General features: G+C 43.1%; 3 protein-coding genes, 1 long non-coding RNA gene and 1 pseudogene across 6 annotated transcripts; 3 read left to right on the top strand and 2 right to left on the bottom strand.

Moving 5' to 3' along the window:
* Positions 1–9,539: 9,539 nt before the first annotated feature.
* On the top strand, positions 9,540–35,123 carry LRP2BP (LRP2 binding protein). Of its 2 annotated transcripts, none has more exons than XM_073607389.1 (9): positions 9,540–9,671; positions 13,769–13,938; positions 14,232–14,341; positions 16,710–16,823; positions 26,491–26,633; positions 26,706–26,811; positions 31,297–31,520; positions 33,105–33,270; positions 34,191–35,123. In XM_073607389.1, the coding sequence occupies exons 2-9, from the start codon at positions 13,821–13,823 to the stop codon at positions 34,254–34,256; spliced, it is 1,047 nt and encodes a 348-aa protein (XP_073463490.1). In that variant the 5' UTR covers positions 9,540–9,671; positions 13,769–13,820; the 3' UTR covers positions 34,257–35,123. The 2 variants fall into 2 exon arrangements, with proteins under 2 accessions (XP_073463490.1, XP_073463488.1); XM_073607387.1 differs by having other exon boundaries at positions 9,542–9,671; positions 13,811–13,938.
* A 246-nt stretch (positions 35,124–35,369) lies between these two features.
* On the bottom strand, positions 35,370–290,141 carry SNX25 (sorting nexin 25). Its single transcript, XM_073607376.1, has 19 exons — positions 289,473–290,141; positions 224,166–224,250; positions 147,726–147,942; positions 134,316–134,488; positions 130,495–130,681; positions 119,588–119,658; positions 80,901–81,091; positions 75,055–75,186; positions 74,565–74,837; positions 71,792–71,953; positions 64,912–65,043; positions 63,859–63,999; positions 58,451–58,564; positions 49,983–50,147; positions 48,394–48,511; positions 45,349–45,415; positions 42,937–43,118; positions 38,016–38,116; positions 35,370–36,049 (listed from the first exon to the last, which is right to left on the bottom strand). The coding sequence occupies exons 1-19, from the start codon at positions 289,959–289,961 to the stop codon at positions 35,954–35,956; spliced, it is 3,096 nt and encodes a 1,031-aa protein (XP_073463477.1). The 5' UTR covers positions 289,962–290,141; the 3' UTR covers positions 35,370–35,953.
* Positions 290,142–306,279: 16,138 nt separating this feature from the next.
* On the top strand, positions 306,280–432,720 carry CFAP97 (cilia and flagella associated protein 97). 2 transcript variants are annotated; one of them, XM_073607349.1, is made up of 6 exons: positions 306,280–306,485; positions 313,671–314,484; positions 316,457–316,528; positions 410,236–410,504; positions 425,746–425,908; positions 431,425–432,716. In XM_073607349.1, exons 2-6 carry the CDS (start codon positions 313,692–313,694, stop codon positions 431,526–431,528), a joined length of 1,401 nt encoding a protein of 466 aa, XP_073463450.1. In that variant the 5' UTR covers positions 306,280–306,485; positions 313,671–313,691; the 3' UTR covers positions 431,529–432,716. The 2 variants fall into 2 exon arrangements, with proteins under 2 accessions (XP_073463450.1, XP_073463457.1); XM_073607356.1 differs by lacking the exon at positions 306,280–306,485 and adding an exon at positions 306,525–306,785 and having other exon boundaries at positions 431,425–432,720.
* On the bottom strand, positions 367,442–370,379 carry LOC141113973 (uncharacterized). Its single transcript, XR_012236840.1, has 3 exons — positions 370,315–370,379; positions 369,799–369,934; positions 367,442–367,618 (listed from the first exon to the last, which is right to left on the bottom strand). It is a non-coding gene; the product is annotated as an uncharacterized lncRNA (long non-coding RNA).
* Positions 393,104–393,236, top strand: LOC141124366 (U2 spliceosomal RNA; annotated as a pseudogene).
* Positions 432,721–445,158: the final 12,438 nt, after the last annotated feature.

The following is a 445,158-nucleotide window of genomic DNA, read 5'->3' as shown; positions in this document are numbered from 1 at the left end:
CTCCTGAACCCAAAGAAGAGATGGAACTTTCCGGTGACTCAGTTAGGAGCAGCTTGAAAGCAGAACGAACCATTTCCATTAGAGACTGTACCAGCAATTTTTCAGATTGCGAGGCTGAAAAGGGTTCATCCCCATTGATTCCTCCAAAGAGGAGTCATGGGATTGTCTTCCTCCTGATCGCCTGAGGGTAAAACCTCATCCTCCACCCACTGCCTAAGCCCCACCCCCTCCACATGTCACCCGCCCCCGCTCCTGTTTTGAAATCCAGATAGTTCCCGCGTGCGGGCGGCATTCGGGTCTGTCACAAGGCAGACCCAGCAAGAGGGGTGGGGTGGGGAGGAGAGGCAGGGCCTAATGCGTAGAGTGGGGGAAAAAACAGAGCAACGGGAGCCACCTCACCCCCCGCAGGAGGGGGGGTTGCAGGGGGAGCACAAACTATTGTTTTACTTCCCAAACCCTTAGTCCCTCCAGGGGGGGAGAAGTGCGATATGGTAAATCTCTTTCCTGCATGAGGAATCCCTGCTGAGACAAGCTGCTACTGAGCCCACACACATGCTGTAACACTGAGCTGAAGTGGGAGACAACGAACTAAGGTATGTGCATTTACTCCCTCTAGTGGAGATTTAAGGCATGACAACATTTTACCCAAGGAAGAAAAACTATAGGTGGACTTTTTACAGTTCCTAGGCTTCTTCCCTTACCTTATCCTCGCCGCAGGATACTGCTGATAACAGACAGATCCAAACTTCACCCATCACGGCGGGCTGCGTTTAGCAAACCTTCAAGGACCGGGTCTCTTTTTATCGGGGTTCCACTCCCTTGGACCTGTATAGCACCACGCCAGGAAAACTTTATGGTAATGTGAGCATGACCAAAGCACTGGGTCCCAGGGTCCAGCCCTCCAAGGAGAGGCGTTACAAGCAAAACCTCGTTCTTCCTATACGAGGCCCGGGTACCATCCACTTTGGCTGGTTCCAGCTGTGGAGGCTGCTTAAATCAAGTAAGGATCCCTCCAGTGGAGCTCTTCAGAGCACATCTTCACTCGTGACCAACACCTTGGCAAAAAACTGAGGTACTCCTGGTAGGAGGAGGGGTTATATAGGGAGTGAACTTCCTGTCTTGGGTGTGCCAGTGTCCATCACCTGAAGGTGCCTATATACCCATATAGTTAATACTATGGCTCTGTGTCCCGTGATGCGTCACCTGCAGCCAGGTGATGCAGTTCCTGCCAAAGACCACCCTTTAAGTGAAGTATTTTATGTGAAATACAACACCATTATTTATCACTCCTATGTTTGAAACTATTCATTCTTTTAATATTTATTTTAAACAAGCAATCTGTATATGAGGCTTAAACTCTCTGTTTAAACTAAGTATATATACAGTGGGAAAAATAATTATTTGATCCCCTGCAGATTTTTGTAAGTTTGCCCACTTACAAATAAATGAGGGGTCTATAATTTTTATATGAGGTGTATTTTAAATGATAGAGATTACATCATCTCTCACTGCCTGTCCTCTTTCTGGTGACCCTGATGTAAGTAACAGCTCTCTGGGGACCCTTATGTAAGTGGGGGGCTCTCTGGGGACCCTGATGTAAGGCGGAGGCACTCTGGGGACCCTGATGTAAGGGGGAGGCTCTCTGGGGACCCTGATGCAGGGTAGGGGCTCTCTGAGGACTCTGATGTAAGGGGCGGGGGCTCTCTGCGGACCCTGATGTAAATGGGGGCTCTCTGGGGACACTGATGTAAGGGGGAGGCTCTCTGGGGACCCTGATGCAAGACGGAGGCTCTCTGGGGACTCTGATGTAAGGGGTGCTCTTTAAGGACTCTGATGTAAGGGGGGCTCTCTGGGGACTCAGATGTAAGGGGGGCTTTCTGGGGACACTGATGTAAGGGGGGCTCTCTGGGGACGCTGATGTAAGGGGGAAGCTTTTTTTGCGCAATTGAGTATAGTTTATATTCTGTTTTTGTGCATGTTTGCAAAATTAATGTGGGCCAGTTTGGATGAAGTCCAGGACCAAATTTTTGTCCCAGGCTAGCCCTGTCAGTGAGTAAAATTATTATTTGATACCCAAGCAAAACATTAATTAGTACTTGGCGGAGAAACCCTTGTTGGCAAGCACAGAGGTAAAACGTTTCTTGTAGTTGGTTGCCAGGTTTGCACACATCTTGGGAGGGATTTTGGTCTATTAGCTGTCGCTTGGCAACTCAAAGTTTCAGCTATATTTTCTATACCATTTTTTTTTTTTCCATTTTTCTATACGAGTAAGGTCTGGAGACTGGCTAGACCACTCCATGACCTTAATGTGCTTCTTTTTGAGCTACTCCTTTGTTGCCTTGGCGGTATGCTTTGGATCATTGTCATGGTGGAAGACCCATCCTCCACCCATATTCAGTGTTCTGGCTGAGGGAAGAAGGTTCTCATCCAAGATATTACAATACATGGCCCCATCCAAGGGCCCCTCGCTGCGGCAAAGTCGGCCTGTACCTTTAGCAGAGAAATAGCCCCAAAGCATAATGTTTCCACCTCCATGCTTGACTGTAGGGATGGTGTTCTTAGGGTCATAGTCAGCATTTTTCTTCCTCCAGACACGGCAAATTGAGTTAATGCCAAAGAGCTCAAATTTGGTCTCATCTGACCAGAGCGCTTTCTCACAATCCTTCTCTGAATCATTTTAGATGTTCATTGGCAAACTTCAGACAGGCCTGTACACATGCATTCTTGAGGAGGTGGACCTTGCGGGCACTGCAGGATTTCAGTCCATGGCAGCGTATTGTGTTACCAATGGTTTGTTTGGTGACTGTGGTCCCAACTGCCTTGAGATCATTCACAAGCTCCTCCTGTGTAGTTCTGGGCTGATCCCTCACACTTCTCATGATCATCCTTCCCCCGTGAGGCGAAATCTTGCATGGAGCCCCAGACTGAGCGCGATTGATGGTTATTTTGTATTTCTTCCATTTGCGAATCGCTCCAACAGTTGTCTCCTTCTCACCAAGCTTCCTGCTGATGGTCTTGTAGCCCATTCCAGCCTTGTGCAGGTCTAAAATCTTGTCCCTGATGTCCTTTGACAGGTCTTGCCCAGAATGGTGAGATTTAAATGGAAGAAAGAGATTCTGTGGACAGGTGTCTTTTATACACATAACGAGTTGTCGTTAGGAGCACCTTCTTAATTGACAGGACTAATCTGTGTACCACATGAGCACATACTGTAGCCAGTCTGTGGGAGTCAGAATTATTGTTGGTTAGTAGGGTATTAAATACTTATTTTACTCACTGAACTGCAACTCAATTTATAACATTTGTATTATACAGGAGGTCCCCGAGTTACAAACCTCCGACTTGCGAATAACTCCTACTTACAAACAGGAGGCGGCGTTGGCGGGCACATCGGAAAACATCAGAAATTGACGTTGGAAAACGACGTCTCTGCCGTTCTGCTTATGCGCTTCCGACTTACGAACAAATCCAACTTAAGAACAAACAGGCAGTCCCTAACCCGTTCGTAACTCGGAGCCTGCCTGTATTTTTTTTTCTGGATTTTTGGTTGATATTCTGTCTCTATCATTTAAAAATAGACATATGATAACAATTATAGACACTTTAATTCTTTGTAAGTGGGCAAATTTACTAAATCTGCAGCGGATCAAATAATTATTTTCACCACTTTTAATAGGTTGTGTCTATTTCAAAACTAAATACGCTAAAGATAGGTCAACTATGCTAAATTAAATAAGTAAACTCTCAATGAAGTGCAACACCTCCCAACAATAATCCTAAGAAAAACTATGTAATGAAAGCAACAACCAGCAATGATTGTGGGATTGTTTTTCTAAGGTGAGGTGGGTTAAAATGCCACTGAAAACCAATAATGGTGGGATGTTATGCCTGGTTACCCTGACCACTCCCAGCTGGGATCATCGTCATTTGACAGTGACCACCTAAAAAAAGCAATGTAGCCTAAATGCAGTTTTGCCATGGTTTAAAATAAGCACTGAGATCTACCAAACAGAATTTCACAGCAGCCCCTCCTGCCTCTATATGTATAATATGACACCTGGCATCCCTTATAGAATACATTCTGGTCGAAATTGATAAAGAAAGACTAATTATTTGATGATGAAATCTAATAGTGTGTATGGGGTCATAGTTCTGCTTTATGATTTATTGCTGGGGCTCCGAGCTTCAACAAAATGGCAGCCTCCAGCAAGAGGAAACAGGAACAATGCTGGAGGCAATTTACAGCACTTATTTTGGTAGCATTATTAATGTGGAATGTATGTTCCTTGCTAAAGAACATTATTTTTTATCAAGTAGTTATGGATAAAGTTCCACTTTAATGAGGCAAGGGGGGCCCTCGGGTAGAACACTATTTGCCATGGTAAGTTTGCAGTTGTGCCATACTCTTTCCATTTTCAGATGATGGATTGAACAGTGCTCTGTGAGATGTTCATCGCTTGAGATATTTTTTTCATAACCTAACCCTGCTTTAAACTTCTCCACAACTTTATCCCTGACTTATCTGGTGTGTTCATTGGCCTTCATGATGCCGTTTGTTTACTAAAATTCTCCAACAAATCTCTGAGGGCTTCACAGAACAGCTGTATTTATACTGAGATTAAATTACACACAGGTGGACTCTATTTACTAATTAGGTGACTTCTGAAGGCAATTGGTTCCACTAGATCAGGGATATGCAATTAGCGGACCTCCAGCTGTTGCAGAACTACAAGTCCCATGAGGTATAGCAAGACTCTGAAAGCCATAAGCATGACACCCAGAGGCAAATGCATGATGGAACTTGTAGTTTTGCAACAGCTGGAGGTCCGCTAATTGTATATCTCTGCACTAGATTTTAGTTAGGGGTATCAGAGTAAAGGGGGCTGAATACAAATGCACGCCACACTTTTCAGATATTTATTTGTAAAAAATTTTGAAAAACACATCATTTTCCTTCCACTTCACAATTATGTGCCACTTTGTGTTGGTCTATCACATAAAATCCCAATAAAATATATTTACGTTTTTGGTTGTAACATGACAAAATGTGGAAAATGTAAAGGGGTGTGAAAACTTTTTCAAGACACTGTACAGCAAGTAGCGCTGTACTCTGACAGCTGTCCAGGCGATTTCTTGTCTGCTGCCAGAATTAAAAGTAGAAGCCTTGTATTTTCATCAATGAACACATGGCTTTCTTTGATTGGCTGAGTAGGAAATTATGACAACATCCCCCCAACCTCTCCATTTGCTAAAAATAGGCCTCTCCTGAATGGCGGAGAGGCACTCAGCCCAAATCTTTCTCGATCTGGCAGCAGACGGAAAGTCACTGGTATGTTGCCAGAACACGGCTCTGCTTACTATCTGAAGCTATTCCTACTACAGTATATTACAGCACACACAGCAACCACCTTGTTTAGTAGTGGAAATAGTTTGTTTGGGCCAGCTTAACCAAAACGAACGATTTAAGGTGATAGTAAAGCTGTAATTCTATCTTAAGCTAGCCGTACATGATTCGATTTCCTCTTTTTGAGATGCAGGCTGAACAAGAGAGAATATGTTGATTCCCCCTATCTACTCTGAACAGCATGGATGGAGGAATCTCCACTGCCAACTATTGTCTTCAGACAACTGCAGCACCCGTGACTGCCTGAATGCCTGCCACCAGATTTCCACCTGAAGTCACTTTCTTGTTAAATACGTTTTATTAAAGGTTCTCAAACAAACAAGTCACATACAAAAGGACAAATGTACAATAAATGTAAAGATAGAATACCAACTCTGTACATATAATTCCAATAAATTTGTAATGATGATACATTTGACAGTGATCTTTTCCAGTCCCATTAGAGGTAAAGAAGAGAAAGAAGAGATGTTCCAATGCAACAAGAAAAAGTCAGGAAGAACACAAAGTAAGAAATAGAGAAAGGAAAAGGGGGGTGAAGTGAAGGTAGATGATGAGGCTGCCGGGTAAGGGTAAGGGAAGGATGATGCCGGGGAAGGCTCACCATGCTCAGGGACAGATGAATTGGTTAATAAAATCTATCAGTGCTCCAGAAGGCAACGATCGAAATCTGCAGACAAGAAATGTGAGACCCACGGTGTCCCGACCTTCTGGAATTTAGGCATCATATCCAAAGTCTTCCTTGTCAACCTGACTTTCTGTAGGGGTTTAAGATTATTATTCTATTGGTCAACATACTTTTTTTTGTTCAACATACTTTTGTGCTTTTTCTGCACACTGGATGGCAGATATCTTAGAGCAGCCCATACATTATTCATCTTTTTTTTCAAGGCACTGTAGTTGTTTTTGATACACTACATGTGTCCTGTGAAAGCAGCTTCCCTTAGGGCCGGTTCACACCACATGCAGTCCAGTGCGTTTTTTTATGCATCAAAAATGCATGGAAAGTGTGATACATTGTTTCCACTGGCATAGTTCATACCAGTGCAGTCAGTTCCAGGGCTTTCCAGTTCCAGAAAAAAAAGAACATTTTTCCTGAACTGCACTGTACCGGAACACAGTAAAATGCATTAAAACACACCCGAATGCACTGGATCGCATCAAAAATGCACTGGACCCAGTACAGTGAAAATAAAACAGGAAAAAGCATCTAGGATGCATCCGAAAATGCATAAAAATGCACTGTAATGCGTTAAAACATGCATGCAAAAACATATCCGGAACGGATCTAGAGTGCGTTTTGTAGTGTGAACCAGTCCTATGACTGGTATTCTAGTCACCTTTTTTCTTCTGTATTAATACATCTGCTGCAGAGAGCGCACCGACTTGTGAGTTGGCATATTTCTACGGTTTAAACCATTTTACCTCATTAGGCCCCCCCCTGAGCTGGCAGAGTGAACAGACTATGCCAGCTCAGCGGAGGATCGTTCCATCCCCGCTGGAAGGTCCTCTTTCTGCTAAAAGTGGTCTCCACAGCGGATTCGCCGCAAGATCACTTTTATCGGGGGTGTGAGAGGGCCCCCGCCCCCTGCTGGAAGTGACATCAAACGTCACTTCCGCCTAAGGCTGGGTTATCGGAATCTGGGAGCCCCCTTTAATAAGGGGGGCCCCTAGATCCCGGCCCCCCCACCCTATGTGAATGAGTATGGGGTGCATTGTACCCCTACCCATTCACCTAGGAAAAAAAAGTGTCAATAAAAAAAACACACACTAGACAGGTTTTTAAAGTAATTTATTAGGCAGCTCCGGGGGTCTTATGCTGACTCCGGGGTTCTTCTTCTGACTCCTGGGGTCTTCTTCGCCGCGCTCTCCAGCCTCTTCTCCGTGCTCTCCGGTATCTTCTGCTGCGCTCCTCTGCTATCTTCCGCTCTTTTTCCCATCATGCCCCGGGACTGTGACGTAATTAGGGGCAGGTTCACTGGGTGACATCACCCAGTGACCACGCCCCATCCCTATATACTGTAAGTCATTGCGGACCGCGCATACGGCATTACAATGGGAGAGAGCGTCGTGTCAACATCGGAAGAAGAGAAGAGGGAAGAAGACGACGAAGACCGGGCCACCGCTAGCAAAAGAGCAGAAGATAGCGGAGGAGCCCGGCAGAAGATACCGGAGAATGCGGAGAAGAGGCCGGAGAAGAAGGAAGAAGACCCCCGAAGTCGGAAGAAGACCCCAGGAGTCGGAAGAAGACCCCCAGAGTCGAAAGAAGACCCCCAGAGTCGGAAGAAGACCCCCGGAGCTGCCTAATAAATTACTTTAAAAACTTGTCTAGTGTGTTTTTTTTATTGACACTTTTTTCCCTAGGTGAATGGGTAGGGGTACTCATACTCATTCACATAGGGTGGGGGGGCCGGGATATGGGGGCCCCCTCATTAAAGGGGGCTCCCGGATTCCGATAAGCCTCCCTGCCCACAGACCCCGACAACCAACGGCCAGGGTTGTCGGGAAGAGGCCCTTGTCCTCATCAACATGGGGACAAGGTGCTTTGGGGTGGGGGGGCCCAGGGCTCCCCCCTGCCCCAAAGCACCCACCCCCCCATGTTGAGATCATGTGGCCTGGTACGGTTCAGGAGGGGGGCGCTCGCTCGTCCCCACCCCCATTCCTGAGTGGCCGGGCTGCATGCTCGGATAAGGGTCTGGTATGGATTTTGGGGGGACCCCCACGCCGTTTTTTTCGGTGTAGGGGGTTCCCCTTAAAATACATACCAGACCGAAGGGCCTGGTATGCTCTTGGAGGGGGAACCCATGCCGTTTTTTTATTTAAAATTTGGCACGGAGTTCCCCCTCAAGATCATCTGAGCACAAGTCGCATGCCAAAGTTGGATCATGCGATCCGACTTTGATCCGACTTCAGTGATAGTCAGTGGGCTGAAGTAGGATCAAAGTCGGAGTAGTACAGGGAGCATTTCTAAAGTTGGAACGACTTGTGCCGGGCCAGTTAGGATGCTCCCATAGGGAAACATTGAATTTCACACGTCACGCGACATGAGCTCCCAATGTCAAAGCGTTTGTCGGACCAGTGTGAACCCAGCCTTATGGTCTTAAAGGAGAATTTTTTTTTTTTTTTTTGAAAAGACATTTTTATTTTTTTTATTAAATTTAAGTGTAAATGTGAGCTCTGAGTTCTTTTTGACCCCAGATCTCATATTTAAGAGGTTCTGTCATGCTTTTTTCTATTACAAGGGATGTTTGCATTCCTTGTAATAGGAATAAAAGTGACCCAAAATTTTTTTCAAAGGGACAGTGTAAAAAAAAAAAAAAAAGAAAAAAAGAGAAAAAAATTTGTTTTTAAAGCATCCCATCCCACTGAGCTTGTGCGTAGAAGTGAACGCATACGTAAGTCGCGCCCGCATATGAAAACGGTGTTCCAACTACACATGTGAGGTATTGCTGCAATTGTTAGAGAGAGTGCAATACTTCTAGCAAAAGACCTCCTCTGTAACTCAAAACTGGTAACCTGTAGAAATTTTTAAACATTGCCTATGGAGACTTTTAAGGGTGAAAGTTTGCCACCTTTCCACGAGCAGGCGCAATTTTGAAGCGTGACATGTTGGGCATGAATTTACTCGGCGTAACATTATCTTTCACAATTAAAAAAATTAAAATTGGGCTAACTTTACTGTTGTCTTATTTTTTAATTCAAAAAAATGATTTTTTTTCCCCCCAAAATTGCCCTTGTAAGACCACTGCGCAAATACGGTGTGACAAAGTATTGTAACGACCGTCATTTTATTCTGTAGGGTGTCTGAAAATATATATATAATGTTTGGGGGTTTTAAGTAATTTTCTAGTAAAAAAAAAAATGATTTTAACTTGTAAACAACAAGTTTGAAAAATTGGTCCTTAAGTAGTTAAAAGTATCTATTACCCCTCTGATCACTAAACTGAAACAGTAACATCTCAAAGGAAATCTGCAATGTCACATTGGGAAGGTGATCTGTGTGTATTCCTGCAACCAGGAGCTGTTCTTCCCCTGATCCCCAGCCTCCACCATGCTCCTATCAGCAAGAAATCTCCTCTGTGTCAGTTCACATGTCATACACTGAGCTCTGGGCGGGACCTGTCATTTGAAGTAACCAGGTAACAGTTGCCCAGGCGATGGAGCAAACACACACACACACACACACACACACACACAGTGAGCACGTGACCGTGCATGCTCTGCATTGTCCTGTGTGCCCCGGGGAGCTGTGCATGCTGCATGAAGGAAGGTTTGTAAAGATTGAGATGATGGGAGAGCTGAGCACTGCTATGTACTACAAGTCCCAGCAATTCCCTAACAAAACAGGGCTGAGCACTGGTATCTTGTTGTGATTGGAGGCAGGCTGGCTCTTCATTTGGAGGGGGGTGGTGGGTGAGGATGGCGTATGTGGATGTGAAGTGCCTCCAGACTTGTACTCATGTACCTACCAATGTTTGATAGGTTCAAGCCTAGCGTTCCATGCTACACGCATAGTGCAGCCCATTCATTTCAGGGGACTACCCCATACGTCACACCACACCAAAGAAGCTCATGTATCGCTTTGGGATTTAAACTTCGCACATTTTTTACCTACGCACTTTGAGGTGTGCAAAAATGCACATCTGTATGTCACATTTGGGGTGCCTTAACAAGCAATGGTGGCACAAACACAATGTGCTTTTTTTGTGCCCGTTTGTGGAACGCCCTTAGGGCTCATTCACACCGTGTGTAGATCAACACAAAGGTGCATGGAAAACCTTTTTCTTCTCTGTGCCTTGTTCACATGACATGGAGGTGCAACGCGCTGCATAAAAATGAAGCATGTCTGCATGTTTACATGTCATTTCCAGTCACCCCACTGCATCACAACGTACTGCGGTGCATAGACTTGAATTAAGTGTCATTTTGTGACACTTTAATAAAGTTGAGCAAAATAAACAGTAAACAGTGTGATGTATTGTAACAACCCATCACACCACCTCTAGGACTCAGTTCACACTCAGCAATTTGGAATCACAATTCTGCCCGTGATTCTGAATCATGTAGCAATCACTGCAAGGCACAGGTTTGGGTGCCATTATCCTTCAATGGCACCCAAAAAGTAATGCTGTTCTGCCACGATTGTTGCACAACAGGATCGTGTGGCAAACCATGCCTTTAAAAATCACATGAAGCATGTCGCCCAAAAAAAGAGCAGGAGCTTCTTTTCAGGTGACAAACGCCCATAGGGCAGCCCTTTAAACGGAATGGGCTGGCCCTATGCAACACGCAGAATCACGCGACAATCGTGCTTTGAAAGTCGTTGCCGCTACATGATAAGCCACCAGCACATACAATTCTCCACACAGCCTGCTGTGAATGAATGCACACAGCCTGCTGTGAATGAATGCACACAGGCTGCTATGAATGAATGCACACAGGCTGCTGGGAATGGACGCACACAGGCTGCTGGGAATGGACGCACACAGGCTGCTGGGAATGAATGCACACAGGCTGCTGGGAATGGACGCACACAGGCTGCTGGGAATGGACGCACACAGGCTGCTGGGAATGGACGCACACAGGCTGCTGGGAATGAATGCACACAGGCTGCTGGGAATGAGCTTTTAGAAGTAAGCAAAAAGTATCAGACCCCGACACATTTTTTGCTGTGTGGCAATCACACTCTACCTGCCATGTGAGAAAACTGGAAGCTGCCATTGCTGACCTCCTTTTGAAAATGCCAGTCGCCTGGCTCTTCAGCTGATCCTCAAATTTTATTAAAATATGTGTCACCACCTGTAGAAAGTATGGGGATCAGGAAAGTCATGGGATGTCGGTCAACCGCATAGTTATTGCTGGTTAGTGACTGAAAGCTTTGAACACAACAATTCTGCTTGACTAGCATTTTATAGCAGGAGATTGTAGCAAAGGGCACATTCACAACAACTGCTGTGTTACAATGCAGCGGCTGGTGTGTGGAAGGATGACAGCAGTGCCAATGCGCCAAATCGCACTGTTCACTTTTTTTTAAACAAACTTTATTGAAATGTCACACAATGACATTTCATTAAATTGGCCACCGTGCACAGTGTGAGGTGGTGGATTGCCTCGCGCTGGAAGAAAGTATGGCTGGCCGCACTTTTTTTTGCAGCACACACCACTGCAATGAGGTGGCGTGAACCAGCCAGATAGGAGACAAAGCATTTTACCTTGTGTTGCGGTGGGACTGCGCTAGAATATCCGCCCAACACAGTCCTACTGCACATGGTGTGAATGTACCCTGACAGATTTGCTTTAAGGTCCATTTACACCGCAATGTGTGCATTCAGTGCAGGTAAACGCATAGGCATTGATGTGCAGCATTGTGTTTAACCACTTGCTTCCCCGCCCATAGTCAAATGATGTCCGCAGGACATCCTGGGTGGGCGTCATATGACGTCCTCAGCTTCCCGTCCATCTAGGGGCTGCGCGCCGTGTCACTTGGGAGCCGATGTGCATGTCCGGCGATTGCCGGTAACAGAGCAGGGACATGGATCTGTGTGTGTAAACGCACAGATCCACGTCCTGTCAGGGGAGATGAGACCGATTGGTCTCCTCCCCTTGTGAGTCCCCTACTCCCCCTACAGTTAGAATCACTCCCTAGGTAACGCATTTAACCCCTTGACCCCTAGTGTTAACCCTTCCCTGCCAATGACATTTATACAATAATCAGTGCATTTTCATAGCACTGATCGCTGTATAAATGTGAATGGTCCCAAAATAGTGTCAAAAGTGGCCGATATGTCCGCCACAATGTCACAGTTACGATAAAAATCGCAGATCACCGCCATTACTAGGAAAAAAATAAATAAATAAATAAAAATACCATAAATCTATCCCCTATTTTGTAGACGCTATAACTTTTGCACAAACCAATCAATATGCGCTTATTGCAATTTTTTTTAACAAAAATATGTAGAAGAATACATATCGGCCTAAACTGAGGAAAACATTTTTCTTTTTTTTTAAATTGGGATATTTATTATAGCAAAAAGTAAAAAATAGTGTTTTTTTTTTTTCAAACTTGTCACTCTTCTTTTGTTTATAGCCCTAGAGATAAAAACTGCAGAGGTGATCAAATACCACCAAAAGAAAGCTCTATTTGTGGGGACAAAAATGCTAAAAATATTAATTTGGGTAAAGTGTTGTATGACCGCTCAATTGTCATTCAAAGTGCGACAGCACTGAAAACTGAAAATTGGCCTGGGCAGAAAGGGGGTGAAAATGCCCTGTATTGAAGTGGTTAACATGCACTGCGTTGCACTGTAATACTTTTCTATTAGCTTCAGTAATGTTTAAGGGAAACTTTATGTATATACAGTATGCATTGCAATGCAGTTAAATGCGTTTACACGTTATGCTGCAAAAAGTAGGGCTTGTTCTACTTTTCTTTCAGCATAGCGCAGCGCACATGAGCAAAATGCACTGGTGTGAATGGCTTCTATTGTGATTCATTGCTTTCACTATGCACGTTGTATATGCATCTGGTGTGAATGGAACCTTAAAATCATGGATGTGGAGGGCTGGGGGGGAGGGATTTATCTAAACTGGAGCAGCTGTGCACAGCAACCAATCAGGTTGTTCAGTTAAAGCTGAATTAAACCCATTTATTTAATGGTTTCCCATTTGAGGCCTGGCATGAATGATAACTATCCCAGTTGCTTGTTTTCTCAACTGAACTGTCAAACCATTAGATGGATGATATCGTAGCTAATCATGTGTGCAGCGCCATGGCAACTGCAGATTAAACAGAGGCTAGGATGGCAGCTTCCTTGTCCGTTTAGGAAAGGAGGGTTTATTTCCGCTTTACACTTTGAAAATAAAGATAGAAGCTGATTGGCTGCCCTGCACAATTGCTCTACATGTTCCCCTCAGTGTATTATTCCATATGAGTAGTAAGCAATACCCCGAGCTAAGATATTACTAGTTCTAGTGAAATGACAGTCTGATAATGGGCTAGGTCTATCATTTACACTGACAGGTAGGTGACAGGTAGACTGTGGGGTGTACACTCATGGAAAAATGAATGCTCAGGGCTAGAATTCAATCAAATCCATTTCAAACTTTCATATTGAAGCTGTTATACACAGTATGGCTACAAGTTTGGGTAATGGCTATATGGCAGTTCAGATGGTTCTTCTCTCATATATGGACAAATGGAGTCAAGTGTGGGTTTTCATGGCGGTCTATTAGAAAATTAGCAGATTCGTTTCCCATAGCAGCCAAATTAGTTTCCACTCCACTCTCAAATACAACAAGGCATCTTATCTATAAAGGGCAACAGTTCCACATTTGTTCTGGGCCTCTTTGTGTCTGCTTTCCTAGAACAATGAACTAGCTGGCTGTACATGTATTGCTTGTCCTCAGAGAGCGGAGAATGGAGAACCTGAGTTCTGAGCCTCTGCCCCGGAGACAAGAAGGAGACATCCTATATGCAGTCACCCAGTTACCGGGTTTCCCCAAGAAGGTAGAAGGTGAAAAATGTGAACTTGCAGGTAAGCCTTAACATATTGCAATTTCTTTTCTTAATAATTATATTATTGTCCATCTGATCATATATCTTAGATATAGCCACACATACAACTATGTTAAAAAAATGCTAGATAACCAATGAACCTTTTTTCTATTTATGTTTTAAGCACAGTAAGGGTCCCGGGCATGGTAACCAAAATATGGAATTGGGAAGGGAGGGCTTAGAGAGGTTGTATGTAAAAATAATATGTATGGGTTAATATAATTGATATCATGACTGATATGATAATGGCAAATATATTTTTACGGCTGTTAGGCTATAATCACTCTGAGTTAGTGGAGATTGCAGAACATTACTTAAAAGAGAAAATTCAAGAAGGGGATAAAGAGACCACTTTTCTTCTTGGTCAACTCTATTTTGAAGAGGTAAGACATTTTCTTGATATTGATATTGATTATTTCTTATCTCAGAATATATAAGGGCACACCATCATTTTAGTAAACTGTATAGAAAAAATGTACAACCTTACAGTGGGTACAATATTTACATGTTACCAACAATGTGTAGTGAGTATCACCATGAGATAAATTAGATATGGGTCATGGGATGGGTTGGAATTGGAATTTAGTACTGTAGCAGATAGATTTAGAACAATACATTGATTTCCTCTATATATATATATATATATATATATATATATATATATATATATATATATATATATATATATATACACACTAGCATGCAGAGGCTGCAAGGTAGAATGCCATACAAAAAGTGATCTCATGGCAACAGTAATGAGCAGTCTTCTGTAACTTGGTAGTTATATCCAGTAATCTCTTCTAATCTTGGGATTATTTGTGGTTTAGAAGTGTTTTGTTACATGGTCGAAGCCCGTAATAGTCTCTTGTATTATGGTAGTAATTTATTACATGACATTCTGTTATAACAGTCATCTGTCTTTAAAGGATAAGTTTACCTTTGTAAAAAAAAAAAAAAAAAATTTATATATATATATATATATATATATATATATATATATATATATATATATATGCACAAGTAACAGGTTTTGCAGGTAAAAAAAAATGAAGTGTGGATTTATTATTTTTTAAACTAGGAGCCTGCAAGGCATGCCACGACCAACAGCAGATTGTGGGTTCCATGCAGTACTCCTGCAGACTGTCAGTGTAAGCTGTCTGCTCGAACATCGTACGGGCAGGCAGTTACACAATGACAGGAAGCATCAATGAACTACCTAGAGCGCTCAAAAGCATCCTTGTAATTCATTAAGAACTACAAGCCAACAGCTGCAAATGAATAAATTGTGAGAGTGAGTTCAGGGAGATGATCCCCCGCTTGCTGTCACTAGAGGCAGCGAGTCGGTAAGAGGCTGTAGCAGTGGGAAAATGTTCCACGTTCCACCCTAAAAACGGGTGTAATGCATTCCCAAAGGTGAACCTATCCTTTAGGCTGGGTTCACACTAGTGCAGACTGGATGTGGTTTTCCCTGCATCCAATTCGCATGTCAGGAGATTGTGATCGGCTCTCTATGGAGCCGGTTCACACATCTCCGGCGCGGCTCTGGTGCGAATGGCACAGGAAGAATGTGCGCTTTTTGGTCTGTTTCAGCTCCGAATTCAGACAAAAATTCAGACCGAAATCAGACCTGAAACGGTGAATGGGGACACACCAGACCCCTGCTGTGAGCTGCTCCATGCTGCGGTGTGAACCCAGTCTCAAAATAGCAGTCTGTTATATCTTGCAGCAGTCTCTTATAAGTTCATAGCTCTTTCTTGTAGCCTTGCAGATTTTCATAGCATGATGGCAATAAAACCAGCTTTGAGGTAGGATTGTGGGTACAATCTATAAGATGAGTAAAGCTGACCAAACACTTAAAGATTTTGTTTGTGCAGCCTGCAGGCTGAGTGAAAAAGATCTAAAGCCGCGTACACACGAGGGGAATGTCCGACAGAAAAAGTCCAACGGAAGCTTTTCATCGTCTCTTCCGATCGTGTGCATGCCTCATAGGACTTTTTTTTTTTTAAATTCTGACGGACCTAGAAATGGAACATGTTCTAAATATTTCCGACGGAACCAATTCCTATCGGGAAAAACGCTCGTCTGTATGCGGTTCCGACGGACCAAAAACGACGCATTCTCTGAAGCAAGTACGAGACAGAAGCTATCGGCTACTGGCTATTGAACTTCCCTTTTCTAGCCCCGTCGTACGTGCTGTACGTCACCGCGTTCTGAACGGTCGGACTTTGGTGTGACCGTGTGTATGCAAGACCGCTTGAGCGGAATTCCATCGGAGTTCTGTCAGAGAAACCTTCGGAGTTTATTCCGACGCCAAAACCGGTCTTGTGTACGTGGCATAACAGATTCCTCCATTCACACTAAATAGTGTGTGGATGAATCTCTCGCTATGGCTATTGTATTCTGACAGGCGAAGCCTCCAGCTGTCAGAATACGTGAATGGTGCCTGGATCTAATTGGATGCAGGCGCTGTTTCCTCCAACAATATTTTGCCTAGCTCCTTTGATTTTTCAATTGAAGGTTGTTGGGCAGAGTGGTGTCAACAGGGCCACCTGGTTCGTCGGGAGGCGGTCGCAATCACTGTGTATGGCCAGCTTTAGGCTACAGCTGTAATTGGGTTTAAATGTGGGTTGTATTTCATGGGTATGGGTTAGATGTGAGTCTATAGAAAACAGTTTGATGAAGGTCTCGAGCAATGGTGTGCTACTAGGCACACTAACTTCATTTAAACTGATTTACATTTATTTTTCACAGGGGTGGTATGAAGATGCACTGCTGCAGTTTCATAAAGTCAAAGATGATGACTACCAAGCTTTGTATCAGGTTGCAGTGATGTATTATGATGGTCTAGGGATTCAAGAAGATCAGGTGTGTATTGACAACCCTTTAAAGAGACCCCCTCACCAGACCATTCATTCCAACAAACTTACCATAAGATATGTGCATTTAAACCTATCTGCACGTGTGGCGGATCTGTCTGTGGAAACCAGGTTATAAAATGTTAAATATGCTACTAGGCGCCCTTGTCCCTATGCACCTAGGCAAGGTGTTACTTAACCACTTCAGCCCCGGAAGATTTGGCTGCTCAATGACCAGGCCATTTTTTGCGATACAGCACTGCGTCGCTTCAACTGACAATTGCGCTGTCATGCGACAAATAGAGCTTTCTTTTGGTGGTATTTGATCACCTCTGCGGTTTTTATTTTTTGCGCTATAAACAAAAGAAGAGCGAAATTTTTGAAAAAAAAAACAATATTTTTTACTTTTTGCTATAATAAATATCCCAAATTTAAAAAAAAAAAAAAACAACACATTTTTTCCTCAGTTTAGGCCGATATGTATTCTTCTACATATCTCTGGTAAAAAAAAAAAAAAACGCAAAAAGCGTATATTGAGTGGTTTGTGCAAAAGTTATAGCGTCTACAAAATAGGGGATAGATTTATGGCAATTTTATTATTATTTTTTTTTTTACTAGTAATGGCAGTTTATTGGGACTGCGATATTGTGGAGGACAAATTGGACACTTCTGACACATTTTTGAGACCATTGACAATTATACAGCGATCAGTGCTATAAAAATGCACTGATTACTGTATAAATGTCACTGGCAGGGAAGCGGTTAACACTAGGGGGTGATCAAGGGGTTAACTGTGTTCCCTAGATGTGTTCTAACTGTAGGGGGGATGGGACTGACTAGGGGAGGGAGAGAGATCGGTGTTCATACTTAGTATGAACACATGATCTGTCTCTCTTCTCCCCTGAGAGAACCGGGATTTTTGTGTTTACACACACAGGTCCTGGTTCTCGCTCTGTCACGAGCGATCACGGGTGTGCCTCCTACAGCATCTTAAAGGGCCGAAGTAGAGTTACAACGGTTCACCCAGGGGAGCCAACCTGCCCAGTACAACTGCAGCAGCTGGTCTGGATGTGGTTAATCTAAAACCTGATGGCATCTCAAAATACAAGTTCAAACTAATGACATGTTTTAACAGACACAAAGCAAACAATTGCAAAAGCCTGGTTGTCCAACTCACGTTTAATGAACATAGTGATTGTAAAAAGAAGGGGGAGTTGTGCGCTTATTCAATATAGTGTGCCGTTAACATAAAAACACAAAAAAAACTATACTAAAATAAAGTGCAAAAAAAGTCCAAGTAAAGCCCAATGGTAGAAATCGGTTTATATAGAGATGGATATCTCATAAATAGTAGCTTCATAGAAGGAAAACAAAACATCAATCCAACATTAATTGTAAAATGTATAGATTGGCCGCTCACCTCCAACAATGACCAAAAGGTCAAACAAGGCTCATCAGACAGTGAATGGGAAATCCTGCTGGTGGATCTGTGGAGACATTCAGGTCCCAAGCGAAGACGAAATGCTGCATGGAATCTTAGCACCAACACATCCTGCGCTCACCATTGGGTAGCTCCGTGTAAAGAGAAAAGTTTGCTCCAGATCACAAATACTTCTTGTGTAGATGGCACGGAAGGAAAACAAAGAACAACCATAGTGCAATATTGCCAGATACAGTAAAACTTGTTTAATAAAAAAAAGAGCTGCTTTCATCAAGTAAGAACTGTTTCCGCAGTATAAAATGGGAGTAGTGACACACTTGCCTTCTCACCATGCTTCTGCAATAGGCACCGGAAGTGACATCACAAGACTCCACCTGACGTGTTGCATCACTGGTCACGTGACTTCCCTCGTGATGTGACCTGAATTTGGTCCTGAAACGGAGCAAAAGACCCACATTGTTCCTGTGCTAGTCGATTCACAGCCGCAACGGAGATATGTGAACCGGCTCCACAGAGAGCCGATCACAATCTCCTGTCATGTAAATTGGATGCGGGGAATTTGCATAGATGTGAACCCAGCCTTAGGGCAAATGATTCATGTAGCATTTACTTCCTGGAATCCATCTGTCCTTAGCTCAAGCATGCATGAGAGTGTGCTTAGCTGAGAAAACCCCTCCTCCTCCTCCGCTCCTGAAGACTCCTGGGATGTATGATATAATTTGCCTAGACAAGAAACCTCGAAGTAACTGAAGAAATGTAAACATGTAAACATACTTTCATATCTATTTACTAATTCTAGCAGCTCGAGTATTAAAAATAATCAGTGTTGATTGGGAGAGTTAATTTCCACTTTAACCACGTCGCCAAATTACATACCTGGTACGTCATTTGACTTTAAGTGTTTGTACCAGCGTAATGCCTGCATGTTATCCCGATGATGTAACATGTTCCCAATGCTGCAGCCACTGCCCGATACCTCCCCCTCCCCTCCCTGTGACAGCAGTATGGGGAGAAGTTCCCGGTACTAGCTGTCAGTTTTTGAAATCAGCACAGCTGGGAGGGGCTCTGCCCACACGGCCGTGTCATTCATACACAGAGCTCTTTGCAGATGTCGGGTTGTAGTTCTCAATTAACTGGTAGTTCATTGATTCTTCCTGTCAGTGTATCTGCTGATCACTGGTGCAATGCATTACAGGCTCCAAAATAAATAAATGCAATTTTTTTACATGCAAAAAAATATGCTTGTATTTATTATTATTTCACATCCGTGAACTGTCACATGTGCCCACAGACCGCTACTGCCCACAAGGTGTCCACAGACTAATAGCACTCCCAAGTATACCAAACTGTAGTCAGCTTAAAAATAGAAATCAACAGATGTTAAAGTGTTACACTGGTCTCCCACAGTACACAGAACAATTACTTTAATAAATATAAACAGCTAAATACCTTTTCTCATCAGCAGTATATAGCAATCTTGTGACTTCTATCAGTGTCTGGTTAAAGCTTGTAGGAGGAGTTTTCATTCTCCTCTGACTGTCCTGTGAGGCTGCAGAACCCCTGACCCTCTATCTGGACAGTGCTGATTGGCCCTGTGCTGATCACATGCACCTTCCGAAAAAAAAAAAATAGGATTTTTATAACAGCTTACCTGTAAAATCCTTTTCTTAGAGTACATCACGGGACACAGAGCCATAGTAGTTACTATGTGGGTTTTAGGCCACCTTCAGGTGATGGACACTGGCACACTCTAAGACAGGGAGTCCACTCCCTATATAACCCTTCCCACTACTGGGAGTACCTCAGTTTTTTTAGCAAAGCAATATACGTGTATTAGAAGAGGGGAGGGACCTCTGTGATGTACTCCAAGAAAAGGATTTTACAGGTAAGCTGTTATTATTATTATACAGGATTTATATAGCACCAACAGTTTACGTAGCGCTTTACAACTTGAGGGTAGACAGTACAAATACAATACACATTAATACAGTAGGAATCAGAGGGCCCTGCTCCTTAGAGCTTACAATCTAAGAGGGAAGGTCAAGAGATACAAGAGGTAATAATTGTGGGTGATGTGCTGATTGAGAAGATAAATGTACAGTTTTTAGGTGGGGGCCAGATAGGCTTCTCTGAAGAGATGAATTTTCAGGGATCGTCTGAAAGTGGATAAAGTAGGAGAAAATAGGATATGTCTGCTAGTAAGTTGGTAATGCGTGAGGAGACAAATGGAGAGAGCTGGGGGGTGGAGAGATAGATTTGGGTGTCATCAGCGTAGAGATGATATTTAAAGCCGTGGGAGGCAATCAACTGACCCAGGGAGGTGGTGTAGATTGAGAAAAGGAGAGGTCCAAGAACAGAACCTTGGGGGACCCCAACAGAGAAAGGAAAAGGAGAGGAGGAAGTAGAGTTGTAAGTGACACTGAAGGAGTGGCAGGATAGGTAGGATGAGAACCAGAAAAGAGTACAGTCACTGAGACCAAAGGAGTGGGTTTATTGAGGAGGAGGGGGTGTGTCCACTGTTATAAAAATCCTATTTTCTTTATCGTACATCATGGGACACAGAGCCGTAGTAGTTACTATGTGGGATGTCCCAGAGCAATGCCAACTGAAGGGTGGGAGACACAACAAAAGTAGGGCATCATGAGACTAGAGGACTTATACTGCCGCCTGCAGCACACTATGCCCAAAGGCGATATCCTCATGCCTTTTTACATCCACCTGATAGAATCGGGTAAATGTATGGACTGAAGACCAAGTTGCGGCCTTGCAGATTTGAGCCATGGAAGCTTGGTGATGCACTGCCCACAAAGGACTAACAGCCCCAGTGGAGTGCGCTTTGATTTGAAAGGGTGGAATCCTCCTCTTCAAACCATAGGCTTGAACAATTACTTGCCGACTCCATTTAGAAATAGTAGATTTCGATGCCACCTGTCCTTTTCTATGACCTTCAGGCAACACAAACAAAACATCAGTTTTTTGGATCTGAGCAGTCACCTTCAAGTAGACTTTGACTGCTCTCACCACATCAAGAGAACGTAGTGACTTCTCTTCCATAGAACAGGGTTCTGGGAAAAATGAAGGTAGAACAATATCCTGGTTTAGATGAAAACTAGACACTACCTTCGGTAAGAAGTTAGGATGAGGACACAATACCACCTTATCCTTGTGAATAATTAAATACGGCTCCTTACAAGAGAGAGCAGCCAACTCTGATACCCTTCTTGCAGAAGATATAGCTACCAGAAAAACAAATTTCCTTGTCAAAAGGACCAAGGGAATATGCCGTATCGGCTCAAAAGGCTGCTTCTGTAATGCCGACAGAAGTAAATTCAAGTCCCAAAGGTTCAGGGGTGACCTAACCGGAGGATTAAGCCGCGTTACCCCCTGAATAAAGCTATGAACCAAAGAATGTGAAGCAAGTGGTCGTTGAAATATTACCGATAAGGCAGAGACCTGGTCCATCTGCAGAAAGTCAAGGATTCTACCTATGACATACTTCCCGGGGTGCCAACCCCTGGATTCACACCAGGAGACATATGCCTTCCAGACTCTATAATATATGATTCTGAAGGCTGGCTTCCTTGCATTAATCAAGGTAGATACCACTGAACCTGACAGCCCATGCTGCTTCAGAATGTGGGACTCAGTAGCCAAACTGATAAATTTAGCATTTGTAAGGTAGTATGGAATACCGTACCTTGCGAGAGAAGGTCTGGATGTGGTGGTAGGGTCCATGGGTCCCCTACCGCCATCCTTATGATCTCTTCCATACCAAGATTTTCTGGGCCACAAGAATCACCGACTTCCCTTCCTGCTTGATCCTGCGAAGAAGACGTGGAAGTAGCAGAATAGGGGGGAATGCATAAATCAGTGAGAACTGACTCCACAGGAACACCAAGGCATCTGTTCCGCATGCTAGCGGATCCCTTGTTCTTGACACAAAGTTGTCGATTTTCTTGTTGAACCTGGACGCAAACAGATCTACGTCTAGGATTCCCCATCTTCGGCATATTGCCAGGAAGATATAGGGGTAAAGGGACCATTCTCCCGGGAATAACTGCTGGCGACTCAAGTAGTCCGCCTGCCAATTTTCTATTCCTAGAATGAAGACTGCTGATAGGCAAGGTACATTGTTTTCTGCTCAAGTTAGGATATGAGTCACTTCTCTCTGGGCCGCACAACTTCTTGTGCCCCCTTGGTGATTGATATAGGCCACTGCTGTGGCATTTTCGGATTGGATCCGTGACAGGACAATTCCGATACTGAACGTCCAGGCCCTCAGGGCTAAGCATGCTGCCGAATCTCTAGAATGTTGATGGGCAAGGTTATTTCTAATCTGGACCATTTCCCTTGGACATTCGCCTCTTCCAGGACTGCTCCCCAACCTGAAATGCTGGCATCTGTTGTTACCATCTTCAAGGTAACTGGTAGGAAGGATTTTCCCTTCTGCAGATTCTTGGTTATCAACCACCAACTGAGGCTCCGGCGCACCCTCGGAGACAGGCAAATTGGGAAATCTAGAGCTTGGACCTTCTTGTTTTAAGCCGATAGGACACTGTTTTGCAGCAGTCTCGAATGAAACTGAGCATAAGGAATGGCTTCGAATGAAGCCACCATCTTTCCCAACAACCTCATGCAAAGTCGAATAGAAGGATTCTTCCTTGCCTTGACCACCTGAATCAGTTCCCTTATGGCACTGATCTTCGCCGGAGGCAGGAATACCTTTTTCTGGGCTGTATCTATGATCAGACTCAAGTATTCTAATCTCCTTGATGGTTTTAAGGAAGACTTCTATAGGTTGAGAATCCAACCTAGGTATTCTTAGGTAGTTGACTGTGGTGACCATACTTTGGTCTAAGCGGGCTACTGACTGGTCTATCAAGAGAAGATCGTCTAGGTAAGCTATAATCGTTATACCTTGGGCCCTTAATCTCGCTAGAGGAGGGGCCATGACGTTTGTAAACACTCGAGGTGCAGTAGCTAGACCGAAAGGCAGAGCTACAAACTGAAAATGAAGATTTTCTACCTCAAAACGTAGATAGTTCCGGTGAGCGGGAAAAATAGGCACATGGGGGTATGCATCCTTGATGTCGATTGATACCAGAAGTTCTCCACCTTGTAGGATGGAGACTACTGATCGGATTGACTCCATGCGAAAAGAGCAGATATTTAGAAACCGGTTTAGATCTTTGAGATCTAGAATGGGTCTGACATTTGGTTTTGGTACAGTGAAAAGGATTGAATAAAACCCCAATCCCGGCTCTTCTATGGGGACCACCGATATCACCTTTTGAGACAAAAGATGGTCCAATGCTTGAAAGAGAGACTTCTTTTTCTCTGGATCCTTGGGAACGTTTGATCTGAGAAACGAGGAGACAGGGACTCTCAGAACTCTAGTTTGTACCCTAGAGATATTGAGGAAGCCACCCATTTGTCTCGACAATCTTCCTGCCGGACCCTTGAGAACTGCAGAAGTCTTCCCCCCACTCGAGCGAGCGGGGATGCCCCTTCATAAGAAGGCTTTAGTATTTTGTTTTGTAGATTTCCTTCCCCAGGACATTTTGTCCCTGGGGTAGACCCTGAGGTTTACCTCTTGAGCCTGACGGCAGAGGCCGTTGTGACTGCCTGGAGGCTGATGCCCCCTGGCACTGCAGAGGAAGCTCATCTAAACGAAATATGCTTACTCCTTTTCCTAACTGGCAAAAGGGTACTTTTTCCATTAGAAATTCTTTGGATGTATTTATCCAGATCATCCCCAAACAGCCGTTCACCGTGAAAAGGAAAACTAGCTGGGAGCTTTTTGCATGGCGCTTTGGCTGACCAATTTTATGCACCAGCCATATGCACCAGCCCAAGCGTAAGAAGGGAGGCCTGCAGAATAGTATCTCTCATGGTGTCTATTGCAAAACATAACGCCACTGGTAGTTTGGCCAAATCCTGGGCCTGCTGATAAGGGATAACCTTGAGCACCTGTTTAAACTGGTCTCTCAAGGATTGACATACACCAATTGCTGCCAGTGCAGACTGAGTCACTGAACCTGCCATGGAAAATGTGTTTTTTTAATAAGAATTCCAACTTCTTATCCGTTGGATCCTTAAGCTTTTGAGCATTGTCTACTGGACAAGTCAAACTTTTATTCACAGAGGATATAGCAGCGTTAATTGCTGGTATCTCCCATTTTTTAATAAACTTTTCCTCCATAGGATAAAGCGTTGAAAACTTTTTAGGAGAAAAAAAAAATGCTTATCTGGGTGATCCCACTCAGAATACATAAGTTTTTCCAGCAACGAATGGACAGGAAAGGAATGCACAGCTTGGGGAGGCTTTAGCGAACCCAAACAAGAAGTGGGCTTATCAACCGACTCAGTTAAGGGTAGCATAAATGTAGAGCAGACCAATTCAGTAAGAGATTGTACCAACAATCTTTCAGATTGTAAAGCTGATCTCTCCGCATCTGACCCCCCCAGAAGAGGAGTCATCAGCCTCTTCATGGTCCCCCCGAGAAAAATTCATCTTCTCCCGCCCCCAGTTCCTCATTTTGAGGGTCCTGGGTAGTGGAAGGGGACCTCTTCAGTAACATAGACAGGGGCTGCAGTGTTGGAAACAGTTGCAACATTTGACAGCCCTGATGGCCCACTCTGACCAGCCACCTCAGATCTCTCAGGAGAAGATGCCATTGTAGAGATGAGTTTAAGCTTTTTTGAGCTTGAAGGAGTCCCTCTTGAGCCCATAGCCGATGCACAAATGCAGAGGCACTACCAGAAGAAATTGCATCCACTGCTTGAGCAAATAGTCCAGCAACTGCAGCTGCTATTAATGCTCAGCCTTATGCTTCAGTAAATGTGCCAAGGGAATGCCTGTGTCACTTGTGCTTGTGTCCCTCCGACAGCTGCAGCTAGCAAAATGGAGCTTTTTAAAACATACTCCCGCGCTGGACATTGCCGCACGGCAATGACGTGCTAAGCCACGCCCCCTCCGTAACATCGCGCCCCCCTCTCTTTTCAAGGAGTGTTTTCCCGTGCGGGCGCAGGCCTCCGATCCAACGGGATTGGCATGTGTGGGGGGGGGGGGGGTGGCGAGGAGGAGCTGGTGACAAACCGCCGTACAGCGGATCGTTCTGCTTCCCCCTATCCAGGGAGAGGGGGAGAGCTTCTGCCCAGGTGGGGGGGTGTTTTTGGAAAAAAATCCCCCCCCAATCTTACTGGAGGCCTGGGACTGCTAGCCGCAGAGAAGTCTGCAGCTTCTGCTGACACACAGCGTGATCTGAGGAAAGCATGAGAAGGTATGTGCTCTACACAGCCCCCAGTGGTGACTTTTAGGCATGACAACATTTACTTTTTAAAGGAGACAATTCATAAGAGACTTTAAAATTCCTTAGAAATCTCCACTTACCTTTGCCGCCGCCGCAGGGATTTCTGTGGTAAAACCAACAGACCCAATCTTCACCCCTCATGGTGGGCTCAGTTAAAAGAAAACTTCAGGAACCTTTTTATCAGGGGATCCACACTCCTGGATCCGTAAAGCACCCTGCCAGGAAGCTTTATGGCTGAAAAAATCAAAAGCACTGGATCCCGGGGTCCAGCTCTCTAAAAAAAAAAAAAGTGTTACGGGTTAAACCCCATTTCTTCCGCCACGAGGCATGGGTACCATTCAATTCGGCATGAAAAGACACTTTCAATGGATGCGGCTGCATAGCTAGCCCCAGCAAGAATTGCGCCAGTGGAGCTCAGCATAGCACATCTTTACTTGTGACCAACACCTAAGACACTGGCCAAAAAACTAAGGTACTCCCAGTAGTGGGAGGGGTTATATAGGGAGTGGACTTCCTGTCTTAGGGTGTGCCAGTGTCCATCACCTGAAGGTGGCCTATAACCCACATAGTAACTACTATGGCTCTGTGTCCCGTGATGTACGATAAAGAAAACTCTCTAGCGATACACACCAAACTGAGCATGTGCAGAATGCCTCCTAGGGCTCTGTGCTATCAGCAGATGGATTGGAGACAATAAAAGGGGAGGATCAGAGAAGACAGGATCAGCCTATCTATGAAGATCCTAACCCTTTCCTACCCATGTTGGGCGAATCACTAAACTTCATGTCACTCACCTATTACAGATAGCAGTAACTTGCCAGAGTTTCTCACCCTTTCCTATGCCACAAAACTAAAAAAAATAAAAGTATTCGCAGGAAAATAAAAGTATGTCTAAATATAACTGATTATTTCCTCTTGTCCAGAGAAAAGGAGTGGAGTACATGAAAATAATTGTCAACTCAAACAGCTTGCAAGCAGAACACCTGAAATATGCAGCGGCATACAATCTGGGACTTGCGTGTTTTGAAGGCTGTGGGATTCGTCACTCTGATGAAGAAGCAGAGAGGTAGTAATTCTTCCTGAAATGATTGGATACCAGCCAGGCCACACGTGTCATGTCTGCTTCCTTTTATTCTAGGTGGTGGCTTCTGGCAGCTGACAATGGCAATCCTAAAGCCAGTGTGAAGGCTCAGAGTACACTAGGAATGTTTTATTCACGACCTCAAAGCATGAATCTAAAAAAGGTGATTTGGTTTGTATCATATTGAACCTACCGATCGACTTCTGTGCAATTGCCCCGTTGACTTTTTGCCACTCGATCAGTTCCCCTAGCTGTAGCCAGCAGTGCTAATCAGTGTATTCTGACAGCAGGGAAGTCTCCCCACCATTAGAATACAATAGCACAGCTGGAAGATACTCTATGAATCATTTATGGGCTGCCTTACTACATAGTGGATAAAGGCATTTTATCAGGTTTGAGATCAAGGAAATATTAAGAGAAGTTATTGCTGTAATACAGTTTGCCATGCACCAGACTATTCTGTACACTGCATCTTCCCAGGACTACTGAAACTGATGGAACATATTACCTATTTATGGTTTTTACCAAGCCATTGGTTCTAATCAGCATCTAATCCATTAGTCAAAAGATTTTGTTATATTCCAAAAATTGCTATGGGAATGCTGTTTTTATACTGTATTAAATTTATAGACATCAATATGCAAGAACTGTAAATTAGATATATCTATTAGTGCCATTTTCTTCCATAACAATTTTAATTTCAAGATAATGTAAAATCTGACAGGTGGTTTAGTATTTTCATTCTCGCAGTCACAACTTGATCTCATAATGAGTTTCTAAAGGCCCATACACGCGGTCAGAAAAGCTGAAGATAAATTATGTCCGATGAACGATCTGCCGATTTTTTTGATCGATAGTATGCTGCTTTTGAAAGCCGATTACGAATTTTCGGCAGACAAAAACCGAATGTGCAGGCTTGAAAAATGTCTGATGTGACCATAACGTCTGATTTTCTTTTCATTAGTATGGTTTTCTGACAAAAAAAAAAAATCTGAAGAGCAACAAGACTAGGCATGCTCAGAAATGAAAGAACACATACAAAACAATTCAACAAATTACGTCACTTCTGAGGTTGAATTCTGTCGTCAGAAAATTTTCTGACAGTGAGTACCCTCTTCACTTTCGATTTGAGACTAGCATCAAACAAAAAACTGACGAAAATTCGTCCAATAATCTGACCATGTGTACAAGGCTTTAGAACTGTGAGCTCTTTATTATGTATGAAGTATCCCAAGTCTTGGGTCTAGCTGTCCTATAGTAGTTCTGATTTTTTTTTTCCATTCTTAAATCCCCTGGGCTTAGGCACATGTTGTCATCCATTACGCATGTGGAAACCCTCACAGAAAAAATAAATTACATGGTAATATTTATAAACAGAATGCTGCAATCCTATGATGAACAGCCACTTACTATGAAATGACCATAAAATTCAATAGTAATGGGGTCATTTTCTATGCTGCTGCTTCGTAATGTAATACAAGAGGCATGTGACTACTGCACATTGTTACACTGTTTATAGGTTTTGGTAAGCCTAGCTGGAAGTTTTCTTTTTTTTTTAGTATAATTTATTTTCCAAATTTGCTAATTACAGTGGGAATAGAAAATAATCACCCCCACCCCTTTAAAATAATCACATTTTGTTGCTTTGCAGCCTGAAATTAAGTTTTTGTTTTATCAAACTGTATTTACTAGTGCAAATGATAAAATCCATATATATAAAACCAACTTGTCAGGAAAATAAAAAAAATTCAAACACAGAATCACCGAGTTGGAAAAAGGATCACCTCCTTGTGTCAGTATTTTGTTGATCCACCTTTTTCTTTAATTCCAGCCTTTAGTTTGTTGGGATGTCTCTACTAACTTTGCAATATTTGCCCACTCTTCTTTGCAGAACTGCTCAAGTTCAGTTAAATTTAAAGGTGACCGTTTGCAAACTGCAGTCTTTAAGTAATTTCACCCAAAAGGGGAAGTTCTGCTTTAAGGACTCATTCCCCGCTCCGCTTGAACAATTGACACTTTTGAAGAGCGGGGGGAAGCAGGTTCCCAATTTTGACAGGTACCACTTCCATTCAGAGCGCCACGGCGGTCGGAAACTGAAGTTCTCCTCCCTCCCCCCTTGCAGTCTTTTGGGACACTGACAGGTCCCAGAAGATTGCATCCACCATTCACGATGTGCAGTGCGACTCACGCATGCGCACTGGGCAGCCGGCTGTGATGCTGCAAGCTGTCACAGCCGGGTGCCCAAAGTGAAGATGCCAGCACTGGGGACCAGACACACCAGGAGAGACTGACTGAGGTGAGCACACCGCTGGATTGTGGGACAGGTGAGTGGCTGTTTCTCTCCGGTAAGATCGCCATAACGTAATAAAGAAGGTGTGGGACAGAAAGAAAAAACAAAAAAAAAAAAAAGGAGGCGGAGAGGAAAGGAGAGGGCCCAGAGGAAGTATCATTAGCTGTATCCGATACAAAAACAGCTATTTCGGAGGGAAAAACTAAAGTGTAGCCATACAGTCAACATAATGGAGTGGGATTCATATTTATTATCCCATGCTACCATACGTTCGATCCTGTCTATTTCACTAGCCCAATCAGCTAAAGAGGGGACCGCCGACTGGCGGCTGATTTTTTATTAAAAGTCAGCAGCTTCAGTTTTTGTAGCTGCTGACTTATTTTTCCACAGATGACTGGAATTCCGCTTTAAATCTGGGCTCTGACTAGGCCATGCAAGGACATTCATCTTTTTCTTCTTCAGCCACTGTGTGGTCATTTTTGCTGTGTGCTTTGGGTCTTTGTTATGTTGGAAGGTAAACTTCCTTCCCATTGACAACTTTCTGGCAGAGGGCAGCAGATTTTCTTCAAGAATTTAATGGCATTTTGCCCCATCCAATTTTCTTCTATCCTGAGAAATGCTCCAGTCCCTGCTGCAGAGAAACACCCCTATAACATGATATTACCACTCCATGCTTTACTGTAGGAATGGTGTTATTTGGATGGTGAGCTGTATTGGATTTCCCCCAGACATAGCGTTTGGTGTTGAGGCCAAACAATTAAATTTTAGTCTCATCTGACCATAACACCTTTTTCCGTGTGGCCTCAGAATCTTCAAGGTGCGTTTAGGGTGGTCAGATTAAAATTGACTTTTTGATTTTTTTTTTTCTGACGTGTTGATGTTAGATCTTTCACTTGGATATTAAGTTACACTGAGTACATGCAGTTGGATAAAACAAAAACTGTGTGTCTTTTTTCAGGCTGCAAAGAAACAAAATGTGATTGTTTTAAAAGGGGGTGATTCTTTTCTATACCCGCTGTAGATATACCTTTATATCTGTTCTTTACCACAAGTCACACCTACATAGTAATGAAATTGTAAATACATTGTTAAACTTTACTGTATTAGTCAATTACACTTGCAAACTATCTGCAAGTGTATTTTACAGAGGAGTGACTGCACTTTGACAGCTTCTATGTAATACATAGAAATGGCTGGTTGTCCTTATGCCAGCAAAAATGGCAATAAGGAGAGGGGCTGAACAAAGGACACACTCCCTACAAACATTAACACGTTTTTAGAGGGTATCCCGTACATATAAGTTCCCAAAATGCTTTAAGTGGATGAAAACCCGAAAAAATGTTTTTAAATTAAGGCTTGTACCTTGTACAGTATAGGATTTCATATCATCTGTGCCCAGTCTTGCCACAAAGAGTTAATCCAGCTCTGAGCAATCCTCTTATCTATTTTCACTGAGATAAAAATGGACAGAGAAATAGATGTCTTTTTCCCTCCCCTTGCTGTGAGTGACAGGTGATTTACATATCTCATGCACGAGTGTGACAGAGGCATTCTGTGTACTTCCCATCCCCCCTCCTTTCTTCTCCAGCTCTCCCAGGATTGGCTGCTCCACACCTCAACATGATTGGGCATGCTGAAGTCATGTGGTGACTTTCCTGGGTTTTAAATGGATGTTAGTGATCATGGCACATAATCCATGAGACCAGCAGAAGTTCAGTGTAAGAAATATCGATGCCTGGCCAAGGGGAGTGTAGAGGTAGGCGGGGAGTCTACTGACATTACAACTCCACCCACCAAACTCCAGACAACAGACCTGCCCACAGAATCTGCAGTTTTTCGGGTCTTATAACAGACAGAGGGAAGACATTTGACAGGTAAGGACACATGCAGGAGGCATGTATATCCTTATAGATAACCCCTACGGCAGTAGTTTAGAAAGGATGAAAGTGGTTTACATCCACTTTAATACAATGTCACTCAGGGCCAAAGTTTGCAAGTAAACTTTCTGCATTTAAGAATATTTTAAATTTCTTAAATATGAGCTCCTGAAGGTCCTTGTATAAAAAGTGAAAACAAGTTTTGAACAGTGAAATAGGTTTGTATCCAACGGCACCTAGACGTATTCACTGATGGATCCAATGTTGTCTCTTAATTATTTGTTTAGTCTCAAGTTTTTCCAGAGTTACACTGCTAAATGACAAGAAAGTATACCAGTTCAGACTGTTAATGAAATTAAGGCATATTCTACAGGTCATGGCTTATGAACAATGACATTTACATAGCTAAAATAGGCAAGTTCTTTCTAATGTTGTAAGACAGCCAGGCCTTGTTAGCAGAATGTCATCTGGTCTCTTGCAGGCTTTCTTCTGGCATTCAGAAGCTTGTGGAAATGGCAGTGTGGAGTCACAGGGAGCTCTTGGTGTGATGTATCTGTATGGACAGGGAATACAAAGAAATTTGCAGTTTGCACTGGAATGTCTGAAGGAAGCAGCTGAGCGTGGAAATGTATACGCACAGGGAAATCTGGTCACATTTTACTATCACAGGAAGCTGTACAGAAAGGCAGCCGAGTTAGCTCAAAGGTAACACATCCCATACCGCTGCCACCAAAGGCTTACTGTATGACTAAAAGGCTTACTGTATGACTAAGTGATATTAAAGGCAGATTTTTTTATATATATATATACACACACACACACACACAAACAAACCTGTCATACTCACCTGCTCTGTGCAGTGGTTTTTCACAGAGCAGCCCCAATCCTCCTCTTCTCAGGTCCCCTGCCAGCGCTCCTGGCCCCTCCCTCCTGCTGAGTGCCCCAGCGCAAGCAGTTTGCTATAGGGGCACCCAATCCGGCTTACTCCCCAGCCCCTGCTTTGTGTGTCCATTCACACACGGAGTGTGGCTCTGCCCTGCCCCTGCTCTCTCCTCATTAGCTCACTGGTTGTGACTGACAGTAGCTGGAGCCAATGGCTCCAGTTGCTGTCTCAGCCAATAAGAATAGACCCGGGAGAGCTGCCGCTGTCGTGCATATCACTGGATCGAGATGGGGCTCAGGTAAGTATTAGGGGGTGCTGCTGCACACAAAAGCCTTTACAACCACCTTAAAAAGGTAAGGTAGGATGCCAAACATACTGAAAACTAGCTGCCATTAATGACCTCCTCCGGAAAATGGTAGGGGTCTACCCCTCATATCTTCCATACTTTTTGAACCTTCTTCTTTGTCTTCAAAACTTTCAGAAAAACATCCAAAATTAAAGACTCTCCTTTGTTGCATACTTTTTCTGGGTCAGAACAACATCATGACTATCAGTCAACCGGCATTTTCAAAAGGTGGTCAGCCTAAAAAAACTTATTTCAGGATAGGTTTCCTTCTAAGGAATGAATTGCCACATCTTTAAAGAACTAAAAAAAGTCACCAACATTTATAATGTATTGGAAATATATATAAACTAGAACAATGAACTTCTCTTATATGCATCCTTTTGCTCTATTAAAGTGTTTAACCTAAAAAAAAATAAAAAATTAATCCTGTCCCTTTAAAGCAAGTTATACAGCACAGTGCTTGTGTTGTGCAATTTGGCCCCCTGTATCACCTGAAATACCTGGCTGATCCTGCCAGTTTCCACACTCCGCTCTGTAAACTAACCATGGTATATCATGCCTGCTGAGCCCTGACACCGTGGTCAGTTTATGTGCTTCCGTCATCCGCAGCCAGGAGAGAGACAGCCGGTCATGTGAGTGCTGCTCTGAAATGAGGTTTAATCGGCCTTTTGTTTTTTTATAAAACACACACAGAGGGGGACACAGAGGATAGTATGGTAATGTCAGAGTGGCTTAACAACCACTTTTAATACACATTTGAAAGTGTTCAATAAGCACAAAAAAAATACCTGATCCTGCCAGACATTCAGAGCTGATCTGTGCACACGTCCTATGTTATCTCACGGAGTCTAATTAGCACTCCCAATTCTCATCTTCGGATTACAGAACAATTAGAATTTTATGGAGATTTGGCTACGGGAAAAATTAGGGTAGTTTAGCAAAACCCAACTAGGCAGGGTGGAGTCCCCTGTGTGCTGTCAGTCCACAACAGGATTTAGGAGCCAAGTGTAATTCTATCAGATCAACAGGCAATTTTCGCTTTTGCTCTGTTCTTTTGTAGTATCGCACACTATGAAAACATTGACTTGTTGGCAAAGGCTACAGATTGCCTTCCTACATATACCGCCAGAGGAATTGCCATAGCCAACTTCTATCTGGCCAGATGCCTCCATCTTGGTTTAGGCTTAAAACCGGACATCACAGCTGCTAGAAAATTTTACTCCAAGGTAAATTTTTCATATTTATTATGTTGTAGAAATAGTACCACTTGTATGATTAGGTAATATTTAGCAAAGAATATACTGTACAGTAAATAGAACATCCATTCATACACCCAATATTTATACATAAGGATGCTATTTGTAGAGAATTAAGTATATTGTGCAGGTATGACTGTCACATCTGAACATATTCAGAATAATAGAGCCCATGGCTCAGGGTTTTTTCTTTTTCTTAAGAAAAGAAAAAGTGCCCGCACAGTGCAGACTTGATCCAAATAAAAGTCCTTTACTTCTCCAAGATGGAACGAAGAGCACAGGGACTTGTCAACAACTTGTCAAGTCCCTGTGCCGTTTGTCTTATCTTGGAGAAATAAAGGACTTTTTGGATCAAGTCAGCAGTGTGCGGCCACTTGCGCTTTTCTTTGGCATATATGGTAGCGAGTCAGGGCCAGCACTTGCCTGGGGCTTGAGTACACACACCTGAGCAGTATATCGTTTATTGATAGGGGGTTTTTTTGCCATCTGTGTCCAATTAGGGAGAATTCCCTTCACCTATGGTCCCATATCCACAACAGGAAACAAGAAAAAAATCCCTCCAAAGTGAAGAAATCTCTGGTTATCAACAAAGCTATTGTTGCAATTTGGAAGTTTCCTCTTTATTCCTGCTCTGGTGACAACTCAAAATTTGTGATTTTCTTTCACTCTGATAACGGCCACCAGGACAAATAAAAAAAAAAAAAAAGGAGAATCTCCCTAATAGTGGCACAGAAAGCAATAAAAACTGACAGGTGCTCTAATCCCCCTTAAACCTATCCAAAACTGAAAAAAGCAAAGTTTTGCCATCGATTATACTTTCAGCATACTGATAGGATATATGAAGATAGAACAGCATTATCCACAATCTCACTTTGCTATTCGGTTTCCAGGCATACCTACTGGACGCAGATGTGACTGCTGATCTGCAGTATGAAGTCATTTCTGGAAAGATCTGAAGCTGTTTCCCCGGTCTCACTTCACATTGATGTGTCTGGTTTTTCACCATTTCCAATAAATTCTCAGTAACAATTCTTCCCACATGGTATATAATCTGCATTAGTCTTACAGTAAAGACTAAACGCAAAATAGGATTATTCTGAAGATTTTATTCTGTAGCAATCCCCTTTTTTTACTGCACATAGGAAGAGTCCACCCACACAGATATTTCAGTTTTCAGTGGATACCTTGGGTTGAATAATACTTTTAAGTTTAGTTTTTCTTGGGGACTTCTAGGAGAGAGCGCTTTATTTTCTAGCTCTATTCAGGAATTCTGTGAATAGATAAAAAAGGGTTCTTATTCTTCTCACCATGTCTTCTGTAATAAGAATATATTTGTAAAGGAACCCAGTGTAGAGATAGACCTTCCCATAGTGTCTGCTGCTAGTGGGCAGAAGTAATGTGTACAAGTAATAGCAGCTGTTAGCTTAAAGAGGAGCTCCAGTCATTTAATGCTTATTAAAAGTCAGCAGCTGCAAAAAGTGTAGGTGCCGACTTGTAATAAACACACTCACCTGTCCCACTCACCTGAGCTATCGCTGCTCTCCCTCTCTCCCTGGCGTCGGCATTTCAACTGTGGGCACCCGGCTGTGACAGTTGTGGGTTCACGGCCGGGTGCGCGCTGTGCATGCGCGAATCACGATGTGTGTCCTGAATGGTCCGGCATTCATCAGGGACCTGTGACGTGTCCCAGACAACTGCAGGGAGGGAGCGGTAGAGGAGACTTGTAGGAAACAGTAATAATTAGTCATATTTGCTTGTATAGCTTCCTTTTTTTTTGTAGTGATCTTTGAAAATGGAAGGACAAATAAAAGAGGTTTTTTTTTTTAGAAGTACTGTCTGCATTTCCCCCATACAGCAATCTTATTCAAACTTCTAATCTATGTTCTATTGGGCAGAACAAACGGATATTTCCCAAGGACACTCACATTGATTGGTTGCTGGAAAAGCATTCTTAATTTGGATACACACAGTAACTTTTAGCAACCAGTCAGAATTCATGTTGAAATGAGATCAGTATCCGAGGGATTGTGCTTGGTTGCTGCTATACATTACTATATTTTTAAATAAAGAAACTAAAAGGACAAAAATTTATTTTTGTATTTATTGCTTACAAATATTTTAAATAATGGGCAGTCTTTGGTAAAAATAAAAGCAATAAAGAATAAAATATTCACAATAACATTACGTAAAGTATTGCACAAAACATTCTTCAATACACCGGAAATAATAAAGGAATGTTCAGGATCCTCAATGAGGAAATGATCTGTACAACATTCAATTATTTAACACTATCTTACGAAATGTCTGCTCTTTGAATGTCGAGTGCGTCCAGCTCCTTAACGGTCCCCACATGTCACTGAACTGTATAAAAGATGCCCCCTGTCCTTAGCGCCTCATCTCACGATCCAGAAGCCAGTAACCAAATTATATTTTTATTTATTTTTTTTTTTCATTTTTGAGTAAAAGTGGTGACAGTGCAGCATTACCTTCTCATTCTACACTACAGCAACGGCTTCCCCAACCTGTATATTTTACATAAAATAAAGAAGGGGGAAAAAGACACAGGAGCGTAAGTAGTCCTCAGTCAGCCCTCTATGGAAAAGAGGAAAATAATTAGCATGTCTATTGTTACATAGACATTAGAAGTAGTGGTTCACTTTGTGCTGTCGCAGGCTGGTCCAGCTTTCAACTGCTCTAAGTGGCTTCTCAGTTCTGGACATAGCTCTAGCAGACAGACTTCCATCAGTACCTGAAAAACACAAGAACATTCCTATTAGCCTAAAACAACCCAAAGATTATGCAATCTTCTATCCTTCCACCACAGGTGGAAGTAAAGAAAAATCGATGGATTCTGCCCACAGTTAGTGTTGATGGGAGAATACCTCCTGCAGCTTTATTGTGTTCTGCCAGCAGGGAGCCTTCCCTACCAGCAGAACACAATGATCACTGCTGGTGGCTATCACTGCCAGCAATGATCACATGAAAAAAGGTCCGACAGCCTGGTTGTACTGAAGTCTATCGATGGATCGACTTCAATACAGCCAGTCTGTCCATAGATGGATCGAATCTTGGCTGATCCCTTCTGAACTGAGATTCAATACATCTATGGTTGGCCTAAGACCCCAATGCCTTATCAGTGCAAAATTTTTAGCTGTCATCTTCTGGTTTGAGTTACACAAACAAAAACATTTCAGTCACCATACAGGTGGGAGGGTACTAAAATGCAAGTTTTAATATCAATCCACTGTTCTACCACTGTAGTACAGTGCAAATGCTTCTTATCCATATCCCCGTCTCCACTGCCCCACAGAGTCAGCTGGGGCCCAGAAGAAATAGGCATGGTACAGGCACCTGAGAAAAATTAAAGTGGTGAACTCTCTGGTGTGACCTGACACCCCACATTATTATATTATTATTATACACGATTTATATAGCGCCAACAGTTTACCCAGCACTTTACAATGTAGAGTGGGGACAACACAATTACAGTACAGTTCAATACAGAAGGGACAGGAGGGCCCGGCTCGTAGAGCTTACATTCTAAAAGGGAGGGGGTGGTGGTACAAAAGGTAATAGATGCGGGGAATGATTTGATGGGGGGGGGGGGGGGCTCAGGGATAGTTGTTAACACACACTGATTCAGAACTAGAGCTCCTCAATCAGAAAAACTCCTGCTCCCTGAATATTGCAGAGCTCTATTGTCTAGGGGGTGTCGGGCGGATGCTGTCACACAGACAGCAGACTGTCCTTTGCGGTCTGCGCTTTGGAATTTTGCCTGGTATTGTGCAGCAATTAGAATTGTAACATTAAGACATTTGCCATTTACCTTTTTGCTGCACATTCACTATATCCAACTAAAGTAATAGGGAACTTCAGTTGGGACTTACACCAATAATTTATGTCAGTAATGCTTTTTGTCAATATTTCTGATGCAGGTTTAGAAACAAACCCTGCACCCTGCATTTTTGGGGCCGACAGGTGAGATGCAGGAGCTGAGGATCAGATTTCATGTGTCATCCTGCGTAGATCACAGACATGGGTATGGGCAAGGTGGACTACAATGTTCTCATATTTTTAAAGCTCCTTTGTAAAAAGTGAAGGAACACTATGAGTTAAGTCCAAAGAGCTGTATGACATCTCCTGGGCTCATCTCCATTTACATCTGACCGTTTTATTGCACTCCCGGAAGACAGCTATCGCTGTACTGCTGGGAGCCCGACGTTGATGCTTCAGGTCTAAGCATCTTCAACAATAAAGCTGGTGCAGCTGCTATGCTCGTTCCTCCCCTCCTCCTGCCCAATCACAGAAGCATTTGTATTATGTGAACTCATGCTCAAAATACAAAGGCTTCTCTGAATGGGCAGCAAACGAGAGAGGCGGGCATAGCAGCTCTGTGTGCCTCTCTCTTTTCTCACAGCCCCAAGTGTAAATGTCTGCTCTGGCAGAGCCAAAAACCTGTCAGATATAGAGATAAGCCCAGGACATGTCATGCACCTCCCTGGACAACTCCTAATGTGCCTGCACTTTTTACAAAGTATCTGAATTCCTGGATTTGCGCTTTAAACAGAGTCAGTATGGCTATTCCATTACACAATAATAGTTTCCTAGTTATGAAGAGACTTTAAATAGCCTGAAAGGAGTTGTTACTAATCATTAACTTCTGAATTATGAGAAAACACAGAAACTCACAAACAAAAAGAAGCTTCTCTACTTACATAAAGTAGATGCTTATTAGCTCTGTTTTCTTGAAGTGCATTAAATATCTTGATTATGCCATGACGTGCATTCTGCTGTCCAACCAAGTTCTGAAGTGCATCTGGAAACAGACATGAAGAGTGAAATAAATATAAATATAAATATATATATATATATATATATAAATATAAATATAAATATAAATATATATATATATATATATATATATATATATATATATATATATATATATATATCGGTCTTGTCTATGCCTGAAAAACAGTAATACTTTTACTTATAAAGGTAGTTGTAAGCAATTGTAATTTTATTTTTCTGCAGAGACAAAAGCAAAAACCGTTTAGTCTACAATCTGTTTTTTAATTGACATTAAAACTGCTTTTCACACTTTAAAACGTGGCAGCTTGTAATACGCCCGTGTTTAGTTAATGTCAGGATTGAAAAGCTCACTAGCTATTAAAATAAACTATAGAAAATAATTGTTATTGCAAATGTACAGAATGATATTGTGAGGGACATTTATATACTAGCCTCAGGGAGCAATTCAAATAAATTACAGCAACACTGTCTACAGACTGTGCATTCCACATCCAGCACCACAATATACAAAGCTGGGTGCCTTTGTAAATCAAGCTATCAGGCGCAATACAACAGGGGTACAACAGAGCTTTACAGGTTTTATCAATATAATATGTTCCTATATTGTTTTTTAGGCCCGGGTCACACTGATGCGGTGTGGAAAATGCAGCGATTCCTGTGCAGATCCCACACTGCATCAGAATCGCAGGCAGTTCACACTGTGCTCTGCAAACCGCTGTGGGTGTCAATATAAAGTTAATGACTCCCCCAAATCTGTTGGCAGAATGCAGTGCGAACTGGGGAATTGGATAGAATGTTCAGACCCATGTGATCAGATTCCAGTGTGGACAAAAAAAAAGGGTCCTGCATGTTCTTGGTGTAGATCCAGTGAAAATTGAGCCATACAAGCCCAATGCGCACCTCACTGAATTTGCATGTCTGGTGGGATTCCAGTACAAATGACATGCGATGCAGCAGACCGCATCAGTGTGAACCCAGCCTTAGTTATTAAAACGCACTTATTTTTGTAAAGCTGGAGCTCCACTTTGAAAAAAACTAAAAACTTTTTGGATCTTTGGTGCATTTTCCATTAAAACATCTTCCACAGGGATAAATAGCAAAATGTGTAGAATGCATGGAAAAAGCATCAAAATCTATTGCACCTCTCAGATGAGACATATGGGTGGGCCAACTGAACCACAGCACACAGTAGAGGGCCAGGGATCATGAGATCTTTCAGCAAGCTTCAACAGAGTGAAGATGCACTATGGGACACAAGGTTAGCTATTAGGCAGTACAACACATGAAAAGAGAAGGACCTAAACCAGGGGCCTCAAAGTACCAGCCCGCGGACCGGTTACAAATGGCCCGCAGGCAGAGCTGATCCTGGGCGGGTGCGTGGGGTGCACCGCACAGCGGCTGGGAGTTTTCTCTCTTGTGTCTTCTCCCCTGCATGCTGCTGCAGCCCAGCACGCACAGCAAAGGAAACAGACACAGCACAGGAGAGCAGAGAGAACAGAGCAGAGGGAGGATCCGTCCATCGCCCCGCCCACCTAGGCCCTGATGATCGTTCAGATCTGTTCTCCCTTGGAGGCTGTGCCTGGATCCAGGGTCCTGCTGCCACCTCAGGGCGGGAGAACATGGCGTTCCCAGCATGCCCTGCCACTAGGACCTGACAGGAGGAGAGGACTCAGGAGGCAGAAGATCAGGCCACCAGCTGACTGCCAGGATGGAGAGATAAGTGAGCCATCACACTAAGTCTGAGCAAAGTCCTTAGTGGGGTGACTGGGGTTGAAATTTGTGAACAGGGGGTATTTATGAAGTGTTTGGGGGGGGGGGGGGGGTATTTGTGGAGTGTAGGGGGTAGTGCTGGGATTAATAGTGCGTCCGCTGACACCAATGCTGGGGGTTAATAGTGCGTCCGCTAACACCAATGCTGGGGGTTAATCGTGCGTCCGCTGACACCAATGCTGGGGGTTAATAGTGCGTCCGCTGACACCAATGCTGGGGGTTAATAGTGCGTCCGCTGACACCAATGCTGGGGGTTAATAGTGCGTCCGCTGACACCAATGCTGGGGGTTAATAGTGCGTCCGCTGACACCAATGCTGGGGGTTAATAGTGCGTCCGCTGACACCAATGCTGGGGGTTAATAGTGCGTCCGCTGACACCAATGCTGGGGGTTAATCGTGCGTCCGCTGACACCAATGCTGGGGGTTAATAGTGCGTCCGCTGACACCAATGCTGGGGGTTAATAGTGCGTCCGCTAACACCAATGCTGGGGGTTAATAGTGCGTCCGCTGACACCAATGCTGGGGGTTAATAGTGCGTCCGCTGACACCAATGCTGGGGGTTAATCGTGCGTCCGCTGACACCAATGCTGGGGGTTAATAGTGCGTCCGCTGACACCAATGCTGGGGGTTAATAGTGCGTCCGCTAACACCAATGCTGGGGGTTAATAGTGCGTCCGCTGACACCAATGCTGGGGGTTAATAGTGCGTCCGCTGACACCAATGCTGGGGGTTAATAGTGCGTCCGCTGACACCAATGCTGGGGGTTAATAGTGCGTCCGCTGACACCAATGCTGGGGGTTAATAATGCGTCCGCTGACACCAATGCTGGGGGTTAATAGTGCGTCCACTAACACCAGTGCTGGGGGTTATTAGTGCGTCCGCTGACACCAATGCTGGGGGTTAATAATGCGTCCGCTGACACCAGTGCTGGGGGTTAATAGTGCATCCGCTGACACCAATGCTGGGGGTTAATAGTGTGTCCACTGACACCAATGCTGGGGGTTGATAATGCGTCCGCTGACACCAATGCTGGGGGTTAATAGTGCGTCCACTGACACCAGTGCTGGGGGTTATTAGTGCGTCCGCTGACACCAATGCTGGGGGTTAATAGTGCGTCCGCTGACACCAGTGCTGGGGGTTAATAGTGCGTCCACGGACACCAATGCTGGGGGTTAATAGTGCGTCCACGGACACCAATGCTGGGGGTTAATAGTGCGTCCACGGACACCAATGCTGGGGGTTAATAGTGCGTCCACGGACACCAATGCTGGGGGTTAATAGTGCGTCTGCGGACACCAATGCTGGGGGTTAATAGTGCGTCCACTGACACCAATGTTTGGGGTCAACAGTGCGTCCACTAACACCAGTGCTGAGGGTTAATAGTGCGCCCGCTGACACCAATACTGGGGGGTTAATAGTGCGTCCGCTGACACCAATGCTGGGGGTCAACAGTGCGTCCACTAACACCAGTACTGAGGGTTAATAGTGCGTCCGCTGACACCAATGCTGGGGGTTAATAGTGCGTCCGCTGACACCAATGCTGGGGGTTAATAGTGCGTCCGCTGACACCAATGCTGGGGGTTAATAGTGCGTCCGCTGACACCAATGCTGGGGGTTAATAGTGCGTCCGCTGACACCAATGCTGGGGGTTAATAGTGCGTCCGCTGACACCAATGCTGGGGGTTAATAGTGCGTCCGCTGAAACCAATGCTGGGGGTTAATAGTGCGTCCGCTGACACCAATGCTGGGGGTTAATAATGCGTCCGCTGACACCAATGCTGGGGGTTAATAGTGCGTCCGCTGACACCAATGCTGGGGGTTAATAGTGCGTCCGCTGACACCAATGCTGGGGGTTAATAGTGCGTCCGCTGACAACAATGCTGGGGGTTAATAGTGCGTCCGCTGACACCAATGCTGGGGGTTAATAGTGCGTCCGCTGACACCAATGCTGGGGGTTAATAGTGCGTCCGCTGACACCAATGCTGGGGGTTAATAGTGCGTCCGCTGACACCAATGCTGGGGGTTAATAGTGCGTCCGCTGACACCAATGCTGGGGGTTAATAGTGCGTCCGCTGACACCAATGCTGGGGGTTAATAGTGCGTCCGCTGACACCAATGCTGGGGGTTAATAGTGCGTCCGCTGACACCAATGCTGGGGGTTAATAGTGCGTCCGCTGGCACCAATGCTGGGGGTTAATAGTGCGTCCGCTGGCACCAATGCTGGGGGTTAATAGTGCGTCCGCTGGCACCAATGCTGGGGGTTAATAGTGCGTCCGCTGGCACCAATGCTGGGGGTTAATAGTGCGTCCGCTGGCACCAATGCTGGGGGTTAATAGTGCGTCCGCTGACACCAATGCTGGGGGTTAATAGTGCGTCCGCTGACACCAATGCTGGGGGTTAATAGTGCGTCCGCTGACACCAGTGTGGGGGGGTTAATAGTGTGTCCGCTGACACCAGTGCTGGGGGTTAATAGTGTGTCCGCTGACACCAGTGCTGGGCTAAAAATGCGTTCCCTGACACCAGTGCTGTTTTTGAAGTTTGAAAGTTTGCATGCGGCCCCCATGGGATATGAAAACTTGTCTTGTGGCCCTCAGGTAATTTGAGTTTGAGACCCCTGACCTAAACAAATAACCAGAATGTTACAAAGTGGTTTTAGAATAGAAAATATTAATGGTTGTGTTTTCATGAAACTACATGGCTCAGGTTAGACAGCATTCATTCAGTTAGCACTGTAAATGGGTAGAAAGAGATAAATGCCCTATTTTCTATAGTGCTGAAGTTAGTCTATGTAGCAAAACAGAACAAAAATACAATGTCAGCCAATAAGGCTCTTTACAACACACTGTGAGGTCACTCCGCTTCCATAATTACACACCGTAACAAGCCCCAGCATGCATCTTCAAAACAGACAAGTCACAATGGAAGAGAAAAAGGTGTGTATCTTTATTCAAGATGATAACATTGATGTCTGCAGATTTTACAGCCTAATGACAGTGAAGAGGACACTGCTGTGTATAAATGCGCCATCCAACCCCATCATAGCAGTTAGCTCACCGGGGATGTTTTCAAGTAGTTTTTGCTGTGCTTTCTGCTTTGTTTCCTGGCACTGCAGCTCTGTTCTTGAGGTTTTTGGAGGTGCTAATCTTCCATTTGGCCAGAATGCATCTCGGAATACATTGATATAGTAAACTAGCATCTGCTCACTGAAAATCCAATTCACGGTGTCCCGGATCTGTCTGAAAGTCATAAAAAAAAAAAGTATAAGGGCAATAAAAACATCAGTCTACTTGGCTGTTGGTTATTCTAAGTTTCATCCAAAAGGAAAAAGTGATCCTTAACCCCTTCCCATCCGGCCCATTGCAAAATCATGGCCGGGCAGGACTTTCATTGTTCCGGGTGGACATAATATGATGTCCTCTTGGAACACGCCACGCTGTGGGCATAGGTCACCAGCTGTGTGACAGCCGATGACAGATCACTTTAGCAGCCCATTGCTGGTACCATGTAATCGCTGCGACCGATCACAGCAGATCACATGACAATTGTAAACAATAGATGGATTCCTTTCATGCCATCCATTGTGTACAATTGAGTTGCTAGCTGCGATTGGTCACAGTAATCACATGGTACAGTTCAAACAAGAAGCACACATACCGCATCAGGCAATAATCAGGTGCACTGGGTTCCAGGTGCTAACCTCGGCTCACCACTGTCCACAATGAAAGAAGAAAGAAAGAAATTGGTTGCACACCAGACTATCAAAATGCTCGATAAGGAGTCCTTTATTGTCGTATGCCAGTCATACATGCAGGGTTACACATAGTGGATGCATTTCACACGAGTGTACCGTGCTTGTTCACAACCAATCACATGCTACAGCCAGGACCAATCACAGCCCATGTGTACCATGTGATTAGCTGTGGCCAATCACAGCAAATTACAACAATGCTCACTGAATTAATCAGTTTCATTCAGTAAAAATGGTTGCAAATTATATGGTTAAAAATTATACCAATGAAATAAATTAGTATAAGCAATCAATGTGTAAAAAAAAAATCCTGATCACGTCCCCGGAGTAGTACAGTGTTACTACAGTAACACTGTATTGCTCTGGTCACAGTGTGTTAAAAAAAATCATAAAACAAAATAAAAAAACGTAATAAAAAAAACAAAATTAGAAAAAAATTACATAACTTTTTTTTTTTTTTTTTTTACATATGGTCACCAGTCTGTTTTCCTGATCACCACGACCACCGCCACGGCTGTAGTGCACTGGTGACAGTATTTAAAAAAAAAAAAAAGTTTAAAACATATCTTCATATTCCAAAAAATTGTGACACAAAAATTCAGTTATTTAGTCTGTAGGAAAGTTATAATCACCAAAGAAATGTAGCAGAACATTTTGGCCTAAATTTATGAAGAAAGATTATTTGCTAAATTATAACAAACGAAGAAAAATGCGTTTTTTTTTTTTCAAAATATTATTTTTTCATTTATCAAAAAGTTAAAGAAAATAGTGCTAATTAAATACCACTGAAAGAAAGCTCTATTTGTGTGACAAAAAAAGCTAACAATTTAATTTGGGGTGGTGTTGCATGACCTCGCAATTGTTGGCCTGGGCAGGAAATGGGTAAAAGTGCCCAGTATTGAAGTGGTTAATAAGAAAGGACATACAGGAATAAAAGAATGTAGCAATAAAATGATCTCAACAGCCAGTCATTTTAGTCTACAGGCTAGCATGTATTTTTAAAGGGACATCACATTTTTCACCTAGAATCTGATTATCCTTTAAATATGTTATATTATAGAAAACAGATTGCATCCAACTCTAAGCTGTGGGTGGGCAGCTTACAGAAGTGGATACACACGCTGCAGCTGAACGGATACAATCGCATATCAATATATATCACGTGGGCAAGAGCGGGTGCATAAATCTGAACACAAAGCCTCCTGCCTGCATGCCAAGCTTTGAGATGTGATTGTGTTCATGCAGCCGTTGCATGTGCATCCTCTATGGGCTGCCTGCACGCAGCTCCGACGTGGATTAACACACATCTGCCGTCGGCTCTACATGGAGGACAGACTTAATCCCCGGTATGAATGATTCCTTTTTGTGAATTATTATGAAGTGAATTTAGTTCTGTTATAACAAACTGGTGAAATCTGGGAAGAAAACCAAGCAGTGTGGTGTTATTTAAACAGTCATGTCACTTTGTAGATACGTATAAATTATATTGTACATATTTTAGTAGTGCCATAGGACACGTGTAACCATTAGGAAAAAATAAAAATGTGGCTTTTAAAGTGAGCCACCCACATGCACTGCAGTGCTTCAATCAGCCCCAAAAATACAGGACTGAGACAGTAGGCCTGTGAGTCACTGTATAAATCCATTATCCCCAAACGTCACCGATAAAAAAAAAAAAACAAAAAAAAACCACTGAAAAAAGGACATTTAAAGCTTACTTGTTTATGGTTCTTCCAAATGTAATTTGTACCAGTGCAATTAGTGTCTTTCTCACCCACTTGAACACTGCAATAAAAACAGAAACATTTGTCAGGAAAGATAACACTCTAGATACTTATGTGGTCATTTATTCTACAACTGACAAATAGCACACTGGATTATCTGCACAATCTATTTCACCTGAGATATTGGGCAATATTATTTCGGACCATAAAAAAAGAGGAAATGGCACCAACCAACGAGTCCCTATGTGTTTGTATGTAGAGTATCTCACAAAAGTGAGTACAACCCTCACATTTTTGTAAATATTTTATTCTATCTTTTCATGTGACAACACTGAAGAAATGACACTTTGCTACAATATAAAGTAGTGAGTGTACAGCTTGTATAACAGTGTAAATTTGCTGTCCCCTAAAAATAACTCAACACATAGCCATTAATGTCTAAACCGCTGGCAACAAAAGTGAGTACACCCCCAAGTGAAAATGTTCAAATTGGGCCCAATTAGCCATTTTCCCTCCCCAGGTGCCATGTGACTCGTTAGTGTTACAAGGTCTCAGGTGTGAAGGGGGAGCAGGTGTGTTAAATTTTGTGTTATCACTCTCACTTTCTCATACTGGTCACTGGAAGTTCAACGTGGCACCTCATGGCAAAGAACTCTCTAAGGATCTGGAAAAAGAATTGTTGCTCTACATAAATATGGCCTAGGCTATAAGAAGATTGCCAAGACCCTGAAACTGAGCTGCAGCACGGTGGCCAAGACCATACAGCGGTTTAACAGGACAGGTTCCACTCAGAACAGGCATCTACATGGTCGACCAAAGAAGTTGACTGCACGTGCTCAGCATCATATCCAGAGGTTGTTTTTGGGAAATAGACGTATGAGTGCTGCCAGCATTGCTGCAGAGGTTAAAGGGGTGGGGAGGGGTGGGGTCAGCTTGTCAGTGCTCAGACCATATGCCACACATTGCATCAAATTGGTCTGCATGGCTGTCGTCCCAGAAGGAAGCCTCTTCTAAAGATGTTGCACAAGAAAGCCCGCAAACATTTTGTTGAAGACAAGCAGACTAAGGACATGGATTATTAGAACCATGTCCTGTGCTCTGATGAGACCAAGATAAACTTATTTGGTTCAGATGGTGTCAAGCGTATGTGGTGGCAACCAGGTGAGGAGTTTAAAGACAAGTCTGTCTTGTCTACAGTCAAGCATGGTGATGGGAGTGTCATGGTTTGGTGCTGCATGAATGCTGCTGGCACTGGGGAGCTACAGTTCATTGAGGGAACCATGAATGCCAACATGTACTGTGACATACTGAAGCAGACCATGATCCTCTTCCTTCGGAGACTGGGCCGCAGGGCAGTATTCCAACATGATAACGACCCCAGACACACCTCCAAGACGACCACTGCCTTGCTAAAGAAGCTGACAGTAAAGGTGATGGACTGGCCAAGCATGTCTCCAGAACTAAATCGAACAATTTACCCTTTATCGAACCCTATCGAACATCTGTGGGGCATACTCAAACAGAAGGTGGAGGAGTGCAAGGTCTCTAACATCCACCATCTCCGTAATGTCTTCATGGAGGAGTGTTAGAGGACTCCAGTGGCAACCTGTGAAGCTCTGGTGAACTCCCTGCCCAAGAGGGTTAAGGCAGTGCTGGAAAATAATGGTGGCCACACAACATATTGACACTTTGGGCCCAGTTTGGACATTTTCACTTAGGGGTATATTCACTTTTGTTGCCAGCTGTTTAGACATTAATGGCTGTGTGTTGAGTTATTTTGAGGGGACAGCAAATTTACACTGTTACACAAGCTGTACAATCACTGCTTTACATTGTAGCAAAGTGTAATTTCTTCAGTGTTGTCACATGAAAAGGTATAATAAAATATTTACAAAAATGTGAGGGGTGTACTCACTTTTGTGAGATACTAGATATGACAGCTTCCCAATTAAGTGTGAATAAAACACTTCTAGGATATCAAGCTAAACTTAGAAGGGTACTTGCCCTTCTACTCAATTTTACTCAATAAAATAATGAATATACCAGTTTGAGAAACTATCATATGTGTGTAACCATATACACAAATAATCATCTAAAATTAAATCCAATGAAAGAACATAATACACTGTAAGCATTATGACAAGTTAACAATAAGTGCCAATAAGGTGTTAATCCACAAGTCCATGATTTGGTGGCACTGTGATTTGGCGATATCTATTTATAGACGTATGTATTAATACCTTCCTGGCACTTATTAACTTGTCATAATGCTTACATTACATACATGCTTATTATATGTGTCATTTCAGCACCAGGAGTACATTGCATTTCATTTGATTTCAATTTAGATGATTGTTTTCGGGTGCATGGTTACACAGGCGATATATTTTCTCAACCTGGTATATATTTTTTTTTTGGGACAATATATGGTAAATGTTCCGCGCTACCCCCCAACTGTGATAAACCAATGTGAAATGTAAATTAGTGAAAATCTATTTTAAAAGTGCATAAGAAACACACAAAATCGCAAATCGCTGAACTTTTTTCTTTATATTTTTTTTTTTTTTTTATTGAGTGATGTGTATAAAGCGAGTGCCATTCTAATTTTAGCAATCACATAAAACAGATACCAAGATCTAGGTTTGTGGAGATCTGGTTATGATGTATAACAAACGTTTGCGATTCATTCTACACCTAGTCTGTGGAATTTTATATTGGCCATACATGGCCCTTATCTGAACAAAACCAAATTGGAAACAAAGTTCAAATACACATGGACAGATTCAGTTTTCTACAAATACTGTAATGAAGACATGAAAAGTGTTCCCGAAATTTTCTGCGGTCAGTACACTGTGGTATAAGTTTTTGCCTGTAGATGTCAGTGTTGCAGCAGCCTTCTCAATAGAATATGGATAACCTCATACTGCAAAGGGTGGCTGTGTGACAGGTGTGACACCTATGAAGAATGATGCACTGCACAATCATCATGATACTCTGTACAACAAACATCTGAGATGTGTGTCAATAACGAACACTCACTTCCTCGCAACTCAAAAATCTCAACAATCAGCATGAAGCATGGCTCGGCCAAGGCATCCTTCTTCCCATCGAGATCATCCCCATAATCAGATAAGTCACTGTCTTCCTCCGTTTCATCCTATAGATGCACCAGAAAGTCATGTAATGACAGTGAACAAATAGTGAAATGTGTGGCTTTAAATGATTTTAAATGAAGACAAGTCAGGCAGATGCACAGTATATAAAATAAAAAGCAACTTATACAGTACAACATAGTAGCAAAAGTCATATCTTAAGAATCCAGACAAGGAATGAAGTCTCAGCTAAAAATGCAAAAAAACCCCAAAAAACTGCTGAGACAAAAGCAACACATAGCTTGCTACTCAGGTTGTAAAGTTAAACATGATGTCAGATATACATTTAGTCAGCAGAAAAGGCGCTCAGCATTGTCTAACAAAGAATAGCAGTGTATAGTGATTAACTTACTGAGGCTTTAAATCTCATCATTACCAGTTCACTACTGGAGTATTCTTTTTTTCATTTTTCACACATGTTCAAATCTGCATTTTTAGCTAGAAAATTACTTTAAACCCCCAACATATTATATATATATATTTTTTTTTTAAAGCAGAAACTCTGTAGAATAGAAAGATAAAAAAAAAAAGTAGCATTTTTAATGCCACATGATATTTGTGCAACTGTTTACCAAATCTATATTTTCAATAAAATATACACTAAAAGGAAATGTATTGCACATAAACACAATATAATCCCCATTTTTTTGTAAAATATAAAATATGAGGTAGTGTAGAGTAAATAGATATCAACTATTCAAATCTGCGTGCACCCGTGAAACGGCAAAAAATTACCGTACCCCAAATTTTCAATAGGCAACAACTGAAATGCCATTATAGCTCACCAGTTTAGTGATAACCATAAATGAGGAACCTATAATGATTTCTCTCACTACAATGAGCTTGGCGATACCCAATATGTCTTGTGAAATGGTTATTTATGGGATGTTGTTAATTTTTTGTTTATTTATTTCATTTCCATTAACCTTTTTTTCCCCGATGTTACTATTATCGTGTGATAGAACTGGACAGGTGACCGGTACTGTTTATGTCAACATAAGGGGTCTATTAGATACCTAATGTCTCCCCTGCCCTCTGCTCCAGCCCACCAAGCATGGACAGCTTGATCTGCTGCCTACCAGATTTTGCAGCCTAAACTGACAGCTTAGATCCCAGAAGTGCTCAGATCTGAGCGCTTTCAGGTTCACACTATGCAGCAAATTTCCAAAAAACATTTACATTTTATTGACTCCCACTATAGTTGACACATTTACAGTAGGGTTTCCTTATGGCTGGGCACTGCAATGAACAATTCTGGGGAAAAAAAAAATATAAAAAATGGAACATAAAATAACAAAGCAAAAAGGACTAGACTTGTACGGACTTTCATCTCCGTCTGATCAACTACTATTTGTGACCGACATATTACTAGAAAGGATACTACAGATCTGGCCCTGAACCCTACAGTAATCCATAAAAACATAATAAACAATTCTTTAACAAACTCATGAATTGTAATAGCTGGGATGCGCTCACCTCTTGGTGCGAGAAGAATTCCCCAGGAAGTCTTTCCAAAAATGAAGCAAGTGAGAAGGAAGATTTTTTGCACTGCACATCCATGACTTTGAGGTGCTCAGGAGACGGGCTCAGGAAGGCATAGAGCACCTCACTTTGATATAATCTCTCATCAGAAAGCAGCTTCTGCAGAGAAAGGATAAGTGTATCTTAATAAATCATGACATTTCAGAATAGAACCGAAAAGTACTGCGGTGTGTGCTGCTCACAAAAATAAAAGTATGTTTTCTTAACGTCAGCAGTATTTGAGACATGTAAAAGTAAAAACACGGATTAATAAAAGACTCTTTATTTCAAACGACATAAACCAAATCAGATTCTGTTTGTGAGTGATTTCTGATCAATTTCAATGTTTTAATGCATTTAAAGTAGATATAAATCCTAACTGAATACCATTTTATTTGCTATGCATCAGAAATAATTGCCAAGTTTTTTTTAAATTAAAGATGGTTTTCTCCTCTTGTTTCTATTGTTTTATCACAGTGCTGTTGCCTCTTTGCAGCTACTTCCTGTCTACATACATGCAATCCAGTAATAGCTGCATTTCTTAGGGTGAGTTTCCTGATAACAGCAGACATGCTATGCATTGTGTACTGAAAGGGCCACTTGCAGTCTCCATTTGAAGCATAGTATGTTAGACTTTTGTGATTCGATTTAAATGTAGTTTAAGAAGACCTTTACTGAGAGAAATAAATACTGAAGCTACCTTGACAGACCCCTTTATGAAAATGATAGTTGTCTGGTTAGGCCTTCTATGAAAACTGACCTGGTGCAGCTCCAGGTTACTGAATGTACTAAAGTCACTGGACCAGAATGACATCCAGGAAGGCAATATTTTCAGATAGTGAGGTGATCATTGGCAGCCTGCACACTTCCTTAGTACCATCTTTAATTAGGAATCCGAAATCTTTATTTATAAAGCCATTTGTCTCTAAGCCTTAACGGCCAACTCTAAATTTGCCTTGCAACCTGCAGACTTACATTAGGTCCCATGGAGAAACCACCATGCATGCACAGAGTGCTGCGGCCCACTGCTTCAATAAAGCTGATGGCTGCTGTGTCAGCATAGGTACTGATGCCTGGAGGAAATTGTAGGCTGCTTTGTAGAAGTAGAAGGGATGTCTATGGGATGGGCAGATGGGGCAAATGTAGATTTATGTAAAGGGGACGATGTCACAAAGTAAAGTAAAGCCGTCATTAGAGAAATGTGGATGCTGCCAATTTTGACATATGCTTCTGAAAATGGGTCAGAACAACAGTCTGGTAAACAGGTATTTTCTAGAGAATGTCCCCATTGGTAACCCCCTAAATTTATTTTATAACAATTTTAGTTTCTAGTTTTGGGTAGAGTTGAGGTTAGAACCCCTGCTAGGATTTTATTGCTGTGTCCCCGTTTAGTAAATTTACTTCCACCTTCTGTCCTCGTAACCATTGTAACCAGGACAGAAAATTGAAAAAAACGTAGAGGAGAAAATAGGATTTTTCCTACAGCTTACCTGTAAAATCCTTTTTTTGGAGTACATCACGGGACACAGAGCAGCTATAGTAATTACTATCTGGGTTATATGCCACCTATAGGTGAATGGACACTGGCACACCAAAAAGACAGGAAGTCCCCCCTATATAACCCCTCCCATACAGGAAGTACCTCAGTTTTGTAGCAAGCAATAAATTCCCAGACAAGAGGGGAGGGGCCTCTGTCCCGTGAGGCACTCCAAGAAAAGGATTTTACAGTTAAGCTGTAAGAAAAATACTATTTTCTTTATCGTACATCACGGTACACAGAGCAGCTATAGTAATTGCCATCTGGGATGTCCCAAAGCAATGCCCCTGAGGAGAGGGAGACACACACAATGCAGACCACCATCAGATGTGAGGACCGATATCGCTGCCTGCAGCACACTGCACCCAAACGCAGCATCCTCCTGACATCTTACATCCATTTGATAAAATTTTGAGAATGCATGCGCTGATGACCAAGTAGCGGCCTTGCAAATCTGAGCCATAGAGGCTTGGTGACGCACAGCCCATGAGGCACTTACTCCCCTGGTAGAGTGCGCTCTACCCGAAAGGGTGGGGCTTTTTTCTTCAACCCATAAGCCCGAATTATAACTTGGCGAATCCACTGGGAAATAGTTGATTTCAATGTAGCCTGCCCTTTCCTGGGCCCTTCTGGCAGCACAAAGAGTCGGTCTTCCACATCTGAACGGTCATTTCAAACTCTGACAGCTCTTATGACATCAAGAGAATGCAAAAGTCTCTCCTCCGTAGAATGAGGCTCTGGGAAAAAAGAAGGCAGTGTGATATCTTGGTTTAAGTGAAAACTGGACACCACTTTAGGCAGAAATGCTGGATGAGGAAGCAACACTACCTTGTCCTGCTGTATAAGCAAATATGGCTCTTTACAAAAAAAAAGCTACCAACACTGACACCCTCCTTGTCGAGGTCACTGTGACCAAAAAAACTAATTTCCTTGTCAAAAGGAATGCTGAATAGGCTCAAAAGGCTGCTTTTGCAAAGCAGCCAAGACCAGATTCAAATCCCAGGGACAAAAAAGTGGCCTGACTGGCGGAGTTATACGAACTACCCCTTATAAAGGCTCGAACCAAGGAATGCGAAGCAATCGGTCTTTGAAAAAATACAGAAAAGGCCGATATCTGACTCTTGATCGTACCCAAAGCCAGCTTAATTTCTACCCCCAACTGTAGAAATGCAAGAATTTTTCCTATGACATATTTCCTGGCCTCACACCAGGAAATATAAGACTTCCAAACTCTGTAGTAAATAGTCCTCGAAGCTGGTTTTCTCGCATTTACCAGGATAGTCACGACTTAGCCAGAAAGCCCTCAATTTTTCAAAATCCGGGCCTTAATAGCCAAACCGTTAAATTTAGCAACTGTAAATCAAGTTGTCCTAGAAGAAGTCTTAGTTGCAATCTCGGAACACCCAATAAGAGGATAATATGCGACTGGTCTAAACTACGTGGCATGTTCACCAACGCCAGCAGTCTGGCGGACAAGATGGGTGAACTAGAGATACTGATGTACGAGGAGGATTTGGATTTTGTGAGAATTTTAGAGACCTGGTTCAACAGCTCTCATGATTGGCTGGCAAACATTTAAGGGTATACCCTTTATCGCAAGGATAGAGAGGGTAAAAAAAGGGGGAGGGGTATGCCTATATATCAAAAATAATGTACAAGTGAATGTGAGAGATGACATCACTAAGGGAGCTAGGGAGGAGGTGGAATCCTTATGGGTAGAGCTCCAAAGGGATGAAGCTAGGGGGAAAATAATACTGGGAGTATGCTATAGGCCCCCTAACCTGAGGGAGGAAGGGGAGACAGACCTCCTATCGCAATTTGGATTAACAGCAAGGATGGGAAGTGTTATCATAATGGGGGATTTTAACTATCCAGACATAGACTGGGCGGAGGGAACCGCGCATTCATCTAAGGCTCGCCAGTTCCCAAATGTCTTGCAGGATAATTTTATGGGTCAGATGGTAGACGCACCACCTAGAAATAAAGCGTTACTGGATCTACTGATTACCAACAATACAGACCTGATCACGTATGTGGAAATACAGGGCAATTTAGTTAACAGCGATCACAGGTCAACTGGCTTCAGTATAAATCACACAAATGGGTAACATAAGGGGAATACAAAGACACTGAATTTCAAAAGAACACACTTCCCTAAATTACGAACCTTGCTAGAAGGCATAAATTGGGATAAAATCTTAGGAACAAAGACCACGGAGGAGACATGGGTTTGCTTTAAGAGCATATTAAATAAGGGCATTAGCCAATGCATCCCATTGGGTAATAAATTTAACAAAGCAAACAAAAGTCTGGGATGGCTTAACACCAATGTAAAAATGCATATAAAACAAAGGAGAAGGCCTTCAAAAAATACAAGGTTCAGGGATCATCATCAGCATTCAGACTTTATAAAGAATGTAACAAGAAATGTAAGGGTGCAATAAGGACGGCTAAGAGCACGAAAGACACATGGAGGAGAGCAAAAAAAATTCCAAGAAATTCTTTAAGTATGTAAACAGTAAAAAAGGGGAGGACAGACCATATTGGCCCCATATAGACTGAGGAAGGACATCTGGTTACAAAGGATGGGGAGATGGTGAAGGTATTGAACTTATTCTTCTCCTCCATCTTCACAAGGGAATCAGGGGCTTCAGTAACCAAAACTGCAGTGTTTATCCTCATGACACATCACAGGATGCACCTCCATGGTTAACAGGGGACAGAATTAAAATTAGACTTGGGAAACTTAACATTAATAAATCACTGGGACCAAATGGCTTGCACCTGAGGGTACTTAGGAAACTCAGTCAAATAATTGTCAGACCATTGTTCCTAATTTTTACTGACAGTCTACTGACTGGAATGGTACCAGCTGATTGGAGAAAAGCCAATGTAGCACCAATACTTAAAAAGGGCCTAAAATACATCCCTGGGAATTACAGACCATTTAGCCTAACATCAATAGTATGTAAACTCTTGGAGGGGATGATAAGGGACTATATACAAGATTTTAGTAATGAGAACGTTATTATTAGCAGTAAGCAGCATGGATTCACGAAGAATCGTTCTTGCCAAACCAACCTTCGATGAGGAGGTGAGTTGCCATCTAGATAAAGGAAGACCCGTAGACATGGTGTACATGGATTTTGCAAAAGCATTTGACACAGTTCCCCATAAATGTTTACTGTACAAAATAAGGTCCGTTGGCATGGACCATAGGGTGAGTACATGGATTGAAAACTGGCTACAAGGGCAAGTTCAGAGGGTGGTGTAAAATGGGGTGTACTCGGAATGGTCAATGGTGGGTAGTGGGGTCCCCCAGGGTTCTGTGCTGGGATCAATCCTATTTAATTTGTTAATAAACGACCTGGAGGATGGGGTAAACAGTTCAATCTCTGTATTTGCGGACGATACTAAGCTAAGCAGGGCAATAACTTCTCCGCAGGATGTGGAAACCTTGCAAAAAGATCTGAACAAATTAATGGGGTGGGCAACTACATGGCAAATGAGGTTCAATGTAGAAAAATTTAAAATAATGCATTTGGGTGGCATTTGGGTAGAATACAATCTATACACTGGGGGAGAACCTCTGGGGGAATCTAGGATGGAAAAGGACCTGGGGGTCCTAGTATATGATAGCCTCAGCAATGGCATTCAATGCCAAGCTGCTGCTAACAAAGCAAACAGAATATTGGCATGCATTAAAAAGGGGATCAACTCCAGAGATAAAACAATAATTCTCCCGCTCTACAAGACTCTGGTCCGGCCGCACCTAGAGTATACTGTCCAGTTCTGGGCACCAGTCCTCAGGAAGGATGTACTGGAAATGGAGCGAGTACACAGAAGGGCAACAAAGATAATAAAGGACCTGGAGGATATTAGTTTTGAGGAAAGGTTGCGAGCAATGAACTTATTCTCTCTGGAGAAGAGACGCTTGAGAGGGGATATGATTTCAATACACAAATACCATACTGGTGACCCCACAATAGGGATAAAACTTTTTTGCAGAAGGGAGTTTAACAAGACTGGTGGCCACTCAAAATTAGAAGAAAAGAGGTTTAACCTTAAACTAAGTAGAGGGTTCTTTACTGTAAGAGCGGCAAGGATGTAGCATTCCCTTCCACAGGCGGGGTCTCAGCAGGGGACATTAATAGTTTCAAGAAACTATTAGATAAACACCTGAACGACCGCAACATACAGGGATATACAATGTAATACTGACATATAATCACACACATGGGTTGGACTTGATGGACATTTTTCAACCTCACCTACTATGTAACTATGTAAAGCAGGATGGAATACTGGACCTTGAGAGAGCAAGCCTGGACGGAGTGGAAGGGACCATGGTTTCCCCACTGCCAACCTTACAATTTCTGTGTACCAAGACCTTCTGGACCAAGCTGGGGCTACCAGTATTAATGGCTTCCACTCCTCTCTGATTCTGCGCAAAAGCCGCGGTACAAGCTGAACTGGAGGAAAAGCATAAATCAGAGAAAACTGATCCGAAGGAATCACTTAAGCATCTGCTCCGAATGCAAGCGGATCCCTTGTCCTTGAGACAATTCTGTCCAGTTTCTTGTTGAACCTGGATGCCAACAGATCTATGTCCGGGGTACCCCATCGGCAAATTGCTGAAAAAACCTTGGGATGTAGGGACCACTCACCTGGGGACAACTGATGGCGACTCAAGAAGTCCGCCTGCCAATCCTCCACTCCTGGAATGAAGACTGCCGACAGGAATGGTACATGCTTCTCTGCTGACGTCAGGAGGTGGTCCGCCTCCTTCTGGGCCGCCTGACTCCTGGTAGCCCCTTGGTGGTTGATGTAAGCCACTGCCGTGGCATTGTCAGATTTAATCCTGATGGGACAACTCTGTAATTTGGTAGTCCAAGATACTAGTGCCAGACAAGCTGCTCGAATCTGAACTCTGCAGAGGTTGCAAAGAACCCAAAGACGAGAAGGAGGTTTCAGAAACGGACCAATTCCATAGTATATTGAACTAAATCTCTGGGACTGAGAAGCTGAGAAAGGCTCTTAAGAGACTGACTCTTCGATAGAGGAGTCGTCCACCTGACCCTCTTCCCGGTCATTCAGAGGCACTTCTACATCCTCTGCCCATTTCTGTTCCATTACTGGAGGATCAGGAGAGGGAGAAGGAGATCTTTCGTGCATTTTCCCACCTTGGGAGACGCAATCATACTGGCTATCTTGCCTTCCAGACCAGCCAACGCTGATGCCAAATCGTCTTTTGTGAAATATGCTGAGGCTGAAGCATTGGAAGTAACTTTCGGGAAGACATTGCTTCAAGCAAAATATTGAGGTACTCAACAATTTGTGTACTCAATCCACTGTTGAGCTGTAGTCCAGCTTATAGCTGCTATAACAGCTCAGCCAAACACCCAGTAGCCATGTCTTTATATGCCTGTATCCATGCCCCACAGTGACTCACATGCCCCAGCAGCAGCCTGCTGAGCAGTCCCATAGGAATCCCAGCAGGAACTCACTTTATAGCCGCTGAGCTGGTGTAGCGTGCTACGTGCACGCCAGCCACGTCCTAGGTCACACCCCCAGCATCCTCTGCAAACCTTCATATTAGTGCTCACGCATGCCCTGGCCAATGTGGCCGCTTCCATGAGGAGGAAACGCCAACGGTGCCAGGCAGGTAGAAGACTATGGACACCATGCGCGATGCTGCCTGCCTCCCCCAAAAAAACGGGGCGCCGCGGGTAGCCCAGGAGAAAAAACTCCCTGAATGGCCAGATAACACCACGGTATGTAAAATATGCAGCATCCCACTTTCCTCTAGTGGGGAAGTCCAGGCAAGACATCTGGGCTACTAAATAAACATTTAAATTGAACATATATTCCCTTTTTTCTTTCTTTTAAACTTACCATTCCCGCCGCAGGACACTGCTGAAATATCTCAGCCAGAACTAATCTTCACCCATAACAGCGGGTCATGTCTCCTTTGGACCTTCAAGGACTGGGTCCCCCTTGAAGCTTTGGACCTGTACAGCACCCTGCCGGAACAGCCTTTGGACCTTTTATCTGCCCAAGGGTCCGGAATCCAGGGTCCAGTGCCCAAAGGGTCGCATTACAGACAAAACTTCGCTATTTTCTTCCACGAGGCTCGGGTACCATCCATCTTGGCCTCATTTGCCACATCGAATGGATCCGTATGGATAGCCCCTTGATCCTGGCAGAATCTTCAACCGGGAACATCTTTAGCATAGAGAACCTAATCCACTGTGGCCATCACCTTGAAGACACTGGCAAAAAAACAGGTAATTCCTGTATGGGAGGGGTTATATAGAGGGGGACTTCCTGTTTTTTTGGCGTGCCAGTGTCCATTCACCTATAGGTGGCGTATAACCCAGATAGTAATTACTATAAATGCTCTGTGTCCCGTGATGTACGATAAAGTAATCGTCCAATGGGGACATCCGTTCTAGTGGCAACTATCAAGGTAAGATTTCCCCTCAATTTGTGAAGCTTTTACTCTATACACAAGTAACATTTTGGTTGAAGTTCCACTTTAAGTCACAACTGTCTCTATTATGACAGAACAGTACAAATATTCAGCTGTCTAAATTGGTGGGGCTTAGAATAGAAGACATGGTTTTAGCAAAAAAATAATATATCGCTGGCCAAATGAAGTTAGTTTTAGCTTTCAAAATACTGAGGTGTGCTAAAAGTTAATAAGCATGACATACTGTATATACACAACACATTACCATATAGCAATATGGCATTAGCATATATTTAATACACAGTTATAGATAACATTAAGTGATGTAGCACTGACTTTTTAAAGTATATGACTACAGTAAAAGAGCAAAGTAGGCTGGGGAAAAAAGGTAAGTTGCTAAAATAAGGGTCTTACCTGCAAGAAATTATTTAACTGTGCTTTTGATTTTTCTAGAAATTTCTGGTCTACAGATTTGAACGGAATCTTACTGAGAGAAGGCAACTGTACTTTCTTCAAGGAAGGGAAACACTGGTTGATCAGAGAAAAGGAACTAGATTATTTTTTCAGATAAAATTGTATTGAGAAAACACTGAGTTGATGCTGTACCGTATTGGCATTGTCAGCATGGCATATCGAACTTTAATTAAAGCCATTTGTAAATATAATTCACTTATACAATGTGCTGTTCTGCCTAACTGATAATTTGAATGAAGGGAATGAGTATCCCAAATAAGATGGAAAGAGAGGTACGGACAACACTCAGATGATAACTTGCATCTGTGTATTAGTTACATAGCCCTACATAACCCTAGTAATGAAAAGGTTATTAAAGAAAAGCGCAAGGATTAAAAAAAAAAAAAAAAAAAAAAAAAAAAAAAAAGACTCTCAAACAAAATACAGGTGCATCTCAAAAATTAGAATATCATCAAAAAGTTCATTTAAGCAATTCAATTCAAAAAGTGAAACACATATTATATAGATTCATTACACACAGAGTGATATATTTCAAACATCTTTCTAGTGAAAACCTAAAAATTCAATATCTCAAAAAATCAGATTACACAAGACCAATAAAACAAAGGATTTTTAATACAGAAATGTTGGCTTACTGAAAAGTATGTCCATGTACTGTAAGGTATGCACACAATACTTGGTCTGGGCTCTTATTGCATGAATTACTGCATCAATGTGGCATAGCATGGAGATGATCAGACTGTGGCACTGCTGAGGTGTTATGGAAGCCAAGGTTGCTTTGAAAGCAGCCTTCAGCTCGTCTGCATTGTTGGGTTTTGTGTCTCTCATCTGCCTCTTGACAATACCCCACAGATTCTCTATGGGGTTTCGGTCAAGCGAGTTTGCTGGCCTATCAAGGACAATGATATCATGATCATTAAACCAAATATTGGTACTTTTGGCAAGTCCTGCTGAAAAATGAAATCAGCATTTCCATAAAGCTGGTCAGCATAGGGAAGCATGAAGTGCTCTAGAATTTCCTGGTAGAGGGCAGCACTGACTTTGGACTTGATGAAACACAGTGGACCAACACCAGCAGATGACACGGCTCCCCGAATCATCACTGAGGAAACCTCACACTGGACCTCATGTAACTTGGATTATGTCCCTCTCCACTCTTCCTCCAGACTTTGGGACCTTGATTTCCAAATGAAATGCAAAATTTACTTTCATCTGAAAAGAGGACTTTGGACCACTGAGCAACAGTCCAGTCCTTTTTCTCATTAGCCCAGGTAAGACTCTTCTCACGTTGTCTCTGGTTCAGGAGTGGCTTGACACATGGAATGCGACAGTTGTAGTCCTAACACCAGCCGTAGTGCACTCCTTGTGAATCTCTCCCAAATTCTTGAATTTCCTTTGCTTCACAATCCTCTCAAGGCTGCAGTTATCCCTGTTGCTTGTGCACCTTTTCCTTCCACTCAGCTTTCCATTAATATGCTTGGATACAGCACTCTGTGAACAACCAGCTTCTTTCGCTATGACCTTTTGTGACTTACCCTCCTTGTGGAGGGTGTCAATGACTATCTTCTGGACAACTATCAAGTCAGCAGTCTTTCCCATGATTGTTTAACCTACTGAACCAGAGAATATTTAAATACTCAGGAAACCTTTACAGGCGTTTTGAGTTAATTAGCTGATTAGAATGTAACACCATAGAGTCTACAATATTGAACTTTTTCACAAAATTCTACTTTTCTGAGATACTAAATTTGGGGTTTTTACTAGCTGTAAACCATAGTAATCAAAAACTAAAAGAAAGAAAATGCTTGAAATATATCACTCTGTGTGTAATGAATCTATATAATATACAGTGCCTTGCAAAAGTATTCACCCCTCTTGGCATTTTTCTTGTTTTGTTGCCTCACAACATGGATTGTTTGAGGATTTTCATCATTTAATTTACAGAACATGCCCATAACGTGGAAGATTTTTTTTTTTTTTTATTGTGAAGCAAACAACACATAGGACAAAATAACAGAAAAAGTCAATGTGCATAACTATTCATCCCCCTAAAGTCAATACTTTGTAGAGCCACCTTTTGCAGCTATCACAGCTCCAAGTCGCTTTGGATAAGTCTCTATGAGCTTGCCACATCTTACCACTGGGATTTTTGCCCATTTCTCCTTGCAAAACTGCTCCAGCTCCTTCACGTTGGATAGTTTGCGCTTCTGAACAGCAATCTTTAAGTCTGACCACAGATTTTCTATTGGATTGAGGTCTGGGCTTTGACTAGGACATTCCAACACATTTACATGTTTCCCCTTAAACCACTCAAGTGTTGCTTTAGCAGTGTGTTTGGGGTCATTGTCCTGCTGGAAGGTGATACTCCGTCCTAGCCTCAAATCACACACAGAGTGGTACAAGTTTTGCTCAAGAACATCCCTGTATTTAGCACCATCCATCTTTCCCTCAACTCTGACCAGTTTCCCAGTCCCGAGACTGTTAAAAAACATCCCCACAGCATGATGCTGCCACCACCATGTTTCACTGTGGAGATGGTGTTCTTTGGGTAATGTGATGTGCTGGGTTTGTGCCAAACATAGCATTTTCTTTGATGGCCAAAAAGTTCAATTTTAGTCTCATCAGACCAGAGCACCTTCCTCCATACATTTTGGGAGTCTCCCACATGCCTTTTCGCAAACTCAAAATGTGCCATTTTGTTTTTTGCTGAAAGTAATGGCTTTCTTCTGGACACACTGCCATAAAGCCCAACTATATGGAGCTCATGGCTTATTGTTGTCCTATGTACAGATACTCCAGTCTCTGTTGTGGAACTCTGCAGCACTTCCAGGGTTAACTTAAGTCTCTGTGCTGCCTCTCTGATTAATGTCCTCCTTGCCCGGTCCGTGAGTTTTGGTGTGCAGCCTTCTCTTGGCAGGTGTGCTGTTGTGCCATGTTCTTTGCATTTGGTTATGATAGATTTGATGGTGCTCCTAGGGAGCATCAAAGATTTGAATATTTTTTTAAAACCTAACCCTGACTTGTACTTCTCAACAACATTGTCCCTTACTTGTTTGGAGAGTTCCTTGGCTTTCATGGCAGTGTTTGGTTAGTGGTGCCTCTTGCTTAGGTGTTGCAGCCTCTGGGGCCTTTTAAAAAGATGTGTATATGTAATGACAGATCATGTGACACTTAGATTGCACACAGGTGGACACCATTTCACTAATTTTGTGACTTCTGAAGGTAATTGGTAGCACCAGAGCTTTTTATGGGCTTCATAACAAAAGGGGTGAATACATACGCACATTCCAATTATCAGTTTTTTATTTCTGAAAAATAGTTTTATGTATATATTTTTCTAATTTTACTTCACCAACTTAGACTATTGTGTTCTGATCCATAACATATAATTCAGATTTATAAAAAAACATTGAACTAAGGGCTGTAATGTAAAGAAATCGGTAAAAAGCCAAGGGGGTGAATACTTTTGCAAGGCACTGTATATAAAATATAAGTTTCACTTTTCAAATTGAATTACTGAAATAAATTAACTTTTTGATATTATAATTTTTGAGATGTACCTGTATTATATAGTGAGAGTGAATGTTGACAGTAAGGGGGGTGGGAGGGGACCGAGTGGTAGTAGTGGAGCTGTGCAGTGGAGAGGTGAGGGAGAGGGGCAGGGTTGGGCGGTCACGTTGTGGATAGGTGTGCGCCAGAGCTGTAAGGGAGGGGGGCCTGGGGTGGATGAAGGCGAGAGTGGGGTGGATGGTGGTAAGGAGGTGAGGCAGAGTGGCAAAAATGGGTGGGCTGCAGTGTGGCAAGGAGGGCAGAAAAGAAAAGGTAACAAAATGGGTAGGGAAGGGGGAGGGCAATAAAGAAAGTTTTTATTTCAATAGCTTTCCAGCATGCATACTAATAGAAGTAAATTCTGGTCACTGCCACACAAGCTAAGGATCTTGTTGCCACAATTGTATGTCAAGAAAATGGCAGTGAGGTAATTCTGTGCATTTGCATTATTTATCAACCTGTGCTGCCTCTATTGTAGAGGTGTGGGATCTCAGTGACATATTTCTGACATCACAATATGGCAGTTGAAATCAACCTAGAGAGTCATACACTACTAGTGCTGAACACCACCGCCTTACTTTTATATCAGAAATATGGCGGTGAGATCCTATGCATGAGTAGTAGTGACCATCTGTACTGCCACTAAAATGCATGTGCAGGATTTCACCACATTGATGGAAGGCTTGTGGAGGCCAAAATAGCTGTTTACCTGACAATGTACTAGATATTGCCCGATTATCGGTGCGGCCGATATTCACTTTTTTAGAAGTATCGATCAAAATACTTGCTTCAAGGGGTTTTACCGGGGTGATGCATGCAGCTGCATGCATCACACGGGTACCACTCTTTAGAGCAGACGGTCAGCTTTATTGTAATAACAACCGATGTGGCTCAGCAGCCGCTCGGCTGTTATTACAAGCAGCGGGAGGGGACGTCCCCGCCGCCTTCCGCCCGAACCCAAACTCTCCTGTCCCACCGGGAGGTTCGAGCAACCAGCCGCCACGTCCGCCGGCTGGCCGAAGACCCGAACAAAGTCGATGCTCAGATCCAGTAACCCTAAAGTGATAGAATGACATCACTTCCCAGATTACTGGCCGATCTTGACGTTTTGAATACTTTCAAGTGCAGAGGAGGGGTTTGGGGTCTTATAGAGTACCTGTCACTGCCTATTACAGTCACAAAGGATGTTTACATACCTTGTGACAGCAATAACAGTGATAACAAAAAAAATAAAAAAATGTAAAAGGACAGTGTAAACATTTTTGTTTTCTAAATGTACAGAATCTCGGCACATTATCGGCTATCGGCCTGAGATGTGGCCAATAATATCGGTATCGTATCAGCACCCAAAAAACTATATCAGTCGATCCCTACAATGTACATGCATAGGACATATAATCACACAGTTATGTGCATGTGTGAGGATATAATGCATAGGAGTAACTTAAGCACCATCCTTCTTGATATTAAATATTAATATCATATTAAATGATTTAAACACACTACACCGAACCCAGACACATCTCGGTAAAGACCAGGGGGGTAAACATTCTTTCAAAATTGCCCCTGCTAGGTTAAAATATATCATTCAACTAAACAGTCATTATCGATCTCTAATCAACTGAGCCAAGGCTTACACACGATATCATAAACATAACATCTACATTTCAACCTAAAACTTCTTATACAATACTATAGCACATACACACGGCTTCTGTAAATTTTAAGCGTTCAAAAGTGTTAGTAATAGGAGCTGATGAAAGTATCAGTAATAAAAAATGAACTCTGCATATACTTGCCTCACTGAGTTTCCTGTGCAGATTCTGAAATTCGCTTAACCTCCTCAGTACAGTCCAGTTCCTGCTATCTGAATCATTAGACTCTGGCAAACTCACCAACATGAAATACAGTGGCATCTGCTCACCATTTTCCTCAGACACCTAAAAGAACACAATTATTAATGTATTTGTAGTTCTTCTGCAACCATAGCAACCCCCTGATTTGGAGGTTTTTAACTGAGGTCTCTGAGTATCATTTGACAAAAAATTAAGATTTGCTTTATTACTCATGACCAAGAATAAAAGGACAACGCTGACCGTATCTTCCAAATAATTATAGTAAGTTGAGGCCTATTTAAATAGAATCCAACTACTATTTTTCGAATGCACGGATGGAAACCATCGACAGAGTGATTACAGACATTTTGTGCACCTATTGATTACATTATAATACATGTAAACACATGCGCAGCTTATATCACCGATGTAAATTGATTAAACCTTATTTTACACTGATCCAAGTTGGAACCTTCTCTAACATTCCTGCCACTAAGCTGGTAGAAACAAGTACACCACATACCTTCTATAATATTCCAAGGGCTTAGGTGAAAGAATCAAGTAGTACACCATATAACTTCTCCAACATTCCTGGGGCTTAGGTGAAAGAACTGAGTACAAATACCTTCTATAACATTCCTGGCACAAAAAATGGAAGAACAAAGGCCAAGGCCTCATAGTCCTAGTGCTTAGGTTAAAGAAACAATTATACCCAGTAACTTCTCTAACATTTCTGGCATGACGATGCAAGAACAAATGGCAGTATACCCGTTCTCCAGCAGTCCTAGAGCTTAGCTGGGGGAACTAAGTGCACCATATAGCGTCTATAAAAGTCCTAGAGCATAGGTCAGGGGTCAGTGGGAGGAATAGGGCTCCATCATCGGTGCCTGTAGGAGGAATAGTGACCCATCGTTGGTGCAGTGGGAGGAATAGTGCCCCATCATTGGTGTAGTGGGAGGAAAATTGCCACTCAAGGTTTTTATGCTGCACTATTATTTGTTGTGCCGCACAGCTCACCTCACTGACGTTAATCAGTGCTCGCCACATGCCAAGGTTCTCACACCACAGATCTGTCCTTGAAATATGAAGGTCCAGGTCATTCTGCTCTTTCTCCATTTGAGCGATTTCATCCTTTAACTTGGAAACAATCTACCACAAAGAAATAAAGATTTGGAAACTAGAATATAAATCAAACTATAATAAGCAAGGTAAAAAAAAAATAATCATAATGCAAGTGTAATTCGGTTCAGTTCAGGCTCAGTCAATGTTTTAAATACAAGGAAATTATAACTACGTTTTATATTGTGAAAATGGCTGTTTAAAGATTTTTAAATTGTGCATTTGTATTAATAAGCACATTTATGCACGTTATAAAAGTTTTATTTTTTTGTCTTTTTTTCAACCTATGTAACTATATATGTATAAGGCAGGAGTACAGAAATCAGGCACTCTACCCATGATGGGGCTCCCTTTGAATGAAGGCTGAAATAAACACCCTTAAAAAGAAAGCTATTACATGCTTATATGTCACTGGTTACCCTTTTTAGGCTCAGGCTGACTTAACAAGGGTGGCTATTATGTGGTTGCTTTCAAAGGGTGATTACTAAAAAAAAACAAAACAGAAGCCCTACTTCAAATCATTCCATGCATTACACAGAAGAGTCCTCATCTGCAATATTATTGCATTAGTGACCACAGAATCCTTGAAGTAGATTATGTACCGGGTAATAGCTAGAAGACGGATTTCTTTTTCATTCAATTAAGCTATTTTACCCTGTATTTCTCTCTCCTGCATTCTTTTTTTCCTTTTTTTTATTACCAACGCTTTTCACAATGTTCTTGAAAAATGTGTGCGACTCTTAATAAAAGTGTGACATTTAATGAAACAATGCTCAGAGGTTAGCAATTCTCATGGTACACAGAACAGATAGCTACCGGCAGTCTTTGTATAAGATTTTTACCTCTGTGTTTTCACAAGTTTGCCTTCCTATTTTACAGTCATGATAAATTTATTGTTCACATTTACAGGTTGGATTGACCTGCTACACAAGGTAAGAAAAATACCAAATGACATTTTTCTTTGGAGCTGTCCTGCTATAATTTTATAAATCACTTCTGATAACTAGACTGATCTGCATTTTCTATTCACAGAAACATCAATTGCACAAAACAGCAAACAAACCCAGGCAGGAAATGGGGGTATGAATTTTGTGCAGACAAGCAGATAGTAGGGGTTTTATCCTCCAAACACATTTTGCTTTTTTAATATGTTTATATGTTTTATATTTAGTGTTAATATTTGTTTTATTTCTGGAACAAGATACTTTTATAGCGAAGGGAAAAATATATATCTGCAGCTTCAGTGCAGCCTGATCTGTGCCCATATGCAGCTTCAGTGCAGCCTGATCTGTGCCCATCTGCAGCCTGATTTGTGCCCATCTGCAGCTTGATCTGCGCCCATCTCCCCCATCAATGCAGCTCACCATCTATCATCTCTCGCAGGAAATCACATAAACAGTCCCGCCTCTACCATCGGCATTGGGCCATCTCCTGTGATAGACAGAACACTGATCCAATGCCGATGGCTGAGGCGGGACTGTGTGTGTGACGTGCAAGCCGAGCGAGAGCCGATTGGAGAGGAGATGATGGCTCAGTGAAATCGGGTGGCACTCGTCCCCCTCCTTCCCCTCCGAGGTACGCTGTCGGCGTATAACACGCACCCGCGATTGGAAAAGTGCGTGTTATACGCCAATAAATACGGTAATCTTTTATATTTAGGTCTCATTCCCACGGGGCATAATAAATTGTACATTCACAGGTGTTCCATGCATCCCCATGCAGTCAGTCCCATTGATATCGGATTGCGGCTCCACAGACATAGCCACTGCTCCCAATTTGACATCTGCATGGGTGTGGGTGCATATTCCCAAACTCCCACAGTGTGCATTTGAGGACACGCACCTGCACCCAAACGGATGTCAAATAGGGGGGAGTGTCTGCGCAGGCACGAGTTCTTGTCTTTGGATTACATAGCAATTAGTGCCTATGCAAAAGGCTGGGAAGAAGGGATGTGTGATATAGCAGTTTAACAAAATGCACTAAGCAGGGCTGACACCTTTCAGTCCACAAGAATGTCATCAAAAATAAAAAATATTAAACATTTAGGAGCTGAGTGCAACTCTGGCACATCAACTTCTGGTACTTGCAAGGTCTTTTAGGGCTTGTTTACACTTGCTTCAACTTTAAGGGCCAGTTCACATCACATGCAGCCCAGTGCGTTTTATTTCTGCATCAAAAATGCATAGAGTGTAGGTTATATGGTTTCCAATGGCATAGTTCACACCAGTGCGGTCACTTCCAGGGCTTTCCAGTTTAAGATAAAAAAGTAGAACATGCTGCATTTTTCATGAACTGGACTGTACTGAAACACAGTAAAATGCATCAAAAACGCACTGAAAACGCATTAAAAGAGGATCAAAAATGCACTGGACCCTAGTATTAGTAAAAAAACAGGTATAAGTACCTGGAATGCATCCAGAAATGCATCAAAAATGCTCTAGAATGCATCAAAAACGCATTACAAATGCGCATGCAGAAATGCATTCGGAACAGATCTGGAGTACATTTTTGTGTTGTGAACCAGCCCTGTCACACATTAAAGCACCTACCTCTTCAACATGCTTTTCTGATGTGTTTTTGATGTTTCAGTGATGCTTTTTTGAAGCTTGGCAAATGCCCTGTCAGCAAACTCCCCCTCAGCAGATCCCCATCTCACTAGTACCCCCGTTCAGCAGATCCCCATCTCACTAGTACCCCCGTTCAGCAGATCCCCAGCTCAGTAGCGTAGTACCCCCAGCTTTGCTGCTCCCCCACTCCGTAGTAACCCACAGCTCTGCTGATCACCCACTCAGTAGTAAGAATTGCTCTGGTCTATAGGTGGTAAACGGGTGTAAGAGGGGAAAGTGGTTAAAATATTTAAATTGTAGTCAAATTCCTAGCACTACAAAAAAAAAAAAAAGGCATTCATTTTGTGGATTGCATACAACTGGTATTACTAAAGATAAGTGTTTATATTACTTTGTACCGAAGTAGGGATATAATTGGAGCACTTGAATGTTTTAACGCATATTCACATCCTGCTTTGGGTAATCATAAAACACACTTCACTCTGCATACTTGCTGCATGTCAGTGACTCAAAGAATTGAAGCCAAAACACAGCCAACCAGTATACTTGACAGAGATCAGCAATGTTTCCCCTGTATCTCCACTTACTCAAGGTTACCATTAACTACTTCAATACCGGACACTTTCACCCCCTTTCTGCCCAGGCCAAATTTTCAGATTTCAACGTTGTCACACTTTGAATGACAATTGCTCGGCAATGCAACACTGTACCCAAATGAACGTTTTATCATTATTTTGAGTCAGAAAGAGCTTTCTTTTGGTGGTATTTAATCACCACTGAGTATTTTATTTTTTTGCTAAATAAATGAAAAAAAACCTTACATTTTGAAAAAAGTTTTCCTTCATTTCCATTATAAGTTTTTGTAAATAAGTACATTTTCTTCTTCACTGATGTGCACCGATGAGGCATCACTGATGGGGCTGCACTGATAATCGGGGCACTGTGTATCAGTGTAAATACTGTACTCATCATGCCACTCACAGATCGGTTCTCTTTTCCTCACACCCTGTTTATGTGAGGAAAAGAGAACCAATAACCAACAAAGAGATTCAGTCTGTTTACACTGTGACAGCTATGATTGGACACAGCTGATCACATGGTAAAGGGCCGCTGTGATCTACCGTGTACAAGGGACACAGTGGTAACAGAGCATGCCCCAGGGGGCACGCACGTGGGAGGACATCCAAGAATGTCCTTCCAGAACTGAAGCGTTGCATTTATCGGCTATAGCGCAATTTTAAAGTGTATGCAACCCCAACAATGTTAAATTTACCCTTGAATGAGTTTTATCTCTGTTAGAGAAGTGCAAAACTGCCTGTTTTTGCAAGAAACCTTTGAGCTGATTACTTCCCGTCCATGCACTCTTAACAGCTACATTGTTCTCTACTATCTCTGAGAACTACAGCACCTACACCCCTCTATTATGGACTACAGCAGATGGGCAGAGTCCTGTAGTCCGTGTGTGTTTCTGTTGTCCTAATACAGTGCAGTAAGCATTGTCATCCCAGATCAGGAAGTGTTTTTACTTGCAGAATCACCAGGTGAAAACAAAGGAATACATTTAAAAAAAAAGAAATAAATGCACCCATCACATCGAAGAACTAGTAAACCAATTGGCCCATTTTCGACAGGAGCCTATGTGTTATAATATTATATATATATATATATATATATATATATATATATATATTCTACATGCCTTTCTGAGATAAGCAGTCACTTCTTTTATAGATCCTGTACAGTAAAACTCAAGGTGATGGATAAAAGATTGTCAGGGGAAAACAGCAACATGATGGATTAAACTATTTTCCAGTATGACACATCATACATACAACAAAATAAGCAGGTATGAAAGAGAGTTAATCAATATCTATGGAAACATGGTTACCAAAAATATGCCTAATTAGGCTTTCATTAGCAGGCCTCAAGCCTTCTGTTTCCATGACACCAAGTAGTATTAATTCGCTTTGCATTTTCCCCACGTAATCATGGACATTTCTGTCCTGGCTGCAAACACCATGAAATCCCTAAAACTGCATGCGCAGACAGGCTTAGTTTAAATAGTCATCAATATTTACATTTCATCACAGAAGGCACAGGGAAGTCATACTAATCCAATACAATGTATTTTCTGAATAACACTACTAAATCCTTCAGCTTTTGTGGAAACCTACTGAATGCATGGAAAAATACGAAGGCTGCCATTGAGACCTTTCTGTCTGAATATGCCTGACTGTCCCTGTTAAGACTCTGAACTCAACCCCCATCCTCACCACCAAAAAAACAAAAAAGAGCATAACGACCAGGTAAGCCATGACAGCCATTTTCCGAAGTCATCAGTAATAGTAGTCCCCAATGGAAGTTCAGGACCCCTTTACTATTGTTAATGATTGGCAAAAAGCCCATACGTATGGAGAAAACAGTCTGCTTGTCAACAATAACAATGACAACAATAAGTAATATTTTATTCTATCTTTTCATGTGACAACAGTGAAGAAATGACACTTTTCTACAATGTAAAGTAGTGAGTGTACAGCTTGTATAACAGTGTAAATTTGCTGTCCCCTCAAAATAACTCAACACACAGCCATTAATGTCTAAACAGCTGGCAACAAAAGTGAGTAGACCCCTAAGTGAAAATGTCCAAATTTGGCCCAATTAGCCAGCCCCCCCACCCGATGTCATGGGACTCGTTAGTGTTACAAGGTCTCAGGTGTGAATGGGAAGCAGGTGTGTTCAATTTGGTGTTATCGCTCTCACTCTCTCATACTGGTCACTGGAAGTTCAACATGGCACCCCATGGCAAAGAAAAAAAGAATTGTTGCTCTACATAAAGATGGCCTGGGCTATAAGAAGATTGCCAAGACCCTGAAACTGAGCTGCAGCATGGTGACCAAGACCATACAGCGGTTTAACAGGACAGGTTCCACTCAGAACAGGCCTCGCCATGTTCGACCAAAGAAGTTAGGTGCACGTGCTCAACGTCATATCCAGAGGTTGTCTTTGGCAAATAGACATATGAGTGCAGCTAGAATTGGTGCAGAGGTTGAAGGGGACAGCCTGTCAGTGCTCAGACCATACGCCGCACACTGCATCAAATTGGTCTGCATGGCTGTCATCCCAGAAGGAAGCCTCTTCTAAAGATGATGCACAAGTAAGCCTGCAAACAATTTGCTGAAGACAAGCAGACTAAGGATATGGATTATGGGAACCATGTCCTGTGCTCTGATGAGACCAAGATAAACGTATTTGGTTCAGATAGTGTCAAGCGTGTGTGGCTGCAAACAGGTGAGGAGCACAAAGACAAGTGTGTCTTGCCTACAGTCAAGCATGGTGATGTGAGTGTCATGGTCTGGGGCTGCATGAGTGCTGCCGGCACAGGGGAGCTACAGTTCATTGATGGAACCATGAATGCCAACATGTACTGTGACTTACTGAAGCAAAGTATGATCCCCCTCCCTTCGGAGACTGGGCCGCAGGGCAGTATTCCAATATGATAACGACCCCAAACACACCTCCAAGATGACCACTGCCTTGCTAAAGAAGCTGAGGGTAAAGGTGATGGACTGGCCAAGCATGTCTCCAGACCTAAACCCTATTGAGCATCCTCAAATGGAAGGTGGAGACATGCAAGTTCTAACATTCACCAGCTCTGTGATGGTGTCATGGAGGAGTGGAAGAGGCAGTGGCAACCTGTGAAGCTCTGGTGAACTCCATGCCCAAAAGGGTTAAGGCAGTGCTGGAAAATAATGGTGGCCACACAAAATATTGACACTTTGGGCCCAATTTGGACATTTTCACTTAGGGGTGTACTCACTTTTGTTGCCAGTGGTTTAGACATTAATGGCTGTGTGTTAATTTGAGGGGACAGCAAATTTACACTGTTATACAAGCTGTACACTCACTACTTTACATTGTAACAAAGTGTCATTTCTTCAGTGTTGTCACATGAAAAGATATAATAAAATATTTACAAAAATGTGAGGGGTGTACTCACTTTTGTGATACATATCTATATCTATATATAGATATATATATATCTATATATCTATATATCTATATATCTATATATAGATATATATATATCCATATCCATATAATGACAAAGGACATACAAAAGAACAGCTAAATGGTTAATGTTTTCTAAAAAAGGAAGTGAACAGAAACAATATGGCAAGTTGGAAACTTTCCTAAGATTTCCTTGGCTGTACCTTTTTGTCAGGCTTAGGTGCATTAATGATAGAGCTGAGGGCTTGTCTCTTGTACTCCAGTTTCTCTGTGAGCTGCCGCAGTTTATTGACAGCATAGCTGGCCTGTTCAGTGATACCACTACTGCACTCGAGGATCTCTTCCACACCTTCACACACTTGATTCTGGATCAGAACAGAGAGGGACATGAAGAGTTTTTCATGCATATGGTGTCCAATAAGGATGAGCTCCGGGGTGTTCGCATGCTGCACGTGCCGAGCCCGCCAGGAAGTCGGCACGGCGCTGCGCTAATCACAGGCAGTGAGACATTTCCGATCTCTGCAGCCGCACATCGGGAAATGTCTCACTGCTTGTGATTAGCGCTGCGCCGTGCCGTGCCGACTTCCTGGCGGGCTCGGCACGTGCAGCATGCGAACACCCCAGAGCTCATCCTTAGTGTCCAATGCCAAATACATTATTCCACAGCATTTTTACACAGACATTCCTACATTAAAAAAACTCTATATAAGAGCATTTCCCATTTTCCTAACACACACACACAAAAAAAAACAGAACAACATTATTTAACTAAACCCCCTTTTTAACTCTGGATAAATTGGGGAAAGCAATAGAACCTGTCAGGTTTTTATGGTTGCGTGTTCCCAATAGGAGGATATCCACATTTCTCCTGTCTTGGTGAACACACACACGAACAAGGGGAATCTTACCAGTGGGGAGAAGCAGTAGTTATCTTAATCCGGCTTGCTATAGATGCTTCGAATCTTGGTTAGTTAAGCAGGGACTGGCCGAGATTCAAACCATACTATACAGGCAGGCTGAATGTACCCAAGACGATCCATTGATCGACTTGGGTACAACCAGCATGTCGGATTTTTGGCATGCTATTATTGCCAGCGGCAATAACCTCTAGCAATAATCACTGTGTTCTACCGGCAGGAACTGTTCCCAGAGCACCCCCACCGGGAGAACACAATAGCTCTGCGGGAGGGATTCCCAAATTAAAACTGACTGCAACCCATGGTTGCAGGAAATAAAATCGCACGATCTATGGCCTGCCTTAAAAAGGTATAAATCATTCCTAAGAGTACACATTATTGGTGTTTGTGCCATCTCTTGGGACAGATTTCCCCTCTCTTCTTGCCTTGGTGATCACAACAGTAGTAAAAGGAAAATCCCCACAGTGAGCACAAAGGCCGCAATTAAAATACACCAGACTTAAATGCATCCAAACTCTGCTGGAAATGTAAAAAAAGGCCTTGGCTGGTGTTCCATTGTTTTAAAAGAGAAGCATGTTTTTTTTTTTTTGTTTTGTTTTTTAACCCATCATACTTATCGGACCAATGCTGCATCTGTCCCCCAGTGTCACTGCACTGAGAACCGAGCCATCGAACACTGCCGGTGGCCCGATTCTCTAAGCTCCCCCAGCGAAGAGCTGCTGCCTGTCAGTCAGCAGCTCTCCTCTCTGCTCCTCCAAGCTCATTGGAGCACTGAGCTGTGGAGGGGTGGAGAGCGCCCATCTCAGGCTCACAGTGGCTCCCTGAGAGGCTGAGAAAGGCATCAGTCCAAGCACCTGGCAGATCCAGACTTTGTCGTGATGACGTGGTGCCTGGACTGATTCCAGTGATGTCAGCAGAGAGCGGACATCAGACCACTCTCTGATGAAAACGGGTCACAGGAGTGCAAAATTAGTTGCACTCCTGTGACCCATAGGAGAAGCCCAGCCAAACTAGCTCAGGTTGGACTTCTCCTTTAACAAACAACTGAGCCCTCAAACATTTAAAGCAGAAGAACTGCAGAAATAAAGTGGTTATAAAAGCAAAAGGTTTTTTTTACCTTAATATATTCTATGCATTAAAGTAAAAAAACTTCCACTGCCTGTTCCTCACTCCCCCACCCCCCAACACTTACTTGAATCCTACATAAATCCAGCGCTGTGTCTGTCTGCAGTTCTTCTCTTCCCTCTCCCTGCTCTCACAGGCTTCAATAAAAGCAGCAGGAGCTATAGGCTCCTGCTACTGTCAGTCAAATTCTGTGAGGAATTTCTTTAATCTATAACTGCTTTAAAGACAGCATTTTGCTTTAAAATGGTATTAAAGGTTCAGCTATAAAAAAAACAAAAACAAACAAACATCATACTTACCTGCTCTATGCAGCGGTTTTGCACAGAGCAGCCTCTATCCTCTTCTTCTCAGTTCCCCTTTCAGCGCTTGTGACTCCTCCCCCTTGACCAGTGCAGTAAGCCGCTTGCTATGGGGTCACTGGTGTGTGCTCGCTCCTGAGTCCTGCTCTATGCGTCTATAAGACACATAAAGCCGCGGCTCTGCCCCCACCGTCTCTCATTGGCTCACTGGCTGTGATTGACAGCAGTGGGAGGGAGCCAAAGGCTCCACCGCTGTGTCTCAGCCAATGAGTAGAAGGACTACCGGGACAGCTGAGGCTTTCGTGCACATTGCTGGATCGAGAAGGACCTCGGGGTGAGTATTTGGGATACTGTGGGGAGAGCAGAACACAGAAGGTTTTCTTACCTTGCATAGAATCCATGAAGGTAAAACACCTTCAGCCTGTACAACTACTTTATATTGTGCACGTTTTCAGAAGCTCCTATATTAAACACTTCCAATATATAGACGCATTCCTCACGAACCCACAGGGTAGCCATAATCAGTTTGACTATGCCATCAACATAGGAAAATAACTAGGTTGTTTATGGCCGAACAGAGTTTTCATATATTGTACATTCAAGGGCAAATCTACAGCTTCGTGCACAATACTCACTGCTTCATCCTTGTCATCGGAGACACACAAACAGGACGATGTATCTTCTTGCCGAATCAGCTGCTCATAGAGATCACTGACGATGAATGAGGGGTAGAACCTGTCCTTCAATGTCTCATAGACATCAGCTTGGACTTTATTGAACACCTCAATCCCTTTGTTGCCCACAAGACTCTGCTGGATTTCTTTGTAAAGTGGCTTTTCTACTTGTATTTCTTTACTTTCAACAAAGAAATTCTGGTAGATTTCACCAACTAATTGAGGTATTTCAGACTGCAGATAAAAGTACAGTGTTATTGGTGTTGACAAAACCAAGTATCCAACAATATGATGTGCATTTAAAGGGTTTTGTTACATAAAAGAAGACCCATCATGATATTTAACAATGGAATGATTACCCAAGTTTAAACTTGTTGAGACAGAATGTGAAAATTAAAGAAAAAAAAAATCTAGCTAGCGAGAGATAACTATAATAGAATTTCTATTTTACCTTATTTGCATTCTTCAAGTACTCCACAGATTCCCAAAAACTGATTAGCGCTCTCTTATCAATTTTTTCCATATATGTTCTAAAATGTTCTCTGAATGAGGAGTTTGCCAAAATGTCATCAAACTGAATAATCTGAAATATTAAAAAAATATAAAACTGTGTAGAAAATTATACTAGTAGTCCATCTGGAAGCACAATACTGAAGGTTATATATTTAGTGTGATCATTTAATGTAGAGAAACAATCAAGTTTTCAGTCAAATCAACCATTATTAAAAATACTCTATATATTTTCGTGTTCGTAAATTACACATATAAAATTACATCAACTAAATTATGACTACAGCAACAGGGTCACAAAAGCAAAATTACCTTTTTTTTATAGTACACATGACTTTAAATACAATTTACATATTAAAACCAACCTGCAGCAGGCAAAAATATGAATTTATTTTTCAAATGAGCACACTTGGTGTCCAGAAACCCAAGTGTGTTCTGGTACACAAACATTAAATTGAGCTTCCCTAGGTAGGACCCTGGCAGTCTGACCCAGCACTCTTCTGGCTAATCAAAGTGGGCTGATAGTGCTGCTGCTAAAGAAGGTGGGGGAAGAGAGACCAGGTTCCTGATCATGGAAGAATAAATATAATTTTTTTATTCCAAATATACACATTAATAGTTCTCTCTATCATTTTTTCAATTATCAATTTCCTACTATAAATATTTATATATGCGGCTTGTAGACCAACCAAAAGTGGCGGTTCTGTTGGCTGAAGAACCTGTCGTGGTTGGAGGTAGAGGGGAAGCTGTCGCCATTAAGGGACTATTCGCCTTATTACGAGGGACCACAGTGAGTAACTGAAGCAAGTACCAGAGCAGTGTTCTCACCAACCGGGGATGGTGAAGAATCAGGAAACTTCAGTGGGAATCAAGCCAGGGACCCAGCCAGCGGAGGTGACGGTTGCAGAGCAGCCTTGTGTGTCAAGCTAGGGACTGAGCAGGCCAGCGGGGGTGACGCTTGAGGAAGATACCACCATGAAGATTGGAGGAGCGCAAGGGATTCAGTGGCAGTGAATCAGTGGGTCTAGTGAGAGACCGGCAGCTCAGTGTATTGAAGAACTACAAGGAGTGATTGTAGTGAAAGTGAAGGAACTGTTAAGCCTTGTGTTTGGAACTGTTAAAGACAATTGCCATAGGAGACAGCATTCCTACACATGCAGATGTGGCATCTTGCTGGATGCCTTTCCTTGCATGGCTGTCCTCCTATTGAAGTCTCGGAATTTGCCAATTAATCTTGCAACTACCTAAGGATGTCCTGACCCTAAACTTCTCTCCCCCAAGGTGGTTTGTTAAGAGAAATAAACTTTCTTTTGCATCCAAGAAGTGTCTGGCACCCAATAATTTTAACAACTATACACCCACCATGCCTCACATCCCACTACATACAGGATGTCAGCTATCCCTGGCGGCTTTCATTAGATCAAAGGAAGCCTGGACCTTGCTACAGTTCTATATTATATTTCGGAGGGAGTCTATATACCTAAAAAAGGGTACACACTATATAAAAAAAAAAAAAAAAGAAGAAGATAGAAAAATTCAGTGCGAGGAATGATTGTTTAATTTTCCTATAGTGTGTACACAATTTTCGAAATCCAAGTCAGACTTTCCAAACAAACATTTCTGAAGGGACAAACTCCAAAATTGTTCTTGTATGTGAACAGGACTAACAATTTTTGTTTAATGTGTACTGCTTTTTTTTTTTCAAATGAGAAAGATCAGATACGAAAGACTGCACATGATCAGAAGCAATAAACAATAAAAAAAAAAAGCCTTTGTCATACAACAATTTTTGTATGCTGCTGCTCTCCTCGGTGCAAGGGCAATTGGTCATTAAACAGCCCCTTGTAGTCTTTACTTATGCAGGCCTGTAGTAGTTACGTAGATTTTTCCTTTTTCCAATATTATTTTTATGATTATTATACAGGATTTATTATAGCACCAACAGTTTGCGCAGCGCTTTATAACATGACATTTACAATTCAATTCAATACAGGAGGAATTAGAGGGCTATGCTCGTTAGAAGGGCGGGTCAAAAAAAAGTAATCCCCTGTTACCAGGGGCGGACTGACCATTCGGTCGATCGGACGCCGACCGAGGGCCCGCAGCCAGTAGGGGGCCCGGGAGACATGCTCGTCGGATCTAGGGGTATGCTGCTGGGCGTGCTGCGGTGGAGCCGTTCTGCCGACTGCCGCGGGGGGGGGGTGGGGGGGGGTTATGAGGCGGGCATCTCCTCTTTCAGTTTGGGATGCAGTGAGGGGAGTGGGAGGCGGCGATCAGCAGCTCTATGGTGCTTGCAGCATCTCCCGGGGACTTGTATTTCTCCTCCAGATTGTAGAGTGGAAAGGGGAGGGGCCTCTGACCCGGGCAGCTACAAGTTTCACTCTCTGCTTGTACTCTGGGGACCCTGATGTATGGGGGGGGCTCTCTGGGGACCCTGATGTATGGGGGGCTCTCTGGGGACCCTGATGTATGGGGGGGGCTCTCTGGGGACCCTGATGTATGGGGGGGGCTCTCTGGGGACCCTGATGTATGGGGGGGGGCTCTCTGGGGACCCTGATGTATGGGGGGGCTCTCTGGGGACCCTGATGTATGGGGGGGCTCTCTGGGGACCCTGATGTATGGGGGCTCTCTGGGGACCCTGATTTATGGGGGGCTCTCTGGGGACCCCGATGTATGGGGGGGCTCTCTGGGGACCCTGATGTATGGGGGGAGGCTCTCTGGGGACCCTGATGTAAGGAGGAGGCTCTCTGGGGACCCTAATGTAAGGACGAGGCTCTCTGGGGACCCTAATGTAAGGACAAGGCTCTCTGGGGACCCTGATGTATGGGGGGAGGCTCTCTGGGGACCCTGATGTATGGGGGGAGGCTCTCTGGGGACCCTGATGTATGGGGGGAGGCTCTCTGGGGACCCTGATGTATGGGGGGAGGCTCTCTGGGGACCCTGATGTATGGGGGGGCTCTCTGGGGACCCTGATGTATGGGGGGGCTCTCTGGGGACCCTGATGTATGGGGGGAGGCTCTCTGGGGACCCTAATCTAAGGACGAGGCTCTCTGGGGACCCTAATGTAAGGACGAGGCTCTCTGGGGACCCTAATGTAAGGACGAGGCTCTCTGGGGACCCTGATGTATGGGGGAAGGCTCTCTGGGGACCCTGATGTATGGGGGAAGGCTCTCTGGGGACCCTGATGTATGGGGGGAGGCTCTCTGGGGACCCTGATGTATGGGGGGGCTCTCTGGGGACCCTGATGTATGGGGGGGCTCTCTGGGGACCCTGATGTATGGGGGGGCTCTCTGGGGACCCTGATGTATGGGGGGGCTCTCTGGGGACCCTGATGTATGGGGGGGCTCTCTGGGGACCCTGATGTATGGGGGGGCTCTCTGGGGACCCTGATGTATGGGGGGGCTCTCTGGGGACCCTGATGTATGGGGGGGCTCTCTGGGGACCCTGATGTATGGGGGGGCTCTCTGGGGACCCAGATCTTTGGGGGGCTTTCTGGGGACCCAGATCTATGGGGGGGCTCTCTGGGACCCTGATGTATAGGGGGGCTCTCTGGGGAGTTGACCCTGATGTATGTGGGGCTCTCTGGAGACCTTGATGTATGGGGGGGCTCTCTGGAGACCTTGATGTATGGGGGGGCTCTCTGGGGACCTTGATGTATGGGGGGGCTCTCTGGGGACCTTGATGTATGGGGGGGCTCTCTGGGGACCTTGATGTATGGGGGGGCTCTCTGGGGACCTTGATGTATGGGGGGGCTCTCTGGGGACCTTGATGTATGGGGGGGCTCTCTGGGGACCCTGATGTAAGGGGGGTTTCTCTGGGGACCCTGATGTAAGGAGGGGGCTCTCTGGGGACCTTGATGTAAGGAGGGGGCTCTCTGGGGACCCTGATGTAAGGAGGGGGCTCTCTGGGGACCCTGATGTAAGGAGGGGACTCTCTGGGAACCCTGATGTAAGGAGGAGGCTCTCTGGGGACCCTGATGTAAGGAGGAGGCTCTCTGGGGACCCTGATGTTTGGGGGGCTCTCTGGGGACCCTGATGTATGGGGGGGGGCTCTCTGGGGACCCAGATCTATGGGGGGCTCTCTGGGGACCCAGATCTATGGGGGGCTCTCTGGGGACCCAGATCTATGGGGGGCTCTCTGGGGACCCAGATCTATGGGGGGCTCTCTGGGGACCCTGATGTATGTGGGGCTCTCTGGGGAGTGGACCCTGATGTATGTGGGGCTCTCTGGAGACCTTGATGTATAGGGGGGCTCTCTGGGGACCTTGATGTAAGGGGGGGCTCTCTGAAGACCTTGATGTAAGGGGGGCTCTCTGGGGACCCTGATGTATGGGGGGTTTCTCTGGGGACCCTGATGTAAGGAGGGGGCTCTCTGGGGACCTTGATGTAAGGAGGGGGCTCTCTGGGGACCCTGATGTAAGGAGGGGGCTCTCTGGGGACCCTGATGTAAGGAGGAGGCTCTCTGGGGACCCTGATGTAAGGGGAGGTTCTCTGGGGACCCTGATGTAAGGGGAGGCTCTCTGGGGACCCTGATGTAAGGGGAGGCTCTCTGGGGACCCTGATGTAAGGGGAGGCTCTCTGGGGACTTGTTTACATAGGCAGACCACAGTTCTGCCTCTGTTGGAAACGATCGTCGGGGCCTGGCGGACATGGGGTCCTCCGGACCCGCTGGTTAGCTCTCGGTGTGTCCAATCACAGCGGCAGCAGGTCAAACAGCATGCAGACCCGCAAGTGCAGAATCAAGTACCTGTACATGATTCTGCTCACAGGAGACGCAGCCCTGCAGTAAATGTATGTGGTTAAAGTGAGTTTATTTTTCTTTAATCTTTAAACATTTATTTTGAACATGAAGTAGAGAAATTCTGTGACCAATGCATGTAATGTAGCAGTGCAATATATACGTGGGGCTTTGTGAGGGTGTGGCTTGTGTGTGGGTGGGTGGGGACTAAGGGGGCCCCATGAGCCCCTATTGCCCGGGGGCCCCATGAGTTGTCAGTCCGCCCCTGCCTGTTACCATCAAAAAAAGTGGGATATGCAGTTCTGTGTGGTGCATAGGGCTCCATTGGAAGTAATGTGCTGCCCCACACAGGACCCACCTCCTTGCATTTGGCCATAGCATGTATTTTTGCCATTACTAGTGATGTCTCCAGTACTTCATCTCTTTTTTTTTTTTTTTTTTTTTTTTTGCATCTTATGGACAGATCTTGTGAAAAAAGGGGAGCATTTAAAGGTAGATTGCAGAGTTCAGCTTTAAAAACAGCAGTGGCTGGATTGAGAGTTTAATGATTATTTATGACAAAAAACACAGGAGGTTTTTACTGTAGACAGACTAGTGACTAGAACTGTGCACATATGACATAACTGCCTGAGATCAGAGGAAAAAAAAAATGAATGCGTGATACTTGTAAACCCAAACAATTAACTTGTCTTATGTGCTCCCTTCTCTGGTAAATATACCAGTGAAAGAGTATTGCTAAAAATAAATAAATAAAAAATATGTTGATCTTTCAAATAATCCAGTACTTCCTATGCACTCTGCCTCTGCTGAACTAAAAACCTCACGTAGCATGATCAGCCCTGCTCAGTTCACATTTGAATCAGGTTAAGAAAAAAAAGGAGATGGGGATGTGTCCTGTGTTAGGGTGATAACCCTGCTTAAAACTTCACAGGTACAGCACAGTGAGTGTGCTTCTTCACCCTAAGGATCACCAGGTGAAAATTGAGGGAAACAAGAAAACGAATGCAGCCACCTTAGTGATACACTTTAAGTAATGTGAATAGGCAGTACCTTCTGGCTCTGCGGGCAATCTGAATCATCTGAGGTCCCATCATCCTGCTGGTCATATGCTGGACCCCCAAGTAGTTTGATCCTTTTCTCACACTGCTTCTTGGCAACTGTCAGCTGATTGATGTACCTTTTCATATTACGAGCCCGCAGGAGGTCAGCTTTCATTGCTGCAGTCTCTTTGCCTTTAGAATCTGAACAAGACATAAAATACAATAAAACATGCCAATTATTATTATTATTATAATAATATAGGTTTTACATAGCGCCGACAGTTTGTGCAGCGCTGTACAACATGAGGGCGTACAGTTACAATACAATTCAATATAGAGAAAGTAGGGGGCCCTGCTGGTTAGCGCTTACAATTTACAATCAAGTGATACAGAAGGTAATAACTGTGGGGAATAAGCTGATGGAGAAAATAAACGTACAGTTGTTACTTGGGGTTTTCAGGGATCATCTAAAAGTGGATAGAGTAGGAGATAGACAGATTGGAGTAAGGAGTTCCACAGGATAAGAGGCTCAGGAAAAGTCCTGGAGGTGAGTATGGGAGGAGGTGAGGAGGGAGCTAGAGAGCAGAAGGTCTTGGAAGGAACGAAGGGAAGGAGTAGGTTGGTATTTTGAGACTAGGTTAGTGATATAGCTAGGGGTAGAGTTGTGGATGGCTTTGTAAGTTGTTGTTAGTATTTTGAACCTGATTTGTTGGGTGAGTGGAAGCCAGTGGAGGGATTGGCAGACATGGATGGCAGACACTGAATAGTTGGTAAGATGGAGGAATTGGGCAGCAGGATTCATGATGGACTGAAGGGGGGATAGCCTATGGGTAAGTCAATGAGGAGGGAGTTGCAGTAGTGGAGGCGAGACCTGGGAGTGAAGATTGGTGGGGTCCAAAGAAGGCTTTTTAAGTATGAGGGCAACTAGTGCATGTTTTAGAGAGTTGGGGAAGATGACAGAAAAGAGGAAGAGAATGAAGATGGGAGTTCAAGAGTGTAGGCTACAGCCAGAGGGTGACCGTAGCATTTGCAAGGAAACGGGGTCCAGGTGGTTAGGTGGGCATTAGAAAAAAAAGTTTAGCCACCTTGTCTAAAATAGCGGGGTTGAATGAGGGAAGTAATGATTGTACATGTGGACATGGAGTGTTAAAGTGTTACTAAACCCACAACAGTAAAATTAGTCTGTCTATCCAGTAAAGCATGCTCGTTATACCCACTGTGGAACCTAAGGGGTTAATCCTCTGCATTGTGTAAGAAGGCTGTTTGATCCTGTCTTCTTTCACAGTCCCCAAGTCATCTGATAGTACAGAGCCCTGGGCGCTGCTTGGTGTGCACTGCTAGAATTTTTTTTTCTTGGGGTGGGTGGGGGGGTGGTAATCGGCAAAGGGCCACTCAGCACTGTATAGGCAGAGGTTCAGGCATCCTGCAGCCTCATAGGACAGAGTAGAATGAAAACTCCTCCTACAAGCTTTAACCAGACACTGATACTACTAAAATAACTGTATTTCCGTGTTCTGTGGGAAACCAGATATAGAGAATGCAGGGTTCTGGGTTTAGCAACACTAAGTGGGGGAGGTACTGTATTTGTACAGCGGAGTCTGAAATGACTTACTACAGACTTGCATACTAATAAACATATTTCAATTATTAAGTCAGATTTAGTGCAGGTTGAAAACAAGTAGCGATGAAAGTCTACACTCCTTAAAGCAGAGTTCCACCCAAAAGTAGAACTTCTACTTTAAGGACTCCTGACATGCCACATATGGATGGCATTTCTTTGGGGGGGGGGTTGCGAGTTACCTAGTTTTGACAGGTACCCAGCTCCCACTTCCGCTCATGGCGCTACGTCGCTGAGCAGAAGTTCTCTTCTCCCCCCTCTCTCCCTGCAATCTTCTAGGACACATCACAGGTCCCAGAAGATTGCCCAGGCATTAAGAACGTGCAGCGCGACCGGCGCATGCGCAGTGTGCACCTGGCTGTATAGCCGCAAGCTGTCACAGCCGGGTGCCCACAACTGCAATGCCAGCACCACGAAGAGAAGGAGAGAAGTGAAGCTTTGGTTGGCCGCATTGCTGGACCGTGGGACCGGCGAGTGTCTGTCTATTAAAAGTCAGCAGCTACAATTTTTGTAGCTGCTAACTTTTAATAAACACACAAATGGGTGGCAATCCACTTTAAGCTGGGTGGAAGATGTAGGTAAACACATGCTCCTATGTAATTAGAACTATAATAGCCAGCTACCTCACATTAGTGTCTTAGAAATGCAGTGCAACTACTTGTGTGGATATCTGCAAAACATGAACTGTTTTTAGGCCTGAGGGCATGTATGAAAAAAGAAAAAAAAAAAAAAAAGAAAAAGGAGGTCGTAGTCACCCAGTAGAGAGAACTTTCAAAATCATAATCGCCATCTAATAACAATGCCTATCCTACCTAATAAACTGTTCACACTTTTCACGGGTGGAGGATTTTATTAACAAAAGCCTTTAATGCCACTGCTCTTAGGATTTAATAGGGGGGGAGGGGGGGGGGTTATCCAATAAGTTCTGAGCAATGAAAGAATTTTTTTTTTATGTACCCCCACACAAGCAAAAGGTCCTCTTGATCTTCCAAGGACTTATTTTTCGATGTACTGCTGCATGAACTAACTTTTCTCAAGTAATAAACATTACACTGCTAAATGGTATTCCCAAATCAAAAATCATCATGTATTTATTACAAGTTTAACCTCTGTAAGTATAGAATAATCCAAAGGAAGACCAGCACATACAGGTATTGTGCAACAAACAAAAATAAAAATGAAACTATCTCGCTTTACTTGAAATGATCAACTTGGTTTAATGATAAACAAAATGTGTCACATAAAAAATGCAGAGTCATCTACTTTTGTTTTCACCACTGTTCAAAGAGATAATTACATTTGGGGTGTTAACCTGGACATGTCATTACTGTAAATGACCTCCACCATGAAAATCTGACATAGTTTTGCACAGCCTCAACACTAGCTTGTATCTCTGTTCAGCTCTGAGGATTGAGAGGCTGTGTACACATTGACTGTAAAGGAAGTCTCAATCTCCTCCTGTCAAACTGTCGCCCATGTCTGCTTGGGGCAGACTTTACTTTTCATCCTATTCTATCACTCTTCTTTCACACACCAAACATTCACAACCAATCTGAGATCAAACATTATGCTTTTATGAAAAAAATAAATCTTTAGATGTTTAGTTAACAGACCGTTACAAGACGAAAACAGCCAGCAGTATGTTCCAACAGGCTTTTATTCGCTCTTTAATTATGTGAGGTCAACGTAGATAACTGTTACAGGTTACAACAGTGGCTCCCAACCTTATTTTCACTTCATTAGCCATTCCTGTAAATTTTACCCTTCATGCTAGAAAAATATTTGTAAATGATATAGTTACTGTTCATATTATTATATGAATATTTCATAATCATAAGTTGCAAATGTAAATATCTGGCCCAATAATTGAATTAAAAAACATTGGATGAATGAGCTAATTTACTGACTTTAATCACATATTCATTCATCCATCCATCGGCCACCCCACCCCTGGCTCCCATTGTCTGCTCCTCTTCACCTCCAGGCTCTCCTCTAGGACTTGTGTGCATTGGGTCGCAGGCGGGTGTTTTTTGGGGCACTTGGCATCTGTCGGGCACCGGGCAGAATGATGTGGCAGTGCAGTGTCAATGGAGGCAGTGATGTACCATGAGGATCCTCTCTCTGAGTCCTGCATTGAGACGGGTGTTTGGGTAAGCCACTGCTGCACAGACTTACGGGCAGAGGTGGTCACGTGTTGTGACTGCTTTCAGTAAGTGTAAATTAAATCTGAAGATGGAGATGTAGAATCTGCTACTCTTCCTGCTTGCCAAGGCCTGCACTACGCCTGCTTAGTGTCACTTAGCAACTGAATAACATTTTTTCTCCAAGTCACAGAAAAAAAAAACCAAACTGTAAAAATATGGACTGTGCGGGCACTCCTGAAAGGCGGTAGCCTATACTCTCATGCCTTATTCTGCCATTTCATTGTTTTTGCATACTCCTAATAATCTCAGGGTGCAACTCTTGGGGTTCACATGCCCCTGGTTGGAAACCAACAGATTACAGTACTTCTTATTGTCTGAGCTGTGAACCACACTAAAACAATATCACATGTGGTGTGACAAAAAAAAAAAAAAAATCAAACTTCTGCCTTATTACTAAAATTGATAGAATCCAAGTCAGTAAAATACCTTTTATGTGGTAGCCTCAATTGTGAAAATATATTTTCATTTTGGACAGCACAAGTTAAAGGGCTTAATACACATACAAGAATTACATTACTTGCTGAAACCTCAATAATTTGCATACATTTGTAACACATCTATCCCTCCCCTTACAGTAAACTAGGGTTGCACCGATACTAGTATCGGTGCTGATACCGAGTATTTTCACAAGTATCGGTACTCGTGCAAATGCACCGATACCTGAAACCGATACTTTCAGGCCTGGATCTTTGAGCTGTCAGTGGGTCTCCCCAGTGTTAAAGAAGTCCAGTAATTGGAGCAGTTAAAAAAAAAAAAAAGCAGCCAGCAATGTTTATTAACAACACTGCTCAGCCCTGAAACACTAAAATAAAAAGAAACATTGTTTCTTTTTCTATATTTCTGTTTCTTCATCTGCAGATCAAAGGGATGAACAAATGTTCCTCTTTTATAACCCCTATTTACTCTAATCAGCCTTAATTAACTCCATATTCTCCTCCAATTATTATTTTCCTGCTTTTTTTCTTTTGTTCATGTCTGTTTTATAACTGATAAACAATTAAAACTTTTTTTTGTTTGCTTTGTTAGTGAATATTTTTACACATATATATTACCATATATTTACACATTTCACATTGAAAAAGTGCCAAATTAAAAAAAAATAATAATTTGTAAATAACTTTTCAATGCTTTTTATCATTGCGGACAGCTGAAGTTAAAACAAAACAGTTGCAGTAGGTATTGGTAATTGGTATTGGCAAGTACTAAAAAAAAAAAGTATCTGTACTTGTACTCACTGTAAAAAAAAATTGTATCAGTGCATGACTACTGTAAAACCCACCTAAATTCCACCCCACCCCTAGGACTAATTTCAAACTTCAGCTGATGTATTGCTGCTCGGCAAAAGAACAGGTTTGAAGTTATTTCACTAGTGAACAAAACATTAAAAAATAAAGTAACTAATGGCAATTTTTTTATTTATGTTTTGATAGAGTTGAGAGGGATTAGAAAACTTGTCAGGGTTATAGCGGTCTGTGCCCCCCCGTTAAGGGAGATTTACCCTCCCTATTTGTCCTGTTTACCATTATCATTAAAAGTGAAAGTATAAGATCCTAAATTTTTGGTTGACACACCAGAATAGTAATAGAGGGGAAATCTTCCAATGGCAACCAGTTATATAGTTGGAGAGTTTGAAAAAAAGACACAAGTCCATCCAGTCCAACCTGTGTGTATGCTTATATGTTCATATTACATTGTATATCCTTGCATGTTATGGTCGTTAAAGGTGCCCATCTAATAGTTTTTTTAAATTATCGATGCTTCCCCCTGAAACCACTGCTTGTGGAAGAGAATTCCACATCCTAACCACTCTAACAGTAAAGAACCCTCTACGCAGTTTGAGGTTAAACCGATTCTCTTCTAGTTTTAGTGAATGGCCGCGTGTCTTTTTGAATTCCCTTGTGTGGAAAAGTTTTATCCCTATTGTGGGGTCACCATACAGTATTTGTATATTGAAATCATTTCCCCTCTCAAGCGTCTTTTCTCCAGAGAGAATAAGTTCAGTGCTTGCAGTCTTTCCTCATAAATAATATCCTCCAGACTCTTTATTAGCTTTGTTGCCCTTCTCTGGACCCTCTCCAGTTTCAGCACATCCTTCCTGAGGACTGGTGCCCAGAACTGGACGGCATACTCCAGGTGTGCCCGGACCAGAGTCTAGTAGAGTGGGAAAATTATAATTTTATGTCTGGAGTTGATCCCCTTTTTAATGCATGCCAATATTCTGTTGGCTTTGCTTGCAGCAGCTTGGCATTGCATGTCATCTACTAGGACCCCCAGGTCCCTTTTCCATCATAGTTCTGGTGAACCAGATGACACCCCAGAATTCCCTCACTTTGAAGGGATTACCTCTCACTTCCTATTTTGGCTATGGGACAGGAAGTGAAGGGAGATCTCTGCTATAGGACGCAGATGGCAAAAAAAAAAAAAAAAAAGAAAACTGACAGGGGTTATACTTTACATAGTTATTTAACTAAGTGTCTACAGTTACATTACCTAGAAGACACTAACCGCCTTCACACCCATGGTGGCCAGCGCATCCCTAAATGGCACAGTTGATAACAGATGGACTGGTAGAATGGACCCTTTATATAAACAATATAAACACCTTTATATAAACAATACAGTGCTTGGCAGACTTGAGAAACATCTTTTACATGTAAGATCTTTCCATAAATATGGCAATCTCCATAATGTATACATCATACCTATAATGTAATAATTCTGTTTAGCTACTATAAGACAGTGTAACATTACCCAATGCCTTTTCCCCTCCTTTCCCTTTTTTTTGACCTATTCATCTATACTTCTCCATTTCTTTACCCTTTTGCTTGCCTCTATTTCTCTCTTCAAGCCTTTTCCAAACGTATTTTTTGCTTCTGCATCCTAACAAGTTCTTCCTCTTCTTTTTCAGGTACCAATTTCTTAACTCATCCCCTTGGCTTCCCCCTATACAGCAAACATGAGAATCATTTATCCAGGTACCTGACACAACTACTAACCGGTAATACATTTCTAATTGTTTTTCATACCTTGTTAAACTTAAAGTGCAACTAAACAAAACAAAAAACAACACAACAAGAACTGTAAAATATTGCAATTTAGGAATCCTTAGATTTTAATCCTGTAAATAAACTATTTCCTCTCTCCTATTTTCTCCACTATATCTATGTAGAGAGCCGTGGTCATTCATCCCCATTACATTGGGGCTGATGTGATTAGTAGCTTACAAAAGGAAGATAACATTGTTTATGCATTCAGTTCAGCTCACGAGAGATGACAAGGGCACTCCATTTCTGGCAAGATCAACAGGTGTTTTCTGTACCAGCTGAAAATGCTCTTAGCCAGAGCAAAAAAGAAAACAAATGCAGCCACCATGTCTAGGGACTAGTAAAATGTATGTAAACAGTAAAACGTGTATAACCCCTAACAATGAATTTATCTTATTTGTTCCCCTTTGGTCTGTTAAATATACCATAGGACACAATCACACTAAAGAGATTGACTGCAATGCATGAACAAAATGTCTCGTAATGCTCATTTTTGCACATATCAAATGGCATTGTGTTAAGGCAGCCTATTTGTTATGAATGGGATGCCAACACACCAAAAAAAAAACAAACACGTGCATTACTTTTTTTTTTTTCAAAACTCTGAATATTGCACTATGCTGTACAGTGCATTTGGGTTCCATTCACAATAAAAAAAGACTCTGGAATACACTGCATATTGTGCAGGTGCGTTAGCACGCAAGAATGCGCCCTAAAAGCATTCTGGCATATCTTTTTGACAAATTAAAATAAATAAATATCTGTTGATCATGTAAAAAATTCAGAGCTGCCCTGTACACACTTCATGTGTTCTCTTGCCTACCGGGCACTTTTACCCCCTTCCCGCACAGGCCAATTTTCAAAGCTGTCACACTTTGAATGACAATTGAGCGGACATGCAACACTGTACCCGTATGAAATATGTATAATTTTTTCACACAAATAGAGCTTTCTTTTGGTGGCATTTAATCTTTTTTTTTGGTATTTAATAAACAAAAAAGACTGAAAATAAAAGAAACAAACAAAACATGAACAATTTTCATAGTTTATTATAAGTTTTGCAAACAGGTAATTTTTCTCCAATACTGATGTGCGCTGATGAGGCTGCACTGGTGGGCACTGATTAGCAGAACTGATGGGCACTGTTGGGACTGCCCTGATTACCAGTGTACATGTCTCTTTCACACAAGCCAGTTACCGGCTCCCCTCTCCTTATGCTGTCAGCGTGAGGAAAGGAATTCCGATAATTGGCTTATGTTTACATCGTGGTCAGCTGTGACTGGACCACGTGGTAAAGAGCAGCTGTGACTGGATCTTTATCCCGATCTGTGATCAGCTGTGTCCTAAGGACATGGCAATCACAGAGTACGCTGCAGTGGGCATGCGGGAAGCAAGATTGCAGAAGGACATCATATGGCGCCCTCCTGTCAATTTGCGACCGCGCTGTTGCCGTCGTTTGGCAATAGCGCAGTCGGGAACTGGTTAAAAATTGGTTCTAAAGTCAAAAGTTTTTATTTACCTGAACACCTTCTTTGCATTAGGGTAAAAAAACCTTCCACTAGCCATTCTCCCTTCCGCCACACCCACCCACCTTAAACACTTAGCCGAGTCCTTTATCGATCCAGAGCTGTGCCCAGCTGCAGCTTTTCTCTTCCATCTCCCTACTCTCACAGGCTACATTTAAAGCAGTGGGAGCCATTGGCTTCTGCTGCTGTCAAATCCCAGGGGGCATGGCTGAGCCACGCTGTGTGTGTCTATAGGCGCACACAGCTCAGGAATGCCTCCAAAAGCACATGGCTTGCTATAGGAGCACACACAGGAGAAGAGTAGTGGACAGCACTGCCCCCCAGAAGAGAGGGTAAGGAGCCATGGTGTACAATACCATTGCACAGAGCAGACATGTACACCCTCTTTTCTTTTTTTATTTAAAAAAAAAAAAAAAAAATGTACTTTACAAACACTTTAAGGAAGCCATTTTTTAATTATGGGCTATAAAATAAGTCACTATTTTGTGGTGATAAGAGGGAGCGAGATTCAGCAGTTTAACAAAACACAACAGAGCACGGCTTCTAGCAATTTCAGTCCAAAAATGCACATTACATCAGTCCACAACATGAAATTAGGAACCAGGTGCATTTTCAGGCATATAAATATGATTTTTTATTTTTTTTTTTGTACTTACAGGGTCTTTAAAGCACTGGCTGTCAACTTGCAAGGTAATGGGGACCTCAATTGCAACCCCTAATGTCTCCAAAGGTCCTCTTATAATATTTATAACACATAATGCTACAGAAAACTGTCAGACTGAAGACTTACTGGAAGAAATGGTCTGAGATTGTTCTATTGCAGTAGTTGGAGACAGAAGTCATGCTATAGGGCATAGACAGAGAATATGGACACGTTGCTTTACTAGACTTTACTACTATTAAGGAACTTTTGTTAAACACCAAAGGGGTGCAGATTGGGCACCAGGGCTTTACAGGGATAAAACATGAGGAAATGTGCAGAGAGGTACTGCATTTTTTACCCCTAATTTTGCCATTACAATGCATTTATAAAGGATAGAGGTTTCAATAAACAGTAGAGCTGCATGATTCTGGCCAAAATGAGAATCACAATTTTTTTGCTTAGAATAAAGATCAGGATTCTCATTTATCGACCGAAGTTCATTACTTTGATCTAAAAGAACAGAAGATACAATGTTTCTCTTTATCTCCACCTAGTGATGTTGTGATAAACTTGGCAGGCTGCCTGTTTTTTTTTTTTTTGACAACTGTCAGCAGTGAACTCTCTGCACTGAATCGGAAAAGGCTGTGTTAAAGAGGAGGTCCCCCACAATGCAAAAATTAAAAACCAGCAGCTACACACACACACACACTGCAGATGCTGACTTTTAATAACAGGACACAACTGTCCTGGAGTCCAGCGATGTCGGCACCGCAGCTGATGTTTCCATCAGCTGTCGGGTGCTGGTGCTGCCCCCATTGCCAGTAAGGGAACCCGGCAGTGCAGCATTACGGCTTCACACCGGGTCCCTACTGCGCATGCGCTCTCCTACTGGCCCAGAGGCGGGGGAAGGAGGAGGTAGCCAAACTGCTGACGTAATTCGCCACGGCCCGAGCTCCCGGAAGTGGGGACAGGTATGCGCTCTCCCCCCCTGAAAGGTACCAAAATGTGGCACCGGAGGGGGAGCAGACAAATGAGCACAAGTTCCACTTTTGGGTGGTACTCCGCTTTAAGATCGCAAGAGGGGTAGAATCGTGATCTCGATTCTTTAACAATTAATTGTGCAGCTCTAATAAAAACAGTAACCATTTGGCCTAGAAAAAAACTAAATAAAGCACAGATAATAAAAAGACACCAATGACTGTACTGGGGGGCTAGGCCTAGGATCATTACAAGTGAGTAAATATCACAAATGTATTTTTAAATGAATTTACATGGGTGCAAAGGTGATTTGGTCTATTTAACCCTACATGATATTTATAGGCATTGAATTTACAGCAAGCTGTTCGTGGTCAAAACACTGGCACAGAATGGCTGCTGCCAGTCTAGATCCTTACCTACATGGAGAGATAGTTAATAATCAGGTTATAAGTACACACTTGAAAGTGCAAGCAAAAGGTTAAACACCTGATTTATTTATAAGGTGTGCCTTGACCTTTAGGCATTAAGTATTATTGTTACTGTGCCAGAAAAAAAAACCCCAAAAAAACAATGGTGAATAAATGAATCACAACTGCACAGCAAGAATAATCTTCACAGATAATCAGCTTCAGCAAAATCCCGGATACATGTGCCTCATTCATTCTGTTTCATTAACACTAAAAACATTACTATTATAAAACACAAACCATGATGAACCTCAATATCATTAAATCCGCTGTAGTTTGACAGCATAATAATTGAATTCTGCTTAGTGTAGTAAGGCATAACTCTGCATTAGGCCCCATGCACATGAATGTGTATGAATGGCAGTGTGCAGATGTACACAGGAATATTATTATTATTATACAGGATTTATATAGCGCTAACAGTTTGCACAGCGTTTTACAACAGGAGTATGCTGGTACTCACATACACCTGCATATAAAAACGTATGGACATGTTTCCTAAATTCAGCGTTCAGGAATATGTCCGTGTGCTATACAAAGATTTATGGGCAGCTGTAACTGCTTACAGCTTCTGTGCGCAGAACAAACCCAGAGTTTTGCATTCACCCATGTGCATTGGGCTTTAAAGAAAAACCTTTTTACACTGTTCTGCTCCCATGGGACAGGGTACAGATAGCACTTTTTCACATGTTGCCCAGGTGCTTCCCAAGTTTATTTATGACGTTCAACCTGCAATCTTCCCTACCTGGCAAATTCAACAGCTTGGAAAAAGATGGATACTTTGAAACTGCTAAGGGGGTGTGTCAGCTTACTCTTGCCGCAACTTGTCTTGAGAAAGAGCTCTGAGCTGAGATACTCTGCAGTTACTAGGGCTAGGTCTCCTTACAAGTGGTTTGAATTGCTGTATGGGAAGGGGGATAGGTCAGACTTCATAACTAGACATAGGAAGTACCTAGCAACATGAGATAACGTACTACATGCACTTTGTCCCATGGGGGGGCAGAATGTAGAAAAGTACTTCTAAAGCAAAAACTTACCTACTTCATTATGGACATAGTGGTGAATGATCAGAACCTTTGACAGGTTTTAATTTCTGTTGAGGAGATTCATTCTCTATTTGTCCTAGTGACCACTGTTGCTAAGACTAGAAGGGGAAAAAAAAAAAAAATTGATTCTCATCAAAACGGTAAGAGGGGAAATCTTCTGATGGGGACACTTGCTCCAGTGACATCTAAGATGGAATGTCCCTCAATTTGGAGAGATTTAATTTCTTTCCTGTTGTGACTTGTTGAGATAAATCTTGTAGTATCGAATAGAATGCACTTGTATTCTCAGACCATGGGTTATATGCAGCCACCTCCACATGATTGAACATGGGCAAAAAAAAAATTGCCAGGGCTTCCAGAGCACATCGTATAGCTCCAACCACTGTGCGTGACTTCTTTTTTTAAGCAAGCAAAAAGGAGTGACCAAGCAGAGAAGAGGCCTGTGTCCTGTACTGTATTTCAAGATAAGGAATTTACAGGTAATTCAAAATTCCTATCAACTTAACTGTACGGTACAGGACACAGGAGTTATATTCTTAGACAATGGGATATACAAAAGCAATAAACTGGTGGTAGGCAGCAATATAGCTAAACGTAACTGCCAACAGGCCCAACAAGAGTTACGAACCCCAAAAAAGTCAGATGCCACCTTGAAGCACATTGTGGCTAAAGCACACTTCAACCAAGGCCTGAACATCCACCTGGTAGAACTTTGAAAACATGTGAACAGAGGACCATCACATACAAACCAGCTTCCTCTCCTTTTTTGGGCAGGGAAGGTGCAGAGACTTCTGCTGAACGGAGCTTCATGAATCTCCGGACTTTGTATGAATGCACAGTGAGAAATGTCCACAGGAGGGAAATGTAATTTGTGTGATGGGAGTGTGGGGACAGCACAGTGAGGAGTGAAACTGGAGAGTATGTGTCTTGGGGAAGAATAAAGAGGAAAGACCAATGTTTATGTGTGCACTGGGTGTACACACACTGGGGAAAGACCATTATGTGTGCTGGAGGTGGGATGTCATTTATAAAATGTGCTCTGTTCAGCTAAATTCAAGACTGAGGGCAGAATGTCCAACTAACACATGACAAAGTGAAAGCAGAACGTACTCATAATATGGACCCATTCCCGTCTGGTCTATGGGCGGATAACGCCAGGGGCTGGTCTCTCATCGATCCGGGTGGACATCATATGATGTCCTCCCGGATGGTGCCCCGTGTGCGGCTGCAGCGCGATCTGTCACTGGTTGCGCCCACCGGACACACCCGATGATTGATCACTGTACCGGTCCGTTGCCAGTAGCATGTGACAGCTGTAACCAATGACAGCAGGTCACATGACAGTTGTAAACAAGGGATGGCTTCCGTTCAAGCCATATAATGTATACAACTGTGTTGCTAGCTGTGATTAGTCACAGTGATGTGGCCAATTGCAGCTAATTGTAACAAAACAAACTGAATGAATGGATTTCATTGAGTAAAATGAAATTCATTGCTATATGCAAACAATGTGTAAAAAAAAAAAAAAAAAAAAAAAAAAAAAAAAAAAAAAAAAAAAAAAAAAAAAGAGAAGAAGAAGAAATACTGATCACTTCCCCAGGAGTAGTACAATGTTACTATGGTAACATTATATTGGTTTGGTCAAAGTGTGTTTAAAAAGTCGTCATTATATGACGACTCTGTACTGCACTGGTGACAACAAAAAAATATATATATATATATATATATATATATATATATATATATTTTTTTAAATTTCTTAATTTTCCAAAAAAAATGACAAAAAATGCCAACTTCAAAAAACTCGCCATTCCTCTTGCTAAATACCTTGTACTATCTACATTCAAAAAAGGGGTCATTTGGGGGATATATCTGTACTGTCCTGACATTCTTAGGTCCCAAGAAATGAGCTGGGCCATAAATACATCTGTATTGATCAATTTTCAGATGTATACCATAGTTTGTGAACCCTAACATTTTCCTGCAGACTAAATAATATACATTGATTTGGGTTATTGTCTTCAATGAAATGTAGCAGAATACATGTTGGCCCGAATTCATAAAGAAAGATAATTTATTTGCAAAATTTTATAACAGAAAAACTACTGCAGCTCCGAAAGGTTTACCCCCCTTTATGACCAGGCCAATTTTTGCAATACGGCACTGCCATTACTTTAACTGACAATTGCGTGATCGTGCGATGCTGTACCTAAACAAAATATATGTCCTTTTTCTCCCTACAAAATAGAGCTTTCTTTTGGTGGCATTTGATCACCTCTGCGGTTTTTATTTTTTGTGCTATAAACAAAAAAAGACTTACTATTTTAGGAAAAAAAATAAAAAATATTTTTTACTTTCTGCTATAAAACATCAAAAAAAAAAAAAAAAAAAAAAAAAAATCAAATTTCTTCATCAATTAATGCCAAAATATATTTTGCTACATATTTTTGGTAAAAAAAAAAATCCAATAATCTGGATCAACTGTGGGTATAGGATTGTGTAAATGGGAATGTATTTTTTTTTTTGGTTGAACTAGATGGACTTGTGTCTTTTTTCAACATATGTAACTATGTAATAAGCATATATTAATTAGTTTGCACAAAAGTTATTGCTTCTACAAACTAGGGGATATTTTTGTTTATTTATTTTTTTTACTAATAATGGCGGCCAGTAGCGAATTATATCAGGACTGCGATACTGTGATAACAGTCGGGACACTGACACTTTTTGGGGACCAGTGCTAAAAAAAGAAGCACTGTCACTATACTAATGACACTGGCAGGGAAGGGTTTAACATCAGGGGGATCGAAGTGTTAACTGTGTGCCCAAGATGTGCTTTACTACTATGGGGGAGGTGTTTGTACTAGGAGAAGGCATGGATTGGTGCCCCTGCTTATCAGAGGCACGGGATCCATGTCTTCTGTAGTGACAGGACGGCAATCTGCCTTATTTACATAGGCAGACCGCCATTCTGTCACTGTACTGAAGCATTGGCAGTGCCAGCGGACATCGCTGTACCCGCCAATCAGCTCCTACTGTGTCTAATCACAGGAGAGGGCCAGCAGTGGCGCTCCAAACCCGGCAGTGCCAGATCATGTACTAGGTATGTGATCTAGCGCAGGAGAGACAATTTTCTGCCGTATATTTACAGTATGCGGTCGGATGGAGTGGATCCGACCGCAAAAGTTAAAGTGGATGTAAACCCTCACATATATCCAATGAAGTGAACAGCCTCAGATGATACACAGATGAAACAAATCTACATATGTTTTACTTGTATATTTGCTGTCTTCCCCTTTCTACAGTCTTTGGAAAGTGTAGATTCCTCTTTCAGCAGCACATACGGGTGGGTGGGGAGTCTGGACTTACACTGTGTGAGTACTGATTGGAGGAAAAGGACAACCCCCCCCCCTCCACATAGGCAGAAGAACGCAGGAAGAGGCAAAGCTGTAGTCTGAATATACCAGCTCCCTGCTAATCACCCTCTAAGCTCCCTCCCGACAAAAATTTTTAGTCATTGTGATCTCATGTATCAGAGAATTCGTCAAAAGTGACTCATGCTGATAACAGAGGAACGGAGCACCAGAGAGGAAGGACACTTAGAGCTTTGGAGAGAGATAAGTAAACACTACAGATATGTGCTCAATTTAAAATTTCATGAATGGGGTTTATGTCCACTTTAAGTTTCCAAGTCAATCTCGCAAGAATGACTAAACAGGGCCAGGCACTATCGCTACAGGATTGGCTTCTGAAATCATTCCTGAATGTTGTCAAGTACTTGTGTGTCCCCTGTTTATTACACTTATTAACATACTATACTGTATTGATTATCTTCTTCGTAAGTCAACAGAAAGACTTGCTTTAGGCAGAAATGTTGAATTGACTTGCTCTTCACATCTAATGAAGCCACTCTCAATGTCGATTCCAGTAAAGTGTTTTCTATGGCATTTTATTAGGAAGTGACATCTGTTCGCCTGGGTTCTGATATGCCATTTGGAGTGCGAGAACGGACAGATGAACGCAGATTATTTTAGGGAACAGATTTACATAATCATCTGTGAAAAACACAGAAATACCTGGCAGTAAGTTCATATTAACACAAACACATATTTAGAAAGTTGTTCAAGGAAAAAAAAGAAATACAGATAAAGATAATCACACACACAGGTACATTACAAATCACTATTTATACCCTGGAAAAATTCCACTGAACAAAATGATTTAATAATGGTGTACTTCCTTTTTGAAACGCAGATTTCTGATTCTGCCATTCTTCTGGGCAGAAGTAAGGACACCATAAATACATTCTGGGTCCCTGTGCATAGATTGAAAACCCTTTGCTTTTGCAAACTCTGCAGATTTTCAGACTAAAGTGAGCTATAGGCAATGCAATTGTTACAGCAATCAGGGCTAAATTTACATTTACAGAGCCTATAGACACAGTGAGGTTATACAGTAGCCCAGTTGAAGCTTTTATTTATTATGAGCATCCTGGGAAGTCTCAGGACTTAGAAGATTTAGGCAGGACAGAGTATACAATTCTTTCCTTTCACCACAGGAATGAATGAAAATTGCTTCATTCCTCCATCAACATAGTGAGTGTTGATGGGGGGAATCCCTGATACAGTGCTATTGTGTTCTGTCGGCGGGGAACCTTTCATGCCGGCAGAACACAATGAGCACAGCTAGCAGCTATAACTGCTGGCAGTGATCGCATGCAAAAAATCTGACAGGCTTGTACTGATGTCAATTCAGTCAAGACAACTTCAGTACAACCAGCCTGCCCATATTGATGGATCAAATTTCTGCGGGTCCCTGCTCATCCAGCCAAGATGAATCGATTCAATCCAAACTTGTGGGATTTTCCCACTCTGCAATGGTCAGGACCTACCATAAGTGGGGCAAGGAAGGAAAACTGGCGAACCGGCGACAGGGTCGTGAGCAGTCAAGGCTCATTGATGCACTTGGGGAGAAGGCTGGTCTGATCCAATAAAAGAGCTACTGTAGCTTAAATTGCTAAAAAGCGCTTATATGGTTTCCGATAGAAAGCGGTCAGAACACCGAGTGCATTGCAGTTTTTGTGTATGGGGCTGTGTAGCCACAAACTGGTCAGGATGCCCACACTGACCCTTGTCCACAGCCAAAAGCGCCCACAATGGGCATATGAGCATCAGAATTGGACCACAGGAGTAATGCAAGAAGGTGGTCTGGTCTGATGAAACATGGGAGGCCTCCTCTAGCAGCTTAAAGGATCTGCTGCAGACAGCTCTGCGCCAGATATCACAGCATACCTTCACCTACCTAGTTGAGTTGACAGGTTATGGTGGGTGGTCATAATATTATGGCTGTTCATTGTAAATAGAAACTGAATGAAAATCAGGGAGGTTAGCATGGGAGGGGCAGCCTAGTCTTCCCTATTCATCATCCCAGGGTATCTCAGGACACCTGTCAGGTCATCAGGTGGGACAGTTCCATCTGTAAGTATAACTAGTTCAGTCAGAGCAAAGCATCAATAATTGGTATGTTTGGGAGTGGGTAAAGCAACTCCAGCAATACTACATTTACTACTAGTAATACATTTTTCTAGCCTATCCTGTTTAGTAAACAGCAATTCCTGCATCTCACATATCTGAGTTACCAGAGCTAGCCATTTCATTACAGATGGGGCTCGGGCTGACTTCCTAAAGGCCTGTACACACGATACGAAAATTGGAAGTAAAATGTCATCTGAGCGAACGATCTGCTGATTTTCGTATCATTCGTATGGTGCTTTCGACAGCCAATTCCTATTTATCGTCCGACAAAAGCTGGATGTACAGACCATAACATTTTTGTCATACGTGAACTCTACGTCCGATTTTCATTTAATTAGTATGGTTTTCATCCGAAAAAAAATTGTAAGAGCAAGACTATGCATGCTCAGAAACAAAAGAATACATACAAAACTATTCAATACTCTTTATCCTCGCATTCCCCGCATGACCTGTGTCCTCGGCGGTGTCCCCCTCTCCTGCTCCATGCAGCGCGGCTCAGTCCGCTGTCTGTCCTCCCCAACCAGAGTCCCGCCCTCTGAGTCCGGCTCGCACTGCATGCTTCTGCCGGGCAAACAAACTTTAAGCACACAGATGCCATGCAGCCCCATGAGAGGAGCTCCCTCCTCCTCCTTCCCGCCTCTCCCCCCCACCCCTGTACCAGCAGGGGTCACTGGACACCGGGGGGAGGGGGAGGGTTCAGCAGTACCAGCGTGGGGTGGTTGGAGGACAGACAGGGGTCTAGCAGTACCAGCGTGGGGTCACTGAAGATGGGGGGGGCGTAAAGCAGGTGTCCTCTCCAGCCCGTGTGCTCTTTCCCGGACATCCTCGTTGGCTCTGCCAGGTTCCCCCATCCCCTCTCCTGCTGGCTGCTGCTGGGGATCTGTCAGGACAGAGAGTGGGAAATGGACCGTTAAATGTGTAATTTACCGGCCCCTTCTTTTTCTGAATTGAAAGTCTGTGATCTGTACCGATCACTGACTCTGTCCATTCATAACTGTGGCATATAGTAAACTGCGTTTACTATGCTTCCATTTATGAATGGACAGGAAGCTCTGTACAGAGCTATTCCTGTCCATTCAATCTATGTAGCTGGGGATGCAGAGAAGGAGATTGGGGGCTGTGTCCTCAGTCTTCCTCTTTGTCTCAAAGGTGGAACATCATAGGTCTGTTTAGACCTCCGATATCTCACCAAAGTCACCCAACGGGGCTCCTAAAAAATAGTTAAAATTAATAAAAAAACGACTGATACCAATGGCGGAACTAAAGGGCTCACAAAGATCGTACCTGTGACTGGGTCCTGAAGTTCCACCATCGGACTCGGAGGGAAGGGCCCCGGCTGGGGTTCAGGGGGGCCCTTCATGGCTTCTTGCATCGGGGCCCTGAAGGTTATAGTTATGCCACTGGGTAGAACACATTTTACCGCTATTATAAAGGAGTACAGACAGAATACCAAGTGTTTATGAACCCTGTCCTTCACCTTTCTCGAAAGGGGCGAGATGTATGACAAAGTTTATGATCTATGAGGGGCAAACAGTGTTTATGGATAGGATCACCAGGGGATGGATCCCTCTCATCTGTAAGTAAGATCCACCCTCCTTAAGAAAGTGCAGTTTTTGATGTAAGTGAATACATGGTGGGGTTATAGGGCCAAGATCACCTTTACAGAAAAAAATAAATGCACAAATTTGTTATGAGAAAAAAAATTTGCATTCATTATTTTTTCCTGTGGGGCCTTGAAAGCATTGCACCTGCTATCACGGGTGCAAGGTGGGCTCCTGCAGGCATGTTCTCCAGCTTTTAGGCTGTTTTGAAAGCCAGAGGACATGTAAGTTCACTACAAGAGTGCTCACTCATCAGCGCCCCTGCAGCCCATTGAATCTACAAGTCGGTCTGCCTTGGTGCAAGACGGTAACTGTAGTTTATTCATTCACAGGAATCTGTGAATGAATGACGCGGCTGTGTGGGTGAAGCCCAGCACAGCTGCACTGTTTTTAAAAAGTGAAAGAAAGATGCAGGGAGAAGAATCCCTATCTGCTGTCACAGGGAGGGGGGGATTGGGGGCAGGAGCTAAATATGGGTACAACATGTTCTGATGGTGAACTTATCCTTTAAGAAATTTAACATAAACATGGGAGGAACATGTAACATGTTCTGAAGGTAAACTTATCCTTTAGGAAATTCTGCAGTGTCCAGGTGAAAGTCTAGGTTTCCTCTTCAAGGGGTCAGAGGGCAGTCTATGATGGTAATAATGTGGTTAGAACTCTGGCCTCTCATTTTGGGAGCTACTACAGGGGGCTGGAACTGATATAAAGGGTTCCATGTTCTCCGTAATGCACTAATACATTGGTACTTTAAAACTACTGTAAATAGATGCGGAACGGCGATTCTAATTCTAAACTGGATGGGTCTGCTTTTATCGGTTCAGTCATTTTAGAAAACAGCATGGCTTAACATCATCATTTTCAGATGAGAGTGTTTAGACCACCAGCAGTGGCTGACCATACTTCTCTTCTGGGTCACAGTAGTGCACTTACTTTTGCACTCTTGTGACCCAGAATCAGTTGACAGTGTGCTAAAGCCAGCGGTTTGCTGACATCAGAGATGCTCCAGGCTCTGGAAGAATCCCGACCACACTGTTGGGATCCACACAGATGCCTGACAGCTGGCTCAGCTTCTCAATGTGAGGAAGAAACTCGGAGCCAGCTGCTCCCGCTCTCTGCTCTGGAAGGACTGAGAACTGAGCCATCAGAGGTAATGTGATCGCAAAGTTTTCTGGCTTAGAGCTGGCGGTAGGTGGCGAGTATAGATTTTTTTTTTATTTTCATACTTAAGAAAAAGTAAATTCTATGCACTGTAAAAAGCAAGTATTTTCTCGTAGAGTCTTCCCTTGGAAAATATTGTCTTTTGTGTTGTAATAACAAAAAATTCTGACTCATTCTGTGCAAGCATCTCACCAAAGATCAAAATCCCAGTGCAATGCGAAGGATGCCATATTGCACTGAACAGGTTCCTCTATAAATTGAACTCAAGCTCTATACAGACAACAGAGAGATAGAGCCACTTACAGAGCAAGGTTAAATACATTTGTACAGTTCCTGCTCACAAAATGAATATCAGTCATGGTTGAATAACAAGAGAAATATAAATTGAGCTAATGTGGAAAATCATGACAGGCTGCAAAATATAGGAAGGCCATTTTACAAAAGATATTAAGAAAACACTTGTTTTCATATGTTATTGAAAATAAATATATGCAAGGACAGATATATGTATAAAAGAAGAGCAGCTCCTTAGGACATGTCATACAAATGACTGGACAATGGTACTCATACTAAAAAGGAAAATCAAGCTCCCTTATAATGTTATTGTCCATTGTGTCCTTCATTAGTACTGATATAAATCTCTGCCTCAAGCAGCCCATTATAAATACACTGCCATTTATACTTTCATTTAGCAGCAGCATCATTTATTCAGTCTGACCACGTAGTCATCAAAATATTCACATAAAAACAAAATTAAAGGACACGGTTGCTGTTTCTCCCAAGGCAAAACACCATTATACTAGGACTTCTGAGGCTTGTGTGAAGCTCTGCAAGCTGCCTGACACCATTATTCCTCTATACAGGACTTTCATCTCCAGATTCCGTGCAATGGGAAGTTAAATTTGGTTGACTTTCATATAAAAAAAAAAGTGCATTTTTCTATGCTTGTCAGAGCAGACTTCCTATATACAGGCAATAATGTAAAAGCATAGAACAACATTACCAAGATGTGATTAAAGCTGAGCCCCACTGCAATGCTTGTTTACGAAAGAACCCCAGAGGGCGCTAGTCTCAATAGGTGGAAACTCACCTATTGGATGATTACATAGCACTTGTCATAATTAATGCCCATCAGGAACATGTGAATGCAGCCCCAGGATCAGAAACACTGCCACTGGCCAGGTCATGTGGAGGTATCAACAACCAGGAAGCGGAGATGGTTTGTGGAATGCACAGCCAACTCGATGGGACATCAGGGCTGAGGGACTATGGGGGCGTGGCTACACATTTCAGAGCAGCCCACCTTATTATAGACTTATCATTGCTGCTAGAAGTCTCATCCTAGCATCAACTACCCTTTCGGTAAAGTAATTTTTTCCAAGATTAGTTTTGAACTTTCCTCCTGCTAGTTTAAAGTCATGTGCCTGTGTTCTTGATCTTGGCTACGCACTGAAAATACCACCCTCCTGAACCTTACTCACCCCCTTGATGTATTTAAAGGTTTTATTCATATCTCCCCTTTCCCTTCTTTCCTCCAGACTGTACATATTAAGTTCCTAAATTCTCTCCTGATATGTTTTATCTCTCAGACATTTCACGGTTTGTTACCGGTCTTTGGACTCATTCTAACTTATAAATATCTTCTTGTAAGTGAGGTCTCCAGAACTGGACACAGTATTCTAAATGAGGTCTAACTAAATATCTGTATTGGGGAATCTGGACCTCCTTCGTCCTACTAGTGACCCCTTTAGTGATGCATTCTAGAATTCTTTTTGCTATTCCATCTGCCTGATTACATTTTTTGCTCATTTTGCAATCATCTGAAATAAGTACCCCCAAATCTTTTTTGGCTGTAGTGCTGGCCAACGCTCTTAACCCCAATGTTGTACTCTCTCAAGGGATTTTTTCCCTGGGTGCATTATTTTACATTTAGAAACATTGCACTGCAGTTTCCACTTCTTTGACCAATCTTTCAGCAATGCCAAATCATGTGCCATGTTATATTCCCCTCCAGCTATATCAATCCTATTACACACTCTTGTGTCATCAGCAAAAAGACACATCTTGCCCACCAACCCTTTATATTACTTAAATATACAACCCAAATTCCAAAAAGGTTGGGACACTTTAAAATCCACATAAAAATAGAATGCAATAATTTGCAAATCTCTTAAACCCATATTTTATTCACAACAGAAAACAAGTTAAATGTTTAAACAGAGAAAGTGTACCATTTTAAAAAAAAAATAAAGGTGAGAAAGGGCCAAGTTTACCACAGCGTAGCAGCCACTCTTCTTTGAACAACACCTCTAATCGTCCGGGAACTGAAGAGACCAGTTGCTGGAGTTTTGGGACAAGAATGTGGTCGTCTGTCGTATTTTTTCATTTCAAGTTGCACCAAATATTTTCAAATTATAGTGCATATATCAAATAAAGTCCATATATAAAGTGCAATCTTCTGTAAACAGATGCTATCCACACAAAATCCAACGGTGAGTAATAGCAAATGAGTGATATACACCAAGTGGACCCTCCACCAGTCACACTATGCGCTCACCTCCCAGAATGGCCCCCAATTAGGCCTAGCAGCACCTTCCCCTTTGGGGTCTCAATCCGGTATCTTTTAAGCTCCCAACAGTGGGCTTCTGTAAGTGTGGTCTCTCATAGATGGCAACATGTGGGTAAAGAAGGAACTAGCATAGTGCAATGCTGCAAAACAAAATTTATTTAAAAAACACAAGCAACTATTCCACTTACATTTGAAAATGCACAAGCCCTGGTGCATACAGGTGATGAATTTGTACATATAGAGATCAGTCCCTGGGGTCACAAAATCGTCTGCAAGTCCTCTGCCCTGCTGCCCTCATGGGTGATTGTATACTTCCTAAAACAACGCGATGACGTCACATATGTGTGACGTCATCGCGGCATCAGGGTGGGATTTGTGACGTCATTGCATCGTTTTTAGGAAGTATAAGATCACCCATTTTATTCCCACTAGGGGTCACTGTTTGCGCACATTATTTATATTATTCTATTTGTTGTATGCAATAATATATGTGATATATGCATTATTCCCACTAGGGGTCACAATTTGCACTTTGTGCTTATATAATTTAGTGCCATTTGCAGCTGTGTGGTGAGGTAGCACTTTACTTTTTTTCTTTTTACTACAGTCTGCTATTAACAGTTGGTTTTAAGCAGCAACCTCTTACATTTAATAGAAATTTTTCCAAATATTTTCAATTGGTAAAAGGAACGAACTGCAGGCAGGCCAGTTAAGCACCCGGACTACAAAAGACATGCTGTTGTCATAGATGCAGTAGGCATTTTAGCATTGTCCTCCTGATAATATGCAAGGCTTTGCCTAAAAAAAGATGTCATCTGAATGGGAGAATTATGTTGGTCTAAAACCTGCATATATCTTTCAGCATTGCTGGTGCCTTTCTAGATGTGCAAGATGTCCATTCTATATGCACTAAAGCACCTCCATACCATCAGAGATGTAAGCTTTTCAACTGAGAGCGGATAACAAGCTGGAAGGTCCCTCTCCCTCTTTAGTCCAGAGGATGCGGTGCCCATGGATGCCAAAAAATATTGAATTCCGATTCATCTGACCACAGAACAGTTTTCCACTTTGCAATAGACCATTTTAAATGAGCTTTGGCCCAGAAGATGGCGGCATTTCTGGGTCATGCTCAGATATGGCTTCTTCTGTGCATGATAGAGCTTTACCTTGCATGGATGGCATAGCAAACTATGTTAACAGACAGTGATTTTTGGAAGTATGCCTGAGCCCATGCAGTGATGTCTATCACGGAATCATGCCTGTTTTTAATGAAATGCAGTCTCGGCCTTGTCCCTTGCATGCAGAGATTTCTGCAGAATCTTTGAGACTTTTGAGGAAATTATGTACTGTAGATATTTATATTTTTAAAGTTTTTGTAATTTTACTTTGAGTTACATTATTCTGAAATGGTTTGATAATTTTTAGAAGCAGATTGGTGAACCTTGGGCCATCTTTAAATCAGGGACACTTTGACTCTCTAAGATGCTCGTTTTTATATCCAATCATGTCACTGACCAGCTTTTTGTTGCCCTGTTTATGAGATTTGCAAATCATTGCCTTCTGTTTTTATGTAGATTTTACACAGCATCCCAACTTTTTTGGAATTGGTGTTGTAGTAAACCACTAGTGACTGGTCTCTATTCTGAATTAATCCCATCTACAGCCACACTCTGGTATGTTTTTTTTAGCCAACTGCATATCCACTAAACTGCCCAAGGCTTAAGTCCTAGATTGTACAACTTTTGATTATTATCTGGAATAGTATCAAGTGCCTTGCAGAAACCAAGGCTATGTCCACAGCACCACCCTGGTCCAAAACCTTAGTGATCTATTCAAAACATTCAGTCAGATTAGTCTGACATGATTTGCCTTCAGTAAAGACAATTTTCTTTGGGTCCAGCAAGTTGTGTGTTTAAGTAATCAATGATACTTCTTTTCAGGAGTGTTTTCATTAACTTGACTACAACAAATGTTAAACTCACTGGCCCGTAATTGGCAGCTTCTACCTTGCTACCCTTCCTAGATAGGTACAATATTATCTGTATTATCAATATTATAACAAACTTTGTTGCAGATTCCTACCTTTTGTCATTCTGCATAAATAGTGGTTTGTTTTTCTGTGCCCATGTGCAAAGTGAATCTGTATGGGGGTGGTTTTATAATTATCAATCAGCTGCTGAACCTGCAGGGCTCCAATGAGGAAATTTGCAGGCATTGCATCCCTTTAGACGTGATTTTCTATTGGGAGACTCTTTCCAAAAATGACATTTTTGTTAGAAGGGATGCTCAGAATCTGTTAAAATATAGTTTTTATGGCATTATTATCGATATTCTGTAAATTATATTGATGAGGAAAGTTCCAAGAAAATCCGTTCAGTTCTTATGTAAAAAGTTAAAATTGATTTAATAATAAAATAGCAAAACATTACACAAACAATATCATGATGTAAAAATAACATTAATATTGTAATTATATTTTTAAGATGAAGATTGAATCAGTTTCTAGCTTTTACTCCTATAATCTGACGCTTATAACAATATATATACCTTTACAAGTATAAGAGTCTATATAATTTCACTTTTTCCATAACTAAAAGATAAATTATATATAGATTATATAATTATTCTATTCTTATTCTATTATTATTTATTAATTCGTTAATATTTGTTAATTTATAAATATTAGAGTAAAAAAAAAACTTCTAACATTTCCCTCTGAATCTCATTTTCTTATCTAAACCCATTTACAACCGCATCTCATTCGTATCCATAAATGCTTTTAGATCTTAAGATAATTGATTTGAATATATTTTCAATTTTGATTCTATATAAGGAAAAGTGAACTTATTAAACCTTTTGCTTCAAATATCATAAAAATATTTTCACCTCTATATATTTTCTTTTACCAAATAAATCAATCCCCTTAATATTCATAAATATAACATTGTTGTACAATACTTTGAAGTATGGATGTCACTTCAGAAATATATGTTTTATACTTTCACTCTAAATTGTGTTTAGCATAAATCTATAGTCCATACAACCTTTCAAATAATCACATTATATGTGATTGTAAAAGTTATCTTATCTTGATATGATAAACATATCACGTCACATAAAAATGTATATATAAAACTGCACTATATCTGATGGATAAATTATTTCATCAGTAGTCAAAAGTCAATTGTTTTTTTATAAGTGTCTCTCTTATTAGAGGTCTTGAGGTTTTTTTTCTTCTTATTCTTCTTCCGGCACTCTGTAAATTTGGAAAAACCTTATTGAACATAAAAAAACAAAACAACAATAATTATAACAAATGAATCTCTTGTGTCAAATCTTCTCCAGAGCTGATATTCTTAAGCTTCAAGGGCTTGTTTTCATCTGGAAGGTCTAGAAATATCAAATTCTCTTCTTTTGATGAATTACAAGTCAGATCCTAAAACAGAATGCAGTATCATTATTTTGAATTTACCAATGCAAAATATACCTTCATTTACTTATTAATTTTACATACCACAATCCTAATATTTTATTATGACATGAAAGACAAATTTTAGTAATAACATTTCTAAATTACCTTATTTTGCTCTATTTCTCTTAAACTGACCTATTATACTCCTCATGCTATTATTCTGTGTATTTTAACTATAACAGGATACAATTTCTCCTTTTCGTCATGATTCGAAACCTCATTTTCACAAACAAAGAAAGGTTTCAAAACAACCCAGAAGCCTGAAGTGAACCGTGTCCATTGACTTCTCCTCTTTAAGATTTAGAGTCATGCGTGCTGTACTGCAATTTTTGTCATCTTCCAATTTAGCATTTTCTGTAGAATATTTGCTGAATAGCATAACCATTCTTTGGATAACACATAGAAAGACCTGCTGAACAACTCTTAATATTATTAACAAATACTGTCTCAAAGCCTCTCTCAGCACTTGTTCTAAAAATACAATTTAGAGGCTGGATTCATTTGTACAAGCATAATTTTCTGTTACCAAATCTACCTGTATAGATTTAAATTGTAAAGTTTTAAAAAGTGGGCAATATTTGCCATATAATTCTCCTGAATTTATTCTCTCTAGAAGACGTTTTAGTGATAGATCAGGTGTCTAATATGATCTTACTAGATCTCACAATCTTTTCTGTTACTTTGACTGCAAAATAAACACTTAACAATTGCTTTATATGTGTGGGAAAGGGCTTTTCCATATTTGTCAAACCTCTGTAGAAAAAGACTATTTTCTGATCACTTTTTTTAATTGAGACAAAGTCAATGAGATCGAATTCTCAGTTGCATCAGGATGCAATACAAAGGGAATAAACGGACACATTTCTATAGTATTCAATGAAGGAGCATTCTGCAGATCCCTTTTTCAGCATTTCAAAGGCATCTGTCTGGGTTTGACCCCATTGATCAAACACATCATCTTTTTGTCTCAAAAAAAATCAAATAGTGGTTTAACTTTATCATCACATTTCTGTAAAACTCTTTGCACCTATTTACTTTGCTCAAAAATTGATATAATGCCTTCAAAGGTGTTGGAATTGGAATAGCAGAAATGTTTCTAACTTTTTCCTGTGATAACTGTCTCCGTCCATGACTAATTCGCATATGAAGGAATGCTACCTGACTTTTCATCAACTGAACTTTGTGTTCAGTTTCAGCACTGCTGTTTGTAACAGAGTAAATAACTCAGGCAAGAGAGTGACATGTTCCTCTATACTCTGTGTAGACAACAAAAACTTGTCCACATGCTAAAAAATACATTCTAGTCTAGAGAATTTTAATAATACTATCTTTAAACACTCGCGCACTATACTGTCACTAATTGTCCAATCCTGGAATTATTCTATTGAATGCATAGGTTTCTTTATTAAAGCTGAAGGCAAGTTTATATTGACAGCTCTTAACTAATGATATAGAAAAATGACTATTGGTGATTTCCAGTACAGAAAATACTCTGACCTTGGCATCCATTAAATGACATTAAATTTAAATTAGGAACAATAGGTTTGTTATTTGTAATGCATTTATTCAATGACCTTTAATCAATTGATAAAGAATACGAATCATCAGCATTCTTGATAGGCTAAATACAATTATTTACCACTGATTGTGCGTTCTTTAATATTCCTTGTTGTAAAAATTCTTGTACAATGTCAGAAACTGGACCTATTGATTCTTGTGGCAACTTATATTGAATTTGGGGTTCAGGTTCTCTTCTCTCAATTTCTATTTCAATATCTTTAAACAAACATGTATCAATTTTGGCCTGGCTTCAAAGACTTTTGTGTGATCGAACCAATTGTTCCAATACGAGATTAGTTCCTGTATGTGGCCAATTATAATCTGAAGACATGTCAGCTGCTGTATAAAAAAAATTCCAACATTACTGTACAAGGAGGGATCTATTAACATAGATTTGAACCTAGATGAATCTTTTCATATAGTAGAATTACTTAAATCAATAATCCAATGTAGTTCACTAATCACATCCATGCCCAAAATACTCTGTATTTTTACAACACCATATGTCGATATTAATTTTCAAAAGTCCTGGAATTTCAAAAGTCACATCAGAAACTTTAGTTGCAACTGTATTTTCTTTTCCACTGAAACCATAGCCTTACACTTTCATCTATTAAAATTGGAGCAACATAATTTAATGTTGGAGAAGTCTCAGAAACTTTTTTTAATCCTGATTTTGGCAATGGAAGTAATCCATCTCTCTCATTGTCAGCATTGTTTGCCATATTGATTGAACTGTCATTAACAGTCAGTGTACTGATTTGACTTCTGAGACATAAGGCAAATCAATCAACCTATTGTTTGCACATGAATAAATTGCTCAGGAATTTCCTCATTCTAAAGTTTTTAGATTCTTTGTGAATCTAATTTATATTTAAAACATTCTTTCTGTACATGGCCACATTTCTTACAATGTAAGCAAATAACATTTCCCGTCTGCTCTGAAACTTTGGTTCTGCCCGTGATGTGTATCTCACCACATCTGGGTGTGGCCATACACGTGGCAACTCTCTGATCGGCATTTTGCTTTTATCTGTCTAAACTTTGTGTGCATACTGCATCTTTATTCATTAATATTGTTTTAAGCAAAACGTCATGATCCTGGTCATCAATCTCTATAGACCACATATCTGGTAAAAAAGACTTCTGTTTAGAGTCTGCACCATCATTAATCTCAAAAACTCTTGCTTGACTATGCTTTAGAATTTACACAAATCCTTTTTACATTATTCTGTAATTCAGACAACTGAATATCTTATTTGAATTGCACTTTGCAAATCATCTATTCGCTCAGTCAAAATTGGACAACACATACACATATACATGTTATCCTGCTGAGTCTTTGTTTTCCCTTTTGTACAAACATTCCTTTTAGGAAACTAACTTTATCACATTTCTAACCTGTTTGCTGAATCTCTTAAAAGTACATTTTGATTTTGGTATCTTAATATTAGCCTGTAAGCATTCATTGAACATGTAACACCATAATTCACCTTCAACAAATTGACTGATTACTTACCAATTTAGGACAGACTTCCTTCATGTAACATGCGTTCTCTCTCTTGGTGGGAAATTACGTCATCAAGAAACAGTTTTCTTGCATGTGTGCAAACGTCTCACCAATTTTGATGATTCAATGAATCCAGGTTCATTTGATGATGCTGAAAGTTAATGCGCTGTTTCTATTTCTCCTGGAAGCTTGACTGCATAATCAATGCTTGTCTTGCTTATCTTCCCTCTCTTCAAGCGGAAGGAGAAATAATTCAAAAATGTTCGATATTCGGACAAAATGAAACTGGCTAAGGCTCGCCACTGTTAAAATACAGTTTTAATGTTATTACTATCGATATTCAGCAAATTATATTGATGAGGAAAGTTCCAAGAAAATCCGTTCAGTTCTCGTGTAAAAACTTAAAAATTGATTTAATAAAAAACAAAATATTATAAGAACAATATCAAAATGTAAAAATAACATCAATATTGTATTTATATTCTTAAGATGAAGACTGAATCAGGTGTGTGTGTGTGTGGTTTCCTCATGGTGTGTCTGAAGCAAATCAGCTCAACTGTGTTTCTGTTTCTAGCTTTCCCTCCTAAAATCTGACCCCCATTTTATCTTTAAAAGGGCTGGTTTAAGATTCTCATATGTCTTGCAGTTCTACATAAAACCGCAGGCTTTAACCCCCTCACGTAATGGTGGGAGTTGCTCAGTCTCTATGCATTGGCATTCCTGAGGAGTGGGCAAGAACAATGTGTGAAACCATTTAACGTATAGGATATAACTTCTTTAACATCTAAATCAAATACTACATAAATCAGTATGTATATTATATTCATTGAAAACCCAATGTTCTTATTAATATCCTAATCAAGAAATATTGTAGTATAAAGAACTTCTAATCTTAACTATAACAAACTTTTACATCTTAAGAAATGTGAATCCTTCCTTTTCCATCTGTGATGGGGGAGGTAAGAACTAATTATTACCATATGTGAGCTCTCCAAAGAAATGCTTATGAAACTTATAACAATATGTATACCTTTACAAGTATAAGAGTCTATATAATTTCACTTTTTCCATAACTAAAAGATATATATATATCTACATCCCCACACAACTCAATTATTCTGTAAAGATCTAATCTATTCATTCGTTAATATTTGTTAATTGATAAAGATTAGATTAAAAGAAAACCTATAACAAAATTGGATTTGCATCGTAGTGCAGACTTCTGGGGAAATCAGTAAGCCAATCACACAAGCAGCAAATTACATTTCTGGGAGTGCTACATCAAGGTCTCCCTCAATATAACTGCTGGACCCAGTTTTTATTTTATTGATCCCATAGTATTTTTTCTTTCCATTGCCAAAGTACCTAAAAAGGTTTTGTCTTCTTTCCTAATAGATTTAGCCATTGCCCCTGCTTTCTGTGCTTTGGCAACACTAATGACAAGTTTGGCCTCCTTTTGTCTATTTTTATACATATCATCAGCTACACCTCCTGTTTCCTTAAATTTCCTAGCTGATTTTTTTTTCTCCTATTATAGAAGTCTGTTAGACTTTCACTTTTTGCATAGTAATTAAAGCATATTTTGTGGGTGCAAGGACTGTGGCATGTGTGCACAGTGTATACAGCAAGTAGGTTTGATTTAACCAAGCCCCTTTAAGACCCTCATACTGTTAACGTGATTTAGGTTTCATATACACTTTACATAAATAGAACAGGTAAAGTTAAGGAAAAATAAAAACCTAAATTTACTTCTGCCAGAAATGTAATTCTAATGTCAAAGAACAGGAATATTATACTTCTTCATCAGCGCTTAGATGTCCAAAAAGTCAATTGAATTAAAGAGTCTTTCAACTGCTGAAAAAATACACCCCAGACGAATAACATACAAATAGGACCAGCGCTTCTATAATCCACCAGTAAGCTTTTGTTGTTCACCAAGATGCAAGACTCGTGTAGTACTTTTAGACTCTCACTGGACTATTTGCCCCAACACGAGTAAGAGTAAAATAAAGCTCATAAGTTTCAAAGCAAATGTGTGTGGTGTCTATTTTCTCAGGTGTTCTCCTTTAGAGCTCCAAGATAGTGTTTCCAAAACAAAAAAGCTATATAGTGTAATACATCCACATACACCATATAATCAATATCTTATGGTAATGTGCTCACATACAGTATAAGTGTCAATATCAATTGTGCATCACCCAGTGTAAATAACTTCTAGATCCACATGTCAAAATACCAATTCTTAGTATTTATTCATCAATAAATCTCCCCCCCCCCCCCCCATCCTGATCCAGACATGCTCCCATGAGCTTTATTTGATCCTTACGTGCGCAGGTGAGAGTCTAGAATTATTACAAGAGTCCTGCATGTTGGTGAATAAGGATGAGCTCCGGTGTGTTCGCATGCTGAATGTGCCGAGCCCGCCAGGAAGTTGGCAGGGCGCAGCGCTAATCACAATCAGTGAGACATTTCCCGATGTGCGGCTGCAGAGATCGGGAAATGTCCCTTACCTGTGATTAGCGCAGCGCCGTACCGACTTCCTGGCGGGCTCAGCTCGTTCAGCATGCGAACACGCCGGAGTTCATCCTTATTGGTGAACTGCTTGCTAATGGATCAAAGAAACACTGGTCTATATGGAGAACAGGAATAGTCCAAGCAAATCAAATGGGCGTTTATTCAAACTATCCTATATTTTACATTCTCCTCCATTTACAGCTTTGACAGTCTTACTGAATATTATTAGACAGAATCAGGAGGGGAAAAAGGTAGGGGGATATGGGATAGGGAAAGGCGCAAGTACTACCTGTACTGGGTCAATAAGTGCTGTTGCCCGTACTATAATCTTAACCTGTTAGGGTACTGTTGCTGTAACCTTTTTACATTATACAAAAGGAAAGGGGTTGGGGGAAGGGATAAGCCCAATGAGAATGGGCTTGGAAAGGGGTTACCTTGAGCAACAATATAGTCACTAGGTTTCTATTAAAAAGATCAATTTTATTCAAAAAATGTTAACAATTAAAATCGCATTAGAATAAATGCTAATATCACAACAAAGGTACATATGAGGCCGCAGACAACAAGACAGATTGGACAAACAATACATAAAACATTCATGTGGCTAACCCAGTCAGGGCAAATTGCATTAAACCTCGGTGGCCATAAGGCTGTCAATTAGTCAAATAGTGGTAAGTTAGATCCACTGAAAGAAAACATTTTTTTTGGTTTAAATTAGAATGCAGTCATCCGTGGTATAGTGCAATTAAGGGTGGAAAGTGCTGGGGAGGAAAAGCACCTGTGCTGAACCCGGGATTTCAATATGATTAGTTATGGATTGAAATGTGTTATAGGTATGAAAAAATAACACTAATATTCCAATATACAAAACAGTGGTTGGTATATCATCAATTCAATCCTTATTGAAGATATAAAAGTTCCTGATTCAGGCTAATGGCGGGCTGGTAACAGAAAAAGTTCTCAATCAAAGCTCACTGGTAGTTTCATTAATAATAGTAGTGCTTTATAGTTTGATATTGTTGCATGCATTTGACAGAGCATAAGTACTTATGTGCTTTGGTATGGCTGTACGTTACCGTCTACACTATTGCTGCATCGCTTTAGGGTGCTGTGATCCTCTATTCTTGTGAGCCGGCAAATCCCGTGTCACGTATCCGGTACTCAACAAATGGCTGCTGGAAAAAGCCGTCAATGCTGGGGGGATAGCTCAGTATTAACTTTGCCGTGGCGACCTGGTAGATGATGAATCCCAATGGCTGTATATTGTCCTTATGGACTCCGTCGCCTTTAGCATATACCCCGATCGTGAGCTTCCTGCTGTCATGAGCCGCCCTGCACTCTCCTCCGTGCCCGTAACGCACACAGACTGGGCAGCAATGGTGTAGACGGTAACGTACAGCCATACCAAAGCACATAAGTACTTATGCTCTGTCAAATGCATGCAACAATATCAGACTATAAAGCACTACTATTATTAATGAAACTACCAGTGAGCTTTGATTGAGAACTTTTTCTGTTACCAGCCCGCCATTAGCCTGAATCAGCAACTTTTATATCTTCAATAAGGATTGAATTGATGATATACCAACCACTGTTTTGTATATTGGAATATTAGTGTTATTTTTTCATACCTATAACACATTTCAATCCATAACTAATCATATTGAAATCCCGGGTTCAGCACAGGTGCTTTTCCTCCCCAGCACTTTCCACCCTTAATTGCACTATACCACGGATGACTGCATTCTAATTTAAATCAAAAAAAATGTTTTCTTTCAGTGGATCTAACTTACCACTATTTGACTAATTGACAGCCTTATGGCCACCGAGGTTTAATGCAATTCGCCCTGACTGGGTTAGCCACATGAATGTTTTATGTATTGTTTGTCCAATCTGTCTTGTTGTCCACGGCCTCATATGTATCTTTGTTGTGATATTATAATTTATTCTAATGCGATTTTAATTGTTAACATTTTTTGAATAAAACTGATCTTTTTAATAGAAACCTAGTGACTATATTGTTGCTCAAGGTAACCCCTTTCCAAGCCCATTCTCATTGGGCTTATCCCTTCCCCCAACCCCTTTCCTTTTGCTTACTGAATATTATACCTATTGGTGTTGAGTATTGCAGGTATTTACACAGCATAGTACGGGTTAGAACCTGCATCGGGTCTTTAATGCTATTTGAGTCCCTATTAGTGAAATATCTTTTCATAGGTCCATGAAAAAATTTCTTACAATGAAATATGTAGGTAGAGCACAAATCTTAACTCGTTTTGTAAGCTCCCAATTCAAACCTAGGTTATCTAGGTCAGCCTTTTTCAACCAGGTTGCCTTGAGGTTTATTCAGGGGTGCCTTGGCAAATTCCCTAAAAATTGCCCCAAAATTGTATACACGCTGGTGGGTGGATGCAACCTGCCTTTTAGTTACACCAAGCCACAGGTTTTCATTGTACACCATTACAACCTTCTAATGACCAATGACATCATCAGTTGATAAGGAGGATGTCAGTTGCCTGCATATCATGCTTGTATGACCCTCCCTTCCCTTGCCTCTCTCCATCAGCTTTGGGGTCTCATTGGCTAAGTGATGGAAAAAAAAACTGAGGAAGAAGAGAAACATTGGAATACTAGTCTGTACCAGTATGCAAAAGTGTATTTGCTTTGGAAGAATTAATCACCTTTAACGTTGTTTGTTCTATGTGTATTGATGTTGCTGCATTATGTGAAACTATTACAATCATTTTTACATTTTAGAATGGGGTGCCTCAAGACTGCCAATAATTTTGGAGGGTGCCTTGAGACTGTCCATAATTTTTAAAGGGGTTGTAAACCTTTCGCCTTAATGCATTCTGTGCATTAAGGTGAAAACCCTTCTGTAGTGCAGCAGCCCCCCCCCAGAGCCCCACGTTACTTACCTGAGCCCGGTCTTTCCAGCGACGAGAATGAGCACACCAGCTCCAGCCGGTGTCTCGGGTCCTTATTGGATAGACTGATAGCAGCAGAAACCATTGGCTCTTGCTGCTGTAAATCAAATCCAATGACGCAGGAGCCAGGAGGCCTGAGTCCTGCTGTCTGTGTCAATGGATGCAGCAGCAGGACACAGGAGCGCGCCCACACAAGTGCCCCAAGGGAGAGCAGCTCTCCAACGGGGCACTCGAGAAGAGGAGGAGCCAGGAGCGCTGTTGGGGGATCCCAGAAGAGGAGGATCAGGGCCACACTGTGGAAAACCGACTGCACAGGAAGAGGTAAGTATGACATACTTAAAAAAAAAACAGAAAAAAACCGAACCTTTACATATCCTTTAAAGGGTTTGTTAAACCCATATAACTCAAACTCTGCCAGACTCTCTATTAGAGCCTGGCAGAGCACACTGTACCTTTCTTATAGAAAATGAGCATTGTAAATACTGCTTTTAAGTTGTCTTCAGGCCGGTCACATGACTCGCGGCCATTGTACAGCTCCGACGGAAGCATACTGCAGGAGGGGCCGTGATCTCCCTCTGGCCGTCAGAGGGAGATCACATGGCCGCTCAGTCTCTCCTGCATTAGCCATGGAAACTGGCCGAGAGTCACATGACCGGCCTGAAGACAGCGCTAAAACTGTATTTACAGAGCTTGTTTTTTTTTTTTCTAAAAGAAAGGTGCAGTGTGTTCTGCCGGGATAAAAACAAAAAGAGTTGCTGGCAGTGAGCGAACAAGATTTTTAATTTTATTAGCGGTGGGGGGGGGGGGGGGCCGAGACGGAGATACAGACATGAGCTGACATGCAGGAAGGAGGGGGGAGAGAGGAGAGAAGAGGGGACAGAAGCGTATGAAGGAGGGCCTGCAATTAGACCACAGTGATCAGGGCGGAGCTGCCCTGATTTCGTGTTCTGCTTAGAGAGGGGATACAGGAAGTGCCAGAATTACGGTTTTTCTTTTTACAGTTTAGAGGGGGGCAGATTACATAGCACAAGCACTGTGCTGTTTAATCTGCTTTAACCGCTTGCTGACCGCCGCATTTACGTCGACACAATGGCACGGACAGGCAAATGGGCGTACAGGTACGTCCCTTTAAATTTGCCGCCGTGCCACTGCGTGCGCGCCGCGAGCTCCGTGAGTGTGATTGCGTCCGCGTGGATACCCGCGATTGTCTCACGGAGAGGAAGAACAGGAAAATGCTGATGTAAACAAGCATTTCCCCATTCTGCCTAGTGACAGGACACTGATCACAGCTCCCTGTAATCGGGGTGATCAGTGTCATGTCACACATAGCCCCTCTCCCCACAGTTAGAATCACTCCCTAGGACACACTTAACCCCTTCACTGCCAGTCACATTTACACAGTAATCAATGTATTTTTAATCGCACTGATTGCTGTATAAATGTGAATGGTCCTAAAATAGCGCCAAAAGTGTCCGATGTGTCCGCCATAATGTCGCAGTCACGATAATTGCTGATTGCCGCCATTACTAGTAAAAAAAAATTATTAGTAAAAATGCCATAAAACTATCCCCTATTTTGTAGACACTATAACTTTTGCGCAAACCCATCAATAAGCGCTTATTGCGAATTTTTTTTTAACAAAAATATGTAGAAGAATACATATCGGCCTAAACAGAGGAAAAAAAAAGTTTTTTTTTATATATACATTTTTTTTTTTTTGCTGTTTTTTCAAAATTGTTGCTATTTTTTTTGGTTATAGCCCAAAAAATAAAAACCGCAGAGGTCATCAAATACCACCAAAAGAAAGCTCTATTTGTGGGGAAAAAAAGGATGTCAACTTTGTCTGGTAGCCACGTCGCAGGACCGCGCAATTGTCAGTTAAAACGGCGCAGTGTCGAATCGCAAAAAGTGCTCTGGTCTTTGGCCAGCCAAATGGTCCGAGGCTTAAGTGGTTAAGGTACCAGAAAATCCATTTTTTTGGGGGGGTTAACAAACGCTTTAAAGGGTGCCTTGACTGAAAAAAAGGTTGAGAAACACTGATCTAGGTCATCTTTTGTTTTTTTTTTTTTTGCATAGTGCTGCCAATTATTAGTACTGATTAGAGACTTAGAACAACAGCTTCCGCTTCCATTGTAGCGATAATAGTGACAGCGATCTGTTATTATCTGTAAGCATTATGTCACCACAGGGAATGAAGTTGCTCAGGACAGTAACCAGACTGAAATCTATAAAAGAAAAAAGTCACACAGCCTTCCCTATAGAAATCTACAATGTTTTTTATCAGGTTCTGTTATGAATAGCAACAGTCATCTTTTTACACAGCATAAACCTGGAAAATCAGCCACAGATAAAAAGAAAATAGATCGAAAGCTGTGAGCAATAATTCCCTATTTAGGATAGTAATGAGGAGCGATATCAGTGGTCTGACAGAGCTTGTGTCATCTATGCCTGCTCTATTATAACAGACTAATCTATACCGCCATCATTTCTAATTGCCAAAATTATAAATCAAGTGCGATGATAGTGTTAAAATGCTGATACTGAAAAGTGGACCTTCGCCCAAAATGAAAATGGAGGGGCAGTAACCTATTTTTTCCACTTCCTCGTGAGTGAGGAGGAGGAGGATGGTGTCATCTCAGTCCCCCCAAAATTTGTAACTGCTGAAGTTCCTCATTAATTCTGACCAAATAAACCACACAAGAGCCATCTAGGTGAGCTGACTGGTCAGACTAAAATCATTCTGAAAGTGACACAAGCAAAGCAAGTAACAGATTTGTGATACTTAAAGAGATCTTGTAACCAAAATAACTGCAGGGATTCAGGAATAAAGCATATATATATATATAAACTAAACCCAGAAGCATAAATGCAATATACAGCAGCTTACCAGTGCAGTTGTTTTCCCTTTATTTTCACCTGGTAATCTTGTGTACAACGCACTTCTTTTTCTAGGGTAGCTACGATCACTCACCCAACTATCTATGGATGGAGCTATGGTTGTTAGCCAAACTGCTCTTAACTGTACTACAACACCTTTTTCTATCACTATTACATGGTGGGGAAGAAGTATTGGTAGTTTACAAAGGAAAGATTGGAAAGAAGATTAAATTATGTTTGGGGGGGGGCTGAGACACCCTATAGAAAAAAAAAGCAGTAGTGCACCGAAATGAAAATTCTGGTGCCAAAACCAAAAATTCCAGATGCACTTGTCCAAAACCAAAATGGACGTTTTTTAAAATAAATATATATATATATATATATATATATATATATATATATATATATATATATATATATATATATATATACACACACTTTTTATAATTGTATTGTATATAAAACTTTTAATAAATATCATGAATTTAAATTAATATGAATTTGTCAGCCATTACGGGCACCTTTTGGAGCATTTTTAAAAATCCTGCTTGCTGCAATTTTGTTGCATATTTGGTCTGTTTAAAAAAAAAAAAAAAAAAAAAAATCAAAAATGCACCTCCCCATTAAAAACACATCAAAAATGCACCCGTGTTGCATTTTCCATACTTTTTTTTTGAGTCACGCGACCTATGAAATACACCATAAGCACAGTAAAAATTGCAGCAAAATCACAACAAAATTGCTGTAAAATCATGGCATTAGCCCCGGTTCACGCTGGAGAGTTCCGACATGCAATTGCCATCCTAATAAGCGTGACGCCACATCTGCGGTGCTTCACCGATTTCAAAAAGTAGATTCTGTACTACTTTTTGCGATTTCGCACTGCGATTTACATTGACATCTGTGCAGAAACCTGCACTGAGGTCTCTGAAATCGCAGCTGAAATCGGGACTGACCTGCGTGAGTGAAATTGTGCGAGTTCAGCTGAACTCGCATGGCGTCATTCCCACAGATCAGTGTGAACCCGGGCTGATTGGTACCTTTTTTTCTTTTCGGCACAACACTGAAAACCCTATTTTCGCCCGATAATTTTTCGGCAGCAGAAATTCCAGTGCATCACTAGATAAGAAGAAAGGTTTTGCACTTCAACAATTTCCAAAACTGGACTGTCTGGTTTGAAACCTAGCAAACCTACAAATTATCACCAAAAGCAAAGATTTTAAAACACTAATTGAAGGGATTAAAAAAAAATGCAATGTCCAATATCCAATGAGATATATAGTAAAATTCACCATTACCGTAAAGACACATAATATAAATTAACCCCAGACACAAAGTATAAACACCTCACTAGAATGGTTCAAAGCCAGGTAATGCGTTTTATTTTTTCACATGCAATCTCTGGTCACAGTTTCACAGAAAATAATTAGTACATGTAGCTCATACCTTTCTGCCTCTTCATCTGGGGAAAGCTTCCAATTGTAGTTGCTTGAATGATTTCCACAACAATTTGATACCTAAAAATAAGCAAAAGGAACATGTTACAGCTGAATTACCAATATACAAACAGCATGCCAAAATGCTAATTAAAATATGGCAAATCTGATCAAGAAAACAAATTCTGCTGCATGACTCAGAACACAAAATGTAACCATTAAATACTAGAAAAAAAGAAATTTAAAAAGTCTAATTTTAGCCATTTAATCGTTGAATAGAATGGAGAAGAATTAAAAATTCAGGTTTTGTTTTCGGTTTGTGATCCCAAGAGAGAAATTTTCCTTCACATCCTTTTCTGATGACATCTGTGCAAGAAATGACAGGGAGGGGTTGTCATCATGATAGGGAGGCATGGCAGGCAAAAAGAAACATTGTCATGGGTTCTAGCCCAATTCTCTCTCCAATCCTGACTCCACCAAAAATATGGGTTTTTGTCTGTGTCCCTTTGAAGAGATTTTCCATCCCTTCCTGTTTAGTAAGACACTCAATGACCAACAAGCAGTGTTCTGATGTCAGCTGGATGTCTTAGGCCCCTTTCACATGATCGGACCGTTCAGGTCCACCTGTCAGTTTTGACAGCGGACCTGAACGGGTGCTCCATGTTAGCCTATGGAGCAATGGATGTCAGCGGAGACATGTCCGCTGACATCCGACCCCGTCCGATCCGCTAAAAGCAGACGGATGGCCCTACGTCCAGGTCCGTCGCTGGCGGATCGAATCGCGTGAGATCTGATGAAAACGGACATGCTGTCCGTTTTCATCCGATCCCTCCATAGGCGGCAGCGGGCGCCTGACAAGCCCATCCCCGCTCAGTGAGCAGAGAGGGACCTGTCATCCGCCGGCTCAGCGGAGATCAACGGACTGATCTCCCGCTGAGCCGGCGGACCGAGGCGGGCTCTGTAGAAACGGAGTCCGCCTCGTGTGAAAGGGGCCTTAAGCTGGCCATAGATGGACTAAAATACGGCCAGCTCAGCAAGGACAGACTGGATTTTGATCCATCTATCGCCATTCCCATTCGACAATATGGGCTTCTGTCGGACAGGAATGTTGCAAACTTTTCATTCGATTAGCAGCTGCAGTGCTGATCAGTGTATTCTGAAAGTGGAGGAATCCCCTCTGTCAGAACACAATAAAACAGCAAGGAAGATTCCTACATCCTCCTCGCTTGTGTAGATGGGGAAATTGAAAAAACATCGATCTCTGGCCAGCCTTAGCCTGCTAATTAGTTGTTTTACAGAAGAAGAATATGCCATGATAGCTACACGTCAACTGTCGCATTAAAGGAAACAATGTGGAGGTGACCAATTGTCAATCCCATGATGCATAGGAGTTATTAGAATTGTGACAGACCATCAAGGAACACCTCAACTTTGAAAAGAGTACTGGAAAAACACATCCTTTCATAAGTTTTCATTGATTTTTGGTGATCAAAGTAACAATAAGCAAGCACTTCCCCCTACACGTAGAGCTTGTCTGACAAGTTTTGTCCCTTGGATGCACATATCAGGCACAAATGAGATAGTCTAAGGATTTGCTTATTCCTCAAAAAACACTTGTCTTTTCCCGAGCAGTCCTATGAAGGGGATGAGTTACAGACTTTTCATCAAAGAAGCAAACAGAGAGCTTGGGAAAATTGACAAGTGACTCCAAAGCTCCAGCTGCAAAATAGAATATAATTCTAGATTTTATATTTATCTGAATATATTTTTTTACTTTTACTTTTTTTACTTTTACTGACAATAATATGCAAAAAAAAAAAAAAAAATGTACAAAATCTCTCTAAATTTGTTAACCATCTTCATATCACTGTACTGTAAATAACGGACAGGGAGGCAGAAGTGTATTTCTGAAGCACCATTTTAACCCCTTCCCATCTGCCCTGTCATCCCTTTAAACAGCTCGGAACACTCGAAGGGTGGGAAGGATCGGCCATTATGTGACCACTGTCACATGATTGAAAGCTGTTCCCGTCAGCTACCGATCTTTAGAGTGGACCGAGAGCTGTCTTTGAGGGCTCAGCACATACACAAATGCATATGAGGTGTGTGGGCATTAAAGCCCACCCTTCTGCCATTGCATATATGTGTTGGGCGGTTGTACAAGGCGAAGCAGAAAACACACTCAGGCAGCCACTACGCCTATGAATGGGTGTCACAGGAGTTATCACTGGACATTTAAAATACAGGCAAGATGCACAGAGCCAATCAGATTGGTTCACAGCTATCACAAAGTACAGAGCCAATCACAGCCAAGACAAACGTAAAAAACACTGCCAGTGTTTACAAACATTGAGCCTATTCACAACAGAGAACGCTCCTCTTCCTCATTGTGAATGGGCTACATGTTTGTAAACACAGCAGGAAGGAGGATCGCATAGATCAAAAGGTAAAAGGCGTTGGGGGGTCCTAAAATGTCACATACCAAACAATCGGGATCATTTTTTTAAGGTGGTAGGGATGTTAAAATGCCACTAGTAGTGTTTTGTTTTTGTTTTTTTTGTTTTTAAGGTGGGGTGGTGTTCTAACATTGTCACTGACCACTAGAGATGTAACAGGTCAAATCGAATGACAAGTTGCAGCCTATTGCCGGCAATGGCATTGTTCAAATCGGTGTAATGCCGACTTTGCGGTGCCGCACTGATTTACAAAAGTAGTTCCTGTACTACTTTTGGCGATTTTGGGTGCAATTTGAATAGACATCTGTGCACGAAGCTGCACAGATGTCTTCCAAATCACATTGACATGCGGCTTTGAAATCGTGCCATTTCAGATGAAGTCGCACAATGTCAAAGCCTCTGTTAATGTGAACGACGGCTAAGAGAAGTAGATACCCTGCACCTAATAAATGATATCAGAACGCTGCAGGGGATGTCATCTTACATTACTTAACATTCATTCTGAACGTTACTTCAGATAAAAACCAACTGGTGTATACATTGTAAATAAACGCATGTTACTTTCCCATAGCTTCAATTTTTGATCAAATATTTTGAATTTTATCTGGCAAACATATGTCACAATGATACAAAGAGTAAGGTCTAATTACATTATTAAAAAGAACATAATGGCTCATTAACACTTCCCACAGTACGTAAAATGTTACATAAAATTACAAATGTATGTGTAAAACAAATTTTATTATCGCACTGAGGGCGGCGTACATTTATTTTTTTTAACCAATTGACAATTCATTCATGGTCTTCCCATAGCAGCGCATTGTGATAGCAGTGTACATCACACCAGAGTTGTGGTGTGAATGGGGTACATAGAAAACAATTGTTCCCATGTGCTCTTGTGTGATGCCTGGCATTGATCAGGTGCTAAAAAAAACAGCAATCGGTCATCGCACATAGCATGAATGGGCACTCACTGTGGTTAAATCAATAAAATATTTATGAAAACAGCCATGTAAACAGACTTAAAAATGCACACTTGTATTAGTAATATTAGGCTTGGTTCACACTAGTGCAATTTCAGATGCGACTCCAGTAGCACAAAATCACATGACAATGAAAATCACATTATTTTCAATGGTGCCTGTTCACATTGATGCAGAGCAGCACATCGGGTTTTTGGAAAAGGTACATGTGGTACTTTGGTGCAGATGCAGCACAATTTTGGCCCCTCAGACCAGACTTCAACGGAAATGCACCAAAAAAGTGTGCAAAATGCATGCAAATGCGTTTTTAGTGCGCCTTGGCAGAATTGGTGTATAAAATCCCATCTCCTTCTCCTAGCATGAAGCGTCAAAAAACGCACTACAATCAGATCGTGGTGAAGCTGTACTACTGTGAACCTAGCCTTAGAAGCACACGTTGATAATTTAAATTAATATTGTGTTATGACTTCCATATATAATCTCAAGGCAAAAATAGATTTTGTAAAAAAGCAAAAAAATAAAAATAAAAAAAAATCAAATAAAAAAATTAAATATACATACATACATTTGCACAATAGAACAAAATTAGCCTTGTCGTAGAAATGGAAACAAGCATTTCAAACCACCGCACATCTGCAAGTAATTCATCATCGTGGCCTATCTAAATTAGATGAAAAACTGAGCTAAGCAATTACCATTTGTACAAAGCAGATACACAAGACTGTTTACAGAGGAGTGGAAATAACACAATGCGATTGTCAAACCTATCTTTTTTCTGCCATGTGCTGTACATGTTTCATTTTATTCCAGAATAAAATAACACTGAATATAAAGGATGCCATGGTATTTGAGGACACACTTTTTGCTGACATGTTTGTAAAACTAATGGTCTCCATGCACCAGTCCACATACATACCTACAGAGACCAATAAAAGTCATTCTTCTTGATGGGTTGTCTTTCACTGCCTAGTAAAATGCTGAAAACTGACAGTCATATTTGGCCTACTGTCTTCACTGAATTGATGCACACATGGCTAGGACTACAAAGAGGGTCATTAACTAGGACTATCAGAAGACAGCAGGAACCTAGTTCAGTAGCAAAGCTTCAGTTATATCACACAGATACAGTGATGGGCAACCTGTAACTACGCAAGTCTCCACGGATTCTTCCAATGTGCTACGCATTTCTAATAATTTTTTGTGAAAATAAATAAATGTGTGTATGGTCATGTATAGTATTGTGTACAACAGGAGCCGTAATCTATAGTTAAGGTGCTACTGATGGAACCAATGCCCTGTAATTAGGTATGATTAATAGAAGTAATGTCTACCAAGAAGATAGCAGCAGATGAGACAAAAATCAAGCTCTTTGGCATCAACTCAACTCACCGTATTTGGAGGAGGAGGAATGCTGCCTATGACCCCAAGAACACCATCCCCACCGTCAAACACGGAAGTGGAAAAATTATGCTTTGGGGGTGTTTTTCTGCGAATCGGACAGGACAACTTCACCGCATCAAAAGGGATGATGGACAGGGCCATGTACAGTAAAAGCTTGGGTGAAAACCTCCTTGCCTCAGGCAGGGCATTGAAAATGGGTCATGGATAGGTATTCCAGCATTACAATGACCCAAAACACACAGCCAAGGCAACAAAGGAGTGGCTCAAGAAGAAGCACATTAAGGTCCTGTAGTGGCCTAGCCAGTCTCCAGACCTTAATCCCATAGAAAATATGTGGGAGGGAGCTGAAAGTTTGAGTTACCAAACGTCAGCCTCGAAACCTTAATCACTTGGAGAGGATCTGCTAAGAGGAGTGGGATAAAATCCCTCCTGAGATGTGTGCAAACCTGATGTGTGCAAACCTTTGCGAATGGGTCAAATACTTATTTCACTCATTAAAATGCAAATCAATTTATAACTTTTTTTAAATGCGCATTTCTGGATATTTTTGTTGTTATTCTGTCACTCACTGTTAAAATAAACCTATCATTAAAATTATAGACTGATTATTTGTCAGTGGGCAAACGTACAAAATCAGCAGGGGTTCAAATACTTTTTCCCCTCACTGCATTATACCCAATTTTTTTGTAAAATATAAAAGAAAGTTGTTTCAAGTAAATAGGTACCAAACATGTCAAGACCTTTTATATGGGGTATGTGTGGGGTGACGGGTTCTTTGATTTTTTTAAATATTTTTATTTCATACATTTTTTTTTTACTTTCTTGCTATTACAAGTTGGCTAACAAGCACCCTAAGTGATAGCATGGGCAGATGACAGGTACTCTTTATGGAGACATTGGGGGAGACCGCCATCACCTAGTAGATTGTAAGCTCTTCTGAGCAGGGCCCTCTTAATCCTCTTGTATTTTATTGTATTGTAACTGTATTGTCTCCTTTTATATTGTAAAGCGCTGTGTAAAATGTTGGCTCTATATAAATCCTATATAATAATAATAATCATCATCATCATCTCCCCTGCCCTCCAATGCAAATATTCCAGAGCAGATCATGCTGGTATAGCTGCATCCTCAGCTACACTAGTCGAGGAATGACAGCTGTGACATCGGAGATGATGTAAAACATGTCTCTTCTGGGGTCATTAGTCACAGGAGGGGTCGGGGAATGGATATTGCATATGAAAAATGTGGTATCAAAGTAGATGTAACGTAACCCAACTGTAATGTAAATTTCACCAAAGGTAAAAAAGACACTTAAATACAGCAGCAATTTAGATGGCATCCCAATGGGGGGGGGGGGGGGGGGGGGTGGCGGGGTGTATAATTGAACAGTCATATAATGAGGAGAAAAGGCATTTACTTAAGAGCAGCTGTCATTTTGGCACTGGCAGAACCAGGCACAGAAGAGACTCCATTTAAATGTAGAGTAATGAGAGATAATTTTGGTTGTCAGTAGCACTCAGCACCCCTTGACTTGGCACAGTTATTTCTACATCAAATGAACAATAAGTCGCCAAGCAACAAAATCATATTCTGCTCCAGAACATCAACACATCATCATCTACAAATAGATGTTGAAGTACTTATTGTTTTATTAAAAGAAGAGCTGAAAACTGGGAACAAAGGCATACTACTATTGTTCAGCACCATGCAAGGCTTGAGGAAAGAAAGACCTGTGTAGAGAATATACAATTAAGATGGGAAGAAAATAGTGGAATAACCATTAATCGGCGCCTATTTGGTTTGTAGTCACCAAAAAATTTCAACTGCCATATTTTGCTACATTTTTTATGTTGAGCTCTATACGGACTTACAGCTATAAAGGCATGTACAAAGGTAAGGTCCAGCTACTCTTACATCAATAAAACCCTTATAAAAGCAGACACACAGATTTGATGTACAATCCAGTGGTGTCACTACCTCTGGGTACCCAGAGCACCTGCCCCACATATCCTGTGGGGTGCCCTGGGTCCCCTTTGCAAGGATAGACAGCCATTGCAGCAGCCAGCACCTCTCCTCACTAGCTACCTGTCAGAGTGATACACTTCAAAGGGGAAGCTTCTCCTAGGCTCCTGCTCAGGTCTGACATTCCCTCGACACAAGATGAGGGGGAGCCAAGAAGGAAAACATCTCCCAGCAGTCTACCACACTGTATCAGATGTCTAGGTTCAAGGAAGGGAGGGAGAATGACCTGGGAAGGAAGAGTGGGGGAGAGGGGGTAATAACCTGGGAAGGAAGGAAGGGGGAGAGGGGGTAATAACCTGGGAAGGAAGGAAGGGAATTGCCTGAAAAGGGGGGATGGGAAGAAAAGGGGGGGATGGAAAGAAAAGGGGGGGGATGGAAAGAAAAGGGGGGGGGGGGTGGAAAGAAAAGGGGGGGGGGGTGGAAAGAAAAGGGGGGGGTGGAAAGAAAAGGGGGGGGTGGAAAGAAAAGGGGGAAATGACCTGGGAAGGAAGGGGGAAATGACCTGGGAAGGAAGGGGGAAATGACCTGGGAAGGAAGGGGGAAATGACCTGGGAAGGAAGGGGGAAATGACCTGGGAAGGAAGGGGGAAATGACCTGGGAAGGGGGGTGGGGTAAGGGGTCAATGACTGGGGTAAGGGGTCAATGACTGGGGTAAGGGGTCAATGACCAGGGAAGGGGGAGGGGGCAATGACCGTTGAAGGGCGCGCACCTGGGAATGGGACGGGAGACAAAGATTTGTGTTGGGAGGGTGGATTTGGGTGGTGTAAGAATTTTTGCATGATGGGGATTTGTGGGGCGAGAGGATTTGTCCTGGGAGGGGATTTTAAGGTGGGAAGAGGATTTGGGGGTGGGAGAGGAAGACATGATTTGTGCTGGGAGATAGGATTTGAGGGGACAAAGATTTGCACTGGGAGGGGAATTACAGCAGAGAGGAGGAAATTTGTACTGGGAGAGATAGGAAAGCAAAGATTTGTACTGGGAGGATTTCTACATATACACAACAGTTTCCCACCACAGTCATGCCCCACTCTGAGTACTGGCATACGACAGCTCACAGCTGCTTTTAATTACCTATAGTAATCTTTGAACTGGCGGTAATTCTTTTAAGAATCTAACGCTATGGCATTGACAAGTTCTTAAAGTTGGTGGTAGTAAAAATTACCTGAATTTTGTCACACATGTCAGTATTGTTACTGAAACGAATGCAAATGCGTGCACAAATAAGCCACAGATAGTTCTTAAGAAAAGTGTTCATAGGTTTATTTTAAATTTATGTGTGGAAAAAAAACCTTGTTTATAGATCTAGTTTAGTTGAGTATTTTTGGACTAGGGATCTCATGGAAGATATATGTAGAAACCTCTTAAAGGTTCCATGCACACTGGCTTAAAAATCGCTGCTTCTACAGGAGTTTTGTGTTCTGCCTGTAGAAGTAGCTCAATGTTATCCTATGTGTCCATGTACATTAGGACGATTACAGGCATATTTTGAGCTCAACGTTTAGAGGCAGGAAAAAAAAAAAAAAAAAAAAAAAAAAAAAAAAAAAAAACCTTCTGGCTTGCGTTTGATTGGAGCTTACGGGCAGAAAAAAAAAAACGTAAAACGCTCCTAAACTCGTCTAAACTCTGTACAAAGAATGCAAGAATGCTCTATATGATGATTTTACGGCAAAGAGAACAAACGTTTTTTTAAGCCCAGTGTGCATGGAGCCGAAAGAGTATAGAGTTATGACACTCCTCACTGCAACTGTAGGCGATTAAAACTCCATATATTCTTCATGAAGCATAATACAGTAACACAGCTATAGTTCTGCACTACAGACTGATTCTGGTTTATCTTTTAAAGCTTTGCATTACATTGCTGTTTCTTACATTTGGGGGAATTTATCAAAGCTGGAGAAAGCAGAAAATAAAAGGTGGCCATCCAGTTTTAATAAATGCCCCCCAGAGTGATCTCTACAGCAACAAAAGCAGTTTTTTTTTTAAAGTTTTCTGCCTGACCATATATCTATGTTTGTCTGAAGAATGTTTAATCCACTTACTGTTGAATGACTCACTACTCACTAGGGGTTCAGATTTTTACATGAAGCAAAGTACTGCTGCTTCGAGAAATAAAAAGTTGTGCAGTCACTGTTCAGCAGACATCAGAACTTAAATATTTACTGCTAAAGTCAGAATCACTGAACTCTAGAAGACGAGCTGCACACCAATGTTTCAAACATGCTGTTAGTCTTTTAAACCACTTGTCTACCGGCAATCTTTTACTTTTTTTTACACACGTTAAAATTAGCTTTTTGTCCTAGAATTGCTGTAACCCCCCCCCCTCAAAAAAGTATTCTTTTCTGAAAGCAGAGACCCTGGAGAATAAAATGGTGGTAATTGTAATTTTTCATATTGCATAAAACTTGTGCAAATGAATTAATTTTAGTGCAAAGTGCATGTGCTTGGAATCACAAAAATGATGGTACTCAAAAATCCCTATAGGCGACACTTTAAAAGGTCATCAGTTTATAGTTAACCTAAATAATTCTAGAATTATTGCTCTCACTCCAAAGTTCATGATGATACCTCACATGTTTGATGTTACATTTATGTTACATACACATGCTCACCCTACGCTGTGCTTTTTATATGGGGTGTGTGTGGGGGTGACAGGGACCCTTTACATTTTTTTCCAATATTTTTATTTTATGCAATTTTTTTTATTGCTATTACAAGTGGGCTAACAAGCATAGGCAGGTGACAGGTAATCTTTATGGAGACACTGGGGAAGGCCACCATCCCCTGCCCTCCAATGCAACTATTCCAGCACAGATAATGCTAGAATAGCTGCATCCTCAGCTACACTAGTCGAGGAATGACAGCTGTAACACCGGAAGTGACACATCAATTCAGGGGTCATTAGCCTTAGAAGGGATCGAGCCTGGAAAACCACCATGGGTGCTATTGATGGTGCCAGCAGGGGGGGTTACCCCTTTGAGAGCCCTGTTAAAAAAGTGACCGGGTGGCTGTAGAGCAGCCCGATCACTTTTATCAGAAAAATCTTCACTGGCTCTTAAAACCAGCAGCAGCTGTGAGCTTGATTTTACCCACTTGTCTAGAATAACGTTTATAAAGTACCTTGGTAGACAAGTGGTTAAGTGGCCGCACACACTGAAAAACCTTCCACCTCCAGTCACACCTTCAATGCGTTTCACTCTTCAGGGTGTGGCCCGAGGTGGAAGGTTTCGCAGTGAAAGCTGTCATTTATCTGCTTGTTAAATAATCTGGATGTTTGAAAGGTCATCGGTGTGCGTCTTTTAGAGTTCAAGTGTTAAGTAAAGCAGGAGCAGGCTCCCTGGACTTTGGCTTGACCTCAAGATTGAGGCAAACAGTGGTGGCTTTGATAGTGGTGGATGTGCCCATCATTTACCCAAAAGTCAAAATCTGTTGTTAGAAATCTGTGAATGTTATACCATCTTATAAACAGTCCCCTTGGAAAGGTATAGAGGACACTATAGATTTATTTTAGAACACAATCTCAGGGCTTTCAATTCAATATTTTTTTTGCAAAACAAGAGTTTTAGTTGGTGATTTCCAATGACAATGGATATCCCTAATGTGATATGGTTCCCTTATTGTAGAATATATCACCTAATTATACAGTCTTGGCTATATTCCCATCGCACACTTTCCTGGCTTGTCAGTAGTGAGTGCTGCAGAGACTACCAGCTGGATACTGGCCTCATCACACATCAATACGCATATTTGCCAGCACACCATGAAGCATCAAATATTGTCCAAAACTTTTATTGTATAGAGATCACAAATCTTAAAAGGTACAAGTTTCGGAGCCAGGCAAGACCCCTTGGTCAGGCATGCATCACGTCTGAAGAAGAGGTCCTGCGCAGCTCCAAAACTTTGCACTTGTACCTTTGTGATGTGATCTCTCTACAACAAAAGTTTTGGACAACATTTGATGCTACCTAATTACACAGGTCTGTTTTATTATGTGTGCAGCATAACCTAGTCACAAAATACTGTATGTTTAGGGTTCATCAAACTAGAAAGCCAAATACCTTAGCTGTTTGAGGAATTCAATGTCAGAACTGTTCGTGATCAGCTTGATGAACTCCTCATAAGATGGGGCGTAAGTATAGGTCTTCTTGTGACGCTCATTCACCTGTTCTCTGTACTCCAGCTGGCTGAGCAGCATCTGATTAATGTAATCCGGATCACTCAGCAGTTCCACCAAAGGCTTCAGCACTGAGAAAACAAAACCAGGACACGGCAAGATGAAGGTCACTAAAGAAACAGACTTGAATATGCATTATGCTACATTTACGTTTGTGTGTACTTGTAATATAGATTGGGGATGAAACCATGTAAAGAAAATAAGGAGTGTAGGAATGGTTGTGTCTACAAACTCACTAATTACTACATTTTTAACTGTAAAAACATTCTATAAAAATGTGCCCAAACTAAGTGAGTTGCAGCCATTTTACTAATGCAAGCCTAGAGTGCAACTAAAATGTTTAAAACAAACTGTTAGCAGACAGGATTTTATTACGGAAGAGATTATTTATATTCCTCCTTTGCAATGAATGCTTCTTCCCCGCCTGCTAGCAAGTACCTTCAGATTGTACGCCAAGCCATGCATGTACAATCTCAGCATGCCTTTGGTGCCAGAATACATTTATTCCTATGAACATGAGCTGGAGTTGCATTATCTGGGGGCAATCAAAATGGGTGAAGGGGCCAGACCCAGAAGGCAGACATCACATCTCTGGAGGGGTCACTTGGGCAGCGACATTTACACTTAAAGTCAAACTACAAAGTGCAACAATCAAAATTCATTCACTGATTACTGAAACCTGGTTACTGTACTAACTATACCCTCAATGCTCTATGTGCTTGAGTTGGGCTTTAATTTATTAGTCACTTGCATAAAGTGACATCCATCTACGGCAGGCCATACACGGTTCGAATCTTGGCTGGTTCCTGCTGATTAACTGTCTTCTCCCAGCAGGGAAGGCTTCCCACCGCCTGGAGAAGATAATGGTCCGGCAGGAGGGATTCCCGCATCACTGTGTGTTGATAGGGGAATCAAGCAAATTTGCTCAGTGTATGGCCTAATGCCACCCTCTCCAGACAGTGCTGCTCCTCCATAGATAGAGAAGACATCATAAAAGCAGGTGTGTTACTGGCTGGATCACCAGGTGAAAATAAAGGGGGAAAAAGCCTAAAAATTTAAAACTAATGCAGCCATCACATTTAAGTATTGGTAGGGTGCAATATACAAATTTTTTGATTGGGGGCGTAATACTGCTAGTAATGGGTGTCGGTGAGGAAGGAAGAGAAAATGCCCCTGAAGGGTAAACAAGAATTTAAAAAAATATACTGACAAATCTTCCAACCTTTCCAAGCTATATATACAAAACTAAAAAGGGGGGAAGCTTTGTCTGGAGCAGGTTTTAGGTTCGTATCAAATACAGAGTGCAGGAGGGCGACACTTTCACTTTATCCTTTCAATACACTGAAAAATGGCTCAAATAATCAGCTCATTAGGTCAAACGCCCCCTCTTGCTTTGGGACAGTGACAAAGTATTAAAGCTAGTGGATCTGCACAACAGTCAAATAACTAGCATTTTCAGGCCAACAATGGCAGCTTCAATGTTCCTCCTATAACGGGTTTACCCCAAGTACACAGGTCATGAAAACAATTAAGGGGATGTCACTGCCGACTGTCTTATAAAAATGCTAGTTGCTTAGCTGTTACTCTGAGCCACTGGCTTCAGTTTTTTCAGTCTCTGTATGAAAAGAGTCATAAATGTTTACCTGCATACTGGTTCTGGATCAGTGAAAAAGCAATTCATTAAGAGAGTCAGTACTTTCTGAATGAAAGCAAAGCGCTCTCTGACTGGACGAGGTGAAGAGCGTGACATAACTACCCCACTTCTTTTCTGACCCCTTGCATTTTCTGAATGGCGCCCGTGCCGAATAACCAACCTTCTTTGTTCAGAACACAGCAGGGTAGACACTTGGCACAGGTATCGGTAGCCAGTGGGGACCACTGCATTAGTGGTGTCTGCTTCAGTGATTTCCAGCTTGCAGGGGCATCAGCCAGGAATGGTATATACAGAATTAGATTAGTCCAAGGTATAACTAAGTATAAAGTATCCACCCCTGGAATTCTTCTTGAACTGCTTTCAGCTCAGCCTATAGACAAATGACAGCCGAGCAGCAGCACTGCTGTTCCAGGTGGATGTCATAGGACGCCCTGCCAGGAGCGCACAGCAGTGCAATCTGTCACCTGTGTCCACCAGACAGAGGAAGACTGATCATTGTACCTGGGCAGCCACAGTACTAGATGATTGCTGTGACCAATCACATGGCAGGCGGCCATTCATTGTGTACTATTGCAATGATCTCTGATTAGTCACAGTGATCACATGGTACAGACAGGGCTAATCACAGTGCATCTGTGCCATGTTATAGCTGTGGCCAATCACAGCTATCACAATAGTACACAAAGAATGGTTATGACTGAATGGATGCCATTCATAAAAACGACTGCATATAACAGTGATCAAATACAAATCCTATTCTGATCACTTTCCCAAAATAGTACAGGGTCACAATGGTAACAACGCACTGCTCTGTTCTGGTGACCGTATGTAAAAAAAAAGTGTACCAAAACGTTGGAAAAAAAAAAAAAAAAGTATAATATATATATATATATATATATATATATATATATATATATATATATATATATATATATAGCTATATATATATATAGCGAGAGAGCAAGATATATATATATATATATATATATACACACACACACACACACATATATACACCTTTCACATATTTAAAAAAAAAAAAAAAAAAAAAAGTATAATATATATATATATATATATATATAGCGAGAGAGCGAGAGAGCAGTCATATGATGACGCTGTATTGCTCTGGTGACAGTATGTAAAAAAAAATAAAAAATAATTAAAAAATTGTCTTGGAGCCATTTGGGGGGTATTTGTACTGTTCTAGCATTTTAGGGCCTCAAGAAATGATAGGCTGTCAGTACGTCAAGGCTGACCAAGTTTCCAAAAGATATATATCTATCTATATATATCACACATACACACACACTGTAGTTTGTAGACTCCAACTTTCCTACAGACTAAATAATATACACCGATTTGGGTAATTTTTACCAAAGAAATGTAGCAGAATACATTTTGGCCTAAATTTATGAAGAAAGATTATTTGCAAAATTTATAACAGAAACTAAAAAAAAAAAAAAAAAAAAAAAAGTGTTTTTCTTTCAAAATCGTCAGTCTTTTTTCATTTAGCAAATAATAAATAAAACCCAGTGCTGAATAAATACCACCAAAAGAAAGCTCTGTCTAAAAAAAAAAATGAAACAAATGTCATTTTTGGTACAGTGTTGCATGACTGAGTAATTGTCATTCAAAGTGTGAGAGCACTGCAAGCTGAAAATTAGCAGGAAGGGGGTTTACATGTCCGGTACTGAAGTAGTTAAAAAAAATAAATAAATAAGGGAACTGTGTACTAAAATGCACGATTTCTCCTGAAGTTGCTTCACAGTGTGAAAAAATAAATGATATACCAGTATATGTCAGGCTACTATAACGCAGACAGACTATGGTTCAAATGATCGAAGTAAGCTAAAATCAAAACTGCATATGCAACAGTTTTTAAAAAGGCTGACCCTGCAATTTTGTTTACCCACACAAACCACAGTCTTCCTAAAAAAAAAAAGTTAGTCACGATATTTAGTTCCTGACTTGTACTGAGCACTGGCAGTCTTACACAACAGGCACATATTTTTTCCTGCCCTAGCCATGACTACAAAGTGACTAATACACACCTTTAGTTGCAAGTATTTCAGAAAGTACTATGCGCAGGCTGCGAGACTGAGCATCCCGAGCGGGCACTAAACAGAGGACTAGCACCTGGGCACACGTCTGTAGGAATCTGAGCTCCTCTTCTGTGGTTTTTAGACAGGGGTGAAGGGCAAAGGGTCTTGGCTGTTCATCCTGTCTGAAAGAAAAAGGAAGAAAAGAAGACAAGGAGCAAAGAAACTGAAGTTAAATGAAAAACACAGCACACACACACCAAACATTTCCAATAAAGACCCGTGTAACTAGATTTTTTGTGGATGGGGACTGGGCAGTTTTGCCTAGCAACCAGTTACACCCTAAATATGGGTATTCGGTCTGAATCTGACTGAATTTGGACCTGAAATGGACCAGAAGACGCACAGGACTCCTGTGCAATTCACTCCGCAGCCATCCCAGGGCTGTGTGAACCTGCTCCACTGAGAGCCGGTCACAATCTCCTGACATGCGAATTGAATGCAAGGAAAACCACATCCAATTCACAATAGTGTGAACCCAGCCTCAAACTTGCTTTTTTTTTTTTTTTTCCCATTGAAATTTCTTTTTTTTTATTAAGAATGATGCAAAACATAACAGAGATAATGATCCATGGAAATAGGACTCCAACCAGGAGGTTTACACAAAGCATACATTCACGTATTGTCTACATTCTCATTGATGCCAAGTGTATGGATCACCTTAACACATTCCTGATTATAATTCTTATTTACATGAAGGTTGTTGCCTGTCCACTCCTCTATATCGCAACAAGTTGGAGTCTTTATATTCTAATCGTGGCCCACCATCTGTATGTCTGAACTTCAGTGATGGGTAAACTGGAGGACTACCTATCAAAATCGGCCCTCCACTCCAAACCATCCATGTGTTGGGGTTCCTCTAGGGGAGGGAAAGGGGAGGGGGGGGAGGGGAAGGTGAGGATAAAGGGGAGGGGTAAAGAAGAGAAAGGGAGAGAGATAAAGACAGAGGGGTGAGATAAAAGAAAGTGAAGGAGAGTAAGGAGAGGGGGTGGGGAGTCCACCAACTACCCTCTCCATCTACTCCTCTCAGCACACTTATAGTATGTTAATGTCTCTAGTATCATCTACGCATATTTATGATATAACTTGATCACAGCGTCTTAGCCAATATTGCTCACTAGATTTTGATATTCCTGAGATTTACAAAATGTAAACCACGATTCCCAGATCGCCGTGTATCTGTTGATCCTGTCTTGGGTGATATATATCAGCTCCTCTATCTCAGCAATGTGATTAATGCGTGCTGCCCATTCTTTCACAGATGGAATCAAGGAAGATTTCCAGTGGACTGGTAGGCATAGCCTAGCCGCGCTGTGCTGGTGTAAATTCCAGGGGGAGCGAAGAGACTACCAGTCGTTGCATCGTGCACCTTTCGCCAGTATGGCTGAATCTGAGGGCACCCCCACCATATATGCATGAAGGTACCCCTCTCTTGACCACATCTCCAACATCAGTCGGAAACCGATGGTATGAACTCATGGAGTAGGTCCAGTGTTTTATACCACTGTGTCCTGATCTTATAGCCATTTTCCTGGGTATGGGCATTAAGTGAACCCTTGTGAATATATAGATTAATGCGCTCCCAACTGGCTTCCGGGATTTCAATATTTAGGTGAGTTTTCCAAAAATCATGTTCTGTTTGTAGGGCAGTACCTAAATCCTGAAACATGGAGGCATAAATTACAGAGATCACGTGCTGTTGCGGCGAGGGGCCTGAACACAGCGACTCGAAAGCAGTAGAGGTTTTTGTTAATTTTTCCCTTGACGTTGAGTTATCTAGATGTTTGGCTTGCATTTCTGCATACGGTCATTCCACCGACAGGAAGATCTTGGTCAGCCCTGGGACAAAGTCCGGATTACCCTTAACGGGGGTAAGAGCACACTTTTTGGCAGATATCGCATGTGCCTTACAGGCTCTATCAAAGGCATACAAAGTTGCAATAATGAAAGGGTGGGAATGTATGTCAGATGGTATATATTTTGTAGCCAGCCAAGGAACTGAACCAAGCTCGGCTCCAGCAATTAACTGCTCTAGTAGTACCCATCCCTTACACCGAGAATGGACCTTCTAGTCCACTATCCGGGATTAATGGGTGGCCCAATAATATCTCTGCAGGTCAGGAAGGCCTATACCACCTCCCGATTTTGGTAGCACCAGTTTCGCCCACTTAATTCTCACCCCCCTGGAGCCCCAAAGGAAGGTCCTACACATCTTTTTGTAAACCGTAAAGAAAGAGGGTGGCATGCAGATTGGGATCGTTTGTATTTTATATAAAATGCGGGGGACTACCGTCATTTTTATAATGGATGCACGACCAAACCAGGAGATAGTGGGCACCTATTTAGGTCTAGTTGTAGATTTCTCAATTCCGACTTAAAAATATTATCGTATAGGTCTGCAAGCCTACTGGGTAGCTGAATGCCCAGGTAAGTGATGGCGTCTGTTTTCCATGAAAAAGGGAAGTTCATCTGACATTTGAGGAGCTAGGGTGATATTCAATGCGAATGATTTTGAAAAGTTGATTTTCAGATTGGAAATAAGGCGAAATTGTTCTAATACCTGCAACAAATTTAGTATGGACGTCAAGGGGGGAGGGAAAAAGCAGGACATAGTCCGCGAAAGCTGCAATTTTATATTCTCTCCCATGTACCTCGATGCCCTTTATGTTCGAGTTCATGCGAATACAGCGTAAGAGCGGTTCCAGAGTAAGAATATATAATAAGGGGGAAAGGGGACAGCCCTGTCTGGTCCCATTATGGACGGAGAAGGCCTCTGACAAGTGGCCATTGACCCGGACTCTAGCGCTTGGGTTAACATACAGTGCTTTAATAAACGCTCGGAAACCCGTTTTTTTTTTTTTTTTATATGGAGCAAAGATTAATCCCTTCTTTACTTGCTGACCTACTGCTTCTATGCTCCTACCCTCACTGAGGCCTGATATATGGGCATTTTAATTGTTGGGAGATGGCAGTGCTCAGTTGTCTCCACCCTCTGAGTGCACCCGTCATTCACAGGCCGGGAAGCTTTCCACAGCACATTGGAGCTCTGCCGTGGGCATGACTGGAAGGGTTTAGCCCATGTTCCCTGTATTCCTAGTGACTTCACTTGTCTTGGGCTAGAAAACACGAACCAGAGACAATAACCACCCATCACAGCTTATTTGTTATGCAACTCCTTGCTAGCTACGTAGTTAGAAAGCAATATAGGGGGAGGGTGGCGCATTGTTAACCACACCAGCACAGTCTACACACTACAGAAAAAGACTGGACAAAGTGCTGCATCTAAAAAAGTGCTGCATACTACAAAGTGGAGCAACTAAAAAAATTAAACACGACTTCTTCTTTGACCCCAATAGAGAAAGTGATCCTACCATTGTGGCTGTGCTGTTTGTAAAAAAAGTGTATGACTCACAAAATTGGTTGAATAGAAATACAGAAACACACATTCTTTGGGCAAGTAAGACATAACACATACGTGTATTCCAACTGTTTAATTAGCTGTTCACATACAAGTATATGTCTGAGCAAAAAAAAAAAAAAAAAGGTAAATATCTGCATATTTCATAATTTAAAGCGTTTGTTAACCAAAAAAAAAAAAAAAATTGGATGCTGCTCTTTTAAAGCATGTTATACAGTGCTTGTGCTGTGTAATTTGGCCCCCTGTAACAACTAAAAAACCTGGCTGATCCTGCCAGTCTCTGTCCTTCCCATTGAAAACTGACCACAGTACATCATGGCTGCTGAGCCCCGACACCGTGGTCAGTTTACATGCCTCCATCATCCGCAGCCTGCTCTCCTGTGTCTGTGTCCTCCTCTGCCACCTTCCCCCCACCCTGCCTGTCAGCTCCCAGATCCTCCCCTCCTGCTCTACGTACGTTATATAACAGTATGCTCTGCACTGGAAGTCATTTATAAAAAAGTTGCTGTATAATACCTTATTTTAAAGCGCCGTTCGGCGCCCACGTCACTGCCCACCGGTCTCCTCCTCATCTCAGCTGATGTCAGCGGGGGTTTCCCAGCACCTCCCCTGCAGCCATCACATCAGGGGGAGAGAAGACCGGCGGGCAGTCACCTGAGCGCTGAATGGTGCTTCGAAATATCGTATTATACAGCAAATTTTTATAAAGGACATCCACTGCGGAGCTTACGGTTATATAACAAACTGAACTAGAATAGGGAAAAAATTCACAAAAAAGTGCCGGTTCACACCAAAACAACCTGGGATCCGACTTGTCAGACCTCATGTTGCCCCAAGTCGCTGGACATAAGAAATTTCATTGAAGTGAATGAGAACCGTCTTAATGTACACTACTGAAGTTGCTCCGACTTCAGAAAAAGTTCCTGTACTACTTCAAGGCGACTTCTAGGCAACTTGTACCCATAGATTTCAATGGAAGTTGCCTCCAAGTTGGATCTCCATTTATATTGAAGCAACTCTACAGGAAAAAGAAAATAATTTACACAGGTATTTCCCAAGTTCACCCAGGCAACCTCCTCCCTCCCATAGAGCTGATTATTCTGTGATTGGCCACAGCCAAAGTCGCCTGTCCTGGAGGCAACTTTAAGTCGCGTTGTAAGTTGCGCAAAGTAGCGCTGAAGTCGCCTCCAAATCGCCTTGCAAAGTCACGCTGTAAGTCGGGTTGCCCCTGTGTGAACCAAGCCTTAAACTTTAAATTTACATTATATATCCTTTCAAAAAAAAATCTTCAAGTTCTGAAACCTACCTGGAGATCTGCCATAAATTCCACCTTACTGTTTAGGTTGAAAACACAGCGCTATTACTACACTTAATCCCAAGCCCTGCCAGCTGATTGCCAGAAATTACTCAATTCACACAATTTCTCGAAACAAAAAATGACAAAGACGACCCAGGACTGTTGAGCAGTTAGAATCCTATACCAGGCAAGAATGGGACAACATTCCTCTCCCAAAACTCCAGTAATTGGTCACCTCAGTTCCCAGACGTTTACAGAGTGTTAGGAGAAGAGGGGATGCTACATAGTGGTAAACATGGCCCTGTCCCAACTTTTTTGAGACGTGTTGCTGCCATCAATTTCAAAATCACATTATTTTTTTCTTAAAATGGTACTTTTTGTCAGTGTAAACATATGATGTTTTCTTTTTTCGATTGTAAATAAAATATGGGTTTATGAGATTTGGAAAGCATTGCAATCTGTTCTCATGTAGATTTTACACAGTACACCAACTTTTTTGGAATTGTGGTCACTAATGTTAGATAATTTCATAGAGTCACTTTATTGATGCCCCCAAAATCCATGGAGACAAAAAATATAGGTTGTGAGAGATATGATAAAGCCATGCGTTGATTGCACATAACATTAAACAGAACTAAGCCCCCTCACAGAGTCTGTGCTCTGCAGATGAAAAGCGGATTGTACATGATGCTCACCACACATCAGTGATCTGTTCTGCCTGAACGAATGCCAGATTTTGTATAAATGTTATCTGACATCAAAATCATTGACCCTATGGTGTCTGTGCCAGATAGAATGTATGCCAATTATTTGTGAATAACACACATATAATGTCACTAGTGATCAGATCTTTCATTCACCAAATTAAAGCTCACACAATAGAGACGAGGATTTTGTTTGGTTCAATATTCAGCAATAAACAAGGAACCCGTGACACGTCTCCTTTATAAGCCAATAGTAAACATTTTGTTTAAAGGGACATCATTTGACAAAATGGCTGCCTGGGTTGTGAGACAGTAAAAGTAAAAAAAACTTTATTTTTTTTTATTAATCAACAATACATTCCACTCTCACTGCCTTGACGGTATAATATACTATAGCTAAAGACAAAGACTAATGTGGTATAGTCTAGGAGCATGGATCAATAGAACAGTAGGGGAAAACAATCAGTCTAATCTGAAATAGTCTCCAGGAAATGCAATCAATAATGACCTTTAAAATCATGAAGTATGCACTATATTAAAAATGCAGTTATCTGTCTTTAGCAAATAAGGACCATTAGTGCCATATTACATAAGGCTGGTTTAAATTGTCCACGTGCAATTTGCAAATGTTTGTTACATTATGGCGCATCATCGCTTGATCTTTTACCTTTAAAGTGTTACTAAACCCAGGACCCTGCATTCACTATATCTGGTCCCCCACAGTACACAGAACATGGAAATGCAATAGTTTTAGTAAATATAAACTGCTAAATACCTTTTCTTATCAGCAGTATATAGCAGTCTTGTGACTTCTATCAATGTCTGTTTAAAGCTTGTAGGAGGAGCTTTCATTCTCCCCTGATTGTCCTATAAGGGTGCAGGAGCCCTGACCCTCTGTCTGGACAATGCCAATTGGCCCTGTGCTGATCACATGCACCCTCCCAAGAAAAGAAAAAACAAAAACACTTTCTAGAAATACACACCAAACTGAGCATGTGCAGCTTACCCCAATGCTCTATTTTATTAGGAGATGGTTTGGGGACAGTGGAAGAAGGGGAGGACCAGAGAAGACAGGATTAAACAGCCTTTTCACACAAGGCAGAGGATTAACCCCTTAGGTTCCACAGTGAGTATAACAAGCATGCTTTACTGCATATACACAATGATTTTAAGGTTGTGGGTTTAGAAACGCTTTAATGCAGTAAATATTTTGTTATGAATTAAAATATAATTCATTTTTAAAGGGTACCTATGTGCTGTGTACCTTGCTAGAATGCTGTAGGGACATTTTTTGCTCCCACTTGTGTAGTGATTTTTTTAAATTCTATTTCAAATTAGCACCAGTGTAGGGGGGCATTCATTACTTCTACTGACCACCAACCTAGAGTCAGTTTTTTACTCCTACCAATGCTAGTGCAATTATTACTCCCATTGACATAGGGGCTCCCGCTTACCACTGACGCAGTAGTAATACTTCCAATGACCAATGTAGAGGCATTTGTTACTCCCATTGAACACCAATGTAAAGTCACTTCTCTTGGCTTCAGTCCAGCAACAGTTTAATGAACATGAGTTTGCACTTTCTTTAAAAGGTTTGGGAACCTGTGCTCTAAAGAAAAGCACTCAGATGGGAGTGGGAAGGGCAGCACTAGCAGTCAATTATGCTTGAGCATTCAAATCTGCAGACAAAAACAGCAGATTGGAGGGAGGGGTTGCTCTTTCACTATCCAGTCAGTAGGCAGGGAATGTAGAGAGATAACTACCATCCCTTTTACAGTCAAATTATAGCAGAGAAAGTGATGTCATCCTCCTGGCTGCAGTGTCTAGCAGAGCAGTGTAAATCTCAGGACTGAATGGACAGAGGTATAAAACATTTGGCAGGTAAAAGAAATCTTATTTAGACCCCTTGCACATGGTCTGTTTAGCTAAGGTGCGTGCAATCCCAGTGTTTTAGTGTGCCTGGGAGGCACAGGTGAGGCGTCTAGCCCTCCTTACTGCAGTCTGTCAAAGTCTATGACAGGCTGATATATGCTGTGGCTAGATGAGCTAGGCATTGTCCTGAATGGTACATGGGTTTAGGGTCCTATTCGTTCGGGGATAAAAGCCTGAAACGCAGGTATTCTGCATCCTGGGCATTCATCCCTGAACACATAGGGCACTAAACACTAGGACTGCATACACAGCAGCCGGAGGACCCATGTGCAAGGAGCCTTAAATGCATTTAATCTGTGTATTTAGTCGTTTACCTGGGTTCAGCTTCAAATTAAGTTTGCAGCTTTTGCAATATGCAATAAGAACTAGATATGAGCAGTTATTTGAAAATAAATAAGTATCCCGGGGCCGGGAAACTGATCCACCTAGGGATACAGTCTGGTCAGTTTCACTCAAAAAGAGGAAATACTACGATTACCACGGAATCATAATCAGCTGGAACACCAAGGGGCTCCCATCCAGATTTTCCAGGATCTGTCCACCATCACTCTTCAACATAGAAGAGACTTGCGTCCTCTTCTAACTGTTCTAAGAGACAGGCGTATCGCATACAGATGGAAGTTCCCTCTCTGCTTGCAAGCAACTACAGGGAACCATACTGCATCCCTTAGGTTCCTGAAGACTGGAACACCTTTTGCGATACCCTTGGCATCCCAGTACCTGACTGGTATGGCTCTTTTCTGCAACCTGAATCCTGGATCCCGACCCAACCAGAGGATACTCGCAGGCACAGAGACGCAGACAGAGGCATCCGCTGTCCATGTCCAAATCTTCCCTGAGAGCTTGCGGAGATATGGAGACAGATGCCAGTGCACGAGCTTTACCTTCCTTAGCTAGATGCAAGACGGACTTCTGAACAAAGGCCCCTCGATCGGGTGAGCGATTCCTGGAGTTCTATATAGTTATATCTCTCCCCCTGGAACTCCATCTTTGCGTTTGTCACTTAGCCAGCCCTTATTGAAAAGAGCAGCACACCTCCCCTTCAGTGCTTCATTGCCCTACGACGAAGGAGACGCATTAGCTGAGCCCTCTCATATTTTTTTTCATTTTTTCATTTTTTTTTTTGGCTTGTAATTCACTGCACTAGGTAAACTTTGTTGCTTTTTCTGGGGACAACCCTACCCTCAGGGAACTTCTGATAGGCCATGGCACTGACTGCATGGTCTCCAGCGCTCACAATACTCCCTTCGCAGACGGGGCTTGAGACCTTGATACAAGCTCCAGATTTGCCTGACTTTTTAGTGGCTTTATTTCTCATTCATATGTGGGCAAACCCCTACCTTGGGCTTCAGGGGAATTTGCTATGGGGGTTTGCCCCCTACAGTTCAGGTCTGGGACTATATACTGGCCTCCAAATAGTGCCACAAACAACAAGGTGCCTCATTTTCCCCTTAACAGCGGTAGTTTCAACATTTCAGTCAGCAGTGTAAATTTAAGTGATTGAGGGAGCAGATTGCTAACAATGTGCTTTCCCCCTTCCTGCATGCATATGGGACTCAGTGTCCCCAGGGACGCATACTATCGCTTTCTTGAAGGTTGTTCTCAGGTAGCGACGGGGCCTTTGGGCTCAGGGGCACACAGTAACTTTGGCTTTGACATGGAGGCTGTTGGACCCGCCTACCTTGCCACTCCGGAGGTACTCTTCACCTAGAGTGCTCCGGATGGGCAAAGGCCAATATGCTACTCACTGATATACAATGGTTTACTTCTTGTTGTTATCAGTTTAAACCATCTGCTTATAGTTTGCTAGTTCTGGTTAATGGACAGGTTTATCTAAAAACTGCATTTTTCTCCAGCGTGTGGGGAGGGCATGGGAAGTGGAGCCTGGATGTGGGGAGGGGTACCTGACTTGGAGACCCACGTCTGGATATTGTGGGCCCTGGGGCGGGTGCCGCTTCTCACAGGAGAATGGACACCTTCTGTACCCCCCCCCCCAGTTTCTGAGGTAGAAGCTGCACTTGATTTCCTATTTAGCATTACAAGTTGGGACCTGGGGAATTCTGGAAGTAGGGCTCATCTAGCAGTAGATGGGACTACTCCGGGGCCCTCTGGTCATCCTAGTTGTGATTACATTCCCCCTTCTCCACACTGATTATACTGTGGAGGCTCTGGATACACCCTTCTGTGTTTGACCCCTTCCCCACCTCAGAAAGGCAGGTTCCCCTTTGAATCCGCATGGATCCCCCCCCCCACTTTGTACCCCAACCTCCCTTTTAGGTGGGTTAGCAGGCCTGACACCACCTCCGGTGACATTTAGATGTGTCCTCCACACCTCCTGTTGACGGAGCACATAGATTAGGTTAAAGCGGGGTTCCACTCAAATTTTTAACTTAATCTTACCCCCTTCAGTTAATTGCATAGATGTTCAAATTCCGCACGAAAATTTTTTTTATCGCTGTAATTACCTTTATATTGTACTTTATTGTGGCACTTCCTGTCTCTCCTCCCATGGGAGAAGGTGTGCTTATTGCCTTTCCCTTTGTCTCCTGGGACCTTAGTGTCAGGCTTCCCAAGATTCAGTGCGGGAACAATGATCATGCTTGTGAACAAGCTGTGAATGAACAGCATTCACCGCATCAAGGAAATCAATGCTTGTGGGCTTCACATGCCCACAAGAAGATGGAAACAGCCAGCATCACATTTTTAAAGTTATTCTTCAGTATGAAAACAGACAGAGGCGGAAATATTACACCCAAACTGTGAGTATTATTTTGGGATTAGCAATGTGTCTCAATGACCTAAGAAAAAAAAAAAAAAAAAAAAAAAAGATTGGTCGCCGGACTCCCACTTTAACTTACTAACTTTTTTTCCTTCTCTCCCCATTATTCTTCCCTTTCTCGCACCGCCACAGATCCTCTCCGCCAATCCTCAGGGATATTTCAAAATGCTGTCTACTAAGAATCGCTCGGCTCCTCTCTCACTCAAAGGGTACTCTTTAAACATTAAAGGCCTCAACGTGCCTGAAAAGCGTAGCAGCGTTCTAGCAAAGGCATACCGACAGAAATCGCAAATTGTTTTTTTGCAAGAGACGCATTTTAAAATCGGGTGCCATGCCACGACTATTTAACCGTCACTTTCCCACGGTCTTTCGTGCAGCTTGTCCCGAATCCAAAACTAAGGGAGTCTCGATTTTGCTCTCAATTAACCAAGCTGACCAACTGCTGGATCCAGAGGGCAGATTTATTTTCTTGAAAAGGGACATGGAAGAGGCCCGTGACCCTGGAGAATATTTATTGCCCCAATTCTAATCAAGGACCCTTCCTCCGGGAGACTCTGCTTAAGCTACAGATTTTCCAATCAGGTCTCTTGGTCCGGGGGGGGGGGGCACTCAATCCATTGCTTGATACCTCCTTAGGTACCTCCTCTCTCCCTTTCTCGGCCCTATGCCAAGTCAAGCGCCAACCTGACTAGGGTGGTGGACTGCAAGATCCATGAAAGGTGTAAAGGTTGAGGTGGTCTCGAACATCTAGCCTCTGGTGCTGATCTACGTGTAGTACCATGGCTCCAAGAAGAACACATATCACCCTCTCTTTATGTTCATCCCCTAATTGGAGCTTCTCTTTATGTGTTCGACAGGGCATGTACAACGCATGCGCTTTTCTCCAAGGAATGCTCGATCACCCCACTTAGGGGCAACCCTAAGTGAGGTGATTCCAGGCCTAGCCAGGAATTTCCTGGCAGCAGAATCGCCACATAGGCAAATGCAGGCAAGACACTTTCTGGAGAGGGCGGTTCAAAAAGCATAAGGAATTGGCTGAACAATTCAATACCGCAAAGTTCCCTTTCTGGTCCTACCAGCGACTGAAACATTATCTATTATCTATTATTCCAGCTCACAGAGGGATGTTTACTAGGGATCCTACAGTTTTTGAGTCTCTCTGCACTAGATCCTCTTCCCAAAGCCATTGGATATCGGCGCTTTACGTCTCGATGTTTGGGGAGCGTTACGCCACTTTACGTACTGACCACGCTTTTTTGGGAATCTACACTGGAAACAGAATTAAACAAGGTCTGCTGGGATCGAATACATCTTTATAGTCATAAGGGCTCCCTAAATGTGGCTATGCAGGAAAATGGCTACAAACTCAAAACTAGGTGGTACAAAATGCTAGATATTCTACATACATTTGTACAGTCGGTATCTGACCGCTGTTGGAGGTAAGGAGTGGAGAAGGGCACTCTTCTTCATATCTGGTGGACGTGCCCCCCGATTCAGCCGTATTGGCGTAAAGTAAATGGCACGACAACCATGGTCACTTCGCTCCCGCTAGAGTTCACACCGGCACAATATTTACTCCATCATTCATAAATCCCAAGAAAATGCTACTTCAAGTCGGTAGCTATGCGCATGATTAATGCTGCAAGGCTTTGTGTACCGGTCCGCTGGAGGTCCACATCTCCTCCCTCTATGAAGGAGTGGATCTCTCATATCAACCACGTTGCAGTGATGGAGGAGCTGATCTATACAACTCTCAAAAAATATATCTGAATACTCAGCCATATGGACAGCTTGGTATAATCTCAGACCTACTAAGAGCTGATACAACATGGCAAGTGAAATGTCCCGCGAGACGGGGGCTTGGCAGCAATTGATCCTCCTTACCGCTTTTCACTTGTAACATGATACAATTCTTCATGATGGAGAGGGTAGCTGTTGGTGGCCCCACCCCCTCTCCTCCCTTTATCCCCTGGATTCCCCCCCCCCTTTATCCTCTGGATTCTTCCTCCCCCACACCCCCCCTTTTTTTCTCCCCTCCCCCTTTTCCTCCTACCCTTGATAGCATAATAGATGTGAAAGGGCATAGTGGGACTAGTGACAAATGTGTTGACAGACATTTGCTCCCACACCCCTTTTGGATACCTCAAGCGACCTAACCAATGTGGTGCTCCTATACACCTTGTTCTTAAATATTAGATAGTTTGTGGTTATTCTCTACTATAAACTTACATGAAGGGGAATAGTTCTGGGAATAGCTAATCACATGCCGCAGGATAACTCTCTCGGCTAGGGGTGGAGTTGTTACTGTATACATTGTTCTGTATTTGTATGTATTGGCTTACTTGCAGTGATGTCTATGGAATCATTTACTGTATTGTGTGTGAAAACCTTTAATAAAATCTTTGTGAAACAAAAAAAAAATAATAATTCAGACCGAAATCAGACCTAAAACGGTGAATGGGAACGCACTGGATGCCTGCTGTGAACCGCTCCGTGCTAAGGTGTGAACCCAGCCTTAATGTGGATGTAAACCCTCACATATACAGGGATAAAACAAATCTCCCTACATACATTTTACATGTATATCTGCTGTCTTAAAGTTATATATTCTTTAGAAAGTTCCGATCGTGTTAGATTTTCTCTTCCTGTTCAACACTGGAAGTGAAGTCTGGGCATATAGCCAAGACAGCTGATTGGAGGAAAGGCACACACCCCCACTCCACATAGGCAGAAACTTGCAGAGCTGTCCTGTGACAAAGCAAGCTGTCTGCTAATTTATAGCAACCTCCCCACACACAAATTTCAGGCTGCTTTTATCTTGTGTCGGAGAACTTGCCAGAAGTGATCAGGCTGATAACAGAAGAACAGAGCAGGAGACAGCTATGGGACACAGTGCTTTGAAAAGAGATAAGAAAACACTGTAGATATACGTGCTCGGCTCAAATTACATGAATCGGGTTTACAGCCACTTTAAGGAATGAAAACTGATGCAGCCACGGCATCTAAAAATTGGTAAGCTACATTATATTACATGTTTGGTTTGGGGTTTATTACTGCTTAAGTAATATTGGTGAACATAAACCTAGAGCATGCCAAGGCTCAAATGTCTGACTTTTTAAACATCCAGACCCACAGTCAGCCCTTCTTCTGGATCCCCTGAGTGTCCTGGATGTGTAAGATCCTAGCAGGGTCCCTGCTTCATTACATACAGGTGCTCACTCCAGTTGATTACCTAGTGTTTGCAGCCTTGAGGTCACAGAAATGTGTAAGCAGATTCTTCACAACATCATTGCAGACCACCTTGACAATATCAATGTGAGCAAACCGACATCGAAGTTGTCTTGCCAATTCCCAAAAGTCATCTAGAAGCAGATGATATAACTGTCCATCATCCTTGCTGAGATCTCCATACCATGACAGAATGTAGTCCCGATAACTGTAGTCAAACACTGTAAAAGAAAAATGAAAACATAAATACTGCATACTGTAACATTTCTTTACAGTAAACTTGCTTTTGTAAACAGTGCTGCAAAGTAGGCTTTTTTTATGACAGAAGAGACTGTGTAGGTTTCTTCTATCATACGCATTTGTCCCTGGCTGTCAGGATTTTTCTCTATGAAGACCCTTTCACATGGGCGCCTCCGTCTTGCAGATTGCGCTTGCTCAGTGGGGGATCGCTCCGCTGATCCCGGCTAAGCAGACGGATGACAGGTCCTGTCCGCTCTGCTGTGCAGAGCATATACGAACACAGTCCCGCTCTCCTCTATGGGGAAATCAGATGGAAACGAACCGCCTATCCATTTTTATCCGATTCTATCTGATCCGATCCGCCAGACAGATGAAAAATAGGACCACCTGTCTGGATTTTGTGGGCAGGATTGGATCAGATGGCGGCGGGTATCAGCAGACATGTGTCCGCTGACATCTGGTGCTCCATAAAGGAGACTGCAAGGTCCGATCAGGTCTGCCTGAAAACCTGACAGGCAGACCTGATTGGAAAGCCTGTGTGAAAGGACCCTTGGGCCCCTTTCATACGGGGACCTCTGTACAGCGGATTCTGCCTGCTCAGCAGGGAATCACTTTGCTGATCCCCGCTAAGCAGTCGGATGACATGTCCTGTCCACTCCGCTGTGCGGAGGGGACACGGACACAGTTCTGCTCTCCTCTATGGGAAACTCAGATGGAAACAGACCGCCTGTCCATTTCCATTCAATCTGCCATGTGGATGGAATATAGGACTACCATCCATCTGGTTTTTGCGGGCAGGATCAGATCGGATAACAGCGGGTTTCAGCAGATATGTGTCTGCTGACGCCCACTGGAGGGTCCAATCAATTACACCTGAAAAACTGAAAGGCGGACCTGATCGGACAACCCATGTGTAAGGGCCCATGTGTACACAGAGGCGTGCATGTGCAGCTCAGTGTATTGTCCCAGCAAAATGAAGTCACTCTTTTGCACATGCGTGGGAGTTACAGTATCATGACGTGGCCAATAAAGAGGCCAAAAACTCAGAACCTGGAAGGCGGCCAGAAGATGGAAGCGCTAGAGATGGAGTGGAGCCTCCACATGTCTCTCACTTTAACTCTATAGGAATCAGCAATGCAGTGGTGCAACAGTGGTGTACAATTCATTAATTCCTGTCAGCACTGTCTGTGTTGATGGGGGAATCATGCAAAATTCTTTGCTGCAACCAGTGGTGGCAGAAAAGAAATTCGCACCATCTATGGCCTGCCTTACAAACCGTTAAGATAAAGGGGTACCCAGTTCAACAGATTACAAAGGAGAGATGGACAGACGAAAACCTAAAGCCATGCACAGGTAGACTGTGTACCATGAAGGCATCTGAAGGATTCATTTTCAATCCTGACTGAAGAGTGCCTTTTATGTAAGCCCTTCCTGCATTATTCACTTTATATTAACCTTGTAATTAAATGAGAAAGGTAATTAAAAGATCCCTGCAGCCAGGAAACTCTGTCTACAATCATTTCAGCAACAACTAAAGATCCAAAACAGATAAATCTATGCAAACGTACACAAGGACTGAAAAATCACTGCCAGCTAGATCCAGTTAATTGCAACATAACAATGGTCCTAAAATTAATTTGGCAATGCATTTGAACATTTTGAAAATTCTTACTTATTGGAAACAATAAAAACTGAATTTGAAGTTAGAGTGTCATTAAAGCCACATCATTAAAAAACTACAAATAAATGCTGTATTACATGTGGTTCATACTCAGTCACTATGAGATTTGTTTTTTATATTGTGCAAAAAAAAAAACCTGGTTGATCCTGCTGCTCTTTATCTCCCTCTTCTGTTCATGTCCCCAATTAAGCTAGGGATTTTGCAGATGTGGTGGCAACTCTGCACATGCTCAGTTTTCAGTTAGTTTCTATGTGCATTTCCTATCACATCTGAGCAGCCCATGTGACTATAGAGTCACACATGTGGGCATATACACAGTGGTAAATGACAGTCCACTCCCTCCCTCCTCCATGCCCACTAACCAGCTAAACATATTGGAGGTTGGATATTACATGTAGATTAATGGAGGCTTCACCTCCCTCTTATTCTAAGACACAGGATGGAGGGGCGAGACGCAGCCTGTGACTGGCAGAAATCGGTCCACACCATGTTAGACTAGAATCTCCTCCTGCTTATGTTTCCGTGCTGACAGATTGAGAAAGATCTGGGTCGTGTGACAGCTGTATATTGATAAGGAAAAAGGAACTTAGATGTTTATTTATTTTAATAATAATAATAAAAAAAAAAAACAGTGCCATCATCCACATACAGAAATAGAAGGGAAAATGTAAATTAAACAGTGTATTACTTTAAGGCCACATCAGTCAATGCTGAAGGATAAAATACACTGTGTTCTTGCTCATACTGTTCAGAACATGGTATTCGTTGACAGTTAATTGGTTAAAAGAGTTCTTCTGTATTTCATTAGGAAAATGCACCACTCTGAATGATTACTGAACTAGAAGTACTCCAGGTAATAAATACGTGTATCTAGAAATATAAGATTTCAGTCTGCTTCCTTTTTTATTCATGCAGTGTCTACAAAGTGAAATATTGATGGACCAGTGTCAGAAAATTTGGTCACAGGAATGCAACTGAGCAAAGGGGATCAATGTGTAATATTTACCTATATGATCAAAACTTCTTCCAGGTTAAAGCTGATGCTAAGGTAGACCGTTAAATTAAGATACAATACATATAAGGTTTTCTTTTTATGGTTATGACTAAGGCCTTAATGGCTGAAATGCGTCAACTGTTATCAATTGCGTTTGTTGACTGTGGCTTGTCAATAAAAACAAAAAATGTTTTTTAAAGAGCAACAACCGGAGTGCGGATCTTTTTTCCTACAATACTTTGGTCAGTCAGCGACTGTGGATCGAGCACCCGGGAGCTCTGCTAGCTATATGTTGTATGGGTAGTAGCACCGACTTTTCTGTTTATACTCTTTTTACCTGTCTAAACAATTAGATTTTTCTTTACCTGCCTCATCTAAAACCGCCAACAAAATTATGAAAGCAGAGGCCCTCTAGAATAAAATGGTGGTAGTGGCAATTTTTTTTTATGTTGCATGTTAATTGCACAACTGGTTATCAGCTCTATATTATCAGAAAAAAAAATAGACTAACGTGACTTAAAGGAGAAGTACAGCTAAAGCTGGTTTGTTCTGCACTCCTGTGACCCGTTTTCAGCAGACAGCGTGCTGAAGTCCGCTGTCTGCTGACGTCATAGAGCCCCTGAGAGCCTGAGCCAGCCGCTCCTGCCCCCTCCACAGCCCAGTGCTCTAGTGAGCAAGGAGGGGCCAGAGCAGAGAGAACCAAGCGATATGGGGTGTTAGATGGCTCGGTTCTCAGTGTTAGAGCCGGCAGGGGACAGACGCAGCTGCGGACTGATGCTGCATCTGGATACCTAGGCAAGTATGAATCTGCAAAAACCCCAAATCTTATACTTCTTTTTTTTAAAGGGAAGTTTATTAGTGCTTGCAGTAAGCAGCAAAACAGTGCAAACTGTATGTCTAGTCATTATCAGGCATCTGTCAAGTACACAGAGTTGACACAAAGTGCGGTTGAACAAGTTTCAGGAGTATTTTGCCAATACACAGTCATAAATTCTTAAAGTGGAGTTCCACCCACTTTTACAACTCTTCAGCATCCCTCACTAAACTGTGCACTGTAAACAAATTGGATATTTTTTAATTTTTTTTCTCAGCACCTACTGTATATCTGCTGTATTCATTTTTCACTTCCTCCTCCCTGGCCGCGGCCCATCGCATCATTTCCTGTTTGCAATGCCTTCTGGGAAGGGGCGGCAACTTCCTCTGAAACTGCCGTTGCTATGGAAACCTGACCTGAAACCTATTACATTGCTTGTGCTTCACTGAGCATGTGGGGCGGCAACTTCCTCTGAAACTGCCTTTGCTATGGAAACCTGACCTGAAACCTATTACACTGCTTGTGCTACACTGAGCATGTGCGAGATCTGCAAGGATGAGATCCAGGAAGAAATACAGTCTGGCTTCAGATGCCCACACTTAAGACGGCCACGGCCTGCTGTAAGTTTATAAAATAACAAACTACTGCTATAAACTAACAAAACAGACCTTAGTTTACAGACTAACTTTACTAGAATACATTAAGCTTGTGTATTATAGGGGTATTTTTATTTAAAAAGTATAATTTCAGCCGGAACACCACTTTAACATTAACTATGCCACGTCTATATGGCAGACAAGTTCACTCTGATATAATTCAAATAATAAAGCTATACTATGTGCTATTCATTTAGGTACATACAGTATATATGTTTTACATACCATTCCTTCACACCTATTTATCCCGATTAAAATTGTGCTAGGACTTTAGCCAAGGAGGTACATAGTTTACTAAAATTAATTTTAGTGTATAGAAACTTAAGGAACAGGCCTTTTTCTGACACTTGTTTACAGGTAAAAATTAGTATTTTTTGCTAGAAAATTACTTTGAACTGGCAGAATATATATATTTATATATTTACATAATTTTGTTTGCAGAGACCCCAGAGAATAAAATGGCAGTCATTGCAATTTCTTATGCCACGTGATTTTTTTCAATTACAATTTTTTTGGGAATAAAAAAAAAAACAAAAGAAAAAAAAACATAATTATATATCCCACTTTTTTTGTATAATATGAAAGAGGATGTTACGCCAAGTAAACAGATATCCAACATGTCAAGCTTTAAAATTGTGCATGTTCGTGGAATGACGCAAAGGTACGGTACTTAAAAATCTCCATAGGCAATTCTTTAAAAATTTCTACAGGTTACCAGTTTAGAGTTACAGAAGAGGCCTACTGCTAGAATTATTGCTCTCACTCAGATGTCCGCAGCGGCACATCACGCGTGGTGCGAACACTGTTTACATATGTGGGGATGACCTACATATGCGTTCACTACTGCGCGTGAGCATGTGGACGCTTTAAAAAAAAAAAATATATATATATATATATATATATATATATATATATATATATACACACATACACACACATATACATACACACACACACATTTCATTTACATTGTCCCTTAAAAAAACTTTTTTTGATCCCTTTTATTGCTGTCACCAAGAATGTAAACATCCCTTGTGATAGCAATGCAGCATGACAGGTCCTCCTTAAAAGGAGAGAGTCTCTCCTCTACCCTTAAAAACAAAAGATGAAAAAAACATTTTTTATCTTTGGCTTTAAGAAAATAAAATAAAATTACGCATTTTCCCAGTTAGGCAGTCGGCAACTCAATATTTTGGTAAAATATAAAAGATGGGGTTGCATCGAGTATATAGATACCAAACATTTCAAGCCTTAAAATTACATGCATCAATAAAATGGTGAAAAAATATGGCACCCAATATTGTCCATCAGTGATGTTTCAAAAGCCTTCACAGTTTAGAGTTAAACACATTATGAACCTTCCTACATTTCAACTGCAAATTTTTACATGCTTACAGCATCAATGACCCTATGGTCACTGCCTAGTGAAGTTAGGGCCAACATATTAACATCAAGAGCCCTATATAAATCGAATGCCCCCGTGAATGAGGCCTTAAAAAAAAATCATGGAGGTTTCCATTGCTGATTTGACAGTCTAAAAGAGATAGCCACCTGGTTGCCACACTTCCATGTTTTTGGAGTCATGAACCAGGGACATGCACATTGATCTTATTTTCCTGAGCTGCGTGCCAATTCCAGGTCAGTATCTCGGAGGATAATAAAGCAAAAATTCAATAATTCAAGGTCAATAATAACCTTAGAAAAGGTTTACAGTATGTTGAGGGAAATACTGTTCTGGAATCATTGGGCAACGAAAAAATTTGGGTATAATTTGAGAGAGGTGGATGGGACTTTAAATGAGGTAGTGACAGTCAATTACCTCCATCCCTAAATATGTATAATAAGGAGAGAACAGAAAGGGCGGGACATTAAATGAAGTATGTGTGGGATAAGGGTGTAGATAGAAAAGTATACAGAATTAAAACTTGAACAGCTTTGTTGTTTAAATATAAAATAAAATGGTATATGGTACAAAACAGGTCCATAGAGTAATGAAAATAAATAACACAGACAAAAAATATTGATGATGCAATATGGGAATACTGGTAGTGACACATAGTTTGGACCTGTTTTGTACTATACACCATTTTATTTTATATTTAAACAACAAAGCTGTTTAATTCTGTATACTTTTCTATCTTTCTTTGTTATGGAGTAGTTTAGTAACCTTTAATCTGGCAGGTATCTATTCTCATGTACACTTTGTAAGAACAATAGTATATGTCAGCCAAATAAATAGTAATTATGTGAAATCAAGATATACAAATGTATTATAGATATGTTTACTGCACCCTTATCCCACACATACTTCATGTAAAGTCCCGCCCTTTCTGTTCTCTCCTTATTAAAAAAATTTGGGTCTTATGATCTCTGCTGAAGAGGAAGATCTGAGATCGGGCAAAATTATGGACTGGTCAGCTTTGAATGAACGCTAGGCCCTTCATCCCTCCAGCAGTGGTCCTCAGCAGACATGGTGTCCTAGAGCAACACTTTTTCTAAGACAAATGGGCTTGATTTACTAAAACTGGAATGTGCAAAATCTGGTGCAGCTGTGCATATTAGTCAATCAGCTTCTAATGCAGGCTATACATGGGTCGAATTCCAAACGATTTGTCAATCGAAAATTTGGTGCGTTTTGTAATCCAATGGTGCCACCATTGATATAGATATTCGACCAACCAAGCTTTCAATTTTACCTTATGTTATTGAAAAGAAAATTTGTGGCCAGGAATCTTCTTTTCGTTCCAAGTCACAGTTCACGCGCATTTCTTTTTCGATTATATTTCTCGCACGATTGTCCCATTAATTAGAAAATTTATTTAAAAAAAAAGTCTGACATGCCTGATCACTCAAATTCGAGGGGCTCAAGAAAATCAGCCATTGCCGTGGCCCCACGATTACTCAAAAGGTGCGACTTTCTAAACGAAAAATCGTTTGCAATTTGACACGTGTATGGCCGGCATAACTTTAGCTTGTTCAGTAAGACCCTTTCACACATGCAGACCGCTTGTCCGTTTTTCATTCATCGACAGATGGAAAACGGACATCAATGCATCTCTGAGGAAAAAAACGGATGATCACCCATTTACATTCGTTCACATCTGCTTCTGTCAACATTATTTTTTTTAAACGGTTTAAAGCTCTATTGTACTTCCGTTAAAAAAAATGGATCGCATGAAAAACACATGCAAAACGGACAAACGGTACGTTTTTGCATGAAAGAATGGCTCCAGGACTCAAGTGGTTAAGGACTCTAACTAGCAGATGTAAAAAAAAAAAAAAAAATGTGTCAAACTTCATATTGTTTTTCTTAGAAAAAACGTGACTGAATTGATATAACGAACGGTTCACATTTGTGAAAAGGGCCTTAAGCTTTGACAAAAAAAAAAAACAAAAAAAAAACCTAGAAGCTGATTGGTTCCTATGCACAGCTGTACCAGATTTTGCACTCTCCAGTCTTAGGTCAACCATAGACAACGATTTTATTTCCAGCAACCACGGGCAGGGGAAGCTGGGAGAACACAAGGATTATTGAGCCATAAACTTGGGTACGTTCAGCCTGCCCATAAAATGGTTTGTAAATCAACCAAAATGTGTATTAGAAGATGAAGAAGTCATATACAGCCCTCCTCCTTTGCTAGCTGATGGGCGTCCAGCACCATCTAACTCTCCTCACCAGCTTGACTGTCCCTGGCCCATTCCTTTCATTAACTGAATTTCGGTACAAGTCATGGAGGCTCAGAATCAAAGGTGATCATTACCTAGGGCAGTCTGCATGCAAATACAGTCAGCCTAGAAATGCCCACTCCTCCAAATTGATGCCCACTCATTAGTGGAACTGAAATCAAGGTAAAGCTTTGCTATGTTATATAGAAAATTTAGAAATGCTGTGCTTAAAAAAGTACCCTAAAAAAGTATGTTTTAGCTGGAAGTCATCCTGATAAACAGCCCTGCATATCTAGTGCAAGTGTGCCTACAGCATCTCAGCTGTATATCTGCAGTGTGAGATCTAAGGCACTGTTGCCTCTGATTGCTAGTCTCAGTGGATTTTAAATGAAATTTGGTTACTTTGATGCTCATTGTTCTTGCAGGGGGCTCTGACATGGGGAAGCAAATGCCCTTTACATACCAAAATAGTAGTAAGATCATGAAAATACATTAAAGAAACCACATGAATGTATGTTAATCACATTGGATTACTTTCAGGTAAACTGCAACACCATACCACAAAATCAGTAACTAAAAATCCAAGCTGTACTGGAGTTGTAAATAAAAACACTTATAAGAACATTTATTTTTGAGATGGCAGAATTATCAGCAAGGCACAAAATTGCTTCAAATTACAGAGAACACTGTTAATAAGCAGTCTCTCTTTGTGCCTAATAATGCTCAAGGCTTTAAATGGAGGATGTGCTCAGCATATGATCACTTCAAGACAGCAGAGAAAATATTACAATAATTAGGGATAAAGCAACTCCATGAAAAGAAAAAAGGAAAAGCATAATGGAGGTCTAGTGCAAGAAATAACATCAATCAATAAGGAATAGAAATGTCAGAAAACTTAACATCCATTCTGTAATATATAGTATGAAAAATTTTAAAAGAACCATGAGAAAAATATTACCAGGCCAGATAAGCTACTAACTAGTATCTGATCTTCATGTATTCAGTTTTCCATCCATGTAATCTTGTTCAGTCCCACTTAGGCCCCTTTCACACTGGGGCGGTGGGGGCGTCGGCGGTACAACAGCGCTATTTTTAGCGCTGCTGTACCGTCGTTCTTGTAGCTGTATTCGGCCGCTAGCGGTGCGGTTTTAACCCCCGCTGGCGGCCGAAAAAGGGTTAAAATCCCTCGTACAGCGTGGCTATAGCCGCGGTATTGCTGTGGTATAGCCGCGCTGTCCCACTGATTTCAATGGGCAGGAGCGGTTTAGGAGCGGTGAATACACCGCTCCTTCACCGCTCCAAAAAAGCGGTTTGCAGGACTTTTTTCACCGCCCTGCCTGCGCACCACTTCAGTGTGAAAGCCCTCGGGCTTTCACACTGAACAAACAGCGGAGGCTGTTTAGGGGCGGTTTGCAGGCGGTATTTTTAGCGCAATACCGCCTGCAAACCGCCCCAGTGTGAAAGGGGTCTTATAGTATATGTATGCTGTTGTATTGTTCTGTATCAGATTACTATTCTATTGCATCATCTAGTGGTGGTTTAGGGTCACTTAGAGATGGAAAGGACTGAAAAATTGAGTACTTTTTTTTTTTCAAAGCTGTTTACAGGCATACCCCTCTTTAAGTACACTCACTTACGAAGCCGCAGCTTCCATCCAGCATCCATGCCAACATCCAGCGGCCTCACAGGTCAGTGAGGAACATAGTTCATTTGGGCCAAGCTTAGCACCAACTATGTAAAGCGTGTGGAAAGATGGAGATTTTCTTTAAATTATTGCAAGTTCAGCTAAAGACAAGCAAATCCTGGAATACAGTTCAAGTAACACTGAACTTATCAATGCAGTTTTCAAATAGAGGCACTACAGAGGAAAGACACATGTTTACTTTGTTTGTGGACTCCACATACCTTATACCTCCTACAGTTAGGTGATTGGGGAAACAGTAGATGCTCGTTTCTGTCCTCTCAGGCCTTAATTGACAGGTAAGAGGGTAAATTTGTCTGACAAAATTAGTTGATATTTTTTAATCTTATACCCTTTAACCAGTTGCCGACCACCGCACGCCATACGTCCCCTTTAAGAGCTGGGGATAGCAGGCGCGTACATCGTGATGGTGCCCGCGGGACGAGTCCGCCAGTCTCCCGGCGATCATGTCACGGAGCCTCAGAACAGGGAAGTGCCTATGTAAACAAGGCACTTTCCCGTTCTGGCTTGTGTCATGTCATCGAGAGCAGTGATCGCTGTCATGTGACTAGTAGCCCACCCCCCACAGTTAGAATCACTCCCTAGGACACATTTAACACCTTCATCACCCCCCCTAGTGGTTAATCCCCTTCACTGCCAGTGTCAATTACACCTGCCATTACTAATAAAAAAAAAAAAAAATTAATAAAAATGCCATAAAACTATCCCCTATTATGTAGACGCTATAACTTTTGCACAAACCAATCAATATACACTTATTGCGATTTTTTCCCTCAGTTTAGGCCCTTATGTATTCTTCTATATATTTACAAAAAATAAGAAGAATACATATCAGCCTAAAGTGAGGAAAAAAATTGTTTTATATATTTTTGGGGGATATTTATTATAGCAAAAAGTAAAAAATAATGCGTTTTTTTCAAAATTTACGCTCTTTTTTTGTATATAGCGCAAAAAATAAAAACCGCAAAAGGTGATCAAATACCACCAAAAGAAAGCTCTATTTGTGAGGGAAAAAAGACATCAATTTTGTTTGGGTGCAATGTCGGACATCCGCGCAATTGTCATTAAAGCGACGCAGTGCCGAATCGCAAAAAAGTGCTCTGGTCAGGAAGGGAGTAAAATCTTCCGGGGCTGAAGCGATTAAATGATTTCTATTAAATGTTCTCCACCATAACAGTAGAATGTTCACCCGTAGTCTGGTCAGTAAATAGATGTTTATTTTCCTCCTTTCAGAAAAATGATGAAACCAACATCTAGAGAGGTTGGAGACATTTTCACAGAATAATTTCTACTGAGAGCAAAGCTGCAATTTGCAAATATTGTGAAAATAAATATTAAATTTTTCCAAATGCCAGAGGTGCCCTTAAGACATAAAAAAATACTTTATGAAATTAAATGATGAGGCATATAATGAAAGCCCAAGTAACTTTCTCCTTCAGAGTTCTCATTCCAGAAACACTTTTTCTGCGGCTTCTGGACCATCACAGTGTTTCTTCACCAGCAGCATCTTCCAGTAAGAAAGTGTTACAAACCATGGCCTCCCTCCTCCCCCACCCCCCATTCCACCCCCGCTCCCTTAAGCATACCACTTCGATACCCACTTAATCGCATATCCTCCCCACTTCACACGGGCACAAAACACCAGCCCCAGAGATCAGACACAGAACCAATACAAAGCTACTTTCCTTATTTGACCACACCCAAATCCAATCCGATCTATATCTTAATTACTCCCCTTCTCAGTCATGTCCTCAAATTATATTAAAAGGCCCGCAAACCCACGCTACTTCCGAACACATACTTACCACTATTCTGAGTCAATGTTTTCCGCCAATTCTGGTCCCACTTGGCATTATAGAGTGGGTCCCTATCTACCATCACGAATAATCCAGTGTTGAAATGAGTTTTTATGAATGAATGAATGATTTTTGAATGAATGATTTGTAAAGCGCTGCAAATGCGAACTGAATCGCATCAAGGCGCTAATGCGTTTTGTGCTGTCATCTTCTTAGAAGTGTAAGGTCTTGAGTTTTTTCCTGAAGGCCAGAGGGTTTCCTTCCATGCGGATGTGAGTTGGAAGAGTGTTCAATTGCCGAGGTCCCTGGACTGCGCATCTTCGTTCTCCCCTTGCTTTGTAGCAGTATTTGGGAATGAGGAGGAGGTTTTGGTTAGATGATCGCAGATTGCGATTGGGTGTGTAGTGTTTTATTTTCTCTCGGAGGTATTGAGGGGCGTTACCTTGTATGCATACGTGGGTGAGGCAGAGGGTCTTAAAAGTTATCCGATTCTTTACGGTTAGCCAATGTAGGCTCCTCAGGAATGGGGAGATGGACTCCCAGGGTTTTTTTTCCTGTTAGCAGTAGTTTTATATTTTACATGCAACGGTATAACATAGCTTTATTACGGCTTATTATTGTACTATTGTTTTGCCATTGTTTTTGTTTTCTGTATACACTTTAAACTTTTCAATAAAAGAAAACATTTGGAAAAAAAACAAACAAACCACGGCCTCCCAAAAATACACAATTCCTTCATTTATAGAGAAAAATTACACCTGAAAATCATGAGACCATTGATTCAGACCATTAATTGATCAAGCTTTTACAAGAGCAATATACAGTATGCTTCTGGATCAGCATTGTCCATAACTGAAAATGCATATTGGCAGGAAGTTTTTACATTATTACGAGGGAATGGGATGTGGTCACCTGTTCTCATGTATAGTTGAAATGTTCTTAACATATACAGTCATTGTTATTCCATTTGTAATTAAAAAGAATATATATAAAAAGCTAAAATGTAAGCCTGTGTTTAAAAAGCAAAGTTTAGTTTATTCAACAAAAATAAAACAAAAAAAAAAAAAAAAAAAAACACAAAATAGTCATATTTCAGCTTATTTCTTAGATTTTGTGTATGCATTAGTTTGCTTGTTTTCACCTGGTGATGCTATTAGTATCTTTCCTTTGGTTACAATGTTTACTGACTGAAGAAGAGTAGAGTTGCCACCCTAGGACACAGGCAAAGGAATTCAGTAAATCATTTATGCCAATATTCTGGAGGTAGCCCACTGACAAGGAAATGATCAGTCTATAATTTTAATGATAGGTTTATTTTAACAGTGAAAGACAGAACAAATAAATCCAGAAAAACGCATTTCAAAAAAGTTATAAATTGATTTGCATTTTAATGAGTGAAATAAGTATTTGACCCCTAAGCAAAACATGACTTAGTACTTGGTGGCAAAACCCTTGTTGGCAATCTCAGAGGTCAGACATTTCTTGAAATCGTCCACCAGGTTTGTACACATCTCAGGAGGGATTTTGTCCCACTCCTCTTTGCAGATCCTCTCCATGTCATTAGGGTTTCGAGGTTGACGTTTGCCAACTCGAACCTTCAGCTCCCTCCACATTTTCTATGGCATTAAGGTCTGGAGACTGGCTAGGCCATTACATGTACTACTTCTTGAGCCACTCCTTTGTTGCTTTGGCCGTGTGTTTTGGGTCATTGTCATTCTGGAATACCCATCCACGACCCATTTTCAATGCCCTGGCTGAGGGAAGGAGGTTCTCACTCAAGATTTGACGGTGCATGGCCCCGTCCATTGTCCCTTTAATTCAGTGAAGTTGTACTGTCCCCTTAGCAGAAAAACACACCAAAGCATAATGTTTTCACCTTCATGTTTGACGGTGGGAATGGTGTTCTTGGGGTCATAGGCAGCATTCCTCCTCCTCCAAACACAGTGAGTTAAGTTGATGCCAAAAGACCTTGATAATGGTCTCACATCTGACCACAACACTTTCACCCAGTTCTCTTCTGAATCATTCAGATGTTCATTAGGAAACTTCAGACGGGCCTGTACATGTGCTTTCTTAAGCAGGGAGACCTTGCGGGCGCTGCAGGATTTCAGTGCTTCACAGCGTAGTGTGTTACCAACTGTTTTCTTGGTGACTATGGTCCCAGCTGCCTTAAGATCATTGACAAGATTCTCCTGCGTAGTTCTGGGTTGATTCCTCACCATTCTCATGATCATTGAAACTCCACGAGGTGAGATCTTGCATGGAGCCCCAGGCGAGGGAGATTGACAGTTATTTTGTGTTTCTTCCATTTGCGAATAATCGCACCAACTGTTGTCACCCTCTCACCAAGCAGCTTGGTGATGGTCTTGTAGCCCATTCCAGCCTTGTGTAGGTCTACAATCTTGTCCCTGACATCCTTGGACAGCTCTTTGGTCTTGGCCATGGTGGAGAGATTGCAACTGATTGCTTCTGTGGACAGGTGTCTTTTATACAGGTAACAAAATGAGATTAGAAGCACTCCCTTTAGGAGAGTGCTCCTAATCTCAGCTTGTTATCTATATAGAAGACACCTGGGAGACAGAAATTGCTGATTGATAGGGGATCAAATACTTATTTCACTCATTAAAATGCAAATCAATTTCTAACTTTTTTAAAATGTGTTTTTGTGGATATTTTTGTTATTCTGTCTCTCACTGTTAAAATAAACCTACCATTAAAATTATAGACTGATCATTTCTTTGTCAATGGGCAAACATACAAAATCAGCAGGGGATAAAATCATCACTGCATGCGATTACGTACAAAAAAATAAAAAGGGGGGGGGTTATAATGTTTTTTAATTGTATACACCAATGTTTTGGCTCTCATTTCTATTTTAAACTGAATGGGTCTTACAAGGTGATAATTTACAATTCATTTAAGAACCTGTCGCTCTGGCAGCATCAGTGTGCATGAGGCCTTCTAGCAATAGAAAATCTGGATTTGGCTGTAAACAAAGTAGAGCACGCTCCTGACATTAGCACTCTATTTTTCTTTTTCTTTTTTAAATCACAATACAAGATGTGGAGCTTGTCGGAAAGCGAATCATCATTTTGGCACTTCTAGGCAGCATGATGTCCAAACACAGCCCCAACAATTACAAATAAATGTCTAAAATCAAATGATAGAATACATCCATGTCCAGCCAACCACAGTCATACAGTACTGATTGTTTTCAATTGTGTTGTAGAAGTAGCAATCTAGAATATGTACCTACAAGTAAGCCTATAATAAGGTTTACCTGTAGGTACAGTGAATATCTCCCAAGCTTGCAGGGTTTAGGAGATATTCACATGGGATACAGCCAGTGACATCACTGGTGCATGCACCCTTAAAGGGCGGCATTCCATGCCAGACCTTCAGAGCTCCATGCCGGGGCTCCCGCGGACATACGCAGAAGTGACGTCATTGTGGCCGCAGCCATTCATACAGCTGGAGCCTGTAAACTTGGAAGGAAGACCAGGTGAAGATGGAAGCGCCAGGGAGCCAACACAGAGCTGTGCTGGAAGGCTTCGTGTGTAGATAAGTGTCAAAATTTGCTAGTACTGTATGCGGTGCATATTAGTAAATTATATGACTTGAACCTGCAGAAGGCCCGATTTTTAAAAAAATGTTGTGGCAGTTTCCTATAGCTTTATTCGCTTAGCTGCTGGTGAAACCAACATATTGAGGAATGTATATCATCCTGTTTCTCTGTAGACATACTATAGTAGGTAGTTGAGTTTGCCATTTTCTAACAGCCAGTGGAGGAGTGTTACCCAGCCTAATGTGTAGTGAGCAGGACTAAAGCGTGGATATCAAGCCTTTGGAGCCTTGCAACTTTAGCACTTATTAATAGGTTTATCCCGATCCCTGAATTGTGCCTCCAAGTCAGGGCACAGTATTAGGAATCTATAGGATTCAATCCATTTCTTCCTACTCAGAACTGCTGCAAAATTACAGCTGAAAAAGGGGTTATTAATAAAATGGACTATAAAACCTTCTGCCTTTAATGAAAAATGCTAAACACGTCCACCCTTTGTTGAAGATGCCAAAGCATGGAAGGATCTTTTCTACACATTTTTTGGGACTTGTCCAGTACTGGTCAACTCCTGGTTGCGGTCAAGGTCTCTATAAAAACCTTACGGGGGTGTCTCTTGCGGACAAGAGAGACATTTACTTGTTACATGACATGCCACTTTCATTGTACATCTCTTGCATTGTGTAAAAAGACAAACCCACTTACAATGGCACTCCAGAATCTCACACATCAAATTGATTGAGTAGGTCATGGCAGACTTGAAGGACAAATCTGAAAAAATATTTTCACGTACTGACATCAATGACCTCGGATGCCCAGACTGCCTAGTTGTGATTATTTAGACTTTCTGACAAGTGTAACCACCCCCACCCTCTTTTTTTCCCCATTTTTGTAGACTCCCTCTTTTCTAGTCTATAGGTATCCCTGTCTTCTTCTCTCTACCCTTACTCTTCCAACAGTACCACATCCATCCTGTTCCTAACTCATTAGCCCTCAACACGTATAGAGGATCTCTTCTAATATGAAATGTTGGGTTTACATACGCCAACTCATAAATATAAAATGCAGACAGCAACTGGAACAATATCAGTATGATGTTTCAGCATTTCATACAGTAACGTCTAGATATAACACATACCAAACCTAATTTTCTCTGTAAGCAACTATTCATGTCCATCGCTATAAGTTACTGTTCTTACGTTCTATAATTGCTTTGTATTCTAATATGCAAGGCCAGATGTTTAATTCTGTCTCACTAAGGTCTGAATAAAAAAAGAATTGTTTAAAAAAAAAAAAAAAAACACTTTTGCTTTGAAATGTGGGGTTACCATAGCAATTGGATACCAACTGATATCTTTCAGACACCTCTTGGAAATGGAGAGTTTGTAGGTTGCTATGAACAATGCCACTACATTTCCTCTGTACTCATTTTCCAGCATGATCTACAATTCATTCTGAGCTCAGATATAAAACAGACACAGAAACCCCTGTAAAATCATTATTCTTAAATCCATATTTGGAAGAAATCATCTCTCTGATTTAAATTGTGCCTCAGTGACAAGATACCCGACTGAGCTTTTGAAGCTAAAAATTTTGAATAGTAAAGAAAGTCACTGTAATTTTATTCATATATTAAATAGCTTCCATGCCGTTGTATTGTTAGTGTTCAGCATTGTATTCAGTCACTAATGAATATCGAAAAACTTTGAAGTCTCCTAGAAAGAAATCAATTTAAAAAGAGCTTCAGGCAAGCAACTAAATAATTATATATGAACTAGTTTACCAGCCGCCGGTTTACCAGCCGCTAGCTGCCAAATGGAAAATGACAATACCAAATTGTTGTTCAGTGAGCAGGCAGTAGCGTCATACACCCCTGTCTGCGGCTTACAAAACTGGTACATATACATATATACTTTCCAATTTCTGACATAAAAAAACAGGAAAACTTTACCACAAAGTGTGTAGGTAAATAAATATACCAATAACGGCTCACTGTCATCCTCCCCAGAACAGCTTGCCCCCCTCACCACACACACACACACACTAAGGCCCCGAACCCTTACAACCTTGGCAAACAAGAGGACACCAGAAGTCTCAAAAAACTATTCCTGCCTCCTCACTGCCAAGCAGACCTAGTTTATCACTCTCATTGACACCTTCTCATTTAGTCCCCTTCAACTCTTCTCTACCTCCAACTCTCTTCTTTGTCCTCGACTACCTCCACCCACCAACTCACTCACTGCCCAGGGGATCGCCAATCACTTAAATAATAAGATTGATCCAATTCATGAGGAGATCTACAGGGCACAGATACCCACCCCACTTAACACCCCATGTCCACAGGTACAATCACTACTTCCTTCATTCAACCCTACTACTATTGACGTGGTTGCTAAACTTTTTTCTAATGCTCACCTGCACCCTGCTCCCTTGCCAACGCTACGGTCACCCTCTGGCTCCAATCTTCCCCAACTCTCTAAAACATGCACTAGTCACCCCTCATCCTTAGAAAGCCCCCACTGACCTCACCAATCTTAACAACCTACGCCCCATCTCCTTAATCCCTTTTTCCTCCAAACTACTTGAACACCTGGTCTACAACCGACTGAGCAACATCTGACCGAGAATAAACTTCTCGATTCCCTTCAGTCCGGATTTCGGCCTCAACACTCCACAGAAACTGCTCTCCTTAAACTCTCAACTGATCTACAAATGGCTAAAACCAATGGGCACTATTCTGTACTCCTACACCTGGACCTCTCTGCTACACCCTGGGTCAGTCAATTGCCTCTCATGGCAATTCCATCTTTCTACCCACTCAGCTCCCTCCATCAGTCTCCTCACGCATCACTAATTCACTAACAGGCATATCAGCCTGGATGTTATACCACTTCCTCAAACTCAATCTATCCAAAACTGAGCTTATATTTTCTCCCCCACGTGCCTCTTCCCCTGAGTTTTCTGTCAAAATCAACAGCAAAACTATCAACCTGTCCTTGTGTGCCAGGGTTCTAGGTGTAATCCTGGACTCTGAACTATCCTTTTGGCAATGTAATGAAGGATGTGTCCCGAAAGCCGCACATCAATGCAAACCGTTGATCAACTTGGTACGTTCAGCCTTCCCATTAACGGTTCCACCTTGTATGGCTGGCTTTAGACTAAGTTCTAACGAGCAGGGCTCTGTGACTCCTACTGTACTGCAATTGTACTGTATGCCCTTATATTGTAAACTGTCGGCGCTATATAAATCCTGTACAAGAACAATAATTATTAAACCTTTAAGAGCTTTCTTAAATGAGAAGTAAGGCCAAAATATTTGTATGGATCACAGGAGTGCTTTGTTCTGCACTTCTGTGAATGGCTGTCAGCTGACGTCCACAATTTTGGCTTACTGTAATATCCTAACAAACAGTCTTGGAGTGGAAATGTAAAGGCACCACTGGAAGCTGCAGAGTCTTTAGTACAAGATCTCCTCAAAACAAGCTATAGGGCTTTTATTTTATTTTTTTTTAAACGAGTTTTACTCTATAATAGTCTTTTATCAGCTGACAGGGCTTTACATATTCATTTTGGTCAGCAACATCACTCTAGTCTTACCAGGGCATTTTCTCAGCAGGAACGCGGGGGGGGGGAACGCAGTTCCGGCACCTCCAGCACTGAATGTATGTAATAGCATGGGGTGTGCTGGAGGGTCTATTGATGTTGACTGCTGGGGGATCTATTGTCACTGGTGGGGATCTGATTTTGTGTGAGGGTCTATTGTTGCTGGGGGGGTCTTATGTTGCTGGCTGCTGGGAGATCTGTTGTTGCTGCTGGGGGGGTCTAATGTTGCTTGGGTGGATATTTTGTTACTGGGTGTGATATTTTGTTGTGGGTGGTTCACTGTTGCTGCAGGGAATCTATTGTTGGGGTGGAGTCCATTGTTGCTGGGGGAGTCTATTGTTGTGTGGGGATCTATTGCTGGGATTCTATTGTTGCTGGCTGCAGGGGATCTATTTTACTGCTTTTCTTTTTTTTACCATGTTCCATACAAATGATTTAGCACCACAAAATAATACTCGGTTCTGTATTCTCTAAAAGGGGCAAAACTGGTAGATGGGTAGGGGGTGGAATCAAGGGACGGTGGTCAGAGGTGGGTAGGGGGCAGAGACAAGAGGCGACTCAGACAGGGGGAGTTCCTGCGCCTATTTTCCGAGAAAAAAAAGCCCTGAGTCTCACCCTTGAAATGTTGCTCTCACTGCTCACATCCAGGCTAGTAAAGGAGTGATTCCATTAGGGGAAGTGGTTTCTTCATATGGGTGATTCTGGCGATGATGATGTGTCACCAGCAGCAAATTCAATCATCTGATATGGTTTATACTGCACTCTGCAAAGTAATTGAGCTCTGGTAGACCAACATCAACACAAATTTATGCACAAATTCTAAATGCATGTAAAAATAAATGTGATAAGTCATGTATAAAATGATTTTATTTAAAAATGTTATCTTAAACATTTACCAGGATTTCTAACTTTTTGCCATCATAAAAGTATGGCGTTCACCATGGAGACCTCTCATTACCTCCTCCTGTGCTCCCCTCCAGGACTTCTCTAGAGCCACTCCCATCCTTTGGAACTCCTTTAGACAATCCCTGAAAACCCTTCTCTTTAGAGAAGCCTGTCTGCCTATACTAACAACTAAACTTTATTTACTCAATCAGCTCAACCCTTACAGTTATTACCGTTTGTATCATTCCCCCTCCCCGTTTTAGATTGTAGGCTCAAACGAGCAGGGCCCTCGGATTCTTCTTCTACTGAATCATATTGTAACTCCACTGTCTGATTTAATTTTGTAAAGCGCCGCGCAATATGTTGACGCTATATAAATCGTGTGCAACAACAATATTGGAGACCCCCTTACTGGTGGTTACAACAAGCTGAAAACTGCCAGTGCCATCATACACACTTCACAAAGTGCTGCACAAACCATTGATGCCATATAAATCCTATGTAATATTATTGCACATACTGTAGAAGGATACTAAAGTGGTTGTAAACCTCAGGCATGAATTTAACCGGTTCAATACAGGGCATTTTCACCCCCTTCCTTCCCAGACCAATTTTTAGTTTTCAGCGCTGTCGCACTTTAAACGACAATTGCACGGTCCTGTGACGTTGTACCCAAACAAAATTGACATCCTTTTGTCCCCACAAATAGAGCTTTATTTTGGTGGTATTTGATCACCTCTGCGGTTTTTAATTTTTTGCGCTATAAACAAAAGAAGAGCGACAATTTTGAAAAAAACACAATATTTTTTACTTGTTGCTATAATAAATATCCCAATTTTTAAAAAAAAAAAAACACATTTTTTCCTCAGTTTCGGCCGATACGTATTCTTCTACATATTTTTGGTAAAAAAAAAAAAAATTTTTAAAAATCGCAATAAGCGTATATTGATTGGTTTGCGCAAAAGTTATAGCGTCTACAAAATACGGGATAGATTTATGGCATTTTTTTAAAAAAAATTTTTTTTTTTTTTTTTACTAGTAATAGCGGTGATTGCAATTTTTTTTCGTGACTGCGATATTATGGCGGACACATCGGACACTTTTGACACAGTTTTTGGGACCATTCACATTTATACAGCGATCAATGCTATAAAATTGCATTGATTAAATGTGACAGGCAGTGAAGGGGTTAACCACTAGGGGGACACAAGGGGTTAAATATGTTTCCTAAGGGAGTGAACTGTAGGGGGCGGGAACGTACAAGGGGAGGAGACCGATCAATGCTCCGCTATACTGGGAACACAGATCGGTCTCCTCTCAACTGACAGGACATGGATCTGTGTGTTTACACACACAGATCCCCTGTCCGGGCAGGTTAACAGCAATCGCGGGTGCCCGGCGGACATCGCGGCCGCCGTGCACACGCACCGGGTCCCGAGCAACGCGGCGGGCGCGCCGGCCGGGAAGCCCAGGCCGTCATACGACGTCCACCCAGGATGGGAGATCCCATCTGTGCACGTCATATTACTATGGCCGGGTAGGGAAGTGGTTAAACAAAGAATAGTCCTCTGTAGTATTTTACTTGTCTCAAGTAAGAGCACTAAGCGTCATTTATGTCTACTGCTTTATTCCTTTGCTATCAGCACAAGTCACTTCTGACAAGTTTTCCTGACACCAAGATAAAAATGGTGACAGGGGAGGGACCAACAGCAGATTGACAGCCTCAGCTCTTTTCCTGTGTGAGGGGGGTGTGTCTCTTCCCTCCAATCAGCTCTCAGCACTCCCCTCATTAAGCTCTGAAGTGTATAAATTCAGCCCTCCGCTCCCTGTTTTCGGACAGCTCATCAAGTTTTCTAAATTGAACAGATGTAGAGAAGAAAAGTCTACAGATAAACAGGTACAAAGTATATAGGAGGATTTGTTTTATCTTTGTGTATCATCTGAGACCAGTCACTTCACCGAGTATATGTAAGGGTTTACAACCACTTTTATAGTTTTCTATTTGCACTGCCTTGATTGGTATAGTGAACATATAAAGGCTGTTCTTTACCTGTTTCCATTTAGTGGATTAAAAGAGAACCAAGAAGAGTAAACAGACCAGCATATGGTGTAGAGCCAGCTGATTATTCATGGATCGTACAAGAAGCATGCTCTGGAATTTAATGTGGCCATAGCTGAGATCATTCATCTTAAGAAAGCGAGACATTCCTCAAAATAATGCATCAACCTCTGCATTTCCATTGTCCAAAGACTAGTTTTATGAGCCATGGAAACTGATGGATTAAGTGTCCTGTCTTGGTGAGCAATAAGCTACAGCAGAGTTCAGAACACAATGCATCAGCGTTCAATGCATGGACCTCTAGCTCAGTATTTTCTGTGTCTTAATTTTCCCTCTGACGGATAGCCAAGAGCCACCAATTTGAATGTTGACAAAGCACTGTTCAACAGGTACTTCCTTGCACTGCACAAGAAAACAAGCTTACAAGATCATAACTGAGGCTTATTGTGACAACTATTTCAGAAGGCTCGCCATCTATTTACAGGAAGAAAAATAATGTATATACGGCATAACCTTCGTAGAACACTGAAAGTCTCCCAGTAAATGCCATCAATATTGAAGCCGGCAGCATAGCGGTATTTGTAGATAAACCTTGCTCACAGACGCTTATCAGCAGTGTATGGATTGGTCAGTTCACATCAATACATGACAGCTACAGTCATGCAAATTGGATTTCTTGGCTTGAAAAGGAGTCCTGGATTTGATAAAAGCTGCAGAAAGAGATATGGGCTACAGGCGAGACGTATGACCTTTCAGGTTTACAACATGATCCTTTCATTAATTCCATCAACATGTTGCTAGAAAGATAACCAGCACTTCCCCTACTCTGCTCCAATGGCAATTAAGGCTGAATCCTCTTCAACGCCACTTCTCTTAATAAGTATATTGCCAACTGATATAATTATTAATTTAAAACAAATAGAGGTGGTTCACTCTGTTAGGGGCAAGAGAGTGCCATCTTCCCTAAATACTAAACGGTTAATTACGCAATCCTCTATTGGGATTTTAAAGGCAATCACATAAAAGGAATATACTTCTTTTAATAAAAAAACATGATCTTGAAAAACATGTTAACCAATAGGAAGTATCCACAATTACAATTTTGACAAAGCAGGAAATGTTTACAATGAGTGCGATATGTGCTGGGTGATATTCCCAAGACCATTGCCTATTATATAGCTATAAATGTCTCCATTACAGCTTGGTAAATGGAACGGGACACTAACGCGATGCAAACTTTAGTTAAACAATTTCTTCCTCAGGAATATATCATGTCACCAACAATAGCATAAGTCCAATTGCTTTCCAATGCATCAGCAACCCATCCTGCCTTCAAAATGGCAGACCACTTGTAGAATAGGAAGCAAAGCAGGAAAGAAAGTGGACAGACGCAGCCACAGGGGATATTTCTACATTGGACGTTGTCCATGTTGTAATGGGTGTTAGTACAAGTCTTCCATGCGATTTTGTCCTAAGAAAGCATAGCACAGTGATCTTTTCCGCTCTCCCCCTTCCTCCTTTTTAGTTCATACAATCCACAACCTCTTAGCTGTATGCCAGACACCCCTTATCCATCTGTTAATAGGACTAGCAGAATCTAACCCCCAATACACATATCAAGACCCATAAAAGTGTTGGACTTGGCCGCTTTAGTTATTGGGTTATGATTGGGTTATCAAATACCTTAGTTGGAATCTATACAATATACATCTCTGTCTCTCAGAAGAATCCATCATCCAGGTAGATTCCATAACATCTGAAATCATGACAGCATAGCCAGAATAAAGTCCTATTCACCTTCATCAACTATTGGGTAGCATTTTGAGCCCAAACAACCATTTGCTAGGAGGCACCAGAGTGAATTAGGCCTCCACACTACTATGAGAAATGGATCTCCGAGACATGTCATATCTATATCCATTTCAAAGCTAATTAAATGCTGGACAATAATATGCTGGGTAGCCGACTGTACCCTGCAAATATTCAGATATATTAATACTTATAGAAAACTATCTGGGACTTGGTCATAAAAGTGGTGACATCCCAACAATCACCCCTTAGACTGGGTGATTGGTCAGATGGTCTCGGCCAACACCCTGCTTGATGTGAAGAAAAGTGGAATGGAACCACATTGTGACAGCACTTGTTTTAACATCAAACCAAGGAACACCTAACAGGACTTGAGAGAGCCACTGGACCGTTTTTGCTTATTCACTGGACGCTGCTGAAACCAGGATCTGCAAGTATTCTTTAATTTCTAACTCCTTTTAATGTCTCTATTGCTTTATTGTCTTTGTTTCCTTACAACACCCCTTTTCCATAAATATTTTATCTGCACCATTTTTTACCTTTTTATTAACCACTTAAGGACCGAGCCTGTTTTTGAGTAGTGTTATTTACAAGTTAAAAACAGGTTTTTTTTTTTGCTAGAAAATTACTTAGAACCCCCAAACATTATACTTTTTTTTTTTCTAACACCCTAGAGAATAAAATGGCGGTCACCGCAATACTTTCTGTCACACCGTATTTGCGCAGCGATCTTACAAGCGCACTTTTTTTGGAAAAAATACACTTTTTTGAATTAAAAAAAAATAAGACAACAGTAAAGTTAGCACAATTTTTTTATGTTGTGAAAGATAGTTACGCCAAGTAAATTGATAACCAATATGTCACGCTTCAAAATTGCGCCCGCTCGTGGAATGGTGACAAACTTTTACCCTTAAAAATCTCCATAGGTGACGTTTAAAAAATTCTACAGGTCGCATGTTTTAAGTTACAGAGGAGGTCTAGGGCTAGAACTGTTGCTCTCGCTCTACGGATCACGGCGATACCTCACATGTGTGTTTTGAATACCGTTTTCACATGCGGGAGCGCTACTCACGTATGCATTCGCTTCTGCACGTGAGCTCGGCGGGACAGGGCGCGTTTAAAAAGAAATTCTTTTTTTTCTTATTTATTTTACCTTTTATGATTTATTTTTACACTGTTAAAAAAAAAAAAAATTGTGTCACTTTTATTCCTATTACAAGGAATGTAAACATCCCTTGTAACAGAAAAAAAAAAGCATGACAGGACCTCTTAAACATGAGATCCGGGGTCAAAAAGACCTCAGATCTCATATTTCCACTTAAATGCAATAATAAAAAAAAATGTTCAAAAACATTTTTTAAAAATTTGTCATTAAAATTTATTTATTTATTTTTTTAAATGGCCCTTTAGGAGCTATGGGCAGAAGTGACATTTTGAGGTCGCTTCCACCCTGCATTGTTATAGAGACGGGTGGGGGTCATCTTCCCCTCACTCGTCTCCATGCCCAGCCAAGGTGAAGATCCGATCGCCTCCACCGCTGCTGATGGCTCTGGTAAGCGGCGGAGGGCAACGGAGCGCGGTGGGCCCTCTCCTGCCGCCGATAAAAGTGATCTTGCGGCGAATCCACCACAGAGACTATTCTTATCGGAAACTGGACCACCGGCCGAAGAAGAGGATACCGAGGTTATGGCAGCTAGCTGAATATACCCATCTGTGGTGACAGTGTGCTTTAGATGTTTATTTTAAAATCATAATTGTCATTGCTAATATTGTGAAGAGTTGATAGGCCCAAAGCTATCTGGTGTCAGTGTAAAGGGTTAATTGTTTGGTTACCTTAACCCAATGGCAATCACGCTCAGCCTGCTGGCACTTAGATTGTGATCCCGCGAGCTGGAAAATCTTTTTGCAGGGTGAGGCTGAGAGTAGAATTGTTGCGTAGGTGACAGTGCGTTGTGAGGTTGACCAGGCTTTTGTCACGAATTGGTGACAAGGGCAGGGGTCTGGCACTAAGTTTTGGTCACACTTATGACTAGGGTTGTCCCGATACCACTTTTTTAGGACCGAGTACAAGTACCGATACTTTTTTTCAAGTACTCGCCGATACCGATTACCGATACTTTTTTTTTAATGTCACGTGACAGTGTTTTTTTTTTCATTTTTTTTTTTTTTTTTAACAGTGCTTGCTTTTTTTTGGGGGGGGGGGGAGGGGGTGAACGTTGTATGTGTGTGTTATTTTTTTTTTTTTTACAATTTTGATTTTTTACAATAATATTTCTTTTATTCTTTATTGTTTTTTTTTTTTTTTTTAATCAGCCCTTTTGGGGGGCTTTGGTGAGATATCAGGGGTCTTAACAGACCTCTGATATCTCCCCCTTGAGACAGAGAAAGAGACAGAGGATAGAGAATCCCCAGTCCCTTTCTCTGCAGCGTCAGCTGCACTGACAATGAATGGAGAGAAGACCGCAGCTTCTCTCCATTCATAAACTGACACATCGTAATCACAGAAGATTACAATGTTTCAGTTATGTGAATGGACAGAGTCAGCTGACTCTATCCATACACAAAGGAAGGAGGGGGAGGACGGAGGAACTGAAGGGGAGAACGGAGGGGACAGATAAGAGCAGAACGAGGGGACAGCGGAGAGGGACAGATAAGGACAGATAAGAGCAGAACGGAGGGGACAGCTGAGAAGGACAGAGGAAAGGAGGGGGCACGGAGGAGGATGCAGTGACAGTCAGCTGTGAGCGATCACCGCTGTCTGTCACTAAAGCTGGTGAAAGCCGCTGGGGGAGAATCTTGTAACTCCCCCACGCGCCGATCACAGCTGACAGTCAAGGTATCGGGGGAGGCATCGGGAGCATTTGCCCGAGTACAAGTACTTGGGCAAATGCTCGGTATCGGTGCCGATACCGATACTAGTATCGGTATCGGGACAACCCTACTTATGACAGTACCTTCCACCTGTATGGGCATACAGTGCCTTGAAAAAGTATACATACACCTTTACGTTTTCCACATTTTGTCATGTTACAACCAGGGTAGATTTGATTTAAATCACTAGTAAAAAGGCTTGATTTAAATCATAATTTTTAAAGAGAAACGGTCATCTCTGTCCCGCAGCTCATCCTCTGACCCGCTGTTGGCTCACTGACGGTCCTATTCACTTTAATAAGGCTGGCTGGTGATGCAGCAGTGACAAGGTGAGGGACATGGCGGCAGCAGGTGAGTGGATGCCGCCAATAGGCGCTGCCATGATGGATCTGAAATGATGGGTGCACTTTAAATGTAAGGACTTATTCTTGCTGGTAGTTAGAATCTTTAATATTTGCAAACAAAATGAAGGTTTCTTATTTAGAATAATAAGCTGTCAGGTTAGTAAACAGCGATATCAGAACTGATTCAATCATACAGTTTGTAGTGTAGATAGATTTATAAAACAATAGGATAAAAGGAATATTCCTGAACTAAGCTCCATTTCATGATGAATAAACTAAATTATTCATGTATCTTAAATAGAAAACTATCTTTAGATAGATTTTTACTCCAAAAGAATTTAAATGAAAAAAAAAAAAAAAAAAAAAATCAGATTTTTTTGATTTTTATCCACCCTGGTTACAACCAAACACAAATGTATTTCATTGGGATTTTATGTTATCAACCAACACAAAGCAGCTCATATTTGTGAAGTGGAAGGAAAATGACAAATGGTTTTCAAATTTTTTTACAAATAAATATTTAAGTGTGGCGTGCATTTGTATTCAGCCAACTTTACTCCAATACCCCTAACTAAAATCTAGTGGACAAAGTCTCATTTGCAGTTTGCAAGAAGCCATGTGGGGAACACAGCAAACATGTGGAAGAAGGTGGTCTGGTCAGATGAGACCAAAATGTATCTTTTTAGCCTAAAAGCAAAACACTATGTGTGGTGGAAAACTAACTGTGCACATCACCCTCAACACACCATCCCCACTGTGAAACATGGTGGTGGCATCATCATGTTGTGGGGATACTTTTCCTCAGCAGGGACAGGGAAGCTGGTCAGAGTTGATGGGAAGATGGATGGAGCCAAATACAGGGAGGTCTTGGAAGAAAAGGTGTGAGTATGTAGACTTCAGACTGGGGTGGAGGTTCACCTTCCAGCAGGACAACGACCCTAAACATACAGCCAGAGCTACAAAGGAATGGTTTTGATCAAAGAATATTCATGTGTAAGAATGGCCCAGTTAAAGTTTAGACCTAAATACAATTGAGAATCGGTGTCAAGACTTGAAAATTGCTGTTCACAGACGCTCTCCATCAAATCTGACAGAGCTTGAGCTATTTTGCAAAGAATGGGCAAAAATGTCACTCTAGATGTGCAAATCTTGTAGAGACATCCCCAAAAAGACTTGCAGCTGTAATTGCAGCAAAAGGTGGTTCTACAAAGTATTGACTTTGGGCTAAATACAAATGCACAACACACTTTTCATATATTTGTTAAAAAATTTGGAAAACCATTTATCATTTACCTTCCACTTCACAATTACCATATTTTTCAGACCATAAGACGCACTTTTTTCCCCAAAAATATGGGGGAAAATGTCGCTGCGTCTTATGGTGCGAATAGACGACAGGCACCACCCACCCCGGCACAACCCCCCACCACCCCCAATCGGCATTGCTCCCACATCCACCCCCCCACCCCCCGCCGCGGTCGCAATGCTAGTCCCGGAAGACAGACATCCCAGGCCCCCCATGAGCGCCAGGCGATCTCCCAGCCTGACACCTGCTGAGGAGACAGAGCAGCCTGAGCAATGGCATAGGTCAGGCTGCATTTATGGCAATGGTCAGGCTGCATTTATGGCAATGGTCAGGCTGCATTTATGGCAATGGTCAGGCTGCATTTATGGCAATGGTCAGGCTGCATTTATGGCAATGGTCAGGCTGCATTTATGGCAATGGTCAGGCTGCATTTATGGCAATGGTCAGGCTGCATTTATGGCAATGGTCAGGCTGCATTTCATGGGCATTGGTAAATATCTTAGTATACCATTTGGTTCAGAATATTTTTTTTCTTGTTTTCCTCCTCTAAAACCTAGGTTTGTCATATGGTCAGGTGCGTTTTATGGAGCGAAAAATACAGTATGTGCCACTGTGTATCGATTGAACAGTGCTCCGAGAGATGTTCATAGCTAGGGATATTTTTTTATAACCTAACCCTGCTTGTCAAAAAGCATCAATGAACCAGGGCTTAAACTTCTCCACAACTTTATCCCTGACCTGTCCGATTTGTTCCTTGGCCTTCATGATGCTGTTTGTTCACTAAGGTTCTCGAACAAACCTTTGAGGGCTTTACAGAACAGCTGTATTTATACTGAGATTAAATTACACACAGGTGCCATTTACTAATTAGATGACTTCTGAAGGCAGTTGGTTCCACTAGATTTTAGTTAGGGGTATCAGAGTAAAGGGGGCCGAATACAAATGCGCGCCACACTTTTCACATATTTGTAAACATTTTGGAAAATCATTTATCATTTTCCTTCCACTTCACAATTATGTTCCACTTTGTGTTGGTCACATAAAAAAATCTCAATAAAATACATTTACGTTATTGGTTGTAACATGATAAAATGTGAAAAATTTCAAGGGGTATGAATACTTTTTCAAGGCACTGTATGTGGTCCTTGCAGGTGAGTGGTCTGCCATTTGGGAGACGTGATGGGGAGCTAATACGATGGGCCTTATGCGATTGTTGGCGATATGATACATCCCTGAGCAAGAAATTGCCTCAAAAAATGTAAAACGCGTTGGTGTCCCATTCAGTTTACCAAGCTGTAATGGAGAACTTTATAGCTATGTAATAGGCAATGGTCTTGGAAATACCACTCAGCACATATGACTCACTCACTGTAAACTTTTCCTGCTTTGTCAAACTTGTAGAGCTGCACGGTTAATTATTAACGAATCGAGATTCTACCCCCCCCCCCCCCCCGATCTTAACACAGCATTTCCTCGATTAAGTGCAGAGTTCTCTGCTCAAGCTGGGAGATTTACTATTGGATCTTAATATATCTTTTAATATAAGGACACTTACCTGCCCCTGGATGCAGCGATGCCCTGACCCAAGCCAATTCTTCAATTGGCTTTAGGTGCAGGCCCCGGCATTTTCATTAAAGGAAACTAGCAGTAAAATCTTGGGGCATTACAGCTGGCTTCCAACTGCACATGTGCGAGTCGCACTGCGCCGATTGGTCTCGCAGTCTGACCTGTGATGTGTCCCAGAAGGCTGCGGGGGGAAGGCAAACTTCTGCTCAGATCACCGCAGCGATTTGAACAGAAGTGGGGGAGCGAGTTCCTGCCAAAATCAGGTACCAAATGACGGCCACAGCGCGGACCTGAATTCCCGGGAGGCCGTCATATGACGGCCTCCCCTGTGCACGCGCCAAGCGCGCTGTGACCATTGAGTCACTGAGACTCGGGTGATCACCGATCCGAGTAAGGGGCCGGTCTTGGCCCCTTACCATGTGATCAGCTGTCAGCCAATGACAGCTGATCACATGATGTAAACAAAAGATCAGTAATCGTTTTTTTTTTTCTACTCAAGCTGATAGCGTGAGTAGAAAAAAAAGGCGATCACCGTCTCAGATGTGAGGGACATCGGTTCCAGTGTAACTGATCAGTGCCCATTATTGCCACCCATCAGTGCCCATCACTGCCACCCATCAGTGCCCATCACTGCCACCCATCAGTGCCCATCACTGCCACCCATCAGTGCCCATCAGCGTACAATGAAGGAGAAAAATTACCTGTTTTAAATTTTTTATAACAAAACATACATTTTTTTTTTTTTTAATCCAGTCTTTTTACATTTTTTAACAAAAAAAAAAAAAAAAAAAACCACAGAGGTGATCAAATACCACCAAAAGAAAGCTCTATTCGTGGGGAAAAAATTATAAAAATTTCATTTGGGTACAGTGTTGTATGACCGCACAATTGTCATTCAAAGTGCGTCAGCGCTGAAAGCTGAAAATTGGTCTGGATAGGAGGGGGGTTTAACGTGTTTTTAAAGATTTTGGAATTAAAGATGTAAAAAAATTGTTATTAAAAATAGTATATCAATTTCATTTGGTTGCCTTTAAAATCCAAATAGAAGATTAAATAATTAACTGATTATTCATTTTAGAAATCGGATTCTTTTTAATTTATAAAAAACATGGACATAACATTATGCACACAGAAAATCACTGTCCTGAGGCCTGCCACTATTTTACATTGTTGGTCTAACTACCGGTAATTTGTTCTAGTAGAAGGATTTAACCAGCATTTGTGAAAATAAAGCAGCGCCTTAAAATAAATGCATTTTTAATGATATTTATCTATCATTTATACTATTGACCATGGTAAGATTTTAAAAGGCTACCCCTATCCAGAGACCGGTCCCATTTCACAATAAGCTAAAATCTACTTTTAAGGTACGATCATAAAAACAGATTATAAAAAGGTTGCAGAATTTATAAAAAAGGTACAAGCAGCACAGGAATGAGTCACATAATAGCTGGAAGGGGACAGCCGTGCATTCAGCATGGGGGAATTTTATCTCTGCAGCTTCACAGGGATGTCAATGCATATTAATCTGCAAGCTACAAATCTAATGTCAGGCCTACACTGACATCAACAAAAGTCTATCAGAGCCAGCAAGCAGCAGGCTGTTCCTCTAATTCAATTAAGCATGTCTGCAGAGGACTGTCATGCTGCTGTTCAGAGGAATAGGAGCACATATAATATACAAAGAAGTAAAATTTTTAAATAAACCTGAGAATTGTATTTAACGATGTAATGTTCGGATGTGTGTATTAAAGTGACACCAAATATCCTTATCCTCCAAAAATAATCCACAAACTTTCACTACTTAGCCCTGGTCCACACCCGTGCGACTTTGAAGCCGGCATCCCAGTGCAAATTCATTGCGGCTTGCATACGTTTTTTAACAGTATTCAATGCAAGTCGTGTTGAAGTCGCCCAAAGTAGTGCAAAAACCTTTTTCTAAGTCGGAGCGAACTGAGTCACACCAATTAAAATGAACAGTTCCATTGCCGTTAATGGGGCAAAACTTGTCAAGCGACTTTGGACTCTCAAGTCAAGCCGCGGCAGTGTGAACCAGGGCTTAAAGTCTAACTGAAGGCAAAAAATAAAAATGCCCAAGAGGCAGGGCTCTTTATTGCAGAAGAGATATGCAACGTCTCTTCTGCAAAAACAAAAAAAAAAAAAAAAAAAAAAAACCACTTGTCTACCTGTTCGCAGTCCTCTGCAGAATGTATACTGAGCTGCGCCTGCACAGCTCAGTTTACATTCCGGTGTTCTGCCGAGAAAGTTCCCCTTGGCGGATAAGGACCCCCCTCTACTGCGCAGGCGCAGTGCTTGCGCAGTAGGAGCCGGCGGAAATAGCCGAAAAGAATAGAAATCAGCTGTACACGGCGCCTGTAAGAGGGCCCCTCGCGGGCACGCTTCGCTCTGCACTTTTATTCTCCCTCTAGGTCCACTTGGATGGTGGGGCTTGAACCTGGACCCAGGGCGCAGGCGCCGTGTACAGCTGATTGAAGTTTTTCAGCGGCTCCTAGTCGTTCGTGCTGCGCAGTACAGGGGGGTCCTTATCTGCCGGGGGAACTTTCTCGGCAAGACACCGGCACACTGCAAGTGTGCTGGCATGACTGCACCCTTGTGGATGAGTGGAAACGATGTCATTCCACACTGGCCAATCCAAACAGCCAAAGACCAGCACCAAGAAAGAACAACCCAGAAGATGCCAGTGCTGTTGAGGGGACCTTGCAAGCAATGGACTGTTGCAGCTTAGTTGAGTATTAGTAACTTTTTGTAATCTCTGCATTAACGGTCCTGTAAACTATTTTCATTAAATTATTTCTTACTGTATTTTTCTGCCTCCTTCTAACATCCTCCATGAGCTTCCAAATCCTTTACCCCCTCACTTAAGTTTTTTGGAATGAACAGTGCATGTTAGTTGCTGTCATATGCACGTGGCTACGAACACTACAGATCCCCAAGTTCACAGTTCCTAGTCCATCTCATAAGTGAGCAAGAGATGGTGGCTACGCTCCTACATACAGGAGGAGGCTGAAAGCAATAGGAGGTCCTTTTTGAGTAAAAATACATATTTAAATTAAAATAGAGTTACTTTTGTTTCAGTTGCATTGCACATTTTCAGCGTATTTAGACTTCCTACTGCCGGTTCACACAGGGGCAACTTGTCAGGCAACCTAGCCGCCTGACAAGTCGCCTCCCGTTCTGTACTATGGAACCATTCTAATAGGAGCGACGCAAGTCGCTCCGACTTAGAAAAAGGTTCCTGTACTACTTTGGGGGCGACTTGAGGCGACTTGCATAGACTTCTATACAGAAGTCGTTTTGCAAGTCGCCGTGGAAGTCGGTGAGGCGACCTGCAAGTCGTGCCGCCCCTGTGTGAACCGGGGCTTAAGCCTTAAAAGTAAGTTCACCTTTTCATGAAAAATGGGGAGAACTAATTCCAAATATCCTGGCCACCCCTCCCAGACACTGTGACACGTAGCAGCTGTGATGCCCGGGGCTGTTGGTGTTAATGGTTTATACACTGTACACAGACCCGGAATGAGTATCGATTACAATGCTCAAAATGGCAAGCCCTCATTGGTCAGTTTGTCAGTTTGACCAGGTGACTGTGCTGACCAAAGAGAAGCGATTCTTTCTTCTGGAACACCTTTATTGAATTAAAAGTCTCATGCCGCGTACACACGAGCGGACTTTTCGACCGGACTGGTCCGAGTCCGGCGGACAATCCGATCGTTTGTGGGCATCATCTGACCTTCAGACCTTCCAGTCAAAAATCTGATGGACTTTAGATTTCAAACATGCTTAAAATCTTTCTGACGGACTCGAGTCCGGTTGAAAAATCCGCTCATCTGTATGCTAGTCCGACGGACGAAAACCGACGCTAGGGCAGCTATTGGCTACTGGCTATCAACTTCCTTATTTTAGTCCGGTCGTACGTCATCACGTACAAATCCGTTGGACTTTGGTGTGATCGTGTGTAGGCAAGTCCATTCGCTCAAAAGTCCGTCGGACCAGTCCAGTCGAAAAGTCCGCCCGTGTGTACGCGGCATCAGATGCACTTCTCATTTGTCAGCATGACCACGTGGCTGTGCTGACCAATGACTGCTTGCGATTGTAAACATTATGATGGATACTCACCCCCAGGCTATGTATTGCAATGTATGGATTGCTACACAGGTGGGTGCACAGGGCAACAAGGCCACTATACACAAAGTCCGGAGAGGCAGCCAGTATATTTGGAGTTTGTTTACGTAGCGGTACTTCTGCCCAGCTCGGCCTTCATTTCTCATTCACCTTAGAGACCATGAACAGTCCGTATGTTTGTTTTTGTATTTTGAACTTGGATAGAGTAAGGGAAATTATGGGATACCCAGAATCAATAGTAGAATCAATTGGATGATCAGTTGGAACCTCTATTTACTCTTCTAGAGCCCCAGCCTCTCCAGCATAACGCTTATTTGTAGACTGTTTCTCTCTCTCCTGTACAATACTTGTTTCCAGGCACAGCTAGCAGATGGCAGGCGCAATTCTGACTCTGTCAGGCCTTAGCAACTGCCATTTGCAGGCAGGGACTGCAGGCCCCTTTAGTGTAGCAACAAATGATGAAAGAAAAGTCTTTTAATGCTAGCTGTCCTGTGGTGGACTACTGCTCCCAGTCAGTCCTTTTCAGGCCCTGCCAGGCCTCCTGACTGCAGCTGCCCGACTCCACTGCCAATGACATCACAGTCTCGCTGGCTCTACATCCATCTCAGACTGCACAATCCAAGTCCGCTCCTGCATGCCTCCCCAGCTCTCCCACCTGTGCCTGTTACTCACCAGCCCTCCTGGCTGCACTCCGGTGGATCCCTCCTGGAGACTTGCCTGACAACACTAGCTCCCGTTGTCCTTCTCCGTTCCTCTGTGTGTCTCCTGTCCAGATCCTTCTTTATTCTCAGAAAGGCTCCTACTTGCACCCAAACCCAACAGGCCCAAGGTCACCCCCCCTCCATCTCCAGCTTCTTCCACCCGACAACTCTCAGCAGGGCTGACTCTAGGTATTTAAGGAGGCTTGCCCCCTGCCAATCTAAATTGGGGATTGGTCAGGGCTCCTCAAATCACCCCAGGCAACTCCACCTCTCTTCCCCTCCTCTCTTCTAGAATCCAGAGGGAGGTAACTGAGAGCTGACGCTGAACGTGAGTCACCTGCTGCTACTCTAGGCCACTCCCAGCCCACACAGATCAAAATAAAAACAGGCCTAGCTTACAGCTAAGCCTGATTAAATTTACCTGCACTCACAAAAATCCTACTTCTAGCACCTACCTAACCACTTCAGCTACAGAAGGTTTTATCCTGTTCATGACGCGGCCATTTTTTGCTTTTTGGCACTGTGTTGCTGTTACTGTGTTAAAAAAAATATATATTTTACTTTCTGCTATAAAACAAATCCAATTAAAAATGTAAACAATTAAATTTACTCAAACTTAGGCCAATATGTATTCTGCTACATATTTTTGGTAAAAAACAAAATCCCAATAAGCATATACTGATTGATTTCTGCAAAAGTTATAGTGCCGACAAACTATGGTATATATACTGGAATTTTTATTTATTTTCATATTAGTAATAGCAGCGATCAGCGAGTTCTAGTGAGACTGTGACAGTATGGCGGGCAATCTGACACTTTGTGGGAATCAGTGACACTAATACAGTGATAAGTGCTAAAAATATACACGGTTACTGTACTAATGACACTGGCTGGAAAGGAGTTAACATCTAGAGCGATCAAAGGGTTAAATGTGTGCCTAACCAGTGTTTGTGTGTGTACTGTGAGGTACTTTTACTAAGATGTGCTGGTTTTTATTCCGTGCTTTGCAGGGAAATCCCCGCTGACCGGACAGAGCTCTGTCCCGTCTCCCTCCTCGCCGATCAACGGGTGCCAGCAGTCAATCATTAGCTGGTACCCGCTGATCGGCTTGTGCTGCACCCGGAAGTGCTGGATCATGTATTGGATACATGAGAGCCGCTCTATCACCATACTCCTTCATGAGGCGGGCAGCAAGCAGTTAAAGAGAACTCAATTTTGAAAGCCATGCCCAAAAAATGTGGTAGAGGGCAAAGGACTAATCACCAGTATTGTCTGTAGGCTGTACACAGCTGAACCTTTCCCAAATAATGACTTGGCATGCCTTGCACTGTTTGTCTGGAGGCAGCCATCTTGGTAGAGAAGGGCCTTGTTTCCTCATGTCAGAGCCTCCAGCATGAAGAACAGTGAGCAGCACAGTAGTGATAGCACAAAATCTCATGCCAAATCTCTGACACTATCAGTCAGATGCAGCAGGCGCTTAGATCTGACACGGAAGATATACAGCTATGAGGCCGATAAGACAGGAGTGCCTAGGCACCCTCACATACAGGAAGTGCACTGATCATTTTCAGGAGTCATTTCTGACAAAAAGGAACACTTTTCAGGGTACTGCTTAGACACAATTAACATTTCTAAATGTTCCCTAGAACACAGCAAATGTTTACTTTTTGAGCTCAGGCCTGTTATGAGTGTAGAACCAACTGGAATTTGCTTTGCTGAAGGAGGGCAGTACAAGGTGAACAGTAAAGTACTTATTCTTAAACAAAGCCATTAGAATTCAGTTTGCTGAAGGCAAAACGCTAGACAACTGGGCCATCAATTAGGTGGACTTCACACCTTCCATGTGTTTTCATATCCTCTGTTCATGCGGTGAGGTGTTAGAATACATAGATGTGAATGGACTGTTAGGATGGAGCCACACCTGTGCATTTTTACCAAATGTGTTTTTTTTTCCTTTAATAGCTCATTTACACCTATGACTTTTTTTTTTTTTTTTTTATAAATCTTTATTTATAAAAGACAGGATATCACATTGCAAAATTATAAAACTGTGAGTATAGAATCACATCCATCTGGATGAACGGTTTTTAGGTGTTATACCGGTCATTTTTTCTTGTTATTTGACAAAAAGGATGAGTAACATAGAAAGAAAAACAAGAACATCAATGCTATCAGACATGTATACTGAATACTAGACAGTCACTTTTTAACTGGTGTAGCTAGCTTTGATTACAAGAAAAAAGGGAGAAAAATACGCCAACAGTGTGCCAGGTGACAAAAACAGAAAATAGAAGAGAGGAAAAAAAAAAATCTCTCCCTTTTTCTTTTTAATTTAAAAGCATGCTTGTCTTAGTCCCGGGGCTATAAAAGCTGGACAGGTCTTTCCCAGGGTTTAAGCTAAGTTCAGTTGTGCAAACAGTTCTTAAGGTGGTCTGAGCGGGGTCCCCCGGAGAGAGGGGGGCAACATACGCCTCCAACTAACCTCTCCCCGCGCTCCCCACCCCCCAGCCCCCCCCAAAATCACCTGACAAAGCCATACCAGCATAATGACACTAGAACACCCCCTGTCCGAGGTGTCTCAAGGCCATAAATCTCCAAGGACCATCCGGTTCCCTTGCTTAGTCATTTCCTATTCGTCACCTGGCAACAAACATATTATTTTGTTTTTAAACGAACAACCGTAACTAGTTAAAGCTCAATAGAGTATTTAAGAAAGAGGAGAGAAGAAAAAGAGAAGAAAAAATAGTCTGGAACATACCTGGGAACCTGCGTCCAGCTCCGCCCCCCGTCGAGGCCCTCCCGACAGCACCAAACCTACTAAAAATTAGAACAGTAGAAGGGAACACTTGTCCCTTAAGTGTTTGTCACTTTAGTTTATCTCAGGTCTTGGTTCTCTGCTCCCCTCTGTGGGTCAATAAGGCGTCCTTTCAAGGATGGGTCAGCTAGCTCAAGAAGGGCTATGTCTAGGCTAGAAGGAATGTGACTTAAGTCTGAGGTATATATTGTCCAGGGTTTCCACATCGCAGTGAAGCGGTCTCTAACTCCTTTACATGTGGCAATCCAGTCCTCTGCCTCACGGATATCTCCCACCTTGCGATACCATTCCTCTCTGGATGGGACTTGCGACCGCTTCCAGTATATAGGGAGAAGCCGCTTTGCCGCGTTAAGCAAGTGGGGCAGTATACTTTTTTTATACTGGCTTATTGGCATGGGAGGAATGTGTAGCAGGAAATGTTCCGGAGAGAGAGGAATTTCAATGCCCATGATATCATTAATTTGTGATTTAATATCCTCCCAGTAGCATTTAATTGCAGGACAATCCCACCAAATATGGAGGAGAGTGCCTTTGTGGCCACATCCTCTCCAACATAGTTCCGACGTTGCTGGATATATTTTCGCTAACTCTGCCGGTACCCGGTACCAGCGCATCATTATTTTGTAGTTCATTTCTTGCGTCTTAGAATCAATGGAACTAGACCGAGTGAGTTGATAGAGGGCAGATAGCTGGGCAGAAGTAAAGACTACCCCCAAGTCTCGTTCCCACATCCTGATGTATGGCGGTTTCACTGTTGGGGTAGCAAAGCTGAGCAACTGATACAGTCCCGAGATCATATGTGGAATTGGTTCTTCGTCTATGAATAGGCGCTCAAACGGTGTAAGGGAGGAAATATCTCTTATAGAGCTTCCGTGTTGTTTAAAAAAGTGATGAAGTTGTCTATATCGCCAAAAGTCCATAGGGAAACTCCCTGACCGGGCTCTGAGGGCTTCTAGTGAGGTTAATTTACCACTTTCCATCAGTCTACCACAACAGGCATTACTGTCATCCACCCAGGAGCCAAAAAATCCTATCTGCTCTCCAGGCAGGAACCACTGGTACCCTCCCAGCGGGGCCAGAGGTGACACGGGGGGCGCCAAGTTCAGACTTGTATTGAGTCGGTCCCAGGCTTTCAAAAGCTGGGTCGTCAATGGAGACGCATAGATTGATAATCCCCTGTGCTCCCGGGCCAGCCACGGGGCATATGCCAGATTTCTTCCCGCTATATACTTTTCCAATGAGACCCATACTTTGGAGTGTGCGTGGAAGCGCCAATTTAGTATCCTTTGTAAGACCATAGCTCGATAATATTTTTGTGCGTCTGGAAGACTCAGGCCCCCCATATCCCTGTGGCGCCTCAGCAATCTAATGGCGATTCTCGGTCTCTTATTGTTCCACACAAAGGTGGATATTATACTGGTTAATTGAGTAAAGAAACTCTTAGGTAAGGCCACTGGTATCATCTGCATGTAGAACAGTACTCGGGGTAAGACATTCATTTTAATAATATTAAGCCTTCCAGTCCAAGTGAAGGCTGTCTTAGCCCACTGAGTCAGGTCTTTCCTCACATTTGTTATTAGGGAAGGAAAATTAGTGTTGAATAAGGTTTCAAATCTATCTGTCAGTCTTATACCTAAATATTTTAGGGATGATTTAGTCCAAGTAAACGGGAAAGCAGTTTTTAGTCGGTCTGTCAGGGAGGACGTCATTTGAATGGGTAATATCTCTGATTTCGTGTAGTTAATTTTGAAATTAGACAACTCTCCAAAATTTTGAAGTTCCCGCATCAGATTAGGCAACGAGACTAGAGGCTCTGTGATGTGGAATAGCACATCGTCAGCATAGGCCGAAAGTTTATGTTCTGTGGGACCTACCGTAAGCCCCTTAATGTTTGGATTTGCCCTAACAGTGCGCAGGAATGGTTCCAGCACAAGGGCGAACAAGAGTGGGGATAGGGGACACCCCTGCCTCGTGCCATTTCTGATCGGGAACCTCGCAGAAAGGGAACCGTTCACTTTTACTTGAGCATGTGGGTCTGAGTATAGGGCCATTATCCATGTAAGCATATGGGAGCGGAGGCCCAAAGCTTCCAACGTAGCCCGTAAAAAAGTCCAATCCACCCGATCGAAGGCTTTCTCCGCATCGGTGGATAGGATCAAGTAAGGGGGGGGTGCGGGAGATGTTCGGGCCCAATGGATTAGGTGGATTGCTCTAATTGAGTTGTCCCTAGCTTCCCTGCCAGTAATGAACCCTGTTTGATCGGGGTGGACTATTAGTGGGATTAGTTGTTTTAGTCTGGTCGCTAGGATCTTGGCTAGTATTTTAACATCTACGTTGAGAAGAGATATGGGTCTGTAGCTCTGGGGCATAGTGGGGTCTTTCCCTTCTTTGGGTATTACTGAAATGTGAGCCAGTAAGGCTTCATTAGGGATAGCCGCGCCGTCTGCTATGGAATTAAAGTAGCTACACATTGATTCAGATAGCAGAGGTAAAAACTTCTTGTAGTAGGCCTTGGAGAACCCATCGGGGCCTGGGCTCTTCCCGTTGGGTAGGGAGTTCACCGTGGTTTCTATCTCAGTGACAGTGATGGGTGCTTCTAGTGCAGAACATTGTTCGTCTGTCAGTGCTGGCAGTCCAGAAGCGGTCAAATATGTTTGGATGGCTGTTTTTCGTATGGCCTGGGTCTCTGGGGTCTGTGTCGAATTTAGGTTATATAATGTGTTGTAATAGTCTCGGAATGCAGAGGCTATCTGGGAGGGTCTAACTGTGTACTCACTTGTGGGGAGGCGTAACTTATGCACATGCATAAGCGCTCGTTTTTTTCTAAGGGCTCTAGCCAGCATACGGCCGCATTTGTTGCCATGTTCATAGTATTTATGTGATAAATATCGCGTTCGTCTGCCTGCCTGTCTGTCCAGTAGTCTAGAGAACAATTCTCTCAGGTCTATCAAAGCCCTCAGAGCCTCCGGGTCGCTATTCTGTTTGTGTCTAAGTTCCGCTTGCTGAAGCGCTTGGAGTACCCTGTCGAAGTCTACTTGCCTAGCTTTCTTCAATCTAGATCCCTGGGAAATCAGTTCGCCTCTCACCACTGCTTTGTGGCCCTCCCACACCGTCCCCCTACTCAGCCCCTCTTTAGTGTTTTCTTTAAAGTAGTGGGACAGGACCTTTTTGACCTCAGAAACAGCTACAGCATCGTCCAACAGAGATTCGTTCAAACGCCACGACCAAGTCCTACGGCTACTCTGTGGCAGAACCAGGGAGGCCATTACTGGGGCATGATCAGAGATCGTTATATTTCCGATGGACGAGGACTGCAGCAGCTCCAGGGCCAAGTGATCTACACAGATCAGGTCTATACGGGTATAGACGTCATGTGTTTTTGAATAGTAGCTGTAGTCTCTGTCAACCGGATGAAGAATTCGCCAACTATCTAAGAGTCGGTGTGTTTGCAGGGTTTTACGAAAATGTTTTAAAAAAGCGTGTGAGTGAGAAGGGCGCTTGTGCGAGGTGTCTAGTTGTGGGTCCGGGCTGATATTAAAATCGCCTCCCAAGATCAGAGGGCCCTCTCTAAATTCCGCCAGTCTATCAAGTGTATTATCTATGAAGGTGAGTTGGTTTGAATTAGGGGCATAGATCGTAGCAACTGTGATCTTCTGTCCAGCTATGGCCCCCTTAAGAAAGACATATCTCCCCAAGGAGTCTACCTCAGTGTCGATTACTTGGAGGGGGCAAGACTTATGTATGGCAATAGCCGTACCTCTTGATTTTGCAGTAGGCGAATTGCTGAGGAACCATTGGGTATATATATGATTGGGCAGTTTGGGCAGTGAGTGTGGAGTGAAATGCGTCTCCTGTAAAATAACCACCTGAGCCCCTGATCGCTTAAGTTCCAGCCACAATTTACTACGTTTGGATGGGGAGCAAAGACCTCGCACGTTGTATGAAATTACCTTAAGTGATGCCATAGGAAGAGCTTGGGATAAGTTGTTTTCGCAGTGATCTAGTGGGCACAGAACGGGAGGCGGAGCCGAAGGCAGTCCCTACAAAAGAGTATACAGTAGAAGAGAGTAAACAGAAGAGGAGGAAGAAGACAAAGTTAAAGTAAGTAAGACAAATTGCAAGGTACATTAATATGAACATTACCACAACGTGGTATACCTGTGAGCCAGATATCGGGCCCCCCCCGTTAGGGGGAGGTATCCGAGACCCGTCTCTATTTCCAAATATAGGAAATATATACCTAAAAAGGTATGGCCTACGTGGGGGACGTGGACCATCACGAGAGGGAGGGGAGCAAGGGCCAGCCCCGATCCACCGTCCTCTCCTGATCAATAGGCAGTACACATTATACAGTGTATGGGAGAGGGGAGTTCCTATAATAACAAAGAAAAACAAAAGTTCGCAGCTCTATCTTGAGATGAGGAGAAAAATTCAAAAAGATAAAAATGAAAAATAGGGGTTGGGGGAGGACCTCAAAAAAAGAGAAAAAAGTGCTAAACAGAGGACTGGGTAAGCAAGGCGTCCCGAATCAGAGCCTAATTTGGCAAGTTCAGGGCTATGGCTTCCGTGTCTTCTCCTGGGATATTCTCACAAGTTCAAAGCCAAGTTCCTGATCAGGGGCATTCATCCCAGGTTAGGTGGTCGCGCACCGCTTCGTGTGCATATGTGGCTCTGACCCAATTGCAGGCGGCATGTCTGTGTTAGTGGTCAGGGGCCCTTCACAAAAGTGGACAATCAGATGAGGTTCTGTAACATACGAGGAGAACGTCTCTCTCGGAGTGCAAATCAAAGGTAGGACAGCTTCCTTTAGTGCCTTGGTGACACAGGTCCCACGGGAGATGTGGATGCAGGACGTCTGCGGTCTCGCCTGCGGCTCCTACGGTTGGCCGTGAGCCACGGCTGGGGTAGCTGTAAGTGAGGATGGTCACTCGGACCTCTCCAGTCCGGGAAGTCCACCGGCTCCAGACCCAGGGTCTCTAGAAAAAATGGAAGGTCGTCTTTAGTGCGTAACGTGACATTCTTCCCCTCTTTGGTTGCTTGTAGATAAAAAGGGAAGCCCCAGCGATAGGGCAGACCTGCCTTCTGAAGGGCCTCAAGCAGGGGCCGCAGGGCTCTGCGTTGCATGAGCGTGCGTCTTGAAATGTCCTGGTAAAAGTACAGGTGCGCTCCATCAAAATCAAAGTATTGCTTCCCACGCATTTTCTGCATAATTCTGTCTTTTAGTGTATATTTATGAAGCTTGCAGATGATATCTCTTGGGTTATCTGCATCTTGGGAGGGAGGTCTGAGGGCCCTATGGGCTCTGTCTATCTCCACAGGAGCCGTGGCCGGTAACCCCAGTATTTCTCGGAAGACGTCTTCTAGCGTGGGAATAATATCCTTTGGTGCCGTGGCCTCTGGTAAACCGCGTATGCGTATATTTGCTCTCCTGCTGCGGTTTTCAAAGTCATCTAACTGACACAACAGGGCTTCTATTTTCTGATCCTGAGAGTTGCATCTGTCTTGTAGTTTAACAATGGTCGGCAGCACCTCATCCAGCCTCTGTTCCACAGTTTCCACCCTGTTTCCCAAGTGAGTAGTGTCTGTCTTGAGCTGGGCTATATCTTCCCTGAAGGCCTTCTCAACCCTGGCAGTGAATCTCTCTAGGTCTTCCTTGGTGGGGAGGGACCAAATATGGCGCTTTATATCTCCTTCCCCCAAAAAATCCGCCATGTCAGGGCCCTGATCATGGGAGGCAGAGGATCCCGGGGAGAGTGGAGGGGCTGTATCACTCACCAACCGCGGAGAAGAAATCTGGGAGTGCTGGTGCTGCTGCTGCTGTTGCTGCTGCTGCTGAGCCAGGGCCTTCTGTGTGGCTTTTGTTGTCTTGCCAGCCTTCGGCGTCGGCGCCATCTTGGAGGCCTCGTGTCCGGGCCCGGCGTTCGGGCCGAAATATGTCTCCATCTGCTCCTGCCGTGAGCCCTCCGCTCTCGAGTGCTGTGAGAGAGCCCTCCGTCCTTGCGACATGTTCTCCGGCGTTCCGGGGGCGATATCTCCCCTCTGTGCGGCTTATAATGCGGCGGTGTATCGGGAGCTGAGGGAACACGCGTCCTCACTCCTCCATAGCCAGGCCACGCCCCCACACCTATGACTTTTTAATTAAGTGCTCGATTCTGCAACATTTTCTGCTAATTTAAGAATGCGTACTGTTAACACTTGATCTAGGCTAAAGTTCAATGAAAAGATGCTTTATACACTAAAAGAGCTCTACAAACAATTCGTCATGATGGCAAATCTCCAAATACTCCCAAATATAGCGACTGCAAGACGTTCATACTGAAACATTTTGATCCCCACTTAGGCCAGTACTTACGTCAGAGAGAAGGATTACAAAAGGAAAAAATAAAAAGATAAAAAAAAAAAAAAAAAAGTTAAAAAAAGAGTTATTACCCAGATGTTAAATTGGCATTGGCACATTGTTATAAACCAACCAGGAATCATCATTAAAATTAAAATGCCTTAGCAGAAAGGGAGAACAGCTAGACACCATGCTGGAGTCCTTATGTGAGAGGAAGAATAATGGCTGGTAAGGAAAAAAAAAAAAAAGTTAAGATATGTTTAAATGGGAATGTATAGCCTGTAAATAAATGCAGTAAAAACAACTTGAGGTAAAATGAGTCGTGTGTCCGGAGACCGTGTTTGGGGTGGAAAAATCGGGCAATGTGCACACAGTGTACAAGTTTGTGTACTTGTGTGTAATGTGCAGACGGTGTGTAGGTTTGTGTACTTGTGTGTAATGTGCAGACGGTGTGTAGGTTTGTGTACTTGTGTGTAATGTGCAGACGGTGTGTAGGTTTGTGTACTTGTGTGTAATGTGCAGACGGTGTGTAGGTTTGTGTACTTGTGTGTAATGTGCAGACGGTGTGTAGGTTTGTGTACTTGTGTGTAATGTGCAGACGGTGTGTAGGTTTGTGTGCACCATGCAGAACTATGTATGTTTTTTTGTGCACCATATAGAGCTATGTGAATGCTTGTGTGTGTGTACAATGTGACAACAGTGCCAATATGTGAAAACCAGGGTGGATAAAAATCAATGATTTTCTAAAAAAGAAAAAAAAATGGTTAATTTAAAACAGATTTTTTTGATTTTTATCAAAATTAATTTTAATAAAATTATTTTGGAGTAAAAATATATCTAAAGATAGTTTTCTATTTAAGATATATTAATAATTGAGTTTATTCAGCATGAAATGGAGCTTAGTAATGTAGCATGAGGCTGTATATTCTGCAATATTTACATTTTTGGTAAACTCGTTCAATGAACCCAAGCTCTGCAAGCTGAGATAATGCATTGCATTGATGCATTCACACAAATTCACAATAACCGTGAGATAAAACAAAGTCCAGGAATATTTCTTTTTCCCATTGTTTTGCAAATCTATGCACACTGCAAACTGTATGACTGAATCGGTTCTGATAACGCTGTTTTACTAACCTGACAGCTTCCTATTCTAAATATGAAACCTTCATTCTGTTTGCAAATATTAAAGATTCTAATTACCAGCAAGAATGAGTTCTTACATTTAAAGAGCATCTGTCATTTCAGATCCATCATGGCAGCGCCTGTTAGCGGGCATCCACTCACCTGCTGCCGCCATGTCCCTCACCTTGTTGTGTCACTGCCGCATCACCAGCCATCCCATTGAAGTGAATGGGACTGTCGGTGAGTCAACAGCGGATCATAGGGGGAGCTGCGGGACAAAGATGACAGTTGCTCTTTAAAAATTATAAATTAAATCAAGCCTTTTTACTAGTGATTTAAATCAAATCCACCCTGGTGAAAACCCTTTATAGCCCATTCACAGTATTGCATACACTTCAGTGCACCTTCTGCAATAGCAGCACAGCATGTTAAAAGGATATGAAAGGCTCAATTTTTTTTTCTACACGGTAAACATGTCATACTTGCGTGCTCTGAGAAATGATTTTGCACAAAGCAGCTGCAAACCCCTCTTCTCTGGTCCCCTACTGGCGCTCCTGGCCCCTCCCTCTTGCCGAGTGCTCCCTTAGCAAGATGCCTGCTATGAGAGCACTCATGCATGCTTGCTCCTGAGCCACCTGGGTGTGTCCGTAAGACACACAGTGTAGCTCGGCCCCGCCCCCCGCACTGGCTATAATTGACAGCTATTGGCTCCCGCAGCTGCGTCTCAGCCAATGAGGATGGAGAAACCCGGGAGAGCTGCAGCTCGCGTGCACGTCGGATTTAAAAAAAAAAAATTAAAAAGTGGCACGATAGGATTTAGGATTGTAAATTATGGCATATAGCACTTCTGTTTAGTATCACTATAAGCTGGGTATACACTAGTAGAATTTCAAATGAAAAATTCAGCCAAAAAATTCACACAAGTTCACAGAACTTTCAAAAAAGTCTTTTAAAAGTTGATATAAATATTTTGGGTGGTTATGGATACCCCCTATTTCGGAATGAATAGACTTACTGAACAAAAAGCACATATAACGTTCGAAATTTGCCCATTCCTAATGATTAGCAAAATGAATGAACATTCTTGCAATGACAAACGAAATACCACTAGGGTGCTTGCACGGTCATAAATGTGACGTGAACCTTTTTGGTCAATTAAAACAGCATTTCTCAAATCTTTTTTTGAGTCCAGGCACCACTGAAAAGTATGGCTGGAGGCACCCCAATATAAGGCTTGGTTCACATTATTGTCAGGAACACACAAAAACGTGCATGTTCCCGACACGCAGATACATATGCTGCTCTTTAGAAGATGCGCAGGGGTGCCATTAATTCTTAATAGTACCTCCACGCAATGGCAAACGCAGTGAATTTTTGGTACAGTACAATTATATATTAAAAAAAAAAAAAAAAAAAAAAAGTTTCTACATTTTTGCAGGTAGGGCAGCCCATTGAAATTAATGGACTGCCCTACACGCAGCTGCACAGATGTAGATTGTTCACACGTGAGGTGAAGGGATGATAAAGCCATGTATATGAGCTGCATTTTTACCAACCCTATCTGCTCCTCCATTAGCGGTAGAGGTCGTACACATGCTGTGGTCATGACAAGAAGTACATCCCCAGGTGAACCGGACCACACTGCAACTGCGGGCATTGCACTCTAGTATAGAAAGAGTGTTAATGGCAGGATCACCAGGCAGCTACCATCTAGAAGTACCAATAGGCTGTAAATGATTATGTTTGGGCTTTAAGGTGTCATACTAAACCACATATTTAAATGTGCACCAATACCACTGAGCAGAGTAAATCAGCAAATCACAGCAAGTTTTGTGATTCAATAATTGTATTTATTAGATACGTCAAAACACTGAAAATACCAGATTTAAAAATATGTTTGATTTCTTTACCCTTCATGATGCCTTAAAGCATTGGTTCTCAACACCAGTCCTCAGGACCCACTAACAGGCCAGGTTTGCAGTATAACTGAAATACATCACAGGTGATATCATTTGCTGCTCAGTAAATGCAGTATTCTAGTCTTTATCTCCCCAAATACCTAAAACCTGGCCTGTTAGTGTGTCCTGAGGACAGCGTTGAGAATCACTGCCCTAAAGGGGGTTGTAAATGCATGCATTAAGGTGCATTAATGCATTAAGGTGAAAAACCTTCTGTCATGCAGCTTTCCCCCAGACCCCCTGTTTTACTTACCTGAATCTGGTCTCTCTCAACCCCGGGACGAGCACACCAGCTCTAGCCGGTGTCTCGTGTCCTGATTGGATAGACTAATAGCAGCGCAGCCATTGGCGCCCGCTGCTGTTAATCAAAACCAATGACGCGGGAGCAGCCAAGTCCTGCTGCCTGTGTCAATTAGGGCCGAAACAACTAATCGATAACTAATCGATTATAAAATTAGTTGTCAACTATTTCCACAATTGATTAATGAGTCAGCCGATTAGTTGGCCTGCATACAGAATGCATTATTTGTTTACATATCTGGAAATACAATGCAGCACACATACAGCTCAGTACGCCGTCCATACATGTCAGTAAGTGCCTGAGAACTTGTGAATGTGTGAGGAGCAATGCCTCATGGGACATGTAGTCCTGGGCAGGACTTGAGTGGTTCTAAAGGCAGAAGGTTTTTTGTTACCTTGCTATAGGGGCACTCTATATTATACTGTACACTGTATGAAAATGCATTGACCAAGAAGTTTTCTATTCTGCTCCTTGGTTTTCACCCACAGTGATGGGAAAATTCAAATATCGATTTGACTCCACAAACGATTAGAAAAATCGAACAAACGTTCTTAAAATGAATTCTGTTTTGAAGGAAGACATAGTTTTTGTATGGCTGGCATAAGTGACAGCAAGCTTTTATCACCTTCCTATGACAAGAGAGTCTGTCATACATATTATCATATTATATTAAAGTTCTGTCTGAAAAACAGACTTTAATTTTTCTTTTCTTTAAATAAAAAAATGTGATCTCTGAGTCTGATATTTACAGATTTTGCTCCCTAACCATATATAGTTGGTTATTTATATTTACCACTGCATAAAGATATTTATGAATAAATTGCCTTTTTTAAAAAAAAACTTTATATATTAACTAAATTATACACCACACTTTTTTTAAGGTTATTATTAGATTAATCGATTAATCAAAACAATAACCGTCCAACTAATTATGAAAACAACCGTTGCAGCCCTAGTGTCAATAGACGCAGCAGCAGGACACAGGAGCGCGCCCGGTTGCCCTGAAGGAGAGCACTTCTCCGACGGGGCACTCGAGAAGAGGAGGAGCCACGAGTTCTGCTGAGGGACCCCAGAAGAGGAGGATCCGGCGGGCCACTCTGTGCAAAACCAACTGCACAGTGGAAGTATGACATATTAAAAGAAAAAAAAAAAAAAAAAAGTACAAAGGAGGGTTTAGTAACCCTTTAAAGGAAACCTGAGTTTCAAATGCTTTTATTTTCAAGATACAAAGCTTTATTTAATGCAGTTTTAAACAAATATCACAAGCAGTCAAGTGTGGCAAACATTCATCAAATCAAAGACATTTCAGTTCATGATGCTTTCTAGAATTTAAAGAGCGAAAAGAGATGAAGGTAATGAGATATTAAAAAGTTACATCCATTGTGTAAATTATATTATTTAGGTAAACTGGAAGCTTTTAAAAGGGATGCAGAGTTCCTATATCTCAGGAACAAGGGGTGTGTAACGTTAACTGTATAAGTACATTTTATTCACAAAAATGTGACATCTTTTAGTGATGGAGAAATAAAATGAAATATTTTACCATACACTGGTTTTGCAAAGGTTTTATACCAAGGGTGAGCCAGTAAACTGTAGAATACATTTTGAACTTCCTAGTTTCATCAGTAACCCCTGCCAACCAAGTCTGGCTAACTATTCTTAAGGGACCATTTGCCCCATTCACACTAAAACACTGCAGTGACATGCAAGGCGTAAATACACAGACATACTGCGCTATTCCACAACGCATCGGAAACCACAGGTCACCACAGAACAGCTGCAGTGCGGAGACTTAAAGGGAAACTAAACAAATTGAATTATGGGTTGTCCAACACAGTTATAGTCCAGGCATACTTACAGGCAATGATAAATATCAGTATCTAGTGCTCTCAACCAAATTATCAAGCCATGGATGGTGCGATACTTGACACCATGTACAGCACCATATAAATTGCACATTAAACAGAGGCTAAAATGACAGCTTCCATGGCAGTAAAGGATAGGAGGGTTTAGTTCCACTTTAAATTGAGTAACTTTGCACACTCTCAATAAAGTAAAAAATATATAAACTGTGCATTCCCCTGTCCACATGTGGCCATTATGAACAGGCCCTACGTTTGATAGCGGTTTTGTTCACCTTGGGGTAACCTCCTCTATCGCCACAAACAAGTTTGCAAGATATGAATGTTTGTTCAAGACCATTAAAAGACCATTTGGCAGCCAGATCATGCATGCACTGCAAGCCACCATTAGATATGTTTTTCATTTGGTAAAACCTATTTGAAATTAGAAATCCCATTCACTACTACGTGGATAGTTCACATTGCAGAAAACTAGCATTACCAGAGATTCACTTCTTAAAAACATCTATACTTACCTTTTTGGTGACCTGTGTACTCAAGTGCAACCTTTTTGCTGCCACCAAGCTTCTGCAGGTGTTTGACACTTCTGGTTGTGTAAATAACTGCTTCATTCACTGCATGCTATATTACCTGAAAGTATCCAATACCTGCAGCGGATAGGCAACAGAAAAGCAGCAGTGCTTTAAGTGGTTGAAAAGGCATTCTATGCATTGAGATAAAAAGCCTTCTGTGTGAAGCTCCACCCTCAGACTTACCTGAGGTCCCTCTCTGTCCAGTAATGCCCACGAGTATCTCAGTCGTCCGAGATTCTCCCTCCTGAATGGCTGAGACAAAGCAGCGGCGCCATTGGGTCACGCTGTCAAAGTCAGCTAGCCAATCAGGAGAGAGGGGGCGGAGCCAGGGCTGTGTGTCTGAAAGAAAACAGGGAGCTGTGACTTAGGTCGAGTGCCCCCATAGCGAGCAGCTTGCTCTGGGGGCACTCAACAGGAGGGAGGGGCCAGGATCACAGAAGAGGGACCTGAGAAGTTGGGGATCTGAGCCGCTCTGTGCAAATCTACTGCAACAGAGCAGTTAAGTATAACATGTTTGTTATTTTTATAAGAAAAAAACAAGACTTTACAATCACTTTAAAGACATCAACCATCAGAAAGATTAATACCATACCATAGATGGTACTTTTTTACAGGCTGGAAATACGCTTAGGAGTGACCCTGTGGTGACAGTATGGGTAAGATGTTAACACAGGCAGGTTAGCACCAGATCTATCTCTACTGGTAATGCTGGGGAATGCCACAGCCATTGGAGAAGTAAGCACTAGCAAAAAAAATAGGGGGGGGGGTCGAGTGGTTGTGAGGTTTTGTTTTTTATAAGGAAACTCTAAACTTGTCCTTTTAAGCTGAAAGCGGAAGGGTAAAAAAAACCTTCAGGGTGCAGCTCCCCCAGCCCCCCCCCTTATACTTACCCAAGCCCCATCTTGCACCAGCGATGTGCATAAGAGCAGTGGCTCTCCAGAGTCTCTCCCTCCTCATTGACTCACACAGCAGCGGGACCCATTGGCTCCTGCTGCTGTCAGTCAAAGCCAGTGAGCCAATGAGGAGAGAGTGGAGGGATAGGGCCGAGCTTGCTATTGTTGGCACTCAGCAGGGGGCAGGAACGAGGACCGTGGGCGGGGGACCCAAAAAGAGGAGGGTTGCACAGAGCAGGTAAGTACGGTATACGTTTTTTTATTTTAAGTAAAAAAATAAATAAATCATCATTTTAGTGTTTGTTTTTTGTTTTGTTTTTTTAAGTAAGGGAGGGAGGGAGGAATACAACAGCACCATACACACTAGTTACATGCAATGGTTTTTATCATATTACCGCTACATAAATCTTCCCTGCTTTGCCTCCTTCAGAACCATAAGATACTGTCCTAAGTGGCTGCCTTTCAGCACTATAAGGTTAACAGCAGCCGCTGCTACTGAGAAAAGTTGTGCCGCTTGGCCACTCTCTTCTTCCCCATTTACAGAACTCCTATTACTGTCCCACAATGCATCACGCTCCAACAAAGGAGAAGTAGTTGAAGGTTATCATCTCCACTGCCCATAAACAGAACGTGATGCATTGTGGGAAAAATAATAGCAGGAGTTCTGTGAATGGCGGAGAGGGCAGAAGGGGGCGGACAAGCGGCACAACCTTTCTCTGCAGCAGTGGCTGATGTTAATTCTCACATCCACTGGAAGGCAGCTGCTCAGGGCAATATCTGGCAGCTCTGACGGAGGCACAGCAAGAATGAATTGAGGTGGAAGCAGCCTCCTGCAGGTAATGGGATACAAACCATTACAGAGAACTAATGTGTATGGTGATGTATACCCAAAAAGAGGAAAAGTAATACAAAAATAAATAAAATAAACTTCAGTTAAAGGGTCCATTTATATTCACACCAGGTGCAGTAGGACTGCGTTGGGCAGCTATGTCAGTTCAGTTTTTGTGCACCTCCACCACAGCACAAGGCAAAATGCCTGGTCTCTGGTGTGGCTAATTCCCATCACTTCGTTGCGGTAGTGTAAGTCGGAAAAAAAATTCTGTGTGCAGTACTTTTTTAACAGCATAGTGCAGTCACCAGATGCCAGCTCACAGAAATTAATGAAATGTCACTGTGTTGTAACACAGCAGGTAGTGTGAACAGACCCTCAAGGTTTCTCCCTCACTTTGTTTAATCCATGAACAAAAAATCTTGCGCAGAAGCATCATTATGCTCAAATACAGTGCAACATTATATAAGCATAAGCAAAGGGTCTGCAACAGGATGGCGTTTTTGATGACTCATGAATATCAATGACACTATACATTAAACATTTTCTTAGATAGCTACTACATTTTGTCAAATTAACCAATATAAAGAGGTTCATCGACCACCTATCTCAGTGTGACAGGTTGTGTCACACAACAGGATACTCTTGAGCTAAACTAGCAGTTTACCTTGCACTTCATTCAAGAGCTGTTGAACTGAGCATCACCGATATTTCATGCAGCAGAAATTACACAATGGTTTACATTCTCCAGTCGTTTAGACAACAGTCAAAAATATCAATTGCTGAATTCCTTTGTCATGATAGAAAGTCTGTTTCACAACCATCTATGAAAATAGAGACGTCATCCAAGAACAGACATGAGTGGAAGTAAAATTTAACTGTTCCTACTGTTAGATGTTTAAAAGATGCAGAAAGACGAATACAAAATTGTACAACTCAACATGTCACCCTAACCCCTTTACGTCAAATTACATAAAATATTTCTAACCGATGGACCTCTTTGAGGTAAACAATAACTGCCTATTACATTATGGTCTCTCCTCTGAAAATGCTTGGATCTCAGGAATTAAGGAACCTGTTAAAGTTGCTGAGAGAAGTACGTATGCGTCCGATAGCAATGCACAACCACAATGTACCGCCCTGATACTGGTTTCTATTAAAGAGATTTAGAAGGACTACAGGGGTGTAGATGCAATTCAACAGATGCTTATAGGTAATATGAAACTTGAAGAGGTGCAAAACAATGGAAATACTCTTGGCAGTGAAAGACTGAAATGAATAGGTTGATAAATAGCACAGTTTTCAGACGCATGAGATCTAAAATACTGTAAAACTACTCAATAAGCATCTGAAAGGAAATATGTGAATACGTGAGCGGCTTATGCAGGGCCAAGAAACAGATTCATTTTAAAGTGGACCTGAACTCAAAAAGTGAAGATTTACGATGATGGGAGGGGAGGGGCGGAGCCACAAGATGGCGCCAAGTAGGAACTTGCTGTGAAGGTCCATGCATTACCCCGAGCGAGCATGCTAGAGGCCATTTGTAAGCTTAAATACCCCACTTAAAGCCGGTTTAAGCTCCCATTCTGACAAAGTTTTATGCCGTTTGGGGTGAGATGCCGTACGGATTCAGAATTGAGACACCACATCTGTTACCTGCTTTCCCCAGTTCCTGGCGGGACTCTCCGCCCCGTTCCTAGCGAGATTCCCACACAGCAAGGCATACACCAGGCCGGTGTTGGCAAGAGGAGAAAAGGAGGCAGGAAAGACGCCGGAGCCGTCGAGATGCCTGTGGATGCTGGTCAGGCTCCCTGCCTGTGAGGGAGGATAGGGGGCGGGCACTCCTGTGTATGTACGGTGTATGGATGCCAGATTGACTGTTAGAGCCGGAGCCAGCGTTGGACAAGAGCCGCTGTGACGTTCGAGGGTGCTGGTGGATGCAGCCCGCCTGTGAGAGAGGCTTAGGAGGTGGCTGAGCCCGTTAGTGGAGAGAGGTACGTGGCTGTGATAGCAGTGGAGCCGGTCGGGAGACTGGAAACGTAATGAGGCAGTCGGCCCTACGAAAGCTTCTCAGAGGACTGAAAGACCCACTGAAGGTGCTCGGAGGAGACCGAGGAATTGGGAGAAGCGTGCAGCGAGGATCCTCTAGCGGTTACAACAGGTGGAAGATTGAAGACCAGGTAGGAACGATTGATTAAAAAAAAAAAAAAAAGAACTGGCTAAAAAATAAAGCAAATTTTAGAGCTTGTCTTAAAGTGTTTAGGACAAGCTGGATGACTTTGATGTGGAAGCAGCAGAGGGATAACAAGTAAGAACATTTTCCTTAAAAGATATGGTCTCAGCAAGGGAGATGATGCATGAAGTAGATTAAAGAGGAGGGTTTGATCTCATCTTACAGTTATTGCAACTATTGGCCTATCTTGCTTGCAAAGATTGCTCTGTGGACTGTTTGCTAAAGTATATACAATATACAGAGTGGATATATCGGCACAGGCTTGAGTCTACATTTTTATTTTATATCTGCTTCTGCCAGTAATCGCCTATCTTGTTCAAATATCTATTAGTCAGATTATTATATGCAAATGTGAACTGTGCATCTGAAGAAACTTGAACAACAATTTGAATAATAGTCTGAACAGCAAATGTAAATAACTCTGCATCTTTACCTGCATACTTATTTCCATTACCATTTGCATAATTACTTATATACTAACTGGCAGACCTTTGTATATTTCTCTATACACCATTTTGCATATCTACTCATACCCTGATCAAATGATGTGAATGGTCTCAGCAAGGGAGATGCACGAAGTAAATCAATGAGGAGGGATTGGCCTCAACTTACAGCTATTGCTTTATCTTACCCTATCTTGCTTGCAAAGATTGTTTTGCGGACTGTCTATACCTGCTCCTCCAAAGGTTTTAGAATATATACTGAGTGGATATATTATAGGTCTGAGTCTACATATGCTCTTTATATCTGCTCTGCCAGTCACCACTTTTTTTTGTTTTACTACCTATTAACCAGACTACTGTATGCAATGTGAACTGTGTACTGTGTAGTTCAAGGTGCGTTTGAAGGTATTTGAACATCGATTTGAAGAATAGTTTGAACAGCAAACACAAAATTACTCTTAATCCTTATCTGCATCTCTACTTCCGTTACTACCTGCATTATTATTTATATATTTACCCGCAGATTCACGCATACCTTTTTACATATTATTTTACATATCTACTTGCAATTTTTCCCCACATTTTTTCCTGTAACTCCATCTTTGTACTTTTTTGGTGGAATTTAAGTGAAAGGTTCATCTGAAGATTTAACTGCTGTAAAGACTTAAGAGTAAATTAGTGTGTGCAAGTGCATGCACTGTATGAACAATTGATAGTACCATAATTGTTAGCACCACCATTATATTTAATAGTGATTGCAAAGGACTAACATCAATTGGTAAGGATCAATGCTAAAATTTACCTGCCCTCCTGATTACAAGAGGTGCCAAGGAAACGAGGTACAGTGTTCTATACCATTGACAGTTGTGTATATAAAGAGCATTTGAAAAGGAAAAAAGAGAAGTGGTCTACACGATTGGATAATAAGCCTATCTTTGAGACGGCGAATGTACAGAAGGAATAACAACTTGGGGAAAATAAATTATGGGGAGAAAGGGGGTAAAAACGAACCAAGCAGATAGTCTGAATTGTTTAAAGGAGAACTGAATGCCACCAGATTGGACATACAGAATGTATTGCAAAGGGTAGAAGAATCCGAAGAACATCTAGATGAACATAAAAAAAAAAAGAGGTTTTGGATCTACGGGTGAGGGCCGAATTGAACTAGCTGGAAATGAGGAATATCTGATATAGGATGGAAGATCAAGAAAATCTTAATAGACAGAATAATTTAAGGATTCGCAGACTACCAGAGTCTGTGAAAAATAGTGATCTAGAAAAAACGGTCCGTGAGGTGTTTAATAAAATACTGAACAAAGAAATAACATCCCCATAAGCTTTGAAAGAGTCCACAGAATACAAAAAAACAACTATGTCATCAACAGATATCGTAAGATGTAATAGCGAGATTTTCTCATTACGAAATAAAACAAGTGTCATATGGCATGAGAAGTGCTGCACCGATCAAATTCAATGGGGCCGAGATACTTATCTTTACGGACTTGTCACAAGAGACCTTGGCCCGTAGGAGAGCTTTGAAACCCCTGATAAATCAGTTACAAGCAAGAAACATTTCTTATAGATGGGGTTTTCCAGCATGTTTGGTAGCTAAAAACCAAGGTGTCTCGGCCACATCGCGATTTCCAGAGCACTTGAAAGAATTTTGTTGCAAATTAGATTTGCCATGCATTCATTTAGAGAATTGGGAAAAAAACCCTGAGTGGGGGGAAGTTAAGAGATCAGCAATGGAAAAAAGTTGAGAGTCCCAATAATAGAATACAATAGGGACTAAATAAACAAACAGTATAGGGCAGTGGTTCTCAACTCCTATCCTCAGGACCAACTAATAGGCCAGGTTTGCAAGATAACTGAAATACATCACAGGTGACATCATTTGCTGCTCAGTGATTACAGTATTCTAGTCTGCATCTCCCCAAGGTAATACTTAAAATCTGGCCTGTTAGTGGGTCCTGAGGACAGGAGTTGAGAACCACTGGTATAGGGAGTGATATGGGGATAATGGATCGGTAGGGGAAAAGACTCGCTTGGTGGTGCATGGGGGACCAGCAATGCCTGCCTGTCCCCTCAGAACTATTCCTGAATTTGGAGTGAGATCTGGGGGTCCACGCAGGCATACTGAACCGCCCGCCCCCCCAAGGGATGCCCTGCCTGGCTAGGCGCCTATAACTTGGGCAACAGCCAAGAAGGCCATATCATTGATATTCAATGGAGGGGGGGGGGGTTGGGAGCGGGGAGGGGGGGTTTACAAGAGGAACTTTGGGGATAGATTAGAGGGTGTTACATCTTGTCAAATTTTGTGTTGTTATTTGAGTGGATCATCTCTGGAAAATTGGAAGCTCTTTATCTTCTTCCCATGATTAAAAGGTTTATGGATGTTCATGTCCCACCTATTTGAGAGATAGCACCTTTGACGATAGTGACCTATGTTAGAGGTTTAAACAGCCCTAGTAAACGGTATCAAATACTGCAGGAATTAAAAAGTTGGTCAAACATTGTTTTTCTACAAGAGACTCATTTTAAATGGTCATCCAGGGTTTGATTGAACTCTAATAAACTTTCCAGTTTGGTTCCATGGATATTCTCCTGATAAGAGATCTAAAGGAATAGCAATAGGTTTCGATAAGACCACACCATTTAATTTAAAAGCAATGGAATCTGATCCGGAAGGAAGGTACCTGTTCATTAAGGGCTCCTTGTTCAATATTGAATATACATTAGTCAACATATATTGTCCTAATATCCATCTCCGTCTCTTCTTGAGAAAAGTAATGAATAAGCTAGAAAATTTTAAAGAGGGGAAAGTAATTATGGCAGGGGTTTTCAATTTTGTGCTCGACCCAACCCTGGATACCCAGCCTCTCTCCCTACGTTCAGTGGGTAAATATCTCAAGGCAATTAAACAAAAACTACATCAGCAGCAGCTTGTGGAGGCCTGGAGGATTATGCACCCTGGGGTGAGGGACTTTACATATCTTTCTCAGGTACATTCCTCCTACTCGAGAATTGATTATTTTTTTTAGATCACCAGCTTCTAGAGGTGCTATTAAGGGCATAAGTGAAATCCATTACCCTCTCGGATCATGTCCCGGTTATAGTTAGCTTGGATCTAAAGAATATCCTGGATAAGCAAAGATCCTGGAGGTTGGATTAATCACTCCTATATGATCACGGTATAGTGGAGGATCTGAAAAGGGATTTGAATTTGTGTTTTTAAAGAGAATAAAGTAGAGAATATTGCGCCAACTGTATTGTTGGAAACCCATAAAGTATTTATGAAAGGGAGATTAATAGCAGAAGGAGTCAAGAGGAAAAAATTTGGACAGCACAAAAACAATCTCTCCTGCAAGAAATTCAGGATCAGGAGCAGTTACACAAAAATGTAAACGATAATAAGGTAAAGGTGGAATTAATAGGAAAACGAGAGGCACTGAGGGATCTGATGGCGCAAGATGCTAAACAAGCATTTATTTGAACAGCTAAAAGGCAGTACAAGTTTGGTAACAGACCTGGGAGAGTATTGGCCGGGGTGATTAAACCTAGAAGGAACCTAAATTATATTGCGAAATTAAAGATAAAAAGGGAGAGATGAAATATTCTACTAGGGACATTAGTAAAGTCTTTTTGGAGTACTATCAATCATTATACAAAGTAAACTATACTGAAAATTGTGATGATAGACAAAACAGAACAAAAATAATAGAACAGTACTTACTGGAGGTAAAGTTATCGGTTATATTGGAGGAGGACTCAAGTAAATTAGAAAGAGAAGAAATTGCGCAGGCAATTAAGAAAAATAAGGTTGGTGAAAGTCTGGGCCCGGGCGGTTATACATATTAAAAAGCTTTTAGGTACCCTGACTCCCTTCCACCATTTATACATGAACTCTATTGAGGAAGGCCTGAAGATTCGTGAAGAAGCTTTAGGGGCCTATATATCACTCTTCGGTAAGGAAGGGAAGGATCCAACACTGTGCTCTAGCTTTAGGCCAATATCCCTGATCAATGAGGATGTTAACATTTTTGCAAGGATTTTGCCCAAAAGACTGAAACCCTATACGCCAGACTGTATCGAGAAAGATCAAGCAGGCTTTGCCCCTGGGAGGGAGGCAAGGGACAATATATTAAGAACAACTTTATTGATGCATGATGTAAAAAAGGGAAAGAAACCTGTTCTTTTTCTATCAATAGATGCCGAAAAGGCTTTCGATAGGTTAGATTGGGACTTTATGTTGCAGACACTATATAAATTTGATATGGGTCCACGAATGCTGAGGTGGATAGAGGCCTCTAACCCTTCGGCTAAAATTCAGGTAAACGCAACTCTGTCCGAGAGCTTTTGGTTTTATAATGGTACACGTCAAGGTTGCCCACTTTCCCCCTTACTCTTTGTGTTTTCTTTGGAACCCATTTTAGCTTCTATAAGAGCCAATTATAAAATTAAAGGTATAGAGGTTGCGGGAGAAGAACATAAGATATCCGCATTTGTGGATGATGTTGTAATATATAACGAACCCCACACAAACACTCCCAGAGATTTTGTTATAATTGAGCAACTACAGGGCTGTATCGAATCTGAAGATCAACATGGAGAAAACGAAGATATTAGATAATTTGGTTTCCTCAGATGAAGGTAGGGATCTCAGAATTATGTATGCCTTTAAGTGGAGGAAGAGGGGATTGAAATATCTGGGAGTGTTTCTGTCAATATCAACAATAGATCTATATCAGGACAATTATCTGCCTCTACTGAATAAAATTAAACAAGATTTGAAAGGATACCCTACACATAGACCGTCAAGGTTTGGCAGGATAAGTGTGATCAAAATGATGACTATCCCGAAAGCCCTGTATATCTTTCAGTGTCTCCTGATAAACATCCTTGCAGCTTATTTGAAAACTCTTAGATTGATACTGCAAAAGTTTATATGAAATAATAGGAGGCAATCGCATTGCCTATAAAATACTCAGTAGACCAAAAGGAGAGGGGGGGACTATTCCTTCCAGATTTTGAAAAATACCACGCGGCGGCAGTACTGCGGAGAGTTATGGATTGGGTTCATGGCTCCCCATATAAAAAATGGGTGTCACTAGAGGCAGAGTTGAGTAAATCAGCTCTGAGCCAGATTATTTGGATTCCAAGGCAACATAGAGGTTTTGCTAGAGCAGTGATGGTGAACCTTGGCACCCCAGATGTTTTGGAACTACATTTCCCATGATGCTCTGGCACTCTGCAGTGTAGTTGAGCATCATGGGAAATGTAGTTCTAAAACACCTGGGGTGCCAAGGTTCGCCATTACTACTCTAGAGAAATGGCTCCAATTACCATACCGAGAGTATGGGAAAAGCTTCTCAAAAGTATATTTTGGCAGTATAATAGTCCCCCCGATGCCTTTGACAGGTAATAATTATTTTCCTCCAGGCAAGGACAATACATTGTATTTAAAATGGACTTCTTGGGATCATCCTAGGTTAAAAGATGTTCTGAAAGGAAATGTTCATTATTGGAATTACGAGAAAAATATGGTGAAACATCATGGGATGTATGGAGATAAAGACAACTTCAACATTTTGTAGATTGTCTCCCAAAAGCCCTCCGCTCGGTTAGTGGGGTAAACTCATGGGAAAGACTAGTCAATCAAGGGGGAATAAATAGACAGGGGATTTCTAATATATATAGGATGTTGATGATGACTCCAGATGTGGAGTCCACGTGTCCTTTGGAGGGTTGGGAATTAGAATTGAATCAGTTACTGCCTAAAATAATGAGAAGTAAAGTTTGATTATGTCCACTCGTCTTCAATGGACATAAGGACGAAGGAAATTATAAATTATTAATTAAATGGTATTACATCCCAATAAAATTGCATAAAATTAATCCCGATGCCCTCTGTAGAAGTCCTTGATGACGAAACCGGTCAGGGCGTGGCCTACACGACGCTCCGGAAGTGACGCTTGCGCTCCACTGTCTGCTACCATCCACCAGGAAGATAGTGTGGTGTCTGCAGGGAAACACACATCCCATCGTGGACGGCTAGACATGGTGACAGTGCCCTCTGGGCTTGCTTATTTGCTTTTTTCAATATGTTACAATGTACGTAGTTAGGATTAAGGGGAACACTGCTGTATAGAGGATTTTTACATGAATAAAAACAGGATTATACTATGTCGGTGTTGCTCTTGTGTTTTATGATATATATGGAGCCCCTTCACCAGTGAATCCTGCTGATGATGAGGACTGACTATGGAAGTAGATGCTGAATACCCATTCAATGCTCTTTTAATAGTGGCTTCTGGTGAGTTTGATCCCCTGGGGGAGTGTGCATCACATGGTGGAACATGCTTTCTTTCCGGTGAAAGGTGCACGCTTGGACATCAGTGATTTTACACCTATAAAAACCTTGAACTGTCTTCATCATTACCTTCTACATGGAGACTCTTATTTTTGTTCTGGCCACTTACTGTGACAATTTTTGTGGCTTTTATTTTAGCGCTGTTTTTAGTATTTTATATATTCAGTGTTTGATTGCTGGACTTTTTTTACTACTCATTTATGCCATTTCTTCCTTTTTAAACAGCCGCTTGATACTTTTGAATATTTATTTATTTATTGCTGCACATAGAATTGTGGGATTTAATATTCTTAAGTGTTTATTATATACTGCATATAGAACCATAGGATTGATCTGGCGCTGAGCGAGTGTGTTATAGGACTCATTTTACACACCTTCTCCACATAAAATGAATCCCGACCTATCTCCTCTATGTTGGAGGGAATGTGGGGAGGTTGGAACTCATGCACATATATGGTGGGAGTGTCCCCTAATTCAACCATATTGGGGGGGGGGGTATTAGATAGGATAAAGAAGATCAGTGGGAATGAAATTGGAATTGATCCCTGGCAATGCCTGTTCCATGTAATGGGGATGCCAAGGAAGAAATACAGAGCAGCAATTATTCCATTCCTGCTGAACGCAGCAAAGGCATTAATTCCGAAACAATGGAAGTCAAAGAAAATCCTGATGATAAAGGATTGGTTTAGGGAGGTAGATAAAGTTAGGTTTATGGAAGTAGTAATAGACATGCAAAATAACTCCCAGATACTAACAAATTTTGTTTCGAAGAACTGGTTGGAATTTAGACAAACCCAGGCTTATGTGAACTATATGGCCAATAATTAGGTGTCCCTCTGTTCCCCTTTTTTTCTCACTCTTTGTTTGTTACACGTAAATATGCACATTATTTTGCACATAATTAAGGGGGAATTTCAATGGCAGTAGTCGAGACTATCCCCTCCTTATAAAGGAATAAAAAGGGTAGGGAAAAGTCACAGATTCACTTACATAAGAAGGAAGTCACTAATGCCCTGTACACACGAGCAAACTTTTCGACCGGACTGATCTGACGGACCAAATCCGGCGGACAATCCGACCGTGTGTGGGCTTCATCGGACCTTTAGCGGGCCGTTTGTCGAAAATCTGACGGACTTTAGATTTGGAACATGTTTCAAATCTTTACATCGGAAATCCGCCGGACCCAGTTCCTATCAAAAAATCCACTCGTCTGTATGCTAGTCCGACAGACAAAAACCGACGCTAGGGCAACTATTGGCTACTGGCTATGAACTTCCTTATTTTAGTCCGGTCGTACGTCATCATGTGCGAATCCGTTGGACTTTGGTGTGATCGTGTGTAGGAAAGTCCGTTCATACGAAAGTCCGTCGGAAGTCCGCCAAAAGTCCGTCGGAAAGACTGTCGGACCTTTGTTGCTGAAAAGTCCGCCCGTGTGTACAGGGCATAAGAGAATTTTAATATTACAGGGTATCATTCAGAAAGTACAACACTGGGTAAAGGATAACACGACAAGGAGTTAAGGGGGGGGGGGGGTCTAAATTCTTTAGTTGTTTTCTTGTTTTTGCTCTTGGTTGGGGGGGGGGGGGGGGGTGAGTGTAGCGGGCCCCCCTTTTTTTTTGCTACAAGGAATATGCACATTATTAAGGAGGAATTTCAATGGAGGTAGAGAGTTGAGACTCTCTCCTCCTCATAAATAAAAAGGGTAGGGAAAAGTCACAGATTCACTTACATATGAAGGAAGTCAATAAGAGAATTCAACATTATGGGCAGGGGGTCAGGTATGAGAGGGGGGAGACGGTGGAATATCTCTAACATCTGGGAGTGTATTATGAGATAGATCCATGTTTATGTTGATTGTGTTTTTGTTAGTTTATTATGAATGTTTTGTGTATGCTTATATATATGATTTCGAAATGAAATGTTGCGGAATGTTTTTATGTGTATCATATCTTAATAAAAAATAACTAAACCAGAAAAAAAAAAAAGAAGTGAAGATTTGCTATGTTATAGGGAACATCCAACCAGTACCCTGAAAAATACCTTTTGCTTGGAATTTATACATAAAAAAGGTAGAAGGGAAGTCACTTCAACACCACATTCCAAGTATAATAAACCTAGAACTGCACAAGAATGGCTTAAGAACAACAATGTCCTAGAAGGGCCACGAGTCTAGATCTCATTCCCATAGAGAATGTGCGGCTTTACAGAGGCTATTTATGCACAATTTCCATGCAGCCAGACAAAACTAGAGCAGTTTTCAATAGAGGAATTAGGGTAAAATTACAGAAGGGGCATTACCACATATGAACGTGAAGGTGTGTTATACACTGAAAAACACATAATAACTGACTGTATAATTAATTTAAATCACTTTGCAAAAACCTGTGTTTTTCTCTTTGACATGACCAGTGGCAGCTGCTCATTCAGGGCGCAGGGACACCAACCCCCTAATCCATGCCCCCGACCCCTATTCTACATGCAGGGTGCTTGACGCATAAATTCCAATGGGGTTTTATATTTTTCGAAGCACATGATTAGAGCCGGAGGCTCAAAAAGGGTGGGCTCAAACTCTCCCTAAAACACATTAAGACTAAAATATAAAAAACTAAAAAAACTTTCAGGTCAGTAAAAAAAAAAAAAAAAAATTGCAATATGATCTTTGTATGCCACTCAACTGTCTTTTCCCAACATCCTCCAAACCATAAATACCTACAACTTACTTTCAAATTTCAGAATTAACTAGAGCTGCACGATTCTGGCTAAAATGAGAATCACGATTTTTTTGTTTAGAGGATAGATCACGATTCTCTCACGATTCTCACGGAGTAACATCATCTTTCACATTAAAACAAAAAAAAATTGCGCTAAGCTTTACTGTTTCTTTTTTTTTTATTTTATTTTATTTAATTTAAGTGTATTTTTTCCCAAAAAATTGCATTTGAAAGACCGCTGGGCAAATACAGTGTGACATAAAATATTGCACCCTAGGGTCTCTGCTAAAAAAAAAAAAAAAATTATATAATTTTATATATATATATATATATATATATATATATATATATATATATATATACTCTAATGTTTGGGGGTTCCAAGTAATTTTTTTTTTAGCAAAAAATATTGATTTTAACTTAAGAAGTGTCAGAAAAAGATTTAGACTTTAAGTGGTTAAACTTCCTGCATTTACAGGTTGTTTAAAGCTTGGCAGATTGCCCAGGTTATTTGTTTACACAGAGAAGTTTATCCCTTTGATCTAACAAGGAAGATAGATACAATGTTTCAAGTTCTAAACTTGGCAGAATGCCTGGATGTTTTCTTTTGACAGCTGAGTGAGCAGATAATCTCTCCACTTGTTTATATGAAAGAATCGTCAAACTCAGCAGGAGAGATCGTCAGGGGAGGTGAATCGAGATCACGATTTTTTAACGATTAATTGTGCAGCTCTAGAATTAACATAGAAAAATCAGCAGCTCTCAACATTTGTTCCTCTTGGCATGAAAATTGGCTTTCATAAAGACTGGAAATCAAGTTAAATATTTGAGCACAAATATTTACACCAAAACTTAGTAAGCCCCGACTTGTCATGCGACGTGAAAGTTCAAAGTCGCATGACAAGTCCCGCCCCATTAACGGTAATGGAAACGTTCTATTCGGTGCAACTGAGTTGCTCCGACTTAGAAAAAGGTTCCTGTACTACTTTGGTGCGACTTCGGCACAACTTGCATTGACTTCTGTTAAAGTCGTATGCAAGCTGCGATGAAGTCACGCAGGGATGTCAGATTCAAACCAAGACTCTATACTAGAGTGCGATACAAATTACATTACAAGACAAACAGCCACATCTCATCGTGCTGCTGGTAGTGTGGCAACGCTCCAGGCACAATGGCCCACATATTCTGGTATCGTATAAAACTACTCCTGTTCTGCATCAAAGTTCACAACCCAAACAACTTGCGATGGTAGAACTGGAACAAAATCCAGCAGCACATCGCTTACATCCAAGGGATATACTCAACACAAAAAATAATTATCAACACTTCTCCTCAAAGCAACAAAAGCATGCATTCCCCTGCTAAAGAAACAATCCCATCACCATCCAAACATCCATACAAAAGAGAAACTCAGACTGAACTGTCTGCCCTAGCTTTACTTTAAAACTATGGAATCCTACCATAAAGAGATGGCACAGGTCTCAGCCTCTTGGCTTTTAAAAGGACCTAGTCTTCCTCAATCTTTTGAAGCCATTTGCTGCTGTTGCGGATTCAATGGGGAACATTACCCTCTGACCTACATTCAACCCACTTAACTGCCCCAACTACTGCCTTCTCACAACCCTCTACCCCACCCAACTTTTTCCATTAGTCCTTGTCAATCCTAGACCCCCCAGCTTTTAATGACCTAGTATTCCTAATTCATCTTTGATAGCCATTTGAGACCTTCATGAACACATTTCCAGCGGTCCTGAGGGGACGCCCTCCTGCCGTTGCTGATCTCATGGAGAACATTATCCCCTGACCTATAATCTACCCACTCCTCTGCCCCAACCACTACTTTCCCACCTCCTTCACCACCCCACTTTTTCCAGTAGCCCTGTCAATTTCTGGACCCCCAATGTGCAAACAAAGAGAGACATGGTGCTAAACAGAATAGATCATCATTAGTTGCTACCTCCCCTCCCCTGAATCCATCCCTTGTACGGAATAGTTAAGCCTTGATTAGTATTTTTGTATCCGTGCAATGTATTATTGAGCTCTGCTTGTTTACATACAGTACTTCACAGACATTGTTCCAACGTGCCCCTAAAAGGTCTGTAATAAACAGGAAAAAAAACAGTTCTTTCTAGAAGAGTTTAGGTTACTTTAAAGTCACAATAAAAATACATTTTATTTGTACAGAAACAGATCCAATTCGTTTTTTTAACAACTATATGAAAGCTACAGATTCCTCTTGCCTTGAAATAGAAATTCTGAGAGTGTTCATTCTTGTGTAGCTCTCAAGTCGTCAGAAGTGCTGTCCATCACTGGTGCTCATAACAGACCTAGCGAAATAAAGGACCTTCTGCTGCTCTAAAGCAGATGTCTCCCATGAGAAATCGATTTGATACAAAAGGAGTAAAAAATCTGTAATGTGTTGCTACTGTCAAGGGACCATGCAACTTTTTCACACAAACAGAATAAAGTTGCTTAAAAGGGAAACTATAAATGGTTTTTGGTGAACTCATTTATTTGTGTAACGGGTGTTCTACATCTCAATTAATGTATATCATTTTCTAACAAGCAAATATTTAAAAGAAGGGTGTCTAACACAAATTTTTAAGAGCATTCTAGGTTTCCTAAAGAAAAAACAAGGTTGTAGATTATCCCTTTGTGAAGCTCTTTCTACCTAGATCTCCATACAGCCACTTCTAAACAAAATCAAACAAGAAATTGAAAAGAGGAGTAACTCTTCTGACCTTTCCTTAGGGGTGTGCAATTATATGCATGCAAAGAATTTGAGCTTCAGCTACTGAGCCCTGTAAACCCCCTTCCTTTAGAAAAAGACGTTAAAGTAGAAATAAAGTGCCCTTTATACTTACCTTCTCTCCAGTGATGAGCAGTCCGCATGCATCTTTGCCTAGTGTTCTTTCAGGTTCAGCATCTTCGGACATCTTGACTCTCATACACACACATGTATTACTACATCTGAGCACTGAAAGATGCCGAGAATGTATACAGAGCTATGAATGCACAGTTCAGTGTACATTCTAAAGAATATTGCAGACAGGCAGATAAGGAGGTTTTATTACAGAAGAGACTGTAGATTTCTGCAAAAAAAGGCCTGCCTGCTCGTAAGTATTAGGAGATAAAGTTCCTCTATAAGGTTAACCTGGCTACAAAATTTGAGCGTTCAATTTACCGCTGGAAACAGTAAATATGAAATCTTTAGACATTTTTCATATTTACAGTCATTGCCAAAAATATTGGCACCCCTGCATTTGTCAGATAATGCGCCACTTTGCCCAGAAAATTGTGACAATTATTTCTTAAGTCCTTGAGGTGTCCACAGATTTACACACCTTAAAAGTGGACCTTGTTTACCCTATGCCAAAAACCTGTTAGGTTCCACCACCTTCTGTAATGTAGGAAATTATGTCATGCCCCCTCAGATGAAATCCTGAGAATACAGATTGGCCTAAATCTCAAAAGCCAACACTACAGCACAATGCAGGAATGTCTTCTTGCAAGATTTGGGCAACTAAGCATTCCCCAGGATCCTGCCTCAAGAAGCTTGACGTCACCCTCCCCCAAGAGGCGACACGCGGAACCCAGAAAAGGATACATTTAATAACTTTTTACCTACAAGATTTTCTTAAAGTATTACAGCTTTTTGGCAAAACAATGGGCTAAAGGAATATTCTTAAACTGTGTTTTATCCCATGATTACTGTCAAATAGTGTGAATGCAATAATGCAGTACATGTTATCTCAGCTTGCAGAGCTTGGATTCAATGAATGAGTTTACCAAAAATGTAAATATTGCAGAATAAACAGCCACATGCTACATAACTAAGCTCAATTTCACGCTGAATAAACTAAATTATTAATGTATCTTAAATAGAAAAACTATCTTTAGATAGATTTGTACTCAAAAGGCATTTTATTAAAATAAATTTGATAAAAATCTAAAAAATCTGTTTTAAATTAAAAAAAAATATATAGATTTTTATCCACCCTGATTAAGAGTAAAATGATAACCTGGCTTTTAAAGTGTCGCCTATGAACAATTTTAGGTATCTGAGTTTTTTGCTGTTTCATAGGCGCATGCTATTTTAAGGCTTGACGTGTTTGGTATGCATTTACTTGACCCAACCACATCTTGTATTTTTTATTTTACCCAAACTGGGCATTATATTATGTTTGTGTGTACCAAAATTCATTTTGGTGTATTTTTTTCCCTAAAAGGCATGCAATTAACCCCTTCACACCGACCGTACACAAATTTGCGTTCATGGCTTGAAGGGGTTATTATACCGGGATGATGCCTGCAGTTGCAGGTATTACCCCGGTACCGTTTTTTTTTTTTTTTTTTTTTTTTAAGAGTGGGCCATTGACTCTTTAGTGATAATAACCGACGCGGCTAAAAGCTGCTCGGTTGGTATTCTTAAGGAGCGGGGACGTCCCCTCCCCATTCCAGCCACCTTCTGCCGCTCTTCCCAGGTCTCCCGTCCCACCAGCCGGCGCTTCCGCCGGCTAGCCCGAGACCCAAACAAAGCTGGATTTGGCTCGGATTGGGTCTCCGATGTAAAATCCTGGAAGCAACGTCACGTCCGGTTTACTCGGCTGCCAATGGCGCCGATTTAAAAGACAGAAAAAGGAAAAAAAAAAAAAAATTGTATTCAGAATCGCCAATTTTGGCGATCTGAATACTTTTAAGTACAAAGGAGGGATTTGGGGTCTTTTATTAGTTTGATCCCCGATCCCTCCATAAAGAGTACCTGTCACCACCACCTATTACTGTTACAAGGGATGTTTACATTCCTTGTAACAGCAATAAAAGTGATCAGATTTTTTTTTTTTTTTTTTTTTAATATAGGGATAATGTAAAAAAAAAAAAAAAAACGAAAGAAAAAAAATGTTTTTTTTATTAAAGTGCCCCTGTTCCCGTCCAAAGAAAACGCACACGTAAGTGGCGTAACTGTAACCTGGTAACCGTTACTTTTTTTAAAGCATCACCTAAGGAGATTTTTTTTTTGGTACTGTAGTTTGTCGCCATTCCACGAATGTGTGCAATTTCAAAGCATGACATGTTAGGTATCTATTTACTTGGCGTAACATCTTTCACATTATACAAACAAATTGGGCAAACTTTACTGTTTAGTTTTTTTAATTAACGTAAATTATATTATATTAGAATATATATATATAATTATTATATTATATATCTATAAAGGGTTAATAAAACAGTGAGAAAATATTTGCCAACTATTAATATAATATGTTTGGGGGTTTAAAGCAATTTTGTAGCAAAAAAAAGCAGATTTGAACATGTGCGCAAAAAAAAAAAAAAAAAAAAATCAAACTGCACCAGTAGCAAAATTAACTCACTTTTATGGAGAAGGGCCATACATAGCTCACATTCCCCCGATACAGCGGGATATTATCTAGAATTTGAGCCATCTTTGGCCAGCTTTAGTATTTCTTTCCTCAAGCACTTACTTTATTTATTATTCAAATATTCTACCAATATTACCATTTCATCTTCTGCCACTTGGTTACAACACTGTATCTTCACTCATCTCTGTTTTTGCTTCTTATACAGTCCATTACTTCCTTTTTTTCTCATCATACAGTCCATTAAATCCTCCTTTAAATGCTATGCATCATTATGCATAGTTACATGACGCATTCTACATCTTGCATTCAGCAAGACAGTGCTTTCAGTCACTACACTCAAAAAGCATTCACCTCTCATGTGGCAATACTATGCAATATGTACCCCACATCACTCCATAGGACCCACTCACATATTCTGCTTATTCGTGCTTTCCTTTTTTAACCTATGTGTTCCTTCGCTTTCCTCACTTCCTTCCATAATTGTCACCACAGTGGCTTATCAGTCTGTATAATTTGATGTTAACCATGCATGACTTGTAAAATTATGACTTAAGTCATTTACATAGAGCAAATATTATTCTAGTGTAGTATTTGGTTATATGCGACCTTCTACGCCACCACTAATGTGATCCTTATTGAAAAACACAGACAAAATTAGAAACATTTTTATTGAACAGAAAAAATGTTTTTTCTTTAATATCAGTCTATTTTATATGTAATTTTTTTTTTTTCTTACTAACGTAGAGTTATTTGCTGGGTTTTTATCCTCTTTTGCCCCTTCCCTCCTTTTATGTATGTTTTTATCAGTGTACTTTATGACACACAGTGGGAAAAATAATTATTTGATCCCCTGCATATTTTAGTATGCCCACTTACAAAGAAATTAAGGGTCTATAATTTTTATCATAGGTGTATTTTAGAATGAGACAGAATATCAACCATCCTCAACTCACTCCATCAGTCTCCTCACGCATCACTAACTTACTAACTGACATATCTGTATGGATGTCACACCACTTCCTCAAACTCAACTTGTCCAAAACCGAGCTTATAATATTTCCTCCCCCACGTGCCTCTTCCCCTGACTTCTCTGTCAAGAGAAATGGCAAAACCATCCACCCGTCCCAACGTCAGTGTGCTAGGTGTTATTCTGGATTCTGAACTCTCCTTTCTCCCCACATCCAATCACTTTCCAAAGCTTCAACCTCTGCAACATCTCTAAACCATGTCCCTTTCTGACCAATGAAACCACAAAGCTCCTGATTCACTCCCTGGTTATCTCTCGCCTTGACTACTGCAACTCACTCCTCATTGGCTTACCTTTAAATAGACTATCCCCCCTTCAGTCCATCATGAATGCTGCTGCCAGACTCATCCACCTTACAAACCGCTCAGTGTCTGCTACCCCTCTCTGCCAATCCCTCCATTGGCTGCCACTCGACCAACGAATTAAATTCAAAATACTAACAATAAGTTACAAAGCCATCCACAACTCTGCCCCCAGCTACATCACTAACCTAGTCTCAAAATACCAACCTAATCGCCCTCTTCATTCCTCCCAAGACCTCCTGCTCTCTAGCTCCCTCAACACCTCCTCCCATATCCGCCTCCAGGACTTCTCCCGAGCCTCGCCCATCCTCTGGAATTCCCTACCCCAATCTGTCAGACTGTCTCCAAATTTATCCACTTTTAGGCGATCCCTGAAAACTTTCCTCTTCAGAGAAGCCTATCCTGCCTCCATCTAACAACTGCACTATTTTCTCCATTAGCTCATCCCCCACAGCTATTACCCTTTTGTATAACTTGACCCTCCCTCCTAGATTGTAAGCTCTAACGAGCAGGGTCCTCTGATTCCTCCTGTATTGAATTGTATTGTACTTGTACTGTCTGCCCTAATGTTGTAAAGCGCTGCGTAAACTGTCGGCGCTATATAAATCCTGTATAATAATAATAATAAACCAAAAATCCTGAAAAAAACCACATGCTATAAATTGAGTTGCAGTTCAGTGAGTAAAAGTATTTAAAAGTATTTAATCCCCAAGGAAAACATGACTTAGTACTTGGTGGAGAGAACCCCTTGTTGGCAAGCCGGTAAGACGTTTCTTGTAGCTGGTTACCAGGTTTGCACACATCTCAAGAGGGATTTTGGTCCACTCTTCTATACAGATCTTCTCTAAATCCTTAAGGTTTCTTGCCTGTCGCTTGGCAACCTCGAAGTTACAGCTTCCTCCATAAATTTTCCATAGGATTAAGGTCTAGAAACTGGCTAGGCCACTATATGACCTTAATGTGCTTCTTCTTGAGCCACTACTTTGTTGCCTTGGCGGTATGTTTTGGGTCACGGTCATGCTAAAAGACCCATCCATGACCCAGCTTCAATGTTCTGGCTGAGGGAAGAAGGTTCTTATCTAAGATTTTACAATACATGGCCCCATCTATTGGCCCCTTAATGCGGCAAAGTCAGTCTATATCTTTAGCAGAGAAACAGCCGCAATGCTTGACTATAGGGATGGTGTTCTTCCTCCAAAAACATGGCAATTTCCCTCCTCAAGAAGGCACATGTATAGTGATGCCAGTGAACATCTAAATGATGCAAAGAAGGATTGGGAGGAAGTAAAGTTGTCAGATGAGACCAAACTTGAGCTCTTTGGCATTAACTCGACTCACAGTGTTTGGAGGAAGAAAAATGCTGACTATGACCCTAAGAACACCATCCCTACAGGCAAGCACGGCGTTGGAAACATGATGCTTAAAAACTTGGCATTCAGGATGGCTGGCAATTAATGCTCTATTGCCCTCTGAAAGGTGTTCCACCAAGGAGTGCTGCTTTAAGGCCTAATGTACACCTTTAAAAACGCTGCTAAAAAAGAAACGTGGCTAAATGCCTGTACTGCGTTTAGACGCGTTTGGCGTCAGAAACGTCAGCATCTGAACTAATTTTTTTTGCCTTCAAAGAAAAGCCTCTAAACGCAACTGCCTAAAAATGACATTAAATTAACCTGCGTACATGTACACATAAGATAACATTGGACGAGTTCAGGGCCAGCTGAAAAAAGCATCCAACTGCCTTTGAACGTCCATTTACCAGCAGCAGTGTACATGAGGCCTAAAACAAGCCCTACCAAGCAATGGCAAAAAATAAATAAATAAATGGTGTTAGGCCTCATGTACACGAGACGCCGGTGCAAACTCTGCTGAACACGTTTTTAAAAGCTGAAACTGGCGTTTAGATACGCCCGTTTTGCCGCGTTTGCATGCCGCGTTTTACAGCGTTTGCCTCTAGAAGCGCCTGCAGAGCAGAGAATGACATTTTGTGACCCAACTTTGGGGCCACGTATCTAGGGGCCACTTGGTACTAAGGAACCCCAAATTTGGTATGCTAGCACAGTGGAACTAGCACTACCACATATCCAAATTGGGGTTCCTAGCACCAAGTTGCCCCAAGGAACCCCAAATTTTGATATGTTATAGTGTTAGTTCCACTGCGTTAGCACTCCAAATTTGGGGTTCCTAACACCAAGTGGCCCCGAGATATGGGGCCCCAAAGTCGGGTCGCAAAATGTCAAGCACTTCTGCAGCAGAGAATGACATTTTGTGACCCGACTTTGGGGCCCCATATCTCGGGGCCACTTGGTGCTAGGAACCCCAATGATATGTTGTAGTGCAAGTTCCACTGTGTTTACACACCAAATGTGGGGTTCCTAGCACCAAGTGGCCCCGAGATATGGGGCCCCAAAGTCAGGTCGTAAAATGTTCCTTTAAAAACACTTATAAACGCAAACGCGGCTAAATGCAGTACCGGCGTTTAGCCGCATTTGGCGTCTGAAAAGTGGAAAACTTTTGTGTCTGAACCCATTTTTTTGCTTCTGGAAAAACAAGGTTAAACGCAACTGCCTAAAAACACCAAAAAACGAGACTGTGTACATGGACACATAGGATAACATTGAATGGGTTCAGGGGCAGTTGAAAAAAGTGTCCAACTGCCTCTGAATGCGAGTTTAACAGCGTCTCATGTGCATGAGGCCTTAAAGAGTTTGTTACCCCAACATTTCATATTCCTGATATGTACCTGTGGTACCATGTACTTGTATGAAAGAGTGCCATGTTGTATTTGTATTGCTTCCTTTATGTGAAATCCCCAGTGTTCCTCCCAATCCCTATACTTCCCTATCAGAAACTGACCACACTAAGCAGGAGAGCACACCATGGTCAGTTCTCTAGCTGGGCTGGAAACTCAGCTCCACTCCAATGATCAGTCCTGACACACCCCCCTTGCTCAGCCTTTCACTAGAAAGCTCAGTGTACTGCTACTTCTCCTCCCCCCAGCTCTTATGCAGCTGAGAACAGAGGGAATGCGATCACTAAAAAAAAAAAAAAAAAAAAGGGAAAAAAAAAGAAGGGGTTTTTTTTTTTTGGAATATGTATACACAAATCTTTTGCCTTTCATTCCTATTTTAAACTGAATGGGTTGTTTTACAAGGTGATCGTTCACAAATCACTTTAACTAGATTTCAGTTTACTGCAAATGTGGATGAAATCTATGCATTCTTATTCGATTTCAGTTTGTTTGGGTTAAAGCACTTTGCACATTGCCATTAATAAAATTAGCCAGATGATGTTCATTGCTGGTAATTATCTGCAATGCAACCCCACCAGTATATAAGAATGCCGGTTCTGCTATGGAGATTATAAATTGTAATCCTGGAGAGCTGCATGTCATGGGTCTACCCAATACTCTGCTGAGTTTACCATCCATTTACGGACCTTTCCAAAGAACACAAGAATGAACATTATTGAGAGGAGACAGGTTAAATGGGCCCTAAATGATCAATGTGCCCCAAATTAAGGACTACGTATTGTCCAGTAAGAAGTATTGTCCCTCCTATATTCTTCAGGTAAAGAGCAGATAAAGAATTGTTACTGAGGGCAATCAAGATGAACCCCAGAAACTATAAGGCTCCATTCACAGTGTGCATTGAAAGGGTGAACCATTTTTAGAGCCATTTAGGAATAGACTGTCTAGCAATGCTGAGAATTGAATAGAGCCAATTTCCCTTTATTGTGACCTTGTGTTTTCTGCGTTGTCTCCGTGGTAGCTCGCTGTATTCGAACTCTGAAAATTGTTCAGAAGGCAGACAAGGCACGGCCAGTGTTAGCTGTCAGCACAAGACATGGTTCGCTTTCTCCTTTACTTACTTTATCACGCCAAAGTATTTTTGGGTTTGCCTTTTTGCTTTTCACATTTATCTTATTTTGATCACCATCTGTTTCTATTTTTTTTTTTTTATGCATAAAAGTCAAAGCTTCCTGCACGCTTTTCAAAATCTTATGTGGTTTTTTAGATAATGGATCCAAGTATTCCAAAATAAACCACAAAATCTTATTTTTGGCTTTGTGTTGATGCAAAACACTGAATGGCAGTACACGGATACAAAAATCCCAGTCACCATATAAGGCCTCATGTACACTGCTGATGGTAAACGGACATTTAGGAGCAGTTGGGCATTTTTTTCAACAGCTCCTGAACTCTCCTCTGTTATCTTATCAGTACATGTACACAGGGTCGTTTATAGTCCTTTCTAGGCAGTTGAGTTTGGAGGCTTTTTTTGGAACCCCAAAAAAAGTGCATTCAGAAGCTGTGTTTAGAGGCATTTCAAGCTCCAAACACGGCTAAACGCGGTAACTTGCGTTTAGCAGTATTTTGTTTACAGGCGTTTTTCATTTTGACCCAAACATTTTTTTCAAACGTTCTAGATGCAAACGCGGCATGTAAATGCGGCTAAACAGCTGTTTTTAGATGCCAGTTTCTAGCTGTCAAGTTAAATCATTCAGGAGAGGTTGAACAACGTCCCCTGTACACGAAGACTTACAGACAACCCAGGTAGGTGGATATTTTGCATATAATATTATGCAGTATTCTATTCAGCCAGCAGATGGAGCTAGAGGCTACTTTTTTTTAATTATCAGCTATTTTAGCTTTCAGTTGTGTTGAAAGCAGCCCTTTGGCTCACAGCCCTGGTACCCAACCTGCGCTCAAGGGCCGTATCGTTCTCTGTTACATTGTGCCAGTAGACAATGTTCTCTATGACCAAATGCTTATAGAACATCAAGGACAGTGAGGGAATTTGTAAAGCAGGTTTCTGTTAGCTAAAGGATTTGTTTGATTAGGATTGCCATTTATTACTTTTTCTATGTTGTACATTCTTTTTCCCTTTTTTTTTTTGGCTCTGACCTTTAATAAGGGATCTTTCTCTGAAAACGAGAAGAAAAAAATTTAAAGAGACGTGTAGGGAGAGGTGTCATGTAAAGAGACTTAAATGGCAGTGATCACTAGCAGTCTCTTGTAACATGTCCCACGTTTCTGACAGTCTACTGCAGCAAAATCCCTAGCGTCTAATTACACCTATAGCATGTCCATAGTCTGTGAGAGTCTCCTGCACTATGTCCCTAAATGCCAACCATGCTTGTAGCATGCTTCCTACTTTGTTCAACAATACAGCTGATGCTCGAGGCTGCCACTGCACCAAGACGGTTTGGAGAGGCACAGAGACAGACGATTTACCTATTGTGCCTGTAATACTCTTACTAATATGATTTTGTGGATTAACAATTGTCAATAATTTTTAATAAATTGATTTTAATACTGCACTTAGTCTGGCACCCCTCTGTTCCTATTTTTACCATATAGAAAGTTACCTGCTTCACTCTAAGGGTGCTGCTTGGTCTGCAAACTATGGTCTTTTATTATGGACTCTCTTATTACACTTTGATGGTTTATTATATGCGTTTGAACAGAAGGGTGATACCGTCAGGTGCTGCATGAACATCCTCTTATGTATGGACTCTCAGTTTGTACTGATTAATTACATCATGATGTTCTATTGATATGTGCTTTTATACACCCCTCTAGCACCACTGTATACCCTTTTTTCTTAGAACCATAGTCTTAAAGTCTCCTGCAGCATGTCCCTAATCTCTAAAAACACCTGTAGCATGACCATACCCGGACAACTCTCTGCAGCATGACCATACCCGGACAACTCTCTGCAGCATGACCATACCCGGACAACTCCCTGCAGCATGTCCCTAGTGCCTAACCACATCTGTAGCATACCCATAGTCTCTGACTTTTACCTGTAGCGGGCCTGCAGTCTTTTACGGTCTACTCCAGTACAACAGTCTGACAACTTTCCATAGTTTTAGAAAGACTGAACATTGCTTGTTTCTCTTTGGGCCTTTGGTGATGTCAGGGGCCATGCTTTAGGCCCCATATCCCACAATAGGGATAAAGCTTTTCCGCATAAGGGAATTTAATAAGACACGCGGTCATTCACTAAAAGTAGAAGAGCGGTTTAACCTTAAACTGCGTAGGAGGGTTCTTTACTGTAAGAGCGGTTAGGATGTGGAATTCTCTTCCACAGGCGGTGGTCTCAGCGGGGAGCATCGATAATTTCAAAAAACTATTAGATAAGCACCTGAACGACCACAACATACAGGGATATACAATGTAATACTGACATATAATCACACACATAGGTTGGACTTTTCTCAACCTCGCCTGCTATGTAACTATGTCAAGTAATTTGATCACCACATATTTAGAGAGTTCCTATGTCATCATAGTAGTGACTCCCCTTTCTCCCCCAGAACCAGGTTTTAATCAAAATAGAGAAACAGTTTTTGTTTTTTTCGCAGTACTATTTTTTGGCTAACCCACAGCGCCTTAAAAAAATAACATAAAATCACACAAATTAAAAAAATTAAAAAATAGACTCCAAATCATTATAGTTTCATTTCACTGTGCACATGCTTTTTTCTGACTAGCTTGTATGAGCAGATGCATGAACATGAACTAGGACCTGGAACAAATGGTCAAATCCTATATCAGCACTGGGCTGCAGTGATACTTGGAGGTGCCAAACTGTCTATAATTAACTTACACAAGTCTAGCGTTTTGCAAGTCTTGGCAGCGACAAATCTGTCTGTATTTATTTTCTCTTCTTTTGCTGAAGAATTACTAAGTGCTTCATGCCACCTCAAATTATTTTCTAGTCTGCTCACTGCTGCAGTGACAAATGTCTGTTGCGTAGACTGAGCTATTTCCAACTCACAAAAAGTGCCTGCAGGCAGCTGTAGAGAAGCAATCACAGCTGATTAAATTTTCCAGGATAGAATAAGGGAAAAGGGGCAGAAAAAGAAGAGGAAAATTAAGTTGGGCTTACCTTCCTTTAGAGCTTTATCCATGCTGTGACATATAACCACTCTTCTAAGCTGGACTGGTTCATGTACATTCACCGGCTGCATACTCTGGAATAAAAAAAAAAAAAAAAAATGGCATAATCATATTAGAGGTTGCAGCAAACATTCTGCTGAATACTGAAGAGGACCTACAGCTAATACACAACTGGTGGGTTTTCTGCAGACTGACAATTTACTGCTTTTGTGATTTTGGGCCCCCTGTATAAAGTGTAAAGACGATGACCCCTTTCAGATCGGGAGCCCCACGTTAGTCTATAGGCCCCACTGGTAATGTGGATGGATGGATGGATGGATGGATGGATGGATGGATGGATGGATGGATGGATGGATGGATGGATGGATGGATGGATGGATGGATGGATGGATGGATGGATAGATAGATAGATAGATAGATAGATAGATAGATAGATAGATAGATAGATAGATAGATAGATAGACAGACAGATAGATAGACAGACAGATAGACAGACAGATAGATAGATAGATAGATAGATAGACAGATAGACAGATAGATACAGTGGCTTGCGAAAGTATTCGGCCCCCTTGAACTTTTCAACCTTTTGCCACATTTCAGGCTTCAAACATAAAGATATAAAATTTTTATTTTTTGTGAAGAATCACCAACAAGTGGGACACAATTGTGAAGTGGAACGAAATCTTTTGGATTTTTGAAACTTTTTTAACTAATAAAAAAATGAAAAGTGGGGCGTGCAAAATTATTCGGCCCCCTTGCGTTAATACTTTGTAGAGCCACCTTTTGCTGCGATTACAGCTGCAAGTCGCTTGGGGTATGTCTCTATCAGTTTTGCACATCGAGAGACTGAAATTCTTGCCCATTCTTCCTTGCAAAACAGCTCGAGCTCAGTGAGGTTGGATGGAGAGCGTTTGTGAACAGCAATTTTAAGCTCTTTCCACAGATTCTCGATTGGATTCAGGTCTGGACTTTGACTTGGCCATTCTAACACCTGGATACGTTTATTTGTGAACCATTCCTTTGTAGATTTTGCTGTATGTTTGGGATCATTGTCTTGTTGGAAGATAAATCTCCGTCCCAGTTTCAGGTCTTTTGCAGACTCCAACAGGTTTTCATCCAGAATGGTCCTGTATTTGGCTGCATCCATCTTCCCCTCAATTTTAACCATCTTCCCTGTCCCTGCTGAAGAAAAGCAGGCCCAAACCATGATGCTGCCACCACCATGTTTGACAGTGGGGATGGTGTGTTGAGTGTGATGAGCTGTGTTGCTTTTACGCCAAACATATCGTTTTGCATTGTGGCCAAAAAGTTCGATTTTGGTTTCATCGGACCAGAGCACCTTCTTCCACATGTTTGGTGTGTCTCCCAGGTGGCTTGTGGCAAACTTTAGACGAGACTTTTTATGGATATCTTTGAGAAATGGCTTTCTTCTTGCCAGTCTTCCATAAAGGACAGATTTGTGCAGTGTTCAACTGATTGTTGTCCTATGGACAGACTCTCCCACCTCAGCTGTAGTTCTCTGCAGTTCATCCAGAGTGATCATGGGCCTCTTGGCTGCATCTCTGATCAGTCTTCTCCTTGTCTGAGCTGAAAGTTTAGAGGGACAGCCAGGTCTTGGTAGATTTGCAGTGGTCTGATACTCCTTCCATTTCAAAATGATCGCTTGCACAGTGCTCCTTGGGATGTTTAAAGCTTGGGAAATCTTTTTGTATCCAAATCCGGCTTTAAACTTCTCCACAACAGTATTACGGACTTGCCTGGTGTGTTCCTTGGTCTTCATGATGCTCTCTGCGCTTTCAACAGAACCCTGAGACTATCACAGAGCAGGTGCATTTATACAGAGACTTGATTACACACAGGTGGATTCTATTTATCACCATCAGTCATTTAGGACAACATTGGATCATTCAGAGATCCTCGCTGAACTTCTGGAGTGAGTTTGCTGCACTGAAAGTGAAGGGGCCGAATAATTTTTGCACGCACCACTTTTCAGTTTTTTAATTGCTAAAAAAGTTTAAAATATCCAATAGATTTTGTTCCACTTCACAATTGTGTCCCACTTGTTGGTGATTCTTCACAAAAAATTAAAATTTTATATCTTTATGTTTGAAGCCTGAAATGTGGCAAAAGGTTGAAAAGTTCAAGGGGGCCGAATACTTTCGCAAGCCACTGTAGATAGATTTATCTCTTTCTTTTGTGGCCCCCAACGAATCCCAGAGGGGGGGGGCCACAAAAAATATAAGGGGGGGGGTGAGTGCCGTTAGATTATATACTGGAGAATCTCCCGTTTACTCAGCGGCCTCTGTAATAGGAAAGCCAATCTCCTGGGCTAGCATTGGACACTGTTCTGTCTATCATAGGAGGCAGGACTTTGTATTAAAGAGGCCGCCGAGTAAACAGGAGATTCTCCTGTATGTAATCTGTCGACACTTGTCCCGCCCCCTCCCTGTCCCCTCCGAGGCAGCAGACGGGCATGGATCAAGCTGCACTGATGGCAATGGTGAGGCTGCATTCAGGCAATGGTGAGGCTACATTCATGGCAACGGAGAGGCTGCAGATGGGCACTGATTATGCTGCATTGATGGGCACTGCCCCTTCTTTTGCTTCACTGTTCTTTATTTAAAATGTAATTTTTTTCCTCAAACTTCCATCTTAAAGTGAAGGTGCGTGTTATACGCTGATAAATACGGGATATCCAAATAACACGCCCAAGCTTATCCTTAGACTCTTCACCACACACAGCCACAAAAGGCAAGAGAATTCTTATTGGGCAGTGCATTAGTTAATTTGCATTTATTTTGAAAAAGATTTGAACACCCCTGATTTAAAGGGATGTGCATCTGTGTACGTCTGATTTCCTCCAAGTCTGTCCAGGTTCGGAAAACAACCGACAACTCAACAAGCGGTGCATTGCAACTGGAGCATGTGTACAGCCCCTTCAAAGTTTGTTATTTTTTAAGTGAGTGGGAAAGACATGGCTCAACGACGACACCCCCTTGCCACCTGTGTGAAAGCTATAACAAAATCACTTAAGTGACATGATCTTAAGAACTATTCTTGTTCTATTACAAATTTAACTCCCACAGCTATGTAACAAAATCCAAATCAGCATCAGAAAATATTGAAAGTCCAAATCTGGCCAGTAGTGGTTTTAATATAGGATGGCTCCTGTCTTTGAGAAAGAGGCATATCAAATCAATCAAGTAGAAAAGTATTGGTTAGCAGAATTATAGGCATTAGTTCATGGGCAGCACTGTGGCCAAGTGGTTAGCACTTCCACCTAGCACCACTAGGGTTGTTGGTTCAAATTCCAACCATGACACTGCCTGTCTGAAGTTTATATGTTCTGGTGCCCACGTGGGGATACTCCAGTTTCCTCACACTTCAAAGACATGCTGGTAGGTTAATGGACTCCTGTCTAAATTGGCCCTAGTATATGTATTTTGAGTTAGGAACCTTAGATTGTAAGGTCTCTGAGAGCAGGCACTGATGTGAATGTACAATATACGTAAAGCGCTTTGTAAATTGATGACACTATACAAGTATCTGTAATAAATAAAAAATTGTACAAAAATGTTAGCCACCAGCATGTACAGGCACCCCATAACTTATTAATGCTGAACAAACATAAAAACTTTTTTCTAACAGGTTTCTATCACTTAGACCAGTGTTTCTCAACCTTTTTTTCAGTCAAGGCACCCTTAAAAATTATGGACCTGAGGCACCCTATTCTAAAATGTAAAAACTATTCTAATAGTGTTACATAATACATCAACATCCATACACATAGGACACCCAACGTTAGAGGTGATTTATTCTTCCAAATCCAATACACTTTTGCACACTGGTACTGACAGTATTCCAGGGTTTCTCTTCTCCGTCAGTTTTTCTCCATCATTCAGCTAATGTGTCCCGAGCAACGACGGAGAGGTTCAGGGGAAAGTCATTGGTTCCTAGGATGCTGGTGGCTAGAAGATTGTAATTGTGCACAATGAAAACCTGTGGCTTTGTGTAATCAAAAGGCAGGCTTCATCCATCCAGCTTCATCTGCTGGCTTGTATACATTTTTGGGCAATTTTTAGGCATTTTGCCAAGGCACCCCCTGAAGAAACCTCAAGGCACCCTGGCTGAAAAGGGCTGACTTCCTGTCATCACTACCAGGGGGGTCAGACAAGATAAGCAATAGAAGCCCCTTCTCCAGCTTAATCTCTACCAGGTATGTGACAGATGCGGTCTATGCACGTGCACTACTTTATGCAAATGGAGGCACATAGCTGTGTACAACCTCCTTCATCCATTCATGACTATGGGTGGCTGATGTGCATAGCTCTTAGACTCCTGTGGGGCATCAGAAATATGCGTCTTTACTTTGCATGGGCAAGTGCACCCATATGCATGTCGCCCAATATATTTTTTTAAAGTGGTTGTAAATTCTTACATATACCCAGTGAAGGGACTGGCCTCAGGTGATACATAAGTTGTACCAGTTTATCTACAGCAGCCGGTCCCCTATATCCTTTCAAAGTGCAGAATTTACACAGGATCCCTCAGCTCTGAAAAGCAGGGGGTGGAGAGCTGAAATCAAAGAGCTCAGTGAGGAGAGTTCTGAGAGCTGATTGAAGGGAAGATACACCCCACTCCATTCACACGAGAACATAGCTGAGGTTGTTAAATCACAGGCTGTGCTTGCCCATCACCTTTTTTCTCTTGGTGTCAGGAAAAATTGTCATACTGATAGAGAAATGTGGCAGCAGACCGAAATGGCACTTGGTGCTCTGGATTGAGACAAGTACACACTACAGAGGGACATGCTTTGTTCATATTTCACATCAGAGCTTTACAACCACTTTAAATATGGAGAACCATTCACACCAGTCACTTCCCATAAAGGCGCTTATTTATAAAAAGTCCCTTGCACATTTATACACACTCTAGAAGAGGAGAAAAGAGATTAGGAAAAGGCCACACAGATGTTCTGCTTAGCAGGCTTCTAAATCTGAAATGCAATCTAGAGCTAGTGAGAAATGATACCACCAATATAAGCTGATCTCCACTGAGCACTATATAGTCCTGCGGTGACAGTGAAACATTTTTCTCCCAGGATGACACAGGACCCAATGACAACATCCATATCATCATGGTTAATGGCCAACACTCTACTGCTCAGCAACAGAACGGTGTCCTTTAACATGCAAGGAAAGAAAATATGAAAGCTAGCATTGCCGACTTCTATAGGGGTACGCTTTAACACGTCATTCTAATTTTTGCTTTACTATCTATCGTTAGGGATGAGGTTCAGGTTCAGTTACACCATTGGTTTGAGGCAAAACCCTGCATGTTCAATCTTTGTGATCTTGTAGAACTAATGCTGCAGTTCACCCACCAGAATTCATTGTACTGCAAGGGTCTTTGAACTTTGGCCAGCAGGCAAAGCAGGGTCAATAATGGGGGTTTTGGTTTTGTGCCAGCCCCTGAACTATAAAAAGGGGAACACAGAGCAGCCATGGTGTCACAGAAGTGGAAGTTGCTCAAGTATATGGAAAGCTGACAAAAGTCTGTTAGGAAATTGTACTTGAATTCTGATTGCTAGCTTTTTGGGCAATCAGCCCCTCTGCTGCCATTTTCCTTAGAATTGTGGGCTTATTTGTCATTTATAGTTGCTCCCTCATTCATAGAAAAAACTTTTTCCCACTTGGCATGGGACCCAGAAGCAAATGAATATCACTGGATTAGCAGAGTCTACTTCAGTGATTTCCAGCTTCCAGGGGCATCAGCCAGGTATGGTATATGAGTGCATCCGGAAAGTATTCACATCGCTTCACTTTTTTCACATTTTATGTTATAGTTACATAGTTACATAGTAGGTGAGGTTGAAAAAAGACACAAGTCCATCAAGTCCAACCTATGTGTGTGATTATGTGTCAGTATTACATTGTATATCCCTGTATATTGCGGTCATTCAGGTGATTATCTAATAGTTTCTTGAAGCTATCAATGCTCCCCGCTGAGACCACCGCCTGTGGAAGGGAATTCCACATCCTTGCCGCTCTTACAGTAAAGAACCCTCTACGTAGTTTAAGGTTAAACCTCTTTTCCTCTAATTGCAATGAGTGGCCACGAGTCTTATTAAACTCTCTTCTGCGAAAAAGTTTTATCCCTATTGTGGGGTCACCAGTACAGTATTTGTAAATTGAAATCATATCCCCTCTCAAGCGTCTCTTCTCCAGAGAGAATAAGTTCAGTGCTCGCAACCTTTCCTCATAACTAAGATCCTCCAGACCCTTTATTAGCTTTGTTGCCCTTCTTTGTACTCGCTCCATTTCCAGTACGTCCCTCCTGAGGACTGGTGCCCAGAACTGGACAGCATACTCCAGGTGCGGGCGGACCAGAGTCTTGTAGAGCGGGAGAATTATCGTTTTATCTCTGCAGTTGATCCCCCTTTTAATGCATGCCAATATTCTGTTTGCTTTATTAGCAGCAGCTTGGCATTGCATGCCGTTGCTGAGCCTATCATCCACTAGGACCCCCAAGTCCTTTTCCATCCTAGATTCCCCCAGAGGTTCTCCCCCCAGTGTATAGATTGCATTCATATTTTTGACACCCAAATGCATTATTTTACATTTTTCTACATTGAACCTCATTTGCCATGTAGTCGCCCACCCCATTAATTTGTTCAGGTCTTTTTGCAAGATTTCCACATCCTGCTGAGAAGTTATTGCCCTGCTTAGCTTAGTATCATCTGCAAATACAGAGATGGAACTGTTTATCCCATCCTCCAGGTCATTTATGAACAAATTAAATAGGATTGGTCCCAGCACAGAACCCTGGGGGACCCCACTACCCACCCCTGACCATTCTGAGTACTCCCCATTTATCACCACCCTCTGAACACGCCCTTGTAGCCAGTTTTCAATCCATGTACTCACCCTATGGTCCATGCCAACGCACCTTATTTTGTACAGTAAACGTTTATGGGGAACTGTGTCAAATGCTTTTGCAAAATCCAGATACACCACGTCTACGGGCCTTCCTTTATCTAGATGGCAACTCACCTCCTCATAGAAGGTTAATAGATTGGTTTGGCAAGAACGATTCTTCATGAATCCATGCTGATTACTGCTAATGATATCATTCTTATTACTAAAATCTTGTATATAGTCCCTTATCATCCCCTCCAAGAGTTTACATACTATTGATGTTAGGCTAACTGGTCTGTAATTCCCAGGGATGTTTTTTGGGCCCTTTTTAAATATTGGTGCTACATTGGCTTTTCTCCAATCAGCTGGCACCATTCCAGTCAATAGACTGTCTGTAAAAATTAGGAACAACGGTCTGGCAATCACCTGACTGAGTTCCCTAAGTACCCTCGGATGCAAGCCATCTGGTCCCGGTGATTTATTAATGTTAAGTTTCTCAAGTCTAATTTTAATTCCGTCCTCTGTTAACCATGTAGGTGCTTCCTGTGTTGTGTCATGAGGATAAACACTGCAGTTTTGGTTACTGAAGCCCCCCGATTCACTCGTGAATACTGAGGAGAAGAATAAATTCAATACCTCTGCCATCTCCCCATCCTTTGTAACCAGATGTCCTTCCTCATTCTTTATGGGGCCAATATGGTCTGTCCTCCCTTTTTTACTGTTTACATACTTAAAGAATTTCTTGGGATTTTTTTTGCTCTCCTCCGCTATGTGTCTTTCATGTTCTATCTTAGCCATCCTAATTGCACCCTTACATTTCTTATTGCATTCTTTATAAATTCTGAATGCTGTGGATGATCCCTCAACCTTGTATTTTTTGAAGGCCTTCTCCTTTGCTTTTATATGCATTTTTACATTGGAGTTAAGCCATCCAGGATGTTTGTTCGCTCTTTTAAATTTATTACCCAATGGGATACATTGGCTAATGCCCTTGTTTAATATGCTCTTAAAGCAAACCCATCTCTCCTCTGTATTCTTTGTTCCTAATATTTTATCCCAATTTATGCCTTTTAGCAAGGTTTGTAGTTTAGGGAAGTTGGCTCTTTTGAAATTCAGTGTCTTTGTGTTCCCTTCATGTCTCCTATTTGTGTGATTTATACTGAAACTAATTGACCTGTGATCGCTGTTACCTAAATTGCCCCGTATTTCCACATCTGTTATCAGGTCTGTATTGTTGGTAATCAGTAGATCTAGTAATGTTTTATTTCTAGTTGGTGCGTCTACCATCTGACCCATAAAATTGTCCTGCAAGACATTAAGGAACTGGCGAGCCTTAAATGAATGCGCGGTTCCCTCCGCCCAGTCTATGTCTGGATAATTAAAATCCCCCATTATGATAACACTTCCCATCCTTGCTGCTAATCCAATTTGTGATAGGAGATCCGTCTCCACTTCCTCCCTCAGGTTAGGGGGCCTATAGCATACTCCCAGTATTATTTTCCCCTTAGCTTCATCCCTTTGGAGCTCTACCCATAAAGATTCCACCTCCTCCCTAGCCCCCTCAGTGATGTCATCTCTCACATTCACTTGTACATTATTCTTGATATATAGGCATACCCCTCCCCCTTTTTTACCCTCTCTATCCTTGCGGTATAGGGTATACCCTTGAATGTTTGCCAGCCAATCATGAGAGCTGTTGAACCAGGTCTCTGAAATTCCCACAAAATCCAAATCCTCCTTGTACAACAGTATCTCTAGTTCACCCATCTTGTCCGCCAGGCTCCTGGCATTGGTGAACATGCCACATAGTTTAGACCGGTCGCATATTGTCCTCATATTGGGTGTTTCAAGATTGCAACTTGGACTTGCTACTATACTCACCTTGTGTTTTTGTGCTTTGGTTAACCTACCACTAATGCCCCCAATACTACCCTCTGGAATATCTTCCGCGCTGGCTATCACTGTCTCTGGACCCTCCCCCCCATCGCCTAGTTTAAAAACCCCTCTAACTTTTTGGCCATCTTCATTCCCAGCAGATCTGCACCCTCCTCATTTAGGTGCAGTCCGTCCCTTCTATAGTACCGGTTACCGACTGAGAAGTCGGCCCAGTCCTCCAGGAACCCAAACCCCTCCTTACTACACCAGCTCTTCAGCCACTTGTTTACTTCCCTAATCTCCCTCTGCCTCTCTGGTGTGGCTCGATGTACCGGTAGTATTCCTGAGAACACTACCTTGGAGGTCCTTTTCCTCAATTTAGCTCCTAAGTCCCTAAAATCGTTCTTTAGGACACTCCATCTGCCTCTGACTTTGTCATTGGTGCCAACGTGCACCATGACAGCCGGGTCTTCCCCAGCCCCTGCCAGTAATCTGTCCACAAGATCCGTGATGTGCCGAACCCGAGCGCCCGGTAGACAACATACTGTTCGGCGCTTCAGGTCTTGGTTACAGATTGCCCTCTCTGTCCTTCTAAGAATTGAGTCCCCTACCACCAGAATCTGTCTTTCCTTTCCCTTTGCTGCCCCCCCACTCTCACTGGAGGAGTTCTTCCCCTGGCAGCTAGGAGAGTCCCTCAACTCCAGCAGTGCTGGTCCCTGACTGGTTACACCAATGTCACTCAATGGAGCGTACTTATTGGGATGCTCCAGTCCTGGATCGGCCTCCCTGGCACTTCCCCCTCTACCCCTCCTGACTGTCACCCATCTACTCTTTGCTAGTGCCTGCACCTCTTTGTCTCCACCCGCCTCTGTGCTGGCCCCTGCCGGCACCTGCCGTGTACGTTCCTGGCTCACCTTTAGTATGGAGGGACTTCTCAGTGCTGACAGTTGCTTCCCCAGATTCAGAACCTGGGCTTCCAGGGAAACAATGTGCTTACATTTTGCACAGCAGTATTCGCCCTCGATCGGATGATCAAGGAACGCATACATGCGGCAAGATGTACAAAGAGTCGCCTCTCCACACCCGCCGGGCATCGTACCTATTAAATTTAGTGAGGATTTTACCCTGTCCAAATTACCTAACAACTAGCTTCCTGGCACTAATACTCAAGACAATACACAGGTACACAATACACAAGTACTAACGATCCACACACACTACTCAGACAACACTCAGATACTCACACTACACAGGTACTATGACCCCTGTTATAACCTCCTGTTTTAAACTCTTGTTTATAACTCCCACTTAAAAAAGCTCCACTTACCCCAAGCTCCACAGCTTCAAACTGAGCACGCTCAACTGAGTCCTACAACAAGTTAAATAGTCACCTGGGAGCAATTAACCACACCCTTAATTGATAGACTGATGAAACAAAAAACAGCCATTTTCCAAAATAGAATAAATTCTACAAACAATACCCCATAATGACAACGTAAAAGAAGTTTGTTTGAAATATTTACAAATTTATTAAAAATGAAAAAAATCCTATGTACAGTATCTCACAAAAGTGAGTACACCCCTCACATTTTTGTAAATATTTTATTGTATCTTTTCATGTGACAACACTGAAGAAAATGACACTTTGCTACAATGTAAAGTAGTGAGTGTACAGCTTGTATAACAGTGCAAATTTGCTGTCCTCTCAAAATAACTCACACAGCCATTAATGTCTAAACCGCTGGCAACAAAAGCGAGTACACCTCTAAGTGAAAATGTCCAAATTGTACCCAAAATGTCAATATTTTGGGTGGCCACCATTATTTTCCAGCACTGTCTTAACCCTCTTGGACATGGAGTAGACCAGAGCTTCACAGGTTGCCACTGGAGTCCTCTATATAGAAAACACATATAGGAGCAAAGAAACATGCTGCACACCCCAAATAGTGACTACAAAAAAAAGGGAAAGGGTCCCCCAGGGGTGGGGTTTTCTAGGCAGCAAAAAAACTGTAAAGGTAACTCATATAGGAGTAAAAATGATTACATCAATAAAGCTATACATTTTTATTCTAAGAGTTACCTTTACAATTTTTTGCCTAGAAAACCCCACCCCTGGGAGACCCTTCTCTTTTTTTTGTAGCCACTGGAGTCCTCTTCCACTCCTCCATGACATCACAGAGCTGGTGGATGTTAGAGACCTTGCGCTCCTCCACCTTCCGTTTGAGGATGCCCCACAGATGCTCAATAGGGTTTAGGTCTGGAGACATGCTTGGCCAGGCCATCACCTTTACCCTCAGCTACTTTAGCAATGCAGTGGTCGTCTTGGAGGTGTGTTTGGGGTTGTTGGAATACTGCCCTGCCTGCGGCCCAGTCTGCCAAGGGAGGGGATCATGCTCTGCTTCAGTATGTCACAGTACATGTAGGCATTCATGGTTCCCTCAATGAACTGTAGCTCCCGAGTGACAGCAGCACTCATGCAGCCCCAGACCATGACACTCCCACCACCATGCTTGACAGTAGACAATACACATTTGTACTCCTCACCAGGTTGACACCACACAAGCTTGACACCATCTGAACCAAATAAGTTTATCTTGGTCTCATCAGACCACAGGACATGGTTCCAGTAATCCATGTTCTTAGCCTGCAGCAACCTGTTTGTGGGCTTTCTTGTGCATCATCTTTAGAAGAGGCTTCCTTCTAGGATGACAGCCATACAGACCAATTCGATGTAGGGTATGGTCTGAGCACCGACAGGCTGACCCCCCCCACACACACACACACACACACACACACACCTTCAACCTCTGCAGCAATGCTGGCAACACTCATACGTCTATTTCCCAAAGACAACCTCTGGATATAACGCCAGGCACGTGCACTCAGCTTCTTTGGTCGACCATGGGGAGGCCTCTGTTCTGAGTGGAACCTGTCCTGATAAACCACTGTATGGTCTTGGCCACTATGCTGCATCTCAGTTTCAGGGTTTTGGCAATCTTCTTATAGCCTAGGCCATCTTTATGTAGAGCAACAATTCTTTTTTTCAGATCCTCAGAGAGTTCTTTGCCATGAGGTGCCATGTTGAACTTCCAGTGACCAGTAAGAGAGAGAGCGATATCAAATTTAACACCATTCCCCATTCACACTTGCAACACTAAAAAGTCACATGACACCAGGGAGGGAAAATGGCTAATTGGGCTCAATTCGGACATTTTGACTTGGGGTTGTACTCACTTTTGTTGCCAGCGGTTTAGACATTAATGGCTGTGTGTCGAGTTATTTTGAGGAGACAGCAAATTTACACTGTTATACAAGCTGTATACTCACTACTTTACATTGTAGCAAAGTGTCATTTCTTCAGTGTTGTCAAATGAAAATAGATAATAAAATATTTACAAAAATGTGAGGAAAAGACTGAAAGACATCCCCACAGCATGATGATGTCACCACCATGCGTCACTGTAGGGATGGTATTGGGCAGGTGATGAGCGGTGCTTGGTTTCCTCCCGACATGACGCTTGGCATTCAGGCTAAAGAGTTCAATCTTTGTTTCATGGCCTGAGAGTCCTTCAGGTGCCTTTTGGCAAACTCCAGGTGGGCTGTCATGTGCCTTTTACTGAGGAGTGGCTTCTGTCTGGCCACTCTACCATACAGGCCTGATTGGTAGAGTGCTGTAGAGATGGATGTTCTCCTGGAAGGTTCTCTCTCAACAGAGAAATGCTGGAGCTCTGTCAGAGTGACCATCGGGTTCTTGGTCACCTCCATGACTAAGGCCCTTCTCCCCCGATCGCTCAGTTTGGCCGGCTGCCCGCTCTAGGAAGAGTCCTGGTGGTTCCAAACTTCATCCATTTGCGGATGATGGAGGCCACTGTGCTCATTGGGGCCTTCAATGTTGCAAAAAAAAAAAAAAAAATCCTGTGCCCTTCCTCAGATGTGCCTTAATACAATAATGTATTGGATGTCTACAGACAATTCCTTGGGCTTCATGGCTTGGTTTGTGCTCTGACTGTCAGGGCTGGGCTCAGCCCTTCATTCTCTGAGCTGGCCACTCAGCTATTGGCTAATTGCCAGCTCCCATCTCTCTCCAGTTACCCAGCTGTTGTGATTCTGCTCGCCAGTCTTGCCTACTTAAAGCCGTCCAGCTCACTTGATCTCTGCCTTCGCCTTTGTCAACATCACAGAGACTTTCTCCTGCGTTCCTGTTGAAGACTTGCTCGGCTGACGTTCCTTCTGGCTTCTGATCCTGCTTGCTGTACTACTACATTTATCTCTGGCTCTCTGACATTTGCTTGGCTGACTACCCGATCCGGTTACTGAACTCTGGCTTTTTTTGACTACGCTTACTCTGTTTACCTTGTTATTATTATTATACAAGTGTGATTTAACTATACTTCTGTCTTGGTCTGATTCATGGTTCCTGATACTGACATGCATTGTTAAAGGGGTTGTAAATGTAAAAGTTTTTTCACCTTAATGCATTCTATGCATTAAGGTGAAAAAACATCCGACAATACCGCCCCCCCAACCCCCCCGTTTTACTTACCTGACCCGTCGAAAGTACCGCGCTCGCTCCCAACATCCTCTTCGCCGCTCAGCCTGGCCGTTGATTGGCTAGAGTGGATGGATTGAAAGCAGCGCAGCCATTGGCTCGCGCTGCTATCAATCACATCCAATGACGCGACGCACTGGGGGGCGGGGCCAAGTGATACAGTGAGCGGCTATGGCCGCCAGCTGGTTCACGGGAGCATGCCTGCAAGCACTCAACACCATGTGAGGGAGCTCGCATAAAAGTGTTGAGTCCTTGAGGGGGGGGGGGGGAGAGGCGAGACAGCCGCCGAGGGACCCCAGAAGACCAGGTTCGGGGGCACTCAGCAAAACAAGCTGCACAGTGGAAGTATAACATGTTTGTTATTAAAAAAAAAAAAAAAAAAAACACACAACTTTAGTGATCCTTTAACTGTGCTTTTCTAAATCACGTCCAATCAACTGAATTTACCAAAGGTGGACTCCAATCAAGTTGTAGAAACGTCTTAAGGAGGATCAGTGGAAACAGGATGCACCTGAGCTCAATTCTGAGTGTCATGGCAAAGGCTGTGAATTACTTATGTACATGTGATTTTTGTTTTAGTTTATTTTTAATACATTTGCAAAGATTTTAAACAAACTTCTTTCATGTTGTCATTATGGGGTATTGTTTGAATAATTTTGAGGAAAATAATGAATCTAATCTATTTTGGAATACGGCTGTAACATAGCAAAATGTGGAAAAAGAGAAGTGCTGTGAATACTTTCTGGATGCACTGTACATAGTTACATCAATGTATCTATGTATAAAGTATCCATACTTGGAATTCTTCTTTAAATTGTACCTGAATATATACTACATCCACAGAACAGCAAAAATTAGAGTAGGAAAACAAGTACAAACTCTTTGGCTTTGTTAGGTTTGCCACTTCCATTTCAGTTCAAAGTACATTTTACACACTGACAGAATTTGAAGAGATCACTATGAATAGGACAAATCGAGGCTTCAACAAAAGACTCCAGGCACACAAGTTCTTTCAGAAATAGACACATTCTTGTAGCTTATTCCTGAAGTCTTAGTCCCGGTTCACACAGGGGCGGCACGACTTGCAGGTCGCCTCGCCGAGGCGACCTGCACACGACTTCCACGGTGACTTGCAAAACGACTTCTGTATAGAAGTCTATGCAAGTTGCCCCCAAAGTAGTACAGGAACCTTTTTCTAAGTCAGAGCGACTTGCGTCGCTCCTATTAGAACGGTTCCATTGTACAGAACGGGAGGCGACTTGTCAGGCGGCTAGGTCACCTGACAAGTCGCCCCTGTGTGAACCGGCACTTATCTCGCTTAAGTGAAAATGGATTCAGATTAAAGCTAAAACTAAATATTAGGGACTGAATGTTTGTAGGAGAAAATTGTCATTTAAAAAAATTAATTAAAATCGCAAAAAAAAAAAAAAAAAGTATGAAACCATGTATGGTTCAGTATTCTAATATGCAAAATAAATCTGTTGGGTTTCATTTAATATATATATATATATATATATATATATATATATATATATATATATATATATATATATATATATATATATATATAAAATTATACAGGATTTATAGAGCATCAACAGTTTATGCAGCGCTTTACATGAGGGCAGACAGTATATTTACAATTCAGTTTAATACAGTAGGCTTTAGAGAGCCCTGGTCTTAAGAGCTTACAATCTAAGAGGCATTTATCTGGCATTTTTACTAAATTAGTGCCATTTTCTTTCGATTTTAGGTAAATTCATGCATTTGCAGAATTTTATAAATTGGATGTGCCCATGTTTAAGCTTTAGGGCTCAATCACACAGCAGAAAAAAAAAGGGGGAGGGGGGTTTTCTATCAGCACAGTACTATAGTATGCACATGGTGCGTAAAGCTCAGTAAGCTTGCAATGTTTTCAGATCCGTACAGTCAAAATAGAAACATCTGCATTGAAGATCAGTAATTTGCGTGTACAAAGTGTGTGCAAACACATGTACAAACATATCTGTAAAAATTTAAGACCTCGTTCAGACGATTGGCAAAGCAGCAGTAAACAGGGAGTTGAGCTGCATTTTTATCGTCCACCTAAAACCTCACACGACAGCAAATGGGGTTTGTACACATGCTGCAGCCACATTGCTTTACTTCATGGCCAATTAAAATTGGCATGCCAAGTTCAACAGGTGGCACCATCTGTCAAATCTGCCTGTTTAGGTCAATGGGACCACATCACAACCCAAGCAGTTGCAGCATGGTTTTTATATGCAAAATCCCTATTGGCAGAAAAAAAAAAAAAAAAACAAAACACAGGCATTTACCCAAGCATATCACCTTCTGCACAGTTGTTCAGTGGAAGCTGCTGCTCTACCACCCTCTGACAAGCAATTCACTGCAGGCTGCTTTTCAGTGGGGCAGCTACCACTCGAGTGAAAGAGGCCTTAGGGCCCTGGTGTCCAGCCTGTGGCCATGTGGCAATGTGGCACTTTTTGTCTGACTCTCAGGGCCCCTACAGACACCAATCTGTTTTCACACTGCCATACTAGAGTAGTGCTTTCTAGTGCAGCCTAATGTAATATGTCTTCAATCTATGACTGTCTCCTGAAGTATGTCCTCAGTCCCACAATTACATGTTCAGTTTGACGGCATCATGCATCATGTCCGCAGCCTCTGACCAGCTCCTAGGAGACAGAAGTGCCAATCCAATCCTTTAAAACAGCTTAGGAATTTTTTCAGTATATAAGTACAACACTAAAAATGTGCGTGAAAAATGTTGGAGCACTTGCAGAGTGCTAGAGCGGGTGGGAGCTTCCAGGTGCAGTGTCACAGGAGCACAGGAGGACCGCCAGAAAGTCTCTATTGAGGGATCCACGAGCGCTGAGTGTTACCCACAGCTGGAGCCTCGATAAGCCTCCTAATGCCATTATACCATATGGGTTGTTCAGTTGCTCGCTTACAGTGATCTAGTTAACTGTCTTTTACTGTTTGCAACCTTACTTCCTCCTCTGACCAGCTCCCGCGTCACGCCCCCAGCCTCTGACCAGCTCCCGCGTCACGCCCCCAGCCTCTGACCAGCTCCCGCGTCACGCCCCCAGCCTCTGACCAGCTCCCGCGTCACGCCCCCAGCCTCTGACCAGCTCCCGCGTCACGCCCCCAGCCTCTGACCAGCTCCCGCGTCACGCCCCCAGCCTCTGACCAGCTCCTGTAGTATGTCTGCAATTTCTGACCCTCTCTATCACGTCCCCAGCCTCTGACCCTCTCCATCACGTCCACAGCCTCTGACCAGCTCCTGTATCATGTCCGCAGCCCCTGACCATCTCCTGCAGTATGTCGGCAGTCTCTGACCCTCTCCTCCATCATGTGTACAGTATCATGCCCTTAGTCTAACTATATCCTGTTGCGTGTCTGCTGTCTCTGAGAACGAATATTTACTAAATTTTATGTTTTGCCCCTTTGGTGATGCTGGGAGCCACACTTGAGTCCCCTCCCAATATTAGGAAAGTGAATGGAAGTAGTATTTTGTGTTTCTAAATGCTGTACTGATGTTTACTCGCCTATACACGTGCATACACAGAAACGCTTTAGAAAACATTTCATTTTTTTTTTTCTTTTGTATGCAGGATTTAGCTTTCTGCCAGCAATATCCTACGTGGATGATGAAGCAGCTCATTGCTGAGCTTTCTCAGTTGTTGAGCAGACCTTCCCGCGTGAATGACAGTCTCCAATCAGCTATGGTTGAGTGGATTTGTGATTCACAGAGTGGGTGACTGCAGGCAGACATCACCTGTAAATGCTTTCCTAGGCACTCCAATATTGTTGCGGTGTCTGAATGACAGTACCATTCTTCATCATGGATGAATGATTATCTGTTCAGAAAAAACAATCTAGCTGCAGGGGAAATGCAGACTAGTGATCTATGTCTTATCGTATGCCTATATATAAGTGATCTTATGTACCATCAAGTGTCCTGGGTGATTTTTAAGTAACAATTGCAGACAAAAGAATGTAGTTGACATTTTCCTATGTATAGGCCTACTTCAGTACACACTTGTTTCTTCTGCAGTCAGTGGAAATCCACTGAAACTTTCCGCTAGGCACATTCCTGTTTGATCTAGCAGAAGAAATCTACAAATCTGATCATCACATGGAACTGAAATGCATCGTCTCAAAAATAAAAAAAATATACAGAACCATCAAAGGACATGCTTGCTCATCTATCCAAAATCTGTACACAACTATAAAAGAAAGAGAGACTGATCTGGAGATGAATGTACTTCTACAGAATCTAGGAGAGAAAGCAATGTATAAGGAAGGAAGGAAAGGAAAGATCTAAACCGCACGACGGATGCATTTATAATCTGGTCAGCCACAGCAATATAGGGCATTGCGATGTATGGATTTATACGCTTTAATTAATACTCAATTGGATCAAATCCTGATATTTTTTTTGTTTCTATATACTGAGAGTGCTGCTTTAATTGAACATTGCATGTTTCCTTAAACCCTTTTGCTGCCAGAGACATTTTTGCATATTTTTTTGCACACGTTTAAAAAAATAATTTTAGCCCCAATGATTACATAAAACCCCCAAAACATTATATAATTTTCTGAAAGCAGACACCTTTAGAAAATAAAATTGTGGAAGTTGCCATTTTTTTTGTTACAAATTAGCACAAAAGGTATAGGAAATACAAAAATTTGTTAAAAAATACACTAAAAATACACTAAACGCAATAAATTACCCAGTTTAAAAAAAATAAAAGATGAAGTTGAGTAGGGTAAATCCATATCCAACATGTCAAACCTTAAAACTGCGTGCGCTCATGAAATGGAGACAAACTTCAGCACCCTATATTTTTCATAGGCAATGCTTTAAAAGCCCCTACAGGTCATTAGTTTGGAGTTACTCAGGAGCTCTGGTGCCACAATGATTGCTCTCGTCTGGCGTGCATGGCGATATGCAACATGTGTATCACAATCGACGTAGGTGCCCCCAATGTTTGAACATCCATGTACGTGAGGGTGGGGGGCCTCAAATTTATTGGGGGGGGGGGGGTTTATGTGTTTGGGTTCATTTTTTTATGGTTTTTTTTTGCTTTTTTTGCTTAACTTTGTGACAGGCTTTCTTTAAAGAGACACCAGGGGTGTCTAATGTCTAATGTGATGCACACCACACTGCATTAAATTCTTCCCCAGCTATGAAGGTTGGGCAAAGTAAAAGGGGGACCCAGAAGTGACATTTCACACGTCCCTTCCGAGTCAGCAAGAAGGGGTCCACTCAGCTCCCCCCACTCTACCTGGTGAACCCACCATGCAGTGCCAGGACAAGGTCATCCAGTGAACAGGGCAAAGGTGCCAAACCATGCCCCCCCCACCATTTCAAGATGTGCAAGTTTAGGGGGATCCTATACCCAGCAGTCACTTAATTGTCAAAATCATGCTGCTGTCACTACTCCTGTCAGCCTTGTAACAGAAGGATGGAGCCCCCATCCCTACAGTAAACCACTGCGCCCAGGGCAACCACCCCATGTCCTGGCCCTGCCACCATGCCGGTCCTGGGTGCGTCAGTGGGTGTTTGGAGCCCAGGGTACATGGCAAGGGTGCAAGAGTGTCAAGCAGCTGTTACTGGGGCCGTTGGCAGCAATTGGGTGACTGATCAGCCGACAGATCGCTTCCTTTGGACAGCTGGAAGTCGGCTTGTCAGATACACACACACACTGTGTAAACACCCCCACCACTAACCTGATATACTCTGTTCGCGATCCATTAATGTACTAGAGAGCACACAGGGGTGGCTTGTTATAAGGGGGAATTGAAGAGGGTGGAGCCAAAGGCACCAGCGGGGGACCTGAGAAGAGGAGGATCAGGGCTGCTCTGTGTAACAACATAGGGGCACATCTGAATGTTATTAAGCTATTTTCCTCTCCAGGTCAAATGTTAATTACCGATACAGAATAAAGTGAATCAGGAAAACACACCATTTTGGACAACAGATGGAGCTGATGATCATAGCAAATCAAAGCAAGAAATTTAAAAAACTGCTCATTTATGCAAAGTGGGCTGTAACTTCACAAGGATGTGATCTTTTAAGCCAGCCAATCGGACCCAGAGAACCTTTTCTGTGTTAGCAGATAGAGGAAATTATGTGCAACATGCATCCAACAGGACCCTCCTAGTTCCCCCTCTTGGGAGTTTTCTGCTGGCAGCCTGTAGTGGGTGGAGCTACTGGACTCCTCCCACAGCTTTGGTTCTCTGCATAGGCTTTGTGCAGCACAGTGATGATGTCATTGCTACTTTTAGAAGGCAATATCTGGGTTTGTAAAGGCATTTGGTACACACAATGTGGATATGCTGTATGACCTTTGTGGCTATTGGGAAATAAATTTTGAAAGTAGTGAAAAATGAAAATAGTGCCTGAAGTACAACTAAGGTCTATCCTTCGCTAATGACAGTGATATATGCAAAAGCTCCACTTAGCTCCAGTAAAGTTCAGTTCATATTCAAAATGTTCCTTCCCTTCATTATTTTTTAAAGAACACATTTTAAACTTTCATCCATAGCTTCCTCCACCTCTACAGGGTCCAGCGGGTGGGATTATCCTGCACTGCACCCTGCATTCCTGAAGCCATTCCTGTGGAAACGGGGTCTTCAGAAGTGGGTACGAAGTGTCACCACTGCACTACAGGGCAAAAAACCTCCTATGAATGGATTTTCTATAGGCTAGCTGTGACACTTTACTGTACTTGTCGGCTGAACAGACCCTGCTATAGGAATTCATGTATAATCCTAGATTATATTGATTTTTTCATTATTGCTCAGTTTAAAAGTCTACAGCTGCTAAATAAGATACAACAAACCATTAAAGCAGAACTAATTGTATCTGAGCACCACAAACAGAAAACGCCTTTTCATTCATTTTTAATATTCAAAGCTAACTCCACCATCCATCGAAGTCTCCATGCTTTATTTTGTTAAGAAATCACTTTAAAAAACACCCCCTAGCATCTCCAGCTGCAGCCATCTTGAGTAAAGGGCAGATGCTTCATGCAGCATTTACTTCCTGGAATCCATTTGCCCTTAGCTCAGGAAAGCAGGCAGGAGTGCGTGCTTAGCTAAGAAAGCCCCTCCTCCCCTAAATGAAACCCAAAAAAATGCTTATGAAGGCTCCAGGAATTAATAATATCATTTTGGCCTGGGCCAGAAATTAAGAAGCAACTGAAGAAATGTGAAAAATGGTTAAAAACCAAGTAAATATAATATAGCTTCCTATCAAATCACTAATGCTAGCAGTAGTGATACAAATATGGCAGAGTGTTTCTTGACTTATGGGAAATTGCTCACAGAATTATGCAAAAAACACAATTGTCATGGCATCTCTGGTTTAAATAAAAACTGTTAAAGCGGTATTAAACCAAAATAAATTATTATAGTGCAGCTTACCAATCATTAGATGCGTTGGCTGCATTTGTTTTCTTTGGAGCCTTCATAAGCATTTTTTTTTGGTTTCATTTAGGGAAGGGGAGGAGGGGCTTTCTTAGCTAAGGGGGAGGGATACCCTCTTGTTAGGGGCATCCAGCTCCCACTTCCTGCCAGGGCTCCACGGAGCTGGAAGAAAGTTCACCTCTCCCCCCTCCCTCTGTGCAATCTTCTGGGACACGTCACAGGAGCCAGAAGATTAGCTGGCCAATCACAGCGCACAGCACGGCTCGTGCACGTGTAGTGTGTGCCCGGCTGTGAAGCCACAGGCGGGCGCCCACAGTCACAAAGCCGGCGCCGAGGAAAGGAGGGGGAGTGGAGCAGGGCTTTGTTCGCCGCATCACTGAACCGTTGGACAGGTGAGTGTCCGATTATTAATTCTGCAGCTACTCTTTTTGTAGCTGCTGACTTTTATATGGGTGGAACTCCGCTTTACTGGTCAAATCACCAAAATAAAAATAGACGAATTGGTAAGCTGTAATATAATAAATGTTTGCTTTTGGGTTTACTACGGCTTAAAGTGATAATGCATTAAGATAACAAACCTTCTGTGTGCAGTAGCCCCCCTTATACTTACCTGAGCCCCAGTGATGTTGCACAAGAGCCTAGGCTGTCCAGGACTCTTCCCTCTTCATCGGTTGAGGCAAAGTCAGTGAGCCAATGTGAGCCAGTGGCTTTGGCTAGTGTGCCCCCATAGCAAGCTGCTTGCTGTGAGGGGCAGGAGGGAGGAGCCAGGAGTGCCGGTGGAGGACCCGAGAAAAGGAGGATCGGGGCTGCTCTGTGCAAAACTACTACACAGAGTGGGTAAGTATAAGAGGTTTGTTATAAAAAAAAAAAAAAAAAGGGAAGGACTTTAACCACTTGCCGACCAGTCGCCATATACTGCGGCAGGTTGGCACGATCCTGCAAACAGTAATAGCTGAACGTCAGCTCCTTTAAGTGGGATAGCAGGCGCGCCGCCAGAGACGTGCGCCCGCTGCTTTGTGAGGGTGCCGATGCTCGTGGCCACGATGACCGCCAACCGTGCGCACGAGAGGCAGAACAGGGACGTGTGTGTGTAAACACACAAATCCCTGTTCTGTAAGCTAGAGGAGAGGCAGATCGAGAGTTCCTAATAGCTAGGAACCACGATCTGTCATCTTCTATAGTCAGTCCCCTCCCCCACACAGTTAGATTACACATTACCCTTCCCTGCCAGTGACATTTACACAGTATAATTGTCAATGGTTTCAAAAAATGTGTCAAAAGTGTCCGATGTGTCCGCCATAATGTCGCAGTCCCGATAAGAAAATCACAGATCGCCGGCATTACTAGTAAAAAAAATAATAATAATAATAATAATAATAATAATAATAATAATATAGTAAAAATGCCATAAATCTATCCCCTATTTTGTAGACGCTATAACTTTTGTGCAAACCAATCAAACGCTTATTGAGGTAAAGATGGCCTCTGCTTGGCTCCATAGCATTGGATGGCGGAAGCAACATCAAAACGCCACTTCCACCCAATGCTTTTAAAAGGGAAATTTTTTTTTGTAAAAAATAAAAAAAAAAAAAAATTACATTTTGTTTTTTTGTTTTTTTTATTGCATTTTAGTGTAAATGTGAGATCTGAGGTCTTTTTGATCTCAAATCTCACATTAAAGAGGTCCTGTAAAAGCGTTTTTTATATTACAAGGGATGTTTACATTCCTTGTAATAGGAATAAAAGTGACCCAATTTTTTTTTTTTTTTAAGATAGTGTAAGAAAAAATAAAAAAATAAAAAGTAAAATAAATAAGAAAAAAATTTTAAGCGCCCCGTCAAGCTGGCGCGCAGAAGCAAACGCATACGCAAGTCACGCCCGCATATGAAAACAGTGCTCAAACGACACAGGTGAGGTATCGCCGCGATCGTTAGAGCGAGAGCAATAATTCTAGCACTAGACTATTATTAAATGTCGCCTATGGAGATTTTTAAGGGTTAAAGTTTGTCGTTATTCCACAAGCAGGCGCAATTTTGAAGCGCGACATGTTGGATATCAATTGCATAAAATTATCTTTCACAATATAAAAATTGGGCTAACTTTACTGTTGTCTTATTTTTTAATTAAAAAAAGTGTAATTTTTTTTCAAAAAAACTGCACTTGTGAGACCGCTGCGCAAATACGGTGTGCCATAAAGTATTGCAACAGCCACCATTTTATTCTCTTGGGTGTCTGATAGATAGATAGATAGATAGATAGATAGATAGATAGATAGATAGATAGATAGATAGATAGATAGATAGATAGATAGATAGATAGATAGATAGATATAATGTTTGGGGGTTCTAAGTAATTTTCTAGCAAAAACTTGTAAACACCAAATCTCAAAACGAGGCTCTGTCCTTAAAAGAGTTGAGAGTGGATCTGAAAGTCAAAATAATGCATTCTATGCATGAAGGTAAAAAACCTCATGGGTTCAGCCCCCAGCCTTCTCTTATACTTACCTGAGCCCCATCCAAGCAATGTGCATGAGAGCAGTGGCTCTCACAGGTCTCTCTCTACTCACTGGCTCTTGCTGCTGTCAATCACAGCCAGTGAGCCAATGAGGAGAGCACTGGGGGCAGGGCCGAGCCATGCACTGTGTGTAAATGGACATTGTCCAGTCGCAGGAACGTGGCTCAGGAGCGAGCATGCTCGAGAGCATTCGGCAGTGGGGGGACCCAAACAGAAGAGGATCGGGGCTGCTCTGTGCAAAGCCACTGCACAGAGCAGGTAAGCGTGACGTTTGTTTTTTTTAATTACAACCTTTAGAATCCCTTTAACTACTGTGAATTATACATTGATTATATAAAATCACCATAAAAATTCTCAGCTTCATACTAGAGGTAAGGAAAGTCTTTTAACAACAAGAGCATTTGCCCTCTAAAAACCATGCTATAGTACATGAAAAAAGCCTCTCCATAGAGAACATCCCCTGAACCCAGCGAATATCCACATCCTGATCCAAGTCGTCTTTAGAAACTACAGTGGCAAACACGCCCTATTCAGATGGATGAAAACAACATGATACGCCCCCAACAAACAAAAACACCATAATACATTTTTTGGAACAGGGCCTCACAGCTACAAAGGAGCGTTCTTGTGTTTGGAACAAAACTGGGAGCAATAGACACAGCTGATTGCTGGGATGTGAGCACATTCTTTCCTGTCCAGGGGCACACAGATACGGCAGATAACACACAGACACCCTATGAGAACACTCATCTATGTTCTGAGCCAGGTTTATATTACGGTAAATCTTGGCTCAAAGTCCCAAGTGTGAAAACAATATACTGCTGGCAGGAAAAGTAGAAAAGGAAAAGCGCAATTTCAACTTGCAGTAAAGAAAAATACACAGACCAGTGACCTGATAATTATATGGGGAGAAGAACAAATAAATGCCTTCTAGTGCTATTTATGTGAGAGGAAAGAATAAGGAATCGTCGTCAGTTTATACATCCCTGCGCATTACTATTGGAAATAAGTTATGCACGCAGTAACTTTAATACTAGACTCTCCAGTAAAAGCTGACTAGATACTGTATATTGGCAATAATATGTTTAAGACTAATAAAGTAAAACTCTTTTGGTCACAATAATACAAAATATTGCATCTAAATATTATAAAATATTCTATCCGGTCAGCACAGGGAGCTTTCGCCTAATTTTTTACATTCACTCCATCTCCATAACACCTGCTGTAAAAAAATACTGTTCACAGAGCTCAATGGCTCAATGTGTACATATTAAAAGGGGTTGTAAAGAGTTGGAAGGCAACAAGTTTAATATATTTCTGGAGTTTTCTTTCTGGTTGATACAACCAGGTGACTTAAGTTGGAAGTTGAAAGTTGACCCAGCAGGGTGTCGATTCATGCCCCTGGCAGGAGGAGTATGGAGACAAAAGCTTGGCTCCTGACCAACTGGTGTGATAAGATTGAGATCCTTGATTAACACTCTGCAAGCAAGCTTCAAAGAGGGCCATTGCTGCCACGATGATTTATAAAGGTGGGCTACATATGATCAAAGGGCCAGCAGTCACTGAAGATGACCCAAGTCACATAGCGATGATACATGGACGAATGCTGCCCCTAGAGGCCAATACAGCAGGACGGGCAGAAATAGAATATATTAAGAAGGACTGCCTCTTAACTACTTTGATTCGTCAGAAACCTAGATGGGCTGGCAATGGGGTTGGGTCTGGACGGAGTATGAATGGAGTTTAAAAGTACACACAGAATGGAAAAACCTCTCTTGCTTCTCTTAACCTCATGGCTCTCGCTTTTGCCATTTTGAGCCCAGCTGACAAGACAATATCTATAGGACGACCTTATGTAACTTATTATGGATGTTTTTGTATTTTATATGCTCTGTAATATTTTCCTTTAGTGTTTTATGTTAGCATTTCCTATTTTCTTGGGAAATAAATAAGACGTTGTTTTACTAAGCAGTGTGTTTGTTTTCATAGCTAGCCTTATATCATTGTACTATCAACAGTAACATTATCAGACTTTTAATAGACTAGCTAACTATAGGAATAGACAAGTTAATATATATATGGAATAAATAGAGGGAATCCATAACCACCTAATATTTAGTTCAATATTTATTTCATAAAGGTTCATTTTTTTTTTTAAATAACAGACATGTTATGCTTACCTCCTCTGTGCAAGGGTTTTCCATAAAGTGGCCCTGATCCTCCTCCTCTGGGGTCCCCCAGCGGCGCTCCTGGCTCTTCCCCGCATCCAGTGCCCCCTCGAAGACCTACATTCCAAGGGGACACCTGTGCGGGTGTGCTCCCGAGTCCATTCACACAGAGAGGACTCGGCCACGCCCTCCAGCTCCCATATCACTGGATTTGATTAACAGCAGCAGGAGCCAATGGTTCCTGCTGCTATCAATCTGTCCAAAGAGGACCTGAGACAATGGCTGGAGCTCCTGGGCTTGTTCTCGTCACTGGAAAGATCAGGTTGAGGGAAGTAAGGGGGGCTCTAGGGGGCAGCTGCACTACAGAAGGTTTTTCACCTTAATGCAATGCTTACAACCCCTTTAAATGAATGAGGGGACTTAAGCTGGATACACACTATACAATTTTATTTAGATTTTTTCCCTTTAGATTTATCAAAACCATATAATAATATGAGGTCAAACCTAAACACATTCAATTTGTATGCAATCAGGCAGGTCCTTGCACTATATAGTTAAAGGTAAATCTAAAGGAAATCCAACAACAAAAATTGTACAGTGTGTATCCAGCTTTAGGAAGGCTGCTACAGTTGTGCTGTCTCCTTTGAGACGTCACGGAACACACGTCAATTAGTAAAACAAATACATATAAGTAAACACAAGATATAAACACATGTTGGAACAAGCGCAAGTACACTTTCTATAGTGAAGAGCTTAGTAACACTATCTAATCATACACTGAGTCAATGATCTGGTTTACAGAGAATTCCTATTCTTAAACTTACTGTGACATTTTCATATTCAGAATACTTTATTAATCCCAAAGGGAAATCATTGCAACACATGACACATACACACCCCAAAGACAACACAAGATCACAACAATGCACAGAGCAAGACACAAAGACATTTGTGAAGTCAGGCAACAAACTTTTTCTAGATAGTTTACTTTTCAACGATTGAAAAAAAAAAGATCCTTAAAAGGAGAAGGGCAGGAATAAATAAATATATATACCCGATATATGGGTGCAGCATCAGTCCATTGTCTCCAAGTCAGAGATCTTAGCAATCACATGACTGCTGCCCAATGATCGCTCAGTTCTCAGTCTTCAGTGAGCAGAGAGATGGTGACTGTCAGTCACTGTCTCTCTGCTCTGCCCCTCCAGCGTAACTGTGGATAGGGTGGGAGCAATTGGCTCAGGCTATCAGCTCAGAGGCTGAGTCAGCTGCCAGTCAGACATCTGGGTGGATCCTGACATTGTCTGGATACAACCAGAGACTGGTGGGGCTCTGTGATGTCAGCCCACTGTCAGCTGATTCTGGGTCACAGAAGTGCATAGTAAGTGCACCCCTGTGACCAAACAAAATTTGCCCATACTTCTCTTTTAAAGTGACACTAAAGTCAGGTCTAAAAAACATAAAATGATATGTATTCTTAAAGGGGTTGTAAAGGTAAAAGTTTTTTCACCTTAATGCATTCTATGCATCAAGGTGAAAAAACATCCGACAATACTGCCCCCCAGCCCCCCCGTTTTACTTACCTGACCCCTCGAAAATCCTGCGCTCACCCCTGACATCCTCTTCGCCGCTCAGCCTGGTCGTTGATTGGCGAGAGTGGATGGATTGAAAGCAGCGCAACCATTGGCTCGCGCTGCTGTCAATCACATCCAATGATGCTGCACGCCAGGTGGCGGGGCCGAGTGATACAGTGAGCGGCTATGGCCGCTGGCTGTATCACGGAAGCGCGCCTGCAAGCACGCAACACCATGTGAGGGAGCTCGCATGAAGGTGTTGAGTCCTTGCGGGGGGGGGCCAAGACAGCCGCCAAGAGATCCCAGAAGACCAGGTTCGGGGCCACTCTGTGCAAAACGAGCTGCACAGTGGAGGCAAGTATAACATGTTTGTTATTTAGAAAAAAAAATTAAAAATAGCTTTAGTGATCCTTTAAAGTAGAAGTCCAGCCTAAAACTAAAATCTCTAGGGGGCGTGGCCGTTGGCGGAACTGAATGGCCGCTTACTGTTAGAGCTCCTGCTCTCTGAGTCTCCCTGAAGGGGCTAGCGGCGACATCCAGCGTGCCCGAGGACACAGCAACATCCTGGAAGGTACAGAACACGTCTCCCCCCGCAATGGGGAAATGCAATCCGCGGAAGAAACCCCGCAAATTAGGGGCTTTCAACAGCCCGGCCGGATCTCCTAAGAAAGAAGATGATGGCGCTGGCCCCTCCTCCCTCACACACACACACACACAGACAAGCAGGCAGCTCGTTCTGTGAGGAGAGAGCCACATGAGACACAGCTCCAGCAGCACTTAAAGCGGGGGTTCACCCACACCGCCAAAAAAAAAAAAAAAAAAAATATTAAAACCAGCAGCTACAAATACTGCAGCTGCTAACTTTTAATACATGGCCACTTACCTGTCCCAGGGTCCAGCAATGTCGGCAGGCGATGCCGAGAACCCGCTCGGTTCTCGGCAGCTGCCGCCACCATCCTAGGTGAGGGAATCAGGAAGTGAAGCGTTGCGGCTTCACTTCCCGGTTCCCTACTGCGCATGCGCGAGTCGCGCTGCGCGTCCCAAGTGGTCCCCGCTCTCTCCTGGGAGCTGTGTGTTTCCCAGGAGACAGCGCGGTGGGGACGGGAAGAGGCGTAGACTCCCATGGGAGTCTATGCCGGAAGTGGGTGCAAATACCTGTCTTAGACAGGTATCTGCATCCCCCTGAAAGGTGCCAAATGTGACACCGGAGGGGGGGAGGGTTCCGAAAAGCGGAAGTTCCATTTTTGTGTGGAACTCCGCTTTAACAGATCAGGATGCATTCCAATCTGATGTCTTCAGCCCTGTAAAGCAGAGAAGAAAGCTGTCTACTTCAGAGGATAAAGTAAGAGACATTATGACTGACTGTGGACTCTAATGCAGATGTTAACCCTTATGAGGGAAAACTAGATTCCTTCCCAACCTCTGGCAAAGCAATGACAGATACTGACATGAAAGAAATGCTCAAATCACTAAGAGGAGCAATTCAACATGACATGAAATAATTTATGCAAAAATCCAAAATGGAAATAGAAGATTTAGGTGAAAGAGTAGACTATATTGAAAACAAAATGACTGATTTCACTGATGCCCATAACGAACTAGTTGACGATCATTTTGCACTTGAAGGAGAAGTCAAACAATTAAAACTCAAGGTCACAGACCTCGAAGACAGATCTAGAAGGAATAACGTCAAATTTCGCGGCATCCCTGAAAATGTCAAATATAATGACCTAAACAAATTCCTGCAAAAAACGATCATAGACTTCATCCCCATGCTACAAAACCAAGAATTAGTGATCGATAGAGCCCACAGGTTGCCCGAAGCCACCGCATATTAAGGAAGAATCACCAAGAGATGTGATCACCAAGATCCATTTTTTCCAAAAGAAAGATATGCTGATGCAATACGCAAGGCACCACACATCACTCCCAGATCCCTATGCAGGGATAATCTTGTACTCCGACCTTTCCCAGGCAACCATCCTGTCAGGAAAAAATTTGAACTCAATCACAAAATATTACGCAATCATAAAATAATCTACAGATGGGGTTTCCCGACTAAAAACTGATTATAGAAAGAAACAACATGTCTCACTCAATCTATACGATCGAAAAAGTCCTCAAAACACTAAAAATGTGGGGACTACTCCCCAATGAAGAAAACATTTCTTCCAATAAAAACCCAAGGAAAAAATGACATCTCCATGGAATGTGAGTCATGGATGAATTGTCCGTCTGCTAACTACCAATGGAGACCATACCATCTCTATGCCTCCAAAAATACCACTCCCTAACCATCTCAGGCTTTTTGTTACACAGGGAGACCTCAATCTCACATTCTTAACCTCTGGCTAAACAAGCCTCCACAATGAAAGTGCAAGTTGTAATGCACACAAGAGTTGCTTGGCAGCTCAATTGTTCTTATATGTTTCCCCTTGTTCTAGACCACGAGGCTCGTTTCCTTATTACCCTCCTCCTCAAGACTTCTCAAACAATCTCTCCTCAGGATGGAAGTTACAAATCCGTTGGAACTCGCATGGTTCTACTATCTCTAAGTCTTCAGCTGTTCAAACATGAGAAATATATCCAATATGGCTAATATAAACCTTTTATCACTGAATGTGAAAGGTCTCAATAGCCCCTTTAAGAGGAATGCCCTATGGAACAACGCCTTAAAATTTGGCAGCGATAACCTGTGCATTCTAGAATCACATTTTGCGAGAGATAACTCTGCTCATTTTGCCCACCCTAAATTTCCTCATATATTCTCATCTCACAATACCAAGAAGAAAAAAGGAGTCCTGACGATCAAAGACTCGATCTCTTTTCAACTTCTGGACTCCAAAATTGATCGCCAGGGGAGATATGTCATCCTGGTTGCAAAGATTGAAAACTCAATATTGACGATCGCTAACATCTATGCTTCGAACAAAAGCCCACAACAAATTCCTCCAAAAAGTACAGAAAGGCAATATTATTCTTTGTGGAGACTTCAATGCAACAATGGATCCGCTTCTGGACACCACCAAAGGAACCCAATCCAAGAGGAAAGGAATGAAGGACATCCTCTCACAAGAAGACCTCCCTGACCCATGGAGGTGTCTACACTCAACAGAAAAAGACTTCACATTCTATTCCAATGTTCAGAAGTCCTATTCTAGGATCGATTTCTTCATCACTGACAGAGCTCTCCTACAAAAAAAAAAAAAAAAAAAAATAATCACAGACGCCCATATACATAATATAACATGGTCTGACCATGCCCCAATTTCTTTGGTCATTAACCTAGGGCAGCAAAATTCCAACCAGGCAGGTGCTATGGAGAAACAACACCTATATATTGTCTCAAAGGGAAGCTCTGGCGGTGATGAAGGAAAGATTAGAAGAATTGGTGTGGTTGTGTAGTATGGTGTGCCCACAAAGCATACATCAGAGGATTACTGATCCAAATGGCCTCTAGGGAAAAATAAAATATCTTAAAAAACTAAAATCACTACTCACAAGGGAACAAAGCGGGTAAACTTCTAGCTTTTCAATTACGTAACAGACAGAACAAACAGAAAATTCATAAAATAATTCACCACAAATCAGGAAAAGTCTTATACAACCCACAAAATATAGCAAAAGCGTAGAATACTACGAAGGTTTATACAATCTAAAAGAAGACCAAAAATATCCCCCAACCTCAACCATTAGATATAATTCAATTTCTAAAGAAGATTAAAGGTCCCTACTGTAGAATCCACTAACATTGAAAAGTTAAACGATCCAATAACTGTAGAGGAAATTAAAAAAAAGTCATTCAAATGTTGCCATTAAATAAAGCCCCTGGAACTGACGGTCTGTCCAGCGAATACTTTAAAGCATTTGAAACAATATTATCTCCATATCTATGCAGAGTATTTAATTACGCTGTTAACACTCGCTCGTTTCCTAAAGAGATGCTTGAGGCGATTATCAGTACAATACCAAAACAAGGGAAAGACCCAGCGTCACCAATTAATTACAGACCCATCTCATTACTCAATTCATTCACTCAAGATTTTTGCTAAAGTTATAGCCAACCGATTATTAGAAATCACACCCTACCTAATTGAACCGGACCAAGTTGGTTTTGTTAAAGGACGACAAGGCCCGGACAGTACCAGAAGAATGATTGATCTGCTCAATCATATAGATCACGGTCAAATTCCTTCTCTGCTTCTTGGATTAGACGCAGAGAAGGCATTAGACAGAGTGCATTTAGGATATATAGCAGAGACTCTCAAGAAATTTGGATTTTCAGGATTCATTTATGAAGCCATAATGTCGTTCTACACGACACCTACAGCCAGGGTATACACATCAGGCAAGATCTCTAAACGCTTTCATCTATCTAATGGAACCAGACAGGGGTGTCCCCTATCGCCCATCATATTTTCGTTAGCAATTGAACCCCTTGCGATATCCTTTAGATCTAACCCTAATATCACAGGCATTAAAATCGGACAAGCAGACCATAAACTAGGACTATTTGCGGACGACATCCTCCTAACACTATCCATAAATGACACCTCACTAAGCGAAGTAACCAATGTCCTAAACGTCTTTGGATCAGTTTACCATTATAAGATTAATCCTAACAAATGTTTTGTTTTACCTATGAATAGCCCACCAGATAAAGTTGATAATCTGCGACAAAATTCCAGTTACAATTGGGATAATCCCTCCATTACTTACCTGGGTATCCAACTTGCCTACCCACCATCTAAACTATATGAGGTTAGTTACCCCACCCTATTATCCCAAATTAACCAAGATATTCAATCGATAAAAAAAACTCAGCTATCTTGGACTGGAAGGATAGCAGCATTTAAAATGCAAACATTGCAGAAGATCCTATACTACTTCCGATCCCTACCAATCCCACTACCAACAAAGTTCTTCACACAAATCAACTCAAAATTAAACAACTTGATCTGGATGGGAAAAAAAACAAGGATTGCTTTATCAATTATGACTATGACTAAATCCAAAGGTGGCATGAATCTCCCTGATATGGGTCTGTATTATTACATCTCACTTCTAGACCAAATGAGATTCTGGTTTAGACACTCTAATGATAAACTGTGGCTGAACATTGAACGGGAAATAACTAGAGAAAATGATCTATTTTCATTATCCATAGCTCATTACATATTACCAAAAATAAACTTACCCAACTTCCTAACAAATAAATCTACCTTAGCAGCCTGGAAATTTGCTTTAAACAAAACTGCAACCAATAAACATCCCAGCTCATACCGTTAAGAGTAATTGAATACTGCAAAGCGCGTCTTAACACAACATCCTGGTCCAAACAGGGAATCAACTTTTTCCATCATTTACCTGATGAATATAAACTCAGAATCACAACTAAGCTTAACGCTAAGTGCCGATTCACACAGGGGCGACCTGTCAGGCGACCTAGCCGCCTGACAAGTCGCCTCCCGTTCTGTACAATGGAACCGTTCTAATAGGAGCGACGCAAGTCGTTCCGACTTAGAAAAAGGTTCCTGTACTACTTTGGGGGCGACTTGGGCCGACTTGCATAGACTTCTATACAGAAGTCGTTTTGCAAGTCGCTGGGTGAGGCGACCTGCAAGTCGTGCCGCCCCTGTGTGAACCAGGGCTAAAACTTTTAATAAGAACTTTAACCCTGGAAAAAATGTTGAACTCCCTTGCGAACTATGGGAATTTTTCACTTCTTACAAAAGTAGAAAGGGGCATATCCCATTTATAAACTTCTTTTATCTTGTCCACTCCAAAACAAAACTACAAAACATGATTAAATGGGAGAAAGACCTTTCTCAAACCTTCTCATGGGAAAAACGGCAGAAAGCCTTACATATCAATAGTACATTAACATCATATATTGAACATTCGGAAAATGCCCAAAAAATATTAAACCGCTGGTATCTGAGCCCATACAGACTGTCCAAAATATTTACCACCTCATCCCCCACCTGCTGGAGATGTAACACCCATACAGGCAATTTAATACATACACTATGGGGATATAAGGCCTTATCTAGTTTCTGGAAAACAATCTCCTCTTTTTATCGCGTCTCTCACAGGAAACTTAAGGCCGTTTCAGGTGTGAGTGGCTTTATTAGGTCTAAACCTGGACCTATACCCACCACAACATAGAATTATAGTTGCTAATATCCTAATAGCCGCAAGACTCACCATAACTAAACTATGGAAATCTACCTTAGCCCCTAACCTATCAGATGTTATTTTGAGACTTAATACTCAAGCTCACTATGAAATAATGTAAGCGCACAAAAAAAGGTTCCACAGCTAAATTCCTTAAAAGCTGGAATAAATGGATCTTACAGGGTTTCAAATTTTCTGAAAAATTCTAAGAACTATTAACATTTGTTCCCGAACCTCTTTCTTCTCTGGGTAATTCCGATGAATACGGTAACTTCCATCCATCTCCCTTTCCTACCTCTTCTTCCTTCCCTCCTCCTCTTTTAATACACTAACCAACAATCCCTTGTTTACAGTGAGTTCCCGTTGGGGTAAACAGGGATTATATAAATGTTTAAACACCTTAACAGTTTCTAGCTTCACTATAGTATTTTATATAGTAACTTACTCTAAGCAATTCCTTATTTTGAAAGCCACCTAGGCATTTCTGTGACAATACTGTTTCAATATTTCAATATGTAACTGAAATATTCTTGTTTTACTTTTAAAAATTCAATAAAAATCTTTATTGGTTAAAAAAAAAAAAAAAAAAAAAAACCTAAAATCTCTAAATCTATTTGCAGCCACAATCAAAGCCTAACATATCTAACCCTGTAAAGCAAAACTCTCTATACATACCTTTCCTGAAGCTGCTCTGGTCTCCAACAACGGAAACTCCGTGCAGGACGCAGCTAACAACGACAGTGAAATGCCTGGGAAGTGACGTCACCCATAGACTTACTATGGAGCTTCCATTGTTGCTGCCTCTTCTGCACACACCTACATAGAGAAGCCGCCGCTGACAACTCAGCGTGGGACCGGATCCGAGCGGCTTCATAAAAAAGGTATGTATAGCGAGTTTTGCTTTACAGCGCTAGATGCTAGATAGGTTAGTCTTAGATTGTGGCTGCAAGTAGATTTAGAGACTTTAGTTTTAAACTGGACTTCCACTTAAAATTTAAAAAAGTACCTTCTTTTGCTCTCAGCCTCCTTTTTAATTGCTGTTTTGATCCGATTTTTTGTTAGAGGGTGGCTACATTTGTTCTCCATGGTCACACTGCCACCCTCTCTTACGCGCCAACTAGGGACTACAGATTATAAACTAAGGAAGGTTTAGCGTGAACTGAGCAGTATACATGACCGCAACTAATGGGAACTGCTAAACAAATGGAAGTGAGGGGTGCTCACAGAGGATGTTACTTACTAGAAGGCAGAAAAACAAGAATTTCAGTTTACAGGGGTATTATGTAATGGATGTGTGTGAATTATTTTTGGAGAATAAAGGAGATCAGCGTCACCTTAAAGCGACTCTGTTGCCACCAAAAAGTGCCCATAACTATGCACCTGAAACAAATAAAGTAAAATGTCTCTCCTGCAATGACGAATGCCACTTTGTTGAAGAAAAATCTCAAGCTGAATCCTTCTTCAGAAACATATGTCCAGGAATACTGATCTCCTAGAGCCCCGCAATACTGGCTGGTTATTCCCACTGGCCTCAGCATCACCAAAGGACACCCCAGTGTCCAGAAGACCAACACAGAAGTGTCGAATATTAAAGAGGAATTTAGCTGGCATCTACTCTGGACTGTGGTGGCATATAGCACTTGGAGAGGCAAGTATTTACTTTCTTCTTTACAGGTACATCCTAATATTCTTAAAGGGTACTTTTCAGTTTGGCAACAGGGTCTCTTAAGCTGAACTCTGGACAAACAGCTAAACGCACACATGAGATATATAGAAGGAAGCTGATTTATCAGCCATACGTTTTGTATTATGGTCTATCCAGTTGTGATGCAGTGGTTCGCTTCACAAGGTTCAGTGCTAAATTTAAAAAAAAAAAAAAAAAAAAAAAGGAAGAAGTACTGTGCGCTCATCACCGCAAGGTAATAGTGTGAGCTGACTTCATGAAGAATCAAGGCACATTGCTTGTAGGACTGGGCAAAGGCCCAACACACACAGTGTGAACAGTTAAGCAGATTTAAATCCGGCCATACACTTCTTCAATTTCAACTGATTCATGCCGATTTAGCAGCATATCAAGCCATGGGGTGGCCCTGTTAATATCATCCGGCTTGACAAACTTTGAAAAACTGGAGCCACTTGGTGGAAAATTAAACCGGCAAAATAGTAATTGCATCCATTCAGCTGTAGTCAACGTTCAGATATTTTGACAGTCACGGGTGCCAGCTGTCAGAATACAAATAGTCGGCATGGAAGATTTTTCCATCCATGCTGCTTTGCTTCGATAAAGGGATCTATTCGATTTCTCTCGTTCAGCCCTCTAGCCTAACTTTACTCAGAATTTGTCAGAGAACATTTGCAGGGCAATGCAAAAAACAGAATCTTTTCCTCCAAGAAAAACACACAAAGCTGTGGGCAGATTTCAACATTTTGTACAACAGGAGCCAACATTAATAGTCAGCAGATGGTGAAAAGATGTTTCATATATAAAATAAATAAATCCGATAAATCAGGCATTTTTAGAACGTTTAAAGAAGATTTTCATGACAAAATCAGAAGCCTCCCATGCAAGGAGGAAAATCATCATTTGGTACTATGAAGGGATCCCTAACAAACCCAACTAAAGACTGCAGGGCTCCCTTCCTACCAAGTCCAAGTGCAATATTCCCCACACACATTCAAGAAACTGGCTGTTCAGTAGTGCTGGGTGCCGCAATGAAACTGTGGCTGGGAATCGTGGATGATGAAAGCAGAAAAATGTCATCAGCACACCAAGGTTTCTTCGAAAGGGTCCAAAGCTTTATTTTTGTGGTCGTATGATAAACATACAGCCACGTCTCGGAGCCACGCAGGGCCCCTTCGCCAGGCAAGTGCCAAGGGTGTGTGCTTGGAGCACTGAAGAATGACCATAAAAATACAGGTGCCTCTAAAAGGATAATTGTAAGCCGCACAAGAATACTGGATTTTACAAATGGTCCGGCAAATGCAATGTTTGGATAATTTTCTCGGTCTTGCAAAAAAAGAGGGGCAACTACTTTATGTAGTATACAGAAGGATTCAAATATTTTTAAAGAAGTTCTCTTTTACGAATTAAACAGATTTTAAAAAATCCAGGCACTCTAGTTTCATAGGACAATGTAAAAAAAAAAAAAAAAAAAAAATCAGAGTAATGAAGTTCAGTTTAAAATTGTCCGACATCACAGGAGGGAACATTCATCTACTACTAACAGCATCACTCCCTCAACACCAGCAATGTGCATCAGCATTAGAAAAGGGTGTATTGTATAGATAGGATAACAGCGCTGGGGGATATCTAGGGTGTAAGGGGGGAAAGTGGTGAATGGGGATATCTGCATAGTCATAGTGCTAGACATATTAGGGTCATAGAAAGGTCACAGTGAGGGGGTCACATTGTGGTTGGTATGGGAGGAAATGGGTAGAAAGGTCACATTATGGGGGGTACTGGAGGGGGATTATGGATAGGGAGGGTACAATGCACAGCATTTATGGAGGGAAGTAAAGGGCAGAGGGGTCACAGTGAGGGGTATCCAGTGTGGGGAAGAATAGGTAGAGGGGTCACAGTGCTGGGGATCTCCAGGAGGTAGAGAGGTGACAGTGCAGGTGGTATCAAAGCGGTTAGAAGGGTTACAATGCTGAGGGTATCTGGGATGTAGTGAGGTCACAGTTCTTGGGGGTATCTGGGGTGTAGAGGGGTCACAGTGATACTAGAGGTAATTAGAGTGACTATGGTAATAGTGAAGGTATCATCTGGGATTGTATCCAGGTCAAAGTGCTGGGTGGTATCCAGGTATAGAGGTAGTAACAGTGTTGGAAGGGTGGGTGGGTGTTTGCTTTTGCCACAGCTCAAAAAATAAATAAATAAATAAACTGGCTCCAAACTTTTTTTAGCTGGTTCCTAGATTCAAAGCAAATTTGTCAAGCTCTGGTGTAGTATGCATCTTTGGGTCTGTTTCCTACTGCAGTAGTCAAAGCGATAATAAAGTCGTATTTTTTTTTTTTTTTAAATAACAAACATGTCATACCTGCTCTGTGCAGTGGTTCTGCACAGGGCAGCCCAGATCCAACTTTTCTCAGGTCCCTCGCCAGCACTCCTGGCGACCTGCTATGGGGGCACACGAGCTGAGCTGATGTTCTGTGTCCATTCAGAAACAGAGCCACAGCTCGGCCCCGCCCCTCTCACTCCTCATTGGCTTACTGATTTTGATTGACAGCAGTGTGAGCCAATGCTGCCCGCTACTATCTCAGCCAATGAGGGAGTGTCCCTGGACTTCGTGGCTCTCGTGCAAACATCGCTGGATTGAGATCAGGTGAATATTAGGGGGGCTGAAGGGGGCTGCTGCATACACTTTAATCTAGAACCATGGATCAGTATTAGGATAGAAGTTGCCTATCTAAAAAACTTCCAAGACAAAACTGACCAGGTTAGCATAGTCCACCCATTTGTAAAAAAATGTTTTACTCCTATTTCCCATCCAACAACAAATGGACACAAATGTCTCTCAGGGGCTGTCCAGGAGATGATTAAACAAATGTTTTTTGTTTTTTTTGGACCCTCCATTATAAATACAAATATGAGTCACATTAACATATTTTCTTCCATTATGTCCCAAAATTATCTTAAAGGTTAAAAAAAAAAAAAAAAAATGAAAAAGGGATAATGCTTATGTAAATGCAGCACGACAAAGATAGGCACATGAATAAGGAATATTCATTTATATGCACTGACCTTTAAAAAATGAAGGCCAGGTGCATGCGCCAAAAAGGCTGGAGAAGGCATTGTTGCTGACTACTACTATAGGTACTACAAATATACAAACCATTAATACATTTTATACAAGCCGTTTTCAAGGAATCATTTAAAAGAAAAGAAAAAACCCAAGTATCTCCCTATTATCCACAAGGTTACCATGGAGATCTATTCATAGTGCACAGATTGATCGAGGCAATTAATGTCATAACTTTTTCTATAGGAGCAATGGAGTAGAGGTCACAGAGATAGATAAGAGAAAGGACGACATGGAGGAAGACAGCCCTATTCCCTCTACTACAAATTAGGAATATACTGGACTCTCTGCATTACAAATCATCAATGTCTGTACAGAACCAAGTTTGGGAAAATCAAAGTAACAGCCATAACTAAGTTTAACCCCCTTTGAGATTGTGGAACGAGTACACAAATCAATACGAACACACGTATGAGTTCAGTCCGATGTCAGCTCTGGATTGCTTTGGTGACCCGTTCTCCAATTAGTGCAGTGTCTGGGACTGGAGGCTCATTGGTGTGAAAGGACATGTCATTATGATGAGCCTTTCCTACCACCTTCCTTGCTCCTTGGGTTCCCCTGAGTATGGCAGACAGTGTTGGACACTGCTTGTCGCATAAATACTGGGCAACATAAATAAGCAGGAAAAAAAAAGTGGAATAAACTCTAAATCAAACTCCTTAAAGTGGTTCTGTGCCACAGGATTAACCCCCCCAGCCCCACTTATACCTGAGCCTGATCCAGTGCTGTGTCCGAGTATCGGCTTCCTCCTCACAGGGCAGATTGATAGCAACAGAAACTATTGGCTCCTGCTGCTGTCAATCTAATTCCATGACGTGTGAGCAGGGAGGGCTCGGGATCAAGCCTGGATGAGTGCATCCACAGGAAGCAGCTTCCCAAGGGTGCACTCGCCCAGGAGGTGGAGCCAGGATTGCTGGTGGGGGAAATAAGAGGAAGATCGGGGAACTCTGTGCAAAACCATTGCACAGAGTAGGCAAGCATAACATGTTTAATATTTAAAAAAAAATAAGGGTTAACATTTATCCACCCTGCAGGTTTATGCAGCTTTAGGTTCTGCAATGTCATCCATACAATTAACCACTTGCCTACTGGGCACTTTCACCCCCTTCCTGCTCAGGCCAATTTTCACCTGTCACACTTTGAATGACAATTGCAGTGTCATGCAACACGGTACCCAATGAACCAAATGACAGATCAAGCTTTCTTTTGGTGATATTTAATTCCTACTGGGTTTTTTATTTTTTGCTAAACAAACGAAAAAAATAAGAGACAGAAAATCTTTAAAAAAAAAAAAAAACACTGTGCGCTGATGAGCGCTGATGAGGCTGCGCTGCACTGAAGAGGCACTGATGGGATGCACTGCACTGAAGAGGCACTGATGGGATGCACTGCACTGAAGAGGCACTGATGGGATGCACTGCACTGAAGAGGCACTGATGGGATGCACTGCACTGAAGAGGCACTGATGGGATGCACTAATCATCAGGATACTGATGGTAAGTGCCCCGATTATCAGTGTAGATGTCGCGAGATCACCGTTATCGGCAGCAGGAGAGGGCCCCCCCACCACTTACCGGAGCCATCAGCAGCAGCGGAGGCGATCGGGACCTGTCCGTGGCTGGGTATGGAGACAAGTGAGGCTAAGATGACCCCCCCACCCGTCTCCATACCATAGCAGGGCGGAAGCGACGTCAAAACGTTACTTCTACCCATACGATTAAGCCTCGGTTCACACCAGAGGCGGCACGACTTGCAGGTCGCCTCACCGAGGCGACCTGCACACGACTGCCGGGGCGACTTGCAAAACGACTTCTGTATAGAAGTCTATGCAAGTCGCCCCAAGTCGCTCCCAAAGTCGTACAGGAACCTTTTTCTGTTGTCATTCTTTTCAAATGTTTTTTTTTCTTTTATTGCATTTTAGTCTAAATATGAAATCCGAGTTCTTTTTGACCCCAGATCTCATATTTAAAAGTGGTGTTTTTTTTTTTTTTTTTTTTTTACACACACCTCTAAATGCCTGTTCCTAGGTGGTCCCTCGTAGTCTGCCACCTTCAGTGCCTGGGCTGGTGACATCACTTCCCCTCGGTGCAGGAAGGGCTCAGCTCTGCCCCCTCCCTCTTGTCAATCATATGGGACACGTGACAGGTCCCATATGATTGCGCGGCCAATCACGGCACGCGCATGCGTAGTGGGTGCCCGGCTGTGAAGCCACTGCCGAGCGCCCACAGTTGCAATGCCGGCGCCGCCGAACGGAGGGGGAGATGAGCGGGGCTTCAATCCCATGCATCGCTGGACCCTGGGACAGGTAAGTTTCCTATTAAAAGTCAGCAGCTGCAGTATTTGTAGCTGCTGACTTTTAATTTTTTTTTTTTGTGGGAACTCCTCTTTAAGGCCCCTTTCACACTGAGGCGGTTTGCAGGCGGTATTGCGCTAAAAATACCACCTGCAAACCGCCCCTAAACAGCCTCCGCTGTTTGTTCAGTGTGAAAGCCCGAGGGCTTTCATACTGAAGCGGTGCGCTGGCAGGACGGTGAAAAAAGTCCTGCAAACCGCTTCTTTGGAGCGGTGAAGGAGCGGTGTATTCACCGCTCCTAAACCGCTCCTGCCCATTGAAATCAATGGGACAGCGCGGCTAAACCACAGCAATACCGCGGCTTTAGCCGCGCTGTACGAGTGATTTTAACCCTTTTTCGGCCGCCAGCGGGGGTTAAAACCGCACCGCTAGCGGCCGAATACAGCTACAAGAACGACGGTACAGCAGCGCTAAAAATAGCGCTGTTGTACCGCCGACGCCCCCACCGCCCCAGTGTGAAAGGGGCCTAAGGGGTCCTGTCATGCTTTTTTCTATTACAAGGGATGTTTACATTCCTTGTAATACGAATAAAAGTGACCCAATTTTTTTTTTTAAAGCAGTGTAAAAATAAAATTAAAAAAAAAAAAAAAAAAAAAAGGAAAAAAAAATATAATTTTTTTTTAAAGTGCCCTGTCCCGACGAGCTTGCGCACAGAAGCAAACGCATACGTGAGTAGTGCCGGCATATGAAAACGGCGGTCAAACCACACATGCGAGGTATGGCCGCGATCGTTAGAGCGAGAGCAATAATTCTAGCCCTAGACCTCCTCTGTAACTCAAAACATGCGACCTGTAGAATTTTTTTAAAGGCCGCCTATGGAGATTTTTAAGGGTAAAAGTTTTATGCCATTCCACGAGCGGGCGCAATTTTGAAGTGTGACATGCTGGGTATCAATTTACTCGGTGTAACATTATCTTTTACAATATAAAAAAAAAAAAAAATGGGCTAACTTTACTGTTGTCTTATTTTTTTATTCGAAAAAGTGAATTTTTTCAAAAAAAAGTGCGCTTGTAAGACCGCTGCATAAATACGGTGTGACAAAAAGTATTGCAATGACCGCCATTTTATTCTCTAGGGTGTTAGAAAAAAATATGTACAATGTTTGGGGGTTCTAAGTAATTTTCTAGCAAAAAAAACGTGTTTTTAACACGTGTTTTTTGAAAAAGAGGCCAATGTTCAAGTGGTTAAAAAAAAAAAATTAAGTTTTAATGTTGCTTTAACTAAAAGTTAAAACAAATAACTGTTTAACCACTTCCCGCCCCCCGTACGCCAAATGACGTCCTCGGCTTTGAGCGGGGATATCTGAGTGATGCCTGTAGCTACAGACATCATCCAGATATCGTTTTTTAGAGCCGGCGAATCTGCACAACATAAGAACGATCATAGGGGCTGTTCCACCGCTTGATCGTTCATACGGGAGGCGAAAGGGGACGTCCCCCCCTCCCGCTGCCCTCCGGTGGTTGTACCAACTCACCGCTATGATCAGCGAGTCAGTCACAGGACCCGCCAGCCCCGGATGTTTAGCATAGAGATTTGCGGCGGACCAGATGGTCGCCGGAGTCTCTATGATCGTTCGGAGGCCGGGCGCGATGTTATGACGTCACGCCCGGCCTCTGTATTCATATTTCTTTTTCTTTTTTTTTTTCAGGCTTCTAAGCCTAGAGGTGAGATGTGGGGTCTTATTGTCCCCACATCTCACTGTAAAGAGCACCTGTCATGCTTATTTCTATTACAAGGGATGTTTACATTCCTTGCAATAGAAACAAAAGTGATCAAAAAAATTTTTTGGGGAAAAAAAAAAAGTGTCAAGCTAAAATAAAAAAAGTAAAATTAACAATAAAAAAGAAAAATGTAAAGCACCCCTGTCCCCGTGAGCTCGCACGCAGAAGTGAACGCATACATAAGTCCCGCCCACATATGAAAACGGTGTTCAAACCACACGTGAGGTGTCGCTGCGAACGTTAGTGCGAGAGCAATAATTTTGGCCCTAGACCTCCTCTGTAACTCAAAACATGTAACCAGTAAAAAATTTTAAAGCGTCGCCTAAGGGGATTTATAAATAGCGAAGTTTGGCGCCATTCCACGAACGTGTGCAATTTTGAAGTGTGACATGTTGGGTATCTATTTACTCGGCGTAACTTCATCTTTCACATTATGCAAAAACATTTGGCTAACTTTGTTTTGTTTTTGTTTTTTTTTAAAGCCCGAAACTTTTTTTTCCCCCAAAAAAACGCATTCGAAAAATTGCTGTGCAAATATCGTGCTAGATAAAAAGTTGCAATGACCGCCATTGTATTCTCTAGGGTCTCTTCTAAAAAAAACATATATAATGTTTGGGGGTTCTATGTAATTTTCTAGAAAAAAAATTATGATTTTTACATGTAGGAGAGAAATGTCAGAATTGGCCTGGTAGGTAAGTGGTTAAAACCCAAGCCCACAATAGATATAAAAAAAAAAAAAACACTGCAATGAATTCACACATAAATTAATATGTGGCATGTCCACACCAAACCATCCCAACATGCAGTGGAAATAGAACTGGTTTCTTTGGCAAGACCACCCCAGAATGGTAGGATATGTTGTTTTTAATATGGGGTTAAACATTTACTATACAGTGGCTTGTATGAAGGGTTATTGTGTGTTCGCACCTAGGTTTGCTGTGATGTATTATGTTCATTGCTTATTCATGGCTTTATTATTTGTTTTCCATGATACAATGAAAAGTATTATTGTGTACAGTAATAGCTAGTAGTACCACCCTGTGGATGGCAGGTGCACAGTCAGGAGGCTCGGGGGGCCGGTTAGAAGGGGGGTTTGCAGAGCACACACACACAGATATGATCACAATGGCTGTTCATACTGCAGCTGTGACTGGAAGGGGGGCCAAATTCTCTACAAATGACTGGAGAAGGGTTGCGAGTTCGAGTGCTGCAAGTTTGCACTGCTCCTGAGGAAGTATGCCGCCTGAGAGATAAAAACACAAAAAGGACAGAGAAAGAGCAGGAAGCAGAGGAAGTAAAGTTATAGTATCCGGGATCTATATCCTCCAGGTCCTACCACACACCGCCAGATCAAGTGTGTAACTTACTGTAACGTAGCAAACAAAAGCCAAAAACGGTCACACAAAGCTGAAATGCATTTCTTTGGATACAGCTGAAAACACTATGTTCTGTGTAATGCTGTGCATCCCATTACTTGCAGGTAGTTGCTTCTAGTATAAATTTTCCCTGCCGTGTCTCCTTCAGAACAGCCGGAATGTGCCCTGAGCAGTTGTCTTCTGGTTTCAGGGTTAACAGCAGCCAGTTGCGCCGCTCGCCCCCCCTCTACCTTCTCCGCCATTCACAGAACTCCCACTATTACTGGCTCACAATGCACAGCATCCTGTGAATGGCAGGGGAGATGCTGTCAATCAAGTGCTCCTTCTCCTATCACTAAACCTTATGCATTGCAGAATGGGGCAGCACAACTTTAGATCGTTGGAAGACAGCTGCTCATTGCAATATCCTACGGCTCTGAAGGAGACAAGGCAGGGAAGATTCATAACAGAAGACGTTCTCTGCAGGGATACACAGCATTACACATAACCGTGTTTGGTTATTCATCCCAAAAAAAAAAAAAAAAAAAAAAAAATGAAACCTCAGCTTTAATGAATCAAATGCTCTTAACTTCACCACACTTCATATTTCTATGTGAAAACAAAATTTGGCCAGCTGTGCCCATTTTGCTGCTTTATGGATAAAGCTTAAAGTGTTACTAAACCTACAACAGTAAAATCAGTCTGTATATGCAGTAAAGCATGCTTGTTGTGCTCACTATAGAACCTAAGGGGTTAATCCTCTGCATGTAAGAAGGCTGTCTTCTCTAATCCTCAAGTCATCTACAGACAGTACAGAGGCTAGGGGACAAGCTGCACATGCTCAGTTTGGTGTGTATTGCTAGAGAGTTTTTTTTTTTTTTTTTTCTTGGGAGGGTGCATGTGATCAGAACAGGGCCAATCAGCACTGTCCAGACAAGAGGGTCAGGGGTCCTGCAGTCTAAGACCCCATTCACACAGGGACGACTTGTCAGGCGACCTAGTCGCCTGACAAGTCGCCTCCCGTTCTGTACTATGGAGCCGTTCTAAGGGGAGCGACGCAAGTCGCTCCGACTTAGAAAAAGGTTCCTGTACGACTTCGGGGGCGACTTGCATAGACTTCTATGCAGAAGTCGTTTTGCAAGTCGCCCGGGCATTCGTTTGCAGGTCGCCTCGCTGAGGCGACCTGCAAGTCGTGTTGCCCCTGTGTGAATGGGGTCTCACAGGACGGGAGGAGCAAAATGAAAACTCCTCCTACAAGCTTTAACAAGACACTGATAGAAGTTACAAGACTGCTATATACTGCTGATGAGACAAGGTATTTAGCAGTTTATATTTACTAAAACTGTTGCATTTCCATGTACCGTGGGAGACCAGATAGAGTGAATGCAGGGTCCTGGGTTTAGTAACACTTTAGTAAAGGTGGTTTTAGAAGTGTGGCCAACCAAATAGTAGCGGGCTGACTAAGCACTCATCCCAGTTTTTGTTTGTGGAATTTATATAATATAATTATATTAAATAATTTTAGAACTTGCCTACTGGGCACTTTTACCCCCTTCCTGCCCAGGCCAATTTTCAGCATTCAGCGCTGTCATACTTTGAATGACAATTGCGTGATTATGCACCATTTAACCCAAATTAAATTTTTATCATTTTTTTGGAGACAAATGCAAACAAGAATTTTTCTTTTTCACGGATGTGCTGATGAGGCTGCACTGATGAGGCTGCACTGATGGGCGCCTATAATCAGTGCCCTGATTATCAGTGTATATGTGCCCCGTCAGACTTGCCGGTTACCAGCTCTCCTTTTGCCACGCAGTAACAGCACGAGGAAAGGAATGCGATCACAGGCAAGTTTGTTTACATGTGATCAGCTTTGATTGGACAGAGCTGATCACATGGTAAAGGGCCTTTTACCTCGATCTGTAAACAACACAGCGATCACAGAGCGTGCCTGATGCGTGCCCCAGGGGCCACGAAGGAGGCAGGTTACAGGAGGATGTCCATGGACACCCGCCCAGAACAACAGAGCCACGCAGTAGCCGTCTTTTGGATATGGTGCAGTATGAAGTGGTTAACAGAACAACCTGAAGCAGTGTTCTTTCTTGGTACATTGTACTTCCAGGCTTCATTATACAGCAGTCCTTAATGAAGCTCAAACCTCAAAATCATTTCACATTTTCCAATACCACACATTATTTACATTTGATTATGCTCCCTAATTAGTGCACGCGGTAGCTTTAAAGCCTATGTCCCCGTTTACTGTGCCTTTAAATAGCTTGCTTTGGCCAAGCTGGCCCCAACAAACTTTCCTTCACCAACAGATATGCCTGCTACATACAGTACACAGCTCTGTGTTCTCTTAGTGGTACAAGGACTTCCCATCCTGCCCCCGCAACTAAACTGAGTCGGGCTGAGCACTGCTCAACTATTCAAAGGAAGCTTTGTAGTCTATAAATGAATACAAAGCTTCCTCCGATTGGCTGAGGCAGAGGTTGTGACTTCATCTGCCCACTTCTCCACCTCAGCCAATCAGAGGAGGCTTTTTATTCACCCATCAACAGAGCACTGTATACTGTATCTAACGGGCACATTAATTAGTGAGGAAAGTTGTTTGGGCCAGTTTAGTTCAAACAAAAATATTCAAAAAGGCAAAGTAAACACAAAGTTATGCTTTAGCCCACGTTCACATCCGGGCCATTTAGCACGTCAAATCACATCGGCGGCTATTGCACCGTCCGAATCGGTGCTGCACCGGCTAGTTCCTGTACTACTTTTGGTGAATTCGGAGGGAGATTTATATACTCATCTGTGCAGGAACCCGCATAAATGTCTCTGATGTTGCCCCCAAAGTCGAACTCACATGCAGGTATGAAATAGTGCGAGTTCAGCTGAACTCACGCGATTTCTAACCCGTGGTCAGTGTGAACATAGGCTAAAGATAAAGGCTACTTCTGCTACGCTTCTTCTGTAAGTGCAACTTTTATTTTAAATAAAATCTGCGTGTTTTGATTTACACTATGGTGAGTTCTTTCCTTTTTGGGTAAACTTGCCTGGCCCATGTCCATGGTAACCGGATCATCGCGTCTCCCTGGTACGATAGGCGCGTGCTCTGCCCATCTAATGCAAGGAATCTGTTTGTGAGCTGATATCTTAACACCCCCTGGATAAAGGCCCGGGCTGGGTTGATAGCCGCAAGCTTTCTTGCCTTCCGGTAAGCACGCACGCTATGAAGTGGAGGTTCACGAGTCTGTAGTGGTGTTTGGAAGTTGTCTCAAGCTTTTTTGAATCATTCAAGTTTTGCACATTCACTTGTGGTTTATGGACTGATCGATTCACTATGAATATTTCGCTAATATAGTCGAGTATCAGAAATATCAGGTTAGTAGAGTTCCTGATCTAAGGGGGCTGCATCGGAGGAAGCATTACATGATTATTATACAGAATTTACAGTCAGGTCCATAAAAATTGGGACATTGACACAATTCTAATCTTTTTGGCTCTATAGATGTGCTTTAACGGCAGACTTTCAGCTTTAATTTGAGGATATTTACATCCAAATCAGGTGAACGGTGTAGTTTGTATATGTGTCTCCCACTTTTTAAGGGACAAAAAGTAAAGGGACAATTGGCTGCTCAGCTGCTCCATGGCCAGGTGTGTGTTATTCCCTCATTATCCCATTTACAAGGAGCAGATAACAGGTCCAGAGTTCATTTCAAGTGTGCTATTTGCATTTGGAATCTGTTGCTGTCAACTCTCAATATGAGATCCAAAGAGCTGTCACTATCAGTGAAGCAAGCCATCATTAGGCTGAAAAAACAAAACAAACCCATCAGAGAGATAGCAAAAACATTAGGTGTGGCCAAATCAACTGTTTGGAACATCCTTAAAAAGAAAGAACGCACCGGTGAGCTCAGCAACACCAAAAGACCCGGAAGACCATAGAAAACAATTGTGGTGGATGACCGAAGAATTCTTTCCCTGGTGAAGAAAACACCCTTCACAACATTTGGCCAGATCAAGAACACTCTCCAGGAGGTAAGAGTTTATGTGTCAAAGTCAACAATCAAAAGAAGACTTCACCAGAGTGAATACAGAGGGTTCACCACAAGATGTAAACCATTGGTGAGCCTCAAAAACAGGAAGGCCAGATTAGAGTTTGCCAAACAACATCTAAAAAAGCCTTCACAGTTCTGGAACAACATCCTATGGACAGATGAGACCAAGATCAACTTGTACCAGAGTAAGGGGAAGAGAAGAGTATGGAGAAGGAAAGGAACTGCTCATGATCCAAAGCACACCACCTCATAAGTGAGGCATGGTGGTGGTAGTGTCATGGCGTGGGCATGTATGGCTGCCAATGGAACTGATTCTCTTGTATTTATTGATGATGTGACTGCTGACAAAAGCAGTAGGATGAATTCTGAAGTGTTTCGGGCAATATTATCTGCTCATATTCAGCAGAATGCTTCAGAACTCATTGGACGGTGCTTCACAGTGCAGATGGACAATGACCCGAAGCATACTGCGAAAGCAACCAAAGAGTTTAAGAGAAAGAAGTGAAATGTTATGCAATGGCCAAGTCAATCACCTGACCTGAATCCGATTGAGCATGCATTTCACTTGCTGAAGACAAAACTGAAGGGAAAATGCCCCAAGAACAAGCAGAAACTGAAGACAGTTGCATTAGAGGCCTGGCAGAGCATCACCAGGGATGAAACCCAGCGTCTGGTGATGTCTATGTGTTCCAGACTTCAGGCTGTAATTGACTGCAAAGGATTTGCAACCAAGTATTAAAAAGTGAAAGTTTGATGGATGATTGTTAATCTGTCCCATTACTTTTGGTCCCTTAAAAAGTGGGAGGCACATATACAAACTGTTGTAATTCCTACACCGTTCACCTGATTTGGATGTAAATACCCTCAAATTAAAGCTGAACGTTTGCAGTTAAAGCACATCTTGTTTTTCACATTTCAAATCCATTGTGGTGGTGTATAGAGCCAAAAAGATTAGAATTGTGTTGATGTCCCAATATTTATGGACCTGACTGTAAATAACGCCAGTTTGCACAGCATTTTACAACATGAGGGTAGACAGTACAGTTACAATACAATTCAATACAGGAGGAATCCGAGGGCCCTGCTCGTTAGAGCTTACAGTCCAGGATAGAACACCACTGGAAGACCAGGAGTGTTCACCATTCTTCAGCATTCGATCATTGTAATGGCCAGAATAAATTATTATTTCGGACGATAGAATGAACGCCCAGACATACGATGCCCCTATATAGACTTGAAAGATGCGGCTTTAGGTGCGCTTTTAACACTGCTTTTCCATTCTCTGGAGCAAAGGCATCCAGGCAATGAAAATAAATGTCCTGTGTGAATGAGGATTTAGTGTCACTTTAAAAAGACAAAATGACAGACCACACAGTAATGTTGTATTTCCCGCTTCTCTCCACTATAATGTGCCATGTAATAAGGAACATGCCATGAAATAGAGGACACTTAGCTATATAACAAAGACTGCATGGAGAAGTTTACAGTTATCAAATCACTACTTAACAGGCAGCTGAACAGTCTGAAAACTGCTCAGTTAGTTGTGGAATAGCTCTATGAGCTTTAATAAATAACGATCCTTCATAATTACACAGGATAGGATACAGAGCATTTCTTTACAACCAGGTGTTACATTGTATTTTCTACAATGACTTTCTCACAGCAATTTGTCAATAAGAAAATCGTAATGATTTTCCATTGGATGGCCAACAGTATAAAATTTAAAGCAATATATTGTTCAGCGTTCACGATTTATCAGCATTGCAGCTTGGTGGCATAATTGCAAGTATCAATTAATTTTCTATAAAATGTTGCAGGATGCGCTTTGTTCAGCTACCGATGGTTATGGGCAAAAAAGGTTCGGACCAAACTTTGGTTGTTGGGAAGTACGGCGAACACCAAACAATATGCAGTGTTCGTGGCAAATTTGAAAGCCTCGGAACACAGTTAAAGTCTATGGGACACAAACATGAAAAAATCAGAAGTGCTCATTTTAAAGACTTATATGCAAATTATTGTCATAAAAAGTGTTTGGGGACCTGGGTCCTGCCCCAGGGGACATGGATCAATGCAAAAAAAAAGTTTTAAAAAGAGCCTTTTTTTCGGGAGCAGTGATTTTAATAATGCTTAAAGTGCAACATTAAAAATGAAATATTCCTTTAAATATCGTGCCTGGTGGGTGTCTATAGTATGCCTGTAAAGTGGCGCATGTTTCCCGTGTTTAGAACAGTACCACAGCAAAATTGCAAGGAAAAAAGTCATTTAAAACTGATCGAGGCTGTTATGAATGGTCGGATCTCAGCAATATAGCTAAAACTCATTGAAAAAAAAACTGAATGTGTTCCCTCCCCCGTCCATTACCAGGCGCTTTGGGTCTGGTATTAATATTAAAGGGGAACCCCGAACCAAAAATTTTTTTTTTTAAATGGCGTAGGGGTCCCTCCCAAAATCCATACCAGACCCTTATCCAAGCACACAAACTGGCAGGCTGCAGGAAAAGAAGGGGGGGGATGAGAGAGCGTCCCCCCCTCCTGAACCGTACCAGGCCACATGCTCCCAACACGGGGAGGGTGCTTTGGAGTAGCCCCCCAAAGCACCTTGTCCCCATGTTGATGGGGACAAGGGCCTCATCCCCACAACCCTTGCCCGGTGGTTGTGGGAGTATGCAGGCTGGGGGCTTATCGGAATCTGGAAGCCCCCTTTAACAAGGGGACCCCCAGATCCTGGCCTCCCCTCCATGTGAATTGGGTAGGGGCACATTTCAGTGTCAAAAATAATAAAAAAAAAAAAAAAATAGACAGGAGACACTTAGGGAAAAGTCCTTTATTAAAAAGATAAAAAAAAAATTAAAAATGTCCCGTGATGTCTATTCATCTTCTATCACGCCGGCCGGCGAACCGAAAGCTGAAAGAAAAAAAAAAAAAAACACAACAACTCCGCCTCAATGGGAGGCTCCCACCGAGTGACACCACTTCTTGGTGACAGCTATTATATAGCTGAAGGCTAGGCCTTCAGCTCTATGACCCCGCCTTCCTCTGGTGTTAAGAGGCATCAGAGGAAGAAGAAGCGCGGAGGCAGAGCTGTTGCAGTTTTTTTTCTCTTTTTTTGTTTCGGTTCATCGGGCGGCGCGATAGAAGATGATTGGACATCGCGGGACTTTTTTTTTTTTTTTTTTCTTTTAATAAAAGGACTTGTACCTAAGTGTCTGTCTTTTTTACTATTTTTAACCACGGCCTCTTTTTTAGATGTGGTGTTTACAAGTTAAAAACAGTTTTTTTTTTTGCTAGAAAATTACTTAGAAAAAAAAAATGTATAATGTTTGGGGGTTCTAACACCCTAGAGAATAAAATGGCGGTCGTTGAAATACTTTGTCACAACGTATTTGCGCAGCGGTCTTACAAGCAAACTTTTTTGGAAAAAATACACTTTTTTTAATTCAAAAATAAGACAACAGTAAAGTTAGCCCAATTTGTTTTTTTATTGTGAAAGATAATGTTACGCTGAGTAAATTGATACCCAACATGTCACTCTTCAAAATTGCGCCTGCTCGTGGAATGGCGACAAACTTTTACCCTTAAAAATCTCCATAGGGGACATTTAAAAAATTCTATCGATTGCATGTTTTGCGTTACAGAGGAGGTCTAGGGCTAGAATTATTCCTCTCGCTCTACCAATCGCGGCGATACCTCACATGTGTGGTTTGAACACAGTTTTCATATGCGGGCACTATTGAATAATGCGTTCACTTCTGCATGCGAAGAAATGTGTCACATTTAATTCAAGCAAGACATGACCTCTTAAATATGAGTTCTGGGGTCAAAAAGACCTCAGATCTCATATTTATACTAAAATGCAATAAGACAAAAACAATTGTCACTTAAAAAAATAAACAAAATAAATTGGATCTTTAAGAGCTATGGGCGGAAGTGACGCTTTAAAGTCGCTTCTGCCCTGCAGTGTCATGGAGACGGGTGGGGGCCATCTTCCCCTCACTCGTCTCCATGTCAGCCCAGGGGACAGACGTGATCGCCTCCGCCAACGGCTCCGGTAATCGGCGGAGGGCACCAGATCGTGGCAGGGGGGCCCTCTCCCGCCTCCAATAAAAGTGATCTCGCTGCGAATCCGCTGCTGCCATAACAACGATATCCACCCCCAAATTAGGGATGTACATCAGCGTGCGGCGGTCCAGAAGTGGTTAACACTTTCTTTTGTGAGATGGTAGGGGTACAATTTACCCCTTACCAATTCACATTAGGGGGGGTGGGATATGGGGGTCCCCTTGTTAAAGGGGGCTTCCAGATTCCGATAAGCCCCCTGCCCGCATACCCCCACAACCACCAGGCAAGGGTTGTGGGGATGAGGCCCTTGTCCCCATCAACATGGGGACAAGGTGCTTTGGGGGCTACTCCAAAGCACCCTCCCCATGTTGAGGGCATGTGGCCTGGTACGGTTCAGGAGGGGGGGGTGCTCTTCCCCCCCCCCCTCTTTTCCTGTGGCCTGCCAGGTTGCGTGCTCGGATAAGGGTCTGGTACGGATTTTGGGGGGGGTGGGGGTATGGCCCCTACTACACCATTTTTTTTTTAAATTTTGGCACAGGGTTCCCCTTAAAATCTATACCAGACCTGAAGGGCCTGGTATGGATTTTGGGGGTACCCTCAGACAATTTTTTTTTTTTTTAATTTTTGGTTCGGGGTTCCCCTTAATATTCATACCAGACCCAAAGGGCCTGGTTATGGACTGGGGGGGGGGGGGGGCATGCCCTTTTTTTCCAATGAGTTTTACCTATATTACCGAGACCCGACAATTCATTACAGCCGCGATCAATTTTAAATTGTTTTTTTTCCTTTAGAGATGTAATTTTGCACGGGACAAACACGAGAAAACTGCGCCACTTTACAGGCATTTAAAAAAGAAAAAACATTTTCAATTTTTTCTAAATTTGTGATTTTTTTTTTCATCTTGATGCACTTTTAGACTATTTTTGGATATATTCACCTTCATTTGGATTTATTTATTTGATGTCATTTTATGAATTTTCACTGTTATTTATCCGATGTCACTTCTTATGAATTTAATGGAGGTTTAGTCACCTTATTTATGTGATTTTGCTCTTTACGCATATGCACTTTACTTGAAGAATTGGATTATATTTATTTCATCGCATTTATGCACTTTGAGTTAGCGCCACATATCTCTACTTACCTTATTGTTTTTCTGTGTGGGAACACTGCCGTATGTGTGGCGGCTTCTTAGTCCTCTTTAGCTCGCCTTGGTTTTGCGTATTAGTTTTCTTTGTTATAGAAATGACACAATCGTGCCCTTTCTTCAGTGCGCATGCGCCAATGACGTCAGCGCAAGCATATATGGCAAATATCTCCTAAAACGTATAGGTTTAGGAGATATTTACAGTATCTACAGCTAAACTTCTCAACTTAACCTCATCTTTTGACCTAACCCAATGGACACATACTTCCACTCACTCCAATGGTAATACCCTTGACCTTGTATTCTCCCATCTCTGCAACCCTGGCAACCTCACCAACACCCCCTTTCCTCTATCTGATCACAACCTCATTACTTTCACTGTATCCTTGCCTCCAACCACCCATCCCTCCAAGCAGCAAACAATTACTTGTAGAAACCTTCGCCACTTTAACCCTTCTCTTCTCTATTCTGCTACTGACAACCTATATGACATAATCTCTCCCCTGTCCTGTCCTGACCTGGCCACTTCTGTCTACAACAGTTCACTCTCATCATCACTAGATGCACTTGCTCCTCTAACCACACGCAGAATTAGGCCCCGACCGTTACAACCCTGACAAACTGACAACACTAGAAATCTCAAGAGACATTGCCGTGCTCTTGAACGACTGTGGCGTAAAACCAAATGCCTGCAAGACTTCACCCTATATAAATCTGCCCTTCTAAAATACAATTCATGCCTCCATGCTGCCAAACAAGCCTACTTTGCCTCTCTTATTAATTCCTTGTCATCCAGTCCCCGTCGGCTCTTCTCAACCTTTAACTCTCTGCTTCGTCCACCACCCCCTCTACCCACTAACTCACTCACTGCCCAAGAGATTGCCAATCACTTCAAAGACAAGATCGATGCAATTCGTGAGGACATCTCCACTGTGCGTACGTCTTCCCCACCCATCATACCTTGACCAGCAGCACATTCAACCCTCTCCTCTTTTGAATTGGCTACTACGGAAGAGGTTACAAAAATTTTCTCAGATGCCCACCTAACCAATTGTCCCTTGGATCCTGTTCCCTCACAACTACTACGGTCACCCTCTTCTTCTATCCTATGCTCCCTCACCCACATCTTCAATCTCTCCCTTTCTAGTGGCATTTTCCCCTCCCCTCTAAAACATGCACAGATCACTCCCATTCTTAAAAAGCCCTCACTGGACCCTACCGACCTGAACAACTTAAGACCCATCTCACTACTCCCATTCACCTCTAAACTTCTAGAACGCTTAGTCTACAACCGTCTTAGCTCCTACCTCAATGAAAATAACCTTCTTGACCCCTTACAGTCTGGCTTTCGATCGCAGCACTCCACGGAAACTACCTTACTAAAACTCACTAACGATTTACTAACTGCTAAAACCAACAGCCAGTACTCCATACTCCTACTACTTGACCTCTCTGCGGCCTTTGATACTGTTGACCACCCGCTCCTTCTCAATAAACTACATTCCCTTGGCCTCCGAGATTCTGCTCTATCCTGGTTCTCTGGCTATTTATCACAGCGCTCCTTCAGTGTCACCTACAACTCTGTCTCCTCCTCTCCATTGCCCCTTTCTGTGGGGGTCCCCCAAGGCTCGGTTCTTGGACCCCTTCTCTTCTCTATCTACACCTCCTCCCTTGGTCACCTAATAACTGCCCATGGCTTCCAATACCACTTATACGCTGATGACACCCAAATCTATCTGTCTACTCCTCACCTCACTCCTTCAGTCTCCTCTTGCATTACTAACTTACTAACTGACATATCAGCATGGATGTCGCACCACTTCCTTAAACTAAATCTCTCTAAAACTGAGCTATTAATATTCCCCCCCGCCCGTGCCCCCCTCCATGACTTTTCCATCAAAATCAACAATGCAACCATCAGTCCCTCCCCTCACGCCAGGGTACTAGGTGTGATCCTAGATTCTGACTTGTCATTTCAGCCTCAAATCCAATCGCTGTCAAAAGTTTGTAGAATTCACCTCCGTAACATCTCTAAAATTCGCCCTTTTTTAACAAATGAAACCACCAAGCTCCTCATTCACTCCCTTGTTATCTCTCGCCTTGACTATTGCAACTCCCTTCTCATTGGCCTACCGCTCCATAGGCTATCCCCTCTTCAGTCTATCATGAATGCTGCTGCCAGACTTATCCACCTTACCAACCGCTCAGTGTCTGCCAACCCTCTACTTCAATCCCTACACTGGCTCCCAATCACCCAGCGAATTAAATTCAAAATTCTAACCACAACATACAAAGCCATTCACAACTCTGCCCCAAGCTACATCACTAATCTTGTCTCCAAATATCACCCAAATCGACCTCTCCGCTCTTCTCAAGACCTCCTGCTTTCAAGCTCTCTCATCTCCTCCTCCCATGCTCGTCTCCAGGATTTCTCCAGAGCCTCTCCCATCCTCTGGAACTCGCTACCTCCATCTATCCGGCTATCCCCTACTCTTGCTACCTTCAGGCAATCCCTGAAAACTCATCTCTTCAGGAAAGCCCATCACGTCTCCAACTAATCTCCTACCACTTCCACCAGCTCATTCCCCACAGTTACAACCTTTTGTACCACCTGCCCCACCCTATTAGATTGTAAGCTCTTCTGAGCAGGGCCCTCTTAATCCTATTGTATTGTATTGTATTATAACTGTATTGTCTCCCTTTTATATTGTAAAGCACTGCGTAAACTGTTGGCGCTATATAAATCCTGAATAATAATAATAATAATAATCTACAGGTAAGCTTTATTATAGGCTTACCTTTAGGGAAAAGTGGTTGTACAGGGTTACAACCACTTTAAGGCTGGGTTCACATATATGCGAATAAGATGCGTATTTAATCGCATCTAATTTGCATAACATACTCAATGGAGCCAGTTCACACATGTCTTGGGCGGCCACAGTGCGGTTTTGAAAAAGGGTCCTGTACATTTTTGGGTCAGGTTCAGGTGCGAATTCAGGCAAAAATTTGCACCTGAATCGCACCGGACTCCAGACTGCAAACCGCAGCCAGACATGTGTGAACCTAGCCTAAAGGGTTAGTTCACCTTTACCAAAAAACTGCCTATGCAGATAAGTGGTGTCTGTAGATAAAAAAACAAAACAAAACAAGCTGTGCAGCTTTGACTATGATCGAATAACGCCCTTGCTATAGGTTTAGGCCATTTATGTACCTCATGAAGCCTGACCTAAAAAAAAATTAAAAAAAAGGAATTCTGCTCAGCCAGCTTTCTACTACATGCATCAATGCCTGACATTACACAAAGCCCTGTCCATTTATTACTCTTCACTGCAGTCAAAGCAATACAATGCTGTGTCTGGATAGTTTATTTAAAAAAAAAAAAAAAAAATAATGAAGTAAATTCTCTGCTTTCTCCTCCAATCAAACTTAATTTGCAAGATAAATACATAGCATATTTCCCTCCGTACACGTTTTCTTAAAAAAAAAAAAAAAAAAAAAAAAAAAAAAGGTACACTGATCTATAGGTTAATGGTATCTGTAAAAGTCATTACCGACCTACATCACATGTAGCTCACGATCACTAATTACAAACATGAAAGGCAGCAATAAAATTACTCACATGTTGTTCCAATTAATGTCAGACGCAACCATCCATCAACAAGCAAAAACGTGACTTGTAGATCCTGTTTTCAAGTAAACCTTTTTCTTTCCCAACCACACTCGTCTTGGCTGGACGTAGATTGAACATCCACCAAATCTCGCTTCTGCTGAATTGGCAAAAATGGAAAGCTCTCTAGCAATACACACCAAACTGAGCATGTGCAGAGTGCCCCTAAGGCTCTATTCTATCAGGAGTAAGGATGAGCTCCGGCGTGTTCGCACAGCCCATGTGCAGAGCCCGCCAGGAAGTCGGCACGGCGCTGCGCTAATCACAGGCAGTGAGACATTCGGGAAAATGTCTCACTGCCTGTGATTAGCGCAGCGCCGTGCCGACTTCCTGGCGGGCTCTGCACGTGGAGTGTGCGAACACGCCAGAGTTCATCCTTAATCAGGAGATGAATTGGAGACAGTGAAAGATGGGGAGGATCAGAGAAGACAGGAGCAAACAGCCTATTTACACAATGCAGAGGATTAACCCCTTAGGTTCCACAGTGAGTATAACAAGCATGCGTTACTGCATATACACTTATTTTACTGTTGTGGGTTTAGTAACACTTTAAGCCAGGTATGAACGAGTAGAATTATGTTCTAAATGTTTTGTTTCAAGAGTGTTTGAATTTCTAATCATTAGCGGGGGTCAAATTGATGTTGCTTTTTGACCACAGTGATGAGAGAGTTCAAAAGGAACAGGATGGAAGATTTTGTAGTACTTTTGAACTACAAACATCCAGTCATTTAATATGCATACAAATATTTATATGAACGTTGATTAGAAAATCTACTAGTGTAAAGCCAGCTTAAGCCGAGTGGCAAATTATTGGCCAAACAGGGACTGCCTTCTATCAGATGCATTCGCTGTTCAGCAGCACCACTGTATTCAGGCAACGCTGGATACAATAGCCGGCAGTGAAGAATCCTCAATCCACCCTAATGGATGGGGGAAATCAATTATTTAACTCATGGGCTAAATCAGAGAAAATCATGTCGCCTATGGGCAGGTAGAACGATATTTTTTTAAACTGGTTCATCATCAGTTTCAAATAAGCACTTCCTTTTACTAAAACATGCAGCCCACACGTTCCAACTGATGTGTGAATACAAAACTGCCAAGAACGAACAGCATCACATAAAATCTTACAAGCAGGCTTGCTATTTATCACAGAAGAGGTATTGCAATGGTTTTGATGCAAATACACCTACCTGCCTTCTCACAGTCTTCTGTGGTGTGCAAACTGAACTGCGCACGCGCAACTCTGCTTACATCGCCAGGACGGTCCCCGTGTGCCAGGATGGCTGACCCCTACGCATACACAGGAGTCAAGTCATCCAGGTGCCCAAAGACCTGCACCTGGAAGGAGCGGAGGAGAAGGCCCCAGTGCTAGGGACAGGGTGGAATTGATTTAAATCAACTCGATTTAAAGCGGAGTTCAGTTTTTTTGCTGACTTTAAATAATCGGACACTTACCTGTCCCAGGGTCCAGCGATGCAGGGAAACGAAGCCCCGCTCCTCAACTCCTCCTCTCTGCGGCGCTGGCATTGTCACTTCACAGCCAGGCACCCACTGCCTACGCGTGAGCCTTGCTCCACGCTGTGACTGGCCGGGCAATCATCTGGGACCTGTGACGTGTCCCAGATGATTGCTGAGAGGGAGGGGGGGAGAGGTGAACTTTCTTCCGGCGCCGCTGTGCACTGGGAGGAAGTGGGAGCTGGAACCCTCTAAAATTAGGGTTTCCGCTCCCCCCCCCCCCCCCCCCAAAAAAAAAAATTACATGCCAAATGTGGCATGTCAGGGGGTCACCTTCCCTTAAAGCGGAAGTTCCATTTTCGGGAGGAACTCCGCTTTCAATTATAGTTTTTAATTTTCATTTTTAAAGAGCGATTGTCATCTCTGTCCCGCAGCTCCTCCTCTGATCTGTTGTTGACTCACCGACAGTCTCATTCACTTCAATGGGACGGCTGGTGATGCGGCAGTGACACAACAAGGTGAGGGACATGGCGGTAGCATGTGAGTGGATGCCCGCTAACAGGCGCTGCCATGATGGATCGTGGATGAATGGATGAAATGACAGGTGCTCTTTAAACGTAACCCCTTATTCTTACTGGTAGTTAGAATCTTTAATGTTTGCAAATATCAGCCAAACGAAGGTTTCCTATTTAGAATAATAAGCTGCCAGGTTAGAAAACAGCGATATCAGAACCGATCATATAGTTAAGGAAAAAGTAACATAAAGGAATATTCCTGAACTTTGTTTTATCTCATGGTTACTGTGAAATTGTGTGAATGCATCAATGCAGTGCATGTTATGTCAGCTTGCAGAACTTGGATTCTTTAAATGACTTTCCCAAAAATGTCAATATTGCAGAATATACAGCCTCATGCTACATAACTAAGGTCCATTTCATGGTGAATAAACAAAATTATGAATGTATCTTAAATAGAAAACTATCTTTAGATGGATTTTTACTCCAAAAGCATTTTAGCAAAATAAATTTGATATAAAAAAAAAAAAAACGAAAAAGTAAATAAATCAGGATTTAAAAAAAAAAAATCCAATTTGTTTTTTTGTTTTTTTTTTTTTAATCATTGATTTTTATCCACCCCGGCTGGGGAGGACTTTGGACTGTTAGCAAAGAGGTAAGTATCACTTTACTTCCACTTTAGGTTCTCTGAACCTTCTTTAACCACCACCGGTCGACAAATCGTGCTACAATTGCAGCAAAAATCACAAACGCTCCTGGCTCCGTGCCATGATTTGGTACATGAGCCTCTTTGGAGTGTTTATAGAGCGGAGGGAGGCCCATTCAAATGCTCCACTAAAAAACAAAAGCTAAAAAAAAAAAAAAAAAAAAAACACAAGCTTCAGCAGCTGTCGCTGCAGATTGCTCAGGTGCAAAAGGAGCCTAGGTCTGTTAAAAAAAAAAAAAAAAACACACACACACACAACACTCTGAAAATGTAGTATTTTGAGTGTTGAGACAAACCATTTACCACCGTCAGGGGTGCTCACATCAGGTTTGATTCATTCATGTAAAACCTTTTCCAAAAAGAAAAAAAAAAAAAAACTGTTGCTGTAACTGCAATGTGAGCTGTATGATTGATTGTTTGAAGAGAAATGTATCTGTACCAGGCTCCAAGACCCCTTTCACAATGGGGCGGTTTTCAGCTGCCTGAAAACCGCCTCCCAATCATTCAAGTGTGACTTTTCACACTGGGGCAATGCACTTGCGGGACATTCTGAAAAGTCCAGTAAGCAGCATCTTTGGGGCAGTTTGGGAGCGCTGTAAAGCGGCGCTTTAGGCGCTAACGTGGCCGAGGTCTATGATAAGGGTGTGAGGAGGAAGGGCAAGCAGTAAAAATGAAAGTGAAACCTTCTAAGCAGCTTATAAAACTTGTGATCTTTCTGCACATAGTTTGAAGAGTTTTATTCATCCCTTGGGAAGAAAAATGGCAGCAGGCCGTAAAAGAGACCCAGTTTGGGAATATTTTAATGAAGCTCCTCTACCTATGGGTAAAGCAGGTATGCATGAAAAATGCAACAAAGAGATGCAAGGCCTGGTGGCCCGAATGAAACAACATTATGAGAAGACATGCTGTGATGAAAGGACCGTGTTTGAAGTATTTTTTTTTTTTTTTAATGGGGACCCAGCTGATATATTCAGTTTAAAGTGATTATAAAGTCTCACATTAATTAAAAAAAAAAAAAAAAAAAAAAAACACACACACATACATGTTATACTTGCCTTCTCTGTGCAGTTGGTTTTGCACAGAGCAGCCTGGATCCTCTTCTTCTCGGGTCCCTCTTTTGCTCTCCTGGCCCTTCCCTCCTGATGAGTGCCCCCATAGACCAGCAGCTTGCTATGGGGGCACACTTCAGTTACTAAACATTGATGTTATTGTTTTAATTAAATAAAAGAATTGAGTAGTTCTCCAACTATGTGTAATTAACCTAAAATCGGTTCTAATATCGCTGTTTTACTAACCTGACAGCTTATTATTCTAAATAGTAACCTTCATTTTGTTTGCAAACATTAAAGAGGGAGTCCACCTGAAAAAAAATTATTAAAAGCCAGCAGCTACAAACACTGCAGCTGCTGACTTTTAATAAACAGACACTTACCTGTCCTGGAGTCCAGCGATGTCGGCAGCCGAAGGCTTGGCTCTCGGCTGCTGCCGCCGCCATTCTCGGCGAGGGAATAAGGAAGTGAAGCATTGCGGCTTCACTTCCCGGTTCCCTACCGCACATGTGCGAGTCGTGCTGCACGTCCTAAGTGGTCGCCGCTATCTCCTGGGACCTGTGTGTTTACCAGGAGACAGCGGGCGGTGCGAGAGGGGGCGTGACTCCCGCGGGAGTCTATTCCCGGAAGTGTATTAGACAGGTATCTGCACCCCCTCCCCCCTGAAAGGTGCCAACTGTGGCACCAGAGGGGGAGGGAATCAGATGAGCGGAAGTTCCACTTTTGGGTGGAACTCCGCTTTAAAGATTCTAACTACCAGCAAGAATAAGTCCTTACATTTACAGAGCATCTGTCATTTCAGACCCATCATGGCAGCAGCGCCTGTTAGTGGGCATCCACTCACCTGCTGCCGCCATGTCCCTCACCTTGTTATGTCACTGCCGCATCACCAGCCATCCCCTTAAAGTGAATGAAACTGGTCGGTGAGTCAACAGCGGGTCAGAAGAAAAGCCGCTGCATGACAGAGATGACAGATGCTCTTTAACTGCTTGCCACCCGGCCACTGTCAAATGAGGGAGGGGCGGTGCGGCTCTCATTCTGGGACAACATCGTCCCAGAATGGCCGTGCTGTGTTGCTAAGACACGACGCAACCCTGATCTCTGTAAAGAGCCGTGGCCCTTTAACCATGTGATCGGCTGTGTCCAATCACAGATGGTCACGTGTAAACACGGAAATGCCGGTAATCAACTCTCATCGCCCCACACTGACAGAGTGTATGGCGAGGAGAGCCGATCAGCGGCATCTCCTTGTAGGGGACATCGAGACATGTAATCAGGACACTGATCATCAGTGCCCTGATTACAGTAAAGTGTCCACAAGTGCCAGTAATCAATGCCCATTGCCGCCTATCAGTGCGGCATATTAGTGCCTCCTCATCAGTGCCACCTATCAGAGCCAATAAGTGCAGCACATTAGTTCCTCATCAGTGCCACCTCAATAGTGCCGCCTATCAGCGCACATCAGTGAAGGAGAAAATTTACTGACAGAAACTTTTTTTCTTCAAAATTGTTTATTTTTTTTCTTAAAAAAAATAAAAAAACAGCAGTGATTAAATACTACCAAAAGAAAGCTCTATTTGTGTGAAGAAAATGATAAAAAAAAATTCACATGGTTACAGTGTAGCATGACAATTGTCATTCAAAGCATGCCAGCGCTAAAAGCTGAAAATAGGCAGGAAGGGGGTGAAGGTGCCCTGCAGGCAAGTGGTTAAAAATTATGATTTAAAATCAAGTGGATTTAAATCAAGCCTTTTTACTAGCGATCTAAATCGACTTGGTTTAAATCAAATCCACCCTGGCATCTGTACACAAACTATGGCTCCCAGACACCGAAATATGTTACTTCTTGACAGCAGGGTTACAGCAAAACCGCTTTTTTTTTTTTACCAGCAAGTACAACAAGTACCGTTACTTTCAGTCAAGTACTCACTGAGTTACGATACCTTTGCGGTGCAATTTAAGCCCATACCAAGCGAATGCGATTTCCTGCACTGCTCCTGTGTAAAACCAGACTGAAATCACTATGACAAGCTTGGGTTCACACAGGAGCAGTGGGAGAAACAGCATGATATTCAGAGAGGAATCGCATAACATTCCTATTCAAATCGCATGCAATTCTTTGCAGTGCAATTAGAGCTCATTTATTATGTATGGGCTCAAATCGCACCGCAAAAGCTATTGGTTTTAGGTATGAGAGTATTTGTACGAGTACGCATGCAAATGCTCGATATTGGCACTGATACCGATATCAGTGCAACCCTACTTGAGTACACCCATGTGGATGAGCCCTAAGAAATGCATCAACACCAGCAGAGGAATCTCAGCAATCCTCATCCAAGGACCTCACAATAATACATGACCGCCAATAGGAACATTTCCCTTTTCTTTTCAGCATGACATTGAGAACAATAAAACAAGAGCGCTGGTTGTTGAACATTTGTTTCCTGTAGTTCCTGAGTTCCCAGCTGCATCATTCATTCTTCTGAAGTATATTTATTACAACACTGCAAGGTGACCAAAGGATGTCACAATGATACGCGGGCTTCTCTTAGGACCCATTGACACCCGCTCTGTATACTGTGTGCCCGCTGATGTGCGTTGTGTAGGGGTGGTGTGATGTGTTGTTACAGTGCATGGCACGGTTTGTCTTTGTATTCTTTTTTAAAGTGTCAGAGATAGAAGTAGAGCGCAGGAAGGATATTTATTGTAAAAGGAACATGCTACGTCTCTTCTGTAATAAAATATTCCTAGCCTGACCTCAGTATTCTGTACAGTGTACAACCATCTAGGGCAGAGGTGTCAAACTGGCGGCCCTCCAGTTGTTGCAAAACTACAAGTCCCATCATGCCTCTGCCTGTGGGAGTCATGCTTGTAACTGTCAGCCCCTGCAATGCCTTGTGGGACTTGTAGTTTCACAACAGCTGGAGGGCCACCAGTTTGAGACTGCTTATCTAGGGGTACCTTGTCAGCACGGCTCCTGTGTGTCAGGATGAACGCTGGAGCATGTGTAAGAGTTACATGATCCCACAGTGGCCAATCAACACAGCTGAAGTCCCAGCACCTGGAACAAGCTGGGCAGAAGATTGCAGCTGCAGGGAAGAATCTCCCGGATGTCAGAGCACAGGTACCTGTGGCTTCAGTGTCCATTTAAATGATGTCATACATCCCAGAAGTCTTCATTAGCATATTTTTTTTCTTTCACCTGGAGAAGGAGCTTTCTAAGCAAAGCACATCTCTTGACTGCATGTCTGAGCTCAGGGCAGATGGATTCCAGGAAGTAAATGATAAATTAATTATCTGCCTTTACTCAAGATTGTACAGCTAGAAACGCTAGGAGGGTGTTTTTCAAAGTGATTTCTCAACAAAATAAAGCATGGTGATGTGGATGGATGGGTGAATTTGTTTAAAATATTAAAATCAAATTAAATAGAGTTTTTGGTGCTCTGATTGTTTGTCGTATTATGTCTTTTCTGCATTAAAGTTTCTTATCTACCTGTCCACCTGACACACAGCACAGTGTACAATTTTGGTAACACCAAGATGAATGAAAAGAGAAGTATGGGTTTGGGGGTTTTTCCCTATTCACATCACCTAGCTGGATGCAGCATTGGTCCCCCGGTCCCTCTGCACTGAGAACCGAGCCAAACACTGCCAAAGTCTCTGGGTTCGGACAGAACCCCGAGCAGAGAGCTGCAGACTGTCAATCAGCAGCTCTCCACTCTGCCCACTCCTCACTCATTGGAGTGCTGAGTTGTGGAGGGGTGGGGAGCGGACGTCTCAGGCTCTCAGCAGCTCGCAGAGAGCCTGAGACGGGTGTCAGTCCAGGCACCTGGCATACCCAGACTTCATTGTCCCGACGGCGTGGTGCCTGGACTGATCTTGGTGAGGTCAGCAGAGACCAGACTTCAGACCGCTCTCTGCTGAATAAGGATCAAAGGAGTGCAAAAATAATTGCACTCCTGTGATCCATAGGAGAAGCCCAGCCTAACGAGCCCAAGCTGGACTTGTCCTGTAAATTCCACATATGAGTGGGAGTGACATTGTCTAGGCCCAGCCAATGAAAATGGCTAATGATTTGGGATGGGATGTAACGGGTCGGGGTGAGGTGTAGTGTTGGGATGAGGGGGTAGCACATAGCACCATACTCCAGTGATGGCGAACCTTGGCACCCCAGATGTTTTGGAACTATATTTCCCATGATGCTCATGCACTCTGCAATGTAGTTGAGCATCATGGGAAATGTAGTTCCAAAACATCTGGGGTGCCAAGGTTTGCCATCACTGCCATACTCTGTAATGCCAATATGAATTAACTCCCAAATATGAGTGGGAGTAACGATGTCTAGGCCCAGCTAATGAAAATGGCTAATAAATTAGGATTGGATGTAGTGGGTCGGATGAGGTGTAATGCCTAGGGGTGAGATGTACTGGGTTGAGGGTGAGGTGTAGTGGGTCGGGATATGTAGTGGGTTGAGGGTGAGGTGTAGTGGGTTGGGATGAGGGGGGTAGGTGGTCAAGGTGAGGGGTAGCGAGATGAGGTACAGCGGGTCTGGATGAGAGGGTGGAGGGTCGGGATGAAGGGGTAGCGGGATGGGGGTGTAGCAGGTCGGGATGAGGGGGTAGGGGTCAAGGTGAGGGGTAGCAGGATGGGGTATAGTGGGTTTGGATGAGGGGGTAGCGAGATGGGGTATAGCGGGTCGGGATGAGGGGGTAGCGGGTCAAGGTGAGGGGTAGCAGGAGGGGGTAGCGGGTCAAGGTGAGGGGTAGCAGGATGGGGTATAGCGGGTCTGGATGAGAGGGTGGAGGGTCGGGATGAGGGTGTAGCGGGTCGGGATGAGGGGGTAGGGGGTCAAGGTGAGGGGTAGCAGGATGGGGTAGCGGGGTGGGGGTATAGCGGGGCGGAATGAGGGGGTAGCGGAGCAGGATGAGGGGGTAGCGGGGTTGGGATGGGGTAGCCGGGGTCCAGGTGAGGGGGGTAGCGGGGGTCCCGGGTGGGAGGGGGGCAGCTGGGGGGTCCGGATGAGGGGGGGCAGCGGGGGGGTCCGGATGAGGGGGCAGCACATAGTACCATACTCTGCTGTGTACACATCCATCCATCCTAGCCTACTTTGTTCCAATGTGTCGGTATGAAGTGTAAGATTCGGACATCCGGTGATGATGTGAATGGGTCCTGTATACAATGATCATAGCCGGGTCTCACCTGTCGGGGGGTCCTGGCCCGGGTGAAGTCTGGTGGTGGGGTGGATCTGGCGGTCCAGTAGAGGGCACACAGTGATCCGATGATCAGGGCACACAGGGCACAGCCCAGGTAGACGGCGATGGACAGTATGAGGACGGTGAGGCTCAGCTGCCCTCCCGGGGATCCTTCGGACTGACCCCGCTGCTGCTGCCGCCATAGAGGATACACAGAGAGGAGCAATAAGACGAAGACGGCGGCCAGCATGGGGCGAGAGGACTGGGAGGTTCGGGGCGAGAGGCTCGGCTGCTCTCCGGGAGATGATCGGCTCCATGAACCGTCCTCGGTGAAGCTGTGTGTCCCGGGGAGGAGCGGGTAGCACGGCGGAGGGATGCTCGGTGCTCCTCTCTTCCTACAGCCGTCATGATTCACCTCCATGTCATCGCTCATCCCGGGAGGAGATTCGCTGTCCTCGGCTCCGCCGGTTGTGCCATGACCCCCATGTATATTCATAGCGCTGCACCATCCCCCGGCACGCTCAGCCTGCTCATCTCCCCGGGGCTGCTGCGAGCTCCGGGCCGGCTTTGGCTTCGCTCACTCTTTCTGCTAAGCTCCGCCCTAATCCCCGTGTGTCTGTCAGCCGCACTCCGCTAGACCACGCCCCTCCCTGTGTTAGTGGGCTGTGTGTAGGTTGTCCGCACGCCGCTAAGGCCCCGCCCCCGTGTAGTCGTTCTGTGTGCCTGTCAGTCGCACTCCGCTAAGCCACGCCCCTATGTTAGTGCATTGTGCGCCTGTCCTACGCTAGGCCCCGCCCAGTCCCTGTAGAATTGGACTGGGTGCCTGTCAGCAGAACTCCTCTAAAAAAAAGCCGCACTCGGCTAAGCCCCGCCCCTGTATTAGTGGGTCGTATGCCTGTCCTCGGCACTCTGCTAGGCCCCGCCCTTCCCTGTGTAAGTGGGGTTGTGTGTCTGTCACTCGCACTGCGCTAAGCCCCGCCCCCTCATTGTGTAATTAGACTGTGTGATTGGCAAGTCCGGTCCCTGTGTTAGTGAACTGTGTGATTGTCAGTCGCACTCTGCCAAGCCCCGCCCCCTCCCTGTGTATAAGTGGAGCATTGTCCAACAAAGCACCGCCCCATCCCTCTGTATTGGCTCGGGCTGTGTGGTCTATGAGTACACCCCCACACTGCTAATCTACACCTTTCCTGTCCATCTTTATAACAGGATTGTATACCCCACTATCACCCATCATACCATCCCATTAGAGCGGAACATTAAATAAAAAGGGAAGATCCACTTATCCCCCCCACATTTAGTTTCTCCATATTGAAGTTTTTTTGGGGAAGAAGGTACGTAAATTTGGGGGGTGCCCACCCCTACTTCTGCTGGGAATATCTAGGCAATCTGAGCGGAAGTCCCCCCCCAGGTGCCATAGGGCTAGGGAACCCTGCACAAAGCACAGCCGGCTTCCCATAGTCAACATAGCGGCACTGGGGAGCCAAAGACAAGCAAAGAACCAGTCCAGGTGAGGACAGATCCCTTCTGACCGCCAAAGAGCAGATTTTATGCCATAGGGCGGCCGCTCTGTGCAGAATCACAGATACTCTATATTACCAGAAGTATTGGGACACCTGCCTTCACACGCACATGAACTTTGATTGCATCCCAGTCTTAGTCTTTAGAGATTGGCCCACCCTTTGCAGCTATAACAGCTTCAACTCTTCTGGGAAGGCTGTCCACAAGGTTTAGGAGTGTCTATTGGAATGTTTGATTATTCTTCCAGAAGCAAATTTTTGTGAGGTCAGGCACTGATGTGGACGAGAAGGTCTGGCTCGCAATCTCCGCTCTAATTCATCCCAAAGGTGTTCTATCGGGTTGAGGTCAGGACTCTGTGCAGGCCAGTCAAGTTCCTCCACCCCAATCATCCATGTCTTTATGGACCTTGCATGTAAAGGCATGTGTCCCAATACTTTTGGTAATATAGTGCATAGGTGTGCGCAGAGGGTGTGCCTGGGCACACCCTAATCACCCCACGCGGTGCTGATTCTCCCTGCTTCCTGGCGCCCCCTGTCTCCCCCTGCAGTGCTGCCAGCTTCTCTCCTATCCCGCCAGCTGCTCCGGGGGATGTTTCAGGATGGAGAGTGGGGGAAGGAGCCGGTAAATATTTCATTTACCCCTTCCTTTTCTGAATGAACACAGTGAGTGATCTGTACTGCTCCTGTGTTCATTCTTAACTGAAGCATAGTAAAGTATGTTTTGTTTGTGAGACATCAGGGGTCTGTTTAGACCCTTGATATTTCACCAAAACCCCCTCAACGGGGCTCCTTAAAAATTGTAAAAAAAAATTAAAACTAATAATTTTATAAAAAAAGAATGACAAAAATAAAATTGTAAAAAATACAAAAAATAAAAACTACTGATTCTATTGGCACCAATCTCTGCTCTGCTCACACCTTCCACGACTCTGCTGATTTACACGCATGTGTGTTTGTGCTCTGGGGTGTACACCCTAATACAATAGGCTGTGCACACCAATGATATCGAGTATACATGAATCTGCACTTCCGCCTAGGGGGTGCGTGTGCCGTTTCTGCTTAGTCACGGCAGATGCCGATCAGCAGGTCCCATCCATTGGATGTCCTCCGGTACCAACTGATCGGCTAGGAAAGACACAGGGCGGAGCTCTGCTTATGTAAACAATGCAGTGCTCCGTCCTCCCAGCGGGGATGTGACGCAAAGCAGGGAAAGAAATTCCATCACATGGCTTGGTAAAAAAAATAAAAGCTGGTTAGGCACACATTTAACCCTTTGCTCTCCCTAGATGTTTAACCCCTTTCCAGTCAGTGTAATTAGTACAGTGACAGTGCATATTGTTAACACTGATCACTGTATTAGTGTCACTGGTTCCCACAAAGTGTCAGTTAGTGTCACATTGTCTGCTGTAATATCACAGTCCTGCTATAAGTCACTGATTGTCGCCATTACTAGTATAAAAATAAATAAATAAATACAAATTCCTGTATATATCCCATAAATTGTAGACACTAGAACTTTTGCTCAAACCAATCAATATACACTTAATAGAATTTTTTTTTTTTTACCAAAAATATGTAGCAGAATACATATTGGCCTACATGTATGAAGAAATTTCATTTTTACAAAAAAATTCTTGGATATGTTTTATAGCAGAAAAGAAAAAAATATTGTTAAAAAAAAACACCCCAGTGGTAAATAAATACCACCAAAAGAAAGTTCTATTTGTGGTAAAAAAAAAAAAATGACATACATTTTTTTGGTACAGCATTGCACAACCATGCAATTGTCATTTAAAATAGCGCAGTGCTGTACCTCAAAAAATGGCCTGGTTATGAAAGGGGGTAAATCTTCTGGAGGTCAAGTGGTTACTCTATAGCTCTATGAAAATTAAAAAGCTCTATTATGTCACAAGCACTAAAAATATATAAAAAAGAAGAGTGCGCTGGCCAATCAAATGTAAAGACTGCTGCACCTGAAACTCTCTGAATACCATGAGAAAGAGATAATTGATTAAAGACTAGGGGGTTTATTAAAGGCAAATACACTTTGCACTACAAGTGCACTTGGAAGAGCAGTCATTGTAGATCTGAGGGAGACATGCGAGGAAAATAAAAAACAGCATTTTAGCTTGCACATGATTGGATGATAAAATCAGCAGAGCTTCCCCTCATTTCAGATCTTCCCCTCAGATCTAAAGCGACTGCACTTCCAAGTGCACTTGTAGTGCAGAGTGGATTTGCCTTTAGTAAATAACCCCTTAGGTCCGCTGTCTAATTACATATTTCTAGGCTAATAAAAGTTAAAGGCCCGTACACACTATACGAAAATCAGAAGTAAAATTTTGTCCGACGATCGATCTGCTGATTTTCGGATCGTTAGTATGTGCTTTCGACAGCCGATTCAGTTTTTTCATCCGACAAAAGCTTGATGTGCAGACTATAAAAATATTTTCCTATGTGAACTCAACGTCCGATTTTCGTTTTAATTAGTACGGTTTTCATACGAAAAAAATCGCAAGAGCAAGACTGCGCATGCTCAGAAACGAAAGAATACATACAAAACTATTCAACACATTACATCACTTCTGACGTTGTATTCAGGTGTACGAGAATTTTCGTATTGTGAGTAGCTTCTTCACTTTCGACATGAGACTAGCATGCAACAAAAAACAGATGAACGGTCGTCCGAAAATCTGATCGTGTGTACGAGGCTTTACACACAATGTAAAGTGACATAAAGCGAGTATGTACCTGTAAAATGACATACAATCGTTCTGTTTGCAAAAAATCAACTAAAAACAAAACCAGATACAGTATGTACCCAAAAAACATGCTACAGAGACAGCCGGGAGCCGATGATCGTCTGGAGTCCCACACAGGCAGCAATACAGATTGGTGTCCTACTGAGCTGTGATCAGTATCTATGCGCATTGACCCGTAGGGTCTGGTAAATTATGAAATTAACCTTTCAAGGGGCATATCACACTAGAAAATGCGTTCCGTTTTTGACAGCCCATTTATTTTGATGAGCTGCCAGACACACAGGAACGTGAAAATAGTAAGGGGCTACTTTTTAAAACCTGACCGCATGGTACTCTAGTAACGTGGTATGGTGGCTGCAAACGCACCATGTTTGATAGATGTGTTTGGGGTGCCATTACCAATTAATGACACCCATGTGTGTCTAGCAAAAGCTGTGCATTCTCATGTGAATGGACCCTAAAGTGGGGTACACACTATGAAAAAATTGGAAGAAAAATCCTGTACCAGAAACATATAGGGGGTTATTTACGAAAGGCAAATCCACTTTGCGCTACAAGGGCACTGAAAGTGCACTTGGAAGTGCAGTCGCTGTAAATCTGAGGGGTAGATCTGAAATGAGGGGAAGCTCTGCTGATTTTATCATCCAATCATGTGCAAGCTAAAAATGATGTTTTTCATTTTCCTTGCATGACCCCCTCGGATCTACAGCGACTGCACTTCCAAGTGCACTTGCAGTGCCCTTGTAGTGCAAAGTGGATTTGCCTTTCGTAAATAACCCCCACAGTGTATACACAACTTTTGCTGTCCAATTCAGACTTCCCAAACAAAAATATCAGAAGGGACAAATGCCAAAAATTTTCTCGTATGTGAACATAACTAACGATTTTCGTTTAATTTGTGTACTATTTTTGTACAAGAAAAATCGGAAAAGAAAGGCCGCGCATAATCAGAAACAATAAGCAATAATAAGTCAAACAAAAAAAATCCTTTGTTGTTTGAGAATTTTGGTACCATCCTCGGTTTCGACCTGCTGTGAAACATCAAGAAAACCTGAACGATCGTATCCAGCTTTAGACTCGAGCAGTAATATCTTACCAACCACTGTCCACCCACAAGTTGGGTGACATTACCCCAAAAGGATAGACCACGAGGAGGGAAAATAACAAAGGGGAGGGCAGCAGGGACGTATCTACTGTGAGGCAGGCAAGGCGTTTGCCTAGTGGCATTTATCAGGGGGGTGGCGCCACCCCCCATCCCCCCGCCATCCATACACTATTCCCAACATTGTTCGCTGCTAACTTTACACCTGGACCTGACAGCAGGCTGAGTGGAGCTTTCAATCATCCTCGATGCAACCTAAGACCCTGCCCTCCTTCCCCGACTCGGGATTGGGCACAGCCATGGCTCCTCCGCCCCCCTCTCTTCCACAGCCACATCCTTCTTCCTAACCTGTGTCCGTGGCCGTACCTTTCCTTATTACTATCAATGAAAAGGAGGGAGGAGGAAGCAGGAGAGGCCTGTCCTGTGGATTCACAGCCATTTGCTGTGGGCTTCATGATCCATCCAGCACTTCTTCACTAAATGTTTAGGACTTAGGACCCACTGTGGCAGGCTAGTGAGGGGTTTAGGGGGGAGCACTGTGTCAGGCTAACGGGGAGCACTGTGGTAGACTAGCGGGGGGAGGGGGGTTACTACTCCATAGTCCACCAGAGACCCTGCATGGCCACCAGAGACCCCCGAATAGCCACTTGAGAAGGAAGGGGTGCCCAGGGCAGCACAAAACCAAAATACACCACTGTAGAGCGGTGGGGAAGGGTGGGGCGGAGCAGGTCAGAAGATCCAAAAGGAAGGCTGTCCAGTGGCTGAGCTACATATTCCTAGAAACAGCAGAAACCTTGTCACCTGAAACACAAAACAAAACCAGCAAAGCACCACAGAGGAACACTATAATCCTCTATAGGAATAGAATTAATTTAAAAACAAATGGGCGATAGGTGGATCAACCCATGGGACCACGTCTCTATTTTTTTCGTGACCCTCACATTCTTGGAGAGTGTTTTCTCTATATACACTGGGGGGGATTTCTGCTGGCTTTTTTCACTGACCCCCAATGAATAGTTGTAGCAGGAGCAGGGCCTTAGGATTACTTCAAGGGTTCCTCTGGAACGGTTGATCAAGGTGGTCTCAAGCTTCTTTTGTGGATGATTTCCTTCAGTGGTCAGAGGTAGCAGTAAGGGACGAATTTTGGCTTCATGGCTACCATGGGTCTGAGGTGACTCCAGAAGATTCACGATTTGCAATCGCAGTGGATTTACGTGCAGATACCCCCAGGAGACTTTTTTTAAAACCATAATGCAATGCATGGGAGGCAAGTTTAAAAGGGCCGATAAATGGGGGGGGGGGGGTGGTCAGGGGGTACAGACAGAGCAGCCATTAAAGTAGAACTAGAGGCAAACATTTGTTGTTTTTTTTTTTTTGAATAGAGCCAGGGTGGGTTATAGCTTCTGTCAGATTTTTGTTTACCATCTCTGTCCCATTGCAGAGATTTCCCTTCACTTCCTGTCCCATAGCCAAACAGGAAGTGAGAGGAAATCCCTCCAAATTAAGGGAATTCCTTGGGGACTCCCAGGTCACCAGAACTAGTGTCCCTATTGGAAGATTTTCCCTACTTTTCTGGGGACTGCCCAAAATTTGGGATTTTCTTTTACTTTCACTTTCAATGATAATGGTAAACAGGACACATAGAGAGGGTGAATATCCTTAACAGGGGCACAGACAGCAATAAAAACCGACAAGGTTTCTAATCCCTCTCTGCTTTATCCAAAACTGAAAAATAGTTTTGCCTTTAGTTATAGGATTTTTGGAACAAGTGGTGCACATTAGTTGCAATCATGTGGATTGCTCTAAAAATCCCATAGTCCATGCTCCATAGTCCTTAGTCCATCTCAGCAAGAGAGGATGGCTACATTCCTACAAACAGTGGGACCTTGGGGAATGAACATAGTCACTGACATCTGCCTGGTGGAAGAGTCTGGCATGATACCTAAGACTAGCACAGCACAGGAGTAAAGACTGGCACAAGTCCCTATTAGTCTTGCTAGCAGCAGGGCTGGACAAACTCTCAGAATCAAGCAGGGGAAGACCATCAGTAGATAGCAGTAGAGCAGGAGTGCCAGATGGACACCAGTGAGCAGGAGACAGGAGCAGGCTGCCTCTGGAGATAGTGGACAGGCACAGGCTGATAGCAAACAGGCGGGGAGCAGGCACCATTGGAATATAGGCAGAGGCTTGCAGCAGGCAGTCCAGCAGCGATGGGGACAGAAACCAGAGTCAGATGAACCAAGTCATTCACAGGCAGACAGATCAGGTATAGATTGTGTAGGCAGGAGCAATGTCAGGATGCAGGCTGAGTCGGTAACAGATGTGTGAAGCAGCAGCAAGGGGAACAGGCAGAAGCGTGGTCTGAGGCAAAAGTGGAGGGGGATTGGAACACCTGTTAGGTTTATATTGCTGTTTGTGTGTAGGGTAGGCAGGTGACACTCCCTCCATGTTGCCCATTACATACCATTTTGGTCTGATCTATATAGTTGTAAATAAAATGCAGTTTTTATCTTTCAAAAAGTATTTCCCAGAACTAAACCTTTCATCCAATTTCTAAATTGCTGCATTTGTAAATGTCAAAAACAAGTATAAAGGAATAGTAGTGGTAAAAAAAAAAAAAATCACTTGTAGGTTTAACTAATCATATTTTTGCATAATTCTCCTTTAAAGACTTCAGCCTCGGAAGGTTTAACCCCCTTAATGACCAGGCCATTTTTTGCAATACTGCACTGCGTTGCTTTAACTGACAATTGCGTGGTCTTGTGACACTGTACCCAAACAAAATTTATGTCTTTTTTCTCCCCACAAATAGAGCTTTCTTTTGGTGGTATTTGATCACCTCTGAGGTTTTTATTTTGTACGCTATAAACAAAAAAAGAGCGACAATTTTGAAAAAAAAAAAAAAAAAAATTTTTACTTTCTGCTATAAAACACATCCAATAAAAAAATGTAAAAAATCTAATTTCTTCATAAATTTGGGCCAATATGTATTCTACTGCATATTTTTGGTAAAAAAAAATCCCAATAAGCGTATATTGATTGGTTTGCGCAAAAGTTATAGCGTCTACAGACTATGGGATAGATTTATGGACTTTTTTTTTTTTAATTGTGTTTACTAGTAATGGCGGCAGTCAGTGATTTTTAGCGGGACTGCGACGTTGTGGCGGACAAATCTGACACTAAGTGACACTTTTCGAGGACCAGTGACACCAAAACAGTGATCAGTGCTACAAAAAAGAAAAAGCACTGTCACTGTAAAAATGACACTAGCAGGGAAGGGGTTAACATCAGGGGTGATCAAAGGGTTATGTGTGCTCCTTGGGGTGTTTTCTAACTGCTGGGGGAATGCAGACACTGGAGAAAAACAGAGATCCGTGTTTCTGCTAAGAAACACAAGATCTCCATTTTCCTCTCTCACAGAACAGTGGTCTGCCTTTTTTACATAGGCAGACCGCCGTTCCGTCTCTCCTCTGAATGATCAGTAGGTCCAGGCTAGCCATCGCGGCCGTGCGGAACTGCTAATTGGCTCAGACGGCGTGTGCGAGGGCCCCAGAGCTGACAACAGCGATTATATACAAGGTTCCTTAAGTGGTTAAGGGGGCGTGTCCTATACCTACATGCTTTGCTAATAGATAAAATAGAAAATTGGGAGGAAGACCTCCATAAGAGACCCTCATTTGGTAGACCATGTAGGTCTGGTAACTCATCCTAATCAATAATATACAAAATAATGGACCGTAACAAACTAAATATAAGGACTAAAATGGTACCCAATCAAAAAAATATCAAAAGGTATTTTTTTATGATAAAAGTTACGCATGTATACATATCGAAAAACATACAAAACACACAAAAGCTGCACATAAAACATAACCAAAACCATCTAGTACTCCTTGAATACAGATTCTCGGTGGCTCCCCTATAATAGAGCACAGTAAGTTGCTGTAATTTCGACGCAGTTTGCGTTTCGCAGGAAGTAACCCGCTTCTTCAGGGAAAGTTTCAGCAAGAACACTCATGGTTAATAGTCAAAAATGTCAAAATAGAAACACATTGAATTGTCCTCCTACAAATGGTCATTGTCACCCATATAATGCCACAAGATGGCCCTCCTCATATTCCAAGATAGTCGTTAGTTCCAATTTAATTGGAACTAAGTGTCCACAGTCAAATCGTATAGTGTGCACCTAGTGATATACACGGTATTGTATTAGGTAGGTAAAGAGGCTCCCATCATGTTGTTCCTCAGATCAGCGTGGAGTGTGATAGATCAGAGGAGCAACATTTCCATCAAGGAGCTCTGATTTCCCGGCAGCATCCGTCGGACCTTCAGAGCGCACGCGCCGCTGATGTCAGCGGCTACATGCAAGGTGAATGTCTCCTAAACCGTACAGGTTTAGGAGATATTAATTTCACCTACAGGTAAGTCTTATTATAGACTTATTATAGGCTTACCTGTAGGTAAAAATGTGCTAAAGGGGTATACAACCACTTTAATATTGGCACTGCTACCTCAGCACATTGGTCCTGAAGCTGGCACACAGACTTGTAATTTACTTCAGGTTCAGTACTCCTCTCTTGGGGTTTGTAGTCACACTCTTATACAGTACATATAACGTGTACATGAACCCGAACAATAGGTTTGCCACCTGTCCGGGATTCACCTGGACAGTACGGGTTTTGAAACATGTGTCCGGGTCTCTGGCCGCCTGAGACCCGGGCACATTATTCAGACCCACCGGTGGCTCCCTGTGCCTAAGCTGTGCCACCATGGCCGTGTCCCGAGTTCAGGTCCGCAATGATATCTGCTCCTGCTGCCTCCCTATCTACCCCTGCACTGTCAGTGTCAGCGGAGCGCGCCGCTCCTCCGTCTGCTCAGTGTACTGCAGAGGGGACACAGAGGCAGAGGCGGAGCCTCCATGCTGCAGGGTGCTCTCCTCTGGGTGGCTGAAGAAGGGACACGGAGGTGAGGTTGAAGGCCGAGCCCCTGCGTTCCCTGCTGCTCTTTTAAAAAGTGTGCGGAGTCGGAGATCGCTGTGTCAGTCTAGCTTGTAAAGTAAGTTTTTGTGATCTTAGTATGTCAGGATTTCAAAGGGTTCATCTCACCCCCCCCCCCCCCATACATACAGTCCTCAGCACTCCCCCCCCTATATATACACCATCCATGTGCCATCTATACATAAAGTCATCCCCTCCCCCCATATACCATACATATATACAGTCCCCCCCCATAACCATCCATATATTCATTCCTTATCTCCCCCATATACAGTCCCCCCCCCCCCCCCCCCATATACCATCCATATTACATACCTCCCAACTGTCCCTCATTTCGAGGGACTGTCCCTGATTTGGAGCAATGTCCCTCATTCCTCCTCATTTGTCCCTCATTTTGGTCTGATCTATATATAAAATGCACTTTTTATCCATCAAAAAGTGTTATCCAGTGCTAAACCTTGCATCTGATTTCTAAATCGCTGCATTTGTAAATTCCAAAAGCCAATATAAAAGAATAGTTGTGGTAAAAAAAAACACTTGTGGGTTTAATCAACCTTATTTTTTTTGTACAATTCTCCTTTAAGGGGGCGTGGCAAGGGGTGTGTCCTAGGCCTGCATACTTTTGCTGATAGGTGTCCCTCATTCCCATCTCTAAAAGTTGGGAAGTATACATAGTTCTCCACCCCCCCATACACCATCCATTTTAACAGTAAAGTGAGTTTATAAAGTGAAATACAGTACTTAGAACTCCGTCTGAATGTTTAGATGTTTAACCACTTGCCAACCGGGCCATAGCCGAAAGAAGGCTGCAGCGCGGTCGGCTAGTTCTGGGTGGACGTTCGTGGGACGTTATCCCAGAATACTGCTCTTGCACGCCCCCTGGGGCGCGCACCCGAGAACTTCCATGACCATCACGGATCACGGTAAACGGCCGCTGGTCGCGGCCGTTTACCATGTGATCGCTCCGTCAAATCGGCGTCATTAAATGACGCCGGTTCCTCCCTTCCCTCTGTGTACCGATCGGTACAGTACGAGGGGAGAGGGGGAGGGATCAGATGGCAGCACCACTGTGGGCTGCATGTGTAGTGCCCACAGTGCTGCTCAGTGACACATCCATCCATCCCTCCATGCTCAGCCATTCCTGCAATATACTCTGCAATATACCCCGCAATACTCTGCAATATACCCCGCAATACTCTGCAATATACCCTGCAATACTCTGCAATATACCCCGCAATACTCTGCAATATACCTCGCAATACTCTGCAATATACTCTGCAATATACCTTGTAATACTCTGCAATATACCCTGCAATACTCTGCAATATACCCCGCAATACTCTGCAATATACCTCGCAATACTCTGCAATTTACCCTGCAATACTCTGCAATATACCCCGCAATACTCTGCAATATACCCCGCAATACTCTGCAATATACCTCGCAATACTCTGCAATATACCCCGCAATACTCTGCAATATACCCCGCAATACTCTGCAATATACCCTGCAATACCCTGCAATACCCTGCACTACTCTGCAATACCCCGCAATACTCTGCAATACCCCGCAATACTCTGCAATTTTTAACCAGTTCCCGCCCGCCGTCATATGATGTCCTTGAATTTGTGCGGAGATATCTGAATGATGGGTGCAGCTACAGACATCATTCAGATATCAGCTTTTTCAGCAGGCGATTCCCTACACCATGAGAATGATCATAGTGGCTGTTCCACTGCTTGACCATCACGGATCACGGTAAACGGCCGCTGGTCGCGGCCGTTTACCATGTGATCGCTCCGTCAAATCGGCGTCATTAAATGACGCCGGTTCCTCCCTTCCCTCTGTGTACCGATCGGTACAGTACGAGGGGAGAGGGGGAGGGATCAGATGGCAGCACCACTGTGGGCTGCATGTGTAGTGCCCACAGTGCTGCTCAGTGACACATCCATCCATCCCTCCATGCTCAGCCATTCCTGCAATATACTCTGCAATATACCCCGCAATACTCTGCAATATACCCCGCAATACTCTGCAATATACCCTGCAATACTCTGCAATATACCCCGCAATACTCTGCAATATACCTCGCAATACTCTGCAATATACTCTGCAATATACCTTGTAATACTCTGCAATATACCCTGCAATACTCTGCAATATACCCCGCAATACTCTGCAATATACCTCGCAATACTCCGCAATTTACCCTGCAATACTCTGCAATATACCCCGCAATACTCTGCAATATACCCCGCAATACTCTGCAATATACCTCGCAATACTCTGCAATATACCCCGCAATACTCTGCAATATACCCCGCAATACTCTGCAATATACCCTGCAATACTCTGCAATATACCTCGCAATACTCTGCAATATACCCCGCAATACTCTGCAATATACCTCGCAATACTCTGCAATATACTCTGCAATATACCTTGTAATACTCTGCAATATACCCTGCAATACTCTGCAATATACCTCGCAATACTCTGCAATATACTCTGCAATATACCTTGTAATACTCTGCAATATACCCCGCAATACTCTGCAATATACCTCGCAATACTCTGCAATTTACCCTGCAATACTCTGCAATATACCCCGCAATACTCTGCAATATACCCCGCAATACTCTGCAATATACCTCGCAATACTCTGCAATATACCCCACAATACTCTGCAATATACCTCGCAATACTCTGCAATATACCCTGCAATACTCTGCAATATACCCTGCACTACTCTGCAATACCCCGCAATACCCTGCAATACCCTGCACTACTCTGCAATACCCCGCAATACTCTGCAATACCCCGCAATACTCTGCAATTTTTAACCAGTTCCCGCCCGCCGTCATATGATGTCCTTGAATTTGTGCGGAGATATCTGAATGATGGGTGCAGCTACAGACATCATTCAGATATCAGCTTTTTCAGCAGGCGATTCCCTACACCATGAGAATGATCATAGTGGCTGTTCCACTGCTTGATCGTTCTTATGGGAGGCGAGAGGGGATGCCCCCCCTTCCCGCCACCCTCCGGTGCTTCTACCGACTCACCGCTACGATCAAAGCCAGGATCTTTTTTTTTTTGTTTTTTTTAATTTATTTTAGGCTTCCCAGCCTAGAGGTGAGATGTGGGGTCTTATTGACCTCATATCTCACTGTAAAGAGGACCTGTCATGCCATATTCCTATTACAAGGGATGTTTACATTCCTTGTAATAGGAATAAAAGTGATCAAAATTTTTTTTGGGGGGGTAAAGTGTCAAACTAAAATAAATAAAGTAAAATGAACAATAAAAAAAAAAAAAAAAAAAAATTTAAAGTACCCCTGTCCATGTGCTCGCATGCAGAAGCGAACACATACGTAAGTCCCACCCACATATGAAAACGGCATTCAAACCACACATGTGAGGTATCGCTGCGATCGGTAGAGCGAGAGCAATAATTTTGGCCCTAGACCTCCTCTGTAACTCAAAACTTGTAACCAGTAAAAAATTTTAAAGCGTCACCTATGGAGATTTTTAAGTAGCGAAGTTTGGCACCATTCCACGAGCGTGTGCAATTTTGAAGGGTGACATGTTGGGTATCTATTTACTCGGTGTAACTTCATCTTTCAAATTATGCAAAAACATCGGGTTACCTTTACTGTTTTGTTTTTTTAAAGCACAAAACTGTTTTTTTTTTCCAAAAAAACGCGTTAGAAAAATTGCTGCGCAAATACCGTGCGAGATAAAAAGTTCCACCAACCGCCATTGTATTCTCTAGGGTCTTTGCTAAAAAAAATATATATATATAATGTTTTGGGGTTCTATGTAATTTTCTAGCGAATAAATTATGATTTTTATATGTAGGAGAGAAATATAAGAATTGGCCTGGGTGCTCCAGAACGCCTGGAGGTGCTCCCTGCATGTTGGGCCTCTGTATGTGGCCACGCTGTGTAAAAGTCTCACACATGTGGTATCGCCGTACTCTGGAGTAATCGCAGAATGTGTTTTGGGGTGTAATTTGTGGTATGCATATGCTGTGTGTGAGAAATAACCTTCTAATATGAAAATTTTGTGAAAAAAAAGAAAAAAAAATTCTAAATTTTGCAAAGAATTGTGGGAATAAATGACAATTTCAAAAAAACTCATCATGCATCTTTTCAAATACCTTGGAATGTCTTCTTTCCAAAAAGGGGTCATTTGGGGGGTATTTGTACTTTTCTGGCTCAAGAATTTAGATAAGCCATCAGTACTTCAGGTGTGATCAATTTTCAGATATTGGCACCATAGCTTTTGGACTCTATAACTTTCACAAAGACCAAATAATATCCACCGATTTGGGTTATTTTTACCAAAGATTATTATTATTATTATTATTATTATTAATAAACAGGATTTATATAGCGCCGACAGTTTACGCAGCGCTTTACAACATGAGGGCAGACAGTACAAGTACAATACAATTCAATACAGGAGGAATCAGAGGGCCCTGCTTGTTACAGCTTACAATCTAGAAGGGAGGGTCAAGTTATACAAAAGGTTAATAGCTGTGTGGGATGAACTAATGGAGAAAATAGTGCAGTTGTTAGATGGAGGCAGGATAGGCTTCTCTGAAGAGTAAAGTTTTCAGGGATCGCCTAAAAGTGGATAAATTTAGGGACAGTCTGACAGATTGTGGTAGGGAATTCCAGAGGATGGGAGAGGCTCGGGAGAAGTCCTGGAGGCGGATATGGGAGGAGGTGATGAGGGAGCTAGAGAGCAGGAGGTCTTGGGAGGAATGAAGAGGGCGATTAGGTTGGTATTTTGAGACTAGGTTAGTGATGTAGCTGGGGGCAGAGTTGTGGATGGCTTTGTAACTTATTGTTAGTATTTTGAATTGAATTTGTTGGGCGAGTGGCAGCCAATGGAGGGATTGGCAGAGAGGGGTAGCAGACACTGAGCGGTTTGTAAGGTGGATGAGTCTGGCAGCAGCATTCATGATGGACTGAAGGGGGGATAGTCTATTTAAAGGTAAGCCAATGAGGAGGGAGTTGCAGTAGTCAAGGCGAGAGATAACCAGGGAGTGAATCAGGAGCTTTGTGGTTTCATTGGTTAGAAAGGGACGTAGTTTAGAGATGTTGCAGAGGTTGAGGCGGCAAGCTTTGGAAAGTGATTGGATGTGGGGCCGAAAGGAGAGTTGAGAGTTCAGAATCCAGGATAACACCATAGCACACTGACATGTGGGGACGGGTGGATGGTTTTGCCATTGCTCTTGACAGAGAAGTCAGGGGAAGAGGAACGTGGGGGAGGAAATATTATAAGCTCGGTTTTGGACAAGTTGAGTTTGAGGAAGTGGTGTGACATCCATACAGATATGTCGGTTAGTAAGTTAGTGATGCGTGAGGAGACTGATGGAGTGAGTTGAGGGGTGGAGAGATAGATTTGTGTGTCATCAGCATAGAAATGATATTGAAAGCCATGAGAGGCTATCAACTGACCCAGGGAAGAGGTGTAGATTGAAAATAAAAGAGGTCCAAGAACAGAACCTTGGGGGACCCCGACAGAGAAGGGAAGAGGAGTGGAGGAAGTAGAATTGTAAGTGACACTGAAGGTGCGTTGGAATAGGTAGGATGAGAGCCACTGAAGAGCACAGTCACGGAGACCGAGGAAGTAAAGTTTTTTGAGGAGGAGGGGGTGGTCAACCGTGTCAAAGGCAGCTGAAAGATCCAGAAGTAGGAGTACAGAATAGTGTCCGTTGGTTTTTGCAGTTAGTAGGTCATTTGTGAGTTTTAAAAGAGCAGTTTCTGTGGAGTGTTGAGGGCGAAATCCAGATTGAAGGGGATCAAAGATATGTAGCAGTATAAATTTTGTCCAAAATTAAGAAGAAAAATTACTAATTTGCTAAATTTTATAACAGAAACAAAGAAAAATTAATTTTTTTACCAAATTTTCAGTCTTTTTTTCTTTTATAGTGCAAATAATAAAAAACCCAGAGGTGATTAAATACCACCAAAAGAAAGCTATTTGTGTGAAAACAAGGACAAAAATTTCATATGGGTACAGTGTTGTATGACTGAGTAATTGTCATTCAAAATGTGAGAGCACCGAAAGCTGAAAATTGGTCTGGTTAGGAAGGGGGTTTAAGTGCCCAGTGGTCAAGTGGTTAATATTAAAAGCAGCAAACTTCTGTCCTATTAGCAAACCTGTGAGATCAGCAGGCTTGTCGCTGCTTTTAAAATTCAACATCTAACCAGTCAGACGGAATTCTAACTACTGTATTTCACTATAATATAAACCCACAACTCCGGTGGGTGTAGCAAGATGTCCGCTTTCCCCCTTCTCACTGTAGCCTTATTGTGGAAGAGTGCGGGTGTAGCAAGATGGCGGCGACGGAACGTCACTTCCGTTACATATTCTGACGGGTCCCTAATCTGACGAAGCACCCACACCAAATATGGCCGCTAAAGACTAATCCCCGCCCTTAGTATCGGAAGTGACGTGCTGTTGATACGGGGGCGGTGTGTTCTCGGCTGAGAGGAGCTATGTTGTGAAAAAGCTGCAGAAAGAGGGAGCAGAGAGGGATCCTCCGGTGTGTGAGGGAGCCGCATAGACCTCCGCTCTATTGTTATCAGCATCGCCGCCATTTGCACGGAGCCCATCCCCACACAGGTAAGAGGAGCCCGTCCCTGACCTCTGTCCGCCGCCAGATTCCTCTTCCCACGTGATGGGGGTGACACTCTGCTGCTAGGAGATGGGCAGATTACACTCTGTATATAAATAGTGACAGGCTGAGCCCCGCCCCCTCCTCCGTCTCCATGGTATCCTGATGCCTTCCCTGTAGTGCTGGCTGACAGGAGGAGAGCAGTCCTGTGTGTGTGTCACCATTCTCATCTCCACACAGCGGGGACACCTCCATTGCTGGGGGTCACAGCTTCTCCTCCCAGAAGAGTCATGTCCCCCATGGTCAGGGTGAGTATGTGAGCATACAACTAGTCACACCATAGGACAATGGCAAACGGCATGTCACATGTAGGGCGGCCCATTCATTTCAGCACACAAAAAACATCGCTGACCCCTTTTGGGAAGTCATTTTGCACCAAAACGCAGGCTGCTGCTGCGGCAGAGGAATTAAAGCGCTATTAATCCCAAAAGCAAACCTTTCTTATATTGCAGCTGATCAGTTCTTATATGATGGCTGCATTTTTTCCCTTTATTTTCACCTGGTGATCTGGCCAGTAAGGCTTTAATTACACTTTCTGTTTGAAGCGAGATCTGTGTTCTGATCGCTCATCAGACAGAAATAGCTAGGCAGCAAGGAGGCCGTTTTATCACCTGTTTTAATCTCCTAAATACCAGACTATCGCGTAGAGTTCTTGGGAGGTTACACTGTGGCCCCGTTTGGCTTGAATCGGCCGCGCTTAGTGGGCAGTACCATTCGCCGTGTGCGACGGGGGGGATATAATTCCTGCTGCGGCCACAAAGCAATGCATCGCAGCCGTAGCATTTGTGTGCATCTCACAGTGGCAAATGGGGGAGTGTTGCAGGCTGGTAAACATGTGGCGTAACTTCGGGGTTTTACTGCCCATCAATCGCAAGTGTAAATGAGCCCTATGTCTGATGTATTTCAAGAGAGCAAGCTGTCCTGCAGATATGAAGGAGGGCTGCACATCCAGAGGTTCCGATTGCCTTTATTGAATCACCGTAATGACAACAGGGACACCAGCAAACAGTCACGTGGATGCGTTTCATGCATACATCTTGTGCTTAATCAACACTTTGTAATGATTAAGCACGAGATGTATGTGTGAAACGCATTTACGTGACTGTTTGCTGGTGTCCCTGTTGTCAATATGGCGATTCAATAAAGGCAATTGAAACCTCTGAATGTGCAGCCTTTCTTCATATTTTCACGCATTTCCACGGAACCGGGCTCGGGCTGGCACTCCTGGTCAGGTTCCATTCAGGCTCATCCCATACATCTGGAGCAGTGGGTTCTTTTTCCTCTGTCCTGCAGTTAGAGCAGACCTGTGCAACTTGTGGTCCCAGGGCCACATCTGTCCCCCATTGCCTCCACTGTCCATATGGCCCTCTGAGCATGTCAGCTTCCTCACTGAGGGCTAGTTCACACCACATGCATTGCAGTGCTTTTTATTTCATTTTTATTTTTATTTTTTTCTTTATCCAAAATGCATAGAAAGTAAGCTGCATGGTTTTCAATGACATAATTCACAATCACACCAGTGCTTGCAGTTCCAGTGTGATCCAGTTCCCGAAATAAAAGTGTAACATGCTATATTTTTCCTGCACTGGACTGTACTGGAACGCAAAAAAATGCATAAAAACACACCTACACACATAAAAAATGCATCAAAAACACACCGGATCCTATGACAGTAAAATCATCTGGAATGCATCCGGAACGAATCTGGAGGATGTTTTTGTAGTGCAAACTAGCCCTGAAAAAACTGGTGTGCTTTCCCACACAATGTTGCTGTTCAGGTGATAACGTAGTTGCCTTGCACCCTTTGTTTCCGCCAAGTACACACGAAGCACATCTAATTGTCTTCTGTCTGCTTGCTCAGTCAGTTCCCACAACACACTATTTAATCTGCTGCATTGTGCAGTGGGCCCTACTGCATATATAAGCTCTTTTCCTGACACATCTGGGTGGATAACGCATGCCCCGCTGCCCTCCAAAGAGTGGGGAAGTATGATAACACTGGGAAAATTAAAGAAAATAGCGCATAGGCCTAGTGCATTATCCTCAATAAATGTCTTTAATAAGTAAAATAGAGGTAAGAATCATTCTCACAAAGAAATGATTGAGTCATTGCACAACATAAAAATCCATCTGCTAATGTCCATGTAGAATTTGTCAACGTCTCATAGGACTAGCTTGCAGAAGCATAGGCTAACGCGTTTCGCTCAGTCAGTGTCTGAGTTATCGCAGATCTCTTCCTAGACGCCTCTAATTCCACATCCTCAGGGTTCCCTTCACTTAACGATGGTGGGGTCAAGAAGCAGAGTAGACGAAAGGTTCAAAGGTGTATACTCAAACCTATTCACAGTCCCAAAATCGAATAGGAACATTTGTCCCATTCTGGACCTCAAATTTCTAATTGGATATCTGTGTGTCTCCATATTTCGTATGGCATTCCCAAGATCTGTCATCTCTTCTTTCAGACCAATGGAATTTCTGGCACCAGTAGATATCCAAGATGTCTATCGTCATATTCCTATCCTTCCTGCACACCAACACTTTCTATGCTTTGCTGTGAAAGACCAAAACTTCTTCTGCCATAATTCTGTTTTCCAACATCCATAAGATATCCAGTTCCTTCAAACTTTAGGATGGCTGATCAACTTCAGAAAGTCTACCCTCCAGTCTTTTCTGTCACCTGCAGTACTTGTGGCTGATTCTGTTCATGTCCCAGACAAATATTTTCTTTCCCTAGGAAAAGGATGCATCCCTCAATTTTGCTTTTGCATGAAGGTTCTGGGCCTCATTTGGGCCTATTCCTTTTGCTCTGTTCTACTCCAGGACCTTTGCAGCTCAACATCCCCTCCAATGTGGGACAAGGAGATCCATTCTCTAGATCACCCACTACTGTTGTCCAGGCAGGCTAAAATTTCCCTGGCACGGTGGATCTCCATCTCCAGCTTAGAATCCTGCAGATTGTTCCTTTCCCCTCCCAGGAAGGTGGTAATGATGGATGCAAACCTGGAGGGTGGGGTATAATATTCCTAAATATCCAGGGAACCTGGTCCCCACAGGAGTCAATTAAGGATGAGCTCCGGTGTGTTCGCACAGCCCATGTGCAGAGCCCGCCAGGAAGTCAGCACTGCGCTGCGCTAATCACAGGCAGTGAGACATTGTCCCGATGCACGGCTGCAGAGATCGGGAAATGTCTCACTGCCTGTGATCAGCGCAGTGCCAACTTCCTGGCGGGATCTGCACGTGGGCTGTGCGAACACGCCGGAGCTCATCCTTAGTCAATGCTACCCATCAACATACATTCTGGAACTAAGATCCACAAGACTGACTCTCCTACACTTTACTCACCTCCTACATGGTCACTCAGCCAGGGTAAAATCGGGAAACACCACACCTGTGGCTTACATAAATCATCAAGGCGATACTGTAAGGCAGCCATGAACAAAGAAAGCCTCATTTTCTGGTGGGAATAGACAAATTCAAACTCTCTCTGCTATCTACATATTGGAAGTAGACTTCCTAAGTTGCCAATGTCTGGTCTCAGGTCCCCCAGATTCAACAGGTTCGAAACAAGGTCCAGGGAATCCCCTGACTTTTGTGGTGAATGCCTGTTGATTCCTTGGTCCCAGTTCATACTGGTGTATGCATTCCCTCCAGTGAAATTAGCCCCTCAACCCCTTAAGGTGAAGAAAGGATCCTGGTAATCTTCATTGCTCCATATTGGCTCAGGAGAACCTGGTACACAGACTCCTGGTAGACAAATCTTAGCCCTTTCCAGAAAAGCTAGACCTCAGGCCCTCAGTTCCACCCTGCCTTCTCAGTCACTGGCTTTAATGATATGGCTGTTGAAACAAAGGGCCTGAAGAATAGGGGCTTTCCTTACTCTTTCATTCTGACTTTTCTCCAGGTGAGAAAATCTAGCTGTCAAGGGAACTACCATTCACCTGGAGAGCCTACTTTAGCTGGTGCAGAAGTAGGCACCTCAGTCCTCCAGGAATATTCTATTCCTCAATTCATGGCCTTCTTCCAGTCTGGACAGGACCAGCATCTGGCTCTTGGTATTCTAAAGGAACGTTTTCTGCCTTATCCATTCTTGTTTCAGAAACCTTTGGCTTCGCACTTCTCTGTCGGCACCTTTTATACAAGATGTTGCTTATGTTAATTCCACTCCAACCTGGATGGGATTATGGGACCTATTTCTGATACTTTCGGTACTTCAAATACCAACTTTGTGAAATAAATCAGGATATCCCACTGGCGGATCTCACAGGTAAGGTGGTCATTACTTCCGTCAAGTGTGTCTCCTAGTTGGGAGTTCTTTCTTGCAAGGAGCCTTTTCTTGTCTTGCAAAGGGACAAGGTGGTCTTTAGACCCAGACACCCCTTCCTTTTTAAGGTTGTCTCCTTGTCTCACCTCAGTGAGGATACTGTGCTCAGGCTGCTTGTTTTCAGGGCTTACACCCTCAAGAAATTAGTCCCTTCCTTCCCTTTTACGGCCCATTCCACCAGATGTGTAGATGTTTCTTGGGTTTTTCAGCTTCAAGCATCTACTTTACAGGTTGCAAGGCCCCCACTTGGTCTTCTGTTTATACTTTTTCAAAGTTTTACCAGGTGGACGTTCAGGCCTCTGCTGATGCAAGCCTCATCCGCAAAGTGCTTAAAGTGGTTCTTAAGCCTATTCAATGTATTAAGGTAAAAACTGTTTAGGCATCAGTGTTGCGCCCCCCCTTTACTTACCTGAGCCCTTCATTCAATCCAGAACTGTGCACGTCAGCATCTCCTCACTTCTGTGTCTCACTGGCTGTGCTGGGGTATAGGGAGCCATTGTCTCCCACTGTTGTCAATCAAAGCCAGTGACAAAGGGGCAGGGGGAAGGGCTGAGTCCCACTGTCTGTGTCAACGGATGCTGCAACGGGTCTAAGGAGCGAGCATGGACAAGTGCCCCATGGGAAGTGGCATCTCATAGGGGCACTGGACAGATAGGAGGAGCCAGGAGCGTCGGCGCAGAACTCAAGAAGAGAAAGTTTGGGGCTGCTCTGTACAGATCCATTTCAAAAAATAAATAAATCCTTTAACTCTTCAATATCACTTTTAAAGCTGTCATCTGATTGTTTGTTTAGGGTCCCTTGACCTATTCTTTTGCAAACCTGTTTACTATGTTGTTACTACTCGGTTTATTGCTTAGGGAAGCCCAGTGGTCTATGGAAATATTGACTCTGTCCTCTATTTCTCCTTTATGCTTGCTACAAAACGAGCCTGTAGGGTTATATTTAAGTGCACTGGGGGCTTACCCAGCTTTGGTCAGTGTCCTATCCCCTGAAGCAGTGGTCTCCAAACTTTCTAAACAAACGGTCAGTTTACATTCCTTCAGACGTCAGGGGACTAGACTGTGGCCTTTGTGAGTAGACTTTGTCCTGGCATCAGTGGGAGTAAACCATGCATCTTTGGCATTAGGGGGAGGAATAGTGCGCCATCGTTGGTGTCAATGGGATGAATAGTGGCCAATTGTTGGTGTCAGTGGGAGAAATGGTGCCCCGTTGTTGATGTCAGTAACAGAAATGATGCCCCATTTTTGGTGTCAGTGGGAGGAAGTGTCCCAAGGGTTGGATAAAGACAAGTAAAGGGCTGCAGTTTGGAGACCACTGCCCTAAAGGTAGCAGCTTATAAACTATGGTCCAACTTGCTGTACTGTACTCTAAGAAATGGATGTCAAACTTCCCATTTTTTAAAAATGCACTTTAATTTTATATACAACTATATTGAATAATTCTCTTCGGAGTTAATCTAAAGATCATTTAATGATATTAACATTTTATAGTGCATAATCTACAGCACCCAGTCTGTGCAATGCCTGCAAAGATAATGAGAAAAAGATTTATGTATCAAGTGTTGAAATAACAGAGTAAAGCTGGGTATACAGATGGTGTGTGTGTGTGGTGTTTGTTTTTTTTTTTTTTTTTGGGGGGGGGGTTGGGGGTTCGATTTACTAAAGGCAAATATACTGTGCACTGCAAGTGCAGTTACCTCAGCTAAATAAGGTAAAGCTTCACTTTGCAAAGAATACCCGATCACTAGCAATGAAAATAAGAAAAAGAAAAAACACAATTTTTGCTTGCACCAGATTGGATGATAGAAATCAGCAGAGCTTCTTCTCATTTCAGAGCTTCTCACATATGCAGAGCAACTGCACTTGCAGTGCACAGTATATTTGCCTTTAGTAAATCGATCTCTCCTACTTTGCTATTGTATTCTGACTTTCCAACAAAACGTTCTGCACACCTGGCTTCTGTTGAACAGACAGAGTTACACATCTTCCTGCTGAACTGGATGACTTTCGGTACAAGTGTACTAGTCTCAACTCTGCAAAGGCTACAGAATTTGTTTGGTCTTTATTGCTGTACTCTTAGATCGTAGTGGCCAAGCTGGTAAATACAAAGGGCCTCAGTTGCAGGCCCCAGCATGTTCTTAGGGCTGCACAATAGAATTTTGCTCTTATTCACATTGGTGCATCTGTTAAGGTGTGCATGTTGCTGTGCACAGCGCTGCATTGGTAAAATGCATCAGTGCAGGCTTTTTTAAACGTATTCTCATGTGCTGGCGCACGTTGCTATGCGTTACAGCAGGTCAGAACAACGCAGTGCAAAAATGTCCTATTGTGAAATGTAAAAAGCATGTCTAATTTTTCTGTTCAAAAAAAAAAAGGGGGGGGGGGGGTTGTTTTATTGTGTGTCTATATATCCATGTCTAGGACGTTCTTTTTCACTTCTTGTCCTGGTGACCACACAGGGTATGAGCGCAATTTTTTTTTTTTTTTTTTTCTAATCAAGAATAGTTTTTATTGAGAAAAAGAAATGTATTTCTAACAGGCAGCATAAGCTAACCATAGCACATACAGACACAAAGTTATCAGTAAATGCAGTCTTGACACATCATAACAAGGAGTCAGGACTGGCCACAGGCCACACAATTAAATTTTTTTTAAATATGTATATAAACTGCAGTAAAGATCTTGCAGAGGGTCTAATTCTACTACACTCTATTAAAAATATTTTTTTTTTGTTTTTTGGATGCTGTTCAACTTTAATTGGATTATTAAACCACATTTGTAAAATTGTCTGTTGACCTTTTTGTCATCTTCAGGTTCTAACATAATTTAAAATCATGGAGCGATATGCCAATCTTTCTGATGAGGGAGAAGTGGATCATTCTTTTTTTGATAGTGATGATGATTATGAAAAAGGGAAAAAAGTTGTGACCACCTCCAGTACTAGCAAGCATGGGTACAAACAAAATAATAAGGATTCGGGATCAGAGGAAAGGGAAGGTGATGCAGAACAAGGAACATACAAGATGGAAAGTGAAGAGGAGTCAATGGCATCTGTTGATAGAAGTTCTCCAGAACCTAAGTTGTCTCCAGATCCATTGAGACCCAGGAGTGCGGCAAAGTCAGGCCGAGATTCTGTGCAGAGCTTAAAAATAGAAGCAACCATTCCTACAGGAATCCCGCAGATCAGACGAGAGTTTGAAGATAATTATTACCCTGATGAAGATGACAGCAGCGAAGACGAAAGCCGCAATTCCAGGCCCAAAACTGCAAAGCAAACCAATATTGGAAAGAAAAATGTGACAAAGTACAGCAGGGATTTTCCTTCTTCCATTTCCAGCTCTGATACAGAGTTTTCTGATGCTACTTCAGATGACCAAACATCAAAGTCTTATCAGTCATTCAAAGACAAAGTGCCCTCATCTCTGCGCTCCCCTGAACGCAAGGCATCAAGACCACCTATCAGAGATCTAAGAGATTATGTTGATGAGTCAGAGGACACAGTCACAGATGTCACCCCTCTTTCCACACCAGACATCAGCCCCATATCGTCCTTTGACATAGCAGCCACCAGTGAAGCTCTAAGGAATAAAGTTAAGCGACAAGAGAACGTGAGCAAGGAGATATACGGTAATTCTTCCTGTTCTTGTTTACTTTGCTTGTCTTAAAACATGATTGGTACGAAAACAAGTTATTTACATGTCTGGGGACTAACTGAAGGTGGTTGTAAAGGTAAAGGCTTGTTTTACCTTAATGCATTTTGTGCAGCTCCCCCGCATTTGGCTCCGGCTGCTGTCAGTCAAAACCTGTGAGGGGGGGGGGGGGGGTTGGGCGGAGGCAAGCTGGGCTGTGTGGCTCAGGAGTGAAAAAGCACGAGTGCCCCCCATGGGGAGTAGCTTCCTTTTTCGGGGGGGGGGGGCTGGCTTGGAACCTGAAAACAGGAGATTAAGGCTGCTCTGTGCAAAAGCATTGCACAGAACAGGTAAGTATAACATGATATATATATATTTTAATAAAAAATAAATAAATTAACTTTTTAATATTACTTTAAAGTGTATTTACACAATATTCAGTACTTTCCCTATCACACAGACGTAGAAATCTTTAGTCAGATTCAGGCACACTGCCTGAGCTGCCCACATCCAGATGGTGATTACTAGTTCTGGGTCATTTTGCATTACCCTGCTGTCTGCACTGCAGAAGCAGGAGCTTCTTTTCGGCAACAAACTTTGCGCATTGTGGTTTGCCACGATTTATCGCACAATTATCATGGCAAAACCGCACTGCGTTTTAGGTGACATTGAAAATGAATGGCACCAAAATGTGCGATTTGAGATTGCAGGCAGAATTGCTGCAATTCTGCCTGAGATCCCAAAAGGCCAAATGTGAACAGAGCCTAAAGGGCAGCTTCAGTCCACTTCAAATAACCTTTACAGACAAAGTATGGTCAAAGCTTTCTCTCTTTTGGGTCACAGGAGTGCACAGAATTGATCAACAAGTCCCAGAGCCACTTCAAGCAATGGAATTATCCCAACCATATTGTTGGGATCCACCCAGCTGCTTGATTGGGAGTTGGCTCCAGCCGTCTGCGCTTGGCTGAGAGCCCGAAGTCAGCTGTAACTCCCTCCTCCTTAGTCGTGCGCTCCAGAAGTTGCGGGGGGGGTTGGGGCAGGCAGAGTGGAGAACAGTGACTGAAGTCACTGCTCTCCACTCTGGGAAAACTGAGAACTGTGCAATCAGCGGTTATGTGATCGCTGAGTTCTTGGGTTTAGAGCTGACGGGGAACAGATGCAGCAGCACAGCGATGCTGCAACATAGACAAGTGTGTGTGTTTGCTAATTTAGTTGAAACAAAGCGCCAGATTTTTCTTGGTCTGCAATTATTTCTTTGTGGTCACAACATCAGGTGCTTATACAGTGATTCTGAAATTCTTGTGACTCGTTGCTCCATTCACTGTAATCACTTTTGTTTTCCCTTCCTTCAAATAATTTCTTCCATTCTGCAAATGGAAACCTCATCTTTTCTTGCAACCCTGCTTATTCACATGATGATCTGGATTGCTCCCATTTTGAAAAGGTTGCCATAGGAGTGCTGATATCAAAACTGCACTTGCGCAATATTTCCTACTCACGCTAGTGAAATTGCTCGCGTATAGCATCTCTGCATTCCCAGTAATGAATAGTACAAAGCACTGTCACAGTTCTAAGAGTTTTCATACCTAAGCACCTTCACAAGAATGCTAGCAGATGGGAACCTGTTCTAACAGAAATGTGTGCATGTTAGCTAGACAACTTGCATTTTCCAAAGGGAAAGTCGCAGTGTTCAAATAGGGCTAATCATGTAGGCAGCATTTGGAGGGAGTGAAGTTTAGCTAAATCTGATTTAGTAAGAAAAGCTTCTCAAAATTCAGTTCACAATTACCCTGTCATTTCCAGAGCATACTGGCACATGTATACTACCACCATCATAAGCTGTCAGTGATAATTGGATGGCTTGTAAAACGAGGGATTGAAGTGTCCAATATTGTGTAAGAATGAGGCAAAAGCATACATAAGTCTTAGATGTGTTTTGTACTATTTTAAAATGCCTCTGTTGTCCACAGAACCTGATTTTGAAAGAAAGTCAGACCCGAAGGGTTTCCAGGAAGCGATGGACCTGAACCAACTTCTCAAAGGTAATGGCTTCTTCTAGATTTAGTAATGTTGAGTTTAAGGAAGTGTTAATTTTAACATCAAATTTTGATTTAGTTTGTTATAGTCTTTTGACTATACTGTAATTTTAGTTGTATTTTAGGCTTTTGAGTTGTTTTAGTCATATTTTAGTCGACTAAAATCAAATGGGTTTAGTTAAATTTTAATGCATTATTTCTTTACAATTGCTTAACTGTATATATTTCTTGGAGTAAAAATCTAATCACTTTAATACCATAAATATTCTGCTGAGTTCCACCCAAAAATGGAACTTCCACTTTTAAGTGCTGGTGACCCCCTGACATGCCACATTTGGCATGTCATTTTTTGGGGGGAGCGGGTACCCAGTTTTTACAGGCACCCAGATCCCACTTCCTCCCCTGGCGTCGTGGCACCGGAAGGAAGTTCACCTCTCCCCCCTCCCTCCCTGCAATCTTCTGGTACACATCACAGGTCCCAGAAGACTGCGTGGCTCGAGCATGCGCAGTGCGTGCCCGGGTGTGAAGCCACAGCCAGGCACCCACAGTTAGAATGCCGGCGCCGCAGAGAGGAGGAGGTTAGGAGCGAGGCTTCGTGCACCAGCATCGCTAGACCGTGGGACAGGTGAGTGTCTGATTATTAAAAGTCAGCAGCTACACTTTTTTGTAGCTGCTGACTCTTAAATGGGTGGAACTCCACTTTAAGGTTTGAACATGAACTACAGACACAGATTTAGCCATTGTGATATACAGTTGTGCTCATAAGTTTACATACCCTGGCAGAATTTGATTTCTTGGCCATTTTTCAGAGAATATGAATGATAACACAAAAGCATTTTTCACTCATGGTTATTATTTGGCTGAAGCCATTTATTATAAATCAACCGTGTTTACTCTTTTAAAATCATAGTGGCAACAAATTACCCAAATGACACTGATCAAAAGTTTACACACCCTGGTGATTTTGGCCTGATAACATGCACACAAGTTGACATAAAGGGGTTTGAATGGCTATCAAAGGTAACCATCCTCACCTGTGATCTGTTTGCTTGTAATTAGTGTGTGTGTGTGTGTTAAATGCCAATGAGTTTCTGGGCTCCTCACAGACCCTTGCATCTTTCGCCAGTGCTGCACTGACGTTTCTGGATTCTGGGTCATGGGGAAAGCAATAGAATTGTCAAAGGATCTTCGGGAAAAGGTAGTTGAACTGTATAAAACAGGAAAGGGATATAAAAAGGAATTGAGGATGCCAATCAGCAGTGTTCAAACTCTCTAATCAAGAAGTGGAAAATGAGGGGGTTCTGTTGAAACCAAACCACGGTCAGGTAGACCAGCTAAAATTTCAGCCACAACTGCCAGACTTCCTGGCGGACTCAGCACGTGGAGTCGGCGAGCACGCCCGAGCCCATCCTTAACCATGAGTAAAACAAGTTTTTGTGTTATCATTCATATTCTCTGAAAAATGGCCAAGAAATTATAAATTATGCCAGGTTATGTAAACTTACGAGCACAACTGTATAACATCTTTATAAATTAAACCAAGTTTCATAAACCAACAAATATTGCTTTTTGACAAACACTAGTGCAACTTGAAAATCTAAAAAATACAAAATACTGTAAACTCTATTGGCTGTAGGTGTCGTTGCACATATTACCTGAATATATTACCAACATTAAATATTAAAAATAAATATATAAAGCCTTTTTTTTTTTTTTTTTTCAGCAGCTTAGTTGATGCCCCCTACATATTCTTAGGTGGTAGTGCAGTGTTTAAATTGAAATTTGATTTCAAAATTGTCATAGTCTTTTGACTAAAATGCCATTTTAGTCGTAGTTTAGTTGACTAAAATAGTATTTAGTAGACGAAAATATTTTGGCTGACTAAATAACACTGGTTTAAGGGAAATTTATATAGAAGAGACTGCTGAGTGTTTTTATCACCCACCCCTCCTGGTACAGTGATGTCTGATGTTCCCTGGTCAGTTAAACAAACCTTGCAACTAAAAAGTTAGATGGTATGCTTACCTTCTCACCCACAGTGCCTAGGGGAAGGTGCCATCATCCTGCCTTACAGCGAGATCTGGGGATAGTAGAAGTCTCTAAATCTCCATGAGAAGATCCTCCATTTTCTGGTGAGTTTTTGGAGTACTCTGCATTCCCTGGGTTCTCGTTGAAGAATGATTGTCACTACCTGCACCACAGAAGCCAGGGAAAGGGTGTGTATAATGTCATATTTTTAAAAGAAATCTAGTTGTATTAGTAATATAGAAGTTGCTATTACTCTGAAGATGCCGACTTTTCCTCCCTTATCCTTTCTGTGCTGTGGTTGAACAAACATTCTCATCTTCTGGCAAGAGTTCTTCTTTAAAGGTAAATTTAGTAGATGTACGATTTTGTCAAATGTTTGAATACAAGACAAAAAAACAAAAATGAGCAGAGCAGCTGTGCTTATTTGCTCACCAAGCTTTCAGTTTTGCCACATATATGTACATTGTAAGAAATCTTTCATTGGAAACACTGTTCTTACAATTGTGACATTCCTCTGTAAGGTTATGGCAGGACACAGTAGCACTTGGGGGCCACTTGGAAATACAGATAGAAGTAGGTCATTTTCCAATTAGGTAAACTTGGGATAGTATTTTCTTATTAGACCACACTGTATTTTAAGCAGTGTAATTATTACACTTTTGAAAAGTACATTGTGCATCCTTAGTGCTTCAGAAGTACTTGATTTGGAGTGATGTAACACTAGTATGGAAAGCTCTGAAAAATTCTTAATGTCATGATTGTACACTTTTACCTTCAGAAGGGAATTTGATATGTCTGTATTCTCTCCTGGGGTAGCTAAAGAAGGAAGCCGGTTCACACCAGAATGCAGTGCAGGAAAGGTACGTTCCATTTGTGTCGCCCGCACCGCACTTTAAAGGCTCTGCCTTTGCAATCTGCTGCGGGTGGCAATACACTGTTAATGGCACCCCAAAATGCAGATCGCAAATAGTGCGTTTGTGGGCACCAGACTGCAGCATGGTACCATGCGATGAATGGGCTGAGAATTGCACTGCAGAGGAACACTGTGCAATTCTGGTGTGAAAATATATAATTATTCTCCTCTATCATTTATTCCCTTAATTCTTGGAAAAGATAGTGTTGATAGTAAACACTTTGTCATTGTGCAACTGTTTAATTTCGTGTTACGCAGTTGTTAAAGGATAAGATTGCATGTTGTCACTATTAACTTTTGGTGGTTATATCTTAGCCATGTAAGGCCCCTTTCACACTTGTGCGACTTGTCCTGCTACTTGGGACTGTCAAAAACTTGCGGTGCATTACTTCAAGTCACGTCAGTTGCACGAGTGTGTTATCAAGTCTGTCGTGATGCCACATCTCTCAATAAAAAAATGTATTATGCATAAGTTGTATGTGAATAGAATTCAGATTCCCATTATCTTTCTCAAATGGGTATTTTGCAATGTGTTATGTGACAAGACCAATGAGCTGCAATTGGTAAACAGCTCCTGGCAATCCGTAGCAACCATTGCATGGAACAACTATTTTGATATTGATGTTGGGTTTGTTTCAAAAGCCAATATAGTGTGTGTGTGTGTGTGTGTGTGTGTGTGTGTGTGTGTGTGTGTGTGTGTGTGTGTGTGTGTGTGTGTGTGTGTGTGCGTGCACTGCTCCAAGAAATTAAATGAACACTTTTTAGTCAGAATATAGCATCAAGTCAATTAAACTCCTGGGTTATCTAGTTGGTTAGACCCCTTTGACACTGGAGGCATTTTTTCAGGCGCTTTAGCACTAAACATAGCCCCTGTAAAGTGCCTGAAAAAAGCCTCATCTGCAATCCCAGTGTGAAATCCCAAGTGCTTTCACACTGGGGTGCTGTGCTGGCAGAACGTCCCAAAAAAGTCCTGCAAGCAGCTTCTTTGAAGCGCTTTAGAAACCGTGTATACACCGCTCCTAAAGTGCCCCTGCCCATTGAAATCAATAGGCAGTGCCTGCAAAGCACCTTGGCAGAGGCGCTTTGCGGACGCTTTTAACCCTTTTATTCGGCCGCTAGCGGGGGTTAAAATCGCCGCAAAAACTACGGTAAAGCACCGCTAACAATAACGGTGCTTTCCTGCCGACACCTGGGCGCTGGCAGTGTGAAAGGGCTCTTGAGTAGCAGAGGGGGTTGTTAATCAGTTTCAGCTGCTTTGGTGTTAATTAAATTAACAGGTGCACTAGATGGGCAACCTCCAAAACAGGAATGGTTTTACAGGTAGAGGCCACTGACTTTTTTTTTTTTTTTCCCTACTCATTTTTTCTGACTGGTTTGCATTTGGCTGGGGTCATTGTCACTTCTGGTAGTATGAGATAATACCTGGACCCTATAGAGGTTGTACAGGCATTTCAACTCCTCCAGGATGGCACATCAATAAGTGCCTTAGCCAGAAGGTTTGCTGTGTCTCCCAGAACAATCTCAAGAGCATGGAGGAGATTCCAGGAGATGGGAAATTACTCTAGGAGAGCTGGACAGGGCCATAAAAAGGTCCTTAACCCATTAACAGGATTGGTATCTGCTCCTTTGTGCAAGGAGGAACAGGACAAGCACTGCCAGAGCCCTACAAAATTCCCTCCAGCAGGCCACTGGTGTGAATGTTTTGTCAGAGACAATCAGTAACAGACTTCATGAAGGTGGCCTGAGGGCCCGACGTCCTCTAGTGGGCCCTGTGCTCACTGCCCGACATCGTGGAGCTCGATTGGCATTTGCCATTGAACACCACAATTGGCAGGTCCACCACTCTCGCCTTGTGCTTTTCACAGATGAGAGCAGGTTCACCCTGAGCATGTGACAGACCTGAAAGGGTCTGGAGAAGCCATGGAGAACGTTATGCTGCCTGTAACATCGTTAAGCATTGCCAGTTTGGTGGTGGGTCAGTGATGGTCTGGGGAGGCATATCCATGGAGGGACTCGCAGACCTCTACAGGCTGGACAATGGAAACCTTACTGCCATTAGGTATCGGGATGAAATCCTTGGACCTGTTGTCAGACCCTACGCTGGTGCAATAGGTCCTGGGTTCCTCCTGGTGCATGACAATGCCTGGCCTCATGTGGCGAGAGTAGCAGCCAGTTCCCTGAGGATGAAAGAATTGATACCATTTGAATGGCTCCCACACTTGCCTGACCTAAATCCAATAGAACACCTCTGGGCAATGATGTTTCGGTCCATCCGACGCCTTCAGGTTGCACCTCAGTCTTTTCAGGAGCTCCGTGATGCCCTGGTCCAGATCTGGGAGGAAATACCCCAGGACACCATCTATCGTCTCATTAGGATCATGCCCTGACTATTGTCAGGCATGCAAACAAGCATGTGGGGAGCCATACAAACTGAGTACCATTTTGAGTTGCTGCAAAGAAATTTCAGGCAAAATGGACCAGCCTGCTGCATATTTTTTTCACTTTGATTTTTGGGGTGTCTTTGACTTCAGTCCTCTATAGGTGGTTGATTTTCATTTCTATCAAATGATGTGTCATCCTTTTATTCCTAACACATTACCCTGCCCATATTAGTATAGATATCCAGCATGATATTTTTCCCCATTGAGATCTGATGTGTAAGTGTTCTTTGAATTTTTTTGAGGTGGGTGTGTGTGTGTATGTGTGTGTGTGTAAAATATAAATATTCATGTGAAATCCTCCCAACTTGCATGAACTGCCATTCATGTAGATGTTACTTTTACATGTGCCAGCTACCTAAACATTTGTTTGCTTACCAAGTACACACCTTTATGGAAATGTTATTCCCTAATGACAGTGGCCTCTTTAAGCGGGATAATGCAACCTGTCACACTGCAAAAATGGTTCAAGAATGGTTTGGTTTGAAGAACAGAATTACAAGTTTGAGGTGTTGACTTGGCCTCCAAATTCTCCAGATCTCAATCTAATTGAGCATGGAAAAACAAGTCCGATCCATGGAGACCTCACCTCACAACTTACAGGACTTAAAGTGGTTGTATACCCTAACCTTGTAAAACAATCCATTTTAGTTGGAAAAATAAATGAAAGGCAAAACATTTGTGTATAGATTAAATAAATTTTAAAAAATTCTAAATCATTTTTGTTTCCCCTTTTTTATAAGTGATGACCTTCCCTCTGTTCTCAGCTGCATAAAAGCTGGGGGGAGGAGAAGCAGCAGCACACAGAGTTTTCCAGTGAAAGGCTGTGCACGGTAGGTTAGTCAGGACAAGTCTGATCATTGGAGGAGAGCAGACTGAGTTCCCAGCACAGCTAGAGAATTGACCACAGTGTGCTCTCCTGCCTAATGTGGTCAAGTTTTAATAGGAAAGCAGAGGGACTGGCAGGAACACCAGGGATTTCACACAAAGGAAGCAATACAAAGAGAAAAGGAAACTTTCTCATACAAGTACATGGTACAGCAGGCACATGTCAGGAATATGAAATGTTGGGGTAACCAATGCTTTTAAAGCAGTGGTTTTTAACCTCAGTCCTCAAGTACCCCCAACAGGCCATGTTTGCAGGTTTTCCTTTATCTTGCACAGGTGCTTTAAATCTGAGTCAATGGCTCGGTATTTTGGACAGCTATTTTATCTAAGATAAATTCTCAAAAGGTGGCCAGGATCTGATGGCTGGGTGCTTGATACCACAGAATGCCTCAGGGGGATCAGAGCTGTTTTGGCAACAAAAGGTGGCCTATTCAATATTAGGAGGGTGGTCACAATGTTGTGGCTGATCAGTGTATCTCTGCAAGCCAGTAGTGACAGCATAGTCATTGGATCATTGAACTTCCAACAGCCTGTTAACAGCTTAGTCATGTAATCTGCTTTCTAGAACTAATACAATGAAGGTTAAAGGTGAAATCCCTCTTATGCAGTAGCAATGACATTCTACTGAGAACTGTAATAACCTTTGTTACGGCTCATCCCTACCTTTTTGTGTTATTTTAAGTACTTAGAAAAAACACCATTCCACTGGTATAAAACACCATTCCACTGGTATTGTTTAGTGCTAGCAATCTTAACATTTTGTACTGCAAAATCATTTGGATTAACCCCTATGTCTATAAGGTTTTTGTTTTTCTGGAATATGTATTGCTCAACTGAAAACCATAAACAATAGATGAAGTAAAAGACTGATGGATGATCTGTAAGGCATAAAACATCAGCAAATTTGTCTCCTAGCCTTCCCAAAGTAATGACAAATCTCAAGGAAATAATAATGTGTAGTGACGTGTGTATGTAAAATGAATAACTGATAGGATGTCACACCACTTCCTCAAACTCCATCTTTATAAAACTGAGCTCATAATTTTTCCTCCAGCCCGTGCCCCTCCCCCTGACTTTTCCATCAAGATCAATAATACAACCATCGGTCCCTCCCCTTATGCCAAGGTACTAGGTGTAAGCCTAGACTCTGACCTGTCCTTTCAGCCCCAAATCCAATGACTATCCAAATCGTCCAGACCTCACCTCCGAAACATCACCAAAATACGCGCCTTTCGAACCATTGAGACCACCAAGCAACATATTTCCTCCCTTGTTATCGCTCGCCTTGACTATTGTAATTCCCTCCTCATTGGCCTACCTCTCCACAAGATATCACCTCTTCAGTCTATCATGAATGCCGCTGCCAGACTCCTCCACCTTACCAACTGTTCAGTGTCTGCCACTTCTCTCCACCAATCCCTCCACTGGCTTTCCATTGCCCAAGGAATAAAATTCAAAACACTAACAATAACATACAAAGCCATTCACATTTCTGCCCCGAGCTACATCACCAATTTTTTGTCCAAATATCACCCAAAGCGTCCTCTCTGGTCCTCCCAAGACCTTCTGCTCTCTAGCTCCCTTGTCTCCTCCTCCCATGCTTGTCTCTAGGACTTCCCCAGAGCCTCTCCCATCCTCTGGAACTCGTTACCCCAATCTTTTAGGTGATCTTTGAAAACTCATCTCTTCAGGGAGGCCTATCCTGCCTCCCAGCTAACAACTGAAGCTTCTACTCCCCTCATCAGCTCATCCCTCACAGTCCCCTCCTTTTTTGTTTCACCAGCCCCTCCCTCTTAGATTGTAAGCTCGCAGGAGCAGGGCTCCTCTAACACTCTTGTTTTGAATTGTACTGTTGGTGTAGTGTCTCCCTACATTTGTAAAGCGATGCACAAACTGTTGGCGCTGTATAATAATAAGCTAACTGATTTTAACAGATTCCGCTTTCCATGTTTAAGCGTGGTGCTGTGCTGACCTTCCCACAACGTATAGCCAGCTTAAAGCAGAGTTCCAGCCTGGGTGAAAAAAAAAAATTAAAAGTCAGCAGCTACAAATATTGTAGCTGCTGACTTTTAATATAAGGACACTTACCTGTCCAGGGAGCCTGCGATGTCTGCACCTGAAGCCGACCCTTCCATCGGCTCCGGGTGCAGGTGCCAGCATCCTTACTAAGGGAAACCGGAATGTGAAGCCTAGCGGCTTCACAGCCTGTCTCCTCTGCAGCACTTTCTGAATGGTCCTGATGTTTTTCTGGGACACAAACCGGTCCCAGAAGGAAATTGGGGGGGCGAGGCATGAAAACAAAAACCCCTGCAAGTGGCGTCAACATGGGACAGTGGCGACAGGAGACGGAAGTCCCAAAAAAATATCCAGAAACGAAGGAGCCCCCAGTCATCTTCCTCTTCTTTAATTTTTCTTTTTTTTCTTCTCTTTTCTTTTTTTCTTCTCTTTCTTCTTCTTTCTTCTCCCTTTTGATGTGCAAGGAAGGACTACCCTTCCTTGCACATCATTTGCCTAGGCAAACAAGGTGCACTGGTCCCCCCTTTGCCTCCTGGGATATGTATATCCCAGGAGGCAAAGCCTCCCATTTAGGAAAGATGGAGGAGGCAGGGCATTATCGAGAGGCATGCCGACTGAATCCGGAACAGCTGTCAGCCCCTTGATGACATCAGAGCAAAACATGGCAGTGTGGGACCGAGCACTGCCAGTGGAGGAGAGAATCTTTGCTGGACAGCACTGCATCCACTGGCTGGGTGAGTGTCTGAACTGTGCAGAAATCACCTCCAACTAAGTAGGGGTTATAAAAAATAAATAAAGCAGATTCCTACCCTCCGGCTATTTTTTAAGTGAACCTGTGCTTTGCCCCATAATCTCACATGACTTGTGTGATTCTGGCAAGTGCTAAGGTACCTCCTTTGCCTCCTGGGATATGCACATCACATATCCAAGGAGGTAAAGATGGAGGGGGCAGGCCTAGAAGGGCATAATCGAGAGGCGAGCCAACTGAACCCGGAACAGCTAGCAGCCTCTCGATGACGTCAGAGCAAAACATGACGATGTGGGATCGAGCACTGCCAGTAGAGGAGATGATCTTCTCTGGACAGTGCTGGATCCGCTGGTTGGGGGAATGTCTGAACTGTGCAGAACTCACCTATAAGTAAGTAGGGGTATTAAAGAGAAAAAAAAAAGTGGGAGAGTAGAAATTCGCTTTAGGTGAACCTGTGCCCCCATAATCTCTCACATGGCTTGTGTGATTCTGACAAGTGCTAAGGTGCAATATACACAACCCAATAATCATATCTTATACTGTAGGTGAGGTAATAAGCACGTTGCATCGCATGAGGTGATCTCTTTCATAAAAGCCTTTCCAACCTGTCAGAAAATACACTGAAAGTAATGGCATATAATTTCCTTTTCCACTGGAAAAGAGGAGTGATGCTTTAGCAATCTGTGTTTCATTTATCCATCTGCTGTATCAGGAGGACAATCCTAGTGTGTCCCAGCAGTATGCCAGGCAGACAGATGTCTCGCCATCCGCAGAGTTCTCGATAATGCATCTGCCTTTGTGGCCACACTTACCGCTATTGTTTGGGTCTATCTACATCATTTCTAGACGTGATTGCTTCCATTGGTTAAGCTAGGAGAATTGGCCTAAGGAGGCAGCAACTCAACTGTTCTTGCTGCTAAGCAAACGGATATAAATAGTACGAGGTATTTTTATTCCCAATTTTGTCACTTTATGATGCATGAAATACATAGTTAAATATAATATTTCAATTTGCTCTAAAGACTGAAGAGTTCATTAACACTTCTGAACATTCATTTGGCAGAGAATAAAACAAATGAGTATCTTCACAGCTGCGTGCCACAATAAATACTGACTGCGTCGTCCTAAATGAATTCTATACTGGGCTGAAGAATGACAGTGGCGGGGGCCCCAGGTACAGCTTTTCCGCTGATGACTAGTGAGCAAAATTAATGTGTATATAATACCACAAGCAGTTACCTCAGCCAGAAAGGTTTCTTCTGTGTTTTGTCTCTGATTTAGGAAGTATTCATTTTTTTTTTTTTTCTTTGATAAGAACTTATCCAGCAGAGCATTTGAGGGCTTGAAGTGGAACACCAAAGAAAATGTAAAAACTACCATTGCAGTGGGGCTTTCTCTAAAGTTAAAGTGAACCTAAAGGGCTTTTTTTTCCCCCTAAAATAACAAACATATTATACTTACCTGCTCTGTGCAATGGTATTGCAGAGTGTGGCCCCAACCTCCTTTTCTGGGGTCCCCCACGCCGGACCTCTCGACTCCTCCTCTTACTTCCTCTTCTGGGGTCCCCCGCTGGCACTCTCAGCTCCTCCGCTTACTTCCTCGTCTGGGGTCTCCTGCTGGTCCTCTCAGCTCCTCCTATTCTGGGTCTGCCACCATAGCAAGCCACTTTCTATGGGGGCAAAGATACGGGCTCAATCCAGAGCAGGGCTGTGTAAGTCTATTACCTTACCTTGTCTAAGGTACAGTTGAAAAGCCGTTACCTGTAGGGCTCTAGATATTCCTGTTAGAGATGCACCGAAATATTGACTGTGAAAAATGTGTTTTTCGGGCATATTGTTGATTTTTAAGGAAAAGGTTTCGATAATGGCGCTGAAAACTTATGTAATTTTACTGCGATTTTTAACATGACTTTACCGTGCTTATGGTTGGGTGTTTTTTTTTTTTTTTTTTTTTTTTTTTTTCATAGATCATGTAAAGTAAGAAACGCAACACAGGTGCGTTATTGATGTGTTCTTGCGTTTTTTTTTTTGTTTTTTTTTTGTTTTTTTTTTTCCCCCTGAGCAAAAAATGCAGCAAGCAAGATTTTTAACACATTTTTGTTGAGCTTATCCTGTGCTAAAGGTGCCGGTAATGGCCAACAATAAATTAATGATATTAATTAGAAGGCGGAATATAAAAATATATAATATAATATATTTTTTTTTAGAATATTTGATCTGTATGCATACACATCAGATGGACCATTTTATTGTTAATTTACAGTAAACTTGAATGGGCTAGGGGTTTTTTTTTTTTGTTTGTTTGTTTTTTGTTTTTTTTTCCTCTCCCAGTTTCCCTTCACTCCCTGTTCCAAAGAAGCAACAGATAAGAGGAAATCTTTAAACGTGAGGGGAATTTTCTTTGACAATTGCTCACTAAACAGGCATCTTTATTGGAAGATTTCCATATAAATATGATTTCAGTTGCCAGTTTGATAATGTTTGGGTTAGCTGTCAAGCATTATTGGGCATCAGGAGTGTTAGGCTGGGTTCACATATATGCAGTGCGGGACTCCGCATTTGATTTGGATAGGAATCGCACCACATTCCTATTCAAATCGCATGCGATGTCTGTGTGGTGTGATTTCAGCCATTCATTTGTATGGCTCAAATTGCACCGAATCTGCACAAAAGGTGTGCTATTTGTAATATGATTATCTCCTGTGATCATTCGACCCATCCAGTGGCCATCATGCAATATTTTTCTGAAGTACCTCAATCAAAAAAAAAAAAAAAATACTACATTATGGCCACTATATCAAGGTGACTAATGTAGGAGAAAATCATATTACAAACAAGGTTCGGTGTTTCTGTGTGAAGGCTGAAGATGTTTGCACAGCACACAAGTTCACAAGTTCGTGGTTTTTTTTTTGTTTTCTTGTGCAGTAATGTACTCTGTTAGCTGTCTGCTATCTACAGAAGCTCAAAGTCTTGTTTGTTTGGGCTACCCTGTCATCCAAGGTGGTCAGCTTTTTGGGCGGCAGTTTAATTCAGTTGCTGTAGTGCTGATTAGTTTATGCACATTTTTTGCAGTCCATGACACTGTTTGATTTTTATCTGGTATGCAACCACATTATTAACAACCTTTTTATTATTCCCCCCCCCCCCCCCCCCCGGCGCCTCAATGGAGCTGTCGAGGGTGGGGGGGGGGTGTTGGCATATAAATAAGATTCATCAATCTGCAGTAGACATAATGTATCCTGATTTCTACTGGAGTTAGATTGCTGCCACTTTGTATTCTTACTGAAAGCTAAAAAAAATTTTCTCTATTCCATCTTGGCGATATATGAGCTGAATAATTTAACATTATGCTCAATTAAAATGGATCGGTGCTGTACTATAAATAATTTGTAACTGTATTATCATGGACACATGGAGCCCAGAAAAGAAACCTCTTGGTTCATGAGAGCTGAGCACTTTGAGTTAACAGCATACATGTGTGTGTGTGTGTGTGTGTGTGTGTGTGTGTATATGTATAATACACAGCGGCACTCTGTTTGAAATAAATGCCCAGGTGCTCACCCACAAAGAAATCCATATAAATCCAAAACTGGTTTAGAGGCACTCATCTGTCTTGCAAAGGAGCTAGATATCAATCAAGCCTTGAGAAAGATGGTCTGAGCTTCATTGAAACATTTTACAATAAAAACACTGCTGTTTTCGATCTTCCTCCTCTGCAAGACACGTCCATAGTTGCCAACATTGGGAAAAAAAAAATCGGGACACTTTTTTTGGCTGTAGGCGGAGTCAGCCTATAATTAGGGGGCGGGGCATGTGTTAGTAGGCGTGGCATAGAAAACTGAAAATGGGCGTGGTTTACGTGAATAGTGGGCGTGGCTTACATGGGCATGGCTAAATGGGTGTGGTTAGAGTCTGAGATGAATGAGGGATGCAGAGGGAAAGGGGGGTAGAGGGATGGAGGGACAGCAGACCCAGATCCTACACCATAATAGCAATGTGTATTCCAGAGTTTAACAATCAGCAGATAAAGATACTCCAAACACCTGGTGTTAGCGCTTCAATCATCCCGGCACCATGGTTGTTATAATGTCAGGATGATTGAAGCTCATTATTACTATTATTACATTGTAATATAAATAATGAAATCATTCAACTCACCATAATGCAGAATCAGTGGGACCCCTGAGCGTGTCACCTGCCACGTCGCCTGCCACCAGATGCCATCAGGTTCCCCCAGCAGAGTCTGTCCTTACATAAGGTGCCCCCAGCAGAGGGGGGAGAAGGGGGTGCAGGTATGTTGGTGACACAGGGGGGGAGAGGGGGTGCAGGTATGGTGGTGACACAGGGGGGGAGAGGGGGGTGCAGGTATGGTGGTGACACAGGGGGGGAGAGGGGGGTGCAGGTATGGTGGTGACACAGGGGGGGAGAGGGGGGTGCAGGTATGTTGGCGACACAGGGGGGAGGGGGGAAATCAGGTATGGTGGTGGGAGAGGGGGGTGCAGGTATGGTGGTGACACAGGGGGGGAGAGGGGGGTGCAGGTATGGTGGTGACACAGGGGGGGAGAGGGGGGTGCAGGTATGGTGGTGACACGGGGGGAGAGGGGGGTGCAGGTATGGTGGTGACACAGGGGGGGAGAGGGGGGTGCAGGTATGTTGGCGACACAGGGGGGAGGGGGGAATCAGGTATGGTGGTGACACAGGGGGGGAGAGGGGGGTGCAGGTATGTTGGTGACACAGGGGGAGGGGGGAATCCGGTATGGTGGTGACACGGGGGGGAGAGGGGGTGCAGGTATGTTGGTGACACAGGGGGGAGGGGGGAATCAGGTATGGTGGTGACACAGGGGGGAGAGGGGGGTGCAGGTATGTTGGTGACACAGGGGGGAGGGGGGAATCGGGTATGGTGGTGACACGGGGGGAGAGGGGGGTGCAGGTATGTTGGTGACACAGGGGGGAGGGGGGAATCAGGTATGGTGGTGACACAGGGGGGGAGAGGGGGGTGCAGGTATGTTGGTGACACAGGGGGAGGGGGGAATCCGGTATGGTAGTGAAACGGGGGGGAGAGGGGGTGCAGGTATGTTGGTGACACAGGGGGAGGGGGGAATCCGGTATGGTGGTGACACGGGGGGAGAGGGGGTGCAGGTATGTTGGTGACACAGGGGGGAGGGGGGAGGGGGGAATCAGGTATGGTGGTGACACAGGGGGGAGAGGGGGGTGCAGGTATGTTGGTGACACAGGGGGGAGGGGGGAATCAGGTATGGTGGTGACACGGGGGGGAGAGGGGGGTGCAGGTATGTTGGTGACACAGGGGGGAGGGGGGAATCAGGTATGGTGGTGACACGGGGGGGAGAGGGGGGTGCAGGTATGTTAGTGACACAGGGGGAGGGGGGAATCCGGTATGGTGGTGACACGGGGGGGAGAGGGGGTGCAGGTATGTTGGTGACATAGGGGGATGGGGGAATCCGGTATGGTGGTGACACGGGGGGGAGAGGGGGTGCAGGTATGTTGGTGACACAGGGGGGAGGGGGGAATCAGGTATGGTGGTGACACAGGGGGGAGAGGGGGGTGCAGGTATGTTGGTGACACAGGGGGGAGGGGGGAATCGGGTATGGTGGTGACACAGGGGGGAGAGGGGGGTGCAGGTATGTTGGTGACACAGGGGGGAGGGGGGAATCAGGTATGGTGGTGACACGGGGGGGAGAGGGGGGTGCAGGTATGTTGGTGACACGGGGGAATCCGGTATGGTGGTGACACGGGGGGGAGAGGGGGTGCAGGTATGTTGGTGACACAGGGGGAGGGGGGAATCCGGTATGGTGGTGACACGGGGGGGGGGGGGGGTGCAGGTATGTTGGTGACACAGGGGGAGGGGAGAATCCGGTATGGTGGTGACACGGGGGGGAGAGGGGGGTGCAGGTATGTTGGTGACACAGGGGGGAGGGGGGAATCAGGTATGGTGGTGACACAGGGGGGAGAGGGGGTGCAGGTATGTTGGTGACACAGGGGGGAGGGGGGAATCAGGTATGGTGGTAACATGGGGGGAGGGGGGTGCAGGTATGGTGGTGACATGGTGTGCAAGAGGGGAGCCAGGACCATCAATGTCCCCAGCCAGCGGAGCCCCAGTCCATCCATGCTGGACCTCAGCCTTTGAGATGTGTACTGCAGGGAAAGCTCCAAGCCTCCCATACACTGAGTACACCCCCTCCCCCTATCTCTCTTCTCCCCCACTACACTGACAGGCCACTACTCACAGGTCAGACAACTCCTGAACAGCCAGATGAAAGCCTCCCTTCTTCCCTCCCGTCACTCCCACTATAGCCTGAGCTCCGTTGGACACACGGGGGCGGAGGGTGATGGCAGTGGAGGCTGATCACGTCTTCCTTGTGTGCAGTGTAGAGCGGGGAGGGGTTGCCAATCCCTCCAGCCAATAGGCTTCAGTGTACAATAGAATTTTCTATTTGTACACTGAAGAGAGAAGCGGATTGGCTGCCCCTCTCCCCTGCACTGAACACAAGGGGAACTTTGTGACTGACTCGTGGAGGCAACGGCGGCCATTTTTGTGGAGCCGTTGCCGTTTTTTACAAAAACACTCACTATTTTCCTGGGACAAACCCCAAAAATTCGGGAAAACACCCGGGACAAAATTAAATCGGGACAAGGGTCCCAAAATCGGGATTGTCCCGGGAAAATCGGGACTGTTGGCAACTATGTGACTGACGGGACCTCCTGAGTGACGTCACCCGGCCCCCAGTGACGTCACCCGAAGCTCCCCCCAGCCTCGCCGCCGTCTGTTTGTTGCCGTTGTCCTGTTGCCTGGATCTAGGCAGGGTAGTGGCTAGTTCCCATCCTGCAGATCAACCTTGTGACGTCACAGGAAACATGTGACCAGGAAGCAGGAAATCGAGGGGCGGGAACGTGAAATGAATAGAAGTGAATAGGAGGCTGCGAGCAGAGCAGAGCACACGTTTTCACCCTGAATCTGCTGGATGGGAACTAGTCGCAACCATCTAGGCAGCGCCTGGCGGCATCGGAAGCGGAAAGGACGGAGTCAGGGGGGGGGGGGCGCGGTCGGTGTACCGTCACAATCAGCATAGGCGACGGCCATCTTGGTACACCCCGGGGAAAAAAAAACGATACCCGGCCTACTGCGCATGCGCGATGCTCGGCTGAAGTGACGTTGCCTCGCTGACATCTTGGTACACCCGCACTTGTCCGCAGTAAGCCTAGAGTTTGAAGTCGGCAAGCGGACATCTTTATACACCCACCAGAGGCTTGCTTTTCATAGTTCTTTTTTTTAATAGTAAACTCAGCTTATATAGCGAAATATGGAATTTAGAAGTCTGTAACACTGTTTTGATGTTTAATTTTAAAAGCAGCAGCAAGCCTGCTGCTCTCACAGGTTTGCTGATGTGACAGAACACCACTGCTTTAAAAAATTCAACATCAGAACAGTGTTACGGACTTCTAAATACTGTATTTCACTATATAGGCTAAGTTCACTGTTAAAAATAACTGTGACAAGCAAGACTCCGGTGGGTGTATAAAAATGTCCGCTTGCCGACTTCCAACTTGGGTGTACCAAGATGGCCACAAAGCAACATCACTTCGGCTGCGCATCGCGCATGTACAGTAGGCTGAGTAGTGTCTTTCTGATGGGTAGCGGCTGTCTGATAGAACACCGCCGCTGTTCTATCAGATAGCCGCTACCTATCAGAAAGTGCAACCGACGTGACGTTGCATTGCGGCCATCTTGGTAAACCCGTACTCATCCGCACTAAGCCTACAGTCTGAAGTCATGAAGCGAACATCTTTTTACACCCACCAGAGTCTTGCATTTTACACTTATTTTTACCAGTAAACTGAGCTTATATAGTGAAATACCGGATTCTGAAATCCATGACACTGTTTTGGTGTTGAATTATAAAATCAGCGGTGTTCTGTCCGATTAGCAAACCTGTGAGATCAGCAGGCTTGCCGCTGCTTTTAAAATTCTACTTAAAAACAGTGTCACAGATTTCTAAATCCTGTATTTCACGATATCAGCTCAGTTTACTGGTAAAAATAAGTGTGAAATGCAAGACTCCGGTGGGTGTACCAAGATGTCTGCTGTATTTGTGCAGCGATTTTGCAAACGCAATTTTTTTCTTTAACTTGCTGATCAGTCATTGTACTGCAGAAGGTTGGCTCTATTGCGCGAATTGCCATAGGTGTACGTCACTTCGTGCAATAGATACAGTGGGCATGTGCACAGCGCGTGGCCGGAGCCGATGTGCGTGCCTAGCGGCCGTGATGTACGCCGACTACCCGCGATCGCTCCACAGAGAGCCATTAAACAAGGATTGGTGATAAAGCATCAGTGGAAAGGAGAAACATTTTTCCTCTATTAGCTCTTACAGGAGAGAATTTCCCTTCCTAGGGGTAGATTTCATCTCACTTCCTGTTGTCTCCCTCCATTTGCAAGTAGGAGTCGTTTGTAAGTTGGATGTTTGAAAGTAGAGGCCTGCCCTATATACTCAGCAGAAATTTGGGCCTTAGGTGTTGTTGTGGCCACAACACTATAAGCCCTCACAGGGCCCTGCTGTGAAATATTAGATCAAGAATTGTAATTACATGTCCCTGTTGAACGGCTCCTACTTGCAAACAGAAGGAGACAACAGGAAGTGAGATGAAATCTACCCCTAGGAAGGGAAATTCTCTCCTGTAAGAGTTAATATGGGAAAAACGTGTCTCCTCTCCACTGATGCTTTATCACCAATCCTTGTTTCACTAAAAACCCCAAATTGTCAAACATTTGTCATTGGGACAGAAAGTGAGGTGAAATCTTCTGAAGAGGAGCACAGACAGCAAAACAAATGTCACAGGGGTGATAACCCTTCCCTATGTTTTCCAAAAAGCCTAAAATAGATTTTTTGGGTGGAGCTACATGTTAAAAATTTACCAGTTCAAAATTACAAAAAGATTCTACTTAACAACAAACCTACAGTCCCTGTCTTGTTTGTCTGTATGCTGCTGTTCAGAGTATATAGGGCCTGGGGGCCCCACACCTTTCCTTTTTTAATTTGGGTGCGGGGTTCCCCTTAATATCCATACAAGACCCAAAGGGCCTGGTAATGGACTGGGGGGTACCCATGCTGTTTGTCTCACTGATTTTCATCCATATTGCCAGCACCGGACATTACATTAAAGCCATAAGCAGTTTTAAATGACTTTTATTACTTTAAAAATGACATTTTGTGCAGGGACTGTTCTAAGCACGGGAAACACGCGCCACTTTACAGGCATACTATAGACACCCCCCAGGTATGAGATTTAAAGGAATATTTCACTTTTTTTTCCACTTTAAGCATCTTTAAAATCACTGCTCCCGAATAAACGTCCGTTTTTAAAACTTTTTTTGTGCATTGATACATGTCCTCTGGGGCAGGACCCGGGTCCCCAAACCCTTTTTAGGACAATACCATGCAAATTAGCCTTTAAAATTAGCACTTTTGATTTCGAACTTTCGAGTCCCATAGACGTCAATGGGGTTCTAACGTTTGTGTGAATTTTCGGTCCGTTCGCAGGTTCTGGTGCGAGGGGGGTGCTCGGCTCATCCCTAATGTGGACGAGGAGGCCTGGCTCGTAGTCTCCACTCTTATTCATCCCAAAGGTGTTCTAGAGGTCAGGGCTCAACCTGATAGAACACTAGTCAAGTTCCTCCACCCCAAACCCACTCATCCATGTCTTTATGGACCTTGCTTTGTGCACTGGTGCGCAGTCATGTTGGAACAGGAAGGGGCCATCCCCAAATTGTTCCCACAAAGTTGAGATCATTAAATTGTCCAAGATGTCTCGGTATGCTGATGTATTAAGAGTTCCCTTTTTTGGAATCAAGGGGCCAAGCCCAACCCCTGAAAAGCAACCCCACACATAGTTACATAGTTACATAGTAGGTGAGGTTGAAAAAAGACACACGTCCAACTTATGTGTGTGATTATATGTCAGTATTACCTTACATATCCTTGTATGTTGCGGTCATTCAGGTGATTATCTAATAGTTTCTTGAAGCTATCAATGCTCCCCGCTGAGACCACCGCCTGTGGAAGGGAATTCCACATCCTTACCGCTCTTACAGTAAAGAACCCTCAACGTAGTTTAAGGTTAAACCTCTTTTCTTCTAATTGTAATGAGTGGCCCAGAGTCTTATTAAACTCTCTTCTGCGAAAAAGTTTTATCCCTATTGTGGGGTCACCAGTACAGTATTTGTAAATTGAAATCATATCCCCTCTCAAGCGTCTCTTCTCCAGAGAGAATAAGTTCAGTGCTCGCAACCTTTCCTCATAACTAAGATCCTCCAGACCCTTTATTAGCTTTGTTGCCCTTCTTTGTACTCGCTCCATTTCCAGTACATCCTTCCTGAGGACTGGTGCCCAGAACTGGACAGCATACTCCAGGTGCGGCCGGACCAGAGTCTTGTAGAGCGGGAGAATTATCGTTTTATCTCTGGAGTTGATCCCCCTTTTAATACATGCCAATATTCTGTTTGCCTTATTAGCAGCAGCTTGGCATTGCATGCCATTGCTGAGCCTATCATCTACTAGGACCCCCAAGTCCTTTTCCATCCTAGATTCCCCCAGAGGTTCTCCCCCCAGTGTATAGATTGCATTCATATTTTTGCCACCCAAATGCATTATTTTACATTTTTCTACATTGAACCTCATTTGCCATGTAATTGCCCACCCCATTCATTTGTTCAGGTCTTTTTGCAAGGTTTCCACGTCCTGCGGAGAAGTTATTGCCCTGCTTAGCTTAGTATCGTCTGCAAATACAGAGATTGAACTGTTTATCCCATCCTCCAGGTCGTTTATGAACAAATTAAATAGGATTGATCCCAGCACAGAACCCTGGGGAACCCCACTACCCACCCCTGACCATTCTGAGTACTCCCCATTTATCACCACCCTCTGAACACGCCCTTGTAGCCAGTTTTCAATCCATGTACTCACCCTATGGTCCATGCCAACGGACCCTATTTTGTACAGTAAACGTTTATGGAGAACTGTGTCAAATGCTTTTGCAAAATCCAGATACACCACGTCTACGGGCCTTCCTTTATCTAGATGGCAACTCACACCATAATCTTCCATCCACCAAATGATTAAATGATTTGGACCAGTGCACAAAGCAAGGTCCATAAAGACATGGATGAGTGAGTTTGGGGTGGAGGAACTTGACTGTCCTGTATTTTTTGGACAGGAGCCAGTGGTGGGACCCTGACCGGTCTGTGGATATGCTGCCCCATATGTCCCATACGCCCCATACTGCGATGTACTGTGTGTTCTGACACGTTTTTATTGGAACCGGCGTTAACTTTTTTTCAGCAATAGAAGAGCTAAAGTAGCTTTTCTTTTCGATCAGTTCAGCCTTCACTCCCCACGTGCATCAATAAACCTTGGCTGCCCTTGACCCTGTTACCGGTTTGCCAGCTTTCTTTCCTTGGACCACTTTTGGTAGGTCCTGAGTCCTGATCATGGAAGTCTGGGAACATCCCACAAGAGCTGCAGTTTTGGAGATGCTCTGACCCAGTCATCTATCCATTACAATTTGGCCCTTGTCAAAGTCGCTCAAATCCTTATGCTTGCCCATTTTTGCTGCTTTAAGTGCATCAACTACAGGGAAAACATGTTCACCTACTGCCTAATCTATCCAACCCACTTTTAGATGCCATTGTAACAAGATAATTGATGTTATTTACTCTACCTGTCAGTGTTCATAATGTTATGGCTGACCGATGTATGGTCTGGGCCTGTTATCCAAGGGGTTTCACAAGGACACATAAACTAACCATTGTACTCAGCAGAACTGTTATTTTAGGCACTTTCTGTTACTCCTATCTCTCTTTCTTCTCAGAACTTCCTCTCGGATATGGCTATGACAGGTTAATTGTTTCCTTGATAGAGAACACCTTATTCTCCATATGGCAACTAAAGCCATAGAGGAGTATCTGAAACTGATAGGACAGAGATACCTCAAGGAAGCCATTGGTAATGTATCCACTGTGCACTGCTTGCGTTAGAGGAGCCTAGACACACTGCCCATTTTGGTGGCCAGCTAGACCTCCTGTGATAAATTAGTTGCAAACTGCAGTGTCCTAAAGAATCTTACTCCAACATTTCATATTCTTGATATGTGTATGTTGTACCTTGTACTTGTGTTAAAAAGTATCCTGTTCTCTTTGTATAGCTTCCTTTGTGTGAAATCCCTGGTGTTCCTGCCAGTGTCTCTGCTTTCCTATCTCAAACTGACCACGCTATGCATTAGAGCACCCATCCATCCTGGTGTGGTCAGTTTTCTGGCTGTACTGGAAGAACGGCCTGCCTGTCCTCCAATCATCAGACTTGTGCTGACTCCCCCTACACACACACACACCAGATATTCTCTGGAAAGATCAGTGTACTGCTGTTTTTTTCACCCCCACCATTCTAAGCCTCTTCTGCAGCTGTGAACAGAGGTCATGTAATCTTTTATAACAAAAAGGGGTAAAATTATTTATAGCTATGGTTGCCTTAAATTTCTATTTTTAACTGAATGGGTTGCTTTATAAGGTTCACATATACTTTAAGAACAAAAGAAAATTGCTTACTGATAAAAAGGGAGAAGGAAGAAAGAGATTTTTAGTAAAAATCAGCACACATTACACAAATTAACACTTGCTAGGCACTCACTTAACCCCTTGATCACCCCGAGATGTTAACCTCTTTCCAGCCAGTGTCATTAGTACAGTGATAGTGTATAGTAATATCATTGATCACTGTATTATGGTCACTGGTGGTATCAGTTCCCACTCAGTGTCAGTTATAACTAAGCTTCAGGGGGCAAAGCAAACCATGTTGGGGGCGTTGCCTGGTGATAGCCCAGGCTAAGGTAGTCTCTCTCATCATCACACAACCCCCTGGATGTGTGGCACCAGGGAGTCTCTCCTTCTATCCTCCAGTGTCAGTTAGTGTCAGATTATCCGCCACACTATTACAGTCCCACTATAAGTGGCTGATCACCGCCTTTACTAGTATATATTATATAGTATACATATACCATAGTTTGTTGACGTTATAAGTTGTGTACAAACCACAGCGTCGCCTATGGAAAATATAGGGTGCCGAAGTTCATTGTTGGATTGTTTATGGGGGTTTGTTCTTTGGTTTGTTTACGGGAGCAAGTAAATGTAAAGCTTGACATGTTGGGGATCTATTTGCTTTGTGCGACCTCATCTTTTATATTTTACCAGAAGTTGGGTAATATATTGCGTATGTCTAGCGTAAAATTAACTTTACTGTATTTTATACTTATATTTTACCCTTGATAAATAGTTGCGCAAATGTCGTTGGGTACATAAAATGTTTTAACTTAGACCATTTTATTCTCCAAGGTCTCTGCTTTCAGAAAATATATAAAGTTTTTTTTTTCCTTTACTAATCTTCAGGCCTAAAATAATTTTTTAAACATGTGCAAATGACTCTGACAATGATTGACTGATTGACTTACCCCAATGAATGCTTGGTGAAAGTCACACATTCACAGCTTTTATATGTCCTTATCTGTAAACCAGTGGTGTTGCTAGGGGGTGGCTTTTGGGGCTATAGCCCCGAATCTGGAGCCCATAGCCCCGAGTCTCTGCAGGGGTCACCAAGGGGAGGGGGCTCTCTCTGGGGACCCTGATGTAAGGGGGCTCTCTAGGGACCCTGATGTAATTGGGGGGCTCTCTGGGGATATATATATATACACACACGCGCGTATATTTTATATACATGTGTATGCCCGCCCAAGTGTATGACTTTCTTTACTACTCTGCTATGGGCTCTAGCCCCAGATCTTTTGTAGACCTAGCAACGCCTCTGCTGTAAACCATATTTGATTTTCAGTAATTATATAATAGATTTGTTAATACCAGGGTCCAATCTCTCTCCCTCTACCTCTTTCCCTTCCATTTCTCTCATATTTCACGTCCCCCACCTCTCTCTCCTTCCTATTCCTATCTCTCCTTCTAGCTGGGGGAGGGGGCGTGGGGCATTGTAGCAGGCGAGCGGGGGGGTTTGCATTGTAACAGACTACGGGCGGGGATTGGGGGAGCACTGAGGCAGACTAGTGGGGGGGGGGTTGGGGGAGTACTAAGGCAGACTAGCAGGCGGGGTTTGGGGGTACATTGTAGCAGAGTAACGGGGGGGGTTGTTACTACCCCACAGTCCACCAGAGACCCTGCATAGCCCACTAGAGACCCTACACATCCACCAGAGGCCCCTTACAGTTATCAGAGACCCTGCATAGTAACCAGAGACCACGAATAGCCACTAAAGATGGAAAGGGTGGGACAAATTTAAATAGGTGGGGGGCACCTGATTTTAGTTTTGCCTAGGGCAGCACGAAACCAAAATACACCACTACAGACAGCACCACTTCTCTGGTGTAGTATGTCAATGTGAGCATTTATTTAAACAATGTAAAAAGATCTCACTCACATAAGTACAGTGACTTGAAAAAGTATTCATATCCCTTGAAATATTCCACATTTTTTCATGTTACAACCAAAAACATAAATGTATGTTATTGAGATTGTATGTGATAGACCAACACAAAGTGGCACATAATTGTGAAGTGGAAGGAGAATGATAAATGCTTTTCAACATTTTTTACAAATAAATATGTGAAAAGTGTGGTGTACATTTGTATGGCGCCCCCCTGAGTTAATACTTTGTAGAACCTCCTTTCACTACAATTACAGCTGCAAGTCTTTTTGGGGATGTCTCTACCAGCTTTGCACATCTAGAGAGGGATATTTTTTGCCCATTCTTCTTTGCAAAATAGCTCAAGCTCTGTCAGATTGGATGGAGAGCGTCTGTGAACAGCAATTTTCAAGTCTTGCCACAGATTCTCAACTGGATTTAGATCTGGACTTTGACTGGGCCATTCTAACACATGAATATTCTTTGATCTAAACCATTCCATTGTAGCTCTGGCTGTATGTTTAGGGTCGTTGTCCTGCTGGAAGGTGAACCTCAAGTCTTTTGCAGACTCTAACAGGTTTTCTTCTAAGTTTGCCCTGTATTTGACTCCAGCCATCTTCCCATCAACTCTGACCAGCTTCCCTGTCCCTGCTGAAGAAAAGCATCCTCACAACATGATGCTGCCACCACCATGTTTCACGGTAGGGATGGTGTGTTCAGGGTGATGTGCAGTGTTAGTTTCTTTTTCGTACATCACGGGACGCAGAGCTGCATAGTAATAACTATGTGGGTATATAGGCCACCTTCGGGTGATGGACACTGGCAGACCCAAGACAGGAAGTCCCCTCCCCTATATAACCCCTCCCATACTGGGAGTACCTCAGTTTTTTCGCCAGTGTCTAAGGTGTTGGTCATGGTTAAAGAAGTGTTTGAAGAGTTGCACTGGAGGATCCTCTGGAATCAAGCGAACTATGCAACCGGATCAATCCAAAGTGCCATTGAGGCCAAAGTGGATGGTACCCGGGCCTCGGAAAAGAAGAACAAGGTTTTGTCTGTAATGTTTCTCTTAGGAGGGCTGGACCCTGGAAACCAGTGCTTTGGTTATGCACCAGATACCAAAGATTGTTCTTGCAGGGTGCGATACAAGTATAGGGGAGTGGAAACCCTATTAAGAGGAACCCGGTCCCTGACATGGCCCGCCGTGATGGGCGAAGATTGGGTCTGACTGTTATCAGCAGAATCCTGCGGCGGGAGAGGTAAGTGAAGATTCCTAAGGAACTTTAAATTTACTTATGGATTTCTTCTTTTAGTAGTGTCATGCCTAATTTTTGCCACTAGAGGGTGTGAAAGCAACATACCTGGTCCATGCCCTTCAGTGTGTCGCTGAAATTCAGCAGGCTTGTGTGCAGGCTTCCTCCTGGGTGCAGTCCAGCCATTTGGGTGATGTTGAGGGGGGATTGTTAAAAAGAGCGCCCACAGCCTCCTTAAGACCGGGACCGCGGCAGTCGGCGCGGTCCCGGTCTTAAGGCGGCTGTGGGCGCTCTTTTTTCCTCCCCCCTGGGGGGTCCTGGAGAGTTTCTCCCTCCCTTCTCTCCCCACGCCAGATCCCGAGTGGCGCTCACGTGGAAAACAGAGATTTGAAGGTCAGGGGGTTCCAGGGAGGGGAGGAGGGGCGTGGCTTAGTGCGGCGGCGTGTTCACCCCATAAAAACATTACCCCATAAGAGGTATGAACTGACGAAGGGACACAGGAGCACTGGGGGCACGTGAGTGGTTGAAACAGGCACTCCCAGTGACACATTTACTTGCATCAGGCTGAACAGTGGATAGCAGCATTACTTTGCTAGATTATAGTTTCAGCAGTTATAGTACCTCTGCTTTTGTGCTTAGGACTATGCCCTCCAAGAATTTGAGGACAAAGGCTGCTAAAACAGGGGCAAATTCTTCAAAAAAGGCTCCAAAGGCATCAGGCTCTGGGGATCCTGGTCATGCCTCCTCAGTGCCATCCTCTCCGGAAAAACCAGATGGGGCTGAACAGGGTGAGTCAGCGGGACTGTAAGGTGCTGCAGCTGCCTCCAACTCCCAGCCTCTGCCTATATTACTGAGGAAGTTCTTTCTTAAGCTCTAATAGGTTTGGAAGAGCGGTTAGCGACTTTAATCGCATTTTCTTCCCAAGGTGGAAGGAAGCGTGGTAGGTCTCCCTCCCCCGCCCCGGGTCCTCAGGCTACAGAGCAGCAGTGGCCAATGGAGGATAAGTCCACCAGGGGATAAAGAAGAGGGACAGACTGATGATTCCTCTCCTTATCAGCCTCACAATCTGAAAAATTGCTAGTTCAATCTCTTACAGAAATGGTTCGTTCAGCATTTAAGTTGCCCTTAATGGAGCCGGCTGGAAGGCCTGTTTCTTCCTTGGGTTCTTTAAAGCCCCCGCAGGCTCTGCATGCCTTTCCTGTCCATCCTATGTTGGAACAGCTTATATATGAGGATTGGAATCATCCAGATAAGCATTTTCTTCCTCCTAAAAAGTTCTCTGCACTTTATCCCATGGAAGAGAGATTCAATAAGAAGTGGAGTGTGCCAGCAGTTGATGCTGCTATCTCCTGTGTGAAAAAAGTCTAACTTGTCCAGTGCACAATGTTCAGATGTTCAGGGATCCAATGAATAAGAGGCTGGAATCTTTATTGAAAACCTCTTTTTCTATGGCAGGTGCTGTAGCTCAGCCTGCAGTAGCAGCGATAGGCATTTGTCGATTCCTAGAAGATCAAGTGAAGCCGGTACTCAGGGTTGTTCCTGCTCAGCAAGCTCTAGACTTAGCCGAGCTGCCAAGGGCATTATGTTTTGCAGTTGACGCTATTAAGGATTCTAGTCATCAGGGCCTCGTGCCTTACGCTCCTGTTGGTGCATATGCGTAGAATCCTGTGGTTGAAAAATTGGTCAGCCGAGGCGCCATGCAAGAAGCTTTTGGCTGGTTTCGGTTGTTCGGGGATGATCTGGACAAATACATCCAAAAGATTTCAATGGGAAAGGGTATTCTTTTACCAGTTAACAGAAGAAGTAGGCGTCCTTCTTTTAAACGGGCTTCCATTCCAGCGCCAGGGGCATCTAGGCAGTCACGACGGTCTCCGCCGTCAAGGTTAAGAGGGAAAGCTCAAGGTCAAGCCCAGGGACACAAGAAGTCCTGGAGGCAGAAACCTACTAAAGAGTCCCAAGGCCTCCTTATGAAGGGGCGCCCACGCTCGATTGAGTGGGGGGAAGGCTTCTGCAGTTCTGAGGAACTTGGCAAGAGGAGATCCAGGACAGATGGGTCATCTCTACTATATTTCTAGGTTACAAACTAGAGTTGCGAGAGTTTTCATGGCCTCATTTTGTGAAGTCAAGCGTTCCCAAAGATCCAGTAAAGAGAAGGTCTCTGTTTCTGGCGCTAGACCGGTTGTTGTCTCAAGGGGTGATCATAAAGATTCCCACAGAGGAGCACGGGTTGCGGTTTTATTCAAATCTCTTCACGGTGTCAAAGCAAAATGGGGATGTCAGACCCATCCTAGATCTCAAGGGTCTAAATCAATTCCTAAATATCCCCTCCTTTCGCGTGGAGTCAGTCCGGTCGGTAGTCTTCACCCTACAGGGGGAGAACTGCTAGCGTCAATCGACATCAAAGATGCATATCTGCATGTGCCTAAAAGGATTTTACAGGTAAGCTGTTACAAAAATCCTATTTTTCAGTGAAAAGGAATTTAAAAAGACATGCGGCACTCACTGAAATTGGAAGAGAACCTTAAACTGCGTAGAGGGTTCTTCGCTGTTAGAACCGTAAGGATGTGGAGTTCTCTTCCATAAGCAGTGGTATCAGCAGGGAACGTTGATAGTTTCAAAAAACTTTTAGAGGGGCACCTTAACAATCAAAACATACAGGGATATACAATGTACTATTGACATAAGCACACTCACACACCGCAGGTTGAACTGGATGGACTGGTGTCTTTTTTCAGCCTTGATAACTATGTAAATTGTAAAACGTATTCCAAATCCCCAAATGGGAAGTACATAACTTTTATGGATAGGAAAGGATCTTATGACAGTGGTGGATGTAAAGATGGGAGAAGTAATGAGAAAAGGAGGAGATATTCACATTTTATTTTTATTTGTGGATGACATGCTGGACTGCCCCTGGAGGACCTTTTTAGTGACAAGTATCACATGTATGTACTCTTTAGTGGACTTGTACAGTGACTGTGGAACACATGGTCCACTTCTTGGGGCCTTTGCTGTTTGGAATGATCCATGTTACATATATGGACTTTATTTAGCCTGTACTGTAATATTCCACTTCATCGGGCTGGATGTCTTCATTTTCCACTAAATACATTCTTCTGGGACCTTCTTTGTGGATCACTTGTTGATAACCTTCGGAAGACTATCTTGCAGGCATCAGTGGTTGGATGTGTCTGCCGTGTCTATATCACTTTACTTGAATTCATCTACAGTAGTGAAGATAACTTGGTGGACAGATCTGATTTTACCAGTTGACTAAAGGACCGTACACACAATCAGAAAATCGTACAAAAAATACCGCTTTCGAAACGATCCTACGATTATCTGATCGTTAGTACACAGCTTTCGTCCGAAATTATCCGAAGGGACAAACACAACATTTTTTCTCGTACAATACCAGATCATACGATTTTCATTTAACCAGTACAACTTTTGTCTGAAAACACAAAACAAACACAATACAATATATTATATCACTTTAGATTTTTTTACTCTGTCGTTCGAGAATTTTTAAATGTTAGTAACCTCTTCATTTTCAATATGAAGACTAATGCCCCGTACACACGGTCGGACATGGATCGGACATTCCGACAACAAAATCCTAGGATTTTTTCCGACGGATGTTGGCTCAAACTTGTCTTGCATACACACGGTCACACAAAGTTGTCGGAAAATCCGATCGTTCTGAATGCGGTGACGTAAAACACGTACGTTGGGACTATAAACGGGGCAGTGGCCAATAGATTTCATCTCTTTATTTATTCTGAGCATGCGTGGCACTTTGTCCGTCGGATTTGTGTACACATGATCAGAATTTCTGACAACGGATTTTGTTGTCGGAAAATTTTATATCCTGCTCTCAAACTTTGTGTGTCGGAAAATCCGATGGAAAATGTGTGATGGAGCCTACACATGGTCGGAATTTCCGACAACAAGGTCCTATCACACATTTTCCGTCAGAAAATCCGACCGTGTGTACGGGGCATAACAGGAAAAAAAAAACAGATGATCATTCATCCGATAATCTCATTGTGTGTGCCAGATTTAAGGTCTTGTGTCTGTAGCATCCCTCCCCCCCAATTTCCACGAGCATTTGAGTGACCCCTAGTGGCTGGGTGAGCTGACATTTACCCGAGAGCTAAGCTAAAAGGGATTGGGAAACGTTGAGCGTCAGTCACTTTAATTTTTTTTTAAGGAATTTATTGCTTAGCACACAAGGAGAGAGGAATAAGGGCTGTAGGTACCCAAATGCAATACTTAACATCTCCCAGCAGAGTCACCTGGCCCCTGCGGATATCCAGCTCCAGGTTATTATTGTGTCCGCTGACATCAGTGTTGGGGGTTATTATTGGGTCCACTGACACCATGTTGGGGGTTATTATTGTGTCCGCTGACACCAATGTTGGGGGTTATTATTGGGTCCACTGACACCAATGTTGGGGGTTATTATTGGGTCCACTGACACCAATGTTGGGGGTTATTATTGGGTCCACTGACACCAATGTTGGGGGTTATTATTGGGTCCACTGACACCAATGTTGGGGGTTAGAATTGCATCCACTGACACCAATGTTGTGGGTTAATACTTTGTCCACTGACACCAATGCTGAGAGTTATTATTGCATTCACTGACAACAATGTTGGGGGATTAATATCGAGTCCACTGACACCAATGTTAGGGATTAATATTGTGTCCACATCAATGTCGGGTGTTAATATTGCATTCAGTGACACCAATGTAGGAGGCTTTTTTTCCATTCACTGACACCAAAGTCGGGGTTGTTATTCTTTCCACTGGCACAAATGTCGGGGCTTATTATTACCACTAACACAAATGTCTCCTGTGGGTATCCAGCTTCAGGGTATTATTGTGTCCACGGACACCAATGTTGGGGTTATTATTGTGTCAAATGACAACAATGGAGATTTTGTGATGAACCACGTTCCCTATTTACATTAAATTAAATTAAAATGCACAGTGCAAAAACATACGCAACCACTAGGTGTCCCCATTTGCTGTATATGACTTTCGGGGGGTCATTAACATCTGGTGAGTAGGCTGAGTGACCGGTGTGGGTGGAGGAAAATTTCAGTCACTTGATTGTTGGATTCATGCCATCATTGCACTTTTGGAAACCATCTAATGAAGGTTTCTTGGACTTCTTTTCACTTTTATCACTCATTTGAACTATCATTGGACATAATATTTGAATATTTGTCACTTCTTGAATACTAGTTGATATCTTAATGCACATTCATTATTTGTCTAATATATTGTATTTACCCACTGGGGACACCTAGTGGTTGCGTATGTTTTTGCACTGTGCACTTTAACCTCCCTGACGGTATGATTATGTCAGATTTTTGATGCTGAAAGTGGTACATTGTTTCGCATGGAAATTTGGTGTTTTATATTGTAGGCCTGTAAATCTTAGGAATAATTCTCTTAAATCTGTCCAAACAAGAGTCGAGTAGACATCCCGGGTATGATAAAGTTTGAAAAACACTCATAAATTATAATATTATAAATAATTATTAAAAATAATAACATTTATTCAATAATGTAATCAACTCAAAAACACTGAAATTTGCTCAGTTGCAGAATTGTCGCTGTCATCACTTTCAGTGTCTGATGACGAATTTCCCCACAAATCTCTATCGCTCAATTCTGCAAGTGTTCTAATTCATTATCGCTGTTTATCGCTGGTCTAAAACGCTTTTGACGTAAAGGGACATTTTTTGGTTGCTATAGACATTCTCCAGTCTCTAGCTATCCCCTGTTCATACAAATGACACCAATGCTGAGAGTTATTACTGTGTCCTACTGACACCAATGTTAGGGGTTAATATTGCATCCACTAACATTGGGGGTTATTATTGTGCCCACTGACCGCAATGTTGAGGATTATTTGTGTGTCAACTGGCACCAATGCTGAGAATATTGACTGTCGATTGTTGCTGATTTCCTGGACAAGACCAGAGCAGAGGCTTTGTTATGGTTATATAGGAAAATGTTATGTGTGGTCATTTTTGGAGGGTCACTCCAGCCAAAACATTCAGTAATAGATGGAGGAGCCTTAATTCCCCATGATTAAGTTCCAGGGGGGGGGGGGCAGAGTGAAACGCATTGGAGGGGCATGGCTTGGTTGGAGCCCGGGCTGAGGCTGGCATGTGCCTCCTCACGGTTTTGCTGTGATGTGCGACTTTTAGGACTTTCTTTTAGGACTTTTAGCACTGGTGGACCTGGTGGAGCCTTGAGCGGTGCCTGTTATTTCTGTTGTGGGTCACATAGATGGAGGAGCGTTATACTACCTAACTATCTCATATGTTGTGATGAGATGTCTGGAACTGAGATCCCAGATCTTCACATTTACTCCAACCATTACATGGAGGGATGACTCTCCCAGATGAGCGATTCATCGGATGGTGCATGCAACAGGAGAAATGGGAGCACCTCCTTGTGGGCAGGAATAGAGCAAGGAACTATTGTAAGGTGATGATACTACAGGAGACATAAGAAGCCATGGGCGACTTATGCCGCGTACACACGGTCGGACTTTTCGTCTACAAAAGTCCGACGGACTAAAGCTGGCTGACAATCCGATCGTGTGTGGGCTTCCCCGGACTTTCAGCGGACTTTTCCAGCCGCAAATCTGACGGACTTTAGATTTGAAACATGGTTCAAATCTTTACGCCGTAACTACGCCGGACCCGGAAATCCGCTCGTCTGTATGCTAGTCCGACGGACAAAAACCGACGCTAGGGCAGCTATTGGCCACTGGCTATCAACTTCCTTATTTTAGTCCGGTGTACGTCATCACGTACGAATCCGTCGGACTTTTGTGTGATCGTATGTAGGCAAGTCGGTTCGTAAGAAAGTCTGCCGCAAGTCCGCCAAAAGTCTGACAAAAGTCAGTCGAAAGTCTGTCGGACTTTTGTAGACGAAAAGTCCGACCGTGTGTACGCGGCATAAGACCAGCAGACTCCACTTTTAACTGAAATATCACTTTTGGATGGACTGGCCCTTTAATTGTACAGGTGATACAAAGGACATGGCGGAGGGAGTGTGTGTAAAACCCCCCAGTGCTGCCGACATATGGAATACATTAATGGGTTAAAGGATATGCAAACCCCAACAATGAACTTCTCCTATTTTGTCCAATAAAAAAAAAAAATACTTGCCAGAAATCCATTAAGCCTGTGTGTTTCCGTGCTCTGTGCCTCTGCTGCACTGAAACCTCAAGCATTGTTGTCAGCCCTGCTGAGTTCTCCTCTATAGACTACAGAACACCTGCCCCTTATGTTATGAAGATCAGGTGTCCTATAGTCCTAACACACTTTTTGCCCAAGGGTACCTATGATGCTTTTCCATACATAGAGTATGGCGAATGAACTTTGTCACCCTGGGACAGGAAGTATGTTACTGGCAGGATCATCAGATAAGAAACTAATGTGGCCACCACATCTTTGGACTGGTAAACTGTAATATATTACATTTTTACTGCCTCCTTCTTCAGGTGGGCATACTCTCCTTCCTTTCACTCTCCTGACACTCTCCTCCATTAAAACCCAAATGAACATTTCATTTAAAGCGGTAGTAAACCCAGCCATAAAACAGTTTAATTTCCGGCACGTGCCGGAAATGCAGCACTCCCATTGGTTGTGCTCTCAACCAAACTGTCAAACCAGCCAATGGCTGGTATCATAATTGATCACATGTGCAGCATCATGGCAGTTGTAGATTAAACAGAGGCAAAGATGGCAGCTTCCTTGGCTGAAAACAACAGGAGGGTTTACTTACACTTTAAATCAGCTAAATCCTGTATGTTGGGGCCCTTGCCTATTGAAGGAGCAGCGGCTCTGAGCGCGTAGCCTTCTCTCAACCTCTCTGCTAGCCCTCCTCCCTGGACGATCCCTCGCGTGAACCAGGAAGTGCCGGTAAACGGCATTCCTTGGTTCACACTGACGGGGAGAGCCAAATGGTGGCTCTCCCTGTCAGAGGTGGGTCTGTGCTGATAATCAACACATTGATTATCAGTACAGTCCCCATCAGATGTGCCCATCAGCTTCCAATCAGTGCCCATCAGCTGCCAATCAGTGCCCCATCAATAACAGCTGTCAGTGCCAATGAAAGTGCTAATCAGTGCCCACCACAGTGCCAATCACTGCCCAGCAGTAAGACCTTTCAGTACCTCATCATCAGTGCTGCCCATCAGTGACACCTGTCAGTGCCACCTATCAGTGGCGTTTATTGGTGCCCATCAGTGCTGCATATCAGTGCCGCCTAGCAGTGCTCATCAGTTCTACATATCAGTGCCACCTTACCAGTGCTGCCTCATCAGTGCCCGTCCGTGAAGGAGAAAACAAAATTTTATAACCGAAACAAAGAAAAACTTTTTTTTTTAAATGTCGGTCTTTTTGAATTTGTTTAGCAAAAAATAGAAACCTCAGTGGTGATGAAATACCACCAAAAGAAAGCTCTATTTGTGGGAAGAAAATGAAAAAATGTAGTTTGGGTGCAGTGTTGCATGACCGCGCAATTGTCATTCAAAGTGCGACAGCGCTGAAAGCTGAAAATTGTCCTGGGCAGGAAGGGCCGAAAGTGCCCGGTATTGAAGTGATTAATCACTGCTGGATTTTTTATTTTTTACAAAAAAAATAAAAAAGACTGAAAATTTTGAAAGAAAACAGTTTTTCTTATTTACAAAATTTACTAAGAAAGAAACTAAGTAATTTTTGTTCTTCACTGATGTGCCCTGATGAGGCTGCACTGATGGGCACTGATGAACACACCAGACAGGTCAGGGATAAAGTTGTGGAGAAGTTTAAAGCAGGGTTAAGTTATAAATAAATATCCCAAGCTTTGAACATCTCACGGAGATCTGTTCAATCCATCATCCGAAAATGGAAAGAGTATGGCACAACTGCAAACCTACCAAGACATGGCCGTCCACCTAAACTGACAGGCTGGGCAAGGAGAGCATTAATCAGAGAAGCAGCCAAGAGGTCCATGGTAATTCTGGAGGAGCTGCAGAGATCCACAGCTCAGGTGGAAGAATCTGTCCACAGGACAACTATTAGTTGTTGTCAGGGACTTGCCATGATGGAACTGGTCAGATTAGACAGTGGCGTGTGTATGCGCGCGTGCGAGCTAAGCACTGCTTGGCGCCAATAGGCCTTTAAAAGGACAGCAGCTGCACTTGTGCAGTGCTGTTTGATCTGCAGCTCCTGCGTCCAGTGACCTGTATCTGCCAGCTGATCACCTGTACCAACCCGCCTCTATTGACTTACCTGCTATCGCCAATCCTGACCTCGGCTTGCCTTGACCCTGCATATACCTCCTGCTCGATATCCCGTTGCCAACCTCTGCCTGTTTATCTGATCCTGCTTCAGCCTGCTGCATTACTCTGCCTGATTACCTGCTCTGACCCGGCTTGTCTGACCTTGCTCCGCCTGCTGCCTTTCTCTGTGTATCTCCTGTGTTGACCTGGCTTGTCTCACCCTGCTCCAGCTTGCTGCTGATCCTGCATCTACCAGCTCATCAGGTCAATGACCTGCACCTGCCTCCGCTGTCATCTGCAGTCCAGCCATACCTGGAGGGTCATCATCCAACCACTGTGCCAGCTACTTCAGATTCCACAGGCACTCCTACCTCACTGGCTCATGAGACCACTGTCCCCATGCCAGTGGCTTCTGAGCCAGGGCTGTAAGAGAGATCTCCTCCTACAAGTCAGGCTCTACTACAAGGTACGTAACAGTCGTGCACTCCACAAATTAGGCCTTTTATGGAAGAGTGGCAAGAAGAAAGCCATTGTTAAAAGAAAGCTATAAGAAGTCCGATTTGCCTTGTGGAGGACACAGCAAACATGTGGAAGAAGGTGCTCTGGTCAGATGAGACCAAAATTGAACTTTTTGGCCTAAAAGCAAAACGCTATGTATGGCGGAAAAATAACATTGTACGTCACCCTGAACACACCATTTCCAACGTGAAACGTGGTGGTGGCAGCATCATGTTGTTGGGATGCTTTTCTTCAGCAGGGACAGAGAAGCTGGTCAGAGTTGATGGGAAGATGGATGGAGCCAAATACAGGGCAATCTTAGAAGAAAACCTGTTAGAGTCTGCAAAAGATTTGAGACTGGGGCGGAGGTTCACCTTCCAGCAGGACAACGACCCTAAACATACAGCCAGAGCTACAATGGAATGGTTTAGATAAAAGCATATTCATGTGTTAGACTGGCCCAGTCAAAGTCCAGACCTAAATCCAATTGAGAATCTGTGGCAAGACTTGAAAATTGCTATTCACAGAAACTCTCCATCCAATCTGACAGAACTTGAGCTGTTTTGCAAAGAAGAATGGGCAAAAATGACATTCTCTAGATATGCAAAGCTGTTAGAGATATCCCCAAAAAGACTTGCAGCGACAGGTGGTTCTACAAAGTTTTGACTCAGGGGGGCTGAATACAAATGCACGCTACACTTTTCACATATTTATTTGTAAAAAAAAATTGAAAACGATTTATCATTTTCCTTCCACTTCACAACGATGTGCCACTTTGTTTTGGTCTATAACATAAAATCCCAATAAAATACATTTATGTTTTTGGTTGTAACATGACAAAACATGGAAAATTTAAAGGGGTGGACTTTCTCAAGGCACTGTATGTGTTGGAAGTGCGCTGGGTCAATGTGCTGAGGTACCATTGACAATGAATGGCACTGCAACACACTAAGCATGTAACCTGTGATAACATGTATTGCAATAACGCTCAAAAGCGTGATTCAGTGCTTAAGCATGGCAGTTCACAGAAAAATACAATACACAGAATCCACCGGAACACTTACCAGCCAGTCATCAAAATAAAAAAAAGTTTAATTTGGTTTACATTGGATACATTTGCAAATATATGTGAAGCCACACTGCCACGTCAAGGCTCCTCTGCAAAGTGTGGTCCCTAACTCTACTCTAACATTGTTTCCAAATGGAGACATATGTAGCAAGAAATTCATTGAGAGTCTAAACTATTTCAACAAATTCATTAAAAAAAACAGAGGTATTGGTTGCATATATTTGCAATCAAATGTGAAATCACCTTCAATTTTAGCAAAAAAAAGTTCCAAAACATGCCTGAAAATACTACTGGCCTCCTCTTAAATCAGGACCCGTCAACTTCTACAAAAATGAAACACCGGCCCCTTTTCCTAGTTTGGTCCCTGCAATAGCCTCAGTAACGCCCCAGAGGTGTTCCAAAACTTTATTAACGAAATCTTCAGGGATCTGCTTTACCAATTTGTTGTCATCTACCTGGATGACATTCTCATCTTTTCGGATAGTCTGTCGGTTCACAGAGACCATGTCCGGATTGTACTTCAGCGTCTTCGAGAAAATAATCTGTACGCCAAGCTGAAGTAATGTTCTTTTGAATGCTCTGAAGTCCTGTTTCTGGGATGCTTCATCTCTAACTTCGGTCTTCGTATGGATCCTGGGAAGGTCTCGGCCATTACCAACTGGCCTCTTCCTGCCGGCCTCAAGGCCACGCAGCGCTTTCTTGGGTTCACTAATTATTACAGGCAGTTCATTAGGAATTACTCCTCTATTGCTGCGCCAATTATCGCCTTGACCAAGAAGGGTGCTAATGCAAAGGAGTGGTCCCCCGAAGCTATCTCTGCCTTTCATGTTTTGAAACAGGCCTTCATTTCTGGACCTTTTGTTGAGGCGACCTGACCCGAGGGATCCATTTTTTATTGAAGTGGACGCTTCCTCAACTGGGGTGGGAGCTGTGCTTCAATCCTTTGGGAAAAAAACGACTACCATGTGCGTTTTTCTCCAGAAAATTTTCTCAGGTGGAGAAGAATTACGCTATTGGTGATCGGGAACTTCTTGCGATTAAATTGGCGTTGGAGGAGTGGCGTCATCTCTTGGAGGGTTCCCCACATTCCATAACAATTTTCATAAAATGACCATAAAATCTGCAGTACTTACAGAATGCCAAACGATTGAATCCCAGACAAGCCAGGTGGAGTCTCTTCTTTTCCCGTTTTAACTTCACCATTACATTCAAACCTGGTTCCTGCAACAGTCGGGCTGATGCACTCTAGATCTTTTGACATTCAGGATGAGGAGCCTACCATTGAACCTGAGCCGATTAACCCTACTTCATGCATCCTTGCCCATTCAACCACCCTGAAGTCAAAAATTCCTCCTGGCAGGACCTTCGTCCCCACTGAGCTAAGAGCTAAGATCCTTCGTTGGGGACATGACTCCAAGGTGGCAGGTCATACTGGGTTTCTTCGATCCTTCCTCCTCATCAGTCGTCACTACTGGTGGCCTACTCTCCATTTGGATGTCAAAGACTATGTTAAGGCTTGTCATGTCTGTGCCCAGTAGGGATGAGCATCGAGTTCGAGTCGAACTCATGTTCGACTCGAACATTGGCTGTTCGCAAGTTCGCCGAACAACGAACAATTTGGGGTGTTCTTTTGATTTCTCCCATAGACTTTTAAAGGGTGTTCCGCGGCATTCGAATTTGCCGCGGAACACCCTTTAAAAGTCTATGGGAGAAATCAAAAGTGCTAATTTTAAAGGCTTATATGCAAGTTATTGTCATAAAAAGTGTTTTTGGGGACCTGGGTCCTGCCCCAGGGGACATGGATCAATGCAAAAAAAAGTTTTAAAAGCGGCCGTTTTTTCAGGAGCAGTGATTTTAATAAGGCTTAAAGTCAAACAGTAAAAGTGTAATATCCCTTTAAATTTCGTAGCTGGGGGGTGTCTATAGTATGCCTGTAAAGGGGGGCATGTTTCCTGTGTTTAGAACAGTCTGACAGCAAAATGACATTTCGAAGGAAAAAACCCATTTAAAACTACTCGTGGCTATTGCATTGCCGGTCCGACAATACACATAGAAGTTCATTGAAAAAACGGCATGGGAATTCCCAACAGGGGAACCCCGAACCAAAATTAAAAAAAAAAAATGAAAATGACGTGGGGGTCCCCCTAAATTCCATACCAGGCCCTTCAGTTACTGGTATGGATATTAAGGGGAACCCCAGCCAAAATTTTTTTTTAAAATGACGTGGGAGTCCCCCTAAATTCCATACCAGACCCCCAAAAATCCATACCAGACCCTTATCCGAGCACGCAACCTGGCAGGCCGCAGGAAAAGAGGGGGGAACGAGAGTGCGGCCCCCCCTCCTGAACCGTACCAGGCCACATGCCCTCAACATTGGGAGGGTGCTTTGGGGTAGCCCCCCAAAACACCTTGTCCCCATGTTGATGAGGACAAGGGCCTCATCCCCACAACCCTGGCCGGTGGTTGTGGGGGTCTGCGGGCGGGGGGCTTATCGGAATCTGGAAGCCCCCTTTAACAAGGGGACCCCCAAATCCCAGCCCCCCCCTGTGTGAAATGGTAAGGGGGTACTTACCCCTACCATTTCACTAAAAAACTGTCAAAAATGTTAAAAATGACAAGAGACAGTTTTTGACAATTCCTTTATTTAAATGCTTCTTCTTTCTTCTATCTTCCTTCATCTTCTTCTTCTGGTTCTTCTGGCTCTTCCTCCGGCGTTCTCGTCCAGCATCTCCTCCGCAGCGTCTTCTTCTCCTCGGGCCGCTCCGCACCCATGGCATGGGGGGAGGCTCCCGCTCTTCTCTTCATCTTCTTCATCTTCTTCTCTTCTTCATTTTCTTCTCCGGGCCGCTCCGCATCCATGCTGGCATGGAGGGAGGCTCCCGCTGTGTGACGGCATCTGCTCGCCTGACGGTTCTTAAATAACGGGGGGCAGGGCCACCCGGTGACCCCGCCCCCCTCTGACGCACGGGACATGACGGGACTTCCCTGTGGCATTCCCCGTGACGTCACAGGGAAGTCCAGTCAAGTCACCGTGCGTCAGAGGGGGCGGGGTCACCGGGTGGCCCCGCCCCCCGTTATTTAAAAACCGTCAGACGAGGAGACGCTGTCACACAGCGGGAGCCTCCCTCCATGCCAGCATGGATGCGGAGCGGCCCGGAGAAGAAAAGGAAGAAGAGAAGAAGATGAAGAGAAGAGCGGGAGCCTCCCCCCATGCCATGGGTGCGGAGCGGCCCGAGGAGAAGAAAATAGAAGACGCCGCGGAGGAGATGCTGGACGAGAACGCCGGAGGAAGAACCAGAAGAGCCAGAAGAAGAAGATGAAGGAAGATAGAAGAAGCATTTAAATAAAGGAATTGTCAAAAACTGTCTCTTGTCATTTTTAACATTTTTGACAGTTTTTTAGTGAAATGGTAGGGGTAAGTACCCCCTTACCATTTCACACAGGGGGGAGGGCCGGGATCTGGGGGTCCCCTTGTTAAAGGGGGCTTCCAGATTCTGATAAGCCCCCCGCCCGCAGACGCCCACAACCACCGGCCAGGGTTGTGGGGATGAGGCCCTTGTCCTCATCAACATGGGGACAAGGTGTTTTGGGGGGCTACCCCAAAGCACCCTCCCAATGTTGAGGGCATGTGGCCTAGTACGGTTCAGGAGGGGGGGCGCTCTCTCGTCCCCCCTCTTTTCCTGTGGCCTGTCAGGTTGCGTGCTCGGATAAGGGTCTGGTATGGAATTTTGGGGGGACCCCACGCCGTGTTTTTTTTTTTGGCGCGGGGTTCCCCTTAAAATCCGTACCAGACCTGAAGGGCCTGGTATGGAATTTAGGGGGACCCCCACGTCTTTTTTTTTTTTTAATTTTGGTTCAGGGTTCCCCTGTGGGGAATTCCCATGCCGTTTTTATTAATGAACTTCTATGTGTATTGTCGGACCGGCAATGCAATAGCCGTGAGTAGTTTTAAATGGGTTTTTTCCTTCGAAATGTCATTTTGCTGTCAGACTGTTCTAAACACAGGAAACATGCGCCCCTTTACAGGCATGCTATATACACCCCCCAGCTACGAAATTTAAAGGGATATTACACTTTTATTGTTTGACTTTAAGCATTATTAAAATCACTGCTCCTGAAAAAACGGCCGTTTTTAAAACTTTTTTTTGCATTGATCCATGTCCCCTGGGGCAGGACCCAGGTCCCCAAACACTTTTTATGACAATAACTTGCATATAAGCCTTTAAAATTAGCACTTTTGATTATTCATGTTCGTGTCCCATAGACTTTAACGGTGTTCGCGTGTTCGAACGAACTTTTTTCCTGTTCGCATGTTCTGGTGCGAACCAAACAGAGGGGTGTTCGGCTCATCCCTAGTGCCCAGTCTTAGTCCTCCACGCAGGCTCCTGCTGGTCTTCTCATGCCCTTGCCCATTCCCAAGGAGCCTTGGTCTAACATAGCCATGGACTTCATCACCGATCTTCCACCTTCTGAGAAGAATATGGTCAGTTGGGTGGTAATTGATCGATTCTCCAATATGGCCCATTTTGTTCCTTTTCCTGGTCTCCCTTCTGCTCCTGCCTTGGTTCCCATTTTCGTACGAGAGATTTTCCGTCTTGATGGTGTCCCTTCCCATGTAATTTCAGACAGGGGTGTTCAGTTTACTTCTTGCTTTTGGAGAGCCTTTTGCAAATCTCTCAACATTACCTTGGATTTTACCTCTTCTTACCATCCCCAATCCAATGGCCAGACTGAAAGGGTTAATCAGGAGTTGGAGGTCTTTCTCCGTACCTTGGTCTCTGTGGGATCCGTGTTGGTGCAACAGGGGACCTGCCTTCCTGAAACCACCCCGAGTTCCATCTGCAGCAGTCAGCCTTAGGGTCCACTATCATAGCGGTGCACTCCTGACCCCAACGGGGTGCATCTGTCACCTGGATACAGGTGACCTGACACCCTCTTCCCACCCCTTGGAAGGGCGGTATCCTCAGGTGGGCGGTCCTCTGTTATGGGGTTTACTCTGAGAAGTACAACGTTTTCCTCTTTGTTGCTGATCAGAGGATTCTTCACCTTGAATCTTCCTTTCCGCTTCTTCAATAGCTGTCCAATCGCCCAAAACAAACCCTTCTGGGGGGTAAGTATTATGGACTGGGTGGTAGGTGGGTGATCCACATTTACATCGACATTTTTACTTCTAATGGAAGAATCTTCACAATACTCCGGGTCCTCTGTGTTTACAGAGGCTTCTTCGCTTATCATGGAAGAATCTTCGGAATACTCCAGGTTGTTTTCATGAGCCATAAATTCCTCTACTGTCATACTAAAATATTCAGGTTCCGTGAGAGTCTGGAAAGAGAAAAAGACATTCGTAAATGTTTCTGATTGATACAGAAAATGGTGACAAAGCTTGGTGAACCCAACCCCCAATGTGCAGCAGATTACACCAAGAGGGATCTTTCAACCCCAGCTCCCTCTAGTGCTCACAAGGAGCACTGCATTAACACACCCTTTGCGTATATCTAAACCCAAGAACAAAAAGGTCATCTATTCCAGCAAGGCTCTTGCATGTGGAGGCTGCATTTGTTTTGGTTCTTTCAGGCTAATTACATTTTCTGCAGGTACAGAAAAATACCTAATAATTCTGTCAGAAATCCAGTGACCTTGTAAGTTCCTGTGGCCTGAGCTGAGATCTCAGTGTTATCCGTTATTACAGCTTCTGTCTGTGTACTACAAAGCAACACCCCTCTGTGTAATGGAGATAAGGTGAGGGGAAGGGGTTTGTAGTGCTAATCAGGCTAGGGTGACAACACTTCTCCATAAATACAGTGAGTGCATGTTGTCACCTCATAACAGGAAGTGTGTATCTGGTGGAATTTTCCAGAATAAAGCAGGTCTAAGCTGTGCACCTGACACATACACAATAATTATTACCAATAATAAACAGAATTCCTTCAGACAAGTCCCCAGACAATGTGATTGTGCAGTAACCACAAAATCACAAATGGGAGAATTCTGTACAAAAATACTTCTTAGATGTTGCTGAAAATCTCCCCTCCCCCAATATACATGGACCCCATCCATTATTCATATACTTACCGGTTTTGGTGTAAATGCTGGGGGTGCCGTTCTTTTCTCCACCTTGGCCCAGTCAGTCCACTCGAAAAATGGGTGCCGTCTGATGTCACGTACCAGGTATTCCCGTGTCTCACTTTCTTCCCATAAGAGCTGTAAAGAAGAAAGAAATATGATAAGAAACACTGAGAGAACAATAACAAGATGTGAACAATAGAACTCCCCATTGTCATATTTGATTCTGACAGTGACATATTTCAGCTTCAATGATTTTGCTTGTAAACCCGCCACCATGTGATGATTGGATCGGGTCGTAGCATGGTACCTTATTTGTGTTATGTTCGCTAATGAGAGGCTTTAAAGGAAAACTAAACACACAACTAAGGATATTTTGCAATGAATTGTTATGATAAATATATAAAACAATCTTTCTATCAAATCTGCCACTGCCATGATTTTTTTTCTTCCACCGATGACAGTACCAGGGGAGTTCTATATGCTGTCTGTGTAAAGAAAGTTCTCAGAAATCGAATGCTCTGTATGTCATTTTTGAGGCTGCTCAGGGGGACTATAAGTAAAGGCAGATCCTTCCACTAAGCAGTCAGTGTACTAAAAGTATTGCTATGAGCCACATGAATGTGCGCCGCGAAGAATGTACAGTTGTGTCTTCTGAACTCCTAACATGGTCCGTATAACTTTGAAAGGGATTTATCAGTAAAGAAAAGGTAAAGCTCTGCGTATACTCACCATAGCTATGAGTTCAAAGAGGTAAATGTCACATGTTTTAAACTCGGCAATGGCTGTCGTGAACAAATCTCGATTCTGGTCTTCCTTGATCTCGCAGAAGTGATCCGGGCTAACGGCCATCTCAAACAATATCACTCCCAAGGAGTAATAGTCCGCTGTTTTGTTGTAGGCGCCCAATCGCTCGACCTGTAGAAACATAAGGAGATAAAAAAGGATGAGAACATTCCTAGACCAGACAGAGGACACAGATAACTCCATGGTGACATATGTGATGTATGAAGTCTCCCAGGAGTCATAGAATTGAGCTCAAAATACATCAAACTAAGGCGGAGCTTGTGAATGTTGGAGGTGGGGCTTAACATTTATATATATATATATATATATATATAGTCAAAACTTTTGTTTTCTGTTTTGGATAGAGTACGGAAGGGTTGAGACTCTGCCAGTTTATTTTTGCTGTCTGTGTGCCATCGGAGGAATTTCCCTTCACTTCCTGTCCCCGGGATTGAAGGGGAAGTAAAAGGAATTCTCCCAAAGTGAGGGAAACTCTAATCTTAGGATCTTGTCCCCAAACCGGTGTCACCATTGGAAGACTTTCCCTATATTCCTGTTCTGGGGACAGCTGTAACATTTTGCATTCTGTTGCATTTTCTTTCTTGCTAACAATGATCACCAGTACACATAAAGAGCGTGACTTCCCTAATGAGGGCACCAATAAAAACCTGACAGAGGGTCTAATCCTATCCATTTAGGCTGCATTCACACATGGCCGTTTTGAGCTTCACATTGCGTGAAGCTTGTCACCCAAAAAAAGAGTTCAGGAGCTTCTTTTAGGCAAAATTCTTTATGCAATGCGGCAGTGGCAGTGCATCCATAAAGGGTGCACGGGCGCCGCCCCCTCTCTATCACCATAGATAAATTCATGCATTTGCATGAATCTATCTATGGTCGCCGCTGCCACCCCCTATTCAGGGGCCCGGCCCCTTTCCAGGAGCCAGGAGCCTGAATTACAGCGGCGGGGTATTTTTTTTAAGCACCTGATTAGAGCAGTAGGCGCTAATAGGCGTCCAAAAAGGTGAACAGCGGGTGCCATGCTGGGCGGTCACAGTTCACTCAGCTTTTTTGTTAGGAAAGCAAATGAATATTCGCTTTCCTAACACTGAACCGCCAATCAGGTGCTCGTGTCTGTTACCTATCACCTGATTGGCTGAAACGACAGGTGCTGTGATTGGACACCTATCGGGCATCCAATCATAGCAGAGGAAGGGATGAAGACATCGAGGAGCGTGGAGGACATTGCGCCATGACCCGCTGCCCCACCGAAACAAGGTAAGTGCCGGGCAGAAGGGGGGATGCACACTGGCAGAATTTGATGGGCACAGAGGCAGCAATTGATGGGCACACTGGCAGCAATTGATGGGCACACTGGCAGCAATTGATGGGCACAGTGGCGGCAATTGATGGGCACACTGGCAGCAATTGATGGGCACACTGGCAGCAATTGGTGGGTACAGTAGCTTCGTTTGATGGCACAGTGGTGGCAATTTATGGGTACAGTGGCTGCATTTGATGGCACAGGGGTGGCAATGGGTGGCAATTGATGGCACAGTGGCTGCGTTTGATGGACACAGGGGCTGTGTTTGATGGCACAGTGGCTGCGCTTGATGGGCACAGTGGCTGCGTTTGATGGGCACAGTGGCTGCGTTTGATGGGCACAGTGGCTGCGTTTGATGGGCACAGTGGCTGCGTTTGATGGGCACAGTGGCTGCGTTTGATGGGCACAGTAGCTGCGTTTGATGGGCACGGTGGCTGCAATTATTGGGTTTTTTTCAGTTTGTTTGCGCCCCCCCCAAAAAATGTGAGCACCAGCCGCCACTGCAATGCGGTTTACCACGATTGCAGTGCAGTTAATCACGTGACAATCGCGGCAGAACCGCACTGCTTTTTTAGGTGCAATTCAAATTAATGGCATCTGAAATGTGCATTGTGCCATTTGCCATTCACACCTGGGAATTTGGAAGTCAAGATTCAGAACGCTTATGTGTGAATGTGACCTTAATGAAAGGGGAGCCCCTTTATCTCTTCTCTATATCCCGTAGTAAATATTACAATTCAGTCTAATATCAGGACATCCGGAATCTTACCTCTGGGGCCATGTAACCGTCTGTACCCACAGTTGCCGTGAGCGCCTCTATCTTTTCCCTCCGTGAGATGCTGAAGTCCGCTATCCTGACGTGTCCCTCGCTGTCCAGTAGAATGTTCTCTGGTTTGAGATCTCTGTGAAGAAAAGAAGTGAACTGTTAGCTCTGCATATCCCACATTATATTAACCACATAACGACCGGCGCACGCCGATGTACGTCGGCAGAATGGCACGGACAGGCAAATGGGCATACCTGTACATCCCTTTGAATTTGCCACCGTGCCATCGTGTGCGCACGTGCCCGTCGCGAGCTCCGTGAGTCGGATTGCGTGTCCCGCGGACTCCATGTCTGTGGGGATACCCGCGATCATCTCACAGAGAAGAACGGGGAGATGCTAATGTAAACAAGCATCTCCCCATTCTGCCTAGTGACAGTGTCACTGATCATAGCTCCCTGTAATCTGGAGCGTGATCAGTGATGTGTCACACACAGCCCCTCCCCCCCACAGTTAGAATCACTCCCTAGGACACACTTAACCCTTCCCTAGCCCCCTAGTGGTTAACCCCTTTACTGCCAGTGTCATTTTTACAGTAATCAGTGCAATTTAATTGCACTGATCGCTGTATTAATGCCAATGGTCCCAAAATTGTACGATGTGTCCGCCATAATGTCACAGTCATGATAAAAATCGCTGATCGCCTCTATTACTAATAAAAAAATTATTAATAAAAATGCCGTAAAACTATCCCCTATTTTGAAGATTCTATAACTTTTGCGCAAACCAATCAATAAACACTTATTGCGTTTTTTTTTTTTTGCTTACCAAAAATATGTTGAAGAATACATATCAGCCTAAAATGAAGTAAAAAAATGTTTTTTTTATATATTTATGGGGGATATTTATTATAGCAAAAAGTAAAAAATATTTCTTTTTTTTTTTCAAAATTGTCGCTCTTTTTCTGTTTATAGCGCAAAAAATAAAAACCGCAGAGGTGATCAAATACCACCAAAAGAAAGCTCTATTTGTGGGAAAAAAAGGACGTCAATTTTGTTTGGGAGCCGTGTTGCACGACCGATTGTCAGTTAAAGCGACGCAGTGCCGAATCGCAAAAAGTGCTCTGGTCTTTTGCCAGCCAAATGGTCCGGGGCTTAAGTGGTTAAAGAAAGAAAATATACAAATATACATCTATACAAAGAAGAAGGAAGATTGATGGGTGGACATTAGCTTCTTTTATATCTGCCTACAGGAAGATCTCTGTTCCGGGGTTTCCAGCTCTGCCCACCTGCTATATTCATCATGAAGAGGTCTCACTCCTCTTGCTGGATTTTGTATAAATCGTACATTAAGCAGAATATGGCATGAACAGGGAGTTTTCTGCAGCTGATGGAAGGAGACAGCGCAACTGGGAACGCTGGTGGAAAGTCTTCCTGATTCAATAAAACAGCAGGAGCCAAGGGGGGATTGTTAGTCAGCTAATTCTATACTTACAAATGGGCGACGTCATGAGCATGGATGTATTGCAGTCCACAAACAATCTCAGCAGTGATATGTCTGAAGGAGAAAGAAAAATATGAATTAGTATTTAAAATCATCACAGACCAATAAAAGATAAAGATGAAGAGATTCCCCCTATAGTACATAGGGGTGTGGTTGGACGGGGCTCAGTGGGAGGGGCCTGGCTGTGTTCTCAGTGGTCAGTCACCCCCGACTCCATCACAACCCAGTCATTGGACCCCCGACTCCATCACAACCTTGTCATTGGACCCCCGACTCCATCACAACCCTGTCATTGGACCCCCGACTCCATCACAACCCTGTCATTGGACTTACCTTATCCTGTCGTAGCCAAATGGAGCTGAAGTTTCTATCAGTTCCCGTAGATCGCCGCCACTCATGAATTCCATGACAAGGAACAGATCAGTCTGTGTGAAAATAAGAGATAAAGGTTACATTAGAGACAAGTAAGATTTGACTTTGTGGAGGAATTTAGGAAGGCACACACACCGGCACACCGTGCAATGTGGAATCTTCCTTCAAGAGAAGAGAAAATAGATAAAAAGACTTACCTCTGTGTGGAATGTTCCATATAGATGGGTGATATATGGATGGTTCCTGAATTTTTTCAGTATGTCATGCTCTCGAATGTCATTGATGGTTTCATATCTTCCTGGTTGAATAATCTTCACCGCCAGCTTCTGTTGAAAGGAGGGATGGGAGGCCAACACCACCTTCCCATAGGACCCCTCTCCAAGTTCATCAAGGATGGTAAAATCTTCCATTGAAAATTCGCATGGCTTCTCCTCCATGCTGGATGGGTCTGGTGGAAATGTCCCATGGACTGTGCGCTCAATTTCATTGGCCGTTGGGTCATTTTTTGCTTCTGGGGAGAAAAAAATAAAGCAATTATTATTATTCCTGCTATTTACACATCATTTATTGATGCTACACAGAATCGGTGGACATATAAAATGGTTGTAAACCTCAGACATGAAACAAGTACAAACAAAGTACATCCCTCTATACTGTGTACTTCTTTCTATCCAAAGCACTGAGTGTAATTTCTTTCTGCTGCCTGCTCCCTCTGTTATCTTCTGGATCCACTTCTGACAGCTTTTCCTGATACCAAGAGAAATATAATGGCTAGAGAGCCGCTAGCGGCCGAAATGCGCCGCTAATCCGACGGTAAAACGCCGCTAAAAATAGCGGCGTTTTACCGCCGACGCTATGGGCGGCTCGGTGTGAAAGGGCTCTAATTGCAAGTCATTGTCTCATTATTTCCTGTTACAGGAAGGATCCCAATGGAGAGATTTCCCTTCATTATCTGTTCTATAAACACAGCAAGACTTTGGAAAAAAGATCTCAGTCCCCTCCTAGACCGTTGTCCCCATTAGATTTATTCCTGTCCCGTTGGATCTTCCATCACTTTCTACCCTGGTGACATTGGTGACCAAATGAAGAGGGTAAATCTCCCTAATGGGGACCTTTCCGGGGTTCTAACACCTCCCTACTCTATGTAGTGATCATCCTTGGTGTATATAGCAGTGACCCCAGTGTATATAGTATATATGTAGGTGACATACATTATATTGCCCTTCGGTGCTTGCATTAAAACTCTCTATTATAATACTTACCAATGACATCTTCTTTTGTGGATTTTAGTTGAGAAATGGGCTCCACGTTTACATCGACTTTTTTGCTCATCATGGAAGAATCTTCGGAATACTCCAGGTCTTCAGGGTTTACAGAGACTTCATCGCTTACCATGGAAGATTTTTCAGAATTCTCCAGGTCTTCAGGGCTTACAGAGTCTTCATCGCTTATCATGGAAGTATTTTCAAAATTCTCCAGGTCTTCAGGGCTTACAGAGTCTTCATCACTTACCATGGAAGAATTTTCAGAATTCTCCAGGTCTTCAGGGCCTACAGAGTCTTCATCACTTATCATGGAAGAGTCTGGATACTCCGAGTCCCCTGAGCTTACAGAGGATTCTTCGTTTAGCATGGAAGACTCTTCAATATACTCCAGGCGGTTATCATGAGCCATAAATTCCTTTACCGTCATACTAAAATATTCAGGTTCCGTGAGAGCCTGGAAAGAGAAAAAGACATTCGTCAATGTTTCTGATTGATACAGAAAATGGTGACAAAGCTTGGTGAACCCAACCCCCAATGTGCAGCATATTACCCCAAGAGGGATCCTTCAACCACAGCTCCCTCTAGTGGTCAGAGGAAGCACTGCATTAACACACCCTTTGCGTATATCTAAACCCAAGAACAAAAAGGTCATCTATTCCAGCAATGTGGAGGCTGCATTTGTTTTGGTTCTTTCAGGCTAATTACATTTTCTGCAGGTACAGAAAAATACCTAATAATTCTGTCAGAAATCCAGTGACCTTGCAAGTTCCTGTGGCCTCAGCTGAGATCTCAGTGCTTTCTCAGCTTCTGTCTGTGCACTACAAAGCAACACCCCTCTGTATAATGGAGATAAGGCGAGGGGAAGGGGTTTGTAGTTCTAATCGGGCTAGGGTGACAACACTTCTCCATAAATACAGTGAGTGCGTGTTGTCACCTCATAACATGAAGTGTGTTTCTGGTTGAATTTCCAGAATAAAGCCGGTCAAAGCTGTGCACCTGACACATACACAATAATTATTACCAATAATAAACAGAATTCCTTCAGACAAGTCCCCAGACAATGTGATTGTGCAGTAACCACAAAATCACAAATGGGCGAATTCTGTACAAAAATACTTCTTAGATGTTGCTGAAAATCTCCCCTCCCCCAATATACATGGACCCCATCCATTATTTATATACTTACCGGTTTTGGTGCAAATGCTGGGGGTGCCGTTCTTTTCTCCACCTTGGCCCAGTCAGTCCACTCGAAAAATGGGTGCCGTCTGATGTCCTGTACCAGGTATGCCCGTGTACGACGTTCTTCCCATAAGAGCTGTAAAGAAGAAGGAAATATGATAAGAAACACTGAGAGAACAATAACAAGATGCGAACAATAGAACTCCCCATTGTAATATTTGATTCTGACAGTGACATATTTCAGCTTCCTTGATTTTGCTTGTAAACCCGCCACCATGTGATGATTGGATCGGGTCGTAGCATGGTACCTTATTTGTGTCATGTTCGCTCATGAGAGGCTTTAAAGGAAAACTAAAAACACAACTAAGGATATTTTGCAATGAATTCTTATGATAAATATATAAAACGATCTTTCTATCAAATCTGCCACTGCCATGATTTTTTTCTTCCACCGATGACAGTACCAGGGGAGTTCTATATGCTGTCTGTGTAAGGAAAGTTCTCAGAAATCTAATGCTCTGTATGTCATTTTTGTTGGTGTAATGTCTAATGCCGCGTACACACGACCGGTTTTTCCGTCGGAATAAACTCTGAAGGTTTTTCCGACGGAGTTCCGCTGAAACTGTCTTGCGTACACACGATCACACCAAAGTCCGACCGTCTAGAACGCGGTGACGTACAACACGTACGACGGGACTAGAAAAAGGAAGTTCGATAGCGAGTAGCCAATAGCTGCCGTCTCGTACTTGCTTCAGAGCATGCGTCGTTTTTGGTCCGTCGGAAAAGCATACAGACGAACAGTTTTCCCGATAGGAACTGATTCCGTCGGAAAGATTTAAAACATGTTCTATTTCTAGGTCCGTCAGAATTTTCGAAAAAAAAAAAAAGTCCGATGAGGCCCACACACGATCGGAATGTCCGATGAAAAGATTCCGTCGGACTTTTCCTGCCGGAAAGTCCGACCGCGTGTACGCGGCATAATGCCATGTACACACGATCGTTTTTCTCGTTGGAAAAAAGATATGACGGCTTTTCCGACGGGTTTCTGCTCAAGTTTGCCTTGCATACACACGGTCACACAAAAGTTCGCTGAAATTACGACCGCCAAGAACGCGGTGACGTACAACACTACGGCGAGCCGCGAAAATGAAGCAAAATGCTTCCGAGCATGCGTCGAATTGTTTCCGAGCATGCGTAGGGATTTTGCGCGTCGGAATTGCCACAGACGATCGCATTTTCGGAGAGGAACTTTTTCCGACCGAAAAATTAAGAACATGCTCTCAATATTTTGCTGGCTGGAATTTGGCCAGCAAAAGACCGATGGAGCATACACACGGTCACATTTTCCGACGAAAAAAAACTCTCATCGGTCTTTTGCGTGACGAAATTCCGATCGTGTGTACGCGGCATAAGACTCTATTACTGCTAAAGGTACACAAGAGCTGCTGCTTTCCTTATGAGAACACTGAGGCTGCTCAGGGGGACTATAAGTAAAGGCAGATCCTTCCACTAAGCAGTCAGTGTACTAAAAGTATTGCTATGAGCCACATGAATGTGTGCCGGTGTCTTGCCGAGAAAGTTCCCCCGGCGGATAAGGACCCCACCCTGTACTGCGCAGGCGCAGCGCTTGCGCAGTTCGAACGACTAGGAACCGCCGAAAATAGCCGAAGCTGAAAAACTTCAATCAGCTGTACACGGCGCCTGCGCCCTGGGTCCAGGTTGAAGCCCCACCATCCAAGTGGACCTAGAGGGAGAATATAAAAGTGCCGAGCGAAGCGAGGCCGTGCCCAAAGCGAGGGGCCCACTTACAGGCGCCGTGTACAGCTGATTTCTATTGTATTCGGCTTTGGCTATTTCCGCCGGCTCCTACTGCGCAGGCGCAGCGCTTGCGCAGTAGAGGGGGGTCCTTATCCGCCGAGGGGAACTTTCTCGGCAGAACACCGGGAAGAATGTACAGTTGTGTGTTCTGAACTCCTAACAAGGTCTGTATAACTTTGAAAGGGATTTGTCAGTCAAGAAAAGGTAAAGCTGTGCGTATACTCACCATAGCTATGAGTTCAAAGAGGTAAATGTCACAGGTTTTAAACTCGGCAATGGCTGTAGTGAACAAATCTCCATTCTGGTCTTCCTTGATCTCGCAGAAGTGATCCGGGCTAACGGCCATCTCAAACAATATCACTCCCAAGGAGTAATAGTCCGCTGTTTTGTTGTATGCGCCCAATTCGATCTGTAGAAACATAAGGAGATAAAAAAGGATGAGAACATTTCTAGACCAGACAGAGGACACAGATAACTCCATGGTGACATATGTGATGTATGAAGTCTCCCAGGAGTCATAGAATTGAGCTCAAAACGCATCAAACTAAGGCGGAGCTTGTGAATGTTGGAGGTGGGGCTTAACATTTATATATATATATATATATATATAGATATATATATATATATATATATATATCTATATATATAGATATATATATATATATATAGATATAGATAGTCAAAACTTTTGTTTTCTAAGTTTTGGATAGAGTACGGAAGGGTTGAGACTCTGCCAGTTTATTTTTGCTGTCTGTGTGCCATCGGAGGAATTTCCCTTCACTTCCTGTCCCCGGGATTGAAGGGGAAGTAAAAGGAATTCTCCCAAAGTGAGGGAAACTCTAATCTTAGGATCTTGTCCCCAAACCGGTGTCACCATTGGAAGACTTTCCCTATATTCCTGTTCTGGGGACAACTGTAACATTTTGCATTCTGCTGCATTTTCTTTCTCGCTAACAATGATCACCAGTACACATAAAGAGTGTGACTTCCCTAATGAGGGCACCAATAAAAACCTGACAGAGGGTCTAATCCTATCCATTTAAGCTGCATTCACACATGGCCGTTTTGAGCTTCACATTGCGTGAAGCTTGTCACCCAAAAAAAAGAGTTCAGGAGCTTCTTTTAGGCAAAATTCTTTATGCATTGCGGCAGTGGCGGTGCTTCCATAAAGGGTCCACGGGCGCCGCCCCTTCTCTATCACCTTAGATAGATTCATGCATTGCATGACTCTATCTATGGTCGCAGCTGCCACCCTCTATTCAGGTGCCCGGCCCCTTCTTCTTTTAGGCAACATTCTTTATGCAATGCGGCAGTGGCTGTGCGTCCATAAGGGGCGCACAGGTGCCGCCCCTCTCTCCTGCCATCCCTCTATCACCATAGATAGAGGCGTCAGGAGCCTGAATTACAGCGGCGGGGTATTTTTTTTGAAGCACCTGATTAGAGCCATAGGCTCTAATAGGCATCCAAAAAGGTGAACAGCGGGTGCCATGCTGGGCGCTCGCAGTTCACTCAGCTTTGTGTTAGGAAAGTGAATAAATATTCACTTTCCTAACACTGAAACACCTCTCTGCCAATCAGGTGCTCGTGTCTGTTAACTGTTACCTGATTGGCTTAAACGACAGGCGCTATGATTGGAGGCCTATCAGGCATCCAGTCATAGCAGAGGATGAGGAGAGAGGACGGGAGAAGACATAGAGGAGCATGGAGGACATCGCCGGCCCCATCGAGACAAGGTAAGTGCCGGGTGGACGGGGGATGCACACTGGCAGCATTTGTTGGGCACAGTAGCAGCAATTGATGGGCACAGTGGCGGCAATTGATGGGAAAACTGGCAGCAATTGATGGGAAAACTGGCAGCAATTGATGGGCATACTGGCAGAAATTGATGGGCACAGTGGCAGAAATTGATGGGCACAGTGGCAGAAATTGATGGGCACAGTGGCAGAAATTGATGGGCACAGTGGCAGCAATTGATGGGAACACTGGCAGCAATTGATGGGAACACTGGCAGCAATTGATGGCACAGTGGCGGCAATTTATGGGTACAGTTGCTGCGTTTGATGGGCACAGTGGCTGCATTTGATGGCACAGTGGCTGCATTTGATGGCACAGTGGCGGCAATTGATGGCACAGTGACTGCGTTTGATCACAGTGGCTGCGTTTGATGACACAGTGACGGCAATTGATGGGCACAGTGGCTGCACTTGATGGGCAGTGGCTGCATTTGATGGGCACAGTAGCTGCGTTTGATGGCTGCAATTAATCCTTTTTTTTTTCAGTTTGTTTGCGCCCCCCCAAAAATTTTGAGCACCAGCTGCCACTGCAATGCCATTCACCACGATTGCAGCGCAGTTGATCACGTGACAATCGCGGCAGAACCGCACTGCTTTTTTAGGTGCAATTCAAATGAATGGCATCTGAAATGTGCATTGTGCGATTTGTCATTCACACCTGGGCATTTGGAAGTCAAGATTCAGAACGCTTATGTGTAAATGTGACCTTAATGAAAGGGGAGCCCCTTTATCTCTTCTCTATATCCCGTAGTAAATATTACAATTCAGTCTAATATCAGGATATCCGGAATCTTACCTCTGGGGCCATGTAACCGTCTGTACCCACAGTTGCGCTGAACGTTGCGTCCCCTGTTATTTCCTTTGAGATGCCGAAGTCCGCAATCCTGACGTGACCCTCGCTGTCCAGAAGAATGTTCTCTGGTTTGAGATCTCTGTGAAGAAAAGAAGTGGACTGTTAGCTCTGCATATCCCACATTATATTATAGAAAGAAAAGATACAAATATACATCTATACAAAGAAGAAAGAAGATTGATGGGTGGACATTGGCTTCTTTTATATCTGCCTACAGGAAGATCTCTGCTCCGGGGTTTCCAGCTCCGCCCACCTGCTATATTCATCAAGAGGAGGTCTCACTCCTTTTGCTGGATTTTGTATAAATCGTACATTAAGCAGAATATGGCATGAGCAGGGAGATTTCTGCAGCAGATGGAAGGAGACAGCGCAACTGGGAACGCTGGTGGAAAATCTTCCTGATTCAATAAAACAGCAGAAGCCAAGGGGGGATTGTTAGTCAGCTAATTCTATACTTACAAATGGGCGACGTCATGAGCATGGATGTATTGCAGTCCACAAACAATCTCAGCAGTGATATGTCTGAAGGAGAAAGAAAAATATGAATTAGTATTTAAAATCATCACAGACCAATAAAAGATAAAGATGAAGAGACTTCCCCCTATAGTACATAGGGGTGTGGTTGGACGGGGCTCAGTGGGAGGGGCCTGGCTGCGTCACTGTCTGTTCTCTGTGGTCAGTCAACCCCGACTCCATCACAACCCTGTCATTGGACCCCCGACTCCATCACAACCCTGTCATTGGACGCCCGACTCCATCACAAACCTGTCATTGGACTTACCTTATCCTGTCGTAGCCAAATGGAGCTGAAGTTTCTATCAGTTCCCGTAGATCGCCGCCACTCATGAATTCCATGACAAGGAACAGATCAATCTGTGTGAAAATAAGAGATAAAGGTTACATTAGAGACAAGTAAGATTTGACTTTGTGGAGGAATTTAGGAAGGCACACACACCGGCACACCGTGCAATGTGGAATCTTCCTTCAAGAGAAGAGAAAATAGATAAAAAGACTTACCTTCGTGTGGAATGTTCCATATAGATGGGTGATATATGGATGGTTCCTCAGTTTTTTCAGTATGTCATGCTCTTTAATGTATCTGACGGATCCATATCTTGACGGTTGAACAATCTTCACCGCCAGCTTCTGTTGAAAGGAGGGATGGGAGGCCAACACCACCTTCCCATAGGACCCCTCTCCAAGTTCATCAAGGATTTTAAAATCTTCCATCAAAAATTTGCATGGCTTCTCCTCCATGCTGGATGGGACTGGTGGAAATGTCCCATGGACTGTGCGCTGAATTTCATTGGCCGTTGGGTCATTTTCTGGGGAGAAAAAAAATAAAGCAATTGTTTATATTCCTGCTATTTACACATCATTTATTGATGCTACACAGAATCGGTGGACATATATATTGTAAACCTCAGACATGAAATAGGAACAAAGTACATCCTTCTATACAGTCTAATGTAATTTCTTTCTGCTGCCTAATATCTACAGGATCCACTTCTGACAGCTTTTCCTGATACCAAGATAAATATAATGGCTGGAGAGGAGAGCTCCAGTACACAGCCTGTGCTTGTTCTCCTTGTAGTGTGAGGAGGGGGGGTGTCCCTTCCCTCCAATCAGGGCTCAGAGCTCTTCTCCCTGAACCATGTATATTCAGATCCCTGACCCCTGCTTTGTGGTGCTGAGAGATGCCAACATATTTTGTGTACATTCTGAGATGTACGAGTCTGTAGAGGACAGATGTCTGCAGATAAACAGGTACAGCTTATGTAGGAGAATTAGTTTCATCTCTGTGGATCACCAGTCTCCTGTGTATATGTAGGTTGTACAATCACTTTTACATATGTAAGTGAATGTGATTGATGTTGTGGAAATGATCTGGTGTCACTCGTCTTCTCTTTATGGGAATTCTATACACGGACGATGTGGGAGTTCTGGGCCCCCGGGGAGTCCATTTTCAGTGCTCGGCTTTCTGTGCCGGGACTAGTGTAAGTGCTTCTAATTGGCCACCAAGAGATAGACATCCTAATGTGATCTCCGACTGTGTTGAGATCTTGGTGATAAAGACCACCGACCTGCTACATTACATATGCAGGCTGTGCTTCCTCCTCAGTATATTTGTGATTTACTCTTCCTCCCTCTCATTGCAATCCCATCATTCTGCTTATCCTAATCAATAATCCTTCCAATATTCTATATTGGTTTTATCTCATCCGATCTTCCCTTAGAGAACAGCGGGGGCTCTGACGGGTCCATTTCTGTACAGTGAGTGAAGACAGACTTGTTATCCGCCTGCTCAGCAGGGGGTCAATGGAGCGATCCCCCCCACTGAGCTAGTGGAGTCCATTCAGCGGACCCGCCCCGTGTGAAAGGGGTCTGAGGCTCCATTCACATCTATGCATGCTGCTTTTAAGCGTTTCTGCAGTGCTTTTCGCTATGCTTTCTGCCACAATTTTACAGCGATTTGCGTTTTTTTTAGGGGGGGGGGAGGGATTTGTTGTTGGGCAGATTTAAAAACGCAAAATGCAAATTGTGGCAAAATCGCGGTAAAGACGCACTGCATGCTTCTCCTTTGAAATCTTTTGAAGCAAAAAAAAAAAAAGGAACAAAGCACATTTTTGCGTTTTATAAAAGTCCCTGACACTTTCCATAAACGCAAAGGCACAAAAATGCATCGATGTGAACATGTTCCATAGGAACCCATGTTAAAAAAAAAAAATGTTCAGCATTCCTGCAAAAAGCATGAAAAAAATGCATTGGTGTGAATGGAGCCTAAGCTTACAGTGGGGGCTGCCTGTCAGATCTGTACATCTCCTTCACACCTGATAGCTGTCACCTCACACCTGTCACCTTCAAATCTGATTGGCTGCCCAAGTGTTATGAGGGGGGGGGGGTGTCTCACTGTTGCTATGGAGATAAAGGGTCTCGCTGTGTAACTGGTGCTTCCACAGAGGGCCGTACAAGCCCAGAGGACCCCCCGCCACCGACAAACCTGTCCAGGGGATTGGCAGGAAAGCTGCAGGTATCGGGGGGAGGGGAGGAGTCTGCAAAGCCAATACAAACAAGTAGGCCATGTGATAATGATCAGTCCCCCAAGGAGCTTACAATCTAATCTCCCTAAATCACATACATACTAGGGCCAATCTACCTCCCTGCGTGTTTTTGTAGTGTGGGAGGAAACCCACGCAGGCGCAGGGAGAACATGCAAACTCCAGGCAGGGGGGGCGCTGTGGTTGGGAATTGAAGCGACAACCCCGGTGCTGCCAGGCAGAAGAGCGAACCACTTAATTCCTGTAACTTGGTGGTGGGACTGCAGCTTCTTGTATGTTTCTGTACAATGTAACAGCTCCTACCCTGTTTTCCCGAAAATAAGACCTAGCGTGATTGTCGGTGATGGATGCAATATAAGCCCCCCTCCCCAAATAAGCCCTAGTTAAAGTCCTTGTAGGTCTTATTTTCAGGGTAGGTCTTATTTTCGGGGAAACAGGGTATGCTGCACTGCATGTGGATGAAGCTGGACTGCTAGGAAGATCTTAGTCTGCCAGAGACAAGCAGGTCCTCATCGGGCCGTTTTATATTTAAATGTCATTTCATGAAAAAGAGAGAAATGAGAGTGAAAAGAGAATCGTTTGTATAGAGAGGGAAGATGGTGGGGGGGGGATATTATGGGATAGAAATCTGCTAATGGAGCTGGTGCCGGTCTGGACACTGGAATGTGGGAGGAGCTTCATATTGATTGTGGGAGGAGCTTATTCATAAAAGCTCGTTGTACCATGTGACCTCGTCATTTCCTTTTTTGGGTGATCGGTGGAAATCCATTGAGGGGAGAATATATCTATTGGATGAAAAAAACACTGATTTGGTGGTTTTTGGTGATAGAATAACGTGTGATTGACCCAGAGGTCCTCAGGGTTCTGGGGGGAGGGTCATTAGCGCCATCACTTGGCGGGGGAGGGGCACTTTTTCTATTGAATTTTAAGGATAAAAGCACGGGGGATGGGATGACGTTTGATAAATACAGTAAGACGGAATTTTGTGGATGAACATTTTCAAGGGGTTTTTTGCACGTTTTTCACAAATCTGGATATTGATTTGATGATGTAATGCGCGGTGTTGTATCCCCTGTTTTATCTTCATATGTGTTTCACAAATGTGAATATTTAGGATTTATTGTATGGTGGGGAATGATATGGAAATGTTATTGTTGGAAATATAGATCAGCAGTTAGTAGTGAGGAGGATCAGCGCCAACTTTATTTTGCTTTTTTATTCATATATTTATGCCGTCTATTTTACAGCTAAGGTTTGTAAACAGACCGGTTGCTATGGCAATAGTGTTGTTTACCTTTCTAGCTGATCTCTCATGTAGAGGCCCCTAAATTTCCTTCTAAATCTAAACAGCCTTGTTATCATAGCAACCGGATTGTTTACACACGGCATTCCTCGGTTTACACTGACAGGGAGAGACAATCGGTGGCTCTCACTGTCAGAGGGGGGGGGGGGTCTGTGCTGATAATCAGCACATTGATTATCAGCGCAGCCCCCATGAGAGGTGCCCATCATATGTGCCAATCAGTGCCATACAGCTGCCAGCGGTGCCCCCTCAAAGTCTCTCAGTGCCCACCACAGTGTCCATCAGAGCCCATCACAGAGTGCCTATCACAGTGCCAATCAGTGCCCAGCAGTAACACCTGTCATCATCAGTGCTGCCTATCAATGCCATCTATTAGTGTCCATCAGTGCCATCTGTCACAGCCCCTCAGCGCCGCCTGTTAGTGCCCAGCAGTGCCACCTTTTAGTGCCCATCAGTGCTGCATATCAGTGCCGCCTATTAGTCCCCAGCAGTGCTGCATATCAGTGCCCATCAGTGCTGCATATCAGTGCCTCCTCATCAGTGCCACCTTATTAGTGCCAACTCATCAGTGCCGCCTCATCAGCACCCGTCAGTGAAGGAGAAAACAAAACTTAATGACAAACTAAGAAAAACATTTTTTTTTTCCAAAAATGGTGGGTCTTTTTTAGTTTGTTTAGCAAAAAATAACCCCCCCCCCCCCCAGGGGTGATGAAATACCACCAAAAGAAAGCTCTATTTGTGGGAAGAAAATGATAAATATGTAGTTTGTGTACAGTGTTGTATGACCGCATAATTGTCATTCAAAGTGCAACAGCGCTGAAAGCTGAAAATTGTCCTGGGCAGGAAGGGGGGGAAGTGCCCGGTATTGAAGTGGTGATTCTTCAACTGCCATAATGCTGCACATGTGATCCGTTATGACACCAGCCATTGGATGGTTTGACAGTTTGGTTGAGAGCACAACCAATGTGACAGTTAGCATTCCCGACATGCCAGAAATAGAAATGTTTTTTGAAACTGTTAAATTGATGGGATTCCTTCTTCTTTAATACAAGTAGAAACCGTTTTATTTATAAATAACGCACAGGCACGAGGATGCAGATTTTTATCTGACAGAGGAGATGATATAAAGATCAGATTGTGGCTTATCAATCACTTTAATATCTCCTTCTGTGCTATAATTCTATGAAAACAAATAATAATTTGATCGATGAGTGTAGGTGACTTATCCAGAGTACTTTTTCTATCTATCACTATCCATAACACTTACCAATCTCGCTGTCTGTATTCCGATGATGTCTATTGGCTTTACAGCTGGAACCGAAACATCCAACAACGGCTCTGAAACAGCCACGCACAAACTTCTTCATTCTAGGGGGCTTTTTGATTGGGGTATCTGCAGGCTGGTCACTGATACCTCCTACCATAGCTGCCCTAGCTATGCTCCGTTTCTCTTTGGTGTTTTTCAGAGAAAGAAGCCAATTACATTTAAATCGGTTCATTATTAGGAATAAAGAAACTCGCTTTAAATGTATGACAATAGAAATCGCAATGAAATTGAATCAAATCAAATCCAATAAAATCGCAAGAAATATCTCAGGAGAGATAAGAAGCAAGTCTTCACTGGTCAGTGATCGCCTAGCTTCTGAGAGATTACTAACTTGTGTCTGTCTATTAAAAGACTCAGCCGATGACATCATAGGCAGAATATCCAGGGACCAATGAAATCGCAGTACAGTCAGGTGACCTTTTAACTGACGTTTTTTCTTAAAGGAGCCACGTCCTTTTTTGTGAGCTTTGTGAATTCAGCCTGTAGGATCCATATACGGATCTAATAGGAATATATGGCTCCTGGAAGAACATGTTATTAGTGGGAATGCTTCAGCAGTCCCACTATTGTTATTCGTTTTTATTTATTTATTAATTTTAATTGTATTACTCCGTACGTTTTTTGGCTCTGCGTAACTTCTGCATACTTTCAGCTATTAAAACCATTTTTTCTACTTTTTTTACTTTTTAAAATATTAAGCTTTTTAACACTTTTTTTTTTAACATTGAAGTCAATGAGAGCATGCTTCAAATCCTTCAAATCTTCTTCCACTCCCAAAAGGTTCAGCTCCTTCATACTTTCACCTACAGATGCCAAACAAACTTTAAAATGTTCACAAAATATTCAGCTATCTGGCTGTATCTTTTCAGTTTGATATCATTTACAGTTTTTGTGAAAAAGCTGTTAGTTTAGAGGTCATTTCAGGAAACGGCTTTTGTTGCCTTGGCCTTTTGTTGCTTTAACGGCTTTTGTTGCCATGGTTATACACAGTGATGGGCTGTGGTTGAGGCGGCTGGAGCATCTCAGCTCTGATTACAGAGACACACCATGTACTGATTTATAATAGAGGAATATGATGGGGCAATTCTGATGGGGCAGTTTTGATGGTGGCAATATGATGGGGCAGTTTTGATGGTGGCAATATGATAGGGCAGTTTTGATGGTGGCAATATGATGGGGCAGTTTTGATGGTGGCAATATGATGGGGCAGTTTTGATGAGGACAATTTTGATGGAGCAGTTTTGATGGTGGCAATATGACGGGGCAGTTTTGATGGGGCAGTTTTGATGGTGGCAATATGATGGGGCAGTTTTGATGGTGGCAATATGATGGGGCAGTTTTGATGGGGCAATTCTGATGGGGCAGTTTTGATGGTGGCAATATGATGGAGCAGTTTTGATGGGGACAATTTTGATGGGGCAGTTTTGATGGCAATATGATGGGGGCCGTTTTAGCAATTCAGCTATTCAGCATTCCCACACATTTTCCCCAGGAAATGCATTTTCTAGTTGTGAATGAGATTTAACCCTTTCACTACCAAACTATATTTGTTCATTTATTTCAACCCTTCAACTGCCAAACCAAGTAAACCCCCCTCCCCCTACACACATATTAACCCTTTCACCGCCAAATCATTTTTTCCCCATTTCTCCCCCACATGTTGAATCATACTGCCACATCATATTTTACCCAATTTTTAACCCTTTAACTGCCAAGTCAAATGTTTTTCCTTTAATTTATGAACCATTTCACTGCCAAACCATATTTTTTTTCATTTTTTAACCTTTCTATGAAAAACAAAGATATTTTTAACTTTGTTTTTTGAAACTCTTTTATCGCCAAACCAAATTATTTTCTTTTTTTTTTTTTAACCCTTTCACTACCAAACCAATAGGTTTTTTTTTCCCCCACTTCTCCCCCATATGTTAAAGCGGAGTTCCACCCACTTTTTGAAGTCCCCGAGCCGCTGTGTGCGCTGAAAACGATTTGGCATATCTTTTTTTTTTTTGTTATAATTAACCACTTAAAGACCAGCCTCGTTTTGGATTTTAGGTGTTTACATGTTTAAAACAGGTTTTTTTGCTAGAAAATTACTTAGAACCCCCAAACATTATATATTGTTTTTTTTCTAACACCCTAGAGAATAAAATGGCGGTCATTGCAATACTTTTTTTTGCACCGTATTTGCGCAGCGGTCTTATAAGCGCACTTTTTTTGGAAAAAAATCACTTTTTTGAATAAAAAAATAAGACAACAGTAAAGTTAGCCCAATTTTTTTTTATATTGTGAAAGATAATGTTATGCCAAGTAAATTGATACCCAACATGTCACGCTTCAAAATTGCGCCCGCTCGTGGAATAGCGTCAAACTTTTACCCTTTAAAATCTCCATAGGCGACGTTTAAAAAAATTCTACAGGTTGCATGTTTGGAGTTACAGAGGAGGTCTAGGGCTAGAATTATTGCTCTCGCAATACTGGTCGCGGCGATACCTCACATGTGTGGTTTGACCACCGTTTTCATATGCGGGCGCTACTCACGTATGCGTTCGCTTCTGTGCGCGAGCTCGTCGGGACAGGGCGCTTTAAATTTTTTTTTTTTTTTTTTTTTTTTTTTTTTATTATTTTTTTTACTTTATTTTATTTATTTTTTCACTGTTTTAAAAAAAAAAAAAAATTTGGATCACTTTTATTCCTATTACAAGGAATGTAAACATCCCTTGTAATAGAAAAAAGCATGACAGGTCCTCTTAAATATGAGATCTGGGGTCAAAAAGTCCTCAGATCTCATATTTAGACTAAAATGCAAAAAAAAAAAAAAAAAAAAAAAAGTCGTTTAAAAAAAATGACACAAAAAAAATTGTGCCTTTAAGAGAAGTGGGCGGAGCCGTCGTAATGACGTCGCTCCGGCCGTCACATGGTATAGAGACGGGTGGGGGCCATCTTGGCCTCACTCGTCTCAGTACCTCAGCGGTGACAGGTCCCGATCTCCTCCGCCGCTACCGACGGCTCCGGTAAGCGGCGGAGGGTGCGGGAGAGCGGCGGGAGGGGGGGTGGCACCTCTCCCGCCGCCGATAACGGTGATCTCGCGGCGAACCCGCCGCTGAGACCACCATTATCGTGTACAGAACCGCTCGCTGTAAAGATGGATATCTCGGTTGTGACAGCAGCTGCTGCCGTCACCGAGATATCCATCTTTAAAAAAATGACGTATATATACAGTGAGCGGTCGTGAAGTGGTTAAGTGTTCTTGCATAGCAAGACCACTTACTGTTATTTCACATATATATATATATATATATATATAAATTATTATTATTATTATAGCCAAATTTAGCTCCCTAACTCCTCCCACAGCTTTTACACTACATAGACAAGTAATATATCGAAACGTGCGGATTGTTGTGCCTGGCGGGTGATGTGCTGCTTTAAGGATGCTGTATGGTGCGCCAGAAAGCGCCTAATCCACCAGCGAGGATGTCCATCGATAACTGTTGCAGACTGGTCCACAGTCTGCTCAGTGACTATCACCTGTTGGACTTTAAGGAGGAAGAGGAGGTCTGAAGATTCCCCCCTCCCCCCCCACCCCCCCCCCTTTTCCCCACCTGTGTATCCTTTGGCAGTTCAATAAAGCTTCAGGCCTGTGAACTCTTTTCTCCCTCCTCTACCCCCATAGTTGCCAACATTGGGAAAAAAAAATTCAGGACACTTTTTTTGGCTGTAGGCGGAGTCAGCCTATAATTAGGGGGCGGGGCATGCGTTAGTAGGCGTGGCATAGAAACGGAAAATGGGCGTGGTTTACGTGAAATAGTGGGCGTGGGTTACATGGGCGTGGCTAAATGGGGTGTGGTTAGAGTCTGAGATGAATGAGGGATGCAGAGGGAAAGGGGGGTAGAGGGATGGAGGGACAGCAGACCCAGATCCTACACCATAGTAGCAATGTGTATTCCAGAGTTTAACAATCAGCAGATAAAGATACTCCAAACACCTGGTGTTAGCGCTTCAATCATCCCGGCACCATGGTTGTTATAATGTCAGGATGATTGAAGCTCATTATTACTATTATTACATTGTAATATAAATAATGAAATCATTCAACTCACCATAATGCAGAATCAGTGGGACCCCTGAGCGTGTCACCTGCCACGTCGCCTGCCACCAGATGCCATCAGGTTCCCCCAGCAGAGTCTGTCCTTACATAAGGTGCCCCCAGCAGAGGGGGGAGAAGGGGGTGCAGGTATGTTGGTGACACAGGAGGGGAGAGGGGAGTGCAGGTATGGTGGTGACACAGGGGGGGAGAGGGGGGTGCAGGTATGGTGGTGACACGGGGGGGAGAGGGGGCTGCAGGTATGGTGGTGACACAGGGGGGGAGAGGGGGGTGCAGGTATGGTGGTGACACAGGGGGGGAGAGGGGGGTGCAGGTATGGTGGTGACACAGGGGGGGAGAGGGGGGTGCAGGTATGTTGGCGACACAGGGGGGAGGGGGGAATCAGGTATGGTGGTGACACAGGGGGGGAGAGGGGGGTGCAGGTATGTTGGTGACACAGGGGGAGGGGGGAATCCGGTATGGTGGTGACACGGGGGGGGGGGAGGGGGTGCAGGTATGTTGGTGACACAGGGGGGAGGGGGGAATCAGGTATGGTGGTGACACAGGGGGGAGAGGGGGAATCAGGTATGGTGGTGACACGGGGGGAGAGGGGGGTGCAGGTATGTTGGTGACACGGGGGGGAGGGGGAATCAGGTATGGTGGTGACACGGGGGGAGAGGGGGTGCAGGTATGTTGGTGACACAGGGGGAGGGGGGAATCCGGTATGGTGGTGACACGGGGGGGGAGAGGGGGTGCAGGTATGTTGGTGACACAGGGGGAGGGGGGAATCCGGTATGGTGGTGACACGGGGGGGAGAGGGGGTGCAGGTATGTTGGTGACACAGGGGGGAGGGGGGAATCAGGTATGGTGGTGACACAGGGGGGAGAGGGGGGTGCAGGCATGTTGATGACACAGGGGGGAGGGGGGAATCAGGTATGGTGGTGACACGGGGGGGAGAGGGGGGTGCAGGTATGTTGGTGACACGGGGGGGAGGGGGAATCAGGTATGGTGGTGACACGGGGGGGAGAGGGGGGTGCAGGTATGTTGGTGACACAGGGGGAGGGGGGAATCCGGTATGGTGGTGACACGGGGGGGGGGGGGAGAGGGGGTGCAGGTACGTTGGTGACACAGGGGGAGGGGGGAATCCGGTATGGTGGTGACACGGGGGGGGAGAGGGGGTGCAGGTATGTTGGTGACACAGGGGGAGGGGGGAATCCGGTATGGTGGTGACACGGGGGGGAGAGGGGGTGCAGGTATGTTGGTGACACAGGGGGGAGGGGGGAATCAGGTATGGTGGTGACACAGGGGGGAGAGGGGGGTGCAGGCATGTTGATGACACAGGGGGGAGGGGGGAATCAGGTATGGTGGTGACACGGGGGGGAGAGGGGGGTGCAGGTATGTTGGTGACACGGGGGGGAGGGGGAATCAGGTATGGTGGTGACACAGGGGGGAGAGGGGGGTGCAGGTATGTTGGTGACACGGGGGGGAGGGGGAATCAGGTATGGTGGTGACACGGGGGGGAGAGGGGGGTGCAGGTATGTTGGTGACACAGGGGGAGGGGGGAATCCGGTATGGTGGTGACACGGGGGGGGGGGGAGAGGGGGTGCAGGTACGTTGGTGACACAGGGGGAGGGGGGAATCCGGTATGGTGGTGACACGGGGGGGGGAGAGGGGGGTGCAGGTATGTTGGTGACACAGGGGGGAGGGGGGAATCAGGTATGGTGGTGACACAGGGGGGAGAGGGGGGTGCAGGTATGTTGGTGACACAGGGGGGAGGGGGGAATCAGGTATGGTGGTGACACAGGGGGGAGAGGGGGGTGCAGGTATGTTGGTGACACAGGGGGGAGGGGGGAATCAGGTATGGTGGTAACATGGGGGGAGGGGGGTGCAGGTGTGGTGGTGACATGGTGTGCAAGAGGGGAGCCAGGACCATCAATGTCCCCAGCCAGCGGAGCCCCAGTCCATCCATGTTGGACCTCAGCCTTTGAGAAGTGTACTGCAGGGAAAGCTCCAAGCCTCCCATACACTGAGTACACCCCCTCCCCCTATCTCTCTTCTCCCCCACTACACTGACAGGCCACTACTCACAGGTCAGACAACTCCTGAACAGCCAGATGAAAGCCTCCCTTCTTCCCTCCCGTCACTCCCACTATTGCCTGAGCTCCGTTGGACACACGGGGGCGGAGGGTGATGGCAGTGGAGGCTGATCACGTCTTCCTTGTGTGCAGTGTAGAGCGGGGAGGGGTTGCCAATCCCTCCAGCCAATAGGCTTCAGTGTACAATAGAATTTTCTATTTGTACACTGAAGAGAGAAGCGGATTGGCTGCCCCTCTCCCCTGCACTGAACACAAGGGAAACTTTGTGACTGACTCGTGGAGGCAACGGCGGCCATTTTTGTGGAGCCGTTGCCGTTTTTTACAAAAACACTCACGATTTTCTTGGGACAAACCCCAAAAATTCGGGAAAACACCCGGGACAAAATTAAATCGGGACAAGGGTCCCAAAATCGGGATTGTCCCGGGAAAATCGGGACTGTTGGCAACTATGCACGTCGGTGTCTCTGAACCAGTTTTTATATATAATTATATTTCAGAGAGAGTTACCAAACCAGGATGTGGGCTGTTCTTTAGGTCCAGGAAACTGTACACTCACTATACAGGAATATGAGGTGAGGCAGGCATTTAAGGCTATAAATACCAGGAAATCACCAGGTCCAGACGGAATCCTGGGGAGAGTAGTTAAAGTGGATGTAAACCCGAAAAGTTTTTTTTTTTGTTTTTTTTTTTGTTTTGTTTTTTTGTTTTTTTTTGTTTTGTTTTTTATGTCATAATGTAAGATCTCCTATCATTTGAGCCCAGTCTTGCCACACAGAGTTAATCCATCTCTGAGCAATCCTCTTTTATTGTTCAGTGAGATAAATCTTGACAAACAGAGAAAAACTTTGTCAAATCCTCCCCCTTGCTGTGAGTGACTCTTGATTTACACATCTTGTGCACTAGCCTAAGACATGTATTGTTTTTTAATTCCCACCCCCTCTCCTTTCTTCAGCAGCTCTGCAAGGATTGGCTGTTCCACACCTCAGCATGATTTGGCATGCTGAAGTCATGTGGTTATTTTCCTGTCTTTTCACAGGATGTTAGAGGTCATAGCAGAAGTTCAGTGTAAGAAATACACAGGAGAAAATGCATATTGACAAGGGGAGTGTAGAGGTGGGCGGGGAGTCTACTGACATCACGACTCCACCCACCGAGCTCCAGACAACAGACCCAACCACAGAATATGCAGTTTTTCGGCTCTCATAACAGACAGAGGGGAGACATTTGACAGGTAAAGATACATGCAGGAGGCATGTATATCCTTATAGATAACCCCTATGGCAGTAGTTAGTTGGGTTTACATCCACTTTAAAGCATTTGTTAACCCAAAAAAATAAAATAAAGATCCTGTTTCTTTTAAAGCATGTTATACAGCACAGTGCCTGGGCTGTGTACTTTGCCCCCCCTCTATCACCTGAAATACCTGGCTGATCCTGCCAGTTTATACTCTTCCCCTCTTTGTGCTGACAACGATATATCAGGGCTGCTGAGCCCTGACACCGTTGTCGGCGTTTGTGCCTTCATCATATGCTGCTGGCTGCAGCTCTCCTGTCCGACCCCTGCCTGTCATCTCTCACTATCGCTGATCTGCTTCTCTCCCCACTGCTTCAAAACTAACTGATCTATATATCACCCCCTCTGTCAGATAAAAAAAAAAAACGGAGTCCTAGTGCCTGTGCTTTTATAAAATAAAAAAATTAAAAAAAATAAATAAAAAGATTTCTACCTGTTTTAACAATGTCTTCATGACTACGGGATCTCGGCTCCTCTCCTCCTTCGCTGACGTCAGCAGGGGAATCTCAGCCCTGCCCACTGGAGATATCAAATGGGGAGAGCTGAGAGCCTGGAGTCATCTTATCGCTGGGAGATACTGTTAAAATAGGTAGGTAGAAATTGTGTGTGTGTGTGTGTGTTTTTGTTTTTTTGGTTTTTTTATTATAAAGCACAGGCACTAGGATGCAGCTTTTTATCTGACAGAGGGGACGATATAAAGATGAGATGGTTTTTAACCACTTCCCGCCCGCCCTATAGCGGATTGACGTCCGGGAAGTGGTTCCGTTATCCTGACTGGGCATCATATGACGTCCAGCAGAATAACATGCTGCCGCGCGCCCCCGGGGGCTTGCACCGCGGCGATCGGTGGAGCGGTGTGTCAGCCTGACACACCGCCACACCGATCTCGGTCAAGAGCCTCCGGCGGAGGCTCTTTACCACGTGATCAGCCGTGTCCAATCACGGCTGATCATGCTGTCAATGGGAAGAGCCGTTGATCAGCTTTTCCTCACTCGCGTCTGACAGACGCGAGTAGAGGAGAGCCGATCGGCGGTTCTCCTGACAGGGGGGGTCTGCGCTGATTGTTTATCAGCGTAGCCCCCCCCCTCAGATCACCACACTGGACCACCAGGGATCGCCACTAGGACCACCAGGGAAGGGGCAACATGTGGATGGCCAGGTATGTACCCCATGGCCATCCACATGTGCCCAATCTGTGCCCACAAATGGGCACTGATTGGCACTATTATGTTCCAGATCTGACCAGCAATGCCCCCAGTATTTTTTATCAGTGCCACCTGTCATTGCCCATCGGTGCCACCTGTCAGTGCCCACCTATCAGTGCCACCCATAAGTACCCATCAGTGCTGCATACCAGTGCCGCCTATCAGTGCCCATCATCAGTGCCCGTCAGTGCCACCTCATCGGTGCCTATCAGTGACCGTCAGTGCAGCCATATCATCAGTGCCCGTCAGTGCAGCCATATCATCAGTGCCCGTCAGTGCAGCCATATCATCAGTGCCCGTCAGTGCAGCCATATCATCAGTGCCCGTCAGTGCAGCCATATCATCAGTGCCCGTCAGTGCAGCCATATCATCAGTGCCCGTCAGTGCAGCCATATCAGTGCCCGTCAGTGCAGCCATATCAGTGCCTATCAGTGCCCGTCAGTGCAGCCATATCAGTGCCCGTCAGTGCAGCCATATCAGTGCCCGTCAGTGCAGCCATATCAGTGCCCGTCAGTGCAGCCATATCAGTGCCCGTCAGTGAAGGAGAAAACTTACTTATTTACAAAAAAATTTAACAGAAACAAAGAAAAACTTTTTTTTTTTCAAAATTTTCGGTTTGTTTTTTATTTGTTGCGCAAAAAATAAAAACCGCAGAGGTGATCAAATACCACCAAAAGAAAGCTCTATTTGTGGGAACAAAATGATAAATTTGTTTGGGTACAGTGTAGCATGACCGCGCAATTGTCATTCAGATTGCAGCAGCGCTGAAAGCTGAAAATTGGCCTGGGCGGGAAGGTGTCTAAGTGCCTGGTATTGAAGTGGTTAAAGTGTTGCTAAACCAACAGTGCAAAATCAGTCTGTATATGCAGCATAGCATGCTTGTTATACGCACTGTGGAACATAAGGGATTAATCCTCTGCATTGTGTAAAAAGGCTGTTTTATCCTGAATGCACAGATCCACCCCTCCTGCACTGTCTATCTGGGGAAAGCCAGCTAACACAGGCAGAGTAGCTAACCTGCACATGCTCAGTTGTCTTTTATGCTGGAGAGAACAGTTACTTGTTCACATGATATTGTCATCACACATGTGGTCGTGTATACAGGCTGCAGTGAAAATCTCCTCCTTCCTGAGTTCTCAGCACTGGAGAAACTGTGCAGTTTATCATGTAACTGTGGTATACAGATCATCCAAAAAGGTATAGTGTGGCACTATTTTTAATATAAAAATAAGATTTGGGCACTGTGGGGGGCGGATGAGCTATTTTCATATTACTGGGTTTACTGTGGGAAGTTTAGACGATTATAGACCAACAGCACTGACCTCAGTGCTAATGAAGTGCTTTGAGAGGTTGATCTTGAAATATATCAAATTGGATCCTTCTCAGTTTGCATATAGGGCAAATGGAAGCACAGAAGATGTGATGACTTTAGCGCTGCATGAGGCACTTAGTCATCTGGCACATTTAGGAAATTACATAAGGATGTTTATAGATTACAGCTTTGCCTTAAATACTTTGTTACAAATGAGAGTTCAAAGGGTAGTGATAAATTGGGAGTACTCGGAATGGTCAGGGGTGGAAAGTGGGGTCCCCCAGTGTTCTGTCCTGGGACCAATCCTATTTAATTTGTTCATAAATGACCTAGAGGATGGGGTAAATGGTTCAATCTCTGTATTTGTGGACGATACTAAGCTAAGCAGGACAATAACTTCTCCGCAAGATGTGGAAACCTTGCAAGAAGATCTCAACAATTTAATGGGGTGGACAACTACATGGCAAATTAGGTTTAATGTGGAAAAATGTAGAATCTCTACATGGGAGAACCTCTGGGGCAATCAAGGATGGAAAAGGACCTGGGGGTTCTAGTAGATGCAATGCCAAGCTGTTGCTAACAAAAGCAAACAGAATATTGGCATGCATTAAAAAGGGGATACTGGAACACCACAGGTTGTGTGTTAAGTTCCTTTTTCTTTATGCGTTGTACACATATGATGGCACCCCCTATAATGAGACCAATAGTATAATTAAGCTTACAGTAATCTGTTGCATCACTGGAGGTGATGAGCAAGCAATACAGGAGAGAGGTTTATAGGATAGTGAAATGGTGTACAGCGAATAACTTGATCTTAAACACAGGGAAAACAAAGGAACTGATTGTAGATTTCAGAAGAAGCAGGCCTGAACCAGCTTTTTATTAAAGGCCTGTGCATGGAGCTGGTTTCTACCTTTATGTGTCTGGGAACATGCATTTCAGAAAACTTATGAATAATTAATGTCAAAGCCATTATTAAGAAATCGCAACAACGTTTATATATTTTTTGCAACTCCTTAAGGAAGAGTGGCTTGGGAAGGAGGGTACTAGAGACCTTCTATTCTGCCATTGAGAGTACATTATGTATTTTAGTTTGGTATCCTAGTTGTACGCAGGTAGATAATAATGCTTGCATGTTCTCCCTGTGCCTGCGTGGGTTTCCTCCGGGTACTCCAGTTTCCTCCAACACTCCAAAGACATGCTGGTAGGTTAATTGGCTTCTGTCTAAATTGGCCCTAGTATATGAATGTGAGTTAGGGACATTAGGATTGTAAGCTCCTTGAGGGTAGGGACTGATGTGAATGTACAATGTATATGTAAAGCACTGCGTAAATTGACAGCGCTATATAAGTACCTTTATAATAAAGGGAGTGGTTCGAACAGCGCATTAAATTTTAGGGTGTGAACTTGTCAGTGGACACTAACTATGAGTGCTCCCCAGGGAGTCTGGTCAGGACTCAATATGTAGCAATATGTGCCCCCCCCCCCCCCCCCCCCACCCGAAACCTAAATATCTAAAGTTGGTGTATTTAGGCAGCCTTGTAAGATTTAAAAGGTACTCCTCTTGTATTTTTGTATGTGTGCACTATTCTTTATGGTTTTATTGATTGTATAGGTCTCTATAGCAGCACCAACTTCAGATATTCAGATTTAGGGTGTGCCCCTCAACCCTGTGTGTGTGTGTGTGTGTGTGTATATTATAAATATGTATGAGAGAGATTTTCTTCACACTTACTTGATTTGCTGTTCCACATATTAGATACCCGGTACTTTATTTCAGATTGGCTATTGTGATAAATTAATTTTAGCCTGATAGTGTTTCATTCAGATCAGATCTGACCCATAGAATGTGCCCTGAGTGAGGGAAGCAGTTGGGGTCCAAAAATGACCTAAGAGTGGCTATTTCTTGGCCTGCTTTGCAATCAGTTATCTGACCATATGTAACCTCTGGGGGGATGATGATGATAAATGCTTCTGGAGATCAGAGCCCTCATTACACACAGGTACACTTTCCCAGTCACTTTTCTTTTATATAGAAGAGAAGGTAGCAAAATAAGGCGTGTGCACCTTTGTCACCAGCAGTTTCCACTGTTCAGATGCCTTCCCTACCTTCATTCTAGAGATACCTGCTATGTGTTATCTACTGCCTCTGTTATTCACCATGTTATTTATAAGTTACAAGGAGAATCAAGGTTTTTAAATTCATGCAGATTATATGCATATCCATGTTTCAGTATCAGACATGCTCCTCTGATATATTACCGACTTGAAACATTTTAACAGTGCTGCAACTCCTTTTTTAGACTGTATGGGGAACTCAAAAAGGCTGTCTTAGACATCCTTTAGATCTCCCTCGGGGTGCTGCACTAAAAATGTTGCGGCTTGCACCCAATTCATGTAACTCTTGCAGACGGGTACATGAATCTGTCGATGCCGGCACTCAGAACTCCTTGTCCAATGCACTCCCTCCCCTCACACTGACAGGCGCATGGTCATGGAGTTTTGTACTAGGGCTGGGAGACAAGTTTCCCATACCTCCCAACTTTTTGAGCTGGGAATGAGGGACACCTATCAGAAAAAGTATGCAGGCATAGGACACACCCCTTGCCATGCCCCTCTAAAGGAGAATTGTACAAAAAAACAAGATTGGTTACACCCACAAATTCTTTTTTTACCACTACCATTCCTTCATATTGGCTTTTGGAATTTACAAATGCAGCAATTTAGAAATCAGATGAAAGGTTTAGTGCAGGAAAACACTTTTTGATACATAAAAAAGTGCATTTTATATACAACTATATAGATCAGACTAAAATGAGGGACAAATGAGGAGGAATGAAGGACAGAGGTACATTGCTCCAAATCAGGGACAGTCCCTTGAATTCAGGGACAATTAGGAGCTATGGATTCCCATCAGGTCCACGTTACTTTTGATCGACAACACATGGCAGTGGGTGGCTTTCAAATTTACCCACAACCGTGCACTGCCGGCAACAGGCAAGGAGGACCCAATGGAAAACTAAATTGAGTTTCCCATCAGGCTCCCCCACCAAACAGGCGCAGTGTGAATTTGAGTTGTCTGGCAGGCAGAGCCTAATGGGAAGAAGTGTATGCACAACAACAAGGTGTGTTGACATGCAGTGAATTGCACTACAGAGTTTGCAGCATGTCTGCATCGTTCTGCACCGCAAATCACTGCAATGTTGTAGTATGAATGAGATACATAAACCAGTTTATTATACGATTATAATCGATTTAGTTGGCCAATTTGTTGCATCAATTAATCGACTAATTTAATAATGGTATCATCAGACGCCGAGATCAAAATTTTTATACAAAGAAAAAAGATTTTCAGACAGGACTGTAATATAGTATTATGCATGACAGACTCCCTTGTCATAGGCAGGTAGCTTGATACAACCTGCGCCTCCTGTCACTTATGCTGGCCATACACAAACAAACAAATTTTTCCTTCGAAGATTTTATTTTAAGAACATTCGTTTGATTTTCTAATCATTAGAGGGTTCAAATTGACTTTCGTTTTCAACCACAGAGATGGGAAAATTAGAAGGAGCAGAATAGAAAACTTTTCTCGATCTAATGAATTTTTGAACACTGTATGTGTGTTTGTTTTCGTTCTGGAATAATATTTGTTTTAATGCATGTTAAAAGCAGGTGGAATTTACAAATGACACTTGAGCATTCACCGAATGTACAAAGAATTTTTGCACAAATATTTGTGTGAATATTATTGTCAAAAATTGATAATTGTATGGCCAGCATAAGACCTTTTTAGTAGCAGCAGCTTGCTTGTTTTATCATTTGCCATGATGGGGTTCACTTTCCACATTTTCCACCCCAGCAGCAAATCCACAGTCTGGGAGTGGAGGAAGCCATCCTCCCGCCCCAGCGGTTAGCCGGAGTGGATAATGTGGGGTCCTCAGCTGAAGTGCTAACAGGGCAGAATATTACTGCCCTCTTACACACAACTGCAGCTTGAGCTGATATCGGTGGATGGGACTGTGGTCTCCACTCACAGCAACCCAGCAGAAGGGCTGGCAACACGGCAGAGTGCTGCTGGCCTCTGCCCTCAACTAACAGAAGAGGGAGTTCCTGTGAAAGTGGAGGGGACTTCGGTCTCCACTGACCCAACCCCAGAAAATAGTGCAGCACTGAGACATGAGGATGTCAGAAATGCTTTGCAAGCACGGGGTGATTTTCACCTACCAAAAGTACCAAAAGATGGGACTCCACTTGTATACCCCAGGGATGTTGGGCAGTCAGCCCAGATCCCCAACAGCATGATGGAGTGAGCCCAGTCACCCTGTCTTCTCTCCAGCGGCTGAAAGGACTCCAGGGAGAAGGGCTGGTTCATGCCTCTCTCCAGCGATGGTTATGTTCTCAGGGAGGCAGAGGTTGGCTGGGTGAGTAATGATATGTTTGGGACAACTTTTATTTGGGATACTGTGTGGATACCGGTACTGGGGGACTCGAACTACTGACTAACTTCGGAGTCAACCCATCTGGGGTCTCCTCCTGTGTTAGTCTCCTGCTGAAAGGGGAGATGTGTGACAGGAGGTTTGTGGAACTCAGCTTACCTTGGAGAGCTCTGGAAACTCTGTGTCCAGCTCCCTGGCCCCTCTTATGTGTAAATCACCCTGCGTCCATTAGGGGCCCAGGGTGCCTGAGAACCCCACTATGATGATCTGTGCTATTTGGACACACTGTACAGCCACACTGTAATGTTGTATATATTGTGTGTTGTCTCATGCTGTTGTGGACTCTTTGCTGTGATCGTTTGGGCTGGGGTTGTACTCCAATGTTCTATTGTCTAGTGTCTGTCTGCTATGGATATTATGGGATGTGTATGTAAATTGGCTGTGAGATTGGTGGGGGCGAATTCCTCCAACAGCTCTCCCTGCTGTTAAGACTGTTTACTGATGAGAAATTTGAATACACCTGACCTGTGTGTCTATTGTGATTGGACAGTTTATCCCGCCTTGAATCCAAGGTTGGGGGAGGGGGGGGGGGGGAGTGTCTCTGAGTTGTATAGCTGTTGTAACATGTGCTTTAATAAAGGAGTTTGATGTTGTTGTTCACCCTACACTAAGTTACAGCTGGTGACTGGGTGGGCTAAAGGGTCTTGGATAGTGCTGGTTCTGGACAAAGGAAGCATTTACAGCGGACATAGACCTGTTGAGGACAGGGGTTCATCACACAGCCAATTCCAAAAAGGATTAAATTCATTATTTTCCTTAAAATTCTACAAACCATACCCCATAATGACAACGTGAAAGAAGTTTGTTTGAAATCTTTGCAAATTTATTAAAAATAAAAAAATGAAAAAAATGACTTGCATATAAGTATTCACAGCCTTTGCTCAATACTTTGTTGAAGCACCTTTGGCACCAATTGCAGTCTCAAGTCTTTTTGAGTATGATGCTACAAGCTTGGCACACCTATTTTTGGGCCGTTTCTCCCATTCTTCTTCACAGGACCTCTCAAGCTCCATCAGGTTGGATGGGGAGCGTTGTTGCACAGCCATTTTCAGATCTCCCCAGAGTTGTTCAATCGGGTTCAAGTCTGGGTTCTGACTGGGCCACTCAAGGGCATTCACTTAGTTGTCCCGTAGCCACTCCTTTGTTATCTTGGCTGTGTGCTTAGGGTCGTTGTCCTCTTGGAAGATGAAACTTCGCCCCAGTCTGAGGTCCAGAGCGCTCTGGAGCAGGTTTTCATCAAGGATGTATCTGTACATTGCTGCATTCATCTTTCTGTTGATCCTGACTAGTCTCCCAGTTCCTAGCGCTGAAAAAGGGATGATATTGGCCAGGGGATGAGCGGCGCCAGGTTTCCTATAACACGTGCCATTCAGGCCAAAGAGTTCAATCTTTGTTTCATCAGATCAGTGAATTTTGTTTCTCATGGTCTGAGAGTCCTTCAGGTGCCTTTTGGCAAACTCCAGGTGGGCTGTCGTGTGCCTTTTACAGAGTGGCTTCCGCCTGGTCACCATACAGGCCTGATTAGTGGAGTGCTGCAGAGATGTTTGGTATTCTGGAAGGTTCTCCTCTTGCCACTGAAAAACGCTGGAGCTCTGTCAGAGTGACCATCGGGTTCTTGGTCACCACCCTGAGTAAGGCCCTTCTCCCCCAAACACTCAGTTTGGCTGGGCAGCGCCCGTTGGGAAGAGTCCTGGTAGTTCCAAACTTCTTCAATTTACGGATGATGGAGGCCACTGTGCCCATTGGTACCTTCAATGCTGCAGATGTTGTTTCTGTATCCTTCCCCAGACCTCGATACAATCCTGTCTGAGGTCTACAGACAATTCCTTGGACTTCATGGGTTGGTTTGTGCTCTGACATGCACTGTTAACTGTGAGACCTTATATAAACAGGTGTGTGCCTTTCCAAATCATGTCCAATCAAATGCATTTACCCCAGGTGGACTCCAAGTTGTAGAAACATCTCAAGGATGATCAGTGGAAACAGGATGCACCTGAGCTCAATTTTGAGTGTCATGGCAAAGACTGTAAATACTTATGTACATTTTGGTTTTTACATTTTTTTTTTTTTTTTTTTTTTTTTAATTTATAAATTTGCAAAGATTTCAAATAAACCTTCTTTCACATTGGTTGTGTGTGTGTATGGATATTTTAACTGGGAGTCAGACATGAAGCTATATGGAGGTGGGTAATCACTTTTATAATAAAGTAGTACTAGGCTGAGACATTTTTCATGTCTATAATAACTTAAATATGATGCACAATAATGGTAAACTTTTACTTTAACCACCTCAATACAGGGCACTTTCACCCCCTTCCTGCCCAAGCCATTTTTCAGCGCTGTCGCACTTCGAATGACAATTGCACGGTCATGCAACACTGCACCCTAATGAAATTTTTATCATTTTTTTCCCCACAAATAGAGCTTTCCTTTGGTATTTGATAATCTCTGCGGTTTTTATTTATTGCGCTATAAACAAAAAGAGGGACAAGTTTGAAAAAAAACGCAATATTTTTTACTTTTTGCTATAATAAATATCCAAATTTTTTTAAACAAATTTCTTCCTCCGTTTAGGCCGATATGTATTCTTCTACATATTTTTGGTAAAAAAATCGCAATAAGCGTATGTTTGGTTTGCGCAAAAGTTATAGCGTCTACAAAATAGGGGATAGATTTATAGCAATTTTTTTTTTTTGACTAGTCATGGTGGCGATCTGCGATTTTTATTGACTGCGATATTGAGGCGGACATATCGGACACTTTTGACACATTTTTGGGACCATTCACATTTATACAGCGATCCGAGCTATAAAAATGCATTGATTACTGTATAAATGTGACTGGCAGGGAAGGGGTTAACACTAGGGGGTGATCGAGGGGTTAAATGTGTGTCCTAGGGAGGTGATTCTAACTGGGGGGGGACTGACTGATGGAGATGACCGATCGGTGTCCCTAATGTACAAGGGACACACCATCGGTCTCCTCTCCTCTGCCAGGATGTGGATCTGTGTGTTTTTTTTTTTTTTTTTTTAAAAAGAAAATTGTTTATTCGATTTTTACAGTACAAGTGATCGCTTCTCGGCCTTTTGGCTAAGATCTAGTGTAGTATCTGTTCTTATCAGTTTCCAGGAGGTGGCGCTTGCTTCCGTCCCTGATCTATGGCGAGATAGAGATGGGATGGCGGTTGCTATGCAAAACCTGCTGGAGTAAAGGTGACCTGGAGCGGTTTGTAGCCGAAAGGGAAGCCTTCTGATGGGGACGGAGAACCACGGGGTCTGAACCGGAGGGTCGGGACCCTGGTTTTCTGGCCTGGATTGGGGCGGATCTAGCTCCGGACAGTTATTTGGGAGAGAACGCTGGCTCCCCTTTCTCCCACCGGGGGAGCGGCCAGTATTTCCCGAATGTAATTAGGTACGAGGGACGGAACGAGGGTGAAGCCTGATGGTAAAGGGCTCTCACCAAGCTTCCAGAACTCTATGCCTTTCTGCCTGGGGTGGGGTCTGCTGTGGTCTGGGCTGGGGACCAGGGTTGGTCTTTGAAAGCCTATGGAGTAGTGCCCCTGGAGCGGCAGCCCAGGGGTGCCATAAAATCACTGTGAGTGGCAGTCACTTTGATTTGAGGCACCATGGTCACTACACCATACAACACGCTTTTTTAGCACCTGCCTCTTGGGCCGGGCCTTTTGGCTAGGACCAGAGGAATTTTTTATTCCTGGCCGGAGGGCCTGGTCATTGTTTTACACAATGGCCACCTTTTTTCACTCTCCTCTCCACTATCCCTTCCCCACTTTCTATTTATTTTCTTTTTTTTTTGATTGAATCCTATGTTTGTCACGTCTTGTTCACGTTTGTCTCACTGTGTGGCGAGTAAAGGCGGGTCTTCGGGCCAGCCCTGAAAGTCTTGGGAAGGGGTGGACATGGCCTTCTGGCTTCGTCCTCCCTAACCCACGGGGTCTCCCTTCGGGGGAGCCCTGCCTAGTACTTGGGTGGGTCTGTTTCGGCAGACCTTCCAGAGAACGGGGTCTGTCTGGTTTCGGCCAGATAGACCATTGTAAAGTACCTTTGTCCCCGTCTGGAGCCTAACGCCCCGGGGGATCAGGGAATTGGCACGTCTTGTGTACCCGTCTGCACTTTTTTGTGTTCACTCTTTATGTGTGTGCACATTTTTTATGCACCGGGTGAAGTTTTTTGGGGTGTGTTATGCACGCCATAGGCTTTCAAAAGAAAAAACAAGTGATGCATATACACAGTTGTTCACAAAGATATTGTTACATGGATTGTCACAAAACGAATGGGCTGCACATTTGAACAGGAGATAGATGTGCAGAGCTGTTAAGTTGCATTATATTAGGATATGAGTTTGGGGGTAGTAGATTCCAACAGTACTATTTAAGGAGGTCCAGGGGGAGGGGGATCCGGGAAAGGCAGGATATGCGGAATATAAAAAGGGGGGGGATAAGGGGGGGGGGGGGCAGGGAGTGAAGGAGGGACCACATCTACATTAAGTACACAAAGTTCAAACATTGGTTAGACATTCAGAAGATCATAGCAGTAGTACACTATTGCAGGGCAGGTCCAGCAGTAATCTCTCAGTGATCATCCACCACTTCTGTGCCCCAGGCATCTATCCATCCCAACCATATTTTGTCAAGTTTGCCAGGGCAGTTTCGGTTGGCATAGCTTAGCTTATACAATGGCAACTCCGAGTTCAGTGATAAGCGCTATGAAGACACCCTGGGAGGTGTGGTGTCCTTCCAATGAAGGGATATTTCCCTGCGGGCATAGAAAGTAGCATAATTCAGGAATAGTCTAGTATATTTGCCCCTTACCCTAGAGTCAAAAACATTAAGCAGCATCATTTTGGGGTCTGTTCCAAGTTCCAGGGAGGTAACTCTGCTAAGGGTGTCAGCTATCTCCGACCAATAGTCTCCGAGGCGAGGACAGGACCATGTCATATGAAAGAAGGAGGCAGAGCTCTGATCACATCTAGGACAGGCTACCGGGGTATTGGGGTTCATAATTGTTAATCTCTTTGGAGTGTAGTAGGCCCTGTGGAGGAACTTGACCTGCATGAATCGATCTCTGGCCGAGATCATGTTAGTAACAAAGGAGGATACGCATGTCTCCCATTCCTCCTCTGACAGATCTGGGATGTCTAATTTCCACTTAGCTAGGGCTTTTTCAAGTTTCTTCAAAGGAGCTATGAGTTGCACTGGGAACTGTTTCCTATACGCATGTCGAAGCTGATAGTATCGAAACAACATCCACCCGGTAGTGTGTAAGCACTTTTGAGGTCAAAAAAGGATCTCAGTTTACCCCCGGTAACTATATGCTTCAATTTGACTATACCTTTCCTCGCCCAAACCTGGGGGTCTGGAACGGTACTCATGTGTTGTAAGTTGGGATTGCCCCAGAGAGGAATATGGGGAGAAAACATCTCAGGGAAGCTAAAGAGGGTCCTGGCTTTATGCCATACATTGATGGTTGTGTGCATCAGCTCCGTGATGCCAGGGTGAGATCTCGCCCCCCTGAATACCACATTGCTGAGGGAGGAGTATGAGCCCATAATGGCTGCTTCCAAGGTCACTGCTGGGTTGTCCTGTGGTTGAGAGAACCACCATCTGACCATCACCAGGACGGCCGCCCAGAAGTAGATCTGGAAATCTGGTAGGGACAGGCCTCCCTGGGTGACGGGCAGCTGAAGGGTGGTAATAGCTAGCCGTGGGGGCCTTCCGTTCCAAACAAAAGAAGAGAATATACTTTTAATTTTTTCGAAGAATGAGGCCGGAGGGATTAAAGGGGCATTTTCGAAAAAGGTAAAGGAATTTGGGGAGATAAACCATTAACTAAATTTACTCTACCTGCTGGTGAAAGGGGGAGGGTTCTCCAGACCATACATTTCTGCGAAAAGTTTTTTAGTAATGGTTGAAGGTTCAGCTTATAATATGAGGACAATGGAGTCTCAACCCTTACTCCTAGGCGACTACCTCCGAGCCGTCCCCGCTTGCCCTAGAGAGATGCGTAAGGAGGCGTTGAATGTTTGTCAGTCCCTCTGCCTGGCATAAATCCAGACTAGTCCGCGTGCACCAATGCCGTAATCAGTGTTCAGTCGACCAGCCAACAGCTTGGCGTCTACATTAAGGAGAGAGGTTGGGCGATACGATGAACACTGCTCAGGGGGCTTACCAGGTTTAAGGATGACCACTATAATTGCCTCAGCCATTGTCGGGGGTAATGAATTCCCTTCCATGGCTTTTTGCAGTACTAGTCTAAACGTTGGTAATATTTCCTCTGCATAAGTTTTAAAGAATTCGGCAGGTATCCCATCCGGGCCTGGCGTTTTGCTATTTTGCAAGGAGGCTACTGACCTTTGTAACTCCTCTATAGGATAGGGCCGTCTAATGCTTCTCTAAATGTGGATGTCGGGCAAGGGAGCTCCACCCCGTCGAGGTATGTCATCAGTTCTTCGTCTGTGCATTCCATTCGAGAACCATAGAGCTCCCGATAGAATGATGCAAATCTGTCATTGATGGAAGAGGGCTCTGTCAGAGTCGTCCCATCTGAGTCACATATGGTCAAGATGGTCACCGGGGAGGAGTTTTCCCTCGCCAGCCATGCCAGCATACTGCCTGCCTTTTCCCCATGCTCGAAGATTCTTTGGGACTGATGTAGGAATTTAGTTTTGGTGGCTGATGTTCGTAACAGGAGAACATCCCTCAACGCTGCCTGAAAATTAGAGTATGCTCTCGGAGTCCCCGACTCGGAGTATTCCTCCTCAAATGCCGTCACCCTCTCCTCAGCCCTTCGGGTCTCCTCCCTCAGATGCTTACGGATCTTGCAGATATGCAACTGCAAGCTACCCCTGGTGAAGGCCTTAAATGCGTCCCAAGACGTGAGCAGAGACACTGATTGATTCAATTCCCGCCAGTACTGCATCGCCTCAGACACATACAGTTCCAATATTCTGGAATCAGACAGCCAGAACCTGGACAGTCTCCACAGACTCTTCCCCCGGTGTACAGGACACGCACAGCTTCAAGGCAAGTGGGGCGTGATCGGATATGCCACGGGGGAGAATGGTGATATCCCTGACCCCTAGGTAGGACAGATCCCCCCGCATAGGCAAGGTCTATACGTGAGAGGGTTTTATGTGAGGCTGAGTGGCATGTATAAGCCCTCCAAGAGGGGTTACGCCACCTCCACACATCAGTTAGGTTAGAGGCTTCTGCCCAGGAGAGCAGCTCTGAAGAGGAGCCCGATCAGGGGCCAGGTTAAAGTCCCCCAGCATCACCACATTATCTGTAGCATAAGTGGAAATTTTAGAGATAAGCTGGTTAAGTAATCTTGTGGAAGCTGGGGGGGGGGGGGGGGGCAGGTACAATCCCACCAGCTCCAATCTGTCTACTATGGCTGGAGTATAACATAGCGACCCTCCGGGTCTAGCTCCAATGCCAGCAATTTGAATGGTAGAGATTTATGAACAAGAATACTGACCCCTCTGGAGTAATTGATGTATGTGGAGTGGTATTGATGTCCCACCCAGGGTCGTCTAAGGCTCAAAAGCTTACTGCCTGTCAAGTAAGTTTCCTGCAGTATACATATTTGGGGATGATAGGTTTTGAGAAACTGAAACACTAATGACCTCTTCAGAGGAGTTCAAACCCCTAGTGTTCCATGAAACAATAGTACAGTCAGCCATGGTCATCTAATGGTACATTTTCAAGCTGTGGACCTCTACCCAAAATTAGATGCAAGGTCCCGACCACTATATGGGTCAGGACATGGCATCCCAAACATCCAGTGACATACATGTTTACATCGCTTGTGAAAAAACAATAAAGGACCAATTATAACAAAATATACCCAACCAACTCCCCCACCCTGCCAACCCCAGCCCCAACTTTGGGGAGGCTCAGGATCCCAACTTAGAACCAAGGCAAACACGCCTGTGATGGGGGAACGCGTGCAAAACCGTATCCGCAGTTCAGTAGTTAGACATTACATCTAGTCTCTTAGTTAGAGCAAAAAAGCCAGGGGTACAAACTTAAACATTAACGTTGCAGAGTTAACCAAATTATTCTGACCAGTGGCAAAGGAGAAAACAGGGTGGCGGGGGGGGGGGGGTATGGCAGGAGTCAACCTTTTTATATACCCCCCTTCGGGATGCCTCAATCAGCCTCAAGGAGGGGTGAGGGGCATCTTCTCCCGTTACCTCCGCCACCCATTAGGGAGGGTATACAGTAGCACTCAATGAATGATCCGAGTCAAGAGGCCCTACTCTGGCCATTGTATAAAAGATGGCACGTCCTTAAGGCCACTGGTGGTTATGGAACTTATGAGTCGGATTCCCTACCATAGGGATAGTAGTAACTGAGTACATGCCGTCACATTCAGGAGAGGAAGGGTGGGGCCTGGGTCCAGGATGGGGAAGGAGGGAAGGAGTAGGATACAGACCTGGAGCCATCTTCCCAGCAATGAGGCCTCAAAGAACACTCCAAGGCCTGGCATTGCTGACCTTCGGTGTTCAAAAGCGGAAAACCACAGCAGGTGGAGGGCAGCAGAACCCAGTAGGGTTTGTAGAACCATTGTAGAACACATTGTAGAAAACAGCAGACGACAGCAGCTTGTTCAATCGGGCGATCAAGTAGGACACTTATCTGGATGGGAGTGTGTTGATCCATCCGGAGGCCTCCTCTGGGGACATGAAGACCCGAACAGACTCTCACAGCATCAAAGGATTTCCGCTGCTTCTGGGTTTCCAGCGAGTAGTCCGTAAAGATTAGGAGCTTAGCATTTTTAAAGCGGAGTTCGTCTTGGGCCCTAGCCTCCCTCATCACAATATCTCTATCCCGAAAATGAAGGAGTTTAAAGATAAAGGTTGGGGTGGTGCTCCTTGGGGTCCTCTGGTAGTGGGTATGTGATGAGCCCTTTCCACTGTAAAAAATGGTGAAAAACGTGCTGAAGGGAGTAGCTGTTGCAATAGGCGTTCAGCAAAGGCCGTAGGATTCGTGCCCTCCGCCCCCTCAGGGAGTCCCAGGATAGGCAAATTATTTCTTCTGTTACGGTTCTCTGCATCCTCTGCGCGGGACTCAAGCGTCTTTACCCTGGCTAAGTGCGTGAATGTCGGCCCCATGATCACATACTGTATCTTCCGTCTGGGAGACCCTTTGCTTCACCTCAGTCATTCTGCCACGAAAGGCATCAAAGTCCTTCCTAATGAACTCGACATTTGCTTGAATATGATCCACCTTACCAGTCAGGGTGGTTATGGCCTGTAGGACTGCCTTAAAATCGCCCGCCGTAGCAGGCAGCCTGTCTGGGTCTTCGGCCTGGTTCTCCATCCAGGCAGGAGTCTTAGGCGAGGCCGTGGCTTCGGCCCTGCCTGTAGAGTCGGGCTTTGCGGCCTTTTTCCGGGATCGGGGCTGGTTCTTCCTCCTGTGCATACCCTCAGGAGGGTACCAGGAGCGGAGGGGGACAGGGAGAGCCTGCTGGGACCCCTCCTCCCGGTGTCTGGACGGGTACTGCGCCGGCCCTGTGAGGTCCTGGGCAGGATTTCTAGGCGAGTCCCCGGCTTCGGCCTAGTCTGCGATGTCCAGCCCGGTCTCCTTTTCCTGGGATCTCGGCCGGCGGTATCTTTCCACAGGCAGTCCGGAGTGGCCCCCCTGTCAGGAGGAACGTAGGAGAGCCTTATTTTGGGGTCTGCACCCAGTAAAAGGAGGATAATTAGATCCGGTCCTGGGGAGCTCAGACAAACACGTCTGCTCCCAGTGAGGCGGCACACGCACGCTCCCTAGTGGCTCGGGGAGGCGATCACGTCATATGACGTCTGCCCAAAACGAGACCTGCCTCATCCCACTGTCATATGACAGTGGGCGGGCGGCTAGTGGCTAAATGTAATTTGTATTGCCTTATTACCTCCGATCTATCAACCTCCAGCTTTTCTGTGTTCAGATGCTGATGCCTTTTAGACTGACTCGCTTCCTCCTCCTGCCCAGGACTACATGTACCATGAGGCGTTATTCCTCATTCACAAGTTCTCAGGCACTTACTGACATGTATGGACAGTGTACTGAGCTGTATGTGTGCTGCACTGTATTTCCTGATATATAAACAATGTATTCTCTATGCAGGCCTACTAATCGGCTGACCAACTAATCGATTATGAAAATAGTTATATCCATTAGTTGTTTCAGCCCTACTAAAATGCCTGCTTGGCTTTTACTGGATAAGGTGTCCCCACGTTAAAGCTTTCTCCTCTATTCCTTTTCTGGTAACAACTCATAATTTTAGCATTTCCCCTCCCTTCCCAATGAATCTCCCTATGGAGACACTGAGAGTGAAAAAAACTTAAGAGGTTGCAATCTCCCATCACTGTGTCCAAAAAGAAATCGCTTTTAGATCCTGCCCTGTACTGTACATCATAAAATGTTGTAGTCCTAGCAGTTCGAAAGATTTGTGCTGTACTCAGATTTTCATGTAATCCCAATGCTTTTGGAAAAAATTTGCATTCAGACGTGTTTAAGATAAATGTTCATATATTCTTATTTCCCCCCCCCCCCCTCTGCTTTTCGGTTTTTACAGAGCATGCCTTTTCTGTGCATTGTAGTCTTTTTGATGATTGTTTCTGAAGCTTACACATTCGGCTTCTTTTTTTTTTTTTTTTTCTTAGCCTTAAACAAGTGAGTCATATATGTAATTATTCCAGTGGAACCATTTGCTTGTTGTCATAGACACACTCCCATTCTGATGCCCATAGGAGGAGATCTACGTAGGCAGTATTTTTTTTTTTCAGCTATCAGCTGGCAGGCCATCCAGGCGATGACAATATATCGGCTTTGTAGCTACTGGTTGTCTTCTTTTTATTCAGAAGTCTTGTTATGATTGCATTTTGCTTGGCTCTGTGAAAAAAACTGAAAGTGATAAGCTTTGAGCTGCTGTGTGGACTTTTTTTTTTAATCTGAATTACACAGTGGTAAATTTAATGGATGGTATGGCCCCATAATTGCCAGTGATGTACCCAGTTAAAAGCATTACTTGCGATTTATTGGGCTTTTAGTCACACATAGAAGGGGATAATGATTAAAGTTGGAGGCACGCAGTATTGTACTAAAAGATTTCTAGACAGTTGGTCCAATTATTCCCTGTAGCATCAGAATACTGTGCATGCGTTGCGGAGGGGTGAGTAGCACAGACTATACCAAAGCTTATGGGTTGTTTTTTTTTTTTTTTTTTTTTTTTTTTTCCTTGAACATAACTGGAATACTTGCCTGAGGATGCAGGCACATATTTACAGAGGTCCCAGTCTACAACCTAATATCAGGGGAAATAATTGCGTTAGACTTGCTATTTCCTCCAACAGCAGTTGTGGCCACTGTTTTGTATAGTGTTTGGTGATGCCCATTAATGCAACTTCTTTAGCTTTAGTCCAATAAAATCTAGCACTGGGTTTACTTCCAGGCATTGGCTGTTCAGCAGTATCTCTTTGGTCATAAGCAGCCATTCACAACCTGGGTTTAGTGAATCCTAGGGCTCCTTTAGAGCCCATTCACACAGGGGCAACACGACTTCCAGCGCGACTTTGGGAGGCAACTTGATCACGACTTGAGTATGAATTACAGCATGACTTGGGGCAACTTACAACACAACTTGAAGTCGCCTGCAGGACAGGGAACTTTACAAGTGGCCAATCAGAGCTTATCAGCTGTGTGTGAGAAGGAGGGGGCTGGCTGTTTAGTGGAGGAAATTACTTTCCGTTTCCTTTCTGCTTCCTGTAAAGCTGCCTCAGTATGAACAGTGATCAGACTTGGAGGCAACTTCCATTGAAATCAATGGGTACAAGTTGCCTTCAAGTCGGATTGAAGTAGTACAGGAACCTTTTCTGAAGTCGGAGCGACTGCAGTAGTGTGCATTAAGACGGATCCATTCACTTACATTGATTTTTTCATGTAGCGCGACTTGAGGCGACTAGGGGCGACTTGAAGTCGGATCCAAAGTTGCCCCTGTGTGAATGGGCTCTTAGAGGTTGCTAGAGATTCCTTGAACTGTGGCTGTGCCCAATGGATGGTATCTCCCTAATAAAAGTGCATATAGCAGTAAAAACTTAAGATGCCTAAACCCTACATCACCCTAGTGAAAACTTGAGTAGATATTAAAGATAAAGGGTTTTTTTTTTTTTTCTTTAACCACTTGAGCCCCGGACCATTATGCTGCCTAAGGACCAGAGGTCTTTTTCCAATTTGGCACTGCGTCGCTTTAACTGCTAATTGCGCGGTCATGCAATGCTGTACCCAAACGAAATTTGCGTCCTTTTCTTCCCACAAATAGAGCTTTCTTTTGATGGTATTTGATCACCTCTGCAGTTTTTATTTTTTGCGCTATAAACGGAAAAAGACCGAAAATTTTGAAAAAAAATGATATTTTCTACTTTTTGTTATAAAAAAAATCCAATAAACTAAATTTTAGTCATACATTTAGGCCAAAATGTATTCGGCCACATGTCTTTGGTAAAAAAAATGTCAATAAGCATATATTTATTGGTTTACGCAAAAGTTATAGCGTCTACAAACTAGGGTACATTTTCTGTAATTTACACAGCTTTTAGTTTATGACTGCCTATGTCATTTCTTGAGGTGCTAAAATGGCAGGGCAGTACAAAACCCCCCCAAATGACCCCATTTTGGAAAGTAGACACCCCAAGGAAATTGCTGAGAGGCATGTTGAACCCATTGAATATTTATTTTTTTTGTCCCAAGTGATTGAATAATGACAAAAAAAAAAAAATATTTACAAAAAGTTGTCACTAAATGATATATTGCTCACACAGGCCATGGGCATATGTGGAATTGCACCCCAAAATACATTTAGCTGCTTCTCCTGAGTATGGGGATACCACATGTGTGGGACTTTTTGGGAGCCTAGCCGCGTACGGGGCCCCGAAAACCAAGCACCGCCTTCAGGATTTCTAAGGGTGAAAATTTTTGATTTCACTCTTCACTGCCTATCACAGTTTCGGAGGCCATGGAATGCCCAGGTGGCACAAAACCCCCCCAAATGACCCCATTTTGGAAAGTAGACACCCCAAGCTATTTGCTGAGAGGCATGGCGAGTATTTTGCAGCTCTCATTTGTTTTTGAAAATGAAGAAAGACAAGAAAAAACTTTTTTTTTTTTCTTTTTTCAATTTTCAAAACTTTGTGACAAAAAGTGAGGTCTGCAAAATACTCACTATACCTCTCAGCAAATAGCTTGGGGTGTCTACTTTCCAAAATGGGGTCATTTGGGGGGGGTTTGTGCCACCTGGGCTTTCCATGGCCTCCGAAACTGTGATAGGCAGTGAAGAGTGAAATCAAAAATTTATGCCCTTAGAAAGCCTGAAGGCGGTGCTTGGTTTTCGGGGTCCCATACGCAGCTAGGCTCCCAAAAAGTCTCACACATGTGGTATCCCCGTACTCAGGAGAAGCAGCAGAATGTATTTTGGGGTGTAATTTCACATATTCCCATGGCTTGTTTGAGCAATATATCATTTAGTGACAACTTTGTGCAAAAAAAAAAAAAAAAAATTTGTCTCTTTCCCGCAACTTGTGTCGCAATATAAAATATTCCATGGACTCGACATGCCTCTCAGCAAATAGCTTGGGGTGTCTACTTTCCAAAATTGGGTCATTTGGGGGGGTTTTGAACTGTCCTGGCATTTTATGCACAACATTTAGAAGCTTATGTCACACATCACCCACTCTTCTAACCACTTGAAGACAAAGCCCTTTCTGACACTTTTTGTTTACATGAAAAAGTTATTTTTTTTTGCAAAAAAATTACTTTGAACCCCCAAACATTATATATTTTTTTAAAGCAAATGCCCTACAAATTAAAATGGTGGGTGTTTCATTTTTTTTTTTTCACACAGTATTTGCGCAGCGATTTTTCAAACGCATTTTTTGGGGAAAAAACACACTTTTTTAAATTTTAATGCACTAAAACACACTATATTGCCCAAATGTTTGATGAAATAAAAAAGATGATCTTAGGCCGAGTACATGGATACCAAACATGACATGCTTTAAAATTGCGCACAAACGTGCAGTGGCAACAAAATAAATACATTTTTAAAAGCCTTTAAAAGCCTTTTACAGGTTACCACTTTAGATTTACAGAGGAGGTCTACTGGAAAAATTACTGCCCTCGATCTGACCTTCGCGGCGATACCTCACATGCATGGTGCAATTGCTGTTTACATTTGACGACAGACCGCCGCTTGCGTTCGCCTTAGCGCGAGAGCAGGGGGCGACAGGGGTCCTTTTTTTTATTTTTTTTTTTTTTCTTTTATTATTTTTTTGCTTTTTTATCTTATTTTTAAACTGTTCCTTTCATTTTTTTTTTTTTTTTTTTAATCATTTTTATTGTTATCTCGGGGAATGTAAATATCCCCTATGATAGCAATAGGTAGTGACAGGTACTCTTTTTTTGAAAAAATTGGGGTCTATTAGACCCTAGATCTCTCCTCTGCCCTCAAAGCACGACCGCTGGCTGAAAAGAATGATACCAAGATGATACCTAAACCTGCAGGCATCATTCTGGTATAACCATTCAAAGTCGTGAATGGCGTACCTGAAGACAAAAAAATGGTTAACAATAAAGCACAGTAAACGGTAAAGTATAAAAAATTGCATACCTGAAAAGCAAACATGATAAAACATAATAACAATAAAACATTGCAGAATAGAATACAGTAAAAAAGAGCAGAACAAGAGAGAGAGAATAGAGAGAGAGAGAACAATAAAACGACAACTATTTTTTTTTATTTTATATATATTTTTTTTTTTTTTTTTACACTTTTTTTGTAACTAACTTTTATAACGGTAACCGGTTCCAGGTTCGGGTCTCTCAAAATGCGATGGCATCTTGGGAGACCCTGTGAAAGTGTGCCTAGCCTGTGCAATGCTGTACCCTACACTAATACTCAACTAATGAATGGTAGCGTTCAAAACATTCACCAATGCAAAGACCAGGATTGTCAGGACAGGAGGGACAATAACAATAATAGCGGGTGTCACGCCTATATCCGCGCTTGCTGCAGACACAACATCTTTTTTGGGGGGGTTCGTTGGGTAGGGGTACTCGGGAGGACATAAAGAAAATGCCTCTCATGCAGCCAACTGCATTTGGTTGGGGATGTGAATGGGGGAAGTACGGGCGCTGCAGAAGTGGTGGGTCCCCAATTAGGATTGGCGAATGCAGCAGGAAGGGCATTATGGGCACGACGGGCCTGTGTTTGTCTTTTTGGTGGCAGCGGGACACTACTTGTGCTTGCCACCTCACCAGCTTGAACTGCACTTATGGGACTCTCCACGTCACCAAGTGTTACTGCAGTGCTGGTTTGACTACGACCAGGGTGTACTAGGCCGCTGGCGCTTGCCAGTTCAATAAAAAGCTACCAAAAAAACTGTTAGCGATCGCAGGGATCAGGCCTGACTCTGCGAACACTGCAGTTATGCGTTTAGTGTTTTGTAAGTGACAGTGATCGATCGATACTGCACTTGGGTGGGCTGGGCCGGGCGGAGGGGCAAAATGCAGGTGCTAGCAGGTATCTGGGCTGATCCCGCTAACACTGTGTTTTTGGGAACCCTAAACTGCTGGGGACGCTAGTATAGATCTGATCGGATCAGATATTGATCCGTTCAGATACTATACCACTAAGGGAGGTGTACGGTGCGTGCGTGGGTGTTAGCGGTACTGGCGCTAATCTGACGCTGCTTGGGGCTGGTGCTTGCCAGTTCACCAAAATACTACCAAAAAAACTGTTAGCGATCGCAGGGATCAGGCCTGACTCTGCGAACGCTGCAGTTATGCATTTAGTGTTTTGTAAGTGTCAGTGATCGATCGATACTGCACTTGGGTGGGCTGGGCTGGGCCGGGCGGAGGGGCAAAACGCAGGTGCTAGCAGGTATCTGGGCTGATCCCGCTAACACTGCGTTTTTGGGAACCCTAAACTGCTGGGGACGCTAGTATAGATCTGATCGGATCAGATATTGAACCGATCAGATACTATACCACTAAGGGAGGTGTATGGTGCGTGCGTGGGTGTTAGCGCTACTGGCGCTAACCTGACGCTGCCTGGGGATGGTGCTTGCCAGTTCACCAAAATGCTACCAAAAAAATGTTAGCGATCGCAGGGATCAGGCCTGACTCTGCGAACGCTGCAGTTATGCGTTTAGTGTTTTGTAAGTGACAGTGATCGATCGATACTGCACTTGGGTGGGCCGGGCGGAGGGGCAAAACGCAGGTGCTAGCAGGTATCTGGGCTGATCCCGCTAACACTGTGTTTTTGGGAACCCTAAACTGCTGGGGACGCTAGTATAGATCTGATCGGATCAAATATTGATCCGATCAGATACTATACCTCTAAGGGAGGCGTATGCTGCGTGCGTGGGTGTTAGCAGTACTGGCGCTAATCTGACGCTGCCTGGGGCGATGCATATCACCGCCGGGCGATCAGGGGGCTAAACCTTTATTCGGTAATAAACGGCGGGTGCCCTGACACTAAAAAAATAAACAAACTAACCAGCGTCACCCGTAACAGTTATACGGTGATCAGTGGTGAAAGGGTTAACTAGGGGGCCATCAAGGGGTTAAAACATTTATTAGGTAGTATATGGGGGTCCCTGTCGCTATAAAACGCTGACGGCGAACCTAAATATTTAGGTCCCTAACTGGCATCACCAGCGACACTAATACAGCGATCAGAAAAATGATCGCTTAGCGACACTGGTGACGGGGGGTGATCAAGGGGTTAAAACTTTATTAGGGGGGTTAGGGGGGTATCCTAGACCTACAGGGGGCTAATATTCACTGTCCCAACACTGTAACTGTCACAAACTGACACCAATGCAGTAATCAGAAAAAAAAAAAAACTGCTGGTGTCAGTTTGTGACAGGGAGGGGGGGGGGGATCGGGGGGCGATCGAGGGGGGGGGATCGGGGTGTTTTGTGTGCCTGGCATGTTCTACTGTGTTGTGTAGTGTTGGTGCACTCACAGTGAAGTCTTCTCTCCTCGGCGCTGCAACGGAATACCGAGCCGAGGAGAGATGACATCATTTCCTTTGCCGCTGTTTAGCATACAGCAGCAAAGGAAGTGATCTGATTGGCCGGCGGCGATCGCGAGGGGGGGGGCCACGAACGGATGGCCTCCCCCTCACCTCTGATCGCCGCTGGACAAAAGACGACCGCCTCGGGCCCCCGATCGGACCCCCCACCCGCGGAAGGCAAATCACGTATATGTACGTGATTATGCCTGTCCGTGCCACCTTGCCGACGTAAATCGGCGTGAGGCGGTCGTCAAGTGGTTAAAATAAGAGGGTATACTTAACTGCTCTGTGAAAACAATATTTCAGAGTGGTCCCTTACCTCTTCTTTTGGAGTCCTCCACCAGCAATGTGTGCTCTTTCTTCCTAAGAGTGCCACCTCAGCAAGCTGTGTGATGTGGCACCTATGCAGGCGCACTCCCGAGCCGGGCTGGACCACACTTTGCGCTCTCTTCTCACAGGATAAGACCGACAGCAGCAGGACCCTATGGGACCCTATGAGTCTCCTGTGAGAAGAGGAAGAGCTAGCAAATTATAATATGAGTTTTTTTTTTCCTCTTCATTGAATGAAGAGTGTTCCTTGTGCTGATGGCTTCTATTTTAGTTGAGATCTTCATTCCTCTGCCCCAATACCCTCACAACGGTGATCTTCCAATGCTGTGGGGGTAGGTATGAGCTACTGGACCTGTCGGAGACAGAGGCCCTTTCTAGAGCTGCACAATTAATCGTTTATAAATCGTGATCTCGATTCACCTCCCCTGACGATCTGTCCTGCAGAGGTTGCCGATTCTTTAAAGCGGGGTTCCACCCAAATTTTGAACATTATCTCTATGCATTCTCTTCCTTGCCTAGATGCTGACATGCTGTGTAAAAAAATTACCTTTTTTTTTTTTTTTTTTCTAATCTTCTTAGCACTTCCTGGTTTCCCTCCCATGGGAGTAGGCATGTTTCTAGCCTCTCCTAGACCTCCCACAGTCCCCTGGGAGCTAGTCTCAGGCTTCCCAGCATGCATTGTGCAACAGCGTCATCACAACATCTCGGTGAATGCTGGGAGCACAGCATTCACCGCATCCAGGAAATACATGCTTGTGGGTTTCAAATGCCCACAATGAAGATGGAAACCGCCTTCAGTGAATTTTATAAGTTATTCTTTACAACGAAATCGGACACAGGCGGACTTATTACACAGAACATGTGAGTAGATAATCATGAGAAGAAAAGTTTGTGAATGAACTCCAAAAAAAAAAAAAAACGATAGATAGGTGGACCCCCACTTTAATATAACAAGTGGAGAGACTTATCTGCTCTCTCAGCTGTCAAAAGAAAACATCCGGCATTCTGCCAAGTCTTTAACTTGAAACATTGTAACTAAGCTTCCTTCTTAGATCAAAGGGATAGAACTTCTGTGTAAATAAAGGGCAGTCTGCCAAGTTTTCAACAATGTGTAAATGCAGGAAGTTTAACCACTTAAAGTCTAAATCTTTTTCTGACACTTCTTAAGTTAAAATCAATATTTTTTTTTCTAGAAAATTACTTGGAACCCCCAAGCATTATATATATATTTTAGCAGAGACCCTAGGACATAAAATGGTAATTGCTGCAATATTTTATATCACACTGTATTTGCCCAGCGGTCTTTCAAATGCAATTTTTTGGGGGAAAAAATTACACTTCAATGAATAAAAAAAAGAAACAGAAACAGTAAAGGTAGCCCAATTTTTTTGTTTTAATGTGAAAGATGTTACTCCACAAGAATCGTGAGAGAATCGTGATCTATCTTCTAAGCATAAAAATCGTGATTCTCATTTTAGCCAGAATCGTGCAGGTCTAGCCCTTTCCACCCCCTGCTCATTTTTTGGAAGCTGTACTGTGACGTCTCACAATGAAAAGCAATGTTTTTTTCTTTTTGTTAATCTAAATCGGTACCAGGGGCAGTGCTTACATTGATTGAAAAATGTCGTCCTATGAATGGAGGACGGCGAATGAATGAAGGGTTTAAAAGTCTGCCTCCCCTATTCATTCATAAAGCATGTTCAAGGAAGGAACACCCCCTAAGGACATTTTTATTCAATGTAAGCACGGCCCCTGGTACTGATTTTAAAATAAATCATTGCTACAGTACAGCTTCTATGAATGAGTAGTGGGTGGAAAGGGCAAGTATAGTTGCTACTCTTGACAAGTGTGTCTGACAGGTCCGGTAGCTCATACATACCCCTACAGCACCGGAAGATCACCATTGTGAGGGTATGGGGCAGAAAAATGAAGATCTCAACTAATATAGCAGCCACCAGCACAAGGGACACTCTTTATTCAACATAAGTATCATCCGTGGTGCTAAAAAAAAAAATATTCAAATAAGCTTTAAAGGAAAGATCTACCATACCATGCTCTTCCAATGGTTTTATTTTATTTTTATTTTTTTGAGCTACCGGGGGCAAGAATGCACATCAAGAGGTTTTAAGGCATACTTGTTCCATATTAGTCACCAGAAACTGGGAGAGCCATCAATGGCAGCCTGCATATTTCTTTCAGCGTAACCTTCCACTTAGTGACTTTTACACTTAAAAAGCTCTTGGTAAGTCTGAAGAGCAAGCAGCTAGAGGTGTACATACCTGCTGCAGCTCTCATTGACCTCTGCTACAGTCAAATGCTGAACATTTTGAATCCTGAAAACTTCTGGGTAATGGTTTGAGCTAGTCCATTCCCTCCCACATTCCTATTGTCCCTTCTGTGCCTGCTTGGCTAGTTGGAATGGGTGTAAGGAGGGAGTGGCACACAAGCTCCATTACCACCAGAAAGTTCTAGAGCTTTATGTCTTCAGAGCTGCTGGCAGTCGGTCGTAGCAGAGGTGAACGAGCCCTACTCACAAGGATGTGGAGTTACTGGGTGCTCTTATTTAAATCTTTCATTAGGTTGACACTCTGAGTCACTCTAAATCTTCCTGGGGTAAGAGGAACATTGGAAAATCTATGTGGTTTTTTTTTTTTGTACCTTTTTTAATTTTCTATGATTTTTTTGAAAAATCAATAAATATGATTGAAACAGAAAATAAATCGAACGTGTTCTAATTCTGTTCAGTGATGGGAATTGATCTGTGACCCCAATGTACATGTATCTTTTCATGCAGCGTTTATGAACCTTGATAAGAAGGAGCCGAGGAGCTTATCAGTGGAGCAACCACCAATCGAAAACAAGAAGAACTACTCTTTCAGCAACGAGGAGGTCAGGCACATAGATCGAGAGAACCAGAGGTTGCTAAAAGAGCTGTCCAGGCAAGCATCAAAGTCTAAAAGCAAGAGTCTGACCCCGAAGAAAACAAACGGCGCCCCCTCCCGCCTCTACCATAGTGCTCTGAACAGACAGAGGGAGCAGCAACGCATTGAAAGGGAAAATCTGGTAAGGGCACAAATTTTGGTGTATTTATTAAGTATAACTTTGTGAGACAGCTGCCTCTTTCATCTGACTGTCCAGATTAAGGGAAACCTGTCACAAAAGAAGCATAAAGCTGATCTCGGCTCCTGAAAATGCTAATAACCTAGCTGTTAATCCAGTCCTCATGATTCAGATTTGAAACATCCACTTAAGGACTTTGACCTTTTCTTAAACTCATGTTTTTCATACTTCTTCCAGGTCAGTGATTTAGAAAGTATTGAAGCGAAGGGACAACAACCAACTATTTAGCTTTTTCCAAAGTCAGAAAATGGCAGCCAAAATATTGATATGTTTGCTATTCATGATAGGTTTACTTTGGGTCAGGACCTGATAGTTATTTCCTAATGTTTATATAACCTCAAGAATAATGCTTGATACTTCTATGTATGATGTAAAAGAATGAACTTGCCTGTATAATGTGTTAGGGCTGTAGAGTACGTTATAAGTTTGCTGCCCAATTCTTGAACTTATACTTTCATTTATATGCTCCTTCTAACTGGACCTGGTTAATCTGTTCAAAATCTTCACGAATCTTGATTCTTTACCCCCTTTTAAACTTGAAAAATATGCACAACAAAAGATAGTGGCATATAGCAAAGAGTACTCTACTGCACAACTAGGAGTTTAATTCCACTTAAACATTCTAATAACATTTTACAGATGGACATACTGTGACCACAAAAGGTTAATAACGGTAAAAAAAAAACGCATACTTTTTTTTTTTTTTTTTGGTTTTTCTAGCTCCTTTTTGGAGATTTGTGTGTGTGTTTTTTTTTTTTTTTAATACATTTAACTTGGTGAACAGTAGAGGGCTTGAATGGAGGAGAAGATTTACTCAGCTAGCTATGAGTAAGCACTCAGTCCTGAGTGCGAAACACGTCAGCTTACCTGTACTTTCTGCATGACAGTCTTGTTATTTTGATGATCCCATTTTTTCAATAAAGTGAAGTTTTTTTTACTACATCCGGTGTGCGGCATCCAAATCTTCTCCTCCATTCAAGCCTGCTTTGCTTAGCATTCAGCCAGCACCTGGAGCTCTTCTGCTCTGAAACTTCTACTTACACCTGGGTCAGTGTCAGCCTGAGCGGTGGAAACACTTTCTTTGCTTGTTTGCATCTAAGAACAGTAGAGGGCACCAGAGTAGCACACCAGCAGTTGTTTCAGCCTTCCACAATGGCATCCGTAGTAGTCAGGGCACTTTAGTGGTTTTGGTTTTCTTGCCTTTTGAATGCCTACTGCATGGGAAAAATAGGATTTCATCTGATTTCTGTGGGTTGCAAAATCCAAATGCTTTTTTTCTCTAAGATTCAGAAAACATAATTCATGTTTTTTTTATCGGGTCCCATCTAAAAAGTGCATTCAGACTAGAAAAAATGCAATAACTGAAATGGGCCCATAAATACAGATTATATTCTACCAATTCTTGTCAAGTGGAGCATGACAGTATATCTGAAAGTTTGTAAATGGTAATGACAAATATTCAAACAAACAAAATTCACTCTTCTGGATCTGTAGATTATTTGTTTTTCTAAAGGGGAAACCTGTAGCTATAAATTTATAGGATGTAAAAAAAACTTAGAGGGGAAATTAGTTACTCCACTGGCTCCTTCAGATATACACATTCAATTATTGAGCTCTGCAAATTAGTTAAAGTATAAGCAAAACTTTTTTTTTTTTTTTTGTAGTTTCGAATAGAGTGGAGATGGTTTAGAATACCTGTCAATTCTTATTTCTGTCTGTGCCCTTGTTCAAGAGATTCACTCTCTCAAATAGTCCTGTTTATCTTTGGAAAAGAAAATCCATAATTTTGGGTTGTCCCCAGAGCAGTAATAGTGGGTAACTCTTCCAATGGGCACACTATTTCTGGTAATCTGGTGGCCCCCAAGGAATTTCCTTAATTTGCACGTATTTCCTCTCACTTCCTGTTTGGCAATGGGACTGGAAGTGAAGGGAAATCTTCGCAATGGGACACACATCGTGGGGGAAAAACAAACTGACAGGGGTTGTAACCCTCCCTTACTCTATACAAAATGTGGGGAAAAAAAAAAGTTTTGCCTATAGTTCTACTTTGACTATCCTGGTAAATATGGCAAAGGCAACTCCAGCTCATGAGTAGGAATTGTACTCAACAAATAGTGATATACAATGTCACCTTTTTGGTGGTTTCTTTTTGTTTTGGCTTGTATAGTAATAGGTGTGCTGAAGGGTAAACCATTTCCCGTGAGCAAAGGGCAAAATATTTGGCTGGTAATGGTTGAGTTGTGTCTGGGACCCATACAAACAGGATGTTGTTCGTCTTCATTTCCTGCCACAGGCCTGATATTTTGTGTGAAGCTTTTATTTTGCTATTTTCTTCCGAGAGAGTACCTTTTCTATCTCTACTGACTTTTTGTTTTCTTGCTTGGTCATCAAAGGCGCTTTATTCACACCATCTCCAGCTATAATTCTGCTCCATGCTGTAAAAGATAACTGTTTATAAAATGTGACGGCACCACTAATTTTAAAGCGGTCCCATGCTATATTCATGCAGGGCAATACAACAGGTGTATTTTCATGTCCTCCCCCCAGCTGCACATACTTATCTTTCCTTTTCTCCCCCACTGCTCTGTTTAACACTGGGAATAAAGGAAGGCAGTCCTGTGTAAGCCGAGTTGCTCTATTTGGCGCTTACACAGAGCTGAAGTCTGTCTGCCTCAATGTGACGGTGCTGGGACAATTGTCAAGCACCAGCATTGTCACCTTTTCTTCAGTGAGTAAGAAGCAAAGGAAGAGTAAGCAAATACTTGGGGGGTACACTACACATTAAAGCAAATCTGCTACTCAGAGGGAGACAACCATTAAGATTCTCATGTTTTGGCACAGAACTCCCGATGTAATCCATAAGTATGATCCTTCAGTTTCACAGCTCTGTTGGCGGTGTGGATCTGATATAGGCTCACTATTCCATATCTTCTGGCAATGTTCCTTGATACAACCTTTTTGGAATGATATGCATTTACTTATACAAAAGGTAACTGGGGTGTCTCTTCTGTTGGATCCTTTGAATTACCTTTTGGGTCTTCCCCCCTCGGGGGTATCAAAAAAGACAAACAAATTGATATCCTATATATTGCTAGCCGCCAGGAGGATTATCCCACTGTTCTGGTTATCCAATACACCCCCCCCCATGGTCCGGGTTTCTACATTTAGTGTCTGAGATTCGGACAATGGAGTTCTTGACGGCTTCAGTTCATGACTGCACCCCCCAATTTAATAAAATATGGGAACCATGGGATCTTTCGGAATTCGGGACCCCCATACTACCAAATATGCCCTATTCCTAACCTAATTTAATTCTACGTTGCCTGTGTATATACTCTGAACTACTCGCGGGATTTTGGGTACTTTCCCGCAGTACGTTTATCGCATACATCATAAAGATTTGATTTAATACATATATGTGCCTTGTTTCTGGGAACACTCTTTTTATCACTTATACTTGTTTGTTTTTTGTTTTCATTATGTTTGTTTATAATGCACTTATGTTGATAGTGCAATGTACACCTTGATACAACTTTGTACTTATTTTTTGATATTTCAATAAAAAATACAATTTAAAAAAAAAAAAAAAGCAAATCTGCTGCTTTTCCCTGCACAGACAAAGCATGCTTTTTGCTTTAAGCTGACCTGTAGGCAGACGGCCCACACTACAGTCTTGTGATTTCAGCACTATTGAGAGCCAATTTATTCAGATCGTGTAGTTCTCCACAGATGGCCCTGTAAATGATCAATATAGCCTGTCCAGCAGTGTTAAAGTACAACTAAAGGCAACCTATATATTTTTAGTGTACCCGGAGTAAAGGTCATGAAAGTGACGACACATTTTATTATCCTGAATTATATACTAATTACTTCAGCTTACACCTGCATTGGCTTGCTCTAACCTCCCATCTGTGCGTCCGTTGCTGGATCCTGATAGTGATGGTGGGAGGTTTTGCAGAGCTAGTGCGTCATTGCTTTCCACAATGCTAGCATCTAAATCTCCCACAGGGAACTACAGTTCCCATGATCCAGTGGGCAGTGGGACATGGGCGGGGCATAGGCAGACTGAATGTGAGACGTGCCCAGAATCTTGGTCTCCATAGATGATTGACACTCTAGGGCTGCTAAGGAAAGGAAGCAACACCCCCCTAATGACATCACGGCGCTGCACTGTAGTCCCTTAAATAATGGCATAAAGCAAAAGGGGAAAACTGAACAATTTAGAAAATAAGGAAGCTGCATTGTCGCCACAATAAAGGAAGCTAGAGGGGGAGCAGGTACATTTCTCTATATATTTACATGACAAAGACAGACATATATTACATTCTAATTAATCTTATCACACATTGATATTTTTTACATCAAATTTAGTTTTTAGTCATAGTCTGACTAAAATGCTATTTTAGCTTTAGTTGTATTTTAGTCATCTGAATTGTTTTTAGTTTTAGTCAACTAAAATCTCAAGTACATTATAGTTGACTAAAATCTAATGGGCTTAGTTAAAATGTAATGCATTATTTAACCACTTGACAACTGGGCACTTAACCCCCCCCCCCCCCGCCCAGACCAATTTTAAGCTTTCAGTGCTCTCACACTTTGAATGACAATTACTCAGTCATGTAATACTGTACCCGAATTAATTGTTCTTTTTTTTTTTTTCATACAAATAGAGCTTTCTTTTGGTGGTATTTGATCACCTCCTGGGTTTTTTATTTTTTGCGCTATAAATGAAAAAAGACCGAAAATTTGGGGGGGAAAAAAACGCATTTTTCTTCGTTTCTGTGAATAAAATTTCACAAATTAATTTTTCTTCATAAATTTTGGCCACAATTTGTACTGCTACATATCTTTGGTAAAAATAACCCAAATTAGTGGATATTATTTGGTCTGTGTGAAAGTTAGAGTACACAAACTATGGTGCAAATCATAAAAAATTGATCACACCTGATGTACTGGCGGCCTCATCTCATTTCTTGTGACCCGAACAAGTCAGGAAAGTACAAATACCCCCCAAATGACCCCTTTCTTGAAAGTAGACATTCCAAGGTGTTTAGTAAGATGCATGGTGAGCTTTTTGATGCCATTTTTTTCCCACAATTCTTTGCAAAATTAAGATTTTTTTTTTTTTTCCCCTCCACAAAATAGTCACTGTAATAGGTTATTTCTCTCACATGGAATGTGTATACCACAAATGACACCCCAAAATACATTCTGCTACTCCTCCTGAATATGACGATACCACATGTGTGTGACTTTTTCACAGCCTAGCCACATAGAGAGGCCCAACATGCAGGGAGCACCATCAGGTGTTCAAGGAGCTTAAATTACACATCTAACTTGTTGACTACCTATTACACCTTTGAAGGCCCTGGAGCACCAGGACAATGACATGTGACACTGATGTGGCACTGATGACAGATGGCACTAATACGTGGCACTGATGACAGATGGCACTAATACGTGGCACTGATGACAGATGGCACTAATACGTGGCACTGATGACAGATGGCACTAATACGTGGCACTGATGACAGATGGCACTAATACGTGGCACTGATGACAGATGGCACTAATACGTGGCACTGATGACAGATGGCACTAATACGTGGCACTGATGACAGGTGGCACTAATACGTGGCACTGATGACAGGTGGCACTGATGACAGATGGTACTGATATGTGGCACTGATGGCAGATGGCACTGATGGCAGATGGCACTGATGACTGTGGGGACAGATGACTGTGGGGACAGATAGCACTGACGTCACTTTTTTTCCGTTTTTTTTCTTTTTCTTTTTTCCTGACACACGCAGCCGTTAGCTCTCCCTCCTCACACGTGGTCTCTGTGTGAGGAGGGAGAGCTGGCGATGAGAGATGATCTCATATGTTTACATATGAGATCATCTCTCATTGGACACTCCGATCGTGCTGTAAACGGCCACTGTGATTGGCTGTTTACAATGATCTGTGACTGGCTGTGTCCAAGGGACACGACCAGCACAGAATTTCCCCGATGCACGCCCGTGGAAGCGCGTATCGCGGAAGTAAACAGGAGGACGCCCTCCCGGCAATTGGCGTCCGCGCTGTAGCCGTCTTTCGGCTATAGCGCGGGTGCGAAGTGGTTAAAAGAGAAGTATGGTGGGGTTTTTATTTATTTTTTTAACCCATCATTCTTACCTAGGTGGAGGCTGCATCTGTTCCCCGGCATCTCTGCACTGAGAACCGAGCAATTGAACACTGCCAATGGCTCGGTTCTCTCAGCTCCCCGAGCGAAGAGCTGCTGCTGTCAGTCAGCAGCTCTCCTCTCTGCTCATCCAAGCTCATTGGAGCGCTGAGCTGTGCAGTGGCGGGGAACGGCTGTCTCAGGCTCTCAGCGGGTCTCTAAGACAGGCACCTGGCGGATCCAGATGTTATTTTCATGATGACGCGGTGCCTGGACTGATTCCAGTGACATCGGCAGAGAGCAGACTTCAGTCTGCCCTCTGCTGAAAATGGGTCACATGAGTACAAAACGAATTGCACTCCTGTGACCCAGAGGAGAAGCCCAGCCAAACAAGCCAAGGCTGGACCTCTCCTTTTTAGGCCCCTTTCACACAGGCGGACCTTTCAGTTTTTTTAAGGCAGACCTGAACGGACACGCCATGCAGGTCTATGGAGCAACGGATGTCAGCGGTGACATGTCCGCTGAAATGCGATCCGCTAAAATCAGACGTATGGCGATACGTTCTATCGGATCGGATGAGATCTGATGAAAACAGACATGCTGTCCGTTGTTTTTGTCCGATCTCTCCATAGGAATCAGCGGCACTCGACAGGCCCTTCCCCGCTCAGTGAGCAGAGAATAGACCTGTCATCCGACGGCTCAGCGGAGATCAATGGAGAGATCTCCCACTTAAACGGATCCGCCTCGTGTGGAAGGGCCTTAAGCATTTCTCTAGAATTGCCAAACTCCTTCTATACTCCTGGAGGCAAAATCTTAGAACAGGTTATTTATGGTATTAAGGTTTAAACATGCACTACAGACACATTGTGATATAACGTCTATAAATAAAATAAGTTTCATAAACAAACAAAAATATTGCGTTTGGACAAATAGAACTGCAACTTTAAAATATTTTTAAAAATCTCAAAAAACTGTAAACTCTATTGGCTATAATGTCATTGCACATATTACCTGAATATATTACCAATATTAAGAAAAATAAGATAATCCTTTTTTTTTCTTAATTTTTTTTCTTTCATCAGCTTAGTAAATGCCTCCTACTTATCCTTATGTGGTAGTGCAGTGTTAAATTTGATGTCAAATTTTGATTTAATTTTGGTCAGTCTTTTGACTAAAATGTCATTTTAGTTTGTCGTATTTAGTCATTCCAGTTGTTTTAAATTTAGTTGTATTTTAGTCGGCTAAAACAGTGTTCATTTAGTCAATGAAATTTAGCATTGCTGTCTAGGACCTTCCCCAGCCTATGAGAGGGCAATGACGGAACAGCATCACACCAGTGAGGTCATCACTCTTCTCACTGTAAGCATGATTAAACTGCTAACCGACAGCACTATGCAAAACAGAAAAAATCCCAGGCCACTTCTGCTTTCAGTATCAGTGCTGCTGTGCAGGGGAAAACAGGAAGCTTTGACTTTTAGGAAGATATGCTAGTTCAATATAAAAAAAAATAATTGGTTTAACTTTACTCATAACTGAATAAATTGTGCTATTCAACATGAGGGTGAGCTTTAAAAAAAAAAAAAAAAAACATAACTAAAACTGGGCCTTTTTACTTAAAGGGAATCCCTGTGACTCTAATGCCGCGTACACACGGTCAGATTTTCCGACGGAAAATGTTCGATGGGAGCCTTTTGTCGGAAATTCCGACCGTGTGTTGTAGGCTCCATCAGTCATTTTCCATCGGAATTTCCGTTGCACAAAATTTAAGATCTGGTTCTTAAATTTTCCAACAACAAAATCCGTTGTCGGAAATTCCGATCGTGTGTACACAATTCCGACGCACAAAGTTCCACGCATGCTCGGAATCACTTCATTTTTCTCGGCTTATCGTACGTTTTGTGTGTCATTGCGTTCTTGACGTTCGCAAATTTCGACCAAATTTGTGTGACCGTGTCTATGCAAGGCAAGTTTGAGCCAACATCCGTCAGGAAAAAATACATGGATTTTGATGTCGGAATGTGCGATCGCGTGTACGTGGCATTGGGCTCGGTTCACACTGGTGCGATGCGGGAACCAGTGCGATTCCTGTGCGGGTTCCCGCATCGCACCTGAATCGCCGGCTGTTCACACTGCTCTCTGTGAACCGCTACAGGTGTCAATACAAAGTTAATGACACCCCCAGATCGGATCGCAATGCGAACTGTGAAATGGTGCAGGAATCTGATCACATGACCCATGCGATCTGATTCCAGTGTGGAGCAAAAAAGGGTCCTGCACCATTTTGGTGCGAATGCGACAGTTTGTAAGGCTGAATTTGCATTGCACAGACATCACATGTGATCTGCACTGCAATGCGGTGCGTAGCACATGCGATGACTGGCATCGCACAAGTGTGAATCGCCACGGGCAACTGTGTTGTGTACATTTTATGCTAATATTTTTCAGGGTAGATCTGGTTTTATTGGTTATTGTACTGAAAGAACATAAAAACATATGAGAAAATGACCACAGTGCTGTGAAAGTGACATTTTAAGAAGGACATCAGTCATATAAATAAGCTGGAACAGGTGTAGCAGTCAGCTGCTTGGTGCTCCAGCTGTCAAAGGCCTCAAGCTTAGTGATGTAACAAGTGCGTGCGAGTGGCATTCACTGCTATATGACCCAGATGAACAGGCTCAAAGACTTCTTCATTATTACACTGCAAGCAAGCTTCCTCTATGTGGAAACATACACTTGTAAGATCAATAAATAGAGTTCCACCAGTGGAGCAGATGAAAATGTTCAGCTCCAGTGAGTATCATCCCATATCTATTAGTATTATAGCAAAATGAACTTTATATTCATAACGATTAGATCTTAGATTTTTGATCAAGTCACTATTTTGCAGTAAGGACGTTTTTGGGTACAAATCGTGTATTAGGGTTTCCATAGAGGTTTCTTCTCAGTTTGGGATTTCAAACATAGAGAAAAATTCTAGAAATTTTCACATGGCCACAGCTATCCCCCCTCATGCCTGTTTTGTTTGACCTCAAAGAAATGTAAAAAAGTAGAGCTCTTGTAATGGTGGTAATGGAACTTTTCCCCTTCCTTTCCAGTCCCAACCATTAGAGAAAGGCTTCTGGTAGATATAGTCCCGGAAAATTTAGAAATCTGTCCTTCAAAATAAGGATCACTAACCAAGAATTGAAATTGCTGAAGTATGTTTGTTTATTATTCTTATTCCCACTTTGTTTCTTTGTTCTCTGAATAAGATTGCGGGGTATGGTAGCCATATTATGCTAGAGTTCAAATACTTGCGTGTATGTTAAGAGGTATGGAGGAAGCTTTATCAAGGCTTCACTTAATCGCCTCTAACTGTTGACAATCATGGTGAAGGAAATCCTAGACCAGGGGTAGGCAACCTCGGCCCTCCAGCTGTGGTCAAACTACAAATCCCATCATGCCTCTGCCTCTAGGAGTCATGCCTGTGATTGTTAGGGTCTTCAATATCTCATGGGACCACAGCTGGAGGGCCGAGATTGCCTACCCCTGTCCTAGACCTTATGTTGCAGACTCTTCATTGAAGCTCCGCAATGCTTTTATTTTATTGTGAAAGCGGTGATCCTCTGGGTTCTCTGCAAGAGATTTCCCCTCTGTACACCAACCTCAGTGGGTCACTTGTATTGTTTTCAAAATAAAGACATTGTTTGTACAAGGCGGAGTTTGTTGTGACGTCGATTCCCCCCCCCCCCCCCTCCTTTCCACCTTGTCCAATCAGGTTGTAATACACTTGTTTTGGCACCACAACACTTTCAAATTTTGTTGCTAAAAAGGAAATCTTCATCCCAGGAAATACTCTGTGGCCCAGGTGTCATCCTTCAGTCTGTCTGGACTGGAAAAGTTATTTGCCCTCAGGACTATAAAAAGTCTTTGCTCTTTCAGAGACTGTTTGGCTTCCCATGCAAGGGGTGACTTAGATTCGGGGTGTCTAACTCAATTTCATTGCAGGCCACAACAACATTATGGTTGCCCTGAAAGTTCCCTTTGTATCTGTAAGACTATATAAACCAGCAGAAGGTAAGAGTCACCCACCCCCTCTTACATCAGGGACCCCCCCCCCCTTACCTTGTGCTGCTACTGGGAAGAAGCTGAGGGAGGAGCTGAGAGGGTCTAGAGGAGGGCTGGAGTCAGTAACATTGGATTGTTAGTACAGTGTCTTCTCCCAAGCTCACCAGTGTGGGTTTTGTTTTTTTGTTTTTTTTTGTTCAGCCTGCTGGGTTGAATGGAAAAAATTGTGATAGTGTGTACCAAGCTTAAGCTTGTGGTCTTGTCTTGCTTTACATGGATAAGGTTGTGTTTAGTCCTTCCTGCCTAATGTGGTCTCTGCATTTTAATTTGAATCTGGAAATAGTGTTGCCTTCCCTTTTTTGTCCGGTCCATTTATTTATTATTTATTTTAATCTGACACTTCTTGTTCATGTTATTTGAAGATTACCAGAAGTAACAGACTGCCTCTAGATCTCAATTGCTAGGTGGATTAGGCAAAACCTCATTCAGGTGTATGACCTGAAAGTTAGGGCTCCTCCTTTTCCTATGAAGGTCCTATCAGAAGTGTCGGTGCTTCCTGGGCTTTTCAACATCATGCATTTTTTCCTAGGTCCATAGGTGGCCTCCTGGTCCTCTGCTTATATATTTGCTAAGTTTTACTTCTTGTAGATGTTCAGGCCGGCGGTGGGACCACAAGTCTGCCATGAACAGCCCTATTTGCAGTTGTGCTTGGCTGTCATATTGATTCTCTCGCGTTTTTTATACTTTGCTTCACAAACCAAGAACATGTATGTAAGAACCAACTTTCAAATCTGAGTCAGCGTGAGAACCAGGCAGTTATCATTTTCAGAAGGTTAGTTCATTAAGTGTAGCTCCAATATTTCTTTAATGACAAGTTTAATGTAAGTGCTAAGAAAAAAAAAAAAGCATTTTCATATGAATATTTGAATGTGATGGATACCGATGGCAGAGAGGTCGTTATGCATCACAGTAAGTATTGCATAGAATTGCTGACTGCTAGATCATCACGTTGGCTCTTCTTTTACAATTAAGGTTTTTGGAAGACTGCATTTCATATGTCATGTAAAAATGATAATGGCCTTCTTCATTGCTGATGATTCACCCATCATACTTGAAAGCTGCATTTTGACAAGTTATTGTGAAATCATCTTACATCTGTGTCTAAAGGATGGTATTGCCTGCTGACATATGTACCAGGCAAATTGAGAAATTGGGGGCATTTGTCACATCATCTGTTACCAGCTGGAGAACTCTGACCAAGTTAACTGTTCAAGAAATGCCCAGCATGTAGATAAATAATTGGTACCTACTGCCATAGTCTTACACATTGTAACTACTTTGCTGTCAAGGCCTTTAATCAGATGGATTGCACAATCTGCTGTGATTTATTATTTTGTAGTAATTGGCTCCCAGTGATACAAATATAGCAGAGCACCCCCTTACAGAATTTATGTAAAAAAAACACAATTGTCAAACTATCTCTGGTTTAAAGAAGAAAAACTTTATTATGAAGTACTTTTTATCTGAACTGGCATAATAACCTTATCACAACACATGTCCAGATCTTTCTATAATAAAAGCACTAACTGGTATAGGCAAAATAACACCTTTCTGACCTTCCCACTTAACACCTTAGTGCAGTGGTCTCCAACCTGCAGGCCCCTTGCTTGCCTCTGTCTGGCCCTTGGGACACTATTCCTTCAACTGACACCAATAATGAAGCACCTTTCCTCCCACTGACACCATTAATGGGGCCTGCTAAAATGAACAATGAGTGTCTATTCCTCCTGTTAAAACAAATGTTGCGGCAGTGTTTACTCCCACTAATGCCAGGCCATGTTCTTCTTGCACTGGCCACAGTCTGGCCCTCCTAAAGCTTGAAAAACTGTAACCTGGTTTTCTTTTAAAATGTTTGGAGACCACTGCTTTAGAGGCCCTAACCCGGTTAACAAAGCTCATTTCCAGGACTAGCTAGACCTCATCTTCCAAATTCACTCTCTTTTTCACTCTTCCTGGAATCTGGACATGGCTAGCCTTTCTGCAGGGTACCCAATGACCCTGGGGCAATTGGATATGCCATCTTTTTCCATGGTTGCTAGTTCAACCAAAACCCTTCTGTCTTTCAAAATCCTTGCTATGTTTGCAAAGCAGCCCGTCACAGAGCTGGGCCAATAATAAGGCTCAGAATGTAAGCAGAACTACCATTTGCGGTTGCTGTTTGTGTATCTGAGTACTCCTTCCTTTTTTTTTTTTTTTTTTATTATTTGTGGTTGCTTGCAGAAAATCTAATCTGAGGTTTAGGTGCAGAGAGGTGCCCACTGCACACTTTTACGGATCTGTTTATAAAACATTTGTAGGGCACATGTCACAGGCATTCATCCAGGCTGCACACATTTTCCCCATTTTTTTTCTCTTTTAAAGTGTTTTGTTAACCCCAAAAAAAAAAAAATATATATATATATATATATCAATTCAGATCCCAGTTCCTTAAAGCGGAGTTCCGCCTAAAAGTAAAAAAAAGAATTAAAAGTCAGCAGCTGCAGTATTTGTATTTAAAGGAAGGACACTTACCTTTCCAGGGTGCCCGTGATGTCCTCACCCGAAGCCGATCCATCCCCTCAGCTCAGGGTGCAGGCGTCGACATGGCTAGTAAGGGAATTGGAAAGTGAAGCTTTGCGGCTTCACAGCCTGGTTCCCTACTGTGCATGCGCGAGTCACACTGTGCATTCTGAGTGGTCCCTGCTGCCTTCTGGGACCTGTGTCTTCCAGAAGACAGCCGGGGGGGGGGGGACGGAGGAGGGGCCGGACATGGTGTAGATCACCACTGATCCTGCAACAATCTTTTGCCAAAAGTGGGAACAAATACCTGTATTAGACAGGTATCTACTCCCCCCCCCCCCCCCCCCCCCCCCCCAAAAGGTGCTAAATGTGACACCGGAGGGGGGAGGAATCCGGACAGAGGAAGTTCCATTTTTGGGTGGAACTCCGCTTTTAAAGCAGATTACACAGCACAATGCTTGTGCTGTGTAATCTGCCCCCACTCTAAACTGTAAAGAAGCCTCCCTGAACCTGCCACTTCCTGTATCCCCTCTGTACTGACCACGAAAATCAGGGCTGCTGAGCCCTGACCGCCGTGGTCACAGTACACCCCTCCGTCAGATGCCGCTGTCCTCTCACTCCCTCCTCCTTGCCTGTCAGCTCCCTCTCTGTGTCTGTCTCCACACGCCCCCCCAATGCTATAATTAAAAATAACAAAACCTACGATGGTCACTGCTAGCCCCTCTATTAGAGCCTGACATACCACACTATGTAAGTCATTTTTAAAGACGAGCATTGTAAATACCTTAGGGATTGGAAAGGTATATGGGATTTTTAAGGTGCTGATTTAGAACAAAATAATTTTAAAAAGTAGATATTTATTCAAACAATAAAAACAAACATACAAAGAGTAAATATTGATATTACAGTACTAATACATGTGCTGACTGATTTCATCTCTACATGTTTTGCTTTGATAATTCTTCAGGAGTATTAATTGATATCAGGTACAATGAGCACTAGGAATAAACAGAGTTTTTTGATGAACAAAATAATCAACAATCGCAACAACATCAAAGATGTATGAAAATTTGATATATGAAAATATATTGAAAATTTGTAAAATTTGTATGTATATATCTTTGATGTTGTTGTGAGTGTTGATTATTTTGTTTTTGTTGTGCCTAATATCAATTATCTCCTGAATAAGCAAATTATCAAGGCGAAACATGTAGAGATGATATCAGTCAGCACATGTATTAGTACTGTAATATCTATATTTACTCTTTGTATGTTTGTTTTTATTGTTTGAATACATTTCTACTTTTTATAAAATTATTTTATACCTTTAAAAATCCCATATACCTTTCCAATTTCTAAAATATTTTCTAAGCAATATGGTGCTTTATCTTTTAGATGATGGACAAAATACCTTCTCTCCGTTGTAAATACCATTTTTAGAGTAATCTTCAAGCCAGTCACATGACTCGCGGCCACTTTACAGCTCAAAGACAGGCTTTCTGCGGGAGGCCACGTGATCTCCCTGGCTGACATCAGAGGGAGATCTCAGCCCCTCCCGCACAAGCCATGTATCGGAGCTGTAAAGCGGCCCTGAGTCACCTGACCAGCCTGATGATGGCTCTAAATAGGTATTTACAACGCTCATTTTTAGGAATGACTTACATAGTGTGGAATGCCAGGCTCTAATAGAGAGGCTGGCAGTGATTTAGAATTTTAGATTTAACAAACACTTTAATAGTATGACTTCCAATGATTGTTGGCACCATCTAGTGGTCTGAATGCTGTAAATGTTTTCTAACATACAGTACCTCAATCAGAAAGTATACTGCATTTTTGCCTTCAGATGGAACTGATGATCATAGGAAGTCAAAGTAAAGCAAAAGGTAGGAAAATATGTGCAGTCTTGACAAATGCTTGTGACATTCGTCCTACAAATGTTTTCAAAATAGACCCCTACTGTTTTATAATATAGGCACAATTTTGCTTTATTATACATAATGCATACAGGAGTGATACTTTCACAAACAGTGGTAAATTATCCCATGCTGTTATGTGTACTTTTCCATCATGGAGATATATTTTCCACAGCCAAATACATGTATATTTTTAGTTTTCATCTAGATCAGGGGTCTCCAAACTTTTTAAACAAAGGGTCAATATACTGTCCTTCAGACTGGGGGGGGGGGGTTGGACTGAGGCCAGTGGGAATAAACAATGCCCCATCGTTGTGCCGCACTGTTGCTGTCATTGGGAGGAATAGGGCCCCGTCTTTGGTCTCAGTGGGAGGATGCATGGCCAATTGTAGGTGTCAGTGGATGGAATAGTGACCCAAGGTCTGGATAAAAGAGCTGTTTGGAGACCACCGACCTAGACCATCTATACTAAACATGTCAATGATGCTTAATTGTCTTACAGGCTTTGTTAAAGAGACTAGAGTCAGTGAAGCCAACGGTTGGTATGACCCGTTCTGAGCAACTCATGGACTATCAGCGCCAAGCAGGATATTTGAGCTCAACAGCATCCTCTCCAAGGCCTGGAAAGGCATCTGTAAGCCGACTGAGCACCTCTTCATCATCCGGTAAACGTTCAGACTTGAGAATCATTGATATTTCACTGTGTAGCTGTTACTGATGCACCATTGTCTTTCTCTGTATGAGTCGTTTGTATAAATGTGAAGAGAAGAGAAAAAGACAGAGGTGATTTCCTTAGCAACCAATCGGGTTTTAATTTTAAGAGTAGAAAATTACAGAATGTGATGAATAGAGTGTGAAGAACGCTGCAGTTTCACATCCACCAGTGTGCAATTACCCAGTTTCTACGGCGTGAGGTCAGACTGAACAAAGGCCGTGTCACTTGGGTTTAGTTTACGATGGCTGTGTGTGTGGGCTCTCTTTCATCACCTATCTTTCACATATGGCTCTTTTATTACCACTAATATAAATTGTTGGCTGGAAAGTCTTGTCTTGGCTTCTGGTTGTGTTTTTGTGTATGTGTGTTTTTTGTACAGAACTATAGTAGCTGGGAGGCCTTCTTCTTGGAATTAAACAAAAAATATCTTGGTGTTGAAACAGTCCAAAGACTGACTTCCAAATCACTGATTACATAGACATACAAGAAAGAACCCCTAATGGGAGACTTTTCAGGCAGTAGGTAATAGAGGAACAAAAGTATAAGAATGATACATTTTTATTTATTTTTATTCAAGTGTTAAAACTGTGATAAACATCCCAATTTCCAATAAAAGGAATGGAGAATCACCATACAATATATGATGTACAGTACTCTGAACTAATAAGGGAGCCCTAAGTGGGTCTCATGTAGGTATGGACCCAACCAACGGAGTGGTTCACCCAGCGGTTCCCAACATGTTTTGGAATGTAGGGTAAATTCAGGGGAAGATGGAGACAAAGTACAATCCTCCAAGAATATAAATAACAGGTATACAAATATACATACATTGTACAATGACATATGATAACATTACAGAAATATCATACATAGCATGGGAAAGATTCAGTACTCGTGGTGTATGGCTACTTCACATAAGAAATGGCAGTGTGTCCCATAGGAGTGTGCCCTCTCACATTGACAGCCACAGATAGATTGCCAATGGCAGAAAAGGAAGAAATGGTAGTACAATTCCCAGGAAACAGATGAAATGGGTAAAATGGCCACCAGGTAAACAATGCTCTGGTCATGTAGACTGCAGCTCACGAGGATCACACACAGGCAGAACGGCCCATCCTAATGGAGGTAATCATGGTATAATGATAGTGGGCTGAGGGATAGGGCATAGGATCTAGATATGTATATACATCCCCCACTGTAGACCCCAGTGGGAAGGAATAGGTATAAATAAGAAGTAAAGCATGAACTGCATTGAAAGTTCATCTAGCAGAGGACTGAAAGCTAGCCATAGTAGAGAGCTGGGTGTCAATCCCCAGTCTGTGTACTTGCGTTTACTTGTGGACCTATATGGACACCAGTACATGAATGCAGGTGGACTATGCTCGCCCTTCTGGAGTCACATATATAAGGGGAGTAGTGGCTAGCCACTCCCCAAAGGCCCAAAATCAAATAAGGGGTAAATTGATGACATATGTAATCAATACAGGCAACAGATCCAAAATTTGGTAGGGGGACATCTCCGGATTGGTATCCATAGCGATTCCACGGTGTCCGGCACTGACAAATCCATGACAAACTCAGCTCTCTAGTTAAATCGCCTTTTTTGACTATTAATTACACCTTAATGAGCAAAGTTTTTTTTTTCTGAAGTAGACGTGGCTTTTTATCCTGCCACCCATCTTTGTCTTTGTCTGTCACAGTCTACAGACCCAATACCCAAAGCTTTAATGCCAGGATAGTAGTATTTGTTTTATCCATGTGAGTCTAATTTTCAAGTCTCACAGCCTGAAAATAACTGTCACTATTCTGAAAATAAAAAAACTTAAAGCAGAACTTTACCCATAACAACTTTTATTTAAAAAAATGTTCTTTAGCAAGGAACATACCTTCTTCATTAATAATTATGCTACCAACAGTTAGTGTGTGCTGTAACTTGCTTCCAGCATTGCTCCTGTTTCTTCTTGCTGGGAGCTGCCATTTTGCTGAAGCTCTGAGCCCCTGAGTAAATCATAAAGCGGAACTAAACCATCGCTTTAACGGTTTAAAAAAAGCAGTTACATTCCTGGAATGCCAGGATTGCTGTCACATTTGCTTGTGTGCTCAACCCAGCTGTCAAACCATCAAATGGCTGGTGTCATAATTGAACATATGTGCAGCACAATGGCCCTTGCAGATCAAACAGAAGCAGCTTCCTTGGCTGTAAATGATAGGAGGGTTTTATTCCGCTAAGACTGTCAGATCGCCCTCTACAAATTCAGCAGTGCCTAAAAATACCCAATAATAGAAAGCAACTGTGCATGTGCAGAGCAGGGTGATACAGTGTATTACTGGATTTTAAACAGTGTAGACACTTATTTGTGTCTATTTGTAAAACTTATGTTTTATCTTGTGCAGGAGTGACGTCATCCTGTACCAGCCAATGAAGAATATTTTTTTGTTGTTTTGTTTGCAATCCCTGGCACTGGACTCCATATTATCACTTTGCCATGTCAATAAATTGATGAGAATCTGCCATTAGGCTGTTTGCCAAAGAAAGCCTGTGATGGAGGTACCTGTTACCCAACTCGCAGGCTGTATGCTACTTCCAGTGCAGTCACCCGATTGTGATGCTGAACTGATTTATTATTATGATGATGATGGATTTTTTTTTTTTTTTTTTAAAGAAACCAAAATGTTTAAAGTGTATATAATAAAATGAGCAGCGCAATATTTAGATCAGCCAGTAGTTGGATTTCCCTGCTTACAGGATAAGTTCACCTTTCATAACATGTTACACCCATATTCGGGGTGTAACATATAACGTGTTATAAATGCACCGACTCCCCCACTGTGACAGGTAGCGGGGGATCTTCTCCATCCCCTAGCTTTCAAATTGTTAAAAAAATGTAGTTGTGCGGGGCTCTGCCCACCCGACCGCTTCACTCATTCACAGCGCTCTGTGAATGGAAAACTACAAGGTCCGGCAGCCTTTGCGGATGTCAGGTTGTAGTTTTTTAATTAACTTCCATGGCACTGTGATTCCTGTGGTAGTTCATTCTTCCTGTCAGAATGTTTTGGCTTCCTCCTACGAGGAGTGACTGGGTATTCTGAAAGCACAGGTGCTAGCTATCAGAATACAATAGCTGCCAGAGGAGATTCAGCCATCCTCGCTGTTTAGCATGAATGGGAGGATTCAAGAGATTTCTGAACTAGATATCTATTAGTGTATGGCCAGATTTGCCCTAACGGCAAGACAATTTGGGGGGTGTGTGTTGTTTTTTTTTTGTTTTTTTTTTTTTATTCTTCTCTAAGTTACTTTCTGTGAAATTGATCTTTTATTGTGCCCTGACATCCAGCTTCTGGGAGGAGGGATTGTTGAGGTGTTCATTGTCATTTTCCCATTTGGCTGGCTTATTGAAATAAAAGTCCTCTGATGCTTTGTGGGCCTGCGTTTACATCACACCATGCAGATATGAATGGATGAGGTGGACCTAGAGACTCATGAATTGTCAATCAGTTTACACAGGTAGAGACCAGGAGTGGACCTCCCCCCTTGCTGTTTGCTGGTCAGTCTGACACTTGCCCCATCTAGGCGGATAACGGTCAGCGACTCCGTTTCCTCTCCTCCACGGCAGCTCCATCGTGTGGCTCCTCTCCTCCTCCTAGGTGTCCAGTATCATCGCCTGTCCTTTCAGCCAATCGGGTGACAGGTGTCATAACCAACTTCCTGATTGGCCGGGAGGGGGAGCAGTGTTACAATAGTGAATATTCATTCGCTGTTGCAACACACCTGGGTGGGCTGTGAGCGCATTCTCTGTGCCCCGAGCCCACCCTATTTTGAAACCTATTAGAGACTTTGGTTCTAATCAAATCGGTGCCTCAAAAAAATATCCCTGCCAGTGGAAGCCATGCGCCCGGCATCCTGAAAGGGGCCATACGCATTGATAGGGGGAGGCAGCGATGGATGAGGGGGGGCGGCACCTGTGCGCCCTTTTTGGAAGGGCCGCCCCTGATTCAGGAGTCTCATCAGCCCGAAACATTTCACAGCAGTGATGTATTTACCTCCTCATAGTTAGGGATAATCTCAAGCAGTGATTATAGGGGCCACCAGTCTTACAAGCTGGATTTGCAGGAGACTGAGATCTGTTAAGGAGACCATTGCAAACAAAATATTCTGTGGCTGCTTGGTGAAAAGTGGACTCCATACTAATGCAGAGTAGAAGACCAAGTGCTTTAATACTTTTAACAAGAGTTCAGATTTAAGTTCTAGGTCTGCTTTAAAGAGTAGATTTACCCAAATGTTATGTTTGGTTGAATTTTGAATGGAGTAGGAAATGGTTAAGCCCCTGTTTTTTTACACTGGTGCAATTTGTCAGTTCCTAATCATGACAAGTTGCAGCCCATTGCTGGCAATGGAACCGTTCATATTGCCGCGATTAATGCCGCAGCAATTATGAAAGGTTCCTGCACTATTTTTGTCAATTTCACATGTGACTTGCATTGACATCTGTGCATGAAATCGCACAGATGTCGGCAAGCCACACATGAAATCACATTAACCGGTGACTTTGAAATCGTGCTGCAGCAGCATGATTTTAAAGCTGCATTCACTATGAACGGAGGCTTGAACAATTTCTTTCATGGAAGATTTCCTCTTCTTGTTGAATCCTGTTCTGGTCACATTTCCCTTCATTTCCTGTTTTGATGACTTGGTCACAAGAGCAAAAAAAGTTTTAGCCCGAGATGGATCTGCAACAGAATGCAGCTTCTAAGTAGATATGACTACTTTTTAGGTATCTACTGACAACAACCCTGTAAAGTGCGGTGTATATTTATAGCGAAATGTGTTTTTGTTTTGTATTTTCATGGTTTTAAATGGCGTAGGAGAGAGTTGGGGCCAGTTCACACCTGTGCATTTTTTTTTTCTTTTTCTCTGCATATAAAAATGCATTGAAAAGTAGGTAATATGGGTTCCAAAGGCATAGTTCACACCAGTGCAGTTAGTTCCAGAAAGAACATGCTGCCTTTTTCCTGCGCTGGACTGTACTGGAACGCAGTCAAACACATCAAAAATGCACCGGAATGCACTGAAACACACTGAAATAAAAAATGCCAGGGACCCCAGTACAATGGGGAAAAAAAACAAGAAAAATGCTGGAATGCATCCGGAAACGCATCAAAAACATGTTAAATCTCTCATGCAAAGATGCATCTGGAATGGATCTGGAGTGTATTTTTGTGGTGTGATCCAGTCCTTAGAACTCATGTCAGGTTTTTACATTTTTTTTTTGGTCGATTGGTTTTCCTGCTGGGGAGTTTCACCAATTTCATATGTCCCAGTGAACAAAGTCTGAGACAGAAATCTAAAATTTTACAGTTTTTACTAGAATAGGACTAATGCATTTCTGCCTGTCTTAAATCCTGTATGCTCTTAGCCTGTTCTAAAGTAATTTCATATATATTTGTTTTCTTTATCTTCCATTTTAGGTGGGCTCTCTAGGGTGTCGAGTGCCAGCAGTCGCATGAGCAGCAGTAATGGTGCTTTACTCCGGCCCTCTAAATCCTGCAATGCACGAGCAGCGTGGATGTGATGGTGCTTATGAACCAGTGTTTCCACAAATCCCCACCATTCTTATGAAGTCCTCCTGTAAATTGGTGTAATTTTAAAGTGATGTCACCGGAAATTAAAGCAACTGGCACCCTGAAAAAGAAGCTTTCTAATGGCCAAAGTCTCTTCAGCATCCAGCACACTTCTGCAGTTTCAGCCATCAGTAACTACATCATGACTGCATCCCAGCAAATCAAAAGTGACATGGTGGCCAGCGTGTGGAACCAAAGTGTTCAGTAGATGTTGCTGGGAGTGTGTTGGATGCTGAGGATTCTTTCGGTAGTGTAACCCTGCGAAGATTCGAGTCACCACTCACAAGGCTGGTGCATATTCAAATTCTTTTTTTACAGAGTGCCTTTTCATTTTTTTTTCTTTTTCTGGTGACCAAGATGGCTTTAAAGCCGAACTCCCACATTTTCTTTTTCAGTTTAGAATTGAGCAGGGGAGAACAAAATATTTGTTGGTCTTTTTTTTTTTTTTTTTATCTGTTTGTGACCCCATTGGTGAGATTTCTTCCCACTTCCTGTTTTGCGGCATCTGCACTAGAAATTGGGAATTTGGGGAAAAAGGAGAATGCAGACTGCAATGAAAACATGGCCAGAAGTTGGCATTTTCCAAACGCTACTAAAAACTTGTTTGTTTTTGTCTTTGGCCCTATTAGAGATTTACCATCACGTCCTGTCTTGGCAAGAAGTGAAGGGAAATCTCCAGGATTTGGGATGCAGATGGCAAATAAAACTGACAGAGGCTCTAACTCTCCCCTGCTCTATCCAAAATGAAACATTTTTTTCTACTTGTTAAAAAAATAAAACATTTCGGCTAGAGATGGGCTTTAACATTCCTTGCTGCTACTGTGACATTTCTTGTCTTAAGACGTATGTGATGTGGTTTGAGGCTTATTTATTTTGTATTTTAAATACGTAATTATATTTTGATTATTAAAAAGCTGTCCTTCCAGAATGCACTTATTTATTACAGATATCTGTTACATGTATTACAGCTTATTCTTTTCTTTTTTTTTTTTTCTCTGTGAAAAGACAGTTGCCAAACTACTATATTTATTTCCCTCTAGAATGTAAAAGAAAAAAAAATCAATGATGATTATCAGTTTGTAAACTTTGGTTTTGTTATCTTTATTCTTTACAGATGATTTCATATATATTGTTAAAGTGAATTTATTTAAATAGCAGTGTGTAGTACTGAATTATTTCTCACAAGCTAAAGTGTCAAGTCAGATTTTTGGCATCCCCTGCAACAAAAATGGCATTTTTGGTTAGATACTCTCAAGGGGAAATCACACAATGCAGATGCTGCCACTTTCCTCATTAGAACCCTGCAAGTGCAGCAGCTGATTGATAATTATGAAATCACTCCTGTACCGATTCACTTGGCACATGGATACAGACAAACACAGCTATTTCTTCAGCATAACAAGTGTGTATGGGGTCTTACAATATATCAGAAATTTGATCCACAACAATCAATGAACATTTCCAACATTTTGCTTTTTGGTTAATATTGGAAGTCCAAGATTGTATTCTATTTTCAGGATGTACACTTTCTGATCTCTAAGCAGGATTCTGTATATCTGAAACATTTATAAATATTTAAAGTGTTTCTTAACTTAAAAAAAAAAAAAAAAAATTAGAGATCCTGTTCACTTAAGACGGCTTTCACACCGAGCTGCGGGGGGCGTCGGCAGTAAAGTGGCGCTATTTTTACCGTCGTTTTAGGCTCCATTCACACTAGCGCATTTTTTGATGCATTTTGTAGAAATGCATGGGAATTTTTTAACATGGGTTCCTATGGAACATGTTCACATCAATGCCTTTTTGTACCTCTGCATTTTTGGAAAGGGTCAGAGACTTTTTTTCATGCAAAATGCAGCGTTTTGCATGTAATACAATTCAATGGACCAGCATCAAAAACGCATGTGTACCGTTTTTGCAGCGTTTTTACAGCGTTTTTGATGCGTTTTTGCCGTTTTTGTTTTTTTTTTTTTTTTTTTAAACGTAAAAACGCTACAAAAACGCTGCTCAAAAACGTGGCAAGCATAAAAAAAAACTCCAAAAACGCTCAAAAGCAACATGCATAGGTGTGAATCGAGCCTTAGTGCCGCTATTTGGCAGCTAGTGGGGTGGTTTTAACCCCTTGCTAGCGGCCGAAAAGGGGTTAAATCCGCCCGCAAAACACCGCCGGATGGGCGTTACCGCAGGGCTGCCCCATTGATTTCAATGTGGAGGAGCTGTGAGTTCACTGCTCCAAAGAAGCTGCTGGCAGGACTTTTTTTGACGCCCTGCCAACGCACCGCTCCAGTGTGAAAGCCCAAGTGAATGGAGCCGCTTTTTTTATGCGGTATACAGGCGCTATTTTTAGCGCTGTATCGCCTGAAAAACGCTGGCAGTGTGAAAGGGGTCTAAAGCAGATTAAACGGCACAGTGCTTGTCCTGTCTAATCTGCCCCTCTATAAACTGTAAAAAACCTAGCTGTTCCTGTAACTTCCTCTGTCCCCCTCTCTGTGCAGACCATGATAATCTGGGTTTCTGAGCCCTAACTACAGTGGTCAGCGTACGTCCCTCCGTCATCCGCAGCCCTGCTCTGTCCTTTTCTGTGCTCTTCCCCCCCCCCTCTCCCTCCCTGCCTGTCTCCTCATGTCAGTGCCCACCCCTTCCCGTCCTGCTGTTCAAATAACTTTTCTTGTCCTATATAATCCTCGCTGTGTCCTAATAACAGGAGCTTCCATCTGTGTGTTTTTTATTTTAAAAAAAAAAAAGCCTCCTTTTCACTGTATTTCAGAGCTGCCCCCCGCGATCACATGACTTGCCAGCTCTCTCCTCTCGGCAGAGGAGAGAGCTGGCTGGTCACGTGATTGCAGGGAGTAGCTCTAAAATATGGTAAAAAGGCTTTTTTTTTTTTTTTTTAAACAGATATGAGTACTTGTCATTAGCAAATGAGGAGGATTATATGAAGTAGTGAAAGTGGATTAACCACTTTAATTTCCAAAATGTTCAAGCTGTTATCTTTTACATAAATAAAAGCAGAAAATGCTAGTTGTTGGGGTGTCTTGTTGAGCCAATTGCATAAATGCTTTCTGGAGGCACTGAATAGGAACCAGTAGGTCAATCAGAAGTTTGGACTTCAGCCTCGCTTTTCAAGCTGCATACTTGTCTATAGCGAGTCAGAAAAAAAAAATGAGATCACAAACAGCCAGCCAACTACTGGTGAAGAGGTCAGAACTGAGGGAGGGGTGGATGTGAAATGTGGATCGCTGGTGAAAGAGAGCTGAACGCTGCACTCCCTATCCAGAACCCTCCTCAATTCTGTGCTCTGTACATAGCACACCTCTGAACTCTGCACATATATTTATATTGCATCTTTGAACTCCGCACAATGCACTACTGGTATTTATTGATCCTTAAAGAACCTTCCACTGTTAGAGCAACTTTGCCACACCCACTGATCGATGTTGGGGGGGGGGGGGGGGTGGTATATATAGTCTTACAAATACTGGCCCTTTGAGGGCAGCCATAATGCTGATACGGTGACCCGCGATGATCTTGAGTTTGGCAACCCAGCATTGAAGATTGAGTTCACCTTTGGGGAAAAAAATAATAAATGCCCATATTTTTGCAGGAAAAAAAGTGCATTTTCCCCCAAGGAGCTTGCAAAGCATTGCACCCATGATCAGTGGATGGTGTTTGGAGTTTTGGGGCACTCATCGGCGCGCTCACACTTTATTGAAAACAACAAGCTGCTTGCTGAGGTGGCAGAGACAGCACTTGTAGTTTTCACATTCAGACACCTGTGAATGATTGGTGTGGGTGAAGCCCCACACAGCAGCTCCAAATTTGAAATGTGAATACAGGTGCAGGATAGGAACCTTAAATACAGGTGTAACAGTCTCCAAAGGTAAACTTATTTTTTAATGGTTATTGGGAGTATTAAATAAATATATATATCTCCCCCTGTGGTCAGTACAAGGAGAAAAAGTGTTCCATCATCATTATTAGCAGGAGGAATATTGCCCCACTGTTGTTGTCAGAGAAAGGAACATGGCCTCTTATCAATGGAAGGAATAGTGCCCAAAAGAGCTGGATAAGGACAAGCAAAGGTCCATAGTTTGGAGTCCACTGTTCTAAAGGAATATAGACTTCATTTGGCAAAGCCTTTTTTTTTTTAATTCCTTTTTACTTATATACTTATTTACTGATGTATACTTTACACTAGTACACCTTATTTATGATCATTCACACTACAAAGTGAGCAGTCTCTACACCTTTAGTAATTCATCCCCATTATGTAGAATGATTGTTCATTCTTAAATTCAGGTTATGGAACTTTAACCCAGTTCCATGTCTCTACTTTACATAGTTACATAGTAGGTGAGGTTGAAAAAAGACACAAGTCCATCAAGTCCAACCTATGTGTGTGATTATGTGTCAGTATTACATTATATATCCCTGTATGTTGCGGTCATTTAGGTGCTTATCTATAATAATATCTGCCCGTGGAAGGGAATTCCACATCCTTGCCGCTCTTACAGTAAAGAACCCTCTACGTAGTTTAAGGTTAAACCTCTTTTCTTCTAATTTTAATGAGTGGCCACGAGTCTTGTTAAACTCTCTTCTGCGAAAAAGTTTTATCCCTATTGTGGGGTCACCAGTACGGTATTTGTATATTGAAATCATATCCCCTCTCAAGCGTCTCTTCTCCAGAGAGAATACGTTCAGTGCTCGCAACCTTTCCTCATAACTAAGATCCTCCAGACCCTTTATTAGCTTTGTTGCCCTTCTTTGTACTTGCTCTATTTCCAGTACATCCTTCCTGAGGACTGGTGCCCAGAACTGGACAGCATACTCCAGGTGCGGCCGGACCAGAGCCTTGTAGAGCGGGAGAATTATTGTTTTATCTCTGGAGTTGATTCCCTTTTTAATGCATGCCAATATTCTGTTTGCTTTGTTAGCAGCAGCTTGGCATTGCATGCCATTGCTGAGCCTATCATCTACTAGGACCCCCAGGTCCTTTTCCATCCTAGATTCCCCCAGAGGTCCCCCCCCAGTGTATAGGTTGCATTCATATTTTTGCCACCCAAATGCATTATCTTACATTTTTCTACATTGAACCTCATTTGCCATGTAGTCGCCCACCCCATTAATTTGTTCAGGTCTTTTTGCAAGGTTTCCACATCCTGTGGAGAAGTTATTGCCCTGCTTAGCTTAGTATCGTCTGCAAATACAGAGGTTGAACTGTTTATCCCATCCTCCAGATCGTTTATGAACAAATTAAATAGGATTGGTCCCAGCACGGAACCCCACTACCCACCCCTGACCATTCTGAGTACTCCCCATTTATCACCACCCTCTGAACTCGCCCTTGTAGCCAGTTTTCAATACATGTACTCACCCTATAGTCCATGCCAACGGACCTTATTTTGTACAGTAAACGTTTATGGGGAACTGTGTCAAATGCTTTTGCAAAATCCAGATACACCACGTCTATGGGCCTTCCTTTATCTAGATGGCAACTCACCTCTTCATAGAAGGTTAATAGATTGGTTTGGCAAGAACGATTCTTCATGAATCCATGCTCATTACTGCTAATGATACCGTTCTTATTACTAAAATCTTGTATATAGTCCCTTATCATCCCCTCCAAGAGTTTACATACTATTGATGTTCGGCTAACTGGTCTGTAATTCCCAGGGATGTATTTTGGGCCCTTTTTAAATATTGGTGCTACATTGGCTTTTCTCCAATCAGCTGGTACCATTCCAGTCAGTAGACTATCTGTAAAAATTAGGAACAACGGTCTGGCAATCACTTGACTGAGTTCCCGAAGTACCCTCGGATGCAAGCCATCTGATCCCGGTGATTTAGTAATGTTAAGTTTCTCAAGTCTAATTTTAATTCTGTCCTCTGTTAATAATAGAGGTGCTTCCTGTGTTGTGTCATGAGGATAAACACTGCAGTTTTGGTTACTGAAGCCCCTCGATTCACTCGTGAAGACTGAGGAGAAGAATAAATTCAATACCTTCGCCATCTCCCCATCACTTGTAACCAGATGTCCTTCCTCACTCTTTATGGGGCCAATATGGTCTGTCCTCCCTTTTTTACTGTTTACATACTTAAAGAATTTCTTGGGATTTTTTTTGCTCTCCTTCGCTATGTGTCTTTCATGTTCTATCTTAGCTGTCCTAATTGAACCCTTACATTTCTTGTTGCATTCTTTGAATGCTGAGGATGATCCCTCAACCCATAGTATTTTTTGAAGGCCTTCTCCTTTGCTTTTATATGCATTTTTACATTGGAGTTAAGCCATCCAGGACTTTTGTTCGCTCTTTTAAATTTATTACCCAATGGGATACATTGGCAAATGCCCTTATTTAATATGCTCTTAAAGCAAACCCATCTCTCCTCCGTATTCTTTGTTCCTAATATTTTATCCCAGTTTATGCCTTTTAGCAAGGTTTGTAGTTTAGGGAAGTTGGCTCTTTTGAAATTCAGTGTCTTTGTATTCCCTTTATGTTTCCTATTTGTGTGATTTATACTGAAACTAATTGACCTGTGATCGCTGTTACCTAAATTGCCCCGTATTTCCACATCCGTGATCAGGTCTGTATTGTTGGTAATCAGTAGATCCAGTAATGTTTTATTTCTAGTTGGTGCGTCTACCATCTGACCCATAAAATTGTCCTGCAAGACATTAAGGAACTGGCGAGCCTTAAATGAATGCGCAGTTCCCTCTGCCCAGTCTATGTCTGGATAATTAAAATCCCCCATTATGATAACACTTCCCATCCTTGCTGCTAATCCAAATTGTGATAGGAGATCTGTCTCCACTTCCTCCCTCAGGTTAGGGGGCCTATAGCATACTCCCAGTATTATTTTCCCCTTAGCTGCTTCATCCCTTTGGAGCTCTACCCATAAGGATTCCACCTCCTCTCTAGCTCCCTCAGTGATGTCATCTCTCACATTCACTTGTACATTATTCTTGATATATAGGCATACCCCTCCCCCTTTTTTACCCTCTCTATCCTTGCACTATAGGGTATACCCTTGAATGTTTGCCAGCCAATCATGAGAGCTGTTGAACCAGGTCTCTGAAATTCCCACAAAATACAATGCCTCCTCGTACAACAGTATCTCTAGTTCACCCATCTTGTCCGCCATACTCCTGGCATTGGTGAACATGCCACATAGTTTAGACCGGTCGCATATTGTCTTCGTATTGGGTGTTTCGAGATTGCAACTAGGACTTGCTACTATACTCACTTTGTGCTTTGGTTGACCTACCACTAATGCCCCCAGTACTACCCTCTGGAATATCTTCCGCGCTGGCTATCTCTGCCTCTGGACCCTCCCCCCCATCGCCTAGTTTAAAAACCCCTCTAACTTTTTGGCCATCTTCATTCCCAGCAGATCTGCACCCTCCTCATTTAGGTGCAGTCCGGGTCTTCCCCAGCCCCTCCCAGTAATCTGTCCACAAGATCCGTGATGTGCCGAACCCGAGCGCCCGGTAGACAACATACTGTTCGGCGCTTCAGGTCTTGGTTACAGATTGCCCTCTCTGTCCTTCTAAGAATTGAGTCCCCTACCACCAGAATCTGTCTTTCCTTTCCCTTTGCTGCCCCCCCACTCTCACTGGAGGAGTTCTTCCCCCGGCAGCTAGGAGAGTCCCTCAGCTCCAGCAGTGCTGGTCCCTGACTGGTTTCACCAATGTCACTCAATGGAGCGTACTTATTGGGATGCTCCAGTCCTGGATCGGCCTCCCTGGCACTTCCCCCTCTACCCTTCCTCACTGTCACCCATCTACTCTTTGCTAGTGCCTGCACTTCTTTGTCTCCACCCATCTCTGTGCTGGCACCTGCCGTGTACTTTCCTTCCTCTCCTTTAGTATGGAGGGACTTCTCAGTGCTGACAGTTGCTTCCCCAGATTAAGAACCTGGGCTTCCAGGGAAACAATGTGCGGAGGATTGGGGATTTTACCCTGTTCAAATTACCTTACAGCTAGCTTCCTGGCACTAATACTCAAGACACTACACAGGTACTGAAGACAATACACAGGTACTCACAGACCTACATGCACTCGCAATACACAAGTATACAGTACACAATACACAAGTACTAACGATCCACACACACTACTCAGACAACACTCAGGTACTTACACTACACAGGTACCATGACCCCTGTTATAACCTCCTGTTTTAAACTCACCACTTAGACCAGTTCCACTTACACAGAGTTCCAGCAACCTCACAATGAGCAGGCCAAATAAAATAAAGAAGTATAAATCTTGGCCTGTAGAGGGCATGCTATGACCATCGCTATAACTATGACTGCTGTCTGCTTTATTTTTAGTTTGTGACATTTTAATTCAAAGTACTGTCCCTTCCACAGGATCTAATAATACCCAAGTCAACGGAATTAGAAGGGCAAAACCCTTTGAGGTTTTTGTCACATGTGTCCTGTTGGGGGGGTTTGAACTTCCCTTTACATCCTGTCTTGTGAACACATCAGATCAGAGAAAAACAAATTCCTCAAAAAGTGGGGCAAATTCCTTTCATAGACTGTTGTGGCTTGAGCAAGTAACCCTGCTGGAAGATTTGCCCTCTATTCCTGTTTTGGTGACCACGCCGAATTTTGGATTTTACCTCACTTCCATCTCAGGTGATAAGATGCACAAGGACAAAGAGAGCGAGTAAAGTTCCATAGCATGGTACTAGACAAAGAAGTCTGGCTTTGTCTGGTTCCATGCTATGAAGGCTATGGAGGTTTTCTCCCTTTTGCAGGATCTAAAAAATCCCTTTTTTACTTGAGGAAGGAACACCCCTTCAGGTCATCCAGGAAACACTCTGCCGAAGTCTTATCCATCAATCATCTTACTGACAGCCCCATGGTGGTCTCCTTTTCTTCCTGCGATCTGCTGACCAAGAATTTGATATGTAAGTGTACTATTTTTGTTTTTATGAAATAAATTACTGCATTATTCTAATGAGGATCCTGTGCTGCTATCTTTGTTGTTTGAGCTCCTTGGGTCTTCCCGGATCTTCTCCTGGCAAGCTGCAGGACCCTTTAGAATAGTTTTGACCCAAAACCATTTCATGCAGAAGCCAAAGACTGTCAACTGACTGGACCTTGTAGTGCACTTTACTGGTCTGTTTTGTCTCTGCACCCTATCCAAGTTCAGCTTACAATATACCATCGAAAAGATAGACCTAGACTGTTCATTGAGCCAGCAGTATGACAGTTAGGGTGCCTGGCTGCTACTAAACTAGTGTGCAAAAAGAACCTGAGAAAAAAAAAATCAGAGGGCCCTTTCAGGGTGAGCGCTACAGTTGTCTAATTGAAGGTAAGCAAACTGGACAGGAGTGATTGACACTTGCTCATATCACTCCACTTCACACACGTGCAAATTAGGGACAAGATGTTTGCTGCTTTTACCCAGGATCATCTACAGTAGGTACATATTCACATTCTTATTTTCTAGCAAACACAGCCTTACTTGTTTTGTTCAGCACTGGTGAAGGGGGTGCAAGACCTTTGGAACACATCTGCAAATCTATTTTCTGTTCAGCAAAATGAAGCTGCGATCTTACTTGCACTGACATCTCAAAGTTTTATTTAGATCTGTATAAGGCCTGGCCTACACCTATGCGTTTTTCAATGCATTTTCAGTTTTGCAGAAATGCATTACAGTCCATTTAACATGGTTTCCTATGGGTCACATTAACGTGTTTTTTTGGAAAGGGTCAGGGCCTTTTTTTTCCTACATCAGGTTTGCGTTTTTTGTTTCATAGGCTTTAATGGAAATGCATCAAAAAGCCAGTGCTTGCTGTTTTTTTCCTGCATGACAACAGACACCTACCAAAATTGCGAAACGCATTTAAGACGTGTGTGAAAAAATGCATCAACAGCAATCCACATAGGTGTGAACCTAGCCTAAGGCCTTGTTTACACTAGCCATTGGGAGGCAGGAACACCACGTGACTGAGGCATGGTTTCAGCGTTCCCCCTTATGCTTCAAAGGCAGTGGCTGGGGTGTAAACACGCCGGAGCTACTTTGCATTGCTTTGCTGCAAAAATGATCCTCTTCTTCACGTTCACCAGGCAGTACCGTCCGCTGAACATGACCCATTCCACTGAATGGGGGCACACTGCAATTGCCCCACAACTGCATGATAGTGTGGGGTTAAAGCAGGTGGTGAAAAGGCGATACGCCTCCTAACCACGTATGGAATGTTCTCTTGAGAGCAATCTAAATGTGGATCACACTTCAAGAGCACCACTAACATAAACAAGGCCGTAGGGCTTGTGTGGATGCCATCAGTTTTAGATGCAAGTTTTTTAATTTCTGAGAGCATTCCAAATTCGATAACAGCTATGCTTTATGTAGAGACTTCCTATAATACTGGCAAATGGGAATGCTATTGCTTTAGAAAGCCCTGATGAGGCTGTCATAGACATCCTTTCTACAGTGGTCTTTGGTTGCCTTCTGTACTTCTATTGGAAACACCCCCACCTGTACTTTTGATATTCTATATTGGGGCTTGTTATTTTCATCCCCACAAGATTTTCCTTTATCGATCCCTGCAAGAAACACTCATATCTTCTTTATGGATTGTCTGCTGCAATATCTTTGGACAGATGCATGACTTTTGTAGATCTACTCTTATTTACCTTAGTGCCTCTAATTGCCCAAAATGGAATTTGGGTTTTTATTTTTAATTATCTGAGCTTATGTTGGCTCTTGCCGGATGCCGCCCCTGGTTTTGGTCCTAGGGTGACATGTCACTCTCTCATGAACATGTGAAAGAGGGCCAGAGGAAGCATCTATGTGAAACGCATCAACCTATTTCTTGGACTGCTATGCTGTAAAGTTATGTGTTGAATTGTCCACATTACATATCTGCATTATGAGAGACGTGACTTCATACTAGGTATTTGTTATCCCATGGTATTGTTATCTTCTGTAATTTTAGCATTTAATAAAGTTTTTTCAATTTTAATTGTTGTAGTTTCCCTGGTACCAGTAAAGTCAGTTTTTTTTTTCTTTCCCCTTCTTTCTTTTGTAAACAAATATTCTAGGATGTGGTACAATATTGGCAGCCTCTCTCTAGATTGTAGAACCTTCTTTAAGCAAGCCAAAGCCCTCTGACACATCCCTAAATGAGGCTATTATTAAAAATCATATTTAATTAATGGAGAGGATTTGGCGGTTTGAGAAGCAGCCTACAGATCAGGCATCACTAAATGGCGGACCGCGGCCCAGATCCGGACTGAGCCACTGTTTCACCTGGACCCGTGGTCATGGCATTTAGGAGACGCTTTTTTTTTCCCCCAGCCTCCACCACTGTTCCTATAACAGTAGAGCGAAGAGCGGGAGATAGAGCTTTCTGGATCGGGTGCGGAGGCACAGCATTGAATGAAGTGCGGGAGCTGCTGGGGTTAACCAGCATGTGATTGGATGTAGGGCGGTCCTAGCACATGCTGGTTAATACAAAATGTTAATCATGGCAGCTCCTGCTTCCGCACTCCAGGTTGGAATGTGAAGGGGGCAGAGGACACTACTCTGGCTGTGTGTGTGGAGGAAATGCCGTGAAGGGGGGCAGTGCTGGGGGGTGGGGGGGTTGATGTAAAAGGAGGGGGCAGTGCTGTAGTGGGGTAATGTAAAGGGGGAAAATGCTGTGGGGGAGGGGGAAAATGTGAGGAGGGGCAATGGTGGGGGGGTTGGTGTGTGCAGGAAAGAGCATACTACTGGGGGGGGGGGTTTAATGTGAATAGGGCAGAGCACACTACTGGTGGGGGGGGGGGTAGTGATGTGGGTGGCATGTGAAGGGGGCACGGTTTTATTGGGGGAGGATGTGAAGGGGCAGAGGACAGTACTGTGGGGGGAGGGATGTGAAGGGGGCAGAGGACAGTACTGTGAGGGAGTGATGTGATGTGAAGGGGGCAGAGGACAGTACTGTGATGGAGTGATGTGATGTGAAGGGGGCAGAGGACAGTACTGTGGGGGAAGGATGTGAAGGGGGCAGAGGACAGTACTGTGGGGGAGGGATGGGAAGGGGGCAGAGGACAGTACTGTGGGGGGGGGATGGGAAGGGGGCAGAGGACAGTACTGTGGAAAGGGATGTGAAAGGGGCAGAGGACAGTACTGTGGGGGAGGGATGTGAAGGGGGCAGAGGACAGTACTGTGGGGGAGGGATGTGAAGGGGGCAGAGGACAGTACTGTGGGGGGAGGGATGTGAAGGGGGCAGAGGACAGTACTGTGGGGGAGGGATGTGAAGGGGGCAGAGGACAGTACTGTGGGGGAGGGATGTGAAGGGGCAGAGGACAGTACTGTGGGGGAGGGATGTGAAGGGGGCAGAGGACAGTACTGTGGGGGAGGGATGTGAAGGGGCAGAGGACAGTACTGTGGGGGAGGGATGTGAAGGGGGCAGAGGACAGTACTGTGGGGGGAGGGATGTGAAGGGGGCAGAGGACAGTACTGTGGGGGGAGGGATGTGAAGGGGGCAGAGGACAGTACTGTGGGGGAGGGATGTGAAGGGGGCAGAGGACAGTACTGTGGGGGAGCGATGTGAAGGGGCAGAGGACAGTACTGTGAGGGAGGGATGTGAAGGGGGCAGAGGACAGTACTGTGGGGGGAGGGATGTGAAGGGGGCAGAGGACAGTACTGTGGGGGGAGGGATGTGAAGGGGGCAGAGGACAGTACTGTGGGGGAAGGATGTGAAGGGGGCAGAGGACAGTACTGTGGGGGAGGGATGGGAAGGGGGCAGAGGACAGTACTGTGGGGGGGGGATGGGAAGGGGGCAGAGGACAGTACTGTGGAAAGGGATGTGAAAGGGGCAGAGGACAGTACTGTGGGGGAGGGATGTGAAGGGGGCAGAGGACAGTACTGTGGGGGAGGGATGTGAAGGGGGCAGAGGACAGTACTGTGAGGGAGGGATGTGAAGGGGGCAGAGGACAGTACTGTGGGGGGAGGGATGTGAAGGGGGCAGAGGACAGTACTGTGAGGGAGGGATGTGAAGGGGGCAGAGGACAGTACTGTGAGGGAGGGATGTGAAGGGGGCAGAGGACAGTACTGTGAGGGAGGGATGCGAAGGGGGCAGAGGACAGTACTGTGGAAAGGGATGCGAAGGGGGCAGAGGACAGTACTGTGGGGGAAGGATGTGAAGGGGCAGAGGACAGTACTGTGAGGGAGGGATGTGAAGGGGGCAGAGGACAGTACTGTGGGGGAGGGATGCGAAGGGGGCAGAGGACAGTACTGTGGGGGAGGGATGTGAAGGGGGCAGAGGACAGTACTGTGGAAAGGGATGTGAAAGGGGCAAAGGACAGTACTGTGGGGGAGGGATGCGAAGGGGGCAGAGGACAGTACTGTGGGGGAGGGATGCGAAGGGGGCAGAGGACAGTACTGTGGGGGAAGGATGTGAAGGGGCAGAGGACAGTACTGTGAGGGAGCGATGTGAAGGGGGCAGAGGACAGTACTGTGGGGGAGGGATGCGAAGGGGGCAGAGGACAGTACTGTGGGGGAGGGATGTGAAGGGGGCAGAGGACAGTACTGTGGGGGAGGGATGCGAAGGGGGCAGAGGACAGTACTGTGGGGGAAGGATGTGA

The sequence above is a fragment of the Aquarana catesbeiana genome, linkage group LG01 (genome assembly GCF_042186555.1).
Source record: "Aquarana catesbeiana isolate 2022-GZ linkage group LG01, ASM4218655v1, whole genome shotgun sequence".
Taxonomy (NCBI): domain Eukaryota; kingdom Metazoa; phylum Chordata; class Amphibia; order Anura; family Ranidae; genus Aquarana; species Aquarana catesbeiana.
This window is presented reverse-complemented; position numbering and strand designations above follow the sequence as displayed.

Bases quoted from the DNA above. Each gene is read 5' to 3' on its own strand.
- LRP2BP (XM_073607387.1), top strand. From the start codon at position 9,559: ATGGAGCAAACACACACACACACACACACACACACACACAGTGAGCAC. The intron at 14,342-16,709 runs GTAAGACATTTT...TATTTTTCACAG, and splicing joins GTCAACTCTATTTTGAAGAG to GGGTGGTATGAAGATGCACT. The intron at 33,271-34,190 runs GTAAATTTTTCA...TTCGGTTTCCAG, and splicing joins CTAGAAAATTTTACTCCAAG to GCATACCTACTGGACGCAGA.
- SNX25 (XM_073607376.1), bottom strand. From the start codon at position 289,961: ATGAATATACATGGGGGTCATGGCACAACCGGCGGAGCCGAGGACAGC. The intron at 224,251-289,472 runs GTGAGACCCGGC...TTTTTATTCCAG, and splicing joins GGGCCAGGACCCCCCGACAG to AGTATGCAGCCGGTGAATGT. The intron at 58,565-63,858 runs GCAAGTATATGC...CTGATCAACCAG, and splicing joins TGCACAGGAAACTCAGTGAG to TGTTTCCCTTCCTTGAAGAA.
- CFAP97 (XM_073607356.1), top strand. From the start codon at position 313,692: ATGGAGCGATATGCCAATCTTTCTGATGAGGGAGAAGTGGATCATTCT. The intron at 314,485-316,456 runs GTAATTCTTCCT...TGTTGTCCACAG, and splicing joins CGTGAGCAAGGAGATATACG to AACCTGATTTTGAAAGAAAG. The intron at 316,529-410,235 runs GTAATGGCTTCT...CTTTTCATGCAG, and splicing joins CCTGAACCAACTTCTCAAAG to CGTTTATGAACCTTGATAAG.